The 462,707-nt window shown below is 48.5% G+C and overlaps 184 protein-coding genes and 1 non-coding gene across 185 annotated transcripts; 76 read left to right on the top strand and 109 right to left on the bottom strand.

The window, feature by feature from the left end:
- Positions 1–1,280: 1,280 nt before the first annotated feature.
- Positions 1,281–5,467, top strand: FOBCDRAFT_237408 (uncharacterized protein; the record flags this gene model as incomplete). Its single annotated transcript, XM_059610140.1, has 12 exons — positions 1,281–1,764; positions 1,871–2,020; positions 2,104–2,658; positions 2,891–2,976; positions 3,017–3,039; positions 3,327–3,652; positions 3,703–3,761; positions 3,832–3,997; positions 4,056–4,116; positions 4,154–4,323; positions 4,393–4,787; positions 4,844–5,467. The coding sequence occupies 12 exons, from the start codon at positions 1,281–1,283 to the stop codon at positions 5,465–5,467; spliced, it is 3,099 nt and encodes a 1,032-aa protein (XP_059466848.1).
- Positions 5,468–5,615: 148 nt separating this feature from the next.
- Positions 5,616–6,699, bottom strand: FOBCDRAFT_216427 (uncharacterized protein). The gene has a single exon (XM_031174945.3). The coding sequence runs from the start codon at positions 6,641–6,643 to the stop codon at positions 5,792–5,794; it is 852 nt and encodes a 283-aa protein (XP_031051730.2). The 5' UTR covers positions 6,644–6,699; the 3' UTR covers positions 5,616–5,791.
- A 398-nt stretch (positions 6,700–7,097) lies between these two features.
- On the bottom strand, positions 7,098–8,689 carry FOBCDRAFT_289287 (cytochrome P450; the record flags this gene model as incomplete). Its single annotated transcript, XM_054703530.2, has 2 exons — positions 7,098–8,040; positions 8,096–8,689. 2 exons carry the CDS (start codon positions 8,687–8,689, stop codon positions 7,114–7,116), a joined length of 1,521 nt encoding a protein of 506 aa, XP_054559505.1. The 3' UTR covers positions 7,098–7,113.
- A 1,039-nt stretch (positions 8,690–9,728) lies between these two features.
- Positions 9,729–10,658, top strand: FOBCDRAFT_197782 (uncharacterized protein; the record flags this gene model as incomplete). Its single annotated transcript, XM_059608887.1, has 3 exons — positions 9,729–9,849; positions 9,997–10,100; positions 10,158–10,658. 3 exons carry the CDS (start codon positions 9,729–9,731, stop codon positions 10,656–10,658), a joined length of 726 nt encoding a protein of 241 aa, XP_059466847.1.
- Positions 10,659–11,141: 483 nt separating this feature from the next.
- FOBCDRAFT_270167 (uncharacterized protein) lies at positions 11,142–13,070 on the top strand (the record flags this gene model as incomplete). Its single annotated transcript, XM_031174943.2, has 1 exon — positions 11,142–13,070. One exon carries the CDS (start codon positions 11,142–11,144, stop codon positions 13,068–13,070), a length of 1,929 nt encoding a protein of 642 aa, XP_031051728.2.
- Positions 13,071–13,475: 405 nt separating this feature from the next.
- On the bottom strand, positions 13,476–14,678 carry FOBCDRAFT_237403 (Alpha/Beta hydrolase protein; the record flags this gene model as incomplete). Its single annotated transcript, XM_031174942.2, has 2 exons — positions 13,476–14,057; positions 14,112–14,678. The coding sequence occupies 2 exons, from the start codon at positions 14,676–14,678 to the stop codon at positions 13,476–13,478; spliced, it is 1,149 nt and encodes a 382-aa protein (XP_031051727.2).
- Positions 14,679–15,631: 953 nt separating this feature from the next.
- On the top strand, positions 15,632–16,531 carry FOBCDRAFT_316355 (uncharacterized protein). The gene has a single exon (XM_031174941.3). It carries the CDS (start codon positions 15,672–15,674, stop codon positions 16,404–16,406), a length of 735 nt encoding a protein of 244 aa, XP_031051726.2. The 5' UTR covers positions 15,632–15,671; the 3' UTR covers positions 16,407–16,531.
- FOBCDRAFT_248441 (general substrate transporter) lies at positions 16,516–18,160 on the bottom strand (the record flags this gene model as incomplete). The annotated part of the gene is made up of 2 exons (XM_031174940.2): positions 16,516–17,913; positions 17,984–18,160. 2 exons carry the CDS (start codon positions 18,158–18,160, stop codon positions 16,516–16,518), a joined length of 1,575 nt encoding a protein of 524 aa, XP_031051725.2.
- Positions 18,161–18,630: 470 nt separating this feature from the next.
- FOBCDRAFT_257792 (SnoaL-like domain-containing protein) lies at positions 18,631–19,583 on the top strand. The gene is made up of 3 exons (XM_031174939.3): positions 18,631–18,741; positions 18,794–18,861; positions 18,918–19,583. The coding sequence occupies exons 1-3, from the start codon at positions 18,678–18,680 to the stop codon at positions 19,548–19,550; spliced, it is 765 nt and encodes a 254-aa protein (XP_031051724.2). The 5' UTR covers positions 18,631–18,677; the 3' UTR covers positions 19,551–19,583.
- A 682-nt stretch (positions 19,584–20,265) lies between these two features.
- FOBCDRAFT_237401 (cytochrome P450) lies at positions 20,266–21,888 on the top strand (the record flags this gene model as incomplete). Its single annotated transcript, XM_059610139.1, has 6 exons — positions 20,266–20,467; positions 20,507–20,607; positions 20,663–20,926; positions 20,978–21,598; positions 21,652–21,786; positions 21,823–21,888. 6 exons carry the CDS (start codon positions 20,266–20,268, stop codon positions 21,886–21,888), a joined length of 1,389 nt encoding a protein of 462 aa, XP_059464282.1.
- A 111-nt stretch (positions 21,889–21,999) lies between these two features.
- On the bottom strand, positions 22,000–25,803 carry FOBCDRAFT_248440 (uncharacterized protein; the record flags this gene model as incomplete). The annotated part of the gene is made up of 9 exons (XM_059610843.1): positions 22,000–22,194; positions 22,246–22,961; positions 23,013–23,270; positions 23,326–23,828; positions 23,877–24,302; positions 24,424–24,538; positions 24,907–24,949; positions 25,135–25,681; positions 25,719–25,803. The coding sequence occupies 9 exons, from the start codon at positions 25,801–25,803 to the stop codon at positions 22,056–22,058; spliced, it is 2,832 nt and encodes a 943-aa protein (XP_059466846.1). The 3' UTR covers positions 22,000–22,055.
- Positions 25,804–26,669: 866 nt separating this feature from the next.
- FOBCDRAFT_197773 (uncharacterized protein) lies at positions 26,670–27,548 on the bottom strand (the record flags this gene model as incomplete). The annotated part of the gene is made up of 2 exons (XM_031174934.2): positions 26,670–27,186; positions 27,244–27,548. 2 exons carry the CDS (start codon positions 27,546–27,548, stop codon positions 26,670–26,672), a joined length of 822 nt encoding a protein of 273 aa, XP_031051719.2.
- Positions 27,549–28,489: 941 nt separating this feature from the next.
- FOBCDRAFT_248439 (uncharacterized protein) lies at positions 28,490–31,116 on the bottom strand (the record flags this gene model as incomplete). Its single annotated transcript, XM_059610842.1, has 8 exons — positions 28,490–29,247; positions 29,296–29,421; positions 29,474–29,550; positions 29,596–29,783; positions 29,989–30,065; positions 30,118–30,311; positions 30,362–30,416; positions 30,468–31,116. The coding sequence occupies 8 exons, from the start codon at positions 31,114–31,116 to the stop codon at positions 28,490–28,492; spliced, it is 2,124 nt and encodes a 707-aa protein (XP_059464281.1).
- A 508-nt stretch (positions 31,117–31,624) lies between these two features.
- Positions 31,625–33,670, top strand: FOBCDRAFT_248438 (carotenoid oxygenase; the record flags this gene model as incomplete). Its single annotated transcript, XM_031174931.3, has 4 exons — positions 31,625–32,537; positions 32,588–33,261; positions 33,440–33,493; positions 33,596–33,670. The coding sequence occupies 4 exons, from the start codon at positions 31,625–31,627 to the stop codon at positions 33,668–33,670; spliced, it is 1,716 nt and encodes a 571-aa protein (XP_031051716.3).
- A 392-nt stretch (positions 33,671–34,062) lies between these two features.
- Positions 34,063–35,742, top strand: FOBCDRAFT_257787 (aldehyde dehydrogenase domain-containing protein; the record flags this gene model as incomplete). The annotated part of the gene is made up of 4 exons (XM_031174930.3): positions 34,063–34,119; positions 34,173–34,242; positions 34,301–34,734; positions 34,788–35,742. 4 exons carry the CDS (start codon positions 34,063–34,065, stop codon positions 35,685–35,687), a joined length of 1,461 nt encoding a protein of 486 aa, XP_031051715.2. The 3' UTR covers positions 35,688–35,742.
- Positions 35,743–35,842: 100 nt separating this feature from the next.
- On the bottom strand, positions 35,843–37,768 carry FOBCDRAFT_197768 (cytochrome P450; the record flags this gene model as incomplete). The annotated part of the gene is made up of 7 exons (XM_054703528.1): positions 35,843–36,029; positions 36,099–36,253; positions 36,337–36,598; positions 36,659–36,900; positions 36,954–37,077; positions 37,132–37,486; positions 37,543–37,768. 7 exons carry the CDS (start codon positions 37,766–37,768, stop codon positions 35,843–35,845), a joined length of 1,551 nt encoding a protein of 516 aa, XP_054559503.1.
- A 458-nt stretch (positions 37,769–38,226) lies between these two features.
- FOBCDRAFT_270153 (uncharacterized protein) lies at positions 38,227–39,644 on the top strand (the record flags this gene model as incomplete). The annotated part of the gene is made up of 3 exons (XM_059611442.1): positions 38,227–38,517; positions 38,540–39,245; positions 39,319–39,644. The coding sequence occupies 3 exons, from the start codon at positions 38,227–38,229 to the stop codon at positions 39,642–39,644; spliced, it is 1,323 nt and encodes a 440-aa protein (XP_059464280.1).
- A 482-nt stretch (positions 39,645–40,126) lies between these two features.
- Positions 40,127–42,124, bottom strand: FOBCDRAFT_197766 (uncharacterized protein; the record flags this gene model as incomplete). Its single annotated transcript, XM_054703526.2, has 3 exons — positions 40,127–40,618; positions 40,676–40,786; positions 40,943–42,124. 3 exons carry the CDS (start codon positions 42,122–42,124, stop codon positions 40,127–40,129), a joined length of 1,785 nt encoding a protein of 594 aa, XP_054559501.2.
- A 1,656-nt stretch (positions 42,125–43,780) lies between these two features.
- Positions 43,781–45,376, bottom strand: FOBCDRAFT_197765 (uncharacterized protein; the record flags this gene model as incomplete). Its single annotated transcript, XM_054703525.1, has 1 exon — positions 43,781–45,376. One exon carries the CDS (start codon positions 45,374–45,376, stop codon positions 43,781–43,783), a length of 1,596 nt encoding a protein of 531 aa, XP_054559500.1.
- A 1,020-nt stretch (positions 45,377–46,396) lies between these two features.
- FOBCDRAFT_237395 (uncharacterized protein) lies at positions 46,397–50,332 on the top strand (the record flags this gene model as incomplete). Its single annotated transcript, XM_059610138.1, has 12 exons — positions 46,397–46,546; positions 46,697–47,120; positions 47,186–47,610; positions 47,670–48,251; positions 48,315–48,397; positions 48,456–48,485; positions 48,545–48,599; positions 48,651–49,401; positions 49,465–49,757; positions 49,809–49,893; positions 49,953–50,156; positions 50,190–50,332. 12 exons carry the CDS (start codon positions 46,397–46,399, stop codon positions 50,330–50,332), a joined length of 3,225 nt encoding a protein of 1,074 aa, XP_059464279.1.
- Positions 50,333–53,550: 3,218 nt separating this feature from the next.
- On the top strand, positions 53,551–55,398 carry FOBCDRAFT_270148 (heterokaryon incompatibility protein-domain-containing protein; the record flags this gene model as incomplete). Its single annotated transcript, XM_031174926.2, has 1 exon — positions 53,551–55,398. One exon carries the CDS (start codon positions 53,551–53,553, stop codon positions 55,396–55,398), a length of 1,848 nt encoding a protein of 615 aa, XP_031051711.2.
- A 1,476-nt stretch (positions 55,399–56,874) lies between these two features.
- Positions 56,875–58,037, bottom strand: FOBCDRAFT_237393 (heterokaryon incompatibility protein-domain-containing protein; the record flags this gene model as incomplete). Its single annotated transcript, XM_059610137.1, has 2 exons — positions 56,875–56,920; positions 57,094–58,037. 2 exons carry the CDS (start codon positions 58,035–58,037, stop codon positions 56,875–56,877), a joined length of 990 nt encoding a protein of 329 aa, XP_059466845.1.
- Positions 58,038–58,309: 272 nt separating this feature from the next.
- FOBCDRAFT_197761 (uncharacterized protein) lies at positions 58,310–60,609 on the bottom strand (the record flags this gene model as incomplete). The annotated part of the gene is made up of 5 exons (XM_059608886.1): positions 58,310–58,653; positions 58,715–58,738; positions 58,913–59,242; positions 59,298–59,496; positions 59,548–60,609. The coding sequence occupies 5 exons, from the start codon at positions 60,607–60,609 to the stop codon at positions 58,310–58,312; spliced, it is 1,959 nt and encodes a 652-aa protein (XP_059466844.1).
- A 624-nt stretch (positions 60,610–61,233) lies between these two features.
- On the bottom strand, positions 61,234–61,614 carry FOBCDRAFT_270145 (uncharacterized protein; the record flags this gene model as incomplete). The annotated part of the gene is made up of 1 exon (XM_031174922.2): positions 61,234–61,614. One exon carries the CDS (start codon positions 61,612–61,614, stop codon positions 61,234–61,236), a length of 381 nt encoding a protein of 126 aa, XP_031051707.2.
- A 749-nt stretch (positions 61,615–62,363) lies between these two features.
- Positions 62,364–63,459, bottom strand: FOBCDRAFT_270144 (uncharacterized protein; the record flags this gene model as incomplete). Its single annotated transcript, XM_031174921.2, has 3 exons — positions 62,364–62,615; positions 62,667–62,888; positions 62,962–63,459. 3 exons carry the CDS (start codon positions 63,457–63,459, stop codon positions 62,364–62,366), a joined length of 972 nt encoding a protein of 323 aa, XP_031051706.2.
- Positions 63,460–64,174: 715 nt separating this feature from the next.
- Positions 64,175–65,562, top strand: FOBCDRAFT_237391 (uncharacterized protein; the record flags this gene model as incomplete). The annotated part of the gene is made up of 4 exons (XM_031174920.2): positions 64,175–64,355; positions 64,411–65,078; positions 65,134–65,472; positions 65,521–65,562. 4 exons carry the CDS (start codon positions 64,175–64,177, stop codon positions 65,560–65,562), a joined length of 1,230 nt encoding a protein of 409 aa, XP_031051705.2.
- An 801-nt stretch (positions 65,563–66,363) lies between these two features.
- On the bottom strand, positions 66,364–67,220 carry FOBCDRAFT_237390 (Alpha/Beta hydrolase protein; the record flags this gene model as incomplete). The annotated part of the gene is made up of 3 exons (XM_059610136.1): positions 66,364–66,681; positions 66,773–66,811; positions 66,852–67,220. The coding sequence occupies 3 exons, from the start codon at positions 67,218–67,220 to the stop codon at positions 66,364–66,366; spliced, it is 726 nt and encodes a 241-aa protein (XP_059464278.1).
- A 3,637-nt stretch (positions 67,221–70,857) lies between these two features.
- On the bottom strand, positions 70,858–72,725 carry FOBCDRAFT_237389 (PAP2 superfamily-domain-containing protein; the record flags this gene model as incomplete). Its single annotated transcript, XM_059610135.1, has 5 exons — positions 70,858–70,878; positions 71,216–71,236; positions 71,291–71,311; positions 71,482–72,377; positions 72,485–72,725. 5 exons carry the CDS (start codon positions 72,723–72,725, stop codon positions 70,858–70,860), a joined length of 1,200 nt encoding a protein of 399 aa, XP_059466843.1.
- A 1,323-nt stretch (positions 72,726–74,048) lies between these two features.
- Positions 74,049–74,587, bottom strand: FOBCDRAFT_197755 (uncharacterized protein; the record flags this gene model as incomplete). The annotated part of the gene is made up of 3 exons (XM_059608885.1): positions 74,049–74,263; positions 74,340–74,385; positions 74,444–74,587. 3 exons carry the CDS (start codon positions 74,585–74,587, stop codon positions 74,049–74,051), a joined length of 405 nt encoding a protein of 134 aa, XP_059466842.1.
- Positions 74,588–75,241: 654 nt separating this feature from the next.
- Positions 75,242–76,075, bottom strand: FOBCDRAFT_197754 (uncharacterized protein; the record flags this gene model as incomplete). Its single annotated transcript, XM_054703521.2, has 4 exons — positions 75,242–75,418; positions 75,472–75,506; positions 75,559–75,632; positions 75,756–76,075. The coding sequence occupies 4 exons, from the start codon at positions 76,073–76,075 to the stop codon at positions 75,242–75,244; spliced, it is 606 nt and encodes a 201-aa protein (XP_054559496.2).
- A 790-nt stretch (positions 76,076–76,865) lies between these two features.
- On the top strand, positions 76,866–79,545 carry FOBCDRAFT_316347 (uncharacterized protein; the record flags this gene model as incomplete). Its single annotated transcript, XM_031174916.2, has 3 exons — positions 76,866–78,288; positions 78,393–78,792; positions 78,843–79,545. 3 exons carry the CDS (start codon positions 76,866–76,868, stop codon positions 79,543–79,545), a joined length of 2,526 nt encoding a protein of 841 aa, XP_031051701.2.
- A 416-nt stretch (positions 79,546–79,961) lies between these two features.
- On the top strand, positions 79,962–81,117 carry FOBCDRAFT_237388 (uncharacterized protein; the record flags this gene model as incomplete). The annotated part of the gene is made up of 3 exons (XM_059610134.1): positions 79,962–80,375; positions 80,424–80,795; positions 80,851–81,117. 3 exons carry the CDS (start codon positions 79,962–79,964, stop codon positions 81,115–81,117), a joined length of 1,053 nt encoding a protein of 350 aa, XP_059464277.1.
- Positions 81,118–81,626: 509 nt separating this feature from the next.
- FOBCDRAFT_216417 (uncharacterized protein) lies at positions 81,627–82,345 on the top strand. Its single transcript, XM_031174914.3, has 2 exons — positions 81,627–81,772; positions 81,822–82,345. The coding sequence occupies exons 1-2, from the start codon at positions 81,686–81,688 to the stop codon at positions 82,305–82,307; spliced, it is 573 nt and encodes a 190-aa protein (XP_031051699.2). The 5' UTR covers positions 81,627–81,685; the 3' UTR covers positions 82,308–82,345.
- An 870-nt stretch (positions 82,346–83,215) lies between these two features.
- Positions 83,216–85,467, top strand: FOBCDRAFT_248436 (putative maltase MLT1; the record flags this gene model as incomplete). The annotated part of the gene is made up of 7 exons (XM_059610841.1): positions 83,216–83,278; positions 83,328–83,421; positions 83,474–83,497; positions 83,550–83,587; positions 83,643–83,768; positions 83,831–84,729; positions 84,788–85,467. The coding sequence occupies 7 exons, from the start codon at positions 83,216–83,218 to the stop codon at positions 85,323–85,325; spliced, it is 1,782 nt and encodes a 593-aa protein (XP_059464276.1). The 3' UTR covers positions 85,326–85,467.
- A 357-nt stretch (positions 85,468–85,824) lies between these two features.
- On the bottom strand, positions 85,825–87,315 carry FOBCDRAFT_270135 (uncharacterized protein; the record flags this gene model as incomplete). The annotated part of the gene is made up of 3 exons (XM_031174912.2): positions 85,825–86,254; positions 86,319–86,875; positions 86,938–87,315. The coding sequence occupies 3 exons, from the start codon at positions 87,313–87,315 to the stop codon at positions 85,825–85,827; spliced, it is 1,365 nt and encodes a 454-aa protein (XP_031051697.2).
- Positions 87,316–88,217: 902 nt separating this feature from the next.
- On the top strand, positions 88,218–89,725 carry FOBCDRAFT_237386 (major facilitator superfamily domain-containing protein; the record flags this gene model as incomplete). Its single annotated transcript, XM_031174911.3, has 3 exons — positions 88,218–88,841; positions 88,924–89,351; positions 89,407–89,725. 3 exons carry the CDS (start codon positions 88,218–88,220, stop codon positions 89,723–89,725), a joined length of 1,371 nt encoding a protein of 456 aa, XP_031051696.3.
- Positions 89,726–91,692: 1,967 nt separating this feature from the next.
- On the top strand, positions 91,693–92,241 carry FOBCDRAFT_216415 (uncharacterized protein). Its single transcript, XM_054703518.2, has one exon. The coding sequence runs from the start codon at positions 91,698–91,700 to the stop codon at positions 92,121–92,123; it is 426 nt and encodes a 141-aa protein (XP_054559493.2). The 5' UTR covers positions 91,693–91,697; the 3' UTR covers positions 92,124–92,241.
- Positions 92,242–93,390: 1,149 nt separating this feature from the next.
- FOBCDRAFT_197746 (chaperonin 10-like protein) lies at positions 93,391–94,888 on the top strand (the record flags this gene model as incomplete). Its single annotated transcript, XM_031174909.3, has 5 exons — positions 93,391–93,407; positions 93,461–94,505; positions 94,558–94,627; positions 94,686–94,753; positions 94,886–94,888. The coding sequence occupies 5 exons, from the start codon at positions 93,391–93,393 to the stop codon at positions 94,886–94,888; spliced, it is 1,203 nt and encodes a 400-aa protein (XP_031051694.3).
- Positions 94,889–95,124: 236 nt separating this feature from the next.
- FOBCDRAFT_237384 (uncharacterized protein) lies at positions 95,125–96,644 on the bottom strand (the record flags this gene model as incomplete). Its single annotated transcript, XM_059610133.1, has 4 exons — positions 95,125–95,239; positions 95,408–95,617; positions 95,697–96,397; positions 96,576–96,644. The coding sequence occupies 4 exons, from the start codon at positions 96,642–96,644 to the stop codon at positions 95,125–95,127; spliced, it is 1,095 nt and encodes a 364-aa protein (XP_059466841.1).
- A 528-nt stretch (positions 96,645–97,172) lies between these two features.
- Positions 97,173–98,191, top strand: FOBCDRAFT_270130 (RTA1 like protein-domain-containing protein; the record flags this gene model as incomplete). Its single annotated transcript, XM_054703517.1, has 3 exons — positions 97,173–97,353; positions 97,409–97,660; positions 97,731–98,191. The coding sequence occupies 3 exons, from the start codon at positions 97,173–97,175 to the stop codon at positions 98,189–98,191; spliced, it is 894 nt and encodes a 297-aa protein (XP_054559492.1).
- Positions 98,192–98,719: 528 nt separating this feature from the next.
- On the bottom strand, positions 98,720–99,887 carry FOBCDRAFT_197743 (uncharacterized protein; the record flags this gene model as incomplete). The annotated part of the gene is made up of 4 exons (XM_031174906.2): positions 98,720–99,359; positions 99,408–99,480; positions 99,530–99,759; positions 99,811–99,887. 4 exons carry the CDS (start codon positions 99,885–99,887, stop codon positions 98,720–98,722), a joined length of 1,020 nt encoding a protein of 339 aa, XP_031051691.2.
- Positions 99,888–100,202: 315 nt separating this feature from the next.
- On the top strand, positions 100,203–101,555 carry FOBCDRAFT_248435 (uncharacterized protein; the record flags this gene model as incomplete). Its single annotated transcript, XM_031174905.3, has 1 exon — positions 100,203–101,555. The coding sequence occupies exon 1, from the start codon at positions 100,236–100,238 to the stop codon at positions 101,553–101,555; it is 1,320 nt and encodes a 439-aa protein (XP_031051690.2). The 5' UTR covers positions 100,203–100,235.
- A 666-nt stretch (positions 101,556–102,221) lies between these two features.
- On the top strand, positions 102,222–102,754 carry FOBCDRAFT_257781 (uncharacterized protein; the record flags this gene model as incomplete). The annotated part of the gene is made up of 3 exons (XM_059611208.1): positions 102,222–102,349; positions 102,386–102,674; positions 102,731–102,754. 3 exons carry the CDS (start codon positions 102,222–102,224, stop codon positions 102,752–102,754), a joined length of 441 nt encoding a protein of 146 aa, XP_059464275.1.
- Positions 102,755–102,774: 20 nt separating this feature from the next.
- On the bottom strand, positions 102,775–103,297 carry FOBCDRAFT_216412 (uncharacterized protein). The gene is made up of 3 exons (XM_031174903.3): positions 103,159–103,297; positions 102,985–103,107; positions 102,775–102,935 (listed from the first exon to the last, which is right to left on the bottom strand). The coding sequence occupies exons 1-3, from the start codon at positions 103,240–103,242 to the stop codon at positions 102,903–102,905; spliced, it is 240 nt and encodes a 79-aa protein (XP_031051688.1). The 5' UTR covers positions 103,243–103,297; the 3' UTR covers positions 102,775–102,902.
- Positions 103,298–104,191: 894 nt separating this feature from the next.
- Positions 104,192–104,803, bottom strand: FOBCDRAFT_270125 (uncharacterized protein; the record flags this gene model as incomplete). The annotated part of the gene is made up of 1 exon (XM_031174902.2): positions 104,192–104,803. The coding sequence occupies one exon, from the start codon at positions 104,801–104,803 to the stop codon at positions 104,192–104,194; it is 612 nt and encodes a 203-aa protein (XP_031051687.2).
- Positions 104,804–105,635: 832 nt separating this feature from the next.
- On the bottom strand, positions 105,636–109,140 carry FOBCDRAFT_156135 (uncharacterized protein; the record flags this gene model as incomplete). The annotated part of the gene is made up of 2 exons (XM_059608375.1): positions 105,636–108,227; positions 108,312–109,140. The coding sequence occupies 2 exons, from the start codon at positions 109,138–109,140 to the stop codon at positions 105,736–105,738; spliced, it is 3,321 nt and encodes a 1,106-aa protein (XP_059464274.1). The 3' UTR covers positions 105,636–105,735.
- Positions 109,141–113,280: 4,140 nt separating this feature from the next.
- On the top strand, positions 113,281–116,249 carry FOBCDRAFT_237379 (copper amine oxidase; the record flags this gene model as incomplete). Its single annotated transcript, XM_059610132.1, has 11 exons — positions 113,281–113,531; positions 113,645–113,957; positions 114,008–114,422; positions 114,476–114,564; positions 114,615–114,646; positions 114,924–114,963; positions 114,995–115,356; positions 115,410–115,585; positions 115,635–115,836; positions 115,885–116,107; positions 116,160–116,249. 11 exons carry the CDS (start codon positions 113,281–113,283, stop codon positions 116,247–116,249), a joined length of 2,193 nt encoding a protein of 730 aa, XP_059464273.1.
- Positions 116,250–116,759: 510 nt separating this feature from the next.
- On the top strand, positions 116,760–118,708 carry FOBCDRAFT_197737 (amidase signature domain-containing protein; the record flags this gene model as incomplete). The annotated part of the gene is made up of 2 exons (XM_031174899.2): positions 116,760–118,152; positions 118,209–118,708. The coding sequence occupies 2 exons, from the start codon at positions 116,760–116,762 to the stop codon at positions 118,706–118,708; spliced, it is 1,893 nt and encodes a 630-aa protein (XP_031051684.2).
- Positions 118,709–119,702: 994 nt separating this feature from the next.
- Positions 119,703–119,792, bottom strand: FOBCDRAFT_t49. Its single transcript has one exon. It is a non-coding gene; the product is annotated as a tRNA-Arg (tRNA).
- A 1,172-nt stretch (positions 119,793–120,964) lies between these two features.
- On the bottom strand, positions 120,965–122,388 carry FOBCDRAFT_177769 (carbon-nitrogen hydrolase). The gene is made up of 3 exons (XM_031174898.3): positions 122,274–122,388; positions 122,134–122,227; positions 120,965–122,084 (listed from the first exon to the last, which is right to left on the bottom strand). Exons 1-3 carry the CDS (start codon positions 122,319–122,321, stop codon positions 121,156–121,158), a joined length of 1,071 nt encoding a protein of 356 aa, XP_031051683.1. The 5' UTR covers positions 122,322–122,388; the 3' UTR covers positions 120,965–121,155.
- Positions 122,389–123,786: 1,398 nt separating this feature from the next.
- On the bottom strand, positions 123,787–124,512 carry FOBCDRAFT_270120 (uncharacterized protein; the record flags this gene model as incomplete). Its single annotated transcript, XM_031174897.2, has 2 exons — positions 123,787–124,388; positions 124,440–124,512. The coding sequence occupies 2 exons, from the start codon at positions 124,510–124,512 to the stop codon at positions 123,787–123,789; spliced, it is 675 nt and encodes a 224-aa protein (XP_031051682.2).
- Positions 124,513–125,400: 888 nt separating this feature from the next.
- FOBCDRAFT_216407 (uncharacterized protein) lies at positions 125,401–126,720 on the bottom strand. The gene is made up of 3 exons (XM_031174896.3): positions 126,366–126,720; positions 125,910–126,315; positions 125,401–125,859 (listed from the first exon to the last, which is right to left on the bottom strand). Exons 1-3 carry the CDS (start codon positions 126,652–126,654, stop codon positions 125,448–125,450), a joined length of 1,107 nt encoding a protein of 368 aa, XP_031051681.2. The 5' UTR covers positions 126,655–126,720; the 3' UTR covers positions 125,401–125,447.
- Positions 126,721–130,287: 3,567 nt separating this feature from the next.
- On the bottom strand, positions 130,288–131,873 carry FOBCDRAFT_270118 (uncharacterized protein; the record flags this gene model as incomplete). Its single annotated transcript, XM_059611441.1, has 2 exons — positions 130,288–131,263; positions 131,353–131,873. The coding sequence occupies 2 exons, from the start codon at positions 131,871–131,873 to the stop codon at positions 130,288–130,290; spliced, it is 1,497 nt and encodes a 498-aa protein (XP_059464272.1).
- Positions 131,874–132,680: 807 nt separating this feature from the next.
- Positions 132,681–133,698, top strand: FOBCDRAFT_197732 (uncharacterized protein; the record flags this gene model as incomplete). The annotated part of the gene is made up of 4 exons (XM_059608884.1): positions 132,681–132,835; positions 132,892–133,200; positions 133,249–133,588; positions 133,693–133,698. 4 exons carry the CDS (start codon positions 132,681–132,683, stop codon positions 133,696–133,698), a joined length of 810 nt encoding a protein of 269 aa, XP_059464271.1.
- A 288-nt stretch (positions 133,699–133,986) lies between these two features.
- On the bottom strand, positions 133,987–135,452 carry FOBCDRAFT_197731 (uncharacterized protein; the record flags this gene model as incomplete). The annotated part of the gene is made up of 3 exons (XM_059608883.1): positions 133,987–134,374; positions 134,419–135,177; positions 135,403–135,452. 3 exons carry the CDS (start codon positions 135,450–135,452, stop codon positions 133,987–133,989), a joined length of 1,197 nt encoding a protein of 398 aa, XP_059464270.1.
- Positions 135,453–136,818: 1,366 nt separating this feature from the next.
- Positions 136,819–137,844, top strand: FOBCDRAFT_270116 (uncharacterized protein; the record flags this gene model as incomplete). The annotated part of the gene is made up of 1 exon (XM_054703514.1): positions 136,819–137,844. The coding sequence occupies one exon, from the start codon at positions 136,819–136,821 to the stop codon at positions 137,842–137,844; it is 1,026 nt and encodes a 341-aa protein (XP_054559489.1).
- A 384-nt stretch (positions 137,845–138,228) lies between these two features.
- Positions 138,229–140,705, bottom strand: FOBCDRAFT_177768 (uncharacterized protein; the record flags this gene model as incomplete). The annotated part of the gene is made up of 2 exons (XM_059608535.1): positions 138,229–138,482; positions 138,581–140,705. The coding sequence occupies 2 exons, from the start codon at positions 140,703–140,705 to the stop codon at positions 138,229–138,231; spliced, it is 2,379 nt and encodes a 792-aa protein (XP_059464269.1).
- Positions 140,706–141,130: 425 nt separating this feature from the next.
- FOBCDRAFT_197728 (uncharacterized protein) lies at positions 141,131–141,643 on the bottom strand (the record flags this gene model as incomplete). Its single annotated transcript, XM_059608882.1, has 3 exons — positions 141,131–141,282; positions 141,333–141,483; positions 141,542–141,643. The coding sequence occupies 3 exons, from the start codon at positions 141,641–141,643 to the stop codon at positions 141,131–141,133; spliced, it is 405 nt and encodes a 134-aa protein (XP_059466840.1).
- Positions 141,644–141,942: 299 nt separating this feature from the next.
- Positions 141,943–144,332, bottom strand: FOBCDRAFT_289278 (uncharacterized protein; the record flags this gene model as incomplete). Its single annotated transcript, XM_059611741.1, has 4 exons — positions 141,943–143,128; positions 143,175–143,622; positions 143,670–143,788; positions 143,833–144,332. 4 exons carry the CDS (start codon positions 144,330–144,332, stop codon positions 141,943–141,945), a joined length of 2,253 nt encoding a protein of 750 aa, XP_059464268.1.
- A 517-nt stretch (positions 144,333–144,849) lies between these two features.
- On the top strand, positions 144,850–146,681 carry FOBCDRAFT_216405 (major facilitator superfamily domain-containing protein). Its single transcript, XM_031174889.3, has 3 exons — positions 144,850–145,156; positions 145,204–145,315; positions 145,364–146,681. The coding sequence occupies exons 1-3, from the start codon at positions 144,962–144,964 to the stop codon at positions 146,587–146,589; spliced, it is 1,533 nt and encodes a 510-aa protein (XP_031051674.2). The 5' UTR covers positions 144,850–144,961; the 3' UTR covers positions 146,590–146,681.
- Positions 146,682–148,319: 1,638 nt separating this feature from the next.
- FOBCDRAFT_197725 (major facilitator superfamily domain-containing protein) lies at positions 148,320–149,977 on the top strand (the record flags this gene model as incomplete). Its single annotated transcript, XM_031174888.3, has 4 exons — positions 148,320–148,625; positions 148,677–148,886; positions 148,942–149,404; positions 149,454–149,977. 4 exons carry the CDS (start codon positions 148,320–148,322, stop codon positions 149,975–149,977), a joined length of 1,503 nt encoding a protein of 500 aa, XP_031051673.3.
- Positions 149,978–150,356: 379 nt separating this feature from the next.
- On the bottom strand, positions 150,357–152,806 carry FOBCDRAFT_237370 (uncharacterized protein; the record flags this gene model as incomplete). Its single annotated transcript, XM_059610131.1, has 5 exons — positions 150,357–150,388; positions 150,477–151,006; positions 151,066–151,754; positions 151,807–152,446; positions 152,502–152,806. The coding sequence occupies 5 exons, from the start codon at positions 152,804–152,806 to the stop codon at positions 150,357–150,359; spliced, it is 2,196 nt and encodes a 731-aa protein (XP_059464267.1).
- An 859-nt stretch (positions 152,807–153,665) lies between these two features.
- On the bottom strand, positions 153,666–154,625 carry FOBCDRAFT_237369 (chaperonin 10-like protein; the record flags this gene model as incomplete). The annotated part of the gene is made up of 1 exon (XM_031174886.3): positions 153,666–154,625. The coding sequence occupies one exon, from the start codon at positions 154,623–154,625 to the stop codon at positions 153,666–153,668; it is 960 nt and encodes a 319-aa protein (XP_031051671.3).
- A 1,835-nt stretch (positions 154,626–156,460) lies between these two features.
- On the bottom strand, positions 156,461–159,830 carry FOBCDRAFT_270109 (uncharacterized protein; the record flags this gene model as incomplete). Its single annotated transcript, XM_054703512.1, has 2 exons — positions 156,461–159,353; positions 159,406–159,830. The coding sequence occupies 2 exons, from the start codon at positions 159,828–159,830 to the stop codon at positions 156,461–156,463; spliced, it is 3,318 nt and encodes a 1,105-aa protein (XP_054559487.1).
- A 579-nt stretch (positions 159,831–160,409) lies between these two features.
- On the bottom strand, positions 160,410–161,906 carry FOBCDRAFT_237368 (uncharacterized protein; the record flags this gene model as incomplete). Its single annotated transcript, XM_031174884.2, has 3 exons — positions 160,410–161,186; positions 161,233–161,461; positions 161,515–161,906. 3 exons carry the CDS (start codon positions 161,904–161,906, stop codon positions 160,410–160,412), a joined length of 1,398 nt encoding a protein of 465 aa, XP_031051669.2.
- An 844-nt stretch (positions 161,907–162,750) lies between these two features.
- FOBCDRAFT_237367 (uncharacterized protein) lies at positions 162,751–165,099 on the top strand (the record flags this gene model as incomplete). The annotated part of the gene is made up of 3 exons (XM_059610130.1): positions 162,751–162,787; positions 163,130–164,919; positions 164,950–165,099. The coding sequence occupies 3 exons, from the start codon at positions 162,751–162,753 to the stop codon at positions 165,097–165,099; spliced, it is 1,977 nt and encodes a 658-aa protein (XP_059466839.1).
- Positions 165,100–165,118: 19 nt separating this feature from the next.
- FOBCDRAFT_216403 (uncharacterized protein) lies at positions 165,119–167,446 on the bottom strand. Its single transcript, XM_059609445.1, has 2 exons — positions 165,591–167,446; positions 165,119–165,540 (listed from the first exon to the last, which is right to left on the bottom strand). Exons 1-2 carry the CDS (start codon positions 167,415–167,417, stop codon positions 165,217–165,219), a joined length of 2,151 nt encoding a protein of 716 aa, XP_059464266.1. The 5' UTR covers positions 167,418–167,446; the 3' UTR covers positions 165,119–165,216.
- A 339-nt stretch (positions 167,447–167,785) lies between these two features.
- FOBCDRAFT_128686 (aldehyde dehydrogenase family-domain-containing protein) lies at positions 167,786–170,700 on the bottom strand (the record flags this gene model as incomplete). Its single annotated transcript, XM_031174880.3, has 4 exons — positions 167,786–168,524; positions 169,141–170,094; positions 170,146–170,596; positions 170,655–170,700. 4 exons carry the CDS (start codon positions 170,698–170,700, stop codon positions 167,786–167,788), a joined length of 2,190 nt encoding a protein of 729 aa, XP_031051665.3.
- Positions 170,701–171,693: 993 nt separating this feature from the next.
- FOBCDRAFT_289275 (copper amine oxidase) lies at positions 171,694–173,888 on the bottom strand (the record flags this gene model as incomplete). Its single annotated transcript, XM_031174879.3, has 4 exons — positions 173,519–173,888; positions 172,898–173,471; positions 172,724–172,849; positions 171,694–172,677 (listed from the first exon to the last, which is right to left on the bottom strand). The coding sequence occupies exons 1-4, from the start codon at positions 173,851–173,853 to the stop codon at positions 171,694–171,696; spliced, it is 2,019 nt and encodes a 672-aa protein (XP_031051664.2). The 5' UTR covers positions 173,854–173,888.
- Positions 173,889–174,510: 622 nt separating this feature from the next.
- On the top strand, positions 174,511–176,162 carry FOBCDRAFT_248425 (amino acid/polyamine transporter I; the record flags this gene model as incomplete). The annotated part of the gene is made up of 5 exons (XM_059610840.1): positions 174,511–174,649; positions 174,724–174,999; positions 175,048–175,216; positions 175,264–175,921; positions 176,052–176,162. The coding sequence occupies 5 exons, from the start codon at positions 174,511–174,513 to the stop codon at positions 176,160–176,162; spliced, it is 1,353 nt and encodes a 450-aa protein (XP_059464265.1).
- A 69-nt stretch (positions 176,163–176,231) lies between these two features.
- FOBCDRAFT_156112 (uncharacterized protein) lies at positions 176,232–178,690 on the bottom strand. Its single transcript, XM_054703509.2, has 5 exons — positions 178,535–178,690; positions 178,324–178,485; positions 177,596–178,277; positions 177,299–177,550; positions 176,232–177,249 (listed from the first exon to the last, which is right to left on the bottom strand). The coding sequence occupies exons 1-5, from the start codon at positions 178,627–178,629 to the stop codon at positions 176,311–176,313; spliced, it is 2,130 nt and encodes a 709-aa protein (XP_054559484.2). The 5' UTR covers positions 178,630–178,690; the 3' UTR covers positions 176,232–176,310.
- Positions 178,691–179,460: 770 nt separating this feature from the next.
- FOBCDRAFT_289267 (uncharacterized protein) lies at positions 179,461–181,258 on the top strand (the record flags this gene model as incomplete). The annotated part of the gene is made up of 3 exons (XM_059611740.1): positions 179,461–180,800; positions 180,934–181,096; positions 181,142–181,258. 3 exons carry the CDS (start codon positions 179,461–179,463, stop codon positions 181,256–181,258), a joined length of 1,620 nt encoding a protein of 539 aa, XP_059466838.1.
- A 333-nt stretch (positions 181,259–181,591) lies between these two features.
- FOBCDRAFT_216393 (uncharacterized protein) lies at positions 181,592–183,250 on the bottom strand. The gene is made up of 5 exons (XM_059609444.1): positions 182,822–183,250; positions 182,410–182,776; positions 182,242–182,359; positions 182,127–182,191; positions 181,592–182,078 (listed from the first exon to the last, which is right to left on the bottom strand). Exons 1-5 carry the CDS (start codon positions 182,975–182,977, stop codon positions 181,711–181,713), a joined length of 1,074 nt encoding a protein of 357 aa, XP_059466837.1. The 5' UTR covers positions 182,978–183,250; the 3' UTR covers positions 181,592–181,710.
- Positions 183,251–184,765: 1,515 nt separating this feature from the next.
- FOBCDRAFT_216391 (O-methyltransferase-domain-containing protein) lies at positions 184,766–186,330 on the top strand. Its single transcript, XM_059609443.1, has 4 exons — positions 184,766–185,218; positions 185,268–185,397; positions 185,445–185,887; positions 185,941–186,330. The coding sequence occupies exons 1-4, from the start codon at positions 184,909–184,911 to the stop codon at positions 186,252–186,254; spliced, it is 1,197 nt and encodes a 398-aa protein (XP_059464264.1). The 5' UTR covers positions 184,766–184,908; the 3' UTR covers positions 186,255–186,330.
- FOBCDRAFT_216389 (uncharacterized protein) lies at positions 186,293–187,383 on the bottom strand. The gene has a single exon (XM_031174874.3). It carries the CDS (start codon positions 187,224–187,226, stop codon positions 186,438–186,440), a length of 789 nt encoding a protein of 262 aa, XP_031051659.1. The 5' UTR covers positions 187,227–187,383; the 3' UTR covers positions 186,293–186,437.
- Positions 187,384–188,093: 710 nt separating this feature from the next.
- On the top strand, positions 188,094–188,633 carry FOBCDRAFT_270094 (uncharacterized protein; the record flags this gene model as incomplete). The annotated part of the gene is made up of 1 exon (XM_031174873.2): positions 188,094–188,633. The coding sequence occupies one exon, from the start codon at positions 188,094–188,096 to the stop codon at positions 188,631–188,633; it is 540 nt and encodes a 179-aa protein (XP_031051658.2).
- Positions 188,634–190,176: 1,543 nt separating this feature from the next.
- On the bottom strand, positions 190,177–191,642 carry FOBCDRAFT_237360 (FAD-linked oxidoreductase-like protein; the record flags this gene model as incomplete). The annotated part of the gene is made up of 2 exons (XM_031174871.2): positions 190,177–191,011; positions 191,062–191,642. The coding sequence occupies 2 exons, from the start codon at positions 191,640–191,642 to the stop codon at positions 190,177–190,179; spliced, it is 1,416 nt and encodes a 471-aa protein (XP_031051656.2).
- Positions 191,643–192,642: 1,000 nt separating this feature from the next.
- FOBCDRAFT_289255 (delta 1-pyrroline-5-carboxylate dehydrogenase-like protein) lies at positions 192,643–194,623 on the bottom strand (the record flags this gene model as incomplete). The annotated part of the gene is made up of 5 exons (XM_031174870.2): positions 192,643–193,762; positions 193,824–193,892; positions 193,958–194,253; positions 194,327–194,434; positions 194,504–194,623. 5 exons carry the CDS (start codon positions 194,621–194,623, stop codon positions 192,643–192,645), a joined length of 1,713 nt encoding a protein of 570 aa, XP_031051655.2.
- A 577-nt stretch (positions 194,624–195,200) lies between these two features.
- FOBCDRAFT_270091 (mitochondrial carrier domain-containing protein) lies at positions 195,201–196,399 on the top strand (the record flags this gene model as incomplete). The annotated part of the gene is made up of 6 exons (XM_031174869.2): positions 195,201–195,264; positions 195,324–195,335; positions 195,392–195,486; positions 195,549–195,584; positions 195,640–196,271; positions 196,336–196,399. 6 exons carry the CDS (start codon positions 195,201–195,203, stop codon positions 196,397–196,399), a joined length of 903 nt encoding a protein of 300 aa, XP_031051654.2.
- Positions 196,400–196,522: 123 nt separating this feature from the next.
- FOBCDRAFT_270090 (uncharacterized protein) lies at positions 196,523–199,172 on the bottom strand (the record flags this gene model as incomplete). Its single annotated transcript, XM_059611440.1, has 10 exons — positions 196,523–197,073; positions 197,130–197,310; positions 197,369–197,544; positions 197,594–197,742; positions 197,801–197,925; positions 197,989–198,551; positions 198,616–198,717; positions 198,776–198,837; positions 198,921–199,043; positions 199,129–199,172. 10 exons carry the CDS (start codon positions 199,170–199,172, stop codon positions 196,523–196,525), a joined length of 2,076 nt encoding a protein of 691 aa, XP_059466836.1.
- Positions 199,173–199,563: 391 nt separating this feature from the next.
- Positions 199,564–201,274, bottom strand: FOBCDRAFT_237357 (uncharacterized protein; the record flags this gene model as incomplete). The annotated part of the gene is made up of 3 exons (XM_059610129.1): positions 199,564–200,788; positions 200,835–201,163; positions 201,224–201,274. 3 exons carry the CDS (start codon positions 201,272–201,274, stop codon positions 199,564–199,566), a joined length of 1,605 nt encoding a protein of 534 aa, XP_059464263.1.
- Positions 201,275–201,804: 530 nt separating this feature from the next.
- FOBCDRAFT_126044 (aspartate transaminase) lies at positions 201,805–203,274 on the top strand (the record flags this gene model as incomplete). The annotated part of the gene is made up of 5 exons (XM_059607804.1): positions 201,805–202,125; positions 202,184–202,664; positions 202,714–202,956; positions 203,012–203,101; positions 203,153–203,274. 5 exons carry the CDS (start codon positions 201,805–201,807, stop codon positions 203,272–203,274), a joined length of 1,257 nt encoding a protein of 418 aa, XP_059464262.1.
- A 227-nt stretch (positions 203,275–203,501) lies between these two features.
- Positions 203,502–206,163, bottom strand: FOBCDRAFT_248422 (fungal-specific transcription factor domain-containing protein). The gene is made up of 7 exons (XM_059610839.1): positions 205,981–206,163; positions 205,819–205,917; positions 205,664–205,767; positions 205,506–205,615; positions 204,879–205,459; positions 204,652–204,822; positions 203,502–204,608 (listed from the first exon to the last, which is right to left on the bottom strand). Exons 1-7 carry the CDS (start codon positions 206,055–206,057, stop codon positions 203,648–203,650), a joined length of 2,103 nt encoding a protein of 700 aa, XP_059464261.1. The 5' UTR covers positions 206,058–206,163; the 3' UTR covers positions 203,502–203,647.
- Positions 206,164–206,421: 258 nt separating this feature from the next.
- On the bottom strand, positions 206,422–207,135 carry FOBCDRAFT_128073 (uncharacterized protein; the record flags this gene model as incomplete). Its single annotated transcript, XM_031174864.3, has 1 exon — positions 206,422–207,135. A coding segment is annotated over one exon (714 nt), but the record flags the coding sequence as incomplete, so codon positions are not given.
- Positions 207,136–208,015: 880 nt separating this feature from the next.
- On the bottom strand, positions 208,016–209,019 carry FOBCDRAFT_127752 (uncharacterized protein; the record flags this gene model as incomplete). Its single annotated transcript, XM_059607828.1, has 2 exons — positions 208,016–208,570; positions 208,621–209,019. The coding sequence occupies 2 exons, from the start codon at positions 209,017–209,019 to the stop codon at positions 208,016–208,018; spliced, it is 954 nt and encodes a 317-aa protein (XP_059464260.1).
- Positions 209,020–210,620: 1,601 nt separating this feature from the next.
- FOBCDRAFT_270086 (amino acid permease/ SLC12A domain-containing protein) lies at positions 210,621–212,285 on the top strand (the record flags this gene model as incomplete). Its single annotated transcript, XM_031174862.2, has 1 exon — positions 210,621–212,285. One exon carries the CDS (start codon positions 210,621–210,623, stop codon positions 212,283–212,285), a length of 1,665 nt encoding a protein of 554 aa, XP_031051647.2.
- A 1,645-nt stretch (positions 212,286–213,930) lies between these two features.
- FOBCDRAFT_316322 (Alpha/Beta hydrolase protein) lies at positions 213,931–215,969 on the top strand. The gene is made up of 4 exons (XM_031174861.3): positions 213,931–214,401; positions 214,449–214,565; positions 214,613–215,222; positions 215,272–215,969. The coding sequence occupies exons 1-4, from the start codon at positions 214,040–214,042 to the stop codon at positions 215,905–215,907; spliced, it is 1,725 nt and encodes a 574-aa protein (XP_031051646.1). The 5' UTR covers positions 213,931–214,039; the 3' UTR covers positions 215,908–215,969.
- Positions 215,970–217,430: 1,461 nt separating this feature from the next.
- Positions 217,431–218,894, top strand: FOBCDRAFT_270084 (uncharacterized protein; the record flags this gene model as incomplete). Its single annotated transcript, XM_031174860.2, has 2 exons — positions 217,431–217,791; positions 217,846–218,894. 2 exons carry the CDS (start codon positions 217,431–217,433, stop codon positions 218,892–218,894), a joined length of 1,410 nt encoding a protein of 469 aa, XP_031051645.2.
- Positions 218,895–219,322: 428 nt separating this feature from the next.
- FOBCDRAFT_197697 (P-loop containing nucleoside triphosphate hydrolase protein) lies at positions 219,323–221,767 on the top strand (the record flags this gene model as incomplete). Its single annotated transcript, XM_031174859.2, has 2 exons — positions 219,323–221,176; positions 221,243–221,767. The coding sequence occupies 2 exons, from the start codon at positions 219,323–219,325 to the stop codon at positions 221,765–221,767; spliced, it is 2,379 nt and encodes a 792-aa protein (XP_031051644.2).
- Positions 221,768–222,247: 480 nt separating this feature from the next.
- FOBCDRAFT_177744 (amidohydrolase family-domain-containing protein) lies at positions 222,248–227,922 on the bottom strand (the record flags this gene model as incomplete). The annotated part of the gene is made up of 11 exons (XM_059608534.1): positions 226,189–227,922; positions 225,525–226,054; positions 225,212–225,480; positions 224,721–225,167; positions 224,420–224,672; positions 223,957–224,012; positions 223,840–223,910; positions 223,496–223,787; positions 222,699–223,415; positions 222,542–222,646; positions 222,248–222,493 (listed from the first exon to the last, which is right to left on the bottom strand). The coding sequence occupies exons 1-11, from the start codon at positions 227,781–227,783 to the stop codon at positions 222,248–222,250; spliced, it is 4,581 nt and encodes a 1,526-aa protein (XP_059466835.1). The 5' UTR covers positions 227,784–227,922.
- A 1,073-nt stretch (positions 227,923–228,995) lies between these two features.
- FOBCDRAFT_237348 (kinase-like domain-containing protein) lies at positions 228,996–229,640 on the top strand (the record flags this gene model as incomplete). The annotated part of the gene is made up of 1 exon (XM_031174855.3): positions 228,996–229,640. One exon carries the CDS (start codon positions 228,996–228,998, stop codon positions 229,638–229,640), a length of 645 nt encoding a protein of 214 aa, XP_031051640.3.
- Positions 229,641–230,136: 496 nt separating this feature from the next.
- Positions 230,137–231,281, top strand: FOBCDRAFT_248420 (2-hydroxyacid dehydrogenase UNK4.10; the record flags this gene model as incomplete). The annotated part of the gene is made up of 3 exons (XM_059610838.1): positions 230,137–230,325; positions 230,387–230,462; positions 230,518–231,281. 3 exons carry the CDS (start codon positions 230,137–230,139, stop codon positions 231,279–231,281), a joined length of 1,029 nt encoding a protein of 342 aa, XP_059464259.1.
- A 756-nt stretch (positions 231,282–232,037) lies between these two features.
- Positions 232,038–233,232, top strand: FOBCDRAFT_127028 (lactate/malate dehydrogenase; the record flags this gene model as incomplete). The annotated part of the gene is made up of 5 exons (XM_031174853.2): positions 232,038–232,106; positions 232,158–232,356; positions 232,413–232,423; positions 232,477–232,819; positions 232,877–233,232. The coding sequence occupies 5 exons, from the start codon at positions 232,038–232,040 to the stop codon at positions 233,230–233,232; spliced, it is 978 nt and encodes a 325-aa protein (XP_031051638.2).
- Positions 233,233–233,490: 258 nt separating this feature from the next.
- Positions 233,491–234,189, bottom strand: FOBCDRAFT_289253 (uncharacterized protein; the record flags this gene model as incomplete). The annotated part of the gene is made up of 2 exons (XM_059611739.1): positions 233,491–234,091; positions 234,167–234,189. The coding sequence occupies 2 exons, from the start codon at positions 234,187–234,189 to the stop codon at positions 233,491–233,493; spliced, it is 624 nt and encodes a 207-aa protein (XP_059466834.1).
- A 506-nt stretch (positions 234,190–234,695) lies between these two features.
- On the bottom strand, positions 234,696–237,064 carry FOBCDRAFT_216376 (fungal-specific transcription factor domain-containing protein). The gene is made up of 2 exons (XM_031174850.3): positions 235,415–237,064; positions 234,696–235,287 (listed from the first exon to the last, which is right to left on the bottom strand). Exons 1-2 carry the CDS (start codon positions 237,001–237,003, stop codon positions 234,738–234,740), a joined length of 2,139 nt encoding a protein of 712 aa, XP_031051635.3. The 5' UTR covers positions 237,004–237,064; the 3' UTR covers positions 234,696–234,737.
- Positions 237,065–237,447: 383 nt separating this feature from the next.
- On the bottom strand, positions 237,448–238,930 carry FOBCDRAFT_237345 (Homogentisate 1,2-dioxygenase; the record flags this gene model as incomplete). Its single annotated transcript, XM_059610128.1, has 4 exons — positions 237,448–237,956; positions 238,011–238,012; positions 238,060–238,812; positions 238,863–238,930. 4 exons carry the CDS (start codon positions 238,928–238,930, stop codon positions 237,448–237,450), a joined length of 1,332 nt encoding a protein of 443 aa, XP_059464258.1.
- A 185-nt stretch (positions 238,931–239,115) lies between these two features.
- Positions 239,116–240,713, top strand: FOBCDRAFT_216372 (uncharacterized protein). The gene is made up of 2 exons (XM_031174848.3): positions 239,116–240,238; positions 240,291–240,713. Exons 1-2 carry the CDS (start codon positions 239,173–239,175, stop codon positions 240,635–240,637), a joined length of 1,413 nt encoding a protein of 470 aa, XP_031051633.3. The 5' UTR covers positions 239,116–239,172; the 3' UTR covers positions 240,638–240,713.
- Positions 240,714–241,054: 341 nt separating this feature from the next.
- On the top strand, positions 241,055–241,569 carry FOBCDRAFT_216370 (uncharacterized protein). Its single transcript, XM_031174847.3, has 2 exons — positions 241,055–241,273; positions 241,321–241,569. The coding sequence occupies exons 1-2, from the start codon at positions 241,169–241,171 to the stop codon at positions 241,534–241,536; spliced, it is 321 nt and encodes a 106-aa protein (XP_031051632.1). The 5' UTR covers positions 241,055–241,168; the 3' UTR covers positions 241,537–241,569.
- FOBCDRAFT_177732 (uncharacterized protein) lies at positions 241,552–243,943 on the bottom strand (the record flags this gene model as incomplete). Its single annotated transcript, XM_031174845.3, has 5 exons — positions 243,808–243,943; positions 243,620–243,748; positions 242,878–243,574; positions 242,578–242,829; positions 241,552–242,532 (listed from the first exon to the last, which is right to left on the bottom strand). The coding sequence occupies exons 1-5, from the start codon at positions 243,921–243,923 to the stop codon at positions 241,552–241,554; spliced, it is 2,175 nt and encodes a 724-aa protein (XP_031051630.2). The 5' UTR covers positions 243,924–243,943.
- A 168-nt stretch (positions 243,944–244,111) lies between these two features.
- FOBCDRAFT_216367 (cytochrome P450) lies at positions 244,112–246,073 on the top strand. Its single transcript, XM_031174844.3, has 3 exons — positions 244,112–244,586; positions 244,639–245,515; positions 245,567–246,073. Exons 1-3 carry the CDS (start codon positions 244,218–244,220, stop codon positions 245,878–245,880), a joined length of 1,560 nt encoding a protein of 519 aa, XP_031051629.2. The 5' UTR covers positions 244,112–244,217; the 3' UTR covers positions 245,881–246,073.
- On the bottom strand, positions 246,074–246,973 carry FOBCDRAFT_216364 (Alpha/Beta hydrolase protein). The gene is made up of 2 exons (XM_031174843.3): positions 246,519–246,973; positions 246,074–246,464 (listed from the first exon to the last, which is right to left on the bottom strand). The coding sequence occupies exons 1-2, from the start codon at positions 246,945–246,947 to the stop codon at positions 246,132–246,134; spliced, it is 762 nt and encodes a 253-aa protein (XP_031051628.2). The 5' UTR covers positions 246,948–246,973; the 3' UTR covers positions 246,074–246,131.
- Positions 246,974–247,184: 211 nt separating this feature from the next.
- FOBCDRAFT_216363 (glutathione S-transferase) lies at positions 247,185–248,142 on the bottom strand. The gene has a single exon (XM_059609442.1). The coding sequence runs from the start codon at positions 248,017–248,019 to the stop codon at positions 247,351–247,353; it is 669 nt and encodes a 222-aa protein (XP_059466833.1). The 5' UTR covers positions 248,020–248,142; the 3' UTR covers positions 247,185–247,350.
- FOBCDRAFT_257751 (uncharacterized protein) lies at positions 248,143–250,458 on the bottom strand (the record flags this gene model as incomplete). The annotated part of the gene is made up of 6 exons (XM_031174841.3): positions 248,143–248,768; positions 248,822–249,350; positions 249,395–249,680; positions 249,730–249,920; positions 249,970–250,349; positions 250,402–250,458. 6 exons carry the CDS (start codon positions 250,456–250,458, stop codon positions 248,280–248,282), a joined length of 1,932 nt encoding a protein of 643 aa, XP_031051626.3. The 3' UTR covers positions 248,143–248,279.
- A 433-nt stretch (positions 250,459–250,891) lies between these two features.
- On the top strand, positions 250,892–252,904 carry FOBCDRAFT_216362 (glycosyl hydrolase). Its single transcript, XM_031174840.3, has 8 exons — positions 250,892–251,266; positions 251,314–251,402; positions 251,453–251,807; positions 251,856–252,010; positions 252,058–252,167; positions 252,216–252,303; positions 252,354–252,465; positions 252,519–252,904. Exons 1-8 carry the CDS (start codon positions 251,017–251,019, stop codon positions 252,833–252,835), a joined length of 1,476 nt encoding a protein of 491 aa, XP_031051625.2. The 5' UTR covers positions 250,892–251,016; the 3' UTR covers positions 252,836–252,904.
- Positions 252,905–253,454: 550 nt separating this feature from the next.
- On the top strand, positions 253,455–254,946 carry FOBCDRAFT_237339 (nucleotide-diphospho-sugar transferase; the record flags this gene model as incomplete). Its single annotated transcript, XM_059610127.1, has 2 exons — positions 253,455–254,725; positions 254,847–254,946. The coding sequence occupies 2 exons, from the start codon at positions 253,455–253,457 to the stop codon at positions 254,944–254,946; spliced, it is 1,371 nt and encodes a 456-aa protein (XP_059464257.1).
- A 1,680-nt stretch (positions 254,947–256,626) lies between these two features.
- On the bottom strand, positions 256,627–257,759 carry FOBCDRAFT_216361 (class II aldolase/adducin N-terminal). Its single transcript, XM_031174837.3, has one exon. It carries the CDS (start codon positions 257,688–257,690, stop codon positions 256,794–256,796), a length of 897 nt encoding a protein of 298 aa, XP_031051622.2. The 5' UTR covers positions 257,691–257,759; the 3' UTR covers positions 256,627–256,793.
- A 353-nt stretch (positions 257,760–258,112) lies between these two features.
- On the bottom strand, positions 258,113–261,585 carry FOBCDRAFT_127808 (uncharacterized protein; the record flags this gene model as incomplete). Its single annotated transcript, XM_059607832.1, has 6 exons — positions 258,113–259,197; positions 259,309–259,653; positions 259,696–260,003; positions 260,055–260,158; positions 260,592–261,361; positions 261,408–261,585. 6 exons carry the CDS (start codon positions 261,583–261,585, stop codon positions 258,113–258,115), a joined length of 2,790 nt encoding a protein of 929 aa, XP_059464256.1.
- A 294-nt stretch (positions 261,586–261,879) lies between these two features.
- On the bottom strand, positions 261,880–263,683 carry FOBCDRAFT_257747 (heterokaryon incompatibility protein-domain-containing protein; the record flags this gene model as incomplete). The annotated part of the gene is made up of 2 exons (XM_031174834.3): positions 261,880–261,959; positions 262,027–263,683. 2 exons carry the CDS (start codon positions 263,681–263,683, stop codon positions 261,880–261,882), a joined length of 1,737 nt encoding a protein of 578 aa, XP_031051619.3.
- A 224-nt stretch (positions 263,684–263,907) lies between these two features.
- On the bottom strand, positions 263,908–265,676 carry FOBCDRAFT_257746 (major facilitator superfamily domain-containing protein; the record flags this gene model as incomplete). The annotated part of the gene is made up of 5 exons (XM_031174833.3): positions 263,908–264,222; positions 264,273–264,912; positions 264,957–265,225; positions 265,276–265,508; positions 265,569–265,676. The coding sequence occupies 5 exons, from the start codon at positions 265,674–265,676 to the stop codon at positions 264,027–264,029; spliced, it is 1,446 nt and encodes a 481-aa protein (XP_031051618.2). The 3' UTR covers positions 263,908–264,026.
- Positions 265,677–266,403: 727 nt separating this feature from the next.
- Positions 266,404–270,767, bottom strand: FOBCDRAFT_216352 (uncharacterized protein). The gene is made up of 3 exons (XM_059609441.1): positions 267,477–270,767; positions 267,270–267,416; positions 266,404–267,188 (listed from the first exon to the last, which is right to left on the bottom strand). Exons 1-3 carry the CDS (start codon positions 270,420–270,422, stop codon positions 266,484–266,486), a joined length of 3,798 nt encoding a protein of 1,265 aa, XP_059464255.1. The 5' UTR covers positions 270,423–270,767; the 3' UTR covers positions 266,404–266,483.
- A 618-nt stretch (positions 270,768–271,385) lies between these two features.
- On the top strand, positions 271,386–273,895 carry FOBCDRAFT_197674 (uncharacterized protein; the record flags this gene model as incomplete). The annotated part of the gene is made up of 8 exons (XM_059608881.1): positions 271,386–271,698; positions 271,752–271,880; positions 271,932–272,040; positions 272,102–272,337; positions 272,401–272,547; positions 272,607–273,123; positions 273,163–273,484; positions 273,536–273,895. The coding sequence occupies 8 exons, from the start codon at positions 271,386–271,388 to the stop codon at positions 273,893–273,895; spliced, it is 2,133 nt and encodes a 710-aa protein (XP_059464254.1).
- A 256-nt stretch (positions 273,896–274,151) lies between these two features.
- FOBCDRAFT_316302 (uncharacterized protein) lies at positions 274,152–275,224 on the bottom strand. Its single transcript, XM_031174827.3, has 2 exons — positions 274,595–275,224; positions 274,152–274,544 (listed from the first exon to the last, which is right to left on the bottom strand). The coding sequence occupies exons 1-2, from the start codon at positions 275,140–275,142 to the stop codon at positions 274,238–274,240; spliced, it is 855 nt and encodes a 284-aa protein (XP_031051612.2). The 5' UTR covers positions 275,143–275,224; the 3' UTR covers positions 274,152–274,237.
- Positions 275,225–276,006: 782 nt separating this feature from the next.
- On the top strand, positions 276,007–278,928 carry FOBCDRAFT_289214 (Alpha/Beta hydrolase protein; the record flags this gene model as incomplete). The annotated part of the gene is made up of 2 exons (XM_031174826.3): positions 276,007–278,052; positions 278,380–278,928. 2 exons carry the CDS (start codon positions 276,007–276,009, stop codon positions 278,926–278,928), a joined length of 2,595 nt encoding a protein of 864 aa, XP_031051611.3.
- Positions 278,929–279,384: 456 nt separating this feature from the next.
- On the top strand, positions 279,385–280,009 carry FOBCDRAFT_316299 (uncharacterized protein). Its single transcript, XM_054703500.2, has one exon. It carries the CDS (start codon positions 279,476–279,478, stop codon positions 279,932–279,934), a length of 459 nt encoding a protein of 152 aa, XP_054559475.2. The 5' UTR covers positions 279,385–279,475; the 3' UTR covers positions 279,935–280,009.
- A 497-nt stretch (positions 280,010–280,506) lies between these two features.
- On the bottom strand, positions 280,507–281,953 carry FOBCDRAFT_216346 (putative methyltransferase-domain-containing protein). Its single transcript, XM_031174824.3, has one exon. The coding sequence runs from the start codon at positions 281,804–281,806 to the stop codon at positions 280,652–280,654; it is 1,155 nt and encodes a 384-aa protein (XP_031051609.2). The 5' UTR covers positions 281,807–281,953; the 3' UTR covers positions 280,507–280,651.
- A 581-nt stretch (positions 281,954–282,534) lies between these two features.
- FOBCDRAFT_216345 (uncharacterized protein) lies at positions 282,535–283,486 on the bottom strand. Its single transcript, XM_059609439.1, has one exon. It carries the CDS (start codon positions 283,437–283,439, stop codon positions 282,657–282,659), a length of 783 nt encoding a protein of 260 aa, XP_059464253.1. The 5' UTR covers positions 283,440–283,486; the 3' UTR covers positions 282,535–282,656.
- Positions 283,487–284,255: 769 nt separating this feature from the next.
- Positions 284,256–285,378, top strand: FOBCDRAFT_197668 (kinetochore Sim4 complex subunit FTA2-domain-containing protein; the record flags this gene model as incomplete). The annotated part of the gene is made up of 2 exons (XM_054703499.1): positions 284,256–284,423; positions 284,470–285,378. 2 exons carry the CDS (start codon positions 284,256–284,258, stop codon positions 285,376–285,378), a joined length of 1,077 nt encoding a protein of 358 aa, XP_054559474.1.
- A 14-nt stretch (positions 285,379–285,392) lies between these two features.
- On the bottom strand, positions 285,393–286,489 carry FOBCDRAFT_316296 (uncharacterized protein; the record flags this gene model as incomplete). The annotated part of the gene is made up of 2 exons (XM_031174821.3): positions 285,393–285,440; positions 285,707–286,489. The coding sequence occupies 2 exons, from the start codon at positions 286,487–286,489 to the stop codon at positions 285,393–285,395; spliced, it is 831 nt and encodes a 276-aa protein (XP_031051606.3).
- An 810-nt stretch (positions 286,490–287,299) lies between these two features.
- On the top strand, positions 287,300–288,602 carry FOBCDRAFT_216344 (Ecdysteroid kinase-domain-containing protein). Its single transcript, XM_031174819.3, has one exon. It carries the CDS (start codon positions 287,320–287,322, stop codon positions 288,565–288,567), a length of 1,248 nt encoding a protein of 415 aa, XP_031051604.2. The 5' UTR covers positions 287,300–287,319; the 3' UTR covers positions 288,568–288,602.
- A 151-nt stretch (positions 288,603–288,753) lies between these two features.
- FOBCDRAFT_197665 (uncharacterized protein) lies at positions 288,754–292,342 on the bottom strand (the record flags this gene model as incomplete). The annotated part of the gene is made up of 7 exons (XM_054703498.1): positions 288,754–289,461; positions 289,506–290,057; positions 290,148–290,309; positions 290,359–290,427; positions 290,478–290,534; positions 290,585–290,754; positions 290,869–292,342. The coding sequence occupies 7 exons, from the start codon at positions 292,340–292,342 to the stop codon at positions 288,754–288,756; spliced, it is 3,192 nt and encodes a 1,063-aa protein (XP_054559473.1).
- Positions 292,343–292,591: 249 nt separating this feature from the next.
- On the top strand, positions 292,592–293,476 carry FOBCDRAFT_270048 (uncharacterized protein; the record flags this gene model as incomplete). The annotated part of the gene is made up of 1 exon (XM_059611439.1): positions 292,592–293,476. The coding sequence occupies one exon, from the start codon at positions 292,592–292,594 to the stop codon at positions 293,474–293,476; it is 885 nt and encodes a 294-aa protein (XP_059466832.1).
- Positions 293,477–293,832: 356 nt separating this feature from the next.
- FOBCDRAFT_237331 (ankyrin repeat-containing domain protein) lies at positions 293,833–299,799 on the top strand (the record flags this gene model as incomplete). Its single annotated transcript, XM_059610126.1, has 9 exons — positions 293,833–293,930; positions 294,129–294,363; positions 294,667–294,897; positions 294,960–295,098; positions 295,145–295,576; positions 295,625–296,760; positions 296,800–297,793; positions 297,842–299,351; positions 299,406–299,799. The coding sequence occupies 9 exons, from the start codon at positions 293,833–293,835 to the stop codon at positions 299,797–299,799; spliced, it is 5,169 nt and encodes a 1,722-aa protein (XP_059466831.1).
- Positions 299,800–300,066: 267 nt separating this feature from the next.
- Positions 300,067–301,427, top strand: FOBCDRAFT_316294 (uncharacterized protein). The gene has a single exon (XM_031174816.3). The coding sequence runs from the start codon at positions 300,160–300,162 to the stop codon at positions 301,324–301,326; it is 1,167 nt and encodes a 388-aa protein (XP_031051601.2). The 5' UTR covers positions 300,067–300,159; the 3' UTR covers positions 301,327–301,427.
- Positions 301,428–302,790: 1,363 nt separating this feature from the next.
- FOBCDRAFT_177713 (general substrate transporter) lies at positions 302,791–304,647 on the bottom strand. The gene is made up of 2 exons (XM_031174815.3): positions 303,213–304,647; positions 302,791–303,162 (listed from the first exon to the last, which is right to left on the bottom strand). The coding sequence occupies exons 1-2, from the start codon at positions 304,596–304,598 to the stop codon at positions 302,926–302,928; spliced, it is 1,623 nt and encodes a 540-aa protein (XP_031051600.1). The 5' UTR covers positions 304,599–304,647; the 3' UTR covers positions 302,791–302,925.
- Positions 304,648–307,331: 2,684 nt separating this feature from the next.
- FOBCDRAFT_197661 (uncharacterized protein) lies at positions 307,332–309,804 on the top strand (the record flags this gene model as incomplete). Its single annotated transcript, XM_059608880.1, has 5 exons — positions 307,332–307,409; positions 307,693–308,394; positions 308,661–308,953; positions 308,989–309,380; positions 309,560–309,804. The coding sequence occupies 5 exons, from the start codon at positions 307,332–307,334 to the stop codon at positions 309,802–309,804; spliced, it is 1,710 nt and encodes a 569-aa protein (XP_059466830.1).
- Positions 309,805–312,520: 2,716 nt separating this feature from the next.
- On the top strand, positions 312,521–313,126 carry FOBCDRAFT_216337 (uncharacterized protein). The gene is made up of 2 exons (XM_059609438.1): positions 312,521–313,015; positions 313,102–313,126. Exon 1 carries the CDS (start codon positions 312,678–312,680, stop codon positions 312,948–312,950), a length of 273 nt encoding a protein of 90 aa, XP_059466829.1. The 5' UTR covers positions 312,521–312,677; the 3' UTR covers positions 312,951–313,015; positions 313,102–313,126.
- Positions 313,127–313,300: 174 nt separating this feature from the next.
- FOBCDRAFT_289210 (uncharacterized protein) lies at positions 313,301–314,725 on the bottom strand (the record flags this gene model as incomplete). The annotated part of the gene is made up of 1 exon (XM_031174810.2): positions 313,301–314,725. One exon carries the CDS (start codon positions 314,723–314,725, stop codon positions 313,301–313,303), a length of 1,425 nt encoding a protein of 474 aa, XP_031051595.2.
- Positions 314,726–315,292: 567 nt separating this feature from the next.
- Positions 315,293–317,126, bottom strand: FOBCDRAFT_216334 (mannitol dehydrogenase C-terminal domain-containing protein). Its single transcript, XM_031174809.3, has 2 exons — positions 316,741–317,126; positions 315,293–316,691 (listed from the first exon to the last, which is right to left on the bottom strand). Exons 1-2 carry the CDS (start codon positions 316,778–316,780, stop codon positions 315,556–315,558), a joined length of 1,176 nt encoding a protein of 391 aa, XP_031051594.1. The 5' UTR covers positions 316,781–317,126; the 3' UTR covers positions 315,293–315,555.
- A 3,383-nt stretch (positions 317,127–320,509) lies between these two features.
- FOBCDRAFT_156071 (Phosphoglucose isomerase) lies at positions 320,510–322,755 on the bottom strand. Its single transcript, XM_031174807.3, has 4 exons — positions 322,129–322,755; positions 321,546–322,079; positions 321,395–321,501; positions 320,510–321,351 (listed from the first exon to the last, which is right to left on the bottom strand). The coding sequence occupies exons 1-4, from the start codon at positions 322,626–322,628 to the stop codon at positions 320,834–320,836; spliced, it is 1,659 nt and encodes a 552-aa protein (XP_031051592.2). The 5' UTR covers positions 322,629–322,755; the 3' UTR covers positions 320,510–320,833.
- Positions 322,756–323,508: 753 nt separating this feature from the next.
- On the top strand, positions 323,509–324,161 carry FOBCDRAFT_216329 (uncharacterized protein). Its single transcript, XM_059609437.1, has one exon. It carries the CDS (start codon positions 323,692–323,694, stop codon positions 323,923–323,925), a length of 234 nt encoding a protein of 77 aa, XP_059466828.1. The 5' UTR covers positions 323,509–323,691; the 3' UTR covers positions 323,926–324,161.
- Positions 324,141–326,930, bottom strand: FOBCDRAFT_156066 (kinase-like domain-containing protein). Its single transcript, XM_031174806.3, has 4 exons — positions 326,514–326,930; positions 326,336–326,467; positions 324,744–326,290; positions 324,141–324,693 (listed from the first exon to the last, which is right to left on the bottom strand). The coding sequence occupies exons 1-4, from the start codon at positions 326,533–326,535 to the stop codon at positions 324,487–324,489; spliced, it is 1,908 nt and encodes a 635-aa protein (XP_031051591.1). The 5' UTR covers positions 326,536–326,930; the 3' UTR covers positions 324,141–324,486.
- An 877-nt stretch (positions 326,931–327,807) lies between these two features.
- Positions 327,808–330,985, top strand: FOBCDRAFT_156064 (coatomer subunit beta'). The gene is made up of 5 exons (XM_031174805.3): positions 327,808–328,108; positions 328,233–328,317; positions 328,361–329,245; positions 329,294–329,873; positions 329,918–330,985. Exons 1-5 carry the CDS (start codon positions 328,091–328,093, stop codon positions 330,873–330,875), a joined length of 2,526 nt encoding a protein of 841 aa, XP_031051590.1. The 5' UTR covers positions 327,808–328,090; the 3' UTR covers positions 330,876–330,985.
- Positions 330,986–331,433: 448 nt separating this feature from the next.
- FOBCDRAFT_197654 (uncharacterized protein) lies at positions 331,434–331,950 on the bottom strand (the record flags this gene model as incomplete). Its single annotated transcript, XM_059608879.1, has 2 exons — positions 331,434–331,720; positions 331,869–331,950. 2 exons carry the CDS (start codon positions 331,948–331,950, stop codon positions 331,434–331,436), a joined length of 369 nt encoding a protein of 122 aa, XP_059464252.1.
- Positions 331,951–332,407: 457 nt separating this feature from the next.
- Positions 332,408–333,174, bottom strand: FOBCDRAFT_216325 (uncharacterized protein). The gene has a single exon (XM_054703495.2). The coding sequence runs from the start codon at positions 333,114–333,116 to the stop codon at positions 332,493–332,495; it is 624 nt and encodes a 207-aa protein (XP_054559470.1). The 5' UTR covers positions 333,117–333,174; the 3' UTR covers positions 332,408–332,492.
- Positions 333,175–333,973: 799 nt separating this feature from the next.
- FOBCDRAFT_177701 (uncharacterized protein) lies at positions 333,974–335,251 on the bottom strand (the record flags this gene model as incomplete). The annotated part of the gene is made up of 2 exons (XM_059608533.1): positions 333,974–334,909; positions 334,952–335,251. The coding sequence occupies 2 exons, from the start codon at positions 335,249–335,251 to the stop codon at positions 333,974–333,976; spliced, it is 1,236 nt and encodes a 411-aa protein (XP_059464251.1).
- Positions 335,252–336,568: 1,317 nt separating this feature from the next.
- Positions 336,569–338,561, bottom strand: FOBCDRAFT_216323 (major facilitator superfamily domain-containing protein). The gene has a single exon (XM_031174802.3). It carries the CDS (start codon positions 338,401–338,403, stop codon positions 336,646–336,648), a length of 1,758 nt encoding a protein of 585 aa, XP_031051587.2. The 5' UTR covers positions 338,404–338,561; the 3' UTR covers positions 336,569–336,645.
- Positions 338,562–340,562: 2,001 nt separating this feature from the next.
- Positions 340,563–342,798, top strand: FOBCDRAFT_237321 (heterokaryon incompatibility protein-domain-containing protein; the record flags this gene model as incomplete). The annotated part of the gene is made up of 5 exons (XM_059610125.1): positions 340,563–340,704; positions 340,841–341,366; positions 341,415–341,556; positions 341,608–341,925; positions 341,977–342,798. 5 exons carry the CDS (start codon positions 340,563–340,565, stop codon positions 342,796–342,798), a joined length of 1,950 nt encoding a protein of 649 aa, XP_059464250.1.
- A 52-nt stretch (positions 342,799–342,850) lies between these two features.
- Positions 342,851–343,908, bottom strand: FOBCDRAFT_177695 (concanavalin A-like lectin/glucanase domain-containing protein). The gene is made up of 2 exons (XM_031174800.3): positions 343,061–343,908; positions 342,851–343,007 (listed from the first exon to the last, which is right to left on the bottom strand). The coding sequence occupies exons 1-2, from the start codon at positions 343,758–343,760 to the stop codon at positions 342,958–342,960; spliced, it is 750 nt and encodes a 249-aa protein (XP_031051585.2). The 5' UTR covers positions 343,761–343,908; the 3' UTR covers positions 342,851–342,957.
- Positions 343,909–344,886: 978 nt separating this feature from the next.
- On the bottom strand, positions 344,887–345,912 carry FOBCDRAFT_237319 (chaperonin 10-like protein; the record flags this gene model as incomplete). Its single annotated transcript, XM_031174799.3, has 1 exon — positions 344,887–345,912. One exon carries the CDS (start codon positions 345,910–345,912, stop codon positions 344,887–344,889), a length of 1,026 nt encoding a protein of 341 aa, XP_031051584.3.
- Positions 345,913–346,685: 773 nt separating this feature from the next.
- FOBCDRAFT_127207 (uncharacterized protein) lies at positions 346,686–347,618 on the top strand (the record flags this gene model as incomplete). The annotated part of the gene is made up of 1 exon (XM_031174798.2): positions 346,686–347,618. One exon carries the CDS (start codon positions 346,686–346,688, stop codon positions 347,616–347,618), a length of 933 nt encoding a protein of 310 aa, XP_031051583.2.
- A 1,059-nt stretch (positions 347,619–348,677) lies between these two features.
- On the top strand, positions 348,678–350,842 carry FOBCDRAFT_270028 (amino acid/polyamine transporter I; the record flags this gene model as incomplete). Its single annotated transcript, XM_031174797.2, has 13 exons — positions 348,678–348,789; positions 348,853–348,955; positions 349,013–349,096; positions 349,151–349,180; positions 349,231–349,369; positions 349,423–349,746; positions 349,800–349,903; positions 349,955–350,041; positions 350,103–350,266; positions 350,320–350,414; positions 350,474–350,592; positions 350,649–350,686; positions 350,739–350,842. The coding sequence occupies 13 exons, from the start codon at positions 348,678–348,680 to the stop codon at positions 350,840–350,842; spliced, it is 1,503 nt and encodes a 500-aa protein (XP_031051582.2).
- Positions 350,843–351,111: 269 nt separating this feature from the next.
- On the bottom strand, positions 351,112–352,797 carry FOBCDRAFT_270027 (uncharacterized protein; the record flags this gene model as incomplete). The annotated part of the gene is made up of 4 exons (XM_059611438.1): positions 351,112–351,354; positions 351,441–352,253; positions 352,301–352,548; positions 352,626–352,797. 4 exons carry the CDS (start codon positions 352,795–352,797, stop codon positions 351,112–351,114), a joined length of 1,476 nt encoding a protein of 491 aa, XP_059464249.1.
- Positions 352,798–353,542: 745 nt separating this feature from the next.
- On the top strand, positions 353,543–354,940 carry FOBCDRAFT_257723 (FAD dependent oxidoreductase; the record flags this gene model as incomplete). Its single annotated transcript, XM_031174794.2, has 1 exon — positions 353,543–354,940. One exon carries the CDS (start codon positions 353,543–353,545, stop codon positions 354,938–354,940), a length of 1,398 nt encoding a protein of 465 aa, XP_031051579.2.
- A 443-nt stretch (positions 354,941–355,383) lies between these two features.
- FOBCDRAFT_289206 (uncharacterized protein) lies at positions 355,384–357,185 on the top strand (the record flags this gene model as incomplete). The annotated part of the gene is made up of 4 exons (XM_059611738.1): positions 355,384–355,432; positions 355,474–355,648; positions 356,151–356,591; positions 356,660–357,185. The coding sequence occupies 4 exons, from the start codon at positions 355,384–355,386 to the stop codon at positions 357,183–357,185; spliced, it is 1,191 nt and encodes a 396-aa protein (XP_059464248.1).
- A 107-nt stretch (positions 357,186–357,292) lies between these two features.
- Positions 357,293–358,645, bottom strand: FOBCDRAFT_270024 (uncharacterized protein; the record flags this gene model as incomplete). The annotated part of the gene is made up of 6 exons (XM_054703491.1): positions 357,293–357,461; positions 357,508–357,785; positions 358,061–358,177; positions 358,222–358,334; positions 358,381–358,559; positions 358,605–358,645. The coding sequence occupies 6 exons, from the start codon at positions 358,643–358,645 to the stop codon at positions 357,293–357,295; spliced, it is 897 nt and encodes a 298-aa protein (XP_054559466.1).
- Positions 358,646–359,646: 1,001 nt separating this feature from the next.
- On the top strand, positions 359,647–360,699 carry FOBCDRAFT_237313 (uncharacterized protein; the record flags this gene model as incomplete). Its single annotated transcript, XM_031174791.2, has 1 exon — positions 359,647–360,699. One exon carries the CDS (start codon positions 359,647–359,649, stop codon positions 360,697–360,699), a length of 1,053 nt encoding a protein of 350 aa, XP_031051576.2.
- A 667-nt stretch (positions 360,700–361,366) lies between these two features.
- FOBCDRAFT_270022 (uncharacterized protein) lies at positions 361,367–361,678 on the bottom strand (the record flags this gene model as incomplete). The annotated part of the gene is made up of 1 exon (XM_031174789.2): positions 361,367–361,678. One exon carries the CDS (start codon positions 361,676–361,678, stop codon positions 361,367–361,369), a length of 312 nt encoding a protein of 103 aa, XP_031051574.2.
- A 331-nt stretch (positions 361,679–362,009) lies between these two features.
- Positions 362,010–362,821, bottom strand: FOBCDRAFT_270021 (uncharacterized protein; the record flags this gene model as incomplete). The annotated part of the gene is made up of 3 exons (XM_031174788.3): positions 362,010–362,039; positions 362,097–362,153; positions 362,219–362,821. The coding sequence occupies 3 exons, from the start codon at positions 362,819–362,821 to the stop codon at positions 362,010–362,012; spliced, it is 690 nt and encodes a 229-aa protein (XP_031051573.3).
- A 743-nt stretch (positions 362,822–363,564) lies between these two features.
- FOBCDRAFT_248396 (uncharacterized protein) lies at positions 363,565–366,106 on the bottom strand (the record flags this gene model as incomplete). The annotated part of the gene is made up of 2 exons (XM_059610837.1): positions 365,380–366,106; positions 363,565–365,340 (listed from the first exon to the last, which is right to left on the bottom strand). The coding sequence occupies exons 1-2, from the start codon at positions 365,671–365,673 to the stop codon at positions 363,565–363,567; spliced, it is 2,070 nt and encodes a 689-aa protein (XP_059464247.1). The 5' UTR covers positions 365,674–366,106.
- Positions 366,107–368,309: 2,203 nt separating this feature from the next.
- Positions 368,310–369,494, bottom strand: FOBCDRAFT_18858 (uncharacterized protein). Its single transcript, XM_031174785.3, has 2 exons — positions 369,370–369,494; positions 368,310–369,279 (listed from the first exon to the last, which is right to left on the bottom strand). The coding sequence occupies exons 1-2, from the start codon at positions 369,382–369,384 to the stop codon at positions 368,488–368,490; spliced, it is 807 nt and encodes a 268-aa protein (XP_031051570.2). The 5' UTR covers positions 369,385–369,494; the 3' UTR covers positions 368,310–368,487.
- Positions 369,495–371,325: 1,831 nt separating this feature from the next.
- On the bottom strand, positions 371,326–372,335 carry FOBCDRAFT_197635 (uncharacterized protein; the record flags this gene model as incomplete). Its single annotated transcript, XM_031174784.2, has 2 exons — positions 371,326–371,697; positions 371,745–372,335. The coding sequence occupies 2 exons, from the start codon at positions 372,333–372,335 to the stop codon at positions 371,326–371,328; spliced, it is 963 nt and encodes a 320-aa protein (XP_031051569.1).
- Positions 372,336–372,681: 346 nt separating this feature from the next.
- On the top strand, positions 372,682–374,340 carry FOBCDRAFT_18829 (uncharacterized protein). The gene is made up of 4 exons (XM_031174780.3): positions 372,682–373,378; positions 373,434–373,699; positions 373,750–373,788; positions 373,860–374,340. Exons 1-4 carry the CDS (start codon positions 373,051–373,053, stop codon positions 374,163–374,165), a joined length of 939 nt encoding a protein of 312 aa, XP_031051565.1. The 5' UTR covers positions 372,682–373,050; the 3' UTR covers positions 374,166–374,340.
- Positions 374,341–374,455: 115 nt separating this feature from the next.
- FOBCDRAFT_18840 (PLU-1-like protein-domain-containing protein) lies at positions 374,456–380,815 on the bottom strand. The gene is made up of 7 exons (XM_059608661.1): positions 380,640–380,815; positions 379,915–380,547; positions 379,787–379,835; positions 378,925–379,737; positions 378,668–378,759; positions 375,956–378,624; positions 374,456–375,911 (listed from the first exon to the last, which is right to left on the bottom strand). The coding sequence occupies exons 2-7, from the start codon at positions 380,329–380,331 to the stop codon at positions 374,777–374,779; spliced, it is 5,175 nt and encodes a 1,724-aa protein (XP_059464246.1). The 5' UTR covers positions 380,332–380,547; positions 380,640–380,815; the 3' UTR covers positions 374,456–374,776.
- Positions 380,816–382,295: 1,480 nt separating this feature from the next.
- On the bottom strand, positions 382,296–383,410 carry FOBCDRAFT_216298 (endonuclease). Its single transcript, XM_031174774.3, has 2 exons — positions 383,143–383,410; positions 382,296–383,091 (listed from the first exon to the last, which is right to left on the bottom strand). Exons 1-2 carry the CDS (start codon positions 383,376–383,378, stop codon positions 382,368–382,370), a joined length of 960 nt encoding a protein of 319 aa, XP_031051559.3. The 5' UTR covers positions 383,379–383,410; the 3' UTR covers positions 382,296–382,367.
- Positions 383,411–383,523: 113 nt separating this feature from the next.
- Positions 383,524–385,249, bottom strand: FOBCDRAFT_177684 (uncharacterized protein). Its single transcript, XM_059608532.1, has 2 exons — positions 385,062–385,249; positions 383,524–385,016 (listed from the first exon to the last, which is right to left on the bottom strand). The coding sequence occupies exons 1-2, from the start codon at positions 385,152–385,154 to the stop codon at positions 383,604–383,606; spliced, it is 1,506 nt and encodes a 501-aa protein (XP_059466827.1). The 5' UTR covers positions 385,155–385,249; the 3' UTR covers positions 383,524–383,603.
- A 97-nt stretch (positions 385,250–385,346) lies between these two features.
- On the top strand, positions 385,347–387,073 carry FOBCDRAFT_216295 (P-loop containing nucleoside triphosphate hydrolase protein). The gene is made up of 4 exons (XM_031174772.3): positions 385,347–385,564; positions 385,610–386,650; positions 386,695–386,860; positions 386,912–387,073. The coding sequence occupies exons 1-3, from the start codon at positions 385,456–385,458 to the stop codon at positions 386,751–386,753; spliced, it is 1,209 nt and encodes a 402-aa protein (XP_031051557.1). The 5' UTR covers positions 385,347–385,455; the 3' UTR covers positions 386,754–386,860; positions 386,912–387,073.
- A 515-nt stretch (positions 387,074–387,588) lies between these two features.
- FOBCDRAFT_270012 (uncharacterized protein) lies at positions 387,589–388,065 on the bottom strand (the record flags this gene model as incomplete). The annotated part of the gene is made up of 3 exons (XM_054703489.1): positions 387,589–387,834; positions 387,886–387,977; positions 388,056–388,065. The coding sequence occupies 3 exons, from the start codon at positions 388,063–388,065 to the stop codon at positions 387,589–387,591; spliced, it is 348 nt and encodes a 115-aa protein (XP_054559464.1).
- An 847-nt stretch (positions 388,066–388,912) lies between these two features.
- FOBCDRAFT_156040 (amino acid/polyamine transporter I) lies at positions 388,913–390,654 on the top strand (the record flags this gene model as incomplete). The annotated part of the gene is made up of 1 exon (XM_031174770.3): positions 388,913–390,654. One exon carries the CDS (start codon positions 388,913–388,915, stop codon positions 390,500–390,502), a length of 1,590 nt encoding a protein of 529 aa, XP_031051555.2. The 3' UTR covers positions 390,503–390,654.
- FOBCDRAFT_270010 (ankyrin repeat-containing domain protein) lies at positions 390,594–393,070 on the bottom strand (the record flags this gene model as incomplete). Its single annotated transcript, XM_054703488.1, has 3 exons — positions 390,594–391,714; positions 392,408–392,706; positions 392,754–393,070. 3 exons carry the CDS (start codon positions 393,068–393,070, stop codon positions 390,594–390,596), a joined length of 1,737 nt encoding a protein of 578 aa, XP_054559463.1.
- On the bottom strand, positions 392,971–393,457 carry FOBCDRAFT_216291 (uncharacterized protein). The gene has a single exon (XM_059609436.1). It carries the CDS (start codon positions 393,277–393,279, stop codon positions 393,085–393,087), a length of 195 nt encoding a protein of 64 aa, XP_059466826.1. The 5' UTR covers positions 393,280–393,457; the 3' UTR covers positions 392,971–393,084.
- A 6,739-nt stretch (positions 393,458–400,196) lies between these two features.
- FOBCDRAFT_237307 (uncharacterized protein) lies at positions 400,197–401,985 on the top strand (the record flags this gene model as incomplete). The annotated part of the gene is made up of 5 exons (XM_031174765.2): positions 400,197–400,577; positions 400,624–400,899; positions 400,946–401,162; positions 401,209–401,840; positions 401,902–401,985. 5 exons carry the CDS (start codon positions 400,197–400,199, stop codon positions 401,983–401,985), a joined length of 1,590 nt encoding a protein of 529 aa, XP_031051550.1.
- Positions 401,986–402,358: 373 nt separating this feature from the next.
- On the bottom strand, positions 402,359–404,145 carry FOBCDRAFT_18803 (60Kd inner membrane protein-domain-containing protein). The gene is made up of 3 exons (XM_031174764.3): positions 404,036–404,145; positions 403,065–403,991; positions 402,359–403,017 (listed from the first exon to the last, which is right to left on the bottom strand). The coding sequence occupies exons 1-3, from the start codon at positions 404,102–404,104 to the stop codon at positions 402,559–402,561; spliced, it is 1,455 nt and encodes a 484-aa protein (XP_031051549.2). The 5' UTR covers positions 404,105–404,145; the 3' UTR covers positions 402,359–402,558.
- Positions 404,146–404,184: 39 nt separating this feature from the next.
- FOBCDRAFT_316266 (outer membrane protein TOM13-domain-containing protein) lies at positions 404,185–405,102 on the bottom strand. The gene is made up of 2 exons (XM_031174763.3): positions 404,695–405,102; positions 404,185–404,637 (listed from the first exon to the last, which is right to left on the bottom strand). Exons 1-2 carry the CDS (start codon positions 404,953–404,955, stop codon positions 404,527–404,529), a joined length of 372 nt encoding a protein of 123 aa, XP_031051548.2. The 5' UTR covers positions 404,956–405,102; the 3' UTR covers positions 404,185–404,526.
- Positions 405,103–405,232: 130 nt separating this feature from the next.
- FOBCDRAFT_216282 (protein phosphatase regulator SHP1) lies at positions 405,233–406,863 on the top strand. Its single transcript, XM_031174762.3, has 3 exons — positions 405,233–405,500; positions 405,550–405,974; positions 406,019–406,863. Exons 1-3 carry the CDS (start codon positions 405,438–405,440, stop codon positions 406,752–406,754), a joined length of 1,224 nt encoding a protein of 407 aa, XP_031051547.2. The 5' UTR covers positions 405,233–405,437; the 3' UTR covers positions 406,755–406,863.
- A 13-nt stretch (positions 406,864–406,876) lies between these two features.
- On the bottom strand, positions 406,877–408,140 carry FOBCDRAFT_18788 (Rag GTPase GTR1). Its single transcript, XM_031174761.3, has 2 exons — positions 407,941–408,140; positions 406,877–407,893 (listed from the first exon to the last, which is right to left on the bottom strand). The coding sequence occupies exons 1-2, from the start codon at positions 408,114–408,116 to the stop codon at positions 406,999–407,001; spliced, it is 1,071 nt and encodes a 356-aa protein (XP_031051546.1). The 5' UTR covers positions 408,117–408,140; the 3' UTR covers positions 406,877–406,998.
- Positions 408,141–409,694: 1,554 nt separating this feature from the next.
- FOBCDRAFT_289178 (kinase-like domain-containing protein) lies at positions 409,695–412,866 on the bottom strand. The gene is made up of 5 exons (XM_031174760.3): positions 412,182–412,866; positions 411,814–412,136; positions 411,600–411,769; positions 409,977–411,549; positions 409,695–409,931 (listed from the first exon to the last, which is right to left on the bottom strand). Exons 1-5 carry the CDS (start codon positions 412,746–412,748, stop codon positions 409,802–409,804), a joined length of 2,763 nt encoding a protein of 920 aa, XP_031051545.3. The 5' UTR covers positions 412,749–412,866; the 3' UTR covers positions 409,695–409,801.
- Positions 412,867–413,505: 639 nt separating this feature from the next.
- FOBCDRAFT_270003 (uncharacterized protein) lies at positions 413,506–415,390 on the bottom strand (the record flags this gene model as incomplete). Its single annotated transcript, XM_031174758.2, has 4 exons — positions 413,506–413,697; positions 413,748–413,921; positions 413,968–415,018; positions 415,065–415,390. 4 exons carry the CDS (start codon positions 415,388–415,390, stop codon positions 413,506–413,508), a joined length of 1,743 nt encoding a protein of 580 aa, XP_031051543.2.
- A 440-nt stretch (positions 415,391–415,830) lies between these two features.
- Positions 415,831–416,143, bottom strand: FOBCDRAFT_270002 (uncharacterized protein; the record flags this gene model as incomplete). Its single annotated transcript, XM_054703487.1, has 2 exons — positions 415,831–415,866; positions 415,934–416,143. 2 exons carry the CDS (start codon positions 416,141–416,143, stop codon positions 415,831–415,833), a joined length of 246 nt encoding a protein of 81 aa, XP_054559462.1.
- A 2,119-nt stretch (positions 416,144–418,262) lies between these two features.
- FOBCDRAFT_289175 (uncharacterized protein) lies at positions 418,263–420,253 on the top strand (the record flags this gene model as incomplete). The annotated part of the gene is made up of 5 exons (XM_031174756.2): positions 418,263–418,435; positions 418,482–418,925; positions 418,968–419,162; positions 419,207–419,487; positions 419,535–420,253. The coding sequence occupies 5 exons, from the start codon at positions 418,263–418,265 to the stop codon at positions 420,251–420,253; spliced, it is 1,812 nt and encodes a 603-aa protein (XP_031051541.2).
- Positions 420,254–420,318: 65 nt separating this feature from the next.
- Positions 420,319–421,714, bottom strand: FOBCDRAFT_216272 (uncharacterized protein). Its single transcript, XM_059609435.1, has one exon. It carries the CDS (start codon positions 421,674–421,676, stop codon positions 420,432–420,434), a length of 1,245 nt encoding a protein of 414 aa, XP_059466825.1. The 5' UTR covers positions 421,677–421,714; the 3' UTR covers positions 420,319–420,431.
- A 169-nt stretch (positions 421,715–421,883) lies between these two features.
- On the bottom strand, positions 421,884–423,812 carry FOBCDRAFT_289172 (uncharacterized protein; the record flags this gene model as incomplete). The annotated part of the gene is made up of 2 exons (XM_031174754.3): positions 421,884–423,501; positions 423,548–423,812. The coding sequence occupies 2 exons, from the start codon at positions 423,810–423,812 to the stop codon at positions 421,886–421,888; spliced, it is 1,881 nt and encodes a 626-aa protein (XP_031051539.3).
- Positions 423,813–424,768: 956 nt separating this feature from the next.
- Positions 424,769–425,738, bottom strand: FOBCDRAFT_289169 (ClpP/crotonase-like domain-containing protein; the record flags this gene model as incomplete). The annotated part of the gene is made up of 1 exon (XM_031174753.3): positions 424,769–425,738. The coding sequence occupies exon 1, from the start codon at positions 425,591–425,593 to the stop codon at positions 424,769–424,771; it is 825 nt and encodes a 274-aa protein (XP_031051538.2). The 5' UTR covers positions 425,594–425,738.
- A 188-nt stretch (positions 425,739–425,926) lies between these two features.
- FOBCDRAFT_269997 (uncharacterized protein) lies at positions 425,927–428,320 on the bottom strand (the record flags this gene model as incomplete). Its single annotated transcript, XM_031174752.2, has 4 exons — positions 425,927–426,019; positions 426,075–428,119; positions 428,168–428,254; positions 428,299–428,320. 4 exons carry the CDS (start codon positions 428,318–428,320, stop codon positions 425,927–425,929), a joined length of 2,247 nt encoding a protein of 748 aa, XP_031051537.1.
- Positions 428,321–428,563: 243 nt separating this feature from the next.
- FOBCDRAFT_216266 (uncharacterized protein) lies at positions 428,564–429,383 on the top strand. Its single transcript, XM_031174751.3, has 2 exons — positions 428,564–428,634; positions 428,684–429,383. Coding segments are annotated over exons 1-2 (627 nt in total). The 5' UTR covers positions 428,564–428,632; the 3' UTR covers positions 429,309–429,383.
- FOBCDRAFT_248382 (HAUS augmin-like complex subunit 6 N-terminus-domain-containing protein) lies at positions 429,378–431,783 on the bottom strand (the record flags this gene model as incomplete). The annotated part of the gene is made up of 2 exons (XM_031174750.3): positions 431,341–431,783; positions 429,378–431,297 (listed from the first exon to the last, which is right to left on the bottom strand). The coding sequence occupies exons 1-2, from the start codon at positions 431,644–431,646 to the stop codon at positions 429,378–429,380; spliced, it is 2,226 nt and encodes a 741-aa protein (XP_031051535.3). The 5' UTR covers positions 431,647–431,783.
- A 1,471-nt stretch (positions 431,784–433,254) lies between these two features.
- On the bottom strand, positions 433,255–434,544 carry FOBCDRAFT_316252 (uncharacterized protein; the record flags this gene model as incomplete). Its single annotated transcript, XM_031174748.2, has 1 exon — positions 433,255–434,544. One exon carries the CDS (start codon positions 434,542–434,544, stop codon positions 433,255–433,257), a length of 1,290 nt encoding a protein of 429 aa, XP_031051533.2.
- An 866-nt stretch (positions 434,545–435,410) lies between these two features.
- On the bottom strand, positions 435,411–436,481 carry FOBCDRAFT_257697 (uncharacterized protein; the record flags this gene model as incomplete). Its single annotated transcript, XM_059611207.1, has 3 exons — positions 436,120–436,481; positions 435,877–436,065; positions 435,411–435,620 (listed from the first exon to the last, which is right to left on the bottom strand). Exons 1-3 carry the CDS (start codon positions 436,162–436,164, stop codon positions 435,411–435,413), a joined length of 444 nt encoding a protein of 147 aa, XP_059464245.1. The 5' UTR covers positions 436,165–436,481.
- A 1,257-nt stretch (positions 436,482–437,738) lies between these two features.
- On the bottom strand, positions 437,739–439,493 carry FOBCDRAFT_197611 (uncharacterized protein; the record flags this gene model as incomplete). The annotated part of the gene is made up of 5 exons (XM_059608878.1): positions 437,739–438,535; positions 438,643–438,660; positions 438,724–438,753; positions 438,873–439,383; positions 439,440–439,493. The coding sequence occupies 5 exons, from the start codon at positions 439,491–439,493 to the stop codon at positions 437,739–437,741; spliced, it is 1,410 nt and encodes a 469-aa protein (XP_059464244.1).
- Positions 439,494–439,721: 228 nt separating this feature from the next.
- FOBCDRAFT_316251 (uncharacterized protein) lies at positions 439,722–442,437 on the bottom strand (the record flags this gene model as incomplete). The annotated part of the gene is made up of 3 exons (XM_031174742.3): positions 439,722–440,297; positions 441,954–442,003; positions 442,065–442,437. The coding sequence occupies 3 exons, from the start codon at positions 442,435–442,437 to the stop codon at positions 440,016–440,018; spliced, it is 705 nt and encodes a 234-aa protein (XP_031051527.3). The 3' UTR covers positions 439,722–440,015.
- Positions 442,438–442,932: 495 nt separating this feature from the next.
- On the top strand, positions 442,933–443,650 carry FOBCDRAFT_269990 (uncharacterized protein; the record flags this gene model as incomplete). The annotated part of the gene is made up of 2 exons (XM_031174741.3): positions 442,933–443,584; positions 443,640–443,650. The coding sequence occupies 2 exons, from the start codon at positions 442,933–442,935 to the stop codon at positions 443,648–443,650; spliced, it is 663 nt and encodes a 220-aa protein (XP_031051526.3).
- A 412-nt stretch (positions 443,651–444,062) lies between these two features.
- On the bottom strand, positions 444,063–444,902 carry FOBCDRAFT_269989 (uncharacterized protein; the record flags this gene model as incomplete). Its single annotated transcript, XM_059611437.1, has 1 exon — positions 444,063–444,902. The coding sequence occupies one exon, from the start codon at positions 444,900–444,902 to the stop codon at positions 444,063–444,065; it is 840 nt and encodes a 279-aa protein (XP_059466824.1).
- A 345-nt stretch (positions 444,903–445,247) lies between these two features.
- On the bottom strand, positions 445,248–445,873 carry FOBCDRAFT_269988 (uncharacterized protein; the record flags this gene model as incomplete). The annotated part of the gene is made up of 2 exons (XM_059611436.1): positions 445,248–445,727; positions 445,790–445,873. 2 exons carry the CDS (start codon positions 445,871–445,873, stop codon positions 445,248–445,250), a joined length of 564 nt encoding a protein of 187 aa, XP_059466823.1.
- Positions 445,874–448,600: 2,727 nt separating this feature from the next.
- On the top strand, positions 448,601–456,826 carry FOBCDRAFT_248380 (uncharacterized protein; the record flags this gene model as incomplete). The annotated part of the gene is made up of 13 exons (XM_054703484.2): positions 448,601–450,832; positions 451,127–451,228; positions 451,386–451,936; positions 452,054–452,425; positions 452,580–452,688; positions 452,761–452,843; positions 452,996–453,147; positions 453,181–453,305; positions 453,359–454,280; positions 455,812–455,941; positions 456,013–456,085; positions 456,120–456,393; positions 456,495–456,826. The coding sequence occupies 13 exons, from the start codon at positions 448,601–448,603 to the stop codon at positions 456,824–456,826; spliced, it is 5,457 nt and encodes a 1,818-aa protein (XP_054559459.2).
- Positions 456,827–458,206: 1,380 nt separating this feature from the next.
- On the top strand, positions 458,207–459,034 carry FOBCDRAFT_269984 (uncharacterized protein; the record flags this gene model as incomplete). Its single annotated transcript, XM_054703482.1, has 1 exon — positions 458,207–459,034. One exon carries the CDS (start codon positions 458,207–458,209, stop codon positions 459,032–459,034), a length of 828 nt encoding a protein of 275 aa, XP_054559457.1.
- A 1,023-nt stretch (positions 459,035–460,057) lies between these two features.
- On the top strand, positions 460,058–462,222 carry FOBCDRAFT_257691 (uncharacterized protein; the record flags this gene model as incomplete). The annotated part of the gene is made up of 4 exons (XM_059611206.1): positions 460,058–460,093; positions 460,200–461,345; positions 461,394–461,765; positions 461,815–462,222. 4 exons carry the CDS (start codon positions 460,058–460,060, stop codon positions 462,220–462,222), a joined length of 1,962 nt encoding a protein of 653 aa, XP_059466822.1.
- Between the last annotated feature and the right edge of the window lie 485 nt (positions 462,223–462,707).

Here is a 462,707-nt window from a genome sequence, read left to right as displayed (position 1 = left end):
TTCAAGGTGCTTGGCAGCGGCCGCGCGTAATCTCCAGAATCGAGCCCCCAATAAATACCATTTATAGATATGTGCATCTACTGCGGAATATTGCGGAGGCTGCAAGGTAATATTTTCAGGGGCAAGCTGATGTGTTTGTGATCCTCCGCCCAAGCGTTCAAGCAATGGAACTTTGGTTTTCAGTCAAGTAAGGCGAGGCCAATTAGAAGACAGAGAATAGTGTGGAGCAATGGGCGATCATCGTAAATGCAGATACGAAAATAGACAGGTTTCCGAGGCCTCATCAGCGCCTGAAATGAGTAGCCGCTGACTCAGCGGTTCCGGCAGTTGAACGGAGGCTAAGTGTCTTGACGGGTGGAGAGTGGGCCAAAAGACTAACATCAACAGCGCCAGCCAAATATACGGCTCATGAGAGCTGGGCTGTGCGAGTCATGGTAGAGATTTGATTGCGTAATAAAATCTAGCCCAACTCGCAGCCCTGAGTATCTAGAGATAGACGTAATCCAGGCACAAACAAGCAAGGGCGGATGCCTCAACTGGATGGGATCGCGCCGAGATGTGTAGTAAGCTCGGCCAGCCTTTTTCAGTTTGGAATCCACAAAATCCAATTCCACTTATTGGAGAGTCCGCACGGCATTTTCATGGTATGTACTCAGATATATTATATTTTTCCGGACGCGTCCTCCATGATTACCTGAGTGAATCTCTGTCTTATGTGTAGCTTCAATGCATTAACATTACAATTTACAATTTCAATTCTCTTTAGTCCTTGCGACTGAGTTATAGGGAAAAGGGACGGGCCGTAGTGTAGACAAAGTCTATAACTATCTAACAACCAAGAGACTGTAAAGTCCGGCCTTTATCGCCGGCGCTTAAAAGTTCGTATGAAAAGGAGTCCTAAGAACACCATTGGGTGAAAGGTGAAAAGCGCCGCTGACTTATTGATGTCTCGGAATACATACAGCATCAAAGCTTACGAACATTGTCAAATCCATGCAACGGCTAATTATTGCCGGTACTGAAGCGAACACGAAGAAGACATTTTCAAATCCACTTTGAACCTCCTGAATAGGCGTTGAGCTGACTTGATAACGAACTTCAGCTTCTCGGATGGAATTGAGATGGCTAGGCCGTTCTGCGGATATCCGCAGGTATATAAATAACATCCAGTTCCTGAATATGTCTGAAGATCAAAAACCTCAAGCTCTCAAGGCAACCATCCCAGTTACATTCTCTCGATTATTCCTCGGTTATCTTCCCTTTCATTCAGGAAGCCGAATATGCGTTGTAATCCTTCTTTCTATGCCATCTTGCTTGGCCTGGCGGCTACTACCCAAGGCAGTAGTGATCTCGCCAGCAACCTGAAGCGTGAGGCTACAGTTACTTCGAGCTTCAACCCCAAGAACGCGACGCTGGCTGAGTTCAACGCGCATGCTCGCGAGGTAGCCCTTTCGCGAATTGGAAATTCAACTGTCTGTAACAAGGACAACGTGAGGGTTCGAAAGCTGTTCGAGAACCTCACCAGGAATGAGAGGATCTCTTACACAGATTCCCTGAAGTGCCTCATGGACTTGCCAGCCAAGACGCCGTCGGACCTTGCCCCTGGCGCCAAGTCGAGATACGATGACTGGGTCGTGACCCACATCAACCAGACTCTGACCATCCACTTGAATGCCAACTTCCTTGGGTGGCATCGATGGTACATCTGGGAGATGGAGCGGGCCCTTCGTAGCGATTGCGGTTACAAAGGCCCCTTTCCTTACTGTACGTCTATTTCCCACGCAAAACAGATCCTTTGGGGATCCCCAGTTTCCCCAGTGTAGCCACGAGAACTTTCTGTGGATCAATCTTGCTAACTAAAGGTGATCAGGGGACTGGACAAAAACGGAAAAGGAGACCTTTGAAAAGTCAGAGGTTTTTGACGGGTCCGCAACCTCGCTGTCAGGAAACGGCGCGCCACTGAACTACACAGACTCTGACGTGATTGTTATCAACTCTCAATATCCCAACATGGAAGTTGGTACGTGAAACGAACGCCTTACGGGCTATCCCCCATACCTCCCGACGAGCTTATAAAATGGAATGGAAACTAACATTTGTCAGTTTTCCCTCACGGTACCGGCGGAGGTTGTGTTACCAACGGGCCCTTCGCCAACATCACCGTCAACCTCGGGCCTGTAGGGCTTGCTCTTGTAGGCAACAAGACCGATACGTCTGGCGCGGGATACAAGTACAACCCCCGCTGCCTCAAACGCGACTTGACCGACGAGATTTTGCATCGATACGTTAATGAGACGAGTGTCCTCACGCTCCTCCGCGACAGCAGCGACATCTGGTGGTTCCAGACGATAATGTCGGGTGCGTGGGGTTCTCGCGACATCGGAATCCACCCCGGTGCCCACAACTCACTTGGCGGTGATCCCGGTCGGGATTTCTGGGTCAGTCCCGGAGAGCCAGCGTTCTGGGCTCACCATGCGAATATAGATCGGGTCTGGTGGATGTGGCAGATGCTGGACCCGGAGGTGCGAGCTGCAAACGTGTCGACCGCAGTGAATGGGCCGATCACGATGTATGACCTCTACGAGCCGCATAAGAACGCAACCATCTTTGACCTTCAGAATCTAGGCTGGGTCGCTGAAGCACAGGAAGTGGCGCTGGGTGAGCTCATGTCGACAACAGAGGGAATGTTTTGTTATGTCTATGAGTAGGAGGGAGGGGGGATTGTTGCAGAGAGCTGCTCCAGACTTTGTCATATTTTGACTCGGTTTGGATACAACATGGGAGCGGCGAGGCTTTTGAACATCGCGTTGCATGACATAGAGCCATAGCTAGAAACTTCACTTCTTATTAAGTGTATACTATAAATAACCTTAGAGCCCATCTTCATCAGATAAGCCTATCGGCCTATCTAAACCAGGTTGTTGGGCTCAAAAGAATTACAAACTTCCCACATGGCTCTGCGAGTACTATTTAGGGGTGTAGTAATGACTATGATACTTGATGACTTATTGTACAGTTGAGGCCTGTGACTGAGGGGTTGTAGTCACACCGCAGAACTTAGACAACTTATAAACCTCACTTGGCCCTCTTATGTCGAATCTTGAGAGGATAAAAGTTGCGTTATAGTACCCGTTGATGTCGCAATAGATAAGTCGACTGGAACTTCCCCGCCTTTCCACACAGGACCATCGGCGATTGGACGAATAGCCGTTGTAACCCAAGTGGAGAGATGTCGCCATTCGATCGTCCAAACCATTTACCCTATCCTCTATAAGAGTTCCATTGGCATGCATTGCCTATCGTAAAGATATGTATATTTGCTATAGAATATTTAACCATGTGGATCATCAATTCTGCTTATCCGGTGCCCAAATCAGTCCCCGCGGACCAAAAACATGTCGCGATGGACATCAACCTTGCAAATACTACGTCTCGGCGAAGAAGCTCGCCATACTTGCAGATCAATGCGAGCTTCCGAAAATTATCATATGCATATGTGAAAGTATAAGACTATGCTCGCGGTCACATCCGATTTCTCCCCGCCGCTGCTCCCAATTGACATACTGCCCCTATCAGTCGAAAATGGGCGTTATCGCAACCTTGAAAAACAACAAGGTCGGGGCAGTGGTGGTGTCCGTCTTTGACTGGTACCGTTAGTTCTCCATGTTTGACATTGAAGGATATGGGCTGACAATCATGTAGCGTCGGAGTATCCCAAAGAAGAAAGGAAACTTCTTCGCAAGCTTGATCTCGCCATCCTGGTCTTCGGATCTCTGAGCTGTAAGTCTCACAATATCTATTTATATCTGGCAATATACTAACTCAAACCAGTCTTCTGCCGCGTCAGTCTCGTTTATTACCCGTCAATATACGGGGTCTTATACTGACAGTGTGTTCAAGTTCCTCGGACAACAAAACATCACCAACGCATATGTCTCTGGCATGAGAGAAGACCTAAACGCATTTGGAAACGAGTTGAACTACTATGTCGTTGCTTGTAGGTCGTATGCGCCAGTACCAAGGGGATAGGGCTGATCTAGAAATGCTCCATACAGATAACACGGCGTACGTCTTGGGTCAGATCCCATTAATGACGCTCCAGACAAAAGGCAAACTGTAAGTCATAGCCAAGTGACCTGCTACTCATCCAAAGGGGAGAAGCTGACCATGACAGGGCACCATTCTTGCTTCCCTCACTCCAAATACTTTGGGCCGTTATCGCCTTTTGTCAGTCTGAGATCCAACATAGCTGGCAACTTTATATCTTGAGGGCCCTGACTGGGTTCCTCGAGGCAAGTTCGTTTGGCGGCACTCACCTCATCCGTAAGTCTTTGGACAGCAATTGTCATTGAAGCTGTTTTCCCTGTTGAGTACTGACGTTTGCCGATGCAGTTGGCTCGTGGTTCAAGAACGAAGAACTCTTCAAACGAGCGGGCGTATGGTTCATGGGCAATTCACTCGGCTCCATGTTCTCTGGATACCTCCAAGCTGCTGCATACCGAAACCTCAATGGCGTCTTTGGGCGTGCTGGTTGGCGATGGCTGTTTATTGTGCAAGGCATCATCACGCTACCTCTGGCGTTTTTGGGATTCGTAGTTTGGCCAGGATTACCTACATCGCCCAGAAGGTGGTACATGACTGAAGAAGAGCATGCTCTTGCTCTGAAGCGCATACCGACCGTTGAGAAGGAGGGGATCACATGGAAGACGTTTAAGTACACCTTGAGCCGTCCCATGTGGTGGATTTGCGTCTCGTGCTACATCTTCTTATGCCAGGCGCATTATTGGGTGAGTGTGATCTTCCGCGATTCAATAAATTCGATGCATGACTGACGTCTAATTAGACTGGTTACATGGCCCTCTGGCTCCGTCACGCTGGCTACTCAATCGAACTCGTCAATATCCTCCCAACGTTTATCGACCTACTCCGCGCCATCTCTTCCTGGCTTGGCACAACATTGGCAGGCTGCCTCAGCCTTCGAGGACTATGGACTTTCCAAGCATCATTCGTATTCTTCGCCTGCATTGTGCTATCTATATGGACCGTGCCTGATGGCCTGAAGTTCGTTGCCTTTTACTTCGGTGGCTTTTCTGGCATGGCTTCGCCGATTCTGTACTCGTGGGTCAACTCCACGCTGAAGGAAAACTACGGTGAACGGGGTCTCATCATCTCGTCTATGATGACACTGGGCTTTTGCAATCAGATTTGGATCCCGCTCTTCACATTTCCGACAGTTGAGGCACCAAGGTTTCCAAATGGGTACCCAGCGGCGACGGTGTTTGAGTTTACCATGTGGGCGATCCTGATGGGAGGAGTTTGGTATATGAAAAGGTGGAAGACCAAGCATCCGGACCTCGAGATGCGTCTGGCTGAACCCGAGAGCCTTGGCACAGCAAGTGGATCAGAGTCAGGGGATACAGGCATGACTGACGCAAAGCGTACAAGGAAACACGTCGGAAGTCTATAGTTTTCGTTTTAGTTGGGTTTCACGCAGGTATAACAGGCAGTCTGCTATGCATATTTGAGAGGAGTAGCTATAGGCTGATAGAGTAGACAAGCAACTTCAAGATACAATAACCTGTTATTAGATAAAAGAAAAGGATGGGACATATTGCATAATAACATGATTATGTCTGAATTTCTTTGTAGAGTTACTATATACATAGAATATTTAAGTCTGGACGCATTAAGTCCTTGCCACCAACTTCCTCCTTCCATTTCTCTTACTTCCACTTGGCGACAAACACTATCTTGAGAGCCATGCCACACTGACAAGGTGCCTCCGAGGAAGTTACCCGAGCTTGAAATGAACAATTGGGTATGAATCAAAAGATGGGTTGCTGTTTCCGTAGTATCTCTCGGCGCTGTCCACCCAGTACCAAACAATAGGAGTTGGGCCGCTTTCAGAAGCACAGCTGAGGACGTTATCGGCATCGGCTGTGCACAGAACGTAGTGATAAACATCGACATTGTCAATGTTGGCTGCGGTGTCAAACTGGAAGGCATAGTTGGGACCATCTGGAATGACAGTGAAGAGGTAGACTTTGGTGCCATCAACGAGATGAGTGAAGAGTCTGTTGGTCTCAGGCTCGAGTTCGAAGCGGGCCTTGGAGGTTGAGCCACCTTCTTGAGGGGTGCTGTAGGTACCGCCCGATTCATCAATATATGTATCCTTCTCGGTGTTATCGGCAAAGACGGCGGCCATTTGAGTTCCCTCGAGAGCCTCCGTTGTAGTGGTAGCCTCAGCAGCGGTCGTGGTAGTCGCCTCAAAGGTAGTCGTAGTTGGCTCGTCAGTGACGGCAGTGGTGGTTGTGTCTTCAGCAAGAGTAGTGGTAGTGGACTCTTCGCCAAATGCAGTGGTTGTTGAGCCTTCGCTGAGTGTGAGAGTAGTGAGAGTGGTAGACAGATCAGAAAGGGCAGTGGTGGTGGTAGCTTCACTGAGAGTGACAATGGTAGTCTCTCCAGCAACCGTAGTAGTAGAGTCGTCAGTGGTCGCAGTGGTCGTGGAAGCCTCCTCGACAGCAGTAGTCGTGGTGGTTGCAGCGAGCGCGGTAGTCGTCAAAGGTTTGCAGGGTGACGCCAGGGCGAAACGGGCCTGAGCCGAGACCAAGCAGATGGCCAGGGGTTGAAGTGAGAAACGCATCGTGGAACGAATGGACGTGGTTGAATAACCAACAGATCAATGAGCGTGGGGTGTTGCAAAACTGCAGGGAGAGATCTCGGACCCAAATGCGAGAAATACCATCTTTTTTAACATCGGCAATCAGGGGTTATTAATTTGACAAACCTTCAGCTGCTAGAGCTATTGATATTTAACGCGAGGCTACTGCGCACTTGGATCTACTGGTCCTGAGCCTATCGACGCCACACTTCGTATTCAGCCTAGGGCTGCTCGAAATTCTGGCGTCTTACCTGTCCCCTCACCAATCACAGGGCAATTTGACTGTACGCAATTTTATTATTCCAGTCGGGCGTTTCTCTTCATGCAGGTAAATCAACCAGTGCAAAACGGCTTGAACCTCAAAGCCATCCCAAGTTTACTCCAGTATTCATTTCATACCTCATCACCAAGGCGTGAAGCCAATAGGCTACTATCCGTTCTGTAATCCATTATCACAACTTGACAATGCACCTGTGCCCTTTCGGTGCAATCAAGAACCTATTCTCCATCTCCATCATTTCATCAGTCATCTCAGGGCTTAGTGTGGCGCTACGGCATTCACGGAAGAATAGCGCAGCACCAAGTCTCAACTCCATCCAAGCCAAGTGTAGACCGATGCAAATTCGTGACCCAGCGCCAAATGGAGACAAGGCAGTCTTTTGTGCCGCTGTCAGTGTAGACTTGTCCATGAAGCGATGACCATTGAACCTTGCTGCTGTGTCAGCGTGGCAATTTCCAAGTAAGCCAGGATGATTATACCTCTGTGCATCATCAAAGATGTTTTCGTTGCGGTGCAATGTGAACGCTTGAGTGCTGACAACAGTACCGGGAGGGATGTAATGACCGCACACGTCAAGGCCTTTTCCAGGCACGACACGTGGAAGAGCACCAGGAGCTGCACCATACAGACGGAGTGTCTCCTCAATGACACTGTTAAGAAGCGGAGCACTCTTGAGCTCGTCAAAGGTTAGCTCATCACTGAGTTCTGATATCTCACGCTCCAATTCAGCTTGAAGCTGGGGTTGCTTGAGAACGGCCCAGATGAGATACGTCAAAGTCACAGCCGTCGTGTCCGATCCAGCGACGATGAGATTTCCCGCTTCCTGCTGTACACTTAACAATGAGAGATTCGTCTTATCCTGGCTATCGGATTCAGCAAGCATTTGACTAAACAAATTCGCCTTGCTAAAGCCGTCCCCTGCGCTCTGCATATTCTGGACAGCAATAGCGCCATGATCAAAGACGACGTTGTCAGCATTTAGTAACTTCTTCAACCCTTGGAAAGGTAGACGCTGGAGAAGTGGATAGATCCATGAGAGTTCGGCACGAATGCCGCTCATAAGAAGCGCCGACTGGATCGCATCGATGTAAGGCGTTTGCTGGAGTCGGTTAGTCCCAGGGCTTGTTAGACTGAGACGGAGACGACATAGTTACCTTGCCAAGCTCCAGCATTCGAAATGATTCTCCAAATGAAAGATGAGCGATCACATCTGTCGCCATAAGGGTCCACCACTTGAACACATCTGCCCCAGCACTTTGAGCGTCTCGCTTTATGTTGTTTACCGCAAGCTCAGTCTTCTGTCGGATTTCCGACTCCCAATTGGTTAACAACGAGCTGACACTGAAAGCACGAGCAAACAACCGTCTTCGAGCAGCGTGCTGATGAGGGTCTCTCATTACAAAGATGCCTGGTTCTCGGTTGGGAGTTATGCCATCGTACCAAGCCGACTTGAGAAAGCCAGAACCAATTTTGTGGATTTTTGAAAACGCTTCTAGGTCGCTCGCAGCAACCTCGCCTGGCGAAACGCGTACGACTGGTCCGTAGCGCTGGTGCAATGAGTGTATGTAATGAACGCGGTTGCCAGCGAGAATCTGCCATTTGAGGACGAGGTGAGTGAAATGAGTGTACCAAGGCCCAGGCAAGCCGCGGAGAGGAGACTTGAAGGCGTTGACCAAGGCATAGAGGACTATGCCGATGAGAAAGACGCCGGCCAGCAATGGCATACTGAGATAATTCGCGATATACATAGCTGCTTCGGTCCACGAAAAATAAGTCTGGGTTCCTGTCGAGCCGTTGGAGGTGTCAACTTCTTATAGCTCCAGCATTTCATCAACATCTTCCCCGTGGGGTACCGGGGCCTAGTGTAGCGGGGTATCGGAACGGATGGGGCATCAAAATCGGGGTTAGACTATCGGAATAGTGGGGGTCACTTAGCCGACGGATTTCTTCAAAATACCGAGACAGCTCCGTCAGTGCTCCAGAATATCATTGTTGTGATTGGATATTTATTTTTAAAGTGGTTTCCATTACCCTAGAGGACCTTGCAGTAGTGGTGTTCTGGTTGGATGAACTGAGTGGAACAGAACCTAGTTCGAACCCCTCTGTCCACAACCCGATGGCCCAAATCTCTCCGCACAATCCGGTCAAGCTGATGAGAGGTTAGTATCTGAACGACGAGGTATGATCTGAATTTAATGTCAAGTTTCATTGGAGTCAACCTAGCCTTCTTATATATGATAAATTCTCTATAATATAGATCCGCAGCCTAAGACTACATTCCTGACCAACATCCCCAGACTCTCACTGCTTATTTAATATTAGTTATTCTGGAACACTTTTGGGCAGAAGCTTCGGTTATAGAAAAGAACACCTTATCCTTTACAGTCTTAGCACATCCTTATTTCGCCAAGGGTTGAGAAGGGAGAGGAAAGAGCGATTAAATATGCAGGTATCACTGCTAACCTTGGCCCCCAATATTGCCAAGCTTAGTGTATAGAGAATCTGACTTAGCAGAGCTGTACGTACTTGCTCATCTGCTAATAGCATTTATTCTAACACCACACCGTCTCAGTGGCTTCAAGCAGGAAATATAAAAGGCCTACAACCTGCAATGTGAGTCAATACAACTCCGCCACCTCAAAAATTGCAGTTGCAGATTGGTCAGTGTTAATCATCGAGTGCAATGCGCTGGCTTGTCTCACCCAAATTTTTAGAGCCTCGTGCGGCTGAACTCAGGTCTCATTCCAAGCAGAAGTATATCTGGATTATGTAATTCCCCATCTCGACATGTCCCGTACTTGTTCTCTCTATGCCAGTATGTCTGGTCCTATGAAAACTTTCAGAGACTCGAGGGTCTATACAGCAGTCCCCTTACAAACGGTCCAGCCTATATCCACTCAAGCGCTTGGTGAGCCAGCCGCAAGGATATTTATAAATCTTCTCGACTTTTCGGCTACCCTTGTTTCAGTTGGATGTTTCGCTGCTGCCGCACTGGTTATTAACCCAAACCACTATGCTGCCAAATTGGGATTTTATAATCAAATTATTATATTAGGCTTTCGGATCGAGTTACAAGAGGGTAAATGTGATCCCAAACCTCTTAGTATTTCCCATCAGCTCTACGACAACGACCAATTTGCGCTCGCATCACACTTGATTGTAAGTCTGTCAGAGTACTTAAGTGAGTTTTCGTCGACAAGAAACTCATCACATTAGCTTGTGGCAACTCACACCTTCACCATGGCCATGACTTACCACTCTTGGATTGCGGCTAGCGAAGGCTTTATTCCAGTGCAAATAAATGGCCCATTATGGCGGCCCGAATATTCAATCTGCGGATGGTATAACGAGACATACAATGCGACCGAGTCTGTCTGGAAGTCAGTTCCATCCATGGAGCATAACCTTTGGCTATACATGATCGTCGGTACCCAGCCGGTGATGACCGTGCTAGCCATATGCGTGATCGCCTTTCTTTTCCGTGTCCCCATTTCACGAGATCTCGGCATTATATCTCTGTTGGCGGGCGCTGACCAAGATACTCTCAAAATACTCAAGGGCGCTTCTTACAGTGGCAAACTGACGAAGCCCGTGCCTGTTAGAATTGATGTATCCCATAATGTGGATCGGGCCGGGACGAAGCTTGGATCTGTGCAGTATTATATTGGCGAATCAGGGACGCACGGGAGAATGCTGGGAGGATATATATACTCGTGAGGTAATATGAGAAACAACACAGTACCTCCACTACTCTCAGTATATCGGGAAATCTGAGAGTTGTGCCCGACCTCTCTCCCATCTCTGATACGGTCATTCAAGGATACTAGAGCAGTCATAGACAGGTGGTGAGACATTCTTCCATTAATCAGATTGCACCCAGAGATTACATATTTACATATCTCTTCTTTTGACACTCCAGATGCAAATAACAGTAAGTCTTCCTTACTCTACATAACGTTCTATTAATAGCCATAAACGACATTGCATACAGGGTGGATCAAGATCGTATCTGAACCAATAGAGTAAAGCAATCTCCTCAGTCCCCGGTTAAATAATTTAAGTCCTACCAGCTACCTAAGGCATTAATGAATCCTTCCAACTATAACGGGGCTTTGTCGAGTTTGGGGTTTAGTTACTGTTGTATTTTAACTACTGCTCCTAAACGCTTTACCACCTGGTCTTTACATACTTCACGGTGATATGGAGCGCCAGGCATTGACAAGGCCGGACCTTGAGAGTACGATAACTGACGAGAACGAGCATCTGCTTTCCAGAGAAGACGAATCAGGTCAACACGGATCCTTACAACAATTCTCAAGACACGTAGACCAGAGTAGTCCTGATGTCTGCACCGAAACGCATGCGCTTCAGCAATGGAGATCGACAATCAAGAACACCCAGATCGATGAAACCCAGACACTTCTAGACGCAGAAACAGAAGATACGGGGCTTACCTCACCTCTGGCACAAGAGTCCAACGTCAACAAGCCTCAACAGGAAGAGGTTTATCAGGTAGCTAGTACCCACAGCGAGCAAAACAACACAACTCCCCAAGATTACGATATCAATACCTCTACTCGTCTTCAGTGCATTATTGGCGTCTTCACAGGCTGTCTTCTCGCCCTCGCATGTATCGGGTCTGGTATTTACGTCCTTGCAACAAAAAAGGAAAAGCTTGCTATGCATGTTAACATTGATACAACGGCAAGAGAGGTCCTATCGCTTGTTTTCAACATCATCCTCACGTTCTGCATTGATAGCATGGCTTTCATCCATTCGGTGTCATTAAGATGGGCTCTCTATAGCGAACATCAATTGGAGTTTAACACGAACCTTCGGCTTTTTACCAGCTCGACTAAGAGTGGATCTAATCGGTGGTACACTAATATCTTTAGCATGATCTGTTTGATTCTTTGCTACGGAGCTTCCAGTTACTTACTACTGCCCGACTATGTGGACGAAGTATTCATAAACGGCCTGGCTCTCTTGATACTGGGCCTGGCTCTTCTGGGACACGCATCAGTTTCAACATGGTGTCTATGGACCTGCTCCGATTCTGTATCAACCTGGAGTTCTAATCCATTGAGCAATTGTCTGGCCGCTGTGCAAAACGGTATGCTTCAGCGACGCAATGGGAGGTGTATGCGATCCGTGCACGATCGGAACCCTTCATCACTGCAACTTTGTGCAGACATCGATACACAGCCAATTCGTCCTCGGCAGAAGCAAGAAAGCATGTACAAGCTGAACAGGCTTATAAGAATAATTATTTGGCTACTCTGGATGCTGGCAGTACTGGCCATGATATGGATGTTTGCCATCTTGGGGCTAGACCAGGCATATGCAGCCGATAATGGTGTTCATTGTCCGCCTGGTAAAGCCTCACTAAAATGGGAGGTGATGGCTCCAGGTAGTTGCAGCAGCAACATGGCGAGCCTCTCTATGTCCCCTTCTTCAAACCCCGAAGATTACAACAAATACCCGCTTCTCCAAGTCTTTCTGGGCCTGCTGTTCATCAGTGCAGTTCAAGCAACCCAGTCCATTGCTCTACATTGTACCGAGCTGCTTGTCAACATTTCACGAGATGAAAATATGTGGCGGAATGCGTATGACAATAGCAGCAGGAACAGGAAAGGCCCAAAAGGGCCCTTGCTTGCAAGTGACTCGCTGAAGAACGCAATAAGCAGCTGGGAATATATCATCCTGAGCCTTTTCAAGTCTCTTCTGCACTGGAGTGTTGGTCAGGCTATACAGCCGAGCATTAGAGCAGGAATCGCAGGGGACATATCGACTATGGATCCGTCTTTGTTAAAGGAGGAAATGGGTGTGGTGGGTGTCACCTTTTATATGACATATACTCGACTACTGCTTTATGCCGTCCTTGCTATACTGCTGGCTTCTTTTGCCACTTTTCTGGCACTGAGAAAGCGATCGGGACCTCAGCCTGCTACTATGGGCCACTTGCAAACTATTGCAGACCTGGTTGACGATTGGACTCCAAGTGAGAACGGCCGTATTTATTGGGGAGACAAAGGGGAAAACTCAAGAAGTGCAGTTCGTCATGCAGGTACAAGCTATAAGCTCAAGGCTCTAGGCCAGATCTCACCTAATGCTCTCTACGCTGGCTAGCCTTCAAGTAGGATTATTTATATCTTGAATGAAGCTGAAGATATAACCCCCAGAATACCTCATGCACTTTAGCTTCTGACTTGGCCGGAATTCTGAACTTAGCCTGTTAATGTCACATACTTATTGCCTGTTGATGCCCCATGCTTATTCTCAAGGCTAAATAATAAAGCGTGAGCCAAGGGCTGACTTCCCCGCTAATACTGTCAACTTAATAACCCATGCTACTTATTCTCTGCCTTTTGAGCCTGGTGATTTGTTTACTGCATGTCTCTGTTCTTCTTTCACCGCAATGCATTAATAGGCGTAATATCATTTGTTTCCTTTTAAATGCACTGGGTTTCATGAAAGTCTCACCAAACATAGACCCCAGACCGCGTTCAGGACCAGTAACCTCTAATTCTCTTCTTATGCAAGATCGCGCTGAAGAACGTGAATTCCGTCCCTCTTGCCAATAGCATTGAGCTTCTTGGCTTCTTTCTTAAGCACCAAGTCCAGAAATCCAACCATAATCTCATTCGCCGCCTTCTCAACGTTTCTTCCACTAAGGGTCCCAAATACCTCATGGACATTAGCTTCTGACTTGGCTGGAATCTTGAACTCGGTCAAGAGCAACGGAACATCTGTAAAGGCATAGTGACGCGTGTGCTTCACCACCATCTCCATCTTGGCAGCATCAATCTTGTCGTAGAATGCATTCCAGCCAGGAACTGGATCAGGCGCTGTCATGTTTGTTCCAACGAGTATATATGGCGTGCACTTCAAGCCTTCTTCAACTACAGATCCATACATGGGACCGTCAAAGTTGAGACCTCCTATGACACGACGATCGCGCTGGGCTGTGACGGCAGCAGTTGATCCACCAAAGGAGTGACCGTATACAGCAACTTTGTGAGAGTCAAAGGTACCAGGGAAGTCACCGAAGACCTGCTCCACAAGTGTGTGGTTGCAGAGTTGCGAGATAATAAAGGACTCATCTTTAGTTCGGACCTAATAGTCAAAGTTATTAATGTCCTTGCAGTGTGAAGTTTAATGGGGGCTTACCTCGAGCTGTCGATATGTCGAGTTCATGTTATCCGGAAACTCAGCAGCAGTTGCAGCAGTTCCATCAGGAAACTCAACCACAAAGGCTTCATAGGTGTGATCCACGGTGAGAATGATATATCCAAGACTTGCAAGCGACCTCGCCATGGCCCCATACACAAGCCTTGAACCTTGGTAACCTGGTGAGAAAAGCGCGACGGGGTATTCCTTCTTTGGCTTATGAAACCTCTTTGGCTTGACACTTGAGATATTGCACACCTTCATCTCAAAATCCTTAACTATGTTTTCCGGAAGGCCAAGAGTTCCGGCCACCTTGCCATAGGCCTTTGCAGTAAGGGCAGGCACATATGGAACAACTTCGTCTTTACAGCCGTACTGGGCGTCGATAGGGAGGTAGGCCGAGACCATGATACGGCGCTTGGTGTTGGGCTTGGGTGCAAATGTGTCGATACGGTTTGTGTCGATCAGCTCGAAGTTTTTAACGGCGACATCAAAGGGGCCTGGGGGAGGGGGGACAAGCAGGGCTTGTGAAGCCTTGAGAAAGGTGAGAAGGGCAAGAAGATGCATGTTTTGTGTTGATGAATTGAAGATATTGTTAAATGCCAAGACAAGAAAGAACAAACAATCGTGGTCACAACATCGATATATATGCTACAGAGAGTTGCGATCCAAATAGAATGTCGTACGTGAAGCTAAAGACCGAATTCGGTTCTACAACGCGCGTTATCTAAAAAAAAAGACATTGAAGCCACGACACAATGCTCAGCCACGACTGAAACCTGTAATTAAGTCGCATTGAAATCCGTTGCAATGCTAAAAGCTATCATGCAGTATTTCAATGACGAAATATTCAAGACCGAGCAATTTAAAAAAGGCCCACGTTTGCTGATCCCGCTCGGTCTTTGAGTTTAGGGTAACATAGCGTGATCCTTATCGATAGCGAAACAGGGGCAAAGACCGAGCTGCGAGGATTGACCAATGACCGCTCCTCCACTGGAGTAAGCTTACTTTCCCCTTCCAGCACTTACGTACCGCTCAGCTTGGTCTGAGCCACGTTTGCAACAGATGAATGGTGACATCACGAGCCGATTAGCCGCTGTGAATTTCCATCAGGCAACTGCTCGTATTCTATCACGGTTTTCGTAACGCATAAGCACGGTGGAATTCGTCGCGCCCTGTGGATGCCGTCGTCTGGCCCCTGAGTGGTCGCCTAAGCCTTGGCAACCACGCAGCCAATTTCAACCTAAGCAATCCAGTAAATAAGTCACGACCTTGCTTAAAATGAGTCCTTGCAGTGATTTAAATCATCACAGGGCGTAGCAAAATTCACGGTTCCAAAGACACTTAGCATTGTTCTGGTAATAATCACGCGAAACAACACCAATTAACCAGTAGCGAGGCCTGCCAAGAGCGCCTCACCGTCATGGGCCTTGGCGTATTTCAGCTTCAGAAATCATCGTGAATCAAACAGACAAAGCCACGAGCAGATTATAAAACTGCACATTGGATCGTGAATCTATAACCAGAAGCCGTGAAACTGTCTCTCTATCCTCTATTACCATGCCGCTTCCCAACGAGCCTGTCAAAGTCACCGGTGGCTGCTCTTGCGGCGCGATCCGCTATCGAATAAACGTTCCCGCACTGGACGATCGCCCATTGAACCCTTTCGCCCCTCCGGCCTGCGGTATCAAACTGCCAAGCGCCATAACATGCCACTGCAATGACTGCCGCAGATCAACCGGCTCGTTCCTTGCGACAGGCATTCTCGATATTCCAGCACCCATGCTCACCGTCTCCGCCATGTCACCCTCATCTGAAACCGACGTCATATCTGGTCGCGTTTTGGATGTCCTTGCAGACGACTATGATGCAGAAAAGGCCGATGCAGATCGTCCCCCGTACGTCCCAGCCATGGATAACCTCCGCGCAACAGGCGAAACCAAAACGTGGCTGCGCTTCTTCCACTCCGTTAAATGCAGTCTAGATGTATCCCGAAGCTTCTGCGGTCGTTGCGGAACGCAGCTGTGCTTCCACTTCAAACTGGAACCGGAATACTGCGCTGATGGGAAGTTACCTGACGGATGGCGTGACTCTTTTCACTTGTACCTTGGGACTCTGGATCGCGAGTTTCTTGAGAAAGATTGGTTCAATCCTGATAGTGAAGTGAACTTCAAGCATGGAACACCTCTCAGTCGATGTGTTTCTGCGACGGCCAAGGGCTTGAAGGACTTGCCCAAGATGCAGGAGTTTGATGGTCAGGCTACTGAGGAAGAGTTGGCGACCTTGAGAACTTAGTACGGCTGTGAAAGATAGTGAGAGTTGGCTTAAAATTTTACAAAGTAAATGGCATTACTAAAAGACATTAAGATAGCTACTTCGAAGTGTCAAGAGTTACATCTCTCCACTAGTTCTCCTTATGTTCAACCTCAACTACACCCCCTTTCTCGTTCGCGTCCATTCGACCCACGTAATTATCCGTATCAGCCTGCTGTAGATCTGTGACATAGCGTTTGAACTTCCATGCCGATATCCTCTTCTCAAACAGCTCATCCAGCTGCTCCAAGCTTCGGCCTTTAGTTTCCGGAATAAAGAAGTATGTAAAGACAGCCAAGATTAAGTTACTACCAGCCCAAATATAACAATACTTGGGACCCCAGTTGAGTGCCTCAGGGTTGATGAAGTACGGCGTACAGTACGAGCACAACCATGAAGCCAAGAAGCTTGCACCCTGGGAAAAGCCTACTGTCTGTGCTCGCAGTCGCTGAGAAGGAATCTCAGTCTGCAGGGCCCATAGTACAGGACCTTGGCCAATACCATAAACCCAGGTGAAGACGATGCTCAACCCAACAAGAACCTTCCCAGCAGTTGGTGACCCCGCGGGAGAAACGGTGTAGGCAACTGCCATACCCAGCATCAAACCTGAGTTGAGAAGGGAGGTACCAAGCAGAAGATGTCGACGGTTGAAGAAGCGCACAGCGGGGAAAGAGAGCATATTTCCCGTGAGGGCGATGGCGAGAGATACCATGACCCACTTGAAAGGTGAACCAATTCGTGCCTGTACAAAGAAGAAGACTGAGAAGGCTGAGATGAAGTAGATACCAGTACTAGCTTGGCCAACAGCTGTCGCAATGCTGAGAAGAGTGCGTCGCAAGTCGGTGCTGCGGAAAGCGTCAAGCAGCTGAGTAGTGGAACGCATCTCAGTCTCTTCCAGCCAAGCATTCTTCATAATCATGATGTCCTCACGAATTCTTTCATCATCGGTTATACCCCGTAGCTTTCGAATCGCAGCCTCGGCCTTATCGTCCTGACCCTTGGAGATGTAATAGCGAGGAGTCTCTGGTAGGAATATCAGTCCTACGGACATCATGACTGGAACAACAAACATGACCGCAAGAGGTATCTGGTATGACAGGCGACTGAGCATGCCCTGAGTTCCGTTGTCGACGGCAATGCCGACAAGAGCACCGATATTAATCTGCAAGACGACCAAACCAATAGCCGCACCTCGAAGATACGCTGGTGTCGACTCTCCGATATAGACCGCCGAAAAGGTGCTGTAGAAGCCGTTGGAGAATCCAAGCATGATACGACCGAAGTATAATGCAGCGAGATGCGTGCTTCCCATTTGTGCAGCGACTGAGACTACGCCAAAAAGCGAAGCGATCCAGAGACCAACTCGAGGGCTGATGAAACGGCCAAAGTTGAAGATAAGTATGCATGCTGCCAGAGCACCGAGACTGATTAGACTCTGCAGAAGGGTCTGGACTTTGGTGGTGATGTTGTAACCGATTGGGTTCGTGGGCTGTTCAGAGTCATTGTCAGAGTCATCCATTCATTTAAGTGGAGGGGAGCTGGCTGGAGAATACACTTACATCAACATAACCGAAGACGATGAGAAAGCCCGGCATGGATTGGAAGCCAGAGACAGCAGCTGAGTCAAATCCATATTGGAACTGAGCCAAGGCAATAAAGAAGCAAATGGCGATCAATCGCTTCTCGCTCCATAACGAATTGAGTTGAACCCTAGCAGAGGGCTGTTGTGCCTCCATGGTGATGGAGATTTCTTAGAGAACAGATGATGATGTGCAATCAAAGAGAGGGCTTTGCATTTGTGAGCTTGTCCTTGCATTGGAAGTGGAGAGGAAGGATCAGCGATATATCCTTTTATCAGCATAGCACACGTTCTGGGCCCTGTTAGACGCGTCGCATCGCTTCCCCAGATCTTACCCCGCGATCTAACAATCGGCGTGATAACAGCTTTTGGCTTTACTTGGCGTTAAGCGTCGCATTCCCCAGCTTTACAAGGTTAGTGGTAAATTTGGTGCCATCGGCGGTATGCATCCGACAGAACACAAGAGCCGAACCGTCGAGGCCGATAATCTCCCCCCCAGTGGAGGCTGACAGCCACTCCCGATATAGCTAGTCTACAGGTATAAGACCTCCCAGAGATCCAATGGGCTTCAGAAGGTACCTCTTAGCAGGCTGCTATTGTTTACTGTACATTGAGTTCCCTGTTCTTCTGCAATCAACTTGACGCGCCGCTAGAGTAGCAAAACTGCTGATAACATGGATACTGAAAGTGTAATGAAACAGCTCAAAGCCATGGAGGCGAAGATCGAAAAGCTCACAGGTAATCATCAGCACTCCAATTCTTTGCCCTCACTGATCTTATTTCTGCACAGCTGAGGCGGATGTACGAAAATTGCAGCATATCTACGGATATTACCTTGACAAATGTCTTTACAAAGAGGTATGCACCGCCTCCAACCAATGTGATCGCAGTAAACACATTACTAACACGATAAGGTGGTGGATCTGTTCTCAGACTCACCAGATGCATACGTGCAGTTCCTAAATGGACGCTTCAGAGGCAAAGACTCAATCCGTCGGCTTTTCATCGACAGATGGTCCAATTACTTTGTCGGTGGCAGAAACGGTCCCATTCACGGCTGGCTTCTAGACCACTTCATCGGCCAAGACGTCGTAGACTTCCAGCCCGGCACAAACATCGCCAAATACCGCGGCAGAACCCTCATGAGCGCCGGCACCCACAAGACCCTCTCCCCCGAATACCCCGGCGGCCAGCGTCAATGGTGGGAGGGCGGTGTCTACGAGAACGAGTACATCAAAGAAGACGGGGTATGGAAGATCTTCCGTCTGCGGTACCACCCTTTCTGGCACGGGAGTGTTGAGAAGGGCTGGCAGAATGCTGATCGGTTTGTGCCCTTGTTTAAGGAGACGTATCCGGCGAATCAGCAGGGCCCTGACGAGTTGTGGGAGGGGGCGGATTTGTGGCCTGATACTAGGGTCGTGCCGTTTCATTACGTGCATCCTGTTACGGGGAAGCAGGTGGCGGAGGAGGATTTGCAGGCTCCAAAATGGAGGGAGCCAGCGAGTAGTGCTCCGCCTGCAAGAGTCATTGATGACTGGACTGTTTGATAGACATGCATCATGTACACGGTGGCTATAGTAGTGAATATTACACTTCATTGGCAACTTTTGTGCAGTCACATGTCTTATGCAATGAGCGAGCCGATGTACTTAGTAATCATAGAATTCACAGTGAGGGCGAGTTCACGGTTACCCGGTTCTCCAGCAAAAAGAGCATACAGCTGTTCGTCTTGTTTCATATGTAGCATTCATTGTCTACCACGTCGGATCTATGGGGGAAAACATACTTCTCGACTGAGAAGACCTTATTGCCATTGTATCTTGGTCGCACTAGCTACCGAAGAGAGAATATTCGGTGGCTTGGATAGCGACAAACAGAGCCAGGTCTGGAAGCCTACAGTCCGGAGACGAACGAGGGGGCTGGGACTCGTGATCTCGGCTTCATGGTCATCGGAGGTATGGTTCCGAACTGCAATGGCCAGCCACATCATTTCGTAGGACATGGGTAGATAACGCGGGGAAGAGAAACGAGACAACCACCAGGACTCTGATCCGGCACTGATCGGTAGAGAGCCCCGGAATGGTAGAAAGCGATCGGCTAATTTTACACTGACTTACTGATCATTCGTGGTACGTCCCATCGCTGATGAGATAGAATGTGGTAAACGACATGAGAGGGAGGAATCACAAGAGCCATTTCATATTTGGTCCCAATAAGTCGATGCAATTGACAATAATCATCAATTTTTGACACTTCTCAACCATGAAGTCAATGTCGCTTTATGTGTTGCTAGCCTTTTGTATGACTCTAGGATGGGTCATTTTGACCCTTGTCAATGTCCTTCGTTCCCCTTTGAGACGAGTGCCTGGACCGTTTCTTGCACGGTTCACAAGACTATGGCTTCTGAAGCAAGTTTACTTTGGGACATACCCCAAGACCAGTATCGAGCTCCATAGGAAATATGGTTAGTAAGTCGCTTGGAGATGTCTACTCAACCTGACAGTTAGACCAGGGCCCATTGTACGCATTGCACCGAACGAGTACAGCATCGACGATCCTGCGGCAGCGAAGATAATCTATGGAAGTGGTCGAGGATTCACAAAGGTCCGTCACGAACTGGCATGATAATATCAGAAACATAGCTAATAAGCTTGAATAGTCTCCATGGTATTATGCCAGCGGCAATCCCATCAACCCACTCCCCAACATCTTCGCCGAACCGAATCCGCATATCCATGCCCAGGCTAGACGGAAGGTCGCAGCAGCTTACTCGATGACCAACTTGGTCCAACTCGAGCCTTTCATCGATAAATGCTCCGCTGTTCTTCGGGACCGATTAGAAGAGTTTGCTCGGTCTGGTACCTCGGTGGAGATATCCCACTGGATGCAGTGCTATGCCTTCGACGTAATAGGCATGATGACGGTGAGATACACAGCAGTTGTTAGCTCTGATACAGTTGACTAAATCTGGTAGCTCGGAAAGAGATTTGGCTTCTTAGATTCCGGCGAGGATATACAAGGAATCATGTCGTCTCTGAGCCAGTACCTGGTTTACTGCGCCAATGTCGGAGTATTCCCAGAGTGGCACAAGACTCTTTTTCGCAGGCAAATGCGTTCAAAGACTGTATCAGGTCTGACTCACGTCAGAGAGTTTGCCAATGCTCAACTGGAAGAGAAGCGCGAGAAGGTCAAGGCAGATGATGTCCCCCATCCCAATGTAGCAGAGGACTTTATCACCAAGTTCCTACGCGTCCAAGCGCAGGATTCAGCCAAGATCACCAACGCTGACATTAGTTCAGTATGTACGATGAATATTGGCGCTGGTTCTGACACAACATCTATCAGTTTGACTTCAATCATCTTCAACTTGATCAAGCACCCGAGAGTTCTTGAACGACTCCGTGCTGAGATCAAAGAGCACGAGAGTCAAGGTACAATATCGGATCCAATAAAATTCGTCGAAGCCAACCAGCTTCCCTATCTACAAGCAGTCATCAAAGAAGGTCTACGAATGCATCCTGCCACTGGACTCAGTCTGGGCCGGGTCGTTCCATCAGACGGTGCGACTTTGGCAGGACAATGTTTCCCTCCAGGGGTATGTACTCCTGCATATCAACAATAATTCGGCATGTAGTCTAACTCTGATAGACTGTCGTTGGCATCAATGCTTGGGTAGCCCACGCCAACACCAAGGTATTTGGTCATGATGCCCACGTATTCCGGCCCGAAAGGTGGCTCGATTACCCAGAACTGGTCAAAGAACGCGAAGCGTATTTCATGACAGTAAGTATATCCTCAAAACATATCGCGCTACCGTAGTCTAACTCTTTACTTCAAAGTTCGGTCAAGGCTCTCGTACCTGTCTGGGCAAGAACATCAGCCTAATGGAGCTTTCCAAAGCTGTTCCACAAATAGTTCGGCACTTTGACTTTGTTCCAGATACAGAGTCTGGATATCCTGAGTACGTGACGGAGAATGTTTGGTTTGTCAAGATTAGGGAGTTCCATTGTAAGGTCTATAGCAGAAATAGGCACTGCCAGGCATGATCATAGTCATGATGGCCCAAAAGGGAAGATTGAAGAGATGTCCATCAGATTATCCAGGAATCCATTGTCGATAACTATATCTGCCATGTCGAGCTCATTCAACCACGTCATCGCTAGTTGATCCGTGCTATGGTCAAGCGAAATCCTGCGCATCCATTAATAAAACTCGATGGAAGTTTGGTAGACTACTACGTACCGTTGCAGAGGTTCAGTCACCATCTGGGGATATCCTAAAGATTCGGAGGGTTGTAAAGTGATATTTGATGTTTCCTCGACACCTTCGGCAAGTCCACACTGCTGTAGCTGGAATAGTGTCTCTGGGATAAGATGCTTTGGGTAACCAGATACACTAATCGCCAGCAGGATTCGCAGACACTGCTTGGCACGAGCTTGGTGTCCATCCATGTGATATAATCCACAAGCAGCAACAATAACCTGAAGTGCTTGTAAGGCGAAAAGATAATCGGCCATGACCAGGCTGGAAGCTACTTTGTGGAGGACCATGCTTTCCAGGATCTCAAATGTTGATTCGGCTGCCGACACGCAGGTCTTGGCGAGTGTAGCGAATATAGGCTGTTTGACAGTCTCAACGTGCTCGATGCCTTGTAATAAATTGCATAGAAGGAAGGGTTTGGTGACGAGCATCGTGGTACTCCAGTAGCGAAGGTGTAGAAGCGATATGGACCTTCTGTAGGACAAGGATACTGAGGGTGAGAGATGAAGATGTGGCGGTACGTGATCTAGCCAGCTTCGCAGAGCGGTCATGGCGTCATTAAAGTGAGTATTCGATAGCTTTTGTCCACCGTGAACAGGTCCATCGTAGAGATTCTGGCGTATACTTTGAGTTATCTGAGTGAGACGTATACACTGTTCCAGATATCCATTTGGCGTATGTGAGCCAGGGCTGACAACCTAGTGGCGTGTTAGAAATGGCTTTCGGGTCCACATATACTAGGAACGTACAAATTCAGATGGTAGAGGTGGTTTCCAAGAAGTTTCATTCAGTGGACTATTCATGCTTGGCTTTCCCAGAGCAAGAGACAGATCTTGATCAAGCAGATACAACGTCCACCAGAGCCGACGCGCATGCGCTTGGCTTACTACTCCGCTCTTCGTCGAGTACTTGTCAAGATGCAGACCCAGAGAGAAGGCGATGCGAACCGCTAGACCGATGTGAAGATATGCTGAGTTAGTGAAGCCGTTGGAGTGGAAGGCCAAAGACTGGAAGTAATTACGTCAGTTGTGGAAGCTGCATCCATGATGCAACGGGACTTACTAATACTATCAATGCCCTGATGCTGTCTAGGTCTGCTTCATCGCATACCTTTGTCACGAGGGACTTGGCCATCTCCAACGAGTCATGGGCTCTTTGCCCGTTGACCAAACCATTAGCCGATGGCTCGCATGAAGCACATAGAGCTACTATCCCGTGTAGTGAACAGAGCCACGAGGCAGTTAGTTGCCCCGAGTCTCCAGAGTAAGTTGTCTCGAGTCGAGTGTAGAATGATTCTGCCGAGTATATCCAGTACAGGCAGTGGACCTGTTCAAAGAAGCGAGCTGCACAAGCGGACAGCAGTTCTTGCGATGGAAATTGGCACGGGTTGCCAGGCGATGAGGCAGCGTCTGTCAAGGGAGACTTGGCCGATGGTGGGCTGACTTTGAGCATTCCGGGTATTTTATCCTTGTCCTTCTCTTTGGTTCTCGTCCCTGCACCCATCCTGAGCATCCATGATCTCACGGCGCTGTTGAAGCTGGCGCCTGACTCTGCTCCCATGTAACCTGCACGTGTTAGAAAGGGGCATGGGCTGTGTGTAGGGAGGAACTCACGATACTCCCCGTGAGCGTCTGCCAAAAGGCAGCCTAGGTCATGGTGTAGATTGACGATCTCTGGCAGCAATATCTCCTCTTCCTCGACTTGACTCTCTTCTACATCTTGCAAAAGAATCTCCCCCTGATCTATCGGATCATCTCCACAATCTATGATGGGAGCTTCTGCCGATACGTCAATCAGAGACATTGTAGGCGTTGCGATGTCTGTCTGGGTCTTGAACGCAGGCTTTTTGTTCTCGTTAATCAATCGTCGCAGATTCGGTATCGTCAACTCTTCATGCGGAAAACAGTTACGGCAGAGCTCGCGCAAGAGACGGTATTCCTCTTCGGAAACGAAGTAGAATGGCTTCTGGCGCCGTTTCTCCATATCCACCGAGCAAACCTCATCGATGCTGCGGCAATAATCACATGGGCCATCGGCATCTCCACTCAACGTCAGTCCTCTGTCCCTTCATGAGTACAGTGTACAGCCAACCTACCAGGCTTATTGCACTTGAGAAAAGGTTAGTAAAGCGCACGTTGTGATAGGCTCGGGAACCCTTACCTTTGTCTTTCTTGACTTGCAGCGATCGCAGCTGATGGCCGTCCGACTCACCCTCGATTTCTTCGTAACTTTGGAGCTTCTGCTGGACATAGTGTCTTGAGATACTGTAGCTTGACTGCGGGACAATGAGCAAAGATTTGATAGTGTCAAGAACAGTCGCGACGCGAGTCAAATTTGGGAGAGAGGAGTTACCAGGGGGGCTGATTGTCCCCGCTACCCCAGACTCTAGATCGCCACGAGTTTGCGGGGGTGTTGAACTGGACCGCAATGTGTATTGGCTAACTGGTTAGGCTTAATTGAGCCCCTATCAAATGACCAGGGTTTCCCCGCACCAGTAGTGAGCTATCTGACCAGATGAACTTGAATCCACTAACAGCGCCACAAGCAATACGATTATCGCTCTGGGTATGGCTCAAATTGCGGGGAAGACTGAGCTCGGCATAAAATAGCGGCAATTGCATGTCATTCACCAGCTGTCACTACAACAGTGAGAGGAGCCGCCCTGTAAACGCCAGGAGGCTCAACTCTGCAACGGTTTTAGTAAGCATAAGTATTTTCTTATACCAATATCCCAAAATGATTATTTTATGGCTTCTATGTAGGAGTAGATCATCTCTAATTGGACTCATTGCTACCATTGTAGCCCCTCGCATCAGGCTCAAAGTAAGGTTTCAAGAGCTCGTACGAGTGACCAAAACGATACTCCTTCACCCACTCCCATGGCGTCTGTTCTCCGTCTCATCCGGATCATAATGCCTCATTAAGCTTGCCGGAATGGCATCCTCGCCATGCTCAGCAGCGACAGTGATGGCATCCCATATGTGCTCTTGTCGGACACTAGCCGAGGGGTAGCTAGCCTCTAGGAAGAGTTCGACAGTCAGGTAACGACGCTGCTCAGCAGCGACCACGAGGGGTCGCTCATCCGTCCAGCTATCCATAAAGACGTCCACGCCGTGCTTGACAAGCATTTCCATAACTGCATGGCTGCCACTGATATCGCCGCTTTTAAATCCGTATAGCGCAGAGAGGAGGGTTCTGTCATCCACGTTGGGGTCTACCCCTCGCTCGAGCAGCAGCTTGATAACATCTGCATTGCCATGCTGCGCTGCCCAGCTAATTGCTGTTAAATTCTCCTTTTCGTTCTGGGCATTGGGATCAGCACCAGCATCAAGAAGGCGGGCTACAATATCAGCGTGTCCATCAATCGCAGCCTGCATAATTGCCGTGAATTCGTTATGGTCCCTCGCGTTCGGATCAGCTCCATGCAAGTAGCAGAGCCACAACTTCATCATGACCTTGTTCAGACGCGGTCATTAGAGGTGTCCATCCTTCTGCGTCTGCCAAGTCGACTTCTGCACCGCTGGCAAGCAGAAGTGACATGACGTCGACATTTCCCTCAAAGGAAGCTCGGGAAAGCGCTGTCTGTCCTTCATCGTCTTGTGCATTTGGGGATGCGCCCTTTTGTAGTAGTCTGGAAGCTATCTCCACATTTTCGGCCTCGGCCGCGTAAAATAGTGGTGTCCGTCCCTTTTCGTCCCGGGTACCGGTGTCGACACCTCTTTCCACGAGTTTGGTGAGAATATCCAAGCGCTCTTCTTTCACAGCCTGTAGAAGGGCTTTGTTTGGCTCGAGGCTCCAGTATGGACTGTCTGTGTCTAGCACCAGATGTGACATGGCACCATCCAGGAGACTTAGATCCGACTGCTCTAAAGGTTCTTTTGGCGGAATAGTGCTTTGGTAGTTCTTCGTAGACTTGGGGTTGCCATCTCAATAATCGTGTGAGCAAGATCCTTCTTTTTGAAGGTTCTGGACCTGTGTTTGGACCATGTCTGTATCTTGCGGGTGCCTGGCTATACCCCACATAGTCGGATGTTGCCGGTGCTCACGGACGCCGTGCCATACCATATTAACAAGGGAGAGGAGCCGTCCCCTCCAGCTTAGAACTAATATCGTTAAACCAGATAGAACTAACTTATTCTTTATCACTATCTTCGATCTGCCTAAAGTGTATTCTCGCCTAGAGTTAAAAGGTCGTGACTAATAGCAGACAGAATAGATAAGAGTCTTAATATAACGTAATTCATAGTTTAGTCCGCTCCCCGTTTATCCTCCTCTTCTATCGGTAACATGGTAAGCGACAAAGATGGTTAACTAAGTCCATTTCCCCTGACTGGAGCCAGCTCCTTGATCAGGCATATCTCTCTTTCTCGAATATGTTTCTTCTTGCTATAGGATAGGGTTGTAACTTAGACTAGCTCAGAGGTGCTATCGGTTTTGAGAACTCTGGCACGAATAATTGCAGCATCTTTACTGAGCCAGCCGGCAACAACTACCATTCCAACTATAGCGAACTGCAGGGAAAAAGTGACAAATCTGATGGCAAAGCTGCCCGTGGTAGGATGCAGCGTGGGGATTTGCGTAAGTGAGTAAATCAGGTCGTAGTTCATGCGGATCAACTGAAGCACTGTGGCAGGCGCGGCAGCCATCATCAGCACTTCAGCAGAGCGGTAGCTTATATCTTGTCGAGCATAGTAGATGTGTTTGCCGGCAGGATATAGCCAGACCAGAGTCCCGAGCATCACAATGAACATGATGACGTTTCCGGCCTGGTCGGCAGCTTCGTTTTTTATGTTGTTCGGCATCGTTGTATCTCGCATTCCACCGTATGCTGCTAGGATCGTGCCAATGTTGTAGATTACGTTCATCGCGATGACCACTATTCGGTTTCTTTGGCGTTTATACGGGAACAGGGGGAGGTTTAGACTTGCATAATATTAGTATTACATAGGGTCGATGCTAGGTGCATATAGGTTCACATACGCTTCGTATATCAGACCAATAATGCTTACTGATAGAGTAGCGGTGCAGGCCGAGGCGGCTATCATAGCGAACGCGGTTGGAGTATCGGGCTCATTACGCCGGGAGAGGTAATAAATGTCCGAAGTGATCCGAAAAATAAAAAAGAACATAAAGGGGGGAAACCACGCCTTGCCAGCTTTTCGGTGTTTATACGCTACATATAGCGCTGGGAATAACAAGATGATGAAAACAATAAGGGCTGTAGCAGATAGACCGATGCATGCTGTTGTGGGAGGGCTGGGAGGTTGTGAATTGGGAGTCGCCATGATCAGTTGGTGAAGACTCAGTGATTCAGAAATGAGTTGATGTGTAGTTGTCAAAGACTCGATGGAAAATCACAGAACCAACCGAAATATTTATCATCTACTGGAATCCGACACACTGGCAGCAGAATCTCTCGCCCAGCCCCATATCACAGCAAAAGCCTGCAGTCAAAACAACAACCCTAAACCCCAGTGAAACTGTGTCAGTTTCTGTGCCAACAACAGTACCAGCCTCGCCTCACATGTGTTTCCTAATTTGGAACGCTTCAAGCGCCTAGGAGACGTCAGCAAGCGTTTCACCGTTTAGGGTTTTAGCCTATCAGCTCTACTAACGTGCTTTGGATACGACGTATAAAGAAACACAATTCGTAATCATGAGGCGCGGCGGCCCTTGTTAAACGTGTTGCCCTTGATCGTCAATAAGGGTAAACGGAAGATAAATGCAGATCAGTGTTTCGTTTGCAGCTTGTCCTGGTGTTACTAAGCGGCAGTGCCGTCTACTACCGTACTTCCGGCGCTAGGCAGATGTCACGGCAGAGCTACCTCGCTTACAATAGATCATCCCTCGTATCCTGCCCTGGTTTTAGCTCCAGAATAAACTTTAAAATGGCGGAATATCAAGCTTTGTCCCTTTTCACAAGTCCTTGCTCTAGGTTTAATATAGCATCGCGCACCTAAGCTTGCTTGTCTGTCGTGATCTGCAATCCAGCCACTTCCATCAAGGACTTGACACTTGTTAGCTCAGCCAGCTCAATATAACAGTATCGAAAACACACTTCGGGTAGCGTATACTACCCACACAGTCTTCGTATCAACACTACTCCATTGCTGTGAGATGTCTCTGACAGGTTTCATCTAAAGTTCTGCGCTGGACCTTTTCTATAGCTTCCCTGCCAGCTGAAGACTCCACAAGAAATAGAGTTTACTCCCAAACCGATCATACATTAGCTCTGCAGATCCAAAACAGCCCTTCCCGATAGACTCCCACTTTCCATCTCCCTAAAAGTCTCTGTAAGCTCGCTCAGCTGCCTCGTCTGATAATGCACAGTAATCACGCCTCTCGCCGCCAAGTTCAGCACATCGATTGCATCCTGACGATTTCCCAATATCGATCCAACAATCTTCAGCTGCTTTTGAACAATCGGCCCAGGCATTGCGCTTGCAATTGCAACAGGTTTTCCCCCGGGCATTCCAACACCGACTAATGTCCCACCAGGTCTCAATAGCTCGAGGCCTTGAGAGTATGCTGCGTTGCTAGACGCACACACAACTACCGCGTTGGCGCCAAGATTGTCGGTGAGCTTCTTGACCTGGGAAACCAATTCCTCGCTGGACGTTGCAGCAGCAATGAATATCTCAGCTCCACTTTCCTTTACAACTTCCTCTTTGCTGGCTTGATCAATGCCAATAACACGGTATCCGAAGGCCTTTGATGCTATCTGCGTGACGAGATGTCCCAAACCTCCTCCGGCGCCTGACACAACAACCCAATCGCCAGGACTGGCGCACACCTTACGTAAAGCCGCGTACGAGGTCAGTCCTGCGCATAGCATTGGTGCAGCTACTTCAGAGCTCACGCCGTTGGGAATAGGTGTCAGATATCGGACTGGTACAGTAAGGTATTGCTGGAATGTCCCTGGGTTGAACATGCCAGACACAGACTGCTTGGCACAGAGGCCATCCTCTCCAGCGATGCAGTAGACTTAAAAACATGTTAGTCAATCATGGAAATGAAGAAGAAGTTACATACCGCAACTGCCGCAGATATCCCTCAGCCATTTCACTCCGACTCGATCTCCAATCGCGAAGTCGTGTATTCCTGCACCCTCTCCAATCTGAACAACTGTTCCAACACCTTCATGACCGCCAACTTGAGCTACATCAATCGTATCAGAGAAGTACACTGGCCACCTCTGAATGGGACTTACTGTCAGGAAGCGAAAAAGGTATTCCCCAAGAGTTCTTCATGATGGAAAGGTCTGAGTGACAGACGCCGGAATGAGAGCTGTAACTGTTAGCTCGTGCCCCTGGCCAACAGTTGGAGAATTACAGCTTCACCAGCACCTCTCCTGCAGATGGGCTGGGAGTCTCAATGTCTACCACCTTGGTGCTGAGTTCACCAGGTTTGTCGTAAACAGCAGCCTGGTGGGTCGACGGAGCGTTGGTGATGATGGCCATGGTAAAGCTGTGTTGAGTATCACAGTTGGCTGTTACTCTAACGTTCATGTAGCACAATATCTATTGATATATGATGTTGTCTTTCTTAATACCCCAGAGACACTGCTTAGCTTCCCTTCGGCTCCTTCCGACATGGCCGGGGAAGTCTCGCCGAGTCGGAAGCATAGAAGCGATAGCTATGGACACCCGAACCACTCTCTCTGCGTCAGAACCTTCAGTACTCCAATGGTAATTTGAACAGCTTTATAGCGTTAGTCCTTCCAACTTGCTCTTTCGCCTCACCATCCAAGTCCACAGTCCTCCACCACGCCTGCGCTTCTTCAATGTCTTCGTATGGTGTATCTGTCAAGATATTAGCTTCACTCTCTAATCATTTTCATTCAATAATTATTACCTATAGAGTACATGCATCTGTCGATCCCAATTGTTTCAGCGCAAAACTTTAATCCAGGAGTAAAGAAGTTTCCTGAAGTCGTGATGTAGACATTGTGCTTGAAATAGTAATTGTAGTCTTCCTTTGACGGACGCGTGGCCTTTTTACTGGGCTTGTTGTACCAGTGGCTGGCTCTCCAGAGATTCAGAGGTATGCTGTCCGGAGTATTAGTGATGTTTCTTGCTTCTAAGATGGTAATCCATACTTCTCTCCTAAATGCCCAGCTACGATCTTGGCACCTGGGAATCTGTCAAAAACTCCTTTGATGGGGTCAGTCTCAAAATCAGTGGAATTGCATCGTGACAACTCACCAGATGAGCAAAGCGCATAGATATGGTACGAAAGATCAAGATGGAACTGCACAGCTGCACCTTGAAGATGAGGCCGATCTCCGTACAGCGACCCAGGTTGAAGGTCCTTGATCGACACGTATCTCGGATGCAAGTAAATCGGAACATCCAACTCTTCAACCTTCTTCCAAAACGGGTCATACTTGGCAGTGTCAAAGTACTCTCGTCCCGATCCTCCCTCTATACTCTGATAGTCGTTAACAAGTCCCCCAAAAAATCCCAACTGCTTGACAGCTCTTTCAAGCTCCTGTGCAGCTTCTTCGGGATCATGCATCGACAGAGCTGCAAGACCACCAAATCTCTCTGGTCTTTTCGCGACCTGACATGCCAGCCAGTCATTGGCTTCTTTGGCTGTTTTCTCTGCAAGTTTGGGGTCCGTTATGCCTTGACAACCCGGTGCAGTCAATGACAAGAGCATGTATTCAACTCCCTCGGCATCCATGGTTGCGAGGCGCTTATCATGGATGTCAAGCAGCTTCGCAGCGTGGGCTTCTAGAGCCTTGTTGCTGCTGTCGCCAGGGTTGAGAATTGCAAAGGTTTCTTCGAGGAGCCATTTTGTTGATGGGGTAATGATTGCCTCCTCAACAGCAATAGTTCCTCGCGTTGACATGATGAGTGGTGAAGTTGGTTGTCAATTAAATGTTTGCATTTATTGAGCAGATTGCGCTACCAATGTTGGGTATAAAATTAGCAATTTATTTATCTCATAAATAGAAGGCCACCATCAAGGGAACAGACTCTCCGTAGACTACCTCATTGGACCTTTGCTCAACTCTCCTCCAGCGAGTCTGCACAAATTCATCAAATTAAACTACCCTGTACCGAGCCGAAGAAGCCGCCGGGAATAGGCGAAATGGAGGGGCTGTCGTGAGGGGCCATCGGCGCTATGCTTCCGACAAAGGTCTCCACTTCAAAGGCTACGAAACGGAGGTCAAGAAGTGGAGACAGCCGAGCATGACCCAATGCTTGGCCCTCACAAATCCAGAGCCATCTACACAGGCTAAGACAAATAACTAGAGAATTAAGCCTTTGCTACAGCTCGTCTTTTGCATTGCTCTTGAAGTTCATGCCGTGCTAATTAGTTCATTCTGTTATCTGTTATCTTATCTCAAGTCACAATGGCCCACATTTTCGACGTTGCACCTCTTATCGATACCGGATATATCGACGGAAAAAAGGTCGGCAACCAAGTGAAGTACCCAGACAGTGGAACCTTCAGCGGCTTCAACAAGCCATTTCGCTTGGAGGGCGACATCTTCGATCTCGAAGTATCAGGAACTATTCCACCGGAGATCAATGGCACGTTTTATCGAGTTCAGCCAGATCATCGCTTTCCTCCCGTTTTTGAAGATGACATCCACTTCAATGGAGACGGCAATATCACTGCCATTCGCATTCAAAATGGTCATGCAGATTATAAGCAGCGTTATGTCAGAACAGATAGGTTCTTGGCGGAAACAAAAGAACGGAGAAGCTTGTTTGGGAGATATCGCAATCCCTTTACGGATTCTGAGCTAGTCAAGTCAGTCATCAGAACTTCTGCCAACACAAACATCACCTTCTGGAGAGGAATGCTTCTGGCCTCCAAAGAAGATGGCCCGCCATATGCCATGGATCCAGTCACTCTGGAAACCATCGGGCGATATGACTTTGAAGGGCAGATCCAATCACCAACAATGACTGCCCATCCCAAATTCGACCCTGAAACTGGCGAAATGATCTGCTTCGCTTATGAAGCCGGCGGAAACGGAAACGATGGATCTCGTCAGATCGCTGTCTGGACAATCGATGCAAACGGTGCCAAGACCGAGGAAGCTTGGTACGAAGCTCCTTTCTGCGGTATGATCCATGATTGTGGCATCAGCAAGAACTACGTGGTTCTGCCAATGACACCTCTGAAGTGCAACCCAGATCGTCTCCAAAAGGGCGGTAACCATTGGGCATGGGATCCAAAAGAAGATCAATGGTACGGCGTAGTCCCGCGGCGAAATGGAAAGCCCGAGGACATTATCTGGTTCCGGTCTGATAACGGTGAGTTGAGTCGGCTATATGATAAGGTGCTTACTGACATGTTTGGTCAGCATTCCACGGCCATGTTGCAGGGTGCTACGAAAACGAAGATGGCAACATTGTGTTCGATCTAACAGTAGCAGATGGTAACGTGTTCTTCTTCTTTCCACCTGAGGATACACCAGCTGGTACCGTTGCGAAGCGGAACCGCTTAAACAGTCCCACCAAACGCTGGGTGTTCAATCCCAAGAGTCCTTCGGGAACACGCGTACAGGCTAGTGAAGAATGGGACACCAGTGGTGAATTCTCCCGTATCGATGATCGCTTTGTCACCAAGAAGTACGATCATTTCTGGCAAGCCAAGATCGACGGGTCTCGAGAGTACAACGCTGCTAAGTGCGGTTCACCAGCTGGTGGACTCTTCAACTGTCTGGCTCACTATACATGGGATGAGAGAACAGAAGATATCTTCTGGGCCGGCCCTTGTGCTACATTCCAAGAACCATCATTCATCCCCAAGAAGAATGGTGCAGAGGGTGAAGGTTGGCTCATTGCATTGTTGAACCATCTTGATGTCTTGCGCAACGATGTAGTCATCTTTGACGCACAGAACCTCGCTGCAGGGCCTGTGGCTACGATTCATCTACCGATGAAGCTTCGTCTTGGACTTCATGGCAACTTTGTGGATCAGGCGGATATAGAAGAGTGGCAGATCAGGAGACAGCCAGGTGGGGATGTTGGTCCCGTGAGACCGGCTGAGAAGCCATTGCCCTGGCAGTCGGAAGCTGACAGCATATGAGTGTCGACTGGTCATTCGTGAGAAGGACCGGACTGTTCGGTTAGGGTTGAGATTGCATGTAATATTGATCACTGGACTTCCTTTTCTCAATAATGAAATTTAAAGTTAAGCTTCCTCCTAACAGATAATTGATGCGCGTCAAAACTGTAACCCCACATACGCGAGCAATATCAATATCGTGAGTCTGTCCACTTAAATCGTGATCTTGGGCCTCGTGAGCGTGCAGAAGATGATGTTATCAATTCGAAATCAATACACAAAGAATTACTATTTTAAATAGAGATATCTCGGTCTCAGAGATATCACATATTGGTGTACTGCATTCAAGGGCTTAGATCGTCCGTTCGTGCCTTAAATCCGACCTACCCCCAGTTACGATATCAGCGGAGGCCTCGGATAAATCTGCAGGTTGCGATCAAAAGGCTCCGAATATGCAGTGACTATGCGGCATCATTAGAACGCGTCACTTCTATCAGGTATTCGGATGGTTAGATTTTAATGATGCCGGGTCACTTTGGGCTCGGAAGGAACGTCAACTGCGGGGATGTCATCGGACTCATCCTTCCGAAGGACGATGGATTATTCAGACGCCTCCAAGTGGGACACTTGACCTGTTATTGAAGTGGGGCATCTTAATGCCGGTCGTTGAGTTTATAAGTGTCTAGGCCAATGTATGTGGCATCAGTAGTCCACTTGTTACAGGAAAGAACACCATCTCACCTCTCCTCCCCAGTGTAGCTTTTGAAAATGCCTGCTGCAAAAACCCCACGTGATATTGAGACTCGTCTCTTTATCAATGGCGAGGTATGTAATATGTCCAACTAGGTAGAAGGGATGTGTTATTGACCAGTGTTTAGTTCGTCGAGTCATCTGATAAGAAGACGTTTGAGTTGAAGTCTCCATCAACTCACCAAGTTGTAGCTGAAGGTCTCAGAATCCTCATTTCGGTCATGCAATGTTACGAGACATCCTGACTCGGTTATAGTCCACGAAGCAAGTGAAAGTGACACCAACGCCGCCGTCGCAGCAGCCAAAGCCGCATTCCCAGCCTGGTCCGAACTCTCACCCAAAGACCGAGGCCAGTACTTCAAGAAGCTTGCCTCCCTCATTCTCGAGTCGCATCATGAGTTAGCATATCTCGAAGCCATTTCTATGGGAAGACCTGTGAAGGGATACTTTGATGCTTTTGCCGCTGCTGACACGTTCAACTACTACGCCGAAGCTGGAGCGGTGGTTCTTGGAACGAGTAGTCTTAATATGCCTGGACACTTGAACTTTACTCTACGACAGCCTTACGGAGTCGCTGCGGCGATTATTCCATGGAATGTGCCGATTCTGTTCCTGGCTCTCAAGGCAGCTCCTGCGCTGATGGCAGGTAACACTGTGGTTTTGAAGAGCAGTGAAAAAGCACCACTGACTGTGAGTGCTTGCCCATGTTCCTATGACTTATTTTACTGGCTAACACCCAACAGTCTGCCAAAGTCGCACAATTGGTCCAAAAGGCTGGCTTCCCACCAGGTGTCTTCAACATCATCTCAGGCCACGGCAAAATATCAGGAGCCATTCTTTCCAGCCACATGGATGTTCGAGTCCTCAGCTTCACAGGATCAGGTCCAACAGGTCGACTCATTCAAGCTGCCGCTGCAAAATCTAATCTCAAGAACGTCATCCTCGAGCTTGGCGGAAAGTCTCCGGCTATCATCTTCGACGACGCTGATCTCGAAAAAGCAGCTGCTGAGACAGCACACTCTATCCAGTGGAACAGTGGGCAGGTTTGCATGGCCAACTCAAGGATCTACGTCCACGAAAGCATTGCAGAGCCTTTTATCGAGTCGTTCAAGAAGAAGTTTCAGGTCATCGCAGCTGGTGACCCAACTGATGAGAAGGTCAACCATGGACCTCAAGCTGATGAGATCCAATACAACAATGTGCGATCATATATCGAAATGGGTAAGAAATCCGGTAAACGCATCCTCGGCATGGATCATGAGGCTACTCCAGATGGCTATCTCATCCACCCAACAATCTTCGTCGAGACCCAAGAAGACGCCCGAGTCATGAAGGAAGAAATCTTTGGTCCGGTCGTCAATATCAACACTTTCAAGACCGAGGCTGAAGCAATAAGCAAAGCTAATGATACAGAGTTTGGTCTATATGCCGCAGTGTATAGCAAGAATATCGACAGGGCACTACGTGTTGCTAAGAGATTGGAAGCTGGCACTGTTGGTGTCAATTGCACCAGCCCTACGCAGGCGAAAGATATGCCATTTGGTGGATACAAGACGAGTGGTGTCGGTAGGGAGGGGACTACGGTTAGTTTGCATAACTTCTTGGAGACCAAGACAGTACTGGTCAAGTTGGAGGAGTTTTAATATCATGAAGAGTTCTTAGATAGTTCATTAACATGTCTCATTTTTAATCATCGAACCATCACCCTCATCCCCATCAAGCACACTCACCACTGGCATTACTCCAGGCATATCAATATATATTTAGGTAGCAAAGGTGTAATATACTACAAAACATGCTAAATAGCCTTTGCATAAGCATTTACCCACATCTTGGTAGATCTGGGCTTCGCAAGTGCTCCTCGCTCGATCAAGTCCATGTCATAGTCCGTCATCCCCTCCGCCAATTCAAATCTGTCGAATTCCTGCAAAGTTCTTGCTATGCACTTCATGATATGCATCCATGCCAGTCCTCTACCAATGCATCTGTAGGCCAAGTATGTTAATCATTAATCTTCTCGTCCCTTCGCCGTGATGGAACGTGTGAGCTCTTACCCTCTTTGACCAGCTGAGAATGGGACAAAAGCCCGGTACATCCTATCCTTCTTTTCGGACGGTACGTTGAGCCAGCGCTCAGGCCTGAATTCATTCGGGTCTTCGAACACTCCCTCGTAACGATGTATGGTGTACGGCTGAGCTGAGATGACGGTCTGTTGGGGCATGTTAGTTGTAACTGGACTCTATCAACGTTCGAATACACTGGGATCTATCAAGCACTATTGGGGAGTTTTACGTCTGGAGGGTAAGAAACGCCTTCAAATTCAAAGCCCGATTTCGGCACGACTCGTGGCATTGGTGCTGGTGCAGGAGGATAAACACGAAGAGTCTCGCGGATCACAGCATCCAGGTACGGGAGGTTGGCTAAATCGGTACTTGAGTAGCTCTTACCGAGGCTGCTTAGCTCCAGCCGTAGACGATGATCCACATCTGGACGTTTAATTAACATCCAGATGAGATATGTCAGCGTAATAGAAGTTGCTTCGGATCCAGCAACTCTGGTAACGTGAAAGTCAGTATCGTTGTCACCGCGATCGAACTCTGAAACATTGACTCACATAAAGCCATGGCCAGCAAGTGCGATAGACCAAGCTGAGTAGCCTTCCTTTGGCTCCCCAGTGGTCGGGTCCAAGTACCCTGACATCAACGATCCCTGCTTCTTTGACATATCCTGCTTGAGATAATCCCCTACTCGCTCCTGGGAATAAGAAAAAACTCGTTGAAGTCCATAATAAGCATCTTTGAATTTCGCAAAAGGCAGATATGGTATTAAGGGTATAATTGGCGCAAACGTGTTTTGCTGGAAAGGTTATGAACTGAAGTAAAGGGGATATGTATATCTGGACCACTCACAAGCCCTATAAGCATAAAGGCGTTGTTGAAATCAACCACGTATTGATGCTCTTTACCTGATGTTACTTGGCCAAAGCTCTTGTTAAGGGCTAAATCTCCGATAACATCCAACATAAAAAACTTGCTGTGTGACGCGTCAGGACAGTGCAAGTTTGGGAACCAAAAATAAAGAACTTACAAAAGTCCAAAGAGATCAACCTTCCCTTTCTGTTTAATGGCCTCCATCAAGATATCAAGTTGCTCGTCAAACTTTGCTTCGTAGTGCTTCATGCTACCCGGTGAAAACATGGGCTGTAGATCGCGACGCTCTGCCATTGCTTGCTTGTGATTGATGTAGTTGAATAGACCAGCATACTTTGGCCCAATACCTGGCTGGATAGTCGCATAGAAATCTGTCTTCAAAAAGCTGCTGCACTTTGTGACAAATACGTGGTGAAAAGCTTCAGGTGAAGCTACAGACACCTGATTTGGTCCGATGCGCACAACGTTGCCGTGCTTCTCGTGCAGTTCATGGATAGCACGAAACCGATCATCTTTAAGACAGGTGTTAGAGCAGCTTTGGCGTCTGCCTCTGTTGCGAGTTACTCACTTGTTAATGAATGGTAAATTTCCCATGCATTGCTGGTGGCGGCGATCCATGGGCCAGGGAATTTGCGCAAGGGACTGAGATACAATCGATAAGTAACTCGACAGAGGAAGTCGATCAACTTGAATAATACAATAGCCAGTGCCAAAGATGTAAAGACCTGGAACCACTTGTGCAGTTGATGAACGTAGAGGTGCCATTCAAGGCTTGAAATTGTAGAATAATCCATTGTTGAAGATGTTCTCAAAGGTTTGCTGAACGATGGATATTGCTGACTTGCACTCCTTGAGAGTCTCTTAAATGACATTGGCAAGTGTCATTGATATTCTATAAACTTGGACATAATCATCTTGACCCCAAAAGGCAGGCATTCATTCACTCCCCACTATGCTCCGACGCTACGTATCTAGTGGGTACTAGGAATCGGTGCATCCCCCTCACTTCCGTGCCGGTCCGGAAGTGAGGGGAGGTGGAGCTCGCCCACTAGGATCGGATAGGTGGGGGCTCTATAGGTGGCCGGACACGACGGACTTGTCCATATTGTAATGCTCACATTGGAGAATGGGCTATTTAGGGGAAGGCTGAAGGCGCGCTGTGTCGGGAGCTCGAAGCCACTAGCACTAAGACTCAATATTCAGCACAGACATACACAACAGGGCCTCAGTCACAGCAGTTATACGTCAGACCATGGACCAACAAATCAAGAACGAGAAGCCTGCTCCGCTCAAGATTGTTATCTGCGGAGGAGGAATCGCTGGCTTTGCAGCAGCACTACTCTTACGTGAAGAACACGACGTTCTGGTCCTTGAGTCTTCATCATCCAACGAGGAGCTGGGTGCCGCCATCACGCTCTCCATCAATGCGACCCGACTTTTGAGAAGAAGTTTCGCGCGCGCAGGTTTCGACAAAGATCTCGCCCATTATGTCGAAGCTGAAAAGGTTGAGGAAAACCCTACCCCTTTCGCTGGTTACACTTGTGTAATTTACTAACGCCTCAAAGTTCCAAGAGCTCCATTGGAAGGACCTCTCAGTGCTCCTGGAATGGCCAATCAGGGCTGTTACCCAGAAGTATGGTGAGCCGTGGTGGTATTTCTCTCGCAAGGACGTCCACGCCGAACTTAAACGCGCTGCACTCTCCGCAGATGGCTTAGGAACGACACCTCGCTTAAAGACTGGCGCCCACGTCGAAAGAGTCGACTCGAAAACTGGTTCAGTCTTCCTCAAGTCCGGAGAATCCTACAAGGCTGACCTCATCATCGGCGCGGATGGGATTCGGTCTGCGAGTGGCAATTCAGTGTTTGGCAAGCTCGACACAACACCGGAGGGCCTGTCGGCATATCGCTGCATGATCCGGACAGAGGAGTTGAGGAAGAATCCTCAGACACAGGTTTTGACTGACAGTGCAAAAGTGCTCATGGTGATTGGTCCCGACAGAAGGATCGTTGTGTACCCTTGCTCGAGCTGGGACTGGATGAACTTTGTGTGCATCTATCCAGACACTAGCGACCGACGGCTTCAGTGGACTAGTGAAGTCGAGGTACAAGACATGGTGGAAAAGTTCAAGGGATTTCATCCTTCCATTGTTGCAGCCTTATCGATGGCTTCCAATGCGGGAGTCTGGCAGCTGCGGCAGCGCGTGCCTTTACCGACGCTGGTTAAGGATTGTTACGCGCTGGTAGGAGATGCAGCGCATGCAATGGGCCCACGTACGTCTGCTCTTTTCCCTGGAATCAATGCTTTCCATAGAGTCCTATATGAGCATCCAATAACGTTTCGCAGATCAAGGCCAAGGCGCCTGTCAAGCCATAGAGGACGCAGAAGCTCTTCGCATAGCCTTGAGTGGTGCCTCGAGTGACGATGTTGCATTGCGACTCAAGATATACGACGAGTTGCGCCTCCCGCGCATCACCAAGGTCATGAAGAATACGGAAGCAATGGCTCCGCGGGCCACAAACTCGAAGGAGGTCGAGTTCAAGACTACGCAGACATACAGTGAATACCACTGGGGCTATAAAGTGGCTGAAGAAGCGGTGGATCTCATGCGTGCGCATGGACTGGCCTTGAAGATCCTCAACGACGCGACTGGAGAGGTTGGATTTGAATGATGGTGTTTTGTAGTGAGATAACTATAGTAAATACCTAACATGGACTGATAACCTCTTTATAATATCTTTCTAATTCGCTGTTGCTGGAGGGGATGGATAATCATTTAAAATGAGTCATTATGGTTTAGCTGGTAACGATTTCTGTATCTGAACTTCAGAAGCAGTAAATACATGGGGTATTAGACTGCTTTGCGATAATCAAGGACCATGAGAATGCAGAGCCTTAACTGAGCCGTCGTGGCTTGTGAAAAATCTATGTGTATACTCCCATCAGTGAAGACTTCCTCCAAGGCCTTGCCACTATTATTCTCCTTAGTGCGGCATTTCTGCTTAGCCATCGCACCCAGGCCCGACGCCAATTAGCTTAGCACTAGCCAGGGTGCAAATGACTTGTCGGTAGGTGACCAACCGCTGCAGGGCCTTCCGTGTGGGCGGCAGGATTGCCGGCCAAGGTGGAGGTGCCCATCGGCTCCACTGGTGGACTATCCCGTCGATCCCGTGGTAGAAGTGTGTGAACTCCTACCAGTGCTGGAGTGACCTAGCGAGGAGCCCAGATCCTCCATCAGGCCGATCAGATTGCCTACTAAAAGCGGTGGGGCGTGGTCCGTACAGTGTAGGTTACCACGTAGAGTATCAGCCGCCAACTGCATAATTAACACGGGATCTGCAAGCGTACAGAAAGTCCCTTTCACTCCCGTGTACGCAGGATGGCTAAGACCCGGTGTACCATGCCCTAGTGTGCAGAATGCACGGGCGTCGTCGTTTTCCTCTCCGTCTAGCATAACTAGAGTCATGGAAGAGTTATCGGTTGAACCATTGCGATTGATTCCATCAGAGATCACGATCTCAGCCGGTGTAGGGCTTTGGTTGCCAAGTAAGCTGTAAGTCCAAAGGACAAGAGCAGCATGGTATGTCGCCACGGCATAAAAGTTCTGCAGAGTCGTAGGCGGAAAGTCACGAGCCCTTCTGAGAACCTGGCCAGCGTGCCATATTGCAACTCGAGCGGCCGATGATTGCCTCCACTCACTTACGATAGGCGCTACTCTCCTCGCCTCGCTTTCGCCTTCTTTGCCAGCAAACCGTTGTATATAAGCCATAGGAGCGTGAAGAGCCATCATGACGTATTCCAGAAGGAAGCTGATCTAGTGATGTGCGACGTGTCTCTCACAGTACATATGGATAGTCATCAGATCGTGGTACAGGTCGCGTTGTCGGCTCATACACCATGAATCCATTCGGCGTCTTTTAGCTTCGGGGGCTGCAAAGAGGAGAGCGAATTGTTGCTGAAGGTCCCATACCTGATTGGCAAGCGCATGGATAGTGGCAAAGCAACAGAGCTGTAGGTCAGCCTCGCCACTGCATGTTTCGAGGACTGTGACGTCGGCCAGAACCTCGGTGAGTAGGAGCCGCCGTGGTCCACTATTACACCGCAAGAAATCTTGTCTCCATTCTTTGGAGCCCTCTGCAAACCATAGGCTGGGCGGGTAAGGAACCGCCATGTTCAATTCGGCATAGCTAATCGTCGGTGCCTGGAAATAAGCCATCGATACCTGAGAGTCATGGATGAAAGCGCGAATTGCCAGGCGCTTTAGTGACTCCCTCATGGCCCAGGACTTCCACACAGTATCAAGCTCTTGAGCCCCCTGGTCGAGACCTCCCGCCAACTCTTGCTCAGGTGGTGAGGAGAAAGCGCCAGCTTGGAACAGCATGGTGTATCCTGGCTGCATGAAGCTGCATGCAATCTCAGTTTTCCGCTTGAGGCCGCTCCAGGCTCCGACTTCCAAGGCCCTCAAGTACGCCTGCAGGGCTTGCAGATCTCTCGTGGTGCTATTGTCACTCTCGTATAGCTGGGCCATTGCCGCACGAAGTATCTCGTGCATGACCAGTCCTGTCACCTGGATCCGACGCTCCGGGACGACGACTGCGCCAGCGGCAATGATTCCAAGAAGTAATTCCGGTCGCGCATGAAAACATGAAAATGTGCTTGGATGGATGCTCGGTACTAAAGACGCGCTCTCCTGGACGAAGAAGAACCGCACAAGGTCGTTCAGTAACTCGGCAGGTGGAAACGAGTGTATAGAAAAGTGGGAAATCTTCATCGCGGTTACTAACACCAGCAGATGGTCTCTGCATGCGTCGTCCAGCGTGCTACCCATCATTCGTCCTGTCGAGGCTTTCATCAAAAGGGTAGTTCTCTCTCTACTATTGCCTGCGCCAAGGTTGATAACGTCCTGGCCGTGGAAGGAGTGCTGGAACCTAGAGGGGTGCCATGATGTCCAGGCACAACGTTGGTATGCTTCTGACCGGATCCTGAATAACGAACCAAGATACCGATTGCTAGTTGATGTCGAGTCTGCATTGTCGTTGGCTTTATCATGAGCAGCTACTCCGGTATCACAACTGGCCATGTCACCGGATGTGGGCACCTTTAGGTCCAAGAGTCCAGAATCGAACCATGAAAAGTCCACGTCCTCAAACATGGATGAAAATGTGCAGGTATCTCCAATAGTAGCGCTCTGTGCCTCGATATTTATATCATTTGAACCCATTCCCTGGTTTTCATTCCCCATTACCACTTCTTGTTGATCCAAGGTTCTGGAGTCTTGACTGGCTTCTGATGAGCTGCTCTGCCTCTCTTGAGACCTCCCATCGAGGTGGATCAAGCCAGGACTGAAATCTGGCAACCTGCATTCTATACACTTCGCCCGACACCGTATACAAGGCTTCAAGTCACTGCACTTTGCTTTCGCCTGTACACAAGCATTGCAGGCTTGGGAAGCACGATCTATCCGCCTTGACCCATGGGGTCTATCCAGGGCTCGAGCATGAGCCGACTCATGTCGCTGGAGCAAGTCCGCGCGATTGAATCCCTTTGGGCAGAGGCGACAGCGAAATTGGCGGTGGTTCTGGTGGGATTGGACATGTCGCCGAAGGTGGTCGGGTCTTTCATAAGACTTGCTGCACACGAGACAGACGTGTTTGTCGCTCTGGTGGGACATTTAACCTGCTGGTTGTGGACAGAGAATTTGACTAAGGACGAAATCAGGTTCCGGCGGACCCTTTTGAGTTTTATAGCCTGTCTATTTACCTTAGTCTACTGGAATAGTGAGTGTGGGGATGTGGGCTCCCGAAGTGCGGGGGAGAGTCTAAGTACGAGGTAACTACGGACACAGCTAGTCAAAATAACTGCTTAGTGACAAATACAATATTAATGAGACTAGGGGAGCTTTCATAGAATATAAACTATTTAAGCAATGAAAAGATTTTATTATCATTGTTAAACCAAGTAAGTAACCTTGTCTCTTCCAGGCAATTTCTACCACTAATGCGTTTTGGCAATTTAAGACATACTTAGATAGCAAAAGACGGAGCATGGTCTAGCAAGTATCCAAGGTTGACGATGAAGAATGAAACCCCAGTCGATGTCCCAATCATGACAGTGAAACCGGAAAACTCGACGCAGAAGTGACTACCAAAACGGGCTTCTGGACGGAATGCTGGAGGAAGCCAAAATATCTTGTTGTTATTCCATAAGATCTAAGCCCCATCATCACTGAGGCCTAGCCCGACTCGGTCGCATTGATCACGACTTTTTATGGAACTCTCGTCGACTCGTATATAACCCATATTGGTAGAGACTAAATTGAGTTCGGTATTGAAGTTGACACGTACGGGAGAGCAATACAAATCCAGTTCCGCAATCGCCCCAGTTCGTAAGTTGCCTACTGTCCAGGTATCGAACCGCTCGTCGCCCTGCTTCCATGCACATCCCTTAAGATCTCAGTCGACAATAACTTCAAACACGGCATGCTTAAAGTCGAATTCGTGCATGGTCTTCTGGGTCTTGATATCAATAATTTCGAGTCAATCTTGACAACGGGCAGCCTTGTCTGTTGTGTGTACGACGAGTAAATTGGATTCCATGAAAATATCCACAGTTTGAAAAATCATCATTGGAGATCTATGCTTCTGACCGACTCCCAAATGACGGACCAAGAGACAGATTCTCGACATCAGACTTACCGTCAACTAACGTAACCACAAGCATAGTTTATATAGATCACAAAAGAAAAACACGGATTTATTTCTATTACATTGCAGTACTAACAGAAACAAGCACCTCTCTGGCGGCGCAATTAGTTCCTTTCATATGGTACCGCAAAGCTAGGATCAAACTCATCATAAACAATGCCGGTGCCCCATGTGAAGTGAGCTTCAATCATCCCCTCTTGGGCAACAAAGGGAGGCGGGCCATCGCCGTAAATGTATTCTTGAACCTCTCTGTCAAGGCATACGTAGCGGCCCTCGTCGAATTGATTGAGGAGCATGGAAATGCTGACCTTGATCCTTTGGCTAGCTGGTCGATGTCTCCATCCTAATTTGTCTCGAATATCAGCTAACATCGTAGCATGGTTTCCGTGGCCCTCGACCAAGGAGAGAAAGCTGAGGTTGACTGATTTTAGTGTTGATGGGAGCTTGCCGAGAAAAGAAATAAGATCCTCCTGGAGGACTTGCATCCCGGAAAGTCCAAAGTGTCGTAGTTTTCCGTTTGAGAAAGTGTCCACGGGAAAGATATCAAAGAGTGATAAAGAATCTTCCATAGTGCAAAACCAAGAAGTCAAATCGTAGTTGGTCTGCAAGGCAACTTCCTCCAGGTCGGTTGCTTTGGCGAGGAGGCTGGATATTCTGCCGTTTCTATAGATACCCCAATCTTCAGCATCAAAGCCTTCGCGGTATCCAGTTGCTAGGGAGAGGACAAGGCGTTTAAAGCCTGGCCGCGCAACAATCGTGCAGAGACTATCATACTCTGTATTTGGCTTGTCGAAGAGAGTGTAATCGACACCGGTGGGGAGTTTGTGATTATCCACAACTAGCTCAGAGATTTGAAGCTTCTCTGCATGATCAGCTAGAATCTTTGAAACTATGCAGAATCCGCGCCACTGTCTCCTCTCGTCGTCATTTTCCCATCCTTCTGGGCAATCCTCAGGGCTGCCATGTCCAAGTCTCTCGTCAGATGGCCAGGTGCGAGCAATGGGATATACAAACCCAGATGGAAATGCTCGGATCATTGGTGTTTCATAAAGTGGCATAAAAAGAAACCCGTGTGCAGCTGGTGTAACGGTGGCCTTGGTGAGTTGTGGGAACTGTTGCACGGCGTACCGAAAAGCTTCTTCATCTGCGCTGGATGACAACACCTCCCTTTGCTGATGAAGGAGGTCTATATAATGTGCCAGTGCGTCCCGAGAGGGCATTAGGTTATCTACCTGCTTCTGCACTTCGTTGTCGCCCTGGTATTTATTCTTGTCCTGCAATCTGCTCTCGGTTAAAAAGATGCTGTCTTTACATAGACGAACGAAATCCCTCGAGATCCATTCTTTGTCCTCGTTAGCGGCATAGTCATCAGGATCGTTCTCATCCCCGCTATAGCCACAAGGGCCATAGCCGTCTGTAATAGGAATCTTCATCAACACGGAGTCGTCCCATATGATCTCTTTCACGCGATGACGGAAAACATCGTGGTTAGCGACTGCGAGCAACACCTCGATATTGCGTGGATTAGCAGAGATAAAAACGCGGTCGAATCTTAGAGGCGACGTGTCTCCCAAGGCTCGACAAGTCAGACGTAAGCTCTTGATGTCGCGATTGCAAAGTAGAGCGCAGATAGCACCAAGCAGCTCGGTTGGTAATGCTTGGAGTGCAGGTGAGGGACTTGCATCGTCGGACAAGTTCATGGTTGCAATTGAAAATAAGCGAAGGTGTAAATGGTAAATTCTCGGCGAGGCCAAAGTAGGGATAGAGAAGATTTTATAGAGGAGGTTCCTTGTTTGCCCAGTCAAATGATATTATGATGTCACAAACTTTGAGTGGTAGGAAAAATGAACAGAGCCTACCTACTTTGGGGGGTCCTCCATGTTTTATACATGGCGCTGACTAATTGCGAGGCTGTCAGTTGCAGTTGAGACTTGTGGCTGACAGTTTATCACCACATTGAACTTAGCGAGGCTGTCAGGGGCTAATCTTAGTGGGTAGTGACATAAGCTTTCAGCCAAAAATCTCAAATACAAATAAGCTACAGGGGTGAGAGATCAAGTGAAGAGTTGTTGTGGTAAGGTTCAGAGTTAAAAAGAGGCCTCAGCCCCGATACACAAAAGTAAAGACCACATACCTATTAGAGACTGTAATCAGAGTATCTGGCTTTTTAGCTAAAAATAAGAAAATAGGCACGAGGGCAATGAGTATATTGCCTATATGTGTTAACATATATACTGTCTGTTAGAGTTTGGGTAGTACCCAGGAATAAGTTCAGTTAAAGAAAGCTTAACTAAATAAGTCACAAATGGTTTAGATACACATGTGAAGACCTGATATATTAAGCTTGAGTTTTAAAGAGGCTTCAGCCCCAACACACAAAGGCAAAGAACACATGTCAACACATATGGGCGACGTACTGATTGCCCTCTGTGATAAGGTTGATGTTTAAAGAGGATATATCAACACATATAGGCAATATACTCGCTGCCCTCACTGATGCCTAAGATCTAGCTTTTGTCTGAAAAAGCTAGATGTCCTGATGACGGTCTCCAACAGGTATAATAAGAGCCTGCCTGGTGAAGAGTTGTATATAGCTGGTCATGTAAAGGTAACAGGCCATCCAAATTTCACTGTTTTCTGACTGAATCCTTTACTTTTCTCTTTGTATTATCCTTGTCTCTTTGACGAAATCTGTTCTATCCGTCTAGTAACTTCTCGTCATGGGTCATTCAAAGAAGATGGCTGTATCACTCTTTACGTGTGCACTACTTATTCCCTCTCTTTTCACACCCTATGTCACTGCATCCTATTCCCACCACCACGAACGCCGCAATCAAACTCATCAAGAGATTGGCAATGAAGGAGTGCAAGTAAATTCAACAGGGAACATGTCGGAAGGGATCCATGTCCCAGTAGCACTTACTCCTCATTCAACTTCCAGTGCTTCTACTCAGGGCCTTGGTGATTATAGCAGGCTATCTGCTTTAACCGCTGCCACAGGCGGAACACCCGCGGGACAGTCGGACGGCCGCGATTTCGACCTGCTCGATCTCACGAGGCTCTTCCCCGAGGGGCACATCCCCTCAGATACTTCTGATCTGCAGTATGGCCTCATTACCTTTGGAGGCGGCTCCGATTCTGGCGCGGTAGAACCTGCTAGCTCGGGATCCGGTTTTCTTCTCGCTGTTGGGGAGCCTCATGGACTTACCCAACTTCAGAAGAGAGATGGCCGACCGGATCCTTTTGTTTTCCTTGACTGCCCTGCTGGCGTACTCGACCAACCCGTCAACCAAACTCAGAAAGCTAGAGTCGTCTGCACAAGTCAGGATGTCGATGGCTGCTTTAGGGTGATGGAGCGTGGAGTTGAAGGCACTTTGGTAGAGATGCCAGAGGAGTGTGCACCAAATTCCTTTGCTCGAGCAATCTCACTAGAGGTTGCTGAAGGTAATCCTCTTTCCACTTATTCGCCCTTTGGTCGGTAACCCTTGACTGACATCTATCCTTCAAAGACCAGACTATGCCAGACCACCTGGCCAAGCTACATACCCCCACCTCCCCGATATACGAGTTCTCCTTTGACTTTAACAAACACGAGCGGCGAGCCGATGCGAAAGTAGCCATACGAATGGATATAACAAACGTCAAAGGATACTGGGACGGTCTTGTCGACTCTCCTCGTGTTCAAAAGCGTGATGTCGAGCGTAGATATCTTTCGTCTCTCAACCTTGATTGGAAGAAAACTTTACAAAAAGGAGACAAATTCCAATATGGTTCTGGTGAATACGCACTAAAAGTCAAAAAGGACTTAGGTACGGCGGTCTTTTGGCAAGCCGCCGAGAACTGTCCTGTAGGTGATAAGCTCTATGGTGAAGGTATCGCAGCTTTTATGGAGGGCAAAGTCGATGCCAGGCTACACTATGCTGCTACAGTCATTGTGAGTATTCTACATGTTCTCTCCATTCCGACTTCGATCTTGCTGATACGGTGCTGTAGGCAACCTCAACCAAAGGCTCTTCGAGAGTTGACGTCAAGGAAGCCACTGGCTTCATCAAAGTCACTGGCCAGACGGATTTGACCTTTGGAGTTGGCGGAATGGGTCGTCTCGACATCAGTATGGCCGGAAAGGGCAATCCTGCCAAGAGCGAGGAATACTATGAAGCCTTTCAAAGACAGACGATTAATGCAGGGTCTCTGTGGGGCTTCATGAGACTCACTCCCTTCATCTCTCGGCAAACGTCTTTGGCCACGTCTCACATGGATGAGTCCCCATCCACCGTAGCTAATCACGCGGCGACCTTAAACGGACGTCTGACTACACGAGTCAAGACTGACTTGGGCTACTTTCCCGCCGTGTTTCCCCACATTGTATCTCCAGACGAGATGGACAGTCTTAGAAGGGACCACAAGAAAACCGAGATGGAGAGTTTTAACGACGACATTCTTTATGGAGACGGAGGCGAGAAAGGGAGCACCATACAAATCGGACATAATCTCGTTTTTGGGCTCAGCCTGGACTTTGGCATATTCCCCGATGTACAGGGTCAGCAACCAACTCGCGAGTCCAGCGCTGCATTTGTGAGTTTCCCAGAATCCATTTCCCCTCTATAGCATCTGTGTACTAAGTTGCAACTGCTATAGTTACTTGTTACCAGCGAGACATATGCCAGTTGGGATATCCCACCAGCCGAGAACGACCAAGTCTGCCCTCATGCATCAGCCTCGTAAGTAGATTTTGCTCCCGACCACGCGCACTATATAGTATGAACTGACAGAATCTAGGAGTTTACTTAGACAAGGGGTTGTTGGCAAGTAAGTACAATCCGATGCTGAAAGTGACTTTCAGGACACCACGCTAACGGATAAACAAGAAACCTTCTTGGCTGGAAAGATGGCAATGGGTCGGCTTTACTTTTCGTTGACAAAGTAAGTCACAATGGGCGGACATGAGCATCTCACTCTAACTGACATATTTAGGAAGCTCCTTATCACGAACCCTGCTACTCGACCAAGAGTAAGCGAGCAGCCGTGGAATTCCCTTCACCAGGAAACCAGTCTGCTGCCACATCGACTAACAAATACGATAAGAGGGGGTTATATAACCCCGAAGATACCTTCGGTTACATGCAACTCAGACCCAACAATGCACTTCGCCACGGCGCCAACCTCTTTGTTCAACAAAGAGTCGATCGAAATCTCGGCAAGATCAACTGCGATAACGGACGATGCGAGTCTTGTCTTGATGTGAAAGAGCCAAGAAACTGCTGCGGCTGTGTTTGCATGCAATGCAAGTGGGGACCTCGTGGCGATATGCCACCATGTGAAAAGTGCACCGATGAGGGAGTGAAGGGTGAAGTGGAATGGCCAGGTCCCCACGTGAAAAGGGATCGAATCGGTGGCAACGACGTTCCCGAGGGTGGAGCTCATGATCACAAGAACGATTTAAACACTCGTGCAAGTCTCATCTATCCTGCCTGGAAGGGTGTCTCTGTTTGTGGCAAGCGGTACAAACACATCAGAAAACAGGATTCGCCTCAATACAGGTTTCCACAGTTCCCCAAGGACGTGACAAAGGTATGGGACGGGGCCGATGGTGGTGCTTACGACTCTATTTCCCGCTACTGGGGAAATAGCTCGGCGGACTGTACCGACTGGAGTATCGGGCGTAAACCTACACGCGACCAGACCCATATCGGCAACGGCGTCTTCGTTCCATCAGCGTATCAGAGTAAGTTTATCGCTTAAACCTATTTTATTAACGCGACTGCTAACATGTGGTGCCTTTCTCAAGCGGAGCATGTTTACGAGGGCCAGAACCTGGGTCAATTCTTTACTGAGTGGCTCACTCATGGCCAAATTAAAAGGCAAAAACCATATCCAGGAATTACAACAAGCAAAGTTGACTGTGGCTGGATCAAGAAGTGGATCATGGCCGTCGATGGCGTCAACTTTCCATGGACCAATCCTTCAAAGCCAGGGCAGTATTACTCCTTATTCGGCACACTCTACACGGAGCTCGGCAACAACCATCACCAGGACCGCCTCGCAATTTTACAGGAGAGATTAAACCGCAAGAAGGAGAATGTGAGCACCTCTCTATCATGTGACTCGAAAGCACAGCACTAACAATACTAGGTCTTCGACCTCTCCAACTCTTTCTCCCCAGGGAGATACCTAGGCCTGAGTACCGACGAGCAGTGGATGACAGTCAAGGAAATAGGTAAGCAGTATTCCAGCTTTCATCTCCGCACTTGATACTTATCAAGCTTTTTCTCGCAGGCCTGACTTTCGCGTACATAAACGACGATACCATCTGGGGCATGTGGTGCGATACTTTCAAGGGTGTGTACGACCGGCTGGATCGCTTTGACAAATGGTACACGGGCGTCAAAAGCCCCAATGATCCAGATGTCACACTAGCTGAGGAATGGGGTAAGTATAACCGCATAGTCCTCGACTCCGCTGTCAGGATCTACCGCGCAGGTTGGGACTGGACATACAATAATCGACGGTGAGTTTATCTACCCCTGGTGAGATTATATATGCTAATCATAGCCCTACTATCAGAACCAACAATATGGCTTCTTCGTGGACGGCTGAAGAGGCAAAGTGGCGTAACATACGCGCTAAGAATAGCAACACGGGCGTCTTTCACCTGAAAAAGCTTTGCCCAAACCTTCCCCCCACAACTATCGTTTAGCAAATGGTAACGTGGAGACCTTGCGCTGTGTAATGCTGTAAGTATAAAATATTGTGCTAAGGTAGTCTAGAATCTCAATTTACAGTGTTGGATAAAACTCCATGTCACTTTCGTTTATATGACATGAAACCCACAGAGAATATTGAGGCTGAGAGCGACTCGGTCAGACTGATCAAATCGCTTTTTGTTCTCCTGCAAATTGTTGATTCGCAGAGTGCCAATACGAGTCGACACCAGAGCAAGGCCAATATCAAAGCTGATTCGTATGAGCCTGCAGTGTAATCTCGTACGTACAGCCTTCCTAGTTAAGGTATTCTCTATTGTCTATACATATTGAGAACCCTACTTTTCTCCCTAAGCACACATCTCAATCTCTTGGTCATAGTAAACCAGAAACATAAGGCGACTATTTAGAGAAATACTAATATCCTATCTATTTTATGTCTTATTATAAGAAAAGCAGGAAATAATAGATATTTAATTTACTATAATTATAATAAAGTATCTTAATAATTAAGCTAATTTTATATCTTATTAGTTAATTTATTAATATTTATTAATATTTAAAAAGTTCTTTATAAGTAATATAATATATTTAATACATCAACGCATCGACACAGAGACTAAGGGAGCGTTTGCTGACGGAGTAGCCGTCACGGGAGACTTTGAAAGTTTCTTCGTCTTGGACTTTTCTGGTGCATTTGCCGCGCTCGATAGTCCCGAGGAAGGATGTATCAGGGCTTCAAGCTGGAGAAACAGCGACACACGTAGAGTCGCGGGCGAGTGATGGGGAGAAATCCTCAACCCAACATACGGTTCCGAACCGCAAATTGTTTCCGAGTGCTCGAGATACACTTCACGCAGTTGACCTGATGCACCTAAATGAAGTAGGCCAAAATGATGTGAATAGTTTTTAAAAGCACAATATTAGGGGCATGGCGAAATCTGAGGCGTCAGCGTAGTGCTTAGAGGTATTTCGACCTCCCCCATAAGCTCTGCCGTGTCTCCACGCCAAAATCGCAATTTCGTATCAACTTTGACGAGAACCCACATCTTGTTGGAAGATGTAGATACTGAAATTGGGGCATGAGTACTTGTAAGTTTCGGAGTCGAGATTTCTCGGATACACTCCACAGTATTCAAGCGCTAGACTTTTATGTTGCAATCACATGATAAGGACACCATATGCGTGCTATCCATGGAAAATGACGTTGCCATTATTTTGGTTTTATGTCCTTCCAAGAGTTGCTGATGTTGATCCCAGTCCTTTGGTGGACTTCGAAGCTGCGATATCCATAAAGGTTTGCTTTTGGTGAAGATATGGTACAGTAGACTGCTAGATGGGATGGTGCAGCGGAGTGATGAATAGAGCAGTAAGGGGAACTCGTCGACGATTGTAAAGTTCATGCGAAGAAAACGGCGAATATCCGTGAGTAGCTCTTGTAAGGTAGTGTGATTGCCTTCCCTGCCATATAGTTAGCTTCAATCAAAACATGGTTTGTATATTTGTATCTTTGCAATGTCTTAAATCTTTGTTAACATATTGTAAAAGGCTGAGAGAAGTCCTATGAGGCTGAGATGTTTCAAAAGAAAATGTGGTAGATGGCCTTCTAGGAACTGCCATATCGCTGCAGAGCTAATGTAGGATTTTGAGGCTTTTCCGAGGTGCTGAACTTAGTAACAGCATGAATGTTGTAGTTTAGTCGGGATTCGACAATCTATGTGGGTTATTGGGACCACTGATCGACGGGTTCCAGGCGCCACGATGTTGCAAATGTCTTCCTTGAGGGAGGAGTTCCAAGACTTGAAAGCAACTAGCTGCTATTTCTCTATTTGCTTTTTTCTTATTGATCCAAAACCTGTTGGCTCCTACCTTCTCTAGGTCTAGCACAAAGTCTCGCAATGAGAGGTGTATAAGAGTTATAGGGGTATCGCCTGTCTTTGGGTGATTTAAGACTGGGTGAAGCATGTCTAACCTGTCGTGGATCATGTCCTCGATTATGTCTATGACTTTGGCCAGGGCAGGTATAGTAAACGGTGTTGAGTCCCAAGCGTTGTCCCACGCTGGACTCGGCGGGAGGATGCAGTTTCGCGTCTCCCTTTGATAAGACACTGAGGGCTTCCGTAATCTTTAGTGCAAAGTCTCGGGATGCCTTGAGCTTGGCATCTTGAGAGCCTTCGATGAGTGTCTTCACCTTCTTTGCTGTATTGTATAGTGTCTCAACCTCTTATTGTAGCTCCGCTATATCGGCTTTGGCATTTGTGACATCCTGGCCGTGATGAGAACAGACCTGTAAAATCTTGACAGAAATTTCCACCACTGCGATGACGTTGGCAGCTATTCCCAGTACCTCCTTTGCTACGGCATAACATGTGGATTGAGAGTTTGAAGAAGGGAAAATAAAGTGACAATGTGGAAGTGCGGCTGAATGCACTAAACGAATAGGGATTTGAGAAGCCGTGCCTTAGGTTGCTGCCCAAGGCTGACTGCAGTGTTTGCACAGGTAGGCTATGCACAGAGATAAACCAATTAACTCAAGTGTGGCTTGAAACCGGTCTAGAGACTCCAGCACACTGCCCGTCATACTTCACTACGTATAAAGCTCTTCTTCAGCTAGATGTAGGTTAACCTAAATAGATTTTAAATAATGACAGATCTATTGCCTAGAGAGATATCAAAATAGTTTAGGAAAACTAGATAATTTAGCTAGATGCCTGATGCATTTTACCAAGGTTTGGATAGTACATAGACAGGATGGAACATTAGCCTCTGCCCAGTCGCAGCGCTCCTTTACACTCCGCCTCACATGATTGGCAGCCTGCAGGTAATATTGGCTCACAAGGCCTCACAAGACCTGGCAAACCCCGCACCATGCATTGTGAGTTATTCTGACTAGATCACGTCAAAGATAGACAAAATATAAAATCGAGACATAATTTGAGGGAGCTGAAAAACAAAACTTGGTGACTCAACCTGCGTCAAGTTGTAATATTTGACGATTTTAGTTCCCAGCGACTCTCTTCAGTTGCGATCCTTGAGTAGGTGACGAGACCAGGAGGCCTCCTACGTAAGCAAACACCACATCAAAAGGGCGCTTCTTCCCCCGCTCACCCCATTGCTAATTATATTGCATAGATCAAGGTGAACTGCGACTATAAAGAAGAATTAGAACAACAATGAATAACGTCACGTTCAAACACAAGGCATTGGATGATCCTGCTGAGAACATTCGACTGGTACAAGTCAAAGCCCTGCAGACTGCTTTACCTCTGCAGTTATGTCTCAGCACCCATTTAGTCGCTAACAACTTGCGCTATTTTGCTGTCTCATACACATGGGGCGACGGCTGCTTGACTGAAGAACTGCTCATCAACGGTCGCCCGATGATGGTGACGAAAAACTGCTATTATGCTCTGACCCAGATCAACAGTCGATATCCATCTGATCAGAACTCCCAAGAACCTGCCTACATATGGATTGATTCAATATGTATAAATCAGGATGACAATGACGAAAAAGGTTATCAAGTTGCAATGATGGGCGATATCTATTCCAAGGCAACCAAGGTCCTGGCGTGTATAGGCTCACATGCCGATAACAGCCAGATGCTCCGCACCGTTTTGGATGAGATCAAAGTCCTTAAACCACGGGTTTATGCAGACCGGGAGGTCCTTCGACCTGGAATGTGGAGTGACTACGGTGAAGGGCGGAGCAAGGTACGGAGAATTCAAAAGTTCTTGCGCTCCTATCCACCAGGCTCGCCGATGTTTCAACACAAATTCGGTGTTCAATTTCGTAAGGCATGTCTGGAGTTTGCGAATCGGAGCTACTGGAGCAGGGTCTGGGTTATCCAAGAGTTTACTGCACCAAGCCGAAGTGGCAACGATCTCGAGATCCTTTGTGGCTGCGACACCTTCTCAAAGCCTGAACTCAACCTGTGCTACTATATTGCTTTATGTATCAGCATGGAAGGAGGCAAGCACGATGTCGAAGATATAGGCCTGCTACGTGGTAGCCTTTCAACTCCAGCACACTGCTTTCAAACTCTGATGCGGTTCAATGCTCTGGATCCCGTGCCGCTTGGCAGCATCCTACTCTATATCAGAGACTTGTTCCACTGTACGAAGCCGGAGGACAAGGTATATGGATTGCTTTCCCTGGTCAAATGGCCTGATGACATGGCACCTATTCAACCAGTCTACAAGCCTTCCACTGTAATGGATCTGGCGGAGCTGTTGATCAGTGTTACGGACGAATTACCCAACAATATCCAGGAAATTCTACGGGCACTTAATATTTACCATGACCACTATCTTCTAAGGTCTTTGGTTGAAACAAGGACTCGACATCCGTCTGAACTGAGTAGCCGTCACGGGAAATACTCTCCGCGGGCTTCACAAAAGAGGCCTTGTGTTTTACCAATTTCTCTAAACAATGTAGGCCAATTATCAGCGTCTCTTCGCCTTATACCTCAGAATCGGCTAGGATTCGACGGGGTGACCGCAGACCACATCCAGAGAGCTAACCGGAGTTTTGACACAGCGCAGCCTTTATTCGCCGGCTCTGATGTTGCAGCTTTACTTTGTGGTGCAGCCCAGCAAGAAGACGTAATAATCCAGATCCAACCTTTAACAAAATCACTCCTCGTGCTCAGACCGAATGAGCACGTTAGTCAGTACGATGTAGTTAGTCAGGGTCTGTTAGTCTCCAGGTACGGATTTCCGGAAGACCTACCTCTAAGCGTGGGTGCTTTGGAAGATATGCTTGAAAGACTCGAGACCGAGAAAATGCCCGAGTCAAATCTGTTTGATCCAAAACAGTACAAAGAATCGTTGAAAATGCAGCTAGAGGAGGCTCGCCAACCTGGACAAGGGGATCTGAGATGTTTAGTCGAGTTTAGAGCTGAACCGATTGAGTGGTTAATTTTGGTAGGCCAAGATCTTGCAAAGAATGCACAATGGGATACAGAAAGAGTTTTAGAGAGATTATATACTAAGATAAACATGGAAGCTACTATGGTTTAAATAGGTTATAACTTAATAGTATTATAAAACGAGCTTATAAAACTATCTTATAAAGCTAGTTTCTTCCTCTTAGGGCTAATGTTAAAAACCCTTTAGTCTTAGAAATGCGCCTCTTAGAGGGATTGAAGCTCTTTGCTTGCGACATTGTATCGATATGTTTTCTGACAAGGTTTGGTAAAGGTGATCCTAGTGACCCACTGCTACCATATTTGTGTAAGGTTGGAGATGGCCCAGGACGCAATTAAGATAATGGCAAGGAAGCTCAGTTAAGAGTTAAGAGAGGATTAACTAATATTTCTATATTTATCTGGTTCGTTGTTATGTATGAATTGAGGTAGAGTTGCAAGGCGGTAAGATATATAACTATCTGCAAAGACTGTAGGTTAACGAACTAATCAAGATGTGGGGCCATCGTAATCAGCCATGTTGATATTATTATAAGTAACATAATTAGAAATAACAACCAGATGAGCAGGCAATCAAACTAAAATTATCTGTGGTAATAGGTACAATACAACACACGAGAACGAAGCACAGCGAGGGCGGGGATCTTTGTGAGGTGACAAATAATACAGTAGTATTTGGTTCCGTCGTGTTGATGCGATCTGACCGCAGATGAACAGTAAATAGTATCAAACACTCAGGTCTCGTGCTCCAGTCTAACAGAAAGTCCCAGTAATTGGCCGCCGGCATCAGTAAATAAGACGATCTGTGCATTGGTGTTGTAGATCTTCAAAAGCCGCACACTCCTGACCGTGTCGACAGCAGAATGAAACACGATATCTATGCCAAGGCAATAAATGTTATGGCGTGTATAGGCTCGCATATAAATAGCGGCTAAATGTTCTAGATTGTTTGACATAATATAAAAATGCTATATATATACAGGTAAAAGAATATTTACTAAAAAGAATGTAAATAAATATAAGTTATATATTTGAATTCTTGCAGAGGTCAAAATGCATTAACATCGATGAATCAGTAGTTATAAACCCAGATTCTGCTTGTTGAACGGATATTAGACCTTCTGGGCCAGAATCATTTACCTTCGTGGCATAATCAGGATTGCTTAGAATCTTTTCAAAAGTTTGAAGAGCCTCCCGAGAAAGAGGATTCCCCATGCCAAGGCCACTTATCTCTGATTTTGATAAAAAGCATGCGAGCTCACAGTAATGCCATTGAGGTATAAGATAAGAATCCCTCTTTGTAGTCGTGACAGCGAAAACAATCATTTCCGTCCCTCCTCGTGTCATGGTAAACTCAACAATGGTGGCTCCGGCGAAGCCTACATTCGTTTGAGTCATTGTTCTAAGCCAGTTGGGGCCAGGTACCTGGAAATGTTCCATAGGGCATATCACGAGTGTGCTGTCATCCTGGGAGAACCGGATTGACGGAAAGGTTTGAATTTTACTAAATTCAGATCTGTCAGAGTTGTGGCCGAAAGATAGCAATGCACCGGCTCTACATTGAGCTTGGCTAGTGAGCCATGGCGGCCTCGTGCTCTCTAAGTCGGCATGTCGTGCTGGAATGAACATGTCTGTAAGTCGTGAACCATGATAGACCATTGAAGGGGTTAGGGGAATGGGGACGTCTGGGTAGGAGGCTCGCGTGAAGACGCCAGTACGAGCTTCTTTTCGCAAAGCTATTCCAACAATTCCCCTCCCTCCCAGCGTAACATTGAGAAGAGCAATGTACGAGGACCAGCATCGAATCAGAGGAAGCCGAATAGAGAGACCCGAGTTAGCAATAGCGTAAGGAGATGGCTTGACATCGACCTTATGACGTTGATAAGGCGAAGCTTCTAGAAAGCTATGTGGTCTAGGGGCAAGAAGACTGCCCTGGTTCTCGCTCATGGCCCATGACCAGCAGAAGAGTGAGTGATCGTCTGAAGTTTTCAGAATCTCCTCTTGGAGTCGCAAGAAGGCTCTGGGCCCTTCACCGTATACTAGAGGCATGTGGATACCAAATATGCCCAACATGCAGTACGCCATGTCCTCAATCCTTGTTGTTTCGCGGCGGGACAACCAGGACATTCTTTCAGCTATCGACGCTTCATGGCACACCGGGCTTCGAACTTCTGACCAGTTTTCTTGGGTGGCAGTCGCAGTCTTTGGATCAGAGCTTAAGTACCTAATACCTATGCCTGTAGCCTCGGCAATGTCGCGCACAAGAGTAGATCTGGTCCCAATACGTGACCAGTCAGCTGCATAGAAGACCACGCAATCAGGAGCGAGGAGCTCTTGAAGTGTCCATCCCCTCTTGAACCAGCGACTCTGCCGGAACTCCTTCGCATAAGATATCGGCTTGAATGTCGGAACATCTGAAAGATAGGCGTAACAAATATCGGCCTTGGAGTACCAGGCGAACATGGAGTTGATAGCTTCTGTAAGCTCAGCTGAGCTGGATTTATCGATGCAGTTGGTATCAACCCATATATACGAGTAGTCATCATTTCTGGCTTGCTCACAGGCCTCAATGATCTTGGTGAATCCCGACTTCTGGATCACCGAAGTTGGGTCTGCCCAGTCCTGGAATGTAACCTCCTCTTGCCCCCAAGTATGTGAAAGAATTGCATACTTTGGAACTTTGCTTCCGTAGAACTCCTCGAAAGCTCTGGTGCGGGTGTTGATGAGTCTCATTGTGTTGTTAAGGGATAGTCAAGTAAGCTTTGAGCGGAGGGAAGCGATGCAGTACGAATTAAGAAGTAGCTCTGGACGGATGGGGCGTGTTGCGGGGTCATCGTTGTTCCTATATGACGAAGTATTGCATATCGGCTACAAGAGATAGTAGATACTCAGTATGCAATCAAGAATGTGATTATGCTTAAATGACTATAAGAGCTAAAACCACTTTACAGAACATAATATCAAGACAAAGGAAAAGAATTATATTTAGTTAGAGACAAGGGAGATCAGCTATTATAGATGCTGTTTTCGATGTCCCTCTTATAAATTGCCAACACTTTCGCCGCCTGTTTCACGTGAGACGCATTCATAACCTCCTTTTCATAGGATGCAAATTTCTCTGCTGTCCGAAGCATGGTCTGAATCTCTCTACGAGACAAATACATATTCGAATAGTCATCAGGCAGTATATCTGCGAAATTGTCGTCTCCGAAATTGTTCGAGACCTTGTGATCATTATTGGATCGGAATGCGCCAATGGTCTTTCCCAACGGCAACGTTCCCAATCGGGTGAGGCGCAAGAGAGAGACTAACTGGCCTCGGTCTCGGAGGGCGCTTTGATATAGATCACCTGCTCATTATTTAGTCAAAGAAGACCAACTTGTACAGACTCCGTAAAACATGTAACTCACTCGTCCCTTCCATCGTAAAGACCACTATACCAGAGTAGTTGTCTATTGCTTCAAGAATGATCGAGGCAATTGAATTACCCGACAAGGTTTGATTTTGTCCCTGACCCAAGAAAATATCACAATCATCCAAAAGAATAACTTATACGCATTAGCGGAAACTAAACTCGGTGTCTGAAAGGGTCTGAATTGGAAATGTACCTGCATTCCAGATATCACCAAGATAGAACGCCTCTTTGATGTTATTCTCAACTTGATTAAGCTCTATACCGATTTCATATGGCGTTAATCGATACAATGGCTTCCTTGCCAATTCGACGAGAGCCTCCGCTGCGAATGTCTTGCCAGTTCCTGCGGTACCACAAAGTAGAATCAATCTACCCCGGTCTCGGCTTGCTAAGGCATCTATAGATGCCTTGTTTTCGGGTAGAAGCGCCCTTAGAATGTTCTTCTCACTCTCTGGAAGGACCAGCATATCAAACATATCCTCGTTCCAGACTATATCAGCCGCGTATTCTATAACAAGCTTTCCTAGAGAGGTGCTGTCAGCGTAGCCTTTGTGTTAGTCATATTTGGAGGCACCAACGCCACTTCTTGTCGTGGAATCCGAAGCCATATGTTGTCGGTGGTAGTAGAAGGGTAAAGCTGCCGGTAGGAGGTGAATCTGACTCGGTGGCTTCCAATGGTAGGTACTCGTCAACATGCTCAGTGACCGCGTTCTCAATGGTGTTTAATCTGTGAAAACGACGATAGGTTTCGATGTCAACCATATAACGACCATTTCCCTACACAGTAGAGTAAGTACATGATCAGTATAATAATTGGGTCTCAATTACCATGCGATAATCGAGAACCTGGCTTGGGGCAGTGTAAAGAACTAATCTTGGTTTTCGAAGCTGCCAGAAAAGCTCCCCACGCTTTCTAAGGCGATACTCAAGTTGTTGGTCAAATCTTAGTGGAAAGATACCGAGGGACTTTATTGGGACCTTGTCTACCTCCGCGGCATGCTTTGGCCAGCATATGGTGACAATCCTTTTGAATTTTGCAAAACGGCCGTTGAATTTCCACATTTCGCATTCTAACCTTATCGGATTCGAACCAGGGAGAGGAGGATATTTTGAAACCATGGCGATGTGATTGCCCTCCTCAACAGTTACTATTATCTCTCTCGGCCCAAATAGCTTGTGAAAATGTTTTCTGCTTACAAGCCCATCACCAAGAAAAAGCTTCTCGGCTTCTTGATAGTCGGGGCTAAATTCCTTGTCCAGGTACTCAAGAAGGAGATTGATGTCTTTGCTTTGACGCTCTGGTAAGTGGGGAACGTGGTCGCGCAGCAGATTCCGAGTGTGATAGAAATGAAGGTATGGTGCCATCATGTTTTGTTCTCGTTTCCAGCCCAGTAACAATGACTCGTCCACAGAGTCTTGTTTAGTGTCTGCTTCTTTGACTGCTTCTATTGCGTTGTTCAAATGCGTCGATACAATTTCCATATACTCTCCTTCTGCTACAGCATTATCAGCATCGAGACATAACTGAGAACTCAGATCAGGTGGCGCAGAGTTCACTGATGCCTCCCGTAAGGCCTCGAATACTGTGTTATGGTAATCGAGACAGTTGTAGGTGCGGTGTATAATGAAAGAAATATTAGGATCCTTTCTGGCAAGCAGCTGGGAATTCTCATCCGGAATTCGACCCCTGAGTGGGCTTGCTTTGTTGTCGCCGACAAACAGACGTGGAACGTCGAGAAATGACGAAATAGCAGGATGGCGAGAATGGACTGGTGTTGATCCAGGGCATTCCACCCGATGGATGACTATATACCGAGGCATTAGAGCGCTGGGCTGGGTCGACATAGCCTCAGTGCTACTAGTGAAGTTACCAACGTTATTTCCCGCCATATCGACGTTTAAAAAAGTTGCAGTGTTCGTTATTGCGAAGCGAGACTTGAAACCATCGGAGGTAATCAGGCACTTGAAGGCAACAAATCACAATGCGCCACGTCAGGACAAAGAGGGGGATCCTTGGACCTGATATATGGTTTATTTGTTAAGTTAAATATGCAATACACAGATAGCTATTTCTTTTATAAAATATAATTAAAAAGGAGATTATTATAGTTTTAAGTTAAAGATAAATTAAAATATTATTCATTTCTTTAAATTAAATAATTCTTATAACTTTAGTATTATAAACCAGTAGTTATAGCTCTACTTTTCTCCTGTAATTAACTCAAAGCTTACCTACATGTGATGTTTGAGCTGGATGAGCTTTAATTTGGTAGGAGCCAATTACATACAAATCGTACCAAGACTAGTCTCTGTTACATCGATGTAATTTACCTGGAGTTAGGCGATCTTTGAATAATACAGTACTTTGGCCCTTTTATCAGGTCTTCAACACAGTCTCCTCTAGAGCCTCACCATTCTTAGTTATACGTTTCTCTGAACTAACCGTGACAAACGCAACCCGGCAGGTAATTTGGCTTCGGTTAATTCACATGTGATTTACACCTTGTTGAACAGTTATGTCCCCTCTCTGGTAACTTTCTCTTCTCCGCTGTCAAGGGCGAGAACAATGTCTCCGCTCATGGCTACGCAGTAGTCCATAATGAGCTTGCGATGCATAGGCGTCTGAGTGCCAGGCACAAAATCAGTAGCGCAGAAGGTAACACCTCCTGGAGGGCATCCAGGAAGATCATCGCTAATAGACGGCGAGGCATGGCTGTTATTGGCAGGGACGGCATCTCTTCTGTCGAAGGTTGCGAACCCCATTTGTCCAGGGCCGAACGGTCTGAACATAGGGACGGCATCATCGTGGATGAAGACAGACAGGTCGTTATCCGAATGGACAGTTCGGACAAGACGCGGGGCTGGGAGGTCATAAAGAACCCTTTTTGAATCCATTGTTGGCTTGAGGTTGTTTAAGTATAAAGTTTGGGGAGCTTGGGAATGATAGTGTGATGACTCAATGGTATAGGATCGAAATCAACATATGGGAGCGATGCATAATATTTATACATTTGGGTACACCACCTTGGTTAGTTCCCCTTGCGGATAAGCAGGTTAGCAAGGTAGGGTAGGTTGGGTGTGATATGACTTCACAATAAGCAGATAAATAGCTGAACCAAAATGGTAGCCTAGTGCAGTTAGCGGGTTGCGGCGTCCTTAAGTCCGGTCAGGCTCACAGTACACTCCGGGCCGAGACTTTGGCGCCCTAAGAGTATATATACGGCGGTCGTTATGCAGGTTGCCAGTAAACAAGAACCAGAGTTAATAGTACGTTAATACTTCAAATCATGGCTTTCATACGAAAAGTCAGCTTCTTGAGCAGAGACATCCAAATTTCAGTATAGCTAGCTGATTATTGATCGTGCAAAGGAGCCTAAGGAACTCGTTGTCCTGGAGTGGACCGGAGCTTGTTTCATTTATGCAGATGTATCTTTGTACATAGCCATCAAGTTGTTGCTGGGATTCAAGGTTTCGCATTAAATAGGATTCTTAGAGTACTTTCTCTTTTTACCTTTAGTGCCATGCCTGTTTTAATGTTTTCCGATTGAAAAGGTACTTTGATAGGGAGGTTGTTGTAATATTCTAAAAGACGTGTAATAATAATACTTAGAATCTTTACGTGGCAAACTGATGGTAATAATATTTTAAAGGTTTTGTGTGATTCCAGGTTGAATTCTCTCCAATATAGCCATTAGTTCCTTATGCACGCGTGCCTGGGTCTCTGCACCCTCCTTACTTCTAACAAAGGTGCTTGGTTCTCTAACTCTGCACTCGCTCATGTATTTTCCGTGGCTTTCTTCTCCAGCAGCAGCACTATGCACAAGTGTTCGCGAACCTTCTTCTGTCTTGCGTGCAACGAGTGCTTTGGCGATGGAAAGAAGGTAGCGAGGCAATCCCTTGATTTCAGATCAGTTTCTATTGGATCTAGAGCATAGCTTTAACTGTACCTTGACGTCTTTGTCCAGCTCTGACTCGCATAACCCGGGATGCACATTGTTCAAAATTATTGGCTGAGCGCTATGAGAGCCTTCCTTCATTGCCGCAGAAATTGAACGGACAAGCATTACCACGAGTAGTTTCGACACATTATACCGATCATTGAGCCTTTCTGGTCTGTTCTCGTTCAAAGCATCAAAGATTGAAGGTTCAAATCTTTCTCGGAATTTCGCCTATACGTTGTCAGATCTGAAACAGCGGAAATATTTCCTTCAAGGGGGCGGTCAAGCAAAAGCAGCAACCCACATTGTAATGAACAGCAGAGCTAGTAATGACTAGCCTTGAAGCTTGTCTGGTCTTTTCATACGACTTTCGAAGGATTGGAAACAGATTTAGTGCTAGAAGGAATGTTCCGATGACATTGACTTTGATGGTGATTTCGGTTCCCTCACTCTCTTCGTACGTATTCCTCAAAATGCCAGCATTTTCCACCACGACATCGATCCTTTCGAGTGAATTGCACCTTGAGGCGAAGGACTTGATTGAGTCATAATTGTCCATTTCCAGTTGCCATACCTGGACAACGTTCTTTCGCTTCGTGGACGCCTCAATAGATGCTTTTGCTGCTTCGCCTTTTTCTAGCGACCTGACTGCGAGAATGACAACTTCTGCATCAAGTCGTACAAAATGCCTGGCAGCTTCTAATCCTAAGCCAGTGTTGGACCCTGTAATAATGATGGTCTGGCCTTGGAATGAGGTGGTTGGGACAGCAATGCGTTCCAATTGTCCGCGGAAGGCATCCATGGCTGTGGTTTCGGATGCTTGAATGATAGTAAATGGGAATAGGAAGAGAAGAAAAAGAAGCACTCTGAGGGCGCAAGTTGATCTCACGCTACAAATTACTTATCTTTATATATTTAAAAAACAACAACTGAAATGCTAAGTAACCCGAACCACCGAATTAGTATACTATAGGGTTCGGGGACTAAACTAGTTAGCCATGGTCGCCGCAGCCTGTTTTGATTTCTAAATACCAGCGCCCGCAAAACGCCGGACTGAAGACATAAGAAGCCCGGACTCAAGCCTCAGATGAAAATTCACGATTTGCTGGGCGAGAAGATGAGACGGAGCTCATCTGTGTATTATTATGTAACGGTGTTTAGTCCTGCAATAGAGATGCAAGACTAGCCCTTCCTGGCAAACATTCTGGTCTCCCTCTGCCGACACGGGATGATATTTGCTCCGTCGGGATAACTAATGCATAGTCCCGTCTTGATAGTCTTCTATTCAGGGACTGGGCTATTAGTGGTAGGGAGACTGTGGGGACCGGCGCGGCCGTGCGCGTTTTGGCCAATTTACGCCATATGGACCTTGAGTTAGACCCATTACATACATATATATATTATAGAACCTCTTAGTGTAATAGCATATATGTTATTGCCCGTGAAACTCCTGTTATCATTCAAACGCCTATGAAATCCTGCACCTAATTATTATCCTATTCTAGATAACTGTCACGATGTCTGACGACGTGGCTGTACTCGCAAAACCTCTCACATTGAAATGTGGTTTGGTTTTGCCAAATCGATTAGTCAAGGCTGCCATGGCTGAGGCTATGGCGAAGGATGGACTGCCAGACAAAGCGTTTCGCCGACCTTATCAGGCATGGGCCAAAGGTGGATGGGCCATGGTGATCTCAGGTTCTTACTATTCCTCTTTTCATTCAGACTTCTTCAGATAGTTAACTAGTTGCAGGCAACGTACAGATCGATCACAAGTACTTGGGCCAGCCCGGAGATACATGTGTCAGCGAATCTTTCGAATACACCAAGATGCTGGAGGCGTGGGAATCGTGGGCTACAGAGTGCAACTCTCATGGAACACCTACCATAGTGCAAATCAACCACCCCGGAAGGCAATCGCCAATGGGGGCTGGTAAGCGCGGCATGTTCGAAAAGAACCTCGCGCCAAGTGCGGTACCCTTAGAATTCGGCAGCGGCATAGTAGCCCGTACTATTAGCCATCTGGTCTTTGGCACGCCCCGTGAGATGACCAGTGAAGACATCCGCAACGTTGTGCAGCAATTTGCCAACGCTGCTCGTCTTGCCGCTGATGCCGGCTTTGCTGGAGTCGAGATCCATGCAGCCCACGGTTATTTGTTATCTCAGTTCCTATCGACCCATTCTAACAAGCGAACGGATGAGTACGGTGGTTCAGCTGTGAAACGGGCAAAGATCGTCACTGATGTTATCAATGCTGTCCGGAGTGTTGTGCCAGCAAACTTCTGTGTCGGCCTGAAACTCAACTCGGTGGACCATCAGTCAGAGGCAGAACTAAGAGGCTGTGTCGAGCAGCTACAGTCGATCACCAAGGCAGGTATCGATTTCCTTGAGATCAGTGGTGGTAGTTATGAAGATAGACAGGTGAGCTTACTCGTGGAATTCGGACTATCTGGAATCTTGCTAATATTACCTCTAGTTGATCGGCGAAGCTTTTAAATCGTGCACTCGAACCAAAGAACGCGAAGCCTTCTTCCTAGATTTCGCTGAGGTTATTCGACGTGAATTTCCCAGTCTTCCGTTAATCGTTACAGGGGGTTTCCGCACGCGAAAGGGCATGAGTACGGCAATTGCAGACGGGGCATGTGATCTCATTGGGTTGGCTAGACCAGCAGTGTTGAATCCTTCTCTGCCCAAGGAGTTATTGTTCAACCCGGAGAAAGAAGAGGTCAATCTCGCATCGAGTATGCCAAGCATATCGGTGCCATGGTTCATACGATTACTTGGCGTTCGGGTGCTTGGTGCCGGCACAGAAACAGTATGTTGTATGCGAACCGACTCCCAGTATGATACTAATGTTATATAGGCTTGGTATGGTGCTCGTCTTCGAGAAATTGGATCGAGCTAGGTAGCAGACTTGTAATCGGCTTTTCCCCTTCCTTAACTGGTTAGCTCGGAGCGTCGGGCTTATTTATCTTTCCATATGCCTTACAGATCTAGAGTTTCCTAATACAGCACGGGTGGATGCAAGAAATGCTTAGCTAGGCTGCATATGGCACTTATATGCACTACTACATTATTTTCCGAATGAAGTACAGGCTTCTGAGTGTGATGTTCTCTGTGATATCAGAGAGACGGGATTGATTACTGAGCTCTGACTTTATCGAAGACGCGACCTACCACATTGCTATCCTAATTCAGGTAAGATTTACGGAATAGATTACTCAGCGGTATCGGGATGTTATGCTCGGCCGTTTAGGTTAACGCTTCTCTCCGTAAATTACGGCAATATTCCGCAATCTGGAAGTCGCGGAATAATGCTCAAACTATCTGGCCAATAAGAAGCATATAAGATGACGGATAGCCGCCCAAACGTCTTCATGGACTCCCACTAGGCCATTGGTGGCTCCTGTTCTGATGAATTGCATTGTTTTGTCCATACCTCGATTCAGTTTCTTTGGATTCAGGTCCTGGCCTCCAAAGCGCTCCTCCAGGCACGCCTTCATGACTTACAGCAAATGGAAGCTAATGGTGCCCGCAGTGTCAGTGGGCCGTATGTTTATGACACAATCAATTATGTTAACATCTTTAACTTTCAAGACTTCTATAATTTATCACTATGTTAAAGAAAAACTGGGATGGTGTGGGGTTTAAGTCATCAAGTCCAGATATAGTCAAGTATTTGTATCCATGATTAAGCTTCAGCCTCCTATAGATAGTTTAAGAAGAGCTCGAGGTGCTGTGCGTAGAGCTCAGGGTACTGGAACAAGTGGCCATGTCCCAAGTCAGGGTAGAAAATAAGCTGCGCATTGCTGATCTTTTGTTGTAGACTAAAACTGTTGGGAGTGGGCGACATAACGTCGGTGTGACCATTCGTCACCAACGTTGGAGCCTTGATATCTTTAAGGAGGTTGAACTTGTTAACGTCCACAGTGAAAGCGAAAATAGCCGTCAGCTGTGCCCTAGCCCCCTGTCCAACAAGGAATTCCTTGCGCTCTTCTCCATCCATTTGTCGTTCATGAATCCTCTTCCACCAATCTTTCCCAGCCGCCAACTTGTCTCAGACGGATAGAAGAACAAGACATGCATCTCTTGCTCGGTTGGGGGGACATCGTTACTCCCAGCGACGCTCTCGAGCACATCGCGTGAAGGCAAGACTACGCCGTCTCCAATGGCGGATTGTGTACCGGCTAGAACCAACTTGTGGATCAGCTGCGGGTCATCCCAGGCCAGGATCTGCGCAGCCCTTCCACCCATTGAGAAGCCAATGGCATCTACCTTGGAGACTCCAATGGCAGCGAGGAGTTTGGCGGCAATGGAGGCCATAGCTGTAGTAGAATCTGGTACGGCACCTTCGCTGTGGCCGATACCGAAACTGTCATATAGAATGACCTCTCGAATTTTGGCAATGATATTGAAGAGGAGAGGATCGAGTAGATCTATTGACCCTCGAAGATGGTTGACGTATAGTAACGGAAAGGTGTTCTGCTTTCCGAGGCGCCGGTACGCAACGTTCACTACGTCAACAGAAGCGAATTGTGTCTGAACTGTCTGAAGGGTCGCCATTGTAATGCGGTTTCCTTGAGTAGTTGTTTGAAGACTTGTTTAATAGTTGTAAATAGTGGTTAAGAGAGTACACTGGGAGATTCTGGGGCCTAGTAGAGGCGGCTGGGATATTTAATGCTCTACTTTGGACATTCATTAGTCCTTCTGCTGGTGTGCTGATCCAGCGAAAGTCTGACGTTGATAATAGTATCTTTTTATTCTAAATATAACATTTTATTGCAGGAGGTTTATATTAAAGGTTTAATAGATCTTTCTTAGCGTAACTATGCTTAATATCCAGATTGAAATTCTTATTCTTAGCAAGCTCTTTATAGATAACACTATCATTCCTGCTTGATGCCTATCTAAACCAGCTAGTTGGTGCTAACATTCAAGCACTTAAACGAAGGATGAAATGAATTCACAAACACCTCCCTTCATAGCACTGGTACTGTTCTTGATGCGACTGTCAGTTTATATTGATATGTCAGGAGTAGGCATTGCCCACCTAGTATGGAGAAAGTAGTGGCCAAGCCATCCAGATCGCCCAAACTGATGTTTTGCGGGACCTTTTAGAGCCTTTTAGACCTATTCTGATCTTGGAGGGTGGTTGAATCGTTCCCTGGTCGAGCAATGGCTTAGTGGCAGTATTTGCTTCTAACACAATGTTTACCCGTCTACCTCTGACTGCTTAACCCCTCAGGTGTCTTTCATTGCAAGAAGGTATGATGTGTATGTCATGTAGACCAATTCGTGAAAGCCTTGTGTCAAGACAGTCCGTGTCGTGGGGGACGATGGAATAATAATTATTACATAACATGTTGGCTGACAAATGGATCCCGGTCAGTCTTTCGTTGATCACTAATCATAGACCGAAAGCCAGCTAGAGGTGAATGCGACAAATTAAAACAACCCCGTGGTCGGGAATGTCAATTCCGCCGAGTCCGATCGTCGGGCGAGGTAGAACCTTTTCTTTCTGTTACTGCGGCTTATTAGCTTGGACGCCCGATCTATGATTATCAACCCTGACTGGGTTGTAAAAGGGGCATGAAAGCTCACTATTATTTGCACTGGTATATATCTTATAACTCCACGCCAGCACAGGAGGTGGGTCAACCTTTGACAATATACATCTTTGTGTAGTCGACACATCAGGCTTTCTCGAGGCTTCTTTTCCTCGAGATATGGACCTCATCCGAGCTTATCGTTCATTTAACAGTAGCCTATGGAATCTTGAAGGCTTCTGCTGGAAAAAAAGGAACGGCTTCTCGGGGTACTATTACTTTAGAGAGTACTTATCACAAGGGCCCTAAAAGTTAAGGGCAAATGCCAAATCATCCCAGCTTAGGATATAATTCTTTATAGCTTATATGACATATAACCCGAATTTGCAAAATTTAAGAATTAGGTTACATAATAATCTCTGCCTTAGGCAAATACTATTATTAAACTGCATAAGGCATTTTATCTCACTAAGATAACACAACAAGAAATCAGTACCAAGGGAGGATAATAAGAAATCTGCAAGAAGGCGTTAAATGGAGGACTTAATATCTTGATACTCTTTGATTCTTATTAGAGACTGCCTATAGCAGTGAGCTTTATTGCATTAGCCCCTCATCGTACAGACAATAAAGAAATCTTATCAAGGGTCTGATCTCGTAAATTCACAGGTTCGCAAAACCCCTACTGGAGCGTTTCCGACCTAACAACGATAGACAATAAGCGACAGAACTGTTCTCCTTTAAGAATAAAAACGGTCGCCTATAACACCCTCACAGAAGTATAAGTATATAGAGTTATCATGCAGAGCATTCCTAGGGATTACTGCCTCGGAAAACTAAGAGGCAAGTCACTTCTCCTTCAAAACTTCACGTTCAACAATAGCAAGCATTAACGCCAAGCCTTACACAGAATTCCACGCGTGAAGCCGAAATTCCTCTACGCCGGACTATCATGTATAGTAAGAGATGAAGAAAATGGTCAGTGCGAGATTGGATTGCTTGTCAGAGAGGTTCAAGTCCTCTTCCATGCCGAAGATTCTAGCGTTTCCAATATTTCCTGTGTATGGTCTTAGCTCCTGGTGAATTGATCGGGGACTTGGGGGGGTACCTGTAAATGTAGGCAAATAGATAAAGAGCCGTAGGCTGAGAAGAAAGGCAATGTCAACAGATTAGACCAAGAAAAGGTAGCTTCAGAAAGAATCCATCAAGCTGCACTAGCAATTGGAATGAGGTGAGCATCCATTTTGCGCGTCAATCTTTTCTCTCTCTCGCCCTCGAAGCGAGTAAATAGGTTCGCAATCTCCGGAGGCAAAGAGGATTGACTCAAAGCGACAGTCTCGGTGTCGAGGCCATCAAGCGTGTCAAGGTGCTCCTCTCTGGAAGGGTTTTTGATATCTGCAAGAGGAGTCATACTGAGGACTGTTAATAGCACAAGATCTTTTTATCGAGAGAGTGCAACACGGAAACTGAGTTAAGATAAGTTGAATCTGGAAAGGACAGCATTTGCCTTATTTATGATAAACTGCGAGACTTGACGCTGCCAAGAAATTCTCTTTTGACTTTGCAATTATTAAGTGGATGCAGACTCACGGAGACTGATTTGAAGGGTGTTGGTGATCGTCAACCGAATTGCGCTTGGTTGGTGGCTTGCTTGGCTTCAGGCCGCGCTTGGCCCATTACACCTTCGGATTAAGAGCTTGTGTAACTAGTATTCACAGATTTAATTCTATCCCCGGACTCCGCAATCTTGAATCTGGAGTCGGACGTACGTGTGTGGCAAAGACTTGACGCTGGCCGATTAAACCGGCCGCCGGACAGGGATGTCGGATGTCGGATGTCGGATGGGCTCCGTTTCCTTCCGATGGAAAAGAGAATACTATTGTTATTTCCGGCTAGAGTATTTTAGGCACTCTATTTTACTTAACGTAATTACCCTAGACTTGCCGTAGCGAGTTCCTTCTAACCTTGAAAAAGAACATTAGTATCTATATCACCAGTGTCAGTCTGGATAATTATGGTATAGGGATTTATGTTCTTAATTATAACTATTTACCTTTGTCTTGAGATAGGCTTGAGGCTTCTGAGTAACTGACGGGGTTCAGGGCTGAATAAACAGGACGCGCTGTGACTAAAGTCTGAAGGTCAGGCTGTGGCAGCACGTCCCGTATCTAGAATACAACATTTATTGCTACAAGATGGAATATTCCAGCCATTCGATTCATAGGATGGCCGAAAGTGGTGATTATGCCCAAATTACTTTTATTTACTACGTTGTTCCGTCTTGCGGTATTTTAGGTGGCAATAGAACTAAAAACATGCAGCCAGAAGATTATACAGCTCTTATTCACTAAAGCAACGCGTTATTCTGTCTACATGCAAGAGACTGAAGCCATCGGTCAAAGGATGATATCGAAGGCTATTAAAGGGGGTGAAAGCAGGCCCTGAGATAATATTCGCTGTTTTAAAGACTGGGACTCCGTTTCTATTCCAGATGGAAAGTCTTAGTGTTAAGGCTTAGATTGTTCAATCTCCATGAATGAAAGCGCCTTTGGGTGGGAGTTGACAACCATCCTATAGTTTACCCTCAAAGTACGTGGGGACATGTGACATACTGTCCCGCCTTCACTTACATTAATGGAAGCCGATGAGAGCTGCTAAGAAATGGCGAATTTCCCCTTTTACAAATAGCAACAGGGATATATATAGTAATCAGGATAATAATATAAATTCTCATCCACTATTGCCCCGAACCTCTATACTATGTATGGCTTGGATTGACGAACTGCCACGTATCTGGACCCATTCTAAGATTCATGTTTATAGCTAGGCAAGATAGTTGCCCCGTAGACCTCAGGCTACAAGCTATCGAAAGGTGACGGCATGTAATAAACATCCCAACTTCTTGTAATATACGAAGTGTTTCTCTTGTTACCTTTAAAGCCGAGTATTTACTAAATGGCTTTTGTTATAAGGACAGACAGGCCGCTGAGTAATGTATCTTGGCTGTCGTACCGTGAAATATCTAAAAGAGCCCTATTATCTATTAGTTCATATAATGTAATAATACTTAGGGGTTTCTCGGCCTACTGTGACCCTGCCCAGTGCACCCTGCCGTTTAGGCCCTTATATACTGTAGTTTGAATAGGTTATAACTTAGTATTAGTGTAGAACAACCTTGCAGGACTATCTTATAAAGCTGCTTTCCTCCTCTCAGGGCCAACATCAAGAACTCTCCAGTAGTAGCTCAAACAACTTATTACCTATACTCTAAAACCCACCCCCTGCAGCTCGATATCATCTCCTTGGTGTTCGCGTGAATTTGACTGATCTCGTGAACTCCAATGGCTATGAGTCCTATCTGCCACAGCTGCGGCAGCATGATGATTCTCACCAGTATCCCCTACATAGCCAAGCTTACCAACACCAGCCCAGAATGCCCTATCGTGAGTTCTCGGCCTCCAAGCCCAGCCAGCTCCTCCTGCAATGGGCAGATGATAGAATCTGAAGCTGTAATACGCTGCAACAGTGCCCATTAGAAAAGCGAAAATGATGTCGAAGCCGTCGTGTTGGTAGTCGAACCATCTCGAGCAATTGATGTAGACGGCTAGAGCAAAAGGTACGATAATAAGGACCAAGAGATACAAAGGGGCGCCGGCAGCCTGGCGGCGCTGTGACTGGATCTCCAGGTTCCGTCCGTTATGCGTCGCGGAAGAAGATGCTGACTGCTCATAGTCCCCGGATCGCGATGGAAATGCCTCGTGTCTCCATTTCATGCTCGGCGGGATGAACGGGATATTGACAGCCAACTTGCTCGCAAGGAACAGAGTCAAGTAAACAAGTCCTGCAGCACTTATCGAAGAGTGCCCACTAGGAAATGCTCGGAATCCTTCGTTGAGCTTCGCCGAGTCTCTCTGTTGGCAAATGTCGGCTGAGTATATTCGTCCATCCGCTAGACTATTGGCATACCCTGCCGCAAGGTACTTCATAGCGTTGGCGACATCCGGCTCACATCTCGACAGCATATTGGGTCGGGGTTTGCCTAACAGGTTCTTCATACATTGCACGAAGAAGAACACAGAAACGAAAGACAATGCAAGCCCCAACAGGCCTACATGAAGCTCCCATATCTTTCGCCTCCATATTAAACTCGAAGGTGTGTTGTTTGGTACCGTGCCTCCAGGTACAAAGACGAGGACCACGCCAGCGATGATAACGGCCGGGACGACGAGAGAGAGGATCGCGGCCAGACCGATAGAAATCGTATCACCTGTGAACGGGTACCTGATTGCCCATGAAAGTTAGCGAAGCCGATTTGTAGTAGAAAGTGATGAGCGACGTGCGAGATGTAGGGGTTCACCAAGGAGAAGTCTCGCTTATTGGGCGTGAGGTTGCCTACGACCACCGAGACCACTAAGACGATGATAAGGACCGCCCAGTCGAAAGCGTAAGATATGAAAAGCTTCACCGAGAAGTGCATGTTTGAAGTAGGGATGATATCCGGCATCTTGTGATACGAGGACATAGCCAAAAGGAACGTCAAGCCAAGAAATGTTGTAGGCAGCGCAGCCTTGAAAGCCTATGCTTGCTAATTAAGTACCTTCCTGTTAGAAAAGAGCCCACGTGCACAGATATGAGGACAGTCTAGTTAAATAGCTAATGGGTTCATGGGTACACGTAATGCTATCAGCCACTTATGAAAGGGGGCAGGTTGTAGTAATAACTCATCTAGACTAGCTAGTAGTGTGACAAGACTTACTCCATCATGAAGGCGATCATTACCAAACTTTACACGTATGTTCTTATACTAAGCCTAAGGTAGTTAAAGAGCACGCATCGGTATATTCCTGGCGAGACAAATTCACGGTCTGAGCGGCGACTGCATCCGCCAGTGGTGACGCTTGCGCACGTCAGTCACACCATCTGATTGGATACACCTTAGGAGGTTATAAGATTAAGACACAGCCTCGATTCTGGGGCCCAACCCTCCCTTTATGTTATTCCCATACTAGATCCTCGCCAAGAGATCGGCCCGAGGCTTGGCATAAATGACAGCATCCACAGACGGACTAATTATGCCTACACTACGATCATTGCTTGGCAAAGCCCCAAGTACCTTGGCACTGTCAAACTTCATTCATACAATCTCAGCCGTATAGAGCCCATCATGAAAGGTAGCAGAGGTTTCTGTTTGATATGCACGAAACTTACGGCCGGGCTGTAGCGCCAATGAGCGCCTTGGCTCCTGCCTGACCAGGTGTGTATGTCAAGTAGCATCCTATTTGAGGACTCGGTTAGACTGCTCGAATCAATCATATCCGGTGACAGGGGCAAGTATGTGGCTGGATACCTGTGTTATCATGTACAGATGCGGGCATATAATTGCCCCTTATTATCGACGTTGCTGATAAGTCCACAATCCAGGTTCGTTCTCACAAGGGACGTTTATGTTCTCTCACCGAGTTCCGATTAAGTTAAGTTTATACTTAATACTCTAACTGTCTCCCTATCTGGCGAGAAAGAATCTAGAATTTCCACCAACTATGTCAGGGTGCCTAGCGTAGGGGCCGCGTAAGCCTTGGCGGCTGAGCTTAGGTCGGGCAGGATAAGCATAAGACCGACAAGCTACTACTAGCTCTGGCTCTCGCAGATTACGAGATCTCTTAGTCATTAGATAACAACAACGTCTTTGTGGGAGCCTGAGCCTTTATAGAAGCCCGCCAACTAAAAACTCTGCACCTACGTGTTGAGTCAGATTGGTTCAGAATATGAGCACCGGTTGCTAGTATACCTATTACCCACTTAGAAAAGTTCTTGATAGATGGTAAGTTGAGATGATCTTCAGTATTCACAGACTATGGTTGCTGTTGCCGAGGCCCATCTGGACCACAAACTTCTTCCACTGTGCTTCATCGTTGCTGATACATCTCTGCGGGCCCAGGTCCGACCGAATGCTCAACAGTAGCTCGTTGTATTGTTTTTGATGATTAAACCCTGGCCTGAAGCATCCCACAGACTCAGAATACAATGGAAGCATTGTCGATGGCAACTGGGCGAAGTGGTCTGGCGGTATCAGCTCGTGTCGTTCAGAAGCGTTCATCCGGGGCACATTTGCACGACGCGCAGCCGACTTACTCACCTTGATTGCTGATGATCGTGCCCCCTCTGCGAGGACTCAAACTTTCCTGGTCGGCCAATCCATCCTCGTTAGCCAATGACATAGATGACCAACATGCTGTATACCTTCAACTCAGCAATGGACCCAGCCATGGGGCCTGTGCAGCATTTTGCTATCGCCATTACCACGGTTTCAGCTTCAGTAGTCCTGACTGCGGTGGGACCGACTATGGTTACTACAGCATTACCCGCCGCGGACCCAAGCCTCATGTCTATGTTCATTGAACCAGGCTCAGCCCACGTGGTCGTCGGTGGAAACCTGAACTGTTCTTATATCCGCTGAATCCACTATTGCGGGACTTGTTTCGATCGGTCAGCTCTTTCGGGCTAGTCTTCCGGACACCACTCGCGATGTTGTCGTATCCACAGAGGAGAGCAACGCGAACATGGCAACTTCGCCACCCACGTTCTACTTGTGGTCAACGCTTCTAATATTATCTTTTCTGCCGACACAGTTCTCTCTGTCCAGATACATCTACTATAAATAGCTCAAGGTAACGGAGTCGGGGGGGATGGAAATGCAACATGACAATATCTTCCCCCAATCAAGGTCGCTCAGGCGGACTTTAAATGCTCTGGCAGACACACTGGTCTTAATAATATGGCCTATATCAGGTCAGTTCCTGGAGCTCACTATGCCGGACGTGCAAGCGATCCTCTTTCCGCTCTGGAATTCATTCTTTCAGGGCCATGGCAACTACCAGATATGTCAGCATCTGCCACGGCCACACTCTCTAATGTCAAGTGTTCCTGGTCCGATTTCAAGCCTTGCTCTCTATTATCTAATAGGAGCTGCCTCTGTAATATCTAAAAGGGCCCTATTATTTATTCGTTAACATGATGCGATGACACTTATCACTTGACCTACCATGACCCTGCCCAGTGCACGCTGCCGTTTAGACTCTTACACATTTCCTGGCTGCTTGTGTTATCCGGCGCCACATCTGCCGCGGCGAAGTTGTCGTTGCCGAATGAACTCGTCTTAGTGTGGAGGAGCTTCGCGCTCACAGTCTTGGCAAGGCCTCTACGGCGGAAGGGCTCCTACATGCTGTAAGTTATTGCACATTCTGTGTATGAATTGAGTCTTGACTTACCTCGCAGTGAACGCTACACAATGAGCCATCCACAGCTTATTCTGGTCAGAACATGGGTTATTCCTGTACGAAATCAACCCCACTTACCCAAAAACGCCCAGGCCACAGGCGTCCCGTCCTCCAGCTTGATGAACAGGCTCGGCAGTTTCAACAGTAGCTTACTACTCCCCATAAGCAAGTAGACTTTCTCCCCCGATATGGTATTACAATACTTGCAGGCTGCGCGGCATGCTTGTCCGCGACTTGACCAGCTCGCAGTCCCGCGCGTTGCCTATCCCTCAAACCATGCCTGGTGGTAGTTCAGGGTCCCTAGGCAGTGGCAGCTCGTCGATGCGGAAGTGAACTTGTCATACTCGTACTTGGGAGTCGAACCGAAGCGCAAACCGCCGGAGAGGGCCACATCGCGTACAGCGTTGTTGAGCGAGCCGATTAAGATGCGGTCCGGGTGCGCGAGGGGTCGGATAGGGTAGATCCTCCCCTGGTGTCCGGCCTCATTAAGGTCGGCCATGATCTGCTGCTTGCAGAGGGCGTCATCGTAAGGAGACAGAGCGGGAGAGGCTGTCATCGTGCCGTGAGAGTCCTCAAAGGTCGAGTAGAGCCACATGTTGGTCTCGAGGCCGAGGGAGGGGTCTAAGTAAGCGGCGGAGGAGAGTGATAGATCGGGGAAGCCTGGATTCGAGTAGGTGAAGGATATCTGCTGGGACGTCTGTAAAGACCTGGACGTGATGGCAGTCGGATCCCATAATGGTACTATTGGTTAGTAGGTAGATAAATAAGTGGTTTAATATAGTTGTCTGGACTAAATGGCTTATCTCCTTCCTTTAAGTTGGGCATGTTACCGAACTTATAAATAGTGATCTAAACTTCTTTGCAGGCATTGTTCCGGATTATCAGTGATATGGTTGAGCGACCACTTAGACTGGGGCATCCGTTGACGCGAAGCGTCTGGTCTCTAGGGTAGGATTGGTCGATCAACTAACTACGGAGCATCGGGTTAGCTCACACATGCCCCACAAGAGCCACATTTCCTTGACACAAGGGCGCACTAACTTATCTCTCGGGCTAAGGACCCATTATAGCGCTTGAAGTTAGGTATTGTGCTTGATTTTCACATTCACCCTCTTGACCTTAGCAGTCCATCCTCCGTTGCAACCGAATGCGTGAGTAAGAGACTTGGCCTCGACAGTCATTTGAACAGGGTCAATAGTTACCCTCACCCCTTTCCGGACGAATCCCTGCCAGCGGTTGAGCCCAGCGCTTTTTGTCTTGTCCGTCGCCGTCGCCCTTCGGAGTACATCAACAACTAGGGCGTCCTGCAGCCAGGAGGCGGAAGAGTCCATTCGCCAGCAAGACTGCTGATTTGCTCGGGATTGCCTTTGTCTGACCTTGAGAAAATGGAGATGCCTGCCGACTCGGACGTGGACCTGGTTCTGTCCCATTTTGATGACGATGACTTCACCTCCTGGGGCCGACAGCTCTTGAATGATGACCACTTCCAGCCCGCCCTTGCAGACAACTTCACTTTTGGTTCTTCACATGATAACTCGCTTCCTTTCGATTTACCATGGCCTACCATTGGCGAGGACACTGATCTTACATCTCACGACAGCATTCTTCCTGCCAGCCTCCCGGATGTATCCCTTTCCGAAGCCGCCCAGCAGCAGCCTGCTACGTTCTCTTCTGCCGCGATAAGCCATCCAACCCATGGCTTAGACAAAAACGGCTTGCCGCCCAAGATCGGCACTCGTTTCTCTAAGGAGTCGCTGAAGACTCTCAAGGGCTGGCTATCCTCACACAGCGATCATCCCTACCCCGACGAGGAAGAGAAGGAGATGCTGCAGCATCAGACAGGTCTTAACAAGACACAGATCTCTAATTGGCTTACCAATGCTCGCCGTAGACGCACGATTCGGCGCCCGAGATCTACCTCTCCTTATGTTCGCAACACCTGGACTGGCCCTATCGATGTTCCCCGGCATCCGAATACACCCGCCTTCGAGAACAATACGAATCTGAATCCCCTGGAGCGTTGGGTAGACTCACCTCCCGAGAACGAACCCGCCTCAGTCACCGCTATCGCTCAGGCCGTCGCTTTGAACTCGGAGACTTCCTTGGGGCATAACAGCCCCGGCTCCTTCGCTTCCACCGACGATGGATCCAACCCGTCACTCTATAATGTCTCTTCCGCGAGTAGTGCTGGTACTTCCAGCGGTGCCTCCTTCGACTCCATGACCCGACAGCGCGGCCGTCGACGTCGCAGGAGACCTGTTCCTAAACGCAAGGATCAACTCTCCTCAGCTGTGCCGCTCAAGAAGTTCCAGTGTACTTTCTGCACAGAGACCTTTGGGACCAAGTATGACTGGCAGAGACACGAGAAGTCGTTGCACCTCTCCCTGGAACGGTGGATGTGTGCCCCTAATGGCCCTCGCATCCTGAACCCCCAAAACCACCAGATATGCTGTGCTTTCTGCGGCGAAGTTGAGCCCAGCGATGATCACATCGAATCCCACAACCTCTTGGCTTGCATGGAGAGGCAGCCGGAAGACAGGACATTCTATCGCAAGGACCACCTAAATCAGCATCTAAGGCTTATGCATAACGTCAAATTCCTTGATTGGAGCATGAAGTCCTGGAAGGTCACTGGTCCTGATATCCGGTCACGCTGCGGCTTTTGTGGTATAGTAATGTCTAACTGGTCGGTTCGAGTGGACCATCTTGCGGAACATTTTAGGAAGGGCGAAACAATGGCTGCGTGGAGGGGAGACTGGGGTTTCGAAGCTCCAGTGCTCAAAATGGTTGAAAACTTTATTCCTCCGTGTATGTTACCCCCCAAATCCCACGGCTCATCAAGTAAATTAAACAGCGTTGGGTCTTCAAAGCTATCTTGACCCCATCAATACTGACTTGATGCATTTATAAAGATTTAATCGACAATGATCGCCGCTCTCCGTTCCCTTATATCGCAACCGCCGTGGCAGCCGAGACCCCCGAGAGCGCGTATGAGTTAATAAAGCTAGAACTAGATCGTTTTACAGCCAACCAGCAGGAGCCGACAGTGCCGGAGGCTCAACGCCGGGAGTTAAATGAGGTAGCACGAAGGCAATCAGCGAGGGCATTTTCGGGAGGTTGCTCAGAGGTGACCCCAGCCACAGTTGCAGGACAAGTGGGAGCATTCTTCTTGACCGATGCCAACTGTTACCGTCGCCTCTTTCGCGAGCTAACTCGCTTCGTCTCATCGGCCATGTCACCCAACAATCCGAACTGTCATGTACCCACCGATGCCGAGATTCAACATCAGGCTCGGTGTATAATATTCGACGAGTTAGCGCCATATCATTCCTTTTCATATATCTATGCTGACCATATCACAGCGACGACCCCTGGAACCAGACCGCCGCCGACAACGCAGAGTGGCTCTTGCGATTCAAGCGCGATGTTGGCATCTTGCCTTCGGGTCCCGGTCTTTCGCTGGACACCAATGCTTGGAACATCACCCATGGCGGCACGGGCTTTGCTCCTCCGTACGCCTTCCCCAACAAGAGAATGCTCCACTCTACTTCATCCACGCCGGCCTCGGTCAACATCCCCATCGGCATGAATGAATCCACCATGACTACCAACCTGACCACGACTTCCCCGGGCTTAGAAAAGGTTGAAATCTTCATTGGCAATAACGCAACGCCATTCGAGACCAATCAGGCCCTACTGGACGGGTATATCGAAACCTTCTCATCCCGCTATGGTCGCCCCGCCACAGTCTTCTGCTCCCGTGAGCTCGAGAGCGGCCTCGTCACCTTTGTCGAGGCGGAGATCACACGCGGCGCTGGCTTCCCCTCAGATGAAGCGCTCAAGCTGCGCAGCCGCGAGATCCTGGGTAGTGACAAGACGGCGGCCGACGATCCTAGTCTTCTTGACAAGTTCAAGGAGTGGGTGAAGCCATCGTGCAATCAGCGGCAAGAGCAGCAGTCTGTGAACATTTCCTCGACCTTGCCCTACGATGTTGATATCAACCTGACCAGCGCTGAGATAGATAGCATTCTTGCTGATGCGAGCTTTGATATGTCGTTGAGATGATTTTGGTTACCATACGACGTCGACTTTCGCATACTTGGCTATATGACTATTCACGCTGGTTCTCCCATGTTGATGTTGTGTGGTTTTTAGAAGCTTACAGCCACGGGTCTTAACTGTAAATAAGACCTGATTTGATTGCACAGCAAAACTCTCAAACTCTCAAAATTCTATCGCATCCACATGCCGAATCCTTGAGTGATTTCATGACCCCTCTATGGAAACTACAGAATGACTCGCCGATAACAAACTTTGACACGAAACCTTGTCCAGCTCAAACTTTCATACTCGAGACCAGATGCCAGCGTGACTCACCCTGATATCGAAAACGAAGATGGTGCGCACTTCGTCCTCCACAATTCTTCAACTCCTCTCACATCAACCCGACCCGTCGCGAAACCGTTCGCCGCGCAACCACCATGACACCAGAAGAATCGATTACCCTCATCAAGGCCAACTTAGCTGAAGTCATGAATCCCGAGATCATCGACAATGTAATCCTCAAAGAGAAACGACCCCTCCGCGTCTACTGGGGAACCGCCCCGACAGGAAAACTACACTGCGGCTACTTCGTGCCAACGATCAACATCGCCGAACTTCTCCACGCAGGATGCCACGTCAAGATCCTTCTCGCCGATAAGCACGCACACATGGACAGCCTGGCGCCTCTCGAAGTGATCGAACACCAATGCGACTACTACAGGCTTCTGATCAATAGCTCCCTCAAGGCTATTGGCGTCGATGTCTCCAAGCTGGAGTTTGTAGTTGGAAGCTCATTCCAGGACAGCAAAGAATATCAGCTCGACCGATTTCGATTTTCGAATAATGTTAACGTGTCAAAGCTGCTCAAGGCTGGTTCCGAAGTCGTCAAATAAGCCGAGAATCCGACTTTGGGTAGCTTGGAATACCCCATTTGGCAAAGCCTTGACGAGGAGGATCTTGATGTTGACGCAGAACTGGGCGGTGTGGACCAGCGCAAACTATTCACATTTTTCATTGATCATATGCCCAAAACCGGTTACAAGGTGCGAGCACATTTGATGAACCCCATGGTTCCCGGTCTTGGAGAGGCGCAAAAGATGAGTTCAAGCGAACCAAGCTCCAAGATCAATCTTCTCGATACTCCAGAAGAAGTCGCCAAACAGCTGAGAAAGGCCGTATGCGCCCCGAAACGGGTTGAAGGAAATGGTATCATTGCGTTTATAGAACATGTCATCTTCCGAGTTGAGTCACTGAACTGGTGGCACGCCAAGGTTCACGGCTGAAACGCGTGATGGTGAGCCCCTGGTCTACGAACACATTTGCAAGCTCAAGGAGGATTACGAGAGCGATACTCTGACACCGCAGATGATCAAACCTGCGCTGATCAAAGCACTCAACGATCTTCTGGACCCCATTCGGAAAGATTTTGACTCAGGTGAGGATTGGAAACGTGTTGCTGATCTGGCTTACCCAGCTGAGGTGAAGCCTGAGAAAACAAAGAAGGAGAAGGACGGAAACAGATCTCAAAGGCTGCCTATTGGGACGCCAATTCAGCAAGTTACAGATGAGGTGCCCCAAACAGTAACTTGCTAACGCCTTCAGAGTAAAATTTCAGGATCGGAGTTCCTATTAGCTAAGCCATGTGGCCAAATTCCAACCCAGACTAAAGTCTTACCATTTGCTCGAAAGATGGGTTGTGATCCGGAATGACCCCGCACAGCTTGGCTGTAATAAATCAACAGACGCGCAAAGGAGCATTGCTTATTCCGTGATAGAGCTCTTTCGCTGTCATGACGTCAACATTATAGTCACAACCCATTGAGATATCATAAGCTTTAACTATCAATCACGATGATGGCAGCATGAGAGAGCAATACTGTTACAAGTGCCTTCATTGGCTGCGTGTGAAAACTGCTTAGATGCGTCTCTCATTCGGTCATCGAATTCGTAGTAAGAGAGGACGCCAAGTATTGCGCCATGTGTGATGTCATTTCACCTATCGCCCTTCTCTCACACGCCACTGGAGCTTTTTATAAGTCCACGAAGCCAACGGAAAATAAAACTCTCTTCTACTGCCATTTATCGTGTCTTGACATTTCAACTTCCGTGATTAACATCCCGACTGATCATCACTAGCATCACACCGACAACATTAACTAACATGGCGGCTAAGAACCCTGATTCCCTCGTCGGCGAAGGGCCTTTTCATGCCCGCATGAACCCAGCCCAGCCTGCAGCAAACAATTGGGTGAGTAGCCGCATACTACCTACAGATTTAATTTGCTCAACGTTTCCAGCATAAGCCAGGGAACGAGCAGGGCAACGATACCGTACCAGAGTACCACGCCGAGACTTTCCCGCCGGGAACTGCACCAGCAGAGAATACATTCCACCCCAATCCCGACAGCAACTACACAACTGAAGCCCTAAACATGCCTGCCCTAGACATGCCAGGCTCGACTTCAAAGGATGTCCACAACTCTATTGATAACTTGCACGGCAAGCCATTGATCGGCCAAGAGAACCGTGAGATCAGAGGTGTTCATCCTAGAAAGAGAAAGAAGGAGCGCAGTGGCCTGGAGGGTGTCGGTGCAAGCACGACTTACTCCGTGTTTGATAAGGTGAGGGATACGGTTGCTGATAAGCCCAATGTCGAAAAGGGGCAGAGGGGATATTCTGGGAAGCGAGAGGGCGGACTCGCTGCTGATGGAGCAGAGTCCATGCCGCCCGTGACAGCAGATGAGCGGGCTGTTCGTGAAGGTCCTCATAAATCTACTGCTTAACAATAAGTTGTCGGTATTAGAACCAAATAACATGCTCTCTTCCTGCATTGTGTCCCATTTAAGGATAGTGTATGTGACAATTGCCTACATCAAGTGTTGAGAGCTATAAAATTATCTGCTAGCCACGAGATCAAGCTCTAGGCTGCCAACATGTGTAGTTGGGACACGATAAAGAATTAAAAAGGTGACGAGCGGAAACGTCAGATAAGATTGTTTCGGCCCATTGGCCCAGATTAACTTTGAACAGCACCCTGAAAATCAAGGATTAACCGAAGCAGCCATATCCATGTAAGTGATCGGCCATTTGCTAGTTCCGTCATACTAAGAGCAAAGACTTTATTGGCTGGATGCAGGTCATATCTCATTTTTTGTATTTTGCACAGTATTGGAGTGGGTATGATTCATTACAACCCTACAGGGTATGTATACGGAGCATCAAGACAACTCAAGATATCGTCATTTCATTATCACATTAACAACGATTCCAAATGAACATAAGGTTTAGTATAGAGTTCCATGATTAGAGGGTAGCTTATGTACATAATGACTTTCACTTTCCATCATGTTCTGTAATAAGCGCGGAAACATTTCCCGGCAGTTTTTAGTGCAGTCACCTTCATCCTTGAAACACCACTCAATTAGGCAGTTATCTGTCGCATACAAGTAGATTACGTCTCTGCATTCGTAATACCCAGAGCATTTGGACAGGAATAATGACAGAGTATGATGGTGCTGGGAGCCTAGACACGTGAAAATGATGATCATCATGCAAAAACCTGTTGCAAAGAGCCTTGTTCATTGGTCAGCAAGGTGTCTATATAATTTGCCTTAGAAACATACGCCCAGAGTTGGGGGACTCTGCCAAAGCCCATCTCACTTCAATCTTGCCAAAAATTCACACTGCCAAAATGACTCAAATTACTGGAAGAGCGCCCGAGAGAAAATGGTGGAAGGAAGCCATTGTATACCAGGTTTGAACTCCTTTCCGTTGCTACTGCGCGAGACTCATATGGCAGTTAGATCTATCCCGCATCGTTCCTTGATACTGACTCTAATGGTGTTGGAAACATCAACGGGATCACTGCTAAACTGGACTATCTCAAGGAATTAGGCGGTAAGAAGTGGCCCATCCATGTGCTCATGATCTAACGATCGCATCTTGACAGTGGATATTCTGTGGATTTCACCAGGCAAGACATATCTCATCCACAGCGGTGCCTACAATTTAACACCTGCTATCAGTTTACGAAAGTCCACAGAAGGACATGGGGTATGATATTGTACGACAAGTCCTTGGCCATAAAATCAGGCTCGTATTCACTGACTTGGTCACAGTCGAATTACCGTGATATACATCGCCCCTACGGCACAATGCAAGACGTCCACCATTTGATCGATGAGCTCAAGGCACGCGATATGAAGCTCATCATGGATCTGGTGTTCAATCACACCTCAACTCAGGTAAGATGACGCTTTGAACTCTTTGTCCTATTTTACTTGACTGATTTTACCTGACGCCATAGCATCCCTGGTTTATCGACTCGGCCTCGTCAGCAGTAAGCGCGCGACGAGACTGGTACATCTGGCGCAAGCCAAAGTATGACGTCCAGGGTAATCGGCAGCCACCGAATAACTGGTGCAGCCTCTTTGACGAGACAGAGTCGGCCTGGACCTATGACTCTCAGACGGATGAGTACTATCTCTCTCTCTTCAGTCCATTCCAAGCCGATCTTAACTGGGAAACACCATTCGTCAGAGAGGAAGTCTGCGATATCCTGCGCTTCTGGCTGGACAAGGGGGTTTCTGGTTTCCGCATGGATGTCATAAACCTCATCTCCAAAGACCAAAGGTTCCCCGACGCAGAGATCCGTCACCCAGGAAGAAAGTACCAGCCAGGTGAATGCTACTTCGCCAACGGGATCCGACTCATGGACTATCTCCAGGAGATGAAGACCGCTGTCTTCTCAAAGTACGACACTCTCACGGTCGGTGAGATGCCGTACCTGGTAGACGAAGAGGAGAGACTCAAGATGGTCGCGGCGGAAGAGGGCGTGCTGAACATGATCTTCACTTTTGAGATGATCGGTCTTGACATTGTCCCCGAAAAAGGCCGCTTCAGCAACAAGCCATGGAAAGTCAGTGACCTGAAGAACATAATCGCCAAGGCATACAAGCTCGTGAACCAAGATGGATGGCACACGCTCTTCTGCGAGAATCACGACCAGCCCCGTTCCATCACGCGTTTCTGCGACGACTCGGATGAGCATCGTGTTGCTGGCACCAAACTACTCTCCATCATGCAGACAAGCCTTCCTGGTACCCTGTATGTGTATCAGGGCGAAGAGCTTGGTATGCGGAACGTACCCAAGTCCTGGGCACTAGAAGAGTACATAGACATTGAGTCTGTTTCCTATATCAAGAAGTAAGTCTCCTGACTCGTATCACCTTGGACATCTACTGACATGATATCCTTTGTATAGTGTTTGCTCTCAGTTCGCAGAAGGGTCTCCCGAAAGAAAAGAGGCAAAGAACCTTCTGCGCCTCAAAGCGCGTGACAACGCCAGGACCCCTATGCAGTGGGACTCTACATCCAACGGCGGCTTCTGCCCCGCGGGAGTCAAGCCCTGGATGCGCGTAAACGACGACTACACCATCGTCAACGCGGCTCTACAGACTTCTGCAGGTCGAGCAAACGACCGGACCATGCTTCTGTCACCTTACCGATTCTGGCAGCGAAGTATCGAGACACGCAAGAAGTACAAAGACCTGCTCGTCTACGGGGACCTTGAGATTATTGATGGCACGCACCCCAACGTTTTTGCGTACAAGAGGATCAGCGAGTCGAAGCATTCCGTCACGATCCTTAACTTTAGTAAGGATGAGGTGAAGTTTACCTTTCCAGATGGTCAGGGGGTCACGTGCTGGGCTCTGGGGAGCTATGACGCTTTGTCGATGGAGAAGCCGAAATCGGGGGTCATACAGCTCCTACCCTGGGAAGGCTTGCTTGGTATTGCGTAGGGCTAACTGCACTGAGTTTGGTAGCGAAGGTAGCAGATTGCTATTGGTCTTAGTATGAGTGCTCGTTGACTTTGGGGCTACGGAAAGGGCTTATAGGTACAAGATTGCTTTGATATGGTCAGTAGTCAGTACAGAATGCCACGGATCTTCATCAACAAGCATCGAGCTGTGATATCATGCTTTGTACGAGGGAAGGCCCCCGACTTTGATCACTGGTTCTCCTATGACAGGAGAAATGGAAAAATAGGATACTCAGGCTTCTGCTTCACCCTTCGTGAGCTTGTTTCGTGCGTGCGGAGGTCGATCGGACGGGGTCTGTTCAAAGCATGTTGGGCTTGCTCAACGGATGAGTTGCTGCTTCAGCCTTCTAGGTATAGGGGTTTCGCGATGGAGTTTTGTGAGTTATAGAGTACCATTTAGCTACAACATAATTGGCAGCGTGAATTAGATTATCAGAGAGCGTACAACGATTATTTACTGCAAATAGAATCTTATAATATCAATCTGTATTCCATCCTTGGATATTCGATCCCGTCCTCATGCCCATCAACCATGTCTCGATATCCGCCTCATTATTACCTTTCAACCATTTATTTGTTGTATTCAGCACAGTGGCTGAGACCCTCTCATACTCAGACCGATCCTGCATGAGCTTGGTGATAGTCTTAACCCATGGCCCCACGTCCTGCTTGGGTACGGTATACCGCCCCGATTCATCGCGTTCGCCGCTGATAGGATTTACCGGGATGATATAGTCCAGCCCAATCATTGACTCAGAGAGCGCATCTGAATTTGAAGACACGACTGGGATGCCCCGGAGGTGAGCTTCAACCACCACCATGCCCCAGGCCTCGCACCAGAGGGATGGAACGACAAGCACCTTGATATCGCGCCAGAGATCTTTTTCTATTGCACAGCACGGACGGACTCTGCAGACCGGTGAGCTGTATTCTCGGTACGCAAGGCCTACTAGATAATGCAGGGCGTACTCACGTCATGTTGGGCAAGTCTTCCATCTGCTTCACAGTTACGTCGTCGGCGCCCCAACTCATGTAGGTCAGAAACTCCAACTGCGGGCACGCTCTGGCGAGGTTCACAAAGATGCACGAGCCCTTGATCGGACAAGGGTTTATCATGGCAACGAACTTCTTGTCCCAGTTAAAAAGCCGAGTTGGCATCTCGTGGTCTTTCCCCACCAGGTACGTCCAGGGATGATGCACCAAGAACCGTGTCTGCAACTGGCCGTGCTCAAGGGCGTAGTTCCGAATAGTATCAGACACGCTCCAAATACCATCAAGCTGTTGAAAAAGATCTGCTTCGCGCGTTGTACTTGAATGACCAGGTACGCCACCAGCAAAGGGGCCAAAGGGAAGTTGCTCGGCCGTGTGGACAACTGCTATGCGAGACATGGTTAGATGGGCCAGCTCAGAGGCGAGACTGGCTTTCATGGATAGACCGTCGTTGGATATAATGTGTGTTGGAGAAAACCGTCTGATTTCCCCTTGCAGGAATGAGATGAAGTCCATGAGCGGCGCCGATGACGTTCCCTTCTACGGGGACGGTATTTAGCAATGTTATATCCAGGCCTCCAATGAGATAAGTGATCAATTACCTCGATATACTCAGCTGACATTCTAGCCAGTTGGTTGGGTGAATCTGCCTTGCCACCAAACACAGCATCAAACGCTTCGCTGTCCAGCGCCAGAGCCTCAACACCATCATCCATGCACAGCTCTTGCACTTTCACATCAATCCCGGGCTTACCATCTTCTAATCTCATATGCAGCACTGTAGTGCATACTCTCGGATCATGCTCGCCGCTACTATTCATATTCTGCATGTAATGCTCTATCTCTCCACGGTAGGAGTAGCAGAGTTGGCGGACACGATGACCCCTGGATGAGAGGTAGCGCAGCAGGGCGTTGTTGGCTTTGTAACCGCCCGAGGAGGAAAAGAGGCCCTTTGCGGTCTGGATAAGAAAGACACGCATAGTGGCTGTTTCTTTCTCTGGATAGTCACAGTAAGGTGGTGGATAATTTTGGAGTGAAGTATAAACAGGCATTATAGCACATAAAAATCTAGTTATACCGCTTGGAATTAAATAAAATAATAAAATGAGGTTGCAAGACCAATTAGAGTGAACCAGCAGCAGACAGGTCCTCATGCACAATAGGGTCAAAAGGTCCATAGGTACAAGGTCGAAATTGAATACGTAGAGTTGCAGTAAGTCAGTCAACAGTTCACATCACAGGACCGCATACCAGACCTTCACTGTGACGCAATTGCGACCCCACCTATCAGCCAAATCCACTTCCCCTATGGCATCAAACCATACAAAGGAGCTTTAGCCAGTTTTGATGTAATCAACTTAATTCTAGCTATCACTGACCATGGGCTGAATTTGATATGTGATAGACGACCAACATGAGAGATGCGATCAGGACTGATACTGACACTAGGGCGTTGAGAGGGCACTTGTCATGCCGCTTGAAGTGTTTCACTATTAAGATGATAACTCAAGGATAGAATTGTATTTGCATACCAAGTTAGGTAGTAAGGAAATCGAGAGAATCTATTATCAATTCTTTGTAGTCATTTCCATAGAACTGATAATCATGCAAAACGCACTTCTATGTCAGATGTATGTAAGATAACTAATGTAGAGCTGAATGCATCGTGAAGACAACATGGTCCCTTGCTCCCAGCCCCTCATAATGCTCTGTCTTGTCAGCGGTGATGAGAAACTGATAATTGAACTTACTCAACTTGAGGGTATTCCGACCACGGTGTGAATTGAATATATTAACCCTTAGACCCCTGAATCCGTGGTTTCTGTGATATCGATCCTATTATATGCCATCTCGTTAATCGCGGACTCACCACTTCAACATAATGAACTCATTGCAGCGAGCCATTTCAAAAATTGCATCAAGCCCAGGTACAGAGTCTGACCGGCTGGAAACAAATCAAGATGATTTTGTCGAATTGAGGGATGGCGATGTTGAAAATCCAAGGAACTTGTCACCGGCAAGAAAACGGTACCTCACCTCCATCACGATGTTAATATTGGCAAACGGCAGTATCGCCAGCAGCATCACAGCAGGGAATACTCAGTCAATCACCGAAGAATTTGGCATTTCGAGTGTTGCTGCCCAGCTCACGACGTCACTTTTCCTGCTGGGCTTTTGTACAGGGCCTTTGCTGTTTGGCCCACTATCCGAATTCTACGGACGCCAGTGGCTGCTGCATCTTACCTTATTTATCTACTTCTGCTTTACGTGCCTGACGGCTTGGCCACCAAATTTGGGTAGTCTGCTGGTGGGCAGATTTCTTGCTGGATGTTTCGCTGCAGGGCCCTTTGCCATTGGGCCTGGTGTCCTGGTTGATCTATGGGATAAGTGTGAGTGCGGTAATGCGATGGGCATGTTGATCTGTATATGTTGGATCGGCCCGGCCCTGGGTACTGTTATATCTGGGCGCTTCGAGCTGAAGAGGGACTGGCGTTGGTCTATGTATGTTTGTCTCTGGCTTGGATCATTCACCATTTCCTATGCTGACGATTCCTGAAACGCATGGCCCGGCGGTTCTTGCACAAAAGGCAAAAATGGCTCGGCAGCAAGGTCACGACGTACAGGCCGCAGGGGAGGCTTCCAGACCAAAGCTGCTTCAGCTCTATAAGACTGCTCTGGCACGACCTTGGGTCCTCGTTCTCGACACCATTTCTCTGCTATGTTGCCTTTACTCCTGTCTCATTGCTGCTCTACAATACATGCTCTTCAGCATATATCCTATAGTGTTTCAGGAGCTGAGAGGATGGAATACCGCCGTGTCCCAACTCCCCGTTCTCGGACAGGCCGTCGGTGCCGTGTTCGGCCTCCTTATGGTGTTTGATCATACGAGGCGTCGCAAGGCAAAGGCGAATACGGGGAGGGGGATGCTTCCAGAGGACCATATGGATCTAGCCATGATAGGCGGCGTGGGCTTCCCGATCTCGATGCTCTGGCTGTGTTGGAGCGCCCAGTACAAGTCAGTATACTGTTGCATTTTCACAAAAGAGACATCGGGACTGACTTTCTACTAGCTCCGTGCATTGGATCGTGCCAACAGCGGGTGGCATGGTTCTGGCGACATGCCTGATGCTGATCCATGTGTCCTGCTTTAGTTACATAACTGACGCCTACGCGGACTACGCTGCTTCCGTCATAGCTGCCAATATTGTTGCGAGATGTATCAGCAGTGCGGGAGCTCCTCTTTTCACTAGGCAGATGTTCGACGCCCTTGGAGTCGGCGACGGAGGGTCGCTTATTGCGGGTGTGGCAGCGCCTCTTGCCGTCATACCATTCTTGTTCTACCGTTATGGCCACACTATCCGCTCGCGCAGCAAATATGCTCTTGCTTGAGAACGGCACCAAAGGCCAAGCAAGATGAATTCACGTGTTTGGATGGCGAGACCTTTGTGTATTGGGGTTCCCAAGCAGCGACGTCATTTGAGCGACAGACAGCGACATCTCAACTTGACTAGCTTTTCAAGGGACGCACTAAATCTCGACGAAACTTTGATCCTACAGCTCCTCGACCAATAGATTTACAGTAATAAACTCCCGTCCATCACATTGTGACAAACCAAACCTTGCATGTCGGAGCCGTCTAACTAATCCGCGATGCAACCGTTTGATGTCCAGGGGATCTTCACTCACGCCATCTCTCATATCAGGTTGTAACACACTGTGGGGCCAGCCCCCACCCCCAAATGCTACTCTCCGTCGGACTATCCTTTTGCGGATTAGCTTTATGTATGATTGAGTTCGCCGATGGCTGTCTAGGACTTTTGGAGGCTATACCGGAGTCCGGAGCCGTGCGATTTAGGCGTAAGATTGGTGGGCGAAATATCGCTCATAACCGTTTAGTCTATCAAGTTGAGTTCATTTGAGTTGGCTGTACGACCCTCGCTTGTCAGACTCGTCGTTTTATCACATTCCAAAAATTATGCCATGGGCTGAGTGATTGCGTTCTTGATAACGACAGTAAGTATCATAGTGCATTAGTACTGTACACATTGAAGCAGAGGCTCAATATGCCAGAGACTGGAATACAATTTAATTGATCAAATTGTGTAACCGAGGATATATGGTTGCTTTTGTGTTTCTGATATTAAAAAGGTTGGTAGGTCCTTGGTTAGATAACAATTACTCCCAAGTCTTCATGAGGTGTAGATATCTTCTGGAGTTATATGCCTGTCAGCTTGCAGATCCGTAGCTAGAATACTGAGAACCAGAATTTTGTCATCTGCTGGTGGGTCGAGGGATATTGCATGCAGGATAACGAATCCAATCCAGGTATCACTGCGGGGTAGCCAGCTGTGCACATTCAAACAACTACTGTATGTATAACTTATTATGGATGGATAACTTTGTGCGATAAGCCATCCAGAAGCGGGATAACTGTGCGAACTGAAGCCTTTACATATCATGACGGCTGAATGACAAGATGAGTGTCCTTGCTCATCTTGTCCCTTGCAGCATCAGCACTGCAACACACCAGTTTATGTCCTCGGAAGTGGGCTATGCTGTTGTCAAGCCATTTTATTTAAAATAAACGCATCAGATAGCATGCCAAATGTCTGTGATGCTCTATTGAACGCCATTTACTCGCTCGCCTGCCTGCTAACTTTTAGGTTAAATCGAGCGGCGGGCTACTGATCAAACAGACCTGGGTATTTAATGGATAAAGACGGAAGCAAACGTGTCGGCATTTAAGCAAAGGACATACACAAAGTGAGTAAGCAGCTGACATAAGCTTGGTTCTCCATTGGATACAGCAAGAGCCCATTACCCGACAGCAGTCTTTTGTCCCAGATGCTACGACTCTCGCTTTCTTCAACCTGGATTCCTTTTGTCACAGTTCCATATTTATGTAAGGTCCCTAACAAACTTCTTTGTAGCAATGGCCATGGAACAAGGTCCCACTACACATACAGATCAAACGTACGACCTGTCCGCGCTTGGTAACTTGGATGCTGCGTCTCAATTCCTGGGAAATCAGTGGTATCTTGCGTCAAATGACGGCAATTACGAGCATTTACTCAGCGAAACCAGAGATTACATACCGAGACTCCTTGGCGATCCGACTTTGGACCAGTGGGCTGAGCCTCTCTTATCTCAAGAGCTTACAACACCCCAGCAGGATTCATCATTGGCAATTATCACGAGCCCAGCTAGCAATTCCGAGTGTCGTCCAGAGTCTTCGGTGCACCAACAGGCTTCAGAACCCACAACCATCTCGAGTTCCCCCAGCAATATCGAGTACCATGGATCTCCATCAAGGCAGCCTGAAGCAAAGAAACGCAGTATCAGCTTCAGCATGGAAAGTACGATGAGCTTGCCACAAGAAGATTCCACCACGAGTCCCCAGGGAGAAAACCCAGGCCAAGAGGCGGGCCCAAGCACGAAAAGGCGTGGCACTATCAAGACGGCCAGTACTTTGCTTACGAAAGATATCGCATACATCAAGAAGGTCAGGGAGAGGAACAAGCGCGCTGCGACCAAAGTCCGCCTCAAGCAACGAGAAACTGAGAAGAACCTCGAGTCTGCCGAAAAGGACTTGCAGCAGGCGAACCACAGGTTGACAGAATGTGTAAAGGAGCTAACTCATCAAGTCCACGACCTCAAGATGCAACTCCTTGAGCATGGCACTTGTGACTGTGTCCTCATTCAGGAGTACATTGGCAATGAAGCAAATCGCTATGTTCAAGACACGAGTGGTAAGACTTCTGGTCGCGAGCATACTCCTGATGGTTAATCCTATGAGATTGCTGTGGTGGGCATCTTTTACTAAATCTAACCTGTCTATAATATTATAAAGCCCTCTACCGCTGAGATTGTACATTGCAACACTTTGGTAATCAGCAAGACTGCCTGTATCTATTGTTGCTTTTGTGATGGAGCAGGCTGAGAATGTAAGTAAAGTTTGGATTATGTAGCTTTGATAGATATTAAAAAAGCAATGTGTTTTTGAGATTGTCGTTTGAGGTCATAGACCTACTAATATTGCACGCCTTACCTCGAAAAAGGGCAAGACGCACGTGACGGGTTATTCATCTTCTAAATGAGGCCGCACTCAGCCAATACACCATACTCATGTTCATACTTACAGCTGGATACCCACGCCGAGCAAGCCTCTGACATCACATATCAGTCCGTTATACAAGTGCTTGACCAAGGCCACCTCAGTGCTTACATGCATAAAATCCTATTTATCACTATCGTCAAACTGGTTAGACGCTGTAGTATCGCCACGAGCTTAGATCTCAGACTGACTGAACGCTGACATACTTGGATCGACTAGCAGATATGATATGTTATCCCTTTGAGTGCCACAGCCCTTAGGAAGGTCACTCGCCCCACTTAGCTTAGTCATAAGGTTAGTACGTGCAAGGTACCGGAAGTTCACAAGAGATTTGCCAAGTCTGTAAGGTAGCTCTTTGTAACAATTAAAACTGCTGGAACTTTTACCATCATACAAATTAGTATGTGTGGAAAAGTACCGTTAGTTTCGTTTATCTTGATTGGCTCTATACCCCTGTTGTGACCCCGCCTAAGGGCTGTGGCACTCAAAGGGATAGTCTTGTGCAGATCTGTTTCGGAGCTGAGTGTCTTGACTGGCGGGACTGGGCCCACGTTGCGCTTGTTAAGCGAAAGCCTAAGGATCAAAAGTCCGACTTGGCAAACGAAATAAGGAGTGCTGTACGAAGGCGTATATATGATGGTGATACTATGTAATGGGAAGTGGTACTGGGTCTCGCTTTGAGAAAGACATTTGAGTTTGTATTGCATTGGGCTGATGAAAGAATGAAAGACAATATGCATTTTGGGTATATGCGATTTATATGTGTATTGCATTAAGATGATGAAAAGATGAATGAAATTATGCTAACAACATCCTCACGATCTGGGAAAAAGTGCTGGGAATGTGATGCTGAACATAAATTGCATGATGAAAGCCCCCTCTTGCTGATGGAATCTCGAGAAGAACCATAATAAATCTACAAACAACACCAACGATCAACATGGCAGAAGTATCCAAGTATGCTCCATTACAACCCCAGCGCTTCATTAGTTTCTAATGTGTGCCACAAGACCAGTCTATGCAACATCTTACAAGCCCCATCCTAGCGATAGGATGAAGGCAGCAACTTGGACAGGCACAAAGTCCATCGAGCTGTCCGATGTGCCCAAGCCCACCATCACCGCGCCCGCCGATGCCATCGTGCACATCACCCACTGCACCATTTGCGGCTCGGATCTGCACATGTATAACGGCGATCTGAACAAGGTTATGGAGAAGGGGCTGATCATGGGCCACGAGGCTATCGGCATCGTCGAAGAAGTTGGGCCGCAGGTCAAGACCCTAAGTGTAGGAGACCGAGTTATCATCCTGCCCGTAATTGCATGCGGGGACTGTTTCTACTGCAAGCGCAAGGAGTTCTCGCTCTGTGATCACACCAACCCCTCTAGGGAGTTGGAGCAGATGTACGGCCATCGCTTGTCAGGCATTTTCGGTTACTCTCTGATCACGGGAGGGTACCCCGGAGACCAGGCTGAGTACTGCCGCGTGCCCAACGCCGATCTCACCTGCGTCAAGGCTCCGAGGGACATAGAGGCCAGTAAGCTTGTTGGCCTCGCCGACGTGACTCCTACCGCCTGGCACGGCAACGAGCTGGCCGAGGTCGGCAAGGGAGATGTCGTCGGCGTCTGGGGCTGCGGCGCCGTTGGCCTCTCTATCCAGCGTCTGGCGAAGCTTCGTGGAGCCAGCAAGGTCTATGCCATCGACAAAGACGAGCACCGCCTCGACATTGCCAAGTCGATGGGCATGATTCCCATCAATGTCAAGGATCACTCCGATCCTGCTGACTACATCTTGTCCATTGAACCACATGGGCTGGACCGTGGCATTGAGGCGAGCGGCTTCAGGAGCACCAACTCAACTACTCATGCCACTATGAGAGCGCTGGGGGTCGAGGGGGACAGCTCTGATACGGTGAGCGCGGCGATCAAGGCGACACGCAAGGGAGGCAATGTCGCGTTGATCGGAGACTTTTTCTACAATACCAACAACTTCCCGATTGGAATGTTGATGGAAAAGGGCATCACCCTACGCGGAGGACAGCTCTACGCTCAGAAGGTAGCGTCCCTGACCTACCTCGTGTTATGGGAGGGTACTAACTGTCTTGCAGTACTTTCCGTTTCTTCTGGACCTGGTTGTCGAAGGGAAATACGACCCCTCTTTCATGTTTACCCATCACGGTACAGTAGCCAACGCATGTCTACCAACCATCGTGTTCTAACTCTCCTTCTTTCGCAGATAACTTCGAGAACATCTCAAAGAACTACGAAGCCTTCTTTAGTCACAAAACGCCTGGAGGATTGAAGGTATGTCTCTCAACTGCCTTTGGACGGGCACAGGGTGGGGGTTCAGTTTGAATATCAGGATATGCCCATTGGTCGGCCTGGATCTATCCACTATTGAGGAATGCAGTCTCAGCCTCCCTACACTTATTACAGTAGCAAGCCATGTTCCAGTCTTTACAGAATAGTATATGTGTATGTATCCACTCTCGTACCTTGACTCAATGGGTGAAACAAATTGAGGGTAGTCTGAAGGCCCTGTAGGTTTTGTATTGTAGTCGTAAGCTATCAGCCACGGGTCTCATCTCCAAATAGCATATCTATAAACACGCATTAAAGTTTCAGCGGAGTATTTCTTCTGCGGTCTAACAACGGTTTTAAACTCCCGCATACATCTATATTTGTCTGTAAGTACCAGCATTAGCGTGTAGCAATTGGTCAGGCATTTTCGTATAATGTTTAAGTTTTGAACCAGATGTGTTATTTGCAGTTGAGTCTTGTGGCTGAGAGCTTATATCACCTCAGAGAGATTAAAATAACTACTAGTAACCTAACAAACTCTTATCAAGTCTAGCTATAATAGCCTTAGGCCACTTTGCCACTTTAGAAAACTTGGGGTTATCATCCAGCTGTAAGTCGATGGCCTCTACGAGTCTCCTGGACCAGCCTTTAACATACCAAAACTGCTGCTCAACAAGGCTCAGCAGCACTGAAAAGTACGACAACAGAACAAGAGCGCATGGGTCATTGGCCTGGGTGTCCGACATGATATTTGCAGAGATGACATATGGGAAGAACATGACCATGCCGATCTCTGCCTGGGGACCGGCATGTGCGATGAGGATCGCTGCCTTTCGCAGCTGCAGCGTGGAAAACTCGTAGTCTGCCCTGTTGCAGTCTGATAGATTAGTGCGGTAAAAGGCGAAGAGACGGCGCAGTGCCTGAAATGTGTCCAGGGGCAGAGCACTTTGATCCAATGGAGGGTCGAAACTTTTCATTGCTAGTCAGTTCATATCGGTTCCATGGGGAGAACAAGATCACGTACTCGTAAGAGGCCTCATCATTCTCTCCTATTATCCAGATACCATGTGCCCATGCTGAGAACGGCGTCTCCGTGAGATTGCGTCCCGCACACAAGATACTGGATCGAATACCACGTATCAAGACAAAGATCTGCAGGATATCGACCATAGCATCCTCGATCCGTCCCGCAGGAGAAAAAGCGTACATGACGGTTATGGATGAGAAGCAGAACGCAGGCTGCCAGTTCTTTTCATCGATGCTAGTAAATATGCTGCGGAACCCTTCCATACCGCGGGTCTGGTGATAGGCTGCGAGATCCAGATGCTTGTCCCTTCTTGCAGGCAGCAGGTGAGCCTTGTGCAGGGCGGCGACGGATAGTAGGCCGTGGGAGAGAAACGGTGTGTTATATGACATCTCGGGGAGAACCATGCGCCAGATGTGCTGCATATCCAGCCTCAAGGCAAGGGTGTTGGCTGTAATGGTGGAGTAGTGGTGCATCAGTTCCAGGCCGTGGGTTTGGAAATCCAGAGAAGGGCTTGGCATCGAAAGAGTCCATATTCCAGCCACGGACAAGGCATCGGGACAGGGGTTGGTCTCTCTGTCATTTATCCCAGTCCGGCGGACGGGGTCTGTGTTCTGAGAGGACTGTCGGGATGAGGTCAAGCTACATGTCATCCCACGACGGGCACAGTTGAAGCAAGAGGGAAGCCTTTCGTCGCACTATAACGGAGCCGTTGCAAAATCTTAGCAAAGTCCGCCAGTAGAGCTGGGAGGGAAAATCTAAACAGGAAGCTCCATAATATCGCGGCCATGACACACTTACCTTGACTTTTCTACGTTTGCACTCCCGGCATCCGCTGCGAGACTTTGTATGAGAGCGTCGTGGTTTCATTTTTGGCAACGTACGTCGTCACTGGCGCGGAAAAGGATATTGATGGAGGGTTTTAGATCTAATCGCGGGTTCGGGCAGAATGGACAGGTCAGTTGAAAGGGACTAACTTAGTTATAAGCTTATAAGGATGCTAAAACGCGAATACGCGGCATTCGGATGGACCGGGAATTGTGGGCATCCAAGGGCAGGGCTTAGTTTGTATTTGGCATGGATATCAAGTGGATCCACGTTTTCCTAGTATATCACATTATATCACATCTGAGGCTCAAGCGTTATCTCCAAGATCAAGCTATGGCTGGGAAACCCAGGCACGTAGGCTGTCGGGTCTTTGATTTTGTATTTGTCATGGCCCCAGCCGGCTCGAAATGCTTTGTTACTCGAAGTGGCTACCGTTCTTTAAGACTGAGGTCTGCCCTCTCGTCATGGACGGAAGCCCAGCTCAAATCATCTCACCCAACATATTTGGTCCAGTCTCATCTTTCGCCAAAGAACAGACAAACAGTATAACGCTTGTTACTCGCCGTAAACATGGCTGCCAAGTGCGACCCCAACTATCGGCATGCCGACTGGTCCTTCTATCGCTACGAACCCTCGACAGCCGCGGCCGTCATATTCGTCGTGCTATTCAGCATCACAACGATCGTCCATGTCTTCCAGTTGATTAAGACTAAAACCTGGTACATGCTGGCATTCTGCCTCGGCGGCATCTGTTAGTTACTTCAGGAGCCTTTATCGTCCAACTTCGCTAACAATGATTACTGTAGCTGAAATAGCCGGATACATTGGCCGCGCGATCAACTTAACCGAGGACCCTGGCTGCTGGACATTGGGACCCTACGTCGTTCAAAGCGTCTTGCTTCTCATCGCCCCTGCATTGATCGCAGCTTCTATCTACATGACACTGAGCCGTGTCATCCTCCTGAAGGAAGGAGAGGTTCATGCAGTTATTAGGAGACGGTGGTTAACAAAGATCTTTGTAGTAGGAGATATTATATCGATCGAGCTCCAGTCCGCAGGTATGCACAACTGATCCCGCACTCCCACATCGAGTCATGGAAGCCCTGCTAACTGTTCATGTTGTTCCAGGCGGAAGCATGATGTCGGGAGCCAACGAGGGGAACAACCTCATGAAGATTAGAGAGTACGTCATCATCGGCGGCCTCTTCTTCCAGCTTGCCATCTTCGGCATCTTCATCGTGGTCGTTAGTGTCTTCCACCGCCGGATGAAACGGTCTCCTACCAACAAGAGCCTAGAGCCCTCGATTCGGTGGCGCCATTACCTCACTACTCTCTACATCACGAGCGGTTTTATCTGGGTCAGGAGTCTGTTCCGAGTTATTGAGTACCTCGATGGCAACGACGGATATCTCATGAGGACTGAGGCCTTCATGTTCGTCTTCGACGCTACCCTGATCTGGATTGTCATGGTTTGGATGAACTGGTATCACCCCAGCGAGATTGGCCTGCTTCTACGAAATGAGCTACCGGTGACGAATGGTTTCGAGCTACTTCCGTTTCGACAACGATTTGAGAAGATCTGCTCTTGAGCCATACTTCGTTTATCGACAAGAGGATGTATCCAGGCTCAAGTATATAGTTGGCTATTAGAAGTGTACCTTAGGGAGGGGATGTAATATGATGCAATAGTACCAGCTTTAAGAACCCTTTCTTTCTACTAAGTTCTCTGTGCTGATATAAGCTCTCAGCCACAAGTCTCAACTGCAAATAACACATCTTGCTCACAACTTAGACATTATACCACAATGCCTGACCAATTGCTACCTTTTCTTTCTACTATAGAAGCCGTTGTTATAGCAGCTTGGTGTTCAATCACTATGCGCTGGCATGATTAACAACAATGTATGTTATCGTGGACTGTTACAGGCTGGTTGACATGACAGCATTACCAGTAAAGTAGTCGTAAATGAGGGGCTCATTGAATCAGGACAAGCACTCCTGCGTACCGAGCCAATGCGCCACAGACGCGGTGATTTATGTGAATTTAACAGTACACTATTTCTTCTCGGAGGCTTATATAAGCAACATTATTACTAGTGTGCTACCTAGTAGAACGATTAACAGGCCTCCAACAGAGCAAGCTTCTTCTCCATGAGCCACTTATTCACCTCAACCACAGTGTTCTCCCACAAGCCCTTTACCTGTCGATCGTCTTTAACAATAGGGTTGGGCTCCTCCAACTTTCCCAAGGGAACTATAAACTTCCCCTTATACTTCAGAGCATCTCCCTTAACCTCTGCCGCCGTCGCTGCAAATAAGGAATTGGCAGCACCCTGCTCAGCAGTCAAAAATGACGCGCGAGCTATAGCCCTGACAAGAACATTATTAATAGCCAGCACACCCTCAGTGAGTACCTCTCCGGGATGAACAGCTATACAGGTAATAGGCAGTTTCTGTCCCTCTAATCTTCCCTGGAGCTCTTGCGTGAATAGCACCACTGCTGCCTTTGATACAGCGTACCGGATCATGTCAAAGCCAAACATGAATCTTCCCAGGAAACGCCATTGCCATGGATATGACGGAACTGGATTCTTGAAACACGTTGGCGAGTCGAAATTGAACTTGAAATTGGCTGGGAGCATGCTGATGCTCGCTGTGGAGCTGAGGTTTACGATCCTGACGTCGGCATCTGGATCCTTGGCGGCGGCTTTGAGGAGAGGTAGAAGTCTGTTAATCAGAATGAAAGGTCCAATATGGCTATAGGTATTAGCTATCAGTTTAGATGGCCAGTTAGGCTTTACATACTTGGCAACCATGTGTTGTTCGTATTTCCCGTCAACCAACATAGTAGACGATGTTGAGGCAGCTGCGTTGTTAACTTTGACATCGTTAATTATCATCATGCAAAAAGAGAGTCTCAGACATACTCAGAATATGTAGTTTTGTCTCATTTCTCTTCAGGTCTTCGACAGCATGAGTAATGCTAACCGGATCATATAGATCCATCACCAAGTACTGAACATTGCGAGGATTGATGTCGGCGTCTTTTGTGAGCTTGTCTTTGGCTTGTCGTGCTCGTGCTTCACTTCGCGTCGTCAAGTACACCTTTGCGCCATTTTGAGCTAGGAACCTAACTGTCTGGAGTCCAATTCCTGAGCTGAAGCTATGTCAGTCGCTGTAAAAGATGACGGAGTAAGCTGATACTCACCTGCCTCCGGTCACGACAGCCACTTTGCCATCCAGATCTGGCATATCCGTGGAGAGGTTCCATTGCGATGTCTCCATTACGCGCAAGCCAACTTGATGCCAAGTATACCTTAGATGAAAGAGAGGTTAAGGTTTGGAAGGATGCTAAACTAACGGGAATCGATCATTTGCAGAGTAAAGACATATTTAAACAGTCATGGATGATCTACGTATACCTGGCGTATATCTCCTGCACGTAACAGTTATCATAGCTGCAGTACCTTTAGCTCCCCATTGTGCTGGTCCAAGAGCGACACTAATAAAGCTTAATTTAGCATCTCCGACACCAACTCCGCTAGCCTCTCCGTCTCATCTCCGACGCACCTCCGCAACCAAAACCTGCACTAACCCATCAATTCATCTCCAAACAATTCAACGACATCCACAATGGGTCGGAAAACCAAGCAAAAGTCATGCTTCGCATGCGTTGAGACCAAGCGCCGCTGCGACAAGCGATATCCCTCATGCTCACGCTGTCTCGATCGGGAGTCAGTCTGCACTTATCCTCCTTTGCCAAGGCGCCAACCTCTCGACTTCATTGAGGCTGAAGCTGCTCCGGACATGGGCTTCGGAGACATCTGGACTTCTGCAGTTGAAGCAAATAACCTGGCATTAGTTGGAGAAATGTCCGAACCATGGCTCCTGGATCCCGTTTTCAGCGCCAGTCTGAATTGTCCCTCGATACCGTCATGGACGCCCTCTTTATCAGATCCATCTTCACTACCAGGTTCATCCTCAAGTGGGATACCTGAGGCTTCAGGTCAGCTGACGCATGCATCACGAGACTTGGACTGGTTTCTTGGACCTCAATCATGGACTATAGGATATCACTACAACGCCCCAGACGTGATGCCTCCAGCCTCTGTCTTTACTAATTTCATCCGCGGCTTACAGAATTGGTTATCCCGTTTTGTGAAGACAGGGCACAACCCGTTTATCCATCGACATCTCTACTCGGATTCGGGATACCCGCAGTGCATTCAAGATGCGTACTCTGCATGCGTTATCTCCGGCGCTGCCAGTAACGAGAATGAAACCATCGTCAATGCGATCTCTGCCACTCACATCACAAATCTGCTAAATACTCAACCCGCCAGGGGCGCTAGTATTATATCCACCAGGGACCATCTGGCCCGCACTCAAGCCCTTCTCATTCACATCCTCCTCGCGCTGTTCTCTTCCTCAATCGAACGTCGTGCAAGGGCTGAGAATCTCATCAGCCTTCTACATGCTTGGAAGAATCAGCTATGGGAGTCTGCAACAAACGACAGTACATTTGCCTCACCATTGCCGATCTTGGCGAACTCTAGTGGAACAGGTATTGGGGAACTAGACCCTATCCCCGGCTTATACCGCTCGTTTATTCTCTCCGAATCCATTCGCCGCACCGGGCTACTGTGCAACATCGCCACTGGTGTCTACAGCGGTCTGAAAGGTAGCAACATACAGTCATGCGGGGGCGACATGCACATTACCACACAAGCCAGATTTTGGGAAGCATCTTCTTCTGCACGATGGGAAGCTGTTGCTCGAAACACAGATCCTTTATTTATCTACTCATTGAAAGGTCAGATGTTATTGGATCATGGTGTTGGCGCTGCGCAGGTTGATGAATTTGCGCGACATTTATTTACTATTATGTGGGGATTGGAAAAGGTTGAGACTTGGGTCGTGAGAACGGGGGACGAGATTTCTGTTGTATACTAGGACGAACAGATACGAAATTGAAGTCACCCAAACGCCCATCATCGTCAAAGCCAAGAATCTTCCTATATCCTTGTTGAAAATCACGGTCGGGCACTGATCCATCTATAGCCAAGGGTGCCCATGCGAGACAGCCCCGAAGAATGTGGACCAAGTCTTTACGAGTCTAGAAATCCCAGGTCGCTTCTGAGATTTGTTGTGATTACACACTAAATATCGCTGGATCTATAATAAGAACATCGGCAGGTGGCCCGGCTTGACTCGGATCCCCACTGCACTCCTCTCGGGCATCTCGGACTGTAGCCAACGGAACCACTCCGACCCATCTCCACCATACGTCCGCGCCAACTCCACACCAGGTCCACCGCAAGACGATCTCCAACCGGCCGCGAGATTCTATGTTGTGATTTCCAGAACGATTAGCCATGCTCTGGTCCTGATTCCACTTGGTTCAGGCGGCAACAATTTATAATCTCGTCATACCTCGCGGAGGAAAGACGTGGAGTCATCTGCGGAGTCGGAGAAAACTGACTTTAAAGAATAACACGGTATAGGCAGACTCAGGATCAATGAGCATAAAAGGGGCTTCTGGTATCGAGATTGAACAATTTGTAACCCATCTCTCACCTCTTCATCAATTCTCCATTATCCAGCAACCAGCCACACAAAATGTCAGCCAAACAAGAGTCTCTCACTGAGTGGATCACCAAGCTCAACGATACTCTCTTCATTCAACCGAACGACGAAATCGCCATCAAGGCTATAGATGAGCAGGTTGATCCAAGCCTAATCACCAAGTAAGAATACTCATTCATTCATGAACCTTGAGACAGTGCATCTGACCCGTGGCACACCAGAATTAATCACAACGTGTACACCTACAACCAGTTCAAAGGAGGTCTGCTGTACGTTCGCGGTTCTACCACAGCGATTCAAGACGAATTTTCTGAGATTCTTACATGGGAGGATCCAGAGAAGGGGGATGGCGTGGTGGCTGTTTTGAGTAAATGGAGAACCAAGCATAAGGAAACAGGCGAGGAGGCGAAAAAGACTAATGTGATTCTCTGGGAAGTTAAACTGATTGATGGGAAGAGGAAGCTTACCGGACAGACTGAAGTGGAGGTAAACTAGGTTAGATTGCCTTTTTATTGATCTCAAAGATGCTGTCCAGATGGCAGACGTGGCTTACATTCCCAAAGTAGAAAAATAAATATCAAGATATATTGTACTCTGTGCCTGTAATACAGAGCCTATCATACAGAAACAAATTTTACAGATGCCTCGAGTGACCTATTCTACTTATAGGCCTGTTATGTATCGATACAGGCAGGAGCAAAGCCTTCAATGAACTCAGCACTTGTTGCGACTGACGCAAGATCCGGACTAATAAGTTGTATCAGTAACAGTCGTAAACGGAACGATTTAAACTCACTTGGCTTCGAATAGTACCTTCCTTGCAGAAGCAGCCAGGAACGCACTGTTTGGTACACGGTCGGGGCTCGGGCTTATCGCATGTCAAGGGACAGGCCGTGCCGCATTCAAAGAATTGTTCACCCTATGGATTCATGTTAAATCAAGAAACAAAGTTGAGGAGGTAACTACTTACAGCCTTGCATTTCGGAGCAGTGGCGGCAGGAATAGCAATGGTGCCAGCAACGAAAAGGGCGATGAGGGAGATAGAGTACTTCATTGTGAATGTATGATATATTGTTGGGAGTAGAGGAAGTTGTGAGTGAGGTGTGAAGGTAAGGAGCAGAGAACAAGATGCTCTGGAAGAATCACAGGCCTTATATAGAGGTTATTTCTTTTACATTCACATGCCATGCGGTCAGTCTCGCTTTGTAACGCCATGCTCTAAATTTTCATTGAAGCACGCGCCGCAACACAACATTCGATGTTCAAGGATCCACTAATGCCAAGATGGTCTCCAGGAGACCTCATGAAATAGAGGATTGAGAGAACGGCGTTATAGATTTAAATCATGCATCTCAAGTCGGAAGCTATCCTTGAGACAAGACAGTATCTGCAACAGTTACCAAATCTTAAATTCTCTCTCTATAACTAATAAATAACTTCTGAAATATTTAAATTACAAGAGTTAGCATATGTTTCTCTGCATTTGGCCTTTTAGCATACCCCTACCCTAGATTTAAGTTTAAGAAACTGTGGATTTTCACTGCCCCACTCCACCACCTTCTCAATAAGCCGTTAGTGGCCGAGCGGGCCGAGATGTCGATCAAGCCGACATTAAGCCTCACGGGGAAGATGCTTGATTTCCCACTGGACTGCGGCATGTGTTTATGCAAGGGGAAAAACCTGCATTTTGAATGACTAACTAATTTAATATCAAATGACTTTTTGCTTATATGGAATGAGGTGAAAAAATCTGTCTTTGAGTTGATTGCAATATGCGTACTGCTACACCAGCTCTCATGACTTGATGAGGAAAGGACGGTGGCTTCCATCGCGGGATAGAGTGGTAGCCAAAAGAGAATGGACCTATTTCTTTGCGGCATTTCCTTGCCGAAGTCGTAACTCCGATATGCCATGTACTCCTGGTACATCTTTTGCTCTTATTCATGTCGCCTAAAGCCCGTCTTGATGTCATCCTGAATTCCTCCTATGTCTTTGTTATTGACTTATTGAAGACACAGGGGTTCAAAGTCGCAAAGAGCTTTGTTGACGGGCACAGAGTCCGTAGCCAATGTGATGAGATCGCCATCTCCAGGCTGAGCAGTCCCCCGTGCGGACTTTCCCGAGTCCTGGGCTATGCGTTCGAAGGCGGTGGGTTGCGGCTTTGACTTTTCGTGAAGACGGTGCAATTTATCGTCCGCGCCAGTCTCAGCCCACATCGCCTCTCTCTGCGCCTCCGTGAGGGCGGGAGCTGGGGGCCCATACAACTCATCCCAGTTCTGCTTAGGCTGCTCCTCATAAGTCGTCGTGGGGAAGTCTGAAGCCTCCACCTTGCCATTCTGGAGCAATTTGTATCCCATGTGTCTGAACCACTCCAAGTCTCTCGTCAGAACACGACCCTTGCCATGCAGCTGCCAGTAAAATGGCCACGACTCGTGCGTAGCCTTTGCATCACCTGACGCGTAGAAGCCGAAGTCGGGCTCAAGAGCTGCAGCGAGTTTGACGTCAGGAGCCTTGATGATCTTGCTGTTGGGTCGACCGGTTCCAGCACTGTATTCGTGGAAGCGCTGGACCTGGCGGGCGAGGAGACGGGTCTTTTGTTCCAAGGAGAGAGACATTTTGGAGTTGGTGAAGATGTTGGTGAGGGAGAGGATGTGTTGGAAGAGAGAAAGATGTTGTTTCTTTGTATAGAATAGAGGGGAAAGGGGATTTGTGGTATGCCTGACTTGTTCTTTGAAAAGAAAAAAGAACGTAGTGAAAAGACTTTAGAAGTAAGTAAGTCTGGCAGATTCTGTGAAGCGATGGTTAGAGGAAAGAAATTCCAGGACAAGGGGAGCTGGGAAGCTGGCTATTTATAGGGATAAATGATCATTTTGACTTTCAGCCTCCAGATATATTGAACATAGGAACGACTTCTGGAAGCTTATATGTCTTCCTGGCTTCACGCTTTATTGGATATATGTTGAATCAGAGTTCCTATTAGAGTAACCACCACAATCTGCTTGGCCACAACATTGCTCAAAGTTAAGCTTCAGAAGCAACACTGGCAGCCTGAAGTTAAAGGCTATGCTTAAATCTGCACTCTTGATCGATTAGATAACACTTCATATAGCGCTTTTGGGCAGAAAATCAATAGAGAACACTGAAACTAAATGGAAAAGATCGCCACCAAGGTTCGTAAAGCACTCCCACATTGCCACCGTGCACTTTCACTCCTCGACTGCACAGGGCGGGTTCACGCACGAACAGACCTTATTCAGATCTAGCCACACCTTATTCTATGATTTAAAAGGTTACTTGGTCACGCCATGCTGCCCATTCGTGAACCTTGCAACTGACTTTGACTAACTATGACTTTAATGTTTCTTTTTCAAACTCTACTTCGAAACTCACGTGAACCGTTGAAAGGTCAAAAGGCAGCTTCGCAAATCAGAAACAAGATAAATTCCAATTAAAGCGAGTAGACGCAAGGTAGAAGTAACACAATGCAGAAAGGTAAGAAGAAGAAGAGATACCACCAACTCATCACCCATCACCATCAAAGGGCCATTCAGAACCTAGATCGAACACAGCCCTTGCCAACCATCTTCCTCCCCGTCCCACAAGTACACTTCTTATCCGCCCAAACAAGGTTCTTATTGTAGCAAACACACTTCCCAGCATACCCATCCCACGAAGCTGCATCGCCACAGTCAACAGTGCACTGATTCTTCGACCAAACCTTTCCATCGGGACATCCGCAAGTCTTCTCATCTGCATCAAAAGTCTGGCCCTTCTTATCACAAACACACGTGCCTGATCGGGAGTTATACGAGGCGTAATCTCCACAGTCGGTGATACACTCCTTGCCACTCCAGATCTTACCACCTGTGCATCCACAGCCGAGAGTAGTAGGGTTGAAGGTTTGACCCTTTTTAGGGCAAACACAGGTTTGAGACTTTTTGTGCCATGTAGCTAGTTTTCCACAATCATTATGGCACTGTCCATCGGACCATACTTTCTTATCAGGACAAGAGCATGTTTTCGTCCCACTGTCAAAATCCATGCCTGATTTATTGCAGACACATCCCTTGGCGGAGTTACTCCAACACGCTTCAGAGCCACAATTTGAAGCGCACATCTTGCCGTTCCAGCGTGTATCAGTAGGACACGTGCAGGTCTTGTCTTCGTTGAACGTCTGGCCGGCCTTTTTGCACACACAGACATCGTCTTTGTCGTAAGCGTGTGAGCCACAGTCTTTCTTGCAGCCCTTCTTGGTGGGTTTGTAGCCGTTTTTGCAGACGCACTTTTTACCAGAGAGGACGGTGTTGGGCTTGCTGCAGACGCAGTTACCGTCGTTGTCGCGGGTGGAATCGCCTTCGCATTTGGGTGTGCATTTGTCTTTGAAGGGCTCGTTGCCGGGTTTGCAGGTGCAGATATTCTTGGTGTCTAGCTCGGCGAGTTTGTCGTCGCAGATACAGACGTCCTTTTCACCGCGTGTTGAGTCCTTGGGGCACTCTTGCTTGCACTCGCCGTTGACGATTTCATAGCCAGCTGCGGTGCACTTGCATGTACCATCTTCTTGGCGTGAGGAATCTTTGGGGCATTCGGGCTTGCATTCTCCTTTGATGATTTCGTAGCCAGCTGTATCACACTTACAAGTCTTATCTTGCTGGCGGGTAGATCCTTCAGGACATTCCGGTTTGCACTCGCCGCCAACGATCTCATGACCGTCAGCAGCACACTTGCATGTTCCATCCTCTTGGCGAGAGCTGTCGTCGGGGCACCCGGGCTTACACTCTCCCTTAACGAGTTCATAACCGTCGGTGTCGCACTTGCAGGTGTTATCGTGCTGACGAGTAGATCCTTCAGGGCACTCAGGCTTGCACTCCCCGCCGACGATCTCGTAGCCATCAGTAGTACACTTGCAAGACTTGTCCTCCTGACGTTCTGAGTCCTTGGGGCACTTTTCCTTGCATTCGCCGTTGACAATCTCAAAGCCCTCGGCATCACATTTACAGGTGTCGTCTTCCTGGCGGGTAGAATCCTTCGGGCACTCTGGGACACAGGCACCTTTGACGATCTCGTAGCCCTCGGTGTCGCAAGCACAAGTGCCATCTTGTTGACGTTTTGAGTCCTTGGGACATTCAGCTGTGCATGTTTCCTTCACAATCTCAAAGCCATCTGCATTGCATTTGCAAGTGCCGTCCTCTTGGCGGCTTGAGTCTTTTGGACACTCTGGCACGCAAGTGCCCTTCACAATCTCGTAGCCGTTATCGTTACACTTGCAGGTATAGTCCTCTTGTCTGCTCGACTTATCAGGGCAGGTAGGTGTGCAGGCGTTTTTGATGATCTCGTAGCTGTCCTCGTCGCACTTGCAAGTGTCATCTTGTTGTCTTGTCGAATCCTTCGGACAAACTGGTACGCAAGTGTTCTTGATGATCTCCTCATCCTCTGCGTCACACTTGCAAGTATCGTCCTCCTGCCTCTTGGAATCTTTAGGGCAGACAGGAACACAAACGTTTTTGATGATCTCTTGGTCGTCTGCGTCGCATTTGCAGGTATCATCGTCTTGCCTCTTTGAGTCCTTGGGGCAAACTGGGACACAAACATTCTTGATAATCTCAGTATCACCATCGTCGCACTTGCAAGTGTCATCTTGTTGTCTTGTCGAATCCTTCGGACAAACTGGTACGCAAGTGTTCTTGACGATTTCCTCATCATCTGCGTCGCACTTGCATGTATCATCGCCTTGTCGCGTAGAGTCTTGAGGGCAGACTGGAACGCAAGTGCCCTTGATGATTTCCTGGTTGTCTGTATCACATTTGCAGGTATCATCATTCTGACGGGTCGAGTCCTTCGGGCAAACAGGTACACAAGCTCCTTTGATGATTTCTTGCGCTTCATCATCACACTTGCAGGTATCGTCGCTTTGTCTCTTTGAGTTTTTGGGACAGACAGGGACACAAGATCCCTTCACGATCTCTTCGTTATCGGTGGTGCATTTGCAAGTGTCATCAGATTGGCGGGTCGAATCCTTAGGACAGACAGGCACGCAAGAGCCTTTGACTAGTTCCTTGCCGCTGTCATCGCATTTGCAAGAGTCATCGTTTTGGCGAGTCGTATCCTTCGGGCAGACGGGTACACATGCTCCCTTGACGATCTCCTGCTTGTCGTCCGTGCATTTGCAAGAGTTATCGCTCTGACGGGTCGATCCGGTAGGGCATATCGGGACGCAAACGCCCTTGACGAGTTCCTTGTTACCATCGTCACATTTGCAAGACCCATCAGCTTGGCGTGTAGTATCCTTAGGACACTTGTTCACACAAGCTCCCTTGCTGATCTCCTTGTTCGGATCATTGCACTTGCAGCTGCCATCAGACTGACGCGTCGAATACTGAGGGCATTTGTCGACGCAAACACCCTTGACCAGCTCCTTGTCATCCTGACACTTGCAGCTACCGTTATCCTGGCGAGTGGAGTACTGGGGACACTTGTCCACACAAGAACCTTTGAAGACCTCCTTCTTGGGATCGTTACACTTGCATGTACCATCACCCTGTCGAGTAGTACCCCCCGGACACTTATCAACACACTTCCCCTGAACAGACTCCTTTCCCGACTTGCAGCTGCACTGCCCAGACGACGAAGACCAAGCAGCCCCGTCGTCATCGCAGACACAAAACCAGCTGCCATAGTTACCAGGCTTGTACTCTGAATCGTCAGGGCACTTGTTGACGCACTTTCTGTTCTTGAGAGTCTGTGCGTCGGGGCAGTCGCAGGAGTACTGCTTGTAGATCTGGCCTTCGTAGGGGCATTTGCAGTACCCCGGGGTTGAGCCGCGTGGAGGAACCCAGGTGGCTTCACCGCAGTATTGGGTGCCGGTGCGCCTGTTCAGGCTGTTGGTGGTGCCATCGGGGGCAGCGGAGGCGCTGCTGATGGCGATAAAAGCGAGTGTGAGAGCTTTGAACAACATCGTGAATGTACAAGAAAGGCCTTGAGTGATTCACAAAGTGGTCAAAGAAAGGAGGGAAGGAATAAGACTTCGAGTGCTGATGATTCTGAGTGAGGTTACTGGACCGACCTCTGTGTCTTTATAGAAGTCACGATGATGCTCAGACAAGTGTCGCTACAGCTTTCAATAGGGGCTTGACATCTCCGAGCGGAGTCGGAGTGCCAAGAGCAATCTGGTGACAGGCTGCATGATGCTATACCTCAAAAAGCATTCGCTACCGTTGTTTGGTTATTTTCTTGATAGGAATTCAAGTCTAGACCCATCATCACTGAGCAAATTGGTGTGGCCGATGGTCCGGAGGCGTCAGTCAATCGATAGCTCATAGAAATGGCTGAGCTGGGATGCTCAAAAGGGTGAAGCTATCGCTGAGTGACGAGGTCTGGAATTAGACTTCTTTGTTGTTCTGAGGGACCAACCGCCTGCCATCAAAGCGATGGGCGACATCCGAGAATCTGGGATGCACACTTGCGCTTGGACTGATGACCGGGAGCTACGTGGCGCAGGCTCTGGTCGGTGGCGTTGGTGCAGAGATGACGGATCTGGATCCCCAAAACAAGCATATTTTTTGACTTTCGTTGTCTACAATCAATGGCCCAATCTACCTCTCTCTCTCTGCTGTGTGAACCAGTTCGTCTGAAGTGCTTGGGTGGATTGCAGCTTAGTCGCATGTCCTTTACCCTAGTGTTGGTGTCGATCTCACTCACAGGGCGACGGCCTTGGCGGGAGACGATATTCTGGATTGCCAAATGGCTCAATCATCTACCGAGCTTGAACCTGTTGTCTCTTCTCCTTCCCCTCTCTGTCCCTTGCACTAGCACACCATCCAGGAACAGTATTACTATAACGCGATGCTTCGATTGGTCAAGGAGGAAATTATCACTTCATCTCCATCTTGAGGCTGCACACAGCTGAAAAGCATCGACCCTCGCGTTGGGCAAACATTGTTTCTCCTCCTCCTGAGACGGGAATAGCAACAAACAGTTTATGTCTAAGCGGCGTGGTCAAAACGTCAAGGTACGAGCGTTAAGGAGACAAGTTGGTGAGGCGTTAAGGGCGGAGGAAGGTGAAAGAAGCGCCGTTATTCATTCAGGGGGACGCCACAACGCCACTTTGAACGGTTTTGGAATCTGGGGGCGCCACTTTGCATTGACGGGAATCGTAGAATGGCATGGTGGAAATTAGATCATGCGGGGTACTCTTTTATGCTTCTTTTTTGCCTTTGTAAGATGCTCGTATTAATTTCCATTTTCTTCCTTTGGGGGGGACAATCACAGCTGAACACACACTGAGGCTCCATTCGACGCATTACAGCAGTTAATTAACTTTGGCTCTGGCACTAAGCTCGTATCCCCGAAGGAAATGGTCAGTACGTTATATTCAGTGATGAACTCAATCTGTCCATGGCTTAGTGGCTGGCCATCCTTTACAATGGCTGCAACCCATCTTCAAGATTCAGTTTGCTGATAGTCTCAGCCCTACCCTATAAGCATTCATGCTGACGTCCAATTTCCACATTCAGACAACAATCTTATTCCCGGGACATCAGCAGTCCAGATCGGCGGATGCCAAGTTCGGGGATGGGATTTGATGGAGGGGCCACGGTTGGTTGCTGTTCAGCTGGTGCATTGAACTTTGCTCCATCACTTTTTTGCTTACCAGTCTGTGTCATTTAACCCGGATCGTGCACGGTAGAAAGTCTCCCTACGTTCGCCATTGAAGACTGAATCGCTTTGTCATACTCCGAAATCTCAAGCAACGACCTAGAGTTCTGCGATGAGGGGGGTTCAGAAATACGTTAGTCACTGTACATTTGCAACATAAAATCTTCGTGGAATGATGCGCTTGGTGTGAAGGAGCGATGGTTCATTTCAATTTATGATCTAATTTAATCTCCGGTCGGTACCAAGGTAGAGCATCAAAAGTCCATTACATCTTAACAACTACAACATGGCAAAAGCACAAATCTTATGGCTACTACCCTACAAAGAGTATAACAGCACAGTTCGCCAAAAAGCTGTATATTAATACTACATTCTATTACTATGACCGAAAAAAAGAAGAATCAGAAGAGAAATAAAATATATTCCTCCTGTAATATAATACTAATCATTGCACTGCTTCTGTGACATTTTATAAATATGCTCAGAGAGTCGGAACCACCTTTCGGAAATCGATATCAGCCTCCAGTTTTCGAATTACCCCGCGTCTCTTGATTGCGGCGCATCTAAAGTTTAACGACTAATAGTTAACCTTTCCACGAAGGATCTTCAATCTTATCTCTCTAGCCTGGGTCTCAGGAGATAAGCATACTTTGTTCACCTCCAGATAATAGCTCTTGCCTAGAGGTTAACATCTGACCAAGCTGGGTAGTAGTTAAATGATAAGGATACTGACAGTCAAGAGATATGATATTGCTTATGTTGATTCAATTACAAGACATAAATGCTCTGTCGTGTACCAAGATTGGGACTGCATAATCACTCCTCCGGTCCTGCCGCGCTGGCTAGGTACAAGTCGCTCAACAGATCATATACTTCTGTCACTGTTGGGTAGGAAGACGGATATGCCAATAAACTCAATTCAGTTATGTCACTGATTCCATGAGTCAGTGGCCGCGGGTCTCTTCCGTTCTGAACTGCAGCAGGGTGGTTGCTATTACTTAATCTCCGCAACATATTAAAGCATGCTACAGTGTCACTCCTTTTCTATATTTAGAGAGAGAGGCCAAGAAGAAATCTGCAGTTTGTCGCAATCGTACGTTCTGATCTTAATGTTGGGGATGTCATGACACAGGTTTGCTTGGAAGGATGGAAGCTGCGGAGCAAGACCGTTGCATCCAGGTACCTCGTTTCCTTCTAGATCACCTACTGGCCTCATTAGCGAGAATACCACTCGGTTAGAGAAGTTCCTTGCCTAGAAGTTCCTGTTTTGATGTAACCATATCTATGGAGTAATGCATATAATGATATTGTTTGATGAACTATTCCCACCTGCATCATGACTTGTTGTTCCATCTCCCCGGTCCTGGTCTAGGGTGACATGTGGGGTCCAAACCTACATATGGCGAATGGGAGCTAACTTCAGTACGATGTAGCCAATCAGGGCAGTAAAAGCTGCATACTCAATGCTCCACAGTGAAGATCAATTGTGTGGGGTTCGGAAGACTCTCGGTAGCGAAGGTCGCTAGGGAGGAGAATATACCATTCAAGCTTAAGATAACAGCGTATAACCCACGGCATATTAGGGGTTCTACCAGTATCAGTATGATAAGGTCTCTATTTATATCAAGGCTTTATCAAGCGTTGCCAATTGGAGTTGAAGGAATGTAATTATTATCGCTGGCTCTCCACCAATATCCATTCCGAGTAGTTCCGGGTTCTGACTCCTCACTACCCAGCGTACCACCCACACAAAAGGCCCGGCCGGATCATGTACACGCAGTACCGGCCAGCCCGGTCCCACGTGGTATTGTTTGTTCAACATGCACTTGTACATCTCCTGAAACGCCATTGTTTTCTACAGTAAACTCAAAAAGCTCGCCTAGCGATCCGGAAGATAAGACTCCCGATGCGTGAATCATGAGTGGCCCGAAAATATCGGTTATCTTTGTCTGTGTCTGGTCGTGAAATACAACATTTGCCTACCGGATTGCAACCTCCGTGGGCCGGCAGGTTCATAGAGCCTTCGCTAAAGATGTGGCTTGCTGTATACTGCGGAGACTGAGATATGAGGTATATGCACTCTGGCCTTGTCAGCATGAACCTTATCATCTATCATATAGAATGTGGGGTTTCGTTTCTGCAACCCTTGTCAATATCTTGCGAGCTGAGGTTGGAGTGAAGGGACTACACTCAGCCGTGATAATGCCAAGGTTCTTGGGAAGGGCTTTCTTTAACGCATCTAGCAGTCGGATCATGTGTTATCTCCACGATGAACAGCGTGGGGATATTCTCACCGACATGGTATAGGCATATCACACGAGTCAAGGTCTGGGTCTATGGATCTGTATATCTCTATATAAACCGCCATGTTTATCCCCAATGTGAATAGAATCAACCCATCCTCGTCTGTCTCTTCGCAATCAGACATCCAGCTGACAAGATGCGTTTCTCAAACTTCTTTGTCTCAGCTTCTCTGGGCCATCTAGCTCTTGGCGCAGCCTTTTCCACTGGAAGGCTCGAGAGTCGGAAACAAGATCCTGGAGCTGCTTGTTCCCTAGGCCAGACCACCGCGAGTGCTCCTCACAAGAACTTCTGGGGTAGTCTAACCACCCAGGAAACTAAGGATGTGCTTGCTCTTCTGCATAGCAATGCGACAGGTTTCAACTTGACTGCTGCAGAGGATGCGGGGAGGTATGTTTTGAATCCCAGTGTCACTGCAAATAACTAATACCTTTCACAGCCGAGATAACAAGATGTAAGTCTTGCAATACATGCCCATCATCACTTACTAACAACAACCTAAGCATGTCAGTTGAGCTTATGATGCCCAACAAGACCGATGTCCTCCCCTTCCTTTCAAACAGCACTGGTACCCCAGAGCGTTACGCCCTGGCTGCAATCATGTTTGGTGCTGTTGAAAGCGCTTATGTTCAAGAGTTCAAGGTTGGCCCCTTGCCGATCACCAACGCCTCGTATGTTATGCCGTACACCTACACCAACACAAGGGCGGGTGATGGTAAAATCTCAATTGTCAACCCTGATGCTGAGGATTATGGCAACTTCAATCTCGAGATCATGAAGGGCGCAGAGGACGTGACGAAGCGACTCTGGAATTTGGTGAGACATGGTTTCGAATAAGTTATATCCATTTATCTGACAGAGCAAAGACCGTCAATGATGGACTTCAGATCCCCCTAGCTTTCGCAGCCCCTCTCACAGTGACACACGACAAGGTCATCATGTGGCAGGGCTTCAATGCACCCGTCACCAGCATCTATGACACAATCTCTCTGCTTCCGCTGGGTCTGTACTTAAGGACAGACATCACAGGCCGTGATCCCAGCAAGTGGAAAGTGACAGGTTGGGTGTACAACAACGAGTTTTACAAAGGCCTTGATGACTTCCGCAAGGTCATTGCCGAGCCTGATTTTAAGCCCCTAGGAGCGAATTTGGATCAGCCTTGGGCGCACACAAACAAGCATGGTGATACTCTCCCTCTTGATGATGAAGCTCCACCGGCGTCTGTTCAGTCTGGAAAGGAGAGGTTTGCTGTTGATGAGGAGGAGAGCTATGTTACGTGGAGTAAGTTCATACCTGGAGATCACCCCTGATACCTTGCTGATAGACTGTGTCAGTGGATTTCTCGTTCTATGTTAGTATTACACGAGATAATGGCTTGCGACTTTACGACATTCGATACAAGGGCAAGAGGATTATGTATGAGGTAGGTGATCTCATCTCGAGCTTTACGCGACTTTAACTTATTCTATTTAGCTTGGACTTGATGAGGCTATCGCGCATTATGCGTAAGTTACTCCACACAATCTCGCATTACTCTGCTGACATCATGTAAAGCGGCATCGACCCAGTACAGTCCGGAACCTGGTAAATAACGACCCATCTTCTACACGTCTAACTCTCCTAACCTCCACCTCTTAGTTACTTCGACAGCATGTCTGGCTTCGGGCCAACTATGATCTCTCTCGTCAAAGGTAGGACCCAACTTGACCCAGGAACCACCTATCGCTGACATGACCAGGCTACGACTGCCCAGCATACTCGCACTACCTCAACGTCACACAGACTACAGGCGAGACAACATATACCCAGAAAGACGGCCTCTGTAAGTTAGCACCTACTATCACTCACGCAAGCTAACAGAGCAAGGCATGTTTGAGATCGACAAGGGCTTCCCTATCCAACGCCACTCCTGGGCCGGCCACACCACCGTGACAAAGAACATCGCCTTCAACATCCGTGCCATCTACACCATCGGAAACTACGACTACATGACGACCTACCAGTTCCACCTCGATGGTTCAATTGAAGTCGACGTCAGAGCATCAGGCTACATCTCATCAGCATTCTACGTTGAAAACGAAGACTACGGTTTCAAGATCCACGACAGTCTTTCTGGGTCTCTTCATGATCATGTTATCACGTTCAAGGCTGATTTCGACATCTTGGGTGAGAAGAACTCGTTGCAGAAGGTTACTATTGAGCCTACGATTGAGAAGTAAGGTTATTCGTGCTTGAGTTTGCTGCAGTGTGCTGACGGCGAGGAAATAGGTATAAATGGTCTGATGGTCAGACGCGTAACACTATGAAGGCAGTCAAGAGCTTCATTGAGAATGAAGATGATGGCAAAATCAACTGGTCGCCTAATGGTGGGGCGATGTACGCTGTGGTTAACAAGGACGAGAAGAATCCTTATGGTGAAAACCCAGGATACAGGATCGTACCAGGTAAGTTCCTCCGATAACCTTGATACAGACTTCCAGCTAACATCCATAGCGTCTGGCGTGGCATATCTCACTGTTCAGGATTCCTCCGTCACCAAGAACGCAGCCCACCACACAACACATCATCTCTACGTTACTCGCCAGAAAGACAACGAAACATACGCCGTGGGAGCGTACAACTCTCTCACCCCCGAAGACCCCCAGGTTGACTTTGACAAGTACTTCAACAGCGAGTCACTTGACCAGGAGGACATGTAAGTGCAACTATCCCTTACATCATGGATTGGAGCTGATGAGAACAGTGTCGTTTGGTTCAACCTAGGAATGCACCATATGCCTCACACAGGCGATCTCCCCAATACCGTCTTCTCGACAGCCCACTCGGCCATGTTGATCGAGCCGCTGAACTATCTCCTTGGTGATCCGTCGCAGGCTAGTTCGCAGCAGGTTCTCATCAAGACCACGGATGGGAAGCCTGAGATTACGAGATATGGGGCTAAAGAGGCAACGTGCCCTATTGATCTGGTATGTTCTTTGTCTTCTTTTCTTCTGCAAGGCGCTAATGGGTCGACTTTAGGCTCAGCTTAACCCGGATCTGTCGAGCTATTCCAACAGCGTCAGCGTTCTGAAGTATCCCTTCGATGGATCAAAGCCGGATCGTGCTTAGGTTACTTCTGAAGCGCTGGGTATGCAAGAGTCAGCTTCTTGGAGGGAGTTTGGTGTATTGCAGCTGGGAATGAGGCTTTGGTGTTACCTCCACGTAGTGGATGAAAGTCACACTACATATAAGGCATAACCAGTTATACCAAAACCCACTTCAAAACACACTGTATAACGAAGCTATGAATATACTTGCCTCTTGGGATAGGCCTCTTATCTCTAATTAGTGGCTCAATGAAGCTAGTTCAATGCCAAGATGCAACCTTATCAAATGAGTACTGAATGAGGACAAGATCTGCTGTTTTACAGTAGCATCGCTCGAACTTATGTAATAGAAATGAACGGCAGTATTGATCCGAGATCCCCGCCATGAAAATAGCTATCAGCATCCTAGTTTACACGGCATTTATTGAACCGACTATCTATCTGTCCTATAAGAATTGGAGTTCCATCTTGCAACTTCACACATTCCTTTTCAGCCCCTTTGCGGTCTTTTTCCAGATATTTATTGCCCGTCATGCGGTTCACCGCGTTACTAAGCGTAGCCCTCCCAGCAGTGGCAGAGCTTCTCCGCCCCGATGGTATATCCTTGAGCCTGAACGGGACAAACTATTTCTTATCGCCATCGCTTCGAGAGACTTTACCAACAGGCCTCATTCCAGCCACCATCGCTACAAATTCTTTGGCATTTGTGCCGGTTACTATCGTTGGCAATAATACCGCTCAAGATGATCTCCCCAAACTGTTCAGAAGCTGGGCGCAAAAGGACGACGTTTGGCAACCTGTCTTCTCTGAATTGGTGGTACTTTTGAAGTCGCCTGGTTGTAAATCAACAACGACAAACTCCCTCGCGAGTATTCGATCGGTCGTATCTTGCTGGGGTAAAGCTCCGGAAATTCCCTCTGGGCCCTACTTCTTAGACCCATACAGAGGAAGCCTGCATCAAGTGTATCGGCTGTACGATGACTTCTCCGGTAGCTTTCTGGAGTCGATTCTCCAGTCGCCAGACGGAACCTTTCAGACTCTCCCAGCGCATGCTCCCGGTAGCAGTTCTCTCACCATTGGAGTTCCGTCGCGTTTATACTTCACCCGCACGAAGGACAAGCCGCTGGCAGGCGTTCGAGTGGGAGTCAAAGACCTTTATGACCTCAAGGGTGTCAAGAGCTCTCGGGGCAACCGTGCTTGGTACAACCTCTATCCCGCGGCGAACAAGACAGCACCAGCTATCCAGAACCTAATCGACGCTGGAGCCGTCATTGTCGGTACACAGAAGCTCTCCCAGTTTGCGAATGGGGAGAATCCAACGGCAGATTGGGTCTCGTACCTTGCGCCGTTCAACCCACGCGGAGATGGGTACCAAGGTCCATCCTCGTCCTCATCGGGTGCGGGAGCATCTATAGCATCTTACCCTTGGCTGGACCTTGCTGTTGGGAGTGACACTGGAGGCTCTATACGTGGACCTGCTGGCGTGTCAGGAGTTTTTGGCAATAGGCCTACTCATGGCCTTGTCAGTCTGGACCACGTGATGCCGCTTTCACCCAAGATGGACACAGCGGGTTTCCTGACTCGCGATCCGGAGATCTGGGGAGCAGCGCAGGCGGCCATGTATAAAGAAAACTACACCACTTTTTCGGAAAAGAATACTCAGTACCCGCGGACGATTTATACTGCAGGTTTCCCAGGCAATGACACCCGGCAGGGCGCAATACTGCACCAATTCGCCAACGATCTCGCTGATTTACTGGCCACCAATATTACAGAATATAACATCAGTCAGCACTGGGCTTCAACCGGTCCAAAGTCCGTTCGAGACACCCCGTTGACGGAGTTTTTGAACTTGACCTATGCTGCTCTTATTACCAAGGAGCAGATTGCTTTAGTCAAAGAGCCATTCTTCAGAGACTACGCTGGTATGTAAGAATGTACAAGACGTGGGTTTTATAACTAATTTAGTGAATGTCCACAGCCGCTCATGATGGTCGCCTGCCTTACGTAGACCCAGCACCTAGCGTGCGGTGGGCATGGGGCGAAAGCCAGCCAGACTCCATCCTCGACGACGCCATCAGGAACAAAACCGTCTTCATGAACTGGTTCAACCAGAAAGTTCTTCCAAAGGATAAAGATCCCCACCGATGCTCATCTAGCATCTTACTACACTCCGAAAGCACTGGGAGTTTCGGCCGGCGCGACGTCTATCGTGACCCTCCTACCGTTCCCTTTGGCTGGACATTGAGCAGAATTTCCATCTTTAGCGAAGCACCGGATAGTGTCTATCCAATTGGGGAAGTGCCGTATTCTAGTGATATCACTAACCATGAGGAGAGCTTGCCTGTGACGGTTGACATCATGGTGGCGAAAGGTTGCGATGGCCTCATACCAAGGTTGGCTCAGGAACTTGTTGGACAAGGCATATTGAAGATTCCAAAGTCTGGCGGGAGTATATTAGGAGGAGAGGTTTTGTTTTAGTTCTAAGCCTTCATGAGGCAAGCAGATAGATGATGAGGGTATTCGTTCCATGCCAATCTTTGACAAGTCTTCTTCAGAAGGTTAATTTACGCTAATCTTAATCTGTGGCTCCACCTCCACAGTTGGCATGCCCAATGGTGTCTGGTAGCATTCCATGTGAAAGATAAATAAAGGGTGCTCTCAATTCATTCCATTCCAGAAAAGCTAAACCATGAGGACCTAATCTTCACTACATACATCGCTCTGCAGTGATACCATGTTAGAAGACTCCCAGCAGTGAATTAACGTCCTTGGGGCTAACTTACTCCTACTCTGTTGGGGCATTTCTGTGATCTCCATGTGTCATAGACCCCATCACTCTCGATACATCCCCAGTCACAATCGCAGCCGAAGGGATTGCATAATGTTCCGCTGATATCGTAGTTGCTGACGTTTGTGCACCCTGCGGCGCGCGCATCTCTTCGCGCATCGGTTCGGTTGTGACAGCTACCAAGTTCATCGCGAATCTGGATGTATCGAGCAGAAACTAAGCATGTGGAGCACGCTGCGATGATGGTAATGAACTTCATCGCGACGAGAACAAGCCACAGGAAATAGGGTCAATGGAAAATGGCTTGTGACAGCCAAATAACTATAAAAAGGTGAAAAGGCGTTATATGGGCATTTTGGCAAGATAGTCATCTCTTTAGATCAGCAGGGCATGGCCGTAACTTAAGTCAACAGACTCCAAGACATGTCTAAGGCCCAATGGAGCTTTTCCTGACAATATGTCGCATCATAATTGCGGTCGCATTCCATACAGGAAGTGGAGATTTATCAAGGGAGGATTGACATGCTTAAAGCTTGATGGGCTCGAATTCTGCATCACGCGGAAGGCTTCACCTATATCAGATCTCGCCGATTCAATTGAAATACATTAATAAATAAAAATGATGAGACTTGAACGATTAAAAATTGAAGCAAACGTAAAAAAGAATTAATCAGCTGTGTCAATCGACCACGCCAGGAGTCGAACCTGGAATCTCTAGAGGGATCAGTTGCTGGGGACCGAAATCTAGCGCCTTAGCCATTAGGCCACGCGGCCTGATCTTATTGGATAACATTCTCATTGGAGAGGTGACTCTATGAGCGTATTCTCCTCCGATCTTCTCAGGATATCACCATCTGTTCATCGCGTCTTCCACCCTCTTTCCTACCAACCTTTATAGCTCCCTTCTATCATGTCCTTAGTATTGTTGTTGCCAGGTTAAAGGCTAAAGTTATAGCCCACTATACCTTAAAGCTCCCTTCTGACTTAATTCTTGCCAGCTACCTGGAGTTCGTACTAAGCTGCATATAGGCGACTTGCAGCTCTCTAATTTCCACTGCTCTTGAATTGCGCTCTTAAGAAAGCCATTTAATACGCGTTCCTGTTCCAAAATGGAGTGTAACCCTCAGGGATTCTATAAAGTTTGAGAGCCACAAAGCCTCACCGTCTTCCTCAGAACATAACATTTAAACTTTCGCCAAGACTCTTGCTGTATACACTTGACGAGTTTCAATGGGGCTGTGGAGTATCTTGTAGACCTTTGCTCTATTCAAAGTCTTGAAAGTGGTTAATCTAACTATTTAAAGAAGTGGAAACGAGATACCTATATCCACTGCCCCTTTGTAAGATGTTGGGTAGATACAGAAGTAATAGTTCTGCTCCACATAAGAAATATATATAAGCAAAGCTAAGCGCATATTCCACCTCGGATCTTTTATCTTCAGTCTATGTAACATCCTACCTGAAACTTCTTTACCAGACACTACCTTATTGCTCAATATACACCGACAATGCAAATCAACTTGGCTACTGTTTTTCTCTTACTTGCTGCTGGTTTCCACGCAGTAGAGGCTAACAGATGCCTCTACACCGATCCTCGCAAGTGTTCTCAAGGTTGTCCCAATGGAGCCTGTACTGGGAGCAGCCCAGATGATGTATGCTGGTACAACTGTTAAAGAACGATTGTAAGGATATCAATTACCTCTCGTCGCCTTACATTAACCATGATAGGTATCCCCGAAACCAGCTGTCCCAAGCCCAATTATTACGTTCCCAATCAACCACCAATCATCTTAGGACCAACAGTGCCGACGTTCCACGAAAGTATCGTTCTCACATAGCCTCAAGGAAATATACCCTGATACTTTCCACAAATGGTCGTGCTCTATGATGAGACGATGGGTTATATAAGTAGTTCTCGTTATAGCCTCAGAATCCAAAGATATTCAGCTATAAACACCTCTTACAAGTTCCAACTGCGCTTCACTTAATGCACAAGACAGAACCTAGCAATTGAGATAACATGAAACATATTTCAGCTTTTCAATTTATGTCCAACACTATCTATCTATCTTACATCTGACACTCACAGCGAGGAGACTATCTCGACTGTGATGTCTGTCTCCAGCTGAATCTTATCTCAGACGACCTCAGGAGTCTCCTGCTCACCCTTCTTGTCATCAAGAGGCTTGTCAAGACCAAGGCGCTGGCGAGTGGTGTAAGTAGCAATAGAGCCATTGGCATCAGCCTCAGTGATGAGCTCCTTGCGACGAGTATCAACCAGAAGACGAATCAAGTCAGGGCGCATGTAGTGACCAGCAAAGTCAGCCAGAACCTTGGTGAGGTGAGTCTCGTTGAGATCAATGTCAACAAACAGAAGACCATCAAAATCCTTCTCAGGCTTGACGACCAAGCTACCATCAGGGCGATAGATACGAGCATGGCCGTTGTAAACAGAAGGGTCAGTCTCTGGCTCAACGCCCTCGGGAGTGTTGATCTTGAGACCCTCAACAGACAAGCGCTGGAAAGGAGCGAGAGTCCAAGTACCTGTCTCAATAGCATACTCTGGAGTGACCAAGTCAGAAGCGGGATCAGCGTAGTTGGTAGCAGGATCAGGAGCAACCTGGCGCTCCTTTCCAGGGTAGACAGGCCAAGCAGCGATGTGAACCTGTTCACCAGCAGAGACGTTGAGAGACTTGAGGAAGGGGTTCATGTTTTCCCAGCAGTTGAGCTGTCCAACACGGCCAATGTCAGTCTCGCTGACAGACATGAAGGTATCGCCGGATCCATCGCCGTAGACAAGCTTCTCAACGTGAGTTGGTTTGATCTTGCGACGGTGGTTAATGACGGAACCATCGGGGCCGATGAGGACTTGAGCGAGGTAGAGAGTTGCGTGGTCGATCTCGGAGAAACCGAGGGAGACGTAGATCTGGTTATCACGAGCTGCGCGACGAATGCGGCGCATTTCTTCAGAGTCGACAGCCATGGAGTTCTCGCGGTAGCGCTTCAGCATGGGGAGGGATTGGAGGTAGGTAACCTTCCACATCCAGTAGGGATATCCAGGGATCCCTGGAGGTGTTATTAATGGGGTTGGGTCGATGGATGAGAGAGGACTTACAAACTTCGGGGAAGGCGACGAGCTTGCATCCAGCTTGGCCAGCCTCGTTGATAAAGTCGATGGTCTTGCGAACACCACCCTCAAGATCGAACCACTTGATACTGTCAGTCGTGTTTGAGGGTTGAAAGTGTTAGACTTACTCCAGGCTCGGAGGTGACAGCAGCGGCCTTGTACTTGGTGATAGCCATATTGAAGGTTGATAGGATGGTTGTTGTTGAGATTGGTGTTTGCGATGAAGTTCTGTGAGCTGATGAGTGAGATCAAACTGAGCGAGGCACCATGATATTTATACCACAATGAACATCAGTACATGTATACAAAGCACTGACTGTTTATCTCACCCAGCGTTACAGTCCGAGTCACCGAGGTCTCCCGTATCTGCACGAGCTTCATGATATCTGCACCATGATGTATATCGTTTCACATACAGCTACCATGCATATCAGGCCTTTCAGCCAATAGAATCAAAGCACCAAGATCTACCACCCATGGAGAATTGCCGGAGAGGCTTTACCGAAAATGTCCGTGGCGGCGTAATCGTCTGATAGTCCACAATTTTAAAAGGTCGATGCCGCTGCGGCGTAGAGCGGGCCGCAGATTGATAAGTCGTGCGGCGATGCGGCGGGCGCCGTGTAGTAAACTCTGGGGGAAGGCGGCGAATAATGGATATCGTGAAAGCTCGTGAGGTCTTGTGGTTTCATGGATGCATTGATTTACACAATCGCAACGTCGTTCCGCTGATCCCGAGGAGATTACTGTTCCGATAATGCCCGTGTTATTATTGGGGCGAACGATTGTTGGGATTGAGATTCCGTGAGAAGAAATGAATTACATGTGTTTCATTGAATGTGCGAGGCAACTTGTTGTCAAGCATTGAGCTGACCATAATGTCACCTAGCTGTGATGATCGTTGGTCAAGGTCGTGATATTGACCCTTGTGTAACTTGCCACTTCCGACTTCTGAGTAATTATGAACGGCGGTCCTCTTCAATCGTCTCAAAAGCACTTCCATTGATATGAAAACTAGCTAAAGCTTTACTGTATGTCACATACTGCCAATCCTATTCTTTCTGTCAATTCCTATTGAGAAATTCCTTATGTTTGCATGATAGTCGTAATGATCAAGGTAGCAAAGACAACTGCCTGACTTACCCGTCAGCTCACCCTACACCGACTAAAATCAATAATGCGGAGAACGTGGTATTTCTTACTGCTTCTTGCAGAGATAGGTGACATGTATGCACCAAGATGCAGTTGATTAGTGATAAATGACATCCCAAATTGTACGTGATCTGTCTCTCCGTCTTTCATTGCGCGGATGTAAGCTCACGGATGATTATTCGAAACTACTAGGTAATCTACGCATAGATAGTGAGACATGGAAGTCGAAGTTGGTTGTCACTTTAGGGTATCTGCTTTATGATAATGAAAAGGCTATCGGAGTAAAAGTTCAAGGCAGGAAGAGAGGCCTTCTAAACTAGCTAGGACCTCCAAATGTTTGCGCTAACAATCAGATATCGCGTGGCATAGTTTATTATAAACGTGGAGAGGGGTCTCAAGTAGTCAATTCATGTCTATATGCAAAGTAAATAGTTCTCCGCGTCTCTCAAAAGAAGATCCGATCCGAACGCCACCCGGACCATCTCCCGTATGCTACTCCGTCAAGTCACCGGGAGTAGGCTCAGTGCTGATCCCCTGCAAAACGCTCTTATCAGCACTCTTCCCCTCCGCCTTCTTAACCACCTCCAACAATTCAACAATCCTCGGTGACCAACCACTATTAACCTTCCCCTCAAGGATCTGAGCCGACGGAACATCCACTCCATAAAACTCCGCATTGACATCACGCTTCTCTTTGATAACCGTCCCATCAACAGTCAAACCACCATAAATACCGCGGGACTTAGTATATGTCCACACAGGCTTGACATCTCCCATGTTGACGTTTCCTCCAAGTGGTCCAGCTGCAAGAGCGACGGCGCTTCCAAGGTTGACTTCGGACTTTTTATAAGCGTCGACTGCGTCTTGGGTGTTGAGGACACAAATGCAGTCGTAGACGTCTATGCCGTAGACGAGACCGACACTACCGCTGCGGACGGAGAAGGCAGAGGGAGATGACCATGATCCGTCGGGGAGGCGAGCAATGACAACGCCTGATCCGCCTGCGCCTGCGAAGTACATTCCTGCTCTGAAGCCAGTGAAAATAGCGAGGCCTTTGGCGTTGCTGATGACGTTGGAGGGGATTTTGTTCTTGTCTGTTGTTTGTTAAGTGATGGAGATGAGAAAGACAGGTTGATAGTACGTACCGACGAAGCTCTTGAGGATGCGAGCGCTCTTTTCGCATTCCTCACGAAGGTCGGCAGTCTTGAAAAGGCCCATTTTTTATTGGTGATTATCTTGGTTGGTTGAAGTGATTGAAGTGTTATTGTGTAGTAGTCAAGATGAAATGACACGAGTAGCAGTGTCTTGAGATCTAATGGTAGGATACAGAGATTGTCGATTGAAGATGATGCTATCGCGAAGCTTTATAGAGAAAGATCTTGATTTCTGCATCGCTTCTACATGCATAATAATTTGAAATCTTGCGCAAATCTGCGTGTGCGATAATGCCTCCAGCATAGCCTCAGTTGGCGATGCCTTCCTCTACGGCTCCAACACTCAGCTTAATTGACAAATACTCTGAATTGACCAATCACACACTCAAGCGTATGTCAGCAAGCGTATTCAAGCGTATTCAGCGTACGTCGCAAACTCGACCAATAAGCGCGCACGATATCCCAAGCTTGATTGAGGCTTTGCACTACTGAAACGATTGGACCGGGGAGAAAATAGCTTAGATGTTTTAGTTCAGTGCTAAAATCACGGGACGCGCGGCGAGAGTCATGATGGAGGGTAGACCCTGTTTTGCTTAGAGAGTTTTGAGTCTGGTTGCCTAGAATCCTGCAACGTCTTGACTAGATTAGCTGCGATTTATTAATTGTTAGGATGAATGTGGCTTGGATCGTTCGCCGAAGCTTTCGGATGCTACGGCTACTTCGGCGGGGTCGGAGTGGCCCGGGAGAGGTCATTCGCTGTAGACCTCCACCGGAATCCAGGTTGACCATTATCTTGATCAAGAGTCATGGCTCAAAAGGTATCAACAGCACAATTGCTCGCAACTGCATCATATCGAGGCATCAAGAGACATCAATAGTGAACTGATTTGAAGATCAATAAGCCTTTGGCCATTCATTACACATTAAAAAAAATCTATATAAATATTCTATTGGGTATATCCCATTCCATGTGTCAATCCTCTACGTGATGTGTCTGTTCTATACACCGCTATAATTCCGCTGATGCAAATGCTTGGTCGAGCTGGCCTCGCTCACAGCGCGATCGTTATGTTCCTCAGCAGTAGAATCATCATCATCCTGCTGTTGACCCTGATGCACAATCTGTGTGACGACAGTCTTCTTGATACCCTCAATCTTCTCACGCTCCTTGAGCTCATACTCATCCTCCTCGCCAAGCTCGATATGTGTTCGGTGATGAGCGCTGGCGAGAGTCTGACCGAATCGTGTGCCGTGAGGTCGTGATGTTCCGGTCGTTCGTGATCGTGAGGAGTAGTCGTGGCCGCCGCGCTGGTCGTTGTTACCGGCGCGAACGACCTTTCCGATAAGATCGGCCATGTTCATCTCGATGTGAAGCTTGAGAAGGTAGACGAGAGGATGGAATTGAATGTAACTGGAGAGAGTCAGTACAGGTAAGATCCTCTGTGATGTTGATGAACTTACACAAAGCCGTTGGGCAGAGACATCATGCAAATAAGCAGTACATCCAAAGCAATGGAAATACCACACAAAAACATGTTCATCTGATACAGACGAGTATACTTCTGAAGACCATTGGCAACAAGTCGCTGCTTGACGACGTAGATAAAGTAGAAGTTAAGGACAGCATCCATGATAGCGAAAATGACCTTCTCGCATCGATCCCAGATGTTGTTCAAGTGGATATAAGCCTCGCTAATCTGTAGTCGAGCGGGGACCCAGATGCAGAACACGCTGATGTTGACGGCGAAAAGAATAAGGAAGCAGAGCCATTTGAGCTTTGTACCATTGGATCGAACAACCATCAATAGCGAAACTCGATTGATGATGATCTGGATAAGACACTGGACCTGTGTTGACCACCAGACAACTACACTCGTTAGCAAATACCCCAAGCCCCTCAATATCGGGTAGTCTTACTGATGAAGAAGAAAAACTGCATGCTCGGCTCAATATCACCCCTCAGATAAAACCAACACATAACACCCAAGATAAAACTCGAGATAATCTCCGCCCAAATCAACGCAATGTAACTGGTGACCCTCTTCCTTCGGTTCCACGCAGATCTCGTCTGTCGAATCGCCTTTGCAATGTTAAAGAGCGTGATACCCAGCGACAAGCCCCAGGCGATGGAGGCGATGTTCATGTCGGTCTCATTGGGAAGATCGTCGACATAGTTGTCAGGGACGAGGAAGCCTCTTCCTGTCATCTTGACGTCAGGCTTACAGTCGAAAAAAGAAAAGAAGGATATACAGCTGCTGTAAACGGAATGCAACAGCTGAAAAAGGAATGTGGTAAAAAGGGAAAAAGAGCAAGCAGGCTCCTTGCTTGGATTTAAGAAACAGGCTTGCAGAATCTGCAGCAGATGCAGTAGTCTCGGTAGTATCTGACTAGTAAAACCAAAAGCCCCTGTTTTTAGTTCTCTAGCTGGAGGTACTGCCGATCACCATTGGAGGCTGAAGTGGTTCGCGCTGGGAAAAAAAAACGGCGTGAGGAGTCCGGACCAGACTAGTTAGATGCCGGCGGGGGACAGAAAAAAGGATGAGCAAATCTGGTTTCATCGTACTGTGTTATGAGTGGTTGAGAGAGGTGTCTCGTATTTCTGTCGCCCCGAGACTAGTTTGGGGAGCTAGACTGGGAGACCAGATGAGATGGGCAAACAGCTAAGAAAGTATATTTCATAGATGGCCCCTGAATCATGGGAATAGATAGCGCTGGCTTCAATGGAAATATCAGATGCCAAGAGTGTTTGCATGAGCAATAAGAAGTAGTGTATTTGAATCGTGAGGGTATCTGTGAGATATTGCTGTACCCCGGATGATGGAAGAGTTTCTTGGTTCCATGCCGTCTAAGCGTCATACCCAGAAAAGCATATCACCCACAGGTTTCAGGCATAAATCCTTGTTCATCAAAGCTCATAAACTCAGATATTCGCAAATCGGCCGCCTTGCTTATCGCATTGGGCTCCAATCCCCTGAGCTTCGTCGGTGTAAAATTGGCCGAGTCATTGGTTCCCCGCTAAGCTTACTCCAACTCAATTCTGCAGATCACGGGAAATCGTGGATCCTTTTTGTTGCCCCCTTATTTTAGTGTCTTGGTATTTTTTCAGTCATTTATGATCAAGATTCGAATCACGCTCGCGATATCCCGTTGTAGATCTCCCACTGTCTGTTCGCCCAGCGGTTGATTCAGCCAAGCATTCCAAAAGATCAAAGCACACACAAATTGCTGAGAATAGAACATGCAAACCTATTCTATAACGTGCACCTACCTGTGAACGCCATAATTTTATGAGACGACGCTAACAACGCTGGCGCCTTGATACCTAGCATTCGTTTAGTAATTGGACCTGTTTGCCTTGTTTTTCAGCACGAGTCAACAGCGCGCCCCCTGTGTTTTGGTGAGATTGATGTCTAACTGGATAAAGTATTGTTAGGCATGGTTTCGTTTTGGATCTCGGCGGAGGCAATGCCGAGGATGCCGGGTAGTGAGAACGGTGAACTTGGCACGATCCGAAGAATCGCGGCGTCTAGAGAGATCATCGCGAGTCAAAGCTGAGAAGGTTGATGAAGAGTATGACTTGAAGCATTTGACGTTGTTGACAAGATGAAGGAATCATGTGCTTCAGTCGATGGTATATACTTGTTGACGACTCGTTCTATTGATGACCATTACATACTAATCCTCGTTGACAATGTATATCTGGTCCACGTTTGGGTGAGCAAGACAGTCAGCACAAGCACAATGTCCACGTGTATTGAGCAGCCTTTGAATCATCCGCTCTCGACACCAGAATTGATGCCGAGAAAAGGACATTATCCATCGTACACAGTGGCGCTCTTGGTGTTGAATCGCCCTCATCTAATCTTGCGGCGCGATGCAAATGGATCCGGCATGACTCGCCCACGTCGATAGAGTCTAACCCCCGGTAGTCTAGTGCAGTGGCTGATATTTCTCTGCCACGATGCCTGCAAAACATGCAGAACCTCCCCCGAAACAAACTGTCACAAAAACGTGGCAGAATCAATTAAAACCGCCATTCTACTATCATTTCACAGGGCTAGTTTCAGAACATTCTCCCTTGAGAAAAAAAAACGTGGCAGACATTCCATCTCGTGGCTTTTCCCAACAACAGAGTTTACACTAAGGTCTAGGTACATTAGTTTCCACCGGGGAGAGGCAAACTCCGCTAGACTGCGTTTAGTCTGCGAGATTTACTTCTCGGGAGCAAAAAGAAAACTTGTGAGCAGAGATCCCTGTTGCGCTTTGACTTCCGTACTGCCCCGGACTTTGTGCAGCTTGGGCGATCTTGGGGCCCGACGTTCGGGAACGTGTGTAACCGGAGGGATCAGCATAGTAGATGAAGCTGTTGGTGTTACATCGCGAATCGTCGGGAGATGGGCGGACTTAATCGACATGTGACTGTACACAGGTAGTCTGATGAATAGATCGCTGTTCGCAGCGCATAGTCCGCCGGAACTAATGCCCCGAACCAACTAGAAATCTCTACCTCCGAGGAACAGTGACATACAATATATAGTCTAGAGATAGCCCTCCCCTCTTTTCATAGTAGATCTCACGGCCCAGAATCTTCAGCATGGATCCTTCATCCACTGATCGACTCCTCAGGTACCAAGATTTCGGTACACCTGCTAGAACCAGCTACCTGGTCCTGGGCAGGATTCTAGCCTCGGCGTATAGCACGCGCTAATGATTGGATCCTTGGTTTCGATTCGTATCTTGGTAGCAAATCATAGGTCGGAATTGTCGAAGGATCTTTGTTGCTGTGGGTTCTGTGAGATTGATGCTGTGGGTCTGTGATTTCGAATTCCCCATGTGTTTAATTGATGGGAGATTCAGGGTTCAATATCGTATTCTTGTCCTATGTTGTATCGGGAGATGTCGCCCCGAGAACTATTAAATCCTGGTGCTCATCTGAGATAGTGCAGCATATCTTGACATGGGTGGACTTAGGTGACCCAATAGACTGGGTTGCGATCTCAATTGGAGATGTTTTCGCATGAACCTCACATCTCCAGTTGCATCGCGACTTTAATGCAAAATTTTCGAGAGTATGCTGGAGCCGAATAAGATTGACACCTTTCAGTTCCTTCGTACATGCTGGGACAGTTGCTCCAACGAAAGATCGGCTCTTACCTTATCCTCAATGCACAGTGCCTCGACCCAGTTCAACTTCTACTCAAGTTCAATCACAAGTCTGCAATAGCGAGTATAGTTTCTCCTTGTGCGTGTGACGGGGTATATGATATATTGTTTGTACAAACTACACGATTCAATTGATTGAACTGCTGCTAATTTACACACACGTATCCCCGATATCGGATAATTTCTATCACCTTGATCTGAGCCAGCCAGGCAAAACTATCACATGCAATTTCACCTTTGCGACATAAATTATATTGTTTCAAAACCAGATAACTCTTTATTTATCTTATAATTTTTTTTGTACATTATTCAAATCGCAGGTACCGCCGAAAGGTTTGTGGCCATTCATTCTTCTAGCAAAGAAACACTCTCTTTCTAGGGTAGCCATAGGATTTAAATGCTCGTGGCGGGATTCTCAAGAGGGCAGGCTCTTACTTTGCAAGCAACTCATTTAACATTGAGTAATATGGCAATGCTGCCAAGAGTGTTCCAGCTAAGTATTACTGAATGCAACTTTAAACCGTCATGTCAAAAGCCAAATCACATACCTAGAATAACGAGAGAATGTAAGATACAGGTGCTCTGTTGGGCAATACCTAGTTGGAAGCACGTCCAGAAGAAGCCAGCTTGTTTATTGTCCATATCAATTCATAGTTACAGTGAAGTCACTCCCCATCTAGTTGGAGCCTCTAAAAATCGCCTGTCGATATGTACGACACTCATCCTTCCCCTGCGTCAAAGGCACTGCTCTTCGAAACTCGCACTGTCCCTCAGGTGTCTTCATGAACCCCATCGGTCGCTGCCCACAAAACATCCACTCAAGCTTCGGAAAGACAGCAGCGTACTTCTCAGCCTGATCAAGCATACGGTTTCGATGAGCTCTCTCCCATATCTCTTCCATGTCTCCCAGCAAACCTTCACCCTCCTGAGCGTCAGACTCAGTGTCTTGGTCCATATCGAGGTCTGGTCTCGCTTCTGCATCCTCTCTCTCCTCGGAGCCCGCGAACCGCATCTTATAGTAGGTCTCGGAGGGGAGCCCGGGGTAGGGGACGGGGACGGGACACGTGTCGCGGACCAGTGCTAGCTTGGTGAGTCCTTGGAGCTGCCTGAGATGCTGACGAAGTTCGTCGTGATCCACGAGCCATTGGTGTTGCCATCCGGAAGGTTTTCCAGCACTGAGACTCAGTTGCTCCAGAGAAACAAGTCGCCCGATTCTTCGTAGGGACTTTTCAGGAATTTGAGCTTCTCCCCATGCTAGATATAGCGATCTGAGGTTACCGTAGTCGAGGCTGCTGAGTGTGGGGAGAATAACATCATCGAGATACGCTGTCCCTCCCTGAGCCGACGAGCTCTCGTGGAGATACAGTCTGCGCAGTCCAGTGTGCTGCGAGATGAACTTTGCGATGTGCTTACAAGCTGAAGCCTTTTGTGGCGGATGAGAAACAGCAAAGTCCTCAAGATCTCGTAAAGGCTTGCAATCAAAGGTCGAGGGATCATTCAATACCCTATCGTCCAAGTCAAGGGACTTGAGAGGCGCTGCGAGAAAAGATGAAATAGCAACGCTGTCGAGTTTAACGAATTGGAGCCTCAAGTATCTCAGGCGAGGAAACGATACAACTGACTCTCCGATCGAAACAGGGACGCCGCCATCTCTGGCAAGGTCGATATACGTCCATGTCAGAGACTCGAGGGTAGGTGAGCAGAGATGGCCTCGACTGCAGCTGCTCGCGCCACGACATACTCCTCACGCGCCTCATCAGAGAGAACTTGTCGTTGTTCTACGGCGACTGATTGAGCGTCATCGCCGTAAAATGACTCATAAAGCTCACGATGAGTGTGTGCGACATGGTGCGGATGAGATACAAAAGTAACTCTGCGAATACAAGCGCCAACCCCGGGTTTGGACAGCTGAGACGATTTGTCCTCCACAAGCTGGGAAGCAAGCTGCTTTGCTTCGAGACTGTAGTCGAAGTTTACCTCGGCGAATTGACAGCAGCGAGCAAGTTGCTGACAATCACTGTTGACCAGCGCAAGGGATTCCAGCGATGTCCTGTCGTTGCTTAGCAGGTCGACGATATTAGCGAGGATCTCGGCGGGGAGCTGCAGAAGCTTGCAGCTGGATACTCTGGGTCGACCTTGCATGACTGTGTCGAGAAGAAGGGATCGCCGTTGGTTGCTTTCTCTGCCGAAGTTGTCGGCGCCAGGTAGGCCGAGCTTACCCATCATTAGGCTGAGGACGTCGCGGTAGAAGTCGAACTTCATGGTGACTAGTGATGGGGATGATGTAGTGCAGGGTGTAAAGGTTGGGATATAGTGGAACAAGTTAGCCTGGGCGAATCTCCTCTCTATGTAGGTAATGTCTGCTTGTGAATTGAGGCGACTTGTTCACTTGGATATCTATCAAGGTTCGTGGCAGCAGTTGTATGATGTGTTGACTTTGTATTTAAGTTTGCTGTGTTGTTTGGGCGTAGTGTATGACGCCTTGTTTTGTGTTATGTTGAGGAAGAAAAAAAAACACTTTTTGTAATACTTTATGTCTAGACATGGCGTTACTTCTCTCTTCGTTCAGGAAACTTCAACTGGCCTTGACACAATGCAACAGGATATAAATGACCTTGAAACGAGCTCCATGTCCCTGATGATTTGTATATCCGTAGAAGGTTTGACAATAGTTCCCCGGCCAGGAAAACATTTTACGCTGAGACAAGGTGCCAAAAAGAAATAGTTTAAGGTTTATGTAATTTACTTAAGTCTTTTTATTATTTAGGATACAAAGTTCTCAGCTTTCTTGCCTCCCCTTGGCTCCTATTTCCTGAGATGAGATGGTCGACTTGTTGGTTGTGTCTGTCTGACAGCCAAGCCGGCTGCTTGGCCGTCAAGTGGATTGGTGTCGGCTTGGCACCAATTAGATGCACAAGAGTCAAGCTGATTGCCCACAGAACAGGCTAAGCGAGATGAACCGTACCACATTGGCGCATCTAACGCTGGCGCGCTGATGGATAAAAGTCGCATTGTTCCTGCATCCACCGCAAGTTCACCACATACTGTACATACAAGCTAGGAGCGAAAATGTTGGGTTTTAATCGAATAGTGCAGCTGCATACAATCCTGTTCTGTCTGCTGACTCTATGCCTTGCGAAAGATGACGAAAACTATGACAACTCGACTAATTACCGTCCTCGCAACGTTACAGGCCTCGGCGACTTCTATCAATGGGTTGGATCGTGAGTCTCGCTGCGGTAGAAAAGCGTGGTGACTTGGCTAAATGATTTCTTAATAGCTACTATAACGCGACCGCAGAAGTCGAATTGAGACCTATCTTTGGAGATGTCTGGAACGAGACCATTTTCGGCCCCAACTACACTGATAATCTGTGTTCTAAGCTAAAGAACTCGACCCAGACTGTCAAATACGATGCTATTCTGAGTATCCTTGAGAAGGGCAAATGGAACGCTGGTAGTAACTCTGTTATCTTTTGGCTAACGCTTATCCCAAAATCCTCAGCGGGGTTTAATGTATCTTCTCTTGGTGCTGATTTTACGTACTCATCTGAATCTGGGGGACTTCAATTTCCCCTTTATTCTGTTCAGTGAGTTAACTACTATCATTCACTTGAAATTGTCTAACTTTGATGCAGTCCAAGCCCAGATGGATATTGGCGCCCCCACAAAGGGAAGGGTCCTGATATTTTCAACTTCACGACTAGCCAGACTAAATCCGGAGCCTATAACCTCAGTGCGGTACTTGAACGCAACTTGCCGGAATCGTACTCATCGAGTCTAAATCTCACCATGCCAGTATGCAACACCACTGAGCTAAGCGGTGACTACAGAGTTAGCGTGCAGGAGTTCCGATCTTGGGAGGCGGAGGACTGGGATGACTTTCGATGGCCCGACATCAGCGTCATGTTCGACGACAAGACAGCTAACCTAACTATGGACGCTGTATTCTCCGCGATTCCATACGTGCAGCCTAACGTGAGTAATTGGCAGGGGCCTACAACAAGCGATCCCGGTGCTCATGGCTTCATACAAATCCGCGTGTCTGGGGTCATTGATGCATACCACTCTGATTCACTCAGTCTTGAAGACAAGACACCTGTTTGGCTGCGCACCGTAGGTTTTGGGAACGACTCATCGAATATTGGATATGGCAGTGGAGCTGTTAAGCTGTCATCGGAATATACTGTTGTTATGATGGCCATTATCATGTCTTTTACCTTGTTTTTATAGAATAGATAGAGCTTGGTATGTCTTTTTAGTGAGTCGACTTTATTCTATATGACTCAGGTCTCGAGTCTTGGCTCTTGTAATGCCTTATTAGGTATTCTTTAAGGATGATATGCTTTATATACTTGGATCGACGCAAGAATACACTATATCAGTCCAAACACAGCCGTCAGTCCCAAGACCACCATGGCAACCCAAAAGTTATGCCATTGCATTCCATTCCGTCGGTCATACCGCCACTGAGAGAATGAATCCGGTGTCGAATGATCAAAATCTTCCTTTAGAATTAGTAGACGATCTCTCCAAAAACAAAAGTTTGAGAGATATCTGCTCTCTCCGCTGGGAGTCCCGCACCAAGCTAGCTGGGGATCTATCACGCGGCTTGAGTGCGTGCAGAGCCTTTCTAACCAAACTTGCTTTTTCCGGTTGGAGCGTAGTGCTGCCCAGTGGTCGGATTGTGGAAATAGTATTGCTAGAGTTCTGAGGGTTTCTTCGGCTAGTCCTTGCGGAAGAACGGGGGCTTGGGAGTTTATGCTTTGAGATATTAGATTATGCATAGATGTACATGAGAAACTGACCTGTGCCTCTGGGCTTCGAGGAACGCCACATGATGAAAAATATATAGCTGATTGTTGTTGTTGGTCAGACGCAAATGATCCGCCAGATTATCGGTGAACTCAATCTTGATCTCAGCAACATTCTCAAGACTCCAGGCAGAGAACTCCGGTGTCATTGTCATGCCACTGCAGGACTGTTGGAGTGAGATAGGGAACACCTTTTCAGTCAGACTGTCCAAAGAATTCTTGTCCCAGAGGGGCAGAGGCCGTGAGCCCGCTGGGTACATGAACCCAGAAGTTTTCTCTGAACTGCCCAGTTCGACCATCAGGATGAGCCGAATCACAAGATTCAACGTATCTTGACAAGCATTGATATTTCTGTTCCCAGCCAAGATAGATACGTGAGCAATGGTCTGGTCCCGCTGTCTATGTCTCCGGATCTGGTCTGCCACTTTTCCAAGTGATATCGTGTCATTTGTGTTGACCGCCGAAGAACTCAATTCACCGAACAGCTTTTTCTGTCTCTCAGTATACGCATTGTATGCCCTGAAATCGAGCTTCGAAACTGTGCCCCCATTCAAAACTGAATGGAAGAGGGTAATGTACCAAGAAACGTTGATGCTGAAGACATGACTGATGTAGTTATTAATAGGGAGGCGGTTTTCTTTGCTGTATGTCTGACGAGCACCAAAATAATTTCTGGGGTTAAAACCGTCTTTTTCATTCGAAACTCGGAAGATAACACACAGGCCAAATTCCCGTTGTGTCCAGCTGCACTTCCTACGTAAGTGGCTAAGTAACTGTCGCTCAATGGCTGATGGACTTGTAAATTTACTTCACTGCCATCCTCCAGGGGAAGACCAACCGTCTCGAGAAAGAATACCTCAAGTCAACTATGTTCTTTGACTGTTCAAAGGGACAAAGGTTCGATGCTCCGAGATCGCCAGTATGCCGGTTCACATGCAGATCCTCAGCTGAAACCTCTTCCTTACTGTGCTAACATACTTCTTTGAGTTGGCTGGCTTAAAAATGACGCCTGCTTCAAGCTTGAGCATTGCACGTATGCTCCTGGCTTCATTGCCAATGTGGATTACTACTCATGATGCCGTATGTTAGCCGCCGCCCTGTCCCTGTCTAGAGCAGCTTCGTCATCACGATACTCCTTTTCCCCGTTGGTTTCTTGGATATGGGGCCCAATTCAAACACCGACGAGATCGCTTGGTGGGCTCAAGGAATCCTTCTGGCGGTTACAACCTGACCACTGCACGGGCCTTTTCCGCCATGGATTTTGTTACTCTTGGATATTGCAGGGTTTATAACTAAGGTAGATAAATATTGCCTGTTATTGGTTCAAGAACGACCTCTCACTTTTCCACGGCTAGACTCGGCCTTATTATCATCGTGGGTAAGGATTAAGATTCTGGGAACACGTTTCATAGAGACCAAAGTGGTGTTTTGCGGGGTAGTATCGTGGTATCTGGTAAATGTAGCATGCTTATAGAGTTGCGGAGATCGCCGATGTTTCAACCTCGTCCGAGCTATGCGGATAGTTCGGATGAAGTTTGTATTTTAACCAGGATTCGGGATCGTTGAATTGAAGCCAAAATCACGTTTTGCGAAATGTTTACTCTATACGACTATTCTTAGTGAAGTTGAAGTTGTCGGGAAGGTGGGCGTGAAGCATAAGAAGTCAGTATCTGTATTATACTGTTTCAATGGACTGGAAATTGTGCCTTTTCTCCTATTAAACTGGTAGGTTAAGGTCTAAACCAGATACATGCACCTCTTTCAAAAGATTCAGGGGTTGTGGAAGAACGTCCCGTATGCTCCGAAGCTAAGACAACGAACAAGGTCACCGTGGGCGAACTTCCTTCCTTTGCGGGTATAGGGTGTAATAAGCTCTTAACTCAAAACAACTACCGGCATCTTGCGAAACAGCAACTATTATAACCATGTGGTGCTTTGATTAAGCAGCAATGCCTTCTGTAACCCTCTCCGCACTGGTCAGCCAAGGCAATTGCTTCACTTTCAGCTCACTGCAATAATAAACGCAGTCTCTCAAGACAGATAACACATGAGAGTATACTCAGGGGGACCCTCATGTCGTATATGTTCTGCCCATCGTTGCTATTAGCATGTCAGATGTAAGGAACGAACTGTAAGGATCTTCTTAGAAAGATCCAGAGATGCTTTCGTAGCATAGAGGAGCCAATAGACTGGATAGAAAAACAACAAGGATGTCCCGGACTCCAGAAGACAGCATCGAAGTATATCCGTATATGAGGTAGGTGCTCAAGAAGCTAGAACAGGAGAACTCATATATAAAAGCCACGACGACATTATCATCTTCATACAAAAATCAACTTTACAATTCCAACTACTCCTCCCCTCTTCAATATTCCCTAGACACCAACCGCAGCCATGCCCAAAATCGCAGCTTTCGCCCTCCTTTGGCTCCTCGCGCCCTTTCAACTCACCGACGGCGCAATGATCCCTCGCCAAACTACCGACTTTGGAGTCTGCACTGATCCCACCATCATTTACGTCCAAGATCAGGATGGTATGCTAGGTTATGGTTATAAGCCCGCCAACACCGACGACTTTCCTCACGGCGCAACGGCCGATATAGCCACTACCATAGACTTCATCCGCTCTACCCTCCAAAACGCGTGCCGAGCGCCCACCACAGCCTGGTTCCTCTGCACAACCGCTTCTGCAGCGGCTAATGGCAAAGAAGGTCAGGATGCTGCCGATGCATTCAACAATGTCATGAATCAATCGTCCCCCCTATCCGAGGCCTCGCAAGCTCCAGCGCCTGCAGTTTCTGCAGCTGCCGTCCATCCAAGTCTAAACATGAAGTTCTCCAAAGAAACTGTCGTCTTTGGTGATCACCTCGATCCGATATGGTGGTTCAAGGAATACCTCAAGGCAGATGGACAACCTGCTATCTGCGATGAGACGCCGCACCGCATGCCTAACGACCACTATATCACCTTCACCTGCGAAGGCGCGGATCCCAACATCGTGCCTATGATGAAGGAGGCGCTCATCGCCGTTGTCAAAGACACGATTGACAATACGGCGCTGCCAGACGACCAACGCATGTTTATGCACCGTGAGGGTCTTTGCTGGGATGGACACAATAACCAATGCCACATCACAGAAGGGTATCCTAGCACCGTTTTCCCGCAGTCTGTACATGTTGCTGTTGCTATTGAAGTACCTGGCACTGGGGGTGCTGGTGCACTGTCTGGAAACCTACGCTATAACATCGCTGACTCTTCGTCGAACAACTGCGGCATGTGCTCATATCTATCTACCAGTGGAGGAGCTGTTTCTGCTTTGACCAGTGTTGCTCAAGTAGTGATGGGATTTAGTGAGTTGATCGTTCCTGGGATCGCTGTTGCGAACGCGGCTGTTAGCTTCTCATGCTTGACTACGTGTTAGTAAGTTAGCTGAGGCTATCAAGGTGTGGAGGGGTCGCCATTATGAGTCAACAGACTTGAGCTCTTCCTGGCTCTTGCTGCAGCTCTTGAACGAGGGTCTCTTTCAGATGTGTTCTTTGCCTTAGTGCTGGCGCTGAAGCATCTCTTAACTTAGTGCCTCGTCGGTAGCTAAGAAGAGGACTAGTCTCGTTCCTAGTCTTCAGCTGATGGAGCAGTCATTATGTTCTACTTCTACTTCCATTTCTATATTTACATACACCTTGATTTAGAAAATATTATACTTTATACTTAGAATTCTCTAAAACAATGTAAGCGTGATAGATCCTTATAAATTATCAGCTTCATTTTATGTCCACCTTGGACATACAGAGTTGTTTCCACGGTCCTACAGGACATATGCATACGTATCTAAATCTTCAACAAATTCTAACAACGGCTTCGAGTCCTGAGCCCCGGTCCACATCGCCGCTCTATTAGCAACCCATAATGCAACCATAACCATATCCTTCTCCTCGATCCACATAGACTGTTTCTCTCCAGTCATGACTACACCTTGAGGTGTCAACTGCCAAGTACTATACTCCATCATAGAAGTTTTATCAGAGTACCACTTCAGTTGTCTTGTCTCGTAAGTGTACTCTAATACGCCACCAATAGTAGAGCTTTTGAGATGGTAGAGCTCTCGACGTATGGAGGTGTGTTTAAAGAGAATTTCTTGCTCCCAGGGGGCAATGTACCCGGTGATGCGATATAATACATCGTCGGCCTTTCTGTGTCAGCGGTTGCTTGCGTAATTGATGTGGCACTTACTTGTTCATAGACAATGTTGAAACGCTCTAATGTTTCAGTATCCAAGGCACTTATCGACATATGTGTGTAGACTTCTTCAATAGACTCGGAATCTGTAAGGCCCGCCATCTTCTTGTTCATGAATGGTGTTTTATCGTTCTTGTGCATGTTCTTCTGGAACCGGTGCTCCGCCTCAACCTCCTCCAGAGCTGATTCAAGGTACTTAATCCTTGCTTGGGAACGGGGGTTGTTGTTTTCTTCGTTGTTACATAAATTGGCACACACTTTCAAGGTGTTCTCTCGAAGCTGTTTATCAAAAATGTAAAGAACTCCCAGTGAGAGTCGAAGAGGGAGAAGGTCATATGTATCAAGATATTCAGTCAGAAACTTGTCGAATAACAGCTGATCTGCCAGTTTCTGTGGATAAAAGGCTCCACTGTGCTTCCAATTAAAGATTTGAGAGTGAGATGATAGTCCGAATGCTTGTCCGAACTCAGAATCGCATATCTCTTTCACCTTCAAGATACCAATGATGCGTCGTAAGATCAGCATCCAGAACCTATCCTTCCATATCAAAAATCCCCAATTATCCCAGTCGATAGTGAGTAGAAGTCTCAGCGTCTTCTCGAAATCGCGTCTTCGGAACAGGCAGATGTAGTCTTGTGACGGATTTGAGTAACGAACCCAGGGACCATCGAGGCTTAGACCGGCTGATTGTGTCGGTAGCTCACGTTCCCATTGATGGTTCTGTTGATTTGAGCCATCAGCTGGACTCTGAGTCTTATCATAAGAGTGATGGTTGGTGTTTTCCAGCGCCCGTTTTGCCTGACTCGCAGCATCGATTGGGAGGAACTGTAATATCTGTGGCTCTGGAATACCAAGGCACTGCATTGCAATACCAATAGATACAGGGATGTCATCAGACTCTTGGAGAGAGTATGCAGGCCAAGCCAAGATATCATCAGCACTCCTACCTATTGATTCAAGAGAAATATCTGGGGCTTCTAAAGATATCACCATCTGTCGCCCTTCTGCAGTTCTGCCACATGGCAAGAAGCCATGAGCAAGCCAGAAGAGAGTCTGAAGAGAGGAACCTTCCCTCCTCTTATTGACACCTGCTTCAAAGATCTCTTTGGCAATATGCGGCACAAACGATATTGAAGTTAAATAACTCCAAGAGCCTTTATGTCGCCCGAGTTGCTGTAACTTGCCTGTAATTCCGTATATCGTAGGCTGTGGAGTCGTTTCAAGGGTGATAGTCCCATAGGCGCTGCGGCGGACAGCCATCACGGTTCCGTCAGAGTCCGGATCGCTATCGGACCAGGATCTCGAACTCGCTGAATCTCGGCTTGACGACCCTCTTCTCCTTATGGATGAGTGTGTCTCCTTTCTACGAGTCCATTCGAATTGGAAATCTGATTCTCTTTGTTTGGCTTTCCTTGGTAAGGTGAAATGTCGAATCGATGCTCGTTCCCCATCGAAGTTCCTCCTAATTCCTTTTCGCTGTAGGATCCCTTTGTCAACACGGTCTCCATATCGACCGAGGAGACCTAAAATCAGGATCCAATGCTTATTGACAACTAAAGCAGTTCGACTGTTGACAACCTCGAGAGTTCCACCGGCCTTGGGGACGTCCAAGTCAACTGGGCGGTTACTAACCCCATCCCGCACTTGATACGACTCAATTAGTTCGGAGATTTTAGCCCAGCCCGTATTCCACGGCAGATAATCACTCGTCTTGAACCCCCAACGGCCCAAAGCTGCACTGAGAGGCGGTATAAGCGGGGCTGTATCTGGCTCATTGGTGATATATCCTGGTGCAAGGTTCGGCACACGAATCCTTCTAAACACGCGTAGTCCTCTAGTCAGACGAAACCCTCTGGAGACGTATTTCTGCTGTTGATCTTGAACCGCATTCATGGCTCGGTTTTTATCACTCATTGATGCTTGCAGTGCAAGATATGGACCGACTACTCCGACTAGGGCAATGATGGCTACGCCAGCGGCGACCCAGGTGCCGATGTTGCTGGCGAGATCTACTGGGTCTACTCCATCGTTACTTGAGGAAGACATGTTGAGGTGCTGAGGTACAAAGTGACACAAGACTTGTCTTTGGTGCAGAAAATTCACTCGGCCTGGATTACATCACGTGCATGAGTTGACCCTTGTATGCTTGTCTCCCATTCGTCTATCCTAACCAGGGTAAATATGCACTATGTAGAGCCCATCCTAGTACGGCTGTTCTATTGGTATCGCCTTTAACCATTTATCCTCCAACTCCATTCGCCAAAGTTCTTTTACCACTCCTTAGGTGACCAAGCCTCAGAACGCCTCACCTGTTTCCGTCTATTCAACGCCTGGTTTAAAAGCAGAAGCAATGCTGATACGGCATTTCTTTTCTATTCGGTCTTTGTAAATGGCAGTGCCTGCTCCAATTAGCTCTGACGCATTTCCAGAATAAATCACTGATCATAAGAACTCACGTTCTAGGTCGCGAACTATAACCTCATTCGCAGCTTTAGGGTGATCTTGTAGTGTCTCGCCCCAACCTTCTTGCCAGCCTTGTTGGTGGGGTCTTCTTCGGGTGTAATTAACCCTTTGTCTCTTAAGAGGGAGACATCAACTTCGATCGCGCCAACTCTTTCGGCTCCTGTAGCAGAATGTGTCATTGAGTCTCTTTATCAGGGTATATTATCCTACCTTTGTTCTTTCTGTTTCCTCTTCTATAGTGGGATTCCGTCGCACTATCCGACACGAAGAGCTCCTCCGCGCAGATGAGAGGACCTGGCAAGGCGTCGAGGAGGTGTGTAGTCTCGATATCACACTCCCAGACTGGGGGAACATGCTGTCCCTAACGGCCAAACATCAGAAATAAAAAGAATAAACATCAGAAAGAGAGTTTCTTTTACCTCTTTCAATAACCAATAATAGATGGTGTTCTGGATATAAGCCTTGGCGTCGTATGGATCCATACGAAGCCATAAGTTGCCCCTCCATTCTGTTCTGGACATGATACCCTTATGTGCCAAAATCACTCTGTATATCCCCATCGAAGGGTGAGTGGTGCAGTGGCATCTCTCCTAGAACCTATAACTCTCTAAAATCCGCACCTAAGCTCCTAAAATCTTCCTTGCGCCACTCACCCTTCGTTTTTGGAGGTCGCGTGTTCGAAATCAGATCTTTTTTATAACCCCTTGCATGGTGCTGCTTGTAAATAATATAAATCGAATTATCTATAAGAATTGCAAGCTCAAAGACGTCCCACCTGTGGAACAGGGATCATTAAACTATTACAAGCTGGACCATCGTCCTACAACCAAGTCAAATCCGACTTCCCTCCCGGCAACATAACCCTCAGCGGCCAACCCTTGACCTCATGAATCTCTCCCACAATCTTATGCAGCCAGGTCGTCGCCAGCAACGGAAACACATACTCAAACCTCTCCCTCATCGCAATCTCCACACCCGCGTTCCACGCTTGCCTCGCAAGTTCCTCATTCCCCAGAGCAATATGAGCGTGCGCCATGGATAAATGAACAATGGCAAGTATCCAGCCATGTCTTGACTTGAATATCCCTAAGCTCTCTATCATTTGGCCCGTGACTTGCCAGTGCTGTAGAGCTTCGGGGAAGTTGTTGCCTTCGTGGTGGATGCGCGCTGAGAGGATTAGACGGCGAACGCGGAGGACTTGGTCGTTCAGATCATCGAGTTCAGGCGGCTCGACGCTGATGAGCTCTTCAAGAACAGTAGTTGCGTCGTCCAAGCGACCGAGGCCGATGTAGCCTTCTGCTCTGGCCATGGATAATCTTCGGAACGGGCGACCTTTGCGTGCAGTCATGCCATCGAGCTCGACTTGGATGATCTCAAGTGCTTTCTCATACTCATGCAACTCGCAGTGAATCTCGGCAAGTCTCGTAACAATAAGCAATCTTGTGTTCGGCCTTATCGGCATTGTGGAGTTGAGCCAAAGATGCTGTTCTAAAGACGCCCTCGTCGTCTTAAAGTCTCCAATTGAATGAAAGAACTTAGCCGCCACGCCTTGAAGTCTCCTCGTAACTTCAATCTCAAACGTCGAAAGCGGATGTATTCCTTCCCAGTTGTATATAGTCGATGCAACTTCTTTATCATACCGATGTATCTTGTTCTCAATATTCGAGATGTGCAATCTTCCTCGTAATGCGTTATCAGATCGTGTGTTTCCTTCATGATCAGCTGCCAAAAAGTCAACGATCAGAGCCTCTGATCTCTGGAAGTTGCCGTCGATGCGTGAAATTATACTGTCGAAGAGAGTTACTGAGGCTTGGTAGTAAAATGACATGTTTTTGCGGAGGAGGGACTTTGCTCGTTCCACGGCAGCGAAACGAATGGAGAAGAGGTCGCGTTCGCAGAAGAAGAGGAGAGCTTCGATGACGCATGCTCGAAGTGATGAGGGGAGTCGTTTTTGGTTTGTCGCTTTGTCAAGAAGGTTCCATATTGCTTTTTTGAGAGGCAGCGCCCTATTATTGTTAGTCAACAGTAAGCTAAAGATGGCAGGGAGCGTACTGGGCGTACCAATTGACTTTGCCTTCGTAGCAAGGAGGACATGCAAAGCATAGCAACTTCAACGCTGTTGTCGCCCAGTCCTCAGTTGTCTGCGGTGTCAATCGATGAGAAAGCTCTTCTTGCGCCTCAGGCGATAACGACCAAACAATCGTGCCATCCTCCAAAGCCTGCTGAGTAACTTCCGGCCGTTGACTCAACTCCTCAAGACGCTCATCACTAGACAGCAGCCTGATTATTTCAGCATTGAACCCGAAATCGGAGGCAGTTATGCTCTGTATTTCTCCTTCATTGGTCCATCGTCTCATAGGAATCTTGGCGCTTTTCAACAAATCGAGCGGAATGTCATTACCGCCAAGAGCATGCAGCAGAAGCAGACCTTGCTCGGAGGGTGATATGCAGTCTCCATACTCTAACAGCAAATTTCGATGTGACAAGACAAGCGAGGGATCTAGTACGTATTAGCACGGACCTCTCGCGTATACAACAGGTACTCACCGTCAAGTTGAGCCGTGATGAGGCGCTGAACGAAAAGGTTCAGGTCGGGCGCGTCGGAGCCAAGGTTCTGAATGTGATCAAAGGCCTCGGCGTCGTCCATGTTTAGGTAACGCTCATATCTGATCTCGTCAGCTCAGCCGATTGGTTGGAGGGCTAAACTTACGTTGAGGCCGGTATTTCTAGCGGCAGCCAGAGGATCGACCCAATCCCTCCCAGGCGTCGGGCGATCTTGATGTACTTGCTGCCCGCATATCTCAACTCGGATAACGTGCGCCCTTGGATAAGGTTCGCGACATCATGCGACGCCCACGCATTATCATCCACTTTCGATCTCAAGAATATCGTAATACACGCTATTCGCCGTCGTAATTCCTGATGTAACGCATCACCAGACGCCACCCAAAAACCCTTGACGTCATCTTTAAACACGCTATGCAACCTCTCAATCTTTACAAGATCAATAGAGTGCAGCGACAAGATCTTTGCTGTGCGCTGGTTACTCGGGATGATCTGGTAGCGCACCTCCTTGGCGAGGGATTTATTCCTAGCGAGGATGCTTCGGATAGCTTCGAGGTGCTTATTCAGGCCTGACGCAAGACCCGCGGCCGTTTTCGGATCAAAGTTATCAATCAGTTGATTGATGCACCCGCATAAACAGGCCATCTTTTGGACCCAGAAGTTTATCAATCAGCTGCGAAGTGATGATCTTGATATTTTTCACAGTGAGAAGTGGAAGAAGGGAAGAATTTTGCGGGTCTTGGTGTCTCACTGTGATAAACCTCTCGCTCCGATGTCAGGCGATTTCGGGGGGTCTAGCTCCTTATGGTAGGGATTTGCACTCATGTACCGAGGAGACGGTAATTTAGGGGGCTTTGAGCTACCGGGCAATGCGTTATCAGATTTTGAGAGATCAAGCGTTTTTTGAAAGAGAATTGCTTCTGAAAGAGTCATGAAGGTGAGATTTTGGTGGCAGAAGGATAAACACATCTCCGGGGATACGCCCGCTATTATAAACATCTCCTTTTTTTAAAGGGTTCTAGAAGGAATTTAACGTTCAATAGTTCTAACCTGACATCGGACAATGCGAGGTCCAGACTCAGCTCGCGTGAGTGACACGCCAAGTGGGCCCTAGCTCAGAACGTGAAGAAAAACCTTGTTGAGAAAATATAAACATCGGAGGATGACCCACTGAGATTGATCTGATAAAGACCTGACAGCCGTTGCGTTTTATCTGATAATCTTTTCCATCTCATCTCATCTCCTTTCGTCATCAGCCTGTCGCTCAGAGCATCATGGAGTCCAAAGAGCTCAAGACAGAGACCGTCACTCCCGTGTCTGACCAATCAGACAGCGGGAGCGATGACCATGGCAAGAAGCCTGTGCCCTTGAGCATGAAGATCTTATCTGTCGTCATCGTTAGTATGATTGGCTTTGGAGGGCATTGGAGTAGTGGAGTCACTGGTGCTTTGAAGAGTACCCTCAAAAAGGTAGGTCTACTGTCCCGAAGAGGGAGAACTTGGCTAACCTAGACCAGGAACTTCACATCACAAATACCCAGTATGCTGTTCTTGATACAAGTGAGAACTTTATCAAGACTGCTCTTATTCTCGTCAGTGGTATCCTCACAGATCGATATGGCGGAGCTAGTGCGTATACGCTCATCCCTCCATATATATCTCGTCTAACATATTTAGGTACCATGCTCTGGGGCAACGCCGTCTTCTCCATCGGCGCCATCCTCGTCGCAGCAGCAACCCAAGTACGCTCCTACAAATTCATGATCGGTGGCATCGTAATCCAAGCCCTCGGCGACGTCGCAACCCAAGTCGCCCAATACAAGATCTTCTCCTCCTGGTTCCCTCCCTCCTCCGGCTTCGCATCAACTCTCGCCTTTGAGCTCGGCATCGGCAAGATCGGCTCCTTCGTTGGAAAAGCCACCGCCAATGTCATCGCTGATAATCTCGGTAACTTTAGCTGGGCGTACTGGATGGCTGTGTTCATGAACCTCTTCACAAACGTTGCGACGTTGTTCTTTTGGTGGTTTACACGCTGGTGTGAGAAGAGATATGCGGGGACGAGAGATCCTGCGACGGGGGAGAAGTTGACGGAGAACAATAAGAGGTTTGAGATTGGAAAGATGCTTACCCTGCCCTGGTCATTTTGGCTGGTCTGCTTGTTCTCGCTCTTTCAAACGTCGACGGCGAATGTGTTTTCTACGAATAGTACTGAGCTAGCGGAGCAGCGGTTCAAGATCTCAGCTGTCAAGGCGGGTTGGTACTCCTCCATGTCTCAGTACCTCGGCTTCTTCTTTGTGCCCTTGGTCGGTATCTTTGTCGACATGCTTGGACAGCGTCTTACAATCATGCTTGTCTGTGGACTAGGCATGCTCTTGTCCATGTGTCTTGTGGCCTGGGGACCTACTGTGTCTGGTACCGCTGCCAGCTTTGGCATCTTTGCTGTTGCAAGTTCCTTCGGCCCTACAGTCATCATCGACAGCATCCGCACAAGCATGTGGTATCAAGAAGTCTTTGGCTCAGGCTACGCCATCAAGATCGCCATCAACAACAGCATGACCATCATCGTCAGTCTCATCGCGGGCGTTCTTCAAGATCGCGATGAGAACAACTACGACAACGTCACTATTCTCTACGTGACACTAGCAGCTGGCTCCGTCGTCGTCGCAGGTATCATGATTGCTTTAGGTTTCGCGACAGACTTCATCGGACAGTTGCAGTGGAGTCGCAAGAAGAGAGTTGAGAATGGTCACATTATCAACGCCAAGAAGCAAGAGTTTGAGAGCGAGGGCCACGCAGAGAAGCATAAGAAGTTGGGTGTTATCAACTTTTCTGCCGTCATTGTGCTTATTCTTGGCGCGTGGGTGGCTTACTTCTGGGGCTTGGCTACCAAGAATACTTATTAAGAATGACGAAAAAGTCTGGGGAAGGGATCGTCTGAAAAGCTGGGGGATCGGCATGTCTTAGTATCTTAAGAGATTTAATGTTTGATGAAGGGTCTGACTTGATCATCTGTGGCTTGTGATGTAAACGTGTTTGACGATGGATTATCGTGTGATGTAATTGCATGCATGACACTTCCAAATTGGGGAATTGAAGAACCAACAGTTAAGAGACTGCCACACTCAAGACTTTTTCGGGGAACTCAGTGCTTAAATACTTCAACCATAATCATCCCCTCATTCCTGTAACCCCAAGACTCGGACTTGTCTCCGTGTATAAGTGGATCTCTCCGTCTCCCCGCCACTCATCCATGCATCACAACAAGGTTACCCTATTCTAGAACGACACAAAATATCTTGGCCATTTGCGGCTCCGATTTTTCCCTTCTCTTTTATGTAGCCAAGAGTAAAGCCAAGAATCATTCGACATGCCGTCTACGATAACCGCGAATCTCCCCATACGAGCACATTTTCTTTAACGAACGAGGAATGTCTTGTCATTGTTGTGCATCCACCGGCGGAGGTTTAAAGTTCCGCGCCCAAGACCACGGAGTCAGTTGCGGGGAAACGAGACCCTAGCTGACAAGCGGCTTGGAGAAATATGGGACGGCATAACATTTGATAGAGAATCCGCGTACAGGACCTAGAGGATTTTTGTGATGTTACACGTCCCAATTGTCATTGTGACCAAATCCTCGGTTCTTATAATTTCACCGAGACTTCACCTTGGCATTCCTTCGCCTATTTCCACCCTCACCGAGATTTAAGCTACATAGTAGCATCGAGTAATCAAAAATAGACTCAAATTCCCCTCAGATTCCCCGAGTCAAGTGGAGTTCTACCCCACGCGCTGTTACTCCAGCAAGGAACCTGATTCATGAGACTCCTCTCCAGGCTACAGCCAAGACCCCAATCCCACATCTTGCAAAAAGCTTCTCCTGGCATCCCGGGTTTTCCCCGTGGGCCGCCAAGAATAAAAGAGGCATTTCTGACCCCAATTGCGAGGCTGGTCATTGGAGGGTTGGCGGAGATGGAACGGCTGACGGTGGAGTGAGGGGATTTCGCTTAGAGACAAACCCCAGATGCCTTGACTGGGTGAGAATCGGCAGTTGAAGTGGTCGCCGACCAAGACCTGGGGAAAGGAAGGAAAATCACTCGCCAAGAGGAGCTGAGAAACAAGTCACGCCATCATCAACTCAACATTTGGGGAAAGATTTTGGATGCTCTTGTTGTCTCTACAAGTTAGCGTGAGGAGTTGAGGCTGAAATAAAAGATTCTCCGTTGTCTGAAAGTGAGTATTCCCGTAGAGTGTTGAGCCTCCTTACGCGAGAATTACTCCAAATTTAACTATATCCGTCCCTGTCTTCCGACGACGGTAACATCAAACTCACCCCACAGTATAACCGTCACCAACTTAGCTTTTCTCTTGGCTTTCTCTTGGCCGTGAGCGTTTACACAAGCCAAGACTCTTAGCACCTTCTGTTACAAGAAAATGATGTCCCCCGTCATCGCTTCCCCGCAGTCTTGACGCAGCACCCTGTTTTCTTTCTGTGGAGTTTGGATCAGGAAGTTTTGAGCTGGGTATAAAAACAGGACGCTCTCATCAAATTTTCAGTGCTCGGTAGACAGACTTTTCTCTCTGTCCTCCTGTTCTTATCCTTCTATTGGCATCTGTGTTGAGGTAGTCTTTCACCATGTCTGACGAGAAACCAACCGTTGGTGGTGATGACCACAAGGAGATTGGTTCAAACCTCAACGACACGCCCTCCATCGTGCAGGAGAAGGCGACGGATGCGTTTGCAGACATCAACCATGTTGCTCGTTTGGGCATGCCAAACGCGGCGGAGCTGGAGAAGAAGATTGTGAGAAAGCTGGACATGTGGATGCTGCCTCAGCTTTGGATCTTGTACATGTTCAATTATTTGAACAGAACAAACATTGCGCAGGCGCGTTTAAACACGTTCAATGAGGACCTTAATCTTGGGGAGGGAGATTATCAGGTATGTTTTATGAGAGTGGTGACGGATGATGAATGGTGCTAACCTGGATAGACTGCTGTTGCGGTCTTGACTGTTGGATACATGCTTGCTCAGCTGCCGTCGAACATGTTGATCACTCGTGTTCGACCTTCTATCTTCCTGCCTGTTGCTGCATTCATCTGGTCCGCCATCTCAGCCTTGACTGTTCTTTGCACCAGCGCTGGTGGTCTCTGGGGCGTCCAGTTCGTCCTCGGTATTGTCGAGGCCCCTCTCTTCCCTGGTGTACGTCCCCTTCCCACCCAACACTTGGCCCTCTTCATCTACTGACAATATACAGGCCGTCTTCCTCATGTCCTGCTGGTACACCCGTCGAGAATTCGCCCTTCGCGTCGCCCTTCTATACTCCGGTCTGGTCCTCGCCCAAGCTTTTTCCGGCCTCATCGCCGCTGGTGTCTTTGCCGGTCTTGATGGCCCCATGGGTCTCGCTGGCTGGAAGTGGCTCTTCATCATTGAAGGTGCTGCCAGTGGTTTCTTTGCCATCACTGCCTTCTTTGTCCTGCCCAACTACCCTGACTCGCCTACCGGTGGTGCTACACGATACATGACTGAGGATATGCGCAAGCTTGCTGCTGCGAGAATTCTCGATGATAGAGTCGAGTTCTCTGAGAAGTCTACTGTCATGCATGGACTTAAGCTTGCTGTTACCGATCTCAAGCTTTACATGTTCTTGTTCATGAACATCTTCATCACTTCGTCTTATGGCTTCAACAACTTCTTCCCCACCATCGTCAGAGGTCTTGGTATGTTCAATTCTCAATTAATCACTTGAGCCCATCTAACGATCAGCAGGCTTTGGTCATAACGTTACCTCGCTTCTCATGACTGCCCCTCCTTACGTCTTCGGTACCCTCTGCACTTTCTACGTGTCATGGGACTCTGATCGTAGAAAGGATCGAGGTCTTCACATCATCATCCCCCTCTCCTTCTCCGTCATCGGTTTTATCGTGACCGTCGCTACCGGCAACGCGGCAGTCCGATACGCCATGACCTTCTTGTATGCCGCTGGTTGTTTCTCCGCCAACACTCTGCAGTATACTTGGGCTGTTTCTACTCTTGGTCAGACCCCTGAGAAGCGTGCCGCTGGTGGTGCCATCGTCAACATCTTTGGTCATCTTGGCAACGTCATCTCTCCCTACTTCTTCCCCGATAGAGACCAACCTCGATACACCATGGCCATGATCTTGCAGATCGTCTTTGCCAGTCTTGGTATTACCCTTGCGTCTATCATAAAGTGGCACTTGACCAGGAAGAACAAGAAGATGAAGGCTGAAGCTGACCGTCTTGGTGTTGACTTTAACCCCTTCACTACTTGATCGACGCATAGGGATAAAAGACAAGAGCGTCATCAGAGGATTAAATCGGAAGTCCTAGAGTGAATAAGAACCTGTCTAACACGTACATGATATATGAATAGAAAATACTATCACAGCCATGAGAGGCTGCAAACTCAAGACCACTGCTTCTTGCTGATCTTTGGCTGAATCGCAAATACTGAGAGCCTCATGATCCTGATCGATATAGGTATAATAGGCTCCCTAATTTATTTACGTGCACTTATCCGCCTATCGATTCTCATGAACACCTCCTCTCTCCATCCAAGAAACCCAATATGAGCTGCAGCTGGTCCAAGCACCGGTTGCGCAACCAATACTGCTAAAGAAGCCGTCAAAGCTTCCTTGCTAGTGATGTAGCCTAAGCGTCGCAGATCAAGAGTCCGGTAGAAACTATTGGCAAGAACAGAAGCGGCATTCATGAACATGTCGCGCTGTAAGAATACATGAATCCTGCCTGCTGGATCAGACGGAGACGCACTAGACACTAAGTATCTGATACTACCGAAAACACCCGAAAAGCTGAGGTGTGGACTTGATGCTGTGCGGTAAAGTGTATAGAAATGGACAAGTGCTGTAGCTGCAGTTCCCACCGCGTAAACAGATCTCAGTAGCGAATGGGTTTCGGCCTTTCGCTTCCTGGGGCCGCAACTCTCTTTCGAGGTTTTCAGCCGAGTCTGAGTTGCTGCGTTTCTGGCCCGGTGTCTGCTTAGAATTGTCGAGAGACCGGAAGTCATGAGACCGACGTAAACAGGGAATGGCTGCCAAAGCGCAGTAAACCTCTGCCAAGCGGCCTTGTTCTTGAAGGGCCAGAGCATCAACGCAGTGGGTATGATATATCCGAGGGTGATGCTAGGCACAAACGATTCGACGACTTCCTTTTCAACCAAATGATCGCTAATCGAGCTGATGAAACCCCCGAAGATATGCTCGCACACTGAAATTAAATGGTACAAAGGTGCAATACGTCCGACCGCCTTCACTTGGTAGATAGTGCTGAAAATCGACGAACTAAATCACACTTCGGTCAGCTCCTAAACGTAAATACTTGCCTTTGCTGCATGACTTACAAGGAAGTTATGAGACCTTTCGAACCGACGCGGTAACTCTCCAAGGTCCAGTCAAGTGTAGTCGAGAACAACAGCGGCGTGAAAGAAACCCACTGCAGGTTCGCCGCCATGTTATTCGAAGCAAGAGGAACTCCAAAAACAGCAACCAAGTTTTTCAAGATCTTATCCACGATTTTAAACCCTGTGTAATACTTCACTAGAGACTCGCCGCCGAAAGTGGTAGGAATCTTAAATGGTCCAAGAATCTGAGTCGCGAGGCGGAATAACGCTGCCTGACTTAGTACCCCTAGACCTATGGGAAGCCAGCTCCAAGAAAGAGGACGACAAGGTAGCTCATCGTTGAATGGGATTGTGTGTTCTCGTTGAGGTACAGGAATTCCCTTGATCCGTGTTGCCCCAATGATTTTGCGAGCGCCTAGTTGAAGTACAGTTTGTGTGTTTGTTAGACGAGCCAAGATTGGACCAATAGTTGCTAGGAAAGGTGTTGCCATAGCCTGCATTTGCTGCGTCTTGTGGGCATCGTTGACGAGCCACTGTACCCTCTCGAAACGTTCATCCTGTACGGCGGTGAAGGCAGCTTCGATCTGTGCATTGCTCCAGTCTGCGCACTCGTCTGACATCAAGTGGTTCACAAGAGATGCGGCAGTCTCAATGGCAGAATTACCGCCGTGACCAGTCAGAGGCTCAAACTAGGCGTGCTTGGTTAGCATAGGGAGCCAGATATTCGAAGAGACCTGGCACCTTGTGAGCCGCATCGCCGATGGTAATGATGCGTTTGTAATGCCACTTTTCGAATACGTATTCATGGAGTGGTGTCAGAGTAGAGCTAGTTCTTGCTGCATAAAGTTGACCAAAGGTAACCTGGGTTGTGATCTGATCGGAAGCATGTTGCAGAGCCAGATTCTCTTCGTCGGCCTTTGTATACCTCGGAATATCATGGCCGTACAAAGTAAAAGGCAATTTGACGAAGAGAAACCAGTAAAACTTTCCACCGGGTCCAACCAAAACTAGGTAGGAGAAGTTGCCGTTGTATACATAGTGACTACCCTTCGCAAGCTCCTCGATGGGACGTGAGATGCCGAAGATGCACTTGTAATAGCAAGGTACGCTTGACCACTCGTCAGCAGGAAAGTATCTGGGTGATGTCTCATTCGCGATGCACCACATTTCCTTTCGAACAGTACTGTAAATCCCATCGGCCCCAACTAGGATGTCTCCTTCAAAAACCCTCCCCTTATCTGTCGTAACTTGGATGCCGTTATGTAGCTCCAGAACTGAAACTACTTTCTGCCCAGGGTATACTGAGGCTTTTGATTCGAGCTTATCGTAGAGAACCTGCATCAGCATTTGCCTGTCGATAAAGATAGTGGGATAGCCGTGTCTATTGAGTGTGAAGCATTAGAAAGTTTGTTTCTCTGAGCCTTTCTTCTCCTTACCTCTCAATCAAATGATCTTGGACACTGCTATGATGCCTGATCACTGAACCATCGGGGTATCGTATATAGGTATTATTTAGTGGGATGTCGACTAATGACATAAGCTCATCGGCGCAACCAAGTTGATCAAGGATCCGGAGTCCGCTTGACTGAAGACCAATACTTGCACCAACCTGAGGTGCGATTTTGTCATGAGATTCCAATAAGACGTAGCGTATGCCCGCCCTTTCTAGCATACTGGCGAGGGAAAGGCCGGATATACCTCCTCCCGCAATTATTACTGTCCGTTCGGATATGTTCTTCATATCGTAGGTTAACAAACGGATGGAGACGAAATAAAAAAGTTGACACAATATCGCTTTATGAGAAGCAAAACAGCAGCTCCTTTAAAACCTTTATACTATTTCCTACTACTACCAGATCGTCATTATTGCTACCACGGAAGCTACTAAAAAGCCGAGGCCCGGTCGTCGGACTCTCGGGCTATCTTGGCAAACGAATATCGAGCATAATTAATGGTCTTGCATAGTCATTAAAACTGCTCCGTATCTATACGACTGTAATGTCAGTGCGGTGCAGTGCAGATCATTTCTTCATTGTAGCATTACTCATTTAACCTCGGTAGATCCACAGGGTCTATATATTGTGACCATTCAGGGAGTAATACTAAGTCCCATCTGCCGAGTGACGCGTATGGAGATCCCCATAAGCCATGCAAGGGCCGTGAATCGTTGTTCTCAGCCAATAGTCTTCTCAGACCAGGCATGGACCTGAAACCTGACCATCATGGAAATTCCATAGATAAGAAGGGATTAAGTGGATATAGCGGTGCTTTTCTGTTGTTCAACGAAGTCTCAGCATATTGACCGCCCTAAAGGCAGATAGAGTTAGAGTAAGGAATCTAAAACTTTACTTAGACTTGGTCGTAGTCTCTAATTTAAGGTTGTGTTATAAGTTTATTTTCCCCGAATGCTCCGACCCTTTATCCTATACCTGAATAGATTCTCTTGCGACGACTTGTTTCTTCATGTCAGTCGATGAGATTAACAGCGGTGGGGGGACTTATCTAGCCGATTTTTAATTCTAACGCGAGCCAGGATTTGGTTCAATGATTATATATAAGATTAGGTCTGATAATAGACATATAGGAGAAACAAAGCTGCCTCATTCTAACACAACTACGATCTTCTTCCCAGACTTCTCGTTCCGAACCCTGTCCAGCCCATGCGAAATCGTCTCCAACCCAGTTCCGACAACGCAAGCCTCGGATGGCATAGTATAATCCCTAAGGTCCAGTGCCTCGGTCAGGTACTTCGATATCTTCCCATCGGCATCCCAATCGATTATGTCCGTGCCGAATACAAACTTGCTTCGGACTCCGCTGCTCAAGACCTTGAGTCTGTTTGTTGAAGATAGCCAGAGGTACTTAGCAACAAATGGAAGCATAGAGAGCTTACCTGTTGGTGGCGATGCTGGCATATCAATTGTGACTTGGGCTACGTTCTTCGCAGCGCCAAGAGTCATCTTGATGATGTCGATACACTTTGCCAGAGAGCCTTGACCGATGGCTACAGCGCCTGCACACCTTGTGTCCTTTAGACCCGCCACCACATCGTCTATGACTGACGAGCTGCGATAGTCGAATACTGCAGATGCGCCGAGACTGCGCACCGTATCCCAGTTCTTGGGTGACGCTGTGGCGATGACATCGTAGCCAGCTGCGACTGCAAGCTGTACGGCGTTCCTCCCAACACTTGTGCTCGCTCCCCAAACCAGCACTGTCTCGCCAGTATGCTTAAGGTGCGTCTTGATCTGCGGCATTTGAAGGCCTAGCTGATCTTTTTGGAACAAAGCGCACGCAGCAGTTACAGCAGTAAGAGGCAGCACGGCCGCATCAGCACTCTTCATCCCGTCAGGAACTTTTACAGCCAAATGCTCTCTGATCACGACAAGTTCTTGAAAAGCGCCCTCATCAGGTCTTCTTCCGCGCTTATCCATACCAGCTGCCAGTCCAACGATCCTGTCACCCTCTTTGAATCGATTAACTCCAGAACCGGTCTTGATGACTTGGCCGGCGACGTCGTAACCAAGGACAAGGGGATATGTGAGCCACTCGAACATCATGTTGCCCATGGACTGTTTGACGGCGTCGACTGGGTTGATCGCGATGGCCTCTGTTTTGACGAGTAGTTCATCTGATCCAGGCTCTGGAACGGGTGCAGATTTGACCTCGATCAGGGGACTGTTGGGGCTGAGAAGGTAGGCGGCTTTGTTGGAGAGTTCCATTGTCAAAACAATGACTGGTATTAAGTGAAGATCAAGTTGAACGTAGAATTTTATTGTCTTTAATCAGGGCTATCATCTGGTTTCTGTGAACTTTATATACTACACCCTCCATAGTCAATGACGAAAGTCAGCAAAGTCGATTCCATGATTATATGCTTATTTCTACGATTTCTGACACTATTCCCGCCAAATATATGCGAATCCGAGATTCAACGCGCTGCTTTCCATTTTGGGATATGACTAAGCCGCACCCCTGCTGATCGAACATTATCTATTGGCTCAAGGCTTTGTGCTGATCCACTGAAACTATGTAGTCAAGCCAATTATAGCTCTAGATCGAGGATCAGCTTATCGTTCCTTCTCGTTGGGATCTCACTTTACAGTGTAATCGACTATTGCTCTAATTGTTTCTTAATTGGCTACGCAGAACCCTGAATAGAAGAGCCTGGTATATCTGAGCCTTAGTTAATCTCTAGATAAATTGCTTTCTTATTATTGCATAGAAGTTTAACTATATAAGTTTATGCCTTTATAGTTATATTTAAACCAATATAACGCTTTATGAAGACATGGGAACTTTAGGACCTCTCTCTTATGTCATAAAAGATATTATAGAAATTAGGTTTCATAAATGTTTAGACTGCTTATCTCATGGCCTTGTATCTCCGTTTCTCCTTAGGGACGCCCTTCTCACCTCAAGAAGTCACTTCAGGTACTAGTATTCTCGTCAACAAATACCCACATCTTCTCACAAGTACAATTACGCCAATGCCAGTTCCAAATGACTCTCCCCCTGTTATTCACCATCACCGCATCAACCTGCGCCCCAAACCCAGTCCAAGCTATATACATGTTCATATCTACCCACCGCGAACTTGGCCCAACAATCTTTCCGCCCTTCCATCTGAATCTCTTAGCCAGTTCCTGCAACCAGTCATATGACGGTTCCTGAGTAAATGGGCGCATACCTCCCGACGCAGCAACTGGATCGGGTTGAAGTCCGAAAACCGCTTCTCCAGTGAGGACAATTAGGACTTTTAAGGATGCAATATGTACCAGAGCAGTGCAGCCATCCCAATTCCGGCCTGGGATGGCTATAAAGAATGCCCTGAAAAGGGGACGAGTTGTATAAAATGGCGGTGTTTCAACTTCGATAGAGTCGAGGCGGTTGTTAATCATGGAATGGATACCCAACACATGGCTGACTGCAGCTTCATTATCGGATGCTGGAGGGTGATCAAAGGGATTCGTTATCATAGCAATGTATTCACCATGATCAATATCTGAGACATAAGGTTGAAACCATCGCCGATAATGATAGTTATCTAGAACTGGCTCCTACAGTCCTCCAATGCCACCACGAAGGGCATGAATGAGACTGTTTTATTCCTGAACCTAAAGGTTTGATGTTTGTCAAGATGTGGAATTTCCTTTTGTGTCGAACGAGTCGTAATGCTGACCGTATATGGCTAGTCGATGGTTTTGCTCCAGCACACCGCGGAGATGATGGAGGATCTCGTGGGGTAAAAGGTCGACTGTTACGTTTATGATGGCCTCGACACCATATTAAGTCTCATGTTGGTAACGCAATTGAGATGTTCCTCAAATGATTCGGCACAACGCCAGCTACGTACTTCGGCGTCAGAACAAAGTAGAACACATAGCATATGCCACTAAGATATCTCCCCTTTAAATATAAATCTACCCCCTTTAGCTGAGGCGTAATTCTTTCCAGCTTTCTTTTCATTAATACGACTTTCGTGATACCACTCAGCTAATACCTTGCCATCCTTGACGTCAAGAACATCGTCCGTGACTCTCTCAAATACCTGATCATTACCCAGGTGTGAGGAGAGTGCCGAGAGGAGAGTGCATGGGTTAGGCAGCCACCTAGGATGCTCGTCTGTTTGGACTTGTAAGAACCAATCGTTGATAAGCTGAAGTGAAATAGAGTCGTTCGTTATCTTGAGAATCCGATAGTTTTCACTGCTCTGATGCAGAACATACATGATACGCCCGGAAGAGGGTTTACCATAAGGTTCCAGAAGGTCAAGTTGCTTGAGGATACTCGACCAGGTGTCTAGATCCCTAGACCCAACCTCTTGCGCACTTTTATTGAAGAATCCCAGCAGTGTCAGACGGTACATGTGAATCCAGAAAGCGAGATTGGCTTTAATTATTACTCCAATTGCTTCTTGAGAGTGTATTGCGTCTGAAAGAGACATCTCGTCTGGCAGCGGGACTTTGCCACCACAGAAAAATGTCGGTTCACTATACCAATAGTCTCGCGCTTTGTATACAGCGAACGACGCGTCCTCATTAGGTGCTGTTGATAACCTGGAGAGCACATCCAGAAGAAAGTCCAGTCGCTTCGATTCCTCCCCAATTGAATCCGAGCGCGGCACAGTTTGAGATAGTAACAGCACCATGAAGCTAGAACGTTCCTCCTTGATCATGCGTACTCTCCTTTCCCACATAGGTTGAGCAATGGTTCCGAAGATATCAGCTTTCAGGGAGAGCATCAATCTCAATCCGTCCCACTTATTGGTGGACTCATACCCAATGATGCTGTGAGTATCATTGTGGCATAAGTAATGCATTACTTCTGTCGCAAGCTCTTCATCGTTTTCTCCGAACTGTTGTTTGACCCAGAGTATGATGGGATGATGAATACCACCACTGTAGTGGACACAGCCGGCAAGGAATGTAGCAAGTCGACGTTCCTTCGAGCATAAAAGCACATTGAATTGCGCCAGACCACGCATGTACCAACTCCTTAGTAGATTGAGCAGCTCAGTGAGATCATCTGTGAGAGACCTCTCGCGATAAGCCTCACTCAAAATGTTCAATGCGAACTGCAACTCGATTTGATAGCTTGTATGCTTTCGCCACCTCTGCCTCTGGCTCTGGCCGATTTTTAATAAAACAGCAGTGGCAAGCATGTTCTTAACTCTCAGAACAAATAGGTCGGTTCGTGGTAATGAGTCGTGCTTGAGAACGTCTTGACCAGGAACAGTTCCAGTAAGGAAGTCATAGACGGTGCGATGCATGAGCCTCAGGTGAATATCCTCAGACTTTGCAAGGGTTTTGAGCTCTGTAGGAGGATCTTTGATGGTAGTGTAGTTATAGACAGATACGGTTTCCACTAGACCCAGGCACTGGATGCCGATATCGCGTACCACCTTAGTACAATGACTTGCGAAATCCAAGTAGTGCACGTCACTCGACATCTTTAGCAACAAGTCTTGTAGATGCGGGTTCTGCATTACGGCCAGCTCAAGAATTGAGAACTCACCATAATGGCTATGTTCTCCAAACTCTAAAGCCAGCCTGAAGAATCGGGCGGCCTTTGCTCGGTAGTTTGGCGAATCACTACTGAGCTTCTCCCAGAGACCTGTGTAAAGCGCTTCCATCTCAGTTGGTAGGGTTTTCACCCGCTCAAATAGATCGTGTGGCTCATCGCCGTTGTCAAGTCCCAGTTTGACTGATCGGAGAGCCAAGTGCATCCATAGGAAGACACCCATACTCTTGTGAACTAGTGTCTCAACCAACTTGCCTTGTAGGTGAGTGCTTAGCAGGTTCATTTTAACGAACGGCTTGAGTTCTCCATGAGCGTATCTTTCTCTGTCGCGGGCTGTCCAGTCTTGCAAATGAATGAAGGGATACTTATCGAGCCACATTTTGAGCCGCCACTCAGGCCGACTTGCGATACAGAGTTTCGTGTTTTGAGACTGGCAAAGATCGCGGACTACTCTCTGTCTGGAATCCACATCATCTGCAGACACTTCATCCAATCCATCGAGGAAAATGCAGAGTTTCGAGTTGCATCTTGCAATGATAGCAAGGAACACCTCACGGATCTCGGGCCCAGACCAGTCACTGTCGTATTGTTTCATAGTAGAAGATGGAAAAGCTGCGAGAATGTAGTCGGACATTTCTGGCATAGTCCGTAACATCTGATATGTCAAGGACAGCCACATCCCCTTGAGATTATTCATGAAGCCTCCGCCTGCTTTCCAAAAGAAGTGCGAGATAATCTTAAACTTCTCGTTGGGGGCTTCGGTGCTGTCATTGAGCAGTGATAAAGCCTTCGGATGATCAACGAGATACTTGATAAGGGTGCTTTTACCGGAGCCAGGCTTCCCAGATATCCAGTATATTTGGCAGTCACTAGCGAGCCACTTGACGAAGCTCTTGTCACTCTCCTGTCTAATACCATTGTCTTCGAATATCCAACAAAATGTATCATTGTATGAGGGGTGAATTTGATTTCGTCGAAGATTCATTTCTCTGTAGTGGAAGCTCTGAAGTAGGCGGAACCGTTCAGCTTCCGATGTGTGTTGTACATTTATCCCCTTGATTGCATCCGCTATATGCCCCTTGACTGAGACTTCTGCCTCGGAGATCTTCTGCTTCGTACAGTGCATCAAAGCAGCGTTCTCTGACTTGATCAGGGAACTCATTTGAGTCTCTCCTGTGGCATACTGTGTAATAAAAGATTGCAGGCTTTTGGACAAATTCTGAAATTCCTGCTTCTGTTGCAGTGCAATGGCATCGCTTCTTTTGCTGTTCTGTTTATTAGGACCTGCTCCTCGACCTTAAACTATGAGCGACTTACAATAATGAGACTAGCAGATGGGTTTCCAAAATATCCTTATATCCATCAAGCGTATTCTCCAGCCTCTCGATGCTCTTCTTGCCCATCCAGGTCTTGAACATTACAAGCATAGCCTTGGATGCATTTCCGGATGAGTTATGGCACAACAGGTCTCCCAACCTGTCTTCTAATTCGGCAGCAGTCTTTGCACACTGATCCGCTATTTCCTTAAGCTTCTTTTCGTCTTTTGTATGTGGTTGATATGCTCGACAAACTTGGGTAGTCGTTTCAGCGGCTTCTTTTAAAGAAAGTGCCCTTTTCTTGATCTCGTCATTATCCGTAGGCTGGTCGTTATAAACGGCCTTGCAAATATGTGCAGCCTCCCTTGCGAAACTAATCACTTGTAGGATTGAACTCGCCACACTGAGTGCCTCAAGACCTGACATGATAAATGATGGTAGCCAATTAGTCCTGGGTAAAGAAGATAAGCGTTGTTGTGAAAGGTCGGCCGAGAAGGGCTACTTGAGGAGGGAGGGGTGCTGACGTTCTATCGCGGCCCAACTGTTCATAAGGCAATCAAGTGTCACGTGAGATTGGCTCAATCCTCCTTTACGTAAATAGCAATAAATAGAGGTAGAAACTCTGCTTGGAAATAAGTATTAAATAGTATTATATCTAATTACAGGAGGGGGAGAAATCTATAATTAATATAGGTAAAAAACTAATAATAGCTCTATTTATAAGATAAATTTCTATAATATATATAACTAATTTAGGTACATTAAAAATATTTAAATTAAAGTTATAATGAGATTTATCATTGGATTTATAAGTATAATATTAATATAATTATATATTAAATAAGTATATATTAAATTAAAATATTTAATACAAAATATTAAATTAAAAAATAGATTAAATATTATTAATAGCTTATATGAATAATATTAAATGGAAGTACTAAGAGGGTTATTACTTATACTTATATACATATATCACTTATGACCTTATACTCTCTACTAAACTTAGGCCTCGACAATCTTATCCCCCTCTCTAGCAAGGACCAGTCTTGGGATGCTATGCTTGAACACATTCCTAGGGTCATACTTCCTCTTCAAAGCTGCCAACGTCTCATAATACTTCCCATAGATCTTCTTGACATCAGCATCCTCGTGAGAGCCAAGCGATATATACGACCCCTCCAGGATATTATCAGCATCATGTGCCTGAAGTTCGGCCTTGACCTTGGCAGCCCATTGAACTCGTTCTTCCGCGATATTTTTATCTGCAAGAACTGCGTAGATCTCAAACATATGATGGTATGCCCTCGTTCCAAAAACAGACTTTTGTTTAGGCTCTTGTGCTGAGAGAAGCGTATGGTATGAGAAGATTAGACTTCCACCTGGTGCATTGAGGCAATGCTTTCCCAAGATTTCAATGGCCTTCTCAGTCAGAGTCTTACAGTTCAGAGTATAGACTCTACCGTATGAAGGCCAGGTAACCAACTTCTCATTATTCTCGAGCATTTCCGCAAGTGTAATCTCCTGCGTGTTCTCCATCACACAGGTAGCCGCTGCAGCTATGTTCTTTATCCAAGATCGCCCTTCGTTTTTGTCGTCGCCGTGCCAAGTCGCGATGACCATGAGACTGACGGGCTGGCCTGGCATTTGGGCGATCATCGGCTGTAGTTGTAGGTATACCGGGAGTTTGCCTGATTCGAGAAGCTTTTCGTAGTGTTGGGTGTAGGAGGTGAGAGCTGCGGTTAGGTCGCTTGAGTCGTAGACAATCATAGATGAGAGGATCTATATATGTGAGCTGAGGTCCTGGTTCGATGGGAGCGAAGCGTACCTTGTTGATTGGGTAAATTTTGATAGTTAGTTCAACAATTACACCGAGTGATCCGCCACCGCCTCGGATGCCGACAAGCAGTTCTTCATTGGCATCCTGGACTTCTCCACGAGCGTTGATGATTTTTGCTCCGATGATCTGGTCAACGCCGAGGCCATAATGCGACGTCAACGGTCCGTAGCCACCGAGAGTAGCCCATCCAGTATATCCTACACTTGCGACCGTACCGCTAGAGTCTTTGATCAGTATTGAAACCTTATAAAGCTTGGTCAAAGTACTCACGTCGGCGTACTCAGGCCTTCTTTCCCCAAGGCCTTGGCCAATTCGCCGCTGAGAATGCCCCCGCCGACTCTTGCGCTTTTCTTGTCTTCGGCTATAACAACGTGCTTGATATCTCGCATGTCAATCACAAGTGCCCCATCCACCAATGTTCGACTGGCACAATCATGGCCTCCTCCTCGCACGCTAAACTCGACGCGGTGCTCCAAGCAGAACTGCACAATCAGGGCCACTTCATCGCTGGTCTGAGGTCTGATTACCCCAAGAGTTTGAACTGGGTTGTCAATAAAGCACTGTTCGACTTGCTTGTAGTCTGCTGCACTAGGCGAGTAGGTTTTGGCTTGAGTGTCGGCCAGGTGAGCCTTGAGCTTCGAAAACAGAGATATTACAGTCATGATGGATGCAGCTTATGTGGAATGAACACGCAGCGTAGATTAGATGTGGCTTTGATCATATTTATATTCTCGGGGACTTCCAAGCCGCAGCCCCGCTGGGCAGCGTTAACTTGTCAAGCTCCTTCAATGCCTTAGAGCCGTGGCGTATGCATGTTTCTCATGGTTGATGAATAATCCAATCACCGCGGAAGTAGACGCTACGCCGACATCTCAGGACAATTTCTTATTCGTCTAAGAACGAACTAATGCAAGCCTGGCTTACTTCCTTTCGCGATGCATCTATTACAAAGACTGAATGAGATTCGGTGATCAACCCCTCTTTTCTCTGTCATCCATGATAGAGCATGGGATTTCGTGTACGATATGGTAGAGTGGCCCAGTCGCCAGCAAGGGACTTATGGAGCAGAGCAGGCAGAGAATTGGTTGCTGTAAGCCCTTGCGCTTCACTAGCGTTACCTAAGGCTTATGGTGAGCGTATAGCGCGTCCAGCGTATTACACATTGCGTCATTGACGATCAACAAGTGCAGATCTTGGCTAGCCTTACAGCTATCGAAGCAATCACCAAAAATCACCTAGCCCTCTTACAGTGGTTCTCCATCAAAGCCCCGGAGAAAACATGGACGCCAAAAGTCTGCCCACATTCAAGCTTTGACTTCTTTGAAGGGTTTGCAGTGCCGGTAGGATCTGACCTCTTATCTAAGCGCCTAATCTCGGCATTGGCCTTCCGCAGGCGGGGGCTTACGCTGCTGATCTGTGAGGCGTAGCAACTTATTTATAAGTCACTGTGCCACGACAGAAAGCCCGTCGGCAACGGTTGAGCTATTCATCGTTTACCCTGCAAAAATGACCTTGAAGGTTGGAATCATTGGTGCCGGCATCGGTGGGCTCAGTGCTGTCATCGCCCTTCGACGAACCGGCGCCCAAGTTGAGGTTATTAAACCAACATCTCGCGATTAGCCTCAGCTGACATCGCGTAGGTCTTTGAGAGATCCAACTTCAAGGATGAAATAGGTGCTGCAATAACCGTCACTCCAAATAGAATGCGCGTTCTTCATTACTTCGGCTTTGATCCCAAGACAGCTCGCAACTTTACAGAAGAATAACACTAAGGTTACAATCTTGATCAAGCCCTCTATTTATACCAGTTGATTGTCATTAATTTCTCCCCAATTAGCGTGTATTCGCTGCAAAGATGGCTACTAACGTGTGCCTTGGAATGAAGTCTCGATTACAAACTCGTGTGCTCATCGGGTGTTGCATGTGCGGTACCGCACCACATTTTTTGAATTACGCTCGTCAGCAAGTTCGTGCCGTCTTTGCTGTCTTTATAGAGATATTGTCTTGGATTGTGTAAGAGGTCACCTCCCTGGAATCTCAGAGGCATTGTTCAAGGACGAAGCTGAGGAGAAGTTGAAACTTGAGGAATTGGTCGTGACAAAACGTTATGATTGTCTTACCATCCAAGTAAAAGAACAAGAAGTCACTTTTGATGTATTTATGGACGGAAAGGCGGATGCCTTCGAAGTTGTAGGAGAGCGTTTTGGCAGAAGCTACCGTGTTGGGCGATATACGAACTCGAGGGAAAGTTTTGAACGCGCAAGAGAATGGTTATCCGAGTGCTTGGCCGGGCACGCCTGTCCTAGGCCCATTACTACAGGAGTACCACTACCAAAAAGGCTGCTTATGGTTGAGGGCGCTCTCGATGACCCTGTCAGATTGATAGAGACCGGAGGAGATGAGCTCCCTTACGTCTGCCTGAGCCATCGCTGGGGCGATCCTAGAAACAAACAGCTCAAAACAACTGCACAGACAGTCAAAAGCCACATGAAGAAGATCGAGTGGATGGACCTGCCCGCTACATTCCTGGATGCTGTAACGGTTTGCCGGTCAATGGATGTTAAATATCTTTGGATTGATAGCTTGTGTATTCTACAAAGCTTTGCAGAAATAACACCTGACGAGCTCAAAGTCACTAGGCAGGACTTTGCTCAAGAGAACTCTACAATGGCGAGGACGTATCAAAACTCCCATTTTACCATCTCCGCTGACCTCTCGGACCACATGGACAGTGGCTTCTTTTCCAGAGATCCCGTTAATGAGTATAGAAAGGAAGTTACCACCGATAACGGGGATCAAGCATTTGGATACATCAGGGAGTCCATCAATCACTACCAAGATGATATCCCATGTCTGGAGACACGCGGCTGGACTCTGCAGGAATTCCTCCTTCCCCCACGCGTGCTTCACTTTGGCGAGTTCGACATTGCCTGGAGATGCAAAACACGAATCACTTGCGAATGCGGGCATCTAGACAGACAAGAGACAAAGCAGTTGCCCTGGCATCGATTTCACATGACTGAAGAAGCTGCCAAAGCTCCCCCGGATGACTCAGAAGGTGCTCTCGAGCGGTGGGAGCAGGTAGTTCACGAATACACAAGCCGCCAATTGACCAACGCCTCTGATAAGCTTCCGGCGTTATCAGGCCTAGCTCAACAGCGAAAGCAAGTTAGAGGCGGTGTCTATCTCGCGGGATTGTGGCAAGACTCGCTTCTCCATGATCTCTGCCGGTACCATGTCTCTAATTACAACGTGGCAACTTCAGGTGGTGTAGGCCACAGACCTCCGTATTACCGTGCGCCTTCATGGTCTTGGGCCGCTGTTGATACTGATTCAGGCTGTAGCTGGTGGTGGCCCGGGTCAATCTGGCTTCATCCGATTCAGTCAACCAAGGGGCCAAAACAGGCATGCGTTATCCTGGAAGTAAGCTGTGAGCCTGCAACGACTGATCCCACGGGCGAGGTCCGAAGGGGATTCCTGGATATCAAGACGTCGTTGACATCAGCTGAGATCTGCCGGGATCCTGAAGGGGAGGTTTTGTGGACCATCCACAGACTTGACCCTTCACTCAGAAAAGGATTCTTCAAGCCTGATTGCGTGCTTGAGGACGATGGTCTGAAATTTGGAGATCAGGTGTTTTGTGCCCCGATCGCTGGGATCACAAACTCTCGTAGGGTGAATTGTGCGTGTTTGGTTTTGAAAAAGGTTGACAGCGATACATACCAACGAGTCGGCTTTTGCACTATCAATGCAAAGCATAAGAGTGTTGGCTCTTCTCAGGAAGATACTATGGCTTCTGATCTGGAGACTTTTGCGTGGCCGGACAGTGCACAGGTGCGGATCAGAATCGTATAATCACAATGGAAATATTTGGTATAATAGTTATATTCATGTTAATAAACTGGGAACTTTTGAACTACGCATATTGTCTACAGATGCTGCTACACTACTATATCTACCAGATATCCTCCTTCAAGATGTTAGCAATGGCTTCAACCTCAGATGTGAAATGCTTACCTGATATCTTGCAGTATCTCTTAGACCCTTAACCTTCTCCGTCGCGCTCTCAACGGAGATATTGCGCTGTTCAGCCCAGATAGAGATGAGCGTTGAGTTGACATCCCGAGCCATGTGCTTCGCATCGCCACAAACATAGACAATCGCGCCGTTATCAATCATGTCTATCACATCATTGGCGTAAGACTTGATAAGATGCTGCACGTAGACCTTTTGCTTGGTCTCTCTGGAGAAGGCGGCATGGATATCAAAGCTATCACCGAGAGTATTCTTGTGTTCCTGGCCATTGTTAGTAGGGTTGGCGGGACACGGAGAGAACGTCGACTTACCTGCCACTCTGACTCATAGAGATAGTCTTCATCCCGTCGCCGACATCCAAAGAACAACAGACTTTTTCCAACTTTCTTACCCTGCTTCTTCAACGCAGCTCGCTCCTGCACGAAGCCTCTGAATGGAGCAACACCAGTTCCCGGACCGACCATGATGACAGGTCGAGATGAATCCTTGGGAAGTTTGAAGTTGGACTTGCGAAGATGAATGGGCGTTTTGAAGCCGGTGTACTTCTCACGAGGACCATCGAGTTGATGCTCTTGAGATTGAGATTCCTGATTCTGAGCCTGTTTGAGAGAGAGAAGGTAGTTCGTAGCAACGCCCTTGAAGACATCGGGTCGGCCTTGTATCTCGGCTGATTCAACGGCAGCGGTGATGGAAACGAGGGAGGGTTGGACAAGGGATGATGAGGAGATGGAGTAGTATCGAGGCTGAAGTTTGCTGAGTCCTTCTACGATAGCTGAGAAGGGCAGTTTAGGCCATGGTTGGCCGCCGCTGAGCATACTCAACACTTGAGCAAGTGAAAGACATTTCTGGCTGATTTTCTCATGGAAATACACCTTATCGCTACCAAGTTTCGTCGCTTCGACCTTGGCGATCTCGGTAGGTGCAAAAGCAGCGATGACGTTGATGAACTCTCGAGATACAGGTCCAGCAATTTCAAGGTAATATCGTAGTGCAGCAGCATATGTAGTCGGTGTAGGAACAGGTGACTTTGCTGTTGCCTCCCGACTGACGATAGAAATAACCGTATCCTTCTTCTCGGTCAACCCAAGAATGTTGAGAAGTTGGGCGACTTGATCTTCTGAGTTGGTAGGCCAGATAGCGATGTGATCACCCGTCTCATAAGACAGACCTGAGTCGCCAAGATCGATCTCCATGTGAATGCAGTTCCGATCCTCGGAAGTGAATACCTCGCGAGACTCGGTGATCTTGGCGATGTAAGGGTTCGTGTTGCTGAATTGACGGTTGCCAGAGCTGGTATCAAGATGATCCGCGTTTGCTTCACCGAGAAAGACTCCAGGCGAGCTCGCACTCAGGTCATCTCTTTCCAGAACACCAAAGGTAGACTCATAGGCAACATCTCTCTCCTGAAGCCCATACTCTTGGACAAGCTTCGGCCACATGTCCTGCTTCCATGCCAGAAAGTCCTCTTCAGTCGTCCCAGCCGCATCGTCAGCCTCCCCAACACTAGCAAGATTCTTCGCACCGAGCTGATCCAGTGCTTTGGAAACACGTCTCACCATAGCATTATAATGCTCATAGGTGCTATTCCCTAGACCGAAAGCAACATACTTGACGTTCTGAAGATCAGCATCCGGTTGATCCCCATCTTCACCGCCAGTGATGTAGGTGTAAAAGTCCTGGGCGTTATCAGTTGGTTCACCCTCGCCGTACGTAGCGAGGACAAACATCAATACGACTTGCTCTGAGAGTTCAGAAAAATCATTATAGTCATACTCCTCAAGGTCAGCGACCATGGGATCGAGGCCATAGCGTGAACTGGCTTCTCGTGCTAGCTTTTGAGCGTAGTTCTCTGCGGTGCCGGTTTGTGAACCGTAGAAGATGATGCAGTTTTTTCCGGTGGTGTTGCAGATGTGAGAGATGCTTCGAAGACTGTCTTCTTTTGAAACTGTTGTTTCTGCTGATGTGGTGGGTTTGGGGAAGAAGAGGTTTCGTAGCTTCCCATTGGAGATATAGACAATTGCTCCGAGGAGGAGGGAAAGAAGGACGATCAAGTCGGTTGAGTCAATGACGGGAGACTCTGTTGTAAGAAGAGCTTCGTCCAAGATGGACTCGTTGGTCATGATGTCGATATCAGCCATCGTGTCGAAGATTGGGGTAGATAGAATTGATGTTGATGATGATCTGCAACTATTCAGAAATCCTGAAAGCCTATTATACCATTTCGAGAAGTCATCGCGAACTTTCTCATGGCCCGAGTATCCGGCGCGGAATAGTTTTCCGACGACCGAGCTTTCGACGCAAAACCCAACAGCCAATCACAAGCATCATAAAGTCATCGGAACTTTCGCAATCTTTCCGACCAGAAGTCGAATCAAGGTGTTTAACAGCAAATCAAGATTTCGGTTACACTGGGAAATACGGATATAGAGATCACGATGTTTCTTTGATAGTTCTCCTTAATTCCACGCCTGGATTATTTTGCTACCACGATAATGTACACTGAGGATTAAGCCGCATTCTTCCAAGCGTCCCTGACCAAACTCCACGTCGCGAACACCGCCAGCGGCGAAACAAAAGCCTCGGGTATCAAACCATTTCTCAGACTCCAATGGGTGGCAACACTAGCCCAAGCCAAATTCTGAAGCATATCGCTCTTCCATTTTGCCTTCCATGTCTTTGTCGCCAGTTTGTCCTTATCCTGCATAGTGTTTATCCAATCCAGTGACAAACGACCAATCTCAATCATAGTAAACGCCGCCCAGGACCGAATTGCGAGAAATGTCAACTTTTCTTCTGATTTGGCTGAGCGCTTGAGAATTCCTCTTGTTGAGAGGAAACCAATCGCTTCCGAGACGTGGAATGATGTCAGACAGAGGATCTGTGAAGTTTGGATTCCAATATCCAGCTTTTTCATGGGTTTTCCTGTTGATCTCTCGACGGAGACTCGTTTATTGAGATCTCTGGCTGCCTTCCACATATCCAAGACCCCGAAGAGGCGATTCATTATCTGCCACTCATCAAGCATTGCACAGAGTGCTCTTGAACAGTTTGCGACTCGTGTTGTTGATGTTTCCATCGAGTTGACGTGAGATATTGTGAAGAATGATTTGGAGAGACCTTTCAATCTTTGACTCTGCAGTCTTGAGAGGTAAGATGCTAATAGGTCCATGATGAAGGTGACCAGGCGTATGGCTTCGCCAGCAAATAGAAGGACGACATCTCGACCTTCTCGCGACTCAATTGTTCTGTGTAAATGAGACAGAAACTGGCCAAGTTGTATGTTTCTGAGAATTGAGGGTTTCTTGTGACAGTCTGGTGAAGAGATCATGGTGAACTGCCGTGCGACAACTGAGAACAGGCAAGAATGCAGGCGATAGGGATAATCTGATATCTGATACGAGCCTTGCAACAAGTCAACAAAACATTACGCGGTCTTTCTGCAATGATACAGCATTGACTAATGCCTCAAAAGTTCCGACCGGAACGGACAAAATGAAACTGATAAGAATAGTGATGAACAAGCAGTCGAGTCATGGAGAAGCAGATGTGATGGCAACACTCGGAATGCTCTAGTTCCGGGCTATCTGGTTCCGAAGAATGAGGAGGTAACGAGGGGCACGTCAATTGATAGCGAAGCGAAGCGAAGCGAGCGCGCTTTTTAGTTATCTCTTAGTGTCGGATTAGTACTTGATGAGGAATTAGTGAGTTTCTCTGCTTACTTCCGAAATGGGTAGTTTCTGGTCATGCCGCAAGAGGAAGTCATCACAAACACCAGGAAAGGTCATTAAAGTGACTTAATAGTAGTTTGACAGTAATACTTATATCAAAATCTACAGCTTAAAAACATTGACCTTGACACACTTGACCTGCGTCCAATCATGCAGCGCATCTTCGCCATTCTCCCTCCCAAAGCCACTCTGCTTAATCCCACCAAACGGCGTATTAGCATTAACGCTTCCCCAGGAATTAACACAGACTAATCCACACTCAACCTTGTCCGACACGCGAATCGCCTTGCTGATGTCATTTGTGAATACTGAAGCTGCAAGACCGTAGACGTTGTCGTTCGCAAGATCGATGACTTCTTGCTCGGTCTTGAACTTGGCGATGCTGGCGACGGGGCCAAAAACTTCTTCGCGGATGATGCTGGCTGATGGTGAGACGTTGATGTATGCTGTGTTGGGGACGAAATGACCCTTTGAGTCGTGCGATTGAGAGCCACCGTGGAGGACTTGTGTTCCCTCGGAGTTGGCCTTTGCGATGAAGCCCATGATCCTCTCCTTTTGCGTTGAGCTAATAACAGGTCCCTTCATAGTCTCCTCAAGCAAAGGATCGCCCATAACAGCATCCTTGGTCCTCTTCGAAAACTCCGCTACGAACTTATCATAAATATCCTCCTGCACATAAATCCTACTCCCCGCCGCGCAGATCTGACCATTATGGATAGTAATTCCCATAGTAGACCACATGAGCGCATTCTCCCAATCAGCATCGGAGAAAATAATGCTGGGGCCTTTTCCGCCGAGCTCGAGGGTCACACGCTTGAGGTTGGACTTTGCGGCGCTGGCCAGGATGGTGCGCCCGACGCCGACGCTGCCGGTGAAGGAGAGCTTGCGGACTTCGCTGTGGTCGGCGAGCGCTTGGCCTGCGACGGTGCCGAGACCGCAGAGGATGTTGACCACGCCAGGGGGGAAGCCGGCTTCGACTATGAGCTGGCCGAGTTTTTGGCCGTAGAGAGGGGCGAGCTCGGGTGTTTTGATGATGAGGGTGTTGCCGGCTGCAAGAGCAGGAGCTAGCTTCCATGAAGTGATCATGCTATAATTGTTAGCACTGACATGTAGTAGGGTGAGATGGGAGATAACTTACAGAGGAGTATTCCACGGAACAACAGCCGCACAAACACCAATTGGCTCTCTCTTGGTATACGCAAGACCACTCTCATAGTCAATACTCTGCCCATCGAGTTTATCCGCCCATCCCGCAAAATATCTACACGTCTCCGCTGCCTGCGGGACACTCATCCCCATGGACATGTTATACAGCATGCCAGCATCAACAGCCTCAATGGATGCAAAGTCCTGTACATCTCGCTCAATAAGATCAGCCAGCTTATTCAACAGACGACGTCGTTCCTGGGGAGGTGTAGTCTTCCAAGTCGCTGATGCTTTGCGTGAAGACAGTACAGCGCGGTCGACGTCGGAGGTCTGGGCGGCGGAGACGGCGCCGATGGGGGAGGCTGTAGTGGGATTTTCGATTGTGACTGTTTTGTTGGCTTCTGCGGGGGTGAAGGTGTTGTCGATGAAGAGGCCGGTGGGGACTGTAAGAGTCAGTAATTGTGTAACTATACGTAATGGCAATTCATGAGTGTAACGTACGTGTGATCTTTCGACCACCTGAGCCAGTGATTGTGAGTTCCGCCATATTGAGTTTGTGTATTTCGGGTATAAAACAATAATAATATCCACTTATCAAGATCTTATCAGACAGCGAGAAATCGATAACAGGCAGGCAAGAGAGGAGAAATGCGCAGTGAAACCGCATGCATATTACTTATGTACATTACGACGACCATTCCACTCGGAATCTAGGATGTTATGTTCCGGAATAGCACTGACCATGTTACATGAGGGGTTATGCATAATCCAGGGTCTCACAAAATCCTCTTCGTTCTTAGTAATTACTTCACCGCAGTCAGATCATCTCCATATCTTACGTATAATTTATCCACTGCCCTACTTTAATTGTTTCAGTTGAAGAAAGGATTATACGACGATGTAGTGTCAAGTGCCACTATTCAGCAGGAGCCGCACTGCGTGCATAGCAGATGGAGAGGGATGAGTCTTCCGATTGGGCCGCGGTTATGGTGTCGGAACCGCAGTGGCAATTCCGATATCGCGGAGTTAGTGGACGAAATAAACCACGCGGATGGGGACAGGTCAATCAAGGGTCAGGCAATATCTCCGTAATCTCCAGCGGCCCGTGATCCGCGATACAGAGGACGTTGGAGTGGTCTTGGCGAGTCGGTAGTTGGCCGCCAAGGTAGAAAGGCCGAGATCCGTGACGATAAATGCATGGAAAAGGCAATGTAACTATCCCGAGGTGACACTTAATTTGCCAAGGATAAGCCTCGGTAGAACAGACGCGTAGTAAGCTCTAACTTGATTTGAGTAAGTGGCGTATCCTGCATATGATCGTCTCGCGTCAGACCCGCAATCATCAATTTGTCGTGACTACAGGGTAACAGGTCAAAGTGTACAAATGTTTTGTTTCAGCATGTTCACTACCGAAATCGTTTCACGGTACAAGCAGCAGCCGGCAGTTGTCTTAAGAAATCTCATTCATGCTAAAATAATGCAAACACTGATTTACAATTTATGCCATGCCAAATGAATCAACACAATCAAAGGATGATAATCACAGTTTTGGACCCTCTTCCTTACAGCATCCCGAAGTCAATCTCGACGCAACATCCTTATCAGACGGAACATCAAGCGCCGGATTCCCCGTGAAGAAATCCGAAGGCGAGATATGCAACTGCAGCATCTCAACCGGCATAACAGGCCAATCCTCAACACGAGGGTTATGCGTGAGTCCAAAGACACTCCAGCAAACAACGTCCTGATTCAACACGTCGTCGCATCGATCAGCTGCGTCGCTCACACCGCCGACTTCACTCTTGCTGAGGAGCGTGTACCGCCCGCCAGCGAAGAACTCGTGGTCCTTGTATTTTGTCACCCAGAAGTGCTTCTTGGCGAATAAGGCACGCTTGGCTTGTGTGCTGTTGGGGTCGGCGAGGAGGAGTTGTGTTGCGGGGGGTGTGATCTTGTAACCGACTGGTTTACCCGATACACGGTTTAGTTTGTTCAGGTTCTGGACCTTGAAGACTCTGTTGTTGAATGGAGCTGCGTCGATGCCTTGAGAGGTGGTGATATGCGTCTGGCGCACTTCATACATGTTTCCATTAGGGTTTGTTCTCTTATCCATTCTCAACGGAAGACTCTCCTCCTGCACAACAGTGTTTTCATTACCGTCGATTGAGGGATCAATACGAACGCAAAACACATGCTGATGGTTCTGGGCGAGGGCACCAGGGCTGACGATGTTTCCCCAGGGGGCTGTCTTGCCGGGGTCCATGTTGACGACAGACACAATGCCTGTGGCGCGGGCCTCGACGACGATGCCGGCTGCTTGGTCGAACTTGTAGTTAAAGACGTACTCGTAGTTGGCGAGGGTGATGATGAATTGGATAACGAGCTCACGGCGGCGTGTCACGACGGCGCGGCCAGTTCGCCAGTCGGTGTGTTTCCAGCCGATGCCGTTGTCTTGCTCGTGGAGACAGATGACGTTCTTGCTTTCCTGCGCAGTGCCGTCTGCGTCTGTGAGGACACCGTCAAAGTACTGGGTTTGTTAGTCATGAATCGTCTGAGTTTATGGTGCAGCATACCTTGATCACGCCGAGACAGTCGCAGCCGAGAGTGAGGTTGTTGACACAGTGGCCAAGACCTCCGTCACCGAAGTCAAAAGCTTGCTTGCGATGGTATGGGGGACGAGGATCAGCATAAGGAACAGTCTGCAAATGTTAGTTTCATCTCTAGTAAGTATCTCTCAGGAAACTTACCATGTCGCTGATGCTCAATCTGTACAAAACAGGCCGTCCATCATAGCGGATATCATGAATAACAGCACCCTCCCGAGGATTAAACGTTACCCTCATCCTCCACTTCTGCCACTGGATAAGATTCCCCTCTGTGATGGAGAAACTAGGTCCCTGCGGCTGCACAACCATCAAGGGCTTCAAATCCTTCCTTGTCCCATTGGGCAAAAGCTCTGGAACATACTCAGCAGACTGGCAGTGATCAATAGCCCCAGTAGCGTAGGTCTTGTCAGTGAGACTATCGCCCTTGCCGCCGGTAGCGGGCTCATCAATGCGGATGATCTCCTTGGTCGCTGCGTCCATGACGGGGATCAAGGGCATGGGGTAAGCGTAAAAGTTGGAGTCTTGGCCCTTGCGAGCATCACGCGCAAAGACGAGGGCTTGGAAGTAGCGGGTGTTGCCATCATCTAGGTCTGGTGCACCGTAGGGCCAGGGCTCAATGACTGTCTCGAAACCCTCGGGGAGCTTGATCTCCTTCAGTTTATCCTGGAACATCTTTGATCTCTTGCAAGACTCAACCACAATATCAAACTCGGCACTAACTAATCAGCTCAGTCACAGTATATAGGGTGATAGGGGACTTACGTAGTCAGACTGGCCTGGTGCTCCTCGCTGATAATCTCCTGCGCCACGATACTCCGCTTCGTAACATCAACCACAGACTCATAGTACTGCGACTTCTGATCTCCACCAATGACATCGTAGAAAACCTGCGCGCAGCGATCAGGTCTCGGCGAAGAAGTAGTCAGAGCACCTGAATGCTCAAGCTCAAGAAACCTGAGGACTTCTTCCTTGGGCGGCTCAAACAGATACGATTGTCTAAAGAACAGCAGCGCACCGGGGTGAGACGCCTTGACGATGTCGCGTGCAAGGTTAGTCTCACGCGCTGAGAGGGCAGAGAGAGGATGTGGTGCAGCCATGTTGGACAAAAAAGACTAAAGACAATGGAATGGGGTTTGTTGGTTCAATCAGAGTCAGCAGCAAATGTGATGTTTCGCAGCTGTCAAATAGTACCCCCCGGAAGGCGTCGTTCCGAGCGTTGCACTCGGAACGCTTCTCGGAACGCGGAAGCACAATCTTGCTTATCTCCCCACTATCAATACCCTGGTCAAGGATAACGCAGCTCGTAAAGCAAAACTAAGTTAGATTTCCCCGCGTTCTTGATACCGCCCCTGTTTAGCGTGTGTTTTGATCAAGATGTGATATGCCAGCAGGGGTGCGCCGATATCTCTTTTCTCTTATCAAGACGGTTTATAGAGACGACATTTCCGTGCTTTCCATAGATCCATAAAACTGAAAAAAGACGAATTTGACTATAAAACATTGTTAACCTTTGTTTAAAAAATGGGCGAGCTTGAGAAATATAACGTGGCTGTTGATAAAGACGCCATGAGTCTTGAGGGTGATACCGGAGTTTCGAGCGATGATGCCCTGCGTCTTGCGCAGCTGGGTCATACGCAGGAACTTCGAAGACAGTATTCTCTATTTTCTCTCTGTGCTCTATGCGTTTGTCTCATGGCGACATGGGAAGCTTTATCCTCTGTCGTCGCTACAGCTCTCATTACCGGCGGAGCACCATGTCTCTTCTACAACTAGTCCGTCTCCCTCCCCCAGAAACAACCACCACTAACATGATCAGTCTATTATCAGCAGTATGCTCAATCTGCATCGCTAGCTCTCTCGGCGAGATCGCTTCTATTTACCCTACAGCTGGAGGTAAGTAAACTCTTCACTCTAACCCTGGACACATCCTTTTAGCTCGAGACTAACGCTTCGGAATGGTACTCCAGGTCAATACCATTGGGTAGCAGCCCTTGCGCCCGCTTCGATTCGATCGACCGCGTCTTGGGTTACAGGCTGGGTTAGCATTGGCGGACAGGTTGTTCTCACATCGTCTGCTGCGTTTGCTGCTGGGCTGCAGATGCAGGCTCTTATAATTGTGAATAACGAGACGTATGTTCCTGAGCGGTGGCAAGGCATGTTGTTTTACTGGCTTGTTCTTGTCTATGCTCTTGCTCTTAATATTTGGGGGGACAGACTTCTGCCGTATACTAATACCGTGTCTGGTAAGTACTTGTCCAGCGTGGAGGGTTGTTCGGAACTGACGGGTCTAGGTGCCATTCATGTCATCGGCTTTGTCACAATTGTTGTCGTTCTTGGTGTTATGGCACCTAAGAACTCGGCTTCTTTTGTCTTTACAGAAGTCACCAACTCTAGTGGCTGGTCTAACGATGGCGTCTCTTGGCTCGTCGGCCTCTTGAGTGCCGTGTATCCGTTCCTCGGGTATGTCGTCCCCTCCCATTTATCCTTCCATCATCTGACCGTCACAGATACGACGCCGCCTGTCACTTAGCAGAAGAAATGCCCCACGCCAGCCGTAATGTTCCTCTCGCTATGGTCGGTAGTGTGACCGTCAACGGTCTCATGGGTCTTGTCTACGTTATCATCTTCCTCTTTTCAACCGGCCCCCTCGAGAAACTTCTCGCAACACCCACTGGTTTCCCCTTCATGCAGATCTTCCTTGACGCCACCAAGAGTCAAGCGGGCTGCACTGTTCTCTCTGTCATCATTACCTGCACTGCTGTTGCAGCGACTGTCGCGGGTGTCACTTCTACGTCAAGAACGTTGTGGGCTTTTGCGAGAGATAAGTCAACACCGTTTGACAAGCAGCTCAGCAAGGTCGACAAGCGTCTTCAGATTCCTGTTTACGCTGTCGTGGTTGTTACTGTTCTTCAGATGCTGCTTGGTCTCATCTACCTTGGCAACACCACTGCCTTCAATGCCATTCTTTCCATGTCAATCATTGGCATGTATGTCAGCTATGCATTCCCTATCATCGCAATGCTCTTTGCAAGGAAGAGTCTTCAAACCTCCAATGGCTTCGGTCCTTTCAAGCTCGGACATATCGCTGGCCCAGCTGCCAACGTTATTAGCTTGGTATGGATTACTGTCGTTGTCATCTTTAGCACTTTCCCATCTGCTATGCCAGTTACACCGCAAAACATGAATTACTCCATCGTTGTCATGGCTGGATGGCTCTTTGCTGGCATTGCATACTATGTGTTCCGTGGGAAGTACAAGTTTGAGGTTCCTGTCGTTGACCTCGACGTTGTTGAAGGTCTTCGTGATGGAGTTCATGAGAAATAAGTTGGATAGTGGTAGTCAAAAAGTCGGCGAGATGCATGTTTTCAAAAACTGCGTGTCATGGTCGGACAACAGATTGGTTTGACACGATATTACCATGGGATCAGACGGGACTTGGGACATGACTAAATACGTACGAGATACTTATGCAATGGACACGCTCTTTGATACACTCATGCTTCGATCATATTGCTACAGTCTGGTCCCCGACAAGTTCCATCAAACCGTGGCCTCTAGAAACCCCCATTGAACCGACTCAAGTCATCACCCTGCACAACACCCACATTCTGATCCGGCAACGCAGCAGCTCCCTGATCGAGCCCATTGATCTGACTCGCCGGCCTCAACATACTGTCCTGCTCAAACGCACTAAACAAATTCAGTAGATCCGTCTCCAACCCAAACATATCCGCCATATTCTCATCCATAAAATTATTCCCCACACTATTTCTCGGCCAGTTCGTAGGAACAAGTGTCTGCTGCTGTCGTACCTCTGGCGTTTCTTGTTGCAGAATCTCTGCAAGTGCCGTGTTGCCAGTTGGTGTAATCGGTGACTCTAGCGATAAAGCGCGATGAATCGTCCCCTTTAGTGAGCGCCAAAGTCGTCGACCGAGTTGTCCGTGCTGAGAGATGTTCTTCAAAAGACGGACGGCGTCTTGGAAGCTTTGTCGGCACCGATCGGCGAAGACATCTGGGCCGTGGCATACTGCTAGAAGGATTGTTGCCAAAGCGCCTGTAAGGAAATAATTAAATGTTGCTTTTTGACGGGCGTAGATGTCGCTTGTTTCGTTCAAGTTGACTAGAACTTGAATCGTATCCTGTGCGAGACTGACGACGAGTTGAGCACCTTGCATGTCGGAGCGTAAGTTCTCAGCACTCATGACATGATGTCGCAGAACCAAGTTTCGGATGTAATTCCCTCGTAGGTAGAGCAGCGTTCTTAAGCGCTGTAGAACTCGAGGTTGATGACGCGGAGCTTGTGACAGTCGAGGGTAAACAAGCTGTAAATCATCGGGGATAGAGTGAATCCATTTTTGCGTCAAAAAGTCAAAAAAGTCGACTTTATCCTTTGGAACCATGAACGGTGAAGAATCAAGTGGTAGATCCTCCCAGACCTTGGAGCATAACTTGGCGTAGGAGACCATGCATCGAAGATATGGATGCTGGTCACTCTTTCAATCGTCAGTATACGCTTGTCCTTAGTATATGAGGGGAACTCACTGGCTCTGGACATTGGGGATCGATGTCCCGATCCGAAATGCCGAATGATAGGCTAGTGCCATAACTCCACCTTCGGTCTAGGATGTATACACACCAGAAACAACGAATTGCTAAATCTCGTTCTGAAGGGTTTTTGAAGTTCTCAAAGAGGGAAGTTCGGCGGTGGAGGCCAATTTCTAGGGCTTCGCGACCGGCGTTGCCGATGGCTCTCCAGGCGAGGAGGTCTTCCCCACAGTGAAACCAGTAGATGCTCTAAACGTCGTCAACAATTGTAAGGAGAGTGAAGAATGGACTTACCAGCATGATCATGAGTTGAAGTTCTTGAAGGTCAATAAACGCCTCGCCTGATACCCTGCAAATAACAGGCTCGACATCATCAATCAACCTCTTGCTGATATTATTCAACCCCTGCGCCTCAATAGCAACAGACGTAGCAACCGCCAGCTTGATAGCCTGCACATCCTTAAGTGTATTCTCCATCGGCGTCTGAAACACCGAAACAGCCTTTCCGGATAACTCATTAACATCAATGAACGGATAGACGCTCTGAATCTCCTCATTATAAACATCCAACAGCCTCTGAACCTCTGTAATCCCCAAACTCGGTAGAATCTCAACATCCTCTATCCCCGGCGAAAGACGCTCACTCTCAACAACAGGCTCAGTCTCACTCGGTGATTCAGCGGGCGTGCTTGTACCCGTAGCATTCGGCTCTATTCCCATGCCTGTGAGGGAGTTTTCAGCGATTTGGAAACTATAGGCTGAGCGCGTTGGGCCGACGAATTGAGGCTCGCGCGGCTCGTTGTGTACGTTGCGGATGTCTTTGCGGTAGGTGGAGGGGTGGCCTTGGGGAGTGGACTTTGTGGAGGAGAGGGTTATTTGGGGGAGACGCTGGGATACGTCTTGCAGGGCTGATGTTAGGGCGTTGACTTGGTTTTGGAGGGCGATGACCTGTTGGCTTAGAGATGTGACGTCTGTCCTGATTATATGTTAGCGATAACTTGTGAGATGAGTGAGAGACTCACTGAGGTTCTTGAGTTGAGCGTCTTCGCGATGGTTCAGCATCTTCTTTCGCTGGTTGGGCGGTAGGAGCAAAGACGCATTCAACTTTATTCACATCACATCTCTTACAAATCTCATCGCCCTCTTCTCTCACACACTTGAGCTTCTTCTTCTTGCACTCATTGCTAACAAAGTCAGTTGGTATATCTCAGATAATCAGGGATGGTCGCGTACCAGGCTACAGGCGCGTACTTGGCGCGTTTGCTCCGCTGATTAGAGGACGTTGCCGACTCTGCGATTGAACCGATTCTCTTGCGACCAGGATCCATGAGTTATTCCTTATGTGTCGCGTGTTGCTGATTGAGTCTCATGAAATACGGGGTGTTGTAGTGTCAAGGTCACTAAGGAAAACGGCGGGGCTGCCTGTAATTATTTCTATCCGGGGTTCGCTTATCAAGATATTCCGCTAGACCAAAACTGATGCCAGCCGATTTGAGGCCCAGGCCCTGCTGATCTACGCCTTATCAATTCTTTAGCACTTCTTATCGTACAGAAAGAAATAGAGTTTGGACCTTTCTGCAAGTGGTTATTACTTCCACTCACTAATCCTCTCTCTAGCACCATAACTTATCGATACCTCATCTGTTTTTCTAATACCACTGATATCATTTTGAGTTGGCATTTGCATTATACGCAATGACTGTTCTGTTTAATAGTCCGCTACATCCGATCGTTTCTGTGCCAGGCATTGAACCGTTGCCGTATTTTCATATTATTTTCCGTTAAAATCTGTCCCTGAAAGGGTTTGCCATTTTGGCGCGTAATCTTAAGCATCCCTACTTGCACATTATACTCCAGCACTTGTTTAACACTATGTTTACCCCACTCGCAGGTCATTTGTGTACGGCTGCCTAGCGATGACTTGCCTCTATAAAACTTCAAAGAAAAAAGCGCTATGTCCTTACAGCTAGACTAGCGCTAAGGTATTATGTATATAACCTTGAAATTTCATAATACTCTTAACCTCACCTACTACCAAGTTTCTACCGCAACGACCTAAAATGAATCGCATAATAATAAAATGCCCGCGATGCAAGCGTATACCTCGCATCCCAACCACTAGATCCTACTCCTCCCCCTACCGCCCCTCAATCGCCGCAATGCCTACCCTCGACATATGCCATATCCGCAATAACGCAGATCTCTACGCGCAAACCTGCCTCTCACGAAACTACCCCAACCTCGCCCCCAACCCATCCCGCATCATCGAGCTCATCGACTATCACCAGGCTTTGCAGGAGGATGCGAAATCTTTACGTGAACGCGCGAATGCTTTACAGAAGCAGCTTCTAGTGCTAAAAGTAGAGGGTCAGAACGTTGAGGGGGCGCTGAAGGAAGCGAGGGAGATTAAGACAAAGCTTCTTGAAGTTGAGAAGGAAGAGGGGGATGTTATGAGCAAGATAGAGGAGTTGGCGCTGGCGTTGCCAAATATCACAAGTAAGGAGACACCGAGAGGGGCCGAGTTTGAGGTTTTCTGCTATGTCAACGCCGATGAAAAGACTATTCAGATCAAGGACAGCAAGGGGAAGCCAATTTCTCATGTCGACATCGGAACGCAGCTTGGGATCATCGACTTTGCTTCCGCTGATGCCGCCTCCGGCAGCGGGTGGTACTACCTCGTCGGCGCCGGCGCCCTACTCGAACAAGCCCTCGTCTCCTACGCTCTTGCCTTCACAACTCGCCAAGGCTGGACTCCCGTCTCGCCCCCGTCCCTAGTCTACTCCCACATCTCCGCAGCTTGCGGGTTTCAACCTCGTGATAGTAGCGGTGAGCAGCAGGTTTATCACATTGCGCAGGATGAGAAGGATAAGATAAGGGGTGTGCCCGAGATAAGTCTGACGAGGACAAGCGATATTGCATTGGCTGGTATGAAGGCAAACGCAATAATTTCGGAGTCGGAGTTGCCGCTTAAAAGGGTCGCTGCTTCAAGATGTTATAGGCCTGAGGCTGGGGCGAGAGCAGCGGATACGAAGGGACTGTATAGAGTGCATGAGCTCACCAAGGTGGAGTTATTTGCCTGGACGAAGCCAGACAAGGAAGAGATGAAATACATGTTGGACGAAATGGTCGACATCCAAACCGATATACTCGGCGCCCTTGGCCTTACATGTCGTGTCCTCGATATGCCAGTCCACAACCTCAGCGCTAGAGAAACCCGTAAAATCGCCATTGAAGCCTTCTTCCCCTCCCGCGCCGTGGGTAAAACACCGGACGACATCCAAGAAGCTGGCTGGGGGGAGATCGCCTCTGTGAGTTTCTGTACGGATTACCAGAGTCGACGGTTGGCGACGCGGATGAGGGACGCGGGGGGTGGGACGTTAGGGTTCCCGTGGACGGTAAATGGGACGGTGCTGGCGGTGCCCAGGGTTTTGGCGGCGTTGTTGGAGATTGGGTGGGATGGGGAGGAGGGGATTGTGAGGTTGCCGAAGGTGTTGCACCAGTTTATGGGTACAGATAGGATTGAGAGACCCAAGAGGATCTGAGAGTAACGTGATCAAAACCCAAGATGGGCTAGTGCTCGCAGAACCTATACTCAACACTAATCAACTCCGAATCGAATTCCTTCACTCTAGCGTCCCTCTCCTCCATGACCTCATCCCTAATTCCCTCACGGTGAACAAGGTCGAGCATTTGGTGATGGGTGCCTGGATGCCAGTCCTTTTGCTCCTCTGGAACGTTCTCGAGTGGCGCTACAGCAGACTTAATTTCGGCAACGAGCTCATCCGTCAGGAGCTTGTCAAACTTGAGAGCCGCGATGCAGAGGTCCATGACAGGAATTAGACCAGCCTGCTCGAAGATATCCGCCTCGTGGCGCAGCTCCTCAAGAACCTAAATGTCTACGTTAGCCCGATATACCTGGTCAAGACACAACTGAATGACAAGCACGTACTGCATTAAATATGGCTGGAGTGAAATCTCCATGATCACTAACAGCCTTCTAGGTCGTGGCATGGTGCAAAGAGGTCCTTTCAGGGGCAAAATAACTCTTGGATGGGGAAGGCAATGGGCTGATGCAGCGAAAGACCTCGTGGCAGCAACTTAGCAACTCAGGCGTTGAAGTGCGCCAGACGCAACAAGGTTGAAAGGAAAGCCTGGGCTTGTCGCATTGAGGGTCACCGTAGTGTGGGTAGGGCTGTTCTAATTTTATTAATTGCAAGGGGCAGAAAAGCGGCATCAGGACATCGGCTCAACCGAGATTTAAGTTAGACTCAGGGAAGGCTCAGACTAAAGCAGCGACTACTTAGGATGGTGGGCGAGAGAGGAAATACTGTGAGTCGATATTCACATTACGTATTAACATGTTTTGACATTTCTCCAAGTAGCTATGACTTCCACTCGCTAACCCGCTCTCAAGCGTCATGTTTTCCATAACTTATCGACACTTCATCTGTTCTTCTAATCCCGCTGATATCATTCTGAGTCTTTGTATCGCGCAGTATGCTCTCATCACTGGCATTTGCATTATACGCAATAACTGTTCTGTTTGATGGTCCGCTCCCGCTAATTGCTTCTGTGCCAGGCATTGAACTGTTACCGTATTTTCGACCGCTGTAATTGCCGTACATGGGTAGTTTGTAGGAACTTGCTGCGCCGGAGCTGTCGCCTTGGCTGCCGTAGCGGAAGCGGACGTAGAGAGGGCGGAGGACGGGGATGGAGGAGCACATTATTGTTACGGTGCTTTCGGTCGCGGACCAGATGAGCATATCCACTGTGTCGTCTGTAAACGTGAGTAGATGAATAATTGGTGGGGGATGAAGGGACATACAAATGTATTCACTGGCGTTCAACCCGTTGAGAGCGACTGTACGTACGATGCCGCAGATACCAGCACTAATCATCGTCAGTCGAGGAGTTCATCGTTTATCACAGTGATGACTTACAAAATACCAAGACTTAGACCGCACGCGACAGTGATCTTCTCTTTGCGCTTCATGTTGAGCTCCCATATTACGAACCACGGAAGAATCGCGAAACAAAAGTCCACGACGACAAACCAAGCTGCGCACATTAGCAACACTCCAACTCACCAAATCACCAGAGATACTCACATCCTACAGTCAAGCCGACCTTGGAGAAGTCAATCCAACACGTCCCCGGCACCCGTCGATCCCAAGTCCGCTGAACCGGATCACACTGCACAACGACAACAATACTAGAAAACAGCGTGATAAACACCGTTCCCGCGAGAAACGCCCAGATAAACGCTTTCTGGAATTTGTTCCGTACGATGCGCAGTAAAAAGATGCCAACTGCGCATTTTCCTAGGCCGATTACCATTAGCCCTGCTACTTGGCTGTAAATCTCCAGCTCGACGGCTCGGAAGTATGCATCGGGGTTGCCAATGTCTGCGAACTTTCGACCGAGACCGTATTTTGTACCGGCTGTTACGAAGGCGGAGTAGATGATCTGGAAAACCTGTAGATTATTAGTACAAATGATGGAGTCGTGTGAAGGTCATACCAGTGCGACCACGACGAGATAATCATCTGCTCCGACAGAGTGCAGGATTTGAGATCGCGTGTATAATCTCAGTCCAACAAAGATTGCAAAGATGACTACTTGAACCCATAGCACTGCATTGAGCATAGGTCCCATGCCTCCGTAGTAGCTCTCCATGATTGCATTGATAACAAAGAAAAAGAACAAAAAGCTGAAGTGGTTCGCCTGGTCTTGTGGAACTCATGGCCTTATCGACTCCAAGTGAGACTCACCAGTGCCCCTGATCATATGATCATACGTGTCCAACAGCCGAGTATGGTGCGTCTGCATCTTCCCGGGAAAAAGAAAAGGAGCGAGGGATCACTCCCTAGCGCGTTTCAATGCATGGTTAAGGAGGCTTGTTAACTATCCTTTGTTCTGACGAGATCTACGCGAAAACCCTTGTTGGCGACATGGTGTCTCTGGCACGCGAGAGACAAACTTGGAGATGGACCAATAATAAGTGGTTGTATAACGGTAGCGAGTTTTGTTGGTTATAACCTGGAAACGAGGAGAAACATGGCGTAACTGTTGGTTGATGCGGGCTTTGTTTCCTCTTGTCTCGTGGTATGTCATGTATGATAGACCTCAAAAAGCCTTTCACAGCGAGAGTCTACATTCTCGCGGAACCTGAGTACTTGGGCAGCTGCAGGAACAAACTTTACCACATTTAATGCAAGAGTCTTGCAATGAACTCTGCCGTCCATTAATTCTCCTCAGTTGCCGTCATCCGTAGGATTTGCCGAGACAATGAACTGTCCCCACTCCCTCATCAAACGGTTGCTCTTGTTGCTTTTTCTCCTGCGACCGGGCACGATGTTTCTCCAGTCCTATGATTCGCCACGTTGTCAGCCAACTGCATTATATGATATCTGACAGTGAAAACTCCACTAACAACGGCGAAACCGCCAGAGTAACATCGACCACTGATGTTAAGGAACTGTAAGAATGGTCGCATCTCCAAACCTTGATACGCGGTTCCGATGCAAGGATTCAATAAAAAGGATTATCAGAGTTTCTCTCCGTAGGCGAGGCTACGGTAGATCCACTTATACAACGACGGATATAATGATCGCGGCTCAACGTTGCATTTATGAACCGCGTCATTTCTCCGGGCCGTCAATTACGGGTCAACCGCCGTTAGGTCAACCGTGCAAAAGCATTGGTCAACGGTTATAGGCGTGCTTGCTGCAGGTAACCATGAGGCGACCGGATCTTGCATATCCTTTGACTCGGAGCCCATCACATATTCCTCGTCATTTATGTTGCAGCAACAGCTTATCTCTAGCACCCTCAAGGGTGAGCTGAGGCTCAAGACTTCGGGTTGTTTGGCAGTGGATCCATAACGCGAAGACTTACCCGAAGAATCCCGCGTTCCTCGTGGGATTCACATCCTAGCATGAACTAGCTAAGCGACCCTGTTGCATAGTGAGCCAACAAAGGATGGGGCAACAATCCGTTCACCATCAGTTAACGTATCATTATGAGAAGCAGTTCATCCTCATGTTTGTTAAGTGGCAGCACGGACATTACTGGTGCCTGATATGAGCCATCTTGGTGATATGCATTGCATTATCAAGCAGAGAATGCTACGAGACTATCGGGTAGATTATAATAACAATGCTTAAGTTTAATAGTGAACTCCTCTTAGGTCAATTCACAGCCGATATCCGAATGATTGGTTTTATAGAAACTCTCTTTATCCCTTGAGGACGGAGGGGTACCCCTTTAGTACTGATTAAACTAAAGATATCAGGTACCTGTTGTACCAACAGCTCTGCTATCTTCTGCGAGGTAACTTATAACAAACCCAGCATTGGACAAAGTCATGACTAGATAGCGTTCAAAGGGACACCCTTTCGCACCAACTTCGTATCCCGGTAAGGGGCAGCAGGGTTCTCCCACATCAACTGAATCACTAGTCTGAGTGAAGACATGTCATTGTGAATCATGAACGTATTTATACAAGCGAGCTATCTCATTTCCTATCACAAATCTGCAAATTCTCTTTTCTTTTTCGACTCCACCCAAAGCATACATACTCACATTCTTGTACCTGACTTCACACAATGGGCTCAGTTGGTCCTTCAACAAACGACATCATCGCCACCCTCGATGCTGTAAGCCCAAGTCAATTCGGCGGCGATGAAGTCGAGCGTCTCCGCGTCCGTGCAGCTGCGCGTCGTTTGCTAGCAAGAGTCGAAACTCCATATGAACGAGCATGGGGTTTTTGTTTCGAACATCCTGCTGTCTTTGCGGCTTTGCAGACTGCGATTGATTTAGGAATCTGGAAGGCTTGGACCAAGGAAGGTGGAGGGAAAAAGACGATCGATGACTTGGTTAAGTTGACTGGGAGGGATGTTGAGCCAGACTTGTTGCGTGAGTTGTCATACTCCTGTCATTTAATTCGAAGCTTACGTGCGCTTAGGACGTCTGTTCCGTCTCCTGGCTGCGTTTTATGTGGTTGAGGAGGCAGGTGTAGACACCTTCAAACCCACACCATTCTCATACGCCATTGGTGATGAAAGTACCAAGGTCCGAGCCTCCCTCGAAGCAGCGTAAGTCTCTCAACCACAAAACCAATACGTCAACTAATGAAACTCAGAACCTACCAGTACATCTCAGCTGGCCAAAATCTCCCCAAATACCTCGCGAAAATAGGCTACAAAGTCCCCACAGCAGCAGAAGACAACAACTACGCAGGCAGCGATCCCGACGGCCTCAACTTCTTCGGTCGTCTTCAGAAGAGTCCAGAGTACTATGAAGCCTTCACAGGACACATGGAGGCGTGGACATCTTGGAAGACACCTTGGACTAAGATTTATGATCCTAGTAATTTGATTGAGGGTGCTGATCTTAGCAAACCGCTGGTTGTGGATGTTGGAGGTAATACGGGTATTGATATCTCGCATGTTCTCAAGGCCAGGCCGGATTTGCCAAAGGGCGTTTTGGTGTTGCAGGATTTACCGGAGATTATTGAGCGGGCGGATGTTGATGAGAAGATTACGGCTATGGCTCATGATTTCTTCAAGCCTCAGCCAGTAAAGGGCAAGTCTCTTCATTCCAGATCACTATGATCTCAAGTACTAACTCAAGTGTAGGGAGTCGGGCATACTTCATGCACGCTGTTCTTCACGACTGGCCCGATGCTCAAGCAATTCAACTTCTACAGAACACCAAAGATGCTATGACAAAGGGTTACTCTAAGCTCTTCGTCTACGATATCGTGCTACCACCAACTGGAGCTAGTATCAGTCAGACTACCATGGATGTTCAGATGATGTCCCTTCTTTCAGCTTCAGAGCGAACAAAGAGTCAATGGGAGAAATTGTTGAGGGGGACTGGGCTCAAGATTCTTAACTTTTGGCCTGATCCCCAGCAGTATGAGATGCTGATCGAGGCAGAGATTGCATGAGTTAAGGACGAAAGAACGTCCATCAAAGACGGCATGTAATCACAATGAAGAGTAAAGAGATATCTGCTAGTTCGAGTATCCGCAAAGTGATTCTGATTCTTTTATCACATCAGTAGCCCCAGGAAACAAGAGTAGTAGCAGTGCGGCAGTAGGATAATCCTCATCGATATACCAAGGACAAGCTTAATCCTCCCTCTCAGATAGCGCAATGATACTAAACTCGGCGCTCCCCTCTCCTGCGTTAATAAAACGCCGCACCCCAATGTCCAAGACTTTGCTACTTAGCATATCCTCTCCCTCACTCACAGGTCCGTAGCACATCATCCCGCCAAAGCTTCCATCCAACCCCCAGAGATTCCCGTCCATCCCTTTCACAAAGGCCATGAAGTGATACCCGATAGGATCCTCGGCATTGGGCGCCGCTGTATCGCCTCTGGCTGCCGCCTTGCTGTGCGCTTCCTCCAGCACGGCTGAGTTATACAACAGATCCGCGCGCTGAGTGGGTAAGGGCAGCGCGAGAGCTTTGTCGAGGAGTCCTGCCAGAGGCGACGCGGGCACGAGGCGCTCGCGCAAGGATCCGTTGAGTAGGGCGTGGACAAGAGCGACCATGCCGCAGGCGTTGCCGATTGTCTGAGGGAACCAGAGTACCGGGGGCGCGCCGTCTGTTGGATAAAGGTCGTCAAAACCCTCCATTGAGTAGGTCTTCCGGTCAGGAGGAGCTGGTGTTCTTTTGCCAGCGGCCACATCTTCAGCCTCGACGGCGTGGTAAGCATTAGAAGGCGTAATGAAGATGAGGGCATGTGCTGGTCGCGGCACCATGGCCAGGAGGTCCGGTTCGTCGAGGGAGTAGACATCGTGAAACGCCAGCTTGGGGTCCATACCTAGGTCGTGGGCCAGATTGGTGAAGACCTGGGGGTTGTTCTCGAGCGGGACGAAGAACTTTCTGCCCTCGGGACTGTGATAGACTGCCATCTTGACTCTCGGAGGTGCGGCTAACGGGCCTATAGCGCTGTACGGGTTAAGCGCGTCGCTTTTTATAGGGAGCAGTAAATAAGCTGAACAGGATAGCGATGCCTGAGATTGGAATTTATCAGTCGGCGCTTGAAGTGGAGGTTGCTTGGCGTTTTTGTTTACGGGAGTTGGAGAAGGTAGGCATCCAGGCGTTGACGTAAGGCGGAGAGTGCTGCGCATGGCGCTCCTCTGATTGGCTGAATATTGTCGGCATGTGTGCAACCTGATGCATTCAGTCGGCAACTTGACGCGACAGAGGATCTTTTATTTGTTATACGTCAGTATTGATAAGAGTTGGGGGTCATGCGATGGCGACACCTAGGCGTTTCCTACGATGTATTTATTAGTCCCTCAGACGTCCTCACGGCTGCATGTTTTTGGCCGAGACTGAGTTCCCGACAATCATGTTGCAATAGAGTCACTTAGACTAGCACTCCGCAGTGGAAGTTTAACCTACCCAACTTTATTATTTTATCAATCGGCAATATTCCAGATTCCAAGTCGGGAACCTTTACACATGCTTACCCGACAGCAGCCTGTGATTTGTTTCCAAGACCTCGGAATTCACCCGTGCGTTGGCCTATCGGATCAGAACCGAACCACCGATTTTGACGGCTATGGTTCAGTTTCGGTGAGGCAAACCCAAGCTGGTAGTCTCTAGGTCTAGTATATCGAAATCCTATCTTTCCATTGACACTTTGTCACCTCTTTCAAAGCTACCAATTAGCCTGACCAAGAACATTCCATCACGATTTTACAGCATCCTTTATTCCACCACAGTAGTTTCTGGTCTCTCCCAACTCGACTTTTCCTTAGATGGCCACCATAATGGCTGATTCCCACCTGAATCTCATCATTGACGTCGCCAAAGAGACCAATTCCAACAGCTCCGCAGCAGACATCTGGCGTGCTCTCGACACGGCCGTCAGCACCATCTTCCCCAACCAGCTCTTCACCATCTCTGTCTACGATCAGGCCACTGGTACCACGTGTCGTCTTTACACCACGCGCAACGACGTCCAGCCTATCGGTGCGCGGAAAAAGGTGACACAGAGTGCGTGGTCGAACCAAGTTCTTCAAGATGGCAAGCAGTTCTATGGCCAGTCAATTGAGGAAATCAAGAAATCCTTTTCTGAGTGGGAATTCCTGTCTACAATTGGCTGTGAGAGTGTATTGAACACCCCTGTTCGGAACAATGCGACTGGTGCCATAGTGGGAACCCTGAACATTCTGGGCGAGCCACATGCATTTGATGAGTCTCCGGTCAAGTTGGCTGTTGTGCTAGGTCAACTGGTCTCAGGAGCTATTGAGGCTTTTAGAGAGGACATCCTATCAATGCATTTTGAAGGGAAGATGGAAACCGTCTAGGCTCATTACGTAGCATTGCATGCTATATGCTCCCTTGTGGCCTTGCTGACGATGGATTGAGCCAAAATAGGCGGCTCTTTTAGCTGTAGACATTGCAGCTGTGTTGATGACGAAGTTATTGATATATGCCAGGGTATCAGGTCCCTGATAGCCTCAACTAATGAGAGTTCTTATTAAAGCCTGTATATTAGGGAGTAGTTTTGAAGTATTTTTAATATTAAGTTAGACCCATAATAGGGACTAAAGATAGCCTTTTATCACTTAGGGAATATATCTAAAGTTCTCTTTATATATTAGATTTTATTATATAGGCTAAAAGCTTATCTGAGGTAATTATATAGGCAGTTAATGTACTACCTAAACTATATTTAATAGATTATTATTTTAAATTTATAGACCTGATAGCTGATGCTTGCATCGCGTGCCTTACTTGCATGCCGTATGCATGGATAGAATCGGTATACCAATGGCTTATAAGATAGTATTAGAATAAGCAAGCCGTCTGTACTTACCTATAGTCTCGACTTTTGCAACATGAATATTGGGTTACATAATCTATATAACTAATTGCTGGCCTTGAGACTAAGCTTCAGGCTCCTAACACACTTGACGTAGGGACTACACCCTTTTTCCAATATAAGTCTCCACCTAAAAAGCCACCACGGTGTTAGTTTTCAGAGAAAAGGCAACAGGCGACAATCCTTTACGCCATACATTAGTTGTAGAGACACGTTCTGACCTGAGAAATGCCTAACAGACATATCGGAATGATGGCTTCTCTTTGTCCGTCAGACCATTGAAGGCCTCCGGGGTTTCAACTTGGTGATCAACCTCAGTATGTCTGGATTCTCGATTCCTCTTGCTATTCTCCTGACGAGGAAGAACGCCGTACATAGAGATAGCGGCGATAGACACGACAACTGAGCTGACTGCAATATCTATGGACTATCGGGATTGCGCGATCAATTATCCCACGTTTCATTTGACAAGTGGTTTTAAGAATAGTTCTACTCTAAATGTAATGCGGCAAAGAGGACCTGGCTGGTCGGAGTCTAACCGATAGCTACAAGTTGGTGCTTCAACCTAAATCAGTACTAGAGACTCACACTCTCGGCTCAAGTCCGATATCACGCTTCCGTCAAAGATGAGGATCCTAGCTCTGTGTCCCCTACGACAACCAACGATAGAAGTCTGTACCATTTATTGCATCAAGGCAGATGTAAAGAAAAGGAGTCAGGAAATGAACATATTGATGACCCAAATTTGACTGGGCCAGACGGAAGACTTGCTTCTACCACCTCGAGACGATGTCATCTTTCTCATTTTACTATTATGCGCTATCAGAAATCTACGCCGCCATCATGATGAAGGTGGTTACTGAGCAACACACAGTAGCGCTAGAACAGTTGAAGGATCGAGTTTCTTTTCCCAACAGGGGCATATAAAGTCTTGTGACTTGTGAATCAACTCACAATCCCTGCAGAAGACCACGGTCAAGAACCAGACCAAAAGATGGGGATCATTGTTGGCGTTATTTGTGTGCCTAGTATCTACCGGCTACTCCAAACGTAATTGCCTTCTTGAGTCGTCTCCAGACCTCCTTTCTCAAAGTATGGTACTCGACCTTTGTTCTTGAAACGGCGTCTCTGTTCTCCACCGCCCGACGGAACAAGTATGAGATACAGTCTCCCAGAGTTCCCCAACTCAAGCACTTGTAGGCCTCCGGAGACGCGGGGAGGTTCGTCCTGGGGTCCGCTGCGAGCTGGAGTAGCGTGCAGCTGACCTCATCTGCCATGCCGAGAAGCTGCCCATACTGGACCTTCGTCAATGGCAATCCCGCTTCGGCGCGTTGCTGCTGCACCTGGTAGGCGTGCAGCGCACTCTGCTTGTTGTGCGTGGCGAGGAACAGGTCCACCTTGGGAAAGCCGCTAGTAGTGTCAGGTCCGAGATCCTTGTATCGACGCTGCAGCAAGCCCTCTGCGATGCTGTTGTACGAGTCATCGGTCTGTTGCTTTGTGTCGTGGATCAGCCCCCGGGGCTCCGAGTTCATGTAAGCGCCTCGTACCAGCTTGACACCAATAGTAAAGCCCTCATCCTTGGCACAGTGAAGATGGTCGAGAAGGGTGGATGGTGTCGACTTCAGGTAGGCTTGGTATGTATTGTAAACGATTGCTTGTTCGCGGTTGTATCTACGCATGAGGCCGAGCGCAATGCCATCAATCGCAGACTGCACGAATTGCTGTTCGGCGTCGATGAGTATGCCTGCCTTTCGCTCTATAGCCCTTTGACAGACGGCGTCGAGAGAATCCTGCATCTGTTTCGGAAGAGGGGTCTGGTCCTTTAATGCTTGCATCACTCCAACTCCAGCTCCAGTGAACCTAGATATTGTCAGTGTCAATGTGAAAAAGGATGTCAGAGGTGAACTTACTTGAGTGCTAAGAAATCACCTTTCTCAAGCATGGAAGCGGTCTCCAAGACGCCCTGTCGCCATGCTTCAATTCCTTCATCGAAAGTTGGCTCTTGCGCCTGAATACCTTCTTCTTTGAGTTCCTTGACTCCGACACCAACTTCCTGCTCCCCGGAAGCTTCAACGACGACTTCCCGAGCATATGTCAAGATCACACCCTTGAATCCCATGTCCTTGATGCTGTCGATGGTGTTTTTAACTTCGGGCACGTCTTCACCAGCGCAGAAGTGTCGATATATGGTGGACTTGAAGAGGGCATTGAGTATGGGGTTCTTGTCGACACTGAAAAGAGGCGAGTGGGGTTTGGTGAAGAAGGACAGTATAGCTAGGGAGGGCGTAAGGAGAATCCGATTGCTGGATATCGTTGCAATGAGCAATGATCTCAGCAGCATCCCCGTTGGCAAGAGGGAATGTGGCGGAGGCGTACGAGTTGGGGTTGTCGATGTTCCAACATGACGTCTTTGTGAGATTCTGTTGGCTCGGAGAAGAGTAAGCCGTGAATGTGCCTGAGTACGTGAAAAAGAAGAGAGCGCTGGACGCATTGTGTCTATGCGCAGGCGTGCTGTGCAAGTTGTTGGTGATGGACAAGGATTATGGCATTAGAAATCCCAAGTCTACGATTTTGAATACAACGCTGTCGGGGAAATGAATTCCACTGGCTTCTTGCGTTCAAGAATCTGACCCTCTGTCCCTATCAGGACATGGTGGTGTGGTACGTATAGTAGTCTACACTGCATATCGGTGCTCGGACCAGCAGCCGATACCCCTCCCATCGGCAACGTGTCACACGGCCCGTCGGCAGTCTGCCCACCCCGACCTTTCCCCAGTCTTCGGTAGCAAAGATAACCGACAGATTTACCCCAACTCTTGATCACGCCAGGAATGTGGCTGCGCCTGGCTTTACTGGCAGTCTATCGCAGCGCGCGAAAGTAAGCGGTAGCTCAGACCATATCGAAGCATTTCCCCGGCATCGAGTTGAAACAGATACGTAGTAGGGGCGCTATTCTTTGACTCTTATCACTGGAAGCAAGCTTGTCTTTAATATGATATAGACTGTGTATATCCGTATTTATGCTGGCGTACTTTTCCTCCGGTGGGCCGTTAACCTTGTAAGTCTGCCAAAGGGCGCGCAGGACATGCTAAGCTGAACTTTTATAATTGCTGTCGCATCTGATCTATGGCACGAGTGAAGTGATAAGACTTTGAAATTATTCAAGTGACAGCTCGCAATTCAAAGACTATTAGAAAGTAGAAACAAATTCCAGCAAGCCGAGTCTTGTGTTTTGTTTCATTATGCTGTCCATGTATAGACCTTGTAACTCATTGTCGGCACTGCGAGTAATAATAAGAGGTTATCTTCGACCAACTCGTGTCCTTAAAACACATCTTGCATACATCCAAGATAAGACGAGCACGATAGATAATACACTATTTCCAGAGGACCCAACGGCCAAGCCAGAGCTCTACAGTGATTCACTCCTGGATTCCACCAATGGTCTCCCCAAGGGAGTCGCTTTGAGTTGCAGATCACATATTGAGCTTTTATACCTCGTTAGAAGGGTACTCGACCTCGTCGGCACCAATTAAATCTTCCTTCATACTCCTGATGCTTGTGAAACGAGATAGGAGGTTAGTGCTGGTGGCCTTATCGTTGGTGCCCGAAGCCCGGCCGCCTCCGAAAGGCTGGTGACCAACAACGGCGCCACTGCTCTTACAGTTAACATAAAAGTTACCAGCCGACTGTCGAAGAGCCTTCTCGGCTTTAGCGATGGCGGTTCGGTCGCGGGCAAAGACGGCGCCGGTAAGGGCAAACTTGGTAGACCTGTCGATCAACTCCATAGTCTGCTTATATTCGGCATCTGGGTATACGTAGACGGAGAGGATAGGACCAAATAGCTCATTCTTCATGAGGTTGTGCGAAGGATTCCTGGTTTGGAAGATAGTGGGCTGGATATACCAACCCTTGGACTTATCAGTAGAGCCGCCGGCAAGGAGCTCGACATCCTTGTCTGCCTTGGCGTCCTGGATGACCTTGTTAAGCTTCTCCCAGGACCGCTTGTGGATGACAGGGCCAATGAAGTTCTTGAAGTCCTCGGGGGGTCCGACCTGGAGCTTCTCCGTCTCTGCGACCAGCTCCTCTTTAAACTTGGGCCAGATAGACTCGGGAACATAAAGGCGAGACGTAGCAGAGCACTTTTGTCCCTGGTATTCGAAGGCTCCACGGACGGTGTTGACAACAGCATTCCGGATATCAGCGCTGGTGTGGATAAGGTGAAAGTTCTTTCCGCCAGTTTCTCCAATAACACGAGGGTAGCTCTCGTAGAGACCGGACCGGATTCCGTCACCGATCTTGCCGTAGAGATCACGAAAGACATCAGTAGAGCCTGTAAAGTGAAGAGCACCAAACTTGGAGTGCTCAAGAACAGCCTTTGTGACCTTCTCGGCGTCACCGGGGAGGAACTGAATGACACCATCTGGGAGACCAGCTTCCTCGAGGACCTTCTGAAGTACGTAGCCAGCATAGATGGCGCTATCGGACGGCTTCCAGATAACGACGTTACCCATGATGGCTGGTGCAGCAGTCAGGTTGGCGCCAATGGCTGTGAAGTTGAAGGGGCTGATAGCGTAAACGAAGCCTTCGAGGGGGCGGTACTCCATCTTGCTGCAAATGGTTTGTTAGCACGCTTACAGTGTTGGAGTGATCACCGGGGTGTTCAACTTACTTCCAGACTCCGGCATCGTTCATTGTGTTCTGCTGCTTATACAGCTCAGCGGCATAGTGCACGTTGAATCTGAGTCCACAGTTAACCATTATTTCCTAATCACATCCGCTGCTGACTAAGGTGATAATAAGTACCTGTAGAAATCACAACTCTCGGCAGCTGAGTCGATCTCGGCCTGCCAAATGTTCTTACCCTGCCCGAGCATAGTGGCGGCCATGATCTCGTAGCGGTACTTTCCAGCAATCAGCTCCGCTGCTCGGAGAAACACGGCCGCTCGGTTCTCAAATGAAGTGTTGGCCCAATCCTCTTTCGCGGCCATGGCCTTCTCGATCGCTTCCGACACCTGGTCAGGGGTCGCTGTAGCATATTCGGCGAGGGTAGTGGCATGGGCGGAGGGAATGGGTTGAGAGCCAGTGGCTTTGGAGGCGACCTATACGGGAATGAATTGTTAGTCAATTGAGCCTCTTGCCTGGACATTGACTAGAATAGAAATGAAGACACACTGTCTGGCCACTGATCTTTAGCGGAACCCTGATGGGAAGACGCTGCTTGAGGCTATCAAGAGCTTCCTGCAACTTTTGGCGCTCCAGGGAACCCTTTGCGTAGGTGGGCTATAAGCATGTTAGTATGATTGACCTTCTCAAGCTCATTCAGGCGCAGGGCTGTGTAGCGGTGCATACGTTAGGTTCATTTCGAATTGGAGGGACCCTGAAAGTCCCTAGGCAGCGGGTAGTGAGCTGTCGAGGAGCTGCCTGACAGCGAATAGCCTGACGGACGTTCAGCATCATGTGTGAAGCCATTTCTGTGAATTGGAGAAGTATGTGTCTTGACAAAATAAACAGAAGAAAGAAGGGAGAGGGGTCAATTGGAGGACGATTAAAAGTACTTAAAAGGATGTGAGTTAAGAATGACCCGAAACAAAGGAAACCCAGAAATCTTTTACGAGTCCGCCATCGGCTACAATCGGTACCGGGCGACAACTACCGTGATGCCACAACACCGCACGCAGATCCAAGCTACCCAGGCTGGCAATCTCTTGAAGGGAATCACCGACCACCAAGTTAACATTGAATGCCCTCTCGGCTGATGTGCCCGAAATATGAAAATAGCGGGATTGGAGGGCCTGTCCCGGTAAACAGCCGATGGACTTTGCGGCAGATATCTGATGCATTGTCCATGTCAATATCCCGACCTTGCCTATCTTGCCCCCGCACTCTAACAACCTAACAAGACCACGGAATGTGGCGCGACTCTAGAATGGTCTCGGTGTGTTGCCGACTTCGTGGGTGCAGTTCTGCTGTATTATCAGATACCGCTCACAAGGTTTGAGCCTGCAAACGAACAAAACCCTGTAAGCAACACACACGCACAGCAGCCATGGCAGACACAGTCAGAGATATTGTCGCGGGGGCGATGGGGGGCGCTGCGCAGGTTGTAATTGGTAAATATTCCAAAAAGATATAGGAACAAACAAGACACTTACTCATGATGGATGATTAGGGCAACCATTCGGTATGATACTCCATATTCAATTAGTTCTCGTAATCATCTCTCACCCACGCTTGTAGACATCGTCAAGGTTCGACTTCAAGCATACGGTGGTGACGCATTAGATGTTACTCGAAAGATCTGGAGTGTAGAAGGACCACGATCTTTCTACAAGGTTAGAAAACGCACTTGTTACCATGTTCTTGGTGCATATTTGCTGACTGAACATTTACCCAGGGCACTTTACCGCCACTCCTCGGAGTCGGTGCCTGCGTTAGACAAACCATCCCGCATAACTTTGGAGGACTAGTTATTGATGATTTCATAGGTCAGCATTCAATTTGGTGCATTTAACTGTTTCAGTCAACAGTTTGACACCTTCAACAAGCAGCAACGTTCTAACCATGAAGGCTCCTTGTCTCTCGGCCAGGTTTACCTAGCTGGTGGCTTAGCCGGTGTCACCAACAGTGTCATATCTGGCCCTATTGAGCACATCAGAATTCGACTTCAGACGCAGCCCCATGGTGAGAAGAAGCTTTACTCTGGGGTATCTGCCTGCGTCAGAAAGATCTGGCAACACCAGGGCATCTCAGGCATCTACCGCGGCCAGGCCGTCACCATTCTTCGCGAATTCCACGGCTACGGAGTCTGGTTCGCAGCGTACGAGGGCCTCGTCCAGCATGTCGCAAGGATGGAGGGTAAGAAGCGAAGCGAGATTGAGAGCTGGAAGTTTGCAGTATGCGGCGGTCTTACGGGGGAGTTTCTTTGGCTCCTGAGCCATCCTCTTGATGTCATCAAAAGCAAGATGCAGAGTGACGGATTTGGTCACGATCAAAAGTACAAGACCATGCGAGAGGCTATTCGACAGACTTGGCGAAGGGGTGGTGTTTCTGGGTTATTCGAGGGTATTGGTCCTGCGCTACTGCGAGCTATGCCAGTTTCAGCGGGAACATTTGCGACGTGAGTCTGTTTTCTATTCTTCAAGCTTCACAGTCCAGGCAGGTCAAAGCTGATTTTTCTTCAGTGTCGAGATTGTTCGCAAGATGCTGTCGAGTGGAGATGAGACGCCAGAGATGATAGAAATCTAAATTAGACCACATTTATTCTAATGGAGCCAAGCTGTACGTCTAGAGAACATAAGCTATGCATTCATTATGTCACATCGCAGAACCACTACCGTATCTTCATCAACCAAAAGTCCCAATAGTCCGTTATCTGTCACCTCCCAAGTTGAAGATCTTGCCAATCTCTGCCCAGTCAACGTCATCCACGCCTGTCAGTGGTAACGTCGGATCGTTGAAGCTAGAGTAGATATCAGTAGCCTCATGGCTCAGATCCATCTCGAAGCTCTGAGGCATATTGAAATCCAGAGGATTCGCCTGCTGGTCTGGACCCATCTGCCACGGCACCCAGGCCGAGGTGGTCATGGACTCATCTTGAACTGCAAACACGCGTTCACCTCCTGCATCCAGTGTAGCTCGCTCAGTAAAAGGTATACCTCCCAGGCTTGAATCACCTTCTTCCAGCCATGATTGTCTTTCCGTATCGGATGCAGACGACCAGACCTGTTCATAAAACTGTTTCAGCTCGTCCAGTCGCCGCTGGGCTGCATGATTCCCAGCCCTGGAGAGGTGTCTCAAGATTCCAGCAGCTTGCTTAAGGCCTTCTGGAGGCGCTCCGTCTTGGCCTTGTACAAAGCCCATCATTGTCAATATGAATGCAGCCGAGAACGTAGCATCGAGATCAAAATAACCAAATAATGCTATCACGTAGTCAATATATACACCTGAACTGTGTCGACAGGGTCCGACCGCTTACCGATTCGCTTTTCTGTGCGAAGAGTCGAGAGGATTCGGATGCTCTTAGTGGCAGCATCCTGACATGTCAGGCATAGACGATTGATTACTGGAGACACACGTGTTGGAGGGCTGTCGCTCGATAATTGTACTTTATCCTTGACCCGTTGTAGCAGTATTGGTCTGATACACAGTATGATTGCCTAAGAAATCGAATCAGAAAGTTGGAACGAGACGAAAAGCATGTTAACAGTGGCCTACCTGAAATAACATCAAATACAGCGATGCGCTTGTCCTCGTGGTGGCGGTCGTCATGTTACAGAAGTCCATGGCCAACGAACTAGGTATGGAACGCCCTATCCCGTAAAGATTGTGAAGAGTGTCTTGAATCCTTGTCACAAACTCAGTCTGAGTGATTGTCATGTTTCCATAGAACGCTGTAGAGGTCAGAACGTTTACGGTCTAGGACAAATCTGACAAACTCACATGCCATAATCTCGTCTGTCGTTTGTGCTATTCTGATGTTTATAGTCATCGGTAGAGGGTGTTGATATCCAGAAAAAGGGCGAGGAAGCTCAGCCCGCAATTGGCGACCATCCACGCCCGGAGGAAAGCCAAGACCGGTTGATAGGCGGCTATTATTACTTGTCAGCCAAAGGAAATGCTCATAATGCACCTCCCGGATCCACTCACCGATCAAGCATGTAGGCCGTCCACCAGACCCTTACTCGGTGATTGACTTCCGATCGGAGCCCTTGCTGTTCATCATGTGGAAGCTGACAGCCCAGGGCCATGGCCAGACGAAGAGCAGAACCAACCTTTCCTATGGTCAGCTTTCTGTCTTAGAGGAAAGGATGAGAGATTGAGACTACAAGACGCACATAAACATAGGCATCATGCTTACGATCACACCACTGCAGGTAGAGACCAGCCAAACACAGCGTCTCAACTGCCAACACTCCATGTGAACCAAGTTCGTAAGTTGGCGGAATATTCTTGATTGCTTCTGCAAAGAACGAAGTTCCTGGCGGGGACGCTGGACTCTCACTCGGCGATCCTATGAGCATACCTACTGCCATAACCAATAGGTACTGGGTATACCACAGTGTTCGCATCTGCCTGAGCCGGGTAGGTTCATCTTGATATAGTAGATCTAGAGAGTCAGAAAACGCTCTCGGATCGACAAAGTGTTGGTTAACTCCCATCAAAGACAAGAACGTCTCAAAAAGCTGACGGGATTGGCCCTGGGATATTAACTCGGGCGTGGGACTTCCGTGTACAAGAGTGGCGGCGGTGTTCCATTGGCTTTGCTTTGGTGGACCATTGCCAGCAGACGTAATTATTGAGGTTGCCGGCGAACTGTGGGAGTTTTGGTTGTCGACGTGATCGCGTACCATGGTTCGCACGCTGCACTCAAAGGCAGGCCCAGACACAACAGTAAGGACTGTGGGGATTCAGAAAGGCATCCGTTTTCAGAGACGGTATATGAGATGTGTTATGGTTCTTACCTGGACTTAGCGGCATCTCTGCTTCCCGGGCAGGCTCAGAATCTCCCTCGACTGCATCACGGTTCATGGGCGGCCCAATAAAAGGGGTGCTGGATTGTTTCCCTACCCGGAAGACATAATTAGATCGAAGTCGAGTCAGGTGGGTGTAGAGAAGACTTACGCGATACCTCTTCAAGTTTCTCTTCTAAACCTTTAATGGTCTTGACAAGGTTCTGGACGTAGCTTCTGAACGTTAGATCATTTTTATTTCTTTAACTTTATATCTCCGTCGCTGGGAACAAATAAATAGATAGCGTATAACTTACGCCTCCGAATAGCCGCGGCGAGCGATGGTGCCAAATCTACACTCGAAACCGTGGCGCGTGCAGGTCAGACATGGTGGTTGACTGCCAGAACACTTGACTTTTCGACGGCGGCAGCTTTCACAACTATATTAATGTAAGCAATTTCGGTTTAAGTGGGATCTTTTTTTTCCCCGTTCTTCTTGCTCTTGTTCTAGGGTCTTCTACTTACGCGTTACTCGCCCGAGTGAGCGGAACTGTGGTATTTGCTGGCATTTTCCCCGGTGCAAAAGAAAAGACAGAATCAGCGAACAAGGGCCTCGATCTGCGTTCTAGGGTAAAACGACCATGAGAGGAAGAGGGGAAGCGAGGCATATGAGGAGGACACCAGGGGGTCGGGGATGGAATGATCCGCATGGCGGCTTTAGACTACTATAGTTAGGGTCATCGGTAATTTGTCCATCCATGCACTTTGATGAGAACGGTAGCCGATAACACACTCCCGGCAAGTTTTAGCTGGCTTGTGAGGGATTGTGAGACCAGCGATATTGAGACTTCTAGGCTGGAGAGTATATTGGCTCGAATTGATTTGGAATTTATGGGTTTTCTTCTTTGTTAAACTTCTATTTATTGAGTCTGATCTTAACCTTGCTATTTCATCGCTCATTTAGTAGCTTCTGCCAAAAAGCGTCCACTTCTGCGCCAACCTCTCACATTCTGGGTTCAAACACTTCCGCCCCTCCTCAATCTCACCAGGCTGCTCGAACGGAATACACAGACTCTTCATTCCCACTGAGGCAGTTCCCTGGTCGCCCAAGTCATCCTCCTTGGTCGTCAACTGCTTGATGCGCTCTTCACATTTACCGTCAAGACAAAACGGGATCAGGACCACATTCTTGCTGTCCAAGGCGGGAGTAACCTCGTCCCAATTTCCAATGACTTTGCGATGCTGGCTGTATGCTAGATTCGCCTTGTCGTACATATCCTTCTGGATCTGTTCGAGCAGCCTGGTCGCCTGGGGCCCAATCTCGGCAACAGGTATCGTTCCCTTTTCGTTGTTGTGCCTGACGGCATAGCTGACGACATGACTTTTCGCGTCTTTTGGTCCGAATTCCATTCTCAAGGGAACGCCCTTCATCTCCCAGTCGTTGAACTTCCACGCTGGAGTGTATCCTTCACGCGTGTCGACCTCGACGCGGAGGCCCAACTTCTTCAACATCTTGCGCATCTCGTACAGCTGGTCCAGCAGACGGTCCTTGTCTTCGGCTGAGGTTTTCCTGTTGATGCCGACGGGCACCATCACGATCTGGGTCTGGGCCACGCGAGGCGGTAGAACCAGGCCCTTATTGTCGCCGTGGATCATGACCATAACGCCGATGACTCGTGTAGAAAACGCCCACGAGTTCTGCCAGGCATAGAGTCGTCCCGAACCAGCCGGATCTTCAACAGAGATGTCAAACATCTTGCTGAAGTTCTGACCCAGACAGTGCGAGGTAGCTCCCTGTATGCCTCGGCCGTTGGATGGGATGTATCCTTCCAAGGTCATTGTATAGTATCCCCCAGCGAATCGTTCATTTTCCGTCTTTCGACCACGGACGACGGGCACCGCCAGAAGATCTTCATAGAGCTGTGCATATAACTCCAAGATCTCCAGAACCTCGATTCCCGCCTGCTCTTCTGTCAGATGAGCCGTATGACCTTCTTGCCAGAGAAATTCGCGGGTGCGCAGGAAGGGTGTCGTTTGTTTTGTTTCCCAACGCACAACAGAGTTCCACTGGTTCAGTCGCAATGGAAGATCTCGGTGACTTCTAATCCATCTGCTGTAATAGGGATACATGATTGCCTCTGAGGTCGGACGAATAGCTACGGGAACTTCTAGGTTCTTTTCGCCCCTGAGAAATGTTAGCGCGGGTCCTTGGACAGTATTTGTTGACTTGCGCTTTTGTTACCCATGCCAGTTCTGGTGCAAAGCCTTCAATGTGATCTTTTTCCTTTGCCAGTGACTTGGCCGACAGAAACAGAGGGAATGCTGCTTCGCCAATGTCCATTTCGTCGAGATGGCTCTGGAACCATTTGCGTAGCTCACTCCAAATGAACATAGTCAGCGGGCGGAGGACAAAGAGCCCAGCAATTTCTGTATAATACTCGACCATTCCGGCCTTGACTACCACTTCTTGATACCATTGTGGGAAGTCCTCCTCTTTCGTAGCAGTGATGCCGATTATCTCGGCAGGCTTTTGGTTCAGCGTCAGAGGTGGTTGGATTGACTAGAGGTATTGATTAGCGCTCATGTCGAAAAGCTATCGCAGAAAAAGATTGGCTCATACCATTGCTGCTGGTTTCGGTGGCCCCGTTGATTCGAGCTGTCTGTCAAGCATATATTAGTGCAACAAAAAATATTTGACAGAGCCAGAATCTTGTGAAGAACCTTACCAGTAATTGAGACGAAAATTTCTTAGGGTATCTCCTTGACGTCTTCAACACAGTCCCTCGATATTCGGTAATTTTTGTCGGTACGTCGCGTCTGCCGACAGGGGGAACCGTACCCTATACGGCCGGCTATCTGTCCAGCCTTCGGTAACGCCGTGCCACTACCGGTAGAGCTATCGGGTTGCTAACCGTCGGCAAGCTAAGTCGACTAGCCTACCCGGTCCCACTTCTCGGGTGTTAGCCGATGATCAACATCGCAAGGTACTCGAAGGGAGAAAGTTTTGGTTACAGGTTATACAGTTGTGCAGTGTGTCTTACCAATTTAAATGAGTTACCGTCATTCCTAACGCCTTTCTAACGTCCAATCGCCCACAGCGGCCAATGCAAAGGCTAAGTATTAATTCATACAACAAGCTCTATCAGAGATCCCTCGCCTGCTATCGATACTCAAACCGAACTAGGGCTACAGGCAGCAACAATGACGGTCATCACAAGGCCAGCACAAGCAAATGGTAGCTTTTTCGGAAGCGCAGAATGCTACCCTCCCGATGCCATCTTCGCTTTGACCGAAGCGTACCATAAAGACCCTTCGCCAAACAAGGTCAACTTGGGCCAGGGGGCGTACCGAGACGAACACGGATTGCCGCAGGTTCTGCCCTGCGTGGAAGAGGCTTTGGACGCTCTAGATGAGAAGGGGTTAGATCACGAGTATCTCCCCATTTTGGGGTTGACTGGGTTTCGTGAACGCGTTGCTGAGCTAGTCATCGGCAAGGATGTTTTCAAGTCCAAGAAAGACCGGGTAAATGACAGAATGATCAATAATCCTCATTTCTTTCTTCATTCTAACAATCAACCAGGTGGCATGCTGTCAAACGCTCTCTGGCACCGGCTCGCTTCATCTGCTCGGCAAGCTAATTGCTCACTGTCACTCATCGAAGCCAAAGATCTTGATACCCCAGCCAACATGGTCCAATCATACCCATATCTATGCATCGCTAGGTTTTGAATGCATTTCGTTTCAGTACTACGACCCAGTCACCAAGTCACTAGACTTCGACGCCTATATGACAGCGCTGAAAGAGGCAGAGCCTGGTACCGCCATCATTCTACATGCCTGCGCTCACAACCCTACTGGCTGCGATCCTTCACAGGAGCAGTGGTGCCAGATCGGTCGAACGGTTAAAGAGCGTAGACTATTCCCCGTCTTTGATGCGGCATATCTCGGTTTCAATTCTGGCTCCTATGATCGAGATGCATTTCCCATAAGGCACTTTGTGAACGACCTTGAGCTAGAAGCAGCTATATGCATTTCCTTTGCTAAGAACATGGGACTCTATGGTATGTTGACTCAACTCCATGCGCCCTTGTCCTCTCCTGACCGTACTAGGTGAACGCGTAGGATGCCTAGTTCTCCATACATCCACGCCTGAGGCGGCCACGAACTCGACATCCGTGCTTGAGCGAATACAACGAGGTGAAATCTCGAATCCACCTGCTTGCGGTGCAAAGATCGTCGAAACTGTGCTGAGCAATCCAGAGCTCACCGAAACATGGTATCAAGACATGGCCAACATGAGTAACCGAATCTCGTCTATGAGACACGCCTTGTATAACAATCTGCTTGACCATGGTAAGAATCTCTGTTCTACAGTCACATAAACTCATACTGACATGGCATGATGCAGCAACCCCGGGCCTCTGGAAGCATCTGTTTCGACAATCAGGAATGTTTGGCTTCCTTGGCCTGTCCCCAAACGTTGTCAAAGAGTTGCGGGGTATGAGAAGCTCACCCCTATTTATCTAGATAGTCACTGACCTGGCGAAAGAAACATACCATATCTACATGGCTGATAACGCCCGAATTTCTCTGGCTGGTCTTAATGAGAGCAGTGTCGCATATGTGGCTGCGTCTATTGCTGCATGTGTTCGACGAGAGGTACAGCACTAGCAACAGCCAATGGTGTTATCTCAATGGTCAAACTGATCATAGCACATACATGTATGTTCTATGTTATGCAATGGAATTCCTGTCCCTATTCTCAGAACAGATAGTCCTACGACGGCAAAATAGACAGGTGAATGGCACCATCAGACATGGAAGAGCAAAGAGCCGGTTTGTGAAGATTGTAGAGGATGGTGATTAGATAATAGCTACAGGTGTAGCAATCTGAGCCCGCTTGTTGCCATCACCTACATTACAAGCGGCTCTCAAAGACAGGAGTATTATTATTCTTGTTGGTGTCTTTTCGAAACCTCAGGGACCGGAAGGCTTGGCTGCTCCCTCTTCTACCTCGCTGTTCATGACCTTATTTGACTGCTGGTTAAGATGAGTATCCAGCAAAGTCCAGAACGTCTAATCCAGTGAGGCCCATCAGGAAATTCTGGTCATCATGATACAGCGTCGAAAGATGGTCGTTCCCCACTATATCCAACCCTGACGCGCTGGGCAGTGATATCGATGGTCGCTGTGCAGAGGAAGCCTCAACCCCTGGATGTAGCTCTCCACTCCAGCTCTCTCCAAGGGTTATCGAGACTGGCCATAACGACGGTGTTCCTCCTACTGGTACATTCCCAGAAGTTGTCTCCCTTGCCGGTACCGAGTATCCTTGATTGAACGACCGCTCCTGCGCCGCAAGCCACTCTGCCCAATAATTGTACGCTGAGGGCGACGTTGCCTCTTCTCGTTCATGTGTATCCGTGAAAGTGCCCGACTGGCGTAGTTTTCGAGCCGATTCGTTAGAAATGGACTGCAGTGTTTCCACGAACTTGACGCCTACTGTAGCTGCTGGGTTCCCATTCACCATCTGCCGTAGACAGTTGAGACCAAAGTTTACCCTAGTATCGTACGTAGAGTCACGCTGGAGGATGCCTGCAATAAGAGTAATGATAGTTGCAATGCTGCAACCTTGGAAGTCGGTAAATGAGAATCGAGCAGAGTTTCCAGATTGAACAAGTTTATCGAATAACTGGAGTAGCTTTTTGGCAGCTCTAGTGCAGGAAGCGGACAGATTCTCGGCAGTCGGATCAACTGGACGGGGTTGAGATCCTTGGCCTAGGTGATGTTGAAGATTTGTCCTTACTCTCATGATCAGAGAAGCCTTTCCAATAACGATCCAAGCATAGTAATAATTGAGGTAGAGATGGAAAATCGCTCGGTATCTTGAGCTGCGTGGATCGGTATCCTCCAAGTCAAATTCTTCCGGTAAAGACCTTTTCCAGCTCCTTAGTTCAGCTTGGATTTTATTTGGATCAGTTGGTGTTGAGGAGTTTGCAAGCCAGCTACTGCTGCCAATTAGCTGTGAATCTGTCCGTTGACGGTACTTACGTTGAGTCTGAGTAGCCATCGAGGATCAACATTAGGCGCGCATAGGCTATCTGGAGCTCAAGGTTTTCGAATTTCTGGTCCCTGTCGAGAGAAGGCATCGGGGAAGGTAAGGGTATTCCTATGATGTTTGCGGGGACAGATCGGGGACGATTTAACTTTAGAGTTGTGCAGCTACACGGTTGTTAAAAAGATGGTCATTGACAGTCAAATCCTGTGAGTTTACTTACCGTTCGAGTGAATATATTGACCACCAGAGTCGGCACCGAATCTCCTTCTCCCGGTCATCAATCATCTGATCATCTGGACTCTGATGCAAATCAAAAGCCAATGCCTTTCGCAACGCCATGCCCATGTAGACATAGGAGGAACCAGCAGCATTCAGAGGCATGAGATATATACCAAGAAGAAAGCATGCTTGAATGGCTTTCAAGTCCGTCCTTTCGATCACATCAGGTATCAAAAGTTTGGCTTGTCTAAAAAAGACTCGGCCAAGATCACTGTCATCGCCGTGAGGCAATGGAGAGTCGATCGGCCTCTCGAGAGGTGTCCAATTACTCCCCAGAGCGAACAGTCCGAGAGCTAGGCAGATAAAGCTTGGATCGGTTCGAAGTGGTGACGAGCTGTTGGTGTAGAACTGGGCAATCTCATCCATAATTTGAGCTTGATCAAAGTAGAAAAAAATGTCAACACCATGTCTGATACACACTGACACCAAAAAGTCGGCCACAGGTCGTGGGGGAAAAGAATCAACTACGGACTTTAAGCGTGCATACTCGCTGTCCGAAAGGCGGTTGGTATGGGCGGTTTGCTAGAGATGTCAGCAAGTGGTTAGACAACCGAATACTTAAACAAACCGCTTGCGTAACGACGACTTCCTGTTCTTCGGGATTGGGTACAGAGTCTATGAAGAAAGCTTGCCTCAATCTAGAAAGAAAACGGGGCCAGAGTATACTTTCAGTCGGGTCTTGATGGGTAAGCAGAGGTTGCATGCATAGACGGGAATGTAACATACGGTTATCAATAGTAATGTTTTCCTCGGGTCCGTCCAAGACTTCATTCTGAAAGACAACGGGTTGAGGCGTCGAAGTCTCGCTGTCTGATGAAGGAAGCCTCTCCCTGCATTACGTCAATAAGCCTTGGGTTAAGGCGATGACAGGAAGTACATACTTTTCGAAGTGGCAGCTGAGGTTGCTGGCCTGACATCGCTGGCATGAGCCCGGGCGTGTTTCGATGCATTTACTTTTTCTTGCTTTACAGCGATCGCAACTGGGACCAAGATTAGCCAGCACTCTCTTATAAATAGTTAAGCTTGTGGTGAGAAGTGCCTACGCTCTGGCTGCGCGCTTCCGGCTGGTGTCTGCAACGCGACGACGCCGGCGATGGCGATTCTGAGATTGTTGGTCCATATGGTATTAGCAGAGTCTGCTCATCCGTATTAGGAAACGGAGTCCGTGTCCAGATGTCGGTGAGTTGATCTACTGGCAATACAACTTTATGAGGTGGAGCGTGGAGTTGGTTTGGGGTTGATGGCCCAAGTTGACTAAGCAACAGCATTGGTAGAGTTGGAGCTGAGATCGAGAGCCGGATAAATAATATCCGTGATCCCGACATTATGACGGCGTCTGGAACTAATCTGAAACTGGAAAGGTGATTTGGACTGTTGATGGCCTGGCCTGAAGCGTCTGTTTAGGGTATCTTGGTGCTATATCGTCCCCTCAGCCCTTCGCATCACCATAGCGCCAGTCTATTTGTCGCAGTCATCCAATTCAATTAGTTACATAAACCCAGATACCCTTCCCGTAATTCTCTATTCAATAGACATCCAAAGCCAAAGGTTGGTAGAACTCGCACACATCTCACAACAGTAGCCGGCATGATATCTGCTCGGATGCGAGACAATCTCTCCACCACTGTAGCGCCACCGTTTCTGTTGTAATAGTCCAAGCCGAGGAGATGTACGGGCGTGGAGACGATTTGTGACAGTATTGGCACCGTCGTCTGAGTTGCCATGATCTTCCCATGCGGGCTGGCAAACACCGAGTCGGGAACAGCTGAAGCGAGCAGCGTAGGCAGTGTGAATGAGCCAAACATTGTTGCACTGTCTCGGATCAAGAAGGCCGTCATCGAAGCTCTCGAAACGCGCTTAACGACCTGGCGCACTTTGGCGCGTTCCGTAGGCTGAGCGCTGTATATCTGCGCCAACTTGAGGTCCTTCCAGATACCAAGGGGCACATTGACCAGTGAGATGGGAATAAACGACAAACTGCTGATGGTTGTGCTCTTGAGTCTTGATGCTACCGTTTCAGTAGCATTCGCAGTTCCAAATGTCACCGCATACAGCACCCAAACTATTCCAAAAGGCCGACTGAATATAAAGGATACTGGTTTCTTCAAACAATTTTGCGAGTGCCGCCTTAGGCCTTCGATTATAGGTTGGTTGAAGGATGACTTTTCAACAAGAGCCCTGACCAAAGTTATTTGAAATTGTCCTGGCCTTGAAGGTAAAGGACTTACCTGTCTAGCAGAACTACAGAAGGTGCGACAAATGCAGAGGCAACCATGGCAGCTACTGTATCACCCACAAGATCGCGTCCAAGGATAACAGCACCATAGCTTCCAGAGTTGCTAGGCTCGCTTTTAGAACTCGCGGACGGCATGACGCACTCCCACCACGTTGCAAAGTTGTCCTCCCAAAGCATTTCTGTTGGTAATTAGTCGTTTGAACTCAAGGGGCTCAAAGGCATTTTCCGGTGGTATCAGGTATCGGTCAATCAGAATGGAGCTGATATTAGGGATACCTTAGGATGGTGGTGCTAGGTAACTCGGTATGTGAGACCGCTAAACTAGCGATAAGCCTTTTCCATAAAAGATATCATGTACAAACTCCCATAGCATGCAAGATTTCGGACTGGTTCCTGCGAAAGAGAATCGCATTGTTGCCGAAACATTAGATCGGACAGCCTCTCTATCGGCGTATTGAGCCGTGACGTGTCGGTTATGAGCCGGATTGTGAACTTTCAGGTTCGGCCAGTGCCCGATAAATTGGCCACACGGATATATCCGAACAGTTCTACGCCCTTACGTGAACATGCATGTCATCTGTTTCCTTCTCAGTGGGCTGTAACGTATCAAAAGTCCCAGAAGAGCCTGGAATGGTTTTATTTCTGCTTCCTTGATTCAAACTCGGGCTTGGCAGGTGTGGATAAGTTGGATTGGGCGTTTATACACAATATGTTGCTAGCAATAGAAGAATAATGGGAAACGATTCAAAATCTAACCTAAGTCCCGTTATTCTTCCCTGGTCTAATCCCACTAAGCCAACGGTACGCGCTTTCTTGCTTGGGGCTGTGCAGAAATGGTAAAGTTATAGCCTCGCCGATTCCATAAGTGATTTTTCCATTTTCACAAGTGATACCAACGCGCTGATATCTCCTTCACTTAGCTTTCTCACATCCACATTTGGAAGTGGGCTCCTAACTCTCCCGCTGCCATAACCGAACCACTTCTCACAAGCCGCCTTCACTCCTGAGATACCAAACTTTAGAAGAGCCCAATCAGCCTTGGACAATTCGGCTTGTATAGCCTTTGCCTTCTCAAGGTCCCCGGCGGTATAGAGCCGAATGACCTCGACATGAACCCTGGGAACCACGTTTGCCAAGGCTGAGATGACGCCGTTGGAGCCGACTACAAGGCCGGGCAGCAAGAAGTCAGCCTTTCCGGCAATAGCGGTGAATCTCTCTTGGTCGACCGACGTCGAGATACGTTGCAGCTTGCCCAGGTTTCCGCATGTAAGCTTAACACCCACGATGTTGGATGACTCGTTGGCTAGCTCGAGAATAAGGTCCGAGTCAACGTCGATGCCACTAGTGACTCCAGGAAAGTTGTATATGAGTACGGGAAGGGGAGATTTAGAAGCAACCTACAATAACGTTAACGTATGTAATGCCGGTGAGTGGAAGCTACCAGTACCCCGAGATAGAAGGCTTTGATGACCTGTTTGTTCATGGCCGCACTCCAGTAACTTGGAGGCAGCACAAGAGCAAAGTCTGCACCCGCATCGCAAGCAGCTTGGATGTGACGAACAGTTTTCAGCACGCTGTTTGCGCTGCATCCCGCGATAATCACAGCATCGCTGTTGAACCTGGACACCAAGCCACGAATATGTCGGATAACTTGAGCTCGTTCATCTGACAATAGGTGGGTAGCTTCTCCGTTGCTACCATGAACAACGAGTCCTTTCACGCCAGCCTGAAGCAGTCTACTAACGTGTTGTGTTATGGCATTGTAATTGATACTTTCGTCGTCGTTGAAGAAGGTAACGACCGGGGTATAGACTCCAAAGGGTGGAGTTCTTGTTGCAGAACCCATGATGATTTTACGAGTGTGTTGTTTTGGATATTTCGGCATTTGTAGGGCACGATATTTCAGTGATAGTTAAATTTAATGCGTTTTATCACCAACGTATCGAACGGCGGCGGCTACCTGCCATTGTCGGCATCTTCGCCGGGTCGGGATCTTGACGTACCGCTTTGACCCACTCGGCTACGGTCCGAGTCTGAGTTGTGATCGGCACACAACGACTGCACATACCTTGTAGGCCCAGTGAGACGTAGTAGCCAAAGCCACTGCGAAGTCGGAACTTTATTCGCAGAAATCCCAGTGGACGACTTGAGGAGAAGTTAGCTGCCTTTTTTCTAGACTTTTGGGACTTGCCGTCAGACGTCAGCCGGGGTAGTGAACGATTTTGTACTGGTACAGTCATTTATCCGACAAGAGCACGTTCTTCACAAAGTACTTGATCTAAGTCTCAACCACTAGCACATCGAACCGCCTCCGCCATGCGATCTCAGCAGGCATTTCGAGCGAATCTTTATAGACATTCTTCTAAAGCAAATTGATAAATACTGGTTCGATTCTAGAAGAAACGCAGGCATCTGTTGTCGACAGTGACGAGAACTTTGAGGCCCTGAACGGGCTTGCCCCAGGCGGCCTGGGAGAAGCTCCTACATCAAGAAGTGTGTGAATGACTCGCAGTCACGGTTGAGCTAGGACTCATTGTGTCTTCATGGGTAACATCTTCTCCTGGGCAGCCCTCTCCCATGCGCTTCGAGATCGAGGTCACGAGCTATAGACACATCTATGCCTGCTTGCGTCATCCGCACAGCCACCAGCATGTATGGGACATGGCCCAAAGCCGTGCCAAACGGATACGATGGCTTGGACCCGTCACACCCCTGGAATATCTGCATCAGAAACTTCGGAGATGAGACGAGTAAGTACACCACATGGGACGGAACTCATCCGGGCAGATGTAAACGCTATTCTCTGAGTCAGGTCACATTAGATCCCACTCATGTAGTATAGTAAATCAGCCATCCTCAGCTTGCGCTTGGCAATCTGTGTACAAGGTGCTTAAAAACTCTTTGCTACAGGAACTATTGTATAATCGTCAACTAAATAGCGTCCCGAGGACCTGACAGTTTGCGAAGAAATAGCCAAGCGACTCTATTGCTAGCGGTGATGAAAGTGAAAGATAAACCGAACGAGCGAAATAAACACACGTAAATCTTTCGTATCTCTTCGTTCGATAGAGACATTCCTTGACGCTTGGTCGCAGGACCTCCACTAATACATTGCCCTGGCCCTAACAAAATAGCTATGCTACCCCGGGGTGACGGTCGCCGTATCATGACATTTTATCATCGAGGGGGTGTACCTAGAACGGCTCAAAACCGATCCTCTACCCCGGATTCAGTTTGCGGGGAAAGGGGATGAGGATATGGGAAAGCTCAAGATTAAATACCAGCTATAATACCCTTGAACCAAATCTCCTGATTGCCACCTATTCTCTCATGCTTGTTTAGATGTTAAAATAGTAAAGCAACAATCTGTTATCACACGCTTAGGTCTTTATACCTTTTCCTTTCTTCTCTTGAACAACGGAATCGGACTCCGACCCAGTCATAATCATGTTGGCCCAACCGGACAACCACCAGGAGAAAAACGGCCCTGACCCCCTCAGCCCCCATGATACCGACCCCAGCACGTATGCTGAAGATCTCACAGAGATAAGCACTCTCCAGCGAACCGAGACGAAGCGAAATATAAAATCTCGCCATGCACAAATGATTGCTATTGGCGGTACCATCGGTACCGGCTTGTTCGTTGGCATCGGCCAAGCCCTCGCAACCTCCGGACCTGTCAGTGTTCTCCTAGCCTACTCCCTCATATGCGTCGCCGTGTACGGCATGATTACCGCAACAACTGAAGTCAGCGCCTACTTGCCAGTAGCTGGATCGTCAATGGCCTACTACGGCTCTCGCTTCGTCTCCAGGAGCCTTGGCTTTGCTATGGGATGTCTTTACTTTTACTCCTTTGGCATTCTTGTTGCCTATGAAATCACTGCCGCTGCCTTGGTCATTGAGTACTGGCCAAACGCGGCACCTACTGCCGCGTGGATCACCATTATGCTTGTTGTCATTGTTGCTCTCAACCTATCGCCAGTGGGAGTCTACGCCGAGACAGAATTCTGGTTCGCGTCTGTCAAGGTAATCATGCTTGTTGGACTCTTAATCCTATCAGTAGTGCTCTGCCTCGGCGGAGGACCTTCACACGATAGGCTTGGTTTCCGGTACTGGAAACACGGCGCAATGAACGAGTATCTGGCACATGGTGACGCTGGTCGCTTCTGGGGGTTTCTCTACGCTTTGACATTCTCAGTCTTTTCCTTCAACTTTGGGCCAGAGTTGATCGTGCTGACTAGTGGAGAGATGAGAGCACCTAGAAAGAACTTGCCTCGCGCAGCCAAGACATTTATTTGGCGCCTGATCGCCTTCTACATCCTGGGGTCATTTGCAATTGGCATTATCTGCCGTAGTGATGCTCCAGGCCTCACAAGCGGAGGACATGGTGCTGCAGCTTCCCCTTGGGTCATTGCGATCAAAACCGCCGGTGTCGGCAGCCTTGATAGCGTCATCAATGCCGGCATTATCATATCAGCATGGTCCTCGGGTAATTCTTATCTTTATATGTCAAGCCGGTCTCTATACTCTCTGTCAAAGTCAGGAAGCGCACCAAAGATCTTCCAGCGATGCACCAGTTGGGGACTCCCTATCTATGCGGTAGTAGCAAGCTCCATCTTTGGGCTACTTGCCTATCTGAACGTTTCCTCTTCATCATCCGAGGTGTTCAACTGGTTCATCAACCTTACGAACACGGCTGGTTTTACGTCTTGGATCTGCTGCAGTATCATTTTGTTGAGGTTCCGAAAGGCATGCAAGGCCCAGGGCGTGACAGACTTGCCGTTCCAGTCAAGACTCCAGCCATACGCAGCATACAGTTGTCTGGTATTCTTGTCCATATTGATGCTGCTGAATGGATTCTCAGTCTTCTTCCCTGGACAATGGTCGGCAGCTTCATTCTTGACAGCCTACATCGGTATTCCGATCTTCCTGACGCTCTATTTTGGTCACAGGCTCTGGCACAAGCAGGACTCATGGGTAAAGGCACCTTCGGATGTCGACTTGCACTCTGGCTTGGATGAAATCCTTGTGTTTGAGGACATGGACGGCGTAGAAATGGGAGATGATAAAGGAGATTTTATTCACCGAGTGTGGAACAAGATTCGTAGTTGAACTGTTCACCATTTTAACAAATCAACCCCCATGGTTTTATGTTCTCAATCTTGGTAGTTGTAAGGTCCTCATTTCTACATTTATTAAACGTGTACACATTGTCAGTATTTCAAAATCAAGTGTCATATGTAAAAGGGGGCAGCATAGAGTACTTGAATATTAATGCTTTGAGAATGTCTATGATAGATTGACTCGAAGGCAAATATTTGTCTGCCAGACTCAGGTTGGTGGATAAACTGTAGGGTATATCTGTCAGTACAGTTTCGCTTAGAATACTCCGAGCCGTAACCTAATTATATTAATTCGGGGCCTTTTTGAACTTTAATTAACGTCCTTGAACTTTGAGCACTTTATTCGAGTCAGTCTCAACTTTGTGGATAAACTTTGTTCTGCTGTCCCATTCAACATTGGATAGTGGCACAGTGTCATGCGTTATTTGCGCCGGGCGCTAACACGGCTCGGCAGAAGATCATCGACTGTTGAGCAACAAAACCTTGAATACGAACAGCAACACGTACCCAAAAAGTCAGTTCTTCTCGGTCACAGGCGCTCAATTGACTTTTTGGCGATGTAGAAGCCTAACAAGTCTTGACTAACAAAGAGTTAAAAAGTGAGGCTATAGCGAAAACAGTAATAAAGCGGTCAGCATGTGGCGCGATCAGCAAAACTCGCTGAAGCCATGAATCGGTCGCAATAAAAAAAAAGAAAAAGAAAAAAAAAAAAAAAAAAAGAGGGAGGCTGGGTCCTTGAAACCGATCTCATTAACCTTATTGTTATCGTTGAACGGAGCATCACTCGTATCACCTTGCACCGAACGGCTCCTCACATCCGATCGTGCCACAAAGAGTACGTGAAGCCGAGGCGTCCGAGGAAGCGCTAGAAACAGCGGTATTGGTTCGAGAAGTTCTGTCGAGATCTCAGCCACCTCGGGAAGGTTATCTCCAAAAGTGTCGTCTGACTCACTAACCGCGTGGCGAGGCGTTCTTTTTTAGTCTTGTCAGACTCGCGTGTGGCTTGCATGCGGAGGAATGCAAATGGCTTGCTTATCAACGATAAGTGAGATGATCAATGGATTGAATTGCGTAGTTTGTACTCTTTGCTCAAGTCTATGCAGATCGGAAGCGTCTTGTGTCTAACCGAGACAAAGATCCCCATCGTTGAACCAATTGTTTCAATTATAGAGATAAGGCACCCACGTAAGATTACAAGGATATTTTGTAACCCCAGGGCCCCGTCCTTTTGTAGCGTGAGAAATAGCGATGACGATTAGAAAAGCTAGCACTTTCTCGAGTAAACAAGCTACAGTGGATAAGGAAAATGAGGGGTAGAACTGCCGTTAAGCCTGAACGAAATCAAGATCGGCGCCTCCAAAAAAGCCCAAAAGATCCCTGCGCTTTTGGAGAAAGCACAGCAGCTCGCCAGGATAGGAAGGTCTCTGTACTAGACGACGTGAGGGGGGGCGGAACTTTTGCTCTCCACACTTGTACCGAGTGAGGCAGTTCCCGATACAACATGGATGCTTCGTTATGTACGATGCCGTTCTTACCGGTCAATCTGTACATACATTATGGGCCATGCAACAATAATCCTTGACATGGTGCAAGTGCCGTGTTTCCGTGCTGTGACATCAGATTACCCATGACGCAGAATCAATTTGGTGATCAATGCTATGTCTGTCAGACCCTTATAGAGCTATAAGAACCTCTCCGCCATGACCAATTGATCGTCTCTGCACGACCAAACTGTCTCTCAAAATGCGATTCAGTCTGATCAGCACTCTTCTGGCCTTTGGGACACTGTCCCAGGCTGCCTTCAACAAAGGTGCCATCAACGCCTTCAATCGTGTGCATCCACGCCGATACGATGAGAGGCGCGCTGCTGCACCGGCCCCAGAGCAGCCCGCCTTTGAGAAGCGATCCAAGAGCAAGTTCCTGAACAAGCATTCTGAAAAGTTTGTTGTCAACGGATCTGCTATTCCTGAGGTCAAATTTGACGTTGGAGAGTCTTATGCTGGACTGCTCCCGATTTCTCAAGATCCTGATGAGGAGCGCAAGTTGTACTTTTGGTTCTTTCCTAGCACCAACCCCAAGGCTAAGAAGGAAGAGGTTGTCATTTGGTGAGTACAGCTTCGATTGAAGTGAAGGATGCTTGCTGATCTTTTAGGTTGAATGGTGGCCCTGGCTGCAGTTCGCTCAGCGGTCTCCTCACTGAGAACGGTCCTTTTCTCTGGCAAGAAGGAACTCTCGCTCCCGTGCCCAACACCTACAGCTGGACCAACCTGTAAGTTCCACGATTAGCTTTAACCATGGCTCGACTAACAGCACTAGCACCAACGTTATCTGGATCGAACAGCCTGTCGGTGTAGGCTACAGCCAAGGCAAGCCCAACATCACCAACGAAGTAGAGCTCGGCAAGCAATTCATCGGCTTCTGGAAGAACTTCATCGACACCTTTGAGCTCAAGGGCGCCACCACCTACATCACTGGAGAGTCCTATGCAGGCTACTACGTCCCTTATATTGCCGATGCTTTCATCACGGCCAACGATGACGATTACTACAAGCTCGGCGGCGTAGCCATCAATGATCCCATTATCGGTGATGGCACTCTTCAGCAGCAGGCTGTCATCTTCCCCTATATCGAGTACTGGTCGAACTTGTTCTATCTTAACCAGACATACACGAATGCTCTGCGATGGACGCATCAGCACTGCGGGTATGAGAAGTATCTCAAGAAGTATGGAACTTTCCCTCCTCCCGAGGAGAAATTCCCTGTTCTTCCTGATCCGTATGCCGATACGAATCCCAAGAGCAACTATACTTGCGATATCTTTGACTGGGCTTACTCCGCTGCTCTTGATTCGAACCCTTGCTTCAACATTTATCACATCACTGATACTTGCCCCCATGTCTACAGCCAGCTCGGCATTGTCAACCAGGTAAGCTTCTTTCCTCCATCTCCGCAGATAACCTTGCTGACTGATTCAGGGTGATTATTCTCCTCCTGGCGCCAAGGTCTACTTCAACCGCACAGACGTCAAGAAGGCTCTCAACGCACCCATCGACCAGACCTGGTATCAATGCACTCCCAACAAGGTCTTTGGCTTCGGCGACCCCAACTCCAACCGCAGCGACACTTCCCTCGCGCCCGCTCAAAACGACGTTCTGAAGCGCGTCATCGAGCACACTAACAACACCATCATCGGAGTTGGTCGTCTCGACTTCCTCCTTCCCCCTAACGGAACCCTCTTCGCCATCCAGAACGCTACCTGGAACGGCAAGAAGGGTTTCCAGAAGTATCCCCAAGACAAGGAGTTCTACGTCCCCTTCCACATTGACTACAATGGCGGACGCCTCAGTGAGGAGGGTATTGTTGGACAGTGGGGTGAGGAGCGTGGTTTGACATGGTATGAGGTTCAGCTTGCGGGCCATGAACTTCCAGGATATACTGCTGGTGCGGGTTACCGCGTTGTTGAGAAGTTGCTGGGAAGGATCAAGAATCTGGGAACGATTGAGAACTTTACTACGCAGAAGGGTAACTTTCAGGGTAACCCTCATGAGCGCGACTTTAGCGTCGTGAACCCTCTAGGTCTTCCTTGGGGCCATGGATTTACCTACGCTTGAGCGTTTATCTGCGGATAATTCTTGACTTAGTAGCAAAGAACCAAATTATTTATTGAGCAAAACCTTTCATTATGCAAATGAATCGAAGCCTATCCGTAGGAGAAACCAGGCTTCAAGTGTAGTTGTCGCGCGGTAGAGTTTGAACGCCAGTTACAAAAGTCAGGGAATTCCCATAACACGTGACAAACTCAAATTCGTGCAACTATTCTCTTCGCGCACTTTTACACCTCAATTCGACATGACCCGTCCGTCACTCGTTAGGGTCCTTGACTGAACCTCAAACCTGCAGCCCAAGGGTCAAATCAATCATTAAAATGCTTCCGACGCCGCTGCAGGGCACCTACCAGCAGTACAATGCACAGTTCTACAAAGTGTCAGAAGTGTTCTTCACCCCCGATTCCTACCGGCGTGCCATTATACGGTTGGATTCAATGCCTGACAAATCATTTCAGCGGTGACAACGTCTACAACGATTGCGAAATGTTCTCGACGTACCAAGTTATATCCGGCCTGAAAAAGCTTAGGACGATGAAAAGACCTACGAAGTTGAATCGCAATGGGCTATCGATGATGCTATGGTATCCTATGCTGTTATACTGGACGTTCTCTCCAGGAAATCTTTTCACCAGTATTACATTTTGCTAAAATACTATCTTATATAAGTCTAGAATCTCACTAATATATAATCTTAGATTAGTATAATCATGGCTCAAGGTAGCTGGTATCTAAATTTTAGAGGTCTAAAACTCATAGTATAAAAAGTCCATATTATATATAATTAGACCTCTGCTAACTTCCTTACAACCACAGCGGCTGCATCGAGTATAACTTGGAGTTTTCTTTAAGTAAACTCACGCCCATCACTGCAAGACTATAATAAGCCGCCTTATAAGTCTTGCGGTTAAACTTAAAACTTTCCGGTAAGCTTCGGCTTACACCATAAACCACCGCCCGTATATGTATATATGTATTCAGTATTAGACAGAACAAAGGTCACCAACCAGTAAAAAAACTTCGTTATACTATACTAAATTTACTCTTAAGAGATATAATACTTCGCCTTAATTCTCAACACGCCTAAAACTATCTACCAATGAAAAAAAAACCCTGGCCAAACTAATTATCTATAGTTGGGAGCCAATTTGTTACGGATTTATCACAACAGGTTGCCTATTAAGCCTTGCAATGCGGAGTAAAATTAACAAAAAACACCAACAAGGCAGAATCCGGACCTACATAGGTGAGCATATATTAGGACTACAATTATCAGGTGCTGGTTTAGTAAAGAGGCCCAACCTCACAGCAGAAGCTGGAAGTCAGCCCCCACGACATCAGCATGGCAACGTGGACCAATTAGATAGGAGGTCAACCACCAGAGAAATGCACGCATATGCTTACATATGAGGTGAAAGAAATTAACATGCAGAGTCAGAAACTCTTCCCCGCCTGTTGATAATAGAGCAACCCATCTTAGTCGCAGAGCTTTACACTCACAATAAGAAAGACTCGCAAAATTTGTTACAATGAATAACAAAGGTGAACTGATTCATATTAGTGGGGACACCTTCGATCGCTTTGTACTACACTCTGCATTGTTACGTCTGATCGACCCTGTCCGAGGCAAACCGACCCGGAGTACACTCGACGAGAACCCAGACGGCAGCTTTTTGGGTGCATGGCAGCTCCAGCAAAAGTTTCTAGACTCATTTGCTCTTATTTGCTCAACGTCTAGCTCAGGAGCGGAAACAGCTACGGCTGTGTGCCTGGAAACCTATGACCAAGTTGGAAATATCCTCCGTTTGGCGCGCAACCATGGCTTGGCACCGGAGCATCTAGCTGGACTAAAAAGAGTGTTGCAAGTACTGCAAGAGGCTTCTAGAAAGGGTATGCGATCTTGTGAAAATTGAATGACCTTGACTAACATGGCGAGCGATACAGAAAAGCCATCAACGCAAGCCGAGACCGAGATTCTACAACTGGTTGCTGAGCTTGACAAAGGCCGAATTTTGTCAATTGCAGAGAGTATTAAGAAGCGAGGCATTCTCCGGTTTCTACAAAAAGTACAGTCTGAAGTTCATGACAGTCAACTCCAGTCAGAAAAATTCAGGATCTGGCTTGAGAACTGCCCTTTCACAGCCTCTCCCTCCCTTATCCAGAATTGGACTGGTGCGACTACCGTCAAGCTCATCCATTGGGCGTCGGAAGCTCGATGGCACTACGCTGAGCAACTACGAACTTTACTAAAACTTGTTGAATCACAAAGTCAGGCCTGGTTGGATAATCTACACAAAGTAGCTCGCTATCATTCTGCGACCAAGTCCATGGTCAAGTTTGCTGTGAAGGAGCCCGGTATCTTCGTCAACATCGTCATCCGACCGATCAATGCTCCTAATCCACGTCGATTCAAATTCCCGAACGACGAAGCTCCACTGCTTGCAGTTGTTCGCACGCTTGTGGGAAAAGATACAAACATGACAATGGAGAAGCTTGAAAAACATTTGGGTACCCAGGATGTTGAAGCGAGGCTGCGTAAAGCCTGTCGCCTGGAGCTGACGCTTCATGCCGAGATGCAAATCGTTGTTTTTTACGAAGGCAACCCTGGGTTAGCTCCCCACCTGAGGCTCATTGGAACGAGCAAAAAAGCTTGCTTTCTTTGCGACAAATATCTACGTCATCATCCACTCAGACTGCAAGCTTCCGCTTGTCACCAAAAGATTTATCCATCGTGGATGCCACCTCCGTACTATAACGTCCCAGGAAAGTCAACACAACTCCCCTTCATAAAGCTAAGTGGCGATATCGAGAAATTGACGAAGCATGAGTTGAAGGCAGCACTAACTGCTCCCCTCCGGCCACCAAACTATGATTCGACTGCTGGGCCTTCTCTGACCTTAACAGCGACTGTACCCACGGAACTGAGATCACTGCGAAAGAGTCAAGCAAAATCCACGGTTCAAGATGATAGTTTCTCAGAGGATTCTGATTGAAACGCTGTGGCGCGGTCTGGGCGCGGGATGTCCAATAAAGTGCAACAGCAATAATCCAAAACTGTCCACATACATGCATGCATGGTGCACTATCCCACACCACCAACGTGAGCTAGGCCGCTGTTACAAGCGGAGTTCGGCGAATTGGATGGCGGAAACAAGCTCGACGGGCCAACAGTTTGTTCAAGACCAATTATTTTGCGACACCTACAGTTAGTGTAAATAATGGACCAGGGGAATGAAAATGTCTTGATGCCTGATCCTGCAGGAGGCCGACCGACCATCTCATCATCGCGATGTATACCGGATTTGATATCGGAGATCAGAGCTCGGCGAGTTCTAATTGTAGGTGCAAAATATAAAACCGCCATTACTGCCACCGATCCTAACAGAAACACTGTAACCTTCATCTATTATCTACAAAAGTAATGGGGACAGCTGAAACCAACGCAAACATTGCCGTGGGAGATCACCGAGATCTTCTGGATATCATTGACAAGCTCCGTTTGCAGGGAGTTAGTCATTATGTTGCCCTGCCCGAAATTATTGTCTGCGGAGATCAGTCTGCGGGGAAGAGCTCTGTCCTCGAGGCAGTCTCCGGTAAGCAGTTCCCCATCAAGGACGGCCTCTGTACGCGTTTCGCCACGGAGTTGGTTCTTCGTCGGGACCGCCATATTAGTATCAAAGTATCCATCACCCCTGGCGAGAGCCGGTTTGGTGAAGACAAAGAACGCCTTGAGAATTGGATACCAACGGCCAGCATTGATGAAGAGTGTCTGGGCGCCGTGACTAAGGAGGCAGAGGCTATGATGGCTATCCCAACCGGCACAGGGGAGTTCTACGAAGATACACTCCGTGTCGAGCTCACTGGGCCAGAACAGCCACACCTAACAATGGTGGACCTTCCTGGACTCTTCAGAGGAGGGAACAAGAGTCAATCTGACGCCGATATCAGCATTGTCCACGATATGGTGGAGAGGTATATGGCGCGACCACGGAGTATCATACTCACTGTCGTGTCAGCCAAGTACGAGTATGTCCTGCAAGAAGTTACTCTGATGGCCAAGAAAGCCGATCCAGAAGGCTTGAGGACCATGGGCCTTATCACAAAGCCTGACACGTTGGATGTTGGCTCTCCATCTGAACACTACTTTGTCCGCCTAGCCCAAAATATCGCAGAAGAGCTCCACCTTGGTTGGCATGTTTTGAAAAACCGCAGTTACGACGAGCGTGATTTCACATTGGCACAGAGGAACGATAAAGAGAAAGAGTTCCTTTCCCAAGGAGTATGGAGTTCCATTGAGTCTTCACACTGCGGAGTAGAGTCCTTAACGGTCAGATTGAGCAACGTCTTGAGAGATCAAATTCTTGTTCAGCTTCCGAGTCTTATACAGGATGTTGAAGATGGTATCCTCAACTGCGTTGAGAGGCTCGACCGTCTAGGTCCGGTACGAGGTACCTCACAGCAGCAGCGAAGCTACCTCTTGCGTGTGAGTGAGAATTACACACTCTTGATGAGGCAGGCAGTCGATGGCACTTACACTGATCGCTTCTTCGGCAACCGGAACGAACGTGCTAGTTTTGGCAGTAGACTGAGAGCTGTGGTACGGTTGAGACTTGACGAATTCGCAGAGGAAATGCGAGTTGACGGCCAGAGTCAGCACATCGTTGATTCAGCGAGTGAAGATGAAGACCATCCCAACTCCCGCGTCCTCGCGCCAAGCATCTCTCGGTCTGAATTCATCAACAAAGTTGCTCGACGTCTCAAATACAACAGAGGCCGCGAGCTTCCAGGTCTCTTCAATCCTCTGATCGTCAATGACCTTTTCGTCGAGCAATGCACGCCTTGGAAGAGGATTGCCAAGAGCCTTGCTGATGACATGCTCGATGCAGTGCACCTTACGACTGAAAAGGTAGTCGAGCAAAGTGCCGCGACGGAAGTCTCCGAAGGGGTCTTGAAACTCATTCGTAAAGAAGTGGAGGGTCTAAGAATCAAAATGAGCCGTCGGATTGACGCACTGCTTGTATCAGCTACGCAGAATCCTATTACGAATAACCCGGAGCTTGTCCAGCACGTCCAGCAGACTCAGGAAGACCGACACAAACGCACGGTTAAGTCACTGATTACTAAGATGTTTGGAACGAACCGTTTCGACGGCTCCGACAAAAAGATCAGTATAAATCCGGTTGAACTCTTAGCGCTAGCTGGAGAGGGATTCGAGCCAAACATGGAGCGGTTCGGAAGCGCATTGGCAGTAGATTACATGAAAGCATTTTACAAGGTAAGATATATCCCCGAGCTAAAATTGACTGATTCAATCGCACTGACAAGTTTGATTTACTCGTAGGTTGCAGTCAACAGATTCATCGATGATGTGAGCGTCCTAGCGATAGAAGATTGTCTCATCAGCAAGCTTCCTTCGCTTTTCACATCAAGCAGTGTCGCGGAGATGAGTGATGAAGAGTTATACCTCCTTGCAGGCGAAACTGACGAATCATCCATCGAGAGAAAACGCCTAGAGCTGAAACAGGGAATCCTAGAGAAAGGGCTACAGGATCTCAAGAGCCTCTACAAACGCAGCACGGTCGTCGGCCACAGAGGGTACCACGGCTTATCGTCCGAAGATTCTGAGAAGATGTCGGCCATAACACAGAGCAAATCTGAAAAGGGATCATCCATTACAGATAGTCCAAGGGCAGCCTCTGAAGTATTCGGCGAGGCAGTCCCTATCAATGAGGAGCAACACCCTGCATTTCAAGCAGATCACATTAAATGGCCAGATCAAGATGGAATGAAGGACTTCTGGCCACCTCCTGCGATGAGGAAGGCCGTGAAGGACGTCATGGGTGAAGATAGTCGATGGGGCGGCTGAAATCTATCTCACATAGACTAAGAAGGCGATCCAGCTATCTAAAGAACCCTGTCAATATACCTAGGATAGCCGCTTTCAACTGCCAGACTTCATGATACCACCTGCACCCGAAAAGGTGTTCATTATCCACGTACAGTAGCCAATCCGATACTTCATTTCTCGTCTCCTCTCGGGGATAAGTATTTCATATCGCGGCTCCTTACAAGTCAGGCAAGTCAACTATCTGTGGTGTTATCAACACTTCCATTGTCCAATGCGGTTCCAACTACTTGCGTTCCAATAAAAAGCTTTCCGACGGAATTTCTTGATGCACGTATACACTTTCGTGATGCGTCTGCTGCCAGATCTTCAGTAGGGTTAAAATGACGGTAGCGTACAGCTGTCATACATGTTTAGTCAAGTCATCTAAAAGTAGGTAGGATAGAGAAAGGAGATCAATTTTTGAAGTATCTGGCTGTAATTCCGCCGTGAAAACTAGTCTTAGTGTCGAGCTGCTCCCTTCAACTCCCGTACAGACTGATACATCTGCCATGTGTTTTCGCGAACACGTCGACCCCAGATAGCGCAGGGGATAAACAACAGACAAACAAGAGTAGCGATGCATCCGCTGATGATGAAGAGTTTTGAGATGCCGATGGATGATATCCAGCCAACAACACCAAAGGGAACTCCAATGGAGGGGATGTTGCGGATGAACGTAACAGAGATGAAGGCCTCTGCTGTGAGCTAGTACTTGTCAGTGGCTGTCTTGAAGGTTTGGTTCAGTCGACGTACGGTTTGGTAGATGTCGATGACAATGGTGCATGATATATCAATCATGGATGCCATGCCAAAGCCAAACATGGCACCGCCAATACTAGGATAGATCCAGTGCCAGCCCTATCACACAAGTTAGACCGTGGGCTTATTCAACATCTAACACAGTACTTACCTTATCAGCAGATATCCCAAAGAGAACAAGTCCCCCACCCATAAGAAGCGCCGGCAACAAAAGAATATACAACCTCATCTCCGGCTCAAAAATCCCCTTGTTTCTCTTGGCCAACTTGACAACAACCCAATCACCAAGCACACCACCATAGACACTTCCCAGGAAGTTTCCCACAAACGGACCGAGAGACATGAGGCCCGCGCCTGCTGTGTTAAAGTTATATGGCGGTGCGGAAAAGATCATGGATATAGATGATGTGAGAAGGATGAGAAAAGCGACGCAGCTAGCTACCTGAAGGGCTGAGAAGAGGACGTGGGGAAAGAGGAACATCTTGAGGGGTACGAGGTAATTACGCCAAAGGGGTTCGTCTGTGCGTGTTATGAAGCGCATTCGTTGTTTGTATGTGAGTCGGGGTGGGTGAGTCTCTGAGTTGAGGTCCGAGTCTTGGATGTCGGCTTGTGTTGGGTCATCCTTCGGGTTCTTGAGTGAAGGTGTGCCTTGACTTGAGGTATTACGTGTTTCTCCAATTGTGACGGGGATGAACTTTGTCTCTTCAAAGAAGAAGATGAAGAGGAGGAAGAGGACGGTCAGGACGATGCCGGTGGTGTAGTATATCCATCGCCAGTCTTGAGCTGCTGCTTGGACACCCACGATGCAGGGACAGACGAATTGACCGACCATGACAGCCATGATATAAAACCCATTTGCTGTACCTCGCTGATGAACAAAGAACAAATCTGCAATCTGAATCCTGTCAGTACCCGTCTACCACCCATCATTGCATCCTGTCCACTTACCGTGATCTCCGAAATGGTCTCATTGATACTCGCAGCAAGACCCGAGAGGAAATTCGTGACATACATCTCCCCCACCGTCTCCATCCTGCCACTCCACCACGAGACAGCAGCCATAAGACCAGTGGAGAGGATATAGCATGGACGGGAACCGTATTTTCGAGCGAGTGGGATGAAGAGGAAACTTCCGAGGGCGAGACCGGCTGAGTTGAAGGCGACGCCGTAGTTCAGTTGGTCGTAGGTTACGTGCATGTCGATGATCATTTGTTGCCATAGGACCATTTGCATGACGATGCTGAAGTTGTTAATGTTGGATGAGGATGGGGTAGGGAGGGATGAGGACGTACGCTGAGAAGAATGCCACTGTTACGGCGAGAACGAGGGTGAAGTTCCATGCTTTTCGCCGTTTGCTCCAGTTCTGGGGATGGTTAGATGAGACGCTAAGGGGGAAGAGCGTAACTGACCAGAGGATCGTTGGGATCCTGTGAGGGTGTTGGAACTAGAATAATCTCAGAGCGACCTGCACAATATGTCAGTACCTACGTATACCGGGTGGTTGATGGCGATGCAACTGACTGAGGAGACGAGAAGTCCCAGGGGGGAAGCTCAACTCGCTATCCATCTTTGTCAATAACTCGAAGAAAATAACAAAGGCGAAGGAATAGTGAGATGCTCGTCAGGTCAATAACCTGTTGTCCTCTCAGCCAAGTCCTCGAGGATACCCCAGATTTATAACAATCCCCCTTATCTCCCGAAACCGGCTTACCCCAATCCTGGAGAAATCTTTCACCAACCCATCGGTATTTTGCGGGGTATACCGATGGGCCTAGCATCCAAGCAGTAGGTCCACCCACCCATCCAGATAACACTTGTAACACCTCATTGGCTGCGTGTCGACCATCCTAAAACAGCCTAGCTAAAACAAACTCAACTCAACGCCTCTCAATTTCGTCTCTTTATCAAGATCAACATCATTATCGCCCCTTTCCAACGCCTTATCTAGTATTTCCTCTAGAATTAGTGCATTAGGTGTGTCGCGGTATGCGTCACAGATACTGCCGCATCGGCGTAGTGTTTGTACCCAGGTTGGTCGTGTTTGCAGAATAGTTACTTCGAGACGGGCTGCGGTGTAGGGATACAGCATGCTGTTCGTAGCGAGGATGTGGGCGTATTCTTCACGCTGTCGAGTTTCGTATAGTGCGTCGAGGGTTGCTACTAGACGACATACGAGTATCTCGTTGGATGGTGAGTCAGAATGTGTGCGCTTATGTCGTCGACTCAATAGTATGCCTGATAGCCGAAAGGCTTCCCAGAGATGAACATGCGGAATAGACCCCTCATGGCCCTCCCAATCCGCAAGGGCCTTCTCCACATCTTCATGTGCCATTCGACCGAAGATATCGAGTAGACTTCGCGGTAAGCCCGAGACACTTTCGACACCGCCAACTAGCCCCGTTGAAGACGCTTTCTGAGCCGAGCGGAGAAAACCCCAGATTCCAAGCGTCGGTGTGTCGCGCCCGCGAACAAAAGTGGGAATATCCATTATCGCCATGGCCTCAAGCGAAAAGCGATATTCCAGATCCCCAATTCGATGAGCGTTTTTGGACTGCGGGAACAGGTGGTATACCCACATCATGTGATTCAAATGCGCCGTCCAGGGGATCCCTTGGAACAACTACCTAATCAGTACTTGAGATCTGAGAGGATGGGGGGACTTACGTGGAGTGTGCAGAGGAAGACACCAGCGTTGATCAGACCCCCATCCAACGTCCCATCAAACCGACTTAGCTGCTCGCGAAAAAGACGGAGACTTTGATTACAGAGATCATGAAATAAAGGTGGTGGGTTTCGAGGATTGGTGTTGTATACGTGGGTGGCAATTAGCCCGAGATACAGTGGTTCGTTTTGGAGGGCGAGGCGTTGGAGTTCAAGAGGGAATGGGTCTTCTGTAGAGGTAGAGTAGAAGAGAAAGACGGTTTTTTGTATAACTTGATTGTCAGTGGGGCGGTATAGGCGTTGGTGGGCGGCTTACATTCTTTGAAGAGTTGTTTTTCTTGGTCACTTCTTCTTTGGAGCCACTGCGGTTCTTCAGTCTCGATTACTGGATACTCCATGTCCATCAAAACCTCCGATCCCAGGCCACTCGCCTCCACTTGTCCAAGTGGCAAAGCCTGGAACTGCCCAAAAGACCCCTCCGCACCATCAATCTCCAGCCCCCTCTCCCTCTTCCTCTCATTACCAGCGCCCAGAACAGGAAGTGAAGCACCAGTAAGCTTTCCCCTCGACGCAACCCCTACATCCCACTGTAACTTAAGAGCATAGCCTTCGCAGGTGAGGTTATTCTTTTGACATTCGAGACATGTTGGTTTTGTCTCGTCACATTTTCGATGGCGTCTTTTGCATGTTGAACAGCCAGTTCTTGAGCGTGACATTGTTATGGGTGAGTTGGAGATAAGATATGGGCAGTATGATGTTAGAGTGATAACGGGATGGGGCGGTCTGGGGTAGCAGAAATTAGCTTGTTGGTCGGGCCGAGAATACATCGTCATGTCTACTCGATTACTATTCTAGAGTCAAGCTATGACAGCCATTTTAATAACATGATCTGATCTCTCTCTTTTTGTATGTAGAATAGCTAAACAATAATATACACCAGTTCTACGCAACTACAGTGTTAACGCATAATCGAGAACTACTTCTTATAAACCCTCTCACCCCGAAACCACGTCTCATCAACCTTCATCTCCAATAACCCATCGACTTTCACAGCCCCTGGTAACACCATAAAATCCGCCCTCAACCCCTTCTCCAACCTCCCCGTCCAGCCCTCCGCAAATCTCGAATACGCAGCCCCATACGTCGCCCCCCTCACAGCCTGCTCCAGCGTCAACGCACTATCCCCATTAGTAACCGTCTCCCTCTCAGGCTCCAGCGCCGACTTTCTCGTCGTAGCATTATACAAGTTCGGGAACGGTAAATGTCGCGCCGTAGGTGCATCTGTACCAATAGCGACATTCGCGTGTCCGTCGAGACATTCTTTGTAGGGGAAGCAGTGTTTCCACGCTGAGGGTTTCACCAGCTTTTCGTAGCCTTCGAGAATGGCGGGATCGCTGTGGACTGGTTGTACGGAGGCTGTGATTCCTAGGCTGCCGAGACGTCGGGCGTCTTCGGTGGTGGCCATCTCGAGATGTTCGATGCGGTGACGCGCGGTGGGATTGTTGGTGCTTGCGATGGCGGAGATGGCTTGGGAGACTGCTACGTCGCCTATAGCATGGATGGCGCATTGCATTCCAGCTTTCGTGATTTGTGAAAGAACGCGGTTCATTGCTTCGCCGGGCCATAGAGGTTGAATCAGATCAGTTGATTCGCCGTAGGGATAAGACAATGCAGCTGTGCAGCCATCAACGACACCATCGCACATAAGCTTAACGCCCACGATACAGAACTCTGGCGATTTTGAAGGATGGAATCTACTGTGCATGTCGATAGCTTCTTGGATCTTCTCATCGAGTACCTTCTCATCAGCTTCGTATGGAACGAACCAATGAGCTGCGATGTGAAGATTGATCCCCTTCCTCTCTCGCAACGTCTGTAACGCCTCCCAAGCTACTGCATCCATCGCCATGTCGATAACGCCAGTGTAGCCTTCAGCAGAGTAAGCTTGAACGGCTCGTTCCAGGGCTTCAAGTTTATCGTCCATGGACAGTGATTGAATCAAAAAGGGCCAGATAAATGCTGTGACGGCCCATTCTGCCAAAAGTCCAGTCGGGTTGCCATCCTCATCGCATGTAAGATGCTCCGGGCACTTCGCCTTGATCTCATCAATTGGAAGTTCTTTCAAAGCAGCAGTGTTGCACCACGCGGAGTGAAGGTCATTCGAATCGATAAAAATAGGTCGTGGGTCAATATCATCAATCATAGCCGCAAGAGCAACTCCGTCCGTCGCAGATTGAAGCCATCCTCTGCACAGGATCTTGGGTAGGTCAGGATTTGCAGCGGCAAAGTCTGTTATACGCTGTCGAATCTCTTGTAGGGATTTACAACCCCCAAGATCGAGTTTTTGCTGTGATAGACCGAAGAATAAAAGATGAACATGACTGTCGATAAAACCAGGAAGAACGACGCGATTGCCAAGATCCAGAATTTCTGCGCCTTGAGATTTTGCGTCTTGGACTGCTTTGTCGTTTTCGGACCCGATGTAGGCGATTTGAGATCCTTCGACGATCATGCACTCTCGATGCGAGTCATCATCGCCGACGAAACGGCCATTGGTGAGAATCGTTGAAGACATGCTTACGCCCGCGTATGATAAGAAAGATAATATGAGAAGGGACGGACGGAAAATAAAAAGTAAAGGTAACGGAATGGAATTACAGGGTCTTATCAATATGAGGGGGGTCAAGACTACGATGAAAGTGGCAGCAATTCTGAGATGGAAGGTTCAGCGCATCGACCTTCTGAATGGGTTGACCTGCTGAAAGCGCTAAGCCTGTGAAGGGGTTGAGCTTCTGGGCGTGTCGACCTGCCGGAAGGGGTTTAGAGTGATGGGAGCTAGGGAATCCCGCAGTCGAGTTCGCCTAACCTGGGGATCTAGAGGCTGATGTTGATTGGGTGTTGGGGGATGAGAATTTAGATCAAACTCAATCTAGAGGGAAACGCCGTATGGGGTCCGCGGGATACGTTACGGGGGAACTGACTGGCTTTGGTGAGATCGTCAATACCGCTTGATTGAATATTGTCAAAGTCGCAGTTGACCGAAGGTCACATCGCCGCTTCGGCTCCGACGCTCGGATTTCTGCACCTCCACTCCTCTCAGATTTTATGTGGATGCGGAACAAGGCACCAGATGCAATCATGAATCGGGTTCCGACTACATACTCTCTACCCGGTGGCTCAACACAGTCAGCGCCATTGATAGAGGAGTCAATTTTCGAGAATGAAGATGCTGAAGACTGGGGCGATTTTGTCGACTCCGATGAAGAGCCCGATGTGGAATTCGCCTGCGAAGATATCAACCTCTACCCTAAAGGATTTTGCTACCCAATTTTTATCAGTGACATTATCGTCGAGCGGTATCGCATTATCCATAAACTTGGTCATGGCGCTTTCTCGACTGTTTGGGTAGCGCAAGATATGACTGAAAATAGAGATGTGGCGCTCAAGATCTTGATGCTGGGGAGTCTCGATGACCGTGACTGTCAAATGCAGAGCGAGATCATCAGCACAGCAAAGGATTTGACGTATTTGTTACTCTATCATCGAACGTTTCTGCTGCCTAGCCCGCATGGTCAACACCGTGTTTTCGTCTTTCCCCCCCAAGGACCAAACTTGAGAAATTACCCACCTAGAAAAGCGTCTATCGCTACCAGGATGCTATTTGCAGTACAGTTACTCAAGGCCTTAAAAGCACTTCACGAAGCTGAGATTGTCCATGCAGGTACGGTCACCCAACAGAAATGATATCAAAGCTAATTCATATGCAGACTTAAATACTGCCAACATAATGTACACTCTACGACCTCTCAATAACATTATATCTGAAAAGTACAAGCAAATCGGGAGACCGAGAAAAATGAAACTATGGACTGAGCAGTGGAAAGATGGCGAACTGGTTATGCCAATGAAGCCAAAAGAGGAACTCATAGGAGATTTCATCGTTCTCGGTGACTTTGGTCTAGCTCACAAAGCTGGTACATCGACTCAGAAGATGCAATCACCTCCTACATACTGCGCTCCTGAGCGGGTACATAACATCAACCCGTCTTATGGCTCTGATATTTGGAGTTACATGTGCATCTTCTTCGAACTGTATACAGGAACGTATCTATTCCAAGGTTGGAGTCATGCATCAGTGGTTTCATCCATTGTTCTTGCCCTTGGTCCCCTTCCAGAGTCTTGGAAGGGAACATACCACGTCGGTGGCTCGGGTGAGGATAAATGGTATGACCAGAATTGGCAAATGGATCCAGAGTCTTATCTGAAGGAGAGGATCACTCAGCTTCGTCCTGATGTTGGCGCAAGGGAGTTGGAGCTGGTATTGTCGATACTACGAAGGGGACTTGTCTACCAACACGAGAACCGAATCACAGCAGCGGAGCTTCTGGACCACGACTCATTCAAAGGACTCATGTGCATGTATGCACAGTAACATAGAACGTAGTTTCAGAGCGTCAATACAATACCACATTTAGCTATCATTCTCTTGTACTATCAGGCTATCTCATTCTGACAGCCTCTCAGAGTGCACCTTCAACTCCCTCTAAATGTTCCTATTTTAATCAGCCTGTACTGTAACGGATACATCATACTGTAGTGGGCTATTGGTCAGCGCCGTGCCGCCCCTAATATCCCTATCCCATAGAGATTTGAACTAACACTGGCCCCATGGAAAGGTTGAGGAGATAAACAAAAACCCATGGAGGATGAGGAATGGCCCACTATTTGAACGGAAAACCGGCACCATCGGTGAATTCTTTTACCATGTATATTGTGTTGGTTGCTCCTCGGGTAATCTGAAAGCCGACTTGGGCTAAATCAAGCTCAAGGTATAGGTCCCCATCACCCGATAAATAAACCCGTCACAAATAGCATCTGAATCAAATCTTAGTCGATGACATTCATCGGATATGATTACGCAGCGCGATATGCAGACACCCAAACCCTTCATTCTCTTCTTCAGCCCGGTTAGGCACGCCAAGGCAGCATATGAAGAGCTGCAGGAGGTCGCCAGAGTTGAGGTGGTCACCAGCACGAACAGGCAAGAATTCTTCAAGGATATTCAGGACAAGTATAAGGACATTCATGTGATTTACAGGACATCAGCAAGTGGTGCTGTCAGTATTCCAAGTCTAACTTATCTTTGTCTGCACATGTATGTGTTTTAACATGCTATAGGTTGCTGGGAACTTCGACGTCGAGTTCATTGAGCATCTCCCACCGAGCTGCAAGTTTATTTGTCACAACGGAGCAGGTAAGTGCTTCTATTTCTGTATTCGTCGACATGATATTTATAGTTGCGTCGTCAGGATATGATCAAATTGATGTCAAGGCTTGCGCCGATCGAGGAATTACCGTCACCTACGCGCCTGACCCCGTCACCAATGCCACAGCCGACCTGGCTCTATGGCTATTGCTGGGATCATTGCGGCAACTCAACCCATCCCTTGGCTCTTTACGCAGGGGAAACTTCAAGACGGGAATTGATTTCGGCCGTGATCCAGAAGGCAAAGTGTTAGGTATCCTGGGAATGGGCCGAATTGGGCGTGCCCTCAAAGCGCGATGTGAGCCCTTCGGTATCATCACACAATATCACAACCGCTCAGAACTGCCCCCTGACCAAGCAGCGGGTGCGACATATGTATCTTTCGAAAAGCTGATTTCTGAGAGTGATATGATCAGCATTAACATTCCGCTGAACGCTCAGACAAGGCATCTCATTGGCGCCGAACAAATCACCAGGATGAAGGATGGAGTCATCATTATCAACACCGCTCGAGGTGCCGTCATTGACGAAAATGCACTGGCTGAGGCACTAGATTCGGGTAAAATTGCTGCTGTTGGCCTGGATGTTTATGAGCATGAACCTATGATCAACGAACGCCTCTTGAAGAACGAGAGGGCTCTTCTTGTGCCACATTTGGGAACGCACACGGTAGAGACTCTGACAAAAATGGAGACATGTGCTATGAAGAATGCGCGACGGGCTGTTTTGGGGGAGCCTCTTCTTACACCTGTTCCAGAGCACGCTGGGCTGCAACGATCTCCTAGCAACTGTACCAGAGATGTCTAGGGCCATAAAATGGAAATATTTGTAAAATAATAACCCCATTTTATGGTGATCTGAAGGAAAGAATTATAGATGTTTATTTAACTTTGTTTTCTTTGTGTACGTTTATCGAGGTGATGAACTTATGCACTGTGCAACGCAACAGTGTGGCCAGCCCGAACGGCTGGTAAATTCGGCAGCAAATCGGAGGAAAAATAAAAGCACGTCTGTAAGGTTTTGTTATCGATCAGGTAACACAATAGACGAGTGGCCTTTCAAGTTTGCTAGAGGTTCATAAGTATATTAGGCCACTGGACGTAGAAATGTGACGTGAGATAAGCAACTCGTACTCAAAGCCAACCAACTGTTTCCTGATATAATTCGTTTTGATATGACTGTGTTTATTTGTATGCATATTCCAGGACGTGCTACGCTGAGCTATCATCGCCATTTGACCCGACCAAGACTACCCCCGCTTTAGAGCTGTTTTATCCACCGTCACGTCTTACGAAGACAAAGCTGGCCAATCTGAGCGTGATCATCAGATCCACCAACGTCTGACAATAGACCAACCGAACAAAAGGCTCAAGGCAATCGGTACAAAGCTTTGCCGTCGCTATATTTCACCCGAACTACCATTGTTGCTTGACTCGCATCATCGCAAAGTACTGGCTATAAAGCCATGCCATTATCTCCAGGGTTTGGCGGGGCCATGCACATGTGTTGCATGATCACATACTTGTTTAAAACAACCAGCTCATTCATTAACAACCATCCGCCATGACAAAGATTGCTCTTCTTGGTGCTGCTGGTCAGATTGGGACCCCTCTTAGTCTCCTTTGCAAAGCTGTGAGCAGTCTGCGCATTCACACGTGCTCCAAACGCTGACTGGGCGAATAGAGCAATCTCTTTACGGAAATCGCCCTCTACGATCTCGTCCATACACCTGGCATTGCCACCGATCTCAACCACATTGACACCAAAGCGACTGTCTCTGGCTTTTTACCTGCTGATGATGGGTTGGCCAAGGCACTCAGCGGAGCCGACATTGTCGTCGTCACTGCTGGGATTGCCAGGAAACCAGGAATGACTCGGGATGGTAAGTCCACCCTCGCAAAGTATCTCGCCAGGGCATGTCATTAATTATCACCTTAGACCTGTTCAATGTGAGAACTTTGCTCCCTGTTGATTAGCCAGCAGCATGTTCACAGATTCTTAGACCAACGCTTCAATCATTAGAGGCATCTTCACCCAAGTTGCAAAGACCTGCCCGAAGGCCATTTCGTGTATCATTACCAATCCAGTGAACTCAACAGTTCCAGTTGCAGCCGAGACTTTGCGTACAGCCGGTGTATTTGAACCCGCGCGCCTTTTCGGCGTAACTACTTTGGATGTCGTGCGAGCGTCAACATTTGCTGCACACGCTCTTGGCGGCGACGCCGATCCTACCAGCATCAAAGTCCCCGTTATCGGTGGCCACAGCGGTGCTACCATTCTTCCTCTCTACAGCCAGGCTCAGCCCCCTATTGACCTCGGTGCCGAACTACCAAACGTTATAAACCGTATGCCTTTCCCGCTCAGAGAACAGATATCGGCTGTTAGTTAACTAGTCACAACAGGTGTACAATTTGGTGGTGATGAAATCGTGAAGAGCAAGAAAGGAGCCGGCAGTGCTACGACTTGTATGGCTTATGCGGGTTTCAGATTTGTCAAGGCCCTGCTTACCGCGAGTTCCGGAACCCCAGCCATCGAAGAGGCTTATGTCTATCTGCCAGGGATCAGTGGAGGAAAGGAGATCTCGACCCAGCTTCAGGTCGACTACTTTTCCGTCAAAGTCAAGCTGGGTGAGCAAGGAGCACGTGAGGTCCTTCCTATTGGCAATTTGTCAGATGATGAAAGGATCCTCCTTGAAAAGGCTGTTGAAGAGCTGAGGGTGAACATCCAAACGGGTTTATCATTCGTAGCTGGAAAATAAGTAAGCTTTTTGACCCGTTGGATGGTCGGCTGCTCGTCTATGGCTGTATATGCATAAAATAGCGAAATGATCAGGATGAGTTTTAGATAGAAAATAAATTAGTTTACTAATTTTGGACTTTTAACTTTTCATTTCATGGCAGAATAATATTACCTGTATGGTTTCTTCCTTGCACATCTGAACAGAACCAAAGAATAGGAGGATTTAGGGCCACCCATATCTGGAATAAACAAGAAGACTATCTGAAACCATTCCACGCTACCATAGAAATTGTTGCTTGAAGTCTGCTGGTAGTTCAATCCCATGAGACGTGGTGATATTTCGCAACTTATTGGCTACATCTGCTGGTTCAGGAGCTTGTATGATGTCTACCGATGCAATCTCCATAGGTGCCTGGGATATTGGGTCTTGGTCGATTGCATGGCCATGGCAATGACTTTCAACCGACAGATCATCCCCAGTACTGACGTGGCTCTGAATATCAGCCTCGGGCTGATGATTGATATTGTCATAAGGTTTCACTGCTTGTGATAGTTCCGGCATCTCCTCATTCGGCTGGTTTTCAACCCGATCTTGCACAACAGAGTTCTTTGTGACTTGCTCAATCCACTGCTCAACGTTATCAGCTGTCCGGAGGGGGAAGCGCTCCCAATGATCCATCAGCGCTAGCATTTTCTGTTCGCCTATGCCTGATGAGTTGTGCTCGGTGATTTGCCCGTTGACTAAGTCTTGGGCGTCGTCATTGAAGGCACGAGCTAATAAGTCCTTGTCATTTGTTGAATGTAGGAGCCGTATCAAAACCAGTTCAGTCTCCCGAAGCCGCGTTTCCAATGCTTTCGTATACCCCTTGGGCGGACCCCTGGATGCCATAAGTATTTGCTATTCATGGCATATGAATATAAGCCTTACCGTTTCAAGACTGTTGGCCAAGTACACTGGGAGCCGAAGCTTCGACATCTTGAGCATGCTGGCCTTCTAACATAAGCACTTGGTCCATTGACGCAGCAACTTGTTACCATACCTGATCCCATCGCACTGCATGAAAGTCGTTCGTGTGAGCAATTTGGACAGTTTTTGGAATATTTATGATCTGTGTAGGGTTCTGCCTTACCTTTTGCTTTCGTGATCGGCAAATATTGCATGCTGCACGGCCTCGGGCTGGCGGCATCGTTGCTATATAATTTCGCCGACTGTTGGCTAAATCACCAGAAATAGAAATAGCAGTAACTGGTTATGCGACTGGGCCGTCGGTAAAAATTAATAACTGGACGAGTGGAGAGGAGGCCGGGTTTATGGAGTGGCGAATGACATGAGGCATTAAACTATGTGACTATGATGCAACGGCTAAAACTTTTGCCGATGGACCAGTAAGAATTGTACTAGTAGCAATGTATATTACTATCAGTATTTCTATCCTTTTTTATCATAATAACCTGAATATTTCATATAATTAATTAAATCTAGTTTACTCTCCCTATTTTTGAGTCTCATTTGTATTGAATTGGTTAGAAAAATGCATTATCCCAAGTTGGATCATCCTGATTAATACCTCCCAGCAGTGATTCCCAAGTAACGCCAGCCAGCAGGTCAGGCATCCCACTCTCCCAATTACTTAGTCTGCCTGGATCACCAACAGATTGGAAGTCATCTTCAATGGCCGTGCCCGTAGCATTAAAAGTTCCAAAGCTGTATCCCAGTGGTTCGTCCGCGGACGCGCTGACGATATTGGTAGATATTTGATTAGAAGGCTGTCCAGATCCATCGTTGTTTTGATTTGACCTGGAACGCGATTCCGGATCTGGCCTTGCTCTTTTCCTGGGACGAGTTTCAGAGTTCACAGTAGAACATACTGAGTCCCTGCCTACGGGTTCTTGAATAGAGGGTGGATGTACAGAATTGGATGTAGAATCCAAGATATCAAACGCCGGTCTCTTTGCAGTATGCTCCATCTCCTGGAAAGCTTCTGTAAGACCCGAGAGAACAGCGTGGCAATTCTTTGCAAGCTTCCATCGCTCGGACATATGAAGCAGGGCCTCAAGGCACATAGCAATCTCCCTTCAGTTTGTCAGTAGATGCGTCTAAAGTTCCGTAGTAGTACACTGGTTAGATTGTTACGGGGCCTTGAACGACAGGTAAGGACACATTTAATTCGGGATCAAGATAATTCGCAGTTTTCTCTCACCTCTTGCCTTTCTCCACCGAGTAGAGCCGCAGTTGGCATGCAAAGGCCAACACGATGCCGGCCATCCATGTGACGGAGAGATAGCCCGGCCAGAACAGAGCATACCCTGCATTGTGCTGCTTGTTTATAATTTTAATTATCTCTCGCGCTTCGCTGATGCAGATTTGGATCGCGGACTGGAACTCTGGGGTAGATGGCTCTAGAGATAGCCTAGGGCGATGAATTAAAAGTACTAATTGGCTGTGGAGCAGGATGAAGTGTGCCGATTCATTGAAAGTTTGAGTTTGGTTTCCGTCAGTACTAGCATTAGATGAGAGATCAAATTCTTGTAGAGATGAAGGAAGTGCATTCCACAATGCGTTGATGTCTGTTTGAAGTGTGAGAATTGACCCGCTGTCGATGGATCGAATATGAAGTGATTTGTGGAAGAGCTCCAGGGCACGACCAAGAAGATGCGAGTATTGGACCTGAAAGGATAAACTTGAATGACGATGATGCTTCTGACTAGAGTTGTCCTCGCTTGTTGCCCTGCCTGAACCTGTTTCACTCCGTCTTGAGGAGATGGGAATATCCCTGAACTGGCTACTGGGCGAGTTCGCTGAGCGCTCAGAAAATGGCGAAGTAACGTCATTATGACTTGAAGGGACAGTGGGAAATAGCTGAGGGTGGTGAAGCTCAGGCCCATTCAACGGACAGACATCTATATCAGAGTCTTGGATTCCCAACGGGTGCCCAAGAGCCTGGGAGAGATACCGATCAAAGACATAGATACACCAGAAAAGCCTCTTTCTAATATCACAATCATCCGCTGTAAGCTTTGCATAGCGGCAAGGACAACGATGAAGACCTGCCAGAAAGACGGCTCGGGATAGAAGGCCACTGACAACCGCAGCTGCACGGAGAGACATGCGAGCGACCAGGAGCAGACCAGCCGCAAAAAGGGCTTGGATAGAAACAAGATCTCCCTTGACTGCAAGGCCAGGAAGATAAGAGAGCACGTCGGTAGGCTTTTGGATCTCGGATGCTATTGGGAGTTGGCTGCTGTCATGCAGGCTTGCGAGATTGAAGATGCACTGCAGGATGAGGGCTCTTGAAAGTGTCATTGGGACCCTTGGCGTGATGGGCTCTGAAGCTGCACCGTGTTGATCAAAAGAACTATACAGATCCTCCATGTTCTTAAGGATAGTTGGACCGTGCAAAAAGGGAAAGAAGCGATGCCATGTCTGGAAATACGTCATGAAAAGCTGCTTTGCAACTTCCGGCTGAGGCGGTCTGCCGAGCCCAGCAGGTATTCCAGGGCCATAGCAAAAAGAAGACGGTAGTAGAGAGGCATCCGTAGAAGACTCGTTGGTTCTTTGCTGCTCATCCTCACCGTCAGCAACGATGCATTCCTCAGGAGTCGGGTGCGTCGTATCGAGAAGACGAGACGACAGCCGCGTGTTGGCACTTATGAAGGCTCGTCGGACTGTGTTTACAAAGTAGATGCCACTGGAGCTGCCGATGAATTGACTTTTGCCCTTCTCCAGCGTGCGCAGGGAGCCCCTTTCCTGGACAGCTTGTGGCAAGGCGGGTGTATCAATGCGCGACATGCCGTACAAGGGCTAGCTGCGGAGGCTCCTGCAAGTTGTTGCGAGTTACTGTATGGACAGGTCATCTTTCGCGAGTGCAGACTCCACGATTGGTAACGGGTCTGGTGAACACCTCAAGCCTGGCGGATCAGTGTTGATCCGCAATACCCCACTGCGCTAACATCGCGATGACGGTGACCGGCTAAAATTCCCGGTTTTCTCTCTCTGACTGTTGTTCACATTTGCTTACTGCCCAGCCCATGTATTTCAAAGCTTATACATAGTATTAATTCCAATCTTTTAACTTAGTAGTCCTATTATATATATATATTCCAACGACGTTATTTATTATTCCTTTATTCATAGATACTTTTCATAATTCTGTAGCTTAAGTATAAGCCAAGAGTATCGGGCCTTCTGTAAGTCAAGATATAAACGCTGGATCCATCGCCATCGGCCTTATATCTAAGATGGCCTCTTGAAGTGCACCTTCAGCTCCTCCCAGCTATGCTTATTATAATCCGGCTGCACCTTCTTACACGTCTCCAAACCCCAATCCGTAATCCCCAGCATCAAACTACTCTCAAACATAAACGCCATGCTCCCCTCCCCCACCTTAACAGGCTTCAACTCAGCATTGCTCGCCCTCTCGTAAGAATCAGCATCCGGACCATGAGCACTCATGATGTTGTGCAGACTAGCACCCGCGGGCTGAAATCCACCGCCGGTCTTAGCATCGTACTGGCCGCAGATTAACCCCATGAACTCAGACATGGTGTTGCGGTGGTACCAGGGCGGGCGGAATGTGTCTTCCTGCACGAGCCAGCGAGGGGGGAAGATCACAAAGTCGGCGATGGCGGTGCCGGGATGGTCGGAGGGGCCGGTTAGGACGGTGAAGATGGAGGGGTCCGGGTGGTCGAAGGATGTGCTGCCGATTACGGAGAAGCGGCCTAGGTCGTATTTGTAGGGGTAGACTGTAACTGTCAGCAGATACTCTCAACATGCGTAGAATTATGTCTGTAACCCACATCTGTAAAGGTTAGCTTTGAACCGTTAATACTGGATAGGGATACTCACTTTCCATGCCAAGCAACAACATCGAACGGCGTATGTCCCTGCTCAGCAACAAAAAGCTCGTTGTTGAACTTATTCAGAATAGTCCAAGTACTCTTCGTGTCCTCATCGAAATCCGCAACGGGGATCTGAAAGTCCCTCGGATTTGCCAGACAATTCGATCCAATAGGTCCCAACTCCGGCAGTTGAAAGTGTCCCTGATACAACTCAAGGATATACCCTCTCACCGGTCCCTCAGGCAGCGTAACCCTATATCTCACTCCCCTAGGAATAATAGCAATCTCATTTGGTCTCACAAGCAATCGTCCCAGCTCAGTCTGAATATCCAAAACTCCATGCTGCGCAACAATAAGCATCTCACCATCAGACGAGTACAGAGCTGTGTTGGCGTCCATGTCCCTCCCCGCGGCGAAAACGTAGATTCCGAGACCGGATTTAACAGTGGGATCACCTGCGCCAGAGACAAGCTTTAGACCACGAACCCAATCGACGTTTTCATCAATGTCGAAAGGATCCCACCGGAGTTGCTGGGGCTCATAGTTTAGTTTTGCTTTGAGAATTGGGGATGAAGGATCACTAAAGCGTTTGTAGGTTGAGTGTGAGGCAGAGGGAAGAATACGGTACAGCCATGTTTGACGGTTCTCATGGCGGGGAGCTGTGAAGGCTGTGCCGGAGAGCTTCTCGGCGTACAGGCCGTAGGGGGGCTTTTGAGGGGAGTTGGCGCCTATCGGCAGTGCTCCTTTGATAGACTCAGATCTAGTTCCATTAGTCACTATTCATATTCAAGGTGAAGTGTTGAGACTTACTCGTGGAATGAATCGAAGCCATTGAGGTAAGAATACTTCTCAGGCGTAGAAAATTTGGTGACAGGCATATTGGCAATGATTAAATCACATATGTCATGCTCAAAAGAGTAGATAAGAAATCTTTATCAATCAGTTCCTCCTGCTTTATTTAACGATATTCTTCGGTTCAAGCCCGAGTTTCCGAGTGGTTGATACTTCCCGGCCCATCCGACCCATCTCGGAAAGCATGGAAATTTCCGAAACGACCCCGCGCTGAAGATGGTCACTTATCGTGCATCACGACATTAATACAACTCTACAGCGCGATATAATGATCTCAAATAGAGGGTCCTTTATTTGCAGAGGATTTAAAAGACCGGTATTGCCACTGAGGATATTTCGTTGTCAAATTGTTGTATCATTCTCAACGTCTTCTCTCTCAAAATCGTTCAAAATGGCATCTTGGCTTACTATCCCTTCTAAGAGCCACTTCTCACTGGCAAACATTCCTTTTGGTATTATTTCAACATCTGCTGAACCAACTCACCGTCCTGCCATTGCAATCGGCCAACATGTTCTTGACCTATCAGTCTTTGCTCAAAACAATGGTTTCTCCAAACTAGCAGACTTTCCCTCCGATCAACTAAAGGCCTTTTCTCAAACGACCCTCAACGACTTTGCTGGTCTTGGAAGACCTGTGCACAGAGCTACACGGGCTTATCTCCAAGATGTCTTCCGTCAAGAATCCCCGTATCCTGAGATCCTCAAGAATAATGAGTCCCTGCGAAAACAAGCTCTCATTCCAATTGAGAATGTTCAGTCTCATCTGCCGCTTAGCATTGGCGACTATACTGATTTCTTCGCTGGTCGCAACCACGCTCACACCGTGGGAACGCTCTTCCGCGGCGCCGCAAACGCTCTGCAGCCAAACTACAACCATCTCCCCGTTGCATACCACGGCCGCGCAAGTTCCGTCGTGGTATCAGGAACACCTCTCCACCGCCCCTGGGGCCAAGTCCTCCCTAACCCTCAAGCCAAAGAGCCTGTGTTCCAACCCTGTGCCCGACTCGATATCGAGTTGGAGCTCGGTATGTTTATCAGCAAGGGAAATAAGCTCGGTGCTCCTGTTGATGTGAATAATGCGGAGGAGCATATTTTCGGATATGTTCTTATGAATGATTGGAGTGCGAGGGATATTCAACAGTGGGAGTATGTTCCGCTGGGGCCGTTTAATGCCAAGAATTTCGGGACGACGATCAGTCCGTGGGTTGTTTTGGCGGATGCGTTGGAGGGCTTTAGGGGGAGGGGGTTGGAGAATGAGGTGCCCCCCAAGAAGTATCTTGATGAGAAGAGGGAGGACTCGATCCTTGATATCAACCTTGAGGTTTCTATTACCAGTAAGTTATCGCCCCCAAGACTGCCCAATAGAGTAATGCTGACTCAGAGAAGCCGCCAAGGGTAACAAGACGAAAATCACCCAAGTCTCATCCCAGAACCTCCTCTGGTCCTGGCCCCAGATGATCGCCCACCATTCCGTGTCTGGGTGTAACTTGCGCACAGGAGATTTACTCGGTTCAGGAACGATTTCTGGCCTTGAGCCGGGAACACAGGGAAGTCTTCTTGAGCAGACGATGGGCGGAAAGCAGTTTGTCAAGTTAGAGGGAGGAGAGGAGCGTAAGTTTATTCAGGACGGTGATAGTATTACTATTACCGGCTGGTCTGGTAATGCTGAGGATGGCCTTGTTGGGTTTGGAGAGTGTGAGGGTACAATTATTGCTGCTGTTCCCCGGGACTAGAGAGCCATTAGGGGCTGGTAGCTTAAGTGCTTATTTAGACTATAGAATCTGCAATTGTTATTCTCACATGATTTCATTTAAGTGGTTACACAACGTGATACATGGAAACTTTTGAATCTATCCTCTGATCTTCTTAGCAGATTGTTGTTGATCACGAAACCGGTGCTTGAGTCCCTTCGTATCCTCAAAGCAAATGCGTCAGGTACAGAAATATTATGGCTTTCATATCTTGGATCAGAACATGTCGGAATTTGAGGTAATCGTGATCAACCTTCACATGTCTTAGTAATTTCGCTCAAAAATCTATATCCACAAGACACTATCCGGACTAAGTGCCGACATATACTTTTCTTCGTCGTATTCCTGCACAGCAGTGGAGCTCAACATAGCTCCGGAATTGTCAGCTCAGGTTCCGAAGCAGGTACTTCATATAAACCTCCGAACCTGCAAATACATTTCTGCATATCTATATCCGTACTTCCTTCTCTCCACTCCACCAACTCATTAGATCATCCTCGCCAAATATTCATCATGTCCGGCCAAATCACCCGCGTCACCCTCTTCAAGATCCCCAAGGCGGAAGATCAACAGCACCTCGTTGACCTCTACAAGCAAATGCCCCAGAAAGCCACAAAGGTAACCCCAACCCAATCGCTCGATCCCTCTCCTCTAACCCTTCACAGGACGGAAAGCCTTATATCGTGTCTGTTCAAGCTGGAAAAGCGAAAGCAGACCAACGATCCCAAGGCTTCACAATCGTGGCTATCTCAACATTCGCATCTCAGGAGGACTTTAACTACTACGATACTCAATGCGCAGCGCATCTTGAGTTGAGGACTTTTGCAAAGAGTGTTAACGAGGGCGTTGCGATGATTTACTTTGAGAACGAGGTTCTATAGATTAAAATAAGATTCTCATATTAAGCCTTGGAATCTCATGGATATATCCTTCCCTTGCTCTGCAGCCATAGCATACTCTCCCTCTTCGCTAAACGTACTTGGAACAGGATGTAAGAATTGCTGTCCTTCACCGAATGCGTTGAAGAGATTTAGGAGGGATTCGCTCATTTGAAACATATCCGGTACTGAGTTTGCCACGTCTGCGTCGCCAAACATCATGTCGCCAAAGGAGAAAGACTCGTTTTCGGGCATTGCCATGGGGACTTGCTCTGCTGCATTGACTTCGACTTGCGGAGCATTCTGTTCGTTTGTCGGCCCGTTGTGCCCATTTTCATCATCCTTTCGAGCCTCACCCTCTTCACCGTTTTGAGGGAAGCCGAAAGTGTTCATTCGGGGAATCATACCGCGAATGCTCTTCCAAAGTCTTTTGCTCACAATGTTGTGCCGTGATAATCCTCTGACTAATTCAACGCCGTCTGAGAAGGTGCGTTTGCATGGCACGGAGAATATATCTGGGGCGTGACAGACTGCTAGGAAGATGACTGCCAAAGCACTTAGCAGGAAGTAGTTGAAGACATTCTGCTGTCGTTTGTAGATATCCGTCGTAGCGTGAAGATGGACCAAGACTTGAATGGTATCCTGCGCTATATCGACTACCAACCATGCGTTCTGCGGGTTTGCAGCTATGCTAGCTGTACTCATCAAATGATGCCGATAAATCAGGATACGGGCGTAATTGCCACGGAGGTACAATAGAGCACGGAGGCGATGTGGCAGTCGAGGTTGAGCTCGTGGTGCAAGACCAAGACGAGGATGACGAAGTCGGAGATGAGGTGGAATAGAGTCCAACCAATCTTGAGTTTTCAGATCAAGAATAGCAGCTGTATCATCCGGAATGGTTTGTGAGGCAGATCCAAAGGGAGGAATAGCTTCCCAGATTTTAGAGCATAGCTGGCCATATCCAACCATGCATTGCAGATACAAATACTCTTCATCCTATTCTCATCAGTCTTGATCATTAATCCCCGTGAGTGAACTTACGGGTTTCGGCAACTCTGGATCAACATCCTTATCGACCAGCGCAAACGATAGACTCGTTCCAAAACTCCATCGTCGATCAAGCACGTACACGCACCAAAACACCCGTGTAGCTAGGCGGCGAGAATCAGTGTCTTTGAAGTTATCCAAAAGACTCCTTTTTCGATGAAGCCCCATTTCCAGAGCTTGGCGCGCAGCTATTCCGATAGAGCGCCACGCTAATAGCTCCTCGCCTGCGTGGAAGTAGTATATACTCTACTATTGTCAGTGCACCCTTGCACGATAGTGTTGGATTGGACGTACCAGCATTGCCAAAAGTTGAACTTCCTTCAAATCAACCTGCGGACTCAGAATGCTTGACACATTCGTCTGAACCGAGTCCACAATCGCCGTCGCCAACTCAAGCTTACTCGGCTCCTCCAACAATATCCCCGTCGATATCGCCACCTTTGCAATATCAATATCCTTACTACTCACCTTCCCCTCATCCTCAAACCCCAACCCCCCACCACGAATCGCCTGCAATATCTCTTTCGACTGCGCGATATACTCCGCAATATCAATAAACGGATACACAGATTCAACCTCCTCCTGGAAATTAACAAGATACTTTGTGATATCACTCGCCGTACAGCAGTGCCAGAAACTTAGGTCGTTGATGGAGTCTAGGACTGGTTCAATAGGAGATTGGGCGCCGCTGGGGGGCATTGAGTCGAATTTGGGCACGCCCATGCGGTTTAGCGAGCGTTCGCTGACGAGGATACCGAATGCTGAACGCGTTGGACCGACGAACTGGGGCTGTTTGGGCATTTCGCCGCGGTGGGTGCTGGCGGGTGAGTGGGTTACTATGTTGTGGGATGATACGGTTGATGCATCTTGGGGATGGCTTTGGTGTTGGCTCTGGTTCTGGTCTTTGAGTTCGCGGACGACGCCGACAAGATCTGACATTTGTTGACGAAGCTCTGATAATTGATGGTTCAGAGCTTGAATATTTTGATTTCTGCTAACTCGTCAGCTTATTCCTTCAATTCAGGGGATTACTTACTCATCGGGTTTCTCTTTGGTAGCTTGTGTGCTGGTCGCGAACGTACACGTCAAGCCACCGGCGATACATCTCTCACACGTGTTATCCTCTGAGGGAATACACTTGAGTTTCTTTTTCTTACAATCATCACTACCCCAACCCAAGTCAACACTCCTTCACTCTCATCAATCACCATATGTTAAACTCACCAAGCAACAGAGGTATATTTGCCCCTCTTACTCCTTGGAGCAGGTGTATCAGCAACACTCTCAGCATCGGCCGAGTTCCGCTTTTTCGGCTTTAGTACCGGGTGCTCTTCAGACATGACGACAAGAACGCTGTAAACAATTTCCGAGAGGACAAGAATCGACTGAGGGGTCTTGGATTGGAAATCCCTGGTTAAAGAGGGTTTCTCGGAAATCTTCCGAGTTTTCCGAGTCGGAAGACTAAGATTTGCGGGGTTGGACGAGCTAGAGAGCTTCTGGACTGTGGGGTTACACTTGGCGTATTTTCGTGTTGTGGAGGGTAGGTATTGACTTTGAAGTGGTATATAGAGCTGAAAGAAATCCGTGTTCGAAATTCTTACTCACTTAGCAATCGGATTCATCAAGTCTTCATCATGACGATCGCTAATCTCCTTGTTTCACTGAATAACCAAGTGCACGAGAACAAGGGTCAGTCCCTCCTCGTGACACTCCTGATTGGGCCATTGATCTACATCTTCATCAACGAACTCATTCGTCACAATGCGAGGATCAGCAATCTGAAAGGCCCTTCTGGGTTACCGCTAATTGGCAATATTTGGGACATTCACATCAACGCCGCTGAGAAGTACCGCGCTTGGGCGAAGAAGTACGGACCCGTTTATCAGATCCAGCTGGGAAATATTCCTATCGTTGTCGTCAATTCTGCTGCGGCGGCGAGGAGTATTTTTGGCGCGAATGCACAGGCTTTGAGCTCGAGACCTGAGTTTTACACATTTCACAAGGTGAGCATACTCTGAGTATCGGTAATTTACAGGGGAGATGCTGACGGTCCAGGTCCTCTCTGATACTGCTGGTACTACAATCGGTACATCACCCTACAGCGACTCCCTCAAGCGTCGCCGCAAGGGCGCTGCCTCTGCTCTCAACCGCCCATCAGTCGCCACATACGTCGATCATCTCGATGTCGAAACCCGCGACTTTGTCAAGGAGCTTTTCGAGTATGGCAAAGGCGGCAGTATCCCCGTTGACCCTATGCCCATGATTCAACGCCTTTCTCTTTCTCTCGCACTTACTCTCAACTGGGGCATTCGTCTCAAGAGTCAAAAAGACGATCTTTTCTCTGAAATCACCCACGTCGAGGAAGAAATCAGTCGTTTCCGCTCAACCACCGGCAATCTCCAAGATTACATCCCTCTTCTCCGTTTGAACCCTTTTAATCTGCACTCCACCAAGGCGCGAGAGATGCGCAACCGTCGGGATAAGTACCTCACTGCTCTGAACAATGGTCTCGACGAACGTATCGCAAACGGGACTTATAAGCCGTGTATCCAAGCCAACGTGATCATGGACAAGGAAGCCAAGCTGAACAAGGACGAACTCACCTCTATCAGTCTCACCATGCTTTCTGGCGGTCTTGACACGGTTACTACACAAGTTGCCTGGTTTGTTGCGTATCTAAGCCAACATCCTGAGATTCAGGAAAAGGCTGTCTCGGAGATTAGGAAGTTCTACAGTGAGAAGCAGCCCATGTGCGATGAGCAGGATGATCAGAAGTGCGAGTATATCGTTGCGCTTGTGAAGGAGTCGTTGAGGTATTATACTGTTCTGAGGCTGGCGCTGCCCAGGGCTTCGATTAGGGATATCGTTTATGAAGGCGTTACCATCCCCAAGGGGACTGTTGTTTTCTTGAATGCTTGGGCATGCAATATGGGTAAGTCATTTCCGGTCTCTCTTTCATGAAAGATATACTGACAATTGGTAGATGATCAAGTCTGGTCTGATCCCGAGGTCTTCCGTCCTGAGCGATGGTTCGAACAGCCCGATGCTCCTCTCTTCACATACGGAGTCGGTTATCGCATGTGCGCTGGCTCTCTCCTTGCCAACCGAGAACTGTACCTTGTCTACATGAGACTTCTCAACAGTCTCAAGATTGAGAAGTCTGACGAGGTGGATTGCCATCCTATCACTGGAAGCCTGGATCCTACAAGTCTTGTTGCTTTGCCTCGTCGATACAAGGCTATCTTTAAACCTAGAAACCCTGAGGCTTTACAAAAGGCTTTGGCGGTTGAGAACTAAGTAGGAGATGATTAGGGGCAGCAGGTGAAGGGGAATCTGTTGGGTGCTCTGTTTGAGCATGTCAAACGACTTACGGTCCATTTCTGTTACTATTGCATGGTGATATGGATCCTTCTGGACCATTGAACCCCTCTGTTACTCTGTAGGCTAGATATAAATAACAAAAGTTAACACATGTGTCTTTCTATGGCCCTGTCTTAAATCCTGCCTCTGAGCCCCTCTCATTCTTCCTGATCCGCTTCAATCCATGTTTACTGCGCAGCCTTCTCAATAATCTCCACAACCTTAGGCAGAGTCTTCTCATTCAAAAATGGACAATGCCCAGCCTCTATCTTCTCCACATTGACAGCATCTCCCATAGCACCAACCATAGCCAACTGTCCCTGCACAGGAACCGTGTTATCAATCTCACAGACAACATACGTCTTAGGCACAGTGATATCCGTCGCGACAAAGTCGGCTGGTGTTTCGAGAGATGCGGTGCTGTGATTGACACATTCGCCGATTGCGTTCTCTGCTACCTCGGGGATGCAATCGTTGTAGAAGGCGTTTTGTGCTTTGTCGTTTAGGTAGCAAACCTCTTCCTACGCGTATGTTAGTCGTACTCTGGACCTTGACGGGAGGTTCAGGCTGCTTACTGTCCTATCGAGAAAGGGACCATGCTGGCCTCCGGCAGCAGTCAGAAGTGAAAGGCCCTTCACAGGAAGAGCAAACGCCGCGATATAGACAACATGCGAAACACCGCCAGACAATCCCTTGGCCTCTTGTTCGTGAACCTGGTAGCCTTCAACGGCGGCGGAGCCTGGGATGCCTCCGTAGCTATGGCAGACCAAGACGATCCGCTTGCCTTCGTCAAGGGCCGGCTGAAGAGACTTGCGAATAGCTTCGACGTCGTCCAAGTGAGTTTTGCCCTTGATGTCTTCAGCTTTGCCAGCTGTGACGTTGTCAGGTTGGAGAACTGTGAAGCCCTTGTTGGTAAGCGACTGCACGAGGTTTTGGTAATGGCTTGCGCGATGCCATGCGCCTTGGACGATGGCGATGACAGGCTTTTCCGAGTTTGTAGACATGATGTGATAAAATGAGTTCTTTGAGGCGCCCGCGTAACGGGGAGCTAAGTGAGATGGAAGCGATTATATATAGTTGAGGGTCAATGTCAGCACTACCAGCGCCTTGCACTACGGCGCTTCATCGGGCTTAGCAGCATCTTATTCTACATTCTTGATGTACCTCATTCTGGTGATTTGGCTGACAGTGCTGACGATATCGAATCCTGTCAGCGATAAACGGCAGGGTATCAGCGGCAAGTCCGCCAATGAGAGGCTGAGCTATCACTTGTAATGCATGTCAGCTACAAAGGTGAGAGTAGGGTTGATAGGTGATTGAGAAGAAAAGTCTAGACCTTTATACAATCCTGTTCTGCACTTCACGTGTTCTATACCCTATACCATCTTATGCTTGAAACCCCCAAATTTACAGCTTGAAAGGACTCTGAGGCGGGCTCGCACCCATAGATAGCTCCATACTGTTATCGATCTTTTCCATCGTCTTCTTGAAGCCCTCCCTCCCCGCAATCCTCTCAAGATACTTCAAAATATTAGGATACTCCTCCAGACTATACGGCGAAAAGTATCTCATCGTCGTAAGCGGAAACATGACCATGATATCAGCAGCCGTAAACTCCTCTCCTGCAAGCCACTCATTATTCTTAACACGCTCATCCAACAACTTCAGCGCCTGTCTCGACTTGACTTTTCCAAACTGCACGACAGGATTATCATCGCTGAGCTTAGCAGAACGGATCAACATGATTCGACCTAATGCTGTTTGAAGAGTTCCGTCGACGTAGTGCCACCAGTACAGAAAATCAGCATATGCTGGGTGGCTTGGGGGCAGGAAGAGGGAGCCGTTGGCGTATTTGTGGCTGATGTATTCGATGCATGCGCAGCTTTCGGCGAGGGTTGTTGAGCCGTCTGTTATGACGGGGGCGGCGCCCATGGGGTGAAGGGCCTTGAAGTCGGCGGGTGCGAGGAGGGGAGAGCGTTTGTATTGTTTGAGATCATAGTCAATGCCGAGTTCTTCGCAGAGCCAGGGTATGCGCTCTGACTGGGAGACTTGGAGATGATGAACTGTAAAAGGCATTTTAGTGTAGTTGTTTGCGTTAAGTGTAATTGAGAATTGTAGAGTCAAATGTTCTAAGATTGACGCGTCAATCGTTCTTATACTACTCGACTTCAATCGTCATTATGGAGTTCATGTTTTCCGTGCCGAGGCATTTACCGGTCCCACTATCTAGCTCATGACTTGATTGACCAATGATGTAATTTACCGACTCGGACAATGTCACCGCTAGTACGATATCGTGTGCGCTGAAATGATTTGTCATATGATAAAGCGAGGCTCTAGGGTATTTCCAGATCGAGACCCAAGTCCCATGAGGTTTGATCTGCTTCTAAGAACGATAGATCGAAATTGTCGTCGACGGGAAAAAGACCAGCCATATCAGCATCGATAAGGGAGTTGAAGATATCCAGAGTGGGCCATTCACTGGGCCCCGAGGCGAACTGGTTCGGAGTTTGTGGAAGGGTCGTGTTCGGGTTATTCGTATTCGCTGAGTGGTCTAAGAAGCTTCTTGAAGCCTGACGATCAAGTGTTATGTCACCACTATCTGCAACACTGGCGATTGTTGGATCTGAGGTCTCGTCTCCAGCTTTGACATATCCATTCTCGTCAGATCGCAACATGCCAGCAAACTGTAAAATCGACGATTTTGCCAGCGACGCATCAACGTCAAAGTCAACAAGTGCCGAAATGTTCATGTACTTGGGTTCGCCACATACTCTAGGTGGGTTGCGTTTATGAACGTTATGAAGGCAGCGCACGTAGAGTTGCTGTCCCCGCGTTAGTCTCAGCGACAGCATATTGATAAGCCAATACGACTTACCAGTAATGAAGCTAGCTTCCAGTAATTCGACATTCCTTGTATCATCTTGACATTGGCGTCGATGTTGGATTGAGCTCGCTCTCTAACTGATGGCTCGGAACACCAAAGAAAAGGGATCTGAATAGCACAGCTTGAGTAAGCTGCATATGCGACAAATATCGGCATCGAGCTGAGCGGACAACTGGCAGTTAATATCGCAGAGATGAGACTGGAGATTGCAGTAGCGTGGTCAAACGCGACTTGTGCAGATAATTGTCTGGCTGATGAGTAAGTCTTATCGCCTTTTGACCAGCAGAAGAGCGGAATAATGGATGAGTGCAGTGCGCAGAGGGATTGGTGATAGACGAGGTTGGTGAGAATGATCTTGGGCAAGTCCTTCTGCGATATACTTGTGACAAAAGGCGCGTCAAGTTTAAAGCTGCCTGGGACGTTATTCCACCATGATGAGATGTTGTTCTCAACCCTGAAGATCTCTTGAACACGCAAATTAAGATCGCCCTCGGATTTAACAACAGTCACGACCGACGACCTGTAAAGTCAGCAGAAGTGTCTGATCGTTGAGGTTCAACTTACCAGAGATTGAGGCCGCGTATAAGCTCGCCAAAAATACTTGCTAAGCAAACTCCATTCACAATTGTTGCGATTGCTGAGTGTGAAGACCCAACTGCAAAGTCTTCTTCAGACCAAGGCAGTGGTAGATTCTCAATATCAGCAATCGCCTCGAACCGGAATAACTTCTCACAACTGAAGCAGTGGAATAAATAACATGCCCAGAATCGTCTTCTTCGTAATTCGGCTTCGAGCGAAGAGCCGTTCTTTGGACCTGTCCCATTGATGTGGAGGAGTTGACAGGCGTTACCTAGTAAAGTCAACAAGGAACGCATCTGGATTGGTTGGGTTGGGCATACCCTTGTGGAGGTAGCTTATCCTCCATGAACCTTGACTATGCCAGAACAGCGATAGATTGCAGAACGTCACGAGATTATCATCGCTGAGTTCTTCTGCGTCTTGGAAGACAAGTGCTCCGGCTTTTTTAGCCCACTTCGTCATGAGGCCTTGTTCTTTGAGGGTAGCCTTCCCGGTTTCGTTGCGATAGAAACTTGATAGCTTGTCAGCGAGGGAGCACGGTGGTGAGATTGGATTCTTACTTGGCGCCCCAGGCGCAGATGCTAAGAAGAATATGAGGCTTGACGGTCTGATCTGCAAGTGACTGCATAAAGATGGTTTTGTGTAAGAGAAGAGTGGATTGATAGACATTGTCAAAGTATAGTTCTACGAGGGTGTTGACTAAAGACGGAGCGATGCCTTGAAAGAAAGCATGGTTTGAGACAGACTCGGCGTTGACATTAGCTGGCAGCGCAACTGGGGCTAGACGCCTCGACCCAACAAATTGGGATGCTCCATATGCAGTTACAGCTCTTGTAACGTTTCTCTTTTGTCTAGGATGGATTAGGTTGGTCCCGTATTCGCAGGTGTTCTTCAACCTGACGCATCGCTTACAGCTGGGTCGCTCTCCGGAGCAGCGAACCTGGACGGCAAAGTTAATAAGACCGAGGCCGTTTTAATTTACTCCTTCAGACCTTTTGCTTTCTACAGACATCGCAAGCTTTGCTCGGACGTCCTGGTGCATTAGCCATTGCGGCATATGGTGATTGTAAGATTTCCTTCGATGCATGTCAGCAACAGATATCATCGCCAAAGGGAAAATTGATAACCCGACGCCTGCACACCAGCATTACAGCAATAAAGCTCACCAACAGCATCTTCACCGATCAACCAACCAGCCAACACCTCAAACTCAATTGAGATACCCAATAACTGATGCAACGGACAAAGCTCACCCGATTCAACTTCTCTCGTAATTTAGGCTTTTCTCGCTAGCGGACCGATTGGTGGTTGGTAATTATCCCGGCCCATTACCCCAGGGCATCCCAGCGCCAAGAGTCCCTATGATTGAAGCGTCTACCAAACCAGCGGGGGATCGACATGCAAATTGGGGGGCTCCCCCGCAAAACAAACAAGCATAAACGGCTGTGATTCTAAGACGAGGTATGACGCCGTTGGGGGACTTCTGTGCCGTCGGGCGGAGATGCACCGAGGTAGCTATAAAATGCAAGCATTTCCGTTTGGTTGTACACATTAGAGAGCTTCTCAATTGGTCGTACAAATAACAGAGTCGCCAATTGATTGCCACTATGACTCTCTTCTCTGTTCTTGCATTCGCTGCGCTAGCGAGTGCAAAGTGGATTGTCCCCGGTGCACGATGGTACGATACCGATGGAAACCTGTTCAACGCTCATGCTGGCGGTCTTTGTGTTGACAGGGAGAGCGGCAAGTTCTATTGGTTTGGTGAACATAAAACTGAAGAGCAGGAAGAAGGCGGCGGTATCTCGGTCTACAGCTCTGATGACCTCGCTACGTGGGAGTCTCACGGTTTGGCCCTGAGTTTGTCTCCCAAATTGACACTTGGGATTGTTACTGACGTGTTACAGAGCCTGAGGAAGGTCACGAGTTTGTTTCGCCAGAGAGTATTATCCAACGACCCAAGGTGCTCTACAGCGAAGAAACAGGAAAATACCACGTATGTCCTCCCCTTGTCATCCAACCACCAAGCTGACTTTGTGTCCTTAGATGTGGTGGCACGCCGACGACCGCAACTACAGCCTTTTGCTCCAAGGCCTCGCAACATCCGACAACATCGCCGGCCCCTACAAATTCCAGCACGCCGTCTCCCCCCTCGGTAACTGGTCTCAAGACTTCGGCGCCTTCACCGACTACAAGACCGGAAAGTCGTATGCTCTCTACTCCAACGGCGATAAAGTCCAGGGTCGAGATGTCTACGTCAGCGAGTTTAACAAGAACCTCACGGATGTGGAAAAGGTCACATTTCGGTTTAATAAATATGACTTTGAGGCGCCGACTATTATTCAGACGGAGAAGAGCTACTGGACTTTTATGAGTCACAAGACGGGATATCGACCTAATAGTAAGTCTTGATTGGGATGAGAGTAAGGGTGAGGGCTAATTGGTGTAGATGTTGTGGCTATGAGGGCTGATAAACTCGAGGGCCCCTGGTCGCAGCCTTTCTTTGTCGCGCCGGCTTATACGAGAACGTTTAGTACGCAGAGTGGCTTCTCGTGGAGGATCAAGGGCACCAAGAAGACGACCTATCTCTACATGGCTGACCAGGTATGACGCCCTCTATTCTGTTGCAAGTCGAAGCTGACATTTTGAAGTGGGATCTGCCGTCGATTTGGGAGAGTCGCAACGTCTGGCTTCCTATCGAGATTGACGAGGAGAACAAGAGTGTCAAGGTCGTTTGGCACGATGTTTACGACTTGAATGTGTAGGTCTCCATTGTATTGAATACTGCGTCTGTACTGACTGCTTGTAGCAAAACTGGTGAATGGAAGCCTATCAAGGGCAAGACTTACCCCTCCAAGAACGCCAAGTTTGCTGGGGACGCTCACCTCCAAGAAGCTGTATGTTAATCTTATCGAGTTTATAGAGGGTTACTAATGACAGTGATTAGACCTTTGGAACAGACCATGTCATCGCAACTGGCATCTACGGCAACGACAGCACCGCAACATTCACAGTCGAAGGTCAAGGCGCTGACCAATGGGTATCTTTTTACCACCAAAGTAAATCCCCCTTCCCTCCATTCCCTCCTTTTCACATACTAATAACCATCCAGATATTGATGACATGGGCTTTGGCGACCAGCCAATGGGTCAACCTGATCGCATCAACGGTACCTGGGCAATCCGACGAATCAGCAGTGTGGTCGTCAACGGCGATAAGGACAAGGTGCACACTCTATGGCAGAAGGATACTCACAAGGGAATTATTCTATCAGCTCCCTTGTTGCTACCCCTTAAGAAGGGCAAGAACACTATTACTGTCGGCGGATTGAATAACGGGAAGGATGTCAAGGGTGCGGATCTGGATAGAATTGTGGTTTATCCCCCTGAGAAGAAGAAGGGAAAGAGGAGCGTCTTGGGCATCTTTTAGATAATCTATTCTTAGAATTAGATGGTATGAAGAGACTCAGTTGAGGTAATAAACCTGACCTTTGACCTACTTGCTGAAGTTGCTTCAAGATTCCGTCAACGTACTGGCTCGGCACTATGAATGCGCGCCATCCGTCCGGCAGTCAGGCCTAAGAGACACGTCGCCCATCTCTGAATAACCTGGCATATTTGAACGATAAACTGTGTTTATCTGGTGTGGACGAAGCACACTGGCACGGCCAGTGAATCCTCGCGCTGAAAAGTCTGTTCTCCATCGGCCCTTGGATTGTGCAGTCGCCTTCAAGTTTCCAACTAACACAGAATGCTTTGTTTCAAAACCAACCAGACTCCAGATGGACTCCTACTTCTCCCTTGTTTGTCGTATGTCTTGTTCAACACCATTCACAAAGGCCACTGACTTGCTTAGCTCTCACAAACAAAGCTCATTGTTCATCGCCATGAACAACCACAATGAATCACAGCCCAAACCATAGAGCAGTGTCACAACCCTCAACATGCCATTATAAAACCTCCAATTCCTTGGAAACCAGTTGAAGCCTGCCAGCCTTTCCAAATTCCGCGTCAAAAACAGCCCACCTGGTAAGAAGATCACCGTCAACATGACGCTCTTTCCTTGGCCAACTGCTCTGCCTTCGAAGGAACACATTCCCTCTCGAGTACTTCCATCTCTTTTACTGATCGTTCCACTGATTGCAAGTTTGACTTGTGTTTGGCTTCTCGTCAATGATATCTGGACACAGGTGTTCTGTACGCTCTTCACACTGAGATATCTCCGTTTATTCGGACATGTTTTTGGATCGTGGATTTATCGCCCTTCACCACTTAAACAGGATCCTTCGTTTTCGAGGAGTGATGTAACTGTTATTCTTCCAACTATCGATCCTCGTGGTCCTGACTTCCGAGAGTGCGTGGAAAGTATCCTTGAAAACAACCCAGCGTGCATTCTGGTCGTCACGGTTGGTGCTCTTCTTCGAGAGGAATGTCAGACTGTTCTCAGAAAACTAAGCGTCGATGCTCCGCATACTCAGATTCTTGTCTCAGCGCTTCCTGAACCGAGTAAGAGGCGACAAATCACTCATGCAATGCCAAGCGTCACATCAGCTATTACTATCTTCGCAGATGACCATGTTTTCTGGCCAAGGAACTTTATCCCTTCTATTCTTGCGCCCTTTGAAAACCAGAGTGTCGGCATGGTGGTGACCAAAAAACGAGTTCGGCGAACAACACCTGGAGTCTTGACATGGCCTTCCATTGTTAACTTCGTCGCGTGCAATTACCTCCAGCGTCATAACTGGGAACTCCGTTCATCTAATGCTATCGACGGTGGAGTATTCGTTATCTCGGGCAGGACGGCAGTTTACCGCACAGAATTCCTCAACAACACTGACCTCCTTCAGCGTTTCTGCCATGAAAAGTTCTGCTTTGGGGCTCTGGGTGGTGAGGGGCTGGGCCCTGATGATGATAACTTTTTGACGAGAGAAGGTATGAAGAAGAAGTGGCTTGTCAAGTTTCAGGATACAGAGGATGCGACCATTGAGACGACGCTCGGTGAGTGGCCCAAGTTTAAGGATCAGCTACTTCGCTGGGCACGCACGACTTTTCGCAGCAATCCAGTCATGCTTCGTGATCCGGCTTTTATCTCTCGTTACACATGGAGTTGCTTCATGGTGTACTGGGCCGGCCTTGTCAACTTTGCCATAGTATGGGATGCGCTGCTTATCACGACCTTTGTGCTCGCTGAAAAGTCCGGCGACGCTGAATTGGTAATCTTCTTGATCTTTATGTTCTGGACAAAGGTCATCAAGATCATCCCGCACTTTCTTCAGTATCCTTCTGATTTTCCACTCGTTATTTGTCAGATTGCGTTTGGGTATGTACATAGCTTTATTAAGCTTTGGGCGCTGGTTACGTTTTGGGATTGTGATTGGTCCGGGAGGAATCTGAATGAGATTAATCCTGAGCATGTTGGCCTTGATACGTCGTTTTATGAGATTTAGTAGTGACAGCATTGCGAGACAAGTTGGGACGCATTCTGGTATCGAGCTTGGTAGGGGACATAAAATACAATGCCTGAGATTGATGCTAAACTGAGCCATGCAACTGAAGCATCTTGTGGTGATGCGCCGCCAAATCTTGTTCAATTGTCTGTTAATTATGTGAGCAATAACCTGAATACTGACTCTATTCTATCGTGGAACCCTTTCTGTTCCTTTATGCTAGGCTTTTCAGCTTAATCTTAAGCTCTTTGCATACTTTGTAGAGCTGTGAAGCCACTGGTAAATACCCTCGCGGATCTGCCACGTATATATGCGTGGGATTAGATTAGATTATAAGCTAAAGGTTTGTCTTGAGCTTTTAGGTTCAAAGGTAGCACTCTTCCTGGCGTTTGTGGTCGAGGAATGTTAAACGTCCACGTCCGATGTGTTTCCCCGGTATTCGCCCCTCAGAGAAGCTTAAAGGTAAACTTTTCTCCTCGCAGGATCTTGGTTGGACCAGATATAGCTGAGCAAACAAAGGTGCCAAAGATGAGTTTTAGATCCATTAATGACTGAACACGTATTCATCTTGAAACTTAGGCTCCAGGAACCCGTAGAGGGAATTTATTTGCTAGACGAATCAAATTGTAAATATGGCCCCGTCAATCCTGATATACATAAGGTAATAGGTCATAAATAGCAGGTTTTCTTTCAAAGACACGTTTACCAATTGCACAAGATTCACAACCCCTACATGACGAGAAAATAGAAGAAAGAGAGCAGCATAAAACAAATATCCACATTTGAAGAGCCATATAAGGATGCCCTCCCGTTCAGCCATTGCGAAAAAGAATTCCCCTTCTTCAAAACAAGCCACCTCCTCGACCTCCCCCCTCATCCAGCTATAAGCTCCAACAGTCATTCAGCCACCCTCTGTGTCAATCTACCATAACATTCACATACAAACAGCCCCTATTAAATTTACCATCCATCATGTGCTGTGGTAGCGTCTCAAAATCCAAATTCAAGAGCAAGGCAGCTGAGGGACAATCACCCCCACCCGGCTCCCCAAATAGAGCATTTACAAATCAGCCGAGTCTCGGGACTCGGGCTATGATGCATGGTGCTCGCTCACGCAGCGCTCAACCATTCGGCCAGCCTCAAGCATCCCCACTCAAGAGGAACAGTCAGGCCGCGATTAGGGTTTCTGCTGGAAATGTACTTCAACAGAGCCTCGGGACTAGGGCTACGATGCATGGTTCTCGTTCACGGAGCTCTCAGGCATTTGGCCAACCTCAATCCAAGTCTCAGGCTTCTGGCATGCCTACGAAGCAGTACGCGAAACAGTGGCCCTGGGAATAGGATGGCGTCTTTAGCTGTTCTTGTCTTCACAAGGTCAGGATTGCAATTGGAACGAATAGGCTAGGCTGCTTCCTCCTATCTCTTTTTGGAAAGTCGGATATAATTAGAAGGTCTTATGCTCAAAGGACGCGAAGTCGACCATTCTCGCCCTTTTACTCTTCTACGATGCGAAAGGCACGGGATAATTAAAGAGACACTTGTCAGAGAGAGATGCTAGATGTCTCTGTAGATATTATCAAATAGAGAAGACAAGAGGATAGGAAGGGAAAGGCCGCCTGGGATTGGATAAGGAGAGAATAAAGCAATAATTCACGAAGTCAGCTGTTGTTGATAAGGTTTGCATAACACAAGAGGCACGAAATCCTCAAGCTGTGGGAAGTTAAATCCACAAACGCACTTGACGCCACGCAGTATGAAGAAATCTATGGAAACGTGACCAAAAGAACATGGTCCATTCACAGCCTATCTAGAATACTGCCTCAAGTTTGACAAGAGAACATGTTTGATTGTTACTTTGTGGTTCGACATCTCCATCAGTTAGCTATCAATGAACCAACGACACTGCGGGCGAAAGGCAAGATAATGCTGCATCTCGTACTCCTACTTCTTAAAAGCCCCATTGGACATCTCATCCTCCAAATCATAATAAACCTGAAACTCACAGTAGCAAATCTCAGGATCACTCTCGACGTCAAAGTTGAAATTGGCCTCCTCGTCCTCAATCAGAACCTTGGGCATGCCATTCGCCGCTGCAGCCTCGGCGAGAAGTTGGACACGACAACTGTTCTCCATAGACGTATACAGCCATGCTGCCTCGTCCACAGTCTGCCCAACCGTGAGAATACCGTGGTTTCTTAAAATGCAGCCTTTTCCTTTGGGGCCCATGGCTGCTGCGATGCGGTCTCCTTCTTCACTACCTAGCACGACGCCGCCGTAACTGTCGTAAACGCTGTGCGCATCGCCTCGAAATTTACACGCGTCTTGCGTTAGCATTTCGAGACGTTTGCCGAACACAGACCATGCTTTTCCATGAATACTGTGACAGTGACAAATAGCGTGCACATCACTCCTAGCTTTATGAATAGAAGCATGGATCAGAAACCCCGCTGTGTTAGGTGGCCTTGAGCGGTTCCCCCCAATGACCTCTCCCTCGAGGTTAACGAGGATCATATCGCTAACTTTCAACAGACCAAAGTGTCGTCCGAGGGGGTTCGTCCAGAAAGCGTCGGTGAATTCTGGGTCGCGCACGGAAATGTGACCGCTCATGCCTTCAACGTAGCCTTCACGGTGCCAGTGGCGAAAGGCGGCGGCCATGTGCTCGAGCTGCCATTGGCGCTGGGAGGAGAAGTCGGGGTGCGAGGGGATGCCGCTGAGGACGACATCGCCGTGAGACATTGCTTGCAGGGGGGTTTTGTCTTTCAGTTCATGACCGTGGGTGGATTTGGGCGCGATGGTAAGGGTGCCGCTTTGGGCTTGGATGGTAGTGGTTGCAGACATGATGCTAATTGTATAGTATGAGCGAGTCTGATGATGATTCTTGTCACTGCCTGCTCAGTTTGATTGCTCTCTTTTATGTCTTTGTTATTCTTCGTCTATCATTGGCGTGCGCCCTCTAAATACCCTCTGCTAGCCTTGATTGCGGGGAAGCGCCTCGTTCAGCACAACTGGTGCTTATCATAAGCGGGGCCGGTAACTGGATCCGGTTCATGTAGTATTGAAATATGAGGATGAAAAGCGTCATCAACAGGGCGTGGGCAGTAAATTGCAAGAAATGAGGAGTCAAGAGAAGGCGCGTAAGATAAGGATCCTTCGAGGTCTGACCAAGACCAATTATACACGAGGTATCGCCGTCATTAGGTACACGGTCCGGTCACGAAACGAGATGGTCGGGAAGTTTATATGAAGGTTCTCATTCCGGGTCACGATGATATCCCGGTTGTGGTCTTCCATTCTCTCTTTGCCTTCCATATCGCACTGCTACCAAGCCGGACCAATTCCGATACGAATCTATTGAGCTCGTGAATGCAGTCCATGTCATCATTCGTCAACTCTTCCATCGCCATATCCTGGAATAACGTTGTACACCCCGCCAAGATATCAAGGTCGCTTCTAGCCCGCTGATCTAAAGGATGGATCAGAATGTTCAGGAACAGTGCCATGGCCGCTATGGGGGGGTAGAATGCAATGTGACTGTAGATGTTAGCACAGGGTGAGTGAGAGGAGACGCATTCCGCATACCCAAACACATTCTCCTGGAGGATATCGGTATGAGACTTGAAAATCTGGAGGGTAGTGCGACTCGCTTCTAGAGAGATGTCACTGCTTGAATGATAGACGCTGTGCAGATCGTCGGGGAGATTGTCATGGACAGCATACACTGCGCCGCATCTTCGAACAGCCGTGTGAATCACTGTGGTTAGATAATTGTGCTCGAGCTGGAGGTGAATACATCTTGTCCTTTGTGGGAACGACAGTTGCGGATTGAACAGCGGTTGGTCCGGAAGGACGGATAGCTTTGGCCTGTAGTCCACAGGGATGGTCGAGCGCCATGACTCAAGATCAACGTCTAGTTGGCGAACGTGACAGAGAATCGTGCCATCTGATAGGCTCGAGTTGTCGAGAGAGCAGAGAAACAAGCATAGCCTTTCTTTGAGTTGGGAGAGGTCCAGGTCTTGGGGAAAACAGACAGTATCGCCCTTGGAAAAGATCCCATCTTGAGGAGTACCGGGTCCAGTGGCTGACCCGTCACATATCCTAGCCCAAACATCCGGCAGTGTCAAGTCACAATAGCCTCTGGTGATACAAGGAGGTCTACCAGATCGCATGGCTATGTCCTTATCGAAGATGTAGCATAGCCAGAAGAGGTTCCGGATATGCCTGCGCCGGCTTTGATCAACGGCGCTATCCAATTCGCTTGGTGTAAGGGGATGTGAAATATGACCTTTGAGATCGTACAAGATACGGCAAGCATGGGGATGGAGGGTGGCTACAGCCTCCCACTGACCTGATTGTAGGTGGCTGATTTGCTGTACGATGCGTCAGAGTTAAGAAAACCATGGCTTGGTAGAAATTCAACTTACCAGCATAAGAACTGTTTGTAGAGTTTCCATCGTACTCTGACTGATGACTTGGGATAAATAGCATTGCGATGAGCGCACATAGACATCACCGTCAAGAGGCTGGACATGCGCACCCCTCAGCCGTGAAGTCATGGCCATGAACGCTAGAATAAACGCTTGTGATGAAGCCTTTCCTTGAGGAGAAGGGCCTTGAGAATCATCATACGCTACTGCCAGAATATCTTGAATCAGCACCGGGTCGATTATCGGGTATATAATTCGCCATGGCGAGCCGAAGTATGACTTTAGAGACTCCTCCACCGTGTATCTGTCCGGGAAGCTGAAAAGCGCCGGAGAAGTGCTGGGATTGCCTGCTTGTGAACCAAAGAGGCGGAAGCCATCTAGGAAGACATTTTCGCCTGTTTTGGAAGACATCCACTCACGGCCTCTGGTGGAGTTGATAGGTATGCCTTTGAAGTACCAATGTTGCCCGAGGCATGTCCAGATGGCAGTGGACGTTGTATTAGCAGTATTCCCAGAGCCTGTACTATCCTGCTGTGAGTATGGAGTGATACAAAACGAACTAGCATCAGAATTTGCTCCCAAGGTTGAGTATGGAGATGTCAAATTGACAGTTGGAGTCGATGCAGAGACAGTTGAAGATTTAATCTCAGAGCGCATCTGCAGGAGAGCTGCTTCAAGCTCCGTAACGCGACGCTCCAGTGTCTGAACGTGGCTCGAGAGTGCAGCGCTACAATAGGTCAGCAGTGTGATAGTATGAGTAGCAATGCTATGGACTTACCTCACATCGGACTTCCTCTGGGACTCCCTCTTCACAGCACACTCAAGGTCATGATGCGCACACCATTCACACGATTGTTCGGGATCCGGTTTGATACATTGGATCTAGTCACCTTGATCAGTCTAAGTCAGGGTAAAGTAATTGAGCATGGCACCTTTCGCTTAAAGCAAACGTCACAGGCTCGCTTTGGAGGCATTGGGTGTTCTGGATGCTTGATAGCTTCGATCGGAGAATCGGACTCCGTGGTGCCTTTAAAGACATGGGCCATGGTTTCGAGCTAAAGAACTGCACTAAGCCTGAATATCACAAGTGCCCTGGCTTCTCGCCGTTAATTGGTAGACTTTTAGTATGATGGAGTCACGGAGTCCGGACGCCGCTGACATGACTTGAATGTAGAGTTCTCAGATTCCTGCAAAAGACAATCATCTTTTTGTGGATAAACTAACTACAATACCTAGAATACAACATCTAGAATCGCAATGCCCAAACATCACCGAGTCGCTGGTTATCCTCCCCAAGACCCCCATGAACGATCACAACATCTTTCTCATTCTCGCCCCGCGCAACATTAGCGTCGAACCAACCCCTAGCAACAGGTCTATCATCACCAATCTCCACTCTCTGCCAGATACTCTCCTCGATGTCAAAAGCCCAGACGTCAGACAGCATCTTCCCGGCCCCAGCATGGCCTAGAGCGCTTGGGTCTCTCTCGCCAAACATGGTGATCAAGAAATTCTTGCCCCGTACTGTAATTGACAGAAGACTTGCTACACTTCGTGCTTCAGGACCTTCAACACCATCGGGTTTGTAAGTCACCGTAGACCATGAGCCAGTCTCAATGTTATAGATGTCCAGGGCGCCACCCTGTTCTGTCTTTCCATCAAAGCCGTTCATGCGATACAGCTTGCCATCGTGAAATGCGATGGAAGAGCCACCGCGCGCAGGTCCTGGTGCAGAAGGTAACTCACTCCAAGCCCGTTTGGTCACGTCAAAAGCCCAGAGGTCGTTGAGACGATTCTGTTCAGGGCATCCAGAGTGGAGGTAAAGCTGATCAACTCCATCTGAAGTTATACAATGGTAGCTTCGACCATCTGGGAACAGAGTAGAAGGATCAGCGGGTTTGATAAAGTCCCAGGTATTTTCGGTTATATTGTAGCGCCAGATAGCGCCTTTTTCTTCAACTGGCTTCATTTCAAGGCCTCCGCGTCCGGAAAAGAGGAAGATGCTGCTTCCAATGGTGGTGCTCGGGCTGCCAACTCGTGGTGAGGGAGCGTCGGCAGGAGCCGTAAGTGTCTGGGCACCATGCTCTGTGAAAATCAGCAAGGATTAGATAGTATTTGACTGCTAACATACCCTGAGCATCAAGGCTGACAACATCAACTCTGTTATCAACCGGTTCACGTGGAAGCAACTCGCCGCCAAAGATATAGATCTTTTGATCGATGGTGGAGACGGCTTGGGAAGATCGGTAGAGGCGCTTGCTGGAAGTAATGCGAGACCAAGCGGCGAGAGGAAACTTGGTGGAAGCCATCTTGAATATTGAAGGGTACTGAGGTACAAAATGAAAGATGATTGAAGGGTTTGAGAATCTGTCTAGTTGACGGGAGGAAAGCTCTGTATTTATATTCTTTTGAGCACCTTGCTGGGCTCTAGATATCAAGTCGCCTGCGAGCAACTACGCAGATCCCCAGTAATCTATGGCTACTATTCATATCGGAGAGAACGGTCCGCTTAGGTAATGCTTCTTTAGGCACTACTGTAGACGGCTACCAAGGTAGCTCACTCAACCCGTTGAACATAATTATCTGTTTTTGTTTTCACTAAACTAGAAGTTAGCTGAGACAATGCTAAGCTTCCAGAGATCGGGATTACGCATCGGATTACACGTATAATTCTGAACAGAGCCTATACTATCATTCCATGAATATTGGTATGCGCTAGTACAATGTTATGCGACTCCTATTAGACCTACCCTCTTCAGTGGATATCACCGGTGTCCCAAAACCCTCATCATCCTGCCCCATGAGAAAGGCAGAACTAACGACCTGGTACCCATCACGATATGGCCGCTGGACAATGGGTACTCTAAGCCCGTGTAAGATCCATAGTTCATCTCCGTCGGTGATGGAAGCTAGAGCTCCGCCTTGCCATCCCCTCGGCGCTATAAAATCCGCAAACGGCCATCCCCTTGTTTCTAGCCATATTTTTGTGATGAATGTTCCATAAACCCTTAGGATATGTGCTTGTGTCTGCTGAAACCTGTCTGTGATGGTTTCAAAAGTATGTTCTGGAGATTCTTGGGGTATCCTGCTCAGTCGGTATAATAGCCTCTTCCCGAAATGGTTATTTCGAATATCCGAGGCTTCAGTGCTAGACCAGTCGACGACCCACGAGGGCACGTCGAGATTTTTAGATCGAACTAATGTAGTAGCTTGTACAAGGATATACAGGCTATCTTCCTTGTCTATGATTGCCTTGGTAGTCATAATCATGACCTGGGCTGCGGTCATGTCGTATGAATAGCCAGGAAAGATCTGATATCCCAGCGAAGCTAATCCAAGAATAGCGTATACTCGATCACGATCATCGGATGACTTGCAAGATCGAGAATGCGATAGAAGAGCCTTTATATCCAGGCTGCCACTCCAACGGATCTTCATTTTCAAGGCCATCCCGACGTGATCGACTTGACGGTTGAGGTCTCTTTGGTTAACGATGTCGAGGATGCGGCAAAGTTGGCGATCCTCAGGACAGCCTACCGAAAGGTTTCGGAACTCCAGAAATTTATTCCGATTTATCAGGTGATTTCTGTGTATTCCGCAAAAGGCTTGCATGGTTCTCCAGCACTGTTCCCATGAGACGAAATGGTCGCCGAACATGAAACTGACATGATCGGATACCAGGAATTCCTGGCAGATCCAAGCTCGGTTCCACCATGGGCTGGACAGTACGTCGTAGAACGCAATCCACCCATTCACAAACTTTTCGATGTGCATGCTGTCCCAGAAATAGTCACATACACGAAGCCCTTGCTGTCTGTATCCACCAAGACGCTCCGAGTCGGAGGTGTCGGACAGTTCGTCACTTTCCTGGGTACCGTCTTCTGATTCAGCCTCGCCATCGATACCTATTTCGTCTTCACTGTCGTGTTGGAATGGTCCATCGTCTTCTTGAGAAGGAACGGCGTCGCACAGGTCGATCAACCACTTCATTCCCCTCCCACTAGTTTTTGATGTCGATAAGCAAGCCAGTGTGCGTTCCGCGCCCTGGTAGATGTCCCTCATGAAGCCGACTTGGTGTGATCTCTCTTTCAAGTCTTGCTGATTGATGCATAACTGATCGATCCAAAGTCGAAGTGGGGTTTGCCTTGAGGATCGAATCCAATAACGGCGAGCGAGTACCAGTGCATGATGTAAGTTCGCAAAGATGTTGCATCTTACCCCGCTCACCAAGATGTCCTTTGTGTCGATTGGGTCTCCTGCACAATAGGATAAAGCCAAATACTGCTTTCGTGCATCGGTTAACAACGTTGCAGGCAGTAGCTTGCACTCGAGTATACCGCCGCCAGTTTGTGTAGAAAGTTCAATGAGTCGAATCTCCCGCTTGCTTGTGTCAAGACCCTTGTACATATTTGCTGAATAGAACCTCGAATTTTCCGGAGTTTTGAAGATATCAAGCCCTGGTAACGGTTTGCTTGGACTGCGAACTGACCTCGCCTTTGTTGCCATTACAAAGTGACCTGTGGTCCAGAATGTTGCTCAGTTCTTAGCAGAAACTGAGAATATAGATCAACTGGAATGGACATGCAAGTTTGAATCTCAGATGAGAAGTTTTTTTTTGTTGATTTAGTTGGCATTTAGGCTATGGTTGGGGTCCCTGATCCGCCTTCTGATATGCCTTACAGCCTAATGCTGACATGGTGGGCAGGTTGAAAGCGAGAATGCATGACGTCTAATTGGCAACGCTATCTACTCAGGTCAGATATCGGAAGTCCCTGCTCTGCTCTCCCTCATCTGCAGCATCAACCTCAGCGTCGTTATCCAAAGGTCCATAGAGTTTTTCATTACGCTTGTTCTCTCTCTCCAAGGCGAAATGCATAAGCAAAGCAAGGATAACGATAGCGCCGCTCATACCGCAGCCGATGGCGCAACCCTTGACAAAGAATGGTCTACCTCGATATTAGCTGGAATGCAAGTACAGAAGACATAAGTGACTTACGCATCTTCTTTTGGAAACATGTAACTGCTGAGGAGAGACGAGCATTGCCCAATTATCAAAGTAATGGCAAGACCTGCGCCCTTCTTCGAATCGCGTCCCTGGTTATTGAGCAGCCAGGTAATGTTGATGCAGAGCGCTGGGAAGATTCCACAGGCTGCGAGCCATACACCAGCGTATCTGGGGCCCGGGCGATGGATATCTTGTATACCTGCAAGCAGACCATAGCCAACAGTGGCCATGGCAGCAAAGCCAGCTACGACAAACCCACGATTTCCGCACCGATCTGAGAAGAACGCAGCTCCCATACAGAGAAGGAAAGCCGTGAAATAAGCCGGCGCTGTGAGTCCCTGGGCATTGATAGAGCTGTAACCCATGGCACTGACTATCGTGGGAAGGAAGTTGGACAAAGCTGCAAACGAAAAGTTGCAGCAGAAGTGAATAATGGAGTGGACGTAATTCTTGTAGTCGAGTATTCCGGCGATGATTTGTCTCCAGTTGACGCTCTTCTTGGCTCCATCGGGACCTTGTACGCGCTGAACGGCGAAATATCTTTCCTCTTCAGTGAGAAACTTGGCGGTTGCGGGGGAGTCGATGAGGAAGAAGTAGACCACGGGAGCGAAGGCGATGGTCGGTGCGCCCTCTGCCTCAAGTCAGTACGGCCATTTATGCTGGGGATGATCTTACCGATGATGAATAATAATCTCCATGGGGCTAGAGACCCTTTTATATGGGTGATGCCGTATGCTAAGCTTGACGCAAAGGTGTTTGCCAGAGGAGACATGCCAAGTAAAATAGACATCCGGAGACCCAGCTCTCTTCTTTTATACAGACACGATAAGAAGAATGGAGCACCAGCGCCAAAGGTAGCTTCAAAGATACCGAGGAAGATGCGCGTGACTATCAATTGGGTCATATTATGCACTGCCCCAGAACACATCGCAGCCGTTCCCCAGCTTCGCCTCTATTAGCAGTAAACATTGCGAACAAGCTCCACGAGACTTACCAGACACAAAGGATCGAGACATAGATATGAGCAGGGAATATCTTCCAAAGCATAGTCGTCCACTCAAACAGGATATACGCGATATAAAACGAATTGAGAACCCACGACCAGTCATCGGAGCTTAGGTTCAGGGCTTCTTGTGCACCGGCGGTCTTGGCGTTGCCGATGTTACCGCGGTCGAGGTACGATAGGACGTAGAGACAGCAGACGACGGGCATGACGCGACGGTCGAACTAGATTTGGCTTATGAGTTGGGAGTTGGAGCTTGGAGATTGAGAAGAGAGCTGGCTTACGGCGTGTCTGATCCTTCGGTCCATGTCGGGCGTTGAGAGGAGAGGTTGCTCGCCTGTTGAACCCCTCATGTTGTCTGTGCCATCTGTGCTGGTCTTGTCTGGATCCATGATGTCTTCAATAGTGTACGACACTGAAATATCGACAGGTCTTATTGAACGCTCGACCTCTGTGACTTCGGTCCCAGACTTTATCTCTGTCGTGTTTGCTCAGATATAAATTGTAGAAAGAAAGGTGTAAAGAGCAAGACGGAGAAAAGACACGGCAATTGACGTAGCTTGCCCTGGTACCTTGATGTCGATCATTGCCTGTGGATATCTCCGCAAGAGATCGGCAGTTGGAAAAGTGGGGATTCGGACGGCCCGAGCGGGCGTGGACTCTCAATGCCGCTCTGTTGAGCTGCGTTTATTCCTTGGATTGCTGTTGCAGTCATTTACTATAGCCTTTATCCATGGGTGAAATCGGCATCTACATCCATATTTGACTGCTTTGGAGTCCTCGGGAAGCCGTTTTCTTGATCTCCTTTGCTACCGGCTGTGAGCACGATGTATTTCAACGTCGTTACAGTTAATCATTTGGAAGATTTCCAATAGTTGTTACGACGCTACGTTCACTTTGGCTGGCTGCATAGTATTGTCCGACTCACAGCAGGTCAGTGTAAAACTTTGCATGAATTCTTTAAATTTAATACAATCTTCTTATCAACAAGTAGCACGAACCGCAAGGACCCGGCTCTCGTATCCGAGGATACAGCTGTAGGGTACCTAACTCTCTACTAATGCAATAGGTCTGGATATCCATGCCGCCGCGCAGCAAGCAAGCCTCAAAGAAATGATGTAAGAATGAAGAAGGCCTCAAATAAAAAAGATAATATGGAAAGTAATCTATACATCTCCCCGTACTGCCCTTCCTCGCTGCTAGTACATAACTGTCTGAATACAAACGACATGTCCCCGACCTACCTGATGTTTCCAAAAATCATCCCAGTTCAGAATCTCATCAGCCTCGTTGTCGTAGTCGTGATCAAAAGGACACCAGAACCGCTTCGTTGTTCGCCATACCACATTACAGGCCGGGCATCTCACAGTATTCACAGTATCACCATCCTTCTCCGAATCCGTAACTCCAGTTGCAGCAATATAATGTGCATGCATCATTGCTCCCCTCAAGTGACCCACCAATTCTTCCAATTCTTCCATTTCTTCTTCATCGTCGGAAAGTCCAAGAACCGATATTACGGCGTCCCACGCCCTCTCCATCATCAGATCCCAGGTATCTTCCTCCTGCGCCCGGTGCGTTTTGTAACACTCGATCATCATCAACGTGTCAAGTACCCTGGCAGATATATCATCCCTCTCTTGTTCTAGGGCCGTGGAGTTATGCAGAAGTTCGGAAATCTTAGGACCGAACTTCTTGGCGGTTTCTGGACAAAAGTGCAAGTGTAGATATTGTGTTTTACCAGAAAGGTCAAAGAAACCCTGACCGTCTTGACACTCCATCGCGAACTGCCAGTCCAGGGGGCCATAGACTGTTGGTGGAGGTGATGGCGAATCAACACTGCTCTGACTTCTTTCATCGTGATCTGAATCGTGGTATGAACACCAAGGTCCAGCGTTACCCGACTTAATTGTATTAGTTTCAGAATTGACTACAGGATATCTCCTATAGGGAAATCCGTGCTCAAGAGGTGATCTTGCGCTTACCACTGATGAACCACGCTCAATGAAACCACGATCGGCGCGGGGTTGAACCGTGGGCTCATCCGCAACCTCTCCTTCGACAGATTTCATGACTCGATGGATGCTTTTAGTAAGTCGCTTAGAAGCGACAATAGGATTGGGAAGTGGCACCTTTTCGTGGAATGTTAGCGGTGATGGTGAATAGAACGCAGGTTTTGGCTTGAAGTATACCGGCTCGAAGACTTGGCCGTCTTGATCTCTACTGGGGGTTCTGGGTGACGAAGCACTTTGGGCAGCATTCCGAGGCGGAGAATCTTGAGCTGTATCGTCATCTGAGTTTCCATCATAAGCGCAATCCTTTGGCAGTCGAGGTCTGCGATTACCCATCGGCCTGAAGGGCAAAGGGTACGAAGATTTAGAAGCTCGTTTCCTAGCGACTGCTTGAGCGTAGGCCTCAACGCCGGCTGGCTTAGCTGCATCGGCTGGAGCATCATCCATAAGTTCGTGAATTGGGGAGTCCTGTGCCGTAGATGGTGTTAAGTGCGATACTCTATATTGAGGACTTCCGTCTGCAGTATCCGCTAGCGTATGGTCTAATACTTCTTCCTCTTCGAAAGAAGAATCTGCCCTCTGACTGGGAGCTGACTGACCATGAGTGAAGGGTCGTGAGCTCATTACCGGTGCTGGTGGTGGCGCATAATGCAACGGCATGGGAGCTGGTATTGGAATTCGGTTCGCAGACTCTAGATGTCGGCCATATTCAAAACTTTCCGAAGATCTCATAATGCCCAACACTTGAGGTGGGCCCATGGTATTCATTCGGGGGCTCTGACGGGTACCATAGCCAATACTGCTCAACGAACCAGAAGTTGTACTTTCATCATCATCGGCGGCATTGAGAAGCTCTTCGATGTCTATCTCGTCAAAGAGAGCCTTGTAGTGATTCATCTTTTGCTCCTCAACGGTCTGCGTAGGTTGATTCTCTGATACAGCTACGAAGCTTGTCCACTTGCTGGTGATGGAATATGTCGTGCCAATGTTCTCTGCGTTTGCTTTTGCGACGTTTGTTTCGGATGTTCCACGCTTCATCTCGTCCTGAAGATCCAGCAGGACTGACTTGGCCACTAATCGATGGATTGTGCCGTTGCTGCCTGATGATATCTCGATGGGCAGTTCGTAAGTTTTCCTTTTTGCCCCGAGAGTTGTTGTGTTTATGGTGACAGTTTTGGGGATGGCTCCCCCATGACGAAGGTCGATCAGGAAGGAAATAGACGCGAAGCTGAAAGGATGGAGAGGTGAGATCGGAAATGGGGCTTGGATGTAAGGTATATTGCTACCATCGGCAGCATTATCCTGCGCAAGGTTGTAATCAACCAAGTTCTTCCTTTCAAAACCACTACCGAGATCGATGTCGCAACTCCAGCTGTTCGGTTCCAGAGCCGACTTCAGCAGGCGGTTCAGTCGATCATGCCATCTCGGCGTCTGCGTAGTATGAACTACATCACTGTAGCCGCCACCACACTCCGCAATACTCTCGACCAGACGATGGGAAACTTCATCTCCAATGCCCAGAGCAAAGAACCGAACTTTATCCCCGAACAGCTGGCGTTTCTTCCAGATGAACTGGATCGAATCTTCGGGTTCCAACTCGCCGTCTGTGAGGATGATGATCTGTGTGGATTCTCGCTCTTGAACCCGCCGCTTCACCACTGCTTCCAGCGCCCGAAGGAGATCTGTTCCACCCATATTAGCCTCCATCTGAGACACGTAGCTCTTGGCCTCTCTGATATTCTCCTGCGTGTGAGGTTGGGAGTTTCCCCAGAGCCCTACTGTCGCTGAACCCCATGAGATAATGTTAAAGATGCATGTCGACGGTATGCCTGAAAGAGCTAGAAGCATTGCTTCCCGCATAACATCAATCTTTCGTCCTCCGGTAAGCCGTCTGCCATAGCCAGGTGAACCGTTTGACCATCCCATAGATCCAGATTGATCAAGAAGAAACAAAATCTCTCCAGTGAATGATTGGGGAATAATGGCGTTGCGGAAAAGATCGTTAGGTCGGATGTTTACTCTCATAGCAGCGAGGCCCTTGTCATCTGCGGCACAAGCGATGGCTCCTGACTTGATTTGGTGGCCTTCATTCATCTGAATGACAAACACAAAGTCTTTTCTCAGAACGGGGGGCTCTGACTCATGGTGCCAGACATAGTAGGTTCTAGTTGATGCATCCTTTTCCAGCATGTTGGAGTATTCGACAGGCTTGGAGCCCTCAAACTGGAGGAGGTAGCCTGACTCCTCGTCACAACCTTCATGGTTGACTTTTCCATTATCCATGACCTTGATCCATATGTCAAGCTTCCCCTCTGGTACTCTCGATGCAGGCTCCCACTCGATTGGTGACTTGCTGTATCTCGGAGCGATAGACATCGGAATGGTGAGAGCTATGCCCTCGGTTGCTTCCGTCTCCATCATGACCACCTTCAGCTCTTGGACGTACGTGATGTTGATCTCCACCGTGGTATTGGCGGGAATGTTTCCAAGAGACGTCTCAAAGATCTCAGGAGTATGTTCTTCCAGCAGAGCGGGAGCTGCCACTCGGTCGCGGACTGCCTCTTCAAATTCCTTTCGTGATTGCGCCTTGGGTTTGACTACGCCTCTGACACGGCGCTCATCACCGATTGTGCATTCGAAGGATGTGATAACAGCGCCATCGTATAGAGGGAAAACGTGCTTTGCAGCATTGATTATTTTATCGGAAGGATTGTGGAACTTCTGCACCAGCTCTGTATGAGCGACTGTGCCGTCCAAAGTCGCCGTCAAAGAAACACTGAGCATCGGTAGACATAGTGTCACCTCAGGTATCTCAGCTTCCTCAGATCTTACTGGAGGCTCGGGATACGGTGGTATTGAGTAGGGTCTGTATTCAGAATTGCGGGTATCCTTGTCCGGCGTGAAAGAGCCGATATCATCATATGGTTCGTCAAAAGGTGTCACCTTGGCTACCCAGTGAGAAAACTGATCCAGGCCACGGTTCTTGACTTTTTTCTTGGGCTTTCTTGATCGGTTCATGGGTGTATCGTCGCCCCAGCCTCCCTCGGGCATGGCTAGCATGTTACCCGGGGCTGAGAATAGGACCCCCGACTTCAGTCGCTGGGTGAAGACGTGGCGGCTAGTCATCTTGAGGTCGAGTAACTGGTTTCTAGTCGGTAAGATGACAGCGGAATATCAACTGGAGCTGTTTCCGAGTAATAGAAGGAAGAGGAGTTCTGTGCAGTTGTTCTTATCAATAAACCTGCACTGCTTACTCTGCACGCAAAGCATCATCGCCAAGCATGTGACTAAGTAGTACGAAGTTTCAACCCCCATGCCTCAGCCGCAGTGCTCGCCCGAGTAAGACGGGGGTGAAATTGGGTAAGTGGGTTGCAGATAGTCGCTCAAGGGTGCATGAGGATGAGGGACAAACCTATCAACTTCCTATGGAATAATACATTTCGGTTTAGATTCTAAAAGTACATTTGCGTCTTGAAGAGTGTGACCTTGTCACAGAAAGTCATATCTGTCCCACTTTCGATTCAATTTACTTGACCTAGATACATGAGCCATGAATGTGCAGCCCACGATTGTGTGATGAACATGCATATTACATGCATAATGAGGGGGTAGGTGGTCTGATCAGCGGGGTTGCTGCCAATAATATTATGAGATACTTATCCGCGTTTGCTTCTGTAAGACGTGCGAGGGATTACACATTTAGGTGGAGAAACTGTAGATCGAAGAGGAGGGTGCATACATTGCGGTGATCAAGAAATAAGTATCTTCAGGTCAATTCTCAACATCAGTATCTGCTAGCAACTGAGAAGAAGGACTTCCAGCATATAAGAGGGATAACTCAAAGAAAACATGGTTTACAACTAACTCACCCGCCATACTCACTTCATTGTATCTCACAAAATAAGGCTCGGGTGAACAACCCGAGGATGGGCTGAAACATCGGCTGTGTCGCTGCCTAACGTGACCGTCAGAATCAGCCGCAGCAGCACTGCCGCTGGCAAGGTTTTTTCCGTACCAGCCTGATTGTCTTCTTTTGTGTTCACGGAGCGTGCTTCTGAAAGAACCTAGGACATCCTAGGACATCCAATCATGAAAACGCTACATCCAAGCAGATTAGAGAATGAAGATGCGAAGAAAGTCTTTGATGAACTGGAGAAGGAAATTCTTAATTTCCCGGACCGTATTTTCCAATCCAAGCCACCTGCGGATAGCTCACAGGCAACCTTCACACTCAGTGAGAGGGTTGTAGCGAGCAAAGCCAGGTCTGGTTCATTTCCTGAGGAAGTAGTTATCTGCCCGAAAGCTCGTCTCCATGAAACTACGGTAAAGAAGAAGACAAAAGTCTTTAAGTGTCGGTGCTGCTGTGTAGATGAACCGCATTCAGACGGCTTGACCTACAAGCGTAAGTAACCTGAACAAAAACATTCCTGAGGATAAGAGCTGATTTAAAACTAGTGATAAAAGAGAAGAGCTTCCTCAGAGAGGAACTACATCCTAGTGGGCTGCGCAAGTGGTTTATCGTGACACTGAAGCCAGAAACGCTACAACTTGTCATCGTGAGACTATCAGAAGTATCGCCTATATGTACAACACCGCTCCTTGACAGGTGCCAGCTGTTCAGCTAATTTTGCATAGATTCTAAAGAGGTTGAAACCTTGTCGAAGAACATCGCTTCGCAGGGAATATCTTCTGAGCGTGGCATTGGCACGGCAGTTAGGCCCAGAACGATGGAGATGATACAGAAGTAAGTCTCTGCCAGATTTTGCTCGAGAACACTCGGGTTGTACTTGGAAACTGATCTTTAGAAGCGATTGGGTGTTCCCGTCTACCAAAATAATGAAAGTTATTTTCCACTCGTTCAACACCACAACATTACTTCCAAAGCCGTCAAGTGTCGAGCTAAAACACTTTGGCGTATTGCAATCGCCCCATACGGAGAATGATGTAGGTCACCAGGCTCTCACAAACCTACTGCCTCAGTCCTACTTCTGCATCCTCTCCAGAGGATCTCATTCGGACGAAGAAAACTGGGAAGTACGAGGTCAGTCTGACTGCTATAAGCAGAGTAGTGTTTTGGTGCTGCTACTAACAAATCATACTGCAGTTAACTCACATACACGGATATGTCACGAAACCAACCCTCTCGGTAGGCTTGTTGTCACTCTTCAGAATACGACGGTACCTCAAGCCATGAATCAAGCGCAGCAAGGACCTGAGGGCGATGTTCACTTTTACTTCGATCTACGTGAAGGTAAGCCATCCAAACAATGTCACGCATCTTCTGAGAACTGATTGTCGCATTGATAATAGATGCACAGCTATTCGCTGCGTATTTGAAAGCTGCTCAGGACAGACTGCGGGAACTGTTCGTCCGTGGCCCTATGGAGAACGAGAAAATCGTGGATTCTCGGCTGTTTGATGCTGATTACAGTCTACGTACCCAGACTAACGGTTGGAGGGAGTTTCCAATACCCGCCGAAGATGACACACAAGCAAGAATCAGATTTATGTTGGTAGCATTACAGGAAGATGGAGAGCAGAGGTACAAGGCAATTATGTCACGAGAGGGATACGCTGATGCTGTTTGTATCGACTGTAGGGAGTTTTCTATCATATTTTATATGTGCCTCGAGACTGACAGCGTGACAGTCAAGGACAAAACGCCACAAATACCTCAAAGAGGCCTCTTGAAGTCTCTGGAAGACATTGAGGTATGGATAAGTGATTACGATGCGAATGGAAAGTCTGTTGTCTCCCAGATGAGCTGGGAGGACCTCACTCGACGAGGGACCAAGCCACGAAGTCTCAGAGCCACATTCATCAAGAGGTAAGTAGTCCTCAGAAAACCTCGACAAATGGCTTACAGTTTTGGAAGCGAAAACGAGCGTACGGCTGGCGATTGGCTTGATGTGGTAGATGACCTGATCAGAGCTATGCGAGGAGACAAAAAGGATCCCTACGAACGGGTCAAGATTGCCATCATCGACTCTGGCTTGCATGATAGGGAGAGAGACCGTTACCAAACTGAGTATAAAGACTTTACTGGTGTTCCTACGAATGACTCGTGGCACGGTACTTGCTGTGCTGGGATAATTCAGGGAATGTATGAGGAGGCTAGGCTATACATCGCAAGGGTCTTTGAACGGGACCATGCTGATGAGATTGAAGGGCCTCTTCGGATGGCGAGAGTCTGTTTCCGATACCTGTGATGTCGCATTTTATACTGACTGTTCAATCAGGCTATCCACTGGGCCATCGAACCACCTCGCTCCGTCGGCATCATCAGCATTTCAGCTGGTTTCCGCAACTACTCCAAAGAACTCGATGACGCCGTCACGAGAGCCAAAGCCGCTGGTGTTCTCGTGGTAGCCGCAGCATCAAATTGGCAGAACACAAACACTGTCGCGTTCCCAGCTCGCCATAATCTCAGTACGATGTGCATTTACTCTACCAATACTGGAAATCAGAGCTCAAGCTTTAATCCGGAACCTCGTGCTGATACGCAGAACTTTGCTATTCTAGGCGAGGGGTTTCAACATCCAGATCAGAGGAGGAATGAGCGCTTGAGCGGAACGTCAAGTAAGAACCGTGGATCTTGAGGAGAATGTACTTGCTGATTGTGAACAGTGGCAACAGCTGTAGCGGCGGGACTTGCGGCTAGGATCGTCGACTTTTCACGACAGAATGATAACAAAGCATCGATCTTTAGAGCACAAGACGTAGGCAAATTGCCTGGTATGCTGGCAATCTTCAGTGCTATGTCAAAGCCAGCAGGTAATTTAAGATACATATCACCACTGGAGTTATTACCTTTGAGGCACGGAGTCAGTCGAGAAGCAGATAGACAGCGTGTGAGGGAGGTTCTGTCACAAGCTATGGAGAGGGCAAACTAGAGGAGCGTTCGCGTTAAATAACAGCAGAAATTCACATCAACAATCAGCCTAGTTTTCCGGGCCTTCATCCAAGATCACAACTTCGTCAAGCTTATCATCCTCGACAATCGTGAAGCCCCCCAAGCCTTCGTCCCGCAATACGCTCTCAACATTTAGCTCACTATCATCACCACCTGCAAACGTAGCTCTCTTGGTGTACGGATCCACTGACCAGCCCTTCATCAGCAAGCCTTTGTGGATCTTGGCAAGGCGGATAGCCCAGATGAAGTCTTCGGGGTGCTCCCCAGAAACTCGCTGGGAGGCGATGCGTTTGTTGGTGGCTGTAGCCCGCATTGTAGCAACCAACGGAAGGTCACTGTAAATTATCAATATTAGCTGATATTTATAATGAGAAGCGAGGCTCACAGTTCTGGACCAATGTCAGCTGCCACGTTGGTCTCTTCATGCGCTTCCCGCTTCCCCGCACGGGCGACTTTGATACCGGTGATCATAAACATGGACCACGAAACTTTCCCCTTCACGTAGGCATTTAACTGATCTTGCTCCAGACAATCCTCGATATACCCCTTCGTAGGCTGCACTATATAGGTGTCCAATCGATCATACGCCTCATAGCTCTCTACAGTCTTCATAAACGCAAACTGTAAACTAGCCTTGGCTGTGACGCCGGTAGCTGCGAGTATCGGCGCGCCAGCTGCGAGATTCGTGCCCGGAGACCTTAATCTGGTGTCATCCCATGTGAAGTTGAGAGTAGTGTTGCAAAAGACGCGCATGCGTGGGGGAAAGGGGAGGATTGAACCATGGTTGAGAGGGAAGTCGAGGGTTTTGAGATTGGAGATGAAGTGGCCAAGGCAGAGTGGTGCAGTGGAATCATCGCCGTCGCCGCGGAGGATGGCATCCTCTGGGGGAGGGGGATAATCGGCTTGGCGGAGCTTGAACCAGACTTTTTCCATTTTGGTCTCATTAAGATAAAGCAGGCGAGATGATGGATCTCATCGGTAGCCTGATCGCAGAGCTGAATAAGGTACAATTGTGAGGAGGCCTCTTGGGGAGAACAAGGCTGTGCTGGCTGCAAGTACAACACATTCTGTCGCCAATTGGCTATCAATATGCACCTGGGTCGATCTTGTGGCACTTGCTGTGACACGGCATTTATGGCCGCTCGAATTCCCAAACTCTCTTCAGTTTGGACTAAAGTTATACTTGTTTTCCGGCTTGAGATCGAGAGTATTGATGATTGCTCTCCCAGTACCACATTTGAACATGATCTGACCCTGGAGATTCATCTTGCTGCATGTAAGCTACATTATGACTCGGCTTATTACCAGCTTTGAACCAATTGGGTAGGCATTGCGACAAGACAGATACTATGCATGTAATCGAAGTAAACGAACATAATGAGTCACATCACGCGTCTGTAGGGCTGATGCTCAGCGGAGTCCTTCAACTGTAGTTGATCTCTTCATCGCGATGGGTTTTAGCGGTTCAGTCAGCAAACCGCTGTGGTTATCCCGCGATTGTACGCGCCAACCAATCAGGTGGTTGATCTACGCTTACTTTAGTGAGTCGATCAGTGAGTCAACGTTATTTCTCACTGCAATCTGAGAAAGCCAATGAAGCCAGATTCATGATGTAATGAGAATGGATTCATTCAATTGAACATTCACAGAAAATTTGCTATTTAAGATCATAATCTCGCGGCCTTTCAACAGTTCTCGCTTCCGAACCCAGCTTCTTAAATCTTGAGTCCCTTAAAACAACCCCTCAGAGCCCCTCACTGCGCTTCCCAGCACACAATTCACCCTCCCTCAATCATCATGGCCCAGTCCACCACTCCTGGCTTCGACAAAGCCTTTGCCCAAACACTTTGCGATCTCCAAGTCCCCAAAGTCCTCAAATTCTCCCCAAACGGCCGACAACTCTTGTACTCCACCAGTCTCATCGGTGGCCACCGCAAAAGCAAAAACGCCCTGTCAACGCTCTGGATCGCATCATCCTCTGAACCAAACTCATCTCGCCAACTAACATCTGGTCTCTTCAACGACACTTGGCCAAAATGGCACCCTGACGGAAACAGAGTAGCGTTTCTGTCAGATCGTGCCAAAGTTGGTGAATCTTCGGCGATTTGGATGTTGAGATTGGATGGTGGTGATGCGGTGCTTATAACTGATGCTGAGAATGTGGAGGATATTGAGACTTTTTTGTTTTCGCCTGATGGGAGGATTATTGCGTATGTTTCATCGGATGAGAAATCGGAGGATGAGAAGGAGAAGAGTGAGAAGGATGAGCCTGATCCTGAAGTCTGGGGCGAGAAATGGGCTTTTGCGCGATTAAGACTCGTTGATGTGGAATCTCACGAGACAAAGGTTCTCGTGGGTGGGGATAAGCACGTTGGTGAATTTTCTTGGAGTCCCGATGGCAAAAGGATTGCTTTTATGAGTCAGGAGAGCCCTCATATCGAAGAGGCGATGTTGACTGGGACGACTATCTCAACCGTCGATGTCGAGAATGGCAAGGTCACCGAGCTTTGCAAGGTCATCAACGAGCCGTATGATCTTACCTGGGCACCAGATGGGCAGGTTTACTTCATCACAGGTGTACCTGCTGATAAAGATACGGGAGGAAGAGCGGTTTACAAGACTGATCCCAAGGCCGATACTCGCGGTTTCGTCAGGGTTGCATGTGGTGTTGATGATGATGCTGGAGGGCTTCATGTAGTTGGTGGCAAGGTCCTTGTAAAACGTCAGGTTAGGTTTGTCGATGTTATCAGTGAGCTGGGAGGCGATGATCTTTTTGATGAGCAGAAGGAGTTTTGGGTTTATGATGTCTTCATCAACCCAGAGACTGGTGCTTCAACTCTTGCAGCGAGTTTGTCAGATGTTGGTACGCCATACGACATCTTCGTCATCGAGTCAGGAAAGGAGAAGATCAAAATCTCCAACCATGGAAAACCACTTGCAGACAGATCCCTCGGCTCAAGCACAGTCCTCACCTGTCGCTCCACCGACGATGAAGTCGAACTCGACGGCCTTTACTTCACTCCATCATCCAAAGCAAACTCCGACAAAAGGCCAACTGAACCCCTCCCAACATTCGTCCTCATCCACGGCGGCCCAACATCTCGCGACACTGATACCTTCGACACAACTTGTTTCAACTGGGCCCCATACATCCTCTCAAAAGGCTACGGCATTCTCCTCCCTCAATATCGTGGCTCAAGTGGCCGCGGTGAGAAATTCGCTTCGTATAGTATGGGTGGACAGGGGAAGTATGACTACGCTGATGTTGTGGCTATCACCGATAATGCTATCAAGAAGGGTTTTGCAGACCCCAAGAAGCTGATTGTTGGAGGTTGGAGTCAAGGTGGTCTTTTGACGTATCTGTGTAGCGTGCGCAATGGTCTTCATGGTCTGGGGTGGCGTTTCAATGCAGCTATTGCAGGAGCAGGAGTATGCGATATTGAAAGTCTTGCCCTTAGCGCTGACCTCGGATCAACGTACGAGATCGAACTTGCGGGGGGTAATACAATCTGGACTCTCAACCGCGACGACACGAGAAATCGACAGGGCAGTGCGCTTTGGGAAGTCGCCGGTGCAGTGAAGCATACCAAAGAGACAGGGGAGATGGTCATCCCGCCTATGTTGATCTTTCACGGTGATAAAGATGAACGATGTCCGTTTTCACAGGCTGAGGGGTTTAGGAGGGCGTTGAGGCACTGGGGGCTGAAGTGCGAGTTTGTCAAGTTCCCGGGGGAGGGGCATGTGATTGAACAGCAGAGGTTTTGGTTTGATATGTTCGAGAGGATTGGGAGGTGGTGTGACACGTACATTGGAGATGGAGCGGATGGGCAGGAGATGAAGCTGGCGATGAGATGAGGTGCCACTGTCTGTATGTAGCTGATAATGATTGAACTTTTGACAAGGCTCTTGAATGTTCTGCTCAATGGCAGCAGGCATTCGCGTTAGGCATACATGTTCATAGTAGCTGCAGATATGAACAGAGTGACAGTGGCAGAATACCTTCTCGCAGTGTCTCGACACCGGAACAGCGAACACTCCTACCTTGTTATTCACTCTAGCATTTCCTTTCATAAGAAAACAAGTTCATTCCTGGAACTCATCCCAACTCAAACCTCTTTCCCACCTCCCAGGTTTTCATCTCAGATAACTCCACACTCATCATCACAACAGCCGGAAACAATAACTCACATGGCAATCATGCCTCACCCCTTTCTTCAGACCGAGGCTGATCACATCGCCCCTGTCGTCCTTCCTCCCCCTAACACTACTTCTCTCACCCTAAAGGAGCGCAACCCAATCTATCTCCGCTCCTTTCTCCGCTATGCCATCGGCGCCGCCGCCACATCCACCAACGAAGCCCTCACCCTACGCGTGATGAAGCACGACCCCGTCCTCAACACTTACACCCTGATCCCCATGAAAAAATCGCGCCTCAAGAAACACGGTGATCTTGAAGTCGTTGTCATCACCGCCGCGGAAATGAAGAAGATGCCTGATCGCTGGGGGGGCAAGATCACAAAGGATACAACTACGCGCACGGTCCCGAGTTTGGCGGAGTTTCCGGGCTCGGTTCCTGAGTTTGGGGAGGTGAAGGACGTTGGGCTGGAGGTTCTGGCGTGGAGGGTTTTTGGGAGTGAAGATAAGGTGTTTATGGATACGGATGGATTTGGTCTTCCGGGCGTGTCGGGAATGATTCAGGCTTGGTTCGAGCGTATTTGAGGGAAGGTTGACCTGGGAATATGGAGTACTTGGTTGAATTGTTGACCTTTTGTAAGGTTTGTAAGGACGCTGGGGGGATGATTCAATGGTGAAGATCCGGTTTTGGTAGGAATAACATCGATGTAAGGGTACTGGCAGTTATGTAGTTTGCCAAATGTAAATCTGTTGTTTTGGCCTTTCTCTTTTTATCTCAAATGAATAACATGCTCAGACGATCAAACATTGTCTCAATATTTATGGCGACTGTGAAGATGTCGTGAAGTTATGCACCATGCTTCTTACTCCCTGGCTGCATGAACGTGCGAGCGGCTCTGTTTTTTAGCGCCGCCCCTGCTGGTTCTTGGGGTACAGGTTCCGGGGGGGTTCGCCACAAATTCCTGACCTACGATTTGACGGCGCGTATAATCAGCTCATCAGCCTGTGATTCAAGAAGTATTTAAACAAACTCGCATCCAACGCAAACCGACGGTTCATCATCTTATTATACGTGAATAAATAAAGCTTGCAACCTTTGGTCACTAAACCCATACTGAAGGCAATTGAAACCATGGCTACTAAAGCAAACGTCCCCAAAGCTCCCTCCAAAACCATTGAGGAATTTCTCCACCGCCATCCCCAAGTCCGTACCGGCACTGCCGCAAAAGCCGAACTAGACCATCTCCACGAACACGGCGATACATTCTGCGTCATAAACAAACTCTACAATAATGCCATTCTTCACAAAGACTACGACCCGGACTCTCTAAAACTCATCTTTGCGTTTGCTTACGTCAACGATGAGCAAGCAATGGCCAATTATGCAGAAGACGCTGGAGAAGATGATAGTGTCTTGTGCGATTGTGAAGTGGGGAGGGAGGAGGGTCCGGATCACCACCTTCATGAGTTTGTGAGGGCTACCGAACCGGATTGTGAGGTTCATAAGGGAGAGGAGCCTGATCCGGGGTGTAAGGATTGTTGGCCGGTTTATTGTGGGAGCAATTGCCGGGGGGTTGAGGGGTTTGAGTGAGGGTCAGTTTGGGATGTGCATGTTGGTTGAGATGAGATGCAGACGTCGTGACCTTAGCATCTTATTCGATGGCACTAGACTTAATATACTTGTGAAGAGGTATATATATGATACGGTCCTAATAACTACTTGAGCTACCTTAATCTCTCCCATCATATGCCCTCATCGCTCTCTCGCTCACCGTCTTATAAGCTTGTTAGTATGAATGTTAGCGAGTATTCGTGCACGGTTGTCATATCGGCGAATAAGTCACGGGATGAACTTTTGTGGAAGAATGGGTTTCCATGGGATCGTGAGGGGGATCCGTAGGAGGAGGCTGTTTTAAAGTAGAAAGAGGCGCTTGGATCGTACTACATCTATGGCCAGATTGGAAAGGTGGTTCTTAAAGAGGAAGCCAGAGGGATCTCTTTTTGGTTGTGTGACGATTCCTTGACAAGGGGCTGTATTCACAACCAACAGCTTTGACACTACTGATAGCAGCTTGGTCATATCATTTGAGTAATACAACGATACAGGACATGTCTTCTCATTAAAGGGTATCGTATGTCAGTAATGCAGAGTCTCATTGACCTGGGAATAAGACTGAGCATTATCAATATTAAAATTTGTCTTGACGTCTAGTCTATTGTTATGTCTATCATGCCTGTATGTCTAAATCTAAAGTCTATCCTCCTCTATTGAGTATTGCTGAAAACCAAAGTCTCTAACCATCTATCTTCACGCCCAACCAATTCTAAAAAGCTCATAATGACTCTCATCACCCCTCCCAACACCACTCCTCTTATCCAACTTCTGCCTCTCCAAAATATCCAATCTCCTCCCATTCTTCCCACGCAGTCTATCCCTCTCCGCAAAAGCAGCTTCGACAGTATCTCCAATGCCCGCAAACTTCCCATTAGGTCGCATCGTAACCAACAACCAGAAAACACCATCATCTGAAAGAAGTCGTGTTGCGCAGTCTCGTAGCCAGCGTGCGTGCTCGGGAGCGTATACTACATCGGTGGCGAAGAGCATGGTTGCTTGGACGTCGAAGGGGGCCGAGTTGGAGAAATCGGCCCAGTCGAGGGGGGAAGCTTGCACGGGGGAGGGGGAGGGGTAGTTGATTGAGATGTTGGATTCCAGATTTGAGAGAACGGCTGGATGGTAGTCTGTTGCGATGACCTTGGAGTCGTTGATGCCCAGAGCGGGAATGAGTTTTCCGAGAACGAGGCTCACAAGCCCGGTGCCTGCACCAAGCTCGATAATACGATTATGTTCGGTAGGATCAAGATTTGTCAGACCGAATCTTTCTGGGTCTGTACACATGAGATCCGAGAAGACGATCGAAGCACCCCAACTTTGAAGTCCCACGTCTTCAAAGTCTGTATCATTCGTCCCCGCAAGTCCGTCGTTCAGTTGAACAGAAATCTGCTTCTTGTCCCCACCGGGACCTTTCATCTCGAATGAAAACTCCCTCAAAAACGGAGAGTTCTGGTCATCCTCGTCCAGAACACTGGCAAACAGTGACTCGAAGATATACGCCGCCTGGTCCAGCGCCCGCTGACTCGTTTCCTCCGATGAAAAGATCTCCAAACTTTCAACGCGCGAGATAAGTCCCGTCAACCACCGCTCGGCAAACGATTTCTCATGAACATCTGCACGAATAACCGCAGGTGTCAGTTCCGTCTCGTCATCTTCGTTTCCGGAGGTATATCCCGAATCCACCTCGGCAAAAGCATGCTTTGAGTCCCCCAACTCCTTTGAAAAAGGGAATGATAAAGGACAGTAAATAGCCGCCAAGTAATGCAGCGCGTTGAAAATATCCACTTCGGTGCGTTTAGAGAGTGTGAATAAAGGTGGTAAGCTGCTCGAAGGCAGCGCGAGGGTGCTCATCTTGACCCAGTCTGTAATAATTAAAGATCGTGGAGTAAACAGGGAGTGGAATCCGGGGAGAAAGAAAGATAAGGAAGGAGAAAATTATTAAAGTGGGTGGCGGGCGCTATCTTGAAATAGGTCTAAGCCCGGAACATGAAGCTATCGTGGAAAAAAAAATCTTTGCTGATAAGTTTGAGTCCCCACGTGGCCCACTGTTAGGCTAGCGTTAGAAGGTTTCTGGGCCTTCTAAATGCCTGAGGATCATGCACTAAACCTGACTGATAGTGCTGAAATGTCGGTATGCATGTGGGTCCCTTTGCGCTAGCGTATCGGTGTTTGGTTCCGATCACCTGGTTAAGGTTGCAGAGTTCATGACCAAACTGGCATGTCTCACGAAGCCACAGCCCAGACCCAATAGAATTGTGTAGGATTTAGATGACGTTTTCACCTTGGAAGCAAAGTGACAAGAAGAGTTCAACTTATAGGAAAGATTTGCTGCGTTGTAACATCTCAGGCCTCGAGGTTAGCTTTAGACCTAAACTGACTTCTGTGTTATAATTGACCGAAGTAGTTTTCCTGCATTGTGCTGCCTCTTCTAAGGAGTCTCAATGTTGACTAGCTAAGACAGACGCCATTACTTGAAATTAAAGAGAGTTACGACAGAAGTACTGGAATACATTATTCATATCAAGTACTCTCCAACAGTAATCATTACATCAAATTCACCCTTAGAGTGGTTTTCGGCCCCAAATAAAGCGCATGGGAAAGTAAGCTCCTATATCCTTCAACTCTGTTTCCAGATCTTGAACAAGATTATCCAACCTCTCATCCGGCAACGGCTTCAGAGAGGGGCTCAAGGCTATCACGATTAGTAGGGACCCCCAAGATCGTATCTAGACTCACTCTTGGCACCAGCCGCAAACCCCTTGGCGATAATCAAGTCCGCTCCAACCCCCAACCTCCCCAACTCCTCATCCGTGTTCCTCTTACCAACCGCCCTCATAGCTGTCATCTCTTGTACGTCCTCTAGCCCAGCTTCAACCAACCAAGACTTCATCTTTGGTGCTTCGAGAGGATCTAGACCTGAGGCTTGGCAGACAGCTCTGATACACGCAAACATATCGTGATACCTCGGGTTCTCATTCTCGGGAGTTGGGCAGATACGATCGCAGTCGCCAATTTGGATCCATCCACCTGGTTTGAGAAGTTTGATGTGTTCATTCACCACGGCGCGTTGAGCTGAGCCGGACCCAGCGGCGATGAGAATCATGCGCATGTTGATGAGATCAAAACACCCATGCCATGATTCTGGCGGAGGATCCTTGATGTCTTGCTTTACATAGCTGATTCCATGCGTAGTCGTATTTGGGAAGAAAGAAGTATTGATATCGGTGCCGATGAAGGTATGTTGACCTTGAACTGGCTTAGGAATCGAGGACTGTGTATCACGCATCCAGAGACCATCCGCAGTCCCGACATCGAATACAGCTCGAGGCTGCGTTGAGAAGTCAATCGGCGGGAATATTAGTTTCTCTTCTGCTGCCTGCTTGAAACCAAGATGATAAATGGTCAATCGGCCTATGTCGCTGCTCACGTCTTGATCCTGGGCTTTGAGATACCACTCTGGTGTTGAGTATACAGCTTCTGACATTTTATGTTGTTTGCGATTGGTGAATGAGTCAGTAAGCTGAAGTTTAGGGACTGATGCTTGAGTGAGATACTCTGCTTATCTTTTTGTGACGATTTCTGAAACTGATGGCACGTGCCTGCTGAGCGGCACAGTTATTGCTTACTTGCATCCTTCTAGAGCTTTTCGAGGGGACTGATAGCCAATCGAAGTTTTGCATATGTGTTCCAGAAAAATGATACCAGCCTTATCAATGGAACTAAGTACACGACCCGACTACTCAGGTAATGCGGTCGGGTGCATGGCTTTTCGCATACCGAATGACCATTGAGATTTCTGAACATGTGTCAACATCTGAGGTCTTCATAGATAACCTTATATGATATCGTGCGGATGTGCTTGGTGGCTTCATAATTGACTCAACGGTTTGAGCTTAAGTTCAGATGTCAACACAAACGCGTACATCTGCCTGTACATCTTGAGGCAGGCATCAGAAGCTATTAGATGAATAATATACGGGATCATTACTCTTCCAATTGTTTAGGAAGATCTCATCAATGTCACCGCACTTGAAAGCCGGGTTCAATGTTTGTTATATCGCGAGAACTGTTGCAAGAGTCTTCGCCTCGGCATGCATCTTTCGTATCGCTCGTTGAGATAGAAACCTTCTTTAAATCTTGACACTCGGATAGATTGTAGTTGGATGCCCTCCACAAGATGAATCTCAAAATTCCCCTCCAAATCCCCTTGCTGCAATGCTGAATGGCTTCACTTTGACGGCGTCCAACACGCTAGCCTACCAGCTTTCCTGCAAATCTATCCACCCATATGCTATAAATCATGACAAAAAAGCCATGGCTGCCCCTAGACACAGGGCCAAAACTACCCCCCTACAAAGGCAATCTGATGCACAGGAACGTAAAGTTCCTCAAAGTCCTCGACGTGGACTCCGCCCACGGCACTGTCGTAAAGGCACGGATCGGCAGACAGCTCTACGCCATAAAATTTGTGAGTCGCCATCACTGTCTCAATACATCATCCTAACAGCTCGCAGTTCGTTAGCCCTCCAAGCGATGTCAACACCAGAGAAGTCTACGGCAACAGACCATTATGGAGCTGCTGTCAAGCATTTGACTGGTATTTCTCACCGTTTGAGAACGAATGCCGAGCTTTCGGCAGACTGAAAGAGCAGAGAGCCGAGTTCATCGCTGTCAAGGTCTACGGATGGGTTGCTCTCACGGCAAAACAGATTGAGAGAAAGCTCGTTGCGGCGGGGGCGAAAGGACGTGGACTGAATGGATTTCCACCTGGTACACTCTACGGTATTGTCAAAGACTGGGTTGACATGGCCCCGTATCACGATTCAAAGCAACGCGAGACCCATGACCAGATGGTGGCGGTGAAACATTTCCCCAGAATGCTTAAAGATATCCATAAGCTTCATTTTCTGGGGATCGTGATCCGAGATTTAAAACCAGATCAGTACATCGACGGTGTCCTGGTCGATCTCAGTCTCGCCTCTACAGTTCCCCATCCCTACGGTCCATCAGCCGCTGGCAGTGAAAGTCCCTGGCAACCACGCTGGACGTACGAAAGCCTCGCAGCATGGGACCTGTACTCCTTCCAATGTCACGTCATTGATTTCTGGAAGCACAACTCCAAAATGTTCTTCAGAAGACGGTGTCGAAACGGTATACCAAAGACCTGCAACTTGGTAGCGTACCCTGTAGCTAAATGTCGACAACGGCGCTTCGTCCGTTCAGGACGGTTCGTACCAATCTTGAACTACTATGAGGAGGTGTTAGCGATGGTGACAAAGCCGAAATATGATCCGCTGGATTTTCTCAGGAGAAATCCGGGGTATCCGATGTATATCGCGCCGTTTGGCGTTCCAGCAAGAGCGCCGCCGCCTAGAAGAAGACCGAGGATGAGGCAGAGCAATTCTTGTTGTGCTGTTATGTAGCGCGTTCAGCTCTACTATTTAGTTATCGAGTAGTCGGTGTTGAAGAGAGTATGAGCGTTGATCTGGAAAGCGCAGTGAGCGGCCTTCGGAAATGCACTTGATATGATCGACATGAAATACATCAGATTCCATCTAGCGTCTGGCTACATAAGAAAACCTGTTGGGGGGCGCGTATGCACTAGACAGGGCATGGGTTACTAGTGTAATCACATTCAGGCTATTGTAGGTATCTCGTCTCAAAAGTCCCGCGGTAATGCAGAAAATATGTTATTTCCAGAAATATGTTCAAGTGAAGTAAACAAAACGAACGCATTGGCACATCTTATACCATGTTGACACCAAGGAAACCACCAAATCCAACAGCCATAACTCCCCAACTCCAAGAAGTAATAGACCCTGCTGAGCATCCATCATCGTCGTGATTCTTCTTTTTGGTAGGGCTCGCGGATGAACTTTCACTATCATCATCATCATCGGCGGCAGAACCAGAATCGCTCTTGGAACCGCTGCTAGAACCACTGCTGTCATCACCACTGCTGCCACTAGAGCCACTGCTCCCACTGCTCCCACTGTCTCCAGAGTCCGACCCTGAACTTCCATGGTGAATCTTCCTCTTGCAAAGCTTGTTGCTCGCTGTCTCTGTCGCTTTCGAAGCGGTTGATTTGGTACTCGTGGTCTTTCTCTTCTTGAGATCAACAAAAGTGATAGGTGTCATCCAGAGTTCACTCTCCGACGAAGGAATTGTTCTTGACTGCACGGATGCAGTCTGGGTTGCGGTAATAGTAGCGCACACAGCTGAGCCTGAGCCCAGGGAGCAATCATATGTTGTTGAGCTGACAGCAAGATTCATGCTTGACTCTTCGTAAGTCACAGTAATGCCGTGAAAGTCTCCATCGCAGGAGTATGAAGTGCCAAAGTTTGTCTGGCAAGCGAGAAGATATTCCGTCTTTGAGCCAGTTTCTGTAATAAGGGAGGCGTAGATATTCGTTGCACTTCCTGTCTTTCTCTGAGGTAAAAAGACAGTTTCAGTAGAGTATTTGGTAGTGCTCTTTGCCGCATCAGCCATGTACGGCGCGAGAGCGAGAAGACTGATAGTAATCGAAGACCGCATGATAGTGTTTGTATGTCTGGTTCAGAGAATTGAGTCTGCAAAATCTAGGGAGGGGCGGGAAATGAGCTGAATATTTATCCTTAACCCAATTCACCCTCAAAATTCTTCAGGAACCATGTCGTCCAATAATCAGTGACATTCCCCTACAACGCCACTGGCAACCCTTGCTTACAGCTCAGCCCTGGGAGACAGGGGTAAGCGAGTGAATCATCTCGTCTAACAAGCTTATTTGGTGGCAGTTTATGCTTGTTTTCCGCAGCCACTACCGTCCCGTTATGGTATATCAAAAGAAGCGTGGTATGAAAGGGGGAATTGATCCTCTGCTGATGGCATTGAGGTAGCCCGTCTCTTTGATGACCGTCTTAGTCTGACCAAGGTTGTCGACGTGGCTCTCTACTGTTCATTCGGAGGTTTAGTTATAGGAACCTTGTGAATAGCTGCGCTGCTGCTCTGCATAGCCTACGTCAATTAATTACCCATTCCACGATGTTCACCGCCATGCCTTTGCGGGATCTTGGCAGGAGGTCGCTATTCAGCCCTATCATTTCGCTAGGCATCTTCTGTATCGGGACATGGATCAATGGGGCTATGACAGCTCCTCCTCGTTTATATCGCTCGATTAAGTATGTATTTTTACAATTGCAATCCTTTTGCAGAAGATTCGCCTCGACTGTAAGTTCATGTAGTCTTGCCAAATAAGGAATCGAACCGAGGCCTCCAGGTTCAAATGCCCCGCTCCGAGATGATAATCCGAGCCGGTGAGCTCAGCTTCAATGACGTAGCGTAACCGATCGACTCTAACTTCGTGATAACCTCACTTCAAACTCAAAATGGCAGACACGAGCTCCCGACGAGTCGCCGAGGTACTTCTTGAACCTAAAGGCTTGAAGATTACTTCCTTCCAAGAAATTCAATCTCTTTGGGCAGGATACGGTCATATCTGCGCTCTCACCGCAAAACCAAAAGACGCCGAAACAGCTGGCAGAGTGCGCAAGTACCTGCATGCAGCCGAGTCAAACAATACGTTCTTTCTCATTTTGAAGCTTATATCGCCGCCGCCTGGCCCCACAGATGAGGGTCATCTACGCAAGATACTGAGTTACGACGTTGAGCAGTATTTCTACGAACATGTTGCTCCTCAATTGGATGACGATGTTGCAGTGGCTCACTGCCTGACGTCGAGTTGGGAGTCGAAGCATGAAGATGGAGAATTGAGGGGTCTCACAGCTACAATTCTTACCGATTTGAGAGTCAAATTCCCCGTGGAAGGAGGGAAGCGATCTGTTCTGAGCCCGCGACAAGTTGAGTCTGCTCTGGAGTGGCTGGCCAAATTTCACAGCAACTCGTGGAAATTCCTACCTGCGAACTTGGGTGAATATCTCCTCCCTCCTCTGGAGGAATTCAAGCGAAGAGATGCGGGTGAAGCTGGAGGAAGCAAGTTATGGTTGAACGGGGGATACACTTATCTCGCGACTCGACGCACAGAGTACAAGTCCCTTGCTGGCGATACATACTCCGAGTGGTCAGAGGCGTTTTGCGCGCCTTTTCAGGGATCGGATAAGTCGACTGCTGAAGTGGTAGCTGACTTCCTCACACCAACTGGTCGACCCTTCGAGACGCTCATCCACGGCGATGTCAAGTCTGAGAATCTCTTTACTACCGAGCTGGGAGATGATGTCTGCTTCTTCGACTTTCAATACGTCGGTCTCGGACTGGGAGTCTGCGATTTGGCCAAGTTGTTTACATGCTCCGTCCCCCTCGACATGCTAACCGACTGTCCATCTCTACCAGAAGAAATGGACATGGACCGTGGTGAAAAGGCTTTATTGTATCTCTACCATGAGACCTTGTTGAGCCGTCGGCCATCTGACAAGGAACCCTTGAACTATGATTGGGATACTCTTGTTCGACATTGGGAGTGTGCTCTTGTTGATTGGTGTCGCTTCCAAGCATCGTGGGGATTCTGGGGAAACACGGAGTGGCTTGAGGCGAGAGTTAGGCATATTCTCAAAGATGCTGAGTGGAGAGAGTGGTTGCAGAAGGTGGTTTCTGATACAGGAAGATATTCCAGCATATAGACAACAAACGAATAGATTTGTATTTGATTAGTCAATCAGGTTTCTAGTGGTTGCGCTTTGACAACCTGATCTCTTGGTAATGGTCTGTTGATATCAATTTGATACAGCTCCGCAGGTATCCTCAAGGCCACCCCAGACTTGATACATCCAAGGTGGTACTGACCTTCCATCCCAGCACAGTTCTATCTACTGCATCCCCTTCTTCAGGAAGAATGCAGCGAGCTTCGCAACCTGTTCCAGCTGTTGAAGTGGAACACCCTCACTCCGCGACAGCTTTTCTGAAAGTCCACTAAACGTCTTCCAAACCTCGATGTATTTGTTATTCGTGTTCGAATCGGTGCCTATCCAATTCAGCGCATATGCCATCTGTGCGCGCTCCTGTATGTTCTTCAAATCCTCCTCATCGATAGAGCTATGATAGTAGTCGAAGGCAACCTTGGGCTCAAGTCGCTTCAACTCTCTGGTGTATATGGCACCTAGCCTCACACACTCGATGACAAGAGCAGCTAGGCCTGTGGCTAGGCCGTTGGCCACAGAACTACCCGAGTGGGCTTCGAACTTCTCCAGCTGAGTTTTCATTTCATTGGTGTCGACGACAACTTCGTGGCCGGGGAGGATAAAGTCTATGTTATGGGAATCGCCGACTGTTTCGAGTATGTTTCCTGTTGCCTTGGCCGCGCCGATTCTGAAGCATTGATTGCTGCTTCCATGTGGGTAGCTGAGGTCCGCGGACTGTCCTTGGTCGCTGGCGGCGCAGAATATGAGGATACGATGTTTGTCGATGGCGTTGAGAATCGCCCTGTTGAACTCGCCCTTCAACTCTCCTTCCGGTGGCTTGATAGTCCACGACATGCAGATAATTTGAGACCCTCTCTCTGCGGCGTAATCAATAGCCTTGCCGGTCAGAAGATGCCTGTTATATGGGGGAGCGAGCTTACCTTTACTGCGCTATCCGTTCTGATCTGAAGTTTATCCGAGTTCCCTGCTCGGAATGTCTGAAGCTTGATGACATGGATGACAGCGCTGGGACAAATCTTATGAATCAGCCTGGCCATCAATGTCCCGTGTCCTGAAGGCGAGCTCCAGTACGGCGGCACACGTGGTGTTGGACGTTCATCACGATAGTCAAAGCTTTTGCCCAAAAAGGTGCGATCTCTAGTGTCGTTGAGATCAGGATGCATGAAATCGACGCCATCATCGATCAGGGCGACTTCCACTGGCTTTAGAGATGGTTTGGTGTCCCTGAGAGCTTTGATCTGCCTGAAACGTCTGGAAAAGTCCTCCATGCACTTCATCCACTTGTGTGGATCGATTGATCGCTCTAGAGGCTGAGGTCTAGCGTCGGGGACTTGAATCTGGGTCACCCGTCGACCGCCTCCCGTTTTGGGCGGGTTTACTTTAGGCGGATGTTTCCCCTCTGGCCAAGTCTGGCGTAATCTTTCTTCAAATGCTTTGATGTTCTCTAGAGTTCTGTCGCGAGACTCAAGGCCCTATTGCAAGAGATGTTAGTGTTAACACAACACGACAGCAAGGGACTGGGTCGCTGATAGACATGCCTCATCCTGGGACAGATGAATAACTTCAAGCGTCGGTATCATGGCTAGACCCTCCTTCTCAGACCATGCTCTGAGAGTTGAGTTACTGCCACTCCATTGGAGGTGAATCTCGCGTAGGTGCGTCCCAATCTTGCGAAGGCAGAGCGCATCCAAGTCCAGTCGTCTCCAGTCGAGTATTTCAACACCCTAAATTCATCAGTCTAAGAGCATTACAATAGATATATCTCACACCTACCAGGTCCTTCAGACACTCCTCGATCGCCTCATCACTGTGCGAAGGCTTTTCCATATCTTCAACAACAACCTATTCTTTTATTAGTATTCGGACATAGGTGACTTCCACAGATATCTTACCTTGATGATTCTAGTTACTGGTTTTGCCCGCAACCAGTCAAAGAAAAATACCATGTCCTAAGCAAGTCATCAGTATACGTACAACAAGAAGCAAGATTGTCTCTCACCTTTCTCCCTTGATGCCTCACATCTGGCTGTTCTCTACTGCCCTTTAGTCGAACTTGCGGAAATCCCACGTACTGCAGTGCTGTATCGAACTTCAAATGGCCGAAATGCTTCTTAAAGTCATTCTCACTGAGGGTGTTGGGCGGCCCAAAGTCAAACCAGAACTCTTTGGCTGGACATATTGTTAGCTAGAAATCTTGGGTGAAAGATCCATGTGCTGATAGTGGTTGATGAAGGCCTAACCACAGTACCTGTAGATTCTGGGGGCAAAGGGAACCCTTCTTACCTGGCTCATCCTGCAACCTCAAACTCTCAGCTGCCTTTTCTGGACTCTGTCTACGCAAAGCCTCCAGTTTCAGTAGGTCACTGATCATGTTTGCTGCCTCTTGCGTCTCTTTCTCCTTGCTGAGAGGGCTATCAGCCACTGCTGGCCGAGTGATCTTTTGAACTGCTTCAGTCTTGACACGAGTAAGTGGTGCCAAGTTTGGAGATTGAAGAGGAGTAGTGACGCCTTGTGGTGTCAAGGCGATTGAACCTCTGCGCTTCGAAGCTGAGTCTCCCTTATCTCTAGGCGGTGGCGGACCCATACTCGACCTTTCTGGCCCGGACTTCTCTGGTCTCGCTGATACTCTCTTTGCATCCTTCTTTGGATCTAGTCCCTTCTCGTGTCTGGGATCAACCTTTTTGGGGGCCCCTGATTTGAGCTCTTGGCTGGCTATATCCTGAGCATGTCTGCGTCGGCTCTCTAGCACCTTCTTCCGAGTATGGTGGTGATACTGATATACCGATATAGTCCGATTGGCGTCTTCTGGGTCCTGGATTGGTATGTCTAAAAGACCGTGACATGTGCGTAAAAGTTCACTGACCACGCCCACTTGGCTCTTGCAACAATACTCATAATCGACAGCCCGATGGAGAGGGGTGCGACCTTTGCTATCCCTCACAAAGAACATCTGTCGAGGTGAAAAGCGACACATGTTACTAAACGCATCTTGTCTGTTCTTTCCATCATCAGCGACGCATGCAGCAGCAGCATGTAAGCATGTCGTCTCATCGCCGCCATCCCAATTCTCGTACTTCTTTAACATCAGAGCTTTGTAATCTTCGTATGTTCTCTCTCTCATTCTCAAGCATACTGAGTAATAGAAGGAAATGTTGACCTTCAGAAGCGCGGTGGTCAGAGGAACACGACCTTTGTTATCCGGTGACCATACTAAGACTGCCGGCAGTTTTCGAACAGCTTGCATCATCACCCACTGCAGGCTGACAGGTGGCTTGTGAGTTCTGTAGTTGTATTCTGCCAGGTAATGAAGGAAATTCCTCCTTTCATCATCTGTCTTTTCACTCCATTCGGCCCGCCTGTCATTGACAAATTTTGCTCTCTGACTCTTCTTCTCTTCTTCATCCAAATCAGCGCTGAGCAGCTTCTTGGATAGTTTGCGTGCTTCTTCGAGATCCAGCTCAAACTTGGCCTTAACGTGATCCTCGTCTGGTTCAACTTCTGAAGCAACCAGAAAGTCATTCGGATCGAGGTCGTCGTCGTCGTAGTCATCATCCTCTTCTTCATGCGCATGGGGCAGGCTTTTAGAAGGTTCCTCAGTGGGATTCATCGTGGTTTGGACAAACAATGAGAGACTCAGCTGGATGGTGAAATGAACAAGAAGCTCAATTGGATGGGTAGAGCCTGCATGCGAAAGTTCAGAGAACCTCGCAATAGGTATCATCAGCCCTGTCTTGGCGACATCCACCCATTCTCCCATGATTGGCTTTCTACCCGCTCAGAGACCTGCATGGTCAGCATGTGCCGCCCTCTATAGCCTGATCTGATTTGATCATAGGTACCTCAAGAGGTACCGTCCAAGTCGAAGTTATCTATAAACATCCGAGAAAGGGTTAGTAGGAAGATGAGGATTCTAATTCATATATATTTGAACCCATACTCTCTCATCAAACACTTGGACAATTAGAAACATGGACTCTGCGCAGTAGAGGTCAGCAACGTCACAGCGATGACAGATCCCTGGAGTGATGATCAGGCAGACGAGCCTCTCTTGGCCTTTGATCCACCTATGGAAGACCAGGTCATCGGTGAAGACGACACTTTCCGAACTCAGAATGCCTCTTTGAGCGATTGGGAAAGACGCAACATTATCGAGCGAACCAGTGGAAGCATCCATACTCGCGTTGAGCTGCTTTCAGCCAGTCACGGATCATACAATGAAGGAGGAGAAGAAGCAACACTTCTGGTCTTCCGTTTCCGATTTGACCCTCAGAAAAGTTCTCGGAGAGTGCTTTGGGCCAAAGCCGAAATTGAGTTCTTTGCCGAGGATGACCTGGATCTCACTGTGGAAGCCATCGCGCCCGAGGAGCGTTGGGCAGTGGTGCCGACAACTGATACAGAGACAACAACACGCAGCGGACAGCTGAATCTAGGTGCGTCAGGTGTGCCATTGCTTCAGGCTGGCGCTTCAGCAGGGTTGGAGAAGACGTACAGCAGGGATGTCAAAGATGCGACTACTGTTACAGGCGCCATCAACCTCGGGACAGGGAAGAACTCGGGCGGCTCTACAGTGGCAGTCTGGAATTTCCAGGAAAATGAGCGACATAAGACGGGTGTTCCGGATTCGGTAACGACTGCGATTCTACTGCGACGTTCGTGCGATGAGCGCTTTACTGCGGTAGTGACGCTGGAGGCTGACGTCGACTGGGTCACCGGATTGGAGCGCAAGTTTGCGAGGATACCATTGGATGATCCCATTCTTTTCAATCCCAAACGTACAGGGGGGCCTAGTAAGAAGGGAAGGTCTTACGGATTGAAAGACTTGGCGAATGTTGATCTTTATCAATTATGCAAAGTGAGAATGGCTGTCGAGGCTCCATTCGCTGTAAAATGAAGTGGTGTAACACACAGCTGAAGATAGATAGTCACTTGAATTAGTATTTGGTCAGACCACTTATGAAGGACTTTGAGTTAGCCAGTAGCGATCAAGTACAAGCAATTCTCCGATGAATACATGAGAGATACAGAGAGTGATATGACTGGCATATGCAACTTGTTAACTCGTCACACACCCTGTAGCTCTACCTTGTCAGCTTAACCGTGCCTCCCCCTCTTCCGCCCGTGGTAAGGCTCCCACAGTCGGCTACTGAATTTCAAAAAAGCCATCGCAACTTGACATACAGATTCAGGGTCTGGTTCTGCCACTGATAACTAATCTTAAACAAACAAGCCAAAGACTTTGCTGTGATCATGGCTGAGCCAGTGATTCCTAACGGGCAGAAGCCTGTTTTAGAGGTTCGTACGACAATAGACAACGAAGAAGACAATAAGGAACCAAACAACAGTAAGTAGGCTTGACGACTCTTCTGCGTCTATGCATACTGTAATATGGCTGACATTCTCACAAAGCCGTGCTTAAGGTGATTCAAGAGGGAGGGCATCTTGTAACCACCGACGAGAATTCTGACAACGAAGGACCATTCGTACCCTTTGAGTGAGTGCGAGTCAACCCGATTCCTGTCACTGCTGATATTTATCTTCACAAGTGTCATTCTTATTCATGGAATCTATGGGACAAGTCTAGATTCGTGGACAAGAGGGTCCAACACGATATGGATCAACAAAGCATTCGCCGATGTTTCAGCAAGAATGGGACGCATCATGTCCTACGGTTACCACACAGATGTTGAGAAAGGCAGATACTATTCACCATATGGTATCTATCAAGAAGCAGAGGCGCTTTTGGAAGCCCTCCGAGAACTTCGGACTCCCAAAATAAAGGTTTGTTGCCCTACACCCGTTATAGGTATGTCACTAACTAATGTCTCGGCAGGAAGCTAGACGCCCTATATACTTCTTTTCTCATGATATCGGAGGGACTATAGTAAAAGCGGTAAGAAGTACTTATGAATAGAGTGAACAGGGCTCTAATTGTCGTCAACCGATGTAGGCATTATCAATGGCTACAGATCGCGAAGACAAATACGCTGATATCCTACATTATACGCGTGCTATGGTGAGAAGGATGCCCTCGACCCTTCGTAGTGCCCGGCTATTCTGACTGATTAATGGCGATGGCGACAGTGTTTCTTTGGGTATCCGCACAGATATCCTTCGATCAATCTCCTGGAAGAGTCTGTGTTGCGTTTACTAGACCAAAAGCGTCAGCTCTGGTCCGGCAACATGGTCTGGTACGCCAAATGCCTCACAAAGACGATTGTGAAAGTGAACGATGCGTTTCTTGGAACTCAGATGCTCACCCAGGCCAACTTTGTCAACGTGGTTTCTAATCTCCACCTAGAACCGTCACAACAGGTTCGTGCACAACTCTATGGAAGCAGATGACAAGCCATGGGTCGCTAACCAGTCTGTAAAAGATATTTCCTCTTTCTATGTCTACCATGGCAACCCCATTTGAGCGAGTGGTGAAGATGGAGAAACCAAACTGTGACCTCATCTTGGCCGGAGAAGATGGGTCCCATCCTGTCAATGATGTCTCTTACTCAGACTGGCTTAGTAAGTTACTCGTTGACCGAAAGGCACTCACTAATGTTATACTCAGTGGGTGACTTGAATGACGAACAGCGTGTGGCCCTTCGTAAAGTTATAAACCAAGCGTCGCCTGTATTGCCATATCTCCAGGCCGATGAAGACTGGCAACATCCAGACCTTCTAGACTTACCAGAGCGAGCAGAAACTATCATCGTGCATATGAGATGTTCTTCCGGTGCCGAGGCAGCAACCGAGAACGCCAGTTTCTTTCTAAACAACAGAAGCGGCACATATCATCCTCTACTGTACATGAAGTTCGATGCTCATGATATTCGATTCAACACCTGTGAAGCTATGTTGCGGACATTCATTGCTCGTATTTCATGCAACAGACTGCAGACTGAAAACACGGTATCAAGAACAATGGACACTCTTATCACTTTCGAAGCTTTGCACCGAGTTACTCTGTTCAATGAGGCAGAGAGACTACAAAGCATAGAAGGTGAGCTGAGGTGAAGTCAAACTATTTACGGAGCTGACAAATCTACAGATATAGAGATGGGTATTCAAGTCCTGGGGTGTTTTGATGAGTGCGATGACTCTTCGATATGGTTTCTCCGTGAAATGCGCAAACGTCTTCTCAGAAACGAGATGTGGAGCAAGTTGTTGATAACCACCACAAAAGGAACTCCTGGTGATGCAAATATCGTATCTGCATTGTCTGAATTTCCCCCAGAATATGTCAGAACCATCAATTACGACCCCGAGGAGCCCATACCGTTTCCTGTTGACATGGAAGCATCAAAACTCATGAAAGAGCTAGGTGAATGTGTCGGGGTCGACCTGCATCGAGATGTCCTCAGCATACTCTCTAGCTGCGCGAGCGATCATGATCTTTGTGGATTGGTCCTCGAATGGCTCGGATCCTGCACGACTCAAATTGCACGTATCACGAGGCTACTGGGCAAAACCGTTACCCCAGCTCTACTTTTCGCGGAAATACTGGAAGATATCGCTGAGGCACATCGAACTTGGGCTAAGATGCTACTGTCTTGGCTCTTGGCCTGCTACAGACCACTGAAATGTGACGAGTTCCACCGTGTCTCTGATACAGTGTGGACTCGAGTAGTCGAAAGCGAAGCCACTCGACCGAATTTGGCAGATATTCTACAGAGCTTTCATGGACTGATCACTCCTGTGAACGGAGAGATTAAATTCAGGCATCCTGCCACTCGTGCCTGGCTCGAAAGCCGTCACTTAGTTGTCGATAAAGGTATTTGGTATGATACAGACGAGACTGAGCGCCACGAGATGGTACTGCGAACTTGCATCGACTATATCCAAGATGCAGCTGAGAACCCAGATGACGCGACACTGCATCTTCCTTACGCCATTGAATTCTGGCCCAAGCACTGGCAGTTAGTCGAGACCTCCGAAAAGCAAGTGGTAGACCTGTTTGAGAACGATACAGTGTTCGAGTTCTGGGCAAACTCACTAGTTGGCCTGAAAAACACGCTTTTGAAGCCACCTCCAAAACATATAAAGCCCCTTCCTGTTGCAGCTCACCTGGGCTTGACGACAGTCGCAGAAACGCTTTTAAGAAGAAGCCCAGATCAACCTGAGTCACGGGACCAGGCCTTAATTGAGGCTTGCAGAGCAGGCCATGTTGCTGTCATTCGACTTTTGGTGCGTTCATATTCCGATGGCTTGAACTTTGGCGATGAGAATCTACACGAAGCCGCGAGAGTTGCTGGCAACTCATACAACAGCGAAGCTCTGAGAGAAATCGTCAACGGTCTACCCGAGCCCCCAAAGACTGCCTCAGTGCAGGAATGCACGAGACACGAGTTTGAAGCGAACTCCAAGCCCACAAAGAGTCAAGAGAAGAACGATCAGCAAGATAACTCATCGGACGGAGCGATGAAGGGCGAACAAGAGGTTAAAGACATGAAATCTGAAGAGCATGTATCCGGGCCACTCGACTGGCTTGTGATGCCGATGAACAGAGCGGTCAAGTCAGGGATGGACGATGTTGTCACTAGACTACTCCAGCTTGGAGTGGACCCTAACCCCCCAAAGGGCATAACCCCCTACGGCAACAGCTTCATCTACACAGCAGCCAACACCTCCAATATAAGCTGCGCAAAACTCCTCATCGAAGCGGGAGCGAACCCAGCTGCAAGAAACGACCAAGGTTATACTCCATTGCACACCGCTATTGACTGGGCTTCTGGCGAGACAGTCGAGTTCTTACTTGAGCATGGCGCTAGTATCGAGGATGAAGACCCAGAGAACCGCAGAGCTTTGGACATGGCTGCTTCATGGGGCTCTTTCACGGCATTGGAGATCATACTACAGCAAAAGGACGAGGTAGAACGCTTGGAGCATCATCCAGATCGATACCCAGTAAATCAGGCGGCTGAATCTGGTCATAATAAATGTCTCGAGATTCTTCTCCGACATGGCTTCAGTCCTAACATTGTCACATCAACAGGAGAAACCGCCTTGAGATCTGCCATTCAAGCTGGAAGAATTGACCTTTGTAAGATATTACTGGACAATAAAGCTGATCCAGATCTGACACCGGAAAATGCGAATACACCTCTTATACAGGCAATCTCCATGGGCGATCTCGGCATGGTTAAGCTACTCATCGAACACGGGGCCACAATAGACAAGCGTGAAGCACCGCCAGATGAAGGGTGGTCACGAACGCCGCGTAAGCTCCTCATGAATCAAAAGACGTAAACTCACTAACAATACATAGTGAACGTGGCCGCCGACTGGAGTCAACCAGATATCTTTCAATATTTACTTGAAAAGGGGGCAGATCCCAATGCCCGCGACTCAGACGACATACCAGTGATAGGCGCTGCAGTAGACGGTGGACACACGAACATGGTGAAATGGCTAGTAGAGGCGAGTGCCGAAGTGAATGCCACCTACTTCGAGGCCAAATCGACGCCACTTCATGAAGCTACAGCCTATCCTGAAATGGTTCGTCTTCTGCTCCAGCATGGTGCGGATATCAGCAAGGTCAATGCGTATTCGAGAACAGCCTTGAACTACGCCATCTGTGCGAATAGCCTGGCCGCTGTTCAGATTATGCTTGAGGAGACCAAGGCCAAGTTTGATCTTGGTGCAGCCAACATCGAACCAGACCTACGCGCGGCAGTTAGTTCTGGGTGGACCGAGGTTGTTGAGGCACTACTTGAAGCTGGAGCAGACATTAACGCCATTGATGAGGAAAATAAATCACTCTTGGCATGTGCTATGACAAAAGGTGCATCAATTGACATGATTCGCAAGGTTCTTGAATACAATCCCGATCTGGAGCTGAAGGACAACAAGCAGAATACGGCACTTCATTGTATCAACACTTCGACAAGTCTCGATACCGTCCGACTTGTCGTCAACGCTGGTGGAAAACTCAATGTCTTGAACTCCGAGAATGAGACACCACTGATCTACGCTATCCGAGCTCAGCTTGATGATGTCTTTTCTTATATGCTGAGAAAGGAGCCTGCGCTGCTGAATGGGTCCGTGGCATTGTCTAAGCAATCAGTTACACCCCTCCACGAGGCATGCAGAGCAGGTACACTGGCCATGGTTCGATCATTGATTGAGCATCAGGTGGAAGTCAACTCGACCTGTAAAGATGTCTACGGAACCCCTTTGATCGCAGCGACCCTTCGAAGCGATGTTGCATCATCTGGTCTAGCAAGTGAGATCATCGCTCTACTTCTTGTGAATGGAGCCGATCCAAAAGTCCCAGCTGGGCTATTCCGATATCCACTCATCTCAGCATGTCTGGCCTGTCCTAATGATACAATGAAGCTACTCCTGAACTCTGACGCTTCACCCCTCGACCAAGACTCCTTAACTCGCAAGCCGGTTCACTTGTCCTGTTACAACTCCCTTGACGTTCTCAACCTCCTGGAAATCCCAGACTCGGACTTTTCAGCCAGGGATATAGTTGGTAGAGTCCCTCTACACTATGCTGTAATGAGAGGAGATGTGGAGTTAGTGCAAGCGGTTCTCGAGCGTTCTAAGCGAGCTGGCATTGATATCGATGTTAAAGACGACGACGGGTGGACACCACTTCTCTGGGCTTTTCGCGTATCTCCCATCTGGAATCATCAGCTTGTAGATCCTGTTTCAACTCTTCAAGTGGTCTCACTTTTAGTGAAGAATGGTGCCGACATTAACGCAAAGGGGCATGGAAGCGGTAAAGACTGGACGTTCCATGATGTGGCCTACTATCACCACGCTGAAAGGTACGTATTCGGATTCCCTTGATATCTTAGCTGACCTGGGCTCACCCTTCCCAGTATCGAAATGCTCCTAGATCAAAAGTCTGCAGCAAGCCAAGGAAATAGTCCAGCGAAAAAGCGAGGTAGTCTTCCAGTGCCCCCAGGTGACGAGAGCTGGTTCTGTCATTGCTGTTTGCTCGAAAGCCACGGTATCTATTTCAAGTGCTCATCGTGCCACGACTTTACCCTGTGCTATAAATGTCACTGGTCTTCTTCCAAGACACATCCTGATCATTCATCGTACATTCGACACGGGAGCGAGTGGTATGACGACAGCACGTCAGAGCAAGAGAAGATCAGCGAGATGGGTATAGACGATGGTGGTAGGGATGAAGATGTGCTATTGGATCGTGAAGAGATTCTGTATGAAGATTTTGATAGTGAGATGTCAGATGAGACATCGGAGCACTAGTCTTAAGGGTGAAGAAGAGGTTACGAAATAGCGAATCATTTTTAGTGACAACGATTGTTGAAACGGGTGCTGTGCCGCGGCCAAGGCTGTTGCCTGAAGGTTTTACAGACGCCACTACGTGCAGCTCTTTCATCTACCAATTAAGAGGATCCCAGATCGACTCACTACAATTCGGCAATTTCCATAGTCAGATAAACAGTCATCATTAGTGGGGCTGAAGCTTCTTTCAACCCCCCCCCAACCTCATCACAGAACCATTCTACCTATAAAGAACGATGATGGTAACCTACACTACAAATCAGTTTCTTCATCATATTCCAAACATTTATTTGCCACAAAAAGTATCTCAGTACAACCAGAATGCCTGTAACTGTCGCCATTCCCAACCGTAAAGTCAGTTCTTGGCAAGATCCCAAAGCTGAAAACACCTCACAGCTCCTAAGAGGAGCTAGTTCCCAAGAGGCAAGTAGCTGCAAGCAAATCATCCAAAGCTCATTCTCCTTCAACGGGTCTCTTGAAGAAAACCATGTATCAGCTTCGAGGAATGGTCTCGTCTGGTCATCGTTCCACGCATACAGCACCCACCATCATCTGACGATCCGCCCCGAAGATGTCTGGTTTGCCATAGTCACCCAAATCAGCGCTTACATCAATGCCAATTCCGAGAAGATGCGCGATTACTTCGTCAGCCATGATGGCCAGAAGAAGCTTGAGGTTATTGATTGCGCGACTCTGCATACTGCTGATTTCGGAAAACTCTCTCAGCAAATGGCCCTCGAGATCGCAAATAACATCAAGGATCCTGCATTGAGAGAATGGGTTCTTCCGTCGTTCTCGACAACTACTGAGAATGATCGCATCGTTGGATCCGTACTTCTAATGGGTGCACTGCAGAAATATTTCTCTTATGGAATGACTATGTTATGTGGTATCCCGTCAGTAACACTCCTCGGAGAAGTAACCGACTACGAAGATATTCTCAAGAGACTTGATAAACTGGAAGAGATGGGCGAGGAACCGATTCAGTTCGCCAATCTCCTGCGGCCAATTCTTCGAAACATGGTTCTCTCTTTCACCCAACCGTCCGACAGAGCTATCCATACATTCTGGAACCAAATTGCCGATATGGACCGGATGTCGGGGTCCAACAAGATGACAGGCTGGATCACAGCGTTTTGCTATTGGGACGACGAAGGAAAGGTTCATCCCCCCAGTCGAGCAAATTGTACCCTCGAGGGATTGATGTATCCCTATGTCGAGACGGATAACATTCCCTGTGGATACGTCACTGTTCCGGTTGAAGTTGACGACAATGGTACTTTGTATGATTGCAAGATGCTTGCTGGATCTGTTGGCATACAAGCTGTTCCAGGCCCTGAAGGTTATGTCCCTGCTTTCGATCCTTATGAAAAAAGAAGACGTGACGTGGAAGTGGATGAGAAGAAATTGGGGATAAAGCCTGTTACTGGGTGGATGATCTACGAGTTTGTGGAGCGGAAGGGGCCAGGTCGAAGACGGCCTAGGTAAGAACATATTTTCCATGAATCCATACTAATAACAAAGTTTGAGTTTTGGAACATCGCAATCTTAGTAGGCTATGAAACCAGTTAGTTTTGACAGCATGGTCCAAGGTCAGAAGTTCTTTTGCTTCCTTGGGCTGAATATTCTGAATATACTGAATATAAATGTGACTAACCTCTTATGTCGCATAAATTCATATCAGTGGTATCTAGGAGAAACAGTCCCTTAAAAAATTGCCCGCTTTCTGGCTCTCGCCTTAGTATACCAGTTGCGCCAACCCAAAAGCTCATGTCGGTTAATACTCGTTTCACAAGAGCCTCTCGCTTGCTCATAAAGGAATGTTCCAAGAGACGCGTAAAATCACAGATCCCAAGCTACAGTAAAAGTGTCTTGATAGAGGGTTAGGGCGTTCCTGTGTTAGTCTCTGGCCATTTCGTTGAGAGGTCTCTATGGAAGGTCTTATCGTGGCCTTGTACTTGCTGTCCGTTCATCTTCAAGCTTTTCAACTCAGGCGGCAACTCATCTACCAGTGAGTTTCAATTGGGCTTTGAAACTCAAGATTTCTCCTAAACACTTGCGCAAATATGCTTGCTTCTAGACTCATGCATATAGGACATGGCGTCGATCAGATTTTGTCTAAAACAGGAAAGATATTAACAAAGGCGCAAAAGGTCAGAGTTCTAGGACTGATGTTCTCTTTGTGATGTCTTGCTCACTGAACCGAATCCTGTCTGTCGTTGAGAGACTTGCTCAGCGTAAGCAAAAATATAAATGTCTACACCCTAGGTCTTACTATCATTGATTTAATATTAACCAAGTCGTGAAAAAGTGAGTATACGATTTGGTTATCACACATTTCCAGTACTATTCAGAGCTTTGTCCCCTAAACTCACTGATGTCATAATCTCATACCCTCACTTCCAACGCTGTGGTATGCTTATCTCCGCGTTTCAACAACGATCCCACGATCCCGTAATCATATCCCCACGGGGCAAGCCAAAATGCAAGATACGCCAATTATGGGTCTTGATAACAAAAAGTCCATGGTATGATCCCTCCGGAACAAATGCTCACAATGCACTAAATGCGGTGCAATGATTCAGTGTTCGGCTTTCCAAAACGGGACATCCGCCAACAAGCAACCAACCAACTACAATTCCTCCCCCAAAGTCAAAGGAAATAACTGACTGAGCCCAACTCCACAAAAACAAGTGGTTCCTCGGGGTAAACGCGGAGGACTCTTCCGGACGCGTTAAGGGATTCTCCAATTTTAATTACATGGCTGCCTAAGCTGAAAGGAAGGGATCGTCAAATTGGTCTCCACGGGGTTTAGGTGAGAGTAATCTAATCTCCAAGGGGGGAAATGTCGGGGAAAGAGTTTTCGCCACACGTTGTAAATTGGAGAATTGATGCGGAGATCACGGTGTAAGTCGTCAAGGTAATGAATGGGTCACAGATGGAGAGACGGAGTTTGTTCGTTATAGTGGTCTATTGATCTATAACTCAATGCTAAATGGCTCTAAGTCTTTGTGACTCTAAAGAAAGGGTATCCAAAATGTGTTATAACACAAACGTTTCTATATGAAACAATACTCATGAGCAAATCTAAGACTTCTCAGAGTTGAAGCCAGAGTCGTCGCGGACTGTACCGCTCTCCTCATTTGGCTTCTCCAAAACTCCACCGCGACTAGACTCGTCGACGAGACCAAGTCGAATAGCCTCGCGCTCGACTTCCTCGTGAGAAAGGAAGGGAAGCTCCTTGGCGGCTTGGACATAGGACATCTTCTCGACGAAGCCCTTGGCGAAGATGATGTCGATTTCCTCGAGAGATCGGTTGGCAGTCTGTGATTTGTTAGTTGTGATTGCGGGGATGGAGTAGTGGAGTTGCTTACCTCGGGGTAGAACCAGTAAAGGATGGGGAAGAATGTGGCGTTGGCGCAGCCGAAGAAGAGATAGGTTCCCCAGTGGATGTTGGAGATCATGATGGGAACGATCATGACGATGACAAAGTTGAACAGCCAGTTGGTGCAGGTGGATGTAGCGTTGGCCTTGCCACGGGTCTTGAGGGGGTTGATCTCAGCGGGATACAGCCAGGGAAGAGGCAGCCAGGTAGCACCGAACGAAGCAATGTAGGTGAAGAGACCAGCGATAGCACCTTTTGAGATTTGAGGCGCATTGGTACCGGGATCAGAACCACCGGGGATGAGGAAACCCATCGTCAAGAACATGGAAAGCATCTGACCAGCAGTACCGATGAGGAGCAGCTTGCGACGGCCAACACGCTCGATAAGGAACCATGATGAAGTTGCGAAGATGGAGTAGACGATCATGTTGACGCCGCCGAGGAGAAGAGCAAAGTTCTTGTCGCCAAAGATGTCGGTGCACAGAATAGGGAAGTAGTAGATAACAGCGTTGCAGCCACCAACCTGCTGCATGAACTGCGATCCTGAACCGAGAAGCATACGGCGGAAGTGCTGTGTCTTTCCACCAGTGAAGAGAGCCTTGACGGGTGTGCTCTTCTGAGCAGCGAAACCAGAGGCACGAATGGAGTCGACGACACGATCACGTTCAGCGCGGGTCTCGTCGCTGTCGACTTCGAAGCCGCGAATGGCGGCAATGACACGCTCGGCTTCCTCGTGTCGGTCGTGGGTGAGAAGCCAGCGGGGAGATTCTGGCAGCCAGACCATTGAGACGCAGAGGATAAGACCGAAGACGCACTGGAAGGCAATGGGGAAGCGCCATGTGAGGTCCTGGGGACCGTAAGAGCAGCCGTAGTCAATCCAGTATGCGATGAGTGTACCAAAGGCGATGATGCCACCCTCGATACAGATGAGGAGACCTCTGTTGGTGGTGGTAGAACACTCAGCTTGGTATGTTGGGATGGTAGAGGTGTTGATACCGTTTCCAACACCAGTGATTGTTCGTCCGATGATGAGCTGCGCAAGAGCCTTGTGGCCCTTCATAGCAGTGACCTGGATGATGACACCAACGATCATGATCCAACCACCAAGGATCATCGCCCTTCGACGACCGAGCAAGTCACCGATCCAGAGGATGAACATGGCGCCGAATAAGCAACCAATCTCGTAAATGGCCGTAACGAAACCCTGCATGGTGCTGTCCTTTGTCTCGGGGAAGTAATCATGGAAAGGGTCTGCGTCGATAATACCAGACATCACACCTTGGTCATAGCCGAAGAGGAGGAAACCTGTCGTTGCGACGGTGGAGATGGCCAGGGACAATTTCTTGCCCGTCAGGCCTGCGAAGGAGGGAGGCATGGTGACGGAGGGGGGGCTATAGACCTGCTATGTTTGAGGGGGGAGCTCGTCTAGAGCTGGAGGATGGGGGAGTTGGTGAGGGAGGCATTGGGGGAGAGGAGAGGGTTTATATGTTGAGAGTGAGCAGAGTGATTAGAGTGTAAGTGGGAGAGGGAGTCTGGGATGCGAAAATTCTGAAGTGAGTGTATTACTATTTCTCCACGTATGGTCCACTATCTCCACGGGTTGGAAGTGACGATCATCCTTGAAAGAAGACAAAAAGTTGGTCAAGGACGAAAAAGGTCCCTTGAAGAAGACCTGGAGTGTCTCCGCGTGCAACAGTGGGTGGACCGAAGGAATATTGGAGATCTCCACGTCTGAGTCGTTCACAAGTCGCACACTGAAACTCACCACTAAAACCCACTCTAACCATTGTGAGTCTCAGGCGCTGCCTTACAGGGCACACACTGTAGATGCCGTCTTCCGATTCCTTCGGATCTGCCAAGAAGCAGGGCAGGCAAACCTCGGTGTTACTGAAAACAGGCAAAACCGTGACGTCAAGTTTATTCTCAGCAAGCGGCAAAGGCGCCTGAAAAAACGGCATATTTTTCTTAGTGCTGGATGGTAGCGGATGAAACGTTCTATTTGGTCCAAAGAACCCTTGTCGTGGCGATCATTTAGAGCGGCAGAGACGTCATTGGTTCAGGGGATATGTCCACGATGGTGCTAGTGATTAAGCATGATAAAGCCGAGGCTCTACACGTGAAGGTTTATACGATTAATAATAATAGCGGTTACATTTATTGTATTGAGGTTTGCAGTTGATGGTTTGTTTATGTGGATGAGGTTATGGACGATCAAAGGGTCTTCCCCAAAGTCCACAGCTCTCGTCTAAAAAATGGCGAAAAAAAACAGGAACCTGGGGATTGCAAAAATATCGGGCCTCAAAGGTCGGGGGTGGGAACCACAGAATCTCTGAAGATCATGTCCCTATGAGGAGCGGACAAAGAGCTCAATGCGTGATTGAGGTTCCAGTTTACGTGGAGAAGACACAGAATTTGTGGTTCGGAGTGGTTGTTGGTGACAAATTCGTAGTTGCGAGGAATTGCTCTGCCTTGGAAAGAGGACGATTGTTTAATTGACGTGGAGAGCACAGTGTACAGGAATAAAGTTCAGAGTTTTCTCTTGCAAGCGAAAACAATCGTCGAAATGCGAGGTTCGCTACCTATTTCGGGTTACAGGTGCAGGTCTGTTGTTTGTGGTGGACCTCGCGCAGAATGACATTCAACGGTATGTACAATTGGGTCTGGGGAAGATGATCAAAGGGTCCAATTGAGCTGCAGTGTCAAACCGTTGATCTCGTTCAAAATTCCATAAAATTGGATAGAAAGAAGGGACAAGAAATGCACGTCGTTAAAAGCACGTTTCTTGGCCGCGGGAGATCATCAGTTGGGGACCTGAACTTGTAAACTTGGCGATGCTAGAACATTGGCATCACCAGCAGAACAACCACTGTCTTGGCTGCACAACTTCAGGATTACTACCAATTGATTCAAGTTACTGATTCAAGGACGGCATTTCTTATCCATTGACCCGACATCGGATTATCTCCTATCTTGCTTGCATTGTATTGATCATCCACCCTCCCTTACTCAAGACCGTCGTATACGCCGATCCTTTTGCGCAATTAAACTTTCGATTCCTTTCAATGACTCTCGGATTGCTTCTTTTGGTAATTGCGGTTTTGTTTCATTGTGAGATTCGTCAGCTTTTAAGCCGCAACTAATCTCAATCTCAACCAACAATCCAACATCCTTATTCACTGCCTTGGGTTAGGTAGGGTAGTTGGTAGCAGGCGTGCCAATTGGAGACTCGGAACCGGTCTTGCATCCGTGGTCTTGGCGATCCTTCCGACGGAGAAAAGATGCCTTGGCAGGCGGATAACGGCGCAAGAACGGGAGTTAGCCGAGCGTTTAGGCGGGCATAGTGAGGGTTTACGGTGAGTGCCAAGATGACGAGTTTTGGTGATACGGGATATCCTTGTTTTGGTACTGAGGCTCTCGTCAGAGCGGATCTTGTGTAAATCCAGACTCAATGACAATCATGAGTTATTGCAATGAGACTAACGTCAAGTGTACATCGTCTTTTCTTGCGCCATCACCTCTTCAACATGCCCTGTCCGTAAGCTGTTCGTCGTGATGGCCTTTAATTGACTGACGTGCTAAACCTGTGACACGCGACCCAGTATTAAAAGTGTCACTGTCAACCTCGTGGACCCTTTATCTCACCCACAATGGAGTTGACTGTGGGATTTTTCGCCGAGTTTTAGACCGAGAAGCAGGGACTTCTCCAGCTCCTGGGCCAGTGTTTTTCTGGCACAAGGTTAAGTTGACGAGATGATGGGATGCGGAGGCTTGGGGTCTGGGGGAGGAGTTTTGATGCACGTTTTTGAGGGGATTGAAGCTGGGGAAAATTGCCACTCATGACGATCAACGTCAACTTCATGAAACTGAGTATCGCGAATTACCAATTTCACAAGTGCAAAGTAATTTTGTTTTGATCTCATTTTTACCGCATTACTGATCGCGATGGTGGTTGTAGGTGTGAGCGTTGCCCATGGTGTTGATGCCCACTGAGAACGCGACCGTGAGCTTAGTGCTTTCAACCAAAGAACACCAAATTCGACATCATACCTTTCATCAGAACCTCCGTCTTATTCTATTCTCGCTCACTTAAGTAATAAGTTGTCTTAAAATGTCTCCAATGGAGGCGCCGCTGTTCAGAAGCCCGCCACCTGCGGACAGTGCCTTACAGCCGCGAGATGACAGCCTCGTCAGTGCAAATGGCTGCCAATAATGCCATCGCTCACGTCAACAACAAAAGCCGGCCCCGCGCTTTTCATTTCTTCTCTGTTCATCTCACGATCGAGACGCGGCAACACTGAACATCGCTGCGATAACTCAAACCGACTCCATCGAATTCATGCATCAAGATGGAACAGCATCATGTCCACCACCATCATCACCATCATTATCACTACTACTACTACAACCACCCTTTTCCGCCTGGCCTACCTCCGAATTCCCAGGGAAATGGCTAGCCTCTGAATCCAGAGGCGGCCGGCCGCGATGATGACGAGCCATCGGCTAAGGAGGATGGGGAGCACAGTGAGAGGGGTGATACCGTATACCAGCACAACCCCGAGAATCGCTCCCCTAGCCCAGTCCAGCAGGGGAGGTCCATCAAACGTATCGATATTAAGAGAACGGGACTCGCAGTATTTGATGGCTACTTCAGCGTCTTCAACCTTGACGATCAATCTGTCAAAGCGCAAGCTCGCTGGACAAATGCTCAACCCAACAGCGACGATCACCAAGAGGGTCCCCCAAGAAAGAAGGCCAGAACGAGCGCCCGTCCAGAGCAAAAGAATAAGCCTCGACAAAGCAGCCACATAACGGTCATCGACAAGGCTCGCATCGTCGCCACGGACCGTGGCTTTCGTGTCGTCAACTGCGATCCATCGGGTCCACAGGTCGATATCTGCTGGCGCATCCCTGGCCAGCGAAACATGTGGCTGGCGAGACTCGGATGCGCGTTGGGGTCTAGGCAAAAACTCAGGACTTTGATGAGAGCCCAAGCTTCTCCAGACATGTCGTTCTTTAGCTATTTGGAAGCACCCCTTGACGAAGAGAAGGCATTGTCTCTGATCGAGTGCAGTAGTAGCGATCGCGCTTACGACGATTTCGAGCGTGGGGATGGTCAGATCGTCATTGGGGATCCAGGGAGTCTTGAGTTTGTTTCTGCGTTTGGTAGACTGGTGGGATTTGAGGTCTTGCGAGGTTGAGAGTGGTTTGGGGGATGTGGATTGCAACGAAAGCATGGAAATGTAACAGAATGCACGAGAAATAGTCTTAATCATCAAATCGCTGTGTGACACTGTGCGTCCTGTGTAATGATTCACAAGTGCGAGTTGACAGCCTCACCCTCCGTGTCAGTGCAAATGGCAGCTGATCAAGTCAGCTCACGTTCCACTAACAAGGAATCTCCTCCGTCATTCTTTTCTGCTCATGCTACAACACTCAGATCACTGCAATAACTCAACTTAAGTTACCTGAAAGTTGCTACGAGATGGCAAGACATCACCATCTTCATGAGCATCAGCATCAGCATGACGCTGATCAACCGGACACGCCGACAATGAGAGGCCGTCCGCGACATTCTGAGGATGAGACACCCGGAGGAAATGATGAGCAGCGTACTGAAGCAACTGCAGTCAATATCGTAGACGAGTTGCCACGAACTAGTTTAGTTGTCTTTGACGACTGTCAGTTTAGTTTGTGTCAACAGTCTCCCAGAAACGGCGCTGAATCGATGGCGTAAGAACGGCAGTACCAGCAACGACAATCCCAAGAATCTCAACAGAAAGACAACCAAACTCAGCATCGAAGCGATATCCCGCCGCAAATCTGCGACGGCTCAGCCTAACCCAAGTCGCCCGAGCCTGCATCATCGCGTCAAACGGCTTCTACGTCGTCAACTGCGACACATCAGGTCCCCAGGTTAACATCTGCTGGCGCGTTCCCGGCCCGCGAAACATATGGCTTGCGAGACTGGCAGTTAGGCAAGATGGAGAGAACTCGGAGCATCCGCCTTCGATGTCTCCGGGCATGACGCTGTCGTGCTTTCAAAAGGGGCCGTCGGGGGGTGAGGGTGCGTGGTCGATCATCATGGCTAAATCCGGTGTTAATGTGGAAGAGAGGATTGGGCGTGGGGAGGGGGAGTTGGCCTTTGGTGAACCGATTAGTGAGGGGGGTTTGGTTGCTTTTGGGAGGGCTGTTGGGATTGAAGTTTTGTGTGTTTGAGGGTGATGCTGGGGTGTTTGTTTGATCTTTACGATTGGCTCCGCGGAAACTCCTCTGAGGAGTCTCCCGAGATATGGATGTACGTATCGAACATTCCCCACACGTTCATCAACATCAAAGACATTCTCACTGTGTCACTGAATGAGCCTGTGAGTATCGTCGCTTTCGCCAACTCGGTAAATCCACTTCCATCGGGCTGGACTCTAGTATCGCTTTCGCCTCGTCCACTTCTGCCTGGTCTTCGTGAGATTTCGGGTGAGGACGGAGCGGAATGGTTGCTCTGGGTGACTACCAAGGCGCGCGTCAACTCTGAGGTCACCATCGAGTTCGCGGATGAGCGCGCAAAGGATTTTGTGCTTATGTAGGGGATCAGTACGGCTGTTCCTCAAGAAAAGGTTAGTAATTTCATGGCAACCTTTATAGAGCAATGCTGACGGTTTACAGAGGGTCTGTTAATGCAACCTCGCCATCACAGGCCCTAGGGCAATTGGTACAGCACCAGACCTATGGGTGTTGAACACGACACTCTCTGGACATGAGTGAAAACATTTTCGAGGGAGTTCGGAACTTTATGGAGGACGAGAATACTTGCGAAAGTGGACCTCGCGAATCTGCCTATCGCCAGCCAACCTTTGTAACAAGACACTGGAGACCATAGCATACCCTGAGGATGAGAGAGGCTTTGGAGCACGGTGCAGTGATCAAATGGGTAAGTCTAATCTTTTCGTACTTGCAAGAATGCCGTTCGGTCAGCGAAGGCTAACAAACACAGATGCATCCAGCCCATCTTGACACGTAGGCGCATTTGTTCCCAACGAAGATAGCCCCGCGACAAGGCTGTTGTTGCCTCCATTCTATCTTCACAAGCCTTTTCGGGCGTTCCCATATCGTTCATCACTATCGCTAAGAGTTAATCACCGCTTCGTGAGAGCTCAGCGGTCTCTGCGACATGAGTGCTGATCAAGCGAGTGGATGGTGACGTTGGCTGGAAGGATGAATATTGAGGCGGAACCTTTTTGAGGCGGTTGCATTCTATTTAAGAGCTCCACACCGAGAAATGGCTATTGAAATATGTGAAAGATAGTTTGCTGGTATTAATGCTTATTTCCTCACCATCGTGACCTCTCAAGCCAGACGTGGCCTGCATCTCAGTGACACTCACACTCAGTCAAGGATCCAAGCAGATAAATCACCAAATACCCAATAACATCTTTTCAAATGAGCTTCAACACTTGCGCGTTTTCTCGACCGAGTCCGGCCGCAGTTGTTGGTGATACTCACCGTGTGTATAAGGTTGAGGGGACAAAAGAAACTTGACGGCGACTACAGGATGAGGAACAACTCTCAAAATCAATTAGCAAATGTTCAGAGTGCATAATAGAAGTCGCTGTTGTGTATTTTCTACCCTTAACTTGAAAGAGTGTTTTTGTAAGCCGTCTCCATCGCTTAGTTCAGTGCGTCCAAGTTTCTCGGTCCCATCAGATCCAGTCTTCCCCGAACCTACATCTCATCAGCACCAATCCTAATCTCCCACAACTCAAACAACTTACTGGGACGGCTCAAGCGACCGGCACCGCTGGGCCAGCAACCCATACCACTGAGCAGAAGGTGTCGAGTCCTCTACAACCACAATCGGCCGGCCAGGAAAGGCAAACTGCGCAAAATCTCGCATCTCCCTCATTGAGTTGTCCATGGTGATACGAAACGAAAACCTAATTCGCAGATGGAATCTGTCATGTAAGAGGCGCCAGTTTGTAAGGGGAAAGTCGTTTCTAGATGCCGGTCTGGTCGTTATTTCAAGGCGATCCCACTCGACAAGCGTTGCAGTGACAGTCCATTGTCTTGGACCGGGGGCTCCACGTCTTGTCATTGTAGAAGAGAGATTGATGTGAGGATTTCAGACTGTTGTGATGATGCTGACGTTCTTGATTTGACGAGAGATTGATGATGATGATGATGATGAGAGAAGAGAGTCAAGTACGACCTTCCACTCAGATAAGATCGCGAAAGGGACAACCGGTCCATTAAAAGCACAAGTAACGATGCACTCCCAAGAGGAGGCAAGAAAACTTAGGACCTCTTTTCTAAGTGATGAAAAGATGAGGTAAGTTTAATAGGTATATTTTGGCACCCTGATTCCACGTCAGAAGTTTTCTTGCTCCCTGAGGACTCCTACTTCCAGTATCTGTGTTAAGACCACAGAGGTAAAAGACATACCTTATACTCTTTGCCCTCGCTTATACCTAACATGAAGCTTTTGGCTGAAGAGTTAGTTATCATGACATCTAAGAATCCCCTCTCTATGCAGTATAAGGACCCTGTCTACTGTTTTCCTGTTACGATGATCCAATCAAAGTTCTTCATAGACAAGAAAGCATGTGAAAATACACCACGTGAGACACGCGATGCGAGCATCGGTTATCCTGTTTACCAACTACTTCCAGCATGAAAGGCATCGCATGCTGAAGACGAGCCGGATCATCTGCAAGAGCAATGCTCAACTGCACTGGGCTCTCTTCCCTTCTTCGCAGCTCCTGGATCCTCGCTCTCTTTTATCTTGAGCCCATAGCCCAGGGTCTTCTTCAATACACTAGTCACTCTTATGAACCCACACTTGTGCCATCTCACGACTGGCACCTCCTCCCTCTTCAATGTCAATCCAAGACACAGTTCTCTGATCCAACGCCTATCCAGACAGCTCCGACACTCATTGCGCATGGCCTTTCTATCTACCTAAATTTTCTCTTGTCCATCCCGTCCTTGCGATAATGCCGTCGCACCGAGTAAAGCTATGGACAAGCTCAGTCTCCTACCAAGCAATTGATCCAATCGCACCTGGGCAGAGCTGCAATCGCTTGAGTGTTTTCACAATCCCTTTGAACCCAGAACCAACAGTAATTACCCAATACTTGATATCCCCGTGAATTGTACCAGTGTCAATTAAAACAACATGTCGCCGATAGTCCTCCATGGTGATAAAGTAACCCCCAGTAACACTCACTCACATCAAAAGAACCACTGCCCATCAAGACCATTTGTCCTTTCATTTCTAACTCAAGCATTCTCGTTTCCAAATAGCATAAACAAAGCACCCCATTTCCATTCTCGCCTTATCTCAAACCTGCTTTTGACTCGAGCCAACAAAGAAACATCCAAAACCTCCAACAACCGTGTATCCACTCCCCAATACTTCACTGTCATCGAACCCAAACTATCAAAACCATGATGTCTCAACTATATGAACTTCCTTTTCTCCCTTCCTCCAATAATGTTTCAGCTCAAAGCAAGAAACATGAAACTCACACTCGCAACACTGACACTTGTCGCACTCACGGCTGCTACTCCTCCTCCTGAGCCGGTTGTTCACAAACCTGTTCCTGAGAAGGCAAGTAGTGGCTGTTATCACTATTATGTCTTCCCTACTCCTCGTCAGTTCAAACCCAGCCCATCTCTCACCTCTACCTCGATCTCAACCTCAACCCTCAACCCAACATCAATGTCAACCCGCTAATGACATCGGCATAATCCCCAAGCCAAACAACTGCTGTCTTCCTCGTCTCTGCGCCCGTAGAGATGGTACGTCTCTCTCCAAAACCCCTCTCTCCCCTCCTCATTCTCTCCTCTTCCAATCTTCTCTACCGGGCACATCTAACGCGTATCAGGCAATTCCTACCAGTTCAACGAAGACACCTGGAAAGAAAAAGTGAATGGATATGATCCTCCTTGGGGCTACCTCGGAAAGAAAATGCACAACATGCCCAGCTTCTGCTGTCGAGGATGGAAAGCGCCCATGCCTGTATTTCCCGTGTAACTCCTGTATTAGTCCATCTTATTCTTCTCTTCTTTCATTAGATATTACATTTATAGATCCTTTACTTCCTCCTCTCCCTCTTTCTTCTTCTTCTCCTCCTCCTTCACCTCCCCGTCTTTACCGCTCGCTTCCAAAGCAGCCTTACAGCTCACAATCCCCCCCGCAATCCCTCCCAACTCCTCACCACTGCCAAGCCACGGCCCAGCGCTGTAATTAGCATCAACACCCGCATAAACAAACCATCCGCTCACAGGCTGCGCCATGACTCCGCCTGGGGTATTCTTCTTCTCGACGCCGACGTTTCCTGCTACAAGATAGGCTTGTGTGTCGGCGCCTGGTGACGGGTAGTTCTTCATGGTCAGAGGCGCTTTGGCGTAGCCGATGCTGATGTCGGAGAGGGTGCAGGGGACGTAGCTCTGTCCGTCGATTGTGACGGACCAGTCGTTGGGGAAGATCCCGATTTGTACCTCCTCTTTCTTTTCTTCTTCAACCTTGACTTCGTCTTTCTTGACCTCTTCAACCTTCTCTCCAGCTTCCTCTTCATCCTCGTCGTCCCAATTATCATACCAATCCTCATAGACTCCTCTAACCTTTCCATCACGATCCCAATGCATGAAGCCCGTAATCCACCCTGAGACATCCCACTCACTCGCCCCCTCACCACAAGACCACTTCTTCTTAGCCCTAACAATCTGCTCCCAGAACAACCTCCTCTCCCCATCACCCTCACCCCCTTCAGTATCAACGTCCCAGGAACTAACAAACCTCTTCATAATCGGCCTCAACCTCCCCGCAAACCCAGCCGCCTCGTCCCCAAACTCCTTCAGCATCTCAACCTTCTCCCCCAGCTTAACCCAATCCTCCCTCTCCCCAAGAAGCGTCACACTCGGTATTCCACATACCACCATGCCCTCAAACTCAAAGAAATGCTGCATCAGTCCCATCATCAACACCGTAGCCGTAACGTCATCTTGAGCAGTCGAAGTGCTAAAACCGGGTGTTATCCATTCCAACAACCACTCCGTCTTAACCCTGCTCTGGATCTCCCCTCTAAACGCACCGATGATACCGTCCCACGAAAACCCTTCTACGGTAATCTTTTCGCGCCCAGAGTGATCAACGAATAAATGCCGGAGAGCCTCAGAGTGGGTACTCATGTACACATTCATCTGTGCCAAAACTTCAAACCAGATCTCATCAGGTCGCAAGATGAGATGCTCGTGTTTGGCCCACGCCTCAACAGCGCCCCTCACAAACCCATCCGACGAGGGGAATACATTTCTTCCCTCGAGGTCATCAAATGATGATGCGAGTAGTGAGGCTGTGTTTTCCGCTTCTTCTGGACAGCTCCGCGAGAACAGATCAGAGGCTGATGTAGCGATACCTGACGCGCTGAAGGGCAATGGGTCGACGCGGTGGACTTGGATGGTGATTGAGGCGGTGGCCAGGCCAGCTAGCCACAGCGCTTTGAGCATATTCGCCGTTCGTATAACAACCTCTTCTCTCTTCAATATCCTCTTTTGTGTATGCCGTGGGGCGATCAAGGATCGGTGTTGGTTGGTGTGGGTATGCAAATCGTGGCCTGATGCAAGATTACGGACCTCCCGATCGGACGGTTAAAGGTTAAAAAGGGTCGCGCTAGCGGCTCTTAGTGGAGTTGTCTAGGAAACTGGGCCGAATCTCATCTCATGATATCGACGTATGCCTCAGACTATTCATGACGAATGGGAACTTGTTCCTCAGACTATTTCTGACAATGTTACAGCGAATGAGAAATTTGGTTCGGGGCATTTGTTGGCGACGGGATCGGGTCTCCGTTGGCGATATATCGAGATATGATCCCGGCTACTACAGGGAACGCAACATCCGATCTCCGTCGATATCAGTGCAGATGCAGGGTAGGACATGCGACAATTGACAATTGACGAGATTAATTGATTCGGCATGTCCACGTCGACATCGCCATGTTGGGCCGGTATTAATGTCGTAAGGCCCGATGGACAAATGGCTCATCTTGCCACTATTCCCAGTCACTAACCAGTCACAATACCAACAACTCAGTCAGATTACTCACACCAATCGCAGCAATCACAATGCATTATTCACATCAAATGTAGTTGAGCAACCGATTTATTCAGCGCCATCAATCTATAATCATGCCTTAGGCTCGAATTGAATCCCAGTCCTTCCTGCGCCATGCTGCCATTAAAGCAAATTGTATGTCATATCTCGTAAACGCCATGCCATGCCACTTTGTACCCGTGGCTCCATCTCTTCTAGTAAAATCGCGCCGAATGAAAACCGCTTATTCCTCAGCACTGTCGGCCTGGACGCGCTGAACAACGTTGACCAATTGTGGGAAGATCTTCTCGTTGTCCTGAATACCGCAGACCTGCTTGACAACGTCCTCAGGTCCGTTCTCGGACATGATCTCGGCTAGCTGCTTGGACTCCTCGTCATCGGGGACATCCTGGAAGCGGAAGGCCATCTCGATAGCGTCGAGGAGGTACTTGATGGGCTGATCGTTCTCAGCGAGCTCAGCAGCAGGGCCGATGAATCGCTCCTTGCGAGACAGCTTTCGGAGAGGAGCACGGCCGACACGCTCGACGGCATCCTCAAGATGGGGGTTGCCAATTCGCTTGATGATCTTCTCGACGTAAGCGGCCTGGGCCTCCTCGTCAATAGCGTGCTTGGAGACGATCAGGTTCTTGGTCTCCATAAGTGCACCGCGAACCTCGGCCATAATGTCCTTGTCCTGGAGAGCATCGTAGACAGTGCGCTTTCTTCGGTTGTAACCGTGGTAGGCAGCGGTGGCGTGGCCAGTGTTGACAGTGAAGAGCTTGCGCTCAATGAAGGGCTCAAGGTTGTCAACCCAGTTGATACCCTTGATGTCGGGGATGCCAACATCCTCAAAGGGAGTGCGGTCAACGACCCACTCAAAGAACTTCTCGAGTGTCACGTCAAGACCAGCATCGGGGTCCTGAGCAGGAACGATTCTGTCAATAGCGGAGTTGGCATATCGGGCTCGGAGGTGATGGTCCTCGAGGCGAGAGGCATCAGTGTTGTTCTTGATGTGCTCGGCAAGGGTATCAGTTGCACCGATGGCGTTCTCGCAGGCAATGACATGCAGGGGAGACTCTTCTGTTGATCGGCGGTCGATACCCTTGGCGATGACAGGGGCGATGAACTTGAGGATGTTGGGACCGACTGAGCAGGTGACGATCTCAGCTGTGCGGATGGTCTCAATCAGGTCCTCCTCGTGTGTTCTCGAGTTTATGGCCTTGTAATTTGTGATGGTGTTCTCGACGGTAGCTTCAGAGCCGACTTCGATGACGCGGTATGAGGGAGTGTTGTTGAGTTGGTTGACGATTGAGTCGTTGACATCAGCGAAGACGACATCGTAGCCAGAGTTGTGGAGGAAGCAGGCAACAAAGCCACGGCCTGGATAGTTAGCATGAGAGGTTAGAGCGTTGGGTGAGACGAGACATACCGATGTTGCCAGCGCCAAAGTGAACAGCAGTCTTGCCCATGATTGCGGTTGTGTGGGGTTATGTGTAAGTGGGAGTATGTAAGAATGTCTCAATGTATGAAGGCGAATGCCTCAAATAGGAAGCAATAGAAGAGTGTTTAGGAGTGAAGTGGTGATGGATGGAATGGATGAAAACGGTGACCGTATCGAGGGGGGAGAGACGAGTTTATATGTTTAGACCAAAGCCACCCTCCTTGTCTTTTCTTGGAGGGTGAGGGTGAGGCAGAGGGTGACGATGACGGGAAGGGGACCCATTGATGCCATCATGGTACGTACTGTGTCGTTCCTGCCCTGGTCAAGACTGGGTTATGGGTCCGGTCTGGTCTGGCAGGTCCCACCGAGTCAAGTTTGAGTTCAACTCGGGCAAGTGGAGACCCATGCTAAGTACAGCCCCCAGCCCAGCCCGACCTAACTCACAGTCACAGCCCGTACAGTACAGTACATTACGGTTGTATCAGTACCTGTGCCTGCACCATGCCATCATCGGTACAGTGGACTCTGTGTCCTTTTCGGTGACCTCAGCACTCTGACTCTTTGGCTTGGCGCCGTCTGTTTGTCAAACAACCATCCAACACTCTAGCCCGTGCCTATCCCAGCGATGATCCATTGGATACGGTCTCTCCCGGCTCTTTCTTTCACTGTTATCATTACACCGTAGCCTCGCCGAACCGTATCCATATCTAGCCAGCTCAACGAATTGTCAGTTGAAGGCACAGATCAGTAACATGCTCACTCATACATGACAACTGTACAATAGGCCTCCAATAAGCTGACAAACAAATAAAACCACATCAACAGACCAACCTCACCATGTGGATCAGCCCCTCTACCGTTTCACCGACCGTAACTGGTGAAGCCGCCTCCACTGCCTTACGGAGGTTATCCGGCGCTCTACAGGGTGTTCGCACAGGGGCTGGGGGTGTTATGCATGCATGTCCCACTGCAACCTCACCTCACCTCTGCCCGGAAGTGCCTCTGTAGAGAGGACCCTGTCTCATGCCACATGCTTCATTTTCAGGGTATTCTCGTTATTCAGATTAATATCGCCACGACTATTTATCCTACTTATCTTGGGATTCTTTCACGAGATATATACTGCAAATAAGGTATCAGACAATAGAAACAATTACTAAACCTAGAATCATCTAGATACTGCTCGATCCGTCAAAAGTGGATATCTTGTCAAGTAACCGTTTTCGTGTCAATCCCACTTCTGACGTCGACTGTCTGTATCGTGGGTCACTGTGAAGACGGACTGTGGTTTTTTTCCTCCAACGCAGTGCAACACTAACAATGTACCTCCAGAACCTAAGTTGAACACCCCAGGTTTTCCACAATTCTCTTTCTCTGGGGCAGCATTTGACATCACTTGTTCAATATCACGATGACTTTCGATCTATGGTCCTTTTCTCCTTTTTTTTTTGTATTCCATTTTTAATTCCCCCTATTTTATGACACTTTTAATTCCATTTTTATGACTTGATCATCACCATCTTATGTTTTCAAACATCGTCGGTATTTCGGCCATTCCCCTCCGTCTGAGCCCCAAACAAGGGTTCTCTGTTTTTCTTTGTTCTCACGATGCAGGGGTGTGGAGATGGACATCAATTAGACGGCGCTCACGGCGGCTTTTCGCGTGTGTGCTTTTGAGGCTAGCCAAAGTGACTGATGATGATGAGTTGAAACGGGCGTCATGCATGTGAAGACTTTCGGCAATGCTTGGGGTATCACACATGCAAAATATTTCCGGTGCGTGTATGACAAAATCTAGACTGCCCAAGTTTGATGCAGCACGTGTAGTTGTTGAGATAATGATAGGACTTGTGGTGTATCTCGTGCTCTGTGTTACTGTCTCGTGGTCTAGTACCGATAATCACAAGTAAACAAATATCGTTATCATCTGTGTAACTGCATCCGTCAGATACGAGCGCTATTGTCTTACTCTCCCCAATGAAGTTCAAACTGCATACTTATACGTCATATCCTACATCCAGGGTTATCCCCCCCTCCCCCTCCCTTGAGCCTCTGGTTCCTGTTTTTCCAGGGGTGAAACGGATCATTTCTGCCACCGTATTCATCTCTCTCTACCGTAGAATCACCGAACCATGCCACTATTCAAGCATAATTCCCTCAACCTCAAACTGGCTCAACTCTAAGGGCGTATTCCATCTGAGTGCATTTGGCTGAGGCATTTCGGATCAAATCGTAACCCTCTTCCGTTCGGCCCTCAACCCCGACGAACCCGCTTCCGTTCTAGCATAGCCTCCCTCCGTAGATAACGCTGCAGCGAATCAACCGTCAGTGGAGTGACAGAGCCAAGATGGACCGTTCAGGCGTTCTCCTGTTTAGCGCCGTATTCTGATTGGTGATGGCTTCAGTTTATCTTCGGTCGGTTACCGCGGGACCTGTTGATCTGGGAAAGGGAAACTGTATCTCTTCAGGCTGAATCTAGTTGCCTATACGACTCAACAAATTTCGGAACTCAATTCCAAGCCCGTCATCCTCATCTCTATCTTCATATTCACTGAGGCTGTGATAGAGACGTATTGAACCGTTTGTTACTGTCTCTCATCTCAAGGGTCTAGGGGTCCAAGCCACCATCCCACACCGATGTAGCATAGCATATCTCCAACCAAGAAAAAAATTGCAAATGAACCACTCAAACATCTCGTCATCGATGCGGGAACGAGAACATCGTGAAAAGCCTCAAGTTCGACGTCAGAGGGTTACCCACTCACACTCGCCAATGACAATGTCCTGCACAAAAATTCTTCCGTGTCTTGTTGTATTGCATTGGGGGAGGGCTAGTGTGAGTGGAGTTGGGACTGACGAAACCAGAACGGACTGGTAGTTTTGTTTCGTGATATTGATTGGTAGAGATGTTTGGATTGGTAGATGCAGTTCGCTTTGACTCCGGCTTATTCAGATGGAATCACCTTCACTGCATGCAAACCTCGCTTCGGATGCCGTAACTTGAAATGACGATCTTTTGTTCTTGTTTCAAGAGATCGTCGCCTTGTAACCCAGACTCAGAAAATAAACATGTTGTTTCCGACATGAGCCGAATTAACTCCCGTGTACAGTTAAGATCGTGATAAGCCAACGTCAACATCAAGATCATGGTCAACATCACGGCACCTTGAACATCGAGACCCAACAATACTCTCGCTTACTTTCGCCATCAACCAACACACAATCCTCTAATCTCCATTTCCCCACCCTCCATCTCACTCCTGTACTTCAGGTCTGGGGATTCCCCCGCGATAAAAAGCACCGTTATAACCCCGATGTGATAAGTCTCTGCGTGATATATCTCATAAACATACCACCTTGTACACCCTCAGAGGGATTCCCCCCTCTTCCCCATATTCCCCCGCAAAACTCCACACGCTTGAACCTCACCTGCTCGTCTCACCATTGACCCTCAAACAGGCCAATGTTCTTAAACGCAGCACTCTTAATGCACCCGGACTCTAACGGTATCAATGCTCTCAGAACGTGGCAGTGCTCTCAGACGCCTTGATACTGTATGAATGGAGTGGTCTACACAGACGCACCTTTACTCAAGCAGTGACACTACCCAAAGTGGAAATACATACATCCGCCGGAGACACGGAACCTCAAGACAAAACATACATAAACACTCATTTGACCGAGGTACCTTGTTCCACGTGTCATTAATATAAATGCAAGTGATGAGGTGTTGCGATTTAATATGTGAACGCGAGAAGTCGCGCAGGTGCATGGTATACTTATGCCGTCTTCTTGTGCCGTGTTTGACGGTGCAATGGAATCGACATCTGAGAATAACAAGGAAATTTGAAATATGTATACAGATAATCACGATACACAGCGATCAATACTACATTGCACTCTTCATCATACTCACGAGTACTTTTGCGTGTGGACATGTACAGAGACATCATTCACCTCGTACGTCTCATGCACAACTTACAAGACAGGTCCAGAACATAGGCCGTCAAACTTATTCATGCTATCCTTAATCATTATCAACATCGTTCCACTCGCTACACATTAACACTCAATCCTTCTTTTAGTTACCATACTTCTTGAACGCTCCAATCAGTCCACCAGTAGAAGCATCGTGTCCCTCACCATTGCCTGCCTCATCAAGCTCTTTGAGAATCTTCTTGGCCAAGACCTTGCCCAGCTCAACACCCCACTGGTCAAAACTGTTGATGTCCCAGATAGCACCCTCGGTAAAGGTGAGGTGCTCGTAGTACACGATCAGGGCACCCAGCTCGGCGGGACCAATGGCGCCGCCGACAAGGATGGAGGTCGTGGGTCGGTTTCCAAGGAAGCGCTTGTGAGGAACAAGCTCCTCGGGAGTACCCTCGGCACGGACCTGATCGTCTGTCTTGCCGACCATGAGAGCCTCAGCCTGGGCGAAGTAGTTGGAGGCAAGCATCTTCTGGTGGAGGTTGTCGCTGACAGGGTTGTGGGACTTGGCGGCGAGGATGAAGTCGGTGGGGATTAGCTTGGTGCCTTGGTGGACGAGCTGGAAGAAGGAGTGCTGAGCGTTGGTGCAAGGCTCGCCGAAGAGAATGGGGCCTGGAACGTTAGCTGGGTTTCATGCAGGAGGTTATCCACTTACCAGTGGTGTACTTGGCAGAAGATCCATCAGAGGTGATGGTCTTTCCGTTGGACTCCATGGAGAGCTGCTGGAGGTAGGCAGGGAATCGGTGAAGGTATTGGTCGAAGCTATAATTGTTAGTCTGCATACTCGCATCTTCTGACTGACTTACGGAGCAACAAGGTGAGTCTGGGCCTGGAAAAAGTCAGAGTACCAGACACTCAAGAGACCACCAAGAAGAGGAATGTTGTCCTTGAGAGGAGTCTCGCGGAAGTGCTTATCCATGGCATGAGCACCGCTAAGGAACTTGTGGAAGTTGTCAAAGCCAACGTAGAGAGCAATGCTCAGACCAATGGCACTCCAGACAGAGTATCGACCACCGACCCAGCTCTCAAAGCCAAACATGTTCTTGCTGTCGATGCCAAACTTGGTAACCTCTTCCTCGTTGGTGGAGAGGGCGACAAAGTGCTTGGCGATGTCGCCCTTGTTGTCGGTCTTCTCGAGGAACCACTTCTTGGCTGTGTTGGCGTTGGTGGTGGTCTCTGCGGTGGTGAAGGTCTTGGAGGCGATGAGGAAGAGGGTGGTCTCGGGGTCAGAGTTCTTGAGGGCCTCGGCGATGTGGGTTCCGTCAATGTTGGAGACGAAGTGAAGGGTCATGTCTTCGGCGCCGTAGTGCTTGAGAGCTTCGGTGACCATGACAGGGCCGCTGCAAGATGTCAGTCTAGTACTATCACCAGAGCATTCGAGGGTCTTACAGATCAGAACCACCAATACCAATGTTGATAATGGTTGTGAGCTTCTTGCCGGTATATCCCTTCCACTCTCCACTTCGAACCTGCTCAGAAAACTCCTTCATGTGCTCAAGAACCTCATTGACACCACCCTTTGTGTTCATGACATCAACACCATCAACCTTCATATCCCAACCGCTAACATTTCGCAGAGCAGTGTGGTACACGGCGCGACCCTCGGTGAAGTTGATCTTCTCGCCAGCAAACATGGCATCGCGCTTCTTCTCAACGCCAGCCTGCTCGGCGAGCTTGACGAGGAGATCGAGGGTCTCATCTGTGAGGAAGTTCTTGGAGAAGTCGAAGAGGATCTCGGATGATACACCGTCGGAGGTGAAGGTTCGGGTGAAGCGGTCGAATCGCTGGGGGTCGGAAGCGAATGCCTCCTTGAGTACGAAGGACTTGCCTACGCTGTCGCGATGGGCTTGGAGGTCAGACCAAGCGGGGAGAGTGTTTGCGGGGGCCATATTGATGCTGTGTAGAGATAGTGATGGGGAGATAAGGATGGAGGTGATGGAAAGAAGAGAAGAAATAGCAGATCAGAAAAGAGTGGGAGGGGAAATGAGGTTATGTCTCTGAATGTCTTGGGTGCGTCTCATAGTAGAGCTCCCATGAATGCCAATGGAGGGGGAGGGGAAAGAGCAGAGAGCGGCATGGGCGGAGTGGGGGCATTCATCATCCCACTTCAACCATCATCTATTCTTTCTTGTTCTATACAGTTTATTTGATTGATACTATCATGATGCCACTTTAGCTACTCCTAATTGTTATGATATGACATCTTTTTATCACTCATTTTGTCAATTCACCCAAGTCATGTCCGTCTCTCTCACAGATGTCAGCTAACCCCTCCAATGACAGCATGACGCTACACCATGCTCTCCGAGCTAAAAACCAGAGCTCTTCAACAGCTTATAACTTAAAGCCCCGCCTTACTTAACGATTGTTACCAAATTTACAAATCATCAAGGTTGGCTGACTGGACTTTTCCAAATCTTTTCGTCATGTCTCCATAATCATATTAGCCTCTTTTTCCTTTATCCTGCATGCGTCATAATCTCAGTGGAGGCTCTACAGTCAAGGGGCTCCGGTTATGCCGCGCACTCGCCGTGGTTGTCCCGCATCACCTCCGGCTGAGACATTGAGGACAGCTTATTTATCGTGAGATGTCTTTATCAATTGCCTGGTACATCCTAGCTGGAAATATATACAGATTTAGGATAGTGTCTCATCAATAGAAAAAAGCTTCACTGTAAACTGAATACAGCATACTGCATACAGCATATTGACTAGCAACGTAGTAAACAACTGCTCGTTGTCCTGACCGAGCTGACTCTCACCTGTCCCCCAACACCGGCAATCTCTCCGATCTCAGCCTCAATTAAAACTTTTCCATTTCATTCAGCCTATAGCCTAGACTCATCAAGCATGGGTTGTCATGATATCCCTCATCCATCATAAAGACCCCCAACGTTTTCCGAAAAAGCCTCATGGAGCCCCAAAGCGTGATCCTAAGACTGAACTAGCAATATGGAACTGGTGATAGTGACATTGTACTTATGCCCTGCTACGGGTCAAAAAATTCACGTCTTTCTCAATAGCTCACTTGGCCGAGTGGTTAAGGCGGCAGACTTAAGCTTTCAACTGCTGAGGATTCTGCTACATTTAATGTGCGCAGGTTCGAACCCTGCAGTGAGCATTGCTTTTTGCTTTTTGCGTTCTCTAGCACATCCATTGTCTTGTTTTGTTGACGATTGTTGTTAGTTGGTGATGGTGTTGTGGCAAATGTCGTTGAAAAGGCTATTAGAGTCATACCACCGAATAGCGTTGACTAACGCCATTGGAGCTTGAATGTGGGATTGGTTCACTTCTTTGCTTTCGGGGTTCTAGTATAGGATACAATAGTCTCTTCAGGTCAGTTGTGAATTCAAGTCCGTGCTGAGGTCAGAAGACAATGAGAAAGTGCAGTGAGAGCCAAAGCATGCTGGCCTCGCAGAACAATGATCGAAACAACAAGCATTGTCACAAGTAAAGAAGAATGGACAATGAACAGCAGAGTCAACGATACAAAGTTACGGAAAGACAATCTACATTGACAGAATGACATATCCACAGAACTAACGAGTGTATCAAACTCCAACACGCCAAAGCAAATAAAGGCTTCTTATCTACATTCATCCTCTAGGTTTCCACCTCCTAGGCTGTCCTTATCATGGCTTACACGTGTTCCCCTCCTCAGCCGGCTCATTGACAAGACTGATACCATGTCCGAGTCAGCCAGTCCTGCTCGCTGTCTACCCGTTGTCTCTCTTCCAACCCAGCGATTTATCGGTTATCTGTCAAACTACCGACAAATGATGGATCCTTGACACTGCCGCCTGCATCTCCGAGTCCAGCGATCGGACGGTTGTAGCTGAATCCTTGGAATTGGTTCTGCATGGTTTGAGAGAGCATGGGGCCCTCGACATAAGAATCTTGAGGGGCTTCAGATGTGAATTCGGGGTCAAAGTTGGCAGTGTCCAGAGCGTCGGCCTGCAAATGTCAGTAGGGTTCAATGTGAGAGACTGGGAAAAGATACATACCACACTGGGCTTGAATGTAGGCTCGTACTTGCGCTGTAGAAGCTTCCTCCAGTCAATAGCATGGAAGAAAGGATGCGCCTTAATCTCAGCTGATCCATTGGCACCAAGTCGCTCCTCAGGGTTGCGGTTCAAAAGCTTGGTAAGGAGATCCTTGGCAGCTGGGGGAACCACATCAGAGAAGTGAAGAGGCTCTGATAGAATCTTGCGGTACATCTCGTTGGTGTTCTCATCGTAGAAAGGTGGCAGACCTGTCAACATCTCGTACAGCAAAACACCAAGAGTCCACCAATCGACTGTCTTGTTGTAACCTTGGCCCATCAGCAGCTCTGGGGCGAGGTACTCGGGTGTACCACAGAATGTGTTGGTGCGGTCCTCATCCTTCATATCGAGCTTGCAGAGACCAAAGTCGCAAAGAGCGATATGGCCTTGGTAATCCAGAAGAATGTTCTCGGGCTTGAGATCTCTGTAAATGACGCTGAAGCCGTGCAGACATTCCAAGGCGCACAGAAGCTCAGCAGTGTAAAAGCGGGATCGGTTGACGTCAAATCGGTGCTCCTTTTGCAAGTGGTGGAACAGCTCGCCTCCGTTGACAAAGGCGAGAACAAAGTAAAGCTTCTCCGGTGACTGGAAACTGAACTTGAGAGGTACGATAAAAGGGTTGTTGATCTGTGCCAGCACAGATCGCTCGGCGAGTGTATGGGCAACTTCGGATCGCGATATGATGTGCGCCTTTCGGATGGTCTTGAGAGCGTAGATTCGGTTTGTGTCCTTCTTGCGTACCTGCATGACCTTGCCGAAACTGCCCTTGCCGACGACCTTGAGTAGTTCAAAGTCTTCAATCTTGAGCTTACCTGCTCGAGTCTCGACATACTCGACACCAACCTTGATTCTACCAGTGCCATATTGCACGTCGACCCACTCGGCTCCTTGGTGACCATTGCGCGCTGCGTGCTCAGCAGCAGCCTTCTCGCGGTCCTTCTTGCTGGCCTTGGGGTCCTCCACGTATTGCTGTCTCTCTTCGAATCGGGGGTTGATGCGGACAACACCGAGGAAAATATCCTGGCTTCGTCCAGATCCGGGTGGCGCATTCGGGTTGCGCATGTAAAGATGGATGACGAGCTCTGTCACTCTTGACACATCGAACTTGTACTGGGTGTTTCCACCAGCCCACAGAGGGTTCTCAGGGTTTCCATCGACCGAGTTGACAAAGACCTGGACCTTGTCGAAATCGAGGAGGGCGTAAGGCATGTACTTTCCGGAAATTCGGCCGTGGTTGGTGGGGATGCCGTTGAAGCCGCCAGCGGAAGAGTGCGGTCGGTTACTGCCGTTAACAAATGATCCGGCGACACGTTGTGAAGATCCTGGTCGAACAGAGCCAGACATTCCAAGAGCGTTGGACGAAGACATCGATCCTTGGTGTGACGAGGCAAAAGCACTTCGGTGCTGTTCAGGAAGAGAAAATCCTTGACCTTCGTGGAGGGTGACAACGAGAATACCGGGCTTGGGGGGCTTAACAACAGGGGCCTGTGTCATGGCCTCAGAGGCAGCTGTTCAAGTCAGATACTGACGGTACTCCAGTCCAGTTTGCTCACCTATGGCATTTTCCGTTGTAGGCGTAACAGCGCCGCTAGCCTGGCCATCCTTTTCCTTTTCGGTGATGGTTGAAGTAGAGGGGGATCGAGAGAAAGGACTCAAGGATTGACCCAGATGGGTTTCCTTTAACTCTGATGGATGTTAGTGATGCGACAGATATCGGACATGTAGACTTACTCTTGGTAAGCTTCCAAGACATTGTTGTTGATGTCAACGAGGTATTTGATGGTTGGGGTCAAGGATCGACAGCCAACAAGTGTCGCAGGATCGAAGGGTCAAGCAACGAGTGTTCACTGCGCGCTGACAAACTCCTGATCAAGCAAGAGGCTGATAGCGTGGCAGAGTGTTCAACAAATGGATGATTTGTAACCCCGCATGCGTGGAAGCGTAAACCGGCCGCTGTTTGGTTGTATGAAAGATCGCAAGTCGACGAGACGAAAGGAGACTGTGCGCCGACTGGTTGGAAGGGAAAGGAGGTTCAAATTGAACAAAGATGGCAGAGATTGAATATGAGGAGGAGGCGAAGCACAAGAGCCCGAGACAAGACCAGCCGAGATATGAATGAGGTGGATACGGGGGATGGATGGGAGAAGGGGATTGCTATGACATCCAAGGCCCATTGGGCGACAGCAGAAAAGGTGGATCTTCCCGTAGGCAGCCCGCACTGTGGGCTAGGGTCGATGGTAGTGCTGTTTTGGTGCTAGAAACACAGTGTCTCAGTCTGCGACACAGGAGCTCAGACTGTGGAGATGGTCTGGAGTAATCCCGTAAGGTCGATTTTGAGCCACAGCCACGGGCTCTAGCTTTGTTGATCAAGTAGAGAATAAGCCTAGAGCGAGGTCCAGCCAAATAATCCATAACATAAGGGGTAAATGAGAAGGAGAAGCGAGACTAGTTCATAAACAATGCCATTAATGCCCAAGCAGCTGAGCAGCCAGCAGCCAAAGAGCGTCAATTGGTGTACAGTGTTGATATGGTTGATGTGAAGCAACCAACTTGTTGTACAGCCACACTTTTCATCATGTACGAAGACGACGCGTGTCGAGATATCTTGGCTGAGTTGTGTGGAGGATCTATAAACAGAATCAGAATATTTTGGGTCAATTCTGCACATGGGTAAATTTGTCTAAGATTTGTCAAGACTCATCTTCACATGGCTAAATGTTTATCGCTGGGGATGTGCAAAGTGATGCCGTACCAGACGGTATAGTGTGTCAACAATTGACCTCACTCAACCGACACTCAACCACGGAAATCAATTAAAGAAAAAAAAAAAAAAAAAAAGGTATACAGATATTACGTAGAAAAAGCTTAATTGATTTCAGCAAGCACTTGATTCTCAATGCCATGATGTCTCATTCAGTTCTGCGACTGTCTCAACCAACTACCCTACAACCCCCTTTTCTGGAGTATCCCTGATAAGAAGGGATAGGGAGGTGGAGCCTGACACATCAGGCCAACACCACATCCATGGCCAGCCTGGCAAGAGCCGCAGGGCACATTTCGGGGAGCTCCAAATCAATATACACAAGCTCAAGCTTTGTCAATTCAAACATCACGATTGATGATTAGCGGTTGACCCTCTGTTTTTTTCTGCTTCCCCCCAAACTCTGTGCACTTGCGACCACTGTCATCCCGCATGGTAGCCTCCTTCAGGGATTCTTAACTTCGACCCCACTACCTCGATATCACCGCCCTTGCTGGACAGCTTGCAACTTCAACTGCGCAACGCGACAGCGACGACACACGACAAGATGAAGTTAGACGTCAAGGTCAGTTTGGGGATCTGTTGAATGCGCCCGACGATTAGCGTCATGCTATTCACAGCGAGCGCACTCAATATCTGCGGCGGCAGCTTTACTTGTGCGATCTGAGCTGACACGTTTCGCAATACAGCGCCAGCTCTACGCTCGCAGTGAGCGAGTCAAGGGCATTGACTTTCATCCTCACGAGCCATGGATCCTCACAACCCTCTACAGCGGTATGTTCACCTCGCAGCTCGAGATCCAATGCTGACAGTATAGGCCACGTCTACATCTGGTCCCACGAAACCCAACAGATCGTCAAGACCTTCGAGCTCACCGATGTCCCCGTTCGCGCCGGTCGATTCATCGCCAGGAAAAACTGGATTGTCTGCGGTTCCGATGATTTCCAACTACGAGTCTACAATTACAACACCTCCGAGAAGATCACCTCCTTCGAGGCGCACCCCGACTACATTCGAGCTATCGCCGTTCACCCCACACAGCCGTTCGTCTTGACTGCCTCCGATGACATGACCATCAAGCTTTGGGATTGGGAGAAGGGTTGGAAGTGTGTGCAGGTCTTTGAGGGTCATGGTCACTATGTCATGGGTTTGGCCATCAACCCCAAGGATACAAACACCTTTGCTTCGGCTTGTCTTGATCGAACTGTCAAGATCTGGAGCCTTGGATCTTCTACTCCTAACTTCACCCTCGAGGCACATGAGACCAAGGGTGTTAACCACGTCGATTACTACCCTCACTCCGACAAGCCCTATCTCCTCACCACATCTGACGACCGAACTGTCAAGATTTGGGATTACACTACAAAGTCCCTGATCGCTACCCTCGAAGGTCACACCAACAACGTTTCGTTTGCCTGCTATCACCCCGAATTGCCCGTCATCATCTCCGGTTCCGAGGACGGTACGATAAGAATATGGCACGCCAACACCTACCGATTCGAGCAATCCCTTAACTACAGTCTAGAGCGAGCTTGGTGTGTCTCGTATCAAAAGGGCAAGCAGGGTGTCGCTGTTGGTTTCGATGATGGTGCTGTTGTTGTCAAGCTTGGTCGCGAGGAGCCTGCTGTTTCCATGGATGCGTCTGGCAAGCTCATCTGGGCCCGACACAACGAGGTTGTCTCTTCAATCATCAAGGGAGGAGGTATGTACACATGTACTGTACCAGTACTGGATTAAGCTAACAAGACAGATGCCTCTATTAAGGACAACGAGCCAATCTCCCTCCCCACCAAGGATCTCGGTACCTGCGAAGTCTACCCCCAAACGCTTATCCACTCCCCCAACGGTCGATTCGTCGCTGTCTGCGGTGATGGCGAATACATCATCTACACTGCCCTCGCCTGGCGAAACAAGGCTTTCGGTTCAGCACTCGACTTTGTCTGGGCCTCCAAGGACAACAGCAACGACTTTGCTATCCGAGAGTCAGCCATGAGCGTCAAGATCTTCAAGAATTTTGTCGAGAAGAGCGGCGGACTCGATGTTGGTTTCCAGGCCGAGAGACTCCATGGTGGCGTTCTTCTCGGTGTCACAGGTCAAGGTGGTGTCTCTTTCTTCGACTGGGCTACTGGTGGTCTCGTTCGAAGAATTGAGGTTGAGCCTAAGCAGGTCTACTGGTCTGATAGCGGCGAGTTGGTGACAATTGCTTGTGAGGATACCTTTTACGTTCTGCGATTCTCTCGCGAGAACTATGTTGAGGCTGTCCAGTCTGGTGAAGTTGAGGAGGATGGTGTCGAGGCCGCTTTTGAGGTTATCACTGACATTAGCGAGTCGTATGTTACCCGTTCCCCTTTAATCTGCCATGCTAACGATATAGTGTCCGAACTGGCGAATGGATCGGCGACTGCTTCATCTACACCAACAGCACTAACCGACTCAACTACCTTGTCGGCGACCAGACCTACACTGTCTCCCACTTCGACAAGCCCCAGTACATCCTGGGCTACATTCAGCGCGATTCTCGAATTTACCTTGCCGACAAGGATGTTAACGTCACTTCCTTCGGTCTGTCCCTTCCCGTTCTCGAGTACCAGACTCTTGTCCTCCGAGAGGATATGGAGACAGCCGCTGAGCTGCTACCAACAATTCCCCACGACCAACTCAACAAGATTGCGCGATTCTTGGAAGGTCAAGGCCATAAGGAGCTTGCCTTGGAGGTTGCGACAGATCCTGAGCACAAGTTTGAGCTTGCACTGGCATTGAATGAGCTTGCTATTGCTTTGGACCTTGCTCGTGAGGCTGATGCCGATCACAAGTGGAAGACTGTTGGCGACGCTGCTCTATCAGCCTGGGATGTCGCCCTTGCTGCTGAGTGCTTCACCCACGCCAAGGATCTCGGATCTCTCTTGCTTCTCCACTCATCAACAGGTGACCGCGATGGTCTCGCTGCTCTTGCGGCTCAAGCACAAGAAGCCGGCTCTCACAACGTCGCCTTCTCGTGCCAATGGCTCCTCGGCAACATCGAAGCCTGCACAAAGATCCTCACCGAGACAGGCCGTCTCGCCGAAGCCGTCCTCTTCTCTCAGACCTACCAGCCCAGCCTGACTGTACCGGTAGTACACGAGTGGAAGGAGAACCTGGAGAAGAACAAGAAGGCCAGGGTGGCCAAGTTGATCGGTGTTCCCGGTGAAGACGACGAGCTCTTCCCCGAGTGGGATGAGTGGCTCAAACTTGAGAAGGAGGGCGGCGTGAGTGTGACGGAGCCCGTTAATGGACAGAAGGCTGAGAGCGAGCCGGAAGCTGAGGATGAGGAGAGTGAGGAGGACGAGGAGTAGAATGTGATATGTGATTTTTATGCTTAGATGGCTGGTGTAGAAAAGGATTGGTCATTTCGTCAGGGTTGCTATGGCATCAATGAGTATAATGAAAAGAAACATGGCAGTTATTTGTGATGTGTGATGGAGTCTTGTGCTGTAGTGACATGTTGTGACATCAATGACATGGCTGTGTTGGTGGACGGGGGTTCAGATGTGCCTTTGTGAAGTGGCTTTATTGAAGGCAAGCCTCAACTGCATCCCGAAATGGTGTTCAGCGCAGTGATCAATCTTGATGTCAGGGTCTAATCTGTATCGAAGCCGTACGAGCTGAAGGTGAGGCTGAGTGATCTCAAAAAGGAAACTGTGCCGTAGACTTGCAGCTTCAGTCACTTCGTGTAAGTCAACCGACATTTCTAAACTCCAAAGAATGAATGACTTGCTATTTTTTTTTTTTTTTTTTTTTAATAACCCATCACCAAACCACTGCAATCTCGCCAACACCACTAATATAATCCATCAACAAAGAATGATAACTGACTGCTCACTCCCACCAACAGCTCCCTCTCCCCATCCATCCTAATACTGCCATCCCTTGGAACTCCCCCCAGGACATCCAGGCGTCCCATACACACCGCCAACAATCCAAAGGATCATGCCAACAAACGGCCAGACTCCCAAACCCCCGACGGTGAGGAGTTTGAACACAGCGAGAGGCCAGTGATGTACGTAGAACTGGTCGACACCCAGAGTTCCGAAGAGGAGGGAGAGAATCATGGCGGTGCGTTCTTGGCGGTAGCATTTCTCTGTACGGGGACGTTCGTCGAAACCGCCCCAGCTTCGGGTGTGGAGGGACGGTTGTTGTTCTGAGGGTGTTAGTAGTTGTTAATGATGTGAGAGCAGGGTACGGAGAAGGACAGAGAGGGAAACGTGGAAGAAGAGAGACGAACCGTCGTGAAGGTAGAGAAGAGCGCTGTCGATCGAGATGATGAAGACGTAGCTTAGCATGATGACCTTTCCATTTGCGAGTTACGAAGAAGATGCCGTTCGTGAGCCCGCGGCCCAACTTGTCGGCGATGGTGAGTTTTGCGTCCATGGTTAAAGTTGTAAGTTGAGAGATTCTGGTTGAGCAGAGAGGGGGACGATATGGTATTTATGAATGATGAAAGAGGCAGATCAAACTGTCTTTGAACCATGAGGAAAGGAGCTCCATGTGGAATTGTCATCTTCTTTGTTGCGGCGTTTGGCAGGATCGAATAAGTGTCTTGTCGTTGAGGGCAGGGATGACAGTGAATGTCATGGAATGTCAACTGTAGCTGGTTGTTTGTTAGTACATGTTGTTTGACACACAATGGAGTGTCTGTGAGTCAATGTAGTCAAACAAAGAATGCCAATCATCAAAACAAGCTTGGACTGTAGTGAGACCAAGCCGATGGATGTGGCGTTACACTCAAACGGTTGGATGATGGACAATCATTAGACTGGATGTCATGACTACATTGAGACGACGTTCACACATGTTTGATGGTGCTCATGATTACATTTGGACGAGGTTTGTGAAAGAGACATGTCTTGTATTAAAAGCAGATAAACTTAAATCTCACAGATAGCCAACCATCTCTCCTCGTCGAAGACCTCTTACAGAGCAGCGACGACAACACCGGCAACAGCAGCAGCAGCGTAGATGAAACCACCCTCACGAGCAGCACCGTTAGTCTCGACAGCAGCAGCAGAAGAGGTAGGAGTAGAAGCCTCGCTCTCAGCAGAAGTCTCCCCACCCGCAGCAGCAGTAGTCTTGTCACCAGAAGCAGAAGTCTTCTCAGGCTTCTCAGCAGTAGTAGTAGCATCCCCAGAACCACCCTTTCCACCAAGAGCAGCAGTAGCGCAGACAGGAACGGCGGTGGCATACTGGCTCAGCTCAGGGCACTCGGACAGCGCAGACTTGATCTCGTCCTCGTTCTTGCTGTACCACGAGAGGATCTGGGAGCTGTAGCTGGCGTAGTCCTTGGAGAGGGAGGCGGGGGTGCTGAAGGAGCAGGGGTCCGTCTGGGGGTTCTCGGTCAGGTCGGAGACGATGGCGGGGGGAGGCGTGGGGAGCGTCTTGTAGACGTCAAGGATGGCGGTTTGGCACTCTCCTGTGATGCCGCCGACGGCTGGGGCGGTTGCGCGGGGAGCGAGGAGATCGCGCTTCATGAGGGGGTGGGCCATGAAGTTGGCGCTCACGGCGGTGGCGAGGAGGGAGGTGAGGATGATGGACTGCATTTTGAAGGTCTGAGGTATCTAAACTTGAGATAGACTGAAGATAGGGAGAGAGTGGTGGTGAAGGGAGAGACAGGCAGAACAAGAGGATCAAGCCATCCTTTAATAGTTTATATTCCCCAGTAAATGGCCTGTCTAGTACCGTAGCTAGTCTCACTTCATTTCCACCCACCGCCCGAAGGATTCACCATGTCTCGCCAATGTGATATTAGTTATGGTCCATGTGCCGTGATCCAGTCACGAATCAGCCCTACAGCATACTCAGGGGTAACGAAATGTTTTGGCGTCAATCAAACCCTGAGCTGAAAGAATAGCGTACAAATTGACCAATTAAACCCACCCAAGCTTGCTGTTGTCTGGGGCTGAAGGCTTGGCGTGCGTTTTGGTGTGGAGAGTGTTTACGTCAAGCTGAGTCTGACCGTTGATTGCCGTGGAATGTAGTATTCGTATCGAGTGCGAAAGAATGCTGCATAGAGTTAAACTCTGGACACAGACTGAGAGAGAGCCGAAAGAGGCAAGGGAATATGCAGCAGAGGGCAGGAAGAGTATGCCTTGTCAAATGACCAATGTAAACAAGCTTCCGCTAAATTAAGCATCACGCTCGTGGCTTGAATGGCTTGCCCCTGAAATTAATACGACTAAATTAACCACAACGCTCTAAACATCAGCCAAGAATCGGCATAATTCCCTCCGAGCATTTGCCATCACAACTGATGTCAATGCTGTAGATCAATGGAGATCGGGGGTTTCCTCGGGAATAACATTACATCCTTCTCATCCTCCTCCTCCACTCTCCAACACATTAGTCTAGCACTCTGTACACATACCCAATTAATTACACATCTGACCCAGTAGATACGCTAATTACACGTCCCAAAATCACTCTGACAGCCCGTCCCACAATGATCACTCGTACTCCCACACCATCCCGCCCTCGAACAACATCCCCATCCACTCTCCGTACACCTCGCGCCCCCATGCGCAGCTCCGCATCTCCCCGGCGCCGCTGGCTCGGGCGTGTCTCTACACGTCCCGAACACAGGCTGACATCCTCTACCGCAGTGATCGCTCGTCCCGCCGCACCAGCCGTTTTGCGAACAGCATGTCTCGCCGTTGGGTTCGCCGCGACATGTTGCGCCGCCGTGTCGTGAGCCGCAGCGACCGTTTGTCGTGGCAGGGAATGTTGGGGACGATGAGGATGTTGATGTGGGGGAAGGGGAGGAGGAGACGGTGCGGTACCAGTTTGATGGGGGGTCTTGGAGACATTGACCTACTGTTACGGCGGTGAAGTTGTTGCGGCGGATGGAGCGGAGCATGTATTCTGTCAGGTTGTAGACTGTCTGATACACGGGATCATGCTCGATGTGAAGCCATTTGTTGGTAGCCGGACTTCTACCCTCGACGGTATTATCCCAGATTTGTTTAGATGTGCTGATCATGTTTGGACTATCGTGTAGATATCCCTCTGTATCCAGATTAAAGTACGTGATATGATACCCGAGTTCATTCAGCCAAGCATCTGTAGTGGCATTACTGGCAGAGTAGGGAGGACGCATGTAAGTAGGGAAGTAACCGAGAATATCAGCAAATGCAATCTCGTTGTAAATCATCTGGTTCCAGAATTTGGAGCGGCTTAAGGTCGTGAGACGTTGATGGGACCATGTGTGACTGGCGATTTGATGGCCGTCTCGAACCATGCGCCGAATGAGAACTGGCCATGGTGTATCTGGATCATTAATAGCGCCCTTCCCGAGGTTGCGACCGGTGATGTAGAATGTCGCTTTAGCATTGTATCGCTGTGATTGTTAGAGAGATACTGAAGTGAGCTTGTGACGTACCTGGAGGAGATTGAGAAGGTCTTCAGTATAAGTATACGGTCCATCATCATACGTCAACGCAATGTCTCCATTGCGGTTACACCGATAAATAGCTTGGCCATACGGAATACTTCCAACTTTCGGGCGAGCTACATTCGTTGTATCAGGGCCACCTGGACGAACGTTTGCGTCGCAGCCAGGACCATACTCGATCTGACACGAAGGGGCAGAGCAGTAAAGATATCCAGTTCCGCACCATCTTCGAAGGTCAGTACGTGATTGAAGGAGGAGTGAGTGACTTACCCAGCGCTGGAACAGCATTCATTTCGTCCGCAGACTGTTCCGAAGCCAGTTCCGCATCGTCCAGCTTGTCGTCTGTCAAGAGAACGACTGAAGAGCGTGCTCCATGGAGATGCGATGGAAAAGCCTACCAGAAAGGCGATAAGGAGAGTGATTGACTTCATGATGAGGGTTTAAACGAATGACTGTAACGAACGGATGCCTTCTAGGCCACTTGATGATCCAGCATTGAACGACAAAGTCATATCTTATATACCCATTTTAGTTGTATGATGCTCAACAGAATGACTTCTTGAGGTCTCAGTGCAGCGAGTTTGAGGAGTAAGCCATTTTAACTTTTGGGATAGCACAGCATAAAACACCACTACTGACAGATTAAGATCGGCTGATGAGACCAATATATTACCAGATATTTTTGAGGCCCGTCAATATCGCAAGCCACAGAGAAAGGATCATCCTTGGAATCAGCTTTAAATAACCACAGTTTGGGTGTTCTTGGGGGAAATCTCGTACTCTTAGATGAGAACCTTATCAACACGTGTCACAATGGCTTACGAACCACATGCTGTGTGAGAAACGGTATCTTCGGAGGTTTTTTTTGTATGCAGAGAATACGAGGAAGCCCGTTGATGCGACCGTTGAGGAAGAAAATGGATTGGCTAAGAGAAGTTGGGTGAAGGGACGGGATATCTTGATGACATGTAGACGATAATGATGCGATAAAGATGAAGCTGCGGCGATCTTGGACTGGAATGAAAGCTCCGTGATCTGGGGTATAGACGGGATGATTTGGCATTTTTGTGGGTTGGACAGAGTTAGACGAGAGGATAAGCTTGTTCCTTGCAGTGTGATGAGATGAGGTGTCTTGCAGCGGGACGACATTCTTGGGGGGGTCGATTGGTGATGAATTCAGATATGCAGGTACGTGTTGGATATCAAAAACTTTTATCAGTTCTTGGCCTTTCTCAGCTGAGGATTTCTTGACAGGCATTGGTACATCTCTGGTTAAATAAATTGACTATCGAGGTACATCAATCATGAGGATCAATTGGGTGTGAGTCTGTTCATGTGGACATCAAATGCAGCTTCGGCCGCTTGGATCAGAATACTAGAAGAACTTGGCTTGTACCCAGAACTGAGGATCGCTGGGCTTCGAGATGGACGTAGATCTTTGGGCGGGTCTTATTGTGCATAACAATTGACCAATCCATGCAATCATGCCCAGACTGACCTCAATTGGGCCTACAGACGGGGTGAGAAGACGACTGACCTCACAGAGCATCAATTAAACTTCAACTAAGTTGATCAATTCATCACATGTTCATAGAGAACTAGAAATTTAAACAAATAGCCCCAGGCCAGATCAATTACCATATTACATCATTACATACAACTTTTAAATACTTTTGACTTTTCTAAGCAGATGCCGAAGAGCGCTCAGCAGCCGCACCAGGCTTCTCGTCCTCAACCAAGTTCTGCTGATCGGTGAGCTTGGGGTTACGCAAGCACAGCGAGAACGCGATGAGAGGAACACAAAGACAGATACCAGTGATGGTAAGCAGGCGCTGAACATGCTTATACGCATCAATCATGGCATCACGCTCGTCAGAACCAACAGGGAAGTCGAGAATGGCAGACAGAGGTTGAGAGTAGGCGTACACTGCGAGAGTCTCGTTTCCGAAGCTGGAGAAACTCTGGGCAAGTCGCACAGGGAGAACTTGGGTCCAGATGGCACCGGAGACGGCGTTTCCAAAGGCCGAGCCGACCTGGTACAGCGCGAGGTACAGACCTGTCATGACGGCGAGTCGCTCGTGGGTAACGTAGGCTTGGAGTGAGGCTTGCGCGGGGTATGGGAACATACCACCCGCGATACCGAGGAGAATCTGTGCACCAATGACACCAGATTTGTTGTCGGAGCTGGGGTCGCCGCGGTATCGGATGAGAAGACCGAAGGCGACGAGGAAAAGGCATGTTCCTGCTACGATGAAGACCTTGAAGCGGCGCACCTTGTACACGATAAGACCGAGAATTGTGCCGGTGATGACACTCGCGAAGGAGTAGAGCGACTGCACCCGTGTAGCGGCCTTGATGCTGAAGTTGAAGGAGACCTGGAGAACGGTGTAGAGATAATCGCCCTGCATTGTCCACGCAAAGTTGAGCATGCATGCGATTCCCATGGGGGCCCAGACGGAGCGATCCTTCATGTGGTGGAAGGGCACCAAGGGGTGAGGAGCGCGGAGCTCCCATACGACGAAGACGGGAATGCAGACGAAGCCGATGACAAGGGGGGCTACGACCTGAGGGTCTGACCATTTGCTCTCGAAACCTCCTGCGATGGTGAGGGGGACGAGAAGGAGGGCAAAGACGGCGATGAGGAGGATTACGCCGATGATGTCAAGAAGCCAGAAGAGCTCGACGGTTAGTTTGTTGAAGCCGAGCTGTTGGAATGAAGAGCGGTAGCCGACGAGGTGGCCGGCCTTCTTTGCGCGGTGTCCAACGACGAGAAGACTGATGATGAGAGGGAGGGCGCAGACGGGGTAGATGATGCACCACATGCCGATTCCCCATCGCCAAGTCGTGGCTCCAAGGACAGCTTCTGTGACATCACCGCTGACCCAGGTGTTGATGATAAAGGGCAGAGCGGGGATGTAACTAAAGAACAAACGCGATCGAACAGAAGTGATATCTCCAATGATGACTTCCACAAGTAAAAGAATCATGGTATACCCGATCTGGTAAATGACCGCACCAGCAGAGTACGTATCCAAATTCTGCGCCGCGGCCTCAATGACAGTTCCAATAGTATAAAAGAACACAGAAATGCAGATAAGTTCCACACGGCCAAACACATCTGCGATCTTTCCTGCAGTAGGTTGCGCAGCAGCTGCGATGACGGCGCGGAGGGTATTAACGGACGATTGAAGCGAGTGCTCCTCGAAGCTGTTCAGTGCGGAGGGCTGGTAGGCGTAGCGCACGGTGCCGTCGAGGCCGTAGGCGTAGGCGATGAGGAAGACACCAAAGAAGATGAAGATGCGGTCGGTGAGGGTAATCACCTCGGACATGGCCTTGATGCGCTGGACACCGGGGGATGTGATGTCCCGGACGGCGTCGGCGGCTGAAGTGGGGACTTCATGGCCGTGGTCGTTGTCGGGGGTTTTCTCTGGGGTGGACATGGTGAATCTCGAGAGGAGTTCATGCACTGAGAGAAGGATTCATGCAAACAGAGGGGAGAGCATGGTGGAGGAGTTGATGGGGGGAGGACGGAAGGTTTATAGGATGTGAGGGTAGATCCACTCAGATTGATTAGATAACTTTAACGTGCCGAGTGAAGACTTTTCGGAGGATCTGATAGGGAGGGGCGTCATGCGAGTTTGTGAACCACTGATGCGCTATATTAGTATCGTCCGTAGCGTGCAGCGACGGGGATTTTTGGTGATGATGATGGTGGCGGATGATGTCTACTTGCACTCAATTATGCGCACTATCTTACTGCCAGCGTTACTGTACTTGAGACCATCGTAGATTACAACCCGTGAAGGGAGTTTCTGATCTTCAACACAATAAACTTTCGTATAAACACAGAGTTTCAATGATTAGCGACAGCGACTCTTCAGTCTTGGCGTTAGTCAAGTCAGCCGAGTGTAACAAAACCCACTGATCCACAGACATATTTGCCTTCCCTGTCAAATCACAGAGGACAAGGATGTTTAAACAGCTGCCTGCGGTTTCGCCGATGCATCCTCCAAAAGGAAGGGATCTTCAACCCTCGGCGCTGTCCGCAGAATGCAACGTTCGCTCTGGTCCACAAAATCCCAGCGAGCGAAGGGTTAAAAAATCTGATAGTGCACCCGGATGACGCGGATATAAGCTGCATTGGGTTAAGGGACTGATTGATAACATGCCACTCGAGAATCCGCCTCTTGGCTGGCAATTCGAGGACCCAATTGCAAGAAGCTGTGCGTAACCTAAGCTTCTTGGTGGACGGACGAGTTCCTCTTTGGGATATCATTCCACGTCGTCGGGTCCCGAAATTCCTTGGCGGATATAAAAATTTTGATGGAATATCCACAGAGCTTGGTCTAGAAGGGATCTAGGGGACGGGCTATCGGATATTAGGAGGTTTGGACACGCGACTTTATGTCAAAGTGCCGCGGATGAGATAAATCGCCGGCCGAGGAAAACATGTCGGCGAAGAATTGAGGCGAGGCGTGGGGTGAAGAGACAATGTGTCAGTGAACGTGGGATCGATCTGATAACGTCTCATTGTGAATTGGATGTGCATCAACCCACTTGGTCGTCGATCTCAGCTGCATCACATCCACTACAGCTTTGATCCTTCGATTTATTGTTCTTGCGACATCGTATGATGTCGGTTCCTCGGTTGGGCTAGTCTTGGACGTTGTGGAATGCGTTTCTTGGCATAGCATTGAGTTTTTTTTTTTACTCAAGCCACTAGACACAGTCTCAGGTTAAGCATTCCAGTGGTGTCTTAGCGTCGGTTCGCTGTCTAATCTTATCTGATCAATCATGTTCGCCGATCGGTAAAGAGTTTATGCGCCGCGTCTTGGCCGCAGAGCTATTGGCTTGGGCTCAATATTTGGGGAGAAAATTCTGTCTAGCTTGCCACAAGTCGCTTGGCCGAAGAAATCTGTCTCTTAGCAAACAGTGAGGTCCTCTTGGCTTTATTCAGTTGCGGGCAATCCTTTTGTGCGACGCTGTATCACTGTGCTTATCTAAGTGAAATTATGAGGACTATGCCATGTTTGGCACTGTGCTGTTTTCTGACTTGCCAATCACCAAAACCGAGTTAAGAAGATCAAAATGTATTCGGTTTGAATCTATAGACAATCTGAAATCAGATAGCTAAGCCAAAAGTTTGAGATACAAGCAAAAACAGTCATCATGCATACCGACAAGTCCATGAATTGTCTTCCATTCAATCACTGATACTGAGCAAATATAAAGCCAATTGTTTCCTCTAAATTGGCAAAGTTTAATTCTAGTGCCTGTGAGATTCATCTGATTTCACTTTGTGACGTTTGATTTCCCTATGAAAAGTTTCATGTCAAGCTTGAAAACAAGCCAAGCCTCTGCCTAGTCAGCAATCCGTGTGCCTTTTACAAGCTTGACATTATAGGTGTAAGAGATTGAGAGAAATTGTCTGAGACGGATGAAATACACTGATAGAAGTGTTGAGAGCGAGAGGAATCATCGATCATCATCCAGCTGACAAGCCTGTTTGACATCAAGCTTCAGATCAACCACCAACCTCTATAGCACGGACTTTACTGTTTCCCGCTCATGAAACGCGATTAGACAGCAAGATCGCTAAATGTTGATATGTCTCTTGCTTCCTCTGCTTCCTCTGCTTCCTCCTGCTTTCGCTGGGCTTGATAGATTTGTGCTCGCACCCCTTTACCATAACGTAGCGTGCTGTCAAGCAGAAAACAATCTGAGAAGTTACAGCCTTATGTGTAACCCAGAATACCTATATAGAGTATCTCTCGTAAGGTAGACTTGCTCATCCTTCATCAATCTCAACAACTGCTGGTACGCCTCACTAACTACAAGTCAATCTCACCAGTTGCTGGTCAGCCTTGCACCAGATAGCGTCTCCCAACAAAGATATAGAGGCCTCTCCACTCGTCTATCAACCCCTCAACAAGGATCAACGAGAAATACGTCCTCTTGAGATCCTCCCCAACCCTCCTGACGGCAAAGTCAACTGCAAACTGCACATCGTCCTTCTTACACCGGATCTTTACTACACTTGTATCTCCTACGTCTGGGGTGACCCGAACGTCACTGAAGAGATTATTGTTGATGGTGTCCCACGACAAGTTACCGTCACCCTTGCTACTGCACTTCGGCATGTGAAGAGGCATTGGACTGAGATCGAAAGGAAGTCAGATCCCGACCTTGATACCTCTAAGTTTCGCTTGTGGGCTGATGCACTCTGTATCAACCAAGATGACCTAACTGAAAGACTGCACCAAGTCAGCATAATGGCGGATATATATTCTTCAGCGGCAATGATCCTGGCTTGGCTTTCTTCAAAAGATGACGATGTCATCAAAGCGTTCGATGTTCTCGAACGGATAGTCCGCATCGCCGAAGAAAAGGCTGGACCGATCAAGTTTGCAGGTCTTACAGATTTATAACTTTTCAAGCTCTGCTACGGCAGGCTTTCTTGGGAGCCCAAACAGCTTTCCTGGCTCTTTTCACATAAATCTACTCTTTTTGATGTACTAAACCGTGATATCATTCTCGAGGGACCTTACGGACCTGTTTTCAATTTCTGGAACAGAGTGTGGATTTACCAGGAGGTAATACTTGCAAAAAGGCTATACCTACTGTTTCGAAATTGCTCTCTACAGCATTCGTTATGCTTCGTGGCATTAGTCGGTCTTGATGATTACATGCAGCACATGACTAAAACGAGCATAGAGTCTACACAGCGATTCAACACCAGAGGGCTAAGGTTCTCTTTCTCCAGAATCTTCCACCTCTTCTTCACCCGATTTGTCTCTCAAGGATTCATCGATACAAATAAAATACCTGCATATGGTATGTGGCACTTGGGCTTGTACTTCGCTCTGGGTTCCGAGGCCTCCAACGATTTGGATTATATCTATGGCCTCTTTGCTGTCACCAAGTCGCCAATAGCACCCGACTATTCCAAGTCCATTCGTGAAGTGAATCTCGAGTTCATGACATAGCCTTTGCCCTTCTGGAAATCAATACAGAAGAGGGCAAAGAAGCAGAATTGGGAGGTCATATGCAAAGACGAATGGCGATATGAACTCTTTAACTTCTTGAACAGCCATGCTGTTGGCCTGAAACGTCTTTACGGGCTCCCGAGCTGGGCTCCTGAGTTTTCAAAAGCTGACAGGCGAAAGGCAATCGTAAGAGACCCCACGGAGCGTCGCTCGGCATTTGTTACAGTGCCTGAGCTATTCAACCGCCTGCCCATAGCTGTTGTCTGTGATAGCTTATGGGTCAAGGGAATCAAGGTCCAAGTTGTAAAGACTGTCTATGAAAAGACTATTTCTAATACGCTCACGTCATATGGACTACAACAATGTATCATGTCTTTTACCCAGTCACCAAAGGATATGTACCCCACTGGCAAAACCGTATTAGAGGTACTGTGCTGCACTCTGCTACGAAAAGAAGCCTATGAAAACTATGCTTTCGACGTAGGTCTTTGCACAGGCTGCTGGCTATACTATTCGGGCAAACTTGTGACCTCGAAACTGGGGATGGAATGGTCTCAAAAACCCTATGTTAAATCAGTACTATCCGAGTGGTTGGAGGCGGGACGAAGTTTCGACGGCAACAAGTTATTCACAACCGAGGATGGCTATATCGGCACGATGTCAGACGATGTGTTGCCTGGAGATGTGGTTTGTGTTCTTGCAGGCTCGAGCGAGCTTGCAGTCCTCCGTCCCGAGGATGACCACTACCTTTTTGTTGGGTGTTGCTTTATGATAGGTCTGATGAATGGCGAGGTCTCGGAGTTTCTGGCATCAGGGAGAGCCAAGATTGAGACGATTGAGATTCGATAGCCTTGGGTGCTTGGACATTTCATAGCAGTTTAGACAGATTGAATCCAAGCTCTTTCTCTCAGAGATATTGAATTATGACAGACAGATTTCAGGTTATATACAATGGGAATATCTATGGTACAAGAAAAGACTAGCCGGCTAATCTGCACTGCAGGCAGTTTAGTTGACAGAGAGGCTGTAGGCAGAGGTAGCGAAGACACAGTTGGAACCTAAAAAGTTAGCTTTAGAACACGTTCTAATAGAGACACAAGATACTACTTACCGACGAAAGGCTCAGTACCGGCCTGGAAGCTAGTGGCAACATAGCTGCTAGGAACACCCTGGCTCTTGGTAAGGTACGTAAGGAAAGGAAGAAGATCGCCCTCGAAGTTGCCCTGGTTCTTGGTAGCAACGAAAGAGTAAACAGTAGTATCGCCATTAGGTCCACGGAAGAGCTTCCACTGAGCGCCGTTGATGGTGAGCGTCGCAAGGGGAGTAGATCCAGAGTCGGAGATAGGGCCAGCACCACCATAGCTTCCAACCCAGATCATAATCTCGTACTTGTTAGCAGCACCGACGGAGGGAGCAAGCCACAGATCGTAGGATACATCGGAAACCATGTTGGTTCCGGTGTAGCGCCATGTCCACTTTGTGGGGATGGACTTGATGGCTGAGACCTTCTTGTTGATGTTCTCGAGAGCGACGTTGGAGTAGCTCTTGACGTGGATGTTTCCACCGGCCCAGCTCCACTTAGTAGACCATGAGAAGGACTTGCTCTTGACAGAGTTGAAGGTAGTGCACTGAGAACCGGAAGTAGCCTGGCCGCTACCCCAGTTGTTGTGGTAAACGGTGTATCCTTCGGTTTGAAGGGACCCGAAAGCATCACACCAGGTGGTAGCTCGTTTATCAAGGGTCTTGGAAGGAGTAGTAGGCGTAGCTGAAGCGACAGCCAAAAGGGCAGAGAAAGCAGTGAAGAACTTCATGGTGAAAGGAATGTAATGTGAAACTGAAACTGTAGGGCTGAATGAATGGACTAGAGATGAAGTGAAGAGTAGACAGAGCCTTGGCGGCTTCTTTATAATGTTTCCCCCAAAAGTATCCGTGCTTCGGAGATTGGCTGCGTGTTTGACCTGAAACTCCTATTCGGACGATATGATCATATCTGGTAAGTTATAGCCCCATCGAGTGCCGACTACCGACTGACCTAGTCAAAAACTCCACCAATCACGACTCGAGTTTTTAATTTCCCCAGCAATAGAAGTGAAGCCGCGTATTCTAGAATAACCGTCTCGTATACAAGGATAAGAACGATTGGATCATAGCTGAGTTGAATTAAGTAACTTTCGGAGGTTCGGAGCATAGAAGTTGAGAATTTCCTTTTTGATCTATATAGGGATGCTGCAGGCATTAGAAAGTGGTAGCGTGATATGGTGTCTCAGGGTCATATCGAGATCTTGGATCACCATTACCGCCTTGTTCGTCCGTTTACCTTTCTTCTCTACGTATTTGTTGGAGCTTATGTCTATTCTATTTAAAGCGCTGCCAGTCTAAGCTCAGTCGAGACATGCTAGCATCTCTCTATACTTCAAACCCCATGCTTTAAAAAACAACGTATTCAAGTCCAATGCCATAACAACCGCCAGCCTTGGACCAAGCGACTATCTTCCATGCTTCATGTAAACCGAGGCAGAATTTACTTTATATCGTCCTGATACTAACTTCCAAATTTCTCTTCCAGCTCCAGACCATTCTTGTAACGTGACAGCGAAGAGCTTCTTGATGAGCTTAGAGCTGGACTGACCCAGCGTCTGTCGCTATACTCCTTACCCCAATTAACCCTCTGCCCTCCGACGTCGACTATGGACTCATCCCGTCAAAATTAGCCTGAGGAGCGGAACTTGGATACTACTCTGTCAAGCTTCAAGGGAGGGTGATTGGTTAGCAAAAACCATGACTGTTGTTTGTTTCAAATCAAGGATATAGAGTTTAACTATAATTATTTGCTTTACTTTAGGTTGAATAAAATCCTTATCTGCAACACTAGTCTATTTCGTATGTCATCTATAACTATATCTAGCCTACTAGAATCTTCTAATAATCCACCTCTTCTTACTTCTCAAGCTCAACAACAACCTTGGAGTTGCTGACACCCTTTCCCAGGATATCCAAAGCAGAGTTAACCGCCTCGAACCCGCCACTAACCCTTTCAATCTGCGTCGGCACGAGCTTGCCACTTGCAATGCCTTTAGCAAAGAACTCTTGAAAAGCCCATCTGATGAAGTGCTCATTGCCCTCCTTATACAGCACAAATGGCCATGAAGTAAAATGACGGACCACACCTTGGGGCAGTGTCTCCGGGCCAAAGGGGGGCATGGTAGCGTAGACTGTACCACCGCCTTGGGCGGCTAGAACATCCGCAAGTATGCTGACAGTGTTGGGATAGGAGATAGTATCGACGACGATATCGTATGGCCCCTCGGCAATGAAGGCCTTAACAAGGGTGTCGCGATCCTGGCTGTGATCGATGATCTTATCGGCGCCGAGAGCTTCAACAAAGGCCTTGTGTTTGGGCGAGGTGGTGGTGACCACGCTGTAGCCTGCCCGGCGAACATACTGTACAGCCAAGCTACCCAGGTTAGAAGTCCCTCCGTAGATGAGGATCTTCTTGCCAGTAGAGGCTACTTCGCTCTCGATGTCTGGCTTGGGCACTCCGGCTGTGGCGCTGATCATGCCGACGACTGTTGTCAGGTTCCCGTTCATGCTCACAGGGACAGCCAGATCAACGCCCTCTGGGACGAGAATGGTCGTGTCCACCTTTGCCAACGCATAGGCCTGGTAGGCAGCATATTTGTCGCCATCGGTTGGGCTGGCATAGACGGCGACTTTGTCTCCAACCTTGAAGTCGGAGACACCCTCGCCAACAGCGATGACCTCACCACCGAACGACGTGCCGATTACACAGGGGTACTTGGATTTGAATAGATCGTTCTTGGTGATGCTGACCTCGACTGGGTTGATGGCGATAAGCTCGTTTTTGACGAGGATATCACCGGGTCCTGGGGTAGGTGTGTCGAGGGTCCTGACCTCGAGGGGTGCCCGGGCTGCAGGGTTGACGGCTCCACGATTCTGAGACATTGCGTTCTGGTTCTGTCGGGATCTTAAAATGCTTAAGGGTTGTGAGTTGGCAAAAGATATGCTCTTGGTGTATGTTTTCTTAATGATAGGTAACTTGGTAATTGCTGATTGTTGATGTTTAATGGTGCTGTAAGGGGAAGCCTGGTAGAGAAGACATGAGAATGGTTCTTTATACTTGTAGTAAACACGCTTCATCGACATTGCTTCTAAAGAATAAATTAGAGTCATCGGATTGCTAAGCAACGGACTTTTAACAATAGCTTGTAAGGCCGTGACAATGGGTATGATATTCGTATATAGGCATGGCATCATAGTTTTTCGGTCTCCCTCGCACTTTTCTTTATTTTCCGATGTGCGAGGCTCTAATGTGTTTTCTCCTTAGATGCAACCGGCACTTGCACCCTGCGCAGCTCTAAGAGAACAGACGCGTGGGCTCATGTCGGTACCGGTGCATTAACCAAGCCGCGCGCGAAGGAGTTCGCGCTTGTGTATACGTCCGTATATGATGAGACCGGATGGCTAGCTCGAAGCAGCTCTAGCGTTGGTTTCGTTTAGGCCTGACTGTCGAATAGAAATGGAACTAGATGTCACTTACTGACCCACATGTTTAAACTTAAACTACAAACATTACTATACCTAAGTAATATTCTCCCAATGTTTAGTATAAATGCCAGTGAGCTAAGTGAGGAAATAAGTGAATTCCCTTTAGTAAAAGTGGCTTATGATACTTGATTTAATATTTCTCTTACAAACGTGAGCTACGGATCTCAACCATGACAAAAGGCGTATCCTTTAGCCCAGACAAAGATATTCCTGACCTCTCGGGCAAGGTGATATTAGTCACAGGAGGGAACACCGGGTTAGGTTTTGAATTTATCTTTCAGTTGTCGAAGCACAAGCCCAAACACATATACCTAGCAGCCAGATCGGAAGAAAAGGCCAACGAAGCTATCAAGACACTCCGCAAGAAGAATCCTAATGCCGGACCTATTACTTTTCTCCAGCTTGATCTAGGCTCTTTTGCGAGCATCAAGGCGGCAGCTTCTACATTCAGATCCATGTCTGATAGATTGGACATCCTGATCAATAATGCTGGGATCATGGCAGTGCCAGAAGGTCTGACGGAGGATGGATATGAGATCCAATTTGGGACAAACCATCTCGGTCCCGCGCTCCTCACAACGCTACTCCTACCAACCCTCAAAGCAACCGCCGCCATATCTACCGACGCGCGAGTTATCTTTCTCAGCTCTGAACTTGAGAACATGGCACCCAAAAACTCCTATCTATTCGATGAACTAAAGACCACGTTGCCCAAGTTCTCAACATGGACTCGTTACGGCCAGTCCAAGCTAGCAGCCGTGCACTACGCCCAGGCACTGGCAAATCATAATCCCGAGCTCAAGGTTATAAGTATTCATCCGGGTGTCATTGCAACAAACCTCAGCGGTCCCGTGGTCAAGAATTATAACTTTTTGATGGCCGCGTTGTTCAAGGTTGCTATGAAGTTCGTTACCGTTAGCATTGAAGAAGGGACGCTGAATCATCTGTGGGCAGCAACTAGTCCCGATGCCAAGTCTGGTGTTTTCTACTTTCCCGTCGGTGTTCAGGGGAAAGGCTCGTTCCTCAGCAAGAGCAGTAAACTTCGCGATCAGCTGTGGGAGTGGACAGAAAAAGAGCTCGAGTCGCATCTTACTATGACTTAAGTAACCTGATCGCTCATACGTTCCAGCCAACCCATATTCTTGGAGAGGCAAAGAAAGATGGGCTGTCTAATATACTAAGTAATAAGGGAGGTTAACGGGGGTGGGGGTTACGAGCAGAACCTGTTATACAGATGTGTATGGGACTTGAAGCGGGGAGGCAACTTGTTACATTAGCGGCTGTGAACGGACTTTACTCTCTCTCCTCTATCATAATATTATTTTTATACCTATCAAGGGAATCTTTTACCCCAGGTGGAAACTCAGATTCGCGTTGTCACGCTAGGTAGTGGTTTGAGACATACTCCGGACTCTTGCTGTTAGTAAGTGGGGAGAAACAAGTGCTCATTCGACTATCCCTTTTTGGCCTAGTAGCTTGATAAGACTAGAATCCCTCTATTTGATCAGCAGCGACCTAACACTTTAGTCGCATGATAATATTAGTAGTAGTTCGCCGACGTGGACCTTTCAAGTTCAGCATGTTGATTTCAAATCTCAGAGACAGAAGGATGCCAATACGTCTTGAAATCAGTGTTTCTGAAGTGGCTCAGGCTAAATATGGTGGATGTATCATTATGTTTATACTTGGAGAGTCATGATTGCGGATTGAATCTTTCAGTCTCACCAAAGTAAAGGTCGTCTCACACTGCTGATGGTAACGTGAAGTTTAAAAGTAAAGGCAAATCCGTTGCGTTAGTCACTGGTCATTTATCTTGTTATCTACTCCAAGCATACGCAGCTTCGACATTGAGGCCTGGCCCAACTGCCGCAACAAACTAGCCCGGAAAGACATGTTCAAATGAGGACCATACACCCACTTGCAACGAACTACTAGCATCACTTGCATTCCTGGAAACTTTTACCTCAAGGGGTTTAGATCTCCGCCCGCAGATTTGCACCAGATTTGCCCCTTGTTTCCCACAGATCCTGAACTCCCGTACCATGCGGGGAGCCCCCAAACCAGGCTAGAGAGTAGATAAGAGAATGAGAAGCCATATTTCTTGCCTCGATCCTTGGAATTCTCTAACCATTCTGCTATTCCTCCCTCCTCAGTTTGAAGCCATGTCTGCAGACGCCAAAGAGATGGACTACTCGCACCATGAAGGCGATGTTCCCAAAAGCCAGCATAATGAATCCCATGAAACGCTTCGTCGTGTATATAACACATGGACAGGTACGTACAGAGCCCCCGAACTTCTTTTGATAGCATATATTGACCTTTGGGTGTACCTATTAGCTAGCGCGTATCAGGTTCTGATGATGGCAAGCTGGACCTGCAACGTCGTTCTTTATTCAACTGTGTTTGACGTAGGCGGTCCGATGATGCTGATATACTCGACGTAAGACCTCTGGGAGCCATCTAGTGGTTTATGCTGATTCACACTCTATGATTCCAGAATCATCGTTACTTTTGGACAATGTCTGATGATGAGTTCATTGGCCGAGCTGTGCTCCGTATGGCCATACGCAGGTGGTCAGCAGTAAGTTGCCGCAGAACCTTTTTCTCTCACTGAAATCTGACCCTCCCTTATCAGAGCTTTTACCAAATACCTGGCACCCAAAAGGTTCGGTTTCCTTGTTTCCCCGAAAAGCCCCTCTAACACATCGACGCCAGCATCCGACGTTTCCTGTCATACTTGGTTGGATGGGTTGTTCTCCTTGGAGAAATCGCCACGGCAGCTGGCTGCGCCATGAACAGTGCACAGATCACTGCGGCCATCATCGAACTGCACCATCCCGGCTTTCACGCAGCGGTAAGTGCCCTCTTTCGCATACCGATTCAGTACCTGACGATGGCGATGGATAGAGCTGGAATACGTACCTCATCTACATGGCCCTGACTATCCTTTCCCTTGCCTTTTGTTTCTCTCAGAGACACCTCCCCGCCATTGCTGTCCTCGGAGGCGTCATCACCCTGGGCGGTGGTCTCGCATGGGCTGTCTCGTTCCTCGCACTGGCTCCCAAACAAACGGCCCGCTTCGTCTTCACCGAGTTCGTCAACAATTCCGGATACCACGTCTCTGCGTGGGTAGGTGTAATGAGCTTCTACACGCCTATCTATGCGCTGTATGGAACAGACGGTATTTTGCATATTGCTGAAGAGATGCGAGATGCCCCGAAAAGCGCACCGGTGAGATCACAGCCCACCTTGAGATTCTCACTCTAATGAAATCTGAAAAATAGCGGGCCATGGTTTATTCTATGGTCTTTAGTGGCATCACTTCCTTGATGGGCGCTCTCGTCATGGCTTTCTGCAGTGGAAACTGGGAGGCGTACATGGAGTCTGAGTATGGATTTGGTCCCAACACTTCGGGCTTATCAGCTAATATAACTCCTAGCTTTCCCTTCTTGAACTGGTTTGTCGATGTTCTGGACAGTTCTGCAGGGGGTAGTGCGCTCGTCATTGTAGTCATAGTCCTACTCAAGTAAGTGATCAACCGCAAGCCATGAAAAGCCGCTCTGTCACTGACCATAACTTGCTGATAGTTTCCTCATCACCGTCGGCATCAACACAGCTGGATCCCGGTTAGCATGGGGCATGGCAGGTGATCATGCTTTGCCCTTGTCCAATTTCTTTGCCAAGGTCAATCAATCGGTTCACACTCCACTCAACGCACTACTGTTCATCATCACCGCGGAGCTGACAATTGGTATGTACCTATTTTTCGATTGGCCGTCTGCGTCAAATATTGATTATCATCAGGTCTTGTACTTTTCGGGAGTGATTATGCTTTTCAAATCATCGTCAGCTTGGGAGGAGTCGCCATTCAGTTCGGTTATCTGATCCCGATCTTGATGGTAAGACTTGTTGAGCATTCTAAAGGGGTATTTGCGCTCTGAACTAACGTGTTCAAAAGCTCCTTATTCGGGGCCGCAGTGCGCTCCCCACCGACCGTCAATTCAAGCTTAATTCATTTGGCTATATTGTTAATGTTGCTGCTGTTTGCTGGTCATCGCTTGTCATCATCATATTGTTGTGAGTGCACGCTTCGCGCAAATCACTTTAGATAAGTTTACTGATATCCGATACAGTTTCCCCCTTTACGTGCCAATTACGGCCAATAACCTTGGTAGGCGCCACAACTACCTGTTTCTTTCGCATGATACTGACTGAAACTGCAGTTGACATGAATTGGGCTGTTGTGATCTTTGCGGGTTTGGTAGTCTTCATCATTGTTGACTGGATGTTCAGAGGCCGGCACCATTATGTTATCTCAGATGAATAAGAAATATCTATAGCGATGGCCAGGGAGCTAGCCAGATGGACACCATTGAGTAGAGATAGTTGACAAGAACACCAAGTTCTTGGTGATGATGGTAAGCTCTCAGGCATATGTGTCAACTACAAATACCACATATAGCTCACAATGTTAGACATGAAAATATAGCCCTTGCAGTGATAATTGTCTTTAGAACTGCCAACAATTCACATTTCCAGTAGTAAAACTATAAATTAAATACACGATCATTGACTAGGGAGTCAAGTCTATCCAAGTTACAAATGGGCCTTGGTGACGAGAGAGGCAGCCAGCTCGTTCTTCACCTCGAATGCTACTCTGGTTCCCTCCTCAATAGCTCCATCAATGAAGCCGCGCCATCCAAGCGCCCAATCAGCATTGGCGAATAACACGTTGCCCTCTCTCTTCCTCAAGGCTTCGAGGTATCGGAAGGCAAAGTCAGGACGATACATGCACCAGCCACCTTTGGCAAACTCGTCCCGACTCCAATCGTGCCATAGCTGGGATGAATGGTTAGCGATACTTGCGCAACGAGAAAGGAGGGTCGAAAGCCTCCTCAGAGATAAGGGCAAACATCTGAACTTACCACTTTTTCAACAGGCATGTTAGGGAAAGCCTCTCGTGCTTCGCTGTAGAATGACCTAGCATCATCTACCGTGCTTAGCGAAGCATCGTTTCTTCCAAAGGCAACCATGTGTCGGCAGCCATTGCTTTCGGTGCGGCCGTCACCCAGAGTGCTCACAATCCTCGACTTGGAATAGCGCAGAGTAGACAGGGGTCGAGTTTCCGACGCGCCGATCTTGAAGTGAATCTTGGCTCCGTTGTGAACCTGACCAATCCGTGCTGCTTCGTCTCTAGCCGTGCTAAGAGGAGGGTCGAACTTGACCTCTCGAAGGACGTTGAGCGGCAGCGTTGAGATGAGTCGATGGCCGCGAAACTGGCGACCATCGCTGAGCGTTGCGGTCACGGAGCCGTTCTTGTCAGAAACCGAGGCGACGCGTGCCTTGAAGACGTAAGAGAGTCTCTGAGACGCTAGACATTCTTTGAAGAACTGCAGCGAAAAATGTGTCTGGCCTTGCTTGATCTTGTACACCTCTGTGAAGTCGTACAAGCCAGCAGTGGTGTAGCCGCTCAAAGCCCACCATCGGAGCACGTCAAAGAAACCAACGTTGGCGAAATCTTGGTGGCCGACGATTCCCTCAATCAGCCCTTTGAGAATGCATATCTGGACCTTGGTGAGCGAACCGCGTACTTGTTCCAGTCTGTCCGCGACAGCCAGAGATTCGTATCGTCTAGCATCAGTGTTGCGCAGTGAATCGTGAGGAAACGGGATCGTCGCTTTGCCTTGTTCACCGTCAACGTTGCAGTAGACTTCGAAGGCCTCGTTAGATAGACGGTCCTTGATACTTGTAAGCTAAGCCTTTGGATATTTGGAGCCAAACTTACAAAGGTTTCGAGCGTCAGCTGGTGCAGCTCTCCATCATCATCTACCGAAACGGAACGTGGCTGATCTGTCGCATCACTGGTGACTACGAAATCGCGATGGAGATTGTAGCGAGCCATCTCGCGATAGACGTGGGGCTGTTCCCAGTGAATCCAGGTTCCTCCCATTTCGTAGAGATGGCCATCGACGTTTGATGTCCATGTTCTGCCTCCGATGCGGTCCCGCCCTTCGAGTAGAAGGACCTGACAACCTGTCGTAGAATATTAGCACCATGGTCTGGGGGAGATCTTTCTTTCCCAAGGGGCTTGCCTGCCAAAGTAAGATCACGGGCAGCTGTAAGACCAGCGAACCCAGCACCGATGATGATGGCGTCGAACGTCTTTGATGCTCCCTGGGCCATGTTGCTTGCTGGGGTGATGGCTCCATCGCATGGCAAGCCGTGAGAGATGCCATCACCGACCTCATACTCATGGCCTTCGGCAGTCTTCTTGAGAGACATTGTGCTAGAATCTGGGGTGTATGTATTTGTTTGTTCAGTGGTTTGAGACCAGTCTGGGGAGTGGTAGAAGCCTGCGATCAGTGGTACGGTACTAGAGCGTCAAGCTTATGAATGGCCAGGTCTCGGCGCATTTTATTCACGGGGTAATGGACAAGGTACGTGTGAGCTTGACTCCCTGAAGGAATTCTGCAAAACGATAACCTGTTTGGGAGAAAAGTGCCGACCCTCCAGTCAGTCAGGAAGTCGTCATTGGAAAACGTAATGTCTCGAGAATGGTTACCTTAGCATCAGAACCTCGACTCGCAAATGGTATTCATTCAAGCTGCCCCTTTAGGGTATAATCGAAGTGGGTACAAACCAATTACTTTTGACTGGCTGCTGGTCTCATCTTGGCAGTCCCTTTAGGACAAGCGGTGGATGAGAGCAGTTTGGAGTAAGCTTCTCCGCACTGAGAACCCTTACCACCTTTCCCCAACCTAGTTAGTATATGCATGGTGAACGCTGGATCATGGAGTCTGGATCGGAATTGCATAGAACAACCGATAATCGACCAGGCAGGCAGGCAAAATGAGTACTCTGAGCCTTTGGCGATAAGAAGAAAGAATACCAGCCATGGATCACGCGACGATCATAGTGGCTGGCGTTTTGTCGAGTAGGTCCTTATCTCTCTTGTTCTTTTTTGCCTGTTCTTCATCCACAAACCAGAAGAGTGCCGCAGCAAGACCAGTATTCGATTGATACAGCAATGTCTGGAGCTTTGGAAGGCATCTATCAACCGGGCGTTGTTGACCCTGGCTATCCATCGCCAAATGGCACTACCCCTTTCTGGCATTCTCAACCACACCCACGCGCCAACCATCAGTCAGAATGGCCATCGGATATCGTCGACGTGGTTATTATCGGTGCTGGCCTCACAGGCATGGGCTTGGTCCGCACCTTGCTGAAGAAGCAACCAGACATTCGCATTGTCCTCGTCGATGCTAGGTCTCTCTGCTCCGGCGCCACAGGTCGCAACGGCGGTCACTGCAAGACCATGACATTTGCCATGTGGGAAGAGCGGAAGCACTCTTTTGGCATTGAGGAGGCAGTGCGTATTTCCACCTTTGAACATGCACATCTGGAATCCATGGCTGATGCCATCCACGAAGATGGCATCGACTGCGATCTAGTCCTCACGCAGGGCATCGAGGCCTACTATGACCAGAAGGACTTTGAGAAAGCGGTTGCTGGCCTAAATGATATGCGCGCCCACGCACCTCACCTGGCTGAAAAACACACAGTCTACTCAGACCAGTCGTATCTTCAGGATGTCCTGAAACTATCCTCTCGTGCTGTAGGCGCCATCGCCATTCCCGCAGCTTCAATGTGGCCATACAAGTGGATCACGGGGGTTCTTGGCCCCCTCATCGACCAGGACAAGATCAATGTGCAGACACATACGCCTGTTACATGCATCATTGACCAAACAGAGGATGCATACGCGACAGTCAAGACCGCACGAGGTGATATCCGAGCCAGGCGCGTTGTGCACGCAACAAACGCCTGGCTTGGTCGATTGCTGCCCGAGCTCCAGCCCTTCATTTCCCCCGTTCGAGGCAATGTGTTATCGTACGCACCGACCGCGAACGGGAAATCGCCCTTGGGTCTTGGAAGCGATTATTCAATTTGGCTGCGATATGGCGTTAAGGATTACGACTACCTTATCCAGCGCAAGGATGGTCGTGCTATCGTCGGACGGGCCAACACGGGTCGCAGGGCAGTAGGGGACGACAGCGAGACGGATCTGAGCCCAATGTCGCATCTACGAGGCTTTGCTCACGAAGCGCTGGCCACCCCAGATGCAGATGCCGCGACCAAGGTCTCCCATGCCTGGGCTGGCATCTTGGCCTTCTCTCAAGACGGAATACCTTTTGCCGGTCGGTTGCCTTTCCTGGGTCGCAGTCATCAGTGGGTTTGTGGGGGATACCACGCTACGGGTATGATCAAGGCTTTCCTCACGTCGCAGATGGTTGCTGGGCTCATCCTCGGGGAGAAGCCGGACAAGGAGTTCCCCAGGTCCTTCTTTGCCACCGATGATAGGATTAGGCAGCTGAGAATCTCCTTGGAGACAGGAGAACCAGTGGAGATTAAGGCGCGACTCTAGATTCATGGCATGTTGGACTAGATGATTTAATATTGTGGTTGAATTGAGAGATAATGACATTGCTTTATCTAACTGAAGTCATTTGTTGAGCAACGACAACGTGATCGAGGAGCTCTACCATCAATAAACAATGATGGAATCGTTCGTTATCGGGGATGTCTAAGTGAAAGGCGCTGTCATGACAGAGCCATCCATGCCATTGCGGGGAAGACTGGGTCTGGACCAGGGTGGTGGGCGACCTGGAGTAATACTGGGCTAGCATGCGGGGTGCACTATAAATTGTCACCTGTGTCTCATTTCACATTCTCCTTTCGACAATCCTATTTCAGCGTCGTACTATCTTGGGAACATACGTTTTGCCTCTGTCAATACCCTGCCCACTAGTCTTAGTGAGACCGTCAAACACATTGGAGTGGAGGCCACTGCGCCGCCAGACTTAAGGCATGCCCAAGAGACCCTATCGCGCGAAAGTCAAAGGTCAGTCAAGCAGACGTCAACAGCCAATGCAGAGTCAAGGCTAACCCCGCTCCAAGGATGTTACGAGTGCTCTCAGCGTCGCCTCAACTGCGACAGGGGCGTTCCCGAATGCCGAAAGTGCATCACCAAGGGCCTCAAGTGCAGTGGCCTCGGTGTTCGACATCGCTTCTCCAGCGGTGTCGCTTCTAGAGGTCATTGCATCGGCAAGACCATGGAAGAAGCCTATCCTCAGTAACAGCCCTGCACCGTGTGTTCGTAGATGGGTTTGCTTTGCTGACATGGAACCCTAAGCATGAAGAAGAATGCAAGGTCCAGCATCTACAGACCCCAGGAATTACCTGAACAGAATCTCGGCAATAGTCTCGCTGAGCAGAAAACAGCCACCACTCCTCAAGAGACCTCGCCGTTTTCTCCACTGCAATTAGTGCATATTGACCAAGCAGACCCATTTCAGGCTTCTGACAGAGCACTCCAGGTCTGCTATGACCTCCCGATATTGTGGGATTCATCCGATGGATACGATGCGTTTTCCTCTCCCGACATGGAAAGTTACCCAGCCAACTTGTTCGATACTGGAAACATCTTTCCTCCCTTTGGCGATGGATCGTGTACGCCTAATGGTGCACTGATTCTTCCACCACCTCATCCAGACCACGTCCCAGCATGGAAGAGACGTCTCTTGCTCCACTGTGAGGCTCCTGTTCGCATCATTAGAAACATGAGTGGTTGGAAGGCTAATTGGCATGACCGCAGTCTCGGAAAACATCGCCGGCGAAATGATTGCTTGTGACGGCCCTCACAATGGCTGGCGCCGTTTCGTGCTTCCCATGGCCGACCGTGACGAACTCGTCATGGACGCTGTCCTCGCAGTCTCACTCTTCCACGGGCCCCAAGCACCGCACGACCAACCTGCGACAGATCGACCTGAACAGGATCACTATGCTCGTGCCATTCAGGGCTTGCAAAAGCGCAGTCAGCTTGGCGATTGCGACAGGGCTGATCAACACTCGATTCTCTTGACAATACTGTTGCTTCTAACCGCCGTCATGGTTAACGGCTCTTCAGACTTTCCTATTCTCTTTAATATGCTGCAGTCTGCGATTGATGCCATTGGCGGGGATATGGGGCTTGGATCTGGAGGGATTGCCGAATTCTTGGTCCGCCAAATTCGCAAGTAAGATGGCACTGTCGACTGCAACATCGAATCTTCTAGATCAAGGGGCTAACGAGGCGTCGATCCAGGCTCAAAGTATATGCGGCACCACTGCTGAGCGAAGACGCCGGCATCAACATCATTTCTTCCGAGGCCGAAGTTGACAAGATGTTTGAGTGTCTGAATCACTGCGTGCAAAACAACCCACAGCACTCCAAGTCTCTAGAACTGGTGCCGGGCCTCGTGCGCCAGGCCTGCGAGATATACCTGAACCAAGTTGCGTTCGACAGCCATACTCCAGTGACGCCGCAAGTAAGGGCGAGGCGCGTGGTTGAGTCCATTCGCCGCGTACAACGCTTCATCGACACGTTTGAGGCCTTCCCAGAGAACGCGCCAGGCAAGCAGGTTTTAATATGGGCATGCTTTGTTGCGGCTTCTGATTGTCGCCTTGCTGAGCACAAGGAGTTCTTTTCTAATTTCTTTTTGGATAACTATGCAAGAAGTAAATTCAAGAATCTCACGATGGGATTGGGTACCCTGCGCAAGATATGGGCACGGAAGCCTGATGAGCGATGGACTGTCCTGCTGCCGCAGCCCAAGATCTTTGTGATGTGAAAGGACGTCCAGATGTCTTGAATCAAATCAACAATCAATAAATATGTTTGATAAGGGTTACTAATGACACTAATATGTTGAATATGCTTTTACTGCTGAACAATGCATCATCGTGGCCTCCCAACAGCAGCAAACAGAGAATCAATCAGACTACTCTTTGCCTTTCCCAACTCAATAACATCCTCAATCTCAACATCTACATTCTTCAAGAAACGCTCTTTATCCCACTCAGGTTTCCAACCAATACTCTGTGGTCGTGTCGCTGTGAAATTACCTCTGTATATAGTCAGGACTCCCTTCAACAAACAAAGGAATGACTTACCCAGATTTGTAAAGAGCACTCAGAAACTCAACCGGTACATCAATAGCTTCTGCGGCGAACTCATCACTAGGATAAACCTCGGGCTTATCGCTTGACACAAGTCCTCGAGCTTTCATAGCTGCGGCGAGATGATCTTGGAACTCCCGCATATCCATCTCACGAGCAACTGCAAAATTATATCCTTCTTTTCCGCTTGGTATGTCTTCATTTTTGAGAGCAGCATGTATGATTCGATAGTACAAGGCGGTTAGATCACTGATGTGAATAGTTTGTAATGACTATAACTTGTCAGCATTCGAAGTTTAAAGCTTGTTACAGGAGCTTACAATATTCTCATCGAATTTGTAGACTTTTACAAGTTTGAAGGCTCGCTTGTGTCAGGCCTGGTACCACGACGGAGAGTTGATTTTACGAGCCAGTTCCTCTTCCATCTTGTTCGCTGATTAATATCAATCAAGGCAAAGGAATGATTTCGCTTACAGACGATAGAAGGTACAATAACGAATGGTGTAACACCTTGGGCTTGTGCATGCTCTATTACCAGCTGACTTACCTTTCGAATGGGATATGAGTCTGCAAACTCCTTCTCCGTCTCGAATACCGCATCTGTATCTTTGTTGACGATGCGTGGCCAGCCTGAGTTTGCGTAGAATGCACTCAGTCCTGAGGTCTTCTGATGTCAGAAGTCATACTTGGATCGACTGAAGAACCTACATGGATAAAATACGTTGGCTTCCCAGCTGACTCCTTTTGTTTTTCCAGAGCTTTTATCAAAGGTAAAGCTAGCTCGGGATTGGTGCTATCAGCAGCGTGTACAATGACACCAACTAGAGACCATCAGTATAGGTTTCTTATTCTGTAGCAGGTTGTTACCTTTCTGAGAGGATATTTCGTTGACAACGGCCTGTTCATCTGATAAATCGAGTTTGAGGACGTTAATGCCAAGGGTTGAAAGAGCTTTGGCCTGCTCATCTGTTCTGACGGCGGCAAAGACTTGTTGTTTAGTGGTCTCAGGGTGCTTGGATAAAAGATTCGCAACGATGGAACCTCGTCTTTGGTTTTGTTAGTTGTTTGCGAAGGAAGATTGGGAGACGAACATGTGTCCCGCTGCACCGGTGATGAGAATATTTCGAGACATCATGCTATCGATGGGATTGAAATACTAGTGTTATGTGACTTTGGAATCGAAGGGTTTTGGATCTTTTTGATATTTTGACTCATTCATTCGGACACAGGTCTTGACATTCGTATCTCACAAGGAAGAAACAGAGCCTTTATATGACTTTTGTATTAAAGGACTATAGTGTCCTTGCTATGCCGAACATCCTAGCTGAAACTCTATCGTTAAGCCTTTGGTCTCTATGACATTGTTTTAACCGATCAAACTATCCGAATAGTGCTATTTTTCATATTGACAAGCCACAGATCTGTGATGGCCATAGAACATGGTGACCCCTCACCGGATCAAATCCTGTTCGCCCAGTCAAAGGCAGAACAAGCCGTCATTCGAGATACATGTTTGTTTAGTAATCAGTTCATTGGTGTATTACTGTCCGAAGACTCAAGAGATATCTTCGACACTAAAGTTTGCAACACCAAACTTCTGGATGGCCAGAGGCGGCGAGCATTGGGACTTTTTCCCTTCAATGATAAAAATGACTACTAAAGGCTTTTCAAGTCTCCATTTATCCTTCTATCATTCATGATAGACATCCTAAGCTTCTTGCTCCCTGAGGAATGGTTAGGATATTCGCATGTCAGCACAAATGATCCTCCTTCAGCGTTCCTAAAAATAACCCCGTTTCCATCCCCATGTCTCACATCCTGCATGTGATATGCATGACAGTCACATCGGTCAGATTGAGGCCACCGACCTACCTATCATGACTGCAGAACCTGAACAAGGCTGGCGGCTGAAGACGGCCTGTCTATTTTTAACCGGGAATAATGAAATTGGTTTGCTTACTATTGATGCTTTGAAATATGGAGGATTTGAGGCTGAAGCTGAACAGTTGGGGGTTTACAGCATGGATGGAACAGGCATAAAGTGAGGGTGTTCCCTGTTCAGGCAGCCTTGTTGTTATTCCCATATGCGTCACTCTTAGCTTTGATCAAGCTATCATCCTTAGCTCAATCAAAATGGCCCACCAATTAGCAAAGCTTGGCAACTTGAACCTCATTATTTCTACAGTGATCATCCTCTCCTTCATCCCGCCCGCAACAGCCCTCCGACGCTCAAACAAACAATTCCGAGAATTCTTCCCAGCATGGGAGCCTCTTCTCAAAGACCAGCTCAAATACAACTGCTCCTCCGAAATAGAAGCATACCTCAACATATCAAGTCCCGCCCTTCGTCCAGGCTATGGTGTCATCGACTGCATCCTCAACACCATGCCAGAATTCAGAAAAGCTGAACTCGCATCGGCTGCCGTCATTCTTGGTCTCGCGCCATCAGTGCTTCAGTTACTCAGCGCCTCGTATCTCGATACAGCGATATTGGCGTATCGAAGACCGGGATTAGCGGTGGTGTTGGCGATGTGTAGTTCTGGAGTCAGGCCGCTTACGGCGACGGATTACGATGACTTTATCACCAAGATGGACACCGAATCTTCAACTTCTTTTGGTGTACCGCGCTTTGTTGGAGCGAAGGGGATTGTGTCGTTGGCCGAGTACATCATCGCCGCTGCATCAGTCGCAAACAATGCATATCTCACATACCAACTCTGCCTCCAAGCAGTATGTACATTCGCCCCAGCCGAAGACTTCCTCCCCGCTATCTGGACCGCTTCAGCTCTAGCCATTCATTTCTTTGGATACATCGCCGCACGATTAAAAATAGCCGTCGAGACGAAAAGTGCATGGGAAGATCGAGGAAGACTTTGGTCCGAACTTACACCAACACCATGGCAGCCAAAGCTTCGCGTCAAAGCTAACAGACGACACACGGGCTGGTTCCTCACTCTTGCTTCAGCTTTATACGTAGGTGATTGTCTTCAAGCACTCTTCGGAACGCTTATCCTGTCGAGTTTGGTCTTTATTAGTGTGAGAGACTCTGCGATAATTGTGATTAGACTAATGGGGAGTGCTCTTCTCGCAAGGCTGATACTGATTTATGAATTGGCGGGGCTGAAGACGGATGGCGATGGATATACTGCATCTGAGAGCACCATCTACTTGCAGTCTCTTCAGTAGAATGAGAGAAACTTGAGAGGATCCAGGGTCTTCTCATAATTAAGTACGCCAAAACGTGTCGAGGTAAGCATCAGCTGTCTGGTCTATCAACACCAGGGAGGGCAAGGAGTATATTGCCCATATGTGTTAATTTGTGTTCTTTACCTTTGTGGGTTGGGACTGAAGCCTCTTTTAACCTCCAACCTTATCACAGGTTCTATCAACTCAAAATAACACTCTCAGATACACACTTCAGGCACTATACCAACTACACAGCCAAAGGATGCCTTGCCCTCATGAAATCGGTGAATACAAACACTATATAGCCATTCCTTATTTGATAGAGGTGGCGGCGGCAGGTCACGGGCTCTGCCATAGAGTTGAGTTTCGTCGTACTGAGTCTCGTCGTGTTGAGCACCTCTATGCTGAATGTCATTGTTCTGCATATCGTTTTCTGACTCGTGTCGTCGCTATCTGACAGCAGATCGTTTTCGGACTCAATGCTGTCTTCTTCTCGAATGTGGCCTTGGTGATCGTCGTTGTATGGGAAATTGCCTTCTTGATGGACGCTATTGTGCCCCGGATCTTGCTGAGTGCCGCTGTCTCGTTGTAAATCCATGCCATTCTGGGCCCCGTTGGTATGAGTATTGTTGGCCTTCAGAACCTCATCCCGATAATCGTCGTAGTACTAATCGTCATCGTATCGAGGGAATTGAGACAGAGCGTCGATATGTGGTTTCGGATCGCTGTCTTGCTGAGGGACGTCTTGCTCGGTGTCGCTGTGCTGAATATCTGGTTGCCTAGCATCATTATGTTGCAAATCGCTCTCCTGCTGAGGCTCACCATGCTGGTCGTCATCTTCCGGGATCTCATTGTTTTGTAAGTCGTTCTCTTGCTGAGGCTCGCCGCGCTCCAAATCCTCTGGCTGCTCGCTTGGGCTGTTGATCCTGACACGGCTTCTTCTGAAGCAGCGGCAGCAAAAGAATGAGTTAAAGGACATGACTTTGATGGTAGTTGTGTTTTGGTAACGAATGTATTATTTTCGACGGGATGCGTAAGCTTGTTGATGTGATGATGTGTGAAGAAAAGAATGATGTTTGGTTGATGTTTTCGTGGAGGGGGAGATGGATACTGTTGCTACTTGGGTCACAGAGGGCGCTACTCACTCTTGCCTCGAAATTTGGGTGACAGTAAATGAACATCACAAAGGGAAAGTCGGACTCGACGACGGCATACGTGCTACGGTTTGAGCGCAAAAGGGGATGTGCATTCAGTTCCTAACTCCTGTCTATAATCAAGGAAGGGCACTCGCGGCAACCCAATGCGGCGGTTTATCCTGCTATCGTCTCGATCTCAGGGTCCTTGGAAACTCAACAGTCAGTATCAAGCGTAGCATTTGGAGGTTCGAGGGCGCTTACTGTTCGTATTGAACACTGGATCTGCGTGCGCTGGTGTGCACACTCAGCGTTCATGCCCTGTAGAATGTCAGTAACTGTTCCGCTTCTCGCTCAGGGCTGCACTGACCTTACTCTCAGATAACTAGACCAGCCAAGTCTGGATAGGGAACATCCGCGTCGTTCTCTGGCTGGTTGTCATGGTTGGCGGTAGTTGTCTGGGGAGAGGCCTCGTTTTTTGCCTTCTTCGCAACCTTTCCGGTGCTCTCGTCGCCGCCAATGACTGTCTCGTCATCTGCAACAATTGTCGCAGAGTCCTCTTCGTCGTCTTTCTCCTTCTCCTCCGTCTGTGAAGGGGCAGCTTCCTCTGAGGCTTTAAGCACACTCCAGGGGATTTCCGCGGTGGTCATGCTGGCCCCCGAGCCGTTCAGGGGCACAGCAAATATCACACTCAGTCGTCCCCGAGTCATCATCCTGTATGCCTCCAGGAGGCTGTCTTGGTTGTCGATTACGGCAGCATAGGTGCCCTCCAGGCCGGGAACCTTGGCCACAACGTTCTCCTGGCGTCCACCTCCAGGAGAATTGTTGACAATTCTCAAGCCAGATGTCTTGTCTGTGGTAACGCCTCGAAGGCTCAGGCTTTCAACCAGGCTAATGCCTTTCTCCTGTATCTCCGGTCGGGCCCCCCGGTCGTTAAGTTTGTTGGCCCGTTTAAGAGCAGCGAAGCCCGGGATCCGGGGATGAGGCATTTTGAAGGCTGTAAAAAGAAGTGATGGGGTTTGTGAAGAAGTACTTATTGAGTTTTTTCCCGCTGTTTTCGTTCTTTCCGAGCATTAGGCGTGTAGAAAAGAGAAAGGAGGTTGTGCGGCGATCTAGTTGAAGTAGGGGAACACGCTCTACTGTTCAGGAGCTTGGTGAATCTCCCACAAAAGCCCCGTACTAGAGCTCGCAACTGGCACGCAGCCGCCCAGCAAATCTCTCTGCAGCAACAATAGAAAGCGTGAAATACGATTCATGACGTCTGACCCGGATGTGTGGAAGAGGACAATGAGCTCACAATAGCAGCAGTTCTTTGCTGTCACCCAAGTTTCATGGGCTGTTCTCGTGAACACATACCAAGTTCAGGAGCCCAAGGACCCTTGGGAAAGGACAAGCCCTTCTAGATACTACCGGTGCTTCGTAGATCTTGTTATGTGGCCTCTCCAAGCGAAATCAGTGCACTTTCTATCAAATCACAAGACCACACGCCTCTGTGCATCTTTGGAGACGCCCGTGTGGCTTCTACATCTAGTTCACGCCTCACTATCTATGGCGTCTTGAACTTGGGAATGACCTCAAGTTCAAGGGTGACCTTGACAATAAATTGTACGTTCCACCACAACGAAACTTGATGATGAGCAAAGAGCACTGAAGTTATATTAAGATCGTCTCTGTTCTATAGCTTCGTGATAATCGATGAATACCTCATTTTTCCCCCGTGGGCCTGGTTATTCTAAAATTTATTTTGCCAATACTCATCGTTGTTATTCTCCTTCTTAGTCTGCTTCTTCTCCCGAACCTTTTCCATTTCTTCTCTGACTTCTCTCCATACTCCAGCTGGAATCCAAGTCCAGTTGCAAACAGTAGTCCCTCCGTCACTCAAACGCTTCAAATGCGTATAAACACCAAATACTTTGTTTTCTTGACCGAAAAGATAGTCCCAATCGATCACCGCAAGATTTAGGTTGGGTTTGAAAGGTCTCTTTGTGAAAAAGTCGTACAGCTTCGGTAACTCCCCCTCTTTCAATTTCTTTTTGGATACAAAAGCCACTTGGTGTGAATATGCTTGCAGCAGGTCTCGGGATATCTGGTTGTAAGCTTGTTCATTCACAGATTCCTGGATGGTGGCTAATTCATCTACTTCCACATTGTTCTCGCGTAAGACTCTGTTGAGGACTAGATTGAATCCCGACAACCATGCAGAAGCAACTGTAAGAACTCGAATGCTATCACCGGCCATAGGGGTAGTGGCGTCAGGGCACGGTTGTTCATCAATCGTGCCCGCTAGGCCTTTGGCTGCCCATAGAGTGCTACGACGTACCCAGGCTCCGGCGCCGCATACTAGGGAGCATTGGTTTAAACACTCTTGCATCGCTGTCTTAGTTCTTGAGTCAAATCTCCGGACATGGAGCAGTTCCAGGGGTCCATTTCCCGCTGCTAACATCGGGGCAAGATGTGCTTTTATCATGGTGATGAAGGGGCTCGAATGCATGCTGAGGAAGTGGGCGAGACGCCAGTCGTAATTGACCTCTGGCAAAAGAGCATAGAATGCCTCGCGGGTGATTGGTCTGTGTGGTAATTGGAGTTGCCCTTGCTCACTATTCGTAATTCCTTGGAAGAGCAAGCGATCACGACCATGATTGAAAACATCGTCCTTCTTTTGAGTAATTCTCATCAATTCCCAAATGCCTGGAGGCCACTCAGTAAACTCTAAAAGGGCAGCCATGAACCCTTCGGCGTGTTCATTTCGGATTTTCATTCGACGTTCTATCGCGCGATGCCGCTTGAAGTGATCGAGGCACAGAACATCGGGATAATAATAACTCTCCACCCGGGAACGCCATGAAAACTGCTGAAGTTCTTCCGACGCTGAGACCCACAGAAAGGTTTGCAACAACTGATGAGAGCGGCGATCGAAGATGACTCGACGGACCGTAGGGCTCGCAAGAATGCTGACAGAGTGGCAGGAGGGCAAGAGTTCTGCTATTCTCGAGTTTGCATCCATATGAAGCATTTGTATTTTGGCTCCGGGCTGTTCTAAACTTGTCGGAATGGAACTACAGTTCCCTTTTGTGTTGGATGTTCTGATCCAAGGATCCCATTGTGATGGCATGGTGTTCCAATCATCCAGGTCTTCGGCATCATGCATTGCGTCCCGAAAGCGTAGGCATAGAGGCCCAGAGTCATTAGTAGGCGACACTGTAGCATACTTAAGCAGATCTGAGGGCATGATCTTGAGAATCACAGGCTCTGTTGGCTCGGGGTCAGATCTTCGGAGCGAGAATTCGAAAATACTCCCGTTGTAGCTCTCAAACAGCTCTCTCGTGACTTGGTGGATGCATTCCCACGATATAGTTGCCACCTTTATATGCAAGCCACTGTCAGCAGTTGTTCTTGATGCGGCGAATGTCGTGATGGCAGCCAATGCTAGGGCATATTCCGCCGAATAGTCAGGGTCAGCATCGATGATAAAGAGTATTCGGTCTGAAATCGCGTCGGGTGATGACTCCTATTTCCTTTCCCGGTAGCTAGACTTGAGATGATCTACTGATTCGAGGTATGTCTCAACCTTCAGCATAGGTTGGCCTGGCTCGAGTTCAAGGTTCGGTGACCAAGGGTTTTGACCTCGGATCACTGCATTTCTCTTGAAGTCGGGAAGGACCTGAACAATAAAGGTAGGGTGGTCATCCCGAATTCGAGGCGATTCGATGATTTCCATTGGTATTTTGATTGCCTTGGCTGAAGCTGGAGGCCCCTGGATATGAGCAAAGCTGAGGCGTTTGTCCGGGCTAGTGTCAATGACCCATGTGACAAGGTCGTCAAGCCGCCAAGGTACGCTCATGGTTATGGTAACGGGGTAGAAAATCGATGTGCTTTGATATCAAGTGATGGGGATTTATTGATGCGTTTCGGTGTAAGATGGATGGAAGAGAGAATGTCGTTTGTTTGGAAGTCTTCTCTGTGAAGTCAGTGTTGAAGGAAAGCCAAGTTACCCTGGTGAGGCAGGAAGATGGAGATTGCTTTGGGTGCTGTCTCGAGGAAAGAACTTACTACGAGATGATGATTATGATTGTACTGCCCCTGATTAAGTAATACCAAGGACCATGGAGAATTGAACAAAAAGGCTCAGTCTTTCTGTTCATGTACACTCACTTTGGTCACTTTGCTTGGTGTTTCTAGGTTCGACAATAACCTCATATCTCAAATCACCCCAACCACAGCTGCACCGCCACCAAGCACAGCCGTGCAATTGGCGATCCAATCGTGACTTTTCTTTGAAACATATCTCATTGCTTTTTTTCAGTGCCTTTCTACTGCAAGTAAAGCTTCCGCGGATGAGTGACGTTGGATGGGATAGGTTGGGTGCACTGCCACCACCAATTATGGGACCAACTTGTTGGCGAGGCCGCGCGGCCATCTTAGCCCTCGGCAACATTTAAACTTCGAACCCTCCCGCGAAACCGTTGCGAGTGAGATTTCGAAAGCGTTTGGTTCGTTGGTCTTTTGAACTTTGTATACCTTGATTCAACTTCATGACTGTACGACAACGTTGGACATCCAGGCGAGTGCTTGTACTTTTATTGAACTTTGACTTACACGAACAAACCACCCCCTTCAGCCCAATTGAACAATGACACAACTGCACAAAGCCCTCCCAGCTTCTCCTCATCTCCAACCAACCTTTCAAAGAAATAAGGCCAAGAAACTTTCAACCTTGCCCGGATGATAACCCGAAGCCACACCTTGAGACGATTAAGCTTATTTGAACCAAGCGAGTCCACCAATCATGCACCAAAATCTCACCCACGGAGTCTTGACCCCCTTGTCGACGCATGAGATGATGACGATCGTTACGGTGGCTTACAGGGTTAGGCACCCACTTTCCGGTCCCTGGGATGGCCTGAAGCTACGGTGACTGTCACCGGCGTGTGCCGATTGGTATGCTTCCCGACGTCATGAATTTGATGTTTGCAAGTGCGGCTCATTCAAGACCACATATCACCGACTTTTCTACCTGGCTTCCTTCTTCTCCAATTGTATTCCTCTCTTTTCAGTTTTAAGGTATCTCTTGTTCGCTCAAGAGAGACTCTGTCATTCGACGTTTCCAGGTTGGCCCCTATCGTGGCAGGAACGCGGTCGCGTGCCAACTTCCTGCTCTGAGCGTCCTTTCTCCTGTTTGACTGCGCTCTCTGCTCGACTTCTCTTCTTCAACTCATTCCTCCTCCTCAATCTTCTCGCAGGCCTTCTTCACCTTGGATCTGCTACACCAATTCTTGCCAAGCTTTCACCTCAGCACAGAGCGCACCAGGCAACGCCCCTTTAGCTCACCTGCAGCTTCGCCCTGCCAACCTCGACAATTCCGCGGAAACCACACACCCACCCAACAACCAGAGCAAACCACTGCAAATTCTACCATATCCCACTCGGCCGAGAGATTATCAATCCCTTCCTATCTAATCTCATTTCCAAACCTCCAACAACCTTGCAGTTCTATGGGTCAATATGACGCCGGTGTGGATCAACAACTGGATCCCGGTTCTCTCGGCTTGGGAGGACTCCAACATCAGTGGCCGAGAAGAGAACTTCTCTGAAAGGGGTTTCTCCTGCGAGACTAGCCTCAGGTAAGATATCATTTAACTAGGCGACTCTTGAGGAGTTTATTCTGGCATCTCTTGATTAGGAAAATAAACTCCTCAAAGGGTCCCCTAAGTTTATGATATCTTACCCAAGTCTGATCGAGGTTCTGACTTTTGTTGCCTCCCCTAAACAAGCCGTTCACGGTGATGAGGTTTACACTTGGAGCAAGAAGGTGCTGTTGGTTCGACGTTTATTCGTTGTGGCTAATTGTTGCTTCTGTCTCGTGTTCGTCTCAACGCACCAAGATGTTGAGAATCCTTCCTCCAACGACCTTCGAGAGACGCCCTCCAACTCGCGCGGCTAAACCATGTTCCCCGCCTTCTTGGAGTCTTCCGCCCTTGCAAGCTTATATCTCCACCTGGCGGCCTCCCATCTGAGCGACTAGAGACAGCCCTACTTATATCCGAGCATCTCACGCCCAGAGTTTGCCATGCCAGACAAGATTTCAACTTGAATCGCCAAGATGCACAGCCTCCCCCGGATTCGATTCATACCCTTGGTATCGCTTTCTCGACAACGGCAACCTGAAACCAATTCTAATCTATCCCAACTCCAAAACTCGGTATCTTTTGTATCTCGCCAGCGACTTCTATCGTTAATCATGTATCGAAACTCTCCCAATGCAAGTATTCGGTGTCAACGTCTGCTTGATGGCAGCATTGCTTCCATTCCTTTCTGTTTTCGGTTCTGATCCTAGATTGAGCACCATTGACATCAACCTGGTGCATCCTCTCTGGACATGGAGGCTGGTGTCAAGAAGCTCGTTAGCCTGCGCTTGTGCCGGGTAGTGCCTGGCCATACGTACAACGAGACAAAGGCAAAGCTACCTTTTATGGTACCATTCAATCAGCTCAACACCTTCAAAAACTCCGTTCTCTTTCCGCTTCTTGGTATCTCTTTTTACGAATTCGCCGCCAGACTCCTCAACCATATTCCCTCGATGGACTGTGTTGTCAAATATGTACGTTGGCACGGATACTCGTTGTGCCGTATTCCAGCTGTATCCGTCCTTCTGGCTTCACGGAGATGTCGAACTTATTCGACTAGGGGTTGTATGTGACGACGCTGGCGAACTTTGCCCCAGTATTGACGGGCTCGGTACACGAAGGCTATCGGCATTTGAATGCGTACGGTGGTGCTTGTTTTTGTCAGGTTCTTGATGTACGCTCGCTGTCGCAAGAACTGAGAGTTTATCGAGGGAATTGGGGTCTGGCCTACCCTGACCGAGGACGAGAGCTGGCAATGCTGGCAGAATGGGCGGTTGAGGTCGAGGTTGCAACAGCGGTTGCCGCTGCTCCACTGGTAAAGGAAGCGTTGGTCCGCTGGGAAGACCAGCTTTACGAGAGTCTCTCTTGATCCCTACGACGGCGTCCACCACATCTCGAGTACTCGTCTTCTCTGGTGCGATATGGGGAGGCGGTAACGTTGACCTCGGGGGTTCTGCTGAGTGTCCTCTTGATAGGGGTTGGAGAGGGATCTTGGGTGCTGCGGCGAGAAGTGGTTGACCAGATGTCGACTGTGAAATCGTTGCCTTTGCGGCTTCTGAAGCGGGTTGGTCTGGAAAGCTCTGCAAGAACTTTTCAACGTCCTCATTAGTGATGCCGTGGTACCCCAGCAGGATTTTTAGGCGTGAGTTTTCGACAGCAACACTGCGAGCTGCTTGTTGCATCTCCAACGTCGCTTCAACACCTCGGCGCTCATAGTCTTGAAGCTTCTTTTGCAAACCTTCGACATACTCCTTGTGTCGTGCACGGGACCGTCGTTGGTTGTCACGAATCCGGACAGCTGATGGATTGGTCGAGCCCTCCTTCTGCAGAGGAATGTGTCAGACAGAGTACACTGCAAAACAGGACGAACCCGGCTGGCGACAAACACCAGCAAGATGAGGATCAGAACTCACCTTTCCTCCTGTCATATTGGCAAATACAGTTCATCTGGATGCCGATCCAAAGTCTAAGCTACGTCAATGATGGCGGCGAAAGCCAGCCCATATGAGACTTGAGCTCTTCTTGATGTAGGTACCGTTTGACTCGCCAAGCAGGACGCGCGTTGATGGCCAAGCACTGACTTCTTGGCGAAAGATCCATGTCCTGACGGTGCAGATCCAGCCGATGTCAAGGAACGCTAGCGCCAGTCATGTTTAAACATATTGAACCATGGCAACCCTATCACGACTTCGTGCATAGCTCAATCGGACCTGCTGACTTTGTTGGTCTTTTTCGAGAGGAGCTCCAAAGCTTAACACACCCAGAGTTCCGTGAAGCTCTCTACAATTACAGCAATTCACAGCGACCTGACAACATCACGCAAGACTCAAACTACAAGTTAGCTGTGAAACGTTGCTCACAGGCAGAAGCTGGTGGATACACTTGTCGAGTTTTCCGCCCTAACCTCCCTTGACTGAATAAGACCCGAGTCTTACAGGGAGCTACGGGGAGCTCTGTCTCTGATTGCGGGATGCCCAGAGGACTAGGCGCCCCATAATTTTCAACGCATTGCTGGGCTCGCAGCTGCTGCGCCACGGTCTTTCGGTCCAGCCGACCGCCAAGCCAGCCTCTCGGCTCCTCATAGCCGATTAAGCTGCGATGTTGACGATTTAAGGTGATCAAGGGCAAACTTGAGACCAATCTCCTTGGAGGAGAGACCACTATTGCAGGGTCGGTGAGCTCAGGGACAGAATGTAGATTGATGAGTCTAGGCCCTGCAAGGTTTGCCAAGACCAGGTGTGAACTCACTGGGCGTTGGAGCTGTCACTGAAGGATTCCCCTTCGTCGAAACAATATCTGTTGGGTTTACGAGCTGACCAGACGATGACATGGTGTTCTTGGCCATGTTGAACCGAGGCTCAATACATCATCAGCCTGGCCAAGGAATTCCTACAAAAGCCCGTAGGAGTTTCCGCACTTGATAGACAAGACAAGCGGAGCCCACTGTCAGAGTGTCAAGGTCAAGAGTCGAGACCTCAGCAGCCAAGACTTGGCTCCAATCGACAAGACTGTTCAACAGCTACAACTTGCACAAAGTGGCTGTGTACGTGCCGACTTTCCCATATGCCCCGCGGTCCCGCTTGGCAAGTCTCATGAGATATTACCGCCGGCCAAGTACGAGCGTTGTATTATCAGCGATCCAAGATGATTCCACCCACGGAAATTGCTCCCTATCGACAGCAACACCCCGGCACTCTTCACTGGATGGCGTGCGCTAAATCGAGCTTCTGCTTACAGCCAACATCCTTTTTCTGCTAGCTCCCCACACTCCCAGACTCAGCCGGCAGTCTTTATTTACCGGGTTTAGAGCGGCTAGTATACGAAGGTCTAAAAGGTTTGAGGCACCCAGGAACACTTGAATGTCATTCGTGACTTCGTACACAAGGTTTGTCAATCTGGATAAATTGTGCCGTGCAAAGCTTTACTCGTTTCGTATGTGATTTGCGCAAGTCCCGATCAACCACGTGGAAATACATCAGCCCACCGGATCAATATTGAGCGAGCAAATTTCGGTCTTTTACGAGTTACAAGGTACTTGTCATTTGTCAAGGGACAGTGCAGTATTCGTCCGGGTCATTGTTATTTCCGATAAACGACTTTTCTTGGCACATGCTCGTTCATGTTCTTGATTTGGGTAGTATTGTACAAAGTTCTATTTCCTGTTTTGTTTCAGGATTTTTGGGGGTATCATTATTACGCCTGAAAGAATCTTCATCTCCATCTCTGCCAAGTCAGATCTATATCACTGATCTGTACCATGTCTTGGCGATCATCCTGTGCAATCTCCTTTCCACTCATCGTGACTCGCTTTTTTCTTTGTATCGCAGTCACCTTCATCCTTATCGTAGCCGCCTGTTATTCGTCATAGCTTACTTGAAAAGTCGCTTCCCTGTACGGGTTGAAAAGCGCTCAACTCCATCGCCCTGCTGGGCATGCCAGAGTTGCTGCACCCCTACACCACGGCTCTCTCCGGATAGCCTGTAGCGACGCCAGGCCTCGCGTAGATGATCGGGCCGTAGAGGGCCGCGCTTGAGATCAATCTCTTCCTCTGCTGCGGCAGGGTCATCATTTGTCGACGGGGGAGGCGTAGGTAGTTCGCTCTGCTTCTCTCCAGCGTGGATCCATTCTCCTTGCACATTGCGAGCGGCTTCGATGATCTCACCAGCGAAGAGCTTGGCGACGGCTTTGACGGCTGTGCTAACGTTCTGCGGAACCGATTGAGAAACCGTAGCGTTGACAACCTGCAAATGTCAGTATCAAAATTTGAACCAGCGTAGACATAACATACTCGTTTGACGACACTATCGGCTAATTTAGCCGCACGCCAGAGCTCGTATCGGTTATACTGCTGAGAATCAAAAGCCTCAACAAGCATAGCTCTCAGTCGAATCTCCTCCTGCTTCTGCTCCTGCGTTCTCGCAACGACATCCTCAAGCGCCATCTCAGCCTTCTCATCGTCCTCATCGTCATCCTCCTTCTCACCACCCTGTCCGCTCACAGCAGTAGGTGCCCGTCCTCCAACGAGACTGGGCGTTTGTTCACGAGCATCATCTGGCTTGGCGTTCTTTGCCTTGCGGCCGCGTTTCTTCTTCGGCGCTCCGCTGGCTGTCGTGCTGACTGCGCTGCCGCTCACATGCGACTGAGCATCGACGGATGGAGAGCGCGGGAATGGAGATCGTGCTTCGGGGGGAAAGGACGTTTGGCGGAGAGGATGGGCGGCGGAGCTGGTTGAGACGGAGGTTTGGGAGGGCTTGCGGCGCTTGAGTGGAGGCGCGGAGCCGTCGAGGGTTGATGGGCGCTTCTTGTTGGGGATTTGAGCGGGTGATGGGTAGGGCGGTGACATTCCCGATGGAGAGGTTGCGTAAGGCGGAGAAGCCATTGTGATAATCTCGAGATGTGACAGTTGATGGTGAAAGGGAGAGGTTCGAAATGAAAGGCGCTGTGACTAAGCTATGCGGTGCAGCAACAGCGACGTGTCCCGAGAAGGCGTCCGTCAGAAAAGATACGTATTTTCGATATCGGCGTTTTTCGCAAAGTCGTTAACAAGATGCGTCTCTCGTTTTCACGGCTTTCGGAGGATGATCCGGAGCAAGAGGCACAACGCGTCTGCTATTCCGAACGGACGTGATGTCCAGTCACGTGGATACCCACATGATCGGACCCACGGCGCCAACGACCGTTTCTGCTCCCATTGTCCAACTGAGACAATGCTGCTAGGCCGTTGACGTCAAACAGCTCGTGCTAGGTACTGATAAGATAAGGCACCGCGTGGGAAAATAATTGCAGCAGAAGCAGAAGCATTCCCCCGCGAATCCCGTGGAGCCCCTCTAATTTTTTCGGCGTTTGGATCCGGTCATTGGCTTAGGTTGGAGAGAGAGAGACATTTGGACCCTGACTCGATCAATTCGGTTTCCGTACTGTCTAGCTTTCTGGGCTTTTTGAGTCTTGTCGTCAATTGTCGCCTGTTTTTTCCTCTCTTGACTCATAAAGATACCTAGTACTTATTTCCCCTCTTTCTCCTCCATCATCATCCTCTCTCTCTCAATTCCCTCCAACCTTTACTCTTCTGCAAAGCTTAGACAGACATCGCCACCATGCCTACCTCCGAAGACGGAAAGAAGAGATCCCACGACGTCGCAAGCATCTCGGGCTCATCGTCCAGCAGCGACGATTCCCGCAGGCGCCGTCGCGAGCGCAAGGAGAAGAAGAGAAAGAACGGCGATGCCATCGCTGTCAATGGCGCAAAGCCGAGTGCTTTCGCTCAGCGTCGCAATAGCTTGGCCAAAGCTTCGCGAGATCCCCGCGATGAACCCATCCCCAAGAAGCGTCGCGCTGCACCCCAGAGCGTTCCTGAAGAGGGCGCCGTGGTGAAGACGAGATCTCCCAGTCCTGTCATTGACTTTGATGGGCTCAGTCGACCCAGTATGTTTACTCTCACCGGTGGTGCTGGTGGTTAACGCTTACTGACGGTTTTAAGGTCGGGGAACGAGAGAGCGCAGAGAGGAGACGGAGGAGCAGCAGGCTGCGCGATTGGAACGTATGAGCGGCGCTGTGCGCACTATTCTAGAGTGTGTCGGTGAAGATCCCGATCGCGAGGGTCTTCTCAAAACTCCAGAGCGCTACGCAAAGGCGCTGCTCTTCTTAACCAAGGGATACCAGGACAACATTGAAACCATGGTCAACGAGGCTCTATTCAGAGAGGGACACAGTGAAATGGTCATTATCAAGGACATTGAGATTTTCGTAAGTACTTTACTTCACTCAATTGCAAAAATATAGCTAACAACTCCCAGTCTCTGTGCGAGCATCATCTCGTACCATTCACCGGCAAGGTTTGCGCTCCTCCTCCGAAATCGCACGAGAATCAAACAAACAGCTGACTTTTTTCCTTTTTTCCCCACAGATGCACATCGGCTACATCCCCAACGAGACCGTCATCGGCCTATCCAAGCTCCCCCGAATCGCAGAGATGTTCGCACGCCGTCTGCAGATCCAAGAACGCCTCACCAAAGAAGTCGCCCACGCCATCATGGAGATCCTCAAGCCCCAGGGCGTCGCCGTGGTCATGGAGTCGAGCCACCTGTGCATGGTGATGCGCGGCGTCGAAAAGACGACTACCAGCACAATCACGAGCTGTGTCCTTGGCTGCTTCGAGAAGAAGTCCAAGACGCGCAATGAGTTTCTCAACCTTATTGGCATTAACCGATAGAGAGTATACGGTCGCAAATTAGAGGCCGAAGCAATCTTCAACATGCTTATGATGGAAACGATAAGCCTATGAAGAACATTCATCATGTATAGGAAGAGTACATGTCATGAGACATGCACCAAGTACCATCACCATTGATTTATCTGCATTTTTGGCGTTCAGGATCAGGATAGGTTCTCCTTCAAAGGGCGGTTTTGGGACAAAAGAAAGAAAGAGGCCATGTCTTCAACAAATTCGGTCGGGTCCAAGTTGTCATCAAATTTTCTAGGAAAAAAGGCGGGTAGAGCGTTTATTAGCCATTGTCCCATTAGATTTCCGGGCTCAACGCCCTGGAGAAAATCATAACCATGTTAGAGTTTGAATGAAATCATCTCATTAATAACGTAACGTAGCCGCCTATTGTATATGTAGCATAGCCTGGTCTGAAAACCAGTACAACGTCTTGTGTGTGGTATTCTCTGAATCGCCATCTCGGACGCCCTTTTATGGATCTCGTACAAACAAAATTGGCTCAACAAACACCAAATGGCATAACCGACCTGACTCCTTTTCCTTCTTGGTATTTTTAAACCGAACGAAAACGCCATCACCCCTTGTCATCCACTACAAACTCATTCCCCGTCTAGAAGAGCGTCCATCCCATTTCTCTCCTTTTCCAAGGACGCTGTGGTCATGGTGACATCTCCCCCAGCATCGATCTTTTTCTCGTCATCTTCGTCTTGGTTCGTCATCTCCTTGAACATTTGATCCACGTTGCCCTCTTCCTGCTTGATCATTTCTTCATCCATCGGATTAGAGACGCGTCTCTCAATAGACCCATGTCCAGTTCCCCAAACGTTGGGTCCCCACATGGCCTCGGCTTGTTTTCTACCCAGTTCGGTCCTCGCAAGAATCTCCAAAGCTTTGCTCTTCTCAGCATCGGTTTGGAAGTTGAGACCATCATCGTGACCTTGAAGAATTCTGTCCTCCAAAGACATTGATGAGTTGTCAACAACCAGCTGCGGACCGCCAGCTCCCAGGGGTCCAGCATGCATGCCATTGCCCAGGCTTACCGAATTGGTTCTTGAATGGCCTGAGGACTGCGATTCGCGACGCTCTCCGTGGCTGTTGGGGCTGCCAGCTTCACCGGAACGTGGGTAATATCCCGATCCTCCATACCCAGATCCGATTCCACCCATAGAATGCGACGCCGCCGCTGCTGCGGCTTCAGCGTTGGCTGCCTTCCGGCGCAGACTATTCGCCTTTCCTCGGGCGTGTTCCGGCAGGTCGTCAGGATTGTCAACGCCGTACTCAACCAACATCTTCTGTAGTTTTGTCGGTCGTGGTTTTCGTGTGCTTCTGGACTGCTCTTGGATCGGCGGAGCCTCAGGGGCCACAGGGCACCATTTATGGAGTTCTTGGCGGAAGAAATTGGTCTCGTACGTGAGTAACACCTCCGCGCCTTCAATCTTGCGCAGATAAAATCGTTGGGTTTCTGCTTCAGCTTCTGTAGACAATAACGGGTTGCAGTAGTTGGCAATATGGTTTCGGAAGTTCTGTGCATTGTCGATAATCTTGTTGAGAACCTCTTCTTCCTCAGGCTGGAAGGGCAATGTTGCCATTTCCTCGGCGAGAGCCAGCAGCTCCTCCAGCTTCGGCCGCGACGCATCTCGGGGAATCTTCATCCGCCAGTCGCAGATCGGACAAGTATACTTGTCATCCTCTTTGACCTTGCCGCGGGCAATCTTGAGGCATTTGTAGTGATACCTAGCTTTGTTAGAAGCGTGTACGACATTCTCGTGACAACTTACCATTCGTGGCACATTTCGCACTCAATCATCATTCCCGCCTCAACCCTTCTGCAGATACAAAAAACTTGTCGGGATCGACTGTCGTCCCATTTGCTGGATCCTTGCTCGGGGCTGACCTCTCTTGAAACCGGCTCCCCGGGCATTCGAGGCGTGTCGTTTTCGACATCGAAGCAATCCATGTTGCGTTCTAGTACGTACTCAAGATGACTCTTGAGGATATGCAATGGGGCGTTGGATTTACCGAAGAGTTTCTTCCCTTTTCGCATCCAATCCTCATGACGCTTGCGTTCGTTTTCAAGTTCGAGGGTTCCATCTGGTTTCGAATTGAGGTCTTCCAATCTCTTCTGAATCTCTACGACCTCCGAATACTTGGGTCGGTCATGCAAATCGGGGAGCCGACACCGCTCCAACAATGAAACTATCTGGCGTTGGGCTTCGCGTTGTTTGTGAAGGATTTGATCAACTGCGCTCAGAGTCTCCTGCGAAACGGGAAGCACGTTGATCTGCACTTGACGCGATAGTGCTTCGAGCTGTGGGTAGTGAACAAACTCAGCAACAATGAGTTCCTTAGCCTTCTTCTCCCACTGCTGTCCAGCGTGCATCTGGTCGCGATAGTAGGTCAAATGGTCGTTGTAGGTTGGGATCCCAAGCTTGCATCCTTCTTCGATAAGATCCTGAACTTCTTGAAGAGTCATGTACACTCCTCGGTTGGTGAAGGCTTTCTCATTCCATTCTGACTGCTCCAGCACCTTCATCAATTGGTCAACCTCAGGAATGTCCACATTAAAGCCGCGCCCTTCTTCGAGAAGTTCCTTGACCGTCTTCTGTGACAAGGTGGAGGTGTTCCTCAAAGCCTGCGCTGCAGTGGTCTGGAATTGTTTGACAGCCTCGGCGCGCTCTTGAAGCTGGTAAATCTCTGGGCAGTCAAAACCGATGTGTTCAGCTTCATCGAGAAGTCGATAGATGTTTGAGACATTCCGAGATTCTCTCTCTTTTTGGTCCTGCTCAGAGTTACCGATGGACTTTCGCATGCTTGATTGCCAGGCTTTGTCATTCTTGTGTCGGTTTTGCTGCTTCCTCACAATGAAGTTTGTTGCCTCTCCCACCCAATCATTGCATCGATTGACGAAATCCTGAAGCACGGGAAATGAAGGGAGAGGGTAAGGAATGCGCTCGCCTTCGTGAAGGAGGGCACGTAGTGATTTGAGCGACGGCCTTGCCTCTTCTTCAAGTAGTTTGTCATACTTTTCCTCCCATAGCTCGGGAGTTTGTGCTTTCTCCATCACCTTGCGGTAGATCGCATCCATATCGTCGTCCGCTTTTCTGAAGAAAAGGATGTGTCCTTCGCCTTGGAATCGAGCTTGCTCGGGCAGATCACAACAAGCGTGGTAGCCTGCGTGAAGCAAGCAAAGAACCTTGCCCGACTGGAGGCACTTGAAGCGCGAGAGATACGAGAAAGCCTTACAATAACTGCAACACTGCTCGTCTTCGTCTTGGACATCTTCGTCTTCTATCTTAAGTGTCAAAGAACATGTATCTTCGTTACCTCCTCCAATTTTACAGTGATGAGGTGCTGTTTCAAGATGTCTTGCGACAAATTGTTCCCTTTGATGTAACTCTCGCTTGTGTATGCGATCGAGGGCGGGTGCTAGCCATTTCGCGGTCTGGATGGTTAGGCCTGTCGCAGCACTTTCCGCAGCGGTCCAGAGAAGCTCGTCGTGAGAGAAGCACGGTTGCCTTCGGAATAGTTGCAATCGCTCGACGCCAGCAAGTCCAAAAGGTTCCCAGTCATGTGGCGCAAAGTTGACAGCCTCGTTGAAGTTGAATCCATGGTTAAATCCAGCATGGTAAGCCTGCGGGAATGTAATGACGAGTTGGCCAGCTCTCTGGTCTAGAGCGTATACACGAACTCCGGCCTTCTTCAATTGTTCGGGGGTCAAGAGCGTGACCAGCTGGAAGAGTAGATCTGGTTGTGTTTCGAACAACTCTGGGACGGCTTCCTTCATGGCGTTCTCGAACTTTTCAGCGTCCTCCCCAGGGATACCGTACCAAGTCTTAGTTGCGCCAAGGTGCTGGTAGTTGGCAGAGTAGGCATAGTGATCCTCGTTGTGCCAGCAGAATGTCGAAAAGATCATACCGACATAAACCCAGGGAACTGTCATGCCAGAGATATCGGATTTGATATGCCTGAATAGACTCTCGGGATGGAACGGAAGAACATTAAGGTTCCACGGATCAGTCGCATATGGGTTTTGAGGATGTCGCTCTGCCGTCGGAAATCCTGAACCATGAGTCGTGCAATGGATATCGGCTCCGTACTCGACCTCAACCGTCTCTTCCAGGTCGGCAACCAATCTCCAAAACTCAGTCTCAACATCCTCCTCGGTGACAGGTCGATGGCATTTGAGCTCGTGGTCGAATGGCATCTTCTTCTCAAAGTAGCCCTGCTTGAAGTCGTTTGCCTTTTGCTGGAACTGCTTTAGTGAGTAAAGACCTCCCTCCTCGAATCCGAATTGGCCATCTCCAACCAGGCATCGTGCGCAGTTCCATTCGTTATCCGGCTTTCGTTTTAAAGGTGGGTCGAGGCATGCTGGGTGGTAGGAATGGTCGCAAGACTCGCAAATCAGTAGAGAACCAGCATCTTCACCACTGCCACAAGTTTCGCATTTCTGCAAAGTCAGCTAATCCCCTTTTGAGGTTTACTTGACTTACCTCGCCTGGTGGTGGTGGCTCTTCTCGCGGAATCCTGGGCACTGAAGGACGGAATGGCGTCATGTGCGATCCAGCCACAGTGGGGACAGCATCTACGACAGAAATGTTAGTCCATGATCATGGAGCCAATGAAAAGCGGGATCGGTCATCGCAGCTAAAATCCCTGCGTATGGTCCTCAAGTCGGAAACGGAAATGCTCTGCGTTGCGACAACATTGATTGACAGCAGGGAAGAGGAATCCAACAGTCATCACTCACCTTTCTTGAGTCGCTTGCTGCGACGGCCGCTAGCCGCTTCAGGGTCCTCATCATCGTTGTCCTTTCTGGCCGATTCAGATGAGCTTTCGCAGCTTAGCTGTCGTTTCAATGCTGTTTCTTTTAGACTGGAGGCTCGATTGTCCGGAGTATTCTTTGCTGAAGAGGCAGGGCTGTCAAAACGCTTAGGGTCAGGGGTGAAGCTTTTTGGCTCACTGGTCACACTGCGATTGACACTTGTGAAGCCAGCATTCGCGGGAGTAAACCCGCCCGAGTTGACTGCTGTGAATCCACCAGATGTTGGAGCTTGAGAGGGTATGGCATCGGGCATGGGCGTGTCGCCATCCGTTTCACTCTTCACTCCAATGATGTTGGCCTGGAGTGCGTCGGAAGCATTGCGCGCTGGGGAATCACCTCGGATGCTGAGAGGTGTGTTGACATTTGATCGCTTAGCTGGAGTTTGTGCAGGACTCGGGGTCAATGGTCCACCATACTCTTGCTCCAGCTGTTGGTGAACTCCAGGTTTCGCGAGTCGGAGGTACTCCTCGTATGGACAAAGCCATCGTTGATAAGAGTTTTTGAGTGACGTCGAGAGAGAGGACATGATCTTCCCACTATAGCCCAAATCACGACCAATTTCTGCCCATTTCTTATGCTTGCAAACCTTTTCAAAGCCGCCCCGCGACTCGACTGCTTTCTTTAATCTATAAAGATCAAGCGGTTTCTTGTCCACGTACGGTAAGCGATGTAGATTGGTGCCATGTTGCTTGTGAAATTTTGAAAGGCCATCAAGATAGGTAAGGTTGGCACGTGTACCTGCAACATGTGAGTCGAGTGCGATAATGTCAGAATAAGTAACACATACTCCCTTCCACCGAGTTCAACTCTTGTTTTCGGGTTCTAAAATGGAATTTCTAAATAATTAGCACGAGTAACCGATAGCTATCGCACATTGATAGCTTGAACGCGCTGGGAATGCGCCGATTGTCGCACCTCGGTATCAATGGCAAAGTCTGGGTTCCAAGAATCCGGTGGAATGATCTTGCAGATGCCAAAGTTCTTTGCTTCAGGTGTGATTTTCCGTAGGTATTCGAAAGGATCTTTCCATTCCTCTTCCGTTGGGCAGTACGTCGGTGCCTCTTGCAGACCGTGTGGACGGCTCTGCTTGACGACTGGTTCCCTGACTGCGGTGGGTTGTCCGCGACGTTCGACGGAGGTAAGATCCAGCGGAGCACTCGTAAGTGAGCTGAGAGGTGTCTGTGGATTGGTCGGGTGGTATCCATTAGAATTCACCTTGGGTTTCGGTTTCGATGAGGTGCCAGCGGGAGCACTGGGTGAGCTTCGCGTGCTTGCATTCGTGCTATGGGTGGCTGCAGGAGCCGCGGCGCCAACAGTTGGCACTGACACCATGGTGGGAGCGGACGACGATGCGTTGAGCGGCGACTAATAAGGAAGAACGGATTGGGATCGGTCGAGCGTTACGATTACGCGGCGTACGTCGACTTCATACTCGGGCAGGCCGTCGTCAATAATTCACCAGCATCGCAGGCCACAAGGTCTCAATCGCGACGAGGAACCAGGGTATGAATGATGACTAGAAAGGCGATGTATAGTCGAGCTTCGCACCTGGAGTCTAATGTTAGTGGTGAGTTGTACTTGATTGATACCATGGAAGGGAGTACGAGGAAGTATCTCCAACTAACACGGGAAATACTCACAAGTAAGTCGATATAAAAAAGGTCGGCTGTGCAAAACACACAGAAGTTATCGTGACTTTCGAATGAAGTACCCGAAGTTGATATTCGTAGTGGTAATGGCTGAAAGAACCAGTCAACCACTCTGATAGGGACTGTTGATGCTGAATGAAAGAATTCAGCGTGAGGAAGGAGCGGAGGGTGAAGGGTGTGAGTGGGAACGGAAGTTGGGAAGGTGGGAATGGGTCGAGGGAATCCCAGATCTTGGAGGCGCGAGCGACCGACGAAGGACGGACGGTACCTAGACACACAAAGGGAACCCAGAAGGGACAAGGGACGAGGGTGTGAAGGGAAGGAAGCCCAGGCCAGGGTGCGGCAGGAGGTTCCTGGTAAGTGCACGCCAAAGACTAAAGTGGACAGGACGGGCACGTAGGTACCTCTGTTTAGCACGATTCTGGCGCCAGGCACAAGTACCCGCCGCCTTCTCTGTCACTGACTGTACGGAGGCAGGGCCGGTGGGTTCGGACCAGCAAGTACAAGAATTGCAGTGAATTTTCTGGACAACTACAACTTTAAAATATCCATCGTATCATTCTTTTTACATTACCGACCATATCGCGTTCCAACGATGCTTTTTCTTTCCAATCAAGTCTTTGTTGGCTGTTTCAGCGCTCAAAAACGCCGTCCTGATACAGGGCCCCGAAAACTCATGTGGCAGACCCACTAGCGACGACATCCGGCCGGTGCCCCCATTACCGAGAATCACATCGTCAATGTCCACAAAAGTAGCATGGCAAGAACAAAGAAGATATCGGTTTGAAAGAAAGGCTCTTTGTCGGCACGCGGTCACTGTAGCGTCTGGGCCTGATCGAACTCTAATCAACACGTTTGCGACGCACCCCCCAAATTCAGGGAGAATGCCACAGCCTTATGAGGCATATTGGTATCCATTGAGCATCGCCAGCTTGTGACCCGACACATTCAGTATCAATATCACGCTCAATGCGAAGGGAACAAGTCTGACAGACAAGAAAATATTTATATTACGGCCACGTCGTCATGGAGAAGGAGGTATCCGAATGCGGCAGGGCATGGGTGACATTGAAACCAGTCACGCGCTGACTGGCATCATCATATTCCTTGTCCAGTTGTGTGGCTGCCTTTTGTCCCGCTCAATAGCGATGGCATGCCCCTAAAAGTCTGACGGCCACAGAGACAAAAGGCGGGCCCAGAAAAAATCCAATCTGATATCGAACTCTCAATGAACAGGGGTTAGTTAATAATGAGCCGCTTACGAGCCAATCACGAGGAGATGACGTTCAGCACAAACGCCGGGGTCCTGGTCAGGTCATTGCGTGGGGAACCGGGGCACACGATGGATTTGGGTGAGGCTTCAAAAGAGAGTGCCTGGAGTAAGAAACTTAGGCCCTCAGCCCTGAATAAAAAGACTCAGGTAGATTTTACAAGAACTTAACAGCTTTTTTCTGAGTTATCACTGGTATTCTTAGTCAGGGTTCAGGGTTTTCTTGCTTCTTGAGGTGATGCTAAAAAAAAAAAAGAATGACAGCGACACTTTAATTCACTGGCTTAAACTTACTCTGCACGACCATCATGGCGACTTGCTGTCGAGCTTTGGTCGGCTATTGATCAAAAGTATGCTCACATCCGAAACATTGAAAATCGATAACAATTTAATGAATTGCAGAGCGGGTATCTTCCTATTAACGCCAAAAGCAAAAAACCAAGCTACCCTCAGATATCCTCCTCAGCTTCAGCTTCAGCCGCAATCTCCTTCTTCGTCCGCCGTTTCTTCTTGAGTAATTTCGTAACCTCCTTCGGTCCCCTTACACGAAGAGTCAACTCCTTCATCATGTCGCTCCAGTTTATCTTGCCACCACAGCTTGGACATGTGCATGATAAGGGAAGCAATGTCTCCTTGGGTTCACCTTTGAGGGCGTGTTTTGACCAGCAGTCGAGATGACCCATTGCTTCGCATCCGTCGTGAGGACACATTGGTTGTAGTCCTTTTCCTGACTCTAGTGCTTCGTGACAGTGGACACAGTCCCCTTCTCGTTCAAACTTCACGACGTTGTGCGCCTTCTCGATGTATGGCTTGATGGGCGCATAATCCAGTGGCAGAGCGTGAATACCCCAGGGCTCAACGGACTTAGTCCCGTTCGACCCTTCATCTGGTGCATAATCTTCAGTGATCTTAATACCCTCTCGTGGTGTTGTCTCCTTATTCTTTAGCCAATTATCCCAAGCTTTCTTGGGCTCTGGGACAAAAAAGTGTAGGGTAAGTGGCCAGCGTGCAAAACTCGACACACCAACGAGCAAATGAAGATTCGAAACCACAGATCTCAGACTGTGAATAGGCTTCCGGGACTTCCGTTGTCCTTTTTTCCTAGGCGCCCTTGTTGTTATACGCTCCTCAGTTGATATATGTGTCGTTAAATGAGGGTTCGTTAAAGCCCATCTGTGAAAACTCAGTAAGCTAGAAACTTCATACAACATGACTTGAACGCACTCAAATTTCAGCGCAGCAATCGAACTTGGGAACCCTGTTATAAGTATCATAACCTCCCATGGTCGCAGTGTGTCTTTCGCAGTGCGTACTGCACCGCCTCGAGCTATACCATTGTGCTGATTCAGACGTCTTGGGGGATGGGGCGTTGAGCCTATGTAGATTGATGCATGGCGCTTTGTTGAACGGAGCACGTATACGGCGTAAAGGGCTGGTATAGGTCTTGATAGCTGTGACATGATTGCTGATGCTGGAATTGATGGTGATGTTTACTTGGTGTGAGCGTGAGTTGGAGGGGCGATGGAGTCATGACTAATCAAGTCATGATGCCTTGACCCCTTTCACTATCACCAATATTCACGAGTAATGAGACACCCATCATGATCGCGTTAAATTCAATGAATTATGGGCGAGACTCCTGTCTCTGATTTCACCATACAATACAAATACAAATACAAATACATCTACAGCAGTCCCTGCTTCTGCAAATCCAAGTACACCTTCTCCGGCATGACATTGCCCTCCCCATCCTCCATCTGGACTACACTTCCCTCATCAACCTTTGTGCGCTTCTTCTCCTTCTGAATCTTCTCCCACAGCTGCAGCGCCTCCTCAATACGGGTAATATCGCGGAACAACGTCGTATTGGTGATGCCCAGACACTTTAGACCATAAATATGTCGCGCTTCATTAAAGTGCTTGTCGAAGGCTCGTCGACCCATGTAGACAAAGTTTCCGCAGATCTCGCAGGGGAATTCGACACCCAGACCGTGAAGACGGTACAGCCAGAAGGGAATTGGCTTGCCGTCCCATGCGAGGGGTAGTTTGAGGGGGTTGTAGATTCGCTCTTCGCCGTCTTCATCTTCGCCCTCGCCGTCGTCATGAGCTTCTTGGGGTGTGTCCTCGGCGTTGAAGAGGTTCTCGAGTTCTTGGGCGCGCTCGCGTTCTGTCATGCCTTGCTTGCGCTCGACGTTGACTCTGGTGTCGCTTCGCTCGGTGCTCATGGCGCTGGCTAGGCGCTTGACTCTGTACTCTCGCTCTGCGACGGCGCGCTCTTTTAGTCGTGTCGCTGAGACGGTTCCGTTTGCGCCGTTGGCTGGCGAGTCTTGCTCCTGTCGTTGTTTTCGCTGCTCGGCAGCCTTGATGTGTTTTCGCCCTGTGAGATGGTTCTTGTAGACATTTTCGTTCTTGAACTCCTTTTGACAGTCCTCGCACCATACAGCTTCTGCTGTGCTGGTCTCCTTTGCAGTGGCGTTGGTTGAATGTGAGCCCTTCTCCCAGCCCCGAATCTCATCCTTGTCCCATGCCGTCTCAAACTCTTGATCGAAGGATGCAAGCACCTTGTCCACGTTTTCCAGCGGTCGTGTACGTCGCATGAAGCTCTCGAGGTACTCTGCTAGTTGTCCAACGTACTTGAAGTACTGATCTGTCAATTTGTTCGCTCGCGTGACTCCGCCATGTCCTGGGGCAAAGTTGTCGAAGTTCTCGAGGTATTGCAGATATGTCAGTCGTCGAACGTTGGGAAGATTGAGGTAGGCCTCGTGGCAGATGTTAAGATCAAAAAATCGTCCATAAGCTTCCTCTCCAGAGAATAGCGTGTCGACAATAGATGGTAGCGGCTCTCCATCTGATCTCTTGATCTGATATCGCTGCTCCGAGTTTTCTGCTTGCTCGTAGGGATATCTCTCGTGGTGTTCACGAACACCTTTGAGCTGCTTGTAGAACTCCGCGAATGGGTCTCCTGTACCGATCTGCTGAATCTCTTGCGATCGGACACCATTTTCGTCTTTGTAGATGTCGAGGAGGTTTTTTGATTGAACCTGGATCTGGTCTAATAATTGAGAAATCTCATGGTCTCTGTTGAGGCGATCACGGATCTGAAGAGTCAGTGGGCGATTCATCAAGCGTTTCAAGCTACTCACATGTCTGGGCTCATCGCGAATGCGATCAGCGATACCTTGTTCCAGACGCTCTAGATCCTCATGGATATAGCGCTGCTCTTCGAGAACGAGCATCCTTGCGAAACTTGACTGCAAAAACTCTCGCGGGTATCACAAATCGGAAATACAATGATCTTCAACTGAATGAAGATGGTAAAGTTGAGGTGAGCTTGATGCTTAAAAAATTACGGAGCCTGTCGCGAGTTTCAGTGGCGTTCAGGCGCGCAATTGCCGACCGAAGAATATCCGGCGCGCGCTGTGTTACGTCTTTGCTCTAAAAGTTGCAGACCAAAACTTTGACCCCGGAAAAGCCCCAACTTCATCGCGAAAGCGTAATTCTTCATTTTACAAATATTCATCAACAACAGACGAAATCATGGCTGAAAGCGCTGGAGGAATTGACCGAAAGGCCGATGAGAGGATGGAATTTTCCACCTCCAAGGAGGTTACGGTCCATCCTACTTTCGAATCGATGTCGCTGAAGGGTATGTCGTGAGGGTCAGTTCTGTGATATAGCTAATGTTTTGCAGAGAACTTGCTTCGTGGAATTTACGCTTACGGATATGAGTCGCCTTCTGCTGTTCAGTCTCGAGCTATCGTTCAGGTCTGCAAGGGTCGCGACACCATTGCTCAGGCGCAGTCTGGTACCGGAAAGACAGCTACCTTTTCCATCAGTATGCTGCAGGTCATCGATACCGCGGTGCGAGAGACACAAGCTCTTGTTCTGTCACCGACACGAGAATTGGCTACTCAGATTCAATCCGTTGTCATGGCTCTGGGCGACTACATGAACGTGCAATGTCACGCTTGTATTGGAGGCACAAACGTTGGAGAGGATATCCGCAAGCTCGACTACGGTCAACACATCGTCTCAGGCACCCCAGGCCGTGTGGCCGATATGATTCGGCGACGACACCTGCGCACCAGACACATCAAGATGCTGGTCCTCGATGAGGCCGATGAGCTTCTTAACAAGGGATTCCGCGAGCAGATCTATGATGTGTACCGATACCTCCCCCCGGCCACTCAAGTCGTGGTCGTCAGTGCCACCCTCCCATACGACGTTCTCGACATGACGACCAAATTCATGACCGATCCCGTTCGCATTCTCGTCAAGCGTGACGAACTGACCCTCGAAGGTCTCAAGCAGTACTTCATCGCCGTCGAGAAGGAGGACTGGAAATTCGACACCCTATGCGATCTCTACGACACCCTTACCATCACGCAAGCCGTCATCTTCTGCAACACCCGACGCAAGGTCGACTGGCTTACCGACAAGATGCGCGAGGCGAACTTTACAGTCAGCAGCATGCACGGCGACATGCCTCAGAAGGAGCGAGACAGCATCATGCAGGATTTCCGACAGGGCAACAGCCGTGTTCTCATCTCGACTGATGTGTGGGCTCGTGGTATCGACGTTCAGCAGGTCAGTTTAGTTATCAACTACGACCTTCCTAGTAACCGTGAGAACTACATCCACCGCATCGGTCGAAGTGGTCGGTTTGGTCGCAAGGGTGTTGCTATCAACTTTGTTACTACCGAAGATGTGCGCATCCTGAGAGACATTGAGTGTAAGTTTTGCCGCTCCTGGTTATGGATGAAGCTGACTTTTTAGTGTACTACTCTACCCAGATCGACGAGATGCCCATGAACGTTGCCGACCTCATTGCATAAGCAAAGAGTCAGTAATTCAGTGACAAGTGCATTCAATCAGGAAGAAAGGACCCGCGTCGAAGAACGTGGTGAAAAGCGTGGAGGAAGGGGGCCGTGTACTATGCTTAGTAGGTTGCCATCTCACATCCATACTCTCTGAACACAACTAATCCAGGCAGATTCAAAGTGCAGCAGAGAACCAGATTGTCGAGAACAAGAGAAGAAGGGGGGCATCAAAAGGACCCTGAACTCTGGGACATGTAGTCAAACAAAATAATTACAAAAATTGATACAGAACAAATGATCCCGTCTTATCAGTCTCGTCGCCCGAAGTTTCCTAATCCGTACAAGCACCATCTTTGACGTGTGTGGGTCGAGATGATGATCCTGGTCAATGCCGAAGCCCAATTTTAACGTCCATGCTTTTGTGTGTTATCACGATCAAGATGATGGAGTTTGTTTCTTTTACGTGATGGATTGCTTTTGGAGATCATCGTGAGATCTTCCCCACGGGGTAAAGAGATTGCAACTGTAACATATTGCGAGTTTCGTTGTGCTGGTTGTGTTTTGAGTATAGAGTACACTGTGTTGCTTGACGTTCATTTTAGCTACAGGCACGCATAAGCCCTGTGGGCTTAGCTGTAGCTGGTACTCAGCCTCAACGATCCATTGCCGGATTACTCTTCGGCCAACTCAAACTTAAAGGAGCATATGCTAACGCACAAACATATCTGGTCAAAAACATTTCCTAATCCTTACATGACTTGACATCGACTTACAAATGCCAATGATTCTGGGCCCAGAAATACGAATTTCTATCATAGCTTCACCGACCCATGACCAAGTGTAGTAAATGCTATTCATATTTGCTTGTGCCCTCCCACCAAAGCTCCTCTTCCGTCTTGCGAGGCGGAGGTATATTCTCGGGCAAAATGATCAAGAACGGCGTATCATCCTCATCCCTATTCCACAGCCGCTTCTTCTCAGCATCCTTCGCATCGATCCATGCTTGCGCCGCTGCATTGTCGTACTCGAGATAGACCTCGTCAAACTTGGCTTGGGCTTTACCGAATGCATGGTAGGCCCTGGTGAATGCGGGACTCTATTAGCAGGGGTTAGCGATGGCCTGCGTCAGTTTGTGATGATGTTGTACCTGTCTCAAGAGCCATTCGACGTAGGGTGTACTGGGGTCGGCTTGGTTGTACTTTTGCTTGGCTTCGTTTTTGGCTTGCTGAGCTGCTTTGGCTGTGTCGAGCCAGTTCTTTCATGCTTCTTCGTACTGTTCTTTTCCAACTACGGTGTTTGACTCCCAGTTATTCTGACTGTCAGCCATGGTGTTTGTTACAAGGTGTAAAGTAAATCAATGTATGTAAGTAATTGGAACGCTTGAGGGCGTAGAACCTGGGGTAATGAACACAGCTTCATCTTTATACACAGAGCTCTTCAAGCAAAGTTCAATAGACTGTTCTTTCTACGAATGTTTCTCAATAATTCACAACGCATACAGTTAGATGAAAGCTTCTGTTCTCGCTCGTTTCCTAGAAATAGGAATTTACACAAGCCATTTCGGAGGAGTCAGAAAACACAATGCCGTGACAGGTTGTAAGTCATTACATTCTGCAGCTGACAACCCCTACCTTTTCTGTCCCCCATTACCTTCTTAGGAATGTTAAAGCGATAGCTAAGCTCTTCGTAAATTAACAACCAATAACAATCCCCAATGGCTCGTTCTAGATCCAAATGTCTACAACTTCCATCCCCCACAACCCTTATCAGCTACCCTCCAAACACCCATGAGGTAATTCGACCGTTAGATAAGGCACCAACCCGCCGAGTCACCCGTACAGTCCCTGGAAGCGATCTATTCTCTAGTTGGAAACCCACCCGGAAACCTCCAAATCGCCTGCACTAAACTGAAAAGGGTGTATACTTTGCACGTTGTTCGATGTGGAGGTTTACTAGCGCACGGGCTGGTGTAACATTGGAGTCTGGGGTAAAAGATAAGTGATGGATATATAAGACGGCGATGTCCCGTAGTAGATCACCAAACAATTCAATATCGACTTCAATATCATACTTGATATACATCTTGTTATATATCTTGATTTGCTTCACTGCCAGAGAATGATCACACCCTTCTACTACACTCATCCGACCATCGACTCAAGCTCTGGCGTACCATGGAGAAAGCAACACAAATGAACCAGGCCGAACGCGATGCTCTCGACCTCGCAGCCCTCGGGCACGAGCAGGCCCTCACCCGCAAATTCAGCACCCTGAGCATGCTATCCCTCGCCTTCTGCATTCTCGGCACATGGGCCGTCTGCGCACAATCCCTCGCAACAGGTATCCAGAACGGCGGGCCTGTAACTTGTCTCTGGGGCCTTGTCCTCGTCACACTCTGCAATGTGTGTATCGCCATGTCCCTGGGCGAAATGTGCTCTAGCATGCCGTCTGCGCTGGGCCAGGCGCTCTGGGTTGGCAAGCTTTGGAAGACTTCGTGGGGAAGGTTCGCGAGTTATCTAACGGCGTTTATAAGTGTTGTTGGGTGGTGGTGTCTTTCTGCTTCGCAGATTGCATTCATGGCGGAGTTTGTGCTGTCGATGAAACTCATGTTTGACCCGGAGTGGACGGGGATGAATAATGGATGGGTTATGTTTCTGGTCTACACTGGGATCAACATCTTGTTTACGTTTGTAAACTACGTCGGCTGCCGTTCGGAAAAATTCCTCCCCTGGTTCAACAACTTTGTCGCCGTTGGCTTCGTCGGTCTCTTCATCGCCTTCTGTCTCGCCCTTCCTATTCTCGTTGGAACGAACTCAACTCTTGAGTATCAATCTCCGAAATTCGTCTTTGGAACTTGGATCAATGAAACGGGTTGGGCTGATGGCGTGGTTTGGTTCCTTGGCCTTGTTCAGTCTGCGTATGCGTTGACTGCATACGATTCTGTTCTTCATATGGTTGAAGAAATCCCCGCGCCTCGACGAAACGCCCCGAGAACAATGGTTTTGGCTATTGTTATGGGCGCAATTTCAGGCTTCATCTTCTTGGTTGCCTGCCTGTTTTGCATTCAAGACCTTGCTACGACATTGGATGCACCCTCTGGATTTCCTTTCATCGAGGTTGTTCAGAATGTGGTTGGCCTCAAAGGAGGTGCGGTGTTGATCGCCCTTTTCACCTTTAACGGGTTTGGTCAGGGTGTGTCGATCCTGACTTCAGCTTCAAGACTGACATGGAGTTTTGCTCGTGATCGAGGTCTTCCATATGGGGATTACTTTGCCTATGTTGACCCCTACTGGCAAGTCCCTGCACGTTCTTTGATCCTCCAAGGAGCCTTTATCAACATCCTTGGATTGTTGTACTTCTTCTCAAGCACTACTCTCTCAGCCATCTTGAGTGTCAGCACTATTGCTCTGACAATCTCATACGCCATCCCTATCGCTGTCTTGATGGCCGTTGGTCGAGACAAGTTGCCTGCGGGAGGAGAGTTTGGTCTTGGAAGATTTGGACCGGCACTCAACATTATTTCCATCATCTACACCATCATCACAACTATTTTCTTCTTCTTCCCTGGATCGCCAAACCCGGCCGTTGGGGATATGAACTTTGCTATTGTTGTGTTCGGCGTCATGTTGGTCATTGGGCTCGGATTCTGGGTTATCAAGGGCCGAAAGTGTTTCTTGAAGATTGAGGATTTGTCTGATCATGTTCTTTATGGCCAGGGAGATGATGAAGAAGCAAGGACAGAAGAGTTCACGAAGAAGAGATGATTTGCACATAGCTAACTGGGGGACGAATACACAATTTGTTACTTTGCGGCCCGACTCGATGATATAATAGCCCATTGCTCCATGTTTGCTCTTAGAAAAATTCCTTCATCTCAGGATCTGCCATCGTCTTTCCTCTCGCAACTGCTGCCTTTTTAGCTTTCTCAGATGTCTCATCATATTCGTCGCATATTGCCTGCTTCAAATGATCCCACTGGCCATCTGAAACATAAAATATGAATCCTCTATACCAGTCAACAAGGTTCTGCCGGAAACTGGCCTCATTCCTCTTAATAAGTGTGTGAAGGAGTTCTGTTGTGGTCTTCGGGTCTCTATCTTCTATTGCTTCTTGAATATTCTGAAGAGTTAACATGTGACGCTCCAAGGCACGTATCAGCAAGTCGAAATAGAGTTTGATGAAATCTTTCTGTTGATCTGGAGTTGGAATAGGATCGGATGGCACAACATATTTACCAAAGATCCAAGTCAAGCTGCCTAGAGGAGTTTCGCCCTGGGAGAGGTCTCGAAGTTGCGGGTCGATATCCTCAAGGTCCTGCTCTGCCAGGCAATGGACAACATCGAAATTGTTTGAGCAAGCCGCCCGATGAAGTATGCCTTGCCGGTGTGAACTGATGGCACTGAGTGACCCGCCAGCCCTGACAAGAGCCTTCAGGACAGGGACATTGCCTTTTGCACATGCCCAAAACATTGGTGTCCAACCATCACGATTTTTTGATTCGATATCAGCTCCGTGAGCTTGCAAAAGCTCGATTATCTCGTCAATTTCTTGTTGGTCATCTTGTCTTCCCCATGCAAGGCGGTGCATTGGAGTTTCGCCGAGTTGATTGAGCTTCAATGCGGACGCTCCACCCTCAAGCAACAATCTGACACAGGTTGCAGACCCTGATTGAACAGCAAAATGCAGGGCAGTTTGGCCTACTGCAGTGCTTTGCCCAATACACCTCCGGCTCTCGCTGTACCCCAAGAGTTTCTTTACCATTGTGTCGCGCCCGTAGTAGGATGCTCTCATGAGGGGGGTATTGCCGAAACCAGTTTGCCGATTGATGTCAGCATTGGCTGCGATCAGTTGCTCAAGTCCTTCAAAGTTGTTATTACCAATTGAAACATGGATTGGAGCCTCTCCATATTCGTTGAGTTCGTCGATGGCCCAAGGTTGCTCCCGTAATGCGTCCAACACTCCACCTTCTGCTGCCGCTATGTGAACTTTAGTCATGATCACTTCTTCCCAATCTTGCACAAAAGACAATGCTTTGTTTATCACTGAGTTCATTGCAGTCCCAGGATATATAACAGCATATGTTTTCAATCGGTATCCGATTTCCCTACCGAGCATCAGTTGTGACCATCATATGCATCCTGTATCGGGACGAACCTAGATAGCCCCTGACTTGGCAGTATGTTTTTCCATAGCTTGAGAAGGATTTCTATGCTGTCCGAACTCTTGTTCCTCAATGCTATCTAGAAACCGTATCAACTGGCTTATCACGCTTTGTAAGCCTGATTTACGTACCAATAACAAGGGCCAGACACCTCCAGCTATGTCATCCGGAAAGTATGCAAATCCCTCTCTAAGACGAGTTTCTAGTAAGGATGAGTTCGCCATTGTCATCCATAAAGTATCGTCTGATTCGAGAACCCTTGATAGACGTAAGGAGAAGCTAATACTTGGCCCTCGCGTTGCTTGAAACGAAAGAACTCCTGCCCATAGCCAGTTTGGAAGCCGAAATTCGAATTCAACGCTGGACCTGCACCTGCATGTTCTTCGGCAATTGGTGTCTATCCTTTCATATCGAACTATCCATGAAGAGAGGAGAGAGCTTGCCCAGGCACCAGTTTGGTCTCGTCGTTCTCGGTGGCATCGACATTGGCACTTCAGGCCACACGAACGTGTGCCCATGGGTTGAATGGTTGTCACACTGACAAAGCTCTCCTCACTGATAGTGGGAACTTCATGAGTGGATGCATTTGCCGAGGGAGCTGTCCTGCTCTCAGCAACTCTGTTCCCTTCCGTTGCTGGTCGTTCGGGCTTGTTGTGAATCTTCGTGCCTTGCGTCCATGGTTGTAGACTTGTGCTCGCATCTTCTGGCATGGGTTGGGGGTTTTGAAGTAGTCTGGGTAGCGTTTGAGAGATATTGTGAGTCTCTTGAGTATAGTAAGTCAGCTGTTGAGTCACACGGTGAAAGAGCCTTCCTATGCGTCAGTCTAGACAACGGACAGTATGACCAGAACTCACACTTCCTGTCGCACATTTCCTCGATCTACCATGGAAGAAACTCGAAACGTGATTGCCGTGTGCAGGTTGGACTTCATAGCTTGAGCTCTTTCTCGAAGCTCTTCAATCTTGCTTGCATCTGATAACCATTTCATCTTATCTGTGTATCTCTTTCGGTCGTGAGCCATACGGGAGCGTGAATATTTCTTAACAATCTCATTGAGTTCTTCCAGAATCTCCTCTAGCTCTTGTGTCGCTAAGGTGACTAGCGGGTATTCTGCAGATCCGAGTAGTCGTTGTGCTGGCATCATCAGATCTGTCTGTTGTCTCGCCTGCATGATGAAGTAGTCAATTATGAGTATCTGTCATTCTTAGCCAAGTCATAACTAGGTTCGTCCAGTACACTTGCTTCGTTCATCAATCTAGTACACTCTTTTTTCATCTCTGAGGCTTGTCGTAGAAAGTCTATGGCTTTGACTGTCCCTTTGACCGCTTGTGCCAGAGCGATAGAACTCGCAATGGCACCAAGAATCTCAAATCCCGACATAGCGTAGGTTACAACTCAATATCGATTGTCGAGGTGCAATTGCTTCATAAATGGTGCGGCGGGTTCATGCTAGAAATGAATGAGAGGTAAATATGAGGAGAAAAGAGATGTTAGGCGACTGATTTGTTGGACAGCCCAATCAGGCTGTGCTGATACGCCTTGTTATTCGGAAAGCGCCACCTACCTACCTACCTTAGGTGACGTGGTGAGACTGGAGGCAGAAATGACAAGTGATGGGGCCGTAGATGGCATCGCTTCAATCCTATTTGATAAGATGTATAACTCTGTCTCTTGACTTGATCGAGAAGACTTAACAAATGGCCTCCATTGAGCTCATGTTGATTGAAGATCTCGTTCTAACCTGGATTTGACTGGGAGCATCTTGAGTGAATGGCTCTAGGACAAGAGGCGACCAATACTAACTGCAGCAACGAGAATTTTGTTGTGATTTACAACCAATTAGACCTGTAGCGTTCAGTTCGTTACATTACGCAAAAGTCTGGCGAACACAGCCTACTCGGTGAGTGGTAAAAGCACACACAAACAGCTTACCAATCACATTTACTCTGAGAACTGAAATTGTAGCACGGCTAGTTCTTTCTTATCCCGCACATGCGTTGATGAGGTTATTCAGAACATCCCCGAGACAAGCTTAGCCATGTCTAGAGCAAGCCACTCCAGCAAACCAGAGGGCAAGAGAAAGACAAGGGAGCCAACCAACTATCTATGTCTTGGAGTACTTGGATGAGCCCTATTTTGGCTCTTATCAATTTAACAACTCTTATACGTAAGGTTATTGTTGCTTGCTGAAGACTTCCCTCCCTCGGTCTCATCTTGACCTGGGCGGGATAATTTGGAGAGTATTATGTCTGCTAAGCGTATTCCAGCACCATATGTAAACCGGGTCCAGGCTCATATCAAGACATCTTTAGTGTCTATTTCTGGGTTGCTATAAAGTTACAGCTGGACATTGTCAGTGGAGCCTGAAGTTGTTGATGTCCGCGGATTACAGTTATTTCCACAAGTGCTCTTCTCTCAATCCAACCCGGACCCTGTTCAATGGACATATCGTCAGGTAACATGACTTATACGCGCAGCAACACGTTTGATAATCCATGAGCTTAAACGCAACGTCAAACATGGCTCGTTGCAACAACTCGGCAGTTAACTACAGTCACAATATCGTTCTATCCGCAACCCCTTGCCGACGGAGCAAACGTTACACTCATCACTTGTGAACTTAATATGAATGCCACAACTGGACGTTAATGCCTTGTGAATGTCATGACGTTATTATTATGCCATCTCAGCTGAATTAGTGTAAGGCATGAATTAGGCTGGGAGACCACTGGCACTTATCAATACACAAACTCAAAGGTAGGTAGTTTCAGATATCGACGCCGCTCGAATTCATGTTCAGTTGAGTATCCCTTGATGGGCACCTCCGAGGAGCTAGTTAAAGCTCAACGCTTGTGGCTGCCGATGAGACAAAGCTTAGCATTCATGCTGTTCAGGCACCACGCCTTGAGTCCCTTTAGGCTCGCATTCTTTTGCCAACTTGGTCCTCGAGGCGCAAGCACTGGACAGCTCTTGACACTTGCGAGGTCTCCTATTATATCGTTGGCGTAACCATCGTCCTCGATTCATGTTCATCCAGACTAAATCTTATCGGAACTGTCATCAACCATGAGAACCTCAGTTTCAGCCCAATCTCACCCGGAAACAGACAAGCTTCGATCTATCTATCACCAGCATGTCATTCCAAGTGCGTTTCAGGCAATCAATCGCCATCCCCAACCGAGTCAGCTACCGTTTTTTGTTGCTCTCCTGTCGCAACCCCCCCAAAAAACCTCCGTTAGTCAGGACAAAACCCGTATTCTGAAACCCAAGCGAGAAAGTTTAAATGACGAGAACAGCCTAGGTTACCGGCTCTCTGGTCAACGAAGCGAAGGGGATCTTCGGAGGGAAGGTCTGTTTCTGGCCATGGCTGAAACGGTCCGGGATTGCCCCTGGTGAGTCCTTCTCGAAGAAAGTCGTTGGGTCTAGGGATGGGAAGTGGGAGATGGTGCAGAGGATGGGTGTGTGTGTTGGATGATATTCGGATATGGGTTCTTTTTGGGGGATGCATGGAATGGGTTGATTGGCATGGGATTTTATGCACTTCTGTGGCGTGAAAGAGTCCCCGGAGTGTGGTAAAACGTGGTAGTGACAGGGGATTTACTGCTGCCTCGTGAACCCTGAAAAAGATGTATTTTTTCGGTATCTCTCACTGTTTTCTCTATCATCTCGATGACTTCTTGTCTCAGCCAGCCTTGACATGTTCTCAAATCGGGCATAGAGATGGTCCTGGCAGTGGGATAAGGATCAGGTTATCACAGCGTGAACTGGAGATCAAAGCGCAAGAGTCATGCAAGACAAAAACCGTCCAGAGTCCGGGGCACGGCACAGACACGGATTTGTATCTAGGACAAGCCTAGTTGAACCTAATAGAGAAAGTCCGACGCCACGCACATGGTCAATATCCAGTAAAGGCTGAATGAGAGTTTACCAACTGGAGAGTAAAGAGGAAAGGTTGCCATGTGGGATGGGAAAAAGGGCGTTGTTAACGAGAACTGAAATGAAATGACGGAACCGAGGAAGCGTTCGGGGAAGATTCCCGGTGGCAGGGGGTTTTGATTGGGGAGACATGGGATTTGTGAAAGCTGGTAAATGAGCAGTGATGAAAAACAACGCAAAATGCTACTGAGATATGGCTCTGTAGTTTGGGGATGTACCGTAATATCGGCCATTGTAGATATCGGCCAAGTTCAGCAAGACCCTGTGCCGCCCTTTCGTCCGAATTGAGGTAATCGTAAAATGGTGCGGAATGGATATGCAAGATTGAGTGCATTACCACGACCCAATTCATTAGCGTGTATCCCAATCGCTTAAAGATCTCCTGAACAAGTTAACTTCGACGTTGAGAGTTTCTCGGGTCGTTAATATTGTCCGTCGACTGGAATGTTGAAGGCGGCACTTTTTCACATGAGCCATCACATTCGTGAGCCCTTCTCCCGAGCTTCCATTCGAAAATTCCATCCCCCCTAATCTCGCTGCAACCTTGGCTGTTCTCTAGACTGCGGTTGACTGGTTCCGCTTCGTTTAGCCAGGAACAGAACGACTGGGATCAAAAGAGCAGTCGGAATAACCCCCCGGTGAAGCACCAAATTTGGTTTGGGTCCGCCGGGGGAAGACGATCCGGCCCGATGATATCAAGGGTCAGAGCCATTCTTGGTACCAAGCTTCTGTTCTTTCTGTTGTGATTGTTGTGAGGAAAGGTTCTTTTGCCTGTCGGGTCGAAGCTGTGGATACTCATCGATAAGATCGACGATGATGCGAGACTTCGGGGGTGAACTTGTGAAGAGTTGACAAGCCGTGAGAAAGCAGTTCTGTTCATTATTCATGCTTAAACTCTGATATTGTTTAAATAAAGTTGTGCTGTGGAAAGTAACGTCACTAACAAACCATCATGCTCGTGCGTGCGGGTGAGGCGCGGATTGACGATGCACAACATTAAAAGACATGCTCGCACAGACTCTTAAAAGCCCACGCTATTATCATCAGGCGACCAATAGACAGAGGAGTCCATTTCATGGGGGAGAGTCAGCAGAAGCTTGATGGAAAGAAGAAGCCGTTACGAGCATCCAATTCCAATCCAGGGGAGGTCAAAAAACTTGGGGCCTTGATCCTGGATGACAAAAATAGTTAGGTAAATTATGATAATCTTAGGCAAGTTACTCTCAGGTTAGGAGGTTTCTTGTAAGGCCTATTTTGTCACTTAGGATCGAGTTCCCAAGTTTTCTTGCTCCTAGGGGGCAGTAGGTTTACCCCTGACTTGTGCTCACTAGTCCCGGGTGATTTACCAGTGTAAATTGTCTCTCCCTTGTCAAGCGTAAGACTAGCCCCGGTGTTCCTTTTGGGACCAAAGAGGGCAGGCCGACCGCAAGCTATTGGGAAACCGAATAATGCCCACACACGCGCAGTTGTCACTTGGCCGTGGTGCATGGTCAATGCTTTGGTAGATCAGCGAACCGGATAATCTGCACAAAGATCCTGGCTTGCATCTCGAAGACGGGATCGACAAGAGCTAGTGGATCATTGAGAAGGTGTTGCTGGTACTCGAGTCAGCGCAAAGTGTGCGAAAAATGAATACGTAGACGATAGTGAGATAGGACGAAGGGAGAGATGGTTGACGAGAGATATGTGCAAAAACGTACCTGAATTCCTACAGGGATCATGCACCGGGGAAGAACAAGGGTTCAATGTGACAGTGTGATTGTGCCTGGGAGACTTGCATAGAAAATCGCAGGGCTTGACAGTAAAGAGTGACTTTGTGTGGGTAGGATTGAGGCTGACTCGGAAATCTAGCAACATTAGCATACCCAAATAGGATGTTGTGAAAGGTCATAAATTGCTCAATTGATCGAGTCATTATCACCACTGAACTCTGAAGTTGACTTATTCTGCATCTTATGATATTATATCACAATCACATTGCATATGTCTTGTTCAAGAGTTCAATAGTTCTCCGGGCCGTGGCTGTCTCTGATGCCACGTGCGGTTCCGTCCCTTGCCATGTGCTGTGAGATTGAAGTGGGGGAACGAAAGAAGATGAATATGCGTAGAAGGAGTATCTTTAGAAGGAGTACTCTGTAATAGAGGCTTGTAATGATTGATGAAGCAAACACGAAATCGCTATCTCGTTTGCCTCATGTCTCATCTCAGTTCCAGAAAGTCATGTCTGGTTGGGTCAGGTAGTTCCTTCCTTGACATCTTTCGATTCTCAAGATCAAATCACCACTAAATTTGACAGGTTTGCTTTTTCTTTGCTTTTTCTCTCTTTTTTCTCCAGCATTTTCGAATCATTTTCCTCTTGGCACACTCGTCTCATTCGACGATTTCTGCCGCTTGTAAAGTCAGTCATTTCTTTTTCTCGAAGAAAAGCCACTTTCCTCTTTTCGCTTGACGTCCCGACCGATTGGCGTTGTTTATCGTAAACCGCCAGTACGCCTTAGCCTAGGGATACGATGCAGACAGACCCGATACCGAATTGGTTGCCTGCCGCCAGTTGAGCCTTTCTTTTCTTTTTTAGCTGCTTCTATCGGTTCATTGTGGAGTTGATCTCGCCTGAGTGCACGCGCGATTGTGGTGGGCATTTGGCATTCCAGAATGTCTCACTTTACAATTCGACTTTATCGTTATTTCTTGTCTCGCTTCGTGCCGATCCTCTTCCGGGCGGTTATTTCGAGATTTCAATTCCTACAGTGACGGGCTCATTGTCGATTAATTGTCGATTAATTGTGCTCGGCCTCAACAATTTCTGTCTTCAAGTCCGCCTTGTTAGTGCTTGATCTTGGACAGTCCGTCACCCACTAACATCAACGTTATGCAAATGTACCAGGCGCTTAGCAGGCTGTCATGAATCTTTCATGACTCGTTGCGTCCATCTCATTTCCGTCTTCTGGCTCGCCGTCAATCAAGACGAGCCGTCTTCAATAGCTTAGTTAGTTTTCCTACCTAGCTGAGTTTGGCAATTCCAGCAAGGCTGTCAGTTAGCAGCACATCCCATCCCATCCATTCTGCAGCTGCAGCAAGGGTTCTTCTTTACAGAACACTATCCTCTTCTTCACCTTGAAGCCAAACCCGAATCAGCCTCGTTCTACGAAATAAGCCATTGCATCATAAAATGCTTGACGGTGTCGCCAAGAGCATTTCACGATTCATAAGGTAATCGACATGAACGGAGCCGCTTCATAACTGTTCCCCAGTTTTGAACCTAGCAAGATCATCAACAACGACCAGGTCCAAGAGTTGCGGCTCGGCGAACAATCCGCAAAGTTCAATTCCCCGCCAAAAAATCACAGATACACCAGAAACCCTTTTGACTCGTAAGACCCGTTCAGAGCAGACGACCTAAGCAAGCTCAGCAACCCTCGAATTTCACCAGTGCAAAGCCCCAAAACCACCAGCGAGACCACTGACTGTGGTGCAGTGCTAGGCAGAGCATCCTTCTAACCATCCCTGCGGATCCCTTGTACCCTGCGCGATCGCCGACGGACTCAGGGGCCCCGAACGACGCTCGGTCACCTCCAACTCTCGTAGGCCGCTCATTGCTTGGGCCGCTGTTGGGTCTAGCTCCAAGCCTTCAAGCCCCCGAATCCCCGCAGAGGAGTCGAGGGTCCCCCCCTGACGCCTCTTTTTCTCCCACTCGCTCGACACTGGTAGGGTCCTTGTACCGGTGTGGGTACACTTTGACTGCCTCTGCTCATCTGTTCCGAGATGCCTGGGCCTCCCTGGTCAGTCAGTCAGTTCACTTCACTCGACTTTAGCTTGTTAGTTTTAGCTGGCTCTGGCTCTGGCTCTTGGGTCTTTGGGTTCCTCAAAAGCGCCGTGCCCCGTCTTCCTACCCCCATCCCCTTCCCTCTTGTCTACCGTTTCTGTTTTTGTCGTTTATAGTTTTTTTGCTTCTGCAGAAAAGAGACTTGTTAGACGCTGATTCAGGTCCTGTCAGATCTCAATTGCTTGCTCCCTTGCATCAAAGACACGAGGTCAACGCCCGCGCATCCCGCGCTGTAGCCGTCGAATCATTTCTCGCTTCGTTCCGATCCTCGACGCACCCACGACCAAGACGCAGACGCACCACAGACGCTCGTCCCTCTCACCCTCTTCCGTCCGCCTCTGACTGCGCGCCCACTCACGGACCCTTCCCCTCCAGTCCAGTTCAGTCCATCGCTCTAAGAGGCCCCACCTCCCCGAAGCCTCAGCTTTCTCGTCTGGTCTTTCTATCAGCCCAGATCAGTTTCTACATACAACAAACACGAATTTCCTCGACTCTGTACAGCAACTGTGTAACCGTTATTTCCGACAAGCCCGTCAAGATGGGCCTGTTTTCTCGTAAAGATAAGACGCCAAAAGGCGACCAGGCCATCAACACCTCCCAGTCCAATGTGAGCGTAAACTCGCATTCTTCGAGCTTGAGATCTCCTGCTCCTGGCGCCAACCGCAACCCCCTCAATCGAACTTCAGCTACTAGCACATCCCCCGGTGGCCCAATGTCTCCAGTCAAACTCCCAAAGATCGATCTCCCTCGACCTCCGGACCCCCAGCTCGACCCTGCTGGTTACTTGCGAAGTCTTGGTGCTGTGAGAGAGCGAAGCAAGATTGTCACTGACAAGGCGCTGCGCAATGAGTTGAAGCATTTTGATGTGGACATGGGCAAGTTTCCCGATGTGGTTACTTTTGTTACAGGAATTATCAAGGTGAGTGACTACGAAAATCGCCAAATTTCTAGCTAACAGCTTGCAGCGAGACTATGATGCCCCCTTCCTCAGCATTCCCGGCCATGGTAGATACCAGCACTTTGCTGTCGGAGGTCGAGATCGCATTGCCCAGCTTCTTTCCACCTGGCCCACCAATGTGGATAACACAGAGCGATGCCGACGTTTGATCGACCTTTTCCTAGTCAGCGTGCTGCTAGATGCGGGCGCTGGCACTTCCTGGCAATACAAGAGTAATGAAAATGGCCGCGTGTACAGAAGATCAGAGGGAATCGCAGTTGCCAGCTTGGAGATGTTCAAGACTGTGAGTACAGATTTTTTGTCGCATTACAAGATGCTAATATTGGCAGGGATTGTTTTCTGGAAACCCCAACAACAAATTCCAGGTCGACAAGGATGGTCTCAAGAATCTCACTGTCGAGAAGCTCGCTGCTGGTCTTCAATCAAAACCTGGCAATGAAATGGCTGGTATTCAGGGTCGCACCGATCTTCTGATCCGCCTTGGAGAAGCTTTAGCCGCTAAGGACGATTTCTGGGGCTTTGAGGGTCGCCCTGGATGCTTAATCGGTATGTAACTTTAACGGCCTCCCGCGACAAAGCTAATCGTTTTTAGACCATCTCCTCGGCCACCCCTCAACACAAGCTTCGTCTATGCTTATCGTTCCCCTGCCCGTCCTGTGGAACGTCCTAATGACTGGTCTCGCTCCTATCTGGCCCGCAAACCGAACCGCGATCAACGGTGTCTCCCTTGGTGACGCTTGGCCCTGCCAGGCTATGCCTCAACCTGGCGCATCTCCCAAGGTTTCCGCTTTCCCCAACAGCTCAAACGCCGCTGCTTGGGAGTCTATTCTTCCTTTCCACAAACTCACCCAATGGCTCACCTATTCGCTCATGCAACCGATGCAACAACTCCTCAAGATGCACTTTGCCGGAACAGAATTGCTCACCGGTCTGCCCGAGTACCGAAACGGTGGTCTTTTCGTCGATATGGGTGTCTTGAACTTGAGGAAGGATGATTTGGAGAGGGGTCTTCAGAACTACAATGAGTGGGTGCAACGGACAGGCGCAAAGGGCGTCGAGGTAGCACCCATGTTTGAGCCCAGTGACGATGTCATCGTTGAGTGGAGAGGTGTCACAGTCGGTTTCCTCGATATGCTGTGCGTCGAGGTTAACAAGGCACTGAAGCCAGAGCTGGGTGGAAATGAATTGACTTTGGCGCAGTTGCTAGAGGCTGGTAGCTGGAGGGTAAGTTTATTCCACCAAACAACATGCCTCGAAACCACGAAACAGTACTAACTCATTCCAGGGCGGCCGCGAGATTGCCGAGATCAACAGACCTAATACCAAGGAGCCCCCGATCCTTATCGAGAGCGACGGCACCGTATTCTAAAAGAGGCGCTGTTTTATTACATATGCCCTTCTTGGATGTATTAACTGAAATGAACATTACGGGAAACTCGGGGGGAATAGAGCGTGAAGCTTACAGTTTCTTTTTTAAACTCTCTTCGAAAGCATTCAAAGCATTTATTCAATTAAACCAGAAGATGTGTTTTCTTTTGCCGTATGCAAAATGGCAAAAAGGTGGTGGTTTTATTTATTACAATACACAGCAGATGAATGGAAATGGAATGGGCAAAAGGGAGCTGCGGGGCGGAAAAGGAACCTTGGCAGGGGGTTTGCCTAGTTTTATAATTGAGACATAAGTCAAGTCAAGTCAAGTCGTTAAAGGCGTTTACCGCTTAATTATTGAGTTGAGTTGAGTTGTCTTTAAACAGATTAATTGGGATGGTTAGGTTGTGTTTCTATTACATCGATAGATACATGCAGACACTTTTATATCCAGTCATGCAAAAGCCCCCGCGGTATCATGTCGCTCCCCTCCAATGCCTATTATACAATGCCTGATCCAGTTGAACAGTGTACAAGTTTATCCTTATTTTACAGTTATTTGTGATACAATTGCTCATCGCTTGTACTTCTTCTCAAACTCATCACGCTCCAACTTTCGTCGCATGTTCTCGAGCTTCTGAATCTGCTCCTTTCTCGCCTTCTCAGCTCGCTCCTCAGCAGTACCGCTGTACTGATTCGTCATGTTGCCGACTTGGTCGGAGACGCTCTTCTTCATGTTGTCAAGGTTGTCGGTGAGACGCTCACGAAGACCCTCGATACCCTTGGCCTGAGTGACACGGGGAGGCTTGTAGACGGGCTCCTCGATTTTGGGGATGGGAAGATCGAGAGCCCGACGGACGGACTCGTTATTAAGAATGGCGGCTGTGACGAAGGTGGCAGCTCCAGTGGAAACCATCATGAGGTTGACACCAGCGCCGAGGAAGCTTGTAGCGAATAGGGTGACTGCGCTCATGACGTAGACCATGTTCTTCATCATGGCCTTTTGCTCAGGGGGTGTGTATTTAGAGTTGAGCTAGATTGATGTTAAATAGAATCTCATATAGAGGCCGGGAATCTTACCTTTAAGGTGCCGACCAGGAGAACGGTACCAGCAAGAGGCAGGGCGTAAAAGGGATCGGCAGCCGTAAGGTCGGTGAACCAGGCCCAGCCGGCGTTCTCCATAGAAGGAACTGGGATGTGAATCATGCCGTTGATGACTCGGAAGAGACCAAAACTGAAGGGAATCTGTACAAAAGCCCAGAACATGTTCTTGACCTCGGTGCCGTATTCCTTTCGGACCATGTTACCAATAAACTGTCCTTTTTGAACCATCTCCCGATCACCTGTCTGATAACCCTTCTTCATAAGCTCCAGACTTTCCTTGGCTCGAGGATCCGCCTTCATCTTAGCCGTAGCAGCACTGAACTTGACACTACGAAGTTGAGGATAGATCATGATGACACGTAATAATAGCGCAGTTGCGACAATGGAGCCACCCCATCCAAGACCGGTATACACATGGACGTGTTCAAGAACCCATTGCATAACTGACGTAGGACCCCAGCCATAGTCGAGGCCAATCTCCTTCAGGAAACCAATGTTCTCGGGCATGGTGAGAATGCTGGGGTTGGCGAGGTCGGCAATGCGTTCGAGGTCGAATTCGGAGGGCAGAACGGAAGATGGTTCAGCAGACTGTGTCACATCTGCGAACTTATCGGCGGCAGGAGTAGGAGCTTCGTTAATGGGTGTAGGATCGATAGTCTCGGGAGGAGTGGGAGCTTCTGGCGTTGTGACGGCTTCAACAGCTGGCTCTTCTGTCTTCTTCTTCCCATAGATGTTATAACCCCAGAGCGAGAGTTGCCTTGACGAAGCAATGCCTCCAAGAACAATGGGCGCAGAAATGTTCCTGACACCAACTCTTGTCCCAGCCGTAAGAGGTGTGCGAGCGCTCTTCATCGCTGTACCGAACTGTCGAGCATCGAATTTTCTACCCAGGGTCCTTGACATCTACAATTGTTAGTGTAGTCTATTAATTGGTCGGAGAAACACACAGAATGACCACATGGCCTCTGGAAAGCGCCCGAAGGCAAAGAGCGCACGATTCCTCGGCTGGGAAGCATTGCGGCGGTGATGAAGTGGGATGGGTCGGACAATAAGTTGCGCGATGTTGCTGGGAATTTTTTGGAGGTTTTCCGGGGACTGGCGGGTAAATGTCGGGTTCGCGATAGTCCGTCGCCGATGATCGCCGAATGACCTTGTCATTAGGCCTCGGCCTGTGACGAGTCAATTGGGGAGGATTAGAGTTGCGAGAATGATTCGAGTGGTTGTAATTGACGTCGCTGCGTTCGAATGAGTGATTTTTACATTTTGAACCACCGGTGCAACGAAACGCCACAATCCATGTTCCTGTCTAATATATAATCTCAAATTATTTAACATGATATGCATTCATCCGTCCCGGCTCTTTCGTAGATGATTCATAGCGATGAGTGTGTCTTGGGCGTAATGGATAAAATCCTTAAGGTGAAGGGTTTCCGACAGTTTACTCCAGGCTTGCCAAATCGTCCAGCGAAGGGCGAGGAGCATATGACTTTTCTCGAAGCTCGATACCAGGTCCGATAGGGTGAACTCTTCTTCGCGAGAGGGGGAAGACCTGGATTTGTTAGCGGGGTTTGATAAACCTGGAGCATAACTGCGCAGTATGGCATACCTTTGTACCTCCCCATCCCAGCCTGAAGGCAGCTTCATGAGCGAAGAGCTCTCCAAATCCAAGCATCATGCCGTTGACAAAAGGTAGTAGGAGGTTGATAGCAGCTCCTCGTATCAACGACCACACTGTTGGGGGCTTGTAGAGGATGACGGGTGAGTTTGACGATGGAGGTGAAGAGAGATCATCGCCTGCAGAGTATAGTTCGCTGTCGGAGTGCAATGTCACGCCGGACTCGGCGAGGTGGTTGTGTTCGTCGGACATGGCAGGCTTCGAGATGTGAGCGCTCGTTCGGATAAAACTAAAGGATTAAATGGTTTGAAGCTCGATTGTTGGTCGTTGTCGGCTTGAGCTAGCTTCTGAAGAGGTTGTTGACGATCTCGGCTTCTCGACCGTCGCGCTTGCTTCCCCCAGATCCTTACGTAAGGCTGCAGGACGGGGCAGAGATGGACCTGGCTTCCGTTGAAGTGGTGAGTGTGGGTCCCCACTTGTGTCATGGCCCAGTCAAGGAAGGTGGGGTGAAGGAGTCCACCGCCACCAACCCAGAGCTTCCTTTGCTTCGAGGTGACGAGCAATCTGCCTGCCTGTTGCTAGAACCTTCATTCATCAACAAACGCACTTTGAGATTGACGTGTCTTTTTATCTTGCTTCAATCCCCTCTAAATTTGACAAAGCTCCTCATAAATCTGCGACTTCTGAAAACTTGATCAACACACATCTCTACTACCCCGCCTTCAATCGTCAACATGGCAGACCACGAAGCCCAGATCGTGGAGTTTGCAGGCCTGAGCGGCGCAAGCCCTGAAGAGGTTCGCATTTCTCTTATTCGCACCGAACATTCCAGCTAACGCGCCCAAGGCCAGACAGTATCTTGAAGCCCACAACTGGGATCTCGCCGAGGCCAGCAATGCTTGGTTCCGTGATGCCGAAGATGATAACCGCGACACGTCCACAGCTCCCGCTGCCGCTCCTGACAACTACACGGGCCCTCGAACCCTCGACGGTCGACCAGCTCCAGAGGCTGCCCACAGCAGCCAACCGACTCGCAAACCTGCCGCATCACAACAGAAGAAGAGGGGGATTGCTACTCTAGGATCTCTCGGTAGCTCATCCCACCAACACGATCATGGTGATGACGATGATGATGATTTCGACGGCGAAGACGATGATGGACGAGGAAACCTGTTTGCCGGTGGTGAGAAGTCTGGATTGGCTGTGCAAGATCCGCACCAGGAGGGCGGTCCCAAGAAGATCATCAGTGACATTCTCGCCAAGGCACGAGCGTAAGTCACTGAGCATTTGAAGGTGAATTTAGCTGACAGATTAGCAACGCTCAACGCCCCGAAGCCGAGAATGAGGCTGGCCCTTCTGAGCCCAGTCGCTTCCGGGGAACTGGACAGACACTCGGCGGAGATGGTGTCGAGAGCCGCAGCATTCCTGATCCTCTCGGCCCAGCTCGCTCTTCAAACGCCGAACCTCAAGAACGAGTTCTTCACATCTGGCAAGATGGTTTCAGCATCGATGACGGTGACCTTCGCCGATTTGACGATCCCGCAAACCAAGCCGACCTCGCCCTGATCCGAGCTGGTCGCGCACCTCTTCACCTCATGAATGTGCAGCATGACCAACCCATCGATGTCAAGCTTCACCAGCACGACACACCATACCAGCCACAACCCAAGAAGTACAGACCTTTCGGTGGCTCTGGTCAGCGACTTGGAGCTGTTGTCCCTGGTGTTGAGGGCTCAAGCTCTTCCCCTGCCCCTGCTGCTTCTTCCGCCGCTCCGTCGTCATCCAATGCTCCAACTGTCGATGATGCTCAGCCCACAATCATGATCCGAATCCAGATGCCCGATGGTACACGCCTACCTGCTCGTTTCAACACCACCCACACTATCGACGATGTCTACGGTTTCGTACAGGGAGCGTCACCAGACACACGATCCAGATCATGGGTTCTTTCCACAACATTCCCCAACAAGGACCATACCGATCGCAGCATGGTTCTTGGCGAGATGCCCGAATTCAAGAAGGGTGGTACTGCTGTTGTCAAGTGGACTTAGATAGGGAAAAATCGGCGTTGAGGTTGATTTACGGACTGGCCAACAAATGCAGATGCTAGCATTGACTTATAGAGGTCATGGATAGAATCACAGATAGCTAAAATGCGAAATGAATTGTAAATGAGTCTTGTATGCATGTCTGTAACTGATACTCAAAAATATCACCTAGAGTGGTATCTCAACACCTAACGCCAAATAACAAGCCATACGCCGTGATAACTCCGATCTATGTGGTCTTATCAGTTTAGGCGGCAGCAGTGGCGGCGTTGGGAGCTGGAGTTGCGGGGCCATCCAGAAATCTGAAGTGCTCAATGGCGATCTGACAATTGAGCATGGCAGCGTTGAACCGAGCTTCTCCGGGTGGAAGAACAACCATGAGATACGTGTTTGTCGTGAACTTGAGAATGAACAGACTAAATCGATTGCCAGCCTTGTGCTCCATTCGAATGAACTGCTCGGCGTTGCGCGGCGTACCGGTGAAGCGCGAAATACTCTGCTTGAAATGCTTCATGATGTTTGACATGCGCTCTAGTCGATCCTCAGTCGGGTTTCGTTGTCCTTCAGACGAAGTCCAGGATGATACGGCAAGGAACGATGTGCGCTCGAACAGCAGCAATTCTTCAGCTTCGATGGCGAGACCCAGGTTTGCGAGATTTCGCTCAATCACCGAGAGGTTAGGCACAAGGTCATGAATAATCGACGCCCACGCTTTATACAAGCTCTGATCCCAAATCGACGTCGCAAACGGCGTGAGCTCAATCGACGACGCAGCAATACCGACTGAATTCGCATACTCGAAGGTCTTCTGTCGCACAACCCGAATGCGCTCATCGTAAACTGACTCACGTGCCGTAGGGACAACGAGATCCATCTTGTGAATGAGGATGTAGATCTTTGCGGCGGGGGAGTATTGCAGGAGCGCGGAGAGGATGGAGACGTAGGTTGCCAAGTCGCGGTCGACGTCGCGGGATTCAATGTCGAAGACGTAGATTAGCACGCCGACGTTGGAAAAGACGTGGACGCGCTGTTGCGAGAGATAGTTCTCCATAAAGGCCTCTTGACCACCGCAGTCCCAGAGATTGAGGGTGAGGTTTCCGAGGAACTTGACGTGCGAAAGATCGATATCGATAGTTGCGCCCCTACATAATCAGCTTCAACCCCCATACCTAGGCAAGGGGGGACTTACAGTCTTCGTGTATCGCGGGCGATGTAGTTGCTAAAGATAATACTCCTCATGCTTGACTTGCCGGAGCCGGACTTTCCCATGAGGAGCACCTTTTTCTTCTTGGGCTTCTTGACTTCGCCGAGGAGTTCGGGGGCGGGCTGGACCTCCGAGAGGGAGGTATCGATGTAGGAGGCCATGATTGGAGGTTGGTGTTGGTGATGATGGAGGTTTGAAAGTTGGAGTGGAGGGGAGGTGATGAAAGGTAGCTTAGCTTTTGGCGCTTGGGTCTTTGGGGCTTAGCGCCCGCCCCCGGATAAGGTCAGAGGATGAAACGTCTTGGCTTATCTTCCAATTGCTGTAGTCTTTTTGAAAGTTGAAGTCATAACAGTATTTCTACTTGATTTTGAATACTACGAATTTAATGCACTAAGTCACTGTGAGGTTTGGTAAGAGCTTCGGAATACCGCGTGCATGAAATCATGGGATCTCATCTAATCTGCCGTATCTTGTACCAGCCAACATCAGATATCTTGAGCATGTCCATAAATAAACCTCGATTGACAACACTTTACGTATATTTCGTGCCTTCAATTGCAGTTTACATATCAATTTTTGGTTACGGCGCCATGAATTTTGGTCAATGCCGCACAGATCCTGGATGATGCCAGGGGCAGATGTATAAGTTTAGCATATAATATTGTGCAACACTGAGCGGTTGGATAGGACACCGAGAACGCAAGATCTCAAATAAAATTCGAATAATATGACTGCATCTAATGGCTCACTCTCTTAGTGATGTCCGTGTACGACCACATTCTCGTTGACAAAGACTAAGCCTTGCCCAAAAGCCACTTAAAGCACAAAGGCTATACTGTAACATAACAGCCTGATGACTCTAAGATCACATCCAATCAGATGAAAACCAACGTTCGACGTTACACCTCTACGATAATTCGCCGACAATATAGCGGGAAATTTCCAGGCTATACTACTGGTGAAAATATCGAGGGGGACAGCTCATACCAATATCACTCCTTATCGCCAGTCAGACAGTATTTATGCATTCCACGCAACTACTCATGAAATTAGCCTATCAATCGGTCTTTCTAAACACTTCTCTGGTTCATTACACACCCACTGGGTGTTTATTTCTTATACACCATTGGACACAGTAGGGATTCGTGGAAGGCCTCGAAATTTTGTTCAGCTGAGACAAATTTACTCACCAGTTCGTCTAACCTCGTCACAAAATCTTGTATATGAAGTCTTAAACAGATGCTCAACCAGAACATTACTCTCTGTATGCTCTAGGAAGGCCCTTCTAGTGGTATCTAGCATCAAATTAAACTTATGGTCCTGTTCTTTTCGGCTTCTATGATGGCCAATTCAGAAATTCCCGCATCATTTAACATGATGTGAGTCAGTTCCCATCGAATAACAACCACATAATGTCCAAAATTGTTTTGAAGGATTAAAATCAGATACCAGTGACTAGCCTTAGCCTTCTCACCGTTCTCTTCAATCATTATACGCATGCAATCCCTTCGCCAAAGTGTTGATCACCCAAGGCATAGGGTAACACTCCGCCAACCAAGCGAAGGTCACTGAGCTAACGGCACCATCCAATCCCAGACTGTCTAAAAGCCAGGAAGGGAAACACGAGAGTGCGCTAGAACTGTAAAAGTATAGCTTGTTTCATCTCTCATTCAACAATCTTGAGTGTAAAAACTAGATCAACAACATTGAACATAAAAGCCATGTATAAAAGATAAAATGCAGTATATGGGTATTAAGATATAAGTCAAGTCTAAATGCCCCCCCTCGTAAATGTTCATCATATAACTCTAGCTACTCCAAAACCGAATAACGCCTAAATCATCGCTCATTCTCCCTGAGAAAAAGACGGCCTCCCCGTTGATGGACCCGCCGAAGCCTCATCGTTACCTGGACTCACCGACCCCGTGAGTATTGCCCATACATTTGATTCAGAGCTCTTGTGGTCAACGATATCACTATAATAGTCAGCCTCGAAATTTCCCACCATAAAGAGAACTTACATCCTGTTATGCTCATCCCCTCCGTAGAGGGCATGGTCGTCCAGATAGATGAGTCGGCGGAGACCATCTGGATCATTACCAAAGCTCAGAAACTGAAAGGTAAAAGCGGTATCACCAAGGCCTTTCTCTTCCATTCGCTTGATCACCTTGGTTATACAGGCTTCAACACCCTTCTCTTCAATAGGGCCGCCGCCCTCCCATATCCCATCCGTCAAGATGATGACGCTTGTTGGCCTTTTGGGATCCACCATATTAGCATCTGCGAATATCTGGTTGAAAGAGTGCTTCATATTGCAGAAGGTTTCAGCGTCGTTACCACGGAGCCATTTCCGTATTGGATTGATGAACCTGTCCATGTTCAGAAGAAATCGAGGTCGACGTTCTATTGGGTATTTCTGGTCTGGTTTTGAGGCGAAGCGGATTTCTGGACCCGTTTGATCGATTTTTCTGACAAGCCATACCAAAACTTCCATCGCTCTGAGAACCTCGCGCTCCCTGTTGCGCATCGTCACAGAATCGTCTATTATAAAGACGAAGCGTCGGCGCCCCATTCGATTGCAGAACTGTTCGTAACCTTCCAATGCTTCCCTTTTACCATTGTTGCTGCGGTGAATGACAACATCGCCAATAGTAAGGTCCCCATACATGCCCGCTCCGTTCTGTTGTTTCTGAGGAGTGAGTCTGTGAATGTCAACGGAGGTCTTGGCCGGGCTATTGGCATCAGGAACCGAATTGTGATGACTATCTTGAGTAGAGAATGAGATGCCAGGATGGTTTGGAGAACCCAACGAATGTCCAAGGTTGAACCCATTGGTCGATACCGCTGACACAGGAGAAGATTTATCTTCCAACTCAGCTACAGCTTGAACATCACTGTGGCTCCATTGAGTTGATATGTGTCGATCAATTGGTGTTCCGTTGTTTGAAGGCATTCGGGTATTGATACCAAGAGGGCCTCGCTGGTGCATGTTGGGGTGACTCGTGGCCATACCGACCTGCCTCGAAGGTCCTGGATGGGAGAACGGCCGTTGATGAGGAGTCTGATCGGGCTGAAAAATAGATGAGGCTATATTCACTGGCGACTGAGTGAGCATCATGGTGTGGTGGAAGCCGGGTTGAGGTAAGAGAGGCGCGCTATAATGCCCTGAAGGGGGGGCAGGGTGAAAGAGCTCCCGGTATTGTCCCTCAAAGGCCTTCCAAATAAGGATGGGGTATTGTCTTTCCCGATATGGCACAAGCATCCAACGCTCGACGAGACTGCAGACATTTCGTGATAGGAAAATTGGACCTTGTAGCGCATCGAGCGCAGCTGAATGTGATTTCACAACACAAGTAAGCGCTGTGGAACTGTTATGGAAACATTCGCCAAAGCTACCATCGGCAAGAAATGGCCAGTGTGTCAGGATCTCTCTTCTGCGATCGTTGGCAGCTTCATCAAGGGCAGCCGTGCCGCCAGCAACCCAGACAATTGCTTCGCTGATGACACATCCAAGAGACCAAACATCGGAGGCTACTGGAACCTGCATAAAACCCTTCTCCTGGTCTCTGTAAAACCTGGTTGCTTCGGGAGAGCCTATTGTAATTTGTTAACGTAATCCAATAATGTGAGAGGAGAGTAGTTACAATATGTCCTGTTTCCGTCATTATCCTGGAAACTGGATTCATCCTCATCTATTGGTCGATTGGGTGTCGCAGTGTCGAAATCGGCAAGCTTCATTTGGAAGCCATCCGAATACCGTCCATCTTGACCAGGGAATACCAAGATGTTGGCAGGTTTGATATCCCGGTGAGCACTACGACATTAGTAACAACCAAGAAAATTGGGGGTGTCACGTACAATCCTGTTCGTTGATTCCTAGGGCCGCCTCCAAGGTTTTGTATCTTGTCGATGGCTTTGGTGAGACCCATCAAGCCGTATAAGAAATACCGCCGCTCTTCTTCCGTGGCTGGTCTTTCGTTGCGCTTGAATAATTCGAGAAGGCTGCCTTCACTCGCATGCTCCAGGATCATGAAACAGCGATTGTTCTGTTCAAATGAACCAAGGTATTTAACAATGTAATCGCAAGACTCGATCGCGGCGAATGCATTGTATTCCTTGATCCATGCATCTCGCAAACTTTCTCGTTCCCGTGTGCGGTATTCTTTAAAGACGACAGTACCCTGCTCATGTTAGATGGAATGGGAGATGCAGAAGAGGGAATTTACAGTTGAACTCCATTCATGATCGAAGCATTCAGGGTACAAGGTCACAACCCTAATGATTGATTTGGAGTGGTTTGAATCAGTCGTTATCGTGAAAGTTGTTTTGATAGGCAATATTTGCCGAGGATCGATGTATCGCTTATCCATGGGTGTGTGTCTCGAGAATATCAGAGGACAGAACATCCATTGGTTCTCGCAAAACTCCTTCATGTCGTCGACAAGTGCAGGATCATCGCCGAAACATTGCGCATTGAGTAAAGGTAGTCGCTGGTCCTGATAACCATTGGAAGTGAAGTTGTTGATGAGGTATGTCCTCCCGATGTACACCAAAATGGAGAAGATGTTCAAGTAGCCACTCTCAATCGTCGTGGGAAGAGCGTGGATGTTGCGATCGATCGCTCGAGATAATCTTTGCTGGCCACCTTTCCTCCACCATCTGGCCGTGACAGCAGGGCTAATAAACCTGGTCACAATGTCGTTTCCGTCAAGTCCCGGTTGCGATTCCTGCCGAACATATCGTATAAACTCCTCATTGCGCTCGTCGCGCGGGCGCTTTCTAGGATTGAACATGGCGGCTATTCAATGAGGACCACAAGAGTCCGGTGTGAAAGTGAAACCAGCAATCTTTCTGGTCCAATTGCGTACAATTTAGATATGCAGAAGAGGAGAATATTGGTGATGATGTTGGAAGGTAAAAGTGGTGGAAGTCTTTTCCGGTAAATTATTTAAGGTCGCGGGAAAGTGGTTCGCATAAAAGGCATGTGCGATCTTCTCCAACGAGGCACTTTCAGTTCATGCCAATTCGGGTCATCAACTTTCCAGATTGGTTAGGAAGGGTGTGCATATGCAGCAAGGCTCTCCTCTGCAACATTGTATCATGCCCACCACTATCTGGCGAAGTAGGCTGTGTTGAAGATGCCTTAAAAAGCGAAGCCACTCTTTGTCTGCCTTCTCGTATGATTTGGATCTCTAATCCGAGGATCTGTACCTTGAAAGTGGCTGAGATGGAACATGGTGGATATAGTTCATCATGAGGAGGCTTGTTCGAGACCAGACGGCAGAGCCTCACACAAGAGTGAGAGAAGAGAGATGGTGTGACAGGCACATCGGCGCGGGGAACTAGGCTGCAGCCTAACATATGATCCCACAAATGGACATGACTTGACATCACCAGGCATGTCCTGCTTTGTGTAATAATCGCTGAGATATATGTCATTCACGAGCTCATGACTTGTGTCAAAAAATCTATTGTCTATAAAAGGTACAGATAGGAACAAAATGGCGGAAAATGAGATGGAATCAACATCCTAGATTGTGTTTTGTTACTCTAAGATGCGTATTTGACTCTTTCGCTATGCGGCCTGCGCAGCATGAAAAGAATAATCATCCAAACAACAATGGTCACGATCGTGATGGTAGCGGAAAGGCCAAAAAATAGAGAAAATATCTCCTTGTTCAGTCTCCATGGCGCCTTTGCGTTCACTTGAGGCCATTCAAGAATGCCGCTCTGAAAGAAAGACTGCAAATATAATTAGTTGTTGCAAGATGTCCAAGGAGACAGTGACGTACAGCCATGAATGTTCCAGGGAGGAAAATCAGAGTCACAAAAGTGATGATATGCATTGAGCTCGTCTCTCGCTTGGTCTTGTTGGCGATATTCTCCATATTCCGAGTCGATAAGTGAGCGCTCTCTGCGTAGATCTTGTTGATCTGAATGGTTTTGTATTGGAGAATGGTATTGTACTAAGGAAGTCAGTCCTGAATCTCTCAGTGTTGAAGTGAGAATTACCATTTCTTTGCTCTCCTTGACGAGCAATAGCAGCGCATTGAGCTGCGCCTGATGAGCGTCGATATTGGCCTCGATATTTCGAGAGTGCCGACAATATTGAAGAAACGAGTCCTCACAACCCTTCTTGATCTCTTTCAAAGCGGGGAGCCGATACTGAGTCATGAGACACTGGTAGTGCTCGCGGATCTGTCTGATAACTTGGCTGTTCAGCTTGAGAACCAGGAGCGCTTCTTGAATCGTCTCCAAGCCTTGTTGCAGTTTCTGTAGCTCGTCAAAAGAAAACACTTCAAGCCTCTCGAGTCTTTTGACTCGGTCATTGAGATCACCCCACGGATCCTCTTTTTCATCGCTTTGACTGCGGCTCGTACCAGATTCGAGACTCGTCATATGCGAGAGCCTTTTCGAGGGAGACCCAGCCAACCCTGTTATGATTTTGACGTCTTTAGTAAGTGCCGACTCGTCTTTGATGGCAGGCGTTCTCGCTTTGTCCACAAGTGGTTTAATTGCATCAAAGAGTTCGTTGATGTAGAATATCCAATCATCATCGCACCAATCAATCAGCATAGTGAGAACCTCAAGCGAAGACGAAAACGCCTGTGGAACAGATTCTAGAACGCTTGGTCGGAGACATTTATTCTCAGCCAAAGCCTCTTGGAACAGTTCCTCGTTCAGTGAGTTGCCCTTGCAGGTCACCCAAAACGACTGCCCGTTTTTAATGTCAAAGGAATGATATACTGCGAGTTGTCGGACTCCCCAAGATCTGTTCGGGACGGAGGTGGAACTCTCGACGGATCTCAAGACAAACGAATACCTAATTTCGCGTCCTGAGAGACCCATTCGGTCGAGAGGGAGGATATCATCCTCAGGCGAGAGCAAAGTATTGTCGTCATTGAATTGAGGAAGATTGCACCATTCCTGAGCAGAGTGCGATCGCCGGAAAGAGTAGAGACAGCTTAGAAACGAAGGTGGGATTTGTTGATATGTGCAGAGATATTTGAACATCTTAACTGGACATCTGACTTGATCTTTGGAAGATTTGGACTGGAGAGACCTGAATTTGTTAGATCCGGTGCGCAAGTACAGACCAACGCACTTACACGTATCTCATCTTTGGGACTTTCTTATTTGGCTGTAAGCGAAGTAATAAATCTTCCATGGTCTTGATATCACCCGAGAGTGATTGACAGTTGCATTGAGTCATGCAATCGCACGTTTCGAAGATCTTGAGACAAGCATTTTCAGGTCTCGGGTGAAAGATTCGAGCTGCTTCTCTATTCCAAGTAGTAGCTACTGCTTGTCGGGCTCTGGTACTCCTTCTGCTGGGAGCAGTTTGAGGATAGTTGTGAGAGGCATCGCATATCCTGTCGAAGTAAAGTTCCGGTTCGGACAGCTCCACAGTAGTGATACTATTTTGGGAGGACATGATAGTATATGGCAATTTGATAATGAGCTAGTGCTTGATGGCTTTGTAGATTATTCGGGACCAAGCTATTTTATTTCCTTGAAGAGAATTCCAATTCCACAAAGCAGGGATCAAAGAATCGCATAGCCTAGATCATATGTAACGGCAAAATTTGATGAAAACTGCCTGATATTGGTTGTGCTCAAAAGGGGATTGGCAGTGATGTTTGTTGATGGTGTGAATGAAGATGGTAGAGATAGACAATGGGTATGAGGCCAGGTAGGGTACTGACATGTAAAGTGGCTGAGCTCGAAGGCGTATACAACAGCCCTCATGTAACCCGAACTGAACACTCAGTATTGCTCATATGCGTAAATAACTAGAAGGAAAAAAAAAGGCAGGGATTCACATTGGGTATTGCGAAAAGATATATCAGGAATGTATTGTAGCCATTGCGTGGTTCATGGCGCTAGATCATAGATTTCGTCTTTCTCAGCCTGGTCCAGATGTCAGCTGCTGGGTTAGAGACATCACAAGATATACAAATGCAAGAAGACAACCCACTTCAGTCAAGGTCCTTGGAAGATAGAACACAAACTCGGTCCCTATATGCTGGAGCCACGGATCAGCTTCTGGTTCACGAAAGCACTGCCACTCCCAGTGACCCGACCTACGCACCTCGACCTCAATGCTCTGGTCATTGAACTTGGCCCGAAGGTGCTTTCGTACATCCTCTAGCCGCACCTTGTATGCCACAATAGAGTTGTGCTTCATGGTGGCAACCAAATGATTGGTGATTGTGCAATGCGGTTAGATTCTGGTGACGGAGTCTTTGTTTTCTCAGTTCTGTATTGCGCAAGGTCGCCTTGGGCGTTTTTGTCGCCTGAAGACAGTCTGCCTTGAGGATGGTTGAGGACTGCGCCAGGCATGTCGGGCAGGTTGCTAGATATTCGCTCTCCCGATGGCTGCGGCTCAAGATAACGCGGGGCTTGCTCGGAGTGTTAGAGGGCGATTGGTAGATCCTCGCTGGACAGCGCAACGGGCTGGGCTTAGGGGATCAGGCTCTCGGATCAATTGCCTATCAAGTTCGAAGTATGTCTGCTGTACGCCATACTGCAGCTGAAAATGTGCCAAGAGAGGCACAAGCAGCAAGGGTGGTTGAAATGATGGACGCCGTTGGCTGGTAGCCTACCGGTCTTGGGGCGATGGCTCACATTTTGGTCATGCAGGTGATTGCGAAGCCAACATGCAGCGAGGTGCAGCCTGATGTGACTCTTCTTCGTCTGAGCCTTAATTCGCACCATGAAAGACGAGAAGTGGAAGAAACATAAGACGCGAAGGGCCTGCAACGTCTTTGTATCGCTTTTAGTGTTTAACAGTGCCGTTGTCAATGTTTCATCACAAAGCGGCTATGAGCAACTGCCTCAAGGATGACCCGATAACTGTCAAAGAAACTGTGAATCAATCGCCAGTTGATTCCCGGGCAGTATACGCCAAATCTGTGTGCTTCTGATCAAATACTGACCGAAACATCCTTTCTTGATACTGCGCGTAACCGTGATTGATGGGGTGATCGAAAATATGTCTAATCTTTCAGGTCGAATTTGCCAGCAGCGTCGACGTCAGGTTGATGATCTCGATATTTCGGATTGATGATTGGAGCGGTTGAGAAGATCAGGCTCTGGACACTTACACAAACAACGTATCTTGAGTTGATGCTGGAGATTTGGGCAGTGCAGACAGGGCTTTCATTCTGTGCAACAGTTGTTGCGTAAATCGTTTATAACTAGGTAGGAAGTGTAGCTGTAATGCTCAAACTCAAATGAGGTACTTGAAATTAATCATTGATGTTAAGAAATGCAAGTTGAAAGCGAACGAAAGGAAGACACGGCCAGTGAACCAATGTGACCGTGATGGTGGCGCAATGTTTGGGAAATTGCGTCCGCAACGATTTGAAAGTTGTGGGAAGTCCAATTTTTGCATCGTCATCATAAACCTCAACATGATCCGTTCAATAATTTCTCAAGTCAGCTTCCAGACACTTAAGTCACCGACCCTAAAGAAGATTAAACTAGCAGGAGCTTCATCCTGAGTTTGGGACTGTCCGAACTCCGTTTCAATTGCCGAGATTGCTACCTGTCGGACACTTTTTTATCTCAGGGCCCCATCGAAATCAGGCTGAGATTGTCAATTTTCAGGCGCTGGTTACACCAGTCAAATTGAATGTCACCGAGGATGGTGGCAATGGCTTTATCAGGCGGGGAAACGTTGAAGTCTGATTCCGCCCTACAAGGCTGATTTAAACACAAGCTTTAGCTGATGTGGAGAAACAAGCTTGGCTTCGTCCCTGGATTGAATCCGTTTGGCATAACCTTCTTAAAACCGTCCCAAAGGCGAAACCAATAACGAGCGCGTCGGTGCGAGCCGTCATTAATCCTTTCATTCAAGTGCCGCGTTGGAACGGACACGGACTTGGGCACAAGAACCCAGCCACAGTCCGTTCCTCTTGAGATGACGATGCAACCCTGCAAAGTCGAGATATAGCGCTGAACTGAACCTGCATCGCCACACCGACACAGAAAACTCCGCTGCAAGTGCCCTGAAACCAAAGCCGAGTCCGACCTCTGGCTTCAGTGTCACAGCCACATTCAAGATTCGAGTCCGCTTCTCAACCAAAACAACTCAATCTCTGGTGGTCTCTTGACCTACGGGCACGGTGAATAGAGGAAAATCATCAGATCCGCCTTTGAGGTAACTTCAATGCGATGAAATGGATAAGCTAGGATCCATGAGTCGTGGATCTAAATGAGACGTTTTCCCCGCCGTTGAGAAGTTTAATGATTCAATTTCATCAACGCTAGCATCAAAACAAACCGTTCAAACTGTGTTCACAATGGCTTCGAGATCAGATCCAAATGTTCCGTTGCTCAAGACGTGCCAGACGTGTTTTCATGCCAAGATTCGATGCGAGAAATCACAGGAGTCTGGAAAATGCGATAGGTGTTTGCGCTTGAACAAGACATGTGTCTTTAATCCATCTCGGCGACGGAAGGCTTTGAGGCCTGGGTGAGAATTTTGCACTCTGTGGTTTGCAATTACTAACTTGGGTCAGGCCGTCAAGGAATCTTGAAGCTGCGAGTCCTACAAGATCGAGGTCACCGTCCTTGACCTCGGCCAATGCGACCTCAGCAAATGTTACGGATACTTCACCTGGTGTGTCCACGACACCAGCCAGCGTTGATACCGAAGCATCTCACAACCCGTTCTCCAGGGGATTATTGCCATTTGAGAAGGGACAAGAGTTTCTCGATACTTTCAGAATGCGCATGTCGCCTCATTTTCCGTTTGTGGTGGTTGCAGAGTCGGTAACTATTCAGGGGTTGGTTCAAGACAAACCAACGTTGTGTGTCGCGATACTCGCGGCAGCTTCACATGAGGATCTCAAGCTTCAGCAAGCATTAGGCAAGCTCTTCAACGAAATTGTCCTTGTCAGGATGATAAAAGGGCCTTTTGCAAGCCTGGATATGCTGCAAGGGCTGTTAGTGCATTTGGCTTGGTGAGTTAAACGTCTCTTCACAGTTCGTCGCTAATGGTTCAGGGCGCATTTTCATCAAGGAACCATGAAGTACACCCAGCATCTGTCACTTGCAGCAAGCATCATCTCAGACATGAGACTTGATCGGCCGAGAGTTGCAAGTCTATGGGCTTTGAATCGAGAGAGTAAGCATGGGTCTGGTGAAATGACGCACGATGAGATGAGAGCTTTGGCCGGGACTTATTATCTCTCTTCCAGGTATGTCGTTCAACAGCCTCCAAACCATATCTAACAGGCAATAGTTCGGCTGTCTTGCTACAAAAATCGCACCACTTTCGATACTCTCCATTTATCCTCGAATGCTGCCACAAGCTCTTATCCAGGGGAACTGCTCCTTCTGACAGACATCTTCCATACATCATTTATCTTCAGAAGCTTACCGAGGAGGTCGACGATGCAGTAATTGAAGCCACAGGAGCCTTTCGAGGGTCAAGACAGGATAAACTGCCTGCTGAGCTACATAGAATCAGAGAGCGATATACGTCGACAAAATCATCCTTGCCGTTTCCGCTCAGCGAGAGTCGTAAGTGCTTGTTCCCACCAAGGAAGAATCGCTTCTGACACATCTAGCCACAATTCTTCTGCAATTGCATGTCCTTGACCTCCTTATCTGCCAACCTTCACCGGATGGCGTCTCATACGGCCTAAATGGCTTTCAAAGTCTTCAGCAGGGCGCAGACCAAAGCCGTCTTCTAGACTGGCTCTCACAAAGCATGTCTGCTGCAAAGTCCCTCATAAGCGTGATCCTCCTTCTCCCACAAGGCGACGAAGACACGATGCCCAACATCGGCTGGATCATGCTATACTGTGCAGTCTCCTTATCAGTACGACTCGATCTTGTAGCAGCACAACCCGAAAATGCACAAACTGCGGGCCATCTTCGACGTATTCTCGACATGCCTCACACCCTTCGTCAAATTGTCCTCCGCATGGAATCAGCGTCAAACTCAAATCCCGGTGACGGTGAATCAGATCCATACTTTGGTCTTGCGAGAAGAGCCCGGCGTATCGAAAGGTGGTATCTTGAGCGATGTGGTCCTGTCGAATCGCCTGAAGTCGGGAGTCTTTTCGGATCTACCGAGACGTCACCGTCAAACCCGTTTACCGGAGATATTGGACTCACCCCATCGCCTTTTCAAGATCCTGGCTTGGTGCCGAGTCTTCAAATAACAGGTGAATCAGATGATACGTGGATGACCAACATATTGGCAGATCTCGAAGTTGATCCAGGGATGGAAAGCTTGCTGTTCACTGGACCTTTTGACTTTCTCGGTGAGCGTCAACAATAGCGTCGAGGAATGGCTTTATATACTTTTGTACGGATACGGATAAGGGGAAGCGTCGGAGTTGGTGATGGCAATAAAATTATGCCCGTTGGACATTTCATTTGTGTTACATATTACATCCCGTATACCGCCGGACCAATACCCAAACTCCGTCTATGTCTATGTTCATGTACATCGTCGACTATTTTTTACTCTTCTTTCCCGCAGCCTTTTTATGCTTCTCTTTGCCCTTCTTGATGGCATCGACGAGCTCCTCGATCTCGGCCTCCTTTTCCTTTTCAGTCTTTTCCTTGGCATTCTTCTCATCGGCAGCCTTTTTGGCAGCTCTCTTTTTGGCCTGGATCTTCTCGACCTTTTCAATTAGAGCATCGCTCTCTTGCCACAACTTCTTGGCGACTTCTTCATCCTTGACTTCCTTGCGCGCAAAGTCGACCTCCATACACTCCTTGATGAGCTTTCCACCAGGACCTCGAGCAAAGTCTCCGTCCATGGCGGTGTAGAGGATAGATTGGGCGGCCATGTGAGGAGACTTGAGGAGGAACCAGGGAACCAAGTAGCCAGTGAGATAGATGGCGAGTCCCCAGAGAGATCCACGCGTCAACCAGCGACGCGTGCTGGGGGTTCGGGCAAGACCAGGGTCCACAAAGACTACTCGGGTGTTGTTGGGAGCCTTGTCGGGTCGTTCGTAGGCATCGAGGTGCTTCTGGAATGCTTGACCAAAGACGTTCATGGCGAGTTTGCTGCGAGCATATGCCGTACCGGGACTCCAGTTGGCCGTTGAGACAGGCTCCTTGAGGGATGGTGATCCAATGTAGGATGAGCAGGTGGGAATAATAACTCGAACATCTCGATCGATGGGCTGCGCTCGAAGAGCCGGGCTTAGAATACCGAGTAAATGGAAATTAGCCAAAAAGTTGACCATCCACGTCTCCTCAATACCCTCCTCCGACTCCTTCCTCTTTCCACCAGGGGGGGTCATGGCAGCAGCGCACAGAATAATCATATCCAACCGTCGAGGTGGCGCATTATCAATCCACTTCGTCGCAAACGTTCGAATACTGTAGAAGTCCGACAAATCGACTTGTTCCGTGTAGATCATCTGGTTATTCGTCTTCTGTCGCAGATCCTGGATATACTCGACGAGGAACGGATCCGACGGAGGCGCCTGTGTGAGCAGAACCAGCTGCGCGCCCTGCGATGCGAGTCCGAGGGCCGTTTGGGCGCCTATACCGGACGTTCCGCCGGTCATCATGACGACTTTGCCATGGAGGAGGCGCGGGCTGGGATTCTTGCGGCCAGAGGTCCAGATTTTGAGGAGGGTTAGGAGGGTGAGGGTCAGGATGGTGTAGATTATCGTGCGGCTGTGCTGGCGGACTTGTTCGGGGATGCCATTTTCGAGGATGCCGAGGAAGAGAACGAGAGGCATGGCGATGAGTTGATGTGGTGTTGTTCAGCGCATATTGGAGGATCTTCTGCGCTAGACATGATGGAGACTTGGTGTCGTGGCCCTCTAGAGGAGCTTCACGTGATCCGCTTGTACTTGCCATGAGCATCAACTTCAAGATCACCTCAACAACTTGGACGTCGACAAATAAAATATTAATTGACTATCTGATTCTTCATCCATCACCATGATTAATCTCGATATCTGTCATCTTTCTTCTTCCTCACCCAGATCTCGCCAACCGGATCACCATGATCAGCTACACACTCCCAATCACCAATACCGTGCTGAGCAGAGGCCTTTCTAACACCCCTACCACCACCGCCAATGATGAGATTTCCAGGCCGATAATTTTCATCATGCTTCATACGACGAATTACACTTCCGTGGACTCGAACTGCATCAGGTACATCTCGAACTTCACCTCCAGGGAGGGGCCAGCGGATTGGTTTCCATGATCCGTCGGACTGAAGATCCATTCTACGGAAGGGCATGTACTCCATGATTTTCCAAGCTGTTACAGCGAAGGGACCGAGACCTTGGCCGTATTCGAGGGAGTCGTGGATTCGAGCTGTGCAGGCGCCGTGCATGACGTTGTGGAAATCGTTCTTGGGATGGTCTTCTTTTTCGTCCATTGGGATATCAGGTGCACGACCTGGACCTCCACTGCCGCTTGAGACTCGAAGATCAGGAATTGGAGGTCGTCCTGTGGCTTCTTGCCAGTCGTGAGCAGCGCAACATCCCATCTCTGCGACCTTCTCATCGTCAAATGTGAGACCAGCTTTCTGAGCTTCTCTCACGATCCATGCAAGGGGAATGTGACTGGTACTCTTGCTACCTTCAAGCATTTCCCAGCCTCCACCGACGTCTGCATGACCACCGGAGAACCAAACTTCGTCAATGTCTTGGGCGGCATCGTCATCGATGTTGTTGATCTCATCGAGTGCAAGACCGGAGAGGTTGGAGAAATTGTCAGGATCTCCGCATTGGCTTGGTCTTCTGCACGATCTTGAGCGAGCTCGGTACGGCGCATATGCGCTGCCTTTCTTCTTTCGGCCACCTCTCTTGTCATTAGGAGAGAGATGGTTGCCTTTTCTGCCTCGATCGTCGTGTCCGTTGAGTTCCTCGCGGATGTCATTGATTGCCTTGTGAAAGTGATGACCTTGGTCATCTTTCTGCTTGGGTCGATCTTGATACATGAGATCCTGACGAAACTTGGCTCGTCTCTCGTCGATGCTGACGGCGTGGCGAATTACTCTGGCGCTGCTTCGTGCGGTGTACGGAAACTTGCTGCGTTGCATCCAAGCTGTCTCAAATCTTGGAACAGAATTGACTGTATCAAACAGCCCAAGGAAACGGATACGACCAACTGGACGAGAGAATGTTTCTCGAAAACCCTTCATGAACTGAAACATTTCGTCTCTCTTCTTCTTTGCGGCCTCGGTCTCTTTGCTCGGTGGCTTGTCACAATCTTCCTCGTCTTCAGGAATTTGCTCACGACCTTGCCATTGAGCAAATGCCTTCCAAGCGAACTTGACCATTTCTTCATTGCCGTGCGACAAGAGTCCGATGTAATCGAGCATCTCGGCCAGGAAGCGTGCAATATATGCTCCCCGACTGAAACCGAACATATAAATCTCATCGCCGGGGTTATAAAATCGCATAAGGAATCGATAGCCTCCTACGACATGCTGGTCGAATGAAGAGCCAATGGCCGAGTCTTTGGCTTTTTGATACCAAGAGCCAAAGCGAGCCCGAATGCCGGTATGAGTTAGTGATCCTGAGACGACATATGTTCCAATGCCCGCTGGATTGTGTGAGTTGAGTGTGACTGCGACGAACGGGTCACTTACGTTGGTAATAGTGGTATTGGTCATCGGCTTCACGGTCAAGCATTCGAAAGATCTTGAGGATGTTGCTGTCACTATCGTCACCATGGAACTTGTTCCCTGTTCCATCGAAACAGAGAACAAGCTTCCGAGGCTTTCGCCCATATCCGACACCTGCGTCAGGTCCCATTCCCGGAGTTGAAGGTCTGCTCTGAAAATCCCGAGATGATTCAGGATGGCCTTTGACAGACTCGTTCAGAGAATTCGGGGCGAGATGACTGTAGTCCATTGTAGCACACTCTCACTCGGTGACACCAGGCGGAGGTTTGTAACATCGCACAAGGTGTTCACAAATGCAGCTGAGTGCAGCTGGGGAGCAGCCTCTTATGTTGGACATGACCACTAGCCCGGAGTGTCTCAAATCTCATCGAACTGAACCATGTTTCGGTCAAAGATCAGCCAAGCGGTAGACAATACAATAATTCCGGTATGCATCCCCGCAGCTACCTGCGGCGGTACAAAAACAAGATACGACAGTGGCTCAATGTCTTAGATGGCGGCGCCAGCGAACAGGTAGTGGGTGTTTCCAGGCTGACGATTTGATCTCTCCCGGCGATCTCTACCATGGCGATACCTTCTAAAGGGGCCGCTTATCTCTGACTGGCTTATGCATTCAGCCCAAGACATTTGAGGAGCTCAACAAGACGACCATCCTCGAACCAAAGATGGAGCCCTCACCGTGCCAACTCCACTAGGTCATCCTTGCATCTGGGGTGCACCTCACACCAACCAGAATTCGCGGATCGTCATCAATTGCCGATAGCTGTGAATTACGTTTACCACTATCTCGTTTTTGGAGACATACAGATTGCCCGCGTCGAGCTGAGAACCTTCTTTGGGAGATTTGGGTGATGATCTATTAGATGTGGCTGCCCGAGAGATTTTTGCTGTCGATCGACATCCCTGGTTCTTCTTGGTGAAAGTCTGAGCGCATGCCAATCGGAGAATGAATTACTCCATCGCGGAAGCTATGAGCCGCTATTGAGGGCCGTCCCTAGGATGGCCTGGACGGATATGCGCAAACATGCCCGAGAATTGGCGAATTGATAATGATTTGGAAGCTGAGACACTAACAAGCCATCGACGTTGGTGGCAGTTCAAGGTCTGACTGAGCAGTTAGCAACAATTAGCTGTATGGAGATCAATTGCTCTGTTCATTCTTCTAATAACACCCGCACTGGGAGTCTACAGCTTACTATTCTTCCAAACAGCATTCCTCTTCTCGACAAAACTCGAGACACCCTCCTTCATATTATCACCACCTTCCATGCTCTTATAAATCCCCCCGTCAATCCTGTTCGTGCTATCCCTAGGCCCCTCAGCTTCCCACCCTCCCAAAAGACCCTCGCGCGACACAATAATCGAGTCGGGCGAATTGTCAGACATCTCAACGGCCCACTTCAGCGCCTCTTGAACAACATCCTCCAGCTTGACAACCTTGTTCACAATACCCCAGTCAAAGAACTGCTGTGCGCTGTACATGCGTCCTAAAAGCGCTACTTCTGATGCCCGTTGTCGTCCTACCGTTCGGATGAGACGCGGTAGTGCACCCGCAATGGCGACGACGCCGCGCTTCACCTCTGGAAGGCCGAACTTGGCGGTGTCGCTGGCGATGACCATGTCGAGGTTAAGTATCATTTCCATTCCACCGCCGAGGCAGAGACCATTAACAGCTGCGATGATGGGCTTCTTTCCATGGCGATTACTCAAGCCTCCAAAGCCGTTCTCTGCCCACTTCTCAACGTCTTTGACGTTTCCTTCTGAGTTTTTGACGTTCCATTCTTTGAGATCTGCGCCAGCGCAGAATGCGCGTCCGGTGCCTGTTATGATGGCGCAGCGCAGTGAGGGCTCGTTGTCGTACCATTTCCAGAGACGGTCGAGATCGAAGCTCATCTGGCGCTGGAGGGCATTGAGATGTTCTGGGCGGTTAAGTGTGACGAGAACGACATGAGGATGGGGGAATGATATGACGGTGTGAGGCACATTTGGGGGATTGAGTGACTTTGACATGATGATTATTGTTACTGCGATTGATGTGATTTACTGATGTTAACAGTCTGAACGATTGATAATCTGGAGCTTGGCCTCTTATTTACATCACTACAAGCTCCAGGACCACGGTAAGCTCAGTGTGGGGAACCTCGGCACCTCGGAAGCTCCCCCAACAATGGCAACGCGCCGACGATCCCCCTCATTAACACCATAGACAGAGAGACAAAGGCATTGGTAAGTTACTGTAGACTCAATTGTATATTCCCACAGCTCTCAAAACGCCCTCACCTAGTCCATTGGCATTGCAACCCGTCGAATTATAATAATAGTACATTTTAAAGCATCCCCTCATCACGCCGGTAGTCCGCGTTTCTCGCTCTCAGTGAAAAAGATCACCATACGCCAGAGCTTCTTGACAAGATCCTCCGCCTCATCATCGAGTGCCTGTGAAACATTCGTTAGTAATTTGATCATAAGACATAAAATGGGTGAAACGTACTCCTTCTAGCTCTTCCACTAGAGCGGCTGCAGTACCGTGAGCGCGAAGATGTTCCTCCACTGCTTCGACGAGCATCTCCTCTTGTACACCGAGATACTCGACAATCTTCTTCTCCACGAATGGTCGGAGCTTGTCCTTTACCACTGCATCATCCATGAACTCCCACTTGACCTGCCATCCCCACAGACCATCCTTGTCCGATGGGATCTCCTGGGCCAGGGATCGAACAGCCTGTGAAATTTCCTCCTCTGTCATATGCGCCGTAGCAGAAGAAGGCTCGAATTGAATAGGGACCAGTTGTCGCTTTGTAGAAGTATCTGCTTCCTCGTCGTCCAAGAGACCCTCCACCTCTGCGATCGTGCGCCGTTGTGGTGCTGCCCTGGATGCTTGAGCCTTCTGAGCTGCGGCTCCGAGGGATAGCTTGAACGGCTGGGGTGCAGCGGCGGGTGCTTGTCGCTGGTCCATCTCTTCAGCTTGCTTGTCGAGGAACGAGTCGGCCATACCGCGCGCACGCTCCATCTCAGCCTTTTCACGACGCTGTTCATCATGCTCTGCTCTTCTGTCTGCTTCGTCTCGTGCTTCCTCATCTGCGCGGTCACCAGCTCTCTTACGGGCCCAGCCGCTGTGATCGCGGTAGTAAGGGTGTGTCTTGCGACTTGCTTCTTTCTCATCATCCCATGCCTTCTCTCGCTCAAGCTGCTCTTGCTTTCGTTGTTCGAATGACTCTGCGTCTTGACGTTCTCGCTCGCGCTCTCGGTCTATTGCTGCTTGTCTTGATCGTTCTCTGTTGCTCCACTTGCGCTCAGCTTCGAGGTATGCTTTCTCGTCCTCCTCATCCTTCTTGGACTTGTATCGTCGGTACAGTTCTCCGTCGCTGGCGTCTGTGTCGTCATCTTCTTGGTGAATAGAAAGGTCTGTGTTTGAAATACCTCCATTCACAAAGGCAACTCGCTGTCCATTTTGTCCCTTAGGTCCTGATGGCGCATTTGCTATGCTGCCTCTTGGCCCAAGAGGAATGTTGTTGGTAGCTGGTGGTGAATCCAGTCGAGAATGTCGGGCTGGTCCATTTCGTCGTCGCTCCATCTCCTCCATCTCTTCTTCCTTTCTTAGACGTTCGAGATCTCTTTGGTTACTGCGTTCTCGGAATGCAGCGATTTCTTGCGCCACAACTTCCCTCATCTCAGCTGGAATATCTGCGAGTTCGTCCTCTTGAGCCAATGGGATATTCACCACTTCGACATTCTCGCCAGACTCGGTGTTGCCCATTGTGACGTCCTCAGTTGCTGTGTTGGTTTTGGGGTAGAACAAATCGTGAACAACATGCTTGAGCGCTGACTTGGCCGCCTCGAGCTTCTCCGATCCGATAGCACCGTCTTGACTCTCTTCGTAGGACTCCAGGTACTTGAGCGAACTCTCATCGACCGTAACTTTGAGCTTCGTCTTGTCGATACCCTCGTACGTGTCATCTTTGGGTACATCCGCGGCTACTGGTTGTCGCTTGACGGGAACTTCGACTTGTTGCTCGTGGAGAAGTTTGACTGCAGTACTCAGCGACCAAGGGTCCTCAAAAAGAGCGAAACCAAACTTAACGCCTTTATGGTCTTCTGTGACACTAGCTTCAGAATCCCACTTTCGCAGCTTTCCACAAGCACCCAAGAGTCGTAAGATCCCTTCATCGCCGCCCAAGCCTTCGGGAATCTCGTTTATGAAGATCGTTCGGAGCTTCTCCTCGTTCGTTGGGGGAACAAGTACCTGTGTTACTTCCCTCGCACCTCGGTCTCGATCACCTCCTCTGTCCATCCCCAAGCCAGGTCGCCCACCGCTGGGCATAGGCATATCACGACCGCTCGCTGTGGGAGTACCGGGCTTTCCCTGCTGAGATGTACCGAGTCGGATCACGGGGGCATTGAAGTTGATGTTGGGCATGTTGGCAGGCGCTTGGAAGTTGGGTGGAAGGCCGCTTGGACGATTAGCTTGCTGGGCGCTAGACTGCTGGACACCTGGAGGTGCCATTCCCGGAGCAGAAGACATGCCTGGAGGAGGTCCTGGAAACATGTTAGACGGGTAGCGAGTGTATTGTAGAGCTTGCGCACCTAGACCAGGTGGAGGAGCCATTCCTGGAGGGGCATTGTTTGATCCGGGATATCCCCCATACGCAGGAGGCGCGCCGTAAGGATTGTCTACATAAGTTAGCTCTGTTGATACTGATTCAAGGGAAACATACTGCCATAAGGATTATATGCCATATTGGCGCCGTCGCGTATACGCGCGGGGAGGAGGGAATTAGGATGGTCGCGTAAAACTTTTGTATAAAGTATCCACGTCAAGGTAACGATGGAATTGTTTTTAGCTGTTGTTCCGCGATTCTTTATGCAGGCGCAAACCGTGTTGAGGCATCCAGGCACGAGGCTGAAATGTTTCAATGTGGGGCCGGTTTTCGGTCCACAATCCCGCCTTCTTTCGCACCTACATTTTTCCGAATATCGCGACTTTTCTGCATCGCCTGTTTTGGGACAGCTATTGACGACGGCCATTGGCGGTCTAGCTATATCGACAAGATGTAAGTCAATTGGCCTTGTACTTTTGAATTCGATGCTCACATTATTTAGGGCCGCTTCGTTCAGAATTGGCAGCTCAATGCTGTCGAGAGTAGCTACACCTTCAACATGCCTCGCCAAGAGGACATTCACAACCTCACTCGCCTTCCGAACAGGTCCCAAGATTCCCACAGATGAAGAGGCACCTCCAGCCGTCGCTCCTCTGGCTCGATCAAACCCTCTTATCGGCAGTGTTCCTCCTTCGCCACCTCCCGCCGACTCTACTGCCGAACCTACCACCGAATCAAAGTCTAGCCATGCCTATGATGCTTCGAAACCGTTCAGTCTGGACATTGCATCCATCATCGCCAACAAGTCCAGCGCATTCGGCACCGAACTCGTCTCCGATCCTATTGCTCGACCTCAAATCCGCGCTAAGCCCGTCACTGGCCGTACAGTCTTCATCAAGGACCGAGTAACCAAGACAACTGGTCCCACACCCATGGTTGCTCTTCGAGTTCTCAACAGAATCATCCGAGAGGATCAAGTCAAGAACAAATTCCACAGCCAAAAGTTCCACGAGCGCAAGGGTCTTAAGAAGAAGAGACTAAGGAGTCAGCGATGGCGATCACGATTCAAGCATGGTTTCAAGGCAACTGTTAGCAGAGTTATGGAGCTTAAGAAGCAGGGCTGGTAGAGTGTAAAAGCACGGTGTACATTATATGAGAGCATGTAAACTATGATTAAGGAGAATTCATTATCATGACTACATATATTCGTCGTCATCCCAATCTTTAGTCGGACTTGGCAGAGGGCTGGCCTTGATCTTGGGTCGTGATCTGAAGACAGCCTCCATATCCTCTTGAGCCATGAGTTCATCGGTGATAATGGTCATGTCTTCCTCTTCCACTTTGGGAAAGTAACTTCCCTCCTTCTTAGGGGGTGCCTTCGTTTTTCGCAGAGAGCGTCGCCTGTCCAACTGGGCCTTTTGTCTCGCCTTGTCGAAACCAGCCATGCTCTTCCGGGTCCGAGCAATGAGATCAAATTCATCGTCAACAGATGTTTGACTGGGGTCCTCTGCAGAAACAGGTTCTGCGGACGTTGGTGGGGATATATCAATGTCTTCATTATCGGGGTCGAATGCTTCACGAGCCATGGTCAGGCGAGTTCGTTCAGCAAGTGAAAGAGTATGTCGAGGTTTGGGTCGTCGTTTGACCGGAGAAGGAGAAGCCATATCCATAGATTCGAGGATCTGATCTGCCATCTCTTGGGTAGGGGACGGTTGCGTGGCCATTAGCTCTGGTGATTCTTGTAGGGGCAGAGGTGACGGAGGAGGAGACGGTTGAGGTGATATATGAGGCGACAACTGGGGTGAAACATCGTACTCAGGTCGTGGAGAGGCTGCGACAGGTTCATCCTCAGGTTCGGGTGAACTAGTCCGTTCGACTGATGAGGCACGAAGAATACGAGCTTCGTCCTCCGATGGCTTGCGCAAGTTTCTGGCGCGCGAAGAGACTGAAGCAAAAGAGTCATCCGTATGAGCAAGCTTAGGGCGCACCGGAAGCCTTTTAGACTTGTCGAGCTTCGACTTGAAAGACTGAATCGGAGTTTCAGCAAACCCATCCTCGTCTTCGAGTTCGCTGATCGCCTCTTCCTCTTCCTCTTGTGGTTCGGGAGCTGGTGCATTGATTGCTGGTGTATTCTGGGAAGCAGGGCGCTGCAAAAAGTCAAGAGCCGAAGACTTTTGAGGCTTTGTGCTCTGCAACTCCTGGCTCAGACTGGACACAAGGTCCTCGTACTCGTTGAGGAGCTTCGGTTTGCCAAAAGTCGCCTTCTTAGGGCTGGCTGTTCCAAGATGAAGTGCTTCGTGGGCACCAAAGCCAAAATCGATGCCGTTCTCCTTCTCCTTTTGCTTGACCTTGGATGGGGATGGTTTGGGCTGATCGGCTGACAGTCTGTTGCGGAAGGTCTGCCACTTTTGAAGTCGTTCCCTCTGTACACGAACTCGAGTGTCTAGCTGTTCCAGGAGACCTGTTGAGTGCTCCTCAAGTTCTCCAAGTCGACCTTGCTGGACTCTTCTCCACACGCGATCAAAGGGCATACCCAGAAGTCCATCCTTCTTAACACTGGCATCTCCGTAGAGTAGCGTCTCCATCCATCGTTCATTGCCAGACCAGTTGTTTCGAAGTGTCCGCCACATTTCCCGTCTAGCATCGTCAGACATCGTCTTGCCTCCCTCGAGAGCATCAATTGCTTCCTTTCTCCTAGCGATGCCCTTCTCCTTGACGGTCAAAAGGTCGGCAAAGTCGCGGAATCTTGAGCTGGCGGCTACCTTGCTGTTGAGTATGCGACTAATGGCAACTTTGTGCGCCAAAACCATAGTGTTGAGATCTGTGTTGTCGCTCTTGTACCCGCGGTCCTCGAGCGCAAGTCCGAGCGCAAGTGCTGTATGTTCACCGCTTGTTGCGACCTCTTGAGCAATGACATGTTTGAGAACAGCAGATGAAAATGCTGCGAGAACTTCTTCGAGTCGTTCACCTCGACATTCGTCCAGCATTGTCTTTCGTACGATAGCGTCCCTTCCTAGGACTCCATTCTTCTTTGCTTGCTCGAGAGCTCGTAGTAGGGCGGCTCGCAGGTTGACCGATTGAGTTTGGTCAAGAGGAGGGAAGAACGGTTTGAGTTTCTAAAAATGTTAGTCTAATCCTCACTCTTGGTTGCTGTCCTACCTTTTTTGTTTCATCAGGATCCCATAGCGCAAACAGCTGGAAGAGCGCCCATTCAACGCAGTGAACCCTCTTCTTCAGGCCCTGCGCACTAGAGCCGCCGCTGGCAAATGTTTGGGCCTTGATACCTGGCCAATCCTCATGTTGATCGAGGTCCAAAAGATTCAAATTGGTCAAAAAAATCGACAGCGCCGGAGGTCCATGGTGAACGTGAGGACTTGGTGTCGCTGCCGGTGCATGTTGAGTAGATTTGTTGGTAAAGCCGGCCACTAAGCGGGCAGACCGCGTACGAGGCTGAACTGCAGCCATGGTGGCATGTTGAAAGAGAGTGGTTTGAGAGTGGAAGTGCCGTTTATGTAGTTTTTCGGCAGATATGCTGGTACCACCTGAAAAGGCGGAGTGTAAATAAGGTAAGGCTGATGGTAGAGTAAACAAATCGGAAGACGGCAGAGTTGGTGGAGGTGGAGGTGGAGGGGCTCAACGGCAACGGAACCCTGTCCTGGCGGTTTGTGGGGCCGGCGCTACCCTGCACCGAGTGACGACCTCACCCGTGAAGTTCATGGGAAGTGAAGGCACCGGATCAAACCTTTTGAAGATGATCTGGTGATGGGGAAGCAGCATCTTATCTCGCCATCATGATCTGTTTACACTCTGCTCCATGAAGGGGACATTCCGAACCAGTACGGGCTTCAGTAAGTCCTATGGCTCCTGTTTCGCAAACCTCCTGAAAACAGCACCATTTCCCAACCTTTGCGAAAAAGACGAACTCCAACAAGTGGTTGATGTGTTCCTTGTTCCCAGCACATGCAGAGTCATCAATGCGGGCCTGCTTGGTTTCGTGCAACTCCATCTCCAAGCGAAGGATCTTGCCCGCCTGAATATCGGCTGTGTGCTTTAGATTACCGTTCTCTTTTTTCAGGAGCTCCATCGACACGGCGTCCTTGTTCTCAGGCAGATCCTGCTCATTAACCCTTTCGCGTTCGCCGGGGCGTCCGGTGTCTTCACTGCGCATAGGTGTGGAAGACATGATCGTGTTGTTGGTGATGCTGAGAGTTTGTGCCGTTGCTCAACTGGTGGTGATGAGGAGTAAACTATGTGAGAAGGATATTATTGCGGCAAGAAGAATGAGGTGGCAGGCTGTGTGTGAACCAGAGATTGGCAGGCTGGTGGAAGACTGGCTTAATCGACTGGCAGCCAGCTCATGACACTGCTGACAGCTGCCAAGTGAATTCACTGTCACTGAACCAAAGACCCGTCAATAATTCTGACTTCTATTGAACTTAAGCCATTCGGTACGAATTCGACACTCCATATCAGCATAAGTGTCTGCTCAAGAAAAGAGGACTTTTGAGGCTCGACGTTATGTGGCCCGTGTCAACTCACTACTCATCGTTCAGCTGCCCGAGCCCCCTTGTGGCCGATGATGCATATCAGTTACGAGTCAGTTTATTTATCCTTGAATGAATTCAAACGATCGATGAGATACAACACGCTTATTTCCTTAGGCTTGCTCGCCAGTAGGAGAAAGGCAAGTCCCTGAGTTTAAACCCCAGAAAAGGCCCATCTGGATGTACCGCTCCTCTTCATTGGGGGAATGGTGTTTTATCACTTTCTGCATGAAATCTTCACATGTACGGTAGCAAATCACATAAAACTTGTCAGAAGCGCCCCTTGTATTTATTTCCCGAACACTTACCTTGTGAATTACGTGTTCCATCACATCCCACCCGAGTACCCATTCCTCAAAACAAGAACTCCCAATAAACAATGACAAAAGAAATATACTAGACTTAGCTGTGATTTAACTTACCTTTTTTGTGCTTTTCTGTCGATGTTTCCTCGTGAACAAGCACGCCTAGTAGAAGATCAGTATAGTCATGGCTAGCAACACCACAAACCTCTTGACTTTCACACCCATCAGACGAAAGTGTACTTTACCTCCGCCAAATCAAGCTGAGCATCGTTGAAGTAGGGGCCATTATAATCCTCACCCTCTTCCTCTACAGGTAGGCCAGCTTCATCAGGATAAAACTCATCCTCAACCCCAAAGCATCCGTCCACGTAAGTATCCTCAGGCACGTAGTCTGCATATCCAGGGGGAAAGGGGCTTGTAGGTTCATCCAATTCGGGAATTGTCGGGAGCCTTTGAGGGAACTCCTCGAACTCAACATCGCCGTCCTGAAAAGTATAAGCCTCGAGGGAATTTTCGTGATCCTGGGGAGCGTCAGTGGAGTTGAAGCCGAGGTCAGAGCAAACCCCACACTCCAAGACATGTTCCATGCACATATCATCATCAGATGGTGTACCATAGTCATCGTCAACCTCAGGATAAGGTTCCTCGATTTGGACATCGTCAGATTCATCCTCGTAGAACTCATTCTCCTCAATTTGACCCTCCTCATACTCGTCAAACTTACGCTTTCGAAGTCCCCAGTTGGTGTCTTCCATGTTGGCAAGCCTTTGAGGAACCGTATAGACTCTCTCTTCAACAGTCATGTCATTGTGTTCGCGGTCGTTACTGTAGAACCCAGAAGTATTGCACCAAGAGTGAGCCTCAGGCTCATACCCAGAGAGGTCATCGATAGACTCTTCATACTCTGTGCTGGCGTGGTACCCCGAGTCGTTACCTTTAAAGCCGGCGGGACTCTCGCAAACGGAATACTCGGGGGCATCTTCATAAGCGTTAGAGACATTATCGTCCTCCCAGGAACCATCAAACTCAGTATACTCTTCACTGGACTCCTCGAAACAGGACTCAGAGACATCAGCCTCATAGTCATCCTCACACCAACAACCGCTGAAACCCTCAAAGTCCTCGGCATGGCGAAATGGATGCTCAAAGGTGAACTCATGAAACGAGCTCTCGTACTCCAAATCAGCCTCATCCATCTCAATATCGCGGTTACCGACAAAGCGGTATCCGGGAAGGTATCCGTTCATCTCCGAAAGTGTTCTCGTGTCCTGCCGAGGTGCAGGGACAGGTGAAAGACGGCCATACACGAAGTTTTCGTCAAGGCCTTCTTCCTCAACATCGTAGACACTATCATACTCACCACCTTGCGGTCCGTTCATTGTAATGTCTCGGTTCTCGGAAAATCGTGCGCCCGAGTAATAGTGATTCCACTCGATGGGGGATGTGGCAGCCCGGGTCATGGGAGATTCGGAGGTGGTCTTAGGAGAAGAGACTGTGATACTAGGCACAGCCATTTTTAAAAGATAATTTGCAGGTCAGAAACGTTTTGGAAGGCAGAAATGCTCTTTGTAGTGATGTTGAAGCGGTGCTTGTTTGCGAAGAGGGTAGTGCTGTTGACTGAGGGTTGGTGATTTGTGGATATGAGATTGGCTCTAATCTGGGCTCACGAAGGGTTATATACATATATGTCAGGTCTCCATGCGAGTAATTACAAACAATAAAAAGTTCTTTTGTTCGAATATTGTTTCAGCGAGCGGTCACTTGTTCAGAACTGACTTTAACCAAGAAAGGTCAATCCAAAACGACCTTTACAAAGGATGGGCGTTCATATGACCACAACTTTTGAACATGGACCAAAACCACTGAAATTCCGAGGCACGACTTGGAAGAAAGGAAGTGACAATCAGTGGGCTGACCCGGAAGATACTGTAGTCGTTGTGTTCAGTCTATGGGTTGATTGTCACGTTGAACATTGTTGCTGCCTAGGTCATTTAGTACATGATCCAATAAGAATTGGCAATGGTGAGGACGAGGAGCACATTTTTGGCCGAAATCAAAGGTCAAGTCAACATTGGAGCAATCGAAATGGATGCGACATATGTGAGTCTCGGTTCAGGGAAGTTGAGTCGTAATTTCTTGTAGAGGACTGAGTTACAGGAAGATAGGAAGAATGGGACAGTCGATCATGGTTTGTCTGATTTCGCTTGCTCTATTCTGCAATATATGTGGTATGGATGTGTACATGAAAGAATGTCGGTATAACTTCGCTGTCTGTGTGCTTTGCAAATGTGTATTACGAAAAAGACTTGCAACAGTAAGAGCTGCTTCACAATGTGCATTCCAACGACGCTTAATGACTCTGCAGCTGCCCCAGGGAAAGTCAGCTACTCCAGCACATTGACAGTAGGAAGGAGACGGCAATGTCTGCAGCCATTAATTTCCATACTGAGTCCATTATGAAAATCTGCAACCGGCTTGTAACTGAACCTTTTGGTAAGCCAAAAGCAATGATCACTTTCTGGGTGGCAATTGCAATGGAGTCGCCCCGTAGAGTCCTACCAGCCGCGGGCAACTGATTCTCCACGACGTTCTATTGCTGCCATACAGCAGTAGAAGGAGACAGAATCATAGGATGGGTTTCGGATAAAACGCTCCAGACTTTGCCGGAGGCTGCGAAAATAGTGAATTGTTTTCTCTAACTGCTCATCACCAAACCGACCATTCATGAACAAGTCAGCAGCCAAACGCAACTCTGGGTTCAGACGTATTATGTGATAATCCTTCGGCGGTCTTTGCTCTTCGAATGAGCGCTCGCATAGACACAATATGACTTGAACGCCACATACTCTGAATGGGTTTTGGATGTGGTTGCTCTGCACTTGTGGGCCTCGAACCCCCCCAACGTCGGATTCAGTGTCTGCCTCATGTGATTGTTGGTTTCCCTCCGTTTCGGCCGTCTGACTTTCAGGTTCCTCAGGCCTCTCGCCCAGGTCTTGCCAAGAAGATGATAATGAAGGAGTATCCTCGGAAATCCTCTGGAAATAGTTAGTTCGCTACTGAGTCCCCATGAAGGTATTTTCGAAACTCACGCTGATGCAGTCCCAAGGTTCTGTGCTATCTTGATTGGATGACATGATGACGAAGATGAAGAGTGTGAGGTTGATGTACCGATGTCGATGTGTGGTGGAGAGCGAAGTCTGAAGTCTGAAAAGAATGAAGAATGAAAAATGAAAGTGTTAAGATCACAAACGAGCCAGAATGGATATAGAGGCCCGGAAATGGGGAGGTGCGAATGGGTGATGGCTGATGGCTGATGGGTCAGTTGGCTCACGGTCACCCCTTCCCACGCCGACCTCAAGCAATCTGTTCTCAATGAAATGGAAGTGCCGCCTTCTTACATCAGCAAGAAATATCCTAGACAAAACCAATGATACGAAACCGCAAATAATAGGAAATTCTCTGCTCTGCTGGGCGTCCTTAACCTCCTTAGCAAAATTCACAACTCCTTATCGCATAATTATGGTCTGACCTGATACATGCGATATTCCGTAAGCCTCCGTTATTCTGCTATGTTTGTTCACGCGCTTGTCCGGTTTTCTTTACCACCAAAGCCAACTTCCAGAGCCGTGTGGACAATTTGTCGTTCACAATCCCCGAAATCCTCTTGGGTGTTCAAAAGTTTGTTTGGGAACCCCTATTCAAGGGCTGTCGCCCGTCAGAGACAAAGCAAGGTTGGCGCTAGTCATCCGTATCCAATGGTTCGTCCGAACGTTCATCTTTGTTCGTTGAGCATATACTGCCAAAGATGTTAGTAATGCTTTCTATCTGAGCGAGTCGACTTACCTGTACACTCCAAAAAGCTTCTTGCAGATGGCGAGTCACTTTGAAGACATTCGTCGCGTTGTCGGTTGTTCATTCATATTGTTCAATGGTCAAAAGCCCATCGAGATGTCTCTTTAGCCTTAGACCTCTGCTTATAAAAGTTCTTGGGGTCGCCACCTTATGTCTCTTTCACCTTTTCCCAAGTTTCTGTTGCGGGGTCGGTGGGCCATTCGCAAAGCTCTGTGTCAGGATGGTTCCTGATCCAGATGAGAGCTTGCTCAATCTCCTCTGTGTCGCCTGTCAGAGTCTGGATGGTATACTCCTTGGTCTAGGGGAAAGGATGGCTTGTGTCGGCAGAAGGATTGGCCTTTACCCATTTCCACATCAAGGGGTACCAGAATGAATGCTTGGTCTTGAGTGGAGGGAGACAAGCCCTTTTTTTTTTTTTGACGAGTATGTCAATCCTTTGGCTGGTGTCCTTCGGTGTCATGTTGGCCAGAGCTACACACTCCACAGCCAGTCGTGAAGCCATTTTCATCTACGGCCCAGCACTGGATGACTTTGTGACCAGGCTTCTTGCAAACGCCACAAAATTCTGGCACCATAGGAGCTGAAGGCTGCTGAGATCTATCGACGTAAGGTATGTCCTCGTCGTATGGAATCACAACCCGTCGGTTGTAGGAGAGTATGCTCAGTCCACGAAAGTCCAAAGGAGCTCCGCGGCGGTGACTGTCGCGCGTTTCTGGTCGGGCGTGCCAAGTAATGTCGTTGACCAGCTCTTTATTGTCAATGAAGCTCCGCCGCATGGAGGAGCCGTGAGTTTCATCGGCGGACAAGGTGCTCCCTCTATAGTTCAAGTGAGGAGTTCGAACCTCCTTACCTTCAGTCAACTCCTGCTGCGAACGCGAAGTGTTCTGGATCCAGAGGATGGCCCCTGGCCTGTTTCGACTCCAGCGACCACCTGGGCTTCGGTGTGATCAGATCTCTTCTGCTTTCTCCTCTTCTGTCTCTTTCCATGGTCATTGCCCTGTCCATTGCTGGGGCTCGCGTCTTGTATCTGTGGGACCTGCTGCGGCTGGGAGAATGGGTTTGAGAGTCCGTTTCCAGATTGCCATGGTACTTGAGGAGCGAATTGGTACGGGGGTAGTGCCGGCCCGGCAGAGACAGGCTGGTGCGAAGGAAATTGTCCATGTTGGAAGCCGGCTGCATATCCTGGGGGAGCTGGAGGTCCATAGTGAATAGTAGTAGAATGGGTGACGGCGTGAACAGGGGTTTGACCCGGAAATGGACCGCCTTGCCAATGTCCACCGTCATGGTGACCGCCACGACCATTGCACCGGCCGCCGCGTCCAGCGCGTCCAGCGCGCCCGCCTCTGTTTCCATGGTGGCTGTCTTGGTGCGACTCTTCAGCACCCGTAGTAGACTTTCGCTTTGTCATTTCTGGGTGCTTCTGCTGATATTGCGAGAAAGTGGTAGTGCTTGGTGTCAATGAAGAGGTATGAGGAGACGAGATGAAGAAATTCGATTGAATCAATGGATTAATTAACCAAGAAGTCTGGGGAAGAGAAATTACGCATGCTAGCTCTGTCCGCTGGCGGCCAGACTTTGATGCAGCTGCTGAGCCTGCGAGTGGCTCACAGTTAGAAGCTCGCTTCTTCCAAATACAGCGGACCGCCAAAACAACTGGTAGGGGGCATTAGACAAAATTCAAGTTAGCAATAGGCCCCCAACGTTTGTTTAGGTACTGGTGTTGGCTCTGATGTGAAAGTGCATAGACGGGTATCACACACCCATGTTCTTGTCCATGTCTACGAGGGTCTGCAGCAAATTCTCACCGACAAGTGAATTGATCTATTAACCTAATGACTTACCTCCAAACTTCAAATCACATTCATCTTCAACTTTGGGTGGATATGATGCTCTTAGTGTGGCCAGAAATGATCCTTTGGCTAACTCAAACCCCTTTCCCCTTCCATCCCGGACCCCTTTCGCATACGACCCCCAACAACTCATGGCTCACGTCGAATCTTGATCAATCCATCTTCCCTCGTCATCCAGGTACAATTTCCGTCTCCATGGAGAGAGCAACGAGGCGTTCGTCCCCCTTCATGCACGAGAAATCCAACCGTGTTTCCTTCACCAAGTGACCGCAGACAAAAGGACAACATTGGGAAGGTGACAGAGTCTCCAGCAAAGCTGATCAGTGCTGCTCGCCGCACGTCATCCTCGAGAACGGTGCAAAGAAGGGCAAGATCGTTTACACTGAGGTCATCGTCTTTGATATCGAGGGGCAAGTCGATGGCGATCTCGGTGAGTCGCTGTAGTCGGCGTGACAGGGGATTGCCTTGTTCTTTTGCAGGTTGAGGAGACTCGAGTTTTTCGACTTGCTCTCTGAGTCTCTCGGTGATGGATTCGAGATGAGCTGTGGCGCGAAGAGCATTATTTTCAGCTTGTAGACGTGCGATCATGATGAACAACTCTCGGAGGTCGCGTCTGGACTGCTCGGAAAAGGAGGTCTCGTCGAAAGCCGCCTATTGATTCGTCAGTTGAAGAATTATGGATAAGGCTCCCTCCCAACAGTACTTACTCCTTCAGAGTTACTGCTCTTTGCCCCTTTTTTGGCGTTCTCTTTGCCCGGCATTGTGTAGGTGTTCAGACGGATGAAACTCAGGGGCTGAATACAGGGGAGTGAGCAAGATAAAGAAATATGAGTAGAGAGTAATAAGGTGAAGAGCTTGAGAACAGAGGGAATACGTGGCTGACTTTAGAGTGATTGCCAAAGTGAGTGGTGCTTTGGCATTTGTGATGTTTGAGAACTGTCAGTCACTGTCACTTCCACCAACTTCTCCCAAGAGCGCTAAGGCTCAAGAGAGAACAAGGATGATATCATTGTCAGTCCAGGATCTCAGCTACCATCTTCGCGAGGGTTTGAACGGTCGCTAATCCATTTTGATACAGGAGTCCCTTCGTCAACGTTTGGAAGAGGCCGAGCACACCATCACAGGACTGAAAGCCGCGCACAAGCAAGGTTCATATTTGCCAAACCAATCTTTCCGACCTGAAACTCTTATGTTTTATTCAAAGTTGAAAACCGACTCGCTGTGATAAATCGCTGCAGGAATAATCTGATGTCTCTCCCGCCCCTCCCGAAGTTTGTCTTCCTTCATGCCCGATAAAACCCATTTGCGTAGGCCCAGTCATGGAGCTCGACTCTCTTTGCCTCCTCTAGGAAATACCAGACGAAGTGTTCCCAAGATTCATTTATAAGCCTTTGTTCGGCACCCCGGGCTTCTAAATTGTGAGCTGTTCTTGTTTTCTCGATGGCTGAGGCTGGGTTCTTGAGATCGTCCCAGAACTCGTCGGTTGCTCGGCCCAGGCGAACTGTTTCCCCAATCCACCAGTTCAGAGCGTCGCTCCGTGTGGGAGGGTTATCCCATATTGATACCTGTTCCGAAGAGTGGTCAGTAAGTCGGGCGTCGTCACTCTCTGAAGATGGTGGCTCAAGTGGTGTGGTACCCGTCTACTTCTCTCTAGAACTGCTGTCTTCTTCATCGGCAGGATAGTCATCTTCTGGTTCCCAGGAAAGTAAATCCCTTTGGCTTTGGTTAGCTGCTTGTTCAACAAGGTTGAAATGGCCATCTTACGTGAACCACAGATAAACGTCTTCAAGAGCCGACTTTATCTAATAGGCAGTATCTGTATCAAGTTAGTGGAAGATCAAGTCGGCTTATCTCATATTACTACGCTTGTTTCTCTTTATGGTACGGTGACGCCTTCGTGATCTTTGATGGTTGCGACTTCGAGACATTATTGAGTCTGGAGTTATGGCGGTGGACAGTTCGTGGACTAGAAGAGCTTTCGTAGGTTCTGGTCGAGTGGCTCTGGTCTGGTATGTAGTGATTTATAAATGATGGGTCTGATGATAAAAGGAGTTCAGTAGATGAGTTCACGAAAGAGATGTTTCCATGGTTGGATGCAAGATGGGTGGAATCAAAGTCCAGGTTGCATTATGTTGAGGGCCAAAAGCTGACTCTTGCTTTTGGGGAGTTCAACGGAAGGTCTTTTGCAGCCATTCACGGCTACCGGCAGTTTACAATCTTGCAGTCACCGTCCAGTCTTTTCCTAACCAAACAGGTTCCTCTTCCTGCTTTCCTCTTTCTCACCTGTCTTGGATGACTACTTCCGATGCCAGTGGTGAAGACAGTTCTCTGAGCTTTTCTTGGGACATAGCATCGTCATCGTTCGATTTTTCTCAAGTGGGTTGGTTGATCACCAGCTTCGCATAGTTATCATCAAAGCGATGGTGATCGAGGCTGGGATCCTTGAATGATAGTCGCTTTCCAAGGAAGTATTAGAAAGAAACCAGTAAGCAGCAAGATCTGTTTTTGTCTGCCATTTTACCTCATCCAGAGCATTACCGTGAACTGTCTTGCCTTAGTACTGATTCGTTGTAGTACCGTAGGGTAGGTTGGCAGGTGACTGTCCCGGAATTGTGGATCTAGCACCGACAGACACCGAACCGGAACCCCACTACGCCGGAAGTTAGTTGACCTCACATGTCGAACTTGAAGTTTGTTGTTGCTGATCCAAGCCACCACAAGATCTCACATGCAAGTTAAATGCTAGATTAGAGTGATCCATAGATGGGTCGGACTATATTACACGGTGGTATTTGGGAGAACAGCCAAGCTTGCCGTGGCTCGCTCTGTCTAACATGCCCAGAAATAGCTATCCACCTCAGGCGACACAAGGTATCCAAGCTGTGCGCAAGCGCGACTACCACACGAGCATAACACACATTGATGATAACATAAGATTCCATCAAAAGTAGATCACGCTTCTGTAGGTTTCATCGAAATATATAACCACTTCATCACAAGCCTAGGCCAAAACTGGCCAGCCAATGCAGCGCTCAAGAAAGACCACGATCTGTCGAAGGGACATTTATCGCTGCATCGTGAATATCGCCATCATTCTTGCTGGGTAAATCGTAACAAGATGGCAGCCCGGATGGTGTGCTATCCGGAGCTCTCGGGGGGGGGGGGGTTTGGAGAGGACGATGTATGAAGCAGCGGGAGCTTTTATTGAAGGTAACGAATACGGGCTCAGGATGTGTCCAAGGCCACAAAGGCTTGGGATCAACGTCTTCAACTGCAAGGAGGAAATGGTCAGTGAAGGGTCAGCTTGTTTGAGGAGTGATCAGGGGACTCACGCCAGAGACGCCAATATTCTTCGTCGATGAGATAAAGCAAGTGCTCAGTCTCCGCCTCTGTCCAATCTTTTGCTTTAATCATCGGGAGAGCTGTAATAATCCTCGCCCGAGCTTGGCTTCGTACTGCAACTTGCAACGCTGGGGGGTCGTGCCGTGCCCAAGCGAGATACGCGTTGACATACTCTGTTCTTTGAGAGCTCGTGGGGTTATCGCCCGGCCAAGGCTCCGAGAAAGCTTTGAACCTTGCAGCTGCGATGGGAGGGTCATAGTCGAGATGAGGGACTGATTCATCCTTGTTGATGTCTGGTATGTACGCTGTGACGTCCTCAGTGAGGGAGTCGTCGGGCCAGCTACAGTCTGTAGGCGAGGACATTGATTGTTCAGAGGTTGGTACTAGGTACTAAGTTGGGAGCTGAGAATAGCAGGATAGGCATTTTAAAGAGTTGAGGATATGTTTATGATGAGCTTGATTAAACTTATGATGAGTTTCGTAAAAATTTGGATGAGTGACAGCGGAGTTTGGCAAGCTAAGGTAGGTACCCTTGGGTAGCGGGCAGGTGCAGAATAATTTGGCGCCTTCCGTTTGCTGGCCTGTTTGCCGTTTGCCGTCCGCAGCAACCAAAATTCGTCCACCTTTCACCTTCATATCCCCCACCACACCCGCGCTTCTGCCTTCTTCCTCATTCACCTCAATCCTCGTCTGCATGACAGCAGGTGAATTTCCATCACGATGCCCAAGTCTGCTCCTCCTCGTCAGGGCAACTTCCGATCCAACCCCTACGGAACTTGGATCTCCCCTGGATTTGCAGGTAGCCAAAACACCTATTACCCAAGTACTTCCTCTCGCTTTGACGACCCGCCTTTTGGCATGCAGCAGCGCGCTTGGGGCCCTCCGTCTTTGGGCTCTCCCGAGCGCCCTTATGATGTGATTATCCCCCCTCCTGAGTTGAACCGCGGCCAGCGCGTGGCCCCCGTTCATCCGCCTCCTCCGTACAGCACTGAGACTCCTGAGCAACGCTCTAAAGACGGCTTTCTTGGTGGTCCCCTGACCTCTGCCGCGGCTGAGAACCCAGGAGCCCAAGACTTCAAACCTGCGCAACAGTTCTGGTCCCCGCAGACCCAGCTGTTCGAGAGGCAGAAGCAGCCTCTGAAGCAAGTTGAAAGCATGGTCCTCCAGGCTGTGGCTCGCAACAGCCGTTGGGGCAAGGAGGCCCCTGACCTGCGTGTCATCAGCAACAGCAAGGGAGGTGGCACTCAGTGCAATGTCTACAGCAAAGTGCCCTCCGTCGCCAAGACGATCTCCTTCAACGTCGATGACGAGGAAGCGCTCCTCAAGGCCTATCGCCACGTCAAGGCGATGAATCCTTCCGCTCCTGTCGGAGGCATCATGTTCAGCATTGGTGCAAAGGGCGACCGCAGCCAGGTTGACAACATCAGCTGGAACTCTTTCGCTGGTCGCTCTGGTCTTGGTAGGAGCTTCTCCATGAACCTGAATGGTGACAATATTCAGGTCTTTCGCTGTGAGTCTGCTTCTGCATTGTGCCATCAAGTCTATCGTGTACTAAAGATTAGTAGCCCGGCGCTAAACAGTGCGTCCTTATCTCTGCATCATTTCTAGCATCATGTCTCTACATCAGGGGTTGAGTTGGAAAAGACAAAGGCTACGAACGAGCATATAAAACAGTATACGAGGGTAAATGGCATGCATATTGATGAGAGAAGTCAACAATCGTGAGATAGCGAAGTATCAAGGACGGGAGGACTTCCTGCTAGCAATAAAATTCTGTCTGTTCTGTCAATATTGATCACTTCTCGACTTGTGATGTCAAGGAGAAAGCTTTTCAGAATAGGATGAAAAGTGACCAAGATACATTAATCTGTACATTATTCAACCTCAAGCCCTGGGACCTATCGTTATCTCCTGAAGCCAACTATCTAACAACTGTAGCAGTCACCTCTCTCATAACAAGTCCGCTAAAAGATCTCTCATCCTTCGTATCAAAATGGGCAATGCCCCCCATGCTGTTGTCTCCATGCTCTCGGTCCAGTTGGAGGATTGAACTGCGAATTAGGCTGTGGCTGATTCGCAATACCAAGCCAAGCTCCTCCTTGATTTCCGCCCTGTCTTTGTGGCGCAGATGAATGAGGTTGGCCGCGGTGCCCATGGCGGCGCTCTCTCTCCTTCTTGGCCAGGAACTTTCGCTTCCGTTTCCGGTCTCGGGTTCTGTCCCTCTGCCCCTTGCGCTTTCGTGGGCGACCACCTGCAACCTGAGGAACGTTGTGGGTCTGTTCCGGTTGATCCTCTAGCATCCCTTCGTCAGATGACTCAATTGATATAACCTCTTTGTCTTCAATGACATTCATTCTAGGCTCTTGTGCCGGACCTGGGTCAGGCTGTGTGACGAAGGGGCTTCGGACGTTCGACTGGGCTCTGTTGCGCTGGTTCGCGAGAAACGCCCGGAATGGATTAAGCTGATCCCTGTGATCAGCTATAGTCCTGACCAAGTCACCAGCGTCGGGGTCAAATAACCGACGGATAGGATTGCTCTCTGGTTCGAAATGTCCCTTTGGTTGAGGATTCCTAGGAAAGCCACCCAAAACTGCATTGTTGGGCAGCAAGTTGTTATTGGCTGGGACTCCCTGTCCATCAGCCTGACCATAGAACATATCACCTTGGGTGGGAGGCTGGTTTATTGCTGCATTGCAGAGCTTCCTCCTCTGAAGCTTCATCCAAACCCCTTTGTATGCCTCCAATAGCTCCTCCAGTCCTGAGGGGTAACTTCTCGAGGTTCGACTGGCGCAATATTGCAGATAATGAACCTCGCAGGAGATGTTCATACTACAATCATTCAACCGGTCCAAAGCGCTGATCACGACACCCAAGTCTCCAGTCCTGACCAGCAAAGTTTCGGTTGATGTTGGTACTGCGCTTACACCAACCTGATCAGCTATCAACACCAGAAGCTTGGCGTGAGGTGTCACAAACACACCAGCAGTTTTCAATCGTTCTTGATGGAAGCGAAAGCGCTCTAGGACTGGAGAACCTGAGAACTGGCCCAGATTGCCACAGCCGAGGTGGCTCAAGATGTGCGCCTCTTCCGCAGAGAACCCCTCGCCATTGTCTCTCTGGCAAATGACTGTCCATCTGATAACGATGGGGAGAAACCGGTACGCATTTGTCTCCTAGAACAAAGGATGTGTCATGATTCTCTTGAGCTTGTCGCAGAAATGTAACGTCCACAAGGGGTTGCGCTTCATTTGTCCAGCATGCATGAAGCTATCGCTACCGCTATTGTCGGATTCGAAGTCGTGATACGTGGATAGTAGAGATAGAGGATCCATGTTGCAGAGATGAAAAGAGATCTTGAAGACCGAGGAAAGATGAGTACCACGATCCGGCAAGCGCTGTATTGCAGCCTTGATTACACCATTGTCCCAAGAGGTGCCCAACTCATCTTCTTGATTCTGGCTCCAGGTGTAAGAATCGATAAATTTTGCGAGCTCATACTGCTCTTCTTCTTTCGTTCTTTCCTTGCTGATGGAAACAGATTTTCTGTCCTTCTCCCTGGTCGAATGGACCGAGTTTCGATAATCCTTGATGAATTCCGCGACAGCTTGGTTCTCATATTTGTCGGGCGAAAGCAAAGCATCCTCACTGCCAAGCTGTGATGTGTCGATAGTTCGGTAAGGAGAGTCTCAATAATTGCTGGGAATGTATGCGTCACCCATCCAACTCTGGTGGCTGTCATTTCCATCATCCAGCGGTTGCACTGGCGAAGGAAATCGTGTCCGCGATACACGGGCGGCATTTTCAGCAGCGATTGTCTTCTTGTTCTTGAACCCTCGTGGTCTTCCTCTTCCTCTTCGTACGGGGAGTACTTGATCAGGCGTTGAGGTGGTGTCGTTTACAAGTCTGACGGAAAGACTCTGGCTCCCTTCTCCAATCTCCGTCCCGGTGTCAAGATTCTGGGGAGTCACAGCTACCGCCGCGACCTGTGAACCTGTGACTGACGGCGGATGATTTTCATCCATTCTTTTTATTTTATATTGTCGTAGAACTTAATTTGTCCGTGTGCGCTGTTGCGCAATTCGAGGAGGATGTTGGTGGTGAGGTCAAGAAATGAAATCTGAACAGAGGCCCACCGGCTGAGGCTGGTCTACCAGACTCTGGCCTAAAGTTAGGGGCCGTGCTGTGATGCGAATACAGCGTAAACCCCAATGTCACAGATGGCCCCTTTCCAGCCTGTGTTAGACACTGTCAACAGCCAAAGCGGTATTAGGGATCTCGGTAACTTGACTTGGCCGTTCACGATAGTGTCAGCTCAGAAGGGTACTAACGAATGGGGGAACAGTCCGCGGTGAAAGTATTTCATAGGTACCGCGGTTTGTTCACAACGGTGGTGAAATTGGCTACTTGCAGTGCGAATGGTTAATCTGTTTAAGCCCAATAAAGCAAATGGCACATGCTAAAATCCTGACATAGAGCACACAGAACAAAGAAAGAAACGTTGGTGGCGCACGCCTCTTGCTCACCATCAATACAAATGACTCAAAATTAACAAACATGGTGAGTATGTGAGATCCTCGTATTCTTCATGCTTTCATATGTTTGATATGTTGATATCACCCAAAAGACTGCAGTTGCCTATTTGGTCTTTGATAGCTTCATTGAACCCCATATAAAACCAAGGTGCAGTGTGACAAACGGATAAATACAAGACCATTGCTTCTGTTCGGCTTCTGTTCGGACACGGGAGGCGGAATAAATTTGCCATGACCATCTACTTTGATGAGATGTGAAGTGAATTGAGATGATGCGGGACGAAATCTTTCACGAGAAGAAACCTGGTTTTTTTCTTCTATGAAACCTTGCTGTTTCAGGGTTCATCTCCTTGACATTAAAGTAGGACTTGAGGAGACAATCCTTATCGTCGACGTTGAGAGGAGATCGTCTTGGTGATGAGTGCGATTGCTATACCTGCCTTGGAACTACCTCGGCTTGGATTCTTCCAGACAACCACTGGACCAGATTGATCTCTATCTTGTTCAAAAGAACTCGATGTGCATGCATATACCTATGCACTCACCTAGATGGACGAGTGTTATAACCACAGAAGGCTTTCTGCGAATTTTCGAAGGCTAAAGGTACAAAGAGCTCTCTGCCCAATTCACTCGGCACTGGAATATTGTCAGTACTTCGATAGACCTTTCGCTTCTCTAAATTTTTAAACACTGATATCTCATACCTAGGTCAGAGCCTGACACTAATTGGACATTGAACCATCAGTCGACGTCCACCTCTCTCTGATATAACAAGAGCCGAGTTTGTCCAGCATCTCTGATCCATATAGAATTACATCACCGAGTCTTTATGTATGAATTTACTTTCGAGCGGTGCAATAAAATCCCATCAATAGAGTCATAGTAGAGGTTGCGACCCTCGACGCGCGGCAAGTGCCGCTGCTCAAGGACCTAGATGAGGAAGTCTGTATCTTCCAGAGACTTCGGCACTTTCAGGAAGCCCATATCCTCAACAATCTGGAAGATTCTCTGGAGTTTCTTCCCAGTCAAGTCGAGACATGCATAGAGCCTGTCATCGTAACCATTGGGTGAAGGCTTCAAACACACCTTGCAACAGCCCCATACAGCTGGACGATGGAGGTCGAAAGCAAAGCAATTTCTATGGCATCAATCAATCGCCTTGATGGAAGTTATCTAAAACTTTCCGCCGGGGACGAAAAGGGCATTGTATTTGTCACCTCTTCCTCAGAACAGCGACGGGAATTCGTCGTACGATTTGCAGCAATGTCGACCAAGGCCTTGCATCCTTTTTGACAATAGGGACGAGATGGCCGCCCTGGAAGATATCCAAGCCAATTTTCTTTGATGATACGGGCTTATTGCCATGGATGGATAGGGAGTGATCATTCAGAATACCAATTCCTTTGTTCCTAACCAACAAGTGATCCCTGCTCCCGCCCCCTCCCCAACCCGAACATCCAGACAAAGAATGATGAATTGGAATGGCACTGACAGCGACGAATATGGTAAGGCCCAAAAAGAAATAGTTAGTACACATCATTTCAATGACAAGGGGGAAGTAACTAACAATAGTCTAGTACTGCAAACACCCCCGAAGCCGTTGCGAAAACAGTGGTGCCAACTTCAACAAAGAGTCACCTACTGACGCTCTTATGGCTACCAATCTGTTATTCTTCTTGAATATACTTCTGCAATAAGCTCGTTGATCTGTTCAAGACGTTCGGGTTCATAACCGTGAAATTATGAATGTTGAGTGTTCTGGAGGCGTCCCATCGCCCCATGGAGCATCTCACGTCAACACTATACTAAATTGCAAACAGATACGATCCGACGAAGGAGTGGGACTTGAATTTATTTAATTTGGAGTCCAAGTTGTTGAAGTTTCTTTGTTATACCAGTACCGGCTCCTGAAAGATGTATAATACCCATCAATACTCCCACCCAGTCTGCGGATACCAGTATCCATCTCCACCCTATCAGTACAGGCAAACAAAATGGCCTTTCAGGAAGCCTTCGATAATGTCCTCGCCGAGATCGATGATTGGATCGAACTCCCTAAGCTAGAGGGCGACATCTTCGGCCATCTCAAGTTCAAGGCCGCTGTTGGAAACATCTTTGAGATCCCGGACAAGTTGTATCTCCGGAGACTTCTCTATGATACCAAGATCGTTGTTGTCGTCGCGGAAAGCAAAAAGGCAATGATGGATAAGAACCTGATGCCCAGAGTCACCGCAACCAGACGAGCAGCTTTACAAGATGGACAACTGGTCACATCGGATGTGGCAGTCTATTCGTACGGCAAGCTTTTCACTCTTCTCAAGAGCTTTCGAGACCCTCTCTTCTGGAATCAAGCTTCCCAGAACTTCTGTCATCCGTTCACAATGTTCTTGATGGACGTCGACCCTGATTTCAGTGCGGAATTTGTCCTGGCGCTGAACGCTGCGACGGTCTTCGCTTCCACATTCAATGACAATCAGCAGAACCCAAACACCGTTGTGAGGCTAATGACCATGTCATCTGAGCGCATCCACCCATTCATCACCAAGTTGTTCAATCACTTCGATTACTGCCAGTTCTTTGAACTACCCGAACTAGAAGATCGCTACGCCCCCAAACACGTTGCCTCGGCCGACATGAACAAAGTACTGCGCAAGATCAAGTCGTGGATCGGAAAAGAAGGACAAAATCAGAAGAATACTATCATCACTTTCTGCGGAGAGGATCTTATGCCTGATGAATGGCGCGGAGACCCGTTCATCCAGGACTTCAGACAGGTCCAAGTGATCCACCCCGGGATTCTAGACATCATCAAGGCCAGCAATGAAAATATGCTGATTTCCTTTCCCGAGACCTTTGAGGCCGACTTCGCTCTTGAGATTTCTGGAAATGTGCACATAGTAGGAAGCGTTGTGCGGAGACGACGTATTTTGGATCGGCAGACTGGCCACGAGGCTGAAGTCACACTCAAGCTGTCGAAGCGAGAGCGCGAAGCCCAGATATCTGCGGCGTCGTGGTTCAACATCGATGACACGAAAGTCCGCTTCTATGCACCTGCAAACTACATTACGTCTCCCAAATTCGATTTCCCTCGTCGCATGAAGTTTGCCTGCGAGCAGATTGACGGATTTGTCGCGGCATGGACGGATCTAGAAGACTGGCCTGATCAAACGTTCGAGATTCTTGAAATCTTGAACGTCGAAAACGGAGGTACTAATCAGAACAATGTCCTTTCTCCCACAGCCGCGCGCGATGGCATTGATTATTATGATATTGGGGCTGTTCTCGATCAAACTTGGAAGCGCTTGCAGGTCCAAGGCCTCATTGGCCTCACTTTTACTGATTTTGCGCTTGGTACAGCCATCCCTGCCGACCGTGCGAGGTTCTTCCACGACCTCAACCAGATTATAATGCATAATGGCAAGGCCGCACATGCCACGGCAATTCAATCTGCGCCAAATCTCAGTCAGCTCAAGATGCACCTGGTTGCGGCTCTCTGGGTCGGCATGAAGCGACTAGTCGAAGTCAATTGGCAAGACTACAACGGGAATGTCGACCTGGAAATTCGAAGCCTTATTGACTTTAGCAGCGCCGCCGCAATTGCTCGGTACGGCACCCTATGGTCCAAGCTGGGCTTGATGGAGGCTGTCTGGGCGAAGCATGCTGCAGGCTTTTGTCCCAACAGCACCGCTTCACATGTTATTGATGGCCGGATCTCAGCCTCCACGTTGGCGAGGTCAAAGTGGATGACTTACAGACAATCTATCTCCGCTTTGGCAGCCCGTGAAGGGATTGTAATGCCTTCCGTCGATGGCTTCTTCCACAGAGACTTCAAAATCGAGGAAGACGATTATAACCAGCTGTGTCGGCACTTCATGCGGGCGTACTCGAACCAGGTCGCCATAGTCACGAAGAGCAGAAACAGGTGGGAGATAGTCGACTTTTCATCAGGAGAACATCTGGAATGCACGGATGATGTTCTGCATCTGGTCAATTGGGCCGAGCTCATTCAGCGGGAGGAAGGCTCTTCTGTGCTTGGATTCTATACTACAGCGTCTCGAGCCTCACGGAGGGCTAGAACCAAGATCTCTGACTGGAACTGGATCCCCGCTAGGCTCTGGGAAGACTGGGACCGGACTCTCAGATCCAATCGTCACAAGGGAACAGAAGCTTTCAAGATGCAAGGGGCCTCTGGCCGGTCTCTCGGGTTTCACAGGAATCCCGACGAGGTTTGAGAGATCAGTGTACTTTATACTGCCATGTGTGAGTCTATTGTTCGTCGTAGGGGTACGGTAAGAACTGAGTGTCAGGCCTTTCGGGCATGGGACAGCAGGGCTTTGAGTTTCCGTCTGGTGAAATGTTTGTGTTTTGATTTTGTACTTGAATAGCTTGATATAGATGCCAATATTGTATTGCTCTTGGATACGTAGAAGTTTACAGTCTAGGTATTGATGGATCCCAAGACGAGTGAAGGCAGAATTGCTTGACATGGTGAAGTAAAATCTGTGAGCTGTTGTGTAGAGCTTACCCATGGTGTCAAAGACACCTCTCAGCGCCTTCCTGATGCCCTATTCTTAGCTTCTTCTCCTAATTCCACGCTGAGAGGGGCCCTCGTATTTCAGTCTGTCAGTAAGGAACGACCTTCAACTGTGCAATTCAGCTGACACTCAACACCCTCATTTCGTTTCGCATTCTCTATCACCATTCATCATCTTCCGTCTAGGTATTCTTACCTTAGGTATACACAACATCGTACGTGAATTCGTTACTCATTGAGCCAAGATGGCGGATGGCAAACTTCCTCTCGAAAGTCCATATCAAAATCAAAAGATCTATCCACGCCCTGACAAGACCATAACCTTCTCTCGACAAGGAACACTTAATCGGTTTATCCTCCCAAAATACTATGAGCCCAGAGATCCCTGGCATAATTACGTTGATAGCTATTGGAAGGTATACCGCACGCAACTGCAACATCTCCCCAATGGAGGGGATAGGAACCATCGAAGGATGACCATTATCAATCCCGACAAAGCGTCGCGCCAAACAAATATCATCCACTACATCGGCGACTTGGCCGTGGTTGAAGAGAACTTCTTCGGGATTGAGATTCTTTGGGTTGGAAACGTGGATAATGAGACCAGTCTGAGTGACATTTGCAGAGACATCGATACTTACCTGAAGCGGAGGTTTCGTGCAGCAAACAAGATTTCCTTCACAATGGGTGCCAGTCGCCGACCATTCTGTCGTGCACCGGTAACTACTATCGATGTGGCTGCTACTATCAAGAGTCATTTCTTTGGAGATTTCCCAGATCTTCCAAGCGGTGAGAGGTTCGTACCCAATGTCATGGTGCGGTCGCGCCAGTGGGATGACTTGTGGTCTGGTCAATGCGACAGTTAGGGAAAGCTCATTGGCTACTACAAGCAACTCTCCACCTCATACGTCAGTTTTATCCTTAGTTTCTATATCCCAGTAGATAGAAGCGACCCAAGAGCACACGAAATCATACAGAAACACTACATCCTGATGGGACTCTACCTGTGGTCGAACGCCCGGCTTGTTAGAAATGGTCAGCAAAATGGAAACGGTGTACCAAACGAAGATGGAGAACCTAATGGAAAGGAGGTATCAATTCGGAACGGGCTATCTCATAGAAATAATCATTCGAACGGGAGCAGGATCCTAAACCGGAACACCTATTCGAATGGAAATGGAATCCTTGATAGAGATAATTATTCGAATGGCAACGGTTTGCCAACTGGAAACGGCGATCGCATTGTAGAGTTGGAGGATGACGAAGATGATGAGGAGGTTCCAGGGTTAGTTGTTATTGGAGATGAGAAGGCTGTCGTCGACGAGGACGCCATGGATGAGGATGTCTGAAAGCAGTAGAATTACGTACTGGTAGTGGACAGGGGATGGTTCGAGCTGTTGAAGGACCGCTTAAATTAAGCAACCATTAGCACCAAATAGACAGGTGACTGAACACAGAGATCTCCGTTGCACTGATATCTCGACTAATGCTAAGTTGGCGATAAAGGCTAGTACAGTCGAAGACTCAGACGTCCCTCTGGAGTGTTGTGTAAGCCACCGGAAACGAAACAAAATATTAGACACAAAAGGATAGGATATAATCAGATACTATGAAAGATAGATTCGAGTCTATGTTCAATTGCTCAAGTCGCTTGATGGCCGGTCGAAGCTCAACAAATGCCTGTCTGCTCTAAGGGTGACCACGTGACTTGCCGCTATCGTCACCGTGCAGTCCGCTCTCTGCTCCGAGAAAGTAAACAACAGGAAATCGCGTGCGATACGAGATATCTACACACAACAAAAATGGACCTGCAACTGGACACAGAAATACGAAATGTTCTCGAATTAGTGCGCAGCTCTATGCGCACAAATGGAACGCCCCTTGAAGCTGCGATCCGAGAACTCAGACGTGTCACTGAGTCAGTTCAGAATGCGAAAGACAGTCATCACCCCAAGTGGCTCCTTGATGAGAAGATTGGCAAGATGCATCTGAGGAAAGATATGATGAGTCGCCTTTAGAAGAGGCTTGACGAGTTTCCAGATGGCAAACAGTTTAGGGAGATGGAACGGCAACTTGACAACAACATCAAATGCCTGAGGGGTTTGAAGGCAAATTGTAAGAAGACACCCAAGCGCAGAATTCAGTTCCAGGGCATTGAACTCCCGGTAAGTCAGTGAAAGAAATATGCACGCGGTGCCATAGCTAAGTCAATCACCAGAAGCAACCTCAGAAGCCCATTATTCCGGCACGAAAAGCGCTCACTCGCAGAGGTCCCAGCAAAAACAAGAGCCTTGACATGGATAGACGAAACAAACGTCTCGAGCGCACCAAGCGACAACTGGAGAAGGAGAATGTTTCAGCGCTCTATGAAACAAGCAAATTGCGACAGGACCTCCGAAAGCAGAGGAGGACTCTGGCCAAAGAACGATCAGAGAATGCTCGAAAGAGCTTGGAGATCGACCTCTTGAGAAACGACAACATGACTGCGCATCAGAACCTGAACGACAGCCAGACAGCTCTCAAAGAGGCTCAAGAGCGATGTCGGGAGCTTGAAGCTTCTTTGCGATCACAGAACGAGGCCACTCACGCAGCGCAAGATCAATACACAGGAGAATCCCCCATCACCGTAGACGGAAGCAATTTCGATGAAGTTGGCGATCTAGACGACATGATTCCCTCAAAGCCGAGCTCTCCCGACGAGAAGGGGAACAAATTCAACGAGTACGAGTGGCACATTGCCACGCCACCACCAAGCCAAAGACGCATATCTTCGGTTACGACTGCCGCAACACCACCAGAGACACCTGTGGCTGACCCTTCGAACAACCTGATATTGCTTGGTGGCTATTTCCCCGTCGTGGAAGACGAAAATTTTGATGATGAGATGAAGGAAATCTTCAGAGGCCACTTGTACGTCGACAGGGTCTTTAGGCGATTCAGAGAATTCCTTGAAACAGGACATGAGAACTCGTGGTACTGCGTTCAAGATATCGTCAAGTATGGATACAGCTTCGGTTCCTGGAATGATAACATCTGCGGGAATGGGGAGCATGATGTCGTTCGTTGCAGGCAGGTCAAGGTTACCGTGTTCCACTCGATCAGACGGTTTTGCTTCAAACGCGATGAGGATGTGAGACCGAGTAACTAGCAGGACCCGTACCCCGAACGGTTGGTAACGACTCGGATCAGTTGATTGGAAGGCTCTTGAGTGAGGTTGAGGAAGATATCTGATGAAAATTGAGATTGTTGGAGTTTTGTGTGCTGGAATATTGCCGTCGTGGACAATGGAATTTTGGGCAATGGTCATTTCAGGGGAATCACTTGGTACGCTTACCACACCCTTAGCCACCTCCTCGGATGTATGTATTACAAGAATTTCACAAATACAATGAGAATAACTCGAATATGCGGAATAATCTAAACAAAACGCTGTAACTGTGGTCGCCATGTTTGTATCCAAATTGTGGTCAAACGCTGTCCTAATAATATCGATACAAGAAACTCCTCGATCCGAGGCTCTCCTCAAACCCATTTAACAACGGCCATCTTGGCGGCGCTCACTATCTGTAGATAAAAGCACTGTCTCTCCTGGAGTGAAAAGGCCTGCCTTTGCGTCGAAATCCGTCAGTCAAATACTGGAGGACACTCGGCTGAACTCCTAAACCAGCTTGGGCGACGTGAGGGTTCGTCTTGCCCGGGGTCGTCGTTCCCATTGTCCATGCCTCCCCAGCGACGCTTCTTGGGTCTTTTTGAGGACTCTGAGCTTTCGATATATTTTCTCTTGCGGGCACCCAGAGTCCAAGGGCATGTGGATGTACTGATACTGCTGGAAGTATCAAGTGGCTTGTCATACAGTTGCCGCAACATTTCATATCCCCTATTGAACTTCATTCGGCATTCGACAGTTCCATCCGGATACCATGGCCACTGCCGTTGTTTCAGGGTGACATGACCTGGAGCTTTTGGAGCTAGATTAAAGACAGTAAGTATCGTATTCAAGATCAGAGGGTATGGGGGGGTCAACCATTGTAACGCCACATGAAGAAGTCGACAGCAATGTCTAACTCTCGCTTCTCTCGATACGAACCGATCGTGGACAGCGATCTGCCCTTAGAAGACTCTAAGATAGCTTGTGTTCTCTGGCGCATCTCCCACTAATTGACTGCGAAATTCTTCCATCGAAGCCATCGTTCGAAGAGCGGGAACATGAAGCGGCGTCTTTGCTGTGTAGTCGGATTGTATCCGGGGAATTGATTGACTTTTGCAAATGGCTTGTTGGAACTCTTTGGGGGGGTCTGGGGCCGGTTCTTAAGGTAATCTGCTGGCCGTGCTTCGGTTTCTCTTGGTTGATTTTCACCTATGCATTGGCAGTACTCCCCGTCCTCCTCCATGGTGATGATTAGCGATAGGTAGGTAAAAGAATGAGAATAATTTTGTGAATGTAAGTAAAAGCCTGTCCCATTAGTGCAAAAGTTGCATTTTCATGGTGGAAAGCCAAGGGCCGGTATCAGTTGCTGACACCACCCATCACCTTGCAGCTGCCTGACAGTCGCACCTACCTCATACGCCAATCTTCCTCCCTTTCTGATTCTCGACTCAACTCAAAAAAAGAAAAAACGAATTTTTCGTAAGAGCACACATTATAACTACATGGCAGATACTAACTTACAGATAGACGAACACAATGCAAAAGAATAAGAGAAGGGGAAACGGCGGTCATTCATTCCGCGCGGGTCCTTATGATAGGCCTCAGAACGAGAGTGGTGGTCGTGGATGCGGTCGAGGACGCGGCAGAGGAGTTGTTCGAGGCCGTCGTGGTCGTGGAGGCTACACACCATACGCGGCTGGAGGTCGCGGTCGTGGTTTTGTTAGGGGTCGTGGAGCTGGAGCTGGAGGGCCCAACTTCTATGAAGGCCCTGGTCGTGCTGCTGACCCAGCATTTCGGGTTGGTGGTGCGAGTGGCCGGGGCTTTTATGCAGCCGGGAGACATGACAGCTATGGCCGAGAACAAGGCTATTAAGACTATTCCAACTATGATAACTCTCAACAGTGGTATCGACAATGGGATGGAGGTGATGGTTATGGCTATCAGGAATATGATGACTGTCAACAGTGGGGTCAGCAAGTGGATGAGGAGGATGGCTATGGTTATCACGGAAATGAACAGGAGGCTCCTAGCTACGGCAGCCCCGCGCAATGAGTATGTGGCCGAGGAAGCTCAGTTTGCGAGTCATGAGGTCACTCGCGTTTCTAGTATGTCCTGTGTTCCTCATGACAGAGGCTTCTGCTTATAGAAATCGGAGGCCGGGGGCAAGCAGGAAAACGTTGCGGGTCGGATTGGTTATACTGGGAAGGGGATGATCTGGGGAGCCTCCACCGGATGTTACCTCTTGCGTCAAAAGACATCTGGGCTGCTGTTCACGGACGAAAGAGGACCCTTTCTCAAGAAGAGTTATCAAAAGTTGAGGTCGACCTCTGGCCCCAAAAGAAAGGCCAGTCAACACAAATCCATGGTTGGAATCAGACTGTACAGGGTTCGGGAAGTGGTTCCATATCTGGTCCAGTCAACAAAGGCTCCAAAGGTGGTACTCAGCCGTCAGCAACTCAAGGAACCATGAATGCGGACCCAATACAATACTTCCTGGATTTCTTCAAAGGGCACCTGTCCGATGATGAGGGCCGTTAGAGGGGTCGCCATGGTCATAAAGGAAGAGGTTTCTGACGCAACATCTGCCATGGGAGAGAATAAGATGTGAAGGATTACATATGACGGGACTTTAATGGCTCTGGCCATGTTGCATTCTATGGCAACTTACTGGATCATCATTTCTGCAGTCAGAAACCGGTCGTGAAATAGGGCGTTGAGCCTTTCGAAGTCTTTTCGCCGGTCTATGGATGATAGGGCCACCATATAGTCGGATGCCAGGTCGAGTCTTGGTGTCCAGTCGCCTCTGCTTCTATGTAGTCAAGCTAGGCCTTACCTTCAGAGGCCCAGTCAACAACTGCAACCCTCCTGAGGCCTTTTCAAGGAGGCGAGATGCTGGCCAATTCGGATGGCAGTAAGAACAAGGATAGGCCAGAACATAGCATGGCCGAATGGATGCCGGTCAGGCTCCCCGCAAAATCGTGTATACAGACTGAACTAGAACGAGTGTCGGGTTTACAGTATTCTGTGCAAACGTGATTCCGGATCAAGTTCACGGGCCATCGAAAGAGGCACACCCGACGTGCCGAAGCAAGGGCATCTACTTTCTCGAAACCAACCAAGCAGTATCGCGATTAGCTATGCAGACTCTGACGGAAAGGGGGAATATGTAGATACACTAACAGTTAGACATGAGGTGGTCAAAGAGAAGGATAGGCGTTTAAGATGGAATTGACGTGAAGAACATATGCTGGTTTTGCCACATAGATGAACAAACTGTGACTGATGCTTCAACCCCAAGATACCGTCACCAAGGTGGGTTGTGCGATGTGTTTTCTCTCTTCGCTAGCTCATAGATTCTCCATCACGTTCATCGCGGCATCAAAGAGGCCTTGGGTGCCATCGAGTTACTCTGGACTTTATTTCAGTGCCCTTCTACATCTATCAAACTTGGGCAGTGTGTTGTCAACATCCGTCAAGTCTGCAATGTTGAGTCGTTCCCCCACGCCGCAAAGCTATCAATATTGGTCCTGATCCGTCCAGTTGTTAGTTCTTTGCCTTCGGTCTTGGAATCCCACTCAAGAATCGATCTTCTTCTCTTTTTTTGGTAATTCTCGTGAGAGGATCATCGCAACAGAGAGACGCTAGAAGAATCTCCAAGTTCATTACTGATGATTGGTCCCGACTCATATTGAACGCAAGGCTTTTGATGGCCCGTTTCCAGGTTTGACAGTCTTGGACCAGGTGTCTGGCAGTGGCAGGGCCGGCGGGCAGGTGCGCGCAACCTCTTACTTCTTTTATTTTCTTTTCCTACCCCCGCCTTTCCCTTCTCCCTCTCTTCTTTTTCTTTTCCGTTAACTTCATCGTCGTCAACATCTCTGCTCTTCTATTACAAAAGCAACAACAGCAGAAACAGCAACGATGAACAACCGAACTCGTGGCAACAGCCGTAGAGGCCTGTCCCGACGCGGACGCGGTCAGTATTCCGGAGGAAGAAACATGGGTCACCCTCAAATTGGAGGTGTCCAAGGGCAAGCGCCTGATCCTGCAAGATATGGAACATATCCCGTTCCAGCGGTGCTTCAAGGCTACCCTCAGGCCTACCAACCTGTTCCTTTCCCTCCTCCTCCCCCAGTTGTGGCATACCCAGCGTATGGACAAGTCCCTTACGCTGCGCCGCCCTATCCATATGTGTATCCTTCTCCTTACGTCCCGGTGGTGTACCAAAACGCGGTGCCGCCAGGTTATTATCCTTATGCGCATCCTGTGCCTGCATACATGCCTCCACCCCAACAGGGTCAGGTGAATAATGCAGCTCAAGGTCAAGCGCATCTACCTCAACTCACACAGGGTAAAGGCAATTATCCAGCTCAAGTCCCAGGCCAACACCATGGTCCCCGTTTACGTCGCCGCCATCGCAGTCGCGTTCAAGCTCGCGGCCGGGGCAATGGCAGAGGTAACAGGGGACAGCCAAATAGGCGTCTGTTGGGCCGTGGCAATAACTCGGGAGTCGTAAGAGAAGACTCGGCGCGACAAGCAGCGCAAGTGGCTCAGAGGAGCTCCTCCCAGGCTAGGGATGCAGAGAGCAGCTCTCTTACCGCTCTTCCCGTTCCAATCGAGCAGTATTCCGATGTGAACAGCCAAGGAATAAAGCAGGAGGACACTGAATATAAATCCCCTCCAGTTCCCCAGTACGCTGAGTCAGATGAGGTGAAGAGAGAGCCGGTGATCAAGCAAGAACCACAATAGGTTTCTGCTCATGGCCACCGGACAAGCTATCGTTGGACCATTAGGTATTGACAATCCAGCACGCCGAAATCTCATGTATTAGTGGATTCGGTAATTGGAGCATATTCTCTTCAACCCTCTGGTCTAGGACAAATGCCCCAAGAGCTCCGTTGGCCATATGATCCGGGTTCTCAACAAAGATCATCACGAGCCCGTTGGGTGTGGCACAACTTGCGAACACCAGCGATCTCGTCTGACATGCGTTTTCTAGGTTCTCGGAAAATAATCGAGGGCCCATGAAAACTGCTGAAGCGGTTACGGTCTTCGCAAATGATGAAGGACATGGCCCAAGTACGCTATTGAATAATGCTTGCCATTGTGCCTTAAGAATATTCAACGGCTCAAAGGTAGGAAACAGTGGTTTTTGTGGCATGGTGCACCAACAAAGAATTGGCGCGCTGAACAAGACACCTCAATTGAGGTCTCGTTCTTTTGCACATCAGCCATACTTGCAACTTGGCGTGAGCCTCGATAAGGAACATCGGGGAGTTGCAGGAAATAACCCGGAGATTCGCACACATAACCTCAACCATGAAAACATGGTTAATGCGCGTATCGGTCATTGAATCTTATGATTGGATACAGGGTATCGCATTTTGCGGAGACCCCGCACGCCATCGCTGGCCAAAGTGATGTGACGGGGAGTACCTCATAACTTTATTGGACACTTCTGTGGTTGACGAGATGAAGTTACCTTCTTTGCACAGAATGGCGTGCTTCCAATTTCTACAGCAGCAACTAACAAAGATGGTCGGAACTTGACCCTTTCCGAGCTGCATTGTAGTGTGCTAGCAAGGGGACAGATTTTATTCCTTGCACTTTCATTTCGCAGAGCGGGATATGACACTTCTGCCCTAAGTCAGTCCAGCCCATCCAACATTTCGGAAAAGAGATATCCGCCGTTGAACATTAACCCTCATTGAATTGGAATGTCGGCTCGCCAAGTTCTTCAAAGACTCTTAACCAGCAGTGCGAAAACCTGAAATGAAAGCGGCTTGCGTCCAGTGTCGAGTCCGTAAGGTAGGTACAAACTTACTCCCCGGTACTCGGTCGGTACTAACTCCTGGAGGTCCGATGTGACGGCACAGTTCCTCGATGCCGTACCTGTGAACGACTCAACTTTCAGTGTTCCTTTGAACAGGACGGTTCCACTGGTCAGTCTGCGCCTCGTATACCGCCAAAATGTCGTGGTGCGAAAGCCTGTCAGGAATGTCGGGCAATGAAGGTCCGATGTTCTGGCGATGTTCCGAAATGTACCAATTGTACAAGACGAAATAGATCGTGCACATATGTCTCAAAAGCTGGGTCATCAACGACTGAAGCTTCGTCGTCTCGAGATGACTCGGTTTCCGTGACAGCATCTCAAACTGCTATCTCACCCAGAAAACAACGACCAAGTATCGCTTCAAGCTCCCAATCAATCCCATTTGACTCAATCGAAGAAGTTTCGCCTTTCATTCCCGACGAGGCGATAATATCGCTCGTCAATCAGTACTTCGAGCGGCTCTATCCCCTTTCTGCTTTCTGCTTCCTCCACCAAGCCACAGTCATCCAAAGATGTCACGACAAGACCATCGATCGAGCGCTTCAGTTAGCCATTTGCTCTATCACGGCCATCTACTTTGACCAGTGTCAAGGCGAGCGCGATGCATGGGCTGGGGAAGCTGAGCAGCTTATACTCGACCGGCTCGAACAACCTTCCATTTTCAAGATACAGGCATCTCTCCTCCTGATACGATACAGAGCTGCTGTGGGACAGTTCCCCAGGGCATTCATAATGGCTGGACTTGCAGCTAGATGGGCTGCAGCGATACGCCTCAACTACGAACACTCCAAGTTAAGTCCCGTCGCTCAAGAAGTTCGCAGACGAACATTTTGGTCTCTGTCCTTGCTTGAAGATAGCTTTTGCGTTGGTCTGAAAGAGTTCGAACTTTTCGACGCCGACACGATCTATCTACAACTCCCCTGCGAAGACGCCGACTTTCAGCAAGAACGGCACGTCCCTACTGGATACTTACAGCCTGGAAAGGGGCTTGAGCCAGAGGTCCTGAGAATACGAGCTGCGTTTGTGCGAGTGGCTTTCATTCGAAGAGCGATTGTAAGACTCAATCGACGAATAAACGTGAAAGAGGTCAATCTCCCCGAACTCCTTTCGTCGATGGAAAAGTTTCAGAATGATCTTCTTCGCTTAAGGACCAGACTTGCGCCTTGTGATCAATACCCACCCTCATATACACAAGACGTTCATTTATCACCACAATACTTTGTATTGGTAAGCATCATTGCATGATGCTCTGGCTTAGCTAATTCATCTAACTAGCACATGAGCTGGCACTTAACCCACTGCGACCTTTACCGAATTTTCCTCACTGGATATCCTGAGTCTACACCAGACACCATGATTGAAGGGATTTCCGCAGCCGAGAAGGGGTTGATGAAAGACAAGTGCCTATCGCATGCAGAACAAATCGTCAAAGTCTTGTCGGACTTTGTGCAGCATAAGGAAGAGAATGAAATACTTGAGTTTGAAGCAGCTATCTGTACGTACCATGCCGCCAGGTTGGTGCTCTTCGGAACATACACGGGCAAGGACAATACTGGGCTGCCCATGCAGATGGCCATCAATAAGGCGCAGCTGTGTCTGGATGTCATCACACGATACTTTGCATTCTCAGAACAACTTAAATCCATGGTAAGCTTACCCAGGCCTCTTGAGGTTCAAGCTGCTGATATGATAATAGCGACAAGAACTTGAACGAGTTATACAGCAACACAAAGCGTGGCTTGAGTCTTCGGACCACCGCGCCATCACAACAACGACTGATCCGAATCCGGCCCAGTCTTCGAAGCTCGCCAAAGACGCATATATCCGCCAGCGACTCGCGATACACAGTCTTCTTCGACAATCCGATTTTGTCGACGACAGTCATGATGCAGCTCCTGCAGCTCCACCTGAGCCGGAAAGTGAGCAGCAATCGCCTGAACAGCAGGCGAATTGGGGCATCAGGGACCCCGTTACAGATCAAAATTTGATGTTTGGTCTGCCTTATGGTGGAGGGCTGGATTTGAATGCGTGGGCATCGAGTATGGCTGGAAATCAAGATCTGAATGGGCTTTTTACGGATTTTGACGAGCAGTATATGTACTGAAAGGGGAGGAGTCCTCTGGGGTGAATTAATGTGATAAGGAATATCATGACACTGATGTTACTCATGTGTGCTCTGCGTGCCATGTCGCTTCTGGCTCAATGTTAGGGTCTAGGCATCACTCCTTGAGGTCCCAATCGTGACCTTTGACCTCAACGTGCTGATATGTACTGTTCCTCATTTGTTGAGAAGCGATTGTAAAAGTTCAGTGAGCAGGAGGCTCTGAACATGGTCACCAGGCTTTGGGTCCATGACAGCCCAAGTAATGTTTGTTCGACAACCTCAGGTGGTATTCACTCGCTGACAAGGATGACAATCGTAAAGAAGAGCCGCACGTTCATGACCAGAGTGAACTTAAGCCCAGCTGAAAGCCAAGACCTCCAGGTAGCATCCTTTCCCCACGCTGCCGAGACGCAGGGTCTTCCTCCACTTCAACGGACCGAGCCGGAAGCAGATCACATACGGGACTCGGCCGGGAAATATGATAA

Source organism: Fusarium oxysporum, chromosome II (assembly GCF_013085055.1).
Source record: "Fusarium oxysporum Fo47 chromosome II, complete sequence".
Taxonomy (NCBI): domain Eukaryota; kingdom Fungi; phylum Ascomycota; class Sordariomycetes; order Hypocreales; family Nectriaceae; genus Fusarium; species Fusarium oxysporum.
The sequence above is the reverse complement of the archived record's forward strand: the minus strand, read 5'-3'. Positions and strand labels throughout refer to the sequence as shown.

Bases quoted from the DNA above. Each gene is read 5' to 3' on its own strand.
- FOBCDRAFT_216427 (XM_031174945.3), bottom strand. From the start codon at position 6,643: ATGCGTTTCTCACTTCAACCCCTGGCCATCTGCTTGGTCTCGGCTCAG.
- FOBCDRAFT_316355 (XM_031174941.3), top strand. From the start codon at position 15,672: ATGCCGCTTCCCAACGAGCCTGTCAAAGTCACCGGTGGCTGCTCTTGC.
- FOBCDRAFT_257792 (XM_031174939.3), top strand. From the start codon at position 18,678: ATGGATACTGAAAGTGTAATGAAACAGCTCAAAGCCATGGAGGCGAAG. The intron at 18,742-18,793 runs GTAATCATCAGC...ATTTCTGCACAG, and splicing joins GAAGATCGAAAAGCTCACAG to CTGAGGCGGATGTACGAAAA. The intron at 18,862-18,917 runs GTATGCACCGCC...TAACACGATAAG, and splicing joins ACAAATGTCTTTACAAAGAG to GTGGTGGATCTGTTCTCAGA.
- FOBCDRAFT_216417 (XM_031174914.3), top strand. From the start codon at position 81,686: ATGGCGGCTAAGAACCCTGATTCCCTCGTCGGCGAAGGGCCTTTTCAT. The intron at 81,773-81,821 runs GTGAGTAGCCGC...CAACGTTTCCAG, and splicing joins AGCCTGCAGCAAACAATTGG to CATAAGCCAGGGAACGAGCA.
- FOBCDRAFT_216415 (XM_054703518.2), top strand. From the start codon at position 91,698: ATGAGCTTGCCACAAGAAGATTCCACCACGAGTCCCCAGGGAGAAAAC.
- FOBCDRAFT_216412 (XM_031174903.3), bottom strand. From the start codon at position 103,242: ATGAAGTACTCTATCTCCCTCATCGCCCTTTTCGTTGCTGGCACCATT. The intron at 103,108-103,158 runs GTAAGTAGTTAC...ATGAATCCATAG, and splicing joins CTGCTCCGAAATGCAAGGCT to GGTGAACAATTCTTTGAATG. The intron at 102,936-102,984 runs GTGAGTTTAAAT...ACAACTTATTAG, and splicing joins AAGGTACTATTCGAAGCCAA to TCCGGATCTTGCGTCAGTCG.
- FOBCDRAFT_177769 (XM_031174898.3), bottom strand. From the start codon at position 122,321: ATGGCTATCACCAAGTACAAGGCCGCTGCTGTCACCTCCGAGCCTGGA. The intron at 122,228-122,273 runs GTAAGTCTAACA...GACAGTATCAAG, and splicing joins CTGTCACCTCCGAGCCTGGA to TGGTTCGATCTTGAGGGTGG. The intron at 122,085-122,133 runs GTAAGTCCTCTC...TAACACCTCCAG, and splicing joins CGTCGCCTTCCCCGAAGTTT to GGATCCCTGGATATCCCTAC.
- FOBCDRAFT_216407 (XM_031174896.3), bottom strand. From the start codon at position 126,654: ATGACAGGAAGAGGCTTCCTCGTCCCTGACAACTATGTCGACGATCTT. The intron at 126,316-126,365 runs GTAAGACTACCC...TAACGAGTGTAG, and splicing joins GCAGTTTTTCTTCTTCATCA to TTGTCTGGTGGTCAACACAG. The intron at 125,860-125,909 runs GTAAGTTCATCA...GACTCTCTCCAG, and splicing joins TCTCTGCCCAACGGCTTTGT to TTACATTCAATTCCATCCTC.
- FOBCDRAFT_216405 (XM_031174889.3), top strand. From the start codon at position 144,962: ATGGAGTCCAAAGAGCTCAAGACAGAGACCGTCACTCCCGTGTCTGAC. The intron at 145,157-145,203 runs GTAGGTCTACTG...AACCTAGACCAG, and splicing joins TGAAGAGTACCCTCAAAAAG to GAACTTCACATCACAAATAC. The intron at 145,316-145,363 runs GTGCGTATACGC...TAACATATTTAG, and splicing joins AGATCGATATGGCGGAGCTA to GTACCATGCTCTGGGGCAAC.
- FOBCDRAFT_216403 (XM_059609445.1), bottom strand. From the start codon at position 167,417: ATGGCTGATATCGACATCATGACCAACGAGTCCATCTTGGACGAAGCT. The intron at 165,541-165,590 runs GTAAGTCGACGT...AACAATGGCCAG, and splicing joins TCTATGAGTCAGAGTGGCAG to GAACACAAGAATACTCTCGG.
- FOBCDRAFT_156112 (XM_054703509.2), bottom strand. From the start codon at position 178,629: ATGGATCCTGGTCGCAAGAGAATCGGTTCAATCGCAGAGTCGGCAACG. The intron at 178,278-178,323 runs GTGAGTCTCTCA...ACATATAATCAG, and splicing joins CGCTCAACTCAAGAACCTCA to GACAGACGTCACATCTCTAA. The intron at 177,250-177,298 runs GTGAGTTCCCCT...GACGATTGAAAG, and splicing joins ATCCCCAATGTCCAGAGCCA to AGTGACCAGCATCCATATCT.
- FOBCDRAFT_216393 (XM_059609444.1), bottom strand. From the start codon at position 182,977: ATGGAGAGCTACTACGGAGGCATGGGACCTATGCTCAATGCAGTGCTA. The intron at 182,777-182,821 runs GTATGACCTTCA...AATAATCTACAG, and splicing joins ATCTCGTCGTGGTCGCACTG to GTTTTCCAGATCATCTACTC. The intron at 182,192-182,241 runs GTAAGTCATCAC...GACGATGATTAG, and splicing joins GGTCTAAGTCTTGGTATTTT to TGCTGGTATCTGCGGCATCG.
- FOBCDRAFT_216391 (XM_059609443.1), top strand. From the start codon at position 184,909: ATGGGCTCAGTTGGTCCTTCAACAAACGACATCATCGCCACCCTCGAT. The intron at 185,219-185,267 runs GTGAGTTGTCAT...ACGTGCGCTTAG, and splicing joins TGTTGAGCCAGACTTGTTGC to GACGTCTGTTCCGTCTCCTG. The intron at 185,398-185,444 runs GTAAGTCTCTCA...AATGAAACTCAG, and splicing joins CGAGCCTCCCTCGAAGCAGC to AACCTACCAGTACATCTCAG.
- FOBCDRAFT_216389 (XM_031174874.3), bottom strand. From the start codon at position 187,226: ATGGCAGTCTATCACAGTCCCGAGGGCAGAAAGTTCTTCGTCCCGCTC.
- FOBCDRAFT_248422 (XM_059610839.1), bottom strand. From the start codon at position 206,057: ATGGACCAACAATCTCAGAATCGCCATCGCCGGCGTCGTCGCGTTGCA. The intron at 205,918-205,980 runs GTAGGCACTTCT...TCTTGGTCCCAG, and splicing joins CGGAAGCGCGCAGCCAGAGC to TTGCGATCGCTGTAAAGCAA. The intron at 205,768-205,818 runs GTATGTACTTCC...GACGTAATGCAG, and splicing joins CTCAGCTGCCACTTCGAAAA to GGAGAGGCTTCCTTCATCAG.
- FOBCDRAFT_316322 (XM_031174861.3), top strand. From the start codon at position 214,040: ATGCGATTCAGTCTGATCAGCACTCTTCTGGCCTTTGGGACACTGTCC. The intron at 214,402-214,448 runs GTGAGTACAGCT...CTGATCTTTTAG, and splicing joins AAGGAAGAGGTTGTCATTTG to GTTGAATGGTGGCCCTGGCT. The intron at 214,566-214,612 runs GTAAGTTCCACG...TAACAGCACTAG, and splicing joins ACCTACAGCTGGACCAACCT to CACCAACGTTATCTGGATCG.
- FOBCDRAFT_216376 (XM_031174850.3), bottom strand. From the start codon at position 237,003: ATGTCGCGCATTGATACACCCGCCTTGCCACAAGCTGTCCAGGAAAGG. The intron at 235,288-235,414 runs GTGAGAGAAAAC...GACAAACTGAAG, and splicing joins TCGGTGGAGAAAGGCAAGAG to GGAGATTGCTATGTGCCTTG.
- FOBCDRAFT_216372 (XM_031174848.3), top strand. From the start codon at position 239,173: ATGATCTCAAATAGAGGGTCCTTTATTTGCAGAGGATTTAAAAGACCG. The intron at 240,239-240,290 runs GTAAGTTATCGC...GACTCAGAGAAG, and splicing joins CCTTGAGGTTTCTATTACCA to CCGCCAAGGGTAACAAGACG.
- FOBCDRAFT_216370 (XM_031174847.3), top strand. From the start codon at position 241,169: ATGTCCGGCCAAATCACCCGCGTCACCCTCTTCAAGATCCCCAAGGCG. The intron at 241,274-241,320 runs GTAACCCCAACC...AACCCTTCACAG, and splicing joins TGCCCCAGAAAGCCACAAAG to GACGGAAAGCCTTATATCGT.
- FOBCDRAFT_216367 (XM_031174844.3), top strand. From the start codon at position 244,218: ATGACGATCGCTAATCTCCTTGTTTCACTGAATAACCAAGTGCACGAG. The intron at 244,587-244,638 runs GTGAGCATACTC...CTGACGGTCCAG, and splicing joins AGTTTTACACATTTCACAAG to GTCCTCTCTGATACTGCTGG. The intron at 245,516-245,566 runs GTAAGTCATTTC...GACAATTGGTAG, and splicing joins TGCTTGGGCATGCAATATGG to ATGATCAAGTCTGGTCTGAT.
- FOBCDRAFT_216364 (XM_031174843.3), bottom strand. From the start codon at position 246,947: ATGTCTACAAACTCGGAAAAGCCTGTCATCGCCATCGTCCAAGGCGCA. The intron at 246,465-246,518 runs GTAAGCAGCCTG...ACATACGCGTAG, and splicing joins GTCCCTTTCTCGATAGGACA to GAAGAGGTTTGCTACCTAAA.
- FOBCDRAFT_216363 (XM_059609442.1), bottom strand. From the start codon at position 248,019: ATGCCTTTTACAGTTCATCATCTCCAAGTCTCCCAGTCAGAGCGCATA.
- FOBCDRAFT_216362 (XM_031174840.3), top strand. From the start codon at position 251,017: ATGACTCTCTTCTCTGTTCTTGCATTCGCTGCGCTAGCGAGTGCAAAG. The intron at 251,267-251,313 runs GTTTGTCTCCCA...GACGTGTTACAG, and splicing joins GTCTCACGGTTTGGCCCTGA to AGCCTGAGGAAGGTCACGAG. The intron at 251,403-251,452 runs GTATGTCCTCCC...TTGTGTCCTTAG, and splicing joins AAGAAACAGGAAAATACCAC to ATGTGGTGGCACGCCGACGA.
- FOBCDRAFT_216361 (XM_031174837.3), bottom strand. From the start codon at position 257,690: ATGTCTGCAACCACTACCATCCAAGCCCAAAGCGGCACCCTTACCATC.
- FOBCDRAFT_216352 (XM_059609441.1), bottom strand. From the start codon at position 270,422: ATGACTAGCCGCCACGTCTTCACCCAGCGACTGAAGTCGGGGGTCCTA. The intron at 267,417-267,476 runs GTATACTTCAAG...TTCCACGAAAAG, and splicing joins ACGGCCAAGTCTTCGAGCCG to GTGCCACTTCCCAATCCTAT. The intron at 267,189-267,269 runs GTAAGCGCAAGA...AATACAATTAAG, and splicing joins TTGAGCGTGGTTCATCAGTG to TCGGGTAACGCTGGACCTTG.
- FOBCDRAFT_316302 (XM_031174827.3), bottom strand. From the start codon at position 275,142: ATGGAAAAAGTCTGGTTCAAGCTCCGCCAAGCCGATTATCCCCCTCCC. The intron at 274,545-274,594 runs GTGAGCCTCGCT...GATAATTTACAG, and splicing joins GCTGACATTGGTCCAGAACT to TGACCTTCCGTTGGTTGCTA.
- FOBCDRAFT_316299 (XM_054703500.2), top strand. From the start codon at position 279,476: ATGGCTACTAAAGCAAACGTCCCCAAAGCTCCCTCCAAAACCATTGAG.
- FOBCDRAFT_216346 (XM_031174824.3), bottom strand. From the start codon at position 281,806: ATGAGCACCCTCGCGCTGCCTTCGAGCAGCTTACCACCTTTATTCACA.
- FOBCDRAFT_216345 (XM_059609439.1), bottom strand. From the start codon at position 283,439: ATGTCAGAAGCTGTATACTCAACACCAGAGTGGTATCTCAAAGCCCAG.
- FOBCDRAFT_216344 (XM_031174819.3), top strand. From the start codon at position 287,320: ATGGCAGACACGAGCTCCCGACGAGTCGCCGAGGTACTTCTTGAACCT.
- FOBCDRAFT_316294 (XM_031174816.3), top strand. From the start codon at position 300,160: ATGCCTGTAACTGTCGCCATTCCCAACCGTAAAGTCAGTTCTTGGCAA.
- FOBCDRAFT_177713 (XM_031174815.3), bottom strand. From the start codon at position 304,598: ATGCCTCCCTCCTTCGCAGGCCTGACGGGCAAGAAATTGTCCCTGGCC. The intron at 303,163-303,212 runs GTAAGCAACTCC...AACAAATCACAG, and splicing joins TTTACTGGTTCTACCCCGAG to ACTGCCAACCGATCTCTCGA.
- FOBCDRAFT_216337 (XM_059609438.1), top strand. From the start codon at position 312,678: ATGAACTTCCTTTTCTCCCTTCCTCCAATAATGTTTCAGCTCAAAGCA.
- FOBCDRAFT_216334 (XM_031174809.3), bottom strand. From the start codon at position 316,780: ATGGGCAAGACTGCTGTTCACTTTGGCGCTGGCAACATCG. The intron at 316,692-316,740 runs GTATGTCTCGTC...CTAACTATCCAG, and splicing joins CTTTGGCGCTGGCAACATCG to GCCGTGGCTTTGTTGCCTGC.
- FOBCDRAFT_156071 (XM_031174807.3), bottom strand. From the start codon at position 322,628: ATGGCCCCCGCAAACACTCTCCCCGCTTGGTCTGACCTCCAAGCCCAT. The intron at 321,502-321,545 runs GTAAGTCAGTCA...TAACAATTATAG, and splicing joins CAGACTCACCTTGTTGCTCC to CTTCGACCAATACCTTCACC. The intron at 321,352-321,394 runs GTAAGTGGATAA...CTAACGTTCCAG, and splicing joins TTCTGCCAAGTACACCACTG to GCCCCATTCTCTTCGGCGAG.
- FOBCDRAFT_216329 (XM_059609437.1), top strand. From the start codon at position 323,692: ATGGAACTGGTGATAGTGACATTGTACTTATGCCCTGCTACGGGTCAA.
- FOBCDRAFT_156066 (XM_031174806.3), bottom strand. From the start codon at position 326,535: ATGTCTTGGAAGCTTACCAAGA. The intron at 326,291-326,335 runs GTGAGCAAACTG...TGACTTGAACAG, and splicing joins TACAACGGAAAATGCCATAG to CTGCCTCTGAGGCCATGACA. The intron at 324,694-324,743 runs GTATGTATCTTT...TGACATTTGCAG, and splicing joins CTACATTCAAGCCCAGTGTG to GCCGACGCTCTGGACACTGC.
- FOBCDRAFT_156064 (XM_031174805.3), top strand. The intron at 329,246-329,293 runs GTATGTACACAT...CTAACAAGACAG, and splicing joins TTCAATCATCAAGGGAGGAG to ATGCCTCTATTAAGGACAAC. The intron at 329,874-329,917 runs GTATGTTACCCG...CTAACGATATAG, and splicing joins ATCACTGACATTAGCGAGTC to TGTCCGAACTGGCGAATGGA.
- FOBCDRAFT_216325 (XM_054703495.2), bottom strand. From the start codon at position 333,116: ATGCAGTCCATCATCCTCACCTCCCTCCTCGCCACCGCCGTGAGCGCC.
- FOBCDRAFT_216323 (XM_031174802.3), bottom strand. From the start codon at position 338,403: ATGTCCACCCCAGAGAAAACCCCCGACAACGACCACGGCCATGAAGTC.
- FOBCDRAFT_177695 (XM_031174800.3), bottom strand. From the start codon at position 343,760: ATGAAGTTCTTCACTGCTTTCTCTGCCCTTTTGGCTGTCGCTTCAGCT. The intron at 343,008-343,060 runs GTAAGTAGTATC...CTAACTTTTTAG, and splicing joins CGGTACTGAGCCTTTCGTCG to GTTCCAACTGTGTCTTCGCT.
- FOBCDRAFT_18829 (XM_031174780.3), top strand. From the start codon at position 373,051: ATGCCTACCTCCGAAGACGGAAAGAAGAGATCCCACGACGTCGCAAGC. The intron at 373,379-373,433 runs GTATGTTTACTC...GACGGTTTTAAG, and splicing joins TGATGGGCTCAGTCGACCCA to GTCGGGGAACGAGAGAGCGC. The intron at 373,789-373,859 runs GTTTGCGCTCCT...TTTTCCCCACAG, and splicing joins TCGTACCATTCACCGGCAAG to ATGCACATCGGCTACATCCC.
- FOBCDRAFT_18840 (XM_059608661.1), bottom strand. From the start codon at position 380,331: ATGGTGTCAGTGCCAACTGTTGGCGCCGCGGCTCCTGCAGCCACCCAT. The intron at 379,738-379,786 runs GTATGTGTTACT...CACATGTTGCAG, and splicing joins GTTGAACTCGGTGGAAGGGA to GTACACGTGCCAACCTTACC. The intron at 378,625-378,667 runs GTAAGTCAAGTA...CTGACTTTGCAG, and splicing joins AGCCACCACCACCAGGCGAG to AAATGCGAAACTTGTGGCAG.
- FOBCDRAFT_216298 (XM_031174774.3), bottom strand. From the start codon at position 383,378: ATGTCACAGCTATCAAGACCTATACCAGCCCTTTACGCCGTATACGTG. The intron at 383,092-383,142 runs GTGCGTTCAAGT...GAGTTTTCACAG, and splicing joins ATTGCTGCGCTGAAATTTGA to ATGGGCTTTAACGAACCCTC.
- FOBCDRAFT_177684 (XM_059608532.1), bottom strand. From the start codon at position 385,154: ATGCTCGTTCTCGAAGAGCAGCGCTATATCCATGAGGATCTAGAGCGT. The intron at 385,017-385,061 runs GTGAGTAGCTTG...CTGACTCTTCAG, and splicing joins TTCGCGATGAGCCCAGACAT to ATCCGTGATCGCCTCAACAG.
- FOBCDRAFT_216295 (XM_031174772.3), top strand. From the start codon at position 385,456: ATGGCTGAAAGCGCTGGAGGAATTGACCGAAAGGCCGATGAGAGGATG. The intron at 385,565-385,609 runs GTATGTCGTGAG...AATGTTTTGCAG, and splicing joins CGAATCGATGTCGCTGAAGG to AGAACTTGCTTCGTGGAATT. The intron at 386,651-386,694 runs GTAAGTTTTGCC...CTGACTTTTTAG, and splicing joins CATCCTGAGAGACATTGAGT to TGTACTACTCTACCCAGATC.
- FOBCDRAFT_216291 (XM_059609436.1), bottom strand. From the start codon at position 393,279: ATGTCGGGATTTGAGATTCTTGGTGCCATTGCGAGTTCTATCGCTCTG.
- FOBCDRAFT_18803 (XM_031174764.3), bottom strand. From the start codon at position 404,104: ATGCTTCCCAGCCGAGGAATCGTGCGCTCTTTGCCTTCGGGCGCTTTC. The intron at 403,992-404,035 runs GTGTGTTTCTCC...TAACAATTGTAG, and splicing joins AGAGGCCATGTGGTCATTCT to ATGTCAAGGACCCTGGGTAG. The intron at 403,018-403,064 runs GTAAGATTCCCG...ACATCAATCTAG, and splicing joins TCCTGGTCGGCACCTTAAAG to CTCAACTCTAAATACACACC.
- FOBCDRAFT_316266 (XM_031174763.3), bottom strand. From the start codon at position 404,955: ATGTCCGACGAACACAACCACCTCGCCGAGTCCGGCGTGACATTGCAC. The intron at 404,638-404,694 runs GTATGCCATACT...TAACAAATCCAG, and splicing joins TGGGATGGGGAGGTACAAAG to GTCTTCCCCCTCTCGCGAAG.
- FOBCDRAFT_216282 (XM_031174762.3), top strand. From the start codon at position 405,438: ATGGCAGACCACGAAGCCCAGATCGTGGAGTTTGCAGGCCTGAGCGGC. The intron at 405,501-405,549 runs GTTCGCATTTCT...AACGCGCCCAAG, and splicing joins GCGGCGCAAGCCCTGAAGAG to GCCAGACAGTATCTTGAAGC. The intron at 405,975-406,018 runs GTAAGTCACTGA...CTGACAGATTAG, and splicing joins ATTCTCGCCAAGGCACGAGC to CAACGCTCAACGCCCCGAAG.
- FOBCDRAFT_18788 (XM_031174761.3), bottom strand. From the start codon at position 408,116: ATGGCCTCCTACATCGATACCTCCCTCTCGGAGGTCCAGCCCGCCCCC. The intron at 407,894-407,940 runs GTAAGTCCCCCC...CTGATTATGTAG, and splicing joins GCCCGCGATACACGAAGACT to GGGCGCAACTATCGATATCG.
- FOBCDRAFT_289178 (XM_031174760.3), bottom strand. From the start codon at position 412,748: ATGTTCAATCCTAGAAAGCGCCCGCGCGACGAGCGCAATGAGGAGTTT. The intron at 411,550-411,599 runs GTAACTACTCTC...AAATTACAATAG, and splicing joins TGACGGAAACAGGACATATT to GCTCTCCCGAAGCAACCAGG. The intron at 409,932-409,976 runs GTAAGTTCTCTT...TGACTATTATAG, and splicing joins GGGGATGAGCATAACAGGAT to TGATATCGTTGACCACAAGA.
- FOBCDRAFT_216272 (XM_059609435.1), bottom strand. From the start codon at position 421,676: ATGCCTCTCGTTCTCTTCCTCGGCATCCTCGAAAATGGCATCCCCGAA.